The 576,716-nt window shown below is 43.3% G+C and overlaps 1 protein-coding gene and 2 long non-coding RNA genes across 5 annotated transcripts; 1 reads left to right on the forward strand and 2 right to left on the reverse strand.

Moving 5' to 3' along the window:
* Positions 1-26,924: 26,924 nt before the first annotated feature.
* LOC309344071 lies at positions 26,925-379,922 on the reverse strand. Its single transcript, XR_014157602.1, has 3 exons — positions 379,787-379,922; positions 379,125-379,224; positions 26,925-27,285 (listed from the first exon to the last, which is right to left on the reverse strand). It is a non-coding gene; the product is annotated as an uncharacterized lncRNA (long non-coding RNA).
* On the forward strand, positions 156,413-419,990 carry BRINP3 (BMP/retinoic acid inducible neural specific 3). Of its 2 annotated transcripts, none has more exons than XM_081865868.1 (8): positions 156,413-157,539; positions 189,993-190,278; positions 299,875-300,065; positions 313,948-314,138; positions 341,313-341,418; positions 346,254-346,490; positions 371,215-371,437; positions 418,589-419,990. In XM_081865868.1, exons 2-8 carry the CDS (start codon positions 190,043-190,045, stop codon positions 419,703-419,705), a joined length of 2,301 nt encoding a protein of 766 aa, XP_081721994.1. In that variant the 5' UTR covers positions 156,413-157,539; positions 189,993-190,042; the 3' UTR covers positions 419,706-419,990. The 2 variants fall into 2 exon arrangements, with proteins under 2 accessions (XP_081721994.1, XP_081721995.1); XM_081865869.1 differs by lacking the exon at positions 156,413-157,539 and adding an exon at positions 159,700-160,356.
* Positions 419,991-441,997: 22,007 nt separating this feature from the next.
* Positions 441,998-446,200, reverse strand: LOC309344020. 2 transcript variants are annotated; one of them, XR_014157540.1, is made up of 3 exons: positions 445,899-446,200; positions 443,854-443,950; positions 441,998-442,243 (listed from the first exon to the last, which is right to left on the reverse strand). It is a non-coding gene; the product is annotated as an uncharacterized lncRNA (long non-coding RNA). The 2 variants fall into 2 exon arrangements; XR_014157541.1 differs by lacking the exon at positions 441,998-442,243 and having other exon boundaries at positions 443,709-443,950.
* Positions 446,201-576,716: the final 130,516 nt, after the last annotated feature.

The raw sequence follows: 576,716 nt of genomic DNA on the forward strand, positions 1-576,716 counted from the left end.
TGGTGCTGACCTCCAAAGCCCTAAACGGCCTCGGCCCAGTATACCTGAAGGCATGTCTCCTTCCCCATCATCCAGCCTGGAAACTGAGATCGAACACTGAGGGCCTTCTGGCGGTTCCCTTACTGCGAGAAGTGAGATTACAGGGAACCAGGCAGAGGGCCTTCTTGGTAGTGGCACCCATCCTGTGGAACGCCCTCCCATCAGATGTCAAGGAAATAGACAACTATCTGACTTTCAGAAGACATCTGAAGGAGCCCTGTTTAGGGAAGTTTTTAATCTTTGATGTTTTATTGTATTTTTAATTCTGTTGGGAGCCACCCAGAGTGGCTGGGGAAACCCAGCCAGATGGGCGGGGTATAAATAATAAATTGTTGTGGTGGTTGTTGTTTTAATCAGTCCTTAACCTTCCAACATTCAGCTTCATTGGAAGTCCATAACTTCTAGTGTTCTCTGTGTGAGAGAGAAAACTTTTCTCTATCCACTTCCTCCTTCTCATGCATAATTTTATAAACTTCTATCATATCACCTCTTTCTTTAAAGTGTGTTCTCAATTAAAGGAGAGCGCGTGTTGTGGATGGGGCCAGGCAAGACACCCCGTAGTTGCCAGGCAGGATAGGTTGAAGGGGCCCGGCTCGGATTGGTGGATGGTGTTGCTGGGGTGAAATTGATGTTGCCAATTTGGAGGTGGGAACAGAGGTTATTTAAGCAATGCTCACAGCAATCTGCTTTCTCTTTTGCTGTGGGCACCGGATCACCTGCCTGCCCTCCCTTGTTTTGGGCTTGTGCTTTGACCTTGCTATGTCTGTCATGGGGTTGTCTGCCTTGGTGCAGGGGCCTGGTAGGAATTTTTCCATTTGGCTGATTAGTGTGTGCCATTTGGTTTCTGCCTACTGCGTAGCAAATTGTCACAACTTGTAAGGTTGGTGGTTAGGCATTGGTTTAAATTGGTTGGAGGAGGGGTATGGATTGGCTGTGCCTGCCCCTCCAATGCTGCTGCTGCAAGGAATTCCGTTAAAGGAATTCAGGGGCTTACCATTCTTTCATCCAAACCCCTGGAATCGGGTTTGGGCCGCGTAAGCCCCTGGGAGCATGCGGAGAGAAGCTGAGGGTCTGTGCCGCAGCTCCAGTTATCCCTGATCTTGTTCCTCCACACTGGCTTTCGCTGGAATCCGGGTGTCAGTGCTGTCCCCAAGGCAGGGGGGGGGGGGGGACACAGATAGTCATAACCAATGCCTAAGCAACCACTCACAATTTGTATGTTCAGTAAAGTTGTGGCCAAAATTATGCCAAAAACCTTAAACAAAAATTATGAGTGATGTGTGAGTTATTGGGGTAGGGGTGTTTTGGGGGACCTCAGCACGCAAATTAAGAAGTCCCAGCTGTTGAAACTTTTCCTCAAAGGACAGTTACTCCATCCCCTCATTCATTCTGCTTGCTTTTTTCTGAACCTTTTCCAGCTCTCTAGTATGCTTTTTCAGGTGATGGTTTCCACCTCAAGGTTGAGTCTGTTGTGGTGTCCCATTATAGACTTTATAGAAGTCTGAAATAGGGAAGCTAAACCTTTTAAAAAAACCATTTTGAACAATTCCCGTTCACCTGAGATCAAGGAATATATGCCAAGCAAGTAACGTATCTGTTCAAAATTCAAATGCAGGAAAAATATTGACAATAAAAGGAGACTTTTATAGAAAGTGAAGACAGACACAATCAGAATAATTCTTTATTAAATGTACAATTATTATTATTTTAAAAGAGAGTCTCCACTGCTGAATATCTTCTTTCTCTCTCAATACATCCATAAGGAATTGAAAAAACCTGTCATTCTTCAAACTTAATTAAACATGTTCAAGGGCAAATAAATCTACATGAATGTAAACTTTAACAGTTTCTCTAATAACTCAGTAAAACCTGTACCTACAGGGTTATAATAAGAATTAATTAAAGCTATTCTTTACAAATAATCTACTAAGAGTATCTCACCAGGAGAGTTTGCAATAATTTATAGTGAGGAAGAAAATTAAATATTTTTTCTAAGAAAGTCCCCATTAATTTTAATAGCCTGCTAATATTTCCATTCATATCAATTCTTTACTTTCCCTGTTGCAATTCTTTCTTAGCATAATAGCAGAGGACTCGTTTGAAATCTAGGCATTTAGAGGGTTTTTTCATGGACTTCTCTTGACAAGACTGTTTTCATCACTGCATATTATACTTTGGGGTCAGAATTTCAGTTTCTCTAAATCAATGGGCTTCAGCAGATGGGGAAAGAACTACAAGTAAAATGGATCAGGCCCCAACCTAAGACCCAGGTTTACATTTTCCTCTTATTCTCAGTGTACTTTCAATTCTCTGTTGAATTTCTTCACAATTTTTGCAAGTGTAGGGTTGAGCTTACTTTATAAGTGGCCATGAGTAGTGTGTGTGTGTGTGTGTGTGTGTGTGTGTGTGTGTGTGTTTTCTAATGAACATTTATCCAGCACACTGCAGCCTCCCCAGCTGCCTGTATTTTCTGATCTGAAAAAAGCTCCATGGGTGGAATGACTTCATGTCATCTTCCCTTGAGCTTTAAGCCCAGATATTGTTCATTGGTCTTAAGGGAATTGCTTCCCTTTACCATTAAAAGTATATTTCTGTGCTGATTCCTTTAAAATGTAAAAGACCTCAGTAAAAAACAAACAAACCTTAAATTCACTTGGGGGGAAAAGTACAGTTGTCAGATGTACAGTAGGCAGCCTCCCCACCGTCTTGTGCTTACAGGAAAGCCCAGTAGAGGTTGTAACGGGGTATTCAGGTAAGGTGAGCACCTAGGAAGGCTGCAGAGTATATACTGTGGGATGTGGTCCATGAGAGGCAGTCAAGTACAACATTCCTTGTAATGCTAGAGAAGACTTGCGAGGGAATGTTTGGTGCAACCAGTCGAAACTTCCTGTACCTCCTGGCTGGAGCATCCTTACTTTTGCATGTGATAGAAGGTGGGCATGGCCTAACCTGTCCAGGTAACAAGAGGATGAGTCACGCAGCACACTCTTTTTGACTCCCTTCTTCGCTTGACCAGCTTCTAGCTAGGACTACTCTGATAGCTCTCAGCTAGCAGAAGCACTGGGATTATTCCCCCATATGGGGTAGATCCACATGTACATATTTGTAACTAAGTCTGCCTTCAGGGATCCAACTGTGAACTGATGTGAGTAAACTTCTTTTATCTTTTTCTTAACTTCTTTTATTAACTTTGAATAAGATTGTCGCATCTTTCTTCTTTTAAGAGGGATTAAAGGGAATTTACCAGGAACGTACAATTCAATCTGAGACAGATTGAATTGTATAATAGTGAGAGGCTCATACAAGTATGCAACCAGCTATCTTCTGTGCATATAAAAGGGAATGTAACTCTGCTACATAAAGGAACTTGCTAGCACAAGTTAGGAAGGATATTAATAAACAATATATCTCCTCTCCTGCCCCCTTAACATTCCCACATATACCACAGGAGGGATTATTTGTAGAACGAAAGACATCACACAGAGATCTCTGGAGCCTTCCTCTGTTGTTAAATGGTGGCATTATTTGAAGTAAATAAATAAAAGGAAATGTAATTCCTTAGATCCAAACAATAATACTCAAAATGCAATGCTCCAACCTGGTGAAATTTCACATCCCTTCCCCCTGCTTCTGATTTCAGAAACATATAGGATCTGAATCAAGAGAAAGGAGTCTACACTTTATTTCTCTTATAACTCTTGTAGCAAGGGGACAGCAAATCCACCAAAGTCATTGGGTTAGCTGAGAGAGCACAGGAAGGAAAAGGATCGGGTCTTTTGCCCTTAAAGGTAAAGGTAAAGGGACCCCTGACCATTAGGTCCAGTCGTGACCAACTCTGGGGTTGCAGTGCTCATCTTGCTCTATAGGCCGAGGGAGCCGGCATACAGCTTCCGGGTCATGTGGCCAGCATGACTAAGCCGCTTCTGGAGAACCAGAGCAGCGCACAGAAACACTGTTTACCTTCCCGCTGGAGTGGTACCTATTTATCTACTTGCACTTTGACGTGCTTTCAAACTGCTAGGTTGGCAGGAGCTGGGACCGAGCAACGTGAGCTCACCCCTTCGCAGGGATTCGAACCGCCGACCTTCTGATCGGCAAGTCCTAGGCTCTGTGGTTTAAACCACAGCACCACTTTTGCCCTTGCAACACTGGAAAACATTGTAAGCATGGCAATGGACAAATGGACAAAACAGTCTGCTATAATAACATTTTGTTCCATGATAAGAAAGTTATCCCCCTTCCCCTCTAAAGTCAGGCTTCCCATTATCCCTTACAAAAGAGGAATCAATTAGTCTAAAAACCAGTATGGCATTTTATTTTATTTTATTTTTGTTTAATAAAATCCTCCGACATTGACAATTATAGCAAATTATATTTCTCCTTTTTTTGTCTTTTTAAAAAAGGAATGAAAGGAAAGAATTTTCTGGACCATTTGAAATGGAATGTGTCACCTCCACGCTGTGTATTGATTGAACAAAACCTCACTAACTGGAAGTTGAAGTACTCCATCAGGGAAAAGACAGCATCCACCCAATAAGAGTTCAGCAGAATCACTTGCACTACTCATGATAATAAAGTGAAATTCAGACACAGACATTGTGAGGAGAATAATCAATGGAGAAGTGGAGCCATCCAGGTAAACCCAGGCGTATGTGAAACAACCCAAACTCCACTAGGGGGGATTAATGAAATGTAAACAGCCACATCTTCTGCACTTACAACAATCACATGAAAGATGCTGGAAGTCACCAAAATGCCATCACTCCTCCTACCCACCCACACAACAAATTGTGCTGGACTCACAGACCCTTTAGCTTTGAAACCTTTCTATTAAGAGGGCAGCTGGTTTTGGAAGATCATGTAGCATTATCCCAAACCCCAAATGATTTGGGCAGTTCTTGAAATCTGCCAAAGTTTTAAATGTGAAGGAGACCCCAGACTTCACCAAGATGCACTTGCATTGGGAGAACATATCCATTTCCAGGCATCGTGCCCCAGATCATTATGCCTCTGTAGTTACTTATCATTGTTTAGACATGTCCTACTTAACCTTTTGACTTAAATGATTATTAACACCTTTAGACAAGCTAGGATATAGATATAGGTGATGTGATGGAACAAAGCATGGTGTTAAGTATAAATGAGAGCAGTGCCAAAATCCATCCTCCAGTTTCTCCAAAGGGCTCTTATCCTGAGAAACTGGCTCACATTTTTCTGCCTCATTATTCTGGTACTTTAACATTTATTTAGAATTTTGGTGGGTGTGAGGTTTTGAGCTCATCTTATCTTCTTCTTTGGTGATCACTCGTAGTCGAGTAAGATTGTCTTTCATAAACACGGTTTTAAAAGGGAGTCCATAAGTGACTGTGGAGGTCAATTCTGGATCCACACCTCCTTCCACAGTGGGGACATTGGTTTCCAGGAGGGAGCTGGGGGTTTGCCATGCGTGCCTTCCTCTTAGCACGTGAGGGTTTGCCATGCGTGCCTTCCTCTTAGCACGTTTCTCCCTTTCGTCTTGAGTTTGAGCGTCTTCAAAGCCCAGGACACCTTTGGTAAAGGCTGTTCTCCAGTTGGAGCACTCGCAGGCCAGTGTTTCCCTGTTGTTGGTGTTTATACTACATTTTTTTTTAGATTTGCCTTGACAGAGTCTTTGAATCTCTTTTGTTGACCACCAGCATTACGCTTTCCATTTTTAAGTTCGAAATAGAGTAGTTGCTTTGGAAGAAGATAATCAGGCATCTGCACAACATGACCTGTCCAACAACCAGTCCATCATTGCAAGGTGGTTGAGGGTGGTGCATTTTCATTTTTATTAAACATTTCTCCAGCATTCTGCTGACTGCAGAGTATCCTGATCTGAAAAACCCACAGGAGAGGAGTTCCCTCATAATGTCTTACCCAGAGCCCAACTGCACTGGATACCAATTAGTTTCCGGACCCAATTCGAGGTACTGCTTTTGACCTATTAAGCCATAAATGACTCAGGATGGCAATACCTCAAGGACCGCCTCTTTCCATATAAACCTACCCAGACCCTGAGATCATCATCTGAGGCCCTTCTACGTGTGTCTCCTCCATGAGAGGTACAGAGGGTGGCAACATGAGAGCGAGCTTTTCATGTAGTGGCTCCCTTCTTGCTGGATGCTCTCCCCAGGAAGGCTTGTCTGGCACCTTCATTACATATATTTGGGCACCAGGTGAAAACATTCCTCTTTCCCCTGGCCTTTACCTTTATGGCCTTTTTAAATTGTGGGTTGGTATTATTTTGTTTGTGATTATGTTGCCGAGGATGGTATATAAATTTAATAGATAACACAAATAATTGAAGCACGGGCACCTGGGAAGACTGGTGAGTACTGACCACTGATAAGAAGGAGAACTGTAGAGTGAAGGAAATGGCACTAACTATTCCTTGGCCACCATAAAAGGTAAGCACAAGAAAAATCCACAAGGCTTTCACTGAATTTTTGCTCTATTTTGATAATTTCATATGCAACTTATTGCCTGATCAACTGGTGCAGAATGGCCAAAAAAATGCAGAAGAGATCTTCAGTAGATGATGATGATGATGATGATGATGATAATTATCCACATCCTCATCATCTTCATCTTCATCCTCCTCCTCATCATCATCCTCATTTCAATTTATATTCCTCTCTTCTTCCCCCCCAAAGCCTACAAAACATAAGTTGTTCTAAATTGCTTTTTAATATTGTGCTTTAACGCTGTAACCTGCCCTGGAACCTTAGGTGGAAGGCTAGATTATGATGAGGAAGGCCACTCCTTCCCTATTGGACAGGCAACAGGTTCCCAGGAGCACTACACCAATGCCTGCCCGTCAGGTTGGTCAGCAATGAATGATAGGTTGGCAGAAGGCCCATCACCCGCAAGTTGACTTCGTTACTAACAGAAAACGGATGTTACTTCCCTCTCAGCACAAATGCCCACCCAGACTTCTGTGACAATAAAAGCTAAGGCCACAACCCCCCAGAAGAAGAGCTGCATGGAGTAGGCAGAAAAACATGTCCCCATTGGCAAACCAAATAATTCCTACTCAGCCCTCTACTCATTACAGTGTCCACCAGAAGTGTTGATACTTACACCTGTGATGATGGAATGAGAAGATCATGCTCCCAATGTGGATGTTAATGCCACAATCTGACCTTGAAATTCCCTGTTTCAATTCCTGAACTGGATGCTGACATCGACACTCCCCTGTTTAAGTCAAATGAACGAAGTTGACATAACATTTACTAAATCCCGTGGCGAGTCATCTGTCCTCAGATACTGTCAAATCCTGATTGCAACTGGATGTCAGCTGTCACATCTTGTCAAAAATCCCCCGCTAGATGCCGGATACCGTCAAAAGCTGGCTGCTGCTGCACACTGGCTAAGCTGATACTTTCAACTGTTGACTGCAATCTGTAAGATTCTGTCAGGTTACTGCCAGCTATTGCCTGCCAGCTGAAATATACCATTAAAAGTGGTGGGCCCTTCAAACGACAAATGGGAATCCAGAATAGCAAACATTCATGGGATGTACAGTGGTACCTCTGGTTACGTACTTAATTTGTTCCGAAGGTCCGTTCTTAACCTGAAACTGTTCTTAACCTGAAGCACCACTTTAGCTAATGGGGCCTCCAGCTGCTGCTGCTCCGCCGCTGCGCAATTTCTGTTCTCATCCTGAAGCAAATTCTTAACCCGAGGTAATATTTCTGGGTTAGCAGAGTCTGTAACCTGAAGCGTATGTAACCTGAAGCGTATGTAACCTGAAGTGTATGTAACCCGAGGTACCACTGTATGTGCATACTCTGAAAGCACTGGCAGAAAATATTGACTATTTAAATTTGCAGAGAATATTTTTTGAGGCAGATATGTTTGGGTCTAAACATGTTTCAGCTGTAGCATGTTGGTACTTCCCAGTGAACCTATATATGCCTGACATGGCAAAAATGTGAGTATTTTTCTTTATAATACTTTAACACCTAGGAAGCAAAAAATACCGTAATAATGTTCTGGTGTTCATTAAATTATAGCTTTTTCCTCTCACTGAGTCAAAATGATGAGGCTCCTTCTGAAACACGATGCCCTCTTGTGGAAGATTTACCTACATTTCAGGGATTATTTTGAAAGGGAAAGAAAATCTCCCTTTGTGCTTGTTCATATATATTTTTAATGAACGCCAAATCATTTGAAACTCACTGCAGCTCTTTTTGCTTTGTGTGCATTAACTGAGGTTCAAATGAGCTGCTGAAGAACTTAAGCATATGCTAACTTGTCATCGCTCATTGACTGTTTGGTAAGCAGAAAGTATAAATAATCAGTGATCAAATCAAACAAAATTAGTATGGGTTCATGTCCTACATTTAATGTGGAGCCTGTTGGAATTATCTTCTCCTTCTAAGCAAGCAAGTAAAATTGTATGTGCTCTTTCACTTGAATCCAGCAAGAGTTCTAAAATATAACTCCAGCAGTCAGAGAAAGTGCTGTAATTTCAGCTAGTCCTGAAGATAAATGCTCTGTCATAAAGTTATGGGTTAATAAAGAAGATTCCAGGTAAATATTAGGAAGAACTTAGTGGTGGTAAGAGCTGTTCAACAGTCAAATAGACTATCTCAGAAGGTGGTGGACACTGGAGGTTGGATTGCTATCCGTCAAGGATTCCTTAGTTGTGATTCCTGTGTTGCAGGGAGTCACACTTAAGAGTCCATTCCAGCTCTACAATTCTACAATTCTATAATCCCTATCAGTGATATCACTGGAAACTTTTGTCATTGGAATTCAAAACAAAAGACAAAATCTGCTCTTCTTTGGGTTTCATCAAATGTTTCAAACAGAACATTTTTGTTGTGAAAGATGGGGTTGAGAAGACCTAAAATGTTCCCTGCAACCTCACGTTTTCCCACACTAAGGGTTCCAGTTGGCACCTGCTTTGATTGCATTTTCCCACACCAGCTTGCTACTCCTCTCGACAGGATTTCTTATGTTGAGAAGAAGAAGAAGAGTTTGTTTTTGATATCCCACTTTATCACTACCCGAAGGAGTCTCAAAGCAGCTAACATTCTCCTTTCCCTTCCTCCCACACAACAAACACTCTGTGAGGTGAGTGGGGCTGAGAGACTTCAGAGAAGTGTGACTAGCCCAAAGTCACCCAGCAGCTGCATGTGGAGGAGCGGAGATGCGAACCCGGTTCACCAGATTACTAGTCTACCGCTCTTAACCACTACACCACACTGGCTCTCCTTGAGAGAGAGGGTTATTCTTGTTGACTATGTGTCAGGGACCGTGCTGAGGAGGGCTGCACTGAGGAAGAATGGTGGGAGCCACCCCCTCCCCCTGACCCTGATCTTGAATCTTCGCAGGAGCAGGAGGACAGTGTAGAGTTGGAACAGTGGTTTGCAGAGGGACATAGTTCAGAAGGCAGAAGCTGGGACATACTGGATGGGGAACAGCTAGGAGAAGGAACACTGGGAGAGAGAGGGTTAACAGATTCACAGTCTTTGGACAGCATTCCTCCAGCGCCCTACCCAAGGTCGAGAAAAACTCAGAAAGTCTCAGAACAGAAAGTGCAGAGGGTACAAGCTCAGATTACAAGATGTAGGAGTGATATAGCTTAATAGGGACGGAGGGGGTGTGAGCCTTAATTGGGAGCACTGCTATTCTAGGTAGATGGGTTCGTGATTATTAAAGAATCTAACTCAGGGGTCAGCAAACCTTTTCAGCAGGGGGCCGGTCCACTGTCCCTCAGACCTTTTGGATTGATGGGACTATATTTTTTTTGGGGGGGGGGAAATGAACGAATTCCTATGCCCCATAAATAACCCAGAGATGCATTTTAAATCAAAGGACACATTCTACTCATGTAAAAACACTAGGCAGGCCCCACAAATAACCCAGAGATGCATTTTAAATAAAAGGACACATTCTACTCATGTAAAAACACGCTGATTCCCGGACCATCTGCAGGCCGGATTTAGAAGACAATTGGGCCAGATCTTTCCCCCAGGCCTTAGTTTGCTTACCCATGATCTAACTGGTAAGACATTCCTCTCGTTTTATCTCTTCTTATTTACTGCCATGGGGGGGGAAAGCCAATTCCCCGAAGCCTGACACTATGGCAATCCAAAAACCAGAGGTCAAGTAGGCAGTGCGATTATGGCACAGTGCTATGTAGCCAGATCTTGCTATGTGGCAATGCCACAAAACCAAATCAAAGTGAGAGCAATACTCCCTGCACTTTCTCTGAATGCATGGACAGCATGAACGTCACTGCTCACCTGAATATCCCCAACTGATAGACAATTTTGCAGGAAGTATTTTTATCTTGTGAACCATACTGAGATCTTATGATGAAGGGCGGTCTATAAATATAATTAATAGTAACTCCTACTCCAACTACTACTTTAGATAAAGGACTGAGAATAACTTTAAGGTATCACCAAGTTGCTCCTCCTAGATTTGTGTCCAATTCTTACTTTGCTGGAGTAGTGTGGAAGCAGACCACAGGGAGAAAACATGCCACATAGTCAAGCAGCCTCCAGGATGGGCTAGTACAATGTGTTCTATTTGAATACTGAATTTGAATATTGTAAAGAAACCACAACTGTTGATTATAAATGGAAATAGATAGAAATGCATTTTTTAAAGAGTTCATGGGTCATCAGTTTGTTTCTCACTCAGGTCATACGGTAGGTTTAAATCTCTAAATATCCTGCACCCTACATCATCAAAGGAACACAAGGATATCCTCTTGTATATTCCCTCTGATTTTATGTTTTTAGGTGAGATCTTGCTTTGTCGTCTCCCCCAAATGGCAGCTGGCTACAAGATTCAAGGAACCCATTTTTCACTGAACCTTCCTTGACCTTTTCACTCACTTTGGCAGCCGGAGTGTGTGGCACTTTGCTGCATTGCAAATTAGATTTTATTAGAGGAATCTTTGAATATGTATATTACATCTTGTATCAAGAGGGCTGGGAATTGCTTAATGCATTATTCAATGTTATGTAGTAAAACTGTCCCTAATGTAGTGCCCTCGAAATGTTGCTTGGATTACAACTCCCAGAATCCCAGACCATTGGCTTTGCTGATTGGGGCTGCCAGCGGTTGTGGTCCCAAAAATCTGGAGGGGACCAAGCTAAGCAAGGCTGGTATAACATGGTCCCCCATCTTGAAACTCACTATCTGCTATGTCAGGGACAGCCAATGTGTCACCCTCCAGATTTATTCATTTAATGAACTGAATTGAATTGACCATATTTTTCCGTGTATAAGACTAGTTTTTCCCCTTAAGAAAATGTCAAAAATTAGGGGGCACCTATAAAAATTATTTAAAAATAAATAAATAAATTAGGGAGCAGCTTAAACAAACATACATCTTCCCCCATTTTCTTAAATCTGAGTCCCCCAAAATAGGGGGTGACTTATACAGGGGGGTGTCTTATGGATGGAAAGATATGGTATGTACTGCCTTTCATCAAAAGTTCTCAGGGCAGTTCACAGAATCAAATACAAGATAAAACACAAGTAAATGGTTAAACCAAAACAACAAAACAATAACACACACACACCCCTTCCCACAGATACATTGAAATGGCTGAAGGATATTTATCAGCCAAAGGCCTAGTTGAAAAAGAACATTTTTGCCTGGTGCCTAAAATATATATAATGAAGGCGCCAGGCAAACCTCCCTGTGGGGAGCATTCCACAGATGGGGAGCCACTACAGAAAAAGCCCGTTCTCACGTTGCCACCCTCCGGACCTCATGTGGAGAAGGCACACGAAAAAAGCGCCTCATATGATGAACGCAGAGTCTGGGAAGGATTATATGGGAAGATGTGGTCCTTGTGGTATTGCGGCCCTGAGCAGTTAAAGGTCAAAAACAGCACTTTGAATTGGGCCCAGAAGCTAATTGGCAGTCAGTGTAGTCAGACCACAATCAGTGTGATACGCTCAAAACGTCTTGTCCTATTGAGCAACCTGGCTGCCGAAATGTGCACCAGCTGAAGCATCCGAACCATCTTCAGAGGCAGCCCTGTGTATAACGCTTTGGAGTAATCCAACCTAGAGGTTACCAGAACATTGACAACAGAAGTTAGGCTATCCCTGTCTAGATAGGGGTGCAGCTGAGCCACCAGCCAAAGTCGATGGAAGTCACTCCATGTCACCAAAGCCACCTGAGCAGAGGATCCAGGAGTACCCCCAAGCTATGTGCCTGTGCTATATTTTAAAGAGACTAACAATTTAAATTGGTGTTGAGTGCTCACAAGCACATTAGTTGGAGATTTCTTTTGCTTTCATATTAACCATAGCAAACAAAGGGAACGATTTGCACAAAGCTAATTTTAAGGCAGATCTGGCTATCCAAATAGAAATTATCATGGGCACCACGACATAGTAAGAGGAACAGAAAGGATGGAAGAGGAGCCTAAAGAACAAGCAGCTCGTACAAAGGTATGAGTTGTTCTGAACAGCCAAACAGGGGGCCTGAGAAATCTTGCCAACATTTCACATACAAACAAGTTCTTGAAGGGCTAGACATCAATTAAAGCATCATTTTTGCAGAACCTCTGATAGTTTTAGTAGAGATAGATGTGCTGTTTCCCCCCGTTGGGAACAAGTACATTGGAACTAGGAGAAATGTTCTGAATGTTGGCATCAATAAAAAGCGTCTTCATAGAAAGGAAGAAAACATACCAATTGTATATTGTTGAAGGAGAATTACCGTATTTTTCGCCCCATAGGACGCACTTTTTCCCCTCCAAAAATGAAGGGGAAATGTGTGTGCGTCCTATGGGGAGAATGCAGGCTTTCGCTGAAGCCTGGAGAGCGAGAGGGGTCGGTGCGCACCGACCCCTCTCACTCTCCAGGCTTCGCGCAGATCTCCGCAAGCCGTGGGAGCCCGTGCCGGGCCGAAGGCTGGGCATGCCGCGCATGCCGCAGGCTGGGTGCGCTGAGCTCAGTGCGCCCAGACTTCGCGCAGCTCTCCGCAAGGCACGGGAGCCCTGCGCTGGGCTCCCGTGGCTTGCGGAGAGTGGCCTGTTCTGGGGGCTGGGGTCGGGGGAAGCTCACGCCTGGGGGGGAAATAAATTCCCCCCCTTTATCCCCCCCCAAAAAAACTAGGTGCGCCTTATGGGACGGTGTGTCCTATAGGGCGAAAAATATGGTACATGAAAATGATGTACAGATGGTATATTCCACCAGTAAAATTGGCAAAAATGTACAAAACAGAACAAAAGAACTGTTTGAGGTGTAAAGAAGGGGAAGGTACATTTTATCATATGTGGTGGGATTACAAGATTATATATATATATATAATGGGAAATGATATACAACAAATTGAAAAGAATGTTCAAAATAACATTTCTTAAAAAAACAGAAGCCTTTTTGTTAGGTATTTTAGGACAAGAGCTGCCAAAATTAAAATGGACATTATCTATGTAAGCTACAACAGCAGCAAGAATTCTAATAGCACAAAATTGGAAGACTGGAGAAGTACCATCTAAAGAACAATGGCAAGAAAAATTGATGAACTATGCAGAATTAGCGAAGTTAATGGACAAACTGCAAGAAAAGGACAAGAGGGACTTTGAAAAAGAATGTGAACCTTTTACAATATATTTGCAGAAACACCAAAAAATAAAAAATAAAACATGGACTCCTTGGCAGGATTTAAATAAACATTTACAATTTTGTTTACATTAAACAAGGAATATAACACTGTGATAACATAGTATTGTATATAAACAGCAGAACGTATCATTTGATTTAATAAACCAGAAATGGAAGCTGAGGGAAGTCAACCGGGGGGGGGGGGATGAAAAACTAATATTTAGTATTGATATTGGATATTTGTTTTGAAAATGGAAAATCAATAAAATCTTTAACAAAAAAGAAAGAAAGAAAACGGGGAGGAAACTAACCATTTGGATTGGACTTTAAAAATATTTGAGATATTTCCCCTCATCTTTTATAACTTTCCTACAACACACACACACATCTCCTTAAAATAATTAGTGCTAAAAAACTGGCCAAATTGGTAGGCCATCTGTTTTAGAAAAATACCGAGGAACAAAAGTTAGATAAATGTTGACCAGTGCCATTTGTCTGGACATTCATTCTGCAAAATGAACCTTTTTGATGCTTTAAAGAAATTGCTAAAAAGAATCCTGGAATTTTAACTGTAAATGCTGATGTTGAGATTTTATCTTTCAGTTCGCTCCTAAGGGCCAACACACATTCAACTATACATTTCAACAGGAATGTAGTTTACAGTTGTTTTAATATTGTGCTCACAGGAGGGAGGAAGACACACTTGCTTAACTCTGTTGAATTATATCAAATAATTGTTGAGAGAGAGACTTGCACTTATTAGATGCTCAGTTGTATCCCCAAAATCAAGACCCTCCCCATTCAAAGATGACAGGTGTCTATGGTCCCTCAGCACATAAGTATGATTGTATTGTACTTTTTTAATTTTAATGCTAGACCTTCTAGCACACATCACATATGATGTGTCTTTGAGGGGCAAAGGGTCACTTTTATCTGATGTGCACACATGCAGTGCCACTAATTTTTCCATACCTGCGTATCACACTGGTATTTAAGAGCTTTGCTCTCCGCCAGGGTCATTCCAGACATCCTTTTCATTTTGCATTTACGGCTATTGGTGCTCATGATGCTATTAGCATGGTTATACGCTGCTCTGCTTTCAATATTTTTTTTGCAGAAGTTCCAGGTAGGGCATACTACTTCATTTGCAATCACCGCACAGCTTCCTGCTGAAATCCAATAGCTTTATATATGCTGTAAACGGCCCAGGTTTTCGTTTTCGTTTTGGTTTTTTTGCTCCACTTTTATTGCACTATTGTGCAAAAGCATCCCTCCGGGTGGCAATAATGCCATAACACTGGGAAAGCATGGCAGAGAAAGAAAGAGAGTGGAATGCCGTATACAAAGTCCAGTTTCAATCCACCACAAATGCCCTAGTAATGTATCAATGACATGTTCCATAATGTGCACCCACCAAAGAAAAAGAAAAGCATGGGGGGGGGCAGTTTGTTCCTGGACAGAATTCAAAGTACTGGTTTTGAAATATGACACCATAAACATCCTAAGACCATAGTTATCTGAAAGACCACCTGCTTTCTCATAGCTGCACAACTAATAAGAGCTTAAGAGCTTTATTGCATGCTCTGTTCCTCTGGCCGGGTATCCTTCTCAGCAGTAGCACCGTAGTTATGAAACTTCCTCCTTATATGTGATAGTTTTTTCATTCCAGGTTTAAAAAATGCCCTGTTTCCCCAGGCTTGTGATAGCTTTTAATGTGTGTGCTTTCACTTTCAATCTGCTACCAGAGATGTTTCTATATTTGTTGTTTCTTTATTTTTATTGCCATTGATTGTCAGGGTTTTAACATGTTGTGGTAAGCTGGAAATCAAATGTGAAGTAAAACGGAAAGGTGAAGTAAATAAGCAAACACAAGCCCACTTCATTCTCTGCTCCTCCATAAATTTTAGATAGCAAAGACTGATTCAGTTGCTCAGTATTTATGAGATCAAGTAAACGGCGCCGCAGGAAGAGCACAAAATCTACCAGGCACCCTTTTTGCACAAGGCAAATAGCGGCGACAGGGAATTATAGATGAGCCGCATTGTGATATTTCACTGCCATGTCCTCCTTCCGAGATGTGACTTTGACCCACTTCAAAAACTCACTGGGCGAGAGAGAGTATCTTTGCACAGCCAAAGAGCAGAGATACCCTTTCATCACTTGTGGAAGACATCACTTGTGGCTAGGTACCCCACTGGCGTTGGCTTCCATATTACACTGAATGCAGGGTCGAGCTGTTTATATGTAAGTACACTGTGGTCTAAACCACTGAGCATTGGGCTTGCTGATCAAAAAGTCGGCCGTTCGAATCCCTGTGACAGGGTGAGCTCCCGTTGCTCAGTCCCAGCTCCTGCAAACCTAGCAGTTTGAAAGCATACCCCAAAGTGCAATTAGATTAATAGGTACTGCTCCAGCAAGAAGGTAAACGGCATTTCTGTGCGCTGCTCTGGTGTCAGTGTTCCGTTGCGCCAGAAACGGCTTAGTCATGCTGGCCACATGACCCAGAAAAACTGTCTGCGGAGTGGACAAACACTGGCTCCCTCGGCCTGTAAAGTGAGATGAGCACTGCAACCCCAGAGTCGTTCGCGACTGGGCTTAACTGCCAGGGGTCCCTTTACCTTTTTACACCTCAGTTATCATACACACAGATGCACACAGTGCAATACACTCATTGACTGCTACATGTGAATAACTGTACAAATAATCAGCTCAATTATTTGCATTCATGCCTCATGGCATGGCCTGTTGAACAGATGCCTCCCTCACATTTTCTCTCACTCCATCCGACAAGAGCTGTTGTTGGGTTAGTCCAGACTCCACACAATCATGCTGGCTGCTCATTCTGCTGAGTGGGACTCTAAGACACCCCTGTAAAGGGACCCCTGACCGTTACGTCCAATCGTGGACGACTCTGGGGTTGCCAGGCTCATCTCGCTTTACTGGCCGAGGGAGCCGGTGTACAGCTTCCGGGTCATGTGACCAGCATGACTAAGCCGCTTCTGGCGAACCAGAGCAGCGCACAGAAACACTGTTTACCTTCCTGCTGGAGCAGTATCTATTTATCTACTTGCACTTTGTGCTTTCAAACTGATTGGTTGGCAGGAGCCAGGGACCAAGCAATGGGAGCTCACCCCATCGCAGGGATTCGAACTGCTGACCTTCTGATCTGCAAGCCCTAGGCTCTGTGGTTTAACTCACAGCGCCACCCATGGCCCTGTACTACCCTTCAAGTTCTGCCCTGATGGCAAGTCTACTTGATACGCAACATTGTTCTACACAGATGTAGTCTCCCCATAGGGAAAAAGATGCATGCATTGTGACATGTTTGTTATAATTAATTACATGGCCTTAGAAAGCCAGCAGTTGCCGTGCAGAGTTATCTGGCACAGTAAAAGCCATTTGTTCAAAAGGAAATGGAGAAGATAAATAGGGACAGTCAATGAAACACTTAAAGCCTATTGGTTTCAGTGGGATTCGAAAGACATAACAGAATCTGTATGTACTTGCTGGGGGGAAGTGAGCGATGGCCGTTATCTAGATATGAACACAACAGCGCGAAAGAAACCGCATATTAGCAGAGGTTGTTTGGGCTTTCTTCATTACTTGCCCAGCAGTAGCCCTAGGCAAGGCAATTAACATCTTTGCCTGTCAATTTATATAACTATAAAAGAAGGATAATGCTTTCCCACCTCATCACAAGGTTGTTATAAAAACTAATTAGTTAATGCTTGTAAAATGTTTTGAAACTGTAAAGAGGTATGTAAGTACTAAGTACTATCATTATTATATCTTAATAGAATTGTATGCCTGCGCAGGCATAAACTCACTTAGTGGAACCCATTAATTTCCAAAATGCAATGCATTTCTGTATTCATATCACTCTTGGCTGGCTGATTATTAGTACCAATAAGTTGTGTGTTTCCAGAGGCTTGGGGCGTCAAGTGCCAACTTGCTGAAATCGTACCAGAGAACATGGCTTCTAATGCAGAAACCCAGCATTTTAGAAGAAAGCTAGGCATACTGGGGATAATTCTTACAGTCACTGCTTTGGGAATTGTCTACATGTGGTGTGGAACTGGGACTGCCAATGTAGTTCTCACCACATGTCTGAGCAGCAAGGAAGGGATGCTCATACAGATGGTACATGTCATCCCATCAGGAGGGTGATGCGAAAGAGGGCTAGTCCGTCAGCTGAGAGCCCACCACCAATTGGCTCTGTCTCTCCATGAACTGTTCCCATTCCAATGAATCATTATATCAGCTACTGTATAATTGTAAGGTGCCCCCGTGTGCTTGTTTTCCTCTTCTCTTCCCCTCTACAATGGTACCTTGGGTTACATATGCTTCAGGTTACATACATTTCAGGTTACATACGCTTCAGGTTACAGACTCCGCTAACCCAGAAATAGTACCTCGGTTAAGAACTTTGCTTCAGGATGAGAACAGAAATCATGCTCCGGTGGTGCGCCGGCAGCGAGAGGCCCCATTAGCTAAAGTGGTGCTTCAGGTTAAGAACAGTTTCAGGTTAAGAACAGACCTCTGGTACGAATTAAGTACTTAACCCAAGGTACCACTGTATTTTCCTTTTATGTCATGTCTTCTTTAGTTTGCAAGCTTGTAGATTCTACTATCTTTTAGTTCTCTTTTTAAAGGTTTCTGTTGGGAGCCTTCCCAGCTGAGGAGCAGGGTAAAAATGCTTTCAATAAGTAATAAATAATAACAATATACCCAATTCATCTGAGCACATTCTTCTCGTTTATAAGAATATGCAAAGTGTAGAGGAAGTGAACAAAGAATAGTTTTCTCCCTCTCTCATGATGACACTAGAATTCAGGTCATTCAGTGACAGTGATTGGTGGGAGACACAGTCCAGGGGTTGCCAACCTGGTGCCCTCCATTTATTGTTGGACTATTACTCCCATCAGCACCCACTGGCATGGCTGGCTGTCATAGATTTTGGAATTTGTGGTGTCTAACAACATCTGGAAAATGTTATATTCATCCACCCACAGCCATTGGGAAGAAAGCCAAATTAAACTGATATTTCCAAGCATTTCGTGTTTCCAAGTAGGAGATAAAAGTGCTACCAACTTCTGTGGAAGTAATCCAGAAAGTTCTAGGGAGAATTATATTCCCCTGAAGGACTGAAAAAGCCATAGGCATGCTTTAGGCCTGTACTGTCACAATACCTCAAGCCACATTAGTAAGTCCCTTTGCATTTCTCGAGTAAAACTTGTCCATTTGAAATTACAATGGTATTTTTTAAAATGGAAAAAAAAATGAAACTGATGACTCTGGGTGTTTCTGTGCTCTTGGATGAAAACAAAGAAGTTCAAAGCCCTAACAAGTGACACTCCATCTGTACTGGATCCAGAGTAAGTTAACTTGGGTCTGACGGAAACCAATAATAAATAAATAAAGGCTAACATTTCCTGTTGAGTCACATCTGGATCCAACCCATTGTTTTTGTTTCTTCCAGACAAGTCTGCCTTCATAGAAAATATAGTCAGGGTTTCCCAAATTTGGGTCTCCAGCTGTTGTCGTTTTTAACTACATCTCCCATCATCCCTAGCTAGCAAGACCAGTGGTTGGGGCAGGGCCAGATTAGGTTTGATGGGGCCCTAAGCTACTGAAGTTAATGGGGCCCTTTATATGTCCAGTTGTCCTTTGTCAACAACAAATTGTCACTTTTTTGTGTTGAATATATGCTATATGGTAATTTATGGACCTAATAGGTATCTAAAGCCATTTGCACATAACAAAATATGTATTTTATCAAAGTAATTGTTGAACTGAAGTTCAATTAAGAAGAAGTATATTAATAGTGAAATACAATTAAGATGAGAATATATTAATAATGAAATACAATTGTTGCTGTTGTTGTTTAGTCGTTTAGTCGTGTCCAACTCTTTGTGACCCCATGGACCAGAGCACACCAGGCACTCCTGTCTTCCACTGCCTCCCGCAGTTTGGTCAGACTCATGTTCGTAGCTTCAAGAACACTGTCCAACCATCTCGTCCTCTGTCGTCTCCTTCTCCTTGTGCCCTCCATCTTTAAGGTCAAAACCAGCACCTTAAACCTCTGGTTTCCCAGAATCTAGTCCGATACTTTAAGTACTACACCATGTTGTTGTTGTTGTTTAGTCGTTTAGTCGTGTCCAACTCTTCATGACCCCATGGACCACAGCACACCAGGCACTTCTGTCTTCCACTGCCTCCCGCAGTTTAGTCAAACTCATGCTGGTAGCTTTGAGAACACTATCCAACCATCTCATCCTCTGTCGTCCCCTTCACCTTGTGCCCTCCATCTTTCCCAACATCAGGGTCTTTTCCAGGGAGTCTTCTCTTCTCATGAGGTGGCCAAAGTACTGGAGCCTCAGCTTCAGGATCTGTCCTTCCAGTGAGCACTCAGGGCTGCTTTCCTTAAGAATGGATAGGTTTGATCTTCTTGCTGTCCATGGGACTCTCAAGAGTCTCCTCCAGCACCATAATTAAAAAGCATCAATTCTTCGGCGATCAGCCTTCTTTATGGTCCCTTTCATGGATCACTGCCTTGCTGTGGCGAAGGGGCTTGAATAACTCAGAGAAGCTATGAGCTATGCCGTGCAGGGCCACCCAAGATGGACAGGTCATAGTGGAGAGTTTTGACCAAACATGATCCACCTGGAGCAGGAACCGGCAAGCCACTCCATTATCCCTGCCGAGAAAACCTCATGGACAAAGGCAACAGGCATAGAAATACAATTAAGAAGTATATACCGGTCCATGCAGAATGTTGGCACCCTATATATAGAAATGAGCAAACGAGTGATATTTTAGGGAGCAGGCTAGCAGGCGGGGCCCATTACTTACATCATAGAAGTCTACACAACACAAAACACTGTTGCTGTATGTAGGTTTTATTTTATTTGGTTTTTATCTTATATTTTGGAAATGTACATCCAGGTTTCCCCCCCTTTAAATTCTTTTGGGGCCCCAAGAGAGTGGGGCCCTAAGCTATAGCTTGTTTAGTTTATACGTAAATCCGGCACTGGTCGGGGTGATGGGAATTCTAAAAACAACAGCAGCTGAATACCCAGGTTTGGAAAACCCTGAATAGATGCACTCTAAATAATATGGCGGGGGGGGGGGAGGAATCCTCTTAGAGACAGTGTTCTTGAAAATATGAACAGTTCGTAAAAAAAATAATTACTCAAGGGTGGTAACCTTATATCTAAGAGAGCCTTTATTCTCTGCAGATATCTGCATATTCTTCCTATACATTCTTTTGCATGGCTCCATAACCCAGACTGCTAGAAGCTTTGTTTTGCTGCTATTGTAATGAAAGCTGAGATTTTCCAGAATGCAAACGCTGCGTGTGGAACTGGATGGCACACAGAACTGCAGAGGACAACCAGCTTTGGATGTGATTGTGTTGGAAATGTTCTAAGCAATAGGCAACAAGTTCTGATCACTGTCTTGTTTGGCTAGTTCTGACAGAAAACAACAGGTGGCTACAGCATTCTTCATACTGAAATCTCTTTGAAACTAAGCTGTGAACAAGAGCTGGCTTCAGAAAGTGACAGCAGATATGTTTTGGGCATGAATCCATGGCTTTATGTCCTAGCCATGCATTTGAATTCCCTTTGGCATTTTCAATTTGATTTTTCTTAGTGTGTTTTTTTCCCCTCTGAAAGCATGTGTCATAAAAATTGGAAACCAATTTAGCGAAGCCAGATGCTTTCAGTATATAATAATGCACTTGGCAATCTCAGGTCAAGAAATTAGTAATATATTGTATAACTCTGGCAAGGACTAATGTTTTTAAAAAAAAAAATAAAAAAAGATAAAAAGATGCATTAAACTAATAGAAGGAACTGGTTAAATAGAGTTGATTTTTAAAAATAGTTAATTTAACAAGCATCTTCCTGAAATACTAAAACAGTTGTAATCTGGGAAAGGGCATCAAACCGTAAAATGGTATAAGGGATCAGATTTAACAGAGATCTTCATTTCATTGGCAGAGTCAGGCTTCAGGTTTCATAACTAGCACCATGTTGCACTAAATGGTAGAGCAGAGACTCTCTCACTGAGCCAAAAAACTAAAGGAGGCCCCAGTAGCACAACATGATTAATATTTCATGGATGAAATGATCAATAAATATAAGACATTCCAAAAGTTTGGAAATCATTCACTTTTTTAAAAAATCTTCCACTCAGAAACCTATTTAGAAACAGCATAGAAAGTTCAGGAAGGTTTGTGAGTTGAATAACCTTGTTAAAATCAGGATAGGGTAACTAACTGCAGTTTTATTGAACACAGATATCCTTTGCCTTTTACTCTGTGTAGCTTCCTATAGCCCAAGGATGTACAAGTATTTGTTAGCAAATTGGCCTTAAGTAGAATTTGATAGAAAATAGCATACCCTCCAAAATTTCTCTGATGAAAATAGGGACGTTCTATTCCATCATTATCATCATCATCATCATACTCCACCCATCTGGGAGGCTTCCAACACTTATAAAAGCATAATAACATGTTAAACATTAAAAACTTCTCTATACAGGGCTGCCTTCATATGTCTTCTAAAGGTTGTATAGTTGTGGTACTTATCTTCTTGGCTCAGCGGTTGCATAACTCCAACATTGGGTCTGCTGGACCATAAAGAAGGCTGATCGCCGAAGAATTGGTGCTTTTGAATTATGGTGCTGGAGGAGACGCTTGAGAGTCCCATGGACTGCAAGAAGATCAAACCTATTCATTCTTAAGGAAAGCAGCCCTGAGTGCTCACTGGAAGGACAGATCCTGAAGCTGAGGCTCCAGTACTTTGGCCACCTCATGAGAAGAGAAGACTCCCTGGAAAAGACCATGATGTTGGGAAAGATTGGGGGCACAAGGTGAAGGGGACAACAGAGGACAAGATGGTTGGACAGTGTTCTTGAAGCTAGCAACATGAGTTTGACCAAACTGCGGGAGGCAGTGGAAGACAGGAGTGCCTGGTGTGCTCTGGTCCATGGGGTCACGAAGTGTCGGACACGACTAAACAACAACAACACCAACATTCCAGGATCAAATCAGAAACTGGGGTGGCTTCTGTAAATCTGGGACTATTACTGCAACATAGGGACACTTGGAGGATCTGAAATAGGCAGGCTCCAGTTTTGTTGAGGCAGCCAAGGAACATCAAGGGAAACAAAAAGAATTTTGCTTGGCAAAGTTGAAAAGGAAAGTTACATATATATCATTTGCATAATGTGATGCAAAATACAGTGGTACCTTGATTTTCAAATGTAATCCATTCTGGAAGATCGTTTGAGTTCCGAAACGTTCGAAAACCGAGGCACTAAGGGTGGTCTGCAAATTTAATTGAGAAAATTGAGAAATACTCAGCAGAAGCCATTCAACTTCCAAAGTACATTCGAAAATGGAAACATTTACTTCCCGGTTTTCGGTGTTCGAGTTCTAAAATGTTCGTCAACGGAGATGTTCGAAAACTGAGGTACCACTGTACTTCCATTCCCACCTACCCCTCCAATGTCACTGGGTATGTTTTAGTGGGGTGGGGGGTCACAAAACAAACTGCTTAGTATTTTATGACCATTGGCCTGCTCAACTGTGCCCACACAAGTAATGAGTTCAGTACCTTGTCCAACTGCCCACATGAGTTGTAAGAAGCAAAACACTCATCGCTGGGTTAACTAGAGCCACAACTTTATTAACGTTTAACATCAACCTCGGGTGATTATTAACATTTAACATCACTCATTATTGGTTACCCTGCCCCTCATATAGAGATCAAGTATATTATTTTTTGAAACTTTTGTGCACACAAGCAAGCAGGCACGCCCAGCAGAAATGTTATCGTTACTTTTGAGTGATGATAACATATCTGTAACACACCGGGTGGCCCTCTGTGTCCCAGCTGGGGAAAAATAAGGAAAAATGAGTGCTTCGAATTGACTGCTTTTTTCACGGAGTGAAGCCACATTGCTGTTGCTGGAGAGTGCTGACTTTTTCCTGTGGACAATTTGACTTTAAACAACTACCCGTGAGTAGAACGGAAAATTGGATTTACAAAAGTCTTAATTTGGTACCGAAACGGGAAGGTTTCAAACAGGAAGTCCGCCTTTCCCTTTTGTAAATAGATTGAAGCAAAAAAGCTGCAAGCTAAGGTTTTGGAAAGCCTTATGTAAAGGATTAAACTTCCATTGATTAAAATCATTAAACCCCCCTTGGAAGCAGGAGAAGAGGGGGGAAATTTTGGATCGTGTAAGCCTGCAGGAGAGAGTGATAAAAATTAAATTACCACTGCTCTGAACCTGGAAACGGGCTGCCAGTAGATTGACGTTTTGGGAGAGTTCATTGACTGTGAATAAAACATGTTGACAGTTAGTTAAATAAGAGAAATATATTGTTTCCATTGTTCTCTTCTGCGTTTAAAAAGGAGGAAAAGTAACTGAAAATTGAAACTAACTTTACTTTTTGAACTGTGCTTGAAAGGATTGATACAAGTGGAGACTGTTTCCCTCTAGAGGGAGCTTTGGAAACTGTTACAAGAGTGGAGCTGGGGAATCTCCAGCTGCAGGATAAGAACTGTGAGAATCAGGGATTGACCTTGGACCATTTAAGAATGTCTACAGGAGAAGCCTTAGTGAATGCATTTTGTAAGATAAGCTATTTGTTGGAACAGCTTCATAAGAAGACCGATGTTATGACTACTAAAATTGATAACTTGGGACAAAAAGCGATTAATCTAGGACAAAAAGTGAGCACCAATACAGAAATTATTCAGGATTTGGTACAGGAATTTACTTTAGCAGAACAAATTGTGGAGAAGGAGAAAGTTGTTGTTGTCGAACCTAAAGTAATACAAGTGGGAGCCTCAGCCTTACAAAGGCAAATTGAGGACTATAAGTTGAGGCCTTTTATGATTGAAACTAGAAAAAGTCAGATTTTGAGGATCGGAGCCCGGCCTGGACTGGAGAAGGAAAGCTGGAAAGATCCCTCCATGCAGGGATTAACTGACTTTTGGGACATGGACTTCGGTCAGGAGGAGACTGGAGTTCTGGGGGCCTTTGGATTTGGATGAATCTTGAAACATGTCCTGAAATACTTTATGAATCTTAGCTTTAACTATGGAAATCTGGCTGACCTGTCGAGAAGGAATAAAAATATTGTTAGGCCGGAGTTTCCCCGAGATGTGCTCTATAGCATCAAAGAATATGAAGAAGACCTGCAGAAGGAACTTGGAAAAGAGTTAAGAGCCTCAGACATAAGATCTCCAGGTTGATGGACTGTATGGAGTTGACGGAAGTGACTGGCAGAGTCCGAGACCGGGGAGAGGAGATGGTGGAAGAGGATTGGAAAATTTAAAGTCTGTATATAGAAATACTGTAAAATTAATGAGTGATAGAAAAATGTTGGAATGAAATTTTATGGCCTTAGTAGAAATGTTATAAGGAGTTAAGCTTAAATATGTATATTAGTTTTAATGGAAATAAGATTAAAAATATGTTAAGACATTTATATGACAGAAAATAGAGAAAGATGGAAAGGAATTGCTGAAACAATTAATAGAAGTGGAATACAAAAAGGGAGGTGAGAGGAGGTCGATGAAACAAGGGAATGAAAGATAGAATATGGAAAAGGTATGATGTATGCCTTTAAATTGTTTTTGTTTTGTTTTGTTTTGTTTATTGTGTTTAGTTTAATGTGTTAAGGTTGTGTTTTGTATTGTTTATATATTGTATTGTATTGTTTTTTTCTCTTTCTTGTTTTCTTTCTCCTGTCTTTTTTCTTTTCTTTCTTTTTTGTAAACTTTAAAAGTTATAAATATTATTTTTTTTAAAAAAAAAAAATAGAGATGCACAAGGGAAACTGTGCTTTAATGATCAGGAACCTGGCAAAGTCTTTTTTTATATTATGGGTGTATGTTGTGTAATATTTTATAAACACTATCGCCTAATACAAGTTTGTTATAGCCGTTGGCTAGAACAATAAACTTATGAACAGCATTTAACAAGAGGCTATTTGCAGCAGATACTAAAAATGTACAGCTTCATTGTTTAAGTCAGAAGCCAGCTTGAAACCTCCTCCTCTCTCTAGATGATGGCAAGCTTGACCCTGTCGTGTCTCTGGATTCACCTTGCGGGACTCAAATTTCTACACCCCTCCATTAGTTCAGCTGTAGTCTTCTATCTGAATAAGTGCTCTGTAGAGTACAAAAACTCATTTGTTTTCACAAGCATCAACTAGTCCATTAAAGCATACTTTTGTATTATATTAGTGTTGTTAAAAGGAGTGCCGTCTTCGTTGCAGAAGAGAGAGGCGGTAATCAATTTAATGTATAGTTATAGACTAGGAATTTCTTATTTCAAATCCCTGGTGATTTCTAAGATGACAGAAGAACAGATAGTTCCCCTTAGGGATGCTAGCAAAATAAAAGGAAGCTTCTTGACCTTGGCTGACTCCGTATGATGGCAATACTTTCAGCCAAATGGAATCCATCAACACAATCTAAGACAGGCAATGTGTGTAAAATCAATTATGGAATTTTTTTATTTATTTTTTACTGGGCAGGCCAGTAACTAATTTCTACCCAAGAGAGCAGAATGTTTCAAAACTGCAAAAGGCAACATTTCAAAATGTCCCCATCCAAGTTTGCAGAAATACCACCCCTTTGCTTGAAAACTTACAGCCAGCTACAGAGAATGGTAACATTTACATCTGATTACATAAATAGATTACGTTGGTGCCATTTTCAGGCATAATGCTGGTGGGGGAGAGGCTGAAATATCAAGTTCAAACTCCTTCTCCTCCTCCTCCTCTTCTTCTTCTTCAAAGTGCACATACCTCATGCTTAGTACGAGGGAATCTATAGATTTCAGTTTCTCTCAGATTCTCATTTCTCCAGTCTTTGTTCTCTGCATTTCCACACCAGTTTGCAGATTTGTCCCCTTTGAAAAATTATTGTGCAGCTAGAATACTATTAGCCCAGAAATGGAAGCAAGAATTGCCAGCGATTGAAGAATGGAGGATGAAGTTGATGGACTATGCAGAATTAGACAAATTAACAGGAAGGATTTGAAACCGGCGGGACCAGAAATTTACCAAAGACTGGAGTAAATTTACTATAATAATAATAATAATAATTTATTATTTATACCCCGCCCATCTGGCTGAGTTTCCCCAGCCACTCTGGGCGGCTCCCAATCAGTATTAAAAACAATACAGCATTACATATTAAAAACATCCCTGAACAGGGCTGCCTTAAGATGTCTTCTGAACGTCAGGTAATTCTTTATCTCTTTGACATCTGATGGGAGGGCGTTCCACAGGGCGGGTGCCACTACCGAGAAGGCCCTCTGTCTGGTTCCCTGTAGCCTCACTTCTCGCAATGAGGGAACCGCCAGAAGGCCCTCGGCGCTGGATCTCAGTGTCCGGGCTGAACGATGGGGGTGGAGACGCTCCTTCAGGTATACAGGACCGAGGCCGTTTAGGGCTTTAAAGGTCAGCACCAACACTTTGAATCGTGCTCGGAAACGTACTGGGAGCCAATGCAGATCTCTCAGAACCGGTGTTATGTGGTCCCGGCGGCCACTCCCAGTCACCAGTCTAGCTGCCGCATTCTGGATTAATTGCAGTTTCCGGGTCACCTTCAAAGGTAGCCCCACGTAGAGCGCATTGCAGTAGTCCAAGCGTGAGATAACTAGAGCATGCACCACTCTGGCGAGACGGTCCGCGGGGAGGTAGGGTCTTAGCCTGCGTACCAGGTGGAGCTGGTAGACAGCTGCCCTGGACACAGAGTTAATCTGCGCCTCCATGGACAGCTGTGAGTCCAAAATGACTCCCAGGCTGCGCACCTGGTCCTTCAGGGGCACAGTTACCCCATTCAGGACCAGGGAATCCTCCACACCTGCCCGCCTCCTGTCCCCCCAAAACAGTACTTCTGTCTTGTCAGGATTCAACCTCAATCTGTTAGCCACCATCCAACCTCCAACCGCCTCCAGGCACTCACACAGGACCTTCACCGCCTTCACTGGTTCTGATTTAAAGGAGAGGTAGAGCTGGGTGTCATCTGCATACTGATGAACACCCAGTCCAAACCCCCTGATGATCTCTCCCAGCGGCTTCATATAGATATTAAAAAGCATGGGGGAGAGGACAGAACCCTGAGGCACCCCACAAGTGAGAGCCCAGGGGTCTGAACACTCACCCCCCACCTCCACCTTCTGGACACGGCCCAGGAGGAAGGAGCGGAACCACTGTATAACAGTGCCCCCAGCTCCCAGCCCCTCTAGACGGTCCAGAAGGATGTTATGGTCGATGGTGTCAAAGGCCGCTGAGAGATCCAGCAGAACTAGGAAACAGCTCTCACCTTTGTCCCTAGCCTGCCGGAGATCATCAACCAGTGCGACCAAGGCAGTTTCAGTCCCATGGTGAGGCCTGAATCCTGATTGGAAGGGATCCAAATGGTCCGTTTCCTCCAAGCGTGCTTGGAGTTGTTCAGCAACCACCCGCTCAATCACCTTGCCCAAGAATGGCAGATTTGAGACTGGGCGATAGTTGGCCAAATTGGCCGGGTCTAAAGATGTTTTTTTAAGAAGCGGTTTAATGACCGCCTCTTTCAGCGGGTCTGGGAAGGCTCCCTCACAGAGGGAAGCATTCACCACCCCACAGATCCCATCGCCCAGCCCTTCCCGGCTCGCTTTTATCAGCCAGGATGGGCAAGGATCAAAGAGACAGGTGGTCGGTTTCACTCGTCCAAGCAGCCTGTCCACATCCTCGGAGGTAACAGATTGGAATTGATCCCATGTAACAGGACCAGACAGAACTCTAGCACTCTCCCGCCCTGGCCCTGCTCCCACGGTGGAGTCTACCTCCTTCTGAATCTGAGCGATTTTATCTGCAAAAAACTTTGCAAAAGCATTGCAGGAGATCTTGGGGTCCCTACCAGGCCCCGGTGGTACAGGTGGTTCTGATAGATTGCGAACCACCTGAAAAAGTCTCCTGCTGCTGTTTTCTGCAGATGCAATGGAGGCGGTGAAGAAGGCCCTCTTCGCCGTCGCCATTGCCACTTGGTAGGCTCGACGTTGAGCTCTAACCCGTGTCCGGTCTGATTCAGAATGAGTTTTCCGCCACCGGCGCTCTAGCCGTCTCAACGATTGTTTCATCACCCTCAGCTCCGGGGAAAACCACGGGGCTGTCCGGGCTCCATGCAATCGGAGAGGGCGCTTCGGAGCCAGACAGTCAATAGCCCTGGTTAACTCCGCATTCCAGCGGGCCACCAGGGAATCAGCTGAAAGGCCATCAACTTGGGATAAAGCATCCCCTACCACTCTCTGGAAGCCAATTGGATCCATTAAGTGGCGGGGGCGGACCATCCGAATCGGTCCCATTTACGAACTATATGGAAAGTATTTGTGATGATCAGACAACGTTTGTAGGTTTGCAAGAAGTTCTGTGAGGAGTATTGTTGGAAATATTGTAGGAGTATTGTGAGGAGCATTGTTGGAAATATTGTAAAAATGGAAAAGGGGAGATGATAAGTTAAGAGAGGTAAAGACAATATAAAAGTAAGTAATGCATAAAAAGAGGTTAAGACGGAAGACCATCGGAGGTGCTGATGGAAGTCCAAAAAAAAGTGTATTTGTAATAATTTGTGTGGTACGTTTTATAATTTGTATGTTAAAATTAATAAAAATGTGTTCAAAAAAAAGAAAAAAAAAAAGAAAAATTATTGTGCCCAAATCCCTCAGTGGATTTATTGAACTGGCTATGATTCATAACGTTATGTCCATTATTTGGCTCACAAAATTATCAGTGACAATACTTGGCCGTTGGGATCAAAACAGATCTTGCATGGTTGCCACTGCACCAGCTTATTATTATTTTTTCACTTGAGATGTTTCTGATATCATTCAACTACAAAGGCCTGGGCATTTTAAGTCAGTTTTGGGATGGGAGCTTGTACTCATGCGTGAAAAGTTAAAATGTGCTGCACCTTGTTTTGGGTGTTTGGAGTAAAACAACAATGCTCAATAAGTTATCTGAACCAGTGTGTGGAGCGGGGGGAACTAATAGAAAGGCAGACTTTTCTTTCCATGCTTATTCCTTTTCTTTTAATAACTACTTGTTGATAAAGCTTATTACTTCCTTTCAAGCTTTTACTTTATTCCTGCTTCTTCTCCAAGTTAGTTCAATTCAGCTACAATATAAGCTAGTGTGCTTTGTCTCCATATTGGCCACATGTAAAACTTATACAGTGGTGCCTCGCAAGACGAAATTAATTCGTTCCGCGAGTTGCTTCGTCTTGTGATTTTTTCATCTTGCGGAGTGCGGATTCCCCAAGTATTAACAGCTTTAAGAAAAAGGAAGCAAACCCGCAAGACGTTTTCGTCTTGCGAAGCAAGCCCATAGGGAAATTCGTCTTGCGAAGCACCTCAAAAAACAGAAAACCCTTTTGTCTATCGAGTTTTTCGTCTTGCGAGGCATTCGTCTTGCGGGGCACCACTGTACTTAAAACAGCTTTGTTTCCCGTGAGTAACAAATCCTATTTTTTCTTTACCTTTCAACCAGCCATCTTTCCGGACTATTTCTCTCTGCACACTGCTGCAATATATTTACCAAATGCCAACCAAATATGCTGGACCAAACAGACTAATCAGCTAGAAAGACAAGAGGCAAGAATGTTCCCATTTTTATACAGACACTTATCTGAAACTATAATTAGACAAGTAGCTAAAACACCAGGTGCGAGGGCTAAAACTGTACAATAATAAAACAGATTTAACTAACATGCCTTTGAATAGATGTAGATCAAAGTGAAACATTTGTCTCCTCTGATGAGCAAGTGAATCGGAATATACATTTTTGAAAAATCTGATTGGTTCACATTAGCTTTGATGGCCACTGGGCCCATCACCTCCTGGCAAATAGAAGGAGAAGAAATGGAGGCAGTGAGAGATTTTACTTTCTTGGGCTCCATGATCACTGCAGATGGTGACAGCAGCCACAAAATTAAGAGACGCCTGCTTCTTGGGAGGAAAGCAATGACAAACCTAGACAGCATCTTAAAAAGTAGAGACATCACCTTGCCAACAAAGGTCCGTATAGTAAAAGCTATGGTTTTCCCAGTAGTGATGTATGGAAGTGAGAGCTGGACCATAAAGAAGGCAGATCGCCGAAGAATTGATGCTTTTGAATTATGGTGCTGGAGGAGACTCTTGAGAGTCCCATGGACTGCAAGAAGAACAAACCGATCCATTCTTAAGGAAATCAGCCCTGAGTGCTCACTGGAAGAGAGAGAAGACTCCCTGGAAAAGACCCTGATGTTGGGAAAGATGGAGGGCACAAGGAGAAGGGGACGACAGAGGACAAGATGGTTGGATAGTGTCTTCGAAGCTACAAACATGAGTCTGACCAAACTGCGGGAGGCAGTGGAAGACAGAAGTGCCTGGCATGCTCTGGTCCATGGGGTCACGAAGAGTCGGACACGACTAAACGACTAAACAACAACAACAACAACAACAGCTTTGATGTCAGCAGTTTAATTTGATATAGCATTAATTAAAACGGAAGCAGAAATGTGAGAGAGGAGGGAGGTTGCTACCATTAAGTGGAATACAGGTTGTGATATGCAATTCACAAGAACTTGTGTCCATGGTATTTAGCCTGGTTTTGTGCCAAAATTCCCAGTCTGGTCTTTAGTTTGTTTGACCACAGAGCATGCACAGTGACCCCTGGTTTGACTCTCCACACCAATGATTCTCCCGATTATATAGCCTTCCTTTTTCCACCCAACTCAATGGAGGTAGTCGAAGAGAAGTGGAGGTCTGCTCCTTGTGTTGCAAAATGTGCTGGAAAATGGAGCCACTCTGGTCAAAAGAAATCAGTTGCGTGTTAAGATCCCAAGACCTTCCCCAATAAATAAATAAACAATTGACACGGAATTTAATTTAATGTTATTGGCATAATTTTGGCCAAACCTTTATTGATTACAGATCATGAGTGAAAACAAAACAAATTCCTTCCAGTAGCACCTTAAAGACCAACTAAGTCAACTTAGTTGGTCTTTAAGGTGCTACTGGTCTTTAAGGTGCTACTGGAAGGAATTTGTTTTGTTTTGACTATGGCAGACCAACACGGCTACCTATCTGTAACTAGATCATGAGTGGTTTGCTTAGGCATTGGTTCCCGACTAGCTGTACCTGACCTTGACAGGGCAGCACTGACGACTGGAAGTCAGTACAGGTAAACATCCGAGGCAGCCACCGTAAGGTAGGTGGTGCTGTTGACGACTAAGGAGAGATGGGGGGGGGTGATTACTCAGAGCAATGCCATTACCCCAAGAGGCTGCATTTCTAAACCTCTCTCTGTGAATATTGAATAAAAGAGATTGGTAAGAACTTCCTTTTTTTAAAAAAATAATATTTATTAAGATTTTGGAAATTACAAAAAGAAAAAAGAAAAGTTAAACATAGAAAAACAGAAACAGAAACAAAAACACTACATAAAACATTAAATTAGCAAAACAAAACAAAAACAATTAAAAACACTTCCAATCTTTTCGATCTTAACTTTCATACACTTGTTTCATTGACTTCCTCAACGCCTCCCTTTTTGTATTCCACTTCAATTAATTATTTCAGCAAGTCCTTTCCATCTTCATCTATTTTCTGTCTTATAGTTAATTTTAACAGATTGTAACCTAATTTTTTCCCCTTTTAATGCATTAACTATCTATCTATACCTAGTTCTTTCTAACATTTCTGCCAAAGCCATATAACTTTATTCCACCTTTTTTCTAAAGCTCCTTAATTCTACAGTATTTCTGTAAATAATCTTTAAATTTTTTCCAATCTTCCTCCACCGACTCTTCTCCCTGGTCTCGGATTCTGCCAGTCATTTCCGCCAGTTCCATATAGTCCATCAAAGATTGGTAAGAACTTCCTTGTCTACCTGTTCCTGACAGCCTACCATGGGGGGATTGTATTCCCTGATGTCTGACACAAGGAAACTTAGGGAGGGCTTCACAGGGAGCAGAGAGCTGAAGTGGAAAGTCCCCCCAATGCATAAGTGGTTTTTGTTTGTTTTGTTTGTTTGAAAAAAAATATTTTTTATTATATATTTTCTAAGGTTGCAAAAGTAGGCGCATTGTCTCTTTTTTCAGGTCGCAGAGTCTTTTCTACAAATCAGTTACATTCCATGTGAGACAGTGTTGTATACATAGTGGTTGGACATTGCAAGAACAGGATGTTGAACTACATATTTTGATCCAATAGGGCTCTTCTTAGGTTCATCTTATACATGCCATGCATATTTTCCCCCAATTCCCCAGGCCTTTATGGCTTCGTGGTGAACAGTGTACAGTGGTACCTCAGTTTAAGTTCTTAGTTCGTTCCGGAGGTCCGTTCTTAACCTGAAACTGTTCTTAACCTGAAGCACTACTTTAGCTAATGGGGCCTCCTCCTGCTGCTGCTCCGCCAGAGCCCGATTTCTGTTCTTATCCTGAAGCAAAGTTCTTAACCTGAAGCACTATTTCTGGGTTAGCGGAGTGTGTAACCTGAAGCGCATGTAACCTGAAGCGTATGTAGCCCGAGGTACCACTGTATACTAAAATAATATTTATTCATTTATTTAGACAATTTATATACCACTTAATTACAATTGTTTCTATGTAGTGTGCAGAAAACACAATACAATGGGGTTTTTTTTTTATTTTAAAAAATCAGCTAAAACTATATAAATAAATAAATTATGGGAGCAGTTTTGCCTGTTTACTGACAACACATTTTCATTTACTGAAATATGCCATTAAAAAGGGGGGGCATTAAAAAAACGATCCACGAGGTGGTTCGCAAATAAAGAGCTTAAAAAAACAATATAACTATCATAAAAACCCACTAGCCTCGGCTCTATGGTTAATTATATTCTAAAATTTAAAGCCTTTCTCCCTTCCTTTTCCATAATCCTGAGCATATTTATAAAAGGCTCAATGATACCAATTGTCCAGGAGGCAGATTATTTCAATTGAAGACCCAGAGTGCATTTACAAGTGATCATTTGCAGGAGAGCACACTTCATGCAATTTCGCATTTAAATCTCCTGTTATTTCTCCCTCCAGAACGCCAAGAGCTTCAAATTGATGAAGGCGAAGAAGTCAGGAAATATATTCAGCTTAGATTATTACAGCCTCCATTCATGTAGAGCAGTAGCTAATTATTTCCCTTCTGCTTTCGCTACAGGTAACTACGGCAAAGGGATGCACCTCTCTAAGTAATACTTTGGAATATGCCGCAGCCAAAATGCTAAGATTGCTTCTAGGTGCCTGAAGTCATTTTGTTTAAGCACAAAACGGCAACTGGTGACCACATAGGCACTGGTAGGGCAGAAGAAAAGAAAAGTATTTGTTGCTCCGCATTTATATCCCATTTTATTTCTCCAAGAAGTTCAAGGCGGTTTACACCCCTATGTGGTAGGTTAGCTGAGAGGCACTGACTATTCCAAGGTCACCCACTGAGCTACATGACTGAATGGGGATTTAATAATAATAATAATATAATATTTTTTTATTTATACCCTGCCCTCCCCAGCCAGAGCCAAGTGGAATAGGTCTGTCTTGCAGGCCCTGCGGAAAGATGTCAAGTCCCGCAGGGCCCTAGTCTCTTGTGACAGAGCGTTCCACCAAGTTGGGGCCAGTACTGAAAAGGCCCTGGCCCTAGTTGAGACCAACCTAACCACCTTGTGACTTAGGACCTCCACAGTGTTGTCATTTGTGGACCTTAAGGTCCTCCACGGGGCATACCAAAAGAGGCGGTCCCGGAGGTACGTGGGTCCTAGGCCCCATAGGGCTTTAAGGTCAAAACCAGCACCTTAAACCTCTGGTTTCCCAGAATCTAGTCCGATACTCTAAGTACTACACCATGTTGTTGTTGTTGTTTAGTCGTTTAGTCGTGTCCGACTCTTCATGACCCCATGGACCAGAGCACACCAGGCACTTCTGTCTTCCACTGCCTCCTGCAGTTTAGTCAAACTCATGCTGGTAGCTTTGAGAACACTATCCAACCATCTCGTCCTCTGTCGTCCCCTTCTCCTTGTGCCCTCCATCTTTCCCAACATCAGGGTCTTTTCCAGGGAGTCTTCTCTTCTCATGAGGTGGCCAAAGTACTGGAGCCTCAGCTTCAGGATCTGTCCTTCCAGTGAGCACTCAGGGCTGCTTTCCTTAAGAATGGATAGGTTTGATCTTCTTGCAGTCCATGGGACTCTCAAGCGTCTCCTCCAGCACCATAATTCAAAAGCATCCATTCTTCGCCAATCAGCCTTCTTTATGGTCCAGCTCTCACTTCCATACATCACTACTGGGAAAACCATAGCTTTAACTATATGGATCTTTGTTGGCAAGGTGATACGAATTATTAAAGAAAAGAATGCATGGGGGGGGGGGAGAATATTTTATTCAGTCAAAAAATTCCAGAGGGGCTGCAATGCAGATTAAGACTAAGCAGCCCCACAACAGGGAGCCTAAATAATAGTTTAAATTATATTTCCTACTTTATGGAACATCGCTGTCAAATATCACCATTCTGTTTCAAAAGGAAGGGGGGGGGAGACATCCCCTAAGGCTATGAACTACACTTTCATAATTATATTAATGTATCTGAATTTTTTACTGCCTCCCATCACCAAATCAGATCCCACGTACCATTTCCTTTTAAATGAGAAGCAATTTTTACAGAGCTAGGGGGCAAGTCAATCAATAATAATAAATATTGTAAATGCTGGCTAAAATCTTAATTAAATATGGAACTGCAGAAAGCTTTCATATTCTTTAAACTTTATATACAAATTCATATTTCATATTGCAGGGAATGCTACCACATCCTCCGACATTTCTCCAATGAAAATAGGGACATCCTATTCAATAACAGGGACATGGGTGGCGCTGTGGGTTAAACCACTGTGCCGCTTGGGCTTACCAATCGAAAGGTCGACAGTTTGAATCCCCGCAATGGAGTGAGCTCCTGTTGTTTGGTCCCAGCTCCTGCCAACCTAGCAGTTTGAAAGCACAGCAGTGCAAGTAGATAAATAGGTACCATTCCAGTGGGAAGGTAAATGGCGTTTCCGTGCACTGCTCTGGTTTCACCAGAAGCGGCTTAGTCATGCTGGCCACATGACCCAGAAAAACTGTCTGCGGACGTGGACAAACGCCTGCTTCCTCGGCCTGTAAAGCGAGACGAGCGCTGCAACCCCAGAGTCGTTCGCAACTGGACTTAATTGTCAGGGGTTCCTTTACCTTTATTCAATAATAACATTTAAAAAACCTTCCCTAAACAGGACAGCCTTCAGATGGCGCAGGGGTCAGATAACTCCATACCCTCCAACATTTCTGTGATGAATATAGGGAAGTCCTAAGGAACAGTGGGACATTCTGAGATCAAATCAGAAACTGGGACAGCTTCTGTATATCCAGGACTGTCCCTGGAAAATAGGGACGCTTGGAGAGTCTGTACTATGGCTCCATGACTAACAGGAAGCATAACTCAGTAATTTGTAAAAAGTCACCTTTTCACCCTCTCTCCCCTTGCTTTTTACCTTTTCACCTTCTCACCCCTTGCTTTTTCCTGTAAGACCTATTGCAGTCATTAAGAGTCATCAACAGGCTCATCACAGCTATCTGCCAATCACCCAATCCCACCACCCTTCTGAGTAATACCCCTCCCCACCTTCTCACTATATAGAAGGGTCTGGTGACTTCTGTTTCAGTGTATCTGAAGAAGTGTGCATGCACACGAAAGCTCATACCAAGAACTAACTTGGTCTTTAAGGTGCTACTGGAAGGAATTTTTTTATTTTGTAAAAAGTGTTTATTTAAAAGTTGGCAGACATGTGTCCACAACCAGCACCTAGTTCTAGAGTTCAACAGCGAAAGGTTAACCCAACAATTGTGTAGATGAGACTAAGAGATATTGTCTCTTCTTCTTGGTCATCTGGTGGGTCATTGTTTGCAGCTGTACCTTCTCCCTCTTCCAAGCAGATCCTTATCCCGGGGAAATCCCAGGTGATAGAGGGCTTTGCGCCAGCAAAATGAATGATCCTATGAAGACTCTGGACTTTCCACCAGGTCAATTGCAATCTTCAGTCTTGAGGCCTGGGCATAAAGGGAAAGAATGAGGAACGAGGCACAGTTTGTGATGTGGTTGGAGGGGTTATCAGAATGGATAGGCCGGTGAGGCACACATGAGAAAGGGAATCTTCAGGCTGCCTTGAGGCTCTTGTAGGTTTTCCCCAATCCTCACTTGTACTATAGTTCTCTGTAGGGTTCAACACCTCTTCCTCAGAAGAGCCATCTACAGAATCTCGAGGATCCTGGAGCCCTGTTGTGCCTATGTTTGGCACCTTGGAAATGGTTTCCTGTTCCCTTGTATGTTTATCACAGATCCTATGATCTGTTGGTGTGCTGTAATGGGAAGAGCATTGGCTTTTCTGTTGTGTTGTGTATTCTGTGAATCAGCCTGCCAGAGGACACTTGCCTGGGCTAAAATATAGATGCGCTTTTACTTTCGCAAGATTGAATGTATTACCCTTGGCTGTACTTGAGGGACGATTCCAACAGATTCCACACGAAAAATGCTTATGTCCCTATGGAGATGGCTGTACTGAATCGGTGGCACATGCCCTTCTTACTTGCACTCTTTATAAAGACTTGAGGAATGAGATTATCACCCCTCTTTTATTGTCCATTCCGGGTCGCCCAACCACTGCCAGTGTCCTTTCTTTTCTCTTGGCAGATCAAGATGAGCGAGTGACAGCAAAGGTTGCAAGGTTTTTAGCAGGGGCAATCAGAATAAGTTCCACTATTTGATTATTGATTCAAAACCCTAAAACATATTTTATATAATTGACTTTTTATTTCTGTTCTTTGCATATCGTATTGTTGTTTTATTGCTATGGCCAATGGCTAACACCATAGGCGCCGACTCCATGGGGCCTGAGGGGGCCCGAGCCCCCTCAAAAATTCATTTGGGGGGGCTCTGCCCCCCCAATAATTTAAGAAAATTATTAGTTATATTATGCTTTGTAAAATCACAAAATTATGTTGGTATTTTTTATTTTCCTTGTTTGACGATAGTTACCTTTTAAAATACATTCAGTAATGAGTTAAAACAAATAATTATTACGGTAGTAAAAGAGGCGGCGCGAGTAGTTTTGCTCGGTGCGTGCGACTGGCCCAGCCCCTCTTTCCTTTTCCTCTCTTCTGCTCTCCCGCCGGGCGCCTGAGGGAGAGTTACTTAGCGGTTCTGAGGAGCCGCTGTTGTTTCGGCAGGGGAAAAACCGCCGCCCGCGAACCGCCGAGCTCCCTCTCTCTTTCCAGCCTCTCTCTCTCTCTCTCTCTCTCTCTCTCTCTCTCTCGCTATGGCCAAGGAGGAGAAGAAGCCCTTCAGCCAGTCTATGGCCGAGTGGCGGAGGTTCATCTACAACCCCAACAGCGGCGAGTTCCTGGGGCGAACGGCCAAGAGCTGGGGTGAGGAGGGCGAGCGAGCGAGCGCGCGCGCGCGGGGAAGGGAGGGGAGGGGGCGGCCGGCACGAGGGGCGGTGGGAGGCGAGGCGCGGCGGGCACTTGCCTTGCCCACCACGCATCTCTCTCCTTCTCGGTCTCTCTCCCTCCCTCAGCTGGCGAGGGGGCCATGAGGCGGGCGGCAGCAGCAGCAACGGGCCGGGAGCGGCTCTTAGAAAACTTCCCGGGGCAGGACCCCGGTATGGGCCCCCCCAATATTTTTTATAAGTCGGCGCCCCTGGCTAACACAAATAAAGATTCATTCATTCATTCATTCATTCATTCACACTTGCCTGGGCACATAAGAGAGAGGATTGCTACCATTTTACCTAAGGCAGATGGTCTTAAGGAAGCATTCTGGGATGTACTTCCAGACAGCCAAGAAGAAACTATATAATTCTTTCAGGAAGGAAGAGGTCTTTAGATGGCTGAGCATGGTGGACATGGATGAGCAAAAACCACAATCAGGGATGTGTTGGGACATGTGATTTAAGTGATAAGCAGAGGAGAGAGATCATGGAAAACTTTGAAGGTAAGAAAGAGAAACTTGTACACGATCTGGGAACAAGAAGCACCTGTGAGGTTTATGGATGGTAACAGGAGCTACAAGAAAGGTGAATAATTCTGGCACTGTCATGTCAAACTTCATCGAATTAAATAAATCAAAATCACCATCATCTTTCTGTACACATTTGCCAGGCTGCACCTAACTGCTCTGTTCCTCTTCCTGGTCACTTAAGTCACAAGAGTCAGGTGTTCAGATTGCCCCTGGATTCCCCCTCACATAGAGGTGTTATACATGCATACCTTGGTAAACATGTATGGCCTCTTTTCATGTATGCCAAATGCAACACTCAGGACCACAAGACCTCAAGGACTGCCTCTTTCCATATGAACGTACCTGGACCCTGTGATCATCATCTGAGGCCCTTCTTCATGTAGCTCCTCCACAAGAGGTCTGGAGGGTGGCAACACGAGAACAGGCCTTTCTGTTATGCTCCCCGTTTATAGAATGCTCTTCCCCAAGGAGGTTTGGCTGGTGTCTTCATTATACATTATCAAATCAAATATCTTTATTGCGGTCCATAGACCCACAAAACAGTTTCAAAACAAGATATAGTTAAAACAACCAAACAACAGGCGAAAGAGACCGAGGTAGTCTTTTGTTATGTCTAGAGAATTACGGTCTTTGTTTCTTGCGACCTCTGAAAGAAACTTTGCCATGGTCAGTATAATATCATTTGACCTATCCTCCAGAAGGTATTTAATATGGGAGGCTTCAGATTTTCCCAGCAAATTTGCTAGTAAGGGTTTCCTTATACACCTTTAGGCACCAGACAAAAATGTTCCTCTTTAACCAGGCCTTTGGCTGATGGACATCCAATGCCATCTTTAAATGTGTTGGTTTATTGGGTTGTTTTTATAATAATAATAATAATAATAATAATAATAATAATAATAATAATAATAATATTGTGTTTTTATATTGTGTTTTTATGTTGTAACCGCCCTAAAATCTGCTGGTATAGGGCAGTATGCAAATTTGACAACAACAACAACAACAACAACAACACACTTGCAGGGTATGTGGTTACTCAGCTTAACCCCGCTCCCTCCTCAATCAACAAAGGGAACCCAGCTGAACACTCATGGTGAGTGTGCGCCTTTGAAGGAATACCGATTCTTATTCATACACATTCTAAAAGCAAACCAAGAGTGATGTGTGCCTCTGATTTCAAGGTATAAGTGTAGCTTGGAATTGTAAGAAAAACTGGTATAAATCATACAAGCTGATAATCTTGCATACATGCTTCTAATTGGAAGTTTTTGAAGCTAAGCTTCCACTACAAAGAAATTGTAATGAAATAACATCCTTGCATTTAATTATCTTAGTGCTCCTGCTTTTCTCATAATGCTTATAATATACCAACACATGCCACAGGCTATCTTTTGACAAACTATTTCTCTAATTTCAAGAAGAATGCAGGCTTTAAGAAGATTTGATTTAAATTTCATATATCGCTTAAAAGCTGTCTTGCTGTTTATTAGTAATTTAAAGCAAGCTCTTTTTGAAAAAGCTTCTGAAATGCTAACAACATTCTTTTATTAGACATATCGGGAGAAAATAATCCCTTTATTTGTGTGTGCATTTAAACCTTCCACTCATTGCCACATCAGTTTATGGACTGCCTAAGGGATTTTTTTCTGCCACTGCCTATCATTGGCAAATGGGGAAGGTGCAGGGCCTTTTTCAGCCAGAACTCACCAGACTTCAGTTCTGGCACCTCTCAGGTGGACACCATTGACAATCTAAGAGAATGAGGGAGGTGTTCATGGTGAGTTCTGGCACCTCTTTTTCTAGATGAATAGCACTGATGAAAGTATATTTCAGGTAAAGCGTGTTCTCCCTGAAATGAGAGCACATGTTGCGGTGGGGTCTACCAAGCCACCCCTCTGTTGCCAGACAGGGTAAACGTAAGCTGGCCTGGGGCAACGATTGGATGGCCGGATTTCTGGGGCAAATTGTATATTGCAATATGGTGGCTGGGACCAGAGGCTTTAAATATTGGGGCACTCAGCTTATTGCTTTCTCTTTCACTGAGTGCATCGGATCACCCGCCCGCCTGCCCTGAGTTCCAGTTGACCTTGCTATGCCTGTCTTGGGGTCATCTGCTGTTGGAGCAGGGGCCTGGTAGGAATTTTGTCCATTTGGCTGATTGGCTGGTGCCATTTGGTTTTTGCCTACTACATAACAATTCGTCACAACTTGTAAGGTTACGTTTAGGCATTGGTTATAAAAATTGGTTGGAGGAGGGGTAAGGATAGGCTGGGCCTGCCCCTCCAATGGTGGTGTGGAAGGGAATTCCGTTAAAGGAATCCTGGGGCTTGCCATGATTTCGTCCAATCCCTGAAATGGGATCAGGGCTGGCAAGCCTGGGGGAGAAGGTTGGGTGAGCGGTGAGGGACTGTCACTCAGCTCAACTGATCCCCAATATTGTTTTCCCTTCACTGGCTTCCAAGGGAGTTCGGAAGTCAGTTCTGTCCCAGAAGCAACCACTCACAGATTATGTATTTAATAAAGTTGTGGCCAAAATTATGCCAAAAATCTTAAACAAAAATTATGTGTGAATTGTGAGTTATTTGGAGGGGTGGCTTGGGGACCTCGACACACAAGTCCCCAGGTGTTCCTGGTGGTTGTAACAATTTTAGTTGGTGTAGGCTTTCGAGCTTACCTTATTGTTTAGAGGTGGCCAAGGTTCTTGCATGTGTTTCTCCTTCCAGTATACATTCTTTCAGCACTCTGCAGCCTTCCTGGTTGCCTGTGCTTCCTGTTCTGAAGAAGCACAATGGGAGGAGTTACCTCATGCTGTCTTCCTCTGGGTTTTAGCTGAAGCATGGGCACCCAAGGAGGCTGCAGATTTAGGACCACTAGAGAGATAGTTTGTAGAATGAATGGTCACCAATAGACACCTCTTGAGACACTTCAAAAGCAAGGTATTCACACACAAAAAAACCTTAACTCCATCTATGAGGATTTCACCAAAATACCAATTTCTCCTCTTTCCCCATTGGGAAAAGGCAGAATACATTTTTGACACAGCACTAGAAGCATGCCATTCAATGCTGTGAAGCAAATTTTCATAGTAGCAGTTAAAACAAAAACCAACAACAACAACAAAATCATGGAAAAGGGCTCCAGCTGGATTGGAAATGATCTGAAGTCAATATAATCATTGACATGAGATGAGCAAGGGGCTTATTTTCAGTCAATCTGCTCAGATAAGATTTCTTCCTTCAGTGTACTGCAAAGTCCATAACACTGTTTTCAGTGCTTTTGCTGAAATAAGTTCTTGGGGTTTATTTTGACTCACCCTAGAGATAGCACAAAACATTGACCCTGAGCTTTTTTTATTATTAAAGAATCCTATAAATATAACGGGAAAATTCGCTCAGAGAGGCTTACTTATTATAACTTCTTCCTTTGTTCCTTAATTGTCTCAATCTATAACCCGGGGAGGGTTATGACATTTCTTCTTAAAGCAAAATACCGCAAAGGACTTTTGATTTTATAAGTCCTTCCCTGGAACTTTTATTTGAAAGGGATATGGGTTGGTTTGTACTATAAGCCGGTGCTGGCCTAGGTATTTTTGTTAGGAGCAGGGAGAGTGCAAGACACACTAATACTGTAAATCACGATATCAGAACTGCAGGTTGATGTCTAAGAAAAACCCACCAGACTGAGCGAATGTTTTATACAGTATTAAAGTGCTTATGGTACCTGTGTGAACAGTTCCAAATAGAACATAATTGTAAGTTTACTAATACCATGGGAATGAGGTTGTTCATAACTTCAAAATGCCTATAACTCTAAAAGATGTGTTCAACCTAAAGCTCACTTGCCCAGTTCCCGACATCACAATAAAGCTGGCTGGATTTGTGGATCTAAACTTCCATGTTCTGAAATGGAAGACAGTGGTACCTTGGTTCTCAAACGCCTTGGTGTTCAAACAACTTGGAACCCAAACACTGCAAACCCGGAAGTAAGTTTTCTGGTTTGCATACCTTTTTTTTTGGAAGCTGAACGTGCTCCGTTTTGAGTGTTATGCTTCCGTGTTGAGTGTTACGCTGAAGTCTGTCTGGTTTTGCCATTTATTTTGCATTTTTGCAGCTCTTTTTGTTTTGTTTTTGTGACTGTGTGGAAGCCAGTTCAGCTACTGATGGATTGATTGATTGTGTAACTGCAGTACATTGTTTATTGCTTTCATTTTATGGATCAGTGGTCTCATTAGATAGTAAAATTCATGCTAAATTGCTGTTTCAGGGGTTGTTTTTAAAAGTCTGGAACAGATTAATCCATTTTGCATTACTTTCTATCGGAAAGCGAGCCTTGGTTTTGGAACGCTTTGGTTTTGGAACGGACTTCCGGAACAGATTAAGTTTGAGAATCAAAGTACCACTGTAAACGGAATCCAAGGATACAGCCAAAAGTAGTAGACACCAACTGGCCTCATCCATCCCCCTCCATAAAGTGTAGCTCAATATTCCACAGTTCAAAACGTCATTATAGCTCAGTCAGCAGAGCATGAGACTCTTAATCTCAGGCGCATGGGTTTGAGCACCAACTGGGCAAAAGATTCCTGCGTTGCAGGGGGTTGGACTAGATGACTCTTGTAGTCTCTTGCAACTCTACAATTCTATGATTACATTGTCTGCTTCCCTATCATGGCCATCAGCAGCCAGTAATATGGAGTCAGAATGGGAGGGGTACAATTATGGTGTGGTGGCCTGGGAATCTGATTCAGAGGCTGAACCTGAGGAATCCCAGCCTGCACAGGAGTCCCCACCTCCAGGGCCGGCTGAGCTGGGGCAGGGGCTTGAATCTGAAGGGCCCTCATCTGTGCCGGATCCTCAGGAGCAGACACCAGCTGAAGCCACTCTGGCTCCGGAGGTGATCGAGGACCCATTGCCTTCAGGTGCTCCTCTCCCAGCCCTGTCAGGGGAAGGTGAGGTTGCCTCTGGGTCCAGTAACCCTCCAGCCTCTCCGGAGCTGCAGAGGCTCAGGGCAGAGAGGCGGAGGGAACTAAGTTCTCACAGGAGGAGTGCTCGCCTTAAGGCCAGGAGAGGCGAGTCACCTGTGTGCCGGGACCACCCTATGCCTCAGAGGAGATAAAGACCACACAGCCCAGTCCCAGGTTGTGGGAGCAACATTGTTGGTAACCTGTTCCTGCCAGCACCCTGACCTGCTCTCCTGAGTTTCTGACCAGGCCCAACTCCTCGCTTTGGACCTCGCTTCGCCCCTGACGAACAGCCTCCTTACCCTCGACCTATGGCCCGGACTTAGACCACGCTGCATGGTCACCCCCCGCCCCCCGGGACCAGCACATATTGTTATTAGATTCAGATAGGTAGCCGTGTTGGTCTGACACAGTCAAAATAAATAAAAATTGTCCAGTAGCACCTTAGAGACCAACTAAGTATGTTCTGGGTATAAGTTTCCGTGTGCATGCTCACTTTATTATTATTATTGTTATTGTTATTGTGCAGGAAGAAGCAACTGTCATGTACACAGTCATCGGCTATGTATACACCATAGAATCATAGAATTGTAGAGCTGGAAGGGTTTCCAAGGCTCATCTAGTCCAGGCCCACTGCAATGCAGGAATCCTTTGAGGGTGTTCAACTCACAATCCTGAGATTGAGTCTCATGCTCCACTAACTAAGCTATCCCAACTCACGCCATACATTGAAGCACATGGTATCTCCCATAGAAACATGGGAACTGTAGTTGGAGTTGGTTAAGCATGGTAGGAATTGTAGCTCTGTGAGGAGTTCTCGTGATTATTTGGGGAAGCCACGTGTGTTAGCTGTGTTTTGAATACTTAGTGTTTACAGCCACTGGCTTCCATAGGCTCTGCACAACCTAGATCAGGGGTCAGCAAACTTTTTCAGCAGGGGGCTGGTCCACTGTCCCACAGACCTTGTGGAGGGGCCGGACTATATTTTGAAAGGGGAAAAATGAACGAATTCCTATGCCACACAAATAACCCAGAGATGCATTTTAAATAAAAGGACACATTCTACTCATGTAAAAACACACTGATTCCTGGACCATCCGTGGGCCGGATTTAGAAGGCGATTGGGCCAGATCTGGCCCCCGGGCCTTAGTTTGCCTGCCCATGACCTAGCTGATACAAAATAATTGTGCATGATACATGAGACACCATCATACATGGGTTATGACACAGCTTCTAAAAAAATTAAATCAGTAATAGATCACTGCATGCTATACTCAGGAATACTCAGTGTAACGTTGACTGCATACATAGCATAGATTTAAAACACATTTAAAAAGCACATTGATAGTTGAATCATGGGAGTTGCATTTTGCTAAGGTTGCTGGGCATGTTAACTCTGTGAGGGGTATACTATAGTTCCCAGGATCCTTTGGCAGAATCCATGTGCTTTAAATCTATGGCACCTTCAGTACTATGCTGTACTGTGCCAACGGAACTTGAGACGAAAATGGTAGCAGTTCCATTCGTACGAATTACACTGACATTAGGAATATCAATTTTCCTAAATTGTTTTCTCTCCTGTAAATGCTTTTGATAATCATCCTGTGTCTCTCCTTTCATTCCCTGTGTTTTTGTTCTATCAGCACAGTGAGAAATGCCCCTGTTTTCATCACGCTTTATCTCCACTGTCACACATGGAATAAAAGTTCACAGGCGTTGCTTAGATCTTTTCCTTTATTCTCTCTTTTTAGGATTTGACCTGTATAAATCTAGTTAGGCTTCGTTGGTTTTTTTTTTCATTGTTGTATAAAATGCAATCACTTTCCAATCTTTGAATAGGTTTTTCCCCCTTTTTATTTTGTTCCCCACAGAATTTCATTGATCTTGTTGACAGTGTTTTACATTTTATCCTCCTCAAAATGTTCAGTAGATTCAGTCATTTGTCTCATATCTCCTTTTTCCTTTCAGTGTGACAGGAGCGTCTATTCTCATCTCATGAAGGGCTGTCTCCCCCACCATTTGATCATCTTGCTTCTGCACTTTTCTTCACTGGAAAACTGATAATAGCTGTTAAGGAATCATAAGATTTGAGGTTTTTATCTGTCTGCATTCTGGCTACAGTTCAACACAAAGTTACATTGTAATTCTCTACCCACTTACCGGGAAGAAAACCCAACTGAACACACTGGGGTTTACATCTTGAGTGCATGGGATTTCACCAACAGACACACTGGAGCCCATTCACTTCTATGGTTGTAACTGCCCTGACCTCTGTGTTACATTTTGACATCTGCATTCCATTCACTATCACAATCATAATAACTGAGAATACCGATCTACTAGAATTCTAGTTCAGCAAGGGATTGATTACACAGTGTGAAAATTAAATGCGTTTGAGTAATCTCATTGAATCAGACACTTTATTTTTATATTTTTATATAATTTTTATTAATTTTTCTGTTTTACAATTTAGAACACTCATTTAAACATTCTTAAAACATCAATGATTTCCCTTCTTCTTCTTTCCATGGTTCATTTTGCATATCATAAGTCTCTGCATATTTTACATAAACTAAACCATTCCATATTCCATTAGTACACCTATCAAAACTTATTTACACTGTTGAATTTATCTTAATGCTGCCAACGTTTTCAAGTGTACACAATTCCCCCCATATATTTAGTAAACCTTTTCCAATATTCTCTAAACGTATGTTCTTCTTGTTCTCTTACTCTATATGTTAGGGTCTGCAAGCTGCACATATTCCATCAGCTGAAGTCGACATTCTTCTTTAGTTGGGACCTTGCTCGTTTTCCACTTTGGGGCTAACAAAACATGGGCCGCAGTAGTGGCATACATAAGTAACCTTTTTTGACACTTGGGAATTTCCGTCTGAATTATCCCCAACAAAATAGACTCTGTTGTTGTTGTTGTTGTTTGGAAAAGTACTTTAAAACATTTTTTTCAATTCATTATAGATTATTTCCCAATACCCTTTTCCCCTTTTACAATTCCACCACATATGAAAGAATGTTCCCTCAACCTTATTGCATCTCCACTTTAAATAAACCGATGTAAGAGCTGCCTTGCTGGATGAGTTGAATCTGATTAATGTGAGGGGAGAGCATAGATGTGGCAGCTAGTTCCACGAGATGAGGGTTCAAAATTCCCTGAGAAGCCTCCTTGAGTACAACAGGCTCCCTGCTGCAGAAGTTTGCTTTCCAACATACAGTAGACGATGGCACCGGCAACAGGAATCCATAGGAGGAGGTGGGCAGAGCCAATGGCAGACCTTGGTGTCTCACATTTCAGTGGCGCCCTGTGTTATGCCAAAATCTGGTGCCCCCTCTCACCTTCCGTTGGACTTCATCGTTGTGGTGCCTGGTGCAGTGCCCAGAAACTCCACCCCTGGTGTGACCAAACGGGTCACACTCCTTTAGATCTGTTTTTGGTGGAGCTAGCTAGCTAGCCAATCCTTTCTCTTTTCCTTCCAACTGAATAGGGCTCAGGTAAAGGTAAATGGACCCCTGACCATTAGGTCCAGTCATGGCCGACTCTGGGGTTGCGGGGCTCATCTTGTTTTATTGGCCGAGGGAGCCGGCGTACAGCTTCCGGGTCATGCAGCTAGCATGACTAAGCCACTTCTGGCAAACCAGAGCAGTGCATGGAAACGCCGTTTACCTTCCCGCCAGAGCGGTACCTACTTATCTACTTGCACTTTGACGTGCTTTTGAACTGCTAGGTTGGCAGGAGCAGGGACCGAGCAACGGGAGCTCACCCCATCACAGGGATTCGAACTGCCAACCTTCTGATCGGCAAGCCCTAGGCTCTGTGGTTTAACCCACAGTGCCACCCAGGTCCCTATGAATAGGGCTTAGGCTGAAGACAAAAGTGGAAATCCCTTGTTTATTTCAGAATTATTGCTTAAACAGTCGTTCTGAAGCCCAACATGAGTCTTCTGTCGCTGGGGAATACCATTTCAGATTCCAGGTGGATCATTAAACATTCTTGAATGCCCTTCTACATCAAATATTTATGCAATGTATATATCAGGGTGAACATTCTTGCCTGTGGCCTTTTGGTCTGAGATGTTAACTGTATATGTCAGAGGGGGTATTCAATGAGGGGATACATTCAAGCATATGCCCACCCCCTGAAGTCTGAAATGCATCTGTCCAGCCAGTACTGAGTCAACAATCAGGCTAGGCAGATTTTGTGCACTGAGTGGGGAATTCACCACCTTATCCTTTGCCTCAGGCAGCAAAATGACTTGGACTGCTCCTGCTTATTGGAACCATGATATAATCTTCAATATCTAATCACATGGCTGTTGCATTTGCTACTAAATATGGAGAGAATGGATGATTCTTGCCTAACCTTCATTGCAATCCCTTATTAGCCTGCACAGCAATTTCATTTCTCAGAAACAAAGCAATTTCATTTGCTAAGAACAGATAGAAACAATCAAGAGCATTATGAATGACATTTCTATAGAACAAAAGCAAATGGGGAAAATGTGAGTACTGTACATTCTGACAAGACCTTGGCCTTGCTGATGTGGTCCAAAGGAAAGCATAGCAATACATATGACACCAGCTGGACTGCAGGAGTTGCCAAAGGCCTTACAACAACTTTGTAAGACACATCACCGTTTTTGTCTCCATATAGCACACGTAGGTTTGGGACCAATCCAAACACCTCATAGTGAGTTCAAGATAGAGGTGTGATTAAAACAACACATTTTCTGATTCACAGCTCATTTCCTATGCCATTATGCTATGCTCAGTCTTCCTCTGTTTGGATTGTTTAATGGAATGAATGAGCTTAATATAACATTTACTAAATTCTGTTGCAAGTCATCTATCAGATACTGTCACATATTGATTGCTACTGTATGCCAAATGTCAGATACTGTAAAATAGTTGAACTCTACTGCAAAAAGAAATCATTGAACAGGAAAAAGCTTCTGCTGAATACCAAGGATGTTATCAAACCAAACTTAAGTGCTTTCAAGTCCCATTGATTTTAACAGGTGAAAGTTAAGTCCTTTCTTCATTTCGCCTTTTGAAATCAATGTGACTTTGAAATGTTTGCGTCTTCCCTAGGGATCACACCCACAATAACTGGCAAATGTTTCGTGAATGACCAAACCATCAGGGACTATTGGGGGAATATCCACCACTTCAGGTCTCAGAGGGGAATTTTGAGGGTCATTTTTGCAGGAAAGTCATAATAGCAGTAGGCCATCAGCTCTGGATATGCCTGCTCCAACTTAAAAGTGTCCTATCTTCTGAAGTAGAACCTTCACAGTGGCAGCATCCTTTCTGTACAATTTGTTTCCTTAAAAGAGCTATAAGGTTTACTTACTTGTAAGGTCCAGGGGGCCTTGTTTTGACATGCCTTGGTAACCTCAGCTGATTTGGGCAACATTGCTGTAATAATTGCATGTTAACTAGATGTTATTTGCATTGTTTGGTTTTATTCTTATAGTTCTTTTACATTTGTATGCTGTTAGCATGATCCACTCCTGCAGACACAGGGAAGGATGGGCATGAGGCTAAAGAAGCTTTTCCACTCCTTCCTGGCTAGCCTTCAATATATATCCAAATGATATTTGTTGCCCACAGCATGCTGACCATTTTCCATACCAGGAGATGCTTGCACATTTCCTTAACTATCATTGACCTTTTGTCATCATTTCCCACCATGTCCCACCAGAAATATATATATATATAGAGAGAGAGAGAGAGTTGTTTTCTAAAAAAAATGTTTAGGGGTACTCTCATTTTGACTCAAGAAAATCACAATTTTGTAGTTAAATCGGGGGAAATAAATACAGTAAATGGTAAAAAGTACAAAGATTCACAAAATGTTTAGGGGTATGTGTACCCCTGCGTCCCACCAGAAAAAAGCACTCTCTGTGTGTGTGTAATATCAGCCAACTGAGGATAAGACATCATGCATCTGATGAAGTCAACTCTAGTCCCCCAAAAAGTTTATATTATAATAAACCAGGGAGCAACCCTAACCCACAATCTGTGCTGCTTGGGTAATTGTGATGGGATTTGTCCCCCTGATGGGCTCTAGCATTGGGTTTTGTCCCCACAGAAGCCCCCATTGCACCTACTGAAACCACAGGCTGCATTGAAGCTGCTGCTTTGGGCCCCTCTCCTAGGGGCTGATGGGTAGGGCTTTTTTTCCAGCCAAAACTCACCAGAACTCTTACGCGGGTTCTGGCACATCTCAGCTGGGCACATTGTCATTCTAAGAGAATAAACCAGGCATTCATGATGAGTTTCAGCACCTCTTTTTCTAGAGAATAGCACTGCTTATGGGAGTAAAGCAGTAGGACGCGGTGGGATGCGGGTGGCGCAGTGGTCTAAACCACTGAGCCTAGGGCTTGCCGATTGGAAGGTCAGCAGTTTGAATCCCCGTGACGGGGTGAGCTCCCATTGCTCAGTCCCAGCTCCTGCCAACCTAGCAGTTCAAAAGCACCCCAAAAAGTGCAGGTAGATTAATAGGCACCTCTCTGGCCGGAAGGTAAACTGTGTTTCCGTACTTTGCTCTGGTTTTGCCAGAAGCGGCTTAGCCATGCTGGCCACATGACCCGGAAAAACTGTCTGCGGACAAACGCTGGCTCCCTCGGCCAGTAAAGTGAGATGAGTGCCACAACCCCAGAGTCGTTTGGGACTGAACTTAGCTGTCAGGGGTCCTTTACCTTTTTATGGGAGAAAGGGCTCCATGTTGGAAGGCACCAATGCTGCCGCTGCTGCCCCAGGAGCTGATTCTGCAGCCCCTGTCCTCAGGCCATGTGAAATCAGAGCACCCCAGGACGAAGACAGACCCTGGGAAGCCTTCAAAGAAAGCAGAGTCATCACACTGAAAACAGGGCACTTGGCAGGTTTGGTGGTGTTTCCACAGGCAGTAGCTAGGGAGTTTCAGAGGTGAGTCAGGAGTGGTACAGGACCAGCCATGGATCTGCTGGATCTTAAGCCAGGGGTCAGCAAACTTTTTCAGCAGGGGGCCTGTCCACTGTCTCTCAGATCTTGTGGGGGGGGGCGGAATATATTTTGAAAAAAAATATGAATGGATTCCTATGCTCCACAAATAACCCAGAGATGCATTTTAAATAAAAGGACACATTCTACTCATGTAAAAACAATTTGATTCCCATGGGCTGGATTTAATAATAATAATAATAATAATAATAATAATAATAATAATAATAAATGTTATTTATATCCCGCCCTCCCCAGCCAAAGCCGGGCTCAGGGCGGCTAACAACAATAAAATAGTACAACATTCTAAAACCATTTCATTATAAAATTAATTCAACTCAAAATGATGGCAACCATTAGGCTAAAGTTCTGTGAAGTTTGCCAAGGGAGGGAGTCAGGCTGTGCCCTGGCCAAAGGCCTGGTGGAACAGCTCTGTCTTGCAGGGCCTGCGAAAAGATGTCAAGTCCTGCAGGGCCCTAGTCTCTCGTGGCAGAGCGTTCCACCAGATTGGAGCCACAGCCGAAAAAGCCCTTGCTCTAGTTGAGGCCAGCCTAACCTCTCTGTGGCCTGGGACCTTCAGGATGTTTTTGTTAGAAGGTGATTGGGCTGGATCCGGTCCCTGGGCCTTAGTTTGCCTACCCATGTCTTAGTTTGCCTACCCATTCTGCTGCAACAGCCTGAAAGAGGCACAGTAAAAAGAGGGGGCCCTCCATTTTCTGCCCTGACTTTCTGCCCCACCAATAGGATTCAGATGCAGTGGTGGTTCTAATTCTCAAATCCGCCCCAGGGCAGAGTGTAGTTCCCTGTTAGTTCAGCAGTGGATAGAACATAGGCTTGTTCGATCTATTCTCTATGTGTGTGTTTATAGAACTCCACTGTCTGCCAACCAGAGGCAGGTGCAAATGGCATAGGGTTAGAATTAAAGAGCTGGCTGCCTGCATCTACATTCTGACTCTAGATATTTGTTTTCAATACCAGTAGTGTGCTCATAGCCCTTCTACATCAAAGTCCACGTCTGGCTAGTTTTCATCATTTCAACAGCATAATTAAGGTGGGGTAAATTCATTTTGTTGTTGTTATTGTTAAATAGTTCTGAGTCAAAAATATTTTGCTTGTCTACTGGAAATCTCCCAGAGATCTCCCAACAGATCTAAGTCTGCCCACCCCATGCCACCTAGTCTTGAAGGTATATCGGAGTTGCCTGCTATTTTAGCCCAAACTATATTACACACTGAGATCCTGTGGCGTATTGATTTCCACTGATTCTGATAAACAACAGGCAAAACAAGAATGCAACAAAACCACAAATATAATAAAATAAGACAGCTGGGAGTATTTTCCCAGAAGACTTTTTTTTATGAATAATGAAGGTGATCAAGAACCAAACCACATCAGAATAATTGATCTTCAAAGACCATGTTATAACACAGAAAGATATTTTGTTAATGGAAATTGCTACCAGGAATGCTGCCACCACATAACTTCAGAAGCAAAGTTAAAAGCTTCTGGGGAATATCAAACAACACATTCTGTGTTCATTAAAACAGTTTTGCTTCATCTAAATCACTGTTACAGATGCCATTTAAGTTTCCTCTCCAAGCTGTTGCTACCAAACTCCCCCTGTCTTAAACCTTTCTTTTGAATGCTGTGTAATTATTTCTCTTTTATAATTCATTAGAGCGTCCCAGTGTTTGGATCTCGTCCAGGTCTCTATTTTCCTTCCACATTATTGGCAAAAGAAATTTTTAAGAAAGGGGATGAAATTGTACTGGAATTTTGCCAGCTGTACCCATTTAATCAAATCATTTCTTGGTGCATGGGTTATTACCAAGTCGTAGTCTTATACTGGCTAAATAATTAACTGGTAATTAAGAAATCCAAAATTATATGGATGCCCTTGAATTCCTCGCATAATTTGCTTGCTTGAATCTCAGTTTGTGTTTGTGTGAGAGTGTGTGTATGCATCCACACATGCATAATGAATGCAGATAACACTTTATAGTATATTGTCTGTGCTGATGGACCTAAGATGCTGTAAATATCATATTAATTCTGCAACTCTGACATATCCTACAGTGGTTTGTGCACCATTCTTCTGTTCGATGACTCTCCTGGTAACCATGGGCAACAAAGCATTCCATGCAAACGTGTGGCCAGGCTGATGGAAGCGAGAGGGATATTGGATCATTCCATCCTCCTTCCACTAGTGCACATGATAGTAGTAGTTATTATTATTATTAGCCTGCTAGGAGGCCAGCACCATGTGTTTCATCTTCCCAAGGAGAGAGGAAGCCCCCTTCTCTAAAGCTAGCATGCAAATTCAGGCTACTGTAGTCTTAACAAGCAGGCGAGTGACTTTAGTAGACTTATTCACAAGACTGGTTTACACAATCTTCTTATCACCATCATCATCAAATTTATATGCCAGCCTTCCTTCCAAACCCAGGGTTGCAAACACAACTGTGTTAAAAATAATACCATTATAAATTCAGTAGAAACATATTTGAAATATTTGAAGGCATCTAAAAACAATTTAAAACAGAGGCAATGAAATCATGTGTCCTGATATGCCCACTGGAAGAGATTTTTTTTAGAGAAAAGTGATGGAAAACCTAGGCAGCATCTTAAAAAGCAGAGACATCACCTTGCCGACAAAGGTCCGTATAGTTAAAGCTATAGTTTTCCCAGTAGTGATGTATGGAAGTGAGAGCTGGACCATAAAGAAGGCTGATCGATGAAGAATTGATGCTTTTAAATTATGATGCTGGAGGAGACTCTTGAGAGTCCCATGGACTGCAAGAAGATCAAGCCTATCCATTCTGAAGGAAGCCCTGTGTGTTCACTGGAAGGACAGATCCTGAAGCTGAGACTCCAATACTTTGGCCACCTCATGAGAAGAGAAGACTCCCTGGAAAAGACCCTGACGTTGGGAAAGATTGAGAGCACAAGGAGAAGGGGATGACAGAGGATGGTATTCTCTGTCCTCAAAGCTACCAGCATGAGTTTGACCAAGCTGTGGAAGGCAGTGGAAGACAGGAGTGCCTGGCGTGCTCTGGTCCATGGGGTCACGAAGAGTCGGACACGACTAAGCGACTAAACAACAACAACAAAAAGGAGTATAGTGAAGGAACCTGCCAAATGTCAATAGGCAGGTGGCTATGGAGCACAGGTGATTCCACATGGAAGGAGTCATTCCTTGCCAATGCAGAATGAAGACTTTGTGGCTCATGTATGGGGTAAGGTCCCACGCTTCAATAGACCGGTCCCAAGCTGCTGAAGGTTTTCTATACCAAGAGTAACACCTTGAACTTAGCCTGGTAGTGTACTTGTGTGTTGAATGGTAAACACAAACAGTGACCTGCTGGGAAAATAACTTTAAGAAATTAAAAACCCTCTGTCATGTGACCATCACTGAAAAAAGAGATGGAATCACCTGAAGCCAAAGGGGTCTATGTCTGCCACTTCATTCCCACTATTTCCATGCTTAATTCCATTCGGAACAAAATACCCTCCACCACGTTTGCATCTCCTGTGATCCAGATCTGTGTTGGGTCCAAATTCTAGAAAAGAAAATATAGTATTCGTGTTCCCTAGAAAGAACAGGATTTCTCCCTAACTGCGAGTTTAATGCAGCCAAATTTTCTTGACAGCTTCATTTCAAACATCTGTTTCCCACAGAGTTCTACAATCTGGTGTTTTGAACTCCCATCAGCCTCAGCTACCATGACCAATGGTCATGCCTGATGGGAGTTGTAGTCCAATGACATCTGGAGGGCACCAGATCAGGGAATCATTACTCACCTTGCACAGAGGTGAATCCATGTCTTTTTTTCCTGCTCAGGGCTTCATCATCATCATCATCATCATCATCATTTCTTATTTATAACCCACCCATCTGGGTGGCTCCCAACAGAATTAAAAGCACAATAAAACATCAAACATTAAAAACTAAACAGGGCTGACTTCAGATAACAATAACAATAACAATAACAATAACAATAACAATAACAATAACAATAACAATAACAATAACAATAACAATAACAATAACAATAATAACAATAACAATAACAATAACAATAACAATAACAATAACAATAACAATAACAATAATAATAATTTACTATTTGTAACCCGCCCATCGGGACGCGGGTGGCACTGTGGGTAAAACCTCAGTGCTTAGGACTTGCTGATCGTAAGGTTGGCGGTTCGAATCCCCACGGCGGGGTGAGCTCCCGTCGTTCGTTCCCAGCTCCTGCCCACCTAGCAGTTCGGAAGCACCCCTAAGTGCAAGTAGATAAATAGGTACCGCTTTATAGCGGGAAGGTAAACGGCGTTTCCGTGTGCGGCACTGGTGCTGGCTTGCCAGTTGCAGCTTCGTCACGCTGGCCATGTGACCCGGAAGTGTCTTTGGACAGCGCCAGCTCCCGGCCTCTTGAGCGAGATGAGCGCGCAACCCTAGAGTCGGTCATGACTGGCCCGTACGGGCAGGGGTACCTTTACCTTTACCCCGCCCATCTGGCTGGGTTTCCTTGCTGGGATGTCTTCTAAAAGTCAGATAGTTGTTTATTTCCTTGACATCTGATGGGAGGGCGTTCCACAGGGTGGGTGCCACTACCGAGAAGGCCCTCTGCCTAGTTCCCTGTAACCTCACTTCTCGCAGTGAGGGAACTGCTAGAAGGCCCTCAGAGCTGGACCTCAGGGTGAATGATGGGGGTGGAAACGTTCCTTCAGGTGTACTGGGCCAAGGCCATTTAGGGCTTTAAAGGTCAGCACCAACACTTTAAATTGTTCTCAGAAATGTACTGGGAGCCAATGTAGGTCTTTCAGGACTAGTGTTACGTGGTCTCGGTGGCCACTCCCAGTCACCAGTCTTGCTACCATATTCTGGGTTAGTTGTAGTTTGCAGGTCAGCTTCAAAGGTAGCCCCACATAAAGCACATTTCAGTAGTCCAAGCGGGAGATAATCAGAACATTCACCGCTCTGGCGAGACAGTCTGCAGGCAGGTAGGGTATCAGCCTGCGTACCAGATGGAGATGGTAGACAGCTGCCCTTGACACAGAATTGGCCTGCACCTCCATGGACAGTTGTGAGTCCAAAATGACTCCCAGGCTGTGCACCTGGTCCTTATGGGCACAGTTACCCCATTCAGGACCAGGGAGTCCTCCACACCTGCCTGCCCCCTGTCCCCCCAAAACAGTACTTCTGTCTTGTCAGGATTCAACCTCAATCTGTTAGCTGACATCCATATTTACACTTACATTTCCAGGCACAGCTATATGTCTTCCTTCCAGAAAGCTGCAGAGAAAAGGGAGGGAGGGAGGGAGAGAGGGAGGGAGGAAGTGATCAGACATGGAGTTTTAAAGTGTAGTCTGTGTCTGAAATGTGTGGAGGACAGTTAAGTTTGGATAAGCCCTCAGTGGAACATCCAATTCTTTCTCCCCTATTAATTTGCCTATATAATGTGTGCATTTCAAGTCTTTAGATGACAGAAAAAATGGAAATGTGTAGGTGGAATATGACATAGTTTATCCTCCATTTTTCCCCACATGATGCTGACAGAAATTAGGAGACTTCAGACACAGGGATCCAACTCTTTATCTTCATGTAACAGTGTAAAAAAAAAAAAAAAAACCCACATGTAACTGGTTCTGAGATTTTGGGTCAGTCTGCAACTGAAAAGCAATACAAATGTTTCCCCTTCCACACAGAATGACCGCTCCCCACTTAAAACGGGGGGGCGCCTTTTGCGTGGACGGTTGCAGCCCTGGATCTGGAGTGGCCCCATCAGCATAGGCTTTGCCTTCCCTCAGGTGGGATACCTGGAGGTCCCCGCCTACCCCAGTGAGTTGTCCAATCCCACCTGGGCGAAGCGTTGCCAGGGAAACCAGGCCAGGTAAGGGGAGGGATTACCTGCCCACACAATAGAGGGTGGATCTTAATTGTTAATCCTCACTTGGCTCCAGAGCTTCTCCCACCCTACCCACCCTCAGTTAATGTCTTCTTTTGCAGGTTAACTTTTCTTCACAGGTTTTGCAGGTTAACCTGTCTCCACAGGTATGTGGGCGCTGCTACGATAAGGTCGCTGTTAAAGGGCCGGAAAGGAATTTCCCTGCATTGGCAGGTTTCGCCTTTCCCGTAGCAAAACGTCACAACTTTGGCGGTATCAGGCCTTGGGCGGAATCCTTTAGTCCATCTTCCTCTTTGCGGCGGCGATACCAGGGTTCCCCGTTAAAGGGGTTTTTGAAGGGAGGCTTTGGCCGTACGCCGAAAGGTTGTCATTGCTCTCCCCTGCGGCGGCGTAACGGGGGCGGCTATCTCTGCTTGAACATATGTTCTCCAGAGCCGGCCCATCCCCCCCCACACACACTGGATAACCCTGATGCTCCCTAGGTCCCCGGCTGGGGACTAGGGAGGGAGAACACCCAATGCCTGAGCCAAGGTCTACCCACATTTGAAATTTAATAAAGTTGTGGCCAATTTAATCCCATAGCACGTTGTCTAGAGTCGTTATTCCACATGACGGGGGGGACCACTCAGGATCTGGGGACTCCGCCTGTCCACGCAAAAAGTCTAGTAGCCACTCTCCATTTCATACATATGGTTTTGTAAAGTTCCTCTTCAGAAATATATCTTCTTTGATCAATTTTTCACTGAATACATCACTAAATTTGGGCTTGATACTTTTTGAAATAACTTAATTGCTTTTAACGTTTCATTCTTAGTTGTGAGTGTTACATTAAGCACATTAAGATGTTGAGGGACATTTTTTAAAAAACTGTTATCTGTGAATCACCATCCTACTGTGCCCTGTCAAGCCTTTCATAAATGCTTCAAACAATCTGGAATGTGAGAATATTTCTCCTTCTGAAATGCCAGCCTGAGTGATGGCAATACATTTTTATTATTATTACAGGGTTTTAGGATGCCCTTTCCTCATTAAATCTGAGAAGAAGAAAAATGGAAATTGTCACGTAGAGCATGTATTAATGGGAACGGGAAAAAAAGTAACACCAGACATGCATTAAATAGCTTTGGCTTCCCATCAGGCTAGCTTGATGGTAGGGAAAGCCAGTATTATCGGTATAATCTTGCAGATAAGAACAGGCCTTTCGCCCCCACGTAACTCACCTTGATACTACAGGAAAATGGTGGGTTTTGCACATTATTGACTTGGAAGACATCTTTGTGAAATGAAAATAATAACAAGGGCTTTCTTCAGCTGGAACTCACTGGAACTCAGTTCCGGCACCTCTCAGGCAGGCACCAAAACCATTATAAAAGAGCAAGGGAAGTGTTATTAGTGAGTTAAAGCACCTCTTTTTCTAGAAAAATAGCACTGTGCCTTAGTCTCCCCCCACATCTCTTAGAGCCCCTTGAGGTTCTCCTCTAAAAAGGTAAATGGTAAAAGGACCCCTGACCATTAGGTCCAGTCGTGGCCGCTTCTGGGGTTGCGGTGCTCATCTCGCTTTACTGGCCGAGGGAGCCGGCGTACAGCTTCTGGGTCATGTGGCCAGCATGACTAAGCCGCTTCTGGTGAACCAGAGCAGCACACAGAAACACCGTTTACCTTCCCACCGGAGTGGTACCTATTTATCTGCTTGCACTTTGACGTGCTTTCGAACTGCTAGGTTGGCAGGAGCAGGGACCGAGCAATGAGAGCTCACCCTGTCGCGGGGATTCGGACTGCCAACCTTCCGATCGGCAAGTCCTAAGCTCTGTGGTTTAACCCACAGCGCCACCCGCGTCCCCTACAGTTCTCCTCTATTTTTGACCATAATTAGATGCACACACTTAAACCCAGCTTAGCTATACAATTATTATATGATTGCTGTCACAATTGTGTAGTTTTTAGTAAATAAAAATACTCATATCTCTTCCAGCTTGGACTACATGTTTGGTTACAAAATGTTATGGTGTGTGCTCTCTTCCAGAAGATGTGCTCCTATTCAGTACTCCACCCAGTCATTGTGACCAATCAGAGCTTTGCTTCCACCTTGAAGCTCTGATTTTGTTATACATGCACTTTACATCTGCAAATCCTGGGGTTCCTGCAGACCAGGCAGATACCTCAATCTTCTTTCCCAGTGACCCCATTTTGGTTACAGTCCTGTCAGCATGCAGCAAATGAGTTAGATATTAGGAGTGATAGTCAAGTCTCAGCATGTTTTATTGGATCTTCAGTTGCTGACAAATGAAGATGTGGAGAGGGTGCTTGACACAAACCATACAATAGCCTCCACTGTCCACTTTGTCTTGTGTTAGGATGCAGAGGATTCGTGGCTTGGGTGCTAATAATAAATAATAAATATTGCTTCTCTAAAGGAGAGTAACTCTCTGTAATGAGAGCTGGCTGTGGTGAAGCTTCCAGTGAGAAAGTCTCCGCTGAATTCTTGTGATCAAAATTATTATAGACCATTATCTAGTAATATGGCATCAAGGAACTAGATGCAGATTTCTTAATGCTCCTATGCACCCTTACTCAAAAGTAAAGCCCCAATCAGCATGTATACAGGATTACAGCCTGCAGTATGGTTGGAAAAGCAGGCTGGTTGCAGGGTGTCCTTACTGAGATGTATTGGTAAATCATTTGGTTGCACCTTTACGGTCCAGAGTTCACATGAATTGATACCTCAAGGACCACATCTTTCCACATGAAGCTACCTGGATTCTGCATTCATCATCTGAGGCCCTTCTTTGTGTGCCTCCTCCATGAGAGGTCCAAAGAGTGGCAACACCAGAACAGGCCTTTTCTGCAGTGGCCCCCTGTTTGTGGGATGCTCTCCCCAGGGAGTTTTGGCTGGCACCTTCATTATACAGTGGTACCTCAGGTTACAAACACCTCGGGTTACAAACACTTTGGGTTACAGACTCCACTAACCCAGAAGTAGTACCTCAGGTTAAGAACTTTACTTCAGGATGAGAACAGAAATCGTGCAGTGGCAGTGGGAGGCCCCATTAGCAAAAGTGGTACCTCAGGTTAAGAACGGTTTCAGGTTAAGAACAGACCTCTGGAACGAATTAAGTTCGTAACCAGAGGTACCACTGTACACCTTTAGGTGCCAGGCAAAAAACACTCCTCTTTAACCAAGCCTTTGGCTAACTGACATCTGATGCTCTTTTAAAATGCGTTGGAGGAGGGCAGGAATATTGAGTTGTTCTTTTAATTTTTATTATGGATTTTGTGTTTTTATGTGTTGTGAACTGCCATGAGACCTGCAGGTACAGGACAGTATACAAAATTAATAAATAGTTGTAGTACCAGTAACAATAGTCCTTTGTATATATGTTTTTTTAAAAAATGGCACAAATTCCCTCCATAAAGAAAGACATGAGGTTTTGGTCATGCTTTATTTAAGGCATGTATTTTTCTATTCACAGCAAGTGTTTCCTCTCCTATGGAAGCATTGTGCCAAAGCCCAGAGACAGGTTTAGCACCTCAGGGAGAACTAAGCCAATGTTATATCACATTCCTACTGAGGAAGTGTGCTTAAATAGCAAATCTGGAAGGGAAGAAGAAAAAACACCTGCAAGTTAAAATGTGATGGGAAATAATGAGAACTCAGAATCAATTTGAGCAAGTACTGTGTGAAGTAATGAGGAAGGAATACTATAATTTTTTTTCTCCATGGGTAATAACCCCCCCAAATACCCTAAGCTACAATCAAGGTAAGTGATTCTTGCATCAGACATGTGACATTTTTGCATGTGTGAGCTTTCATGTGATCCGTTTGTCTACAGTTAGTTTTCCGGGTCATGTAGCCAGCATGACTTAACCTCTACTGGCCAGAATGCCACAGCGCATGGAAACGCTGTTTACCTTCCTGCCACAGCGGTACCTATTTATCTATTTGCACTGGCATGCTTTTGAACTGCTAGGTTGGCAGGAGCTGGGACAGAACAACGGGAGCTCACCCCGTCGCAGGGATTCGAACCGCTGACCGCAGCAACTTTTTCCAGCTGTGGGCTGGTCCACCGTCCCTCAGACCATGTGGTGGGCCGGACTATATTTCGGGGGGATGGATGAATTCCTATGCCCCACAAATAACCCAGAGATGCATTTTAAACAAAAGGACACATTCTACTCATGTCAAAACACACTGATTCCCAGACCGTCCGCAAGCCGGATTGAGAAGGTGATTGGGGTGCATCTGGTCCCAGGCCTTAGGTTGCCTACCCCTACCCAAGAGGCTTAGTGGTTTAGACCACAGCGCCACTGGCATCCCCCTAGATTTCATGTGATACCCATCTATCAATGGCATATGGGGGCTGTTTCATGAGGTAGCTACTGGATTACCTCATCCTTGCATAAAACTAGATGCAGAGATTAGCATGTTAAATAAGCCTAGGTATCAGTTCTCATGCTAGGTTCAAGGGATGGGGGAGTGAATCAAATGTTGTGATAAAAGTAAAGCTGATGGGCATAAACTATTCCCCTATGGACAAAACTATAATCACAAAGAGGAATTGGCATAAGACTCAGTGAAATCCTCTTCCATCGGTCCCCATTCAGCTCTTGGCTCACATATATGAGTGCTATAACAGGGTGCTCTCACTCATTATCTCCTGCGGGTTACTAGAGCCTTGAGTGCCCAACACTATTCAGAGACCAGATTGTAGTACAAGCTAGAAGTTCAACAAAAATCAATAAAGAACAATTACCTCAAAGTGGATCCAACTGGCTATAGTGCATAAATACGAAACACCAAATATGGGCCAACAGAGGGAGGAGATGAGCAAAGAACAAAATAATTTGCACACACAACATTCCCAACTCATGGCAGCACTCTCATCATCCCCTCTAGTCTCCCAATCAGATTTTTCCCCCCATTTTGACTGGCAATCTCCGATCGGCAAGCCCTAGGCTCAGTGGTTTAGACCACAGCGCCACCCGCATCCCCAAAACCTCTTACACCAGTGCAATTTTTCTAGGAAAAGAGGTGCCGGGACCCACCATGAACACCTCCCTCATTCTCATAGAATGGTAATGGCACCTGCCTAAGAGGTGCTGGAACTGAGTTCCAGTGAGTTCTGGCTGGGGGGAAGCCCTGCTCTCACCCACCCTAGTGAGAGCCAGCATGGTGTAGTGGTTAAGAGCGGTGGACTCGTAATCTGGTGAACCAGGTTTGCTTCCCTGCTCCTCCACATGCAGCTGCTGGGTGACCTTGGGCTAGTCACACTTCTTTGAAGTCTCTCAGCCTCACTCACATCACAGAGTGTTTGTTGTGGGGGAGGAAGGGAAAGGAGATTGTTAGCCGCTTTGAGACTCCTTAGGGTAGTGATAAAGCGGGATATCAAATCCAAACTCTTCTTCTTCTTCTACGCTACCTACCAGCTGTAATCAGAAATTTTCAGCCACTTTCCAAATGCACAAATACCCTCCATGGCTAACAGAGAGGGGGAGGGGAGGGGGAGGGGAAACACAATAGCCAATCAGAGCCTCCAGAAAATTTCCTACCCCACATCACAATGGAGAAGTGGTAGATAGATAGATAGATAGATAGATAGATAGATAGATAGATAACACTGTTTTATTGCTCTTAGGGTATATTTTTGTCTTAATGCAAATTGTTTTTCCATTGTAAACAGTGTATACCACATTGAGTTTTAAAAGATATTAAATGTTTTAAAAAACCTTTTAAATTGGTGGTGGAGAATTTATGGCAAATGGAACTATCTTGGACCTCCAGAGGGTCCATTTTAGCCTATTAGGCTGTTTTCCCCAAACAATGGGGAAGTGGTATAAACCCAATGCTGTTGCCTAGAGAGCAGGCAGGATTGTAGCTTTGCTGGTGGGCAAGAGAAGCACAGCGAGGTGCCGCGACCAGAGTTAATAGCCCCCATGCAACTTCCCCAGCTGTGTTTCCTCTTGTTGGAACACTGAAGCTATTCATGCCACGCTTCTCCCTGAATGGGCGAAAGATTAAAGTCCCACCCCTCCCGCCAGCCAAGTGTCGGGAGAGCAGCAAACTCCATAAAGGGAAATAATTTCTTCCAGCTTATTCAGTCATCTTCCTGCTCTGCTATGTCTCCACTTTCATTTCCAAATTGTTCTCATAAATTTGCATAATAATAGTTTGCAGGCAGCCAGGTTTTAAAGACAAGGAAGCTCGTGCATAAATTTGTGTCCATTTTAAGTGGACCCCACTTTAACTAGGAAGACTAGAAAGCTGGGGCTTTCATTGTGAAAAGTTCTGTGCCAGATACTTGTAGGTGCTCAGCATATGCATTCCTACTGACGCTGCTCAACATCTGGTGAAAAAGAAGAGCTTTTTTGCAATAGGACTTTAAACCTAAAATGCTCTGGTTAGGGAAGAGGGAGGAAAAGAGATGTTACTGGGTGGGGTGTCTAATCATTTTACATCTCGCCGCTCTTGTTTTATTGCAGGCGACTCAGTGGCATCTGGTGCTGGCAACAGACAGAGGATGGATGTTGGGCCATTCGGTCTAGAGATATTTAATTGATGGGCTGATTCAACTCCTATTAAACCTAGTGAGGGGAAAAAGGCTGCATTGGGCCCTGACAGCATCATAATAACAGCACATTAGTATTGCCTACAAATGAGATTTGGTCACCAGAGCATGAATGCTTTTAGAATGCTTTTATGGGGCTTTGTCTAGTGCACTTAGCATGTACATAGAGATGCCAATGACATTCTAAGTATCTTGACATTGATAATAAAACACACTAAAACAAAATGGTTTGGCCAAACAGAATATCCAGACCAGGCTTTTACTGCCAATTTCTATCTTCATTTGTCAGCGCAAACATGGCTATCACTCATCTTGCTTGACTCTCACAATCTGTGTCTGCATCTCCCATGAATGACTCAGGCATAGTGACATCATTTCTTTGATGGCTGTCATATTCCTTGACTTCTGCCCTTGAACTATGGGCAGCCTCTGTGTCTATGTCTTACCAATACCCACTGAGATGCGCTGTGGCCAGGTGTTCAGGTTGACTATGGGGCATCAGCCTGTGTAAATATCAGTTGATCTTTTGCGCATTTTCCAAATTTTCACAGATGGAAGCAGGAAAAGCCCTAACCTTATAGAAAGGGCTGCCTCCTTCCATCACAAACTGCAGAAGGCACTAGTCAAGCTCCTATTTGCTGCATTCATTTGTTCTTGAAAAAGCTTTCCCGGCACTGTTTTATAAGAGCAGGATCCGATAGCCTCTGGCAACAAGCAATTCATAAAAAAAGAATTGGAAGGGACCCTGAGGGTCATCTAGTCCAATTCCAATGTGGGAATTTTTTGCCTGAGGTAGGGCTTGAATTTATGACCCTGGGATTAAGAGTCTCGTGCTCTACCAACTGAGCTGTCCCAAGCAATTGCATGCAGTTGAGTGAGCAAGCTGGTGGAGGAGAAGAAGAAGAGTTTGGATTTGATATCCCGCTTTATCACCACCCTAGGGAGTCTCAAAGCGGCTAACATTCTCCTTTCCCTTCCTCCCCCACAACAAACAGTCTGTGAGGTGAGTGAGGCTGAGAGACTTCAGAGAAGTGTGACTGGCCCAAGGTCACCCAGCAGCTGCATGTGGAGGAGTGGAGACGCGAACCCGGTTCCCCAGATTACGTGTCTATCACTCTTAACCACTACACCACACTGGCTCTCTTTTAAGGAGGGAGGGGATGTCAATCTACTATGTTTAGCATAGAAAGCAGTCATTGTCCACAAGCCCCCAGAAGGCTAATGTGAGCTCATTTACAAGCCTGTTTCAAAAGCCAAGGAGTTATATTTCTTTAGTTTAAATATATGCTAGAAAAAAAATAATTGTCCAGGAATCTGCTATCAGTAGTTTCAAATGAGCTCACCAGTATTTATTTATTTAGCTTGTTACTTAATTAGTATTCATTTTACAATCTCAGGGTGGGTTACAAAGAAATTAAATGCAAACAACCTAAGAAAGAGTACAGATAAAACATATATAGAATCAACTGCAACTCGGTCATAAAACATGTCTTATTGAGCCAGCAGAGCTCCTCACCAAAACAGAAACTAATGTTTGTGTCTCAAAAAAGCCCAAGAAAATGGGTGAATCAAAAGCTGGGATTGGAATATCAGCAGAGTCAGTGCCAGGATTGCATCCCGGAAGAAGACATTCCATAACTGGATTGCAACCATGGAGAAGAACTATTTGATGGCATGTCAACTTTGTCAATTTTTTCTCCTTGGCTGAAAACTCTGCTCTTTAGATCTGTCCTGTTCATTGCTCTCATGCTGGCATGTATCAGGGCAATAAGCAGGTAGATGAAGATGGGTTGTGATGACATCAAAAGCAGAGTCAAGGGTTGGCAGCTCCTTCAGGGACAGTACTAAAAAGTTTCATTGGGTAGAACTCAGTGGGGAGGGGAGGGGTCTGGCCAACTGCCTCTGACCCTCCCTCTGTCCAGGCAAGAGCCAAGGAGGTGGCATAGCTGGTAGTCTGGATTAGATTTCTTTGTGGTTCCCACCCATTCCCCCCCCCCCCCCGCAAGGGAACTAACTCCATCTACCTTCTTCAACCAATTTCATTTGCTCTGGTACCACCCCCACCCCACCCCGATCTGTCTCAAGATCCTAGCACCTTCCAAAACAGAGCCATACTTTTGCTCTCTATCCAAATTGTCATTGCAGGGCAGATCTGATATGGCAAACAGTCCTTTGATGGTTCTTGTTGGTAATCTTACTGGTGAAGCCCAAACATTTGTCTCATGTTGCTCCCACAATTCGCTACCCAACTAAATCTGAAATACATTGTACTTTAGGAATATGCACACTTCTGAAATACACAGAAAACCTATACACAGTATGGTTTTTCATGGCCCAGATCAGATCACAAGTTTAGAATTGATATGTGTTGAGATATACATACATACACTGTAATACATCGAGATTGAGTGCCCAGATGGGGCGGCGATAATAGGCAATATTATGTACTATATATATATGTCACCCAGATTTGAGCATCTGCACATGGCTAGAGTATTAAAATGTTCCATGTTCACCAGAGTAGAGATCATTATAACTCTATGAAAAACCCAGATAATCAAAGAGATATGTAATGCTTTCCAAGCTATGGAAGCCAAGGTCTATTAAACTTCCATAATTAGCAGTCATTTATTAAGAATACATTTCATAATTTTTTGAAAATCACTTTTTACATAAATAGCAGGAAAGCACCCAACCAGATTAATAGCTCTGTGCATTCTTGCCAAGGTTCCTGCTTAATTAAAACTTCGTCTTTTTCGTACAACAAATGAAAAGGAAAAATTATACGCTAATGCAAGGATTTTTTTAAAAAGGGGGAAAAAATCAAAAAAACTTTCTCTGAAAGTAATAAACCTTCTGTTCGCTGGGTTTATGAATAAGCATAACTTTTCTATTGGTAAACAGTTTCCATATTCCAATTAGGGTGACTTAAAGCACAGTTTTGTTGCTAACATGTAGGTTTCTTCTGTGGTGAAACACCATGCGGATTTCAACAGTAGCAATCATATACAGTAGGGGCTGGTCTATTTGGATGAATGAAGTACTGTCATACCAACCCCCAGGCTGTGCTCAGCCAGTCCCTCCACAAGCAGTCAAAGGGGCAGCCCTGGCTGTCAGCTTCCTCCTCTTTAATTGAAGTGTTGACCCTTGCAGAACTCAGCAGGGAGGTGGATGGCAACAAAACCAGAATTAGTTGGCTCTGTCTGTAATTGGCTGCTTTGGGTCTCCTTGCTTTCCATCCTACCAGTCCCAATGGGTACCAGACACCATCATTTATTTTATTTCATCATTCCTTACAGTCCTTTTTGGCAGATCAGGATAACTATTCCTGTTTTGTGGGAGGTGGGGGAATCTCAGGCCAAGAGAGAGAATTTTCAACAACAACAATTTATTTATACCCAGCCCAACTGACTGGGTTTCCCCAGGCACTCTGGGCTGCTTCCAGCACATATAATCACATAATAAGATATCAAAATTTTAAAAACTTCCCGATACAGGGCTGCCTTCAGGTGTCTTCTAAAGGTTGTATAGCTCTTTATCTTGACATCTGATGGGAGGAAATTCCACAGGGTGGGAGCCTCTACTGAGAAGGCCCTCTCTGTCTGGTTCCCTGCAACTTCACTTCTCACAGTGAGGGAACAGCCAGAAGGCCCTCAGAGCTAGATCTCAGTGTCTAATGCCACTTCAGTCAAGGAGTGAGATTCACCTAATCAACTCCTTCAGTGGAAGCCCTGTGTGAGAACTTCTGCTTGTGTAAAGAGACTTTTCACCCTCTCCACTGCACACATCCCCCATCTCAATTGGCTCTGGAAAGGTGTTGGGAGAACCCTCAAAACAACACAGTTGTGATGATTGGAAGAGCACAATGTTGAATTCTGTTGTAGGTCTTGTTGAGTAGCATTTCTGTCACAGGTGGAACACTCCTCCCTAAGTACTGAATTTTTTAAATAAAAAATGGAGTTGGAAAGTACATTAGAGATCATGTATTCCAATCCCCTGATTGGTGTAGCATCTACTCAGGGAGAAAGTTAGGCTACAAAGAATCTCTCTTCCTGGCACATAGTTTTCAGTGTGGAGGAACTATTATGCAGTGGAATATTCCATTACCTGACCCACACACCCCTGGAGCGGCGTAGTTCAGACTCAAGTTTACCATCACTGTGAAAACTATGCAAACAATTTTGAGAACTATCCCTTGCTGCTAAGGTGAGGAAACTTTGGTCCTACAGTTGCTACTAGACTACAGCTCCTATAAGTCCTAGCTAACTTGGGCAATGGTCAGGAATGATGAGACTTGTAGTCGAACATCAGGAGACTCCTAGGTCATCCCTGACCTAATGAGTTTCCAAAAAAAATGAGCATAGCTCACAAAGAACAATCCTAACCTTTTGATGCAGTGAGTTATAGAATGAAGCAGGAGACCAGTTCATAGAGTGAGACTGAAAGCTTTTTCTCTGACTAGGACAGGAAAGGGCAGGCTCCAAGCTTGCAGATCTACCTTGTTTGCTAGCAGAATCACAAGACTTACCAATCAGAGCCAGATGCAAATGACATACAGGGAGAATGTCAAAAAATGTTAAAGCCTAGGATTCTGTTTTCAGTACCATAATGGAACTCAACTGCAAAAAGCCCTGGTTAGCTTTCCTCATTTGAGTAGCCTAATTTAAGTGGAGAAAGTCATTTTGTCGCTGTGATTGTTAAACAACTAGGAGTCAATAAATCTTTGGTGATCTACTATAAATCATGGGGAGTTCTACCAGTAGATTCTGATCTATATTCTGCCCATCCCTGATCTAGCACAACACAACCTTCCCTTGGTGAACTATAAAATAGAAGCTGTCCTGTCCTGTCACACACAAACACCCCCCGCACCACCAGACAGTTTTATTTGGCTGTTATTTGCGCAGCCTAAAATAATACATTGCAGAAGGACATTCCTTCATTTATAGTGATTTCATGTCTCCCTTGGTCTACTGGTTTTTATTCATAAACCCAAATATGCCCTTATCCAATATTGATTAAGATCAAGACAAGGTGACTAAGGAAGGCAGTCATGGATGAATACATAAATGTGAAAGTATTTGCTGTTGTGGATGCTAAACATTTCACATATGCTTGCAATCACATTTTTCTGTTGTTGCTTTTAAAGAAAAAAGTGTGGGCCATAGGCAATTATATTATTATTAGCTGTACAATGAGCAGGCAGGAGTCAGCCATTAAAAAAAACACAGTTTGTTTAAAAGGATACATTGATTAAAAGCACCAGCTGAATATAACACTGATTAAAAGCAGCAGCTTCGATAACAGCAAGTGTTTACATGGAAGCAAAGAGGCAACATATGGCATGATCCATCTTTTTAGATGTGTGTGGAGAGAGACCTCCATAGGACTCAGTAGAACCCTGTTTCCTCTCTTTTCCCTTTCAGTGTACTGGGGGAGAGGAACAGACGGGAAACAAAGGGACTGGAAAGAGTGCAGAAAGAGAAATGGTTCACAAAACTATTAAGTTTTACTGTAGTCTAAGTTGTTTGGCGATGATGATGATGATGATGATGATGATATATTATTTATACCCAGCCCATCTGGCTGGGTTTTCACAGCCACTCTGGGTGGCTTCCAACAGAAGAGTAAAAATACATTAAAACATCAATCATTAAAAACTTTCCTAAACAGGGCTGCCTTCAGATGTCTTCTAAATGTCAGATAGTTGTTAATTTCTTTGACATCTGATGGGAGGGCGTTCCACAGGGCAGACACCACTACCAAGAAGGCCCTCTGCCTAGTTCCCTGTAACTTTGCTTCTCGCAGTAAGGGTACCACCAGAAGCCCCTCAGAGACCTCAGTGAATGATGGGAGTGGAGACGCTCCTTCAGGTATACTGGGCCAAGGCCGTTTAGGGCTTTAAAGCTCAGCACCAACACCTTGAATTGTGCTCGGAAACATACTGGGAGCCAATGTAGGTCTTTCAAGACCGGTGTTATGAAATGCTGTGGTCCTCCTTCAGGAGTAAACTCAAAACTTTTAATTTCTGAAAATCCTGATGGAAGACCGGTACAGCAGGCTATGCTATGGAGGAAGGAAGACTCTCAACCTTTCAATGTGATTCCACAGCCAGCTGCAGGGAGAGGAAGAGAAGGGTAGCTGGGGTTGGTGGGTAGGTGGACTCCCTTTGGAGACATGTGTGTGCCAGCCTGACATGATTATTCATGAATTATGCTGGCTCTGTGGTGAATGGGTCCAGAATGTGATGTACAGGTTGACAAGGCATATCAAGCCCTTTGATCATTATTCTTCCTTGCTCATTTGTGGGGCAACAAACGTCACCATCAAGAATAACTATGAGCATATCATATCTGACTGCAAAACTCTGGAGAAGGTGGTGAAGTAATGAGATGCCTGACAGACAGACTGTCAACAGGTAATTGTATTTCCATACTAGAGAAGCTTTTCTCTGTTTAATTTGGGCCAGCTGACTGTTCGTGAAATGCAGCAAGTATTGTTTCAGTGAAACATCTATTTATACCTTTGTTAGCTACAAGAAGACCTCCAAGCGGTTCTTTTGAGTACAACCAGCTCTTTGGTTACAGCCCGTTGCCATTTTCATGTTTACATGACTAATGCCCTTCTAATAAATATTTTCTGTTACTTTCCATGTTTGTCCACTGCCTGCTATAAGCCTCTAGGTGACGTATTATGCATTCCTTCCAACATTTCTCTGATGAAAATAGGGATGTCCATAATAATAATAATAATAATAATAATAATAATAATAATAATAATAATTTTATGCCCTGCCCATCTGACTGGGCTGCCCCAGCCACTCTGGGCAGCTTCCAACATATATAAAAACATAATAAAACATTACACAAATCTTCCCCATACAGAGCTGTCTTTCAAAGGTTGTATACTTACTTATCTCCTCAGATTGGGGGTAGCAGAACTCCATACCCTCCAACATTTCTCCGATGAAAATAGGAACATCCTAAGGAAAAGCGGGATCAAATCAGAAACTGGGATGGCTTCTGTAAATCCAGGACTATCCCTGGGAAAAAGGGACACTTGGAGGGTCTGTGTTTACATGACTAATGCACTTCTAATGAATCTTTTCTGTTACTTTCCACATTTGTATGCTGCCTGTTATAAGCCTCTAGGTAACATATTATGGGGGTTTCCTATGCATTATTAATGAAAAAGCTTCTTAATTATTGATGGCAGTTGATTCAGTGCCCCTCTGGCTTCTATATTTGGCCTTTTGTTCATTTAACTAATAATGAAAGAGCATAAGATCCCACATGCCACAAATGGCAAGCAAATTATTGCTTTGAAAGCAAAGATAGATAATTGAGATAACTTACTCACCTCTACATTATCACGAGCTATTGCAGAGAACTGTTGTAAAACACAGATGTGCTCTCCACTCCTATCCCACAGACGTATAAGGTAGCTCCTTAGGAGCTCAATGAACCATATTGTTTTGTTACTTTCATGGGATTATAAATACAGTGTACTAGAGGTGCATGTAATTTGAGGTGGCAGGTCCCTGTACAGGGCCGTCTTACCCATAGGCGCTAGGGGTGCAGGGCACCTGGGCGTCAGGCTCTCAGGGGCGCCAGGCCGAGAGTCCAGGGCCCGAGAGTTGAGTTCGGGGAAGAGCCCACCCGTCGGTCAGAGCGCCACAGCGGCCTCTTCTGCTTCGGGCGGCTCTGCACTGCGAGTTTGGGGGTGACTGAGCCAGCGAGATGCTGAGGCGGCCAGCTGGCCAGCTCTGCCCTCCTGCGCGCCTGGGACTGGGCAGCCTGGGGATGAGGGTGCTCGGCAGATCTTTGTACCCCGGCGCTGCATATGCTTAAGACAGCCCTGCCCCTGTACATTGCTAGTGGGCTGCATTTGTCTTGGGGAATCACAGGGTTTGCTGGTCTGATTCAGCACATTTCAGATGTGAGTCTACTTGTATTAGAACAATGAAAGAGAAGTTTGATCAAGTGGGAGTTTGGAGCTGCAAGGATCTTCTCCATTACATATGCTGATCTTATCCTGGAACATTTCTGCATAATGAAAATTTAAATCACCAGCCAGTGTCTCTCCATGTTCCTACATATCTTTTAAAGATTAAATTTTCTAAGGACTTTAACAGAGAGTCACTGCAGTATTGTGGCTGGCATGTCAGGTTAGGGCCTGAGAAGACCAGGGTTCAAATCCATGAAGCTTACAGGGTGGCCTTGGGCAGTCACACTCTCTCAACCTGACGTACCTCACAGGGATGTTGTGAGTATAAAATGGGAAGGCAGAGAACCATGCACACCACCTTGTGCTCATTGAAGGAAAGGGGTGTGTGCAAATGTAACGCCAAATTAGAGCAGGAAAAGAAATGTTGACACAAGCAGTTACATTTCATACCATCAAACATTTCTCTGAGGAAAAGTTGTTGTTTAGTTGTGTCCGGCTCTTCGTGACCCCATGGACCAGAGCATGCCAGGCACTCCTGTCTTCCCCTGCCTCCCACAGTTTGGTCAAACTCATGCTGGTAGCTTCGAGAACACTGTCCAACCATCTCGTCCTCTGTCGTCCCCTTCTCCTTGTGCCATCCATCTTTCCCAACATCAGGGTCTTTTCCAGGGAGTCTTCTCTTCTCATGAGGTGGCCAAAGTATTGGAGCCTCAGCTTCAGGATCTGTCCTTCCAGTGAGCACTCAGGGCTGATTTCCTTAAAAATGGAGAGGTTTGATCTTCTTGCAGCCCATGGGACTCTCAAGAGTCTCCTCCAGCACCATAATTCAAAAGCATCAATTCTTCAGTGATCAGCCTTCTTTATGGTCCAGCTCTCACTTCCATACATCACTACTGGGAAAACCATAGCTTTAACTATACGGACCTTTGTCAGCAAGGTGATGTCTCTGCTTTTTAAGAGGCTGTCTAGGTTTGTCATTGCTCTGGTGAAAAGAGGGACTTCCTATTCAATACTGTATTGACCCGAATATAAGCCACATTCCCCCCCCCCCAATTCCAACTGAAAAGTTAAAATGTGGCTTATATTCGGAACCAAGTGTTGCACACCCACCTCCCAGCACTACTACCCTGAGGTGGGGGGCAGCCTGTGCTCGACACCCCCTTCTCGAAGCTGGTGCTGGAGCTCGGTTTTGAATGCACTGCGTGCCCGTCTCCCAGCACTACTGCCCTGAATGGGGGATGGGGGACAGCTGGCACCCGGTGCCCTGCTCTCCAAGCCAGTGCTGGCATTTGGTTTTGAGTGTGCTGCGTGCTCGCTTCCCAGCTCTACAGCCCTGAATGGGAGATGGGGCGGCCAGCTTGGGGAGGGAGTGCCAGGAGTCGGGAATGCTGGGAGGCACACACACAGCACACTCAAAACCGAGCACCAGCCCCACCCCACCCCACCCTGTTCAGGGCAGTATTGCCAGGAGGCAGACCGCACCCACAAATAAGCCTTGAATTTTAAAGGTGTGGCTTATATGCAGGTGCGTCTTATATTTGGGCCAATACGGTAATAATAATTATTATTTTATTATTTACACCTCAGCCATCTCACTGGGTTGCCCCAGCCACTCTGGGCAGCTTCCAACATATAGAAATGTAATAAAACATTAAATTTTTTTTATTTAAAAAATCCATGTACAGGGCTGCCTTCAGGTTGCATAATTACTTATCTCCTTGACTCACATAACTCCATACCCTCCAACATTGCTCCCATGAAAATAAGGACATCCTACCATATCCTCCAACATTTCTCCACTAAAAATAGGCATGTCCTAAGGAAAAGAGGGGTCCCATCAGCAGTCCATGTCCCTGGAAAATAGGGATACTTGGAGGGTCTGACAACTGCCCACTGATTTTCCTTCAGTATAAGTCATTTTTCTAAGTCTCAATGTACCCTCAGAGCCCTCAAACCATTCTCCAAGGTGTTCTGGTGAGCACTTCATTCCTTCTGGAGAAAGTCCAGGACTCTTCTCATCACAGGGCATTCAAAATTATCTAGAATTACATCTCTCTGCTCCACTCTAGTACAGAACCATTCACAATTCTGAGCCCTCTATTTATGGAGTTAACTTCATTCTTTTTCTCAGTAAATTTCCCGCTCACCTTGTAATCACTTCCGTCTTCAAGGTTAGTTCGTGACTCTGGTTTGCTACAGATTTCTCCTACTTGACAGTTGCACTCAGTCATGCGTTGAGCCTCTGTCTGCACCCTGCTCTTATATATCAGCAGGGGAGGACAGTTCAGACACTTATATCACATACCTCCCCTGAGCCAGTTCCACTAGATGCCCTGAAGTGGTCAAACAAACAAAAAATGTCAAGTGAGAAATCTATAGGAAGTAGCCTGAAAACGTTGGTTGCTTGGATTCCCTTTTTAATGTTTAGCTCCTTCTTATGATGAAAACCTGTATTTTCAGGAGTAGCTTTATGTACAGGAGCAACAAAATTATAGCCTCTTGCAAATATGTTTTAGTGATGTCCTCCATCGCTGAATTTCCCTCAGACACAGAGAAATCACCTCAATCATGTCTTTTGTTGGGTGGCAGAATTTTAATAATAAGTTCAATGGCAGCTTTCCCTTCAGCAATCAGTGGATGATTTATGGCATTTAATAGTCAAGTGAGAGTGATGCATCTTCCTAAGTAAAAGCATACAAGAAATACATTAGTGTTACATGATTAATACGAGGGCAGCTGGGGTTTTATATATATAGGAAAATAAGTGCTTGCTTTAAATTTAACACGGAATGAAATGTGTATTTTCTTTGCTAATAAATATACCTGCTGAATCACATCAAGTCAAGAAGGCAACAGTGCATACGAAGTGTGGCTTCAGAACTATCATCATGGCTCTATTAATGCATTTGCTTGATAACCAAGTGGAAAGGATATTGGAAATTACCCAGAGAAGTGATTTTCAGTCTGTGTTCCTGAGAACTCTGGGGTTCCTCAAAGGGTCATCAGGGATTCAACAATGGTAAAAGTGAATGAGTGTCTCCTGGCAGCTGCAGACAATTGACCTCTTTTTGGTTGGTTGGTTGGTTGGTTGGTTGGTTGGTTGGAGACACCTTCATCTAAGGATCTTCATTTAACCAATTATTTTGCTGCTAATTTTTGGAATAATTTGGGATTGTGTTGAAATAACAGAGTGACAGAAAATTGACATTTGATTTCCAGATGGGGGAAAGCTTCTGTGGAGACATGCTTTGAAGGTTTATGACAATAAGTCTAGCCATATGATCCTGATCAGTTTAGAATGACCCAGAATAGTCTGACCAGTTTCCCAATTTGAGTCCTTATCTCAGCAAAGGTGTGTGCTAGGCAATATCAGGTAAAACAAAACTTGATATTATTACCTCCCAAAAATTAAACCTTCATTAATACACATACATTTTCCATTTCTGTGTCAATTAAATCTATTATACTTAAAGCAAAGGAGATGTGGTTTCATTGGGATTTGAGGGAGTGAGAGGACAGCACTGTGGCCTCATCAGGCTAGAGAGTTGTGTGTCAAGGCCCCTAAGCCACCCCCAGGAGAAATAAAGACACAAGGGCACGGAATTTTAGGTTAATGTCAATGGGCAAATTTAGGCCACAGAATGGTTACAGAATGTGAGTGGTATTGGCTTAGGCATTGGCAACAAGAGACTATATCTGACTCCTGCCCGCCTTGCAGGAAGTCTAGTAAGGGGAAACCACCAGTAGGGGGAGCCCCGCTGATGCGGATTGACTCGAGCCCCCCAGGGTTCCCAGTGGGGTCGTGGTATGGCCCTAGCCCCTCCCCAGGCTTTGGATGAGAGCCACACCCCAGATTCCTTTAACGGAATAACCTTAATCTTGGAGGGGCAGGTGATGGTGTACCTCCGCTCCCCCCCACATCACTATTCCAATGCCTAACTGCCATACCTTACAAAGTTGTGACGATTGCTACGAGGTAGGCGAAAACCAAGTGGCTGGTGCCAATTTGCCAAGTGGAAAAAAATCCTACCTGGCCCCTCAGTGGTGACCAACTAAAGTCCATAGAAAGGCCAATGACGCAACCTGAGAAAGGGTGGGAGGATGAGAGATCCATGGCACGAGGCTGGAAAAAAGGAAGCTACAGCATTGTGCCATGGTTTAAATTGGCCCCAGCCATGCCCCCAAGAGAGCTGATTGGCTGCAAGGCCCCATGGCGTGGCCGGGGTTGCCCCAACGTGACGCAGGATGCCGTCCTGTGCCAGTGCTGTGACGGGGAGGTGGAGGTGGAGGCGAGTTATGGGCCACCGGGCTTGCCTTACACTGGGGCTTCTGGGGCAGTGGAGATGTCTATGACTACAGTGGTACCTAGGGTTAAGAACTTAATTCGTTCCGGAGGTCCGTTCTTAACTTGAAACTGTTCTTAACCTGAAGCACCACTTTAGCTAATAGGGCCTCCTGCTGCCGCCACACCACTGCTGCACAATTTCTGTTCTCATCCTGAAGTAAAGTTCTGAACCTGAGGTACTATTTCTGGGTTAGTGGAGTCTGTAACCTGAAGCATCTGTAACCTGAAGCGTCTGTAACCCGAGGTACCACTGTAGTTCTAAGAGCTAGTACTTCTCGACCCATGTTCTTCTTCTGAATTCCTAACCTCATCCGCCAAAAGTTGGTGAATCAGAACCTAGGCTCATGATAATTTGAGGAGTAGGAATAGCTTATCCCAACCCAACCCCAATTCAGCTGAGGGCAGTTAACCCATTACAAGTGAAGAACTTCCATCTCCTGATTCTTGCAAGTCAAGCTGCCATTGAAGTCTCAGGAACAGACTGGGTGGTGTGTGTGTTTTCCCTTGGCCAATTGGCAGCAATGGTTGCAATATCCTGGTATTTCACGCCGTAATAGGGAGATAGATTATATGTCTCTCCCCCCATTTATACCGTTTTGATGTAATTATAACTCCTCTGTCTCAAAAACATTCATCATTTACATGGCAGCAAGTAGAATCTGCATTAACACTGTGACCGGGGAGGAGGGATAGCTTATGCCCTTATGGTTCTGCACTGCTAAGCACTTTAGGTTTTGGTTTTTTTAAGGGGGGAGGGGAAGAATCTGTCTTCTATTTTGGCCAAACTATAGGATAGGTTAATTTTGTTGAAACCTATTTTCAACAATATGTTAACATGTACGTTCTTCACAGACACACGCCAAAGAGAAATGAAAAGGAGAGGAACAAGAGTCTATTTAAAACTAAATGGCATTTTGGGCAGAGTTGTTTTTCAGCTGTGTTATACTTAGCACAAACAGATAATGGGTTTCTATTGAAATAAAAGAGGAATGCTGAGAGAATGGTTAATCCTAATGACATCGATGGTATGGTAATATCTTCAGGATTGTGTTTCAACACAGAGATGGATAATGTTATTTTTTCTCCCTCTAATGGAAAGAGCAGAGAGATAAAAAGAAAGCAAGGGGGAAAACCAACCCACCAACAACTCCTGTTTCGTTGCAGGATGTGATGCATTTAATTCTACTTAAAATACAGATAATTCTCTTCATAGCTCCTGAAGAATGGATGGTCATGTTTTCTGGTGTATTGACAAGGCAAGGTAATCCTAGGAGATTATTTTTTAGTAAATCATTAATCACAAAGCACAATAGCTTAAACTCTGTGGTAAACACAGGAGATGAGCCAAACAACCCAAATCTGTCATTGCTTTCCTGCCTCTGGAAGCCAAAAAGGTTTTTGTTTATTTCTGGTCCCAGAAGAGATTAATGTTTGGGAAATATTTGCTGTAAAGCCATGACGGCAGAGACTGATAACATGTATATACATTTAGGTAGCTCAATATATTTTGCTTTCCACCTGTGTCATCCCTGCGTAGACTCATTTGTTCCCCGCTCCCCAGCATTATAAAGGTAAAGAAATACAAGTTCATTTCAAAGGTACTACAGGGCCTTTCCCATCAGCAAGTGCTCAAAGAATCACATTGTAAAGTAACTGCAGTGACAGTTATTGTCACTAGTTGGCGCTATAGAGCTGTATAAGATGTACAGTGGTCCCTTGGTTCTCATTAACGCATTGGTTCCCAAACACCAAAAATCTAGAAGTAAGTGTTCCGGTTTTCGAACGTTTTTCGGAAGCTGAATGTCTGATGTGGTTGTCGGCTATTGTTTCCGGGGCGCCTGCACCCATCAGAAGCTGCGCCTTGGTTTTCAAACATTTCGGAAGTCAAACAGACTTCCGGAGCGGATTAAGTTTGGCACTTTTGTTCTATATATTTTTGTGTTTTGGTTTTTGAGGCTTTTCCAGTTAATTTGTTTTTGTGACTGTGGATCCCAGTTCAGCTACTGATTGATTGATTGATTGATTGACCGATTGATTGTGTGACTGTGGAAATGGATAAAAGCCCCACATCCAAACAATGACTAGTGCAGGTAAGAAAAAAAAAATAATTTTAATTTTAATCATCTACAATAGTGTCTTATTTTATAGTACAGTACATTGATTATTGGATGTGGATGGCGCTGTGGGTTAAACCACAAAGCCTAGGACTTGCCGATCAGAAGGTCGGCAGTTCGAATCCCTGTGACGGGGTGAGCTCCCGTTGCTCGGTCCCTGCTCCTGCCCACCTAGCAGTTCGAAAGCACATCAAAGTGCAACTAGATAAATAGGAAGGCAACTAGATAAATGGCAGGAAGGTAAACAGTGTTTCCATCTGCTGCTCTGGTTCGCCAGAAGCAGCTTAGTCATGCTGGCCACATGACCCGGAAGCTGTTCGCTGGCTCTCTCGGCCAGTAAAGCAAGATGAGCGTCACAACCACAGAGTCGGTCACGACTGGACCTAATGGTCAGGGGTCCTTTTACCTTTACTTTACATTGATTATTGCTTTCATTTTAGGGATCAATGGTCTTGTTATATAGTAAAATTCATGTTAAATCGCTGTTTTAGGGGTTGTTTTTAAAAGTATGGAACGGATTAATCCATTTTGCATTACTTTCTATGGGAAAGCACGCCTTGGTTTTGGAACGCTTTGGTTTTGGAACAGACTTCCGGAATGGATTGTCTGAGAATCAAGGTACCACTGTATATGGATCTGGTAATTGTAAAGTAACTGCAGTGACCGTTATTGTCATTAGTTGGCGCTAGTGATATTAGTTGTATAAGATGTACTGTACAAAGTACAGTGGTACCTCTGGTTATGTACTCAGTTCGTTCTGGAGGTCTGTTCTTAACCTGAAGCACCACTTTAGCTAATGGGGCCTCCCGCCGCCGCTACACGATTTCTGTTCTCATCCTGAAGTAAAGTTCTTAACCCGAGGTACTATGCCTGGGTTAGCAGAGTCTGTAACCTGAAGCGTATGTAACCCGTGGTACCACTGTAAAGTGCTCTTTGTTACTCTGGGATCCAGGGCTTTTTTCCCCAGCAGAAACTCATGGGAACTCAGTTCCGGTACCTCTCAGGTAAACAGCATTGCCATTCTAACAGAATGATGGAGGAGTACATGGTGAGTTCCGGCAGGTGTTAGAGATCTGTGTTTTCAGGATCCACCCTATTCTTGTGACTGTAATCTGCTTCAACAGTTTTTAATTCTGAATTTTAAATTGTCGTAACCCACCTTAGGTCCTGCTGCTGTAGGGTGGGCAATAAATTCTATAGATATGGACATAGATAATCATGGGCAGCAACCATTGACAACCTTATTCTCCATAAATTCATATAATTCCTTTTTAAAGACATCCAAGTTGATGGTCGCTACTCTTTCATGTGATAGTAAACGCTACAGTTCAGCTATGTGCTCCGGAGATGAGTAAACCTCATTTGTCCCAGTTTCTTCTTTGTTACCCTTCCCATTTTCTTTTGGGGTATACTTCCCTTTTCTATTTCAGCATTTGTCATGCCAAAAGTATTGCAAACCTTAACAAAATAATGTGTACGGGAATTAGAGGTAAGCTCTATGCCAAACTCCCGACTATAATTCTTTAGCACTGCATTTGGAAGATAGGGCAGTCTTCTCACCAGCATTTTAATACAGCAATTGCGCTGTGGCTCCAGAAGTTTCTGAGGTAAAGCATAAGATGTTTCTATAATGAAATAAGACATTGCTTCAAGTGAATTAACTTATGGGATGTTAAAGTATGCAATTCAGAAACCCGCCATCCTTCTAAGGCTGGAGTAATAGGGCCATCCCATTTTATAAAGAAAGCTTAAGTCAAAGCCATGGTGTGAGCTTCATGGCTGAGTAGAGCTTTGAACTGCATCTACTTCACCATAAACTCATGACCTATGGCCCATCCGGATGAATGCTACCCAGCACGAACATGTGGCAGCACCCCACAGTCTTGACAAGCCTCCTAGTTGTTGTTGTTGTTGTTGTTAATAATAAATGTATATACTGCCTGTACCCGCAGGTCTCAGGGTGGTTCACAGATAATAATAATAATAATAATAATAATAATAATAATAATAATAATAATAATAATAATGGTAATAATAATTTATTTATACCCCGCCCATCTGGCTGAGTTTCCCCAGCCACTCTGGGCAGCTTCCAATCAAGTATTAAAAACAATACAGCATTAAATATTAAAAACTTCCCTAAACAGGGCTGCCTTCAGATGTCTTTTAAGAAGAAGATAGCTGCTTATTTCCTTCACATCTGAAGGGAGAGTGTTCCACAGGGCGGGTGCCACTACCAAGAAGGCCCTCTGTCTGGTTCCCTGTAACCTCACTTCTCGCAATGAGGGAACCGCCAGAAGGCCCTTGGTGCTGGATCTCAGTGTCCGGGCTGAACGATGGGGGTGGAGACGCTCCTTCAGGTATACAGGATTGAAGCCGTTTAAGGCTTTAAAGGTCAGCACCAACACCAAATTGGTGCTTGGAAACGTACTGGGAGCCAATGCAGATCTCTCAGGACCGGTGTTATGTGATCCCGGCAGCCACTCGCAGTCACCAGTCTAGCTGCCGCATTCTGGGTTAATTGCAGTTTCCGGGTCACCTTCAAAGGTAGCCCCACGTAGAGCGCATTGCAGTAGTCCAAGCGGGAGATAACTAGAGCATGCACCACTCTGGCAAGACAGTCCAGTTAAAATCAGAATATAAACACACAAAACACAAAATACACTGAGGTCCAGCGCTGAGGGCCTTCTGGAGGTTTCCTCACTGCGAGAAGCGAAGTTACAGGGAACCAGGCAGAGGGCCTTCTCGGTGGTGGTGCCCACCCTGTGGAATGCCCTCCCATCAGATGCCAAGGAAATTAACAACTATCTGACATTTAGAAGACATCTGAAGGCAGCCCTGTTTTTAATGACTGATGTTTTAATGTATTTTTAATCTTTTGTTGAAAGCTGCCCAGGGAGGCTGGGGAAGCCCAGCCAGATGGGTTGGGTATAAATAATTAGTTGTTGTTGTTGTTACAAAAGCAACCCAATAACCCCACGACACATTTTAAAAGGGCATTGGGCATCCTGGTTTCCCTGTCTGCAAAAAAATGGAAGGTTTGTCAAGTATGTAGCAGGTTAAAATTTGGTCTGGTGAGCTCCTTGCTTAGTGTCACAGGGCTGACAGGAAGGGCATGTCATTCAAGGTCACAGTGAGAGACTCAAGGAAAGGGGGGGGGATACAAGGAGGCTGATAAAGCCAAAGAAAAAACTCTGTATAAACGAGTTGCTCAAACTGGCATGCAGATACCCCCCCCCCAGCCCCCTGAGTCAGGGCTCCTCCCCTGTAATCTTCTGCTACTGCGAGAACCAGGAGTCTCTCTCTGTGCCTGCCCGGCACATTGCTTGGCAACATGCAGCAGCCTTCCTCTTCTAGGAGTAATTGGGACCAGAGAACCACCAGCAGAGAAGCTGTCAAGATGGATCTGTGGGAAAGCTGCAGGGCGCAGCTTCCCTCTGTCATCTTTGTCGGAGCCTGCATCCAAACGGGAAGCATCTCTCTGTCCTGTTGCTGGACTACCTGCTTGCTTCTGCCTCTTCATGATCCCTCAAGGTTCCTTCTTCTAGTACCTCCCTGCTTGTCTCCTCTTCTGAGGTGTGGCCAATGTCCCACTACCAAGCTCTGGGATCTAATTCATCTTCTTCTGTCCCTTCTCTTGAGCAGCTTCTACCACTCTTCCTCATCCAACCAGTCCCTGATAGCTAGTGTCCAAGCAGAAGAGACCATCTGTGGGTGTAGATCTCCCATTAGGAGTTTATCTCTCTTTATGTGTTCCATCTTGAAGAAGGGGACTCACCACATTTTATTTTAATTTTAATTTTATTGGGTAAATTCAAAAAGTAATATGTCAAAGAATTTACAATGAATATTGAAAAGACCAGAGAAGGTCACAAATAACAAGACAAATACAGTAATAATTTTCCATTTTGATAAAATATTGATCATCTTCTGTTCTATTATTCTACATTTGTATCTTTATTCATGACTTCCCGTCTGCACCCAATGTTTATACCTTTTTAGAACACCAATTGTACTAAAATAAATTTCATGTTTCAATAAAGTTCTTCATATACCTAAAGTATTTTTTAAAAACTAAACCTTATATCTTATTTTATTTCCCACATTATATTATATTGTTTACACAGAAATCATTCAAATGCTACCATAGTTGCCACACCGTGATTGTAATTCTGTAAATATTTTTTAAACATGTCCCATTTTTTAGTAAAGCATTGATTGAAATTGCCTCTCAGTCTATTCGTCAATTGTGCCATCTCAGCATATTTTAGGAGTTTATTTAACCACTCTGATTTAGGGATCAGGGACTTACCACATTCTTGCCCAAGTTTCTACCTACTAGTACAGTTATCATTCTATCTTTTTTGAGATTGCATCCCAGTACAGCTTTCGACACTCTTTTGTTGACTATGAGGGCCACTCCATTTCTTTTATGGGTTTCTTGCCCACAGTAGTAGATATGATGGTCATCCGAACTGAATTCACAAATTCCCATCCATTTTAGTTCACTGATGCCCAGGATGTCAATATTTATTCTTGCCATCTCATTTTTGACCACATCCAACTTACCCAGGTTCATGGTTCTTACATTCCAGGTTCCTATGCAATATTTTTCTTTACAGCATATCCGCAACTGAATGTCCTTTCAGCTTTGGCCCAGCCACTTCATCAGCTCTGAATCTACTTGTACTTAACCCCCGCTCTTCTTCAGTACCATGTTGGACCAGCATGAGTTTGAAGCTACCAGCATGAGTTTGACCAAACTGCGGGAGGCAGTGGAAGACAGGAGTGCTTGGTGTGCTCTGGTCCATGAGGTCACGAAGAGTTGGACACAACTAAACGACTAAACAACAACTTCAAAGTACAATGATGACATCATTGGTCTAGTGCTACAGGGAAGAGTAGAATAACTGAGTTAAATCACTGGCAAAGTTTTATTTGGGAGCAGAGCCAACAAATGTACATTTCTGCCCATTACAAAACTCAGTAAGTAAATTAATGGGAAGAAATGAATGCTGAAAATTTAAAAGAATGCAGTACAAACCTAGTAATTTGGTCCTAGCCATTTAAAAGTTACAGTGCATATCCTGAAAGCGAATGGCTCGTGAGAAAAGTGGTTGGCTGAATTCATACTTGGAATAAAAACTTCAGATACTGGTGGTGCTTGGATTCAGAGTTGGAGTGGAGAAGATTCAAAACGCTTGCTATGACTGCAGAATGTGAACCCTGCTGTTGTAAATGTCAGAGAATACTATTTGCCACAAGGTTCAAAAGTGCATTTCTCTAGTACAAATGCTAACAGAATTGCCGGTGACACTGATCTTATAATTAGCAGACACAATGATCAGACAGCGGGTGGGGGGAGGAATTTAATTTGATTTGTTTTACAACCCAACAGTTTCTTTATTTTAATCATGTTAAGGGGTTGTTTCCCCCTCGATAGTCATATTTATGAATATATGTTGGCTATTAGTAGGGGATGATTCATCAAGCAATTTGTCATCGAAACAAGATTAACATCTTTGTCGTAATTCCGTTCATTAATCCAAGTTGTAATATTTTGTAGTCACATGTTATTTCACATGTTATCCGCTTTGAAATTTCTTTGCTTGAGGCGAAAAATGTGGGTGGGGGGTTTATTTCTTGTTTCTATCAGACCCAGGTGCTTCTCTGAATAGGTGACTGAAATCAGTCAGTCCCAACAAAATGGTGTTCCTTATGGCAGACGTCAGTTAACCAGTCAGCTGGGAGAGGACCTGGCCTTGATGGGATCACATTCCCTTTTAAGAGTAATTTCTTCATCTGGGGGCATTCCTGCACCCAGTGTTGTTCCTGGGTTCTCAGGTGGCCACTATGGCTCACAGTGAAATTTTAGGAAACTCCAGTTTTTCTCTCTCTCTCATAATACTCAAACCTAGGGACATCAGAAGAAGCTGAATACAGTGGTACCTTTGTTCTCAAACTTAATCCGTTCTGGAAGTCTGTTCCAAAACCAAAGCGTTCCAAAACCAAGGCATGCTTTCCCATAGAAAGTAATGCAAAATGGATTAATCTGTTCCAGACTTTTAAAAACAACCCCTGAAACAGCAATTTAATATGAATTTTACTATCTAACGAGACCATTGATCCATAAAATGAAAGCAGTAAACAATGTACCTCAGTCACACAATCAATCAATCAGTAGATGAACTGGGTTCCACACAGGCACAAAAACAAAACAAAAAGAGCCGCAAAAACAAAAACGCAAAATAAATAGCAAAAACAGACAGACCTCAGTGTAACACTCAAAACGGAAGTGTGGCACTCAATTTGGAAGTGTAACATTCAAAATGGAAGCGTAACACTCAAAATGGAGCATGTTTGACTTTCAAGAATAGTTTGCAGACCAGAACACTTACTTCAGGGTTTGCAGTGTTTGGGTTCCAAGTTGTTTGAGTACCAAGGTGTTTGAGAACCAAGGTACCACTGTAATGGAAGATTCCAGAAAAAAGATGAGAAAAACTACTTCTTCACATAGCACATAGTTAAACCATTTAAATTGCTCCCAGAAGAGTTGCCAGCATGAATAGCTTTAGAAGAGGATTAGACAAATTCCTGGAAGAGAAGGCTATCAATGGCCCTGGCCACAATGTTTATGCTCCACCTCTGGCTGATAACTTCATCAGTGTCAATCCTGCATTAAAGATTCCCATACGACGCACATCAAATATGGATCCCTCCAGGAAGTCAACTGGGAAGTTCAAGGGTCCATTAGACCCTGTTTGGACATATGGACAGAATATTTCCCCTTGGACCTCTTTACCTGGGCACCATGATACTTTGATCTGGAGGAGAGGAGGGGTAAGGTGATGGACTATATGGAACTGGCAGAAATGACTGGCAGAATCTGAGACCAGGGAGAAGAGCCGGTGGAGGAAGACTGGAAAAAGTTTAAAGATTATTTACGGAAATATTGTAAAATTAATGAATGCTAGAAAAATGTTGGAATGAAGTTATATGGCTTTAGTAGAAATGTTATAAGGAATTAAGGATAAATAGATTAATAGAGTATTAAAGGAAAAATAAGGTTAGAATGCGTTAAGATAATTATAGGATTGAAAACACTGGAAGATGGAAAGGAATTGCTGAAAAAATTAATAGAAGTGGAATACAAAAAGGGAGGTGTGAGGAGGTCGTGGAAATAAGTGAATGAAAGATAGGATATTGAAATTATTTGATGTGTTTTGAGTTGTGTTTGTTTTGTTTTGTTGGTTTAGTGTGTTGGTGTTATATTGTATTGTTTTTCTTTTTTGTAGTGTTTAAATTGTTGGAAAAAGTAATAAATATAATTTTTTTAAAAAAGAGAGGGGGGGGTAAGGCTTCTTCCTACCCACCCCTGATTAGACGAAGGATGAAACTCAAAGCCTTTTTCTGCCAACAAGTTGTGACAATTACTGCGAGGTCACCAAAATCTCCCAACCAGCCTAGTTGGTCTGCAGGCAAATTCCTTCCTGGCCCAAAATATGACCACTGAGTCACATCACAGCAAGGTCATACATACACACAGCCTGCTTACATCCAAGTGCTGCCAAATTTATACAGGGTTGGATGCCCGATGCTGACTGTGCTGCCGAAAGGCTTACCCAGGTGCATTTCCAAATTCACACCCTGCAGTCTGGACTCTGATGGGCCAAATCAAATTGAAGAGAAGTAGGGGAGTCCTGTCTCTCCCTGCAGCCATCTGGAGCTGATGGTGCCAGCCAGCCAGCCGCCCAAGAGGTTATTGTCCCCCCTCCAGTTGCCCACAGTTACACCAGGCCACAACTGCCACTGCCATCCAAAATGGTAAACAGTTTTGTGAATGTTTTTTGCTGAAAAGCGGTCCAGAAATTCAGTCAATTGAACCATCAAGTATTCCATATTGATGTGAAGATAAAGAAATCATACAAGTGAGAACTCTACATGATGAGATATCGGGGTAGAGTCCCCTGCTTATACATTACTAGTCCCAGAGGGCTACAGCTACAGGACATTCAGCGTTTAATTCTCATCTGCTTCAAAATAGATTTTCATTGGATACTCTGGGTGTATAGATTTGTCACTAGTGGCTCTGGAATGAGATGCCTAGAAATTCAAATAAATTAATGTAAATAAACAAGGGCAGCTTTTACACGGAAACTTCCAAGTTAAGCAATTCATTTAAGTTCCTTCCAAGAACACAAAACACACCATGTAAACCTGAACCCCCCACAAAAGGGATTTAACAGTATTTCTCATATTAAACTGATAGATGTCAAGGAGACGGAAGGAATAGATTGGCTATCCATTGAGTCAGGTTTCATCTCTCCCCATTATGCAATTTCAATTACCTTTTCTTATATTTCTGGCATATCAGTGACAAAGACACTGATAGTGCAGCCCTGTCAAGCTCTCCTTCCCTCAGTACATCACTTCTGACAAATCTGCAATCAATCTCTGTACTTTAAGAATTAATGTTCACTCTAACAAGAGACCAAATCAAAACATGGACAGCTTCCAGCAAAGCTATTTCCTGTTTCTACAGACTGGAGATTATTTACAGCTATGACATGCCGTACACCGTTCAGGTAGTAAATCTGCTTATTCTTCACAGAGCGAATAATGGGTGCCATGCATTAGGAGGTATTCTGCAAACATTGCTTCTTATTGAGGGCATGGAGGCAAGATATTAACAACTTCAGAGCATGTATTTTGAGTAAACTAGACCAGCCTTGAAGAACCTCCCCACCCCCCAAAAAGGTTAATAGTAGCTTAGTAGCCTGCATTTCCATGGCAGCTACAAACAAAGGGTGAGTCACATATAAGCCTTACATTTACAGCATTACTATGACCACTGTAATGATCGTGGCTTTCGCTGAGGACTCCTGAGAACTATAGTTTGTTACAGGTGCTGAGTGTGTTAGGAGACCTCTATCCCCCTCACAGAACTATGATTCCTAGAATTCCTTGGGATGAGGGGTTGGTTGTTAAACCAAACTGGGAGCTGTGGCTCTGTGAAGGGAACAGGGATCTCCTAGGAACTCGCAGCACCCATAAAAATCTACAGTCCTCAGGATTCTTCATGGAAATCCAGGACTGTTAAATGTGGACAACACTCCCCTTTCTCTATGACCCAATTATGGATGCTCAAGCAGGCTGATGGAAGAGGAAAAGAGAACAATCTCCTTTGCCATTCCACTCACTGGTTGTCATAGGATTCCTTTTTGCCTTGTTGTTAAAAAACAAGAGTCAACTAGGTTGATTTAAAACATAACAGGGTTGGAGGGGAGAGAGGGGGGGAACAGATAGGATAACCTTCTGCAAAGTCAGCAGAATTTTGGAGAAGTTTCAAAGGATGGTTGTGATTTGGTCCACACATTGTTTAGTGAAATGCTAATTTGGTAGGTTCCCCTTTAAATGTGATCTGAATGGTATTTCTCCCTCTTCTCTAAAATGGGCACACCACAGCATGAGGACCTCCCAGCCACAAGATAAAGGTACAAAGGTAAAGGACCCCTGGACGGTTAAGTCCAGTCAAAGGCAACTATGGGGTTGCGGTGCTCATCTTGGTTTCAGGCCAAGGGAGCCACTGTTTGTCTACAGACAGCTTTCCGGGTCATGTGACCAGCAGGACTAAACTGCTTCTGGTGCAATGGGACACCGTGACCGAAAGCAGAGGTACCTATTTATCTACTTGCACTGGTGTGCTTTCAAACTGCTAGGTTGGCAGGAGCTGGGACAAAGCAACGGGAGCTCACAGGGATTTGAACCACTGATCTTCTGATCAGCAAGCCCAAGAGGTTCCGTGGTTTAGACCACAGCACCACCCGTGTCACAAGCTCCCAGCCACAAGCTCCCCTGTGACCCCATGCATCTTTAAAGTGAGGGTTGGTGTGTATTGAGCCTATGGGTTCCTGCTATTACAGAGAGATAGACTGCACAGTCATTCCATTTCCTTCTAATGGTTATATCAACAGAGGAAGGTAACGATTGTTGTGCTTTGAGGATATCCTTATTTCTCCACACTTTGCAGATAAAACTTTTGTTAACAAGAGATAACCCTTGTATCACTAAGGGAGCAGGCTGTCATAGGGGACTGTGGCTTCTTGAATTATGAAAGCAATACATATTGTCTCTTTTTTAAAGTTTAAAGAGAGAAAGGGGGCATCTTGAAATAAACCACAGCTGCTTGGAGCTTCAGCTATTTATTTCCACAATTATCTAGTATTCAACTGAGCAATTCTTAGATAAGGGTTGCAATTACACAGTATTCCATTCACATCTCAAAATAATTCCCAAGGTCACTTCAAGGATAGTTTTGGAGGTAACCGTTATTATATTTGCTGATACATGTCTTTAAAAGGGGGGGGGAATGGGTGGTTAATATTTTTCCCCTTTACAATGGCATATACTAAGCTGAACGATTTTTCTTGCAGTGTCCAAATGCCTGAAATCCAGTGTTGAATAAGAAGGAGGGGGAAGGAAATTAATTCTATGGGACTTTCATGCAAAATTGTGGCATTAACATTGACGATTGACTTGTCAGTGAAATGTGACGTCGTTTATTATGCTGTCATTCTAAACAGCATAATTGCTTCATGAAACCAACTTCTTTCAAAGGTAGATTGACTGCATTCATGATGCTCTAACTTGTCTTGTTTTCTCTGCTAGAAAGTTTGATCAATTTATTCAAACTTCATTTCCAGACCAGATTTACTCAACTCGTTTTAAACGCACTCATATTTGTTGTTGCTCCCCATTGACCTATGGAATCCTGCAACACTTCTCCCCATGTGCTCAATGCTTATTTGGATACATATTTTTTTCTCCCCGAGTCTAAAATGTCCTTGTCAGCTGCTCCTTTTTGTCCTTTTGCTGGTGAATGCACCTACTATTATGGGGATTTCTTTGTCTCTAGGCAACTGCTCACTTCCAGAGGAGAGATAGGCAACCTGATGGGTTTAGGCATGGGGTCAAAATTCAGGTCAGTTCACATTGAAAGACACACTTACTTAATTCACACTCCTTAAAGCAATATGCAAACCGAAACACAGCTATCTTTCAAAATTTGCAGGTCTCTGGTGTGCAGTTCTCCGTTCAAATAATGCATATGGTCTATTGAGCAAAGATTAAGAATTGTGACCCTCCAAAATGCTGTTGGACTCCCACTCGCATCAGCCTCAGCTAGCATTGCCAGTGGTCAGGCATGATGGGAGTTGTAGTCCGACTTGGGACAGGCAAATCTGTCAGTTTGGATTTCTCTTCGTTTCCTATTTTTTCTGTTCTTAAGTTCAGTTCTCTGCATTTCCACATCCGTCCTCATGAAAATTTATCAGAATTTTAGTGTGAATCTCTCCTGAGGCAGGTGTGGGGGAACCTTTGGCCCTACAGATGCTCCTAAACTACAACTTTCAACACCTGTGGCCACTGGCCATGCTTTCTGGGGCTGATGGGAGTTGTAGTTCAACAACACCTGCCGGGCCAAAGATTCTGCACACCTGTCTTAAGGTAAAATGGGAATAAAATGCAAATATTGGTGAAAGTGAGATATGAATATGAATTATAGTTAGAAAAATTGCATAAAATGCATAAAATGTGCATATTTGTAGAAATACCGATGGATTTTCATGAGGACAGTTGTGGAAATGTGAAGAACTGAACCTAAGAGTGGAAAAAATGGAAACTGAGAGAAGCCAAACTGGCTGGATTCTCCTAGCTCAAGTTGGTTCGTGACTCCCATCATCACTAACTACTGGCCTGGTACTATATTTCCCAGCTGACTTTCTTGTTCTCTTAATAGTTGTCTCTTGGTCTTATGTCCCCTTTTCTCCTCCTCACTTTCCTTCTAAAACAATAGTTTTTCATTGAAAAACTGTGGATGTTTTCTGTCATTTTTTTGGTGGAGAAAACTGTTATGCACAGCACCTCCTGAGTTTGAGTATTCTTGTTGTTAAGGCTGAAAATCACAAAACTGCCACAGAACTCAAAATATACTACATGCCTACTTCGTACATAACCAATTAATGTAGATGAAAGCTGGCAATTATATGCTATATATTGCATGGATTTATCATCAAATTCAATTAGATGCAGTACTTAACAAGTGGCTTATAGGATCCAGCATAAGTAAAGCTGTCCCTTTCTTCCTTGGCACATAATCATTTTCTGAGATGCAAGGGTGCTGTTGAGTGAAGACGCACTTCTCCAGGAATCCCCTTTCGTGCAGCACTAGGGCTGGAGGGAGGTGGAAGAAAAAGGGTGCTCTGCACAGCTCTCATGTATGCAAATAGTGACGTGAGATTTGGTCAGGCTGCCCCTGCCAGCCACTCAAAGAAGGCGAGTGGGTGAACTGGGGAAAGGAAATTATTCCTCTAATGGGATAACAAGCCTGCTTGCTATGCACCAGACCATTGTTTTCATTTGGTTTTGACCTCCTCAACCCTGCTTACCCTTTCTGATGTCATTTGATAACCAAGTGTCTGAGAGATGCGATGTGGGTTGTTATGGATAATAAGTTAGCCACCAGTCCATGGGGTTGGGAAGAGTTTTTACTCAAAGGGTACAGCTGGCAAGCGGGGCATTGGGGGTTTCGATTTCTGCACAGAATCCATATTCCATAGATCCTAGTTTGTGTCCCTGTGTGTATTTGTATAGGCAGCCCCCCATTTATGTGCTTTGAATATGTGCATGACCGTTGTCAAGAGTCCAGTCCCCAGCTTGATAACACAGTTAATTAAAAAGGATCCTTTATTGTCAAAACGAACAGATAGCTCCGGATGGCTTTAACACAGCCTCTGCCATCATCAATCAAGATGGCCCTTCTGAAGACTGCATCTGGCGTGACCAGAAGCAACTGAACTTTCACTTCATGCGTCTTTTGTTTTGCTTCCTATCTTGCAGCTCTCCCATTCGTCGAGACCTCGGACTGAGTGGGTAAGCTCCCTGCTCTTGCCCATTCTCTGAGAGGTTGTGTCTTAACTCTTAACTGCCTGTTTGTGCCTTGACTGCGTTCTAGCTTGCTCCCGCCATTCCCTTATCAGCCGGTATTCCAATGGGCGGGGGAGTTGGCACGAGGCAATGCTCATCTTGCCTGGCAGTTAACCCTCTCTGTTCCTGACTGCTTTCTTCAGTTGGCAGCAACCCTTCCCTGGGAGCTGGCTCATTCATGACAACCGTGTATACACACATCACATAGAACCCAGAAGTGACCTTGAAACATCATTAAGATATCACTGAAAAGGGTGGAAGGGGGCAGAGCAGAGCAGAAGCGGAGGAGGCTATTTGCAGGCTTTTTTGATGGGTTTCAATTACATGCTATTTCACTGATGCACACAGTGCCTTCGAACATGCCCCCTGCATAAACAGTGCCTTCGAACATGCCCCCTGTATATGCAAATCTCTCTGTCCCACACACAACAAACTGGGGATATACCACACAAACTAGGGATGCATGTGTGAGCAGGAGTTCCTGCTAGTACAAAGAACATTTCGGATCCAGGCTTTTGTTTCTTGTAATTCAGACAACCCAATATCCCCGAAATTACTTTTAGTTACAAGTAATGGTTTGCTTGGGAGAAAAGCAATGACAAACCTAGACAGCATCTTAAAAAGCAGAGACATCACCTTGCCAACAAAGGTCCATATAGTTAAAGCTATGGTTTTCCCAGTAGTGATGTATGGAAGTGATAGCTGGACCATAAAGAAGGCTGATCGCCGAAGAATTGATGCTTTGAATTGTGATGCTGGAGGAGACTCTTGAGAGTCCCATGGACTGCAAGAAGATCAAACCTATCCATTCTGAAGGAAATCAGCCTTGAGTGCTCACTGGAAGGACAGATCCTGAAGCTGAGGCTCCATTACATTGGCCACCTCATGAGAAGAGAAGACTCCCTGGAAAAGACCCTGATGTTGGGAAAGATTGAGGGCACAAGGAGAAGGGGACAACAGAGGACGAGATGGTTGGACAGTGTTATCAAAGCTACCAACATGAGTTTGACCAAAATGCGGGAGGCAGTGGAAGACCGGAGTTCCTGGTGTGCTCTGGTCCATGGGGTCATGAAGATTTGGACACGACTAAACAACAACAAAAAATGGTTTGCACTTTCACATATGCAACTATTTTTAATAGAATTTGGGGAGCTGAATAATAAGCAGTTGCCAATCTTTAAACCTTAAAAAAAAATCTATTTTCGTAATACAGTTCTCCCTACTGAATGCTATGTTTTAATAAAATAAACACCAGTAAGGCTTTGACAAATAGCAATGTCAGCAAACTACATGCAGCTCTTCTACCAGTGAGTGAATCTAATTAAAATATGCCTATAAGTAATTATTTATTGAGAAGGAACAGAAGCTTTCTATAGACTGAGATCATCCTTATGATTTTGTGTGATGTGGGAGGATGGGCACTTTATGCCACAAAGTTAACAGGTACAGTCTTCCTGGTTCTGGAAAGAAAGGGAAAGCTAGGACCCTCAGGTGTCTGACAACAGAATCCTATGCATTACACACCAGAAAGTCCTGCTGAGTTGAATAAATACTAGTAAATGTGTATACAACTGCAGTCTGAGCCATATATATATATATATATATATATATATATATGGTTCAGATGTGGCTGGAGTTTATAACCTCTGTGCCTTCTCCCTGGAATTATTTAATCCTCTTGTCCTTGTGGGACCGGGTGGACCTCAATTGCCTGTCCATGGAACGCCGCATTCAGTGCAAAAGTAGAACATGATCATGTATACCTGAAGGGGCGTCTCCACCCCCATTGTTCTGCCCAGACACTGAGGTCCAGTGCCGAGGGTCTTCTGGCAGTTCCGTCACTGCGAGAAGCGAAGCTACAGGGAACCAGGCAGAGGGCCTTCTCGGTAGTGGCACCCGCCCTATGGTATGCCCTCCCATCAGATGTCAAAGAGATAAACAACTACCTGACATTTAGAAGACATCTGAAGGCAGGCCTGTTCAGGGAAGTTTTTAATGTGTGACATTTTAATGTATTTTTAATCTTTGTTGGAAGCCGCCCAGAGTGGCTGGGGAAACCCAGTCAGATGGGAGGGGTACAAATAATAAATTATTATTATTATTATTATTATTATTATTATTATTATTATTATGCTTAATAAACTGACATGTTGGATGCAATTTAATCTCTATAACTTTATGTTAAAATTGACAGTATTCCATATGGCTTTGGGATGAGTGGGACCTCTTAGTTCTGCTGCTGAAAATGTTGGCAGAGCAGTGAGCGAGTCATCCTACTCTGCCAAATTCTAGCATGAATTGCATACCCTCCAAGTGTCCCTATTTTCCAGGGACAGTCCTGGAATTGCAAAAATCATTCCAGCTTCCGATTCCATCCCAGAATGTCCATATTTCCCCCACTGGTGCCGCTGCTAAGCTCTGTTGTGTGTTTTGCTCACATGAGAAAGGTGTGCCATTAAGTGAAACATGAAGACATTAAAAATCCTTCTGTATCGAAGCAGAAATCCATTATTCCTTATCCCTCTAGTTCAGGAGTTATGGACTATTAAGCAATGTCTCCAGTGGGATGGGGTTATTACTGAAAACAAAATGAATGGAAAACTTTCCCTCTCAACATGCTTATGAGCTCTTATTGCAAAAGGCTTAATGGTCAGTATTTCAAAAATGATGTAGCATTACTAATCAATACCGAGGTAGGAATGGTCATCCAGATTTTATCAGGCCACTGTGTAATGAAAACTAATGAAGTTTATGGGCGAATGACACATGTTCACACGCTTGCAGTTAGGAGGAAATGAATGAATTTGCTTCACAATGATATATAATTAACTGGCAAATCCCAGGTACATTGGATCTCCATCGTACGGCTTAGCGGCAGCTGCACAATGCTTTTCTGATAGGCCGTAAATGTCCTCATAGAAGTGATATTGCTTTCACTGATAATGGAGACTTCTGAGGTAGAGACAGACATTAAATCTCCTTTCAAGCAACATAGCTGCTTATAGGCAAGCTAAGTTGATCTCATTTTCCCCCCAGTTAAGATATGAAGAGAGATAATATGAAATGTAAAAATTCATAGCTATTCAATTCACCATCTCTCTCTCTCTCTCTCTCTCTCTCTCTCTCTCTCTCTCTCTCTCTCTCTCCCCTTTACGTTTTGCCTTTATTTCAGAAATGCAGCCACTTTGCTTTCCAAAGGGACAAAGCAGTTCTATCAAAACTTGCTCAAGGTTTTGTTAGGAGCAGAACAGTCCATTAAAAGCACAATACTACAAGATCGTTTGTTCTATAGCTATGTATGAACTAGTATGCCACTCAGAATATAGGCGTTGTCATTAGTTTTTTAACAATGATTGAAAGACAATTATAAAAGATGCCCATTTTTTGCTGGCATTAGCAGAATGCTATTGATTTTTATTACTGATGACTGGTTATATTTAAAGTTACTCACAGTGCAAACCTCTATATGTTTTCTCAGAAGTAAATCCCACCAAGGTCAGTGGGACTCAGGTAAATGGAATACTCTCCAACATTTCTCCGATGAAAATAGGGATGTTCTGAGGAAAAGCAGGACATTCTAGGAACAAATCAGAAATTGGGCTGGCTTCAGTAAATCCAGGACTGTCCCTAGAAAATAGGGACACTTATAGGGTCAGAAATAGGCATAGGATTGCAGCCGTATTCTCTAAGGCTGCATCCTCACCATATATTTAAAGCTCTATTTCTATTTTAAGGGCTGTAGCTTTCTTCAAATAATCTCAACATGGGAAGTACAGATGGTGCACTTATACTGGGCCCCAGCTATCATTAAAAAAAAAGTAAAGTCAAATCAGACATTTCTAAAGAAAGTTAGAAAGGAAAACAGAGAAAACTTTAAGGCTTCGCCATTTGGCAGGCAAGTCACTGCTAAGAATGCTTGATCACTGTTACTAAGCTATTAGAGGAATTACTGTTGACCATCCTTACCCGCGACTCAGAAGCAGGCAGGGGGCATAGCTCCCAGAGCAGCCAAAAAGGAAAAGAAAAGAAAACAGGACAATTTCCTTCTTGTTGCTGCAAGGGTGGATGGATCAGCTGGGTTTGCTTCAGCACTTTTCTCCACATGGCTTCATTCATTCCCCAAGTGTGCTTCCTTAATAGAGTAAAACACCATGGGCTGGCCTTCATATGTTTCACTCAGAAGTAGTTTCCTTAAGTAAATGAGACTTCCTTCCTACTGAGAAAAAAAACCTGGTGATGTTGCGAAACCCTGCCCCCATTTTCCATGTCCCCCACCCAGTCACATTTAGTCCGCTTGTGATCATTGGGCTGTTTAGCCATAAAACAAAAATACATAATGAATCAGCAAACACAACCATACACATTATAGCTGCAACAAAGTGGCATTCCTATAGATTGATTTGTTGTTGTTATCGAGGTTGGCATAATGTCTGTGGGTTTGTGTATATGTGTTTTCCTGAGTGTTATGAAACAGCACATATTCGTTGCTTGCTGTTATATATTTGTATGTTGATTTTCTTCCCATGAGCTAAGGTTGTATGCATTGTCTTCCCCTTCCTGCTTTGATCTTCACAACTGCCCAGTTAAGCTGAGAGGTGGTAGTTCAGATGTCAAGGAGCCAGAGAAAGGAGGGGATCTATTGGAGGAATTGGCCAAAAATGCATCCCTCTCCATTCTGCTCTTTTTTAAAAAAAATGATATTTATTCAAGTTTAACAATAGAAACATACATAAACAAAATACAAAAAGAAAAACGTATAATTTCCATCCTTATTTTCTTAAACCTAATTTCCCCGACCTCCTCATACCTCCCCCTTCTGTATTCTAATTTCATTATCTAATCAGCAAATCCATTCCCTTATTTCCCAAAATCTTTAATAATTCTGTTCTTTTTCCATAATCAACACCCCTGAAAACCACATAATTTTTAAACCCATGTCAATTCTAGCCTTCATTAATTTTATAATATTTGTTAAGATAGTCTTTAAATTTCTTCCAATCTTCTTCCACTGTCTCTTTCTCCTGGTCTCGGATTCTGCCAGTCATCTCTGCCAGTCCCATGTAGTCCGTCATCTTCATCTGCCATTCTTCCAGAGTGGGTAGATCTGGTGTCTTCCAATACTTTGCAATAAGTATCCTTGCTGCTGTTGTAGCATACATAAATAACGTTTTGTCCTTCTTTAGCACCACATGGCTAACCATACCCAGGAGAAAGGCCTCTGGTTTCTTCAAGAAGGTATATTTAAATACTTTTTCATTTCATTATATATCATTTCCCAGAAAGCCTTAATCCTTGGGCATGCCCACCAGAGGTGAAAGAATGTACCTTCATTTTCTTTACATTTCCAACATTTATTATCTGATAAGTGGTAAATTTTTGCAAGCTTGACTGGGGTCATGTACCACCTATAGATCATTTTCATAATATTCTCTCTCAAGGCCCCTCTCCATTCTGCTCATGGATGTCTTCCATCAGCAGAGAGGCACCAACTAGATGCCCACCAAATTTTACATGAAGGCACTCACCGGTCTTGTCAAGAGGTATGTGTGTTTCGTACAAAGTGTGGACTGAGAATTCTTCCTGAGTTTCAATGCATGTTGGTGACTTTGGAAATCTAATGACAGTTGTGTTCTTGTAAGCCATTCCAGTGTAAATGCATGTGCAACAACAACAACAACAGCAACAATTTTTATTATTTGTATGCCACCCATATGACTGGGTTGCCCTAGCCACTTTAAAGTTTGAAAAGGCCATTGTTGTTGTTTTACAATAGCCAAGGACCTCTGAGTTATTTCTCTCTTATTCACAATGTTTTCCCACTTGATTGTCTTCATGATTTATTTGAACCCATTATTTGAAGGCTAATGGACACATTTCCCATAGATCCAAGGTACTATTTATTTATTTACTGCTAATTTTACAATAGCCTTGGGTCTCTGTTAAAAAATGCAGGTTGATCTATGCAGAAATGTCATGTGCTAATGGATTCCTTTTCAAAAATGGGAAAGAATGTTCCTTATGAGAAGAGAGACACAGCTTTGCAGGAATGTCAGTGGTTTAAGGTGAACCCATTAGACTCAAAAGCTTAATGAGTTACATGCCTTTCTGGGAGATAGGAAACTTTGTCGACATTAAATGCAGTTGGCGGTTCAAAGGGAGAAAGCTACAGGGAATCCATTTCCCCCAACAATCACAAGACAAGAACATGGTCTAAGTATGTAGACAAGGAGGACGTGCTCAACTTATGGGGAAAGCAATCCATAGGCCTCACTCCCTGACTCCCTTACTTACTTTAGCCAAATCATGTCCCTCATAGCTTTCTAAAAACATTAGCTAAAGGGATACACACAAAAGGTGAGGCAGTGAGCTCTCTCAGTCCCTGTGTAATTTGAGTGCTGAATCAACTGAGAAACCCAGTTCATGAGGAACCCAATGAATGTTGCTAAGACCAGTAACATTTTTTGGGAGATAGAGAGGTAGAGGAGCTCCCTACCTGTAAGGCAGAATATTTTTTTTTATTCTTATATGGTAAGTGGAGAGGTTGGGCTTACATAAATAAATACATTCTAGCATATGCATATATTAAATATTGTGAATGATTGTTGTTGTTTAGTCGTGTCCAACTCTTCATGACCCCATGGACCAGTGCACACCAGGCACTCCTGTCTTCCACTGCCTCCCGCAGTTTGGTCAGGCTCATGTTTGTAGCTTCAAGAACACTGTCCAACCATCTCGTCCTCTGTCATCCCCTTCTCCTTGTGCCCTCCATCTTTCCCAACATTAGGGTCTTTTCCAGGGAGTCTTCTCTTCTCATGAGGTGGCCAAAGTATTGGAGCCTCAACTTCATGATCTGTCCTTCCAGTGAGCACTCAGGGCTGATTTCCTTAAGAATGGATACGTTTGATCTTCTTGCAGTCCATGGGACTCTCAAGAGTCTCCTCCAACACCATAATTCAAAAGCATCGATTCTTCGGTGATCAGCCTTCTTTATGGTCCAGCTCTCACTTCCATACATCACTACAGGGAAAACCATGGCTTTAACTATACGGACCTTTGTTGGCAAGGTGATGTCTCTGCTATTTACGATGCTGTCTAGGTTTGTCATTGCTTTTCTCCCAAGGAGCAGGCGTCTTTTAATTTCGTGACTGCTGTCACCATCTGCAGTGATCATGGAGCCCAAAAAAGTAAAATCTCTCACTGCCTCCATTTCTTCCCCTTCTATTTGCCAGGAGGTGATGGGACCAGTGGCCATGATCTTCATTTTTTTGATATTGAGCTTGTGAATGATTACTGTTACATATAATTGTCAGACAGGGAGACAGGAGTTTCCTTGCCACTATTGACATTAAGAACTTTTTTCTATAACATCTTCTAAATTGAGATGTACATTCAGGCAAAGGCACCAAGACAGGCCGACTCAGATGAATTTGATTGTGTTGCTAAAGCACCACAACTTCAGAGCATCATTTTCTTTCCTTCCATGGAGAAAGGGAGGGAGAAGGTGGAGGGAGTGGGAGGAGAATCTTCAGAGAGCTAAGAACTTTCCTTTATCCCAGGATCACAAGTTCTGATCTGTTTAAGCCACAGAGTCCTGAGGCTTAGCCAGGAGGCAGTGAAGATCAAAGTCTGCTGCCCTGCCAAGCTTCAGAAAGAGAATAGCTAATCATTTGTAAAATAAATGGGGATGGGAAGCTCTGAGAGCACATCTCAAGTTGGCAGGGAACTGTATGTTGGTTGCACATGGACCTCACCTTTAAAACAAAACCTCCCTCTCCCCAGATAGACTCACTTTAATCTGAAGGAATCTCTAAACCAGAAAAGAATAGCTAGTACTCAGAAATAGAATATGTATGTTAAGAACAACGTAGGAGAAATCAACAGCCCCCACTTGACATGTTGGTTCTACAATTCCAGTACCCTCAGTGAAGACACAGAAGGAAACCTATTGGGTGGTGGGTGGAAGGGGGTGCTCTAGCTGGCTAAGTAGATGCAACAACATGTGCAGATTAACAATAGAGTAAGAATGTTTGACAATTTTTATATTTCCCTTCATCAAATGATCTCAGGGTGGCTTGCAATCATTGAAAACAGGAACTTCACCCAGTACAGATTGTGGCAGCCATTGTCTTGACTTGACTAGTTCAGCCACTCAAAATCCCCTAACAGTGCATCTGAAGATTCCATGCTGCCTGCCTGGACATTTGTTGGCATCCATCTGTCTTGGGAGACAATGGAAGAGTGTGCCTTCAGGGGTAAAGTCAAACAGTGCCTGCTGTGGCTGTAGAGAACTACACGGGCAAAGCTTCCCCCACAGAACTCAGCAGGGAGATTCCATGGTAGCTGTTAAAATCATCATGGTCACCTTTGTTCTTGTAGAGGGTCACAATGCTAGGGCTACACCTAGACACCACCAAGCTCAATTCAAGGTGTTAGTGTTAACTTATAAAGCCTTAAGTGATGTAGGTTGCCAGTATTGAAGAAGCACCCTATACCAGCCTGCCTATACATTAAGACATATACATTATTGTACTACCAACCTTACTGTATGCTTGTTGTTGTGTATTGAGTCAAAGGATTTTATATCTGTATTATTATTGTCTGTATTTGCATTAGGGTAAAGTAACTGCCTTTTGGTTCCAGAGGGTACAGCTACTATTGGTTCATTTAAGCTGCTGTATTTGGATCCTCTGTCTTATTGGTTTCCTCCAAAAGGCAGGACTGTGATTGCTTGATATTGTTCCCTCCAAAATGTATCCTTTCTGGCTAGTTCCCTGTCCCTATAAATGTAGCTCTCACCTCCTCAGGTCTTAGTCTTGTTGCTTTAATAAAGAAGTGTTACTAGAGAACTGTCTCCAGTATATTATGTCAAGAGAGCTGAAATCCACAAACCCCACATCACAACACTTGTGAAACATGGACCACTTAGAAATGCCATCTCCAACTTCTCAAAAGATTCCATCAATGGTTTCTCCAAAAAAAATTACACATCACTTGGGAAGACAGGCGAACTAATACCAGTGTACTGGAAGAAACAAAGATCACCAGTGTTGAAGCAATGATTCTTCAATGTCATCTTCATTGGACTGGTCATGTTATGTGGATGCCTGATGATCGTCTTTCAAAGCAGCTACTCTATTCTGAATTTAAGAATGGAAAGTGCAATGCTGGTGGTCAACAAAGGAGGTTTAAAGGCTGTCTCAAGGCAAAAAAAATTTAAAAAGTATAAACACCAACAATTGGGAAACACAATTTGAGAACAGCCTTTACCAAAGGTGTCATGGGTTTTGAAGACACTCAAACACAGGACGCAAAGGAGAAACATGCTAAGACAAAGGCATGCTTGACAAATCCACACCGTTATCAACTCCTGGCCGGAAACCAATGTCCCCACTGTGGAAGGACGTGTGGATCCAGAATTGGCCTCCACAGTCACTTACGGACTCATTGTTAAAACTGTGTTTATGGAAGACAATCTTACTTGGCTAAAAGTGATCACCAAAGAAGATACATTAAGAGTTGCAGGAGAGGCATTTCTTATTCTGAAAGTCTGCTTACCATCCAAAGGTGTGGTGGCGTTACGGACCAGCACTGCTTCCCCTCATTGCAATCTGATGTGGTTCTGTGTGCCGGGGCTGTCCGACTGGCTGGAGGCTTGATGCCTACCTTTCCAGCTGGGAACAAGATTCAAGCCTGCCTGCAAACTGGCCAATGGCAGGTAGCGTTGAAGTTTGGGCTGGCTTGGGGGTGGGACCAAAAGATCATGAAGGCTTCCCTTGGGTCCACGTCTGGGGCATTTAAAGCAGCCCACCCAGTTCTCTGTCAGATCACCTACCGTTCTTCCCTGTAAAGGTTTGTCTTTTACAACCTGACCTTGCTACAAACTCTGTTGGTCACCATATTAGGGACAGGGGAGGCAATTTGTTCACTAGACCAATTGACTCCTGTCTGGTGGTTTTGCCTACCTCATAGCAGTCATCACTGCTATGAAAAAGAATGGGGGGGGGATGTGTATTTAACTAAATGCAACTTCCTCATTCAGAGCACTATAAGATGTTTGAGAAAAGAAGAAGGGAAGATCATTACTCTGATTGTCAACACCGAGGGCAATCTGGCTGGCTGCAATGGCTTACTGGAATAGAGTGAACCACTCACTAATTCAGCAAAACAATTATTATTCTTACCGAAATAAGCTCTTTCCATTGAGAAGCTCTTTCCTGTGGTCACCAGCACTATTAACTGCATGCATCATTCTCATATTGCCAACAATGCTGGTCTTGGATTCAGGTGCACACATTAGGAGATATGTGTGCACTGCAGAGCTTTTAAGTGTTAATACCACCATGTGGAGAGCCATCCACCATGGGGAAGTCTTTTTCAGTGGCTACCACAGATGAGCTGTAACATTTCAACTCAAGTCTGAGACAAGAGAGCCGTCGGTATTTCCATCAGCAATGTCAAAGTGCAAAAGTGTATGTATGGAAAAGCACACATTGTAAACTGGTTTAACAGTCAAACTCTCTCCCCAGGGAATTGTGGGCACTTTAGTTCAGTGAGAGAGCACCAAGAAATGTCACTCAGAACATCTTTAGCACCTGACTAAAGTATAATTCCCAGGATTCCTTGAGACAAGCATAGAGGCCATGGTGGCTGCGACAACATTTGGAGGGCCACAGGTTTCCAATTTCTACTTTGGGGGAAACTATGACAATTAAACAGACTTACCTTCCAATAGAAGCTTATCTGTCTATATAATATAAATGTAAGAATGTCATTTCACAGCCCCTATTGGAGGATTTGTAGTGCCACATCTCAATTATGATGTTGCCAGGAGTTAAGATGAAGAAGCGGAGGAAATGTGGAGGTAAGTTGAACAACAGCAGTGGCTATGGCATGGGGTAAGACTGGAGGAACACTGAAAATGGGAAACTGGAGGTTTAAAACAATGGCAGAAGATTGACTAAAGTACTGCAGAATATTTGAGGGCTCCACATTCTCTCTCACTTAAGGCAACCGAGGACTGGAAGAGGGAGAAGTTACAGGGATAAAGGAGGGGAAACTAGTAAAGTGGGGGTGGAGAGAAATAGAGAGAAAAATTGTGGTTTAAAACAACAGCAGAAGATTGAGGAAAAATAGGAAAGGAAGGGCAATAAAAGGAAACGAGAGAGAGAGCATGTATGTGCAAAGGGCGATGCAGAATAGCAGAGAAAAATAGTTTCAAAAATGGGGTGAAAAGTGATCTTAGTAGTTGCGTGGCATGGGAAGGGGGCTAACGTGGGGGGAATGGCAGGGGCAGACTTTGGTAATATGCTGCCCTGTGTGTAGCCATTTGATGTCCTCATGGCTTAAGCCTGGCTTTGGGAAGGAGGCACGAGCAGCAGCAGAGCATATCTTCATGGCGCCCGGGCCTAGTGCTGCTGGACATTTGCAAGCCAGACTGCAGAGGGCGACGTGAGGATGCAACAGGGCTCAAACCCTTCCCATCAGTCTGCTTGGACTGACTGAAAGGGTGCGTGCCTGTTGCATCCTTCTGATGCCACCCTGCCAGCACGGGCTGGAAGGGTGACATGTGGAGGATGCAGCAGGGTGGGCATGCGCCCTTCCAGTCAGTCTGATCGGACTAACTGGAAAGGTGCATGCCAGTTGCATCCTCCTGAGTCCCTGCCAGCTCCATGTTGCTTTGCGAGGCTGGGATGTGGGATTGGACTCACAAAGCAGTGCGGGGCTAGCAAGAGCAAAATGTGCCCTTGAAAAGAAACTGTGCCCGGGGCAACAGGCCCCCTCATTCCATCCTTGCTATGCCTCTGGGCATGAGACTTTGGCAGGGACCTAGAGCCTTCTTACCTTCTCAGGGGCTGTGTACCTGGAGCAACTGCACTGCTTGTACAGTGGTACCTCTGGTTACGAACTGAATTCGTTCCAGAGGTCTGTTCTTAACCTGAAACCGTTCTTAACCTGAGGTTCCACTTTAGCTAATGGGGCCTCCCACTGCCACAGCATGATTTCTGTTCTCATCCTGAGGTAAAGTTCTTAACCCAAGGTACTACTTCCGGGTTAGCAGAGTATGTAACCCAAAGTGTTTCTAACCCGATATGTTTCTAACCCGAGGTACTCTAAATGTACAGCCCTAAATCTGCCTCTAGGAATGTCAAGTCAGAAGAGGCACATATTCCTAAAAGCCCATAGCCATGTCAAATCCTTTGTATCTTTAACTATATGAGATTTTTATTATTTTAACCCGAGCTGTCAAACCCACTGTGCAACAACAAAGAGATTCTGCAAAATCTGTGTATATATTAGCATACCACTGATTTCTGTGGAGGAGGGAGGAAATAACAACAACAATAAACTGCATTTTTTTTATATAAAAAAAGTCTTTGAAATAAATTGAGTCATCCACAAGGCCACCTGCAGTTAAATATGAAATATTTATTCAAAGTGGAGTAATAAACAAAATTTCAATCTCAATCATTCTAATTAGAAATAAACCTCAAAGAGCTTTCAGACTGGAATTTGAAATGGTACTTAATGCTTCAGCAAAGCCGTTCATTTGGAGAGCTGTGTATTTTCAATGAAACAATTGAAGCATTTAATTGGAGCAGCTATTTATTTATTTGAGAAGCCATGAATGCAAGAGAAAGTAAATTCAAAGCTCAAATATATATATATGCATCGTTTTCTATGAATTTGTGTGAGTTTCCTATAGGCAGTGATGATGCACTCACACCTGAACTTCAGAAATAACAGGATGGGTGATATTAACATCCAGGTTATATGAGCAACATGCCCACAGTCACAGTATGACCTGGATAAAAATGCTATGAGTATATAACCTACAATTTGATGGTGTGGATTTTGGATCTCAGCTGTGTTGACTCATATAAAAATCACTCCTTCAAGCCAGTCTTCCTCATGTTGAGCAGAAACCCCCACAACCTGCCAGGCTTTTTCATTCACATTGAAAGAGCCGAAGAATGAAAGCTCCAGTCACCCATGGAGACAGGTTGGGCCCAGAGGCTGAGTGTCTGCATTAAGCACAGAGGCAGAGGTTGGGTTTATCAACCAGCTGCTAGTTCCTTTCAAATCACTCAAGATGTGAAGCCTCAGCGGCTGCCTATGCCAACACCTAGATAGGGGCAGATCTCACCCAAGACTGAGGACATCATCATCTCAACAAAAGCACATCTTGGAACCAGCACATTGGCAGCCCACATTGAATTCAGCCGGACTTAAAGGAAAGCCATTCAGCTTTGGCAGGCGAGCGCAGAACATCTTCCAGATTTATTAACAATTGTGCTGCTGATTGTTTTCCTTGTGCTGAGACAGCCTTCTTATGCTGTGCATTCTTGCCAAAAGAGGGGGAGAAAACAACAGGACTTGAAAACCAGAGGAACTGCAAGCGTGCCACATAAGGAACTCAATTTTATATACACACAATGAGAGAGAGAGAGAAAGAGAAAGAGAGAAAGAGAGAAAGGGAGAAAGAGAGAGAGAGAGAGAGAGAGAGAGAGAGAGAGAGAGAGAGAGAGAACAGGGCCAATGCACTGAAGAACTTGATCTTCTCACAATGTAAAAATGTTAATACGTAGGTTCCTGAGTGGTTGCTCCCCAAACAGGACTTTGCAGTTCGCCTGGATAAGAGCTGAAAGGTTATGTATATAATAGTCAACAACACAGGACTGCATCTTCTGTATTGTCTGCCTTTGACATAGGAGTATTGCAGCTGCTCCTTATAGATTTCTCACACTTTATCACTTAAGGAGGTGTTAAAAAAATTGAGGGGAGGGGCAGTGGACATATTTAGAAAGTGCTGTGAGCCAAACAGAGTGAAGGAATCTGTGAGAATCAAAATGGTTTCAACTCATCTTCTCATTTTTTCTTCCAAATATCCATGACAGGATTGTTGAATGGTTGGTCACCAGTGCATTCACATCCAAATGCTCTTTTGGAAATGCCTTTTTGGCAGCATAATGTTAAATATACACTAGAGTGGACATTCAAATCTGCCTAAGACTCTTGCTTCCCCATCCTTTCCTGCACATAATATCTGAAATGCCTCTCTTGGCCTCATCACAAATCAAACCTAGATGTGCCAAGCTGTTCCAATTTTTCCAGCACATGCTGTTTCTGAAGGCACGTACATTATTATCTCTTTGTTATGATGTACCCCTAGAACTAAGATATCTAGATCGATAGATATAAAATTGCAATATGGGAAAAAGTGATCGGTTTTCCCAGCACCCATTCTTGTGGAGGTGGAGGTCTCTGTGAACAGCATGCTGGCAAACGTGACCACAGACTAGCTGTATCCAATTTCCAGTGGGCCTTGAAGATGGGCAGCCACCCAGGGCTCTGGAAGGATCAAATTGTGCTGTGAGTGACCGGCTGCATGGTTTACTCTTTCCATTGGCAATCCAGACTGCACACTTATCTTTTTCTTCATTGCCTCGTGATTTCCAGTTGGAGTCTCATCTCATCTAAAGCCCGTTGACATTATTAGTATACAGTGGTACCTCGGGTTAAGAACTTAATTCATTCCGGAGGTCCATTCTTAACCTGAAACTGTTCTTAACCTGAAGTACCACTTTATTTTTTTATCTTTTCTTTATTTTCATTGTATGCATCAGAAGTATACAATATAACATAATGCATTTATTTAATTTATTTAACATAATTATTACAAATTATAAGCAAATATATACATACATGTTTCAGATAAGCACACATATATGAAAAAGAACAAAAGAGAAAAAAGGAAGAAAAGAAAAAAGAAAAAGAAAAAAAAGAGGAGGAGAAGAAGACGAAGACGAAGACGAAGACGAAGACGAAGACAAAGACGAAGACGAAGAAGAAGAAGAAGAAAAGTTGGAAGAATTTCTTCCAAATTTATTATACAAATATCTTAATAATAAAATTTCATTGATTGACTTCCATCGCTTACACTGCACTTCCTATATACATTTTAAGCAAGATTGTATCTGTTATTCCGTATTTTCCCCATACAATCTCACACAAATATTCTAATCAATAAATTTTCTAAATCTTTCATAAATCTATTCTAAACCTTACATTTAATCTTTGTCTACATAAATAATCATTTAAACATTTCCATTGTTTCTGGATTATATTTTTTGGTTTTTGTCTTATCAAATCAATCGACTTTGCTAAAGTACCACTTTAGCTAATAGGGCCTCCTGCTGCTGCCACGCCACCACTGCGCGATTTCTGTTCTCATCCTGAAGCAAGGTTCTTAACCCGAGGTAATATTTCTGGGTTAGCGGAGTCGGTAACCTGAAGCGTCTGTAACCTGAAATGTCTGTAACCTGAGGTACGACTGTATAGACATCCCCCCAACACTCTCTCTCCAATCCAGACCAAAAATACTGTACCCAAAACTATCCACAACTACAATTGAAGCTCAAATTATTTATTTATTTCCCGGCACTGCACATATATGCGGTCAAGTGCAAGTCGGTCCCACACAAGTGGGGCAATGCCTGTAGTCCTTTATCTAAATCCTTTTAGATATTTTCTTCCTATGACAATCCCTTTGAGATCAGATCTAGTCTTTTCCCTCCTGAGATGGGTTCATACAATTGCATTCCTTTTACAGCAGGATCTTTTGATTCCATGGCCCAGATTCTTAGCAAGATTGGTCTCACGGGCCAAATTTGACAAGCCCCAATTTGGTGCTTTGAAATCCCAAAGTCAAGCTACAATCCCATGCACCATTAATAAGAAATGCATCCCATTAAACTTTATGGGACTTACTTTCAAATGAACATGCACAGGCAGTTAGTAAAGCAGGTGACTTGATTCATGTACTTTTGAATCACTCATTGGGTGCTTCTTTGAATATCTGCTTTCCTTCCAAAGAGGTTATGGTATCAAACACAAGACTACTCCACTTTTTGTTATTACTTTTACATCGATTCTTATTCTTATTATTTATTAAATTTCTATACCACCCTTCATCCTAGGACCACAGGGCAGTTTACAATACAGTGGTACCTTGGTTCTTGAACTTAATCCATTCTGGGAGTCCGTTTGACTCCTGAAACTGTTCAAAAACCAATGCGCAGCTTCTAGTTGGCTGCAGGAGCTTCCTGCACTCAATCAGAAATCCCAGAAGCTGCATCAGATGTTTGGCTTCCGAAGAACATTCACAAACCGGAACATTTACTTCTGGGTTTGTGGCGTTTGGGAGCCAATTTGTTTGGGAGCCAAGCCATTCAAGTACCGAGGTACAAGTGCATAAAAATATAAAAACACAAAGATACAAACCATAGTAACAGACAAAAACAATACCCCCACACACAGGAAGACAGTTTAGAAGGCCATGTATTGTTTAATTAGACAAAGACTAACCAGGAATTTGAACTTAGGTCTTCGTGATATAAATCTTACCCTTGGTCCCACTTTTACCACTACATTGGCTCTTTAAATGCCAAACTTTTACAGACTATTTTGCTTTAGCCTGGCAATTATACTGATCTCTTTGCTGAATGCAAATAAATCATTTAAGTTAGCTAGACCTCACTGTTGTACAAGTTCTTCTTAAACAATAGACCATCTCCTTAAACCATATACCGGTAAATATTATTCCACATTCCCTCTTTCACAAAGAGAACATTGTCCAAGTCTCTCCTTTATACAAATTTGATCTATGTATATGCACTGCAGAGGTATAAGCCTAAATGTAAGTGTATTAAATGAACAAATTCATTTCAAAAGGTAATGATTGCAAAATCAATCGCATTTTGTGAAAAACTCAATACGTTTATGATGTGGACCCACTAGGAAGACCTTACATGGTAAAGAACCATCAGAGCTGAACTACAAGTCAACAGCAAGAGGTTTGCTAGCCTCCTCATTGGTTCTAAATTATGCGGTGTCATTTCCTGCTTCATATTGTGGGGCTTATAGTTCAGCCCCAGTGATCTCCAAGAACAACAAAAAGCACTGCTAGCATCATTTTTCATGAAGGATGAGAGACCTTCTGGATCCTTCCTGTCTTCATCAGAGCCTGATACCCCAACTCTCTTTCCCAAGGAGAGTTCCCCTCTTCAGGGAGAGGGAAGTGGTATCGAGTTGTGAAGAGGAAGCAGAATTGAGGCTGGGCTATAGCTCAGTGGTAAAGCATCATGCAGATAGTTCCATGTTCAAACCCCAACATCTACAGGTAGGGCTGAGAGAAACCTCTGCCTTAAGATCCACTGCCAGACAGTGTAGATATTACTGAGTGAGAAGAACCATTGGTCTGATTCTATATAAGGCAACTTTCTGTGTTCTTTGCTTGAAGTGGGCTATGCCAGCTTTGACCCTGCTTTCTTGAAGAGTTCTTCCAGATGACCTTTTTTTTCAGCATTCACCCTGATTTGCTTGCACAGATCTTTGCCAGTGGTTGGTCTATTAGAACATTCACACTTGAGGAAATTGTGTAGCTAGTCCATATTGTTAAAAAGTTGGATTCTCTACCGACTCCTACTTGACTGTAAAGTAAAGGAGGAGGAGGTAACAGTGGCCATGGTGAGGTGGTCACAAGACTTTGGCCATTCAATAACCATGGCCCAATGGGAAAATTTGTGGAAGAACAATGGGAAATTCACAAATTGTTATACGATTAGAGAGAACTTTCTAAAAATGCAACACCAATGGTTCTTAACACCCTGGAAACTTTCGAAAATGTACAAAATGTTTGTACAACAAAAATTGCTGGAGATGCGGAGATAATTCAGGAACTTTCTACCACATGTGGTGATTATGTAAGAAAATACAGATATTCTGGGAGAGTATTCATTCAGAATTACAAAAAGTGCTAAAGATCTCTTTTAATAAAAAAACCAGAGGCCTACCTCCTGGGAGTTACAGATTTGGATATTCCGCAAAAAATGAAGGGTATATTTTTATATGCCACAGTGGCAGCAAGAGTTCTTATTGTAGCAAAATGGAAGAGTATTGAAATTCCCTCTATACATGAATGGATCCAAAAGCTGACAGAATATGCTGAATTAGATGGTCTATCAGAAAAAATAAAGAATAAATCAAAACAGGAATTTGTCTCAAAATGGGAGGTTTTCAAAGAATATTTGAAATATAAATATAGAATCATAGAATCATAGAGTTGGAAGAGACCACAAGGGCCATCGAGTCCAACCCCCTGCCAAGCAGGAAACACCATCAGAGCATTCCTGACATATGGTTGTCAAGCCTCTGCTTAAAGACCTCCAAAGAAGGAGACTCCACCACACTCCTTGGCAGCAAATTCCACTGTCGAACAGCTCTTACTGTCAGGAAGTTCTTCCTAATGTTTAGGTGGAATCTTTTTTCTTGTAGTTTGGAACCATTGCTCCGTGTCCGCTTCTCTGGAGCAGCAGAAAACAACCTTTCTCCCTCTATGTGACATCCTTCTATATATTTGAACATGGCTATCATATCACCCCTTAACCTCCTCTTCTCCAGGCTAAACATGCCCAGCTCCCTTAGCCGTTCTTCATAAGGCATCGTTTCCAGGCGATATATAGTAGTTTAAATATAGTAGTTTAAACTCTGTTGCAGCATTCGAGGAACTTCAGTAATAGTTGCAAGTTAGACATAAGAGTTAAGATGTATTAAGAAAAAGTTAAGTTATGATAAAAGTGTGTATGGGCAATAAGTAACATGAAATTGAAATAAGGAATAGACGGGAGGTCGGGTTTATAGTGTTAAGACCAACTTATGTTCTATTGTTTATTAAGAAAATTTTGTGTTTATTGTTATTCCTGTGTGTAATTCTGTATGTGTGTTTTCTCTTTTTTTCCCCTTACTGTATCAGTAATACTAATAATAAAAGTTGGATTCTCACCCTGAAAGAAAGTGGAAGGTGAATGGGGTGTGGAGAGATGAAGGGAATGGTTTGTTCGAAGGGAGGCCATGTTATTGGTTTGTAGGGATTTTTTTGTTCTTGTTTTTATCATGTATTTTGTGCTTTTATATTGTATTTTTATGTTGTGAGCTGCCCTGAGATCTGTGGATGAACAGTGGTAAGCAAATTCAATGCATAAATGCATACATATTGTACACACATAATAAAAGATGAAGGTGAAGGTAAAAGACCCCTGGATGGTTAAGTCCAGTCAAAGGCAACTATGGGGTGTGGCGCTCATCTCAATTTTCAGGCCAAGGGAGCCGGAGTTTGTCCACAGACAGCTTTCCAGGTCATGTGTGCCAGCATGACTGAACCATTTCTGGTGCAACGGAACAATGTGATGGAAACCAGAGCGCACGGAAACACTGTTTACCTTCCCAACACAGTGGTACCTATTTATTTACTTGCAGAGGTGTGCTTTTGAACTGTTAGGTGGGCAGAAGCTGGGACAGAGCAATGGGAGCTCACCCCATCATGCAGATTCAAACCACCAACCTTCCAATCGGCAAGCCCAAAGGGCTCAGTGGTTTAGACCACAGCGCCACCGGCGTCCCTTACATGTATAATAAACATAATAAAGATGAGCATTCTTCCTCATGTGCTTGTGTGGTGTTTACATGTCTTCCCATCCATCATTCACTCATCCCACACTTTTCAATGCAGTAAAGTTCCCTGTCACTTCCAAAGAACAAACAATTCTTTAAAATAAAAGAATAAGAAAGCCACATAAATTTGGTGTGCTAGGGTGACAGAGCCCTTTAACCCACTTTAATTGTGCAAACCTCAAGCTTGAATGCTTCCCATGAAACAATGACAGCCTGGAGGCACCCTAAGCTGAGGGAAGAATGCTTGATACAAACGCTTACCCCATCGCATTCACTTGATTGGGCAAAATGTAATTAATTAAGGAACAAGGAAGCAACAGTAGGCAAAGGAAATATTGGTGTTGAAGAAGCAGGCATAGGTATTGATGTCCCCAAGCAGTTGATAGGAAGAAATGAACACACTTGCAATCTCTTTTCTAGGGGGAAAGAGGTGTCTAGTCTACCAAAATTGTGTTTTTGGGATTGAAAATTGAAACTAGTCAGCATTCAGTGCAGATTTCATTATAACTCCAAGAACCTCCTCTTTGAATACAATATGGAAAAGGTAATATGCTTAGCAGATTAAAGTCTGAGTAGGCATCCAGATACTGTATATTATCCAGATCTTTTCCAGCTAAGGAAAGAAGAAGGAAAAAGGAGTAACTCTTGGAGTGCATTATTATTACAGAATACAAGATGGGAACATTTTCTCCTGGCAATGACAAATTCTACAGTTGTGTTAGCAGGGACTTCCTAGAGGTCAGGGATGAAATGTTAGATAGCAAAGGAATTGACATGAATAAAACAAAGCCAGGGGTTGGTGGAGATGAAATCGGAGACTACATACTTGACATCATCTTCCCTCTTAGAGATTGTCACTTGCTCACCAGAAGATTAATTCAGCAAGCATTTCATTAACAGCATTGTTCATGGATGGCTTTCCCTATCGACTTGAGCTTGCAATTTATTTCCCATAATAGAAACATACATAGCAGTTATCATGGCAAGGCAAAGTGAAGATGTTGCAGATTGAAGATAGCAGCTTACTATGAGTCTTGCAAAACCAGCAAAGAGGAAAAACATAATCTTCTGGTTTTCTTTTTTTTTTCCTGATAGATGCTTGCTCCTTAGAATAACCTCATCTATTCAAGGTTGCTTTGAATGAAATGCTAGAGTGGTATCAGCTGGCATGCTTTGCTTTCCATCGTACTGAGCAGGTATAAAATGTGGCAAGGATCTGTTGTGTTGCTGGTGCTAGTCTGGCTAAGGATTAGTCCCAATAAGTGTTGTGAAGGTCGTGATACAGAATTATATTCTTTCATACAAAAGCTTAGGGATTGCACTTGGTCTAGGAGCACAATGAAAAGGAGTGGGAAAATGGGGTGCATGTCCCAAAGAACTGGACAACCAAGATGGTTGCTGCTTCCTGTCCCTTGTATGTATTTCATACCCCACTTCAGATACTTGCTTCCACAAGCCCACTCACCCTTTGCATGTGGCGGCATTGCTGGACACAGGAGGCTTCACTGGGGACCCAACAGGGGAATTCAAACTGCTGTGCCCTTCCTGATAGGGGAGGGGGCATGAGCCCTATCAGGAACCAGATCCTAGCCTGCACCCTACTTTGGCAAATGGGAATGCAGGTTGGGACTTAGGCTGTGCGGAGTCAATGGAGCCGACGGTGGGCTTCACTCAGATCTACCCCTTGCCCATTTAAGCAGCCAGCACCTGAGGCTCAGCCTGTTTGTTCCTGCACCGAGTTTCCCAGCCCATCCACCCTCGGTTTAAGCTGATAGCTACAGTGGTCGCCATCCTTTAAGGGACTGGGTAGGAATTTGTCTACCAGGTTAATTGGTTCTGACCTGGTGGTTTTGCCTACCTCATAGCAATTGTCAGAAGTGGTTGGGTGTTATATACTGAATTGAATAGGATCCAAAAAGCAGCAGTCTGATTGTTCCTTGAACAATAGGATTCAGAATGCAGCAGTCTGATTGCTCCTACAACAATGCAGCAGTATGACTGGTCCGCAGAAGCCACCCAATCCAGCTCCAGGTGGAAGTGAATGCGCAACCTGGTTGGCCTACGGGAGAATCCCAGAATTAGCCAATCATGTGCAGCCCATTGTGTAAATAATGTATATAAAGCAGATATTTTGGGTGAACTTGCATTCCTCACTACTATGAGCTGAATAAAGAGCATGAAATCCACACTTGACTCCGAGTATATTTCATCGGGCATTGGGGCAGTCCTTTGTTTTGCACAGAGGGGAGGTTGTAGTCTCTGCCTGCCCCTCCAAACACTGGGGTATCCCGTTAAAGGGATCTGGGGGGAGTGGCCATGTTCGCGGGGGTCACCTGATTGAATGTAAGTTTTAGGAACCCCCACCTGGATTGACCATGCATCACTTCTGGTGGGCAGGCTGAAACTATTTAGATTGCCGCATGCCCAAGCCAAACCGCTTTCATCTGTACAGTGGAACCTCAGGTTACGTACCGTCCTCCTTATGAACGCTTCGGGTAACAAGCTCTGCTAACCCATAAGTAGGTCTCCTGGTAGTGAACTTTGCCCCGGGATGCGAGCAGAAGACATGTGCCGGCGGCACGGCAGCAGTGGGAGGCCCCATTAGCGAAAGCGCACCTCATGTTAAGAACGGTTTCTGGTTAAGAACGGACCTCCGGAACAAATTAAGTTCGTAACCGGAGGTACCGCTGTATTGAATAATTGGCCTGTGTTTACCTCAAACTAGTCTTATTGGTCTCTAATTATACGGGTTGGGGTACGGGAAGTCCGATGGCTGGTCCTGCAAGAATACAGGCTCTCTAAACAATGGCATTTCATGGCAGGCTTCCCTCAATGGACTCAGGACAACTGAAAAGTCAGAAACAGATAATTGCTTCAAAATCAGAACTATTTATTTATTTAAACTATTTATGTACTGCTTATCTACAATAGTCTAAGTGGCTTACAAAAATACAATACAAAAAATAAAAATTAGTTAAATCTATAAAATCAAACTTCAAATAATATGTCTGCTAGGATAATTTACTTACAGAAGTCTTCAGTAGATGCTGGCAATTCAGTGGGGGTGGGGGGTGGCATCTGAATTCAACTGGAAAGGAGTGGAATAAAAATGGGCCCACAACACTGAACCCACAGCTCCTGGTCAATACCACCAGCCATGCATCTAGGGCATGGGAGACCACTAACAGTGACTCCCCTGAAGACCTCAGTGATTGGTGGTCTTCACCTAAGTGATTAGGTGGTCCTTCAGGTATCCAGGACCCAAATTTTTAATGGTCTTGCAAATTAATATATGTCCCCTGAACCTTTCCATGGTAGCATATGGGCAGCCAGCACAGACTATTGAGCTCTGGAGTTATGTGCTTGTGATAGTCTGTCCCCATCATCTAAGGCAATGATGCTTACTGACATTGACCTGCTTATTGACAGTCAGTTGTGTTGTTTTCGAAATTGTCCTCTAAGGTTAGCCTTCTTCTATTATATTTTGGGCTAGCGTGTTAAAAGGATAAGGCAATGTTTGAGAATTGTTTCAAACAACCATTTGTGTCAGAGATATGTATTCAAGGTGAAAGCCTTGTCTATTTGTGAAAGACAGTATAAGGGCTCATCCAGAATTCTTTTTTGCACAGTGCTTTCCAGAGAGCCAGCGTGGTGTAGTGGATAAGAGTGGTAGACTTGTAATCTGATGAACCGGGTTCGCTTCCCCGTTCCTCCACATGCAGCTGCTGGGTGACCCTGGGCTAGTCACACTTCTCTGAAGTCTCTCAACCTCACTCACCTCACAGAGTGTTTGTTGTGGGGGAGGAAGGGAAAGGAGATTGTTAGCCACTTTGAGACTCTTTGTTGTTGTTTAGTCATTTAGTCGTGTCCGACTCTTCGTGGCCCCATGGACCAGAGCACACCAGGCACTCCTGTCTTCCACTGCCTCCCGCAGTTTGGTCAGACTCATGTTTGTAGCTTCGAGAACACTGTCCAGCCATCTTGTCCTCTGCCATCCCCTTCTCCTTGTGCCCTCCATCTTTCCCAACATCAGGGTCTTTTCCAGGGAGTCTTCTCTTCTCATGAGGTGGCCAAAGTATTGGAGCCTCAGCTTCATGATCTGTCCTTCCAGTGAGCATTCAGGCCTGATTTCCTTAAGAATGGATAGGTTTGATCTTCTTGCAGTCCATGGGACTCTCAAGAGTCTCCTCCAGCACCATAATTCAAAAGCATCAATTCTTTGGCGATCAGCCTTCTTTATGGTCCAGCTCTCACTGCCATACATCACTATGAGACTCTTTAGGGTAGTGATAAAGCGGGATATGAAATCCAAACTCCTCCTCCTTCCAGGCTCTGTGTCTGAGTGTGTGTGTGTGTGTGTGTGTGTGTGTGTTTTCCCCAGGAAAACCTGCACGTTACCACTGAATCAGAGCAAAAGCCAGGCCAAAACAACAACAACAACAATGCTCAGACACAAAACCTGAACCTGTGCCTAGAAACATGGTGCAAAAGGAAATTTTGCTGAGCCCTAACACACACTTTTAGAGCATTTAAAAAAAACAAAATCGTGTTATTAGAACAGCATTTTCCAAGTAATATTAAATTATTTTATTAAAATAATTATTAGACATTGTTATAATTAATAGCATTTCCAGTTATAAATGTTCTTATGCACATAAGGTTTTGGAAATGCTTTATCAAACTTATTACACAACACTCAGGGCTGTGGAATTATGGCAATTCCACACAAAGAGGGGAGACAAATGGCAGTATATGTTCTTGGATGCAGAATGCATTCCTTCATCTGAATTTTTTTTATATTATTATTAAGCATCTAGCCCTTATGGTTTCAGTACGTATCTGCTAAATTTTCAGAAGACTTGCTGCATAAGATCTCCAGTGGATAGGATGTGGGCGTTCTCCCCATTGCTTTCTTCCTTCCCATGACCTGCAGGGACAGAATAAAATATTCAAAATACTAAAAGAAAGCCTGGGCACATTTTACAAATATTGGATATTTTACAGCTGTGCTTAATTTGTATAACTTATACAGTGGCAGATAACTTGTAAAGGTAAAGGTAAAGGACACCTGACAGTTAAGCCCAGTCGCAAATGACTCTGGGATTGCAGCGCTCATCTTGCTTTACAGGCTGAAGGAGCCGGCATTTGTCCTCAGTCAGTTTTCCGGGTCATGTGGCCAGCATGGCAAAACCAGAGCAGCACACAGAAAGGCAGTTTACCTTCCCCCCTGTTAAGTTGTGGGTTGACATAGCAGACGACACAGCGATTTCTCCAAGTAGCTCTTTATTTCGTAAGCTGGAATAGAACTGACTGCAAACAGCTCAGCCGGCCTGCTTTTATAGGCAGCCGGCTATCAACATTGTAGCAACAACAGCCCAGAGTTCCCGCCTAAAATAACTGACGTGGACCTGAGTGAAAACTATCTACAGACCTGAGTGAAAACTATATACAGTATCCCCCCTGCTGGCCCAGGGTGAAACTTCACTACATAACACCCCTCCCCACCGAGATAAGGCGTTAGTTACAATCGTAATGGTTTCCTTATATACAGCACTACGCGTAATGGTTCAATTAGGCACAAAAGCATATCGGTTACATTTCCCATACTTAGACCAGCAGTGATACCTGTCCAACAACATAGTCCTTTAAATAAGTTGGGCGCTTGGGAACTCTGCCAGACCGCCAGGGACTGGTAGCCAAGTCCGGAGGGCCACACAGTTCTTGCTGAGGCTGTGGTGCGACCCTAGGTGGCGTTGGAACCAACTCCCCTGGATCCGCTGCTGTGGGTGGAGCCTCCGCAAGTGGAGTGGTCTGAGTCTGTGGTAAGTCTGGCAGACCCTCTGAAGCGGCTCGGTTCGGCTCCACGCTGGCAGTTTGCGAGGGAGGTGTAGATGGGGCCTCGCCATCTGTACGTGTCTCTTCTGGAGCCGCAAGCGCAGTTGGGGGCACCTCGGTAGTGTCCAAGTCCCCAACCCTGCGCCTAAGCTGGTCTATGTGCCGTCGCGGCAAGCGTCCGTCTTCGAGTGCCACCTGGTACGAGCGAGGTCCAGTGACTCCCACTACTGTGGCTGGCACCCAAGGAATGTCCCCCACATAGTTCCGGGCAAAGACCTGGTTTCCTGGGACAAATGACCGTGGCGCGTTGGCACAGCCTGAGGGTTCAGTCATGGCAAAGTCCGGGTGTAGCCGGTCGAGCGGTGACCTGAGGCGGCGGCCCATAAGCAGTTCAGCAGGACTCCGCCCTGTGGCCGCATGAGGGGTGATGTGTTGCACGAACAAGTATTCGGCGACCCGCTCATGCCAGTCTCCCCGGTCCAGGCGTGCCAGTGCCTCTTTTGCCGAGCGCACCATTCTTTCCGCTTGCCCGTTGCTGGATGGATGAAAGGGTGCCGTTAGGGCATGGCAGATGCCCAGTCCCAAAAGATACCGCTCAAACGTGCCTGACGTGAACTGCGGTCCGTTGTCAGAGACAAGGACATCAGGACACCCATGTGTGGCAAACAGGCCTCGCAGCACCCGGTTGACAGCTTCGGTAGTGGTGGAGGGCATCAGGGCGACCTCCAGCCATTTGGAATAGGCGTCCACCACTACCATAAAGGTCCGGCCGTGAAAGGGGCCAGCCAGATCGATGTGCACCCTCGACCAGGGTGTCTTTGGCGTCTCCCAGGTATGTCCCTTAGCTGCTGGTGGTGCAGGCCTCGACTCTTGGCACGCTTGACAGGCGGACACCCAGGCAGTGATGGCATCGTCCATATTAGGCCACCAGACATAACACCGAGCCAACGCCTTCATTTTGACAATTCCCGGGTGGCCAACGTGCAGAGCCTTCAGGACGCGCTGACGGAGTCCCTGGGGAATCACGACGCGGTCTCCCCACAGCAGACAGCCACGATGAGCTGAGAGTTCATGTTGTCTGGTTGCGAAGGGCTGGAACTCTGATGCAAAAGGCCCTTGTGGCCACCCCCTCCACACCCAGTTGAGCACCCGGCTGATGGTGCGATCCTGGGCAGATGCGGAGGCCACAGTGGCAGCCGATACAGGCGCTGCCGGAAGATCCTCAATCAGAAGGAGCGATGAAGCTGGAGCCGGGTCTTCCACAAATGCTGGAAGAGGGCAACGGCTGAGGGCGTCGGCATGGCCCATCGATTTCCCCGGGCGATGGATGAGCCGGTAGTGGTAGGCAGCCAGGAAAACAGTCCATCGCAGCATGTGTGGCGAGAGGACTGGTGGAGTTGGACGATCACCGGCGAGGAGGCCCAGGAGTGGCTTGTGGTCAGTGATGAGGTCAAAAGTCCTGCCATAGAGGTATTCATGGAACCTCTTCACTTCAACCACAAGTGCCAGTGCCTCCTTGTCGAGCTGGCTGTAATTCCGTTCCGTCGGAGATAGCGTCCTGGAAAAGTAGGCGAGCGGTGCTTCTCTTCCGTCTGGAAAACGGTGACTAAGGACAGCACCGATGCCAAAAGGTGAGGCGTCGCAGGCAAGGACCAGCGGCCTGGATTCACTGTACTGTACCAGCACACTGTCTGATGAAAGGAGAGCCTTGACCGCGTTGAAGGCCGCCGTCTCCCAATGACCCCAGGCCCAAGGCGTCTTAGTGCTAAGGAGTCGGTGAAGAGGCTCAGCCACTGTGGCTTTGTGGGGCAGGAACATGTTATAAAAGTTCAGCAGCCCCAGGAACTCCTGCAACTCCGTCTTGTTCTTTGGGGTGGGGGCCTGCTGGATAGCGTGGATCTTGGATGTGGTCGGGTGAAGGCCGGAGGCATCGATAAGATAGCCCAGGAACTCTACCTATGGAACGGCGATCTGGCACTTCTCCCTCTTTACCTTGAGCCCGGCCTCTTGGAACCTGGTCAGCACGGCACGGAGGCGCTCGAACAGCTGCTGGTGTGAGTCTGCAGACACCAAGACGTCATCAAAATATGGTACCACGCCCGGAAGCCCTTGCAGGAGACGCTCCATAAGGCTTTGGAAGATGCCAGGAGCCACACTCACCCCGAACTGCAACCGGCGGCAACGGAATGCCCCCCGGTGGGTGACGATCGTCTGGGCTTCAGCAGTGGCATCATCGACTGGCAGTTGTTGATAGGCTTGGGCAAGGTCCAGCTTAGCGAAGACCTTACCCTCACCCAGGGAATGCAGCAGGTGTTGGACAACAGGAACCGGATAAGCGTGCTGCTGAAGTGCCTTGTTGATCGTGCACTTGTAGTCAGCGCAGATTCTCACCGACCCATCTGGCTTGACAGGCGTGACGATGGGGGTTTCCCACTTGGCGTGGTCAACCGGCTCCAAAACTCCTTGGGCGATCAGTTTGTCCAGTTGTTCGTCCACCTTAGCCTTGAGAGCAAAGGGAACCCGGCGTGGCTTTAGCTTGATGGGGGCGACTTGTGGATCAAGGCTAAAGGAGATGGGCGTACCTGTATATTGCCCCAAGGTGCCGTCAAAAACCTCGGCAAAGTCTTTGACCAGACCCTCAGTCTCTGCGTTAGAGATGCAGTTGATGCCGGTGACTTCCAGGCCGAGGGCATCAAACCAGTCTAGCCCTAGGAGGCTTGGCCGCTGACCTTCGACCACCACCAACCGGAGCAGGCCTGAAAAATCCTTGAAGGTGATCCGGAACCGGCCAACGCCTACCACGGGAATGTCGTTTCCCTGGTAGTCTCTCAGGTGTACGCGGTGAGAGTCGAGTTGCCTTTTGGACACTCTGGGTACCAGTCTTTTGAGGGTGCTCCATGACACGATGGACAGGGCAGACCCGGTGTCGATCTCCATGTCACATGGAGCTCCTTCAATGAGCACCGTGACGTTCAGCTTGCGTCGCGTAGGCGAGTCGGTTTGGCCAATCGTGGTTCCAGACGGGCAGCGGCAGTTGGTGAGAGCGAAACAACTTTCCTTGGCAGACTGGAGTGAAGACTTGGACTTGCGAGTCGATGAAGGGGGTGTGTCAGATGGAGCCGATCGGCAGACCTTAGCAATGTGGCCCCTTCTGGAACACTTCCTACAGATGGCGTCTCTGAATCGACACTTGGCACGGGAATGGTTGCCTCCGCAGCCGGCACATTCCGGTTGGCCCTTGGACTTCTGTTGGAACACACAACACTGGAGGATGCCTCATCACTGCTGGCCTCTTCATGATGCACCGGAACTGGCTCCCTAGCAAGACGCGGGCTGCTGGACTTGCGGATCTCCTGGGCGGAGCGTTCAGCAGCTTCTGAGGCCACAGCCTCCTCAATGGCTTTCTGCAGCGTGAGGTCTGGCTTGGCAAGGAGACGCCGTTGCAGATGGATGTCCCGGACCCCGCAGACGATTCGATCCATCAGGGCATCGTCTAAGTCTCGGAACTCACAGTGCATTGCAGCCTGTCGCAGGGCGGTGGTGTATTTGTTGATTGACTCCCCCTCTGCCTGGTTCCGGTGGTAGAACGCATGGCGGGCAGCAATCTTGGACGGCTTTGGTGCGTAGTGGTTGCGGAGCTTCTCTTGGATCGTGTCCCATGGTGTTGCCTGGACTGCTTCAGGCGCAACCAATGCTCGGGCTGTCTCAAACACCTCAGGCCCACAGAGGCTGAGGAATAGGCCCCGCTTCCGATTCTTTGATACTGCTGTCAGCTCGTTGGCTTGGAGGTAGCAGTCGAATCGAGCGAGGTAGGAGTCCCATGATTCAGAGGCTGACGCAAACGGCGGTAGAGGCACAAGTGAAGCCATGATTCCGATGCCAGCATGAAGGGCAATGGATGGAACACCGTGCTCTAGCCAGAACAGTCAGCTCTGAATTGGTTCTGTCCAGTGATTTCGCTCAGTGATTTCGCTCTGTGATTCAGCTCAGTTCAGAGGCTGGCCGCATCTGGCTGTGCTCTGATGTCCATCTATCCCACCTTCGTCGCCAGTGTTAAGTTGTGGGTTGACATAGCAGACGACACAGCGATTTCTCCAAGTAGCTCTTTATTTCGTAAGCTGGAATAGAACTGACTGCAAACAGCTCAGCCGGCCTGCTTTTATAGGCAGCCGGCTATCAACATTGTAGCAACAACAGCCCAGAGTTCCCGCCTAAAGTAACTGACGTGGACCTGAGTGAAAACTATATACAGTATCCCCCTGCTGGCCCAGGGTGAAACTTCACTACATAACACCCCCTTCCTTTATCTACTTGCATTTTGATGTGCTTTCGAACTGCTAGGTTGCCAGGAGCTGGGACTGAGCAGCGAGAGCTCACCCCGTCACGGAGATTCGAACCACTGACCTTCCGATTGGCAAGCCCTAGGCATAGTGGTTTAGACCACAGTGCCACCCGCATTACATACAGTGACAAAATTCTGATTTTAAACAGCATAGCCTAGTACATGCATCATTTCGAACATCTCCCAAAGCATTATCTACCTGTGCAAACATTCCAGTAAAACCTGTACTTTCTCTTTGCTTAGTGTTGATAGTTATTAAGATGATGATGATGATTTAGTTTATATACTGCTTAAATGCCAAAGTGACTAAACAGTGCTTTTCAATGGGCACATAGTCTGCATGAAACAGGAGCTCCAGCACAGATCAAGTTGCCTGTTGCATGTAACATAATAATGTGCAATAACTCTTCAACTCTTGATAACATCTATCTATGGAGATAAGTTCCATATATATCAGGAATTCTGTTATAACGCCATTTTTTCCCTGACAGGAGAATGTGCACTTTAACTCTGATCTAGCACCAGCCAATTTGTCTCCCTCATGTATAAATAATATATTGTGTTATTAAAAATGACAGTAATATTTTCTTTCTGTTGAAGAAATATCTCCTTTATAGTTTCCAGAGCCTTGTCTATTAGGATGTAAGGCACTTATTTAGACAGAGCTATCAATATTCAAGGTGGTTTATAGAGCTAAATAAACTGCAGATGACAAAGACTCGGCTTGAGAGCTAAGTCAGTGGGGGCCATGCTCCCAGCAGGGACCCACAACTTGAAATGAAAATGGGTGCACAACCTGGAAGTTCAATGGATTAACAATAAAAAGGGAGGAGAGGAGAGGAGGACACTGTCAAGCTTATTCTGGAACACGAATGAAGTTTTTGAAAGTATTGAAGTCCAGTTAATTCTCACTCCCCCCCCCCCATTCCTGTCTCAATATTTGATCTCAATGAAAAACAAACAGATGCATACAACAATACACAAAAAGATATAAAAACACTTAAGTATAAATAGTTATAAAATATGCTGCAGAAGTATAGGGCTGGATACTTTTCTATGTATTATGTGTATAGTATGCATACATTTGTGATGGAGGGAGACTCAAGTTTAAAGGGATTTATACCCAAAATTTGGTGGTTCCATCCTAATTGAGTTTCGCCTGCATCACACTACTTTTTGCACTGAGTTTCTGCCTATGTTTGAACAGTAAAAAAGTATATAATCAGAGGGATGGGACCCCTTTGACCCTCCAGATGTTGGACTCCAATTCCCATCAAACCCAGCATCTAAAACCCAACATCTGGAGAACCACTGATTTATCTGTTCTGTCATCCGATTACCAAGCACTGCAATCAATGAGACACCAAAGGAGTGCTCCACTGGGAACCTTGGGTGATAGCCAATGCCAGTCATACTCCAATGAGACCCATTGAAATCAATAGGTATGTTATTTAGGTTGGTTGATTCCAATGGATCTCCTTGGAGTATGAGATGCTGGATCTTACCCTGTTATAATGGGCAATAATAAAAAAGGCTTGTGTCTGGTATTAGTTCTGTTCAGAGTAAACCCACTGAAATTAGTGGAGATGACTGACTTCGGTACATTAATTTCAGTGGGTCTACTCTGAGTAGGACAGAGTTGGCTACAACCCTTAATGAAGCTGTGTAGAAATTCAGTCTAAAATTAAATTTGCCACAAATTTGGGAGTTCCTCCTCCTGCAGACTGAGGCTGAATCCCAAAGAATTTTGATAAAAATGGTGAAGGTTTAGAGGGTGGCTCCATACACCCTTTGGCTGTGGCCAAATATTGTTGAATACAAAACTCAGGGTGGGTTGGAAGGTTTCTATTGAGGCAAAACATCTGAGAAAGCCATAAAATATTTTCAGTGAAACTAGAAAAAGATTCTCAGGACATCCTTGGCCATCAGGTTGTAAGTTTTCCCATCCCTGTTCGACACTATTGGCTGCATCTGACAGGTAAACGAACATCAGGTTGGTATCATTAAGTGTGTATTGCTACACATTACAGGGAAGAGGATAGCAGTCCTGTGTTTGCTGGCAGATTGTTCCATCCTCCAAAACAACAATACAACCACAGAGCCTCAATGATGTATATAATGATAAACTAGATAGGCTGGTTGTCTTTGCAGCAACTCATCAACTGGTAATAAAGATTTTCATGTTCCTGCATAAAGAAATTCATAAAAGGAGCATGGAAATCAAGTGATGGGGGAAGAATCAATCAAAGTGACTGTTTAATTGTTGGAGGCTGACGTGAGAATCACACTTAGGTTGCGAGAAATATACATGGGGCTTGCTGTGATGGTGAACATTATGGAGTTATAGCTGACACACAAGCCAAGCTAAATTTGTCAAATAAAAAAATGTAGGATAGAACGTTCCAAAATATAATGTCAGCAAACCAGAAGATGGAGAATTAAAAACAAATTGAAAGTAGCAATAGAAAGGAGACTCGAGGCATGAAACACCCATAAAACGGGGTAGCAAATAGGTCACTGGGGATATGGAATAAATGAAAGGAAGAGAACGACATAAGGAAAGTAATAAAGGATGCTACAAATAGACAGTATGGTTTCCATTTTCAAGGGGAAAATAATAGAAAATCTGTATTGTTTAATTAAGAGTGAGCAGAAGTTATACAGTAAAACAGTGTTAAAAGTTAAGTGTTTGGAAAAGAAAGAGAAATATAATACAATGGAACAGGAAGCTGAAGATCTAGACTCTGGTACAGGATTCTCAAGCTTATTCTGAGATTGGATAAGTGAATGAGCCCCCTGCCCCCTGCAAAAAAATAAAATAAAATAATGCAACCTTTCTCTATTCTAAAGGAAAAAATTGATCCTTCAAACTTTTCCGATCAGAGAATTTTTTTAAGGGAATCCTAGAACTCCTGATGATGGTGATGATGGTGATTAAATTCCATTACTTACAAAGCAGTTTACAACACAGAAATCTATTAAAACCAGTCGCAACCCATCATCCAATCAAAGCCCTAGAAAGCACATTGATACAAAAACAGGGCAGGTCTTGCAGAAACTGCCCCACTAAAAGAGGCCACACATGCTTAAAAACCCTTCTAATTAATGACCAAAACCCCAGGAAAAAAGGGGGAAATTCCTGGCTCCTAATAATAGATAAAGATGGTACCAGGTCTGCCTCCCAGAACGAGCATTCTACAAATGGGGAGCCATCACTGAAAAAGCCCATTCTTATGTTGCCACCCTCAACTTCTCATGGAAGGTCTTTGTGGAGAAGAGTCTTACATAACTATTGCAGGGTCCAGGTTAGTTCATATGGAGAAAGGCAGTCCTTGGGGTATTGGGGTGCTGGGTCTTTATAGGTCAAAACCAGTCCTTTGAAGTGAGCCTGGAAGCAAAATGGAAATTAATTCCATCTTCACATTTCCAGGTTCTTCATTTGAGCATTCAAGTATGTCAATAGTTTGAGTTGGGTTCCCACTGCCAGTATCAAAAATGATAGTGTATTTTTTCAGACTATCTTTGGCCACAGCCCCCCCCCCCAAAAAAAAAAACCCCACTAAAAATCTTGGGATATGACCACTGTTTGGATTTAATAATATAAGTGATTGGCATGCTTAAAACATTTTAGTATGTGATTGTCCTAATGGCATCAGTAACACTGGCCTGAAGCCAAAAGACAGAAGCCCCAGTAGCCTTATTGTATCCCTAATATGGCCTTCAGGATTCTGTATTTAGTTATGAACATTGCATCATTTTCTTTATATATTTATAATTTTAAAATTAATTTTCAGTATATCATTTTCCACAGTAATTAAACATATTTTAACATCTTATACAATTTTTTTGACTTCCATCAATCTCATCTGAGAAATTTCCAATCTAATCTCTAAATACACATTTCCCACTTCTTCAATTACCTTTAATTCATAACTAATATCCCTATTCTTTCTCTAATTTGCAATGTTTCATACATTTTTCCTTATGCAGCGTCTTGTAATCCTGCCAGCATAATTTGTTGGTTACAGTTGCTCTTCAAATAATTTGTATATTTCTTCTGTAAATCTCTGGTTCCACAGGTTTCAAATCCTTCCTTTCATTTTGTCCAATTCTGCATAGTCCATTAATTTTGTTTGCCATTCTTCTTTCATCGGCATCTCTTCTGAACATTGCATCATTTTCAGAACCAAGAAGTCACAAATGACAAGCTGGCACAGTTGAGTGCAGAGTGAGGTTGGTGGATCAGCACTCCATTTGCTCCCTTGAACCAGCTTTCACTGCTCACAAGGAGAGTCCACCGCCTTCCAGGTGAGTCTGTTCCACTGTCAAACAGCTCTTACCATCAGAAAGTTCTTCCTGATGTTTAGTCATAATCTCCTTTCTTGTGACTTGAAGCCACTGGTTCTGGCCCTACCCTCCGGAGCAGAAGAAAACAAACTTGCTCCATCTTCCATGTGATGGTTGATGTTTTCAATGTTCCAGAACAATAAATTATAGGATAGTATTATATACCTTAAAAAAAAAAAAAAAACTAGTGTCCAAAAGCAGCATGAATGTTGTTATTCATTTATGTGTAGTTGTCTGTATTTTTTGTACTATTTTAATTGTTGTATTGATTGCATTGTCCTTGGGTGTTTAATTGTGTGTTTGTGTATATGTGTGTGTGAGTGTGTGAGTGTGTGAGAGTATTTTAAAAAGAAACAAAACTAGAGACCTTTCTCATAACCTTGGCAAGATTGCTACAATTCTAGAAAGAAAGATACATCTGACAAAAGATTCTTCCCTTATGTGAAATGATCTGGAAACACAGCATTTTCCTTTGGGAGTTTGCCTTTTGGCAATCCTAGGCTGAAGAGAGTTTCCAAAGCATTTTATCATTGCTCTGTTATCAGGAATTTTCAGGGATGGGTGGGAGAAAAGTTGTAAACAAACACAGAAATAAACGCTCTGCTGTGCCTCAGCCTAATGAAAATATTTAAAGAAAGAAGGTTTAAAGGTTAAATCTGAAAGCCAAATAGCCAAAGCCAGATGTTATATAACCAGGTAGTATGAAGAAGGCATAGCTGAGAAATGTATGGATCATGGTAGCAGTGAAATTGCTTCTACCATAAACCAAGAAATATGCAACTACAGTCTGCCATCTACCAACTAGCACATGATATGGAGTTGAATGAATTTTATTATTTCGGTCACAGACCAGTTCCAGCCCACATACAATATTAAGGAAGTCATAAAACACAATAGGGAGACATTTGATATGGGGTTTGATTCCTCTCTTATTGCAGGGCCACTGGAAACCACATTTCTATGTTGTCTTCCTGGAAGTGGGCTCAAAGACGTTTCTAGAGACCCCTATAAACTGTGATATCAGCTGGAACCTTTGGAAATATTTCCAAATGGAGCCAGGATCAACCCCATTTGAGTGGGTTCCAGGCCTGATTCAGAAATACGAGACACCACTGGGATATCGTAGAACTCTTCCTAGGATGCTCAAAAACTGTCAGTGTGGTAAGGTGAAGCATAGGAGGAATAATAATAATAATAATAATAATAATAATAATAATAATATTTTTTTTTATTTATACCCCACCCTACCTGGCCAGAGCAAGGCTCAGGGCGGCTAACACAAGTAAAATTACAATAGAAACATAATAGGGGAGGGGGAACCCAATTTAAAATACAGGTTAAAATGCAATTTAAAAATGCAGCCTCATTTTAAAAGTAGCCCATAGATCAAAACCGTAAGGGGAGGGAAACATAAGGGTCAGGCTGTGCCCTGACCAAAGGCCTGGTGGAACAGCTCTGTCTTGCAGGCCCTGCGGAAAGATGTCAAGTCCCACAGGGCCCTAGTCTCTTGTGACGGAGCGTTCCACCAAGTCGGGGCCAGTACTGAAAAGGCCCTGGCCCTCGTTGAGACCAATCTAACCACCTTGTGACTTGGACTTCCAAGGTGCTGTCATTTGTGGACCTTAAGGTCCTCCGTGGGGCATATCAGGAGAGGCGGTCCTGTAGGTACGTGGGTCCTAGGAACTTCATCTGTTTGCCACACATGACTGTGTTAGCCTCCTTTATGGCAAGGTTACAGTTCTCCCACTGCAGTGAATGGATTTATATATTTATTCATTTTGTATTTCAACCTCACCAGTTCACCACGATGGATGCCTCAGAGCATGCAAGCAAAGGCCTTTCCCAACCCCATTTTTAATTTTGCACACCATTCTAGGGTTTGGGTGAAGCAAATGCATTACTCATTGGAGCCCTCACTCTTGTGTTGATATTTAAAGGTACTGCATTTCTCTGAATTCCTCAGAGTTCAGACAATATACCACTTCATAGCATCAGCCCATTTGTTTCTGTGTTTAATTTATACCCCACTTTCTCACCAAAGAACTCCCACTCCACCCTGGCTTAGATATTAATCATATAAGCCTTTAAATCATGGCTGGCTGGGTGGGCATGACCTGGGGGAAATAATACTTTCTACATTTATATCCCACTTTCTCTAGAAGAAGTTCAAAGCAGTGTGCATACTTCCTTTCCCTCCATTTTACCCTCATGAGGTCAGCTAGGATGGGAGATCATGACCAGCCCAAGGTCACCCCATGAGCTTCAAGTCTGAGTGGGAATTCGGACCTGAGTCTCTATCAGGGCTGGATTTAGGTTTGATGAGGCCTCAAGCTACTGAAGGTAATGGGGCCCTTTATATGTCCAGCTGTCCTTTGTCAACATCAAATTGTCACTGTTTTTTGTGTTGAATATATGCTACAGTGGTACCTCAGGTTACAGGCGCTTCAGGTTACAGGCACTTCAGGTTACAGACTCCGCTAACCCAGAAATAGTACCTTGAGTTCTGAACTTTACTTCAGGATGAGAACAGAAATCGCGCAGCAGTGGTGTGGCGGCAGCGGGAGGCCCCATTAGCTAAAGTGGTGCTTCAGGTTAAGAACAGTTTCAAGTTAAGAACGGACCTCCAGAATGAATTAAGTTCTTAACCCAAGGTACCACTGTAATTTATGGACCTAATAGGTAGGTCCTATTAGCCATTTGCACTTAACAAAATATGTATTTTATCAAAGTAATTGTTGAACTGAAATACAATTAAGAAGAAGTATATTAATATTGTTGTTTAGTCATTTAGTCATGTCCGACTTTTCATGACCCCATGGACCAGAACACGCCATGCACTCCTGTCTTCCACTGCTTCCCGCAGTTTGGTCAAACTCATGTTCGTAGCTTCGAGAACACTGTCCAACCATCTCGTCCTCTGTAGTCGCCTATACAATTAAGATGTTTCGGGACTCTTTGGTTTTGGAACAGATCGGTTTTGGAATGGATTAAGATTGGTTTTGGAATGGATTAAGTTTGAGAACCAAGGTACCACTGTATATTGAAATGAGCAAACCAGTGATATTTTTGGGAGCAGGCTAGCAGGCAGGGCTCATTACTTACATCATAGGAGCATACACAACACTAAACACTGTTGCTGTATGTAGGTATATATATGTGTGTGTGTGTGTGTGTGTGTGTGTGTGTAAAAAATGTACATCCAGGTTTTTTTCCTTTATTATTTTTTTGGGGGGGGGCAAGAGAGTGGGGCCCTAAGCTATAGCTTGCTTAGCTTATACCTAAATCCGGCACTGGTCTCTATGTTCCTGTTTCAAATCTCCAGTCACTGTACTGCACTGGTACTTCCCCCATATTTTGTACTGATAATCCAGCGACTGTCACAGACCACTCTGAGAACCTAATGTTCCTGAGCATGGGTGCTCTGCAAATGCATTGAAAGTGGGTCTTGATTTTCCTCCTGAAGCAGTTGTTCCTGGTTGCTTTGCAACCTAAGGGCATCAGCAACAATAATCGGAGGAAGTAAAAAAGAGAGGCACTAAAATTGTGCCTTATGATACCAGCATCTGTGGAACATAATATATGATGATTCCATGTACTTTATGAGGCAAAGCCTGGCAAGAGCGTCCGACATTTCAATGACACCTTCAGACAAGGTGCAGGAATTCTCTTGCCTCTTGCATATTATAGGAAGATGTCACATTGTTATCGATTGCTAACATTGGTAGTGGAATATAATTGCGATCAGCATCAATAACTGGAACAAACTTCATTTGTATGAGACACTGTTGGGATAGGCATGACAAGGTCACAAGGGAAATTAAAAGAAGCCGTTGAGATAAGATCTGTTCACCTAACAATAGGTGCACTTTGTTATGCTGATTGCTAAGATAGACTATAGACCAAATAGAAGAACTAAAGCAGGGTCCAAATGTGATCCTCCAGGCTCTCCATCTTTGACCACACTACTTCCCAGTCCACATGCTCTATACCCAGACTTCACTCCTCAATGACCCCACTCTGTGCCTTCCTTTGAGCATTTTTGCCCAGATGGAATGTGTACTTGAATTCTGAAGATGAATTCAATTCTGTGTCCAGGGCAGCTGTCTACCAGCTCCATCTGGTACACAGGCTGAGACCCTACCTGCCCACAGACTGTCTCACCAGAGTGGTGCATGCTCTAGTTATCTCCTGCTTGGACTACTGCAATGCACTCTGTGTGGCGCTACCTTTGAAGGTGACTCGGAAACTGCAATTAATCCAGAATGCTGCTGCTAGACTGGTGACTGGGAGTGGCCGCCAGGACCATATAACAAGTGGTCCTGAAAGACCTACATTGGCTCCCAGTACGTTTCCGAGCACAATTCAAAGTGTTGGTGCTGACCTTTAAAACCACAAATGGCCTCAGCCCAGTGGAGCGTCCAGCTCCGAGGGCCTTCTGGCAGTTCCCTCACTGTGAGAAGTGAGGTTACAGGGCACCAGGCAGAGGGCCTTCTCGGTAGTGGTGCCTGCCCTGTGGAACGCCCTCCCATCAGATGTCAAGGAAATAAGCAACTATCCTACTTTTAAAAGACATCTGAAGGCAACCCTGTTTAGGGAAATTTTTAATGTTTAATGCTGTATTGTGTTTTTAATATTTGATTGGGAGCTGCCCAGAGTGGCTGGGGAAACCCAGCCAGACGGGTGGGGTATAAATAAATAAATAAATAAATAAATAAATAAATAAATAGTCCAGATGGAGAACAGAGGAGTGTGTGATACAGTGCATTGAAACCAGCCTTCTGTACAAAGATATAATGCACACTTTTTGCTTCTCCCAGTTTTGCTTGTGGCCCTGCCCACCACTGGTATGTAGCCCTGAAAAGGCCCTGATCCATACAGTGGCCTGAACATGTGATTCTCTAGCCTATACATTTGGAGAGAGTGCAAGTCAATTGTCCAGTTTTTATGCACTAAATGGAAAGCATTTTATTCCTTAGGCAGCCATTGGTTCAACAAGTCACCCTCTTCATTCAGCTCTGCCATCTTCATTGAGATGTGGATTAGCTATCACTGCAATGATTTTAATTTAAAAACCACAGCAACGCTGTTGCCTTTTCATTTCAGTTCTGGAAACCAAGTTCAGCGAATTTCCCCCCTTTTTATAATTTGCTCTATCTGAAGCCTGAACTGTTTGGGTTGACCTCAGCAATAACCTATGTGATCTTTTATAAATATGTTCTTGGCGTGATCACGCTGCCCTGAATTCTATACTGAATCACAAGAATATTTGTGAGAGCTTTATGTGATGATGGATTAACGTTGTTTGACATTTATGGCACACTCTTATAGATACACCATCTAAATTTCCTTTTCGAGGCTAACCTTGTTTACATAAATGTCTAATATTTTATCTTAAATCACACTCTACAACTCTGTTTTCTCAAATGTGGTGTTTAGCAACACTGTAGGCTTTACCCTAGCCTTACAATTGACACCTGGCCAGAATATGACCCTTGTGGATGTTGGCTGTTCAACAACAGGAGTCATCCAGGGTTAGTTTTTTATTATTATTATTATTATTTGGTTGACACTACACTCAGATTGGCTTGAGATTCTAGTCAATTGGGAGTTAGCTGTCAGTGAGGAAAAATATCCAGCTAAGATGTTCTTTGCTCTCAGTTCACTGGCATTTACCATTGTGGCTACCCTAAGCACTGAAATTGCAGTGGAATATAAAGAGCCCTGCTGGATGAGGTGAAAGGTCATGCAGTCCAACCTCCTGTTCTCAAAATGGCTACCAGAAGTCTCCAAGCAAGACATGTACATGGCTAGCTGCAGACTAAAATCATAGAATGTGTTAGTCATTTTGGCAGCTCTGTCTGATGCATTTTGTATGAACAGCAACACAATTTAGCCTAGGTGGCTCCAAAGGCTTCTCTTTCAAATATGTGAACCATTGGCAGACGGATGAGAAACCACACAGTCCAACTATTCTGAATGCTACTTCTGTGGATTCACAGGTGAGGTGAGATTTATGCTCATGTTCTGTTTTGATCATGGGCCAGATCTTTGTCTCTCTCACCTCTGGTAGGCGTGGTTGCCCACCTGTCAATCACCTGATGCAATTGTGATGTCAGGCGATGCCTCCCTCTGAACTCTTGATTGCCGGGACATCAGTGCCAATGGCACAGGAATGCTTGCAAAAGGCTTTCAACCCCTCCTCCATTTATCTTTGAAATCACAGATGTTTGAAGGAGAAAGGAAGGAAGGGGTTTGAAAGTCTTGAGCAAGGCTGCTCCCACCTTGTCTTGCTCAAGGTTGTTCCCACCTTGTCTTGCTCAAGGCTTTCAAACATCCCATATCAAACACCTTTGTGGGGATTTGAAGGAGAATCAGGGATGGTGGACTTACTTACTTACTTATTCATTTTCCATACTTTATTTATTTATTTATTTGTATGAACCAGGTTCAGAGACAAGACTTCATTGGTACCTTGGACAGCTACATGCAGAGTCCTTGGTGACTCTCGAGAAGCTGTTGGCAAAGGGAGTCCACCAGAGGGAGATCCTTTCAAGGATGTCTTTCATGGTGGCATCCCACACCTGTAGCCAGCACTAAACAGGACACGTGTTGATCAGGTAGCAATCGTCAGCATAAGATGAGGACTATAAGAAGAAAGAGGCTCCCTTTTGTCACCTATTGCCTTCTTTTCATTTGCTGCTTCATTTGTGTAATATTAGGTTGCCAATAAATTGGATAAACAAATGACCTGGTGTCTTCCGGTTGAATTTATTGACATTGTTTATTTTTGTAAGCCACCTTGAGGTCTGGTTTGACCTTCAGATGGCTTAGAAATTCTATAAATGCCTAAAATAAATTGCCTGGATTTTTTATGCTTGCTATGACACTCCTACTTGCTCATCATCAGGGCCTTTCCCTGAAGAGCTCAGGGTGGCATCTATGGGTTTTTTCCCCCATTTTGTTCTTGCAACCACCCTAGGAGGTAGGCTAGAATTATGTGGAATGATAGGCAAAAGTTACTAACAGAACTCTTTGTCTGATTGGTGGTCTGGTTCCCTTACCCAAGTCCCACACACTATCTCTGTGCCAGGTGAAAAGTAGATCAAACTAGATGGGACAATGAAAGTCTCCTGAGTTTCTTTCTTTCTTTCTTTCTTTCTTTCTTTCTTTCTTTCTTTCTTTCTTTCAACAGGAACCACAAGAAGCCCCAACTCAAAGTGTGACAATGACATGGAGGAAGGATTTTTTTAACCCCATCCCCTGCCTCATTTTTCTGAAGAAGATCATCCCCTTAATCCCTATATTTTCCTTCCAGAGCTGCCTTTTTTAATCAATTTGAATTAGAAATAAATGGATGGATTCCCCCCAATTTTGTGAAAACCGTACTAGGAATGGAACTTACGCACAACTAAATAATATTAATATTTATAATAATAATTTTTGTTTTTCAAGTTTTAGTTTTCGTGACATAGTTTATAGTGCTTCTGTCCCTTCAGATGTCATTTCCCCACACTTTCCTAACTAGATTTTCTTGTCTGCCTTAGCCACTTACATTATAAAAGCAGAAATTCATTGCAGCAGTTTAGTCCTTAACCTGTCAATCAATGCAAATTACATCAAATTATATAGGAGGGGCCATTTATATATTTGGAAGGCTGCCCAATGGTAAATGGGGGGGGGGAAGATCCTGCTTTTGAATCCGATGAGAGCTGAAGCAGAGCACGATAGGGGGGAGGGAAGGAAACCAAGGGTTTATTAAATTTAACACATAATCTCTCCATCAGGTTCATAAAAAGAAGAAGAAAATTTCTAGCATAATAGGCCAAAATAACACAGTAGTACAGCCAGAAGCAGGAGTGTTTGGAGACACAGTTATCAGTGCCCACGTAGTAATAGCATTTTATAAGTCAGTTTTTAAGATGCCAAATGAGATGTGCTGAGCAGGGTCAGATTTGAGGGTCACAGAATGCTCAACAAATATCCAGCTTGGGGATCAACAGTCTCCTTATGTGTGTGCTTTAGAACAAAGAGATTAACAACCATCTAAGGCACTGTTTTTCAAAATTTTGGAGCTCAGGCCTTCCTCCTCCCCCACCATGCAGCATCAAGTGTCTGTCTCAGAAACGAGCATTCAGGAACCTTTATACCCAGTTGTACACATGCAGGCTTCTGCCACATATTAGGATCTTTGCATCAAGGAACTAATTTACCATTGGAGTCTGGATTTGATATCCCGCATTATCACTACCCTAAGGAGTCTCAAAGCAGCTAACAATCTCCTTTTCCCTTCCTCCCCCACCACAAACACTCTGTGAGGTGAATGAGGCAGAGAGACTTCAGAGAAGTGTGACTAGCCCAAGGTCACCCAGCAGCTGCATGTGGAAGAGCGGAGATGCGAACCCGGTTCCCCAGATTACGAGTCCACCGCTCTAAACCACTACACCACATTGGCATGATAAGAGGAATGAGAGGGTGCATCTCTGATTGCCCCTTCCCCCCTTCCCACAAAATCTCTGCTCAAAAGTAATGCACAGGAAACTATCATTAAACTGAAGGCATTATTTCCAAGTGGAGGACACGGGGGGACGGGACGGGGGGGCAGAGAAAGAGACTATAAAGACCTGTACTGTTACAATGGCAATTGGTAAGTGTAGATCTCTGCCTTTGGCCCTAAGAAAACTGTACACTGGCATAAAGACATATGCCTAAACGGATAAGCAATGGCCCTTATTATGATAGCTGATCATGGACAGAAACCTTTAATTAACTGCAGTGAAGGGGTTGGAGGAATGAGGAGAGCTCCTGCTTGGGATTAGATTTGCATAAAAAAAGTGTCAATGCGCTTTAGTTAAATGAAAGGCAAATCCAAGAGACAACTTGTTAGTATAATTGTTTTAATTTTCTGGTGCAGCAAGATGTTGCAGGTGATGATACAGCAATTACCATCTGAAGCACACATTAAGAAATGGCATAATTCAGAAAGACTTCATTGTTCAAATGGGTGGCTTGAGGGGGGGGGGACGCTTCCTGCTCTACTGGAAACAGCAGAAATGTTGGCAAATGTCACTGGTGAAATTCAGCTTTGCTGCATGCCTGGCTGTCAGCATGGATTGTAATCATCCCTTCTGCCCTTGATTATAATCATTCTTGTACCCATTGGGCATAGTTATCTTCTATATATTGTTACACGCATCCCCCAATCTCTTCCGAGAGGGAGCAAGTTTCCAGGGAAGGTTCAGGTGCTTGCCCGGAGGTTGTGTTTCCATAGGAAAATCAAGGCACAGTGGTTTCATGAACTGGCAAGACACCAAGGAGAGGGAAAGGGATCCCAGCGTTGGGTGTAGATGCAATTGGTACACACCAGGAGAAGCTGAAGATGGGGAAGGGGAGGTTGGGGACTTAGGAGGTACTCAAGGGGCATCAGAGGACATTGAAGGGGCAGGTATCAGTTTACAGGGAACACATCACTAGCACCAGCGGTGCTTCCTTCTCTGTGAACTCTGAAGCAACAGGAACAGTGGAAAGTAGTGGTTAAGAGCGATAGACTCATAATCTGGTGAACCGAGTTCACTTCCCTGCTCCTCCACATGCAGCTGCTGGGTCACCTTGAGCTACTCACACTTCTTTGAAGTCTTTCAGCCCCACTCACCTCACAGAGTGTTTGTTGTGGGGGAAGAAGGGAAAGGAGATTGTAAGCGACTTTGAGACTCCTTAAAAATAAAGGTAAAGGGACCCCTGACCATTAGGTCCAGTCGTGACCGACTCTGGGGTTGCAGCGCTCATCTTGCTTTATTGGCCGAGGGAGCCGGCGTACAGCTTCCGGGTCATGTGGCCAGCATGACTAAGCTGCTTCTGGTGAACCAGAGCAGTGCGCGGAAACGCCGTTTACCTTCCCGCCAGAGTGGTACCTATTTATCTACTTGCACTTTGACGTGCTTTTGAACTGCTAGGTTGGCAGGAGCAAGGACTGAGCAACGGAAGCTCACCCCGTCACAGGGATTCGAACCGCCGACCTTCTGATCGGCAAGTCCTAGGCTCTGTGGTTTAACCCACAGCGCCACCCGGTCCCTACTCCTTAGGGTAGTGATAAAACAGGATATCAAATCCAAACTCTTCTTAAAGAGATTGAGGCAGGCGAGAGACAACAGGCCAGCTTACTGGGTGATCACCTGAAGATCATGAGACTTGTTAGGGCTGGGAGGAGGTGTGTGGCCACTCAGCTTGATTAAGCTCAGAGCAGGTGAGGATTGTGTCCTTTGTTAAGTGGAGAGACACAGCTGGAGCATGCTCAAGTGTGTCAAACAAGGTTGGGAGGAAGAAAAGAGAAGAAAGGAAGAGACTCTGTGTGCTCAGTTGGACCATGGCTTTGCTATTTGGGGAGCTCTATTGCAGTTTCAGGACTGACCCTAGGAGTCTGACCCTGGATCTTTGGAGGTGGGAACTTGGCTTTATGGTTTGACTTAGAACCTTTCTCATTGCATTGGACCTGAACCTGTATTTAACCATTAGACTGTTTGACTCTTCTCTAGCATCACCATTGGGACTGTGTGCACTTGAGGACTAACCTCAGAGGATGCCAGGGTTCAGGAAAGGTAATGATGTGTGGATGGCTGAGGTGCTGGATGGCTTGAAGGATTGGTTGCAGATGTGAGGATATTGGCGGTGAGCGCTAGGCGTGTGTGGCGGTTAGACATTGGCTTAGTGAGGTGTGTGGGAGGGGAGGTGCGGCCATCACCTACCCCTCCATGAATAAGGGTATTCCGGTAAAGGAATCTGGGGATCCTGTATCTTGTCCGAAGTCCGCTTGGGGGGCTAGGGCCATGCCAGGGCCACAGGAACTCCAGGGTGAGCTTCGGTTGGTTTTCATCGATGTTGCTCCCTCGTTTGGTGTTTACCCTTCCAGACTTCCTGCGAGAGAGACAGGAGTCAGTTATAGTCAGCAGTCAATGCCTAAGCCAATACCACTCACTTTGCTGTAATCAATAAAGTTGTGGCCTAAATTTTGCCCAAAAACTTAAACCTAAATTATGTGTCAGTGTGAAGTTATTTACTTAGGGGTGGGTTTGAGGGCCTTGGAGTGCAATGCAATTACAGAAAGAGTCATGGACTATATCAATAAAAATTTGAGCCTGGCAATGTACTTAGTCTGGCATTTTCCATGGTTGCATTTGTTTAGGATACATTGTTGTTCTTGGAGTACGTAATGCACTCATGGAATCATAGAACTGTAGAGTTAGAAGGCACTCAGAGGGTCATCTAGTCCAACCCCCTACAACAGCCTTTCTCAACCTGTGGGTCCCCAGATGTTGTTGAACTACAACTCCAGTCACCCCTAACTAGCAAGGCCAGAGCTCAGGGATTATGGGAGTTGTAGTCCAACAACATCTGGGGGCCCACAGGTTGAGAACCACTGCCCTACAATGTAGGAATCTCAACACATGGTCCCCAATCCAATTTTAAACCACACCCTGTTTAGCTTTGCAGATGTGCTAGCAGTTTTATGGCTGCACAACAAGGAGGGGTGACTTCACTGTACAGATAATGCATTGTAATAAACAAACTCATTCTGTCCACACAAGAGCTTTCACTTGCGCAATGGAATGTCCCCTCTTTTTTTCTCCCCATGCACCCCACACATCTGTTCCAGAGGGTTGTCGTAAACCCAGAACAGCTTTTGGGTGGGGGCACACAGGGATGAGAGTTACGGATGTTCCTTTGCATAAATAGAAGTCCTTGCTTGAAAGAGATGGTTTTTGTTGGATACACCTCAGCTTTTGTGATTTTGAGTCTCTGCAGTATCAGTGTTGTTGTTTTATTTAATCCTCTTTTAAATAAACAGGGGAGAAAGAAAGAGAAGGGAAGACAATGACCGCTCCCCACTTAAAACGGGGGGCGCACTTTGCGTGGACGCGTGCAGCCCTGGATCTGGAGTGGCCCCATCAGCATAGGCTTTGCCTTCCCTCAGGTGGGATACCTGGAGGTCCCCGCCTACCCCAGTGAGTTGTCCAATCCCACCTGGGGGAAGCGTTGCCAGGGAAACCAGGCCAGGTAGGGGGAGGGATTACCTGCCCACACAATAGAGGGTGGATCTTAATTGGTAATCCTCACTTGGCTCCAGAGCTTCTCCCACCCTACCCACCCTCAGTTAATGTCTTCTTTTGCAGGTTAACTTTTCTTCATAGGTTTTGCAGGTTAACCTGTCTCCACAGGTATGCGGGCGCTGCTACGATAAGGTCGCTGTTAAAGGGCCGGAAAGGAATTTCCCTGCATTGGCAGGTTTCACCTTTCCCGTAGCAAAACGTCACAACTTTGGCGGTATCAGGCCTTGGGCGGAATCCTTTAGTCCATCTTCCTCTTTGCGGCGGCGATACCAGGGTTCCCCGTTAAAGGGGTTTTTGAAGGGAGGCTTTGGCCGTACGCCGAAAGGTCGTCATTACTCTCCCCTGCGGCGGCGTAACGGGGGCGGCTATCTCTGCTTGAACATATGTTCTCCAGAGCCGGCCCATCCCCCCCACACACACTGGATAACCCTGATGCTCCCTAGGTCCCCGGCTGGGGACTAGGGAGGGAGAACGCCCAATGCCTGAGCCAAGGTCTACCCACATTTGAAATTTAATAAAGTTGTGGCCAATTTAATCCCATAGCACGTTGTCTAGAGTCGTTATTCCACATGACGGGGGGGACCACTCGGGATCTGGGGACTCCGCCTGTCCACGCAAAGAGAATACTGATCACATGTGGACAGAGCCAGATGCAAGGGATATTAAAAGTTGACCAAGTCAATTCCTGAGCTGTTACAGAGTTGTCAGTGGAGCCACCTTGGGGCAGAATGGTTGCCAAGGGTCTCTGGCCAGTTAGAGCCCCCCAGGTGGCTGAGGTGGATGTAGTTTCATAAGTACCTGTAGACTGTGCAGTGTAAAACATCAAAGGCGAAAGGAGAACATACAGTGAGAGCATTTCTTTGATTCAGAAAAGGAGGTGAATTTGTTCCAGCAGCTATAATGGGTGTAAAGCTGGAAAAGTTGTGAGCCAAATTTTGTATGGAGCCTCAATCTGCATTCCTGGCCTAAAATTTTCTTTAGAATGAATTCATTCCTTTCTTCTTCTTCTTCTTCTTAGAGCTATACTGGGCACACTCAAATGTATTGCTAGCACTGCCCTTAGTCTAGAAGACAGGCATAGCTCGTTAAGGAGCTTGGCATAGATATATTCTATTCATTATCATTGGCTCTGAATCTGCTCCACTGCCCCTCCATGGTCTCTGGCATCTCAGATGTTGCTTGACTCTTTTGTGTTGACATGGAAAAGTGAGTTAACAGGGGGTGTGATTCATTGTGCTACTGGTTTGTCTCCTTGTCTGCGATCATTGGAGTTAGTGTAAGCCAAATCTGTGGTTGAATGGAGAATAAAAGATGTTGTAGAGCTGGAGAATGCTCAGAAAAGGGCAACCAAAATGATCGACTCCCCCAAGAGAAAGGGTTACAGCATTTGGGCTTTCTAGTTTGGAGAAAAGGGAAGCAAAAGACATGAGAGAAGTATGTAAAATTATGCATGGTGTGAAGGAAGCTGATAGAGAAAAGTTTCTCCCTCATAACTTGTGAACATTCAATAAAGCTGAATGATATAAGTGTGGCGATCACACAGGGCCCCCGGATGTTTGACGGTCTATTGACCCTGTGCCACCACTGTGATTGTTTCTTTGCTGCCACAAACCCGTTTCTCCTCACAGGTAATCACGGAGTCCAGTCAGTTGTTAACGTTAACAAATAATCAAGTTTATTTATAGGCATGAACAAGCTTATGGTTTCCGTTAATTTTCCTTGGCAGTTTCTTAATCTTAGTTTAACTGTCCTATTCGTTCCTAGCAATTTCAAACTGATTATTCCAACTATCTATCTGACTCCACCTAACAATTCCTCTCACTCCCTCACCACACAACTCGACCAACCCACTGACTTAAATCCTCCCTCTTCCTTCTTCAACTCCCCACTCTCAACTGACTTTCACACCACTCTACCTCTCACTCTAACTCCTCCCCTCAGTTTCCAATCACATCACACTCATTTTAACCCTTTCCTTATGACCCACCTAGGAGGCAAATGCCACAATAAGATTCAGGACAGACAAAAGAAAATTTTCATACAGCACATGGAAGTTTACTCCCACAAGAGCCAGTGATGGTTACCAACATGGATGGCTTTAAAAGAGGATTAGACAAATTCATGAATTTCAAGGCTACCAACAGCTGCTAGTGATGGTGTCGATGGTCCACCTTGACCAGTACTTCTCAACCTGTGGGTTCCCAGATGATGTTGGACTACAACTCCCATTGTCCCTGAGCTCTGGCCTTGCTAGCTAGGGGTGATGGGAGTTGTAGTTCAACAACATCTGGGGACCCACAGGTTGAGAAAGGCTGACCTTGAAAGTCAGAGGTAGCCTGCTTCTTAATGCCAGTTGCTGGAAAGTGCAGGAGGAGTTTCCTTGTGGGTTTCCCATGAGCATCTGGTTGGCCATTGTGTGTCAAGACCCTGTGAACCCACCATTCCCAGGGAGTAAATAACCAGACAAAACAACAGCATATAGTTTTGGGGTAAAATAAGCCACAGCTTGTATTGGTTACAAATTTGAATGGTTTGGCATAGGCTTTGAGGGGACGCAGATGGCGCTGTGGGTTAAAGCCTCGGCACCTAGGACTTGCCAATCTAAAGGTCGGCAGTTCGAATCCCGTCGCTCGGTCCCAGCGCCTGCCAACCTAGCAGTTCGAAAGCACCCTCAGGTGCAAGTAGATAAAAAGGGACCGCTTACTAGCGGGAAGGTAAACGGCGTTCCGTGTGCTGCGCTGGCTCGCCAGATGCAGTTTGTCATGCTGGCCACGTGACCCGGAAGTGTCTGCGGACAGCGCTGGCTCCTGGCCTTTAGATTGTGATGAGCACACAACCCTAGAGTCTGGCAAGACTGGCCCGTACGGGCAGGGGTACCTTTACCTTTACCTTGAGGTAAGCCACATTATTCTGCTCCAGTCCATCTGCTCAGAGTGTAAGGGTAAACCCAACTTGGGGGGGTATTATTTATATCAAATAGGCGTATCTCCCCAAGGGGTCCCCAGTGGATGAGTGCTATGGCCCTAGCCCCCACCGGACAGAAGTCACTCCTCCTAGATCCCTTTTTATTTTTAATTTTTATTTTATTAAAGATTTTCTTGTTTTACAGAAGTATGTGTAATGTCTCTCATATTTTTTCCATGTTACATTTTTACAAATCAGTTTCATTTGTTGAGACATTAGAGGGAAATAAGGGGTGGAGTGGGGAAGATGGGTGGGGGTGGGGTCAGGTGGAAATGTTTCTATTTTGCTTAATGTATGTAGGGTTTGGTGTCAGCGTTGCTCGTGCAGGTTCTCTGCTGTTCATTTGTGTTTCTTTGGTGGTGAGAGAGGTTGGAGTTGGCCTAGGGTATGGTTGTTTGTTTGTGATTGGCTGTGGTGATCTTTGTTTTTGTGTGTGAGTGGGGTGGGTGGGTGTTTAGGATCAGGTTAGCCATATTGATTTGTATGCTGTTGGTGGATTATTGTCATTGTCTTGTTGGGCTGTGTGTGTGATAGAGGGGAGCCATACAGGGGTAAAAGTGTCTTCTTCTCTTTTTCCCCGTGTCAGTTTCAGTTTATTGGTTAATTTTTCTAGTAGGGCTGTTTCCCATATTATTTGGTACCATTGGTCCATGCTTACTCCTGACAGTTCTCTCCAGTGTCTGGTTATGGTGTTTCTGGCTGCTGAAAGTAGGTGGGTTATGAGTTCTTTGTGGTGTAAATGGGTCTTGGAAGATGTTTAGTAGGGCCAATTCTGGGGTGATGTCTAATACTTGCTTAGTTATTTTACATATTTCTCGTATGGCTGTTGTCCTTTTAATAGGATACCCTTAACCAAGGGGGGGGGATGACAGAGGCTACAACCTACCCTCCAACCAAGACCAAGGCTTATCCAATGCCTAACCACCAATGAATGTCACCTTTGGAAACTGCAGGAGGGGCGAGTGCTGTTCTACTCAAAGCCTGCTTGTGAGCTTCCCATGAGCATGTGATTAGCCCCTGTGAACATAGGGTGTTGGGCTAAATATGCCACTGGTCTGATTTTCAGGCTGTTCTTGCATTCTTAATGAAATATACACATGTGGAAGAATTGTGTGTGCCAGCCAATAGATTAAGTTCACCACAGTCACTGAACCTGACTTGATCTGCCTCTAACAAATACATTTGCCATGTCTACCTTTATTTAATATAAAAAGAATGGTTTGGTTGGCTGTCTTCAATGTTTTATCCTCTAAGATCCTAAATGGCAGATTTGCTAAAGTTCCCTTCAAGCTGTTCAAGTCATCATACAGAGAAAGAGGCACATTCTCATGTGTTCATTTATGATAGATTTTATCAAGGAGTTAGAGAACTTGTAATTTATCTTCTTATGAGGAGGTTTCCTGGTCAATCCTTAAATTCCTTCTTCCTTGAGGGGACCAATAAATCTATTAACCAACAGCTGGCAAAATATCTGAATTTTGTCATGTCTCCCTGGCCTGCTACAATTACTAGCTCCCATTTGTTGGAGTTAATTAATAATTGGTTCTACTGAGGCTGTGATTTTGGTATTTTATATTTTGTTCTTTGTTTATCGGTCAACCGACCATAATAAACGATTGATTGATAACGGTAAGCTCTCCACAGCCATGAAATGAAACATGTGGTATTGCTGTAGCAGAATTTAATGAAATTCTTGGAGGTGTCATTTAGCTATCATTAAAAGGGTTTTTTTTTTTTTTTTTTTTTTAAAGGATAGAATCCCGTATACCCATATAATTAGCTTCAGAGTGGTTTCTGGGTTTTTGAAATCAGCTCCACAGACTACAAGATAATAATACTGAAATTGACAATATGTGTGTTTCAGCACAGCCCACATGGGCAAAATGTGAATGGTTTGGCATCTCCCAGAATTCCTAGTGGCCACTACCCTGGTCTGCTGGGGCTTGGAAAAGATGAACCAAGAAATGAAGCAGGCCAGACAATGTATCTCTGGAAAAATCTTGGTAACTCTTCTAACACAGCTTTAGATAGCTTTAAATCTCATCAGAGAGTTTTGGACTTCTGAAACTTTATGTAGGCTTGTTAAGGACTGTACTGTGAAGACTTAAAGGGTCACTGTCCAATTCTGTCTGCACTGACTTCTACACCATGGAAGAAATGGGGATTAGGTCTTGCCCAAGGAAGGTGGGAGGCTAGCCTTCAGGAAACTCTGAGGGTCCACCACTGAGTTGGAGAAGCCTATATCTGCTCAACATCTGTGCTTTTTTCCTCGGGGTAGTCTAAGGGGCTAGATGGGGGGGGCATGATAGGTCCCACTTTTTCCTTCCCATAATGCCCTGGAGCAATGAGACTTATGGGACAATATGGAAGAAGAGTTATGTTGGTCTTCCCACTACCGCTTACAGTGCTATTAAAATTAAAAGATGAATCTGTGACTTCTCCTGATGCTGATAATAAACACCCTCAAAAAATATCACAGAGGTTGACTATCCCCCCCAAAGTAAATACAAAAATACTTCTATCCTTATCCCTGCCCAACCCCCAAAGTGTTAACCAGTTTGTAATTGGTCCAGAACTATATGGTCTATTTTTTCTGTGACTGCTGAGTAACTTAACTAAGAGTCTTCTTAATATACTCATCCATTTAGGTCTGGGAAAGTTCGGCTAAGCAATGGTCCTGCTACTGGCAAGATTTCATGAGGCATAAGTGCTGCAGTTAACATCAGCAGTGCAAATTATTTTGAGATATAAGCTCTAAGCAACACACATTAACTGCCTAATTAGGTGCCCATTATGCCTCATATATTACTCCAACGTGTTCACAACTCTTGTTTTCCTGCGTCGTTGTCCTCAATGGGCCTGACAAATGATGAATGCTTGAATAACAACTTACTGTAATTGCGCACTTGACAATGGTATATGTCAAGCAGCTTGTTTGAGGGATTGTACTGTGTTAGTTGAGTGTCATTAATGGCTTGTGTATACGTGTGTGTTTATCCCTATGTTAGAATGGCGCCTAACAACAAACATTGCCATGAACACCCACTTCAGATCTTTTATGCCTATTATCTTCATTGACATAGTAAACAGAAGATGCTAGAGAGGTGATTGCTTTCCTCATCAGCAAGTAAGAAAATGGGATTTGGGGGTACTTTAAAACTAGGGGTGCATCCAATAGTTTATTTCAAGTCACAGAAGACTCTACAGTCCAGCAGAGGCTACTGTAGACAGAAGGAGGAAGCAGGTGATTATAGCTGATAACTGCTTTCTCCTCTAGCTTCCTGAATCTGCTCCTGTCCATGATGGCTATCTTCTGCCTCCATGGTCAGAGGTAAGATGCTCTAGAATACTGTAAACTTATTGGAATTAAAAGTGGGTTGAGTGCTGTATGCTCAGGTCCTACTTGCAGGCTTCATGTAGTCATCTGGTTGACAACTGTAAGAACAGGATACTTGACTAGAGGAGAAAGTGGGCTCTTAAGTTATTGTGCTCCATAGAATTGGGGAGATCCATCAGAACATCAGGGACACGGGTGGCGCTGTGGGTTAAACCACAGAGCCTAGGACTTGCTGATCAGAAGGTCAGCGGTTTGAATCCCCGCAACGGGGTGAGCTCCCGTTGCTTGGTCCCTGCTCCTGCCAACCTAGCAGTTCGAAAGCAATCAGCAACAAATATTCATATTAGTATCAGGGGTCACCAAACCTCTAGAAGATGAAGGCAGGAGTGAACATTTTTAAAGGGTTTGTGTGTGTTGGGTTAGGGGGTTGTTGCTTTTAGTGGTGATAGCCTTAGTCAGGAGAGGACAGCAATGGAGCTCCTTTTGGTGGTGACTGGCTGCCATCTTTTTTTACCACGAACAATGCTACATTATAATAACCTAGCATTCTGGTGGTACCAAATGTCGGTCATCATGAGGAACTCTATTTTTGACACTCCTATCAAGGTGACAGTGAAGAAAAATTGGGACCACCGCGTGGCAAGGCCACTCCATGAAACTTTCAAGAAGGTGATACTCTCCTGTCAGCAAAATATTCCTCCCATCTAAATGTCCCATTTGCATGCAACAAAAATGAAGGGGGAGGGGAGAAATTTTGCAACAATTCTCTCATTATACTGTCAACAGGTTTGCACTTTAAAAAATAATAATAATAAAATACCAACCATAATTTACACTTAATCCAGTTACAGACAGCTCACACAATCTAGTATCTGTGTTTTCCTTCAATTGCTTCTATTTTTCAATGTGTTTTCTTCACTCTTGATATTTCAGACATTTTCTATTAAAGACTGCTAAATGCTTTGATAAGGGACGTGGGTGGTGCTGTGGGTTAAGCCACAGAGCCTAGGACTTGCTGAGCAGAAGGTCGGTGGTTCTAATCCCCGGGACGGCGTTAGCTCCCGTTGCTCGGTCCCTGCTCCTGCCAACCTAGCAGTTCGAAAACACATCAAAGTGCAAGTAGATAAATAGGTACTGCTCCAGCGGGAAGGTAAACGGCGTTTCTGTGCACTGCTCTGGTTCGTCAGAAGCGCCTTAGTCATGCTGGCCACATGACCCAGAAGCTGTACGCCGGCTCCCTCGGCCAATAAAGCGAGATGAGCCCCGCAACCCCAGAGTCCCTTTACCTTTACCAGTGGTCCCTTTACCTTTACTATCAGAACATAAGTGCTGTAGGAGAATGGAGAATACGTAAAAATCACTTTCCTACCCCATACCCTCCAACATTTATCCGATGAAAATAGGGACACTGTCTTTAATAATAATAACTTGTTGTTGTTTATACCCCACCCATCTGACTGGGTTGCCCCAGTCAATCTAGTCAGCTTTCAACATATATAAAAACTTAATAAGAAATTGCAATTGAATAGATTGGAAGTCTAACACAAGGCTGGGGTGAGGGATGGTGGTGGGAAAAGGAAGTATCTGTGGGATTGAGTATGGGTATGTATGAATATTTTTAAAGATTGTATGAAATGTATGTTTGTTAGTATATTTGTAATATGTATGTACAGTGGTACCTCGGGTTACATACGCTTCAGGTTACATACGCTTCAGGTTACACACTCTGCTAACCCAGAAATAGTGCTTCAGGTTAAGAACTTTGCTTCAGGAAAAGAACAGAAATCGGGCTCCGGCGGCACGGCAGCAGCAGGAGTCCCCATTAGCTAAAGTGGTGCTTCAGGTTAAGAACAGTTTCAGGTTAAGAATGGACCTCCGGAACGAATTAAGTACTTAACCCGAGGTACCACTGTATTAATGTTGAATTATTTTAATAATAAAAAATATAAAAATATAAAAACTTAATAAAACATTTTTACAGGGCTGCCTTCAGATGTCTTCTAAAAGTTGCTTATCTCCTTGGCTTGGGGGTTGTATACCCTCCAATGAAAATAGGGACATCCAACCATACCCTCTAACATTTCTCCAATGAAAATAGCAATGTGGGACATTCCAGGATCAAATCAGAAACTCGGATGGCTTCTGTAAATCTGGGGCTGTCCCTGAAAAATAGAGACACCTGGAGGGTCTGTAAGCCCAGCTATTCATGGAAGTCTCTACTGGAATAAAAGTCCTGTCATGAGGGGAATGTTACTGTTGGATGAAACCCAAGGTGTTCATTCTGGCGTGTGATCCTTTGTTCACTTACATTTTACAGGTCATTTTGACAAGGTTGTCGTTCAGTCTATCATCTCTCAGTCTTCTCTGTGGTTCTTTCATCCCTCCCTTCCCCAAAATGGAGGTTCTCTGGGAAGAGGGAGAGTCCACTCTGAGAGTCATAGTTCTGTGAGGGGACCAGTGGTCTCCCAAAAGCTCTCACCACCCTTAACAAACCACAGCTCTCAGGATTTTTGGGGGGGAAGCCATGACTGTTAAAGTGCTACCATAGTGCTTTGACTGTATATTGCAGATGCAGTCCTAATTTGAAAAGGTACACATAAGAAGCAGCTAACCTGCATTGTAGAGAAGTGATGAAATCTGAGGCTCAGCTGGAACAGGAAATATCAAAAGAGTAATTACATCTGTGGTGTCCTGGTTGTGGAGTTTCATCTCTACGGAAGTGTGTCTGTTGCCTGCATTGCTATCCTTTAGGTTCCAGACATTTACCGGTATGTTCTTTCAGAAATTTTAAAAGATATGATTTTTTTAAAAAAGATCTTAAGGGGAAGGTGTGGGAATGTTCAGGGATGCAGGAGAGGATATATTGTTTGATTATATCCTTTCCAACTTGTGTTAACAAGTTCTACAATTTAGCAGAGTAACATTCCCCTTTTTAAACTTGCATAGCGCATGCGTTTGCTCAGGCTTGCTAAAGCCTCTAAAATAAGTTACCTGGTAATTTCCCCTTTAGTCCCTCATAAAAGAAATAGACAAGACACAGCCTTCTATAAAAGTATGAAAAGAGTTTACTCACTCATTCTGTTCACAGATGGATCCCAGAAGGAAGACTTAAGTTACAAACGTAATATACCTGGAATCTATCACATAAAGAGATAGTCCCTTTGTCCTCTCTTGGCTGGAAGCCAAGGGAGCATCTTAGGTTAAGCAGATGTTGCTTCTTTGACGAATGTAGTCAGAGAGAGAGAGATGGCGGCCAGCCCTATGCTTTTGTTACCTGCACAGGTGAGGCCACGCACACTTCTGGTCACATATAGAGGAAGTCTGTCCCAGCCTAGGAGGAAACGGGAAGTTCCAACTGGCTGGCCCAGACATCCCCTTTTTATGTCCACTCTAGGGATGTTGTACTTGACTGCTCTGTGTTTCACATCCCACAAAAGGGAGTTGTTAGACATTTTAAATGAGACCTAAACTCAACCTCAAGGCCAAATTTCAACTGCATCTTCAGTTTGTTGTTGAGATTACAGGTGCAGAGGTCTCAATCCATATTGGAAATCTACCATTTTGGGAGGGGAGGTTTATTCCTTCTAGCATTGCCCACCGCACAACTGCAGTCTGGACAAAAACCAGCCCCCTGTGGAGCTATTAAGCTTAGGAAAAGTTTTTTTCTAGCTCTTGCACCATGTTGATGGGGTGGGGAGAAGAGTCATTTTTGGCTGGATTGCAGCTGGGGAAAGGAAGGGATAAACCTCCCTGTCCCATATGCTGTAATCCCAAAAAGAGTTGAAAGAGAAGTAAAAAATAAAAGCCAAATACATTACAAAGCTGCACACTCTGAATTTAACATAATGTCAGTGTGGCCTTGAGTTATCCATTCTGCTGTCTGAAAGTGGTCTTTGCATGTGTGATGAATTTAAAAGGTGCTCATGTTCTAATGTGTGGGGCTGCAGGTAGTATTTTAATTGTGCAATTGTGCTTTATTTTTACAAAAAAAAAAAAAAAACAACTTGTGAATTGCCCTGGAATAGATATAAATGGAGGGTGGTATACAATACTATATGATAAAATGCTCCCCAGGCTTGTGTTTCTCAATGGGGCGGATTCATGTCCAAGCATTTTCACTGAACTCCTGATGAATGAATTTCAACTTTATTGAGGTCAAAAGGCTGTTCCAAGATAAAATGCCTACATTATATAGTATTTTACCTCCTACTGTGAAAACACTCCATTCAGCTACATATGCCAGTTTAATAAATGTGAGCAATAAATCCTAGAAAGTATAGAGATCTCTTAAAGACACAAAGGTGTGGGACAAGTTTTAAAATAATAATAATAATAATAATAATAATAATAATAATAATAATAATAATATATCACTAGATGGGAGTAATCCTTAATTAATATGCTGTATTTTTATATATTGTACATCTAAGAACACCAATCCTGGAAATGCAATAATGCATGCACACTAAAAATGCTGAGATCATAACAGATGCAAAGCTTAAGCCGTGTTGCTTATTTTAATTTTAATGACTTGATCGTAATTTTAGTTTAAGGGCAACACTTCCTCCCTCCTATCCTCCTTCTCCCAAGTGTCTCAAATAGCCAAGCACAATTTCTGCTGACTAAACACGCAGCAGAGAGGGGTTTTTTAATGAAGAATTACAGTGCAGTAGCATGTTGAGAGAGAACTCATTAAAGCTGGTGTGCAGTCAGTCAGTTTGAAAAGGTGGCAGTATTTGCTCACACAAAATGCTAGCGGTACAAATGAATCTGCAGGAAAGCGAGCAGAAAGGGAACTATACCAAATGTTTTCCAGTTTCAATGATTTGAAGTAAAAAGAAACCCAACTGGCTATTTGGAGTTGAAATGCTGCTGCCTCAAAAGCAAAATACAATGTGAATGTGCACCTTTGTTGTTGTTGTTGTTTAGTCGTTTAGTCGTGTCCAATTTTTCATGACCCCATGGACCAGAGCATGCCAGGCACTCCTGTCTTCACCTTTATGTGCACCTTTAGTCAAGGCTATTCTGCATGATAGTTTTTCCTGATAGTTGCTGCTGTTGCTTTATCCTTCTTGAATTACTCCTATGGGTGGTTGTCCCACCCATCCAAGGACCATGCAGTCAATAGGAAGACTTTGCAGTGTGCACAGCCAATCAGATTTGGCTCCATTGTGATATCATAAGGTGCATGTGAGCACAACTGAAAGCAGCTCCTTTCTCTCTTATGGATTTCCCCTTAAAATGCCCTTCACCTATATTCATGTATGAAAGAAAAATATGGTTGTAAAGCCCATGCTTCTCATCTAGCTTGACTTTTACCCCCAGATTCAATATAGGAAGCTGAACCTGAGATATATTGTGCCATGCCCAAGGTCACGTAAGGAGTCTTTGGTAGGATTTTAACTGGATGAAATTTTGTCTAGGGGATTTCCTGTGTCACAGCCAAGTATCTTAGAAATAATTTCTCAAGACCTCCGGGTTAGCGCCATCAGCGAATGGCGGAGTTCCTCCGACTGGAGGAACGGGCTCCGTGGAAACTGGGTCTTCCCGTCGCGGCGAAGACGGGGGCCCGCTAGAAATCCCAGGCGGAGAAGCCTGGGAACGTGGGGTTCGGCAGAGCACCAAGAGTGCCTCCCCTACTCGCGGGGAAACCCCTTTTTGGGGCTCCGGAGTGGAGTGGGGTAAGCAGCGCGGTGCAGTGAACCGATTGCTACTTCCACAGAGGGAAGCCGCACAGCCATCGCCGGAGAGCGCTGACTTTTTCCTGATGACAATTGGACTCTAAACAAGTACCCGTGAGTAAAAATGGAAGATTTGAGTAAGAAAATTTGTGAATTAGGCAACGAAGTGGGAAGGTCTAAACAGGAAGCCCGCCTTCCGCTTTTTGTAAATAGACTGAAGCAAAGATCATACAAGCTAAATAGCCTGGAAAATTGATTTTAAGATTGAAATTTCCTGCACCTATAACTATCAAAACCCTCTTGACAGCAGGAGAAAAGGGGGAAAAAACTTTGACCACCTAATCCTGCAGAGAGAGAGCAAAGGAATACAAGTTTCCATCGTCCCAAACCTGGGGATGGGACGTCAGGACAGAAATTCTTGGAGATGCCCATCAATTGAAAACGGAACACTTTTGACAAATAGAAATAAAAGAGAAACAAATTAACTTCAATGCTGCTTTCTGCTTTTTTGTATTGTAAGGAAACAAAGTATTTGAAAATCGAAAGTAAATTTCCTTTTGTTGGATACATTTTAAAGATGGACGTTAAATAGAAACTGTGTCCCCTAGAGGGAGCTTGTCAGTTTCTTTGTTGCAGTTCACAGAGAGACATAACAGCTGTGAAAATCAGCGTGGGACCAGATACTTGACCTTGAACAGAAATGAGCAGGAAGGAAGTTTTACCCTCTGCCCTTGGCAAAGTAAATGCTATGCTGCAGCAGTTGCACGAGAAAATGAACTTGATGAATGGAAAGTTGGATTTTATGACTGCTGTAGCCAGTAAATATGAACTGACAGGAAACGAAGACAAAGAAATTTCACAACAACTAACTCAGGAATTTGACTCAATAAGGCAAGTCCAAGGGCAGATGAAGATGGGAGAGGCCGTGATTGTACCTCAAAAGATACAAAGGGAGAGATCCAAAGTCTTACATGACCAAAAGCTGCAACATTGGAAGATTGAATTTGGAGAGTGTCTGCAAGTTAATTACTTTTGGAACAACTACCTTTTGGATTATAAAATTAACATAGGGAAGTGGGATTGTGGGGAATGGAATAACCTGATGAAAGAAAATGGATATTATTACTGCATGGAATTCCCCGGAGACCCACTCCCCAAGGAGAAAGGGAAGAAACTACAAAAGAATCCAACAAGGGACAAGGAGGTGTGTAACCACAAACAAGAACAAGAAAACCTGCAGAGGGGGCATAGAAGAGACCTGAGAGCCTCGGACATCAGAACACCAGATTGATGGACATGATGTAATGGGTAGAAAGGACTGACATAACCCGAAACCAGGAAGAAGGGACATTGGATAAAATTAGAAGAGAACTTCTTTTTATATATCTTTTTATTTTTGGAATTAGTGTAATACTAATAAAATATCAGAATGTGCTGGAAAGGAATTAATTGGCTTTAGTAGAAAGGTTTGAAGGAGTTAAATATAAATATGGTTTAAATTTTGAAATTCTATGGTTATGAAGGTAAGATAAGGTTAATGAAATTAATGCTAAATAGAGACAGATTGTTAAGATAAATTATTTAAATAAAAATTGAGAAGTATGGGAAAAATTTGCTGAAATAATGAATAAATTAGAATACAAAAAGGGAGGTGTGAGGAGGTCCAAGAAACAAGTCAATAATTAGGGGAATTGCAATATTTAAAGAATGGCAGAGACTACTTTCCAAATTTATTTGGCAGGGAAAAAGACCCAGAATTAAATTTAAACTGCTTACAGACCAAAGAGATAGGGGGGGTCGTGCGGTCCCAAATCTGAGGTTATATTATGAGGCCGCATGTCTTTGTTGGGTAAAAGACTGGATCGTCATTAAAAATAGAGAGATGTTAGATCTAGAGGGGTTTAACTTAAGATTCGGTTGGCACGCTTATCTATAGCGAGATAAGGGAAGGGTTCATAAAGGTTTTTCTAACCATATTTTCAGAGGGCCACTACTGGAAGTCTGGGAAAGGAATAAAAAATTGCTGGAGCAGAAGACACCCTGGTGGCTATCACCAATTGATATTTTAACAATTAAAAAATTAAACATTGAGGGGGAACGATGGACGTATGAGGACTTACTAACCAAAACAGAATCCGGGTGGAGGATTAGACCATACGAAGAAATAAAAAATAAGTTGACTGGTTGGATTCAATATCATCAAATAAATTCAATGTGGACGGAAGACAAAAAGATTGGAATAAATGAGAAAAAATCTAGATTCCAGATTGAAATAATAGAAAGTAAAACAAAATTATTATCAAAAATGTATAACCAGTTGCTTGAGTGGGACACCAAGGATGAGGAAGTAAAGGAGGTGATAGTGAGGTGGGCGGTAGATCTAGGGTATAATATAGAGTTTGATAAATGGAAGGCTTTATGGTGTAAAGATATGAACTTTTCAGCATGCACGACACTTAAGGAAAATATGTACAAGATGATGTACAGATGGTACATAACGCCGATAAAATTGTATAAAATTTATAGAACAGGCGACAAATTGTGTTGGAAATGTAAGAGTAAAGAGGGCGAATTTATTCACATGTGGTGGACGTGCGAGATTCTCAAAAAATTTTGGGAATCCATCTATAATGAATTAAAAAAAATTCTCAAATATACGTTTGTTAAAATACCTGAAACCTTCCTGCTGGGGATAATTGGCAAAGATATTAAAGAAGAAGATAGAACCCTTCTTCAATACGCAACAGCGGCCGCTAGAACCCTCATAGCACAGTACTGGAAAACAGCAAAAACCCCAACATTAAAGGAGTGGCAATTTAAATTAATGGATTATTTAGAATTGGCAAAATTGACTCAGAAAATAAGAAATCAAAAACGTACAAAAGTTAGTAATGAATGGGATAAATTTAGAATATATATGGAAATAGAGACAAGGGGAAAATCAAAATGTTAATCAGAAATATATATGTATCAAAAAAAAAAAATCACAGTAGGCATGAGATAACGCTTACTACGTTATAAATTTTATTTTGGAATAGATACAGCAGAAAGATAATTAAGATAACATTATCCGAAATCAAGATAAAGGGAAGTCGATCAATGTTGTTGTAAAATTAATGTAAGTCGCGTCGTTTATGTTGTATGTATTTTATGTTCTTTTTCTTTTCTTTTTTTTTCTTTTTATGTTTATTTCATTTACTTTTGTCTGTTGTATGTTTGTGAAATATATTTATGCAAAACTTAATAAAAATATTTAAAAAAAAGAAAAGAAACAAGTTAATGAGAGGATGTAATTTGAATTTGAATTTTTCTTTTTTTTCTGTTACGTACTTTTTTGGTTTTTATATGTCTTTATTTTTTTAAAAAAAATATTTTTGAAAATCTGAATAAATATTACTTAAAAATAGAAATAATTTCTCAATAGCACTTGCATGTTAACCCACTTGAGGTTATAGGAGTTAAGAAAACTAATATGAGGAGTTAATGGATTACTTATGGAGATCTAGTGGTGAAAGAAGGAGAGAAATGGAGATTAAAACCATATGAACAAGTAAAAGAACATGTATATGATTGGCTGCACTACCATCAGATAAATGATATGTTTAAAAAGGATGTGAAAGAAAAAGGGTATAAAGAAAAAGATTCGAAATTTCAAATAGAAATTATTAACAATGACTGTAAGATAATCTCGAAAATGTATAAAATTTTATTGGAATGGCACACGATAGATGAGGAAGTAAAAGTGGTTATGATTCAATGGGCCAGAGATTTAGGATATAATATAGATATGGAACATTGGCAAAAAAATATGGAATGAAAATATGAAATTTACAGCGTGTACTACGTTAAAAGAAAATGTTATGAAAATGGTATACAGATGGTATATGACACCAGTTAAATTGGCAAAAATGTACAAAACTTGTAACAAATGTTGGAAATGTAAAGAGAAAGAGGGTACATTTATTCATATGTGGTGGGAGTGTAAGAAAGTGAAGGGGTTTTGGGAAATGATTTACAACAAGTTAAAGAAAATGCTGAAATATAGCTTTGTAAAGAAACCAGAAACCACCTTACTGGGAATAACTAGAAAAGATATAAATAAGATGGACTGTAAACTCTTTCAGTACGCAATAACAGCAGCGAGAATATTGATGGCTCAAAAATGGAAACAAGAAGAAGTACCGACCTTGGAAGAATGGAGAACAAAACTAACAGATTATGCAGAACTGGATAAATTAACTGGAAAAATTAGATTCCAAAGGGACCATAGGTTTTTAGAGGACTGGGGAAAGTTCAGAGAATATTTGAAAACCATATGTGAAGACCAGACAACGCTAGTGTGTTTTAAAGAAGCTTTGTGAAAAAATAAGAAATATTGCAAGAATGTAAATGAGGGGAATTTTTTTTTTATTTAAAGGCGATATTAGAATTAAGGAATGTGAAGTTAGGAATTCAACTACGGATGATTGTTAGAGGAGTTGAGGGAGGTCTAAAAAGTTAAAATATGTGATGTGAAATTTGTACAATTGCAGATTTTATGGAAAAAACTTAATAAAAAATTTATGTAAAAAAAAAAGAAACAAGTTAATGAGAGGATGTAATTTGAATTTGAATTTTTCTTTTTTTTCTGTTATGTACTTTTTTGGTTTTTATATGTCTTTATTTTTTTTAAAAAAAATATTTTTGAAAATCTGAATAAATATTACTTAAAAATAGAAATAATTTCTCAATAGCACTTGCATGTTAAATATGGCGATTTCTGCTATTATTATTATTATTATGTATTATTATTATTTTCCTGCCACAAACCAATATGGCTAGCCTTCCAAAAGAAAGTAACATGATGGGAAATGATTATGGGAAAGGGGAACAGAATCCATAGATGTGGTCACATGGGAAGCAGCGGAGCAAGCCTCTGAACTAATTTGAGTGACTCTTGAATTTAAGAAGCTCCTTGGTCAAAGTTAATTCTATCGTCTGCAGTAATGGTTTAGGGGTCATTATTTTATCAGTGGGATGACTGCAAAGAACTCTGGCTGAGATTTCATTACAAATGGCATAGACCAACAACTACAGAAAGGCATAAGCTCACAAATGCATCAAATTGGCAAGGCACAAATATAGCTCAATTGGTTAGGGTATAGTGCTGATGATGCCAAGGTTGCAGGTTCGATCCCTGCATCTTCCTGAATTGCAGTGGGTTGGACAAGTTGATTCTCAGAGTCCCTTCCAACTTTACAGTTCTGATTCTATAGTTCTAAAAGTTGGCCCACTGAGACAGAAGCTGCATACTTTGGATGTAAATCAAATACTCAAACTCACAGTGTGGATTCCATCCCATTCTTAGAACTTTTTAGTTTCTCCTTTCTTCTATCCATTACTTCTATAGATATACATGGTGCAGTCACGGAATGCCTAGAATCCCAAATTTATATTTGTCTGCCCTTGAGAATGTGATGTTGACCAAATGAGATGTTGTTTGACTAAGTGCATGTCTGATGCTGCTAATATATCCATTTCAGCTGGCTCTGTTTTTAAACTCTTCATTTTGTTTTTGTTTATACTATGATGACAATCATAGTCAATTTATTCATCGCATTGGTGTGATATACAATGAAAATGCTTTAATTAATTATGCCAGTTATCTTGGGAGCCCCCATGGGAGCAGCCACTCCAATGTTGAGGTTGCTTCTTACATTCTGTTAAATTTGAAATTTTATATTCGAGATCTGAGTGGTGAAACTGGAATTCTGTACAACTGAATACAATCCTTTCAGCTGTACATGTAAACTTCTGAGAGGAGTAAAAGGCATTTGCACATTAAAAGCAAGCTACTGTTGATGACTCTGTTCTTGAATATTAACCGCATGTGTGTGCAACTATGGGATGGAATGTTGAAAACTAGTTGAATATTTGGGGTGGGTGTGACATTTTCCAGCAGTGAATATCACTTGATATCTATTGCTATTTCATATTGTGGGAGAAAGGAGTCATGAAGCTAAGAGAGAAGGAGGAGAGGCCAAGCCCATTGCTTCCTTAAATATTAAAATAATTGTTGCTGTTGTTTAGTCGTTTAGTCGTGTCCAACTCTTCGTGACGCCATGGACCAGAGCACGCCAGGCACTCCTGTCTTCCACTGCCTCCCGCAGTTTGGTCAAACTCATGCTGGTAGCTTCGAGAACACTATCCAACCATCTCGTCCTCTGTCGTCCCCTTCTCCTTGTGCCCTCCATCTTTCCCAACATCAGGGTCTTTTCCAGGGAGTCTTCTCTTCTCATGAGGTGGCCAAAGTACTGGAGTCTCAGCTTCAGGATCTGTCCTTCCAGTGAGCACTCAGGGCTGATTTCCTTAAGAATGGAGAGGTTTGATCTTCTTGCAGTCCATGGGACTCTCAAGAGTCTGCTCCAGCACCATAATTCAAAAGCATCAATTCTTTGGCAATCAGCCTTCTTTATGGTCCAGCTCTTACTTCCATACATCACTACTGGGAAAATAAATTTAAATAATACCAAATATTAATTCACAGTTGCACCAAAAATTCATGGTTGGCAAAACTGGGAAGGCCATTTCAGCTTTCATGGAGGACTGAAACTCTCCAGTAGTTCAGAAGATGCTCAAAAAAGGAAGGGGAGGGAATGGATCAGCCCTGTTGAAAGCAAATTTCTTGTGGTAGGATGAAAATCACAGAGCAAGGTGTGGTGTGCTGGCAGATCTCCCAGTGCGATTTGAAAAGACAAACAGACTTGGATGAAATAGTTGGGGTGGGGGAATGCATGGTTTCTCCTTTGCTGCAAATTATGCATTCTGGAAATGCAAGGAGCACAAGGCATGACAACGGGCACCACGTTAGAGCAGAAGGCAAATACCTGAAGAGAAAAGCACTCTGCGAGGCAGCGGTTTACACTGTTAAGTGCAAATTACCCTTCCACTGTGAGAAGCCTCGGGGAAGCCGGTGTCAGGCTGTAAAAGTATCAGACTGGAGGTTTCTAAAGCGGTGGCTTCCTTAGCAATGCAAAAGAGCAATCCGGTGTCACCGCTTGGCTCCGTTCAACACTAATATGAGAACAGGTGGAAAATGAGAGAGCTCTGCACTAAGTATTATTTCCCACATCCCTTAATATTCAAGCTAAACTAGGTAAGGATGATGGGGGGGTCTTTTCTTTTGTTTGTTTGCGGGGTGTCCCAGTGACTCAAGCACTGTCTTGTGCTTATGGCGAAGGGCAAGTAGATCAATAGACTGTCCGTTTTCTCTTAGCATTAGAAAATTAGATCATTTATCAGGATTACTTTTCTTTTCTGGTTGCCTTGCTGGGGTAAGCTGCTTGCAGCTTCTCTCTTCCACCCAATGACTCCCCCTCAAGTGTTTCTGAAACTATTCTGGAGTCAATCTCGCTGAAATCTCTGGGAGTCAACATGCGTGCAGTGGGGATGCAAGAAATCAAAGGAGAGATGCCCCCCTCCCTTCTTCGACATTAGACAGCCAGGCGGGGTTGAGAGAGGGAGACTAGCACCGAGACAAGCGTAGACTCTTCGCTGCGAAAGAGAAAGCGAGCGATCCCTCTGGTCAGTTTCATGCATGTTGCTCAAATTCGCGCGTAGCAAAAATGCACGCGCGCACGCACCCTGGATTTCTGAGCCGAGACATCACGTGCGTGTGGAGAGACTGGCTGGGGCGAGAGAAGCTGATCTCCCCGCCCTCTGGTTTGCAAGATCACCGAGCCAGAGGGAGGCGATACCAGCTTCTCCCGTCCCACAGAGGCAAACCCAGGGTCATCCTCTGAACCCTCTTTAGGTTCGAGCCTGCGCCATTACAACATCCCCACGGCGAGTCTTGCAAACTGGGTTATACGCGTTGGCTCAGAGAACTACTGCCTCCCTTCCCCAGCCGTCTCTTTAGCATCCCTCCTCCAGCTCTTTGCAAAATTAAAACAAACCCGGAAAGATCGGGCAGCTGGCTGGTTTCCTCAATGCCTTTCCCGGTTTGTTTCACGGGAGTTTCCCTCCCGGCGTGTTGCGATTGTTAGGGCAAAATTATTGAGAGAAGTAGCCTTGCACGGTTGCTATATATAACCGAAGGGAAGGGCACAGATTTGCACTGAGTCTGTGGAAAGAGTTTCTTTAGCAACCTGGGAAGAAGGTGGCGGGGCTGATGTGCCAAGCCCTTCAAAAGCGAGGGAGAGAGAGCGTCTTTTCTTCCTGCCCACCCGATCTCCCCCCTCCTCCTCCTCCTCCCGAATCGCATTAGATCCTCCCCTCCAGCTCCCTAAATCAGCTCCGCCGCTATATCTATCAGGATGAGACCAGCCTCCTCCTGTAGTTCTCTCTGCGCCTCGCTTCTTCTCCAGCACCACCTGGCTCACTCGGTCTTGGGTTGCTGTGGTTTTTACGCACAGAGCCAGCCTCTCTTCGTCTCGGTTTCTTTGGATGAATATAATCTCGTCCACCTACTTTTTGCCTTAAAGGATCAGCTTTAAAATCTCCGCTTCTCTGACTCTGAGCGCCCGCCCGCCTGCCTCCCCACAACTCTTCCTTTGCATTTGTCCAGTCTCCCTTTATTTTTTATTTTCACATCCATTCATTGTTTCCTGGGCTGTGTGGCACGCACACACGCGTCCGTCCGTCACACCGCTTGCCCGGTGGTTCGTTGTTACTTGGCTCTCCCTCTCTCTCAGCGCCGCTAAGGAAGCTCTGGCGGATGCCACCGTCCCGCTGTGGACACCCCCACGCCACGCCGCCCATCGCTGTCCATCACCGCCGTTCTGAAGCGCATCCAAACCTCTGGAACTACCATGGGATGCGCGCTCGCCTCGTGGAACCGCTTGCTGCCCAGACACCTCGCCTCCTGAAATTCCACCCGGTGAGTGCCTCGCCTTTTACGCACGCCAGATTTAAGGAAGCCTCCATCAATTCCTCCCCACAATGTTTAGCGATCGCCAGTTTGATGAGCTATTGTCTCTGTGACTTTTTAAATTTATTTTTTTTTATTGGTGGGGGGGGGAGAGGGGAAGCTTAAACAAATCTGTCGCTCTGCTGCTTTTAACCCCTGTTGATGCTATGGATATTCCGTTCCTCTATTAACCCCTTCCCTCACGCAGACACAGCAGAGAGAAAATGACGAGTTAGGGGGTGCACTGTGTGTTGGGGGGGGGTGCATTTCTAGGCGAGGCAAATTGCACCCCACATGTTACATTTCTGAAAGAAAATTATGTTGGGAGGCTGAAACGGATGGGGAGCGGGTGTTCTCTTGGCGCTCTCTGGTGCCGCAGATGACAGGCACACACACCAGATCCTTGCTTGTAAGCTCCGGGTTCTGATCGCGCCTAGACTCGCTCACTTGAGACACATGGGACTCTCACATCTCCCCCAAAGGCACCCCTAGCTCGGTGCGTCATTCGCACTATTGGTTTCGTGGCATGCCAAACACCTGGGTTTCTAGGGGCTAACTTGTCGGGGGCTTGCGGTGGAAGATCCAGAGAGGGGTGGCATCGTTGCCCTTGGTGGGCATCCTATTCGGAGGGTTGATGGGAGAGAAGAAGAAGATCTCACCCATATCTCACAGCTTTCGCGTTGGGGTGTCTCTCTGGCGCCACTTGGTCTTTGTGGGAGACTCTGTCCTCTTCCAGATTTTCTGGGAAGGGTCTTAAAGAAGTATTTGGGGGAGAGGGCTGGGCTCAACCAGTCCCTCAGTCCAAAAAAGGGGGGAGATTCCCCACCAGATTCGACTAGGAGGTGGGCTTCCTTAAGGGACCTTTCAAGGTGGTGCTTTTGGAATTGAGAAATCGTGAGTCGCATCTGGGTTCCCAATCCGCCCCGCCCCCCCGGCCCCCCAACAGCTTCCCGATAGGGAATCAGACTGTTGCTGCATTTCACCCTGGGCATGCAAAGCAGATGCTGTTTCACTAAGCTAGGGCTCCAAAACGCTGAAGAAGTCCGATTGTCTGGTCGGGGATCTCTTTTCCGGAGCTCACATCTTCTTGCAAGTCTCTCTCTCTATCATGCTTACCTCTTCTGCGTTATTATTTGTGTAGAGTTTATTTGCAAAAAAAAAATAAACTGCGCGAGGAACTGCAGGGGCCGGAGAAGACAGATGAGCGTAACTTTTCCTGTTGTCTGCCTGTCTGTCTGTTTCTCACACACACTTCATTGCATTAATATGCGCTGGGCTATATACAATATATGCACACCAGTGTCGGGTAAATTTCGGGGCTAGGGCAGCCGACACAGGCCAAGGATGCTTTACACACATAACCCGGCAGCAGACTTGGGTTTGTCATTTGGGGTCCATCCAGCAGGGAGCAGCTACAGACAACTCTCACTCCCCGAAAAGCGTGTATTTTGGAATATTTTAAGTGCACACCTTAAGTCCAATCTGCATGTGGGCCCTTAGGCAAGCTTTCGGCCCCTCATCTATCTAATGCTGGCCCATCTTGCGGGGTTCTTGCTGTTGCTGTTTTTGTGAATAATTGTCAGGGGTCCTTTACCTTTTCTTTAGTACAGTATATAAAAAAGCATGAAGACTCTCGGAAGCAGTCTATAAATACATTATCATTCCTGCCAGTTCTGCACTCGCAAGCGACCATTAGGGAGAGCAAAGGGGGCACATGTCCCTCCCAGTGAGTGGCGTGTGTCCCCCCCCCTCCCCGTTCTGCGGCAGGCTGTGGTGGTCGTTAAGATGCACTCTCACGATCACTACAGGTGGACGCGCTTGCTCATTAGTCTAACCCTCAGAACTACTACTTGTCATCGGAACACTTAACGCTTGGAGTAGCTGTTCTCCAGCAGAGACTTGTGCGGAACCTTTGGACCTTCCAGATGTTGCTGGACTCCAGATCCCATCACCTCTGGCCATTAGCCACACTGGCTTGAGCGGTGGGGTGGCCTGGAGAGGTTGAGTTCAATACAACCTCAGGGCCGCAGGTTAGCCTCACCTGTGTCCTGGAATTTAGGGGTTCCTCGTCGGAATTCCAGAACCACCTTTTATCCCACCTTGGGATAAAACGAAAGCCATTGCCCTCATCATGCCCTCCTTCCTGTCAGTCTCCTACGACACTTCTCTGACCCACGACTGGGAACAGACTATTGCACCAGACAGACCAAAGCTAATCTTCTTTAGGACAGCGATCCGCGTGGATGAATTATTCCACTTTAATCCATCTGTGGAGTGAAGGGACCTAAGGACACTTTACGTGGGGTGGTTATAAAGCGTGGACGTTTCCCCCTCTGGTCTGGAAGAGAAGATCCGGTTGGCAGGAGTTGCTCCGGTTTAATTAAACCGGAGTAAAGCCCCCCTCCCTTCCGCCCACCCCTTTCCGCGTGTCCTTCCCAGCTGTTCTGCCACCAGCTGGAGCGAGGGAAGACAAGTCACCTTGCTCAGGCGGGCGGTGCGTGGTTTTTGCAGCAGAGTCTCCAGCCTCACCAAGAGAAGAAGATCCCTCTCTCTTTTTTTCTCTGCCTCCTTGCCAACGCTGGCCTTCCCCTTCCACCCTCTTCCGACAGAACTTGTGCAATTAGCCCGATCCCCAAGCAGAGCTAGTCCATTGCACTTCCGCGGAGCTGCAGCCGAGCTCGCAGCAGCTGCAGCCGAGCTAGCTCAACTCATGGGGATCCGGAAACTTTGAGCATCATCAGATAGATGCGCTTCAGAGGACGCCAGACTCGGGCGAGCCAGCTATAGGTAAGGGATTCCGCGTCGTCTGACTCTCCTAACAGGCTACCCGAAGGTGAACTGTACCACTGGGTTTGGAGTCATCGTGGGGAATGGGGGGGGTGCAATTTGGTGCAAGGAGGGTGAAGGAGAGAGAAGGTGGGTGCTGAGGTGCTCCCAGTGTCAGTGAAAAGAACTTGGTGACAGTGACGAGAGATGGCAACAGGGGGTCGAGTTTGGGTCTAAAACTGCGGGGGTGGGCAGCGGAGGCTACCAGGCTTTGCAGTGGAGGCGAGGCGAGCAAACATCCTTCTGCGCATCGCTTGCAAATAAATCAATGCAATTAATGGTGTCTTAATGGGCATTTGCAGGCAGCGAGCGAGCAAGCGGCATGCTTCACGGGCGAAAATCTCCATCAGCCTTAATGTGTTGTTTCTTGTTCAATACTATTTACCGGGGGTGGGGAGGCACCGCTAGGAATGCCACACCAATCAGGAAAGATGTGGGGAATGGGCGGGGGGGGGGGAGAGAGATAAAATCCTAAAGGCTCATTCAGCAGCCTGTGACATTTTTTGCTTGTGTGATTTGATTTTTAAAGAGGTGGCACAGCTCAATAATATTGTGGGGTTGGAGGAATAATTCTCCCTTAAGGGGCATGATCTCCAGACAGCAAAACGGATGTAGTCTCTCTTCTCTCTCCCCCCCCCCTTTTTTTAATGGACCAAGATTATGATGATCACCTCTGTTCCAGTCCTAGCTTTGATGACTCTTTGGTGCAAGTTTTCAGTATGGGCTCGACAGGGAGACTAGGCAGGGTTGCACAGATCAGTATGCAAAGTACAAGAGGGTGCATGTTTCCTGTGTGGCTTTCCTCCTGCTTGTGCTGCCAGCCTTCATTAAAATGCAGCTCAGAATATGGTGACTTTTCCCTTTTATCGCAAGGTATGGCAGCCGTGGTTCTGTTCATTTCCTAGTTTTGGGGAATTGCAGAGTGCACGAGGAACTGACTATGGCCAAAAGGAAAGTCCAGGATGGATTGAGTAGGAATGTGAGAAGATTTGGATGTGGGTGTTTTTGCGCATGGTGTCCCATGCCCACCTACGTGTATGTGAATCCTGACACCTCTTTAGAACAAAGTGAGATGCATCTATAGCACGTTGTCTATTGTTGGTCCTGTAATGCTTTGCCAGGCATCAAGGACATCTGCACCAAATCATCGGCCATATGGTAGGACACTGGAGGCTGACCACTTCACCATGTGGTTTCATGCATACTGGTATGCAATGAGGACTGTAGCTCAGGGGTAGAACCTCTGCTTTCCATGCAAAAGGTCCCAGGTTCCATCCATATAAGAGCTGGGTAACCCTGAAGTTGTCAGTCAGTGAAGAAAATCCTGAGTTGGGTGGACCAATGGTTTAATTCGGTGAAATGTTGCTTTGGTGGTCCTTTCTCAATTGTCACATACAGTGGGTGGTGCTGTGGATTAAACCACAGAGCCTAGGGCTTACTGATCAGAAGGTCGGCGGTTCGAATCTCCATGACGGGGTGAGCTCCCGTTGCTCGGTCCCTGCTCCTGCCAACCTAGCAGTTCGAAAGCACAAAGTGCAAGTAGATAAATAGGTACCGCTCCAGCGGGAAGGTAAACAGCATTTCCGTGCGCTGCTCTGGCTCGCCAGAAGTGGCTTAGTCATGCTGGCCACATGACCCGGAAACTGTACACCAGCTCCCTCGGCCAATAAAGCGAGATGAGTGCCGCAACCCCAGAGTCGTCCGCGACTGGACCTAATGGTCAGGGGTCCCTTTACCTTATCCTCTGCATTCATGCTCTAATAGAAGTTACACAGGACAGGAATACACAGGCAGAGGAACAAGGAGTTCAGTAAATCCCTTCCATGAAGTTCCAACACCATTAATTTGGTTTCTGCCTCACCCAGTTTCCCTTGGGGGCTGCTCACATGGTGCCATCGGCATATGAATGCATGAACTGTAAGCACTGAATCTGAGGTGATATGAAATCTCTTATGTGTAATAGCTCTCTGCTGGCCTGTTCATGCCCAAGAAGACCCCAAATTGGAAAATATGCAGAGGCTGAACCAGGTCCCCCCAATGCTTCCCTGTTCTACCCCATGAAAGGAGATTCTGACTTAACATCAGGAAAAACTTTTTGACAGTAGGAGCTGTTTGACGGTGGAACGTTCTTCCACGGGAGCTTGTGAATTCTCCTTCCTTGGATGACCATCTGTTATGGATGCTTTAGCTGAGATTCCTGTATTGGAATTATGAGGCATAAGCATTAACCAGACTTCCTTCCTTCCTTCCTTCCTTCCTTCCTTCCTTCCTTCCTTCCTTCCTTCCTTCCTTCCTTCTTTCCCCAACATCTCAACACAAATTGGAATAATAACACGGGACTGTTGAGATAGTATAATTGAAAGACCACAGTTTTGTAAATGTCAAAGAATAGGGTCAAGAATAGGGAGCACATAGCGTCCCCAAATGTTCTTTAAATAGACACTGCAAGTCTCTTTTTCTGGTAGTGTGTGTGTGTGTGTGTGTGTGTGTGTGTGTGTGTGTGAAGTCTGGAGCATTGTTTCTTCCCACCACAACAGGTATTAGGGAATTCTCACTGAGGCGTGTCTCACTTTTGCAGCCAGATGGTAGCAGACTCCAGAAATCTCACATGGTTTGAGTCCACTGCTGACTCCAGCACTAAGCTTCTGCTCCCATCAGGGGGACACCGAATGGGCTGTGCTGGTGTTTTGTCACTTTTCCTACTTGAGAACCACACTGCCCAGTCAAGTTTTCTAATTTATGCAGAGAAGCTCAAGAGCTTGCTTATCTTCATATACTTTCCTGCGAAGGTGCTTTCTGTGGCTAGGAGACCTTTATGCAAGTTTGTTAAAGGAAGAGGTTTCCCGAAGGCTAATTTGGTAGGAGACATTTCTCATCTTGTGTTTGCTTCAAGGGCAAGAGGGATGGGAAACTGGGTGGAATATGGACAAAAAGGAGAAGGTAGAGCAGAAGGTGCACCAAAAGAAGAGACACTGACCATGGTTTTTGTAGGTTCGTTTTGCAACAGTCACAGACTGATGGGCTTTTAAATAAGTGAGATGAGCAGCCTAGGCAATAGCCTTTTGCTGCCTTTCTTGTGCAAATGCCATTAAGTGTTAAATTGCATCCTTTGGTGAGTAACTCCATCACAGAGCTATCTCAAGACATTTCTTTTTATTTTCAGTTGACTGCACCATAAAATGAAACTCCCTTCATTGGGTGACCATTTTGCAATATAATCAAATGGGCTCTTTCAATTATGAGGCTTAAGCATTAAGCAGAACTTTCTTTCTTTCTTTCTTTCTTTCTTTCTTTCTTTCTTTCTTTCTTTCTTTCTCTGCATATGAGAGAGACAAGATGAGCCTGTAGGAAAGAGTGTGTGTGAACGCAAAACAAACAAACAAAAAATGAGCTAAAGACCTCAGCAAGTCAATATAGACACTGATACCATTTAGAACAAGGTGGAAACCTAACTGAACCTACTAAGACTTATTTTTGAGTACATATGCATAGGAATGACTTCCAGTCTGGAGGAGAAAGTGATTGTGTTGGATTTCTATAAAATGCCATGCAGCTCAGTTCTGTGTATGTTTACCCAGACAAGAGCTCCGCTGGAGGGTGTGTGGGATTTGCTCTGCTGTAGCTAGAATCACAAGCCAAGTCATGCTAGAGTTATGGAAGCAAAACCCATTGTGGCTTATTTGGGGGAGGGAGGGTTAAATATGGGGGACTTTAGAATTTTTAGTTGGCTGTGTAAAGTTCATAAGAGGCAGACTACGGGCAACATAATTTCAGATTTCATTTGGGGGGGGGATTTAAATGGGAGGTGGAGTCAGGAAGGTCCACTGCCTCACTTTTTGATACATTAAATTCTTTTTACAACTAAAACTTGAAGGCCTTCTCATTTTTATTTTGTTTCTGTATGTCATAGTAACAATTGCAGTATTCTCAGTGAAAAATGGACATCTTAAATTTCTCTTCGCTTCTATAAAATTATCTTTTAGCATGCATACCTAATACTTAGCACCACTTGATTCAGTCACTCGGTGAGTAAAAATGATGCTCTCTGAGAATAATCAGATGTGGTCTGAACCCTGCCCTTTGTATATGGTGGGCTTTGCAAACTACACCCCTAAGCATCTTTCAGAGGGTACAGTCCGTGTCTGACCCTCCCAAGCTTTCTGAGAGCTGAAAGACACAAATCAAGAATTCTCTTCATTATTGATGTAGACACTCTGGTCACTGCTTTGTTCTATGTTTCTGTCTTAATGGCACAGGTTGGTGGGGCTTCAGTTGCACCTCAGCTCAATGTAAGGAAAATTGGGTTTCCTCAACAAGAATCCCTGTTGGGTCGCCAGTCGTGGGTAGGAAGGGAATTGTTTGTTTTTTAACCTCTCAATCATTGCAGATGTCTTCTATTGTTCCCACCTGCATTCCTGCTTCTTTTCCTACTTGGTGTGTGTGTGGAAGTGTGTGGGTGCAGAATGTTCCTTGGTTGTGTAGCATTTCACATGATGCTTCCAGTTGAGGCCATGCTTTGGGGCTAGCAAGGTTTTTTTCCTCCATCACCGACATTATTGCCTTCAAACAGCAGCACATCAAGAAAAATTATTGCCTTCAACTCTCAGGGCCCCAATGGGACATGACTTGGGTGAGGCAGGCTGGTATTTATTATCTTTTTGTTACAGCAGGGCGGGATTTAGGTTTGATGAGGCCCTAAGCTACTGAAGTTAATGGGGCCATTTATATGTCCAGCTGTCCTTTGTCAACATCAAATTGTCGCTGTTTTTTGTGTTGAATATATGCTATATGGTAATTTATGGACCTAATAGGTATCTAAAGCCATTTGCACATGCAGAATGTAGGCACCCTATATATAGAAATGAGCAAACCAGTGATATTTTAGGGTGCAAGCTAGTGGGGGGGGGCATTACTTACATCATAGGAGCCTACACAACATAAAACTCAGTAGCTGTATGTAGGTTTTATTTTATTTGTTTTTATCTTATATCTTGGAAATGTGCATACAGTCTTTTTTCCCTTTAAATTTTTTTGGGGCCTCCAAGAGAGTGGGGCCCTAAGCTGTAGCTTGTTTAGATTATATATAAATCTGGCACTGGGTGGGGGATGGGGAGAAAGGCAAGCCTATTGTTCTCTCAGTCTATTGTTCTCTCAGATTTAGAATGGGATTATTTCCAGGTGATAGCTTCCTCTCTTAGTCAGCATGTTTTCCTTGCATCCCAGTAACTTCCTTTTTAGTAAACCCAAAAGGAAAGTGAAGGACCATTGCTTAGAGGTGGAGCAAATGCTTTCTGCATGCAGAAGGTCCTTGGTTCAAGCTGGGAGAGACGTCTGCCTGAAATTCTGGAAAGTAGCTGCTGGTGAGTTTCGACAATACTGACTTGGTAAAATGCTGTGTCCTATGTTCTGCTTTATTCTATGCACCAAAGGCCTATTATGCTCTTTGAGTATTAAGGGCACTCATTTGCAAAAGATAGTTTCCCCCTGCTTATATTTGCAAGCAACCCAGATGGCTTGGTTGTTGATTTTTGTGGCTTGGTTTATGATGCACACCTAGTAAAGGTAAAGGGACCCCTGACCATTAGGTCCAGTCGTGGCCAACTCTGGAGTTGCAGCGCTCATCGCTTTACTGGCTGAGGGAGCCGGCGTAGTTTCTGGGTCAAGTGGCCAGTATGAGTAAGCTGCTTCTGGTGAACCAGAGCAGCACACGGAAACGCCATTTACCTTCCCGCCGGAGTGGTACCTATTTATCTACTTGCACTTTGATGTGCTTTTGAACTGCTAGGTTGGCAGGAGCAGGGACCAAGCAATGGGAGCTCAACCCATTGCGGGGATTTGAACCGCCAACCTTCTGATCGGCAAGCCCCAGGCTCTGTGGTTTAACCCTTAGCACTACCCGAGTCCCTATGATGCACACCTAGTTTGGAATAATTCCCACTGAGCTCATTGAGACTTTCTTCTGAGTAAACATGAATGGGATATGGCTGTATATTGCATGCGATGATCTGCTATGTATACAACATTCTCAGCTGCTCGCTGCTTGGGGTGCATTGCATTCTAGATTATGTGGACAGATCTATGGCAAGTGTGTTTGAGCAAGTCTGTTGCGTCCTGATGTAGGCTGGTTTTGATGACTTCTAGTAAGCCCCACCCCACCCCCCAGCCATTTAGTTCTGTGATCCCTTTGCAATAAGTGAGCCTTTGGAGATCCAGAGAAAGCAGAGCAGTTCACAAGTTTTGAGAGAAGATGTCCTGATATATTGTTTGGAAGAATCTCCTGTGATTTAATAGAATTTCTTGCACCCATTCTTCACAGTGTGACAAATGGGTGCTCTTCTAAAATAAGCCATAATGGACTGAACAATAAAACTGAAATAGGAATCTTGTGGGCAGAGTACACTCTGGTATGATTTCCAGAGAATAATCTGAGTTCAGGAAAGGTATCAGATGCACCACGTCCAGCACATTCTTAATATGGGAGAAAAATGGTCCCTGGAGCATAATATGCCAGGAAAATGCCTTGCCTTGAGAATACAATATGTGTAAATTGCACCAATATACATTTAGTGAAGGGACAGTCATCTTATGCTCAGTTGCTAGCTGAGTTGCGTAGCTATTATAATTTCATAGACCAAGTAGGGAACCTGAACAATTTTATCTGAGAATCTTAATGTAGCTTGGGAAAAAAGAGATTCTAATTTCCTGTAGTCTTTTATTACCACTCCAGCATATGCTTAGTAAAACAGTGTTTCGTGCTCCGGGAGTTCACTGATGAAATGCCAGAGCTCCAAGTAAAGAAATCTAAAATTGGAGACGCACAAACAAGCATATGAGGACAATGAAGCTCTCTCGCTGCAGAAGGCAGAGTTGGTTCAACAAAAAAGCAAACCTAGGCACATGTTAGTCGAAAAGTCGCCAATTTCTGCCCTGCTCTCCTTTGAGCCCTGATGTGAACAAGCATCCCTTCAAGTTAATTTTCATTAGACTGACTTTCCCCACCACTGAATTCAGGGTAGACTTAATTATTTAGGAAGCTGTTTCCATTTGGATCAGTCTTCAATCAGATGATTACAGTATATTCAGTTGATCCGACTAGTCAGTAGAAGCATCCAGTAACATCCTTTTGAAGGAAGTGTTTGTGTGTGTAAATGAAGCATTAGTTTTGTCAGCTCTAGATGGAAAATTAGGGTGGGGAGGACTAAGAATCCCTCTCTTTTATCTGTTCTGCATTTGTCTACCTCTTAATATTCTTATACCACCCTTCTCCACAATAGCCAAATAACAGTGGTTTACAGCAAAATAAAACACAACAAAATATAATAACGCAATCAGTTAAAACCATTTCACATAAAACACCTATGTAACTAATATAAAAGGAGAATCATACTTAAAACTGACTTTACCAATTATTTCTGCCATCTCAAAACAAAATTCTTTATCTTTTTTCCTTTCCTCTTTTTGAAGTAGGGTAATGAAACCTCTGGGAAACTGGGGAAATTTTTTTGTGGCATGCAAAATTACAGCAGTTGCATGTTTCTAGTCTATCTGCAGGAGGAGCACATTATGGTTTATCTAGCTATATCAGTTCTGAGCAATGTCATGCCTTAGTATGACTAAGGAAGAGAACCATGGATGCAGCTAGGGGCAGGAATGATTCTCAATCTCTGGTGCTAATAGCAGTACGGAAAAGGTTTAGCTCTACCCAGTTGTGCCCCTGGTTAACCCCTTGCCTTCACTTCAGTAAAGCAGTTGCCATTCATTCCTGTAGATAAACACCCATCACTGCACTTGGGGAAACAGTAACAATGAGTCACTGCTCTGTATTTGGCTCTTTTCAATTGTCCAATATCAAAGACTCATGCAGAAACATAGGGGGAAGCAGCTCTTGGCAGGAAAAGGAGAAAGAGGTTATCTCCCGCTTGGACTACTGCAATGCGCTCTATCTGGGGCTACCTTTGAAGGTGACTCGGAAACTGCAATTAATTCAGAATGCGGCAGCTAGACTGGTGACTGGGAGCGGCCGCCGAGACCAAATAACACCGGTCCTGAAAGATCTTCATTGGCTCCCAGTACACTTCTGAGCACAATTCAAAGCGTTGGTGCTGACCTTTAAAGCCCTAAACGGCCTCGGTCCTGTATACCTGAAGGAGCGTCTCCACCCCCATCATCCAGCCTGGACACTGAGGTCCAGCGCCGAGGGCCTTCTGGCGGTTCCCTCACTGTGAGAAGTGAGGTTACAGGGAACCAGGCAGAGGGCCTTCTCGGTAGTGGTGCCTGCCTTGTGGAATGTCCTCCCAGCAGATGTGAAGGCAATAAACAACTATTTTACTTTTAAAAGACAACTGAAGGCAGCTCTGTTTAGGGAAGTTTTTAATGTCTGACGCTGTATTGTTTTTAATATTTGGTTGGAAGCCGCCCAGAGTGGCTGGGGAAACCCAGCCAGATGGGCAGGGTATAATTAAAAAAATATTATTATGTTATTATTATCCTTACTCATTTGTAAACGTTTTCATCTGTCAAAGGTGAAGTGTGCTCCCTCTTTTAATTTAGAAAGAAGTGTCCTGCCACTTTTAGGTTTAGGAACACTGCCTAAGATAATAACCCACCCACTCTATATGTCAAGCATTTAGGTCAGGCATCCCCAACCTTTGGCACCTCCAGATGTTTTGGACTACAGTTTTCATCATCCCTGACCACTGGTCCTGTTAGCTAGGGATCATGGGAGCTGTAGGCCAAAACATCTGGAGGGCTGCAGGTTGAGGATGCCTGATATAGGTCAATATCTAGGGCTTTGGCTAGTGTGTGTGCAGAATGCATGTGTGTACAACTGCACAGATCTTCAGAAACCATGGTCTGTTGTTACACTCCTAGAGGAAACCTTTATCAAAAAGCCCCCCTATAGAAATAAGGTAAAGGTAAAGGGACCCCTGACCATTAGGTCCAGTCGTGACCGACTCTGGGGTTGTGGCGCTCATCTTGCTTTATTGGCTGAGGGAGCAGCTTCCGGGTCATATGGCCAGCATGACTAAGCTGCTTCTGGTGAACCAGAGCAGTACAAGGAAACACTGTTTACCTTCCCGCTGGAGTGGTACCTATTTATCTACTTGCACTTTGAGGTGCTTTCAAACTGCTAGGTTGGCAGGAGCAGGGACCGAGCAATGGGAACTCAACCCGTTGCAGGGATTCAAACCACCGACCTTCAGATTGGCAAGTCCTAGGCTCTGTAGTTTAACCCACAGTCCCACCTGCGTCCCTCCAATAGAAATACACACACATATATTGCAAGGAATCAGTTCCTTCAATTTTCCATCCATCTAAAATGAGTAAATGCACACAAATTTGGAGCATACCTTATTTTAGGTGAGACAGGAGGTGGGGAGTCTTCATGCTACTACATTACCCTCCCCACCCCAGTTGTGCTTCTGACACAGTGGGTCATACAGCATCATCACTTGTTATTCAGCATCACTCACCCATTGGAGGAGGGGAAATTCATTGGCAGTGTCGATACAACCAAGGTTACAATGGTCAAAACATGAAATAAGGATTTCCCATGGGGTGAATTGTTCAATTCCAAAAAGACACGCACGCATACCCTCTTAGCCAGAAACTACAGTAATTTAACTTATATTAGGGTGAAAGTTTGTAACATTCAAATCAAGCACCAGTGGTACAGCCACTGACTGCAGTAATTACCATTTTTTGGTGTATACAGAGAGAGAGAGTCTTGCTAAATAATGCTAACATTCTTGGAGAAATGGATCAGCAGCTGGGTTAATTAATGCCTCTTACTGAGTATAAGCATTCCTGCCTCTGCCAGGGCAGAAGATCCTGAGAGGTAGAGATGTGCTTGTTTGGCTAATAGTCCCCATATTTTCAGTTTTTGGTCTGAAGACACAGTGAATGTGGAGGAAGATCTAGATGGGACTGATTCTAATTAAGGGTGCATTTGGATGTGGTGACTATTACATGAGTTTCCTAGTTACAATGCAAACATTTATTTATGTTGTTGTTAATGTTATGTTATCTTAGTAACTCTTAAATGCTTTGCCTTTTCTTTTTTTTTTCTGAACAAAAAAGAATGCCTCGTGGAACCTTAAAGATAAACAAATTATATAATGGCCTAAGTGTTGGTGGTGTATATTAGATAGTGAGGTGAGAAGGAAATTAAATGAATGCAATAAAAGGTAAAGATAAAGGGACCCCTGACCATTAGGTCCAGTCGTGAACAACTCTGGGGTTGCGGCACTCATTTATTGGCCAAGGGAGCCGGCGTATAGCTCCCGGGTCATGTGGCCAGCATGAATAAGCCACATCTGGCGAACCAGAGCAGTGCATGGAATCGCCGTTTACCTTCCCACTGGAGTGGTACCTATTTATCTACTTGCACTTTGACGTGCTTTTGAACTGCTAGGTTGGCAGGAGCAGGGACCGAGCAACGGGAGCTCACCCCGTTGCAAGGATTCGAACCGCCGACCTTCTGATCGGCAAGTCCTAGGCTGTGTGGTTTAACCCACAGTGCCACCCGCATCCCTTCAATAAATGCAATACTGCCTGGCAATTGCACCATCGACTTGAGCAGTTCACAATAAACATAGGTTGCAAGGTCATCTGCCCTATCTTTTCAGGTGTTATACTGTGGTTAATGCTTACAGTGTTATACTTAAGAACATCACCAGGACCTGCCGCTACATCACAGGTCCAGGGCCTGAAATCTCAAGGTCTGGGATGTTCTTGACCTGGCAACTCGATGTACTATATCAGTGGTGGCGAACCTATGGCTCGCATGCTAGAGGGGGCACTCAGAGCCCTCTCTGTGGGCACGCATGCACACCATCATCCCAGCACACAGCTGGCAGAAGGTGAGGGCAGTGCGCCGAGTCCTCAGGTCAACTTGGGCAGCTGGAGCACCATGTGCGTGGCAGGAAACAGTGCAGCAGGAGCGGAATGTGATGCCCATCAGGGCGCCGATTCTCTCCAAAATGGGGGTCACATCTATTCTTTGACCCAAGTTCATTGCACCCAGTTGCACTGAGGATATTGTGGCAATTAGTATTTTGTGTGAGCGGGTTGCAATTATTATACTGGGCTCTCAGTTTCAGATGCTGCACAAGCAGGATAGGAAAGAGCCAAAATCCCCAAACTGGCCCGTCTGCTGCAGTGCCTTTAGGGCTCCTTTTGCTCAGCCGCTCAGCGTGGGATGCCCAGACCGAGAAGGCGCACTCGTGGCCAGGGAGGCACAAAGGGAAGGGCTGGGTGGGGCATTGGTCCCATTCGGGTATGTGATGCTATCCCCAAGCAGGCACTCATGTTGTTTTCAGAAGCTGGGTTTGGATCCTGGGACTTGTGTCTGAGTAGAAGCGCCTCGGATGGGGCATTGGAGGGTGCAAAACAGAGCCAGAACCCCCAGGGTGTGCGTTGTGCGTTTTCCTTTGGTGAGCTTCCACTGTGGGTGGGGAGAACACAGCACTCTGCACGTGCTCAGAGGCGTGCTGCCACATTGGTGGGCTGCTGAGAGTTCTGAGCAGCTGCCTTCCTCCTGCTGCGAGGTTGAGGCTTTACACACCCTCCAGCCATGCTGGACACCCTGCATAGGGGCTGGTCAGGGCTGGGCGAGGGAGCAGGGCTAGCATGTGGGGCAGCCCCCAGGGCCCTTTCAGAAAATGGTGACGCGATGGGGGGGGGGCTCTGCTCTGCACGTGTTCAGAGGGCCACGCCAAAAACGCTTGCTTGCTCAGGCTGGAGCTTAAAAGCGGGGAATCCTTAAGTGTGGAATTCTCTTCCAAATAATTTTAAGTCAACGAAGGCACTTGGGATTGCTTTCCTTACTTAGTTTGGATCATCTTAATGCAAACTTTTACATGTTGTTTGTATCACCGAAAGCTCTGTTGCTATGTTTTTCTTTTAAGACAAAATATGTTTATGTATGAGTTGTTTTCTAAACTAAAACCTCAGTATTCAGGTTAAATTGCAGTGTTGGAACTTTGCGATAAATAAGTGGGTTTTGGGTTGGGTTGGTCTATAAAAGGCTTGCCATCACTGTACTATATAAATATTACGTCCAAAATCTGAAAAAGATGCAAGTGACCTTAAAGGGTTACGAACGCTATCTATCAATCTTTCCATATGCCTATCTCTCTAACAGCTTGGGAAGATCAATACTGTGACCAAACATTTTATTGTACTTGGACTGAATTTTGGAAGGACTTCCAGGGGCCAGACAGCACAGCTTGTGGTGGGGTAAGATCTGGCCTAATATCCCAGAATAGTGGCATACAGTTCATAAGATGTGTCCCTTTCATTTGTATGCCAGCATGGCTTTGCAAAATAGTTAAATGAACATTGTTTCCATTTTATGAGGCAAGGGAAAAATTTGAGCAGCCTGTCAATGGGTACTAGAAGCAAGCTGTACTGGTTTTTATAAGAAAAAAAAACTTGTTCCTTTTCCCTTATGGGGTTCCCAAGAGCCCATATAGAATCCTTATATAGGTTTCTCTATCAGTAGGAGAAAATAACAGAGGCCAACCAGAGAATATTGAGAAGCAAAGCGGCTAGTAAGCCTGATCTTTATTAAACTGTTGCAAGATGGTCCCCCACTCACCCCACACATGGAGGGAGGAGGAACCCAGAACATTGGTGTGAAAGCTCTTATATGTTGATGTTGTTGTTTAGTCGTGTCCGACTCTTCATGACCCCATGGACCAGAGCACGCCAGGCACTCCTGTCTTCCACTGCCTCCCGCAGTTTGGTCAAACTCATGCTGGTAGCTTCGAGAACACTGTCCAACCATCTTGTCCTCTGTCGTCCCCTTCCTCTTGTGCCCTCCATCTTTCCCAACATCAGGGTCTTTTCCAGGGAGTCTTCTCTTCTCATGAGGTGACCAAAGTATTGGAGCCTCAGCTTCACGATCTGTCCTTCCAGTGAGCACTCAGGGCTGATTTCCTTAAGAATGGATATGTTCAGTGAATGGATACATACATCACTGAAGGGGCGGTCTACAGCAGAAACCTGTCTGCCAGGATACCTAATAATGTTCACTGATTGCTTTTAGCTGGGCATCCTGGCCATTCTTTCGTGATGGTAAATACTCAGTTCCTGAATCCAGGTCACAGGCTCACCCTATTCACACACAGATTTGCCCTTAAGACAGGATTGTGAGCAAAGAGACAATGGGGAGGTTTGCAGAGAAACATTTGAGGTCAGTTTGGGAAAGTCAAAATGGTTTCAGGACTGTTTTTCTGTACTGTTTCAGACCTGTGGTTCATATATTTATGTATGTGTTTGGTACATTTATGAACATTTATTTTATATCTTAGACCTTATAATTCTCATAACAATACCATGAAACTAGCCACAGATCTGACTAAAATGTAGACTCCTCAGATGAGTTTTTGACAGGCAAAAGTGTAAGTAACCAGCAAGTTATAACTCCAGGGGACGTCATTCATTTGTATACCATTGATTTCACTTAAGGCAAATGTGTTTGAGATTGCAATTTGTGGGATACAAGTTAACCTTTAAGAGATAAGGACAACTGGGATTTGTGCAAAATTGCTCATGAAGCAAGAGTCTAACCTCGGTCTTCTCAGTCACTCAAGTGACTGTAATATAACAAGCATTCAATGAATGTATATTCTTTGAGTGATTAAACCTAGAGAACCAAAAGTAGTACAGTTGCATGCCCTAGCTTTAATGGTACCATCCTTTGCAGCTTAAATTTGGAAGCTATTGCAAGGTTGATTTAACCTTCTAGAAACAATAATCCAGGATGCTTTGAAGCAGATTGGATTTTCCTGGTATTACCCCCTTAAAAACAACAATCATACATACATTGTTTTGTGAAGTAATAAAAGTAGTATTTACTCACATAATATTGGCCTTGAAGCATCAGTTACAGGAGCAAAATGAAAGACAGGTTTCTAACTACTGTGTAAGTTACAAAAGTACAAAATGTTAATTCAGGAACGGTGTCTGAACTCTGCATGTGTGGGCATCTTGGAAGCACTGTGGAGAAAGAGGAGGCTGTCCAGGCAGGAAGGAAAGAAGGATGTAGTGTTACAGCTTCCTGTCAAGATAGACAAAGGTAGTGATCTCAGAGTCCTCTCTAGCAAATTTTACAAGAAAGTTCTGTGAGCCTTAGCCCCTTCATGTGCCCACCGGGCAAAGCATGAATTGTTGGTTTGACTGCAACAATGTCCCATAATGACAACATTCTTTCTCTGATTTTTGTCCATAACATGTGGTATTCAGGAATGTGTTTCCTTTGAATATGGAAGTGCTCGTGGCTAATATGTCTTTGATTGACTGACATCCCTATCATGGCTTACCACGTTCTTCTTCTATGAATTTGTCTCAAGTTTTTTAAAAAAACGCAATTTACACTAGTAGCCATCCTCACATCCTGTGCAGCTTTTCCCTTGTTTCTAATGGGTGCCATTTTGTGGTTCACCTCAGGTGCCAAAATATCTTGGGCCTGCCCTGGTGTAACCCTTTGCATATTTACTCATTAGTTAGAGCCGCTCTATGTTGCTAACTCCCAAATAACTGGTTACCAATTAGCTATTGGGCTAAGTTCAAGGTGTATAAAGTCATATACACCTCAGGAGTAGAATAAAATAATAATAATAATAATAATAATAATAATAATAATAACAACAACAACAACAACAATAATTTTTTATTTATATTCCGCCCTTCCCAGTTCAGGAAACCGGGCTCAGGGCAGCTAACAACAAATTTAAAACACTTAATTGATGCTGCAAAAAAAACCACCAGCATAAAATACAGTATAAAGCGTAAATAACAATAAAATCAAGAATCAAAAATCAATTTAAGGGGAAAATCCATCCAATAAACATTAGATCATCACCAGGCCTAGCTGGCTAAATTAGTCCCCCTTGGGCCAGCGAGGAGACCAGGGAAGAACCAGCTGTGGGATCCATTATGCAATCACTGCGTTCTGAAGTGGAGGGCCTTCTGATGATACCATCTTATGAGGAGGTCTATTCCACACAACAGAGGTCTGAGCCTAGGGCTTGCCGATCAGAAGGTCGGCGGTTCGAATCCCTGTGACGGGGTGAGCTCCCATTGTTCAGTCCCTGCTCCTGCCAACCTAGCAGTTCAAAAGTACATCAAAGTGCAAGTAGATAAATAGGTACCGCTCCAGCGGGAAGGTAAACGGCGTTTCCGTGTGCTGCTCTGGTTCGCCAGAAGCAGCTTAGTCATGCTGGCCACATGATCTGGAAGCTGTCTGCAGACAAACGCGAGCTCCCTTGGCTAGTCAAGCAAGATGAGCGCCACAACCCCCGAGTCGTCCGTGACTGGACTTAATGGTCAGGGGTCCCTTTAGCTTTTTACCTACCCTTTGGAATTCGCTCCCCTTGACTATTAGATAGGTGCCATCACTGTTGTCTCTCTGGTGCCTGCTGAAGCCCTCCCTATTTCAGCAAGTCTTTTAAGTTGAGATCTCTCCCAGTCTGCACCTGTCCTGTAATTTTTTTTTTTTTTAATGTCTCATTTTTAAGGTGTTTCAGTTGTTTTATTGCTTGTCGCTTGCTGCCCTGGACTTCTTTGTGGGGAAGGGTAGGATATGGTTTTAGCAAGAAATAAAAAGATACAAAAAGCAAATGTGCTCAGGATTGCAGCCTAGTTGCCCCTACATTTTATCTAAACCTATTTCAAGGCAAATTTTGGAGGTTCCTGCTTTTGACAGAACATCTAAGAAATTTCTAAGGATGCAAAACAATAACTCAACAACAACTTGATGCATAGGAAAACTTGTCAGGACAGTTCCATACAATAGCAAACTGTATTTGGCCTTTGGTGCTGAGTGAAAAGTTAACTGTGGGATGGGCTTCCTTACTTCCATAAACAGAAAAAGAGAACCCCCTATTGTGGTTACTGTCAAGGTGTATTTAGGCCTCAATTATAATTATACTAAAACAATTTATATTCATTCATAAGAATTGAGGTCTATTCTTTCTGGAAACCCAAGGTGGGTGATTCTCTCAATTCTGGTTTCTCTCAGTTTCTCATATTTTTTTCCAACCTTAAGTTCACTTCTCCACATTTCCACATCAGTTAGCATTAAAAAAGAAAAAAAATCCTCATGGAAATTCATCAGAATTTCAGTGCAAATTTCTCCCAATCTGTAGCTGTTTGCATGCCATTTCCCCTAATGTACACATTTTTGCAAAGCTATTTTTCCTAATGTAATGCATTTTTTTAATTATAGTTTCACAAATACATACATTTTTATGCACACCTTACCCCTCAGATGCATTTTAGACATATTATTTGGCTGGATAATTGCATTCCAAAATTCGGAGAAGTACGAATTTCAATGAGGGACTCTGTTTTGGTTCTCATATTGTGTCGGACAGTGTGAATCAGGTAGATGAGAGCTGAATCAAATTTTGCCCCTTCCCCAACCCAAGGCCAGCTCTGGATGTCTATTGCAACACACACAGCCCTCCAAATAGTGTGACAAAACTTTGAAACAGACAATGGCTTATTAGCAAGGGGCAAGAGACAAGTTTTCACAAGAGCAGGTAAGCTGTAAATAAGGATTTGTTATGTTCATCCATGAGAAGAAATAGGAGGCACTGGTCTTGCTGAAGGATGCTAGTACGGTATGGGCTTCTAGGGATTTTAACAACTGCTCTGCAAAAACTAATCTTGTTACACTTGATAAGAGTGTGTAGCTGACTTGCCTTCCTTCCTAAAGCAAGAGAAGGCCTGCAATGCCATTATTTTCACTCTTCATTACTTCGGGAACATTGCTCACACTTTAGCAAAGCTCTCTTTTATCTAAAGCTGAGAAGATTTATCCCCCTGGGTTTGCCTCTCAATCACCAGAGGCATATTTTTTTAAAAAAAACAAGGAGGAGGAAAGTCATCTTCTACCTCTGGAACCCGATAAAAACAACATTTTACAAGCTTCACTAAACCCACAAATGGAAAGCATGTTGCTGACATTAATAAATTAATTCCCAAGAAGCTGCTCCGCAATAAGAACCTTGGTTTTATTTAAGGGGGTGGGCACAGAAACATAGAACATACCCTCCAACATTTCTTAGGTGAAAATAGGGGCATCCTATTCTATAGTAAGAATAATTTTATTACTTGTACCCCACCCATCAAACTGGGTTGTCCCAACCACTCTGGGCAGCTTCCAACATGTATAAAAACATAATAAAACATTAAGTATTTTAAAACTTCCCTATACAGATGTCTTCTAAAAGTTGTATAGTTACTTAATTTCCCTGGCTTAGGAGTCGCATAACCCCATACCCTCCAGCTTTTCTCTTATTAAAATAGGGACATCCTAAGGGGATGTGGGTGGCACTGTGGTATAAACCACAGAGCTTCTTGGGCTTGCCGATCAGAAGGTCAGAGGTTAGAATCCCTGCAATGGGGTGAGCTCCGGTTGTTCGGTCCCTGCTCCTGTCAACCTAGCAGTTCGAAAGCATGCCAAAAAGTGCAAGTAGATAAATAGGTACCGCTCCGGCGGGAAGGTAAACAGCGTTTCCATACACTGCTTTGGTTTTGCCAGAAGTGGCTTAGTCCTGCTGGCCACATGACCCAGAAAAACTGTCTGCGGACAAATGCTGGCTCCCTTGGCCAGTAAAGCGAGATGAGTGTCACAACCCCAGAGTTGTTTGTGACTTGACTTAACTGTCAGGGGTCCTTTACCTTTTTAAGGACAAGCAGGATGTTCCAGGATCAAATCAGAAACTGGGATGGCTTCTGTAAATCTGGGACTTTCCCTGGGAAATAAGGGCAGTGGGGGGGGGGGGTCTGACAGAATGTTTAAGGATTGGAAGATGGCTGAGATGGAGAAGATTCTGAGAAATTCTAAAGGAAGCAAAAAGTATCAATCTAGTTTGGGAACCTGGTTCTAGAAATGGCCAAGCAGCAGGGGCCAGCAAACTTTTTCAGCAGGGGGCTGGTCCACTGTCCCTCAGACCTTGTGGGGGGCTGGACTATATTTTGAAGAAAAAAATGAATGAATTCCTATGCCCCACAAATAACCCAGAGAAGCATTTTAAATAAAAGGACACATTCTACACACTGATTCCCAGACTGTCCGCGGGCCGGATTTAGAAGGCAATTGGACTGCATCTGACCCCCGGGCCTTAGGTTGCCTACCCATGAGATAGATGCTTGAAAGCAACCCATAAGCAGGGAATGAATGGAGCAAATCTGTCAACATTTTGATACTCACAGAGTCATATTTTGATGTGTGGATAGTTTAGTATACATGATAGGCAAGAACCTATATTCTTCTGGTAGGATTTTTGCAACTCTGAGTATGACTCAACTCAGTGTTTCCCCGCCTAAAAAAATGTTTAGGGGTGTTCTCATTTAGACTCAAGAAAACCACCATTTTATAGTTCAAATCGGGGGAAATAAATACAGTAAATGGACAAATGGACAAAGATTCACAAAATGTTTAGGGGTATGCGTCGTCCTGTATCCCCCAAGAAAAAAAAAGCACTGGCCCAACTCATATGTGGTTTTCATCACTTGATGAGTGCAACATTGCAGAGATCACAAAGGAAATTTCTACACAAATATATCCTACTCTGAGTATGGCTTGGTTGGCTATAACTCAGTATATTTTATTTTTAGTAGACTTGCACAGCAAATAGGACTTGGAAACTTAAAGATTTGGGTAACATGGATTTAAACTCAAACATGTGCTGAGGGAAATTATAATTGAGTGGATATCCTGGTTGCTTTATATATAAAAATATAAAGGATAGTGTTTTCAATAGCATTTTGAATGACCATTAACACTAAGTCCAAAGAGTCCTGCACTACATTCTTTTATAATTAATAGTTTTACATACGATACCACCTTTTTAATTTATGCTATCTTTTTTCTACTCATTTATCTACTTATTTGGACAAAAGCCATCCAGATATTTGATTTATTATGCACCATATAGTACTAGATTCTACCAGGTTACAGCCAAGCCTGCACTATTTGACACCACTCATTTCAAGGTCCAGGAAAGAAAGATATGAGAAAATACTGCATACCCACACTAATCAATTTTCTTGTGTTAACTCTATGGATTTGAACTAAAACAGGAGAGACCCATTAGTCATCATTATAATTTAATGGCCTGGAACATTTTGAGTCAATAAGCGCACAGAAGAGTAAACTCTGCCTATTATTGCACTCTTGTAATTTAGAAAGTGACATGATCTTTTCATGAAAAGTTAATTTAAAAAGTTCAGTGTTTCATGTCTGAGGCACATTTCCCGGTGAAAGCAACCATAAAATTTCAGGTTTCAATGCTCTGCCAGTATGTAATGCATCTAGATTTTTCTATTTGCAAAAGCGTAGCTCCAATGGAATATAATACCTCTTTGGGATGTATCCTAATTATGTGGCTTGTGGGGAAAGGGAAAGCTATACCTTCCAAGTTATAAGGGCAACCCAATAATCAAAAGGCACATGTACAGAGTTTTTGCAATTTTCCAGGCTTAATTTCAAGAGGCTGTAAACAACCACTTTCCTGAATCCAGCAGTTGCCAGAACCAGGTCTATAAGGTCCACACCAGTCTAATTTTGGCTACAATAGAGTCCTTATACTTTCAATGTGTCAGAAAAGCCAAAAAGTCCTGTGGCAGCTTAAAGACCAACACATCTATAGTTGTAGGTGTGGGGTAGGGTTTACTCAGGGGCTATGCCTGAAGGAACGTCTCCACCCCCATCGTTATGCCCGGACGCTGAGGTCCAACGCCGAGGGCCTTCTGGTGGTTTCCTCACTGCGAGAAGCAAAGCTACAGGGAACCAGGCGGTGGGCCTTCTCGGTAGTGGCACCCGCCCTGTGGAACGCCCTCCCATCAGATGTCAAAGAGATAAATAACTACCTGACATTTAGAAGACATCTGAAGGCAGCCCTGTTTAGGGAATTTTTAAATGTGTGACATTTTAATGTATTTTTAATCTTTGTTGGAAGCCGCCCAGAGTGGCTGGGGAAGCCCAGCCAGATGGGCGGGATACAAATAATAAATTATTATTATTATTATTACTACTACTACTACTACTACTACTACTTCATCTGACACATGCAGGGGTTGTCTGACTGGTTTTATATAGATGATTTCCCCCCCTTTACAGTGGGAAATGTCCAATAAAACATACGTCGGCCATCATCAGTCTGGTGCCCACCAGAAGCATTGGACTGCAACTTCCCTCCGCCCCAACCACCATGTCTGTGCTGGCTGGAACTGATAGGAGTTGCAGTCCAAACACCTGGAGGGCACCAGGTTAGGTGAAGGCGCATAACATCATAGTTGCCAACTTACAGATTTGAAAATAAGGGACCAGCAGCCTTGAAAATAAGGGATCAGCAGCCAAAATAAAGGATTTTAGTCATCCACCAGCCAAACGAAGCCTCAAGTGGTGGTTCCCACAGCTCAGCAACCCAGCAAAGGGGATGCAGCAAGGAAAACCACCGTCACCTCTCTGCAGGGAAGTGCTAAGCAAAGGCGAGTCCCCAGGCAACGCGGCCAATTTGATCGGCACAAGGCATGCAAGCTCCACCCCCCAGTCGTTCTTAGACTCCTTATTGGGTGAGCAACACAGTTGGAGTCTCCCTTCTCCCTGGCCGGCAGGGAGGGAGGGAGAGGAGCTGCTTCCTTTGAAACCCGGGAAATTTAAGGGACATCATCAATAAGGGACAGCAGCGGGAAACGGCGCTGGGATAAGGAGTTTCCTGCCAAATAAGGGACAGTTGACAGCTATGCATAACATTCCTCATCAGAGCACAAATGAATGAAAGGCAAAGCAGGCCGAGAAGAACAGCAAATGCTTTGCCACAATGCATTTTTTAAAAACACATTTAAGGTGTTTATTTTTGCCTCAGCTGACTGCTATGGTGCTGCATTTACAATTCTTCCATAGTTATTTGCGACACTTCCTTAGGGATACCAGAGTCAAACATTTCCAGAATGTTATGTTGTATAATAAAGAAAAATCAGTGCAATTCAAAGGAATTAAACATATGTTAGGGCTGCCATACGTTCAGATTTTTTTCCATAAATTAAAAAATTACGGTTTTGGGGATGTGTGTGTGTAATATAATTTTTGGGGTGTCCTGGTTTTTACTTTTTGAAATATGGCAACCCTAACTGTGTTCCAGGGAATCCTATGTTTTCTTAGATTTAAAATCTTATCAGGGGTTCCTCAGAGAGAAGATTAGTAATGGCTGACAAGGGTGAAGGGCAGGTAATAATTACTAGGTAAAAAGGTAAAGGACCCCTGGACAGTTAAGTCCAGTCAAAGGCGACCATGGGGTTGTGGCGCTCATCTCACTTTCAGGCTGAGGGAGCTGGCGTTTCTCCACAGACAGCTTTCCGGGTCATTTGGACAGCATGACTAAACCGCTTCTGGTGCAATGGAACACCGTGACGGAAACCAGAGAGCACAGAAATGCCATTTACCTTCCTGCCGCAGTGGTACCTATTTATCTACTTGCACTGGTGTGCTTTCAAACTGTTGTTGTTGTTGTTGTTGTTGTTGTTGTTGTTGTTGTTGTTGTTATTTAAATCTTATTTTACAGTGTGCAGTCACAGGGGGCCATTAGTTGTGTTCTAGGCTATGTTCTTCCTTTACACAAAGCAATGGTGAGATCCAACAGCTACAACCAGCACTGGCATGAAAATGTGCTGGAGGTGGCTCGGCAGAAGAGCCTAAGCTGAAAATGTTCCCTGAAGATAGAAACTCTGAGAACCGCTGAAGCTGGAAGGCCTGAGCAAAATTATTAATAGTTATTCTTTGTTCCTTAGGCAGCAAAAAAAGCTTAACTGTTCCTCCTGCTGCATTTCCAGAACACCACAAATGTATTCAGATTTTATGATGAGTCTTGTTCATTATGTATTATGGAGCCCTGCCTGGGTCAATCAGTTTCCTGCAGTCAATCCACTTATATTTTATCCCCATGATTTTTTAATATTATGAATATCCTGTCCAGAGGAAGTGCAATAATCCTATTTATTGAACTCTAGTGGGTTTTTGTTTTGTCTTGTCTATAACTGAGCAATAGTCAGGAGACATAAAGCTACTTTATCTTGAATATTTTTGTGTCTGAAATGTGCATAGATAAAAGTGGCATTCATTGTCAAGTTCAAGTTCCCAGCAGGAGCCTGATACAAATGATTATAATTGGTAGTGCCCTATTTAGGTGTGAATTAGTGGGAAGTTTTTCTTCATCAATAGATTCACTAGAGAAAAGGCTATCACACGGCAAGACTTCATTAAATAAATGCCATGCTGTTCCAGTTTCAAGTTAACCACTGCATTTTTTTATTATACCAAGGAAAATTTGTGTTTCTTGATGCCACTACATTACAATGGCTTGTTGCATTTTTAACTTGAGTTTATTGTGTGGACAGGTGGAGTCCCCCAAACCCTGGGCAGCCCCGTGTGGAATAATGACTCAAGACAATGTGCTATGAGATTAAAATTGGCCATAACTTTATTATGTTTCAGATGTGGGTAGACCTTGGCTCAGGCATTGGGCGTTTATCCCTCCCAGCCCCCCGCTGTGGATCTGGGGAACATCAAGTTTATCCACAGTGTTTGTGGGGGGGATGGGCTGGCTCTGGAGAACATATGTTCAAGTAGAGAGAGCCCGCCCCCATTATGCCGCTGTCACAGGCGAGAGCAATGCCAACCCCTTGATGTACGGCCAAAGCTTCCCCTCAAGCAACCCCTTTAACGGGGAAGCCTGGTATCGCTGGTGCAAAGAGAAGGGGGGGCGTGAATCACCGCTACACGCCACCCCCATTTAGGGAAGATAGACTGAAGGTTTCCACCCAAGGCCTGATACCGCCAAAGTTGTGACATTTTGCTACGGGAAAGGCAAACCTGCCAATGCAGGAGAATTCCTTTCCGGCCCTTCAGCAGCGACCCTGACGTAGCAGCGCCCGCGTACCTGTGGAGAAAAGGTTAACCTGCAAAAGAAGTCTTAACTGAGGGTGGGTAGGGTAGGAGAAGCTCTGGAGCTAACTGCTTTGCAGGTAAGATCCTCCCCCTATTGTTTGGGCAGGGTGGTCCCTCCCCCTACCTTTCCTGATCACCTTGGCAACGCCTCCCCAGGCAGGATTGGTCAACTGGCTGAGGTAGGCAGAGACCTCCAGGCATCTGGGGAAGGCAAAGCCAAGCCTGTGCTAATGGTGCTGCATAGGGTCCAGGGGGCTGCGCATGACCACGCAAAGGGCGCCCCCTATTTAATGTGGGGAGCGGCCATTCTTACAGCTGCCTTTCTATCATTGCTGACTTTGGAGAGCCAGGGTATCAGAAGGGCTCCATGGGCCGGATTGTGCGCAGATGGGATTTTTGGCACTGTAGAAGGGAGTCCCCGTGCTGCGCCGCGCCAGTTTAGCACAGCTCACGGGGACTCGTTGAGCGGGTGGCTCAGTTCGGGGGTGGCTTGTGGGCCAGTTAAATGACCCCCGGGGGCCGCAGGTTGCCTATTCCTGATTTAGACCAAGCCAAGACACACCTGGGGCTTCTTTTTGGCTACATAGGTAACTTGTAGGAAGCAGACAACCATACTGATCCTCATAGAATTGAATTGAGAATCAAACAGGAAGTAAAACTGCAGAGGGTGAGTTTTGAAGAGATTACATGGGGGATCGAAGGAAATAGAGATGAAGGGTTTGCAAAAAGAGAGAGGCCCAAATGAAAAGCTGTGTTTTAAAACGTGAATGCATGGACAGAAAAGGTGACTCAAGTAGAATCTAATTCGAGCAGTAAGGAAGGTTAAGGGGCAGGTAGGAAACATAGATGGTAATCTTAGATTTAATTAGGCAATTGATACTCATGGTGTGGCCTGTGGAGAGGAAAGTGTTGAGAAAGAAGGGGATATTAAGGAGTCAGATTATGAAGTGTAAGAAGCTGAAAGGGAAGATGAAGAGAAAGACGAAGGTAGTGAAGAAAAGACAGTGCCAGTCCAGAATGCTTTCCCGCCTGAGGTGGAGACCCCTGTTTTAAGGCCAATATTTTAAAGCATTGCTTCAGCTTTAAGACACGAATTCTTGCCTTCATCTGGCTCCAACATACCACCACCTGGATAAGGTCACTTCACCTTACAGAATCAACCATTAAAAATAGTATAAAATGATCTGAAATGATGCTGGAAAATATCAAACAGGCTTTTACCAGGCCTCTATACCAGAGTTGGTAGCTTATTGCCTTCCAGATGTAGCTGAACACCAGCTGCTATCAGCCTTACATCCAGTGACCAAGGGTGATGGGAACTGTAGTCCCACCAAATCCAGAGAGCCAAAACTTAGCTGTCCTTGCTCTAGAAAATGGAATCAAATGGTTTTGATGAAAAGTTTCTGATCTATAACCTTCAATTTCCTAAATCTCACAATTGGCTTTCCAGAAGGTATTATGTTAGCACCTTGACTACCATACATAGAGTCTTTATTCTCCACACACCAACATACTTTGTTTAAAATTGCAGTGTGCAACCAAAAGCATGTCTACTGAGCGGTAAATCTCATTGAATTCAGTGCAATTTATTCCAGTGTAAGAATACCCAACACTGCAATCTTAAACTGAAGTCTGTGCAAATACTACATCACCTGTTCTACCACTATTTCCTATTTTTGTAAACCATATTTTAAATTAAATTTTCTGATAAATTACAACTATTTTCTTAAGCTGGTTAGATTCACTTACCAGAAGGTAAGTTCCATTGAATCTAAGAAGGACTTACACCTGAGTAAACATGCATAAGGAGCATGCACTTTGCTTATATCCCAAGCGCACATTGGATATGGATTAGATACGGTGGTGATGTATGAAGCACAGTACCATTTTACATTTGGGCAAAAATCTTGCTAGGAATGTCTACCTCTGTTAAATCAGTCACTGATGATTTTAGATAGCATTCCACTAGTGCAGAATGCCTATTCTTTCTTAACCTTTGCAAATCTCCCCATGCTTATTTACACTGCAACGTATGGGTTATTTGTATCTCTTTTGGTTTTGCTATTTCAAATGCATGTCAGAGACAAACACTGTATCTATTATCGTTCCTTGTTTTGGGTCAGAATTTCCTATCTGGCATGTTGCAATATATTGTCTTGACAGCCCTGACAAGTTTGCCCCAATATACTGGCTAGCTTTGGGACATGTATGAAACCGGCTGAATAGCAAGCATTCCATGTTTTACTAGGTAGCTGTGTACATTTTTTTGACAAATGAGGAGGATTCACCAAATCATTATATCAAGCAATCATGCCATCTGTTGTGTCAGTCCAAGCTCTTTTAGCATTTATTTCTATTGCACTTAAAAAAAATGGGCTGCCACTTAAAAGCTTAAAAGGGAGCCAGTGTGGTTTAGTGGTTAAGAGCGTTAGACTTGTAATCTGGTGAACCGGGTTCGCGTCTCCGCTCCTCCACATGCAGCTGCTAGGTGACCTTGGGCCAGTCACACTTCTCTGAAGTCTCTCAGCCCCACTCACCTCACAGAGTGTTTGTTGTGGGGGACAAAGGAAAAGGAGAATGTTAGCCACTTTGAGACTCCTTAAAGGGAGTGAAAGGCGGGATATCAAATCCAAACTCCTCTTCTTCTTCTTCTTATTATTATTAAAGGCTGGGCATGGAAGGAATAGCATAACAAAATGTGTGTCAGAAAATATCTTCATACGTTTTGAATTCTCCACCATCCCCACCCATACACGCCCTCCCACCAGATGTCAAGGAAATAAACAACTACCGGTATCTGACTTTTAGAAGACATCTGAAGGCAGCTCTGTTTAGGGAAGTTTTTAATGTTTAATGTTTGATGTTTTATTTTGTTTTTAATATTCTGTTGGGAGCCGCCCAGAGTGGCTGAAGAAACATACATACATACTACATCATCATCAGTAATATATTCCTCCTGAGTTTGGGTCTGGCTTATACAGTGGTACCTCGGGTTAATAACTTAATTTGTTCTGGAGGTTCATTCTTAACCTGAAACTGTTCTTAACCTGAGGTACCACTGTAATGGCCTGCAATGTTACCACAACTACTCCTTTTCTCCACCCCACAGCTCCCTCAGCTCTCAGCAGTGGTCATAATAGGAAAGGTTCACAGGGAGACTCTGTTGAAGCTTTGATACTTTTCTGAAGCCTGTGCAGCAGACTCCAGAACATCAGGTACCATGGGAAATGTAGTTCCCAAAACCTAGTCAGGAACCAATGGAACTACATTCTCCATGGCGGTTGCAGCAGCATCTAGGCCAGGTCCTAATGGAGACCTAGAGTGAACATCCGCCACACAGAAAAAAACCCAACAGTATGAAGGGGTGATGGATGAATCCTGTGTTTGTGTAAGCCAGGCTTCCTCAGCTCCCATGATTCCTAGCTAGCAGGACTAGTGGTCAATGATGATGGGAAATGTAGTCTCAAAACATCTGAAGGGCCGAGTTTGAGGAAGTCTGGTGTAAGTGTTTAGAGGCATATAGGTCCTTGTTCACATTGAATAGTTCATATACGTAACAATTAAGTGTACGTGAATATGAAGTTCACTCTCACCATGTGTATAAGCTACACGCTTCCAAAGGATGTAAAACATTTGGCCTTCAGTTACAGTTTAATGGCTCCTTAGAAAAGCTGATAAGAAATCTCAAGCAAGAATACATCCTCTGCTAATGTATTCATGTTAGCTTCATGGCGGTGGAGCCCATTCCTAATCTGAAAACTTAATCCTTCTAAAATTATATACCCATTTTAATTATCCAAGCCTTTTTTTAAAAAAAAGATCAGGTTTTATTTTTAATGGTATCATTTAAAAGGTCTTCCCACCCAAATTATTGATATTTTATAGCTCCTCAGCACATTCCAAGCCATTTCATATCGGTGTGCTGCAAAAATTGGTGTTTTAATTCACATTACAAATATGTTGCCAACATACTGCTTCTCACCTGCTCCATTGCAAACATGGTACAAATATTGAAGATTAGGTTGGACAGAATTCTGGGAACGGCGGCCTTCATCTGTCTGAATAGTTTAAATGAACACAGCTTCTGCTTGCATCCTGATTTGTTGTATTTAGACCACACCGTTTTTCTCCAAGGAGCCATCCATGGTTATCCCTTTCCTCATGTGATTCCTCCACAACATCCCTGTTGCAACTGGCCCAAGATCAGGTTGTTTCATAACTGATCAGGTAATTGAACCCTGCTCTCCCAGGTCCTACTCTGACACTTTAACCACTATACCACACTGGTAAATAATCTGCTTCAAACTGAACAGTCTTAGACACTTCAGGTAATAGCATGCACACACTCTCTGCACATTCCTGCAGTCATTCCGCCACATATGTGGATGCAAATATAAGCACACTCAATGCTCATGGTTGATGGATGGTTAAAGATAGGAAAAGGAAGAGAATCACCCTTTCCTCTTCTCCTCAATGCCCTTTGCCAGCTGTTTCTTGGAGATAATAATAACACAGTGGTACCTTGGTTCTCAAATGCCTTGGTACTCAAACAACTTGGAACCCAAACACTGCAAACCTGGAAGTAAGTGTTCCGGTTTGCGAACTTTTCAAACATGCTGCGTTTTGAGTGAGACGCTTCCATTTTGAGTGTTACACTGAAGTCTCAGTTACAGATAGGTAGCCGTGTTGGTCTGCCATAGTCAAAACAAAAAAATTCCTTCCAGTAGCACCTTAAAGACCAACTAAGTCAGTTCTTGGTATGAGCTTTCGTGTGCATGCACACTTCTTCAGATACACTGAAACAGAAGTTTCCAGACCTTTCTATATAGTGAGAAGGTGGGGAGGGGTATTACTCAGAAGGGTGGTAGGAATGGGTGATTGGCAGATAGCTGTGATGAGCCTGTTGACGACTCTTAACGACTGCAATAGGTCTTACAGGAGGAAGCAAGGGGTGAAAAGGTGAAAAATGGCTTTGTCATGTATAATGAGATAAGAATCCAAGGTCTTTGTTCAGGCCAGGTTTTTCCATTGTTTTAAGTTTGGTGATAAGTTGTAATTCAGCAGCTTCTCTTTCCAGTCTATTTCTGAAATTCCTTTGTAGTAAAACAGCTACTTTGAGATCTTGTATAGAATGTCCTGGGAGATTGAAGTGTTCTCCTACTGGTTTCTCTGTCTTGTGATTCCTGATGTCCGATTTATGTCCGTTTATTCTTTGGCGTAAGGTCTGGCCTGTTTGTCCAATATAGAGAGCTGAAGGACACTGTTGGCATTTTATGGCATACACAATGTTAGACGATGAGCAATTAAATAGTCCCGAAATGGTATGTGTGATGTTGTTGGGGCCAGTAATGGTGTTGTCCGGGTGTATGTGGCAGCAAAGTTGGCATCTGGGTTTATTACAGGCTCTGGTGCCAGTGTCTGTGTTAGGTCTGGTTGTAGTATTATTGTGGGTTAGGAGTTGTTTAAGACTGGGTGGCTGTCTGTAGGCTGTCTGTCATTGCCTACAGACAGCCACCCAGTCTTAAACAACTCCTAACCCACAATAATACTACAACCAGACCTAACACAGACACTGGCACCAGAGCCTGTAATAAACCCAGATGCCAACTTTGCTGCCACATACACCCGGACAACACCATTACTGGCCCCAACAACATCACACATACCATTTCGGGACTATTTAATTGCTCATCGTCTAACATTGTGTATGCCATAAAATGCCAACAGTGTCCTTCAGCTCTCTATATTGGACAAACAGGCCAGACCTTACGCCAAAGAATAAACGGACATAAATCGGACATCAGGAATCACAAGACAGAGAAACCAGTAGGAGAACACTTCAATCTCCCAGGACATTCTATACAAGATCTCAAAGTAGCTGTTTTACTACAAAGGAATTTCAGAAATAGACTGGAAAGAGAAGCTGCTGAATTACAACTTATCACCAAACTTAAAACAATGGAAAAACCTGGCCTGAACAAAGACCTTGGATTCTTATCTCATTATACATGACAAAGCCATTTTTCACCTTTTCACCCCTTGCTTCCTCCTGTAAGACCTATTGCAGTCGTTAAGAGTCGTCAACAGGCTCATCACAGCTATCTGCCAATCACCCATTCCTACCACCCTTCTGAGTAATACCCCTCCCCACCTTCTCACTATATAGAAAGGTCTGGAAACTTCTGTTTCAGTGTATCTGAAGAAGTGTGCATGCACACGAAAGCTCATACCAAGAACTGACTTAGTTGGTCTTTAAGGTGCTACTGGAAGGAATTTTTTTGTTTTGACACTGAAGTCTGTCTGTTTTTGTGGCTTTTTTGTTTGGTTTTTGTGACTGTGTGGAACCCAGTTCAGCTACTGATTGTGTGACAGCAGTACATTTTGTATTGCTTTCATTTTATGGATCAATGGTCTCGTAAGATGTTAAATTGCTGTTTTAGGGGTTGTTTTTAAAAGTCTGGGGGCGGATTAATCCATTTTGCATTACTTTCTATGGGAAAGCGCACCTTGGTTTTGGAACGGACTTCTGGAACAGATTGAGTTTGAGAACCAAGGTACCACTGTAATAATTTCTGCCGGCTGTGCTAGAATGACCAGTGTGTGCTAAACTAATTTCTTGTGTGTCTTTGTCTAGGTGTTAAGGGACAGCTAAGAGAATGAAGACTCTAAGTCCCCAGCGGAAGCATGATATGGCGGTGCAGTGCTGGTGCTGAATTGTTCTCTCTGATGGCTCTATGGGAGTGGATAGCCCTGAGTCTTCATTGCTGGGTTTTAATGGTCGCTGCTGCTTCGGATCAGCATGCCACAAGCCCCTTCGACTGGCTCCTTTCAGATAAGGGACCCTTCCACCGCTCTCCGGAATACACAGATTTCGTGGACAGAAGCCGACAGGGATTTAGCACAAGATACAAGATTTACAGGTATGAAACAAAAGGGATGGTGATTTCAGAGGGTGCTCTTCTGGGAACTGTTTAGAAACAATACAAGGGCACTTTAAGGAAGGAAGAAAAAAATCACAGATGGGGAGAACCAATGGGTAGGTCTGGTTTCATTCCAAAAATATACACCAAGGTTCCTTTTCATGTTGGGAATAGCTGTGCTGCCTATTGAAAGTGAAAGGAGGTGATTGATTAAAGCGAGATCTGAAGGTGACCACCTGTTGACGAAATCTTTCAGCTTTGTTGAAAAGCTAATTTTAACTCCTAGTTTTAGCTCAGCTTGCATTTTCTTCCTGAATTGCAGGAGATTAATGAGGCACAGTTCAGAGGTAGAGTATGTGGTGTTTACATGTACAGCATTCCCAGAATCATGGAAATGTAAAGTTGGAAGGGACCCCAAAGGTCTTCTATTGCAGCCCATGGCAATGTAGGTGCCAATGGAGGCTTACCTTGAAATGTAAAAAGAGGCAGCTTTTGTCAGGACTGTGGTGGAGAATGAGGTTAAATTTCCCCACACTCACTCCCAAGGTTCTATGGCTAATATTTGTGATTCGAGGACCCGATCCCCGCTTGGGGAATAAAGACATGAGGACACCGTATGTAAGGTTAATGGGTAAGGAAAAGGCCACAACTTTATTGATTACAGCATGTGAGAAGGTATTGGCTTAGGCATTGAACCACGGAACTTTAGACTCCACCCACTCGTAGAGGGGTGAGTCTGAGGAGGGGTTAACCACCAGTAGGGGGAGCCTGTTGATGCTAATACAACTATAGGTTCTCTCCTGATATCACCGAGGGTCGTGCCATGGCCCCCCACCACACGGACAGGATCCACGACCGCCGGATTCCTATAGCGGAATACCCAAAATTGTCAGGGTAGGCGATGGCCACACCTAGCCCCCCGAAACACCAACAACACATTCCAATGCCTAACCGCCAAATACCACAAAAGTTGTGATGGTTGCTACGAGGTAGGTGAAAAAAACCAAGAGGCTGGGCCAATTTAGCCAATTGGAAAAAAAACTCCTACCAGGCCCCCTGGTTAAACAGGGCAACCAACCAGAGGTCCATAGCAAAGTCTCAGGAAAGCTAACTCTAAAAGGGAGTGGAGGGTGGGTGACTTGAAGAAAATGTGTGTGCAATGGCGGGGATGGCTGGCGCAACCGAATTTGAGCGGCAAGCCACGCCCCCGCTGAGCTTCCCTACTGGATGCCCAACCGGGGAGGGGCGTGGTGCTCCAGCCCTGGAGTTGAAGCAGGGGGCAAACGCCCCCTGCATGACGTGGGAATCGTCTCCCGTTCACAACCCCTCCCCTCCTGGAGGAGGAGAGGCTTTGCATAACAAAAGCAAACAAACATGAATGGCTTTCAGATCAGCATCACCTGATGAATATCTGTCTGCCATGCACTCACCTGATAAAAGTGCAGAAGCCCTGAAAGAAAAAAGCGCCCTTCAGCAAGAATTAATGTGCTTGCTGTAATTACATAGTCTCATCAGAAAATGTGAATATTAATGATGCATCCTGTGTGTTGTTTTGATGAGAATAAATAATATAAATAATGAACCATGCTTTATACATAAAAAGTGTTACATACATTAGCAATAATAAATGCTATGAAAGGATCTTGGCTTTAAAAGGAGAAAACTATGGAGGGATGCCTATCTCTGTGTCTTTAATTATTGACCCTGGCGGACTCCTCTTTGCCAGTCAAAATAAGGAGCTGCAACTATAGAGTGTGGAAGAAACAGATTGGCAATTTCTGTCACTTGACCAATTTATGGCCATGAAATCATTTGAACAGGTGGTCCTTTATTTGCTTCAGATTGTTTTGCTGTCATTCCAGCTTTTTCAGCTATTGGGTCCATAATAAGGGGCAAACTCTTGCCTTTTCATTCTGTTTGTGGCTCCATGCAAATTGCTGCTGGTTCTTAAATACAGGTTTGGGAGAAGGTCTGAAGTTTGTTTTGTGTTATGAATATTTATTTTCCTGTGCTGCTTCTCTGTGCACCAGAGGGCACTGTGTTGCAGGTCAATTTTGCATTAGTTTGTGTTGCCGTAGGCCAACACATTGTGAGGTCTGTTGCACATTAACTGTGATGATGAAATATGCATTGGGGGTGTTTGGTGAGCTCAACGGATCAGAGGAGACGATTGCTATTAGCCGGGGTTTAAAAGCCAGCTGTCAATGCCAATCATCTATTTATTTATTTTGGCAGGGGAGGGGAAAATAAAAGCAATAATATATAAAGCCCGAGTCAGCATATTTCACTCCCCTTTGTTTTTATATTGCTCAACGAAACAGAAATATATCCATTGCAAAATGCAACAAGAATGATTCCCATTGCTTCTGGTTTCAGTACTGTTAACTATGCCTGAAAGGGCCACACATTGCATTCTGCATTCTAGGGTCTATATCACTGCTGTTTCTTATACCCCACAAAAAGCTGCCTCTGAAAATTGCAGGACCCTCCAGTATAATGGAGAGCGGCAACCAAAGGGAGAATCGGTTCATGGATGTGTTTACATGCACACCTGAACACATGCACAGAAACTCTTTGGGGCAATTTGTACAGCAGGAAGCTTGTGTGCAGCTAGGGAAAACCTATACACATTGATTAAACACTATATGGAGAGGGGGAAGAAGATAGAGGTACAAGGTGGATGTGGGTTATTTTTTTCCCTTTCAAGTTGGTCACATGGGGATTCTAGGAAAATGTTGCCAAGGTGCAAGACCTTGTGTGAAGAGCTTCACAGTGAATGAGTGTGAGGATTTTTAAAAAAAGAGTTTTGAAGGGAAAATGTCCCATTGCCACCCTTTAATAAGGTAAGCACAACACAAACAACCAATATTTATTTCATTCTCTTCACATGCGGTTTCAAAGCACTACGCCTGCTTGAATTGCCAGAAAAGTCGTGTGTGAAAAGTTTGGCATAGCATGAGACTTCACCGTTTTTCCCTCCAAGAGTGTTCTAACTCCCACTTCAACTCTTGGCTAGTTTTCCTTGTATATGTATTATTTACACTTGCACCGTACCCTCCAACATTTCTCTGATGAAAATAGGAACGTCCTAAGGAAAAGCGGGACATTCTGGGATCAAATCAGAAACTGGGACAATTTCTGTAAATTAGGGACATCCCTGGAAAATAGGGACACTAGGGGTCTGTTGCACCTGCACCGCCTTTTGGCCTGTTTTGCTCATTTCTGATTCCTATAATTTGCTCAGTTCTCCCCTTTCCCCATGGTGTTTGTGTGTGTATGTGTTTAATGTATATTTCTTTTCTGCTTTAAGTTACCATAGTTGGGGGCCAGACTTTGGAGACTCCTATTAAAGCTGATGTTTTAATTCATCCATAACTATAAATTTATGCAACTTATAAAGTTAAAGTTTGGACATTGGTTTAATTTCCAAAGAAGGGTGTCAGTCATATATATGATCTGAGCTTCTTAGCTGTGATTTTGCTACCCTTCCTTCAACACATCCCATACTCCAGAACTGTTCTTTCAGAAAATGTGCAACCTCACCCAGACTGGAAAATTCAGGGCCACCTCTGGACTATTCTGGGTTTCTTCAGGGCCTCAGATGTACTGGGGATTCCTGTAGGGTTGCAGGCTTTTTTCTCAGACGTTGCCTTCCCTTGGTCTGAATTAGGTAGGATCCTGAGATCCAAATTGGGTGGGTTCTGTGATGCTGTAGGGTTAGCGCAGAGAAGGAGGCATTCCAAAGTCATTGTAGGCTCATTGATCAAAACCAGAACCTTGCAAATTATCCAGTCTAACCATAATATAGCTGATTGTCCTAATGTTTGCTGAAAAGACTTTTTTTTCTTATTCCCTCCATTCTATTGAAATTTCATTGACTGAAATGGAAAGCTGTAGGAAAACAGCATAGGCACGAAGCTGAGAGTGTCAGATAATGGTGAGTAACAGATAGTAGTGATTAACAGTGCTTGGAAGGGCATGTGAACTCGACAAATGTAATTGAGAGAGGAAGGAATCATATAACTGCTACAGGCTTACTGGGAAAGCAAACTCTACGCGGTCTATGCATTGAAAAGAGGAGTGTTAATGTATTTTGAGGCTGCCCTGGGAAACAGCTAACTTCTCCTGTGGCTGACTATGCATTGCATTCCATTTATGGGGCCACTGTGAGAATCAAGATTATAAATGTGCTTGAAGGGAAACCTGTTCAGCTTTCACCAGAGCTTCCTCAGTTAGGGAATAAATAGCAGAAACAGTCCCATCTGCTTTTCCCACCAATTTTTCAGCAATCGGTAAATTGCTTTTGGCTAGTGTCAAAATGGGCTGCTTTCCTATAGAGATTTGTTTCTGTGGGCGAAAAGGTAATATAGTCAGGGGCCATCATCACTCTCCTGAAAGGAAGATCCTTCCGTTGAATGCAGAATGCCCTCATTTCAAATTGATTCTGTCACACATCAGAACGCATGGAAAACTCATTCTCCAGGAATCTTGTGGAGAATGTTGAAGATGTGAGGGCCTCTTCTGACATTACTGTTGCAGCAGAGAAGCTGCTGTAGAATGGCGTCTTCCTGATTCATAAAGGTTATGTTGGGAACTCTGGCACAAACAGTAGCAGCTCCTTCCCATGCCAGCTTCCCCCACCTCCTGAAACCAGACCAATACTGACTGTAAAACCATAAGAAGATGCCTACTGGATCCAACCCAAGGCCTATCTAGCTCAGCATCCCATTTTCCACAGTGGCCTATGGGAAATCCACAATCAGGACATTGGCACAATAGCACCCCGACCACTTGTGATTCCTCAGCAAGTGGTATTCAAAGGCATGGTGCCTCTGATCCTGGAACTAATATATAGCCATCATGTCTAGTGACAACTGATAGCTTTACCATCCACAAATTTGTCTAATCCCCTTTAAAAGCTAAGTTGGTGGCTATCGCCCATCTTGTAGTGATATAAGAAGTGATAACTTGTGATGCTGGAAGCAAAATGCTGTAGTAGATATGGATTGTCAAGGAGCTGTCAAGGAGCCAGATCATCTGCAGGGCGCGCACACACACACACACACACACACACACACACACACACGGCATGGAAGGCAAATAGCTTTTTCTTAGCAGAAAAGACAACATCAATGTCCCTGGTTCATCTTAACAATGAAGGCATTGCTGAAACTAACCTCTAGGCATGCCCCTGCCCTCTACTCTCTCACTCTGGATCCCTACCAAGCAGATGAAGACCATTGAAGGGGTGAGCTCTTCCTCTGGGCCTGTCTGGCATGTTGCTCAACAACATGCTGGACCATCCTTGAGCAGGAAGTCAGGGAAGAGAATCTGTAGGACTGGGACTGTCTGCATGCACACTGTGACTGTGAGCTTCTATTCCTGTCCTGGAAGGTCCTCCATCTCCTGACCCCCCCCCCCTTTATGTCTTTGGTCTCTGGCTTCTATCAGTTCCCAGCTCATCCCTTCTGCTGACTGCTCCTCAGTGTCCCACCACCAGGCTCTAAGGTGTCGTCTTCATAGCCCTTCCTGGGGGGGGGGGGCTCTTGGGAGGCAGATTCCCACAAGTCTTCTTCATCCAAATTAAATGGCAAATTAAATTTTGTGAATATATAAATCTGGCAAGACGCACAGCATTCATAAGGGGACAATCGGAGCAGAAATTATTAAAAGAATGGGGATGTGCTAAAGAGTCTATGAAAAAACATTGTTCTGGAGTAAGCAAAGCGGTATGTAATGAATGATGCTTTACAGGATTAAAGAAAAAGAAAAATGGTGTAAAAAAGTACAAAGATGGAAGTAATCTACATTAGACACAACAATTTAGTAACAGGAAAATTTTTGAGGTCTTAGAACAAAGGAAGGAAGTCAATATGTGTATATGTATGTAATGACTAGACTAGAATGATGAAATTGTTTTATTTGTAGATGTGTGCTTTTTCTTTTGTTTTCTTTTTGTTTTCTTTTTTGTGTTCTGTTTTTCTTTCTTGTTTGTATAGTATTTTGGACTCAATGTTTGTAATATTTGGTATAATTTTGTTTTGTAAATTTTATATATATATATAGTCTTCTTCATCCAGCCAGCCCAAGCCCTCCCTGGGGGAGGTGGGCTCTTGGGCTGGTGACTCCCACCACTCCACATCCAGCCAGTCCCTGACATGAACCTACCAAGGTCATGTCTGACACCCAAGGTCCACCACCAAGGTCATGTTCCTAGTCTTCTCTTCTCATGAGGTGGCCAAATTATTGGAGCCTCAGCTTCAGGATCTGTCCTTCTAGTGAGCACTCAGGGCTGATTTCCTTGAATGGATAGGCTTGATCTTCTTGCAGTCCATGGGACTCTCAAGAGTCTCCTCCAGCACCATAATTCAAAAGCATCAATTCTTGGCAATCAGCCCCTTTTATGGTCCAGCTCTCACTTCCATACATCAAAACTGGGAAAACCATAGATTTTAACTATATGGACCTTTGTCGGCAAGGTGATGTCTCTGCTTTTTAAGACTTTCTAGGCTTGTCATTGCTTTTCTCCCAAGAAGCAGACATCTTTTAATTTCATGACTGCTTTCACCATCTGCAGTGATCACGGAGCCCAATTGCCTACTTCCTTCACTGGAAGCTGGCTGGGCTGGCTCATTCATGACACCAGGGCAGGGCAGTAGTTGTCTGGATCTGCAAGGGTGCAGTGTGGGGGCATTTTACCTACCGCAGCAAAACATATTGAGCTGCCCCTGGGCATCAGACCACCCTCAGTGCAAGGTCTGAAGTGGTCTTGTAAGCATGTTCACTTGAACATGTTTGCAAACCTCCCTACAATGAAAAATTGCAGCCTTCAATCATGGAGAGGCTTGTAGGTGTGTTCAGCGGAACAAAATTATAAGATCCTTTCAGATTTTGCTGCTGAATGTTGTGAGATTAGAGATGGAGAGGGTCGTGCCGTCATACACATCCCCATGTCTCAAACATTTCAGTAATATCTGAAGAGAGCTACTGCCACATTAGGAACTGTAGTGCCAGTGTGGTGTAGTGGTTAAGAGCGGTAGTCTCATAATCTGGTGAACCGGGTTCATGTCTCCGCTCCTCCACATGCAGCTGCTGGGTGACCTTGGGCCAGTCACACTTCTTTGAAGTCTCTCAGCCCCACTCACCTCACAGAGTGTTTGTTGTGGGGGACGAAGGGAAAGGAGAATGTTAGCCGCTTTGAGACTCCTTAAAGGGAGTGAAAGGCGGGATATCAAATCCAAACTCTTCTTCTTCTTCTAGTGTTTGTGTTCTAACATATTCCACATGAATAGGGAGCAGGAAAAAAGAAAACAGCTTGCCACGAGAGCTGGAGAGGAGTGTCTTAGATAGTGCTGTGCCATCTGTGTTGGTTTAGCCCCAAAGAATGGTCTGAACATGCATGAAGAGCATGCTGGGAAATCCCCAGCATCTGGTATGCTAGCTCTGTCCTAAAGAGTGTTTATGTGCATTAACCTAAGTTGTTCTCTAAATTTCATGCCCACTGTTCATTTCAGCAACTTGCAACAGGAACTGGAGCTTAACACAAATACAGACCTTTTCTTTACCCTGCACTTGTAACAGGTACCCATGCAATGAAAAAGAATTGGGCTGCCAATCAAGCACAGAGCTAATTGATCTGAGATCACTCATTTCAGCTGACGCAAACATGTTTAATGGAAGCATTCCTAGAAGTAAGCCCTGTTGAATTCAGTAGGACTTAATTCTGAATCTCCATGGTTTGGATTGCAACATGAATGAAAGACTGAATGAAATTCATGAGACAATGTGCTTTCTTGATAAATATGCATCCTTACCTTTATTCTTTTTTAATTTTAAATATAAGTTGACCTGCACTCAGGGCAGGATAAGGAACCAATGTTGGGGTTTTTTTTGTGTGTGTGGTTTTTTTTATATATAAAAAAACCTGTACTCAAATATTGTATATCAAGTTATATTTTAAAGGTTCTTTTAATGTGTAACTTCATCTCCCATAGGTTGATAATTATTAATAAGGTCAGCTGCAGTAAGAATGTTTATTTAGAACTGATTATAGATGTTTGTCCACTCTTGGGATTGCAAAGATGCAAGATGTGAAACGAGGCCATTATTGCTCCTTCTTTGAGGATTTTAGATGTGTGACTTTGCTCTCTCCATTTGGCATTCCCTTTCATTTGCTTTTCAATGCCCTGTCTGTTCTATCATTTAAGATTCAGGAAGAGGTAATAAGGACAGTCACATTCAGCAGAGGAAACTATCACTCAGGGCATTTATATTCATCTTTGCAGTGATTTCCCCCCACCCCCTTTTTTGGTGTGGGGAGTCTAATTCTTAGATTCATCTGATGCTGTTATGTTTTTCCTGCAGTTATGTCAGCTGTCACTTTACAAATAACATTGCTATAATTTTGAAGAACTCTATTGTTTCATGCTTTTTGCTTCTCTGAGTGGTAGGAAGTTCTAGGGCAGGCTTTTACAATTAGTTACCTTGCGAGATAAGAGTCCTGAAGAGGTGTGTGTGTGTGTTTTGTAATACTGGTTCGTTTATAAACTGAGCAGCAGGAACGTTCAGACAAACACCTAGATGGTCAGCATTACTTAGTCTGAAAACACATTCTTGCAGCTCATCGAGGCTGCAAAATCTGGACTTCCAGATCTTGCCTGGCCAAATTTTCTGTTCAGAACTGTCTCCTTCCTACAGGTCGGTGTGGTATAACCTGCATTCTTAGCACACAGAAGCCCAATTCACACAAAAGTCCCCCCAAAGAGCCTCACTGACAGCAGAAGCCTCCAGCTGACTGTAGTAGCTATCAGTTCTGGCAGTTGCAACAATTACCCATGGAAAGATCCCTTCCAGCCCTCTTTCAGTGCAATTACAATCACCCATCTGTTTCCCTGGCCATCCCCTAGCGTTGCCTGCTTGCTTCTTTCAACACAGAAGAACAAGGGTATCTTTGCAGTTGTAGAAAGGAATCAGTATTCCTTGTTAGTGACCAATACACTAAGCAGATGCACTACACTCTTATTATAACATCAGGATTTCCAGACTGTATGAAGATAGACTTAGCACAGGTTCGATTTTGTCAGCAAGGAGATGTGAACATAAGAGTTCTGCTGTATGAGGCTGGTGACCCATCTAGTCCAGCTGTGGAGGTAGAACATATCCATCAGGGTTAGTACTGTGGCTGTTTAGTATGCTGATGACAATGTAGTGGATGTCCTCCACACCATCCTAAATATCTTTGCAGAAGCTTACAAAAAGCTTGGCCTATCGCTCAACATCCAAAAAGCCAAAGTGCTGCACCAACAAGCACAAAGCAACCCCTCTGCAGTGCCACAAATCCAACTCAATGGTGTAACGTTGGAAAGTGTCAATCACTTCTCCTACCTGGGCGGTTATCTTTCCACAAAGGCCAACACTGATGGCAAAATCCAGAATCGCCTGAGCTCTGTGAGTGCAGCTTTCTCCTGATTGAAGTGCAGAGTGTTTGAGGATTGGGACATTTGCAGGGAAACCAAAATGCTTGTTGACAAAGCTATTGTACTACCAGCCTTATGGTATGCTTGTAAAACATGGACCACTTATAAACATCATCTCCAACTCCTTGAAAGATTCCATCAACGGTGTCTCTGAAAAAAATTACACATCACTTGAGAAGACAGGCAAACTTATACCAGTGTACTGGAAGAAGCAAAGATCACCCGTGTCAAAGCAATTTTTCTTTAACATCAACTTTGTTGGACTGGTCATGTTGTTCAGATGCCTGATTATCGTCTTCCAAAGCAACTACTCTATTCTGAACTTAAAAATGGAACACGTAATGCTGGTGGTCAACAAAAGAGGTTTAAAGACTGTCTCAAGGCAAATCTAAAAAAATGTAATATAAACACCAACTATTGGGAAACACTGGTCTACGAGGGCTTCAATTGGAGAACAGCGTTTACCAAAGGTGTCTTGGGTTTTGAAGACGCTCAAACTCAGGGCGAAAGGGAGGAGCATGCTAAGAGGAAGGCTTGTTTGGCAAACCCTCACCATGATCAACTCCTGCCCAGAAACCTATGTCCCCACTGTGGAAGGATGTGTGGATCCAGAATTGGCCTCCACAGTCACTTACGGACTCACTGTTAAGACCGTGTTCATGGAAAACAATCTTACGCAGCTATGAGTGATCTCCAAACAAGAAGATAGCTTCATCTTCCATGAAATTGTCTAATTTTATTTTCAGGCCATCCAAGTTGTAGGCTATCACTTCATTTTGTGGGAGCTAATTTCATAGTTTAACTGTGTGCTTTGTTTGTCCTGAATCTCCCAATATTCCTCCTCCTAGATATCCACAAATTCTAGTGTTCAGATATTTGAAGATGGTCATCATATCACTCCCAGTCTTCTCTTCTCCCGCATAAACATACTCAACTCCCTCAACCACTGACTTAGTTTCCAGACCTTTTATCATCTTGATTGCTCTTCTCTGCACACATTCCACTTTGTCTACATCCTTCTTACACTTTTCTCTATCCAGTTTCTCCACACTGTGCATAAACTTATACTTTTCTATTGTTTTTTGTCCCTTACTAGCCTTTTCTCTATACTAAAAAGTCCCACAGGCTGCAACATTTCTACACAGGGGAGCTGCTCCACCCACTCCATCATCCTGGCTGCCCTTTTCTGGATCTTTTCCAGCTCTACAATATCCTGTATTCTCCGTTTCACCATAAATTTGGCTTGTACTAACGCCACTGATGGGACGCGGGTGGCGCTGTGGGTAAAACCTCAGTGCCTAGGGCTTGCCGATCGTATGGTCGGTGGTTCGAATCCCCACGGCGGGGTGAGCTCCCATCCCTTGGTCCCAGCTCCTGCCCACCTAGCAGTTCGAAAGCACCCCTAAGTGCAAGTAGATAAAATAGGTACCGCTTTATAGCGGGAAGGTAAACGGTGTTTCCGTGTGCTGCGCTGGTGCCGGCTCGCCAGAGCAGCTTCGTCACACTGGCCACATGACCCGGAAGTGTCTCCGGACAGTGCTGGCCCCGGCCTCTTAAGTGAGATGGGCGCACAACCCTAGAGTCGGACATGACTGGCCCGTACGGGCAGGGGTACCTTTACCTTTTTTAACGCCACTGATAGCAGAAAAGGGGAGAATTCCCCCCACACCTCTATTAGAGGTGAGGTGTTTAATCCATAGAATTTTGCTATAAGGTGTGGGTTTGCATTTGAAAGCCCTCTTTCCCTCTGTGATGCACAGTTGCTGCTGGGAGAGAAGTAGGGTCCTGAGAGGTAGATGAGATTGATGGGCATAAGAAAAACCAGATAACCAGAGTAAGAGTAGACAGGCTGAGGATGGAAGCAGGAGTTTTATCAGGCCTGGAGACTGAGGAGGGACCAGATAGATAGGACTATGGGGCAACAAGTGAAAATAATCAAAAGGTCCAGGGCGAGAAGTGTGGGATATCATCCTTGTAGCAGTCAAATACAACATTCCTTGTTTGCCTAGAGTGGACACAGACAGGGGGATGTTGATCCAGCCAGTTGAATTTCCTGCTACACCTTGTCTGGAGCATCGTGCCCTTTCATGTGACCAGGTAGGTAGGCCTCACAAAAGGTCCAGTCACTCAGCCATCTTCCTCTTCTTCCTCTTGATACCATGCTGCCTTGATACTGATGTATTTTGAGGTCTGTTGGCTCTCAGCCACCAGGACATGGGCTTATTCCAATATGGGATGAACCCACTCTCTATTCTGTAACTCTAAGCTCAAGCCTGCCTTCAGGGATCCAATGTTTTATAATACTGGTTCGTTTATAAACTGAGCAGCAGGAAGGTTCAGACAAACATCTAGATGGTCAGCATTACTTAGTCTGAAACCACATTCTTGCAGCTCATCGAGGCTGCATAATCTGGACTTCCAGATCTTGCCTGGCCAATGGTGAACTGAATGCAAGTAAACTTCTTATTACTTTTTTAAAAAAGACTGTTGTGTCTTTATTCTTTTTAGGAGGGATAAAAGGGGACTTGCCAGGAACCTAACCCAATCTGAACAAAGCCAGATTTGATTGCTTAAGTAAAGAAATCTATCAACTAGCTTTCTGCTATATATTGTGGAATGTCGCTCTGCTGCTGACACACAAGCTTGAGCGGGGAAGGATACTATTAAATCAATATATCCTCTCCTAGTATCTACAACATTGCCACAAGGAGAACCATTTTTTTTTTTTTTTTTGCTAGGAGAGTGAGGTTCCAAAGACGGAAACTTGCTTGCAGGCTTTCTTCCTCCCTCAGGCTTTTAATCTGTTGGGGTTTTTTGCTACTGGCTTTTGCCATAGTGTTTTTATGGCATGGCTGTTAGTTTTGTCCATTTATCACCATGGATAGCTCAGTTGGTTAGATGATGGTGCTGGTAACACCAAGGATACATGTTTGATATGGGACAGCTGCATATGTTTGATATGGGACAGCTGCATATGCCTGAATTGCAGGGGGTTGAACTAGATAGATAATCCTCAGGGTCCCTTCCAACTCTACAATTCTATGATCTGTGCCCTTCTTGTGGTGAGAATTGGGTGGATAATGCTGTCTTTTAGTTGGTTCCTTGTGGGCAAGGGAATGGCATAACCAGTTGTACGCTTCCTGTATATGAAAGGTTCGTCAGTCAAAATATCTATCATTTCCTTTCCCCCCCTTTAGGTCTTTGTCATTTCCTTCTGGCATAATTGGTTTTAAGGCAATGGTCAATGCCTCAGAATCCAAATCTTTGTTATCTTCCTTGGCTTTGATTGATTTCTTCTGGAGGCACTGATATTGTCTGCTGGTCATGGGCTGTTAGTGTCTAGCTTCTAATGCATTAGTAACACTCTTAGCAGACAAGCCAAGTTCCTTCCAGTGAAGGCCTTTGTGAAGCAAAACAACAGTCCCCTCCTCCATTAATTTCTGGGTTCTCAGATTCCCAACATGCTTGTTACTGAAGGTAATAGCACTCTGCCAAAAGCAGCAGGAGCTCAGCAGCCCTCCTTGCTTTTTAATACACCCGATTTTACACAGTACTCAAAGTTATTTTGACCACCAGTCCTTCCTTAGATTTATATAAACTCTGGGCCCAGCATGAAAACAACAGAGCAGATAGGGCGGTTGCAGCTGCCCTGAATTCTTTGGTGACTTTTGGCAAGCCTTTCTCTCTCAATATCCTATCCGTAGTATCATTCCTTCAGGTAGTTACATGCCTGCTGATTTGGAAAAGCAAAATGGGGACACCCCAAAATCAGGTAGTTATTTCTACAGTGAGTATGCAGAAAACAAATCTGTAAATGAAAAGGAAATGAATTAAACCTGTATACCTGAAGGAACATTTCCACCCCCATCATTCAGCCAGGATGCTGAGATTCAGCTCCAAGGGCCTTTCTGGCAGTTCCCTCACTGTGAGAAGAGAAATTACAGGGAACCAGGCAGAAAGCCTTTTTGGTAGTCTCACCTGCCTCATGGAATGTCCTCCCGGCAGATGTCAAAGAATTGAACAACTATACAATTTTTCGCAGATATCTGAAGGAAGTCATTTTGGGAAAGCTCTTAATGTCTGATGCTGTATTTTGTTGGAAGCTGAGGCAACCCAGTCAGGTTAGCTGGGTATAAGAAATTATTATTATTATTATTATTATTATTATTATTATTATTATTATTTTACCTAAGCCTCCATAGCCCAATGAGGACTGGTCACATTTATATAGATGATGATAGATGATAGATAGATGATAGATAGATAGATAGATAGATAGATAGATAGATAGATAGATAGATGGAAACCTGGGAGAAGGAAGAATGGAATATCACATCTTTTTAGAGGTCATGGCTGGCAAGTTGGTTTGCTACAACCTGCCATATTTTATTTCAGGCCTTGCTTGTTATTTTAACAGATAGAAACCTATATCACGTATGAAAAGAATGGGAGGTTCTCGTGAATAGGATTGCTAGTGTATTACTTTTTTCTTGTGTCTTTAGCCAGTCTCTTAATTCACAGATATTGGCAGGTGCAACATCTCATAGCATGGAGATCAACAGGATCACTTGCTGATGGCGAGAAATCAAACAGCTGTTAAAAGGCACAGCTCCAGTGGCATGTTAGCACAGCTGGAAAATCTACTTATGGGTTATTCATTGCTTAGGAGCATTCCTAATATAATATTCTTTATTAGCAAGTGGGAATAACACTGAGCTCATTTTGTTGGCTTTGTCAGTTTTGCAGAAGTGAATACTGGAAAAGGGTTGTTCCCCTAAAACAACAACTCAGACAGCAGCGTATGATCATGCATGATGTAATAAACAGATATCTTAAGGAAGATGCAGTATTTGTACCTAGTTCTGCTTTCCTGGCTCTCAAGTTATGATAAACCCACCCCCTGCGTTTTGTGTCTCTGAAACTGAGTGTCATTTCTAAACACCAGGGCTGTAGCTATATGAAATTCACATCTGTCTTTCGTAGGCAAGTGTAGGATAAAACCTGATAACAAACAATATGCTTCGAAGAGTCACTGTGTTCAGGCATAGAGAGGGGAGGGGTGGGGAACAGTGAGTGTTTGTGCAGGGTTTTTGTGTCAGCATCACATGAGTAGGTCCTTTAGATATTTATTTATTTTGGTTGGCACTGCAAGGGATTAGAGAAGGTTGCTTGGTTGCAGTGTGGTTTGTTTGTTTGTATGGGTGTGTGTGCAAGAGGGTTGTTGGGTCAAATTAGCCATATCCATTTGTACGCTGTTGGGCAGGGGATAGGTCATTGCCTTGTTGTGCTGTATATGTGATAAAGGGAACATGTTTTCTTTTCAAGACGAACGATCCAGTTATGTCATAAGTGCTATTTTTACATTCTTATTAGCCTGTCCCTCTGCGCATTCAGCTCAACAGTCATCTTGTTTGTAGAGTTCAGGGCAGATTTCTGGTGAGAAAGGGAATGGCGGATGATGAGAAAAGAAGCAATTCCCAGGATACTGTTTGAAGTGCACGGCTGACTATCTCATCCAGAGATGCTGTGAATATCTGCGGCTTTTGATAAGAAAACTGTATGCTTATGGTTGCAGATAAGTGTCTTGAACAACTCTGAGAATATTATTATTCAGTGCACCAAATGGCAGATGTGACTCATTGAGCTCATTGCAACAAAGTGTGATTAAACTAATGTCAGATGCAATCAGCAACAAATATTCGTATTAGCATCAGGGGTCACCAAACCTCTAGAAGATGAAGGCAGGAGTGAACATTTTTGAAGGGTTTGTGTGTGTTGGGTTAGGGGGTTGTTGCTTTTAGTGGTGATAGCCTTAGTCAGGAGAGGACAGCAATGGAGCTCCTTTTGGTGGTGACTGGCTGCCATCTTTTTTTACCACGAACAATACTAAATTATAATAACCTAGCATTCTGGTGGTACCAAATGTCGGTCATCATGAGGAACTCTATTTTTGACACTCCTATCAAGGTGGCAGTGAAGAAAAAGTGGGACCACCGTGTGACAAGGCCACTCCATGAAACTTTCAAGAAGGCGATACTCTCCTGTCAGCAAAATATTCCTCCCATCTAAATGTCCCATTTGCATGCAACAAAAATGAAGGGGGAGGGGAGAAATTTTGCAACAATTCTCTCATTATACTGTCAACAGGTTTGCACTTTAAAAAATAATAATAATAAAATGCCATCCATAATTTTCACTTAATCCAGTTTCAGACAGCTCACACAATCTAGTATCTGTGTTTTCCTTCAGTTGCTTCTATTTTTCAATGTGCTTTCTTCACTCTCAATATTTCAGACATTTTCTATTAAAGACTGCTAAATGCTTTGATAAGGGACGTGGGTTAAGCCACAGAGCCTAGGACTTGCTGATCAGAAGGTCGGTGGTTCTAATCCCTGCGACGGGTTGAGCTCCCGTTGCTCGGTCCCTGCTCCTGCCACCCTAGCAGTTCAAAAGCACATCAAAGTGCAAGTAGATAAATAGGTACTGCTCCAGCAGGAAGGTAAACGGCGTTTCTGTGTGCTGCTCTGGTTCGCCAGAAGCGGCTTAGTCATGCTGGCCACATGACCCAGAAGCTGTATGCCAGCTCCCTCGGCCAATAAAGCGAGATAAGCGCCGCAACCCCAGAATCAGTCACGACTGGACCTAACAGTCAGGGGTCCCTTAACCTTAAATGCTTTGATGCTAGAAGCAGTTTTTCAAAAAAATGCTAAGATCTGACTTAAAAGATAAAAGTTATTGAACTATGCGGATCCTGAAGTAGCCCACAGAGCTCAGCTCAAGGAAGTTCTTGAGTCTTGGAAACAAGGGAGCTCATATACAGTTTTGAGGGTATGGTGATTTATTTATTTTTTACTTAAGCAGTGTATAAATTTTATGAAATGAATAAAAGTTTCTCTTCCTCTACTCTTTGAACATGCAAAATCTGATCCAAGATTTCAAACTCATGAACATTCTTCTTGGTTTTAATAATGTACTTGCAAGAAGCAACTTCCATTTGGTTTTTCCTTGCAGCAATCACATTTCTGCTCTTAGGGATAGCAATGGGTGGTGCCAGCATGTGGGAAAAACTCTCTGTGGAATTGAAATAACACATGTGTGTGGTGGGAGAGAGACTTCATATTTCAGAGGGGCTGAAAAGTCTCCTTAATTGCTTATCATTGTCACCCATTTCTCTAAGTAGGACCTTACATTGCATCAAAAGTGCAGTGCAACTTTATAAAGTGGGGTATATTTGTACTGGAAGTGTGGTCCTATTCATACGAACCTTAATAGCATAATTGTAATGCATTTCCCAGAAAGAAGATTCACAGAATAGCCTGCAGAGCAAGATCTTAGCTACTTAACAAAAGGCATTACCTTTTAAAAACTCAAATCCAATTTCTGTTCAACAAATATGACAGACAGGCATGGCTCTGCAATTTTTCAGTTCTTTCTTTGATGGTGCCAGATTCTTGGTTTCAATAGATAGCAAGGGCTTGGAAGAAAGCCATCAAATCGTGGTACCTTTCCTATCTGTAAATATTTTGTATTTTTAAAATATAATATTTCCAGAGGTAACCAACATATCACACATCAGTAGCTCCTTCAAATTAGGGCACACAATAATAAATAATAATATAATAAATTTTTATTTATACCCCGCCCTTCCTGATTCAAAAACCGAGCTCAGGGTGGCTAACAACAAATTTAAAACACTTAATTGTAAAAGCAGCATAAAATACAGTATAAAAACATTAATAACAATAAAATTCAAAATTCAGAAATCAATTTAGGGGAAATCCATCTAATAAGCATTAGATAGTCACCAGGGCTAGCTGGCTGTATTAGTCCTACTTGGGCCAGCGAGGAGGCCAGGGGAGAATGTTGTTACCCTTTCTTAACTTCAAAGAGTGTTTGTGCTGGTGTACTGCAATTCTCTGCCAGGAATATTGCCAGGGTCAATTTAACTGCACTCCATTGAAAGAAAGTATTTGGCCTTCTGTCAGAGTTGGTTTTAGGGTAGCATGACTGGTGTGTTTGCACTGGGCACCGTTGTGCAGGGGGAGCCACAATAATGCTGTAGAATGAAGCACAAGGGGGGGGGGGAGAGTCAAATTTAAACATCACACAGGGCACCGCTGAAATTTGACAGCCCAGATTCTGCCACTGTTTCTGGTGAGGCTTGCCAGAATTCATTGTCATCTTATGTTAGGAAGGATTTGCTAGACCAATGGCTGTAAATGTTAGAATCCTGTATGAAGGGAGAGGATTAGTATGTAACTTGAAGGGTAGCCCTTATTTAAAGTTTGGTGATTAAGATAAGAGCTCAAATAATCTCAGAATGAGTTTTGGATTGATGTAAAAGTGTTGCATATCTGGTTTGGTTTATATTGCATTTTATACATAACATTTCATGTCTGCTGGAGTCTGCTACTAATGTCGTATTTTACAATGGACCTCTCAAGACTCTTTATCCTGTTCTTTGACACTTGAGAGGTATAGTTTGAGAACCTACCCTAAATTATTGTGATCTGCACTGGGATAGATCCTTTTCACATGTACTACTAGCAAGCCACATGTCCCCCATCTTATATTTGTGCAGCTGGTTCTTCCTGCCTCTGTGCAGAGCCTTATGTTTGTCCCTGTTGAAATTCATTTTGTTAGTTTTGACCCAATTCTCCAATCTGTTAAGGTCATACTGAATCCCAATTCTGTCTTCTGCGGCATTAGCTATGTGCCTCAGTTTGGTATCATCTGAAAAATTTGATGAGCACCCTCTCAATTCCTCTATCCAAGTCATTTATAAAGATGAGCAACAACAAGCCCAGGATAGAAACTTGTGGCACCCTATTTGTCCCTTTTTTCTCCAGGATGATGAAGAAGCATTAGTGAGCATTCTTTGGGTTCAGGTATCATGATTATAGCAGGGGTGACTGACCTGAGGCTCTTCAGATATTGTTGAATTTCACTTTGTACCCTCCTTCTGCTGAAGGCAAATGTCACCAGACCTCAAATGACTTACCAGAGGAGAAATTTGTGCCCCCAAAATTACTTTTAATTTCATTTTCTGAAATATATGAAGATACAAGAAATATATCTTCTCCCACTGAAGCTCCTTTGAAATTCTTCAGATGTTTTACATAAGCAAAAACATCCAACTTCAACTTGAAAGTTCACTGTAGGCAAAATTCCCATTGAAGCAAAATTCCCTTTGTGTGAAGAGCACAGAAGATTGTATGAGCACAGTTAGATCAACCTTGCACAATGAAAATGCTAGAGAAATCCAGAAGTATATTTATTACATGGAAAATGTCTTTGTTTACTGCTGGTGATGTCTGAGAAAGAATATACCCAGAGATATGGGGTGGGGGGGGGAGTAAAATAACTGGCAAGATAAATGCAATTTTGCTGGCTGAAAATAATCAAAATATGAGGCTTTGATTTGCTGCAAGTGAGCAGGACTGCCGATTTGGCAGAAATAGACAACAAAACCTCAAGCTGAGTTCCAGTGGAGCTATTAGCATATCTGCAGTGTAAGCTACACAGTGTCTTTCCTTACTGCTTCAAAGTGTCTTTCACACCTAGTTCTATAAAAGAGTTTATCTGGCCACAGTTTGCTGCTTGCGAGCGTCGGGTGCACGTACATTTAGACCTGACATTTTTGAACAAGTCGCTGTCTGCAGTACTAATGAAAGAAAGAGAGACAGTGGTGTTTATATAGTGTTCAAGTCACTCAGTATTCCTTGCCACCGTATTGTGAAGCAGGCCACTGCTACTTTACAAGCCTTACTGCAAATGCTTGTCTGAGAGAAGGGTATTCCAAACATGCTAGAGGTGGAGGCAACTTTGCCCCCCTCCTCAAATAGGAAGTAATGGGTGCATGGGACCTTCATTTATTGCTTGCAATACCCAGGAAAGGACCTGCTATTAAAAATGGTGTCTAGCGCTCAGGTAATAAGAAGGTGATCTTACCAAGTGCACTGATTGCATCCCTTGAATACCCCCAAAAAGTGCATTCCTCTGAGGAAAATCACAGAATAATTTAGAGACAAAATTGCTTTGCATGCACAGTGTGCCTCCTACCCCTGGGTGGTCTGTTGCCTCTGGCAGGGACTCCAAAGAAGTAGAGACACATAATAATAATGTTTTTCTATATGGAGGCATATGCAGATTCATCTCTGCACCACTTTCCAGGGTCCTCCATGCAAAGGATCACGAGGCTGGATGGCCATTTGTCATGTATGACCTTGTTGAGATTCCTGCATTGCAGGGCATTGAACTGGAAGACCGTCAGGGTCCCTTCCAACTCTACAATTCTATGATCCTATGATCTAAGGGGATTGCATTTACATTGACTGCAAATGTACCCAGGGCCAGCTTATCATAAGGCAGAATGAGGTGAATCCCTCAGGTGGCAGAGGCTGGGGTGGAAGTGGCAGTGTTTAAGGTGCTGGTTTTAACCTTTAAAGCCCTATACGGCCTTGTACCTACGGGACCGCCTCTCCTGGTATGCCCCACGGAGGACCTTACGGTCCACAAATAATAGCATTCTGGAGGTCCCGGGCCTCAAGGAGATTAGACTGACCTTGACCAGAGCCAAGGCCTTTTCAGCTGTGGCCCTGACCTGGTGGAATGCTCTGCCACAAGAGACCAGGGCCCTGCAGGAACTGACATCTTTCCACAGGGCCTGCAAGACAGAGCTGTTCTGACATGCCTTTGGTCAGGGTCCAGTCTGATTCCCCCTCTCTCCTTATAAGAACTTGTATGAAAGTGGCCCCCCAACTTTTCTCGCAGGCTCATATAAGATCAGTACAAACAGTTAGGCCCATGAGCATTTAAGGCCCCCAACCCTAATCTGTGGGTTGCAATCTGATTGGATTTCACTTTGATTCTGAATTGATTTTTGGATGTATTTTAATTGATTGCCTGATTTTATGTTAATATGTTATATATTTGATGTTAGCTGCTGTGAGCCCGGTTTTGGCTGGGGAGGGTGGGGTATAAATAAAATGTATTATTATTATTATTATTATTATTATTATTATTATTATTATTATCCCCTCACTATACACTTCGGTTGGAGAAGAGAGCTCTCTGTGTACCATACTGTCGGTCCTTCACCTCCACCCCCCAATAACTAGTCTGTGCAGTAAAGAATACAATCACATTGCCAGTACGGAAATGGGAGTCAACTGTCAGTCTTAGAATCATAGAATTGTAGAGTTGGAAGGGTCATCAAATTTAACCCCCTGCAATGCGAACATATGCAGCTCCCCATATGGGAGATCTAGCCAATGACCTTGGCATTATCAGCACCATGCTCTAACCAATGGATCTATCATGTGCTGTTTCCAATCAGCTTCTGTTTGTGTAATGTTGGGGCTGCCATCTTGCCCTTTACCTCAGGCAGGAAAGTACCCTGGGTTATTCTACTACAGCCAATCAGGTGGGGTGGGGGGGTGTTGTTGCTGGTAGCATCCATTTGTCTCCACGTGATGTAAATGCATGTTGACAGAAACAATGTCAAACATGGTGTTATTTACCACAAGGATCGAGAGAAGACTATTTCTTACCTAACGTCCCTCCCTTTAATGCAAGATAGAGTGTAGCTGTTAGTATGGAAATAACAGCCTCAGCCTCTTGTTTGGGTCAGTTGCTTGCCAAAGGGAGCCTCATTTGCATGAGCTTTGAAATTGAGGTCTTGACCACTTTGGTCCATTAGAGATACTCTGACATTGCTTGGAAGAGTTGAGGTGATAGCCTTCCCCCTCCCTCCGCATCCCCACTTCCTGGCGATGTTCCAGTGAAACCATTAGATTCTCCTGCCCGTCTTCTCCTTGAATTTCTAAGTGCAACACAGTACTCCTTCCTCTCCTCTCCAACTGAAAATGTGATATTCGGTTAAGCTACCACTGCAGTTGGTCTTAAGATTTAATTATTGATTCCACAACCATTCCGTCAGCATGTATTGAGAACTGGAGAACACCGGAGCTCTGCTCTTAGCAGAAATGTGGCATCTTTGATTGTGGCACATGGACAAAATTCTATCACAGCCAATTTCCCCAGTGCACCACCTAATGTTCCCCACGGTGAAATATGAATATAGAAATAAGTGTGCAGTTGTGCTTCTGAAGTTATTTAACACTGAGTCACCCATTCGAGCAAATGTAAACGCCAGGACTTTAAGTGGATGAGTAGCATAAAAGGACTCTCTTGAGAAAATTTATTCACACTAGCCAAGAACTAGGAGCCATGAACAAAACTCGTAGTCTGGACCAGGCCTTCTCTGAGTTCCAGAGAGGCTTGGCCACTTTCAGGTTCTGAGGCCCCTAACCATAATTAAAAGTAAAAAGATAATACACTGAAACAAAGTAAGATATGCACACACATACACACAGCAAATTAGAGAGTGAGACATAATTTGAATATATATTTTTTGTTTATCAAATGTTTTTTCTATGAAAATGCACCAGTTATTAAAACAGTAACTTCCAGCCAGTAGCCTTCATTGGACATGGTAGAAAGCAGTGGCATTACGTCCACTCAACAGTACAAATTGAGCCTTGCCAGCTTGCAAACAAAACATGGGCTATATTTAATTTATTCATTCTTTCCCTGCCCAGAAAGCAAGATTTATTGGTTCCCCACTTAAATGGACACTGTTTGAGAGGGAAGTTTTATTGCCACCATTTCGATTTTGGCCATTTACCTTAGATAAAGTTGCAAATCAACACTGTTTATGTCTAGAGGTTATTGATTAGGAGATAATTCTTGACGTGCACAAATTCCTAAGGTCATACAAAGGTTTATGTAACTTGGATGGTGAGCAATGTTGTCAACGGATACTTCTTTCCACAGCTGATGATTATCCAAGATTCTTGGGGGATCATTCCATATGCTGCACATTCTCACCTGGCTGTGATCACAAAGGTACACTGGCAGAGCAATCCAAACCCTTGATCTGCCATGCTGGAGAGAGTTAGGATGGAGCAAAGGGGTCCTTCTGCCCAGCCCTGCCCAGTTCTACCAGCCTCTGAAAGTGGGGAGGAAAGCCACCACTGTTTATGGGGAAATCCCACCAGTGGGACGCAGGTGGCGCTGTGGGTTAAAGCCTCAGCGCCTAGGACTTGCCGATCGAAAGGTCGGCGGTTCGAATCCCTGCGGCGGGGTGCGCTCCCGCTGCTCGGTCCCAGCGCCTGCCAACCTAGCAGTTCGAAAGCACCTCCGGGTGCAAGTAGATAAATAGGGACCGCTTTCTAGCGGGAAGGTAAACAGCATTTCCGTGTGCAGCTCTGGCCAGAGCAGCGATGTCACGCTGGCCACGTGACCCGGAAGTGTCTTCGGACAGCGCTGGCCCCCGGCCTCTTAAGTGAGATGGGCGCACAACCCCAGAGTCTGTCAAGACTGGCCCGTACGGGCAGGGGTACCTTTACCTTTACCTTTTACCCACCAGTGTAGAGTATCCCAATGTCCAAAAACTGAGGAGATTTCACCCCTCCCATATCCAAGAATCTGCTGATGTGCTCTGCTGATTCTCCAGAGAGGAGGGGGTGGTTTTCTGCTCTCTACTTATTCCGCTTCAGCCTCACATCAAAGAGAGAGAGAGAGACTGAGTGTTAGAGAGAGATCGTGTGTATAGATAAGGTTGCTGCTAAGAGCAGCTGCAGACGCTCAGTGCAGTTCAGCATTTTTTGTTTAGACCTCATTTAGCTCTGTATATAGTTGTATATTATAGTTGTAGATAGAATAAAGAAGATATTCTACAGAGCTGCTCTCTGAGTCGTTTATGCTCTGCTATACTCTGCTATACTCTGCTGTGCGACGACTGTCTTCTTGTGGAAGTGAATCCGGTGCTCACAACTCTAAGCTGTGAGTCCACAGTACTTTGACCTGTTCCTGTGCAGAAGGTGGTCTCTGGAATTGCTACCCAGCTCGCCTAGCCCAGTCGGGGCTGAGTGGATGAGTCCAGTTCGTGGCACTGGCTCAAGGGCGATGCTGACAAAAACCTGGGTTTGCTCAGTTTTGTCTGAGCTGCAAGAAGTGTCCAAGACTTGGTCAAAAAAGAGATGGCTCTGTGTGTGTGTGTGTGTGTGTGTGCGTGTGTGCGTGAAGGCGCATCCAAAAATGGAGCAAATTTTGAAATAAAATATAACTACACTGTTCTAGCTTAGCAAATCACACCTTTCCTAGTTGTGTACCTACCATATCTGGAGATTATGTATTTATAATACACAGTTCTTTAAGCTGCTGCTTTTCACCAATTCCATAAGGCATTCATCCCAGGAGACTTTCTGCACTTGCAGTGTAATTATCCGCATTTGTTATATCATTAGTTTTAACATCTCTCGACAACAATACCAGAAACATATTGGTTGGAGGAGGGTGATGTGGAGGAGAGGATTCTTGTGAAAAAGAAAGGATGTTGTGAAGTGATGAGTTCACACCTCCCTTGACAGCTGAAAACTTCTCCAAAGTTATATAACCTGAGAAAATAAAGTAAGAATGTTACAGAAGCATCAGCCATTTGAAATGCATATTTCCTTTGAAGGAACTCCTTGGTGGCGATTGTCTTCAACTACCGTATTTTCCGTCCCATAGGACGCTCCGCCCCATAGGACGCACCTAATATTTTTTGGGGGGGAAATAAACAAAAAAAAAATTTCCTTTATTTCCGCCCCCAAAACCAGGTCGGGGAACAGCGGGATGGTGGCGCTGCGCCTCCCTGCTGTCCCCCAGCTTGTGGGGCTGGCCGATGTCTGCCCGAAGCACGGGGTGCTCTGCTTCAGTGCGCCCTGCGCTCTGTGCAGCAGGCTGCTCCCCACGCTGCGGATGTCTGCCGGCATGTGGGGCGCTCTGCTTCAAGGCGCGCCGGGCGGCAGGCTGATATCCGCAGCCTAGGGAGCCCTGCGGGAACTCCCGCGGGCTCCCCAGGCTTGCTGATAGCTTCCTGAAGCCTGGAGAGTGAGAGGGGTCGGTGCGCACCGACCCCTCTCGCTCTCCAAGCTTCAGCGAAAGCCTGTATTTGCCCCATAGGACGCACACAGATTTCCCCTTCATTTTTGGAGGGGAAAAAGTGTGTCCTATAGGGCGAAAAATACGGTAAATAGTTTGCTATTGTGTTACTCCTTTCTGCCAACCAGTCCTGTGCACAGTTTTCATGCATCAGCCCCCTCCCCACCCCCTCCAACAAACACATTTGAAAGGATATAGGATGCTAATTAGCCAAAAGGCCTAGAAGAAGAGGGATGTTTTCACCTAGCCCTAAAGATATGTAACAAATGTGTCAGGTGAGCCTCCCTGGTGAGCCATGGCAGAAAAGGCCTGTCCTCATGTTGCCACCCTCCAGACTTCTCATGGAGGAGCCACACCAAGAAGGGCATCTCTCTCTGTGCTGCTAAGCAGGCCACATAGACCCAGCAACCACCTCTGGTCACCATATCACTGCAGAGGAGTGGCATAGCAGGGATTGCCAGTGCCCTGGATCCGGGGGGTGGGAGGAAAACAAATGAAGTATGGATGCACATTCAACTGCCTCACAGTGCCCGTGTCATCCAGGAGATCACAGCCACAGAGCTAAGAAAAGAGTCATTCTGTTGTCTGGAAAGACAACACAGAGAATCTGTTTCCACTGGAGCCCAGCAACAGAAACACAAAGCTGTATTGAGACAACACCAGGTGTTGATATTTTGTGCTCCCTAATGGCTCTGTGGGTTAAGCCACAGAGCCTAGGACTTGCTGATCAGAAGGTCGGTGGTTCGACCTTCCCGTTGCTCGGTCCCTGCTCCTGCCAACCTAGCAGTTCGAAAGCACGTCAGCTCCAGCGGGAAGGTAAATGGTGTTTCCGTGCGCTGCTCTGGTTTGCTAGAAGTGGCTTCGTCATGCTGGCCACAAGACCCGGAAGCTGTACGCCGGCTCCCTTGGCCAATAAAGCGAGATGAGCACCGCAACCCCAGAGTCGGTCATGACTGGACCTGATGGTCAGGGGTCCCTTTACCTTTACCTTTAACAATTTTGTGCCTGGGGCAGCTGTCCCTGTGCCCCCCCCCCATGCTACGCCACTGCTGCAGAGCACTTCTGAGGGTGTGGTATGGCTGAGAGCTCTTCTATAAATGAAATTAGTACATTCTTCTGAATCCTGGTAGTAATGCCTTAGGCGCCTTCCCCCTCTGATGCTGGGCTGTGTTCATGTTGGTCAGCATCACCACACATGGGCAAAGGCCAGTGAGAACATCAAGCCACATTTGGGTGCTTTATACTGCCCTTAGATGCTTTTCTACATGTGGGTTGCAAGATGTAGATATCTGTATTCTGACCCATTTCTCCTCTTCCAAAAAACGACAGAAAAGCAGCTTCCTACTCCTTTCTTTGATTCCTGCATTCTTTGTTTGTTCTTAAAGTGCAGGAAGCTATTCTTTGTACCCTGAAAAGAGTCTCTATTGTGCCTGAGATTTTTGTTACCAATGAGAGCAAAACCTGTTCCTTTGCTCCATCTATTATTATTATTATTATTATTATTATTATTATTATTATTACTACTACTACTACTACTCATGTGGCATAGGTGGCACAGCCGTGTGTAATACCACCAAGTCATTGCATCTCAGCAGCTCTCAGAAATGCAATTGCAGAGGTTCCCTTTCTCTATAGTAGAGGTTGTTTTACATTCTGCAGACAGAGCGCCATGAATAATTCCTTTGGAGGATGCGCCTGAATGTTTAAGGGATGGCAGGAAATACTGCCACCGTAACCGCTCTGTTTCAATAGCCTGATTCAGAGACTGTTGACTGGTGGCCAGCAATTCATGGGCTTCGTGGAAGGCACTAATAGTATGGAGGCTCTAGAAGATGAAGAACAAAACTCAGCTAAGGGGACTTTCTTCACAAAGCTGCTGCTGGCTTCTATCCACCAGTTAAAAGGTATATAAATTTAAGCACCTTCTCCTTTAAGGACCCCTCTCATATTTAGACTTTAATATCTCATTCAGGTCAGAATGACCATCAACTTCCAAGATAACAATGGATAACAATTGCCAGTGGAAACAAGGCCTCTCAATATTGCTTTAAATTCCTTGTTTTGCCCTTTCTTTCCACCCATTTCCTGTGTGTGCAAAACAGCTTTTGTTGGTTGCCAAACCAAAAAAGAAGCCATTGGGTAACTGGCAGGGTTCTCTGCCAGATAAGTGGAATTAAATACTGTACACTGACGAACAAGGATATTTGTAGTTAAGGGAACTGCCTGAGTGTTCTCCTCAAACCCAAATGACCCAAATGTAGTAAACCAGCAGTACTTTTAGCATACTGTTGATTTTCCAGATAGCAGGACACATAGCTACTTATCCACAGCCACTTTCTTCTTCTATTTCTATTCCCTTTTTTTATTTTTTTAAAAAAAATGCTGATAAATTCGGAGTAAACCCAATAATTAAAAGTGAGGAGAAGGGAAACAGTCTGAGCCATAAATGCATTTACTAAGAAAAAAAGTTTTATTGGAATCGATTGGATTGCTGTGTAATTTGTTTAGGATCAGAGTAACAGGCTCCAGCTACAGAACTTTTTACATTAATCATAGAGAGGGCTGTGAACGGCAACTACTACAACCCCCTGCATGGAATTCAACGTTGTGCTATTGCAAATTTTCTGTCTGCACAAGCTTTACAGCTTGCTCGACAGAATGATCACCCCTCTCTTTCCCTTGCATGATGTTGTGGGTCTTCTCCCAACACTCCTCCTAAGGGGGTGCACAGTGTGGGGTGGGGAAAACTCCATTGTGCAATTGGAAGTCCTTGTGCAGGGACTCCTTAGATCAGCAGTTCTCAACCTGTGGGTCCCCAGATGTTGTTGGACTACAACTCCCATCATCCCTGAGCTCTGGCCTTGCTAGCTAGAGATGATGGGGGTTGTAGTCCAACAACATCTGGGGACCCACAGGTTGAGAACCACTGCCTTAGATGAACTCTGCCCTCTGTAAGGATAACCAGAAGTAGAAAATCTTCAAGTGTTGATCGCTCAGCCTGTGGCTGAAGACCACTGGTGAAGGAGAGTCCACAGGTAATTGGTTCTGTTCCTAAGCTGCTCTCCTAATACTAGACATCTCCTAACGTTCAATTGGAATCCATTGCCTTGTGACTTAAGCCCACTGGTTCTGTCCCTGTGGACAATCCAGCCAACATTAAACCCTATTTTAAAGTTATGCATGCCACTTGTAGCAGCACTGGGATGTGAAGCTGTTGCAGATCCCCACCCTTGTTCTGCCATAACTATTTCTTGTGTTCCAGCTTGTAGCCCATGGGGTCTTGCTGCTAGGTGTAGAGTGGTACAAGTCAGGCAACCTATGGAAAACTCCCTGTGGAGCTTTTTCTACACCATACAGCTGAAGCATATTTTAAACCACTTTAACAGTCACGACTTCCCCCAAATAATCCTGGCAACTGCAGTTTGCTCCCTTTTCTATCCATGTAGGTCCTTGTATGATTTAGAACCATGGGAAATCTGATTATTACATTGTTCAGAGAGCGTACACAGATGGAAATGCTCCCCAGTTTAGAAATTATCCCTCAACACACAAGGTACTGGGAGGAGTTGTACAAACTTGGGTTGGAGCTAAAGGCGTGGTCCTGCAGATCCCCTTGAATCCATGTTTCCCCATTGTGTGACTAAAATGTGAAGAGGACTCCTGGGATATAGGGAAACTGGAAGGATTGCTTCAGCATTCGGCCAGTTTTCTTTAAAAAATGCAGACCGAATGAAACTCTTCATCCCTTTTGATGGCACTGAGAGGGTAGCAAAAGAAGGATTAGTAGAAAGTGCCAGTGTGGTGTAGTGGTTAAGAGTGGTGGACTTGGTCAGACCACACATGGAATACTGTGTCCATTTCTGGGTGACACAATTTAAGAAAGATATTGATAAGGTGGAACGTGTGCAGAGCAGAACAACCAAGATGATCAAGGGTCTGAAACTGAGCCTTATGAGGAAAGGTTGAAGGAGCTGAGTATGTTTAGCCTGACAAAGAGAAAACTAGAGGAGGTATGATAGTCATCTTCAAATATCTTAAGTGCTATCACATGGAAGATGGAGCAAGCTTGTTTCTCCTGCTCTGAGTGCCAGTGTGGTGTAGTGGTTAAGAGCAGTGGACTCGTAATCTGGTGAACCGGGTTCGCGCCTCCGCCCCTCCACATGCAGCTGCTGGGTGACCTTGGGCTAGTCACACTTCTCTGAAGTCTCTCAGCCTCACTCACCTCACAGAGTCTTTGTTGTGGGGGAGGAAGGGAAAGGAGATTGTTAGCTGCTTTGAGACTCCTTAGGGTAGTGATAAATTGGTATATCAGATCCAAACTCCTCCTCCTCTTCTTCTTCTTCTGTAGTTCACTAATTTTAAGAGCATGTATTACACTAATTTTTATACCTTCAAACAACCAGAATTACAGGTATTCACAAGGAATGATCACATGCTGTCTGAACCATATGCTATGTGCCAACTGCCCCTCCCCTCACTAAACAACACTCTTGCTTTTGTTACTAATGGTGATACATTCTTAAGGTGTCACCTGATGAGGTAAGAAATGCATTTGAAGACTCTCGTAGTTTCTGCTGCTTTCTGCAACCTTATTAATTTGTCTCCCGTGAATAAGAAAGACACATTTTCTCATAACTGTACCTGACAATTAGTGTCAGTAATGGAACTGCAGAGTCTTCTGGCTTCTCAGAGATCCCAGCTGTTCTATCTTTTCCTCCCTTTTTTTCTTCTATTTTTGCGGGCCTAAAATTTGCAGTGAAGTGTCAGAACATATGATGTAGGTCTTAAGGCAATGCAGCTGCTCTTATTTCAGAATCTGAATGTACTTGTTCATGCGCTGTCGTAGATGGAGTGGTGCAGATTGAATAATCCTTTAATTGGGAGGGATGCAAACTAAATGTGACACTTAGGGATTGTTACAAGAAATGCTCCAGCACCCAGAATTCCACCCAAAGAGGGTGACATTTCTGCAAGCATTCAAGTCTGAAACTTGCAAAAATCATGAGCCTTTTGCAATGTGCCCAGCTCAAGTGCACCTGAGAGATTCAAAGATACCCAGGGAACATTTGATTCTATTTCTGCTCCCATTGCACGCCACTCCAATCCCCTTCCTCCAAGGGCCTGCAGGTTCATATGTGGTGATGGGGAAGGCAGGGAACCCAGCTCTTGAGTGGGGAAACTGGGGCTAAAAGCCCCTTGATCTTCAGTGGGAAAGTGATGGTATTCATGTCTACTTCTGCTGGGTATTTTGCAATTTGTTGTCCCAGTCCCCAGGTGGGAATGAATGCTGGAGTTCCTCCCATTGCCACCTTCCTTGTCAGTGCAGGAAAGTCTGGAGAAGTGGATAGTGGAGGTGACAGAGGATGAGATATTGGAGGTGGACTCTCAAGTTCCCATGTCAAGCAAGCTGTGTGTACAATCTGCTGATCTTTGAATCTTTTAGACAAAGGATTAAATGGGTGCTCGTTTCATTTGATTTCTCATAATGTCCCTAAGTGTTAGGTTTTGTCTAGCACGCCATTGTTATGTGTTGTTGCCAAGATGCAAAAGAAGCAAACTCCTGTATCATTTTTAGCACTTTTGGATCTTTCCCCGTGTAGAGATAAAAGCAGAATTGACTGCAGCTGAATATTTGCTTGCCTAAATTTCCTCCAGCAAATTTCAAATTCAGATCTTTTTGGATAATTCACCTCCACTTGCCACATGGTGATGTTTAGTATTTGACAGTGGTTGACCACTGACAGCTCATGGGATTTCATTTCATGTTTGATGTCTGCTGAGATTAAACTAGTCAAGAGATTCTAATAGGTCCACAGCACTGGAAAAAAAAACCCCAAGGATGCATTTTCATGGGAAACATTTAAACTCAAATTTTAAAATTTGAACTTTTGCATTCAATAGTAACATTTTGGTCAGTTTAGGAGACTTGTTTCAGCCCTAAAGGCACCAATCACATTTGCACTTGCACTCCTGATAATAATAATAATAATAATAATAATAATAATAATAATAATAATTAATTATTTATACCCCGCCCTGTTAACATTTCCTGAGGATAGCATCTAAAAACCCAGCACATATGCCAAGGGAACCTGCCCAGTTGGGAAGTCCTCCTCACACAGAGGATCTCTGCCTGCATACATATATATGTACAAGCATGGATCCCCAGTTTTATGTCCCACATATAAGGTGAATAATTTTAGGAGGTAAAGAATGTCTCCCCCAATTCAGCCAACCTGCCTGAAAAGGCTATCACTGTTGCATCACCAGCAAGTTTCCTTCATGCAAGTAGTGAGTTTATGTGGGATGAGGAGAACCTTTTTACAACTTAGAGCTAGAAGAATCTTATCTAGGGTGGGGACAGAATGTTCAGAAGAATGGGATTCATATAGAGACTTGAAGCCTGCAAGAATTATCTGAGTGCGACTGAGATTTTTCAAACTGCATTTGAAATCTGGATCTAGAATACAGTAGGGGTGTTCAGTCATGGAATTAAAAGATGCCTGCTTCTTGGGAGAAAAGCGATGACAAACCTAGACAGCATCTTAAAAAGCAGACACATCACCTTGCCGACAAAGGTCCGTATAGTTAAAGCTATGGTTTTCCCAGGAGTGATGTATGGAAGTGAGAGCTGGACCATAAAGAAGGCTGATTGCCAAAGAATTGATGCTTTTGAGTTATGGTGCTGGAGGAGACTCGTGAGAGTCCCATGGACTGCAAGAAGATCAAGCCTATCCATTCTGAAGGAAATCAGCCCTGAGTGTTCACTGGAAGGACAGATCCTGAAGCTGAGGCTCCAATACTTTGGCCACCTCATGAGAAGAGAAAACTCCCTGGAAAAGACCCTGATGTTGGGAAAGATTGAGGGCAGAAGGAGAAGGGGACGACAGAGGATGAGATGGTTGGACAGTGTTCTCGAAGCTACTAACATGATTTTGACCAGACTGTGGGAGGCAGTGGAAGACAGGAGTGCCTGGCATGCTCTGGTCCATGGGGTCATGAAGAGTCGGACACGACTAAACAACTAAACAACAACAAAGGGGTGTTCACACAAACACCTCCATACATCAGAACAATGTGCCAAAGGGCAAGGTGGTATCACGAGGCCACACAGTCTTGCCATGTGAGTTGCCACCATACTCCCTTGACATCTGCATGTTCAGCAGACTTTGGAACTTCTACATGTGTACATAAGTAGAGCTTCTCTATGCTAAGAGGGGTACCATGGAGCAGCGCTGCCCACATACATCTATACATGCATCAAACTCCAGTGTTCATTGAACATGTGGATGGCAGAAAAAAGTGGTGGTGTGTGACAGTGGGCAGGCCTAATTAATGTGCCCTTGCAGCCCCATCTGCACATTTTCTTCCAATATCCCTTACTGGGCCCTGCAAATGGCGATCCTCTTTAGAAATGCTACCTTGCTTTCCTTTTTTAAGTGAAAGCTTTCTTAAGCACCAGAGCTTAAACACCATAGCAGCTAGAATACATTGCCCAAAGGATAATGCATTTCCCGAGTCACTTCCTGTTCTTCTAAAATGCTGGTACCCAGCCACTAATAGTGGCCATATTTCACATGAGAGGTAGTTCCACTTCAGTGGAGGGTGAAGTGATTAATTTCTGCAGCTTGTACATAAATTTAAGTTTTATAAAAGAGCTTTGTGAAGCTGTAAAATAAAAGGGGACCAGAAAGCTGTATAAATGTACAGCATTATTTATTATTAATCAAAGCTAAGCTGTTTACTTACTCGGCGTGGACGCTTTATTCATGCAAAGTCAAGCATCTGAGTCTATTAAACAAAGGCTTTGTTGAGCTAAAGCATCCGCTTGTGGTTCCAAGAAATTCTTCATACTTCTCATAGATCACCTTGGTGGATGTATTATTGAAACAACTTGGCTTTGCGAAACACATCCTCAAGAATGTTTAATGTAAGATGGCAACAAGTAAGCTCTCTCCCCCCCACCCGAAACAAATTATAGTTTGCAGATTTCAGCAATGAGGTGTTTTCTTTTCTTTTAAAAAAGAGAAATGTTAAATCCCATGTTTGTCTAAAATGGTGAAATGGTTGACTTCTGTAAAAGAAAGTTCTGGATTTCATGTGTAGGTAAAAAATATATGGGGGAGAGTGAGTTATTTATTGATTGTGTGTATAATATTTAATAATAATAATAATAATAATAATAATAATAATAATAATATCTTTATTGTCATTGCCCCCTCTCGGGGACAACGAAAATTACTTGGCTGCTCCATCCACCCAGGTAGGGCACTCCACACAAAATCAGAACAACTATAAAAACACTAATTAAAACAATACAGTATAATACAGCAAGGAAGATTAGATGACTTTCAAAGTCCAGGTTTCCCATTTCAGCATTATATGAAACTACACAAAACATGCTAGCCCACAAAAACTAAGACCATAGCTCTGTGATCAAAACACAAGTTTGGGAACAGGGTTTGAGACTCAGTCCCTGTCATCTCCATTTAATAAAGAAGAAGAAGTTCCCAGATAGTAAGTTTGTGTAAGACATTGCCAGAAACCTTGGCAAGTTGTCTCTGGCCAAGTAAGATTGTCTTCCATGAATGTGATCTTAACAGTGAGTCCGTAAGTGACTGTGGAGGCCAATTCTGGATCCACATGGCCTTCCACAATGGGGACATAGGTTGCCGTGTGGGAGTTGATCACAGTGAGGGTTTGCCAAGTGTGCCTTCCTCTTAGCATGTTTCTCCCTTTTGTCCTGAGTTTGTGCTTCTTTGAAGTCCATGATGCCTTTGGTGAAGGCTTTTCTCCAACTGGAGTGCTCACAGGCCAGTGATTCCCAGTTGTCAGTGTTTATACTATTTTTATATATACCAAGAGGGATCGCTGTGCAGTGAAAGCAGCAATCCCTCTTGCTGTTCTGGCTTCTGGGATAGCTGCGCAGCCTGCATTCACTCCATAAGACGCACACACATTTCCCCTTACTTTTTAGGAGGGAAAAAGTGAGTCTTATAGAGCAAAAAATACGGTATATAGATTTGCCTTGAGAGCATCTTTACTGGGCTATATGGACCAATGATTTAACTTGGTATAAGACAGCCACCTCAGTTCTCTTTGAACTAATCTGCTTGCTACATGAATAGTTATAGAAAGTCTATGTTACTTTCTTTTTTTTAATGAATATTTATTAGCATTTTCAAAAAACACACAAAAACAACAATTAAACAAAAAATAACAAAAATACAAAAATCCACAATTTAAAAGAGAAAGACAGTTAAAAACACATAAAATTCCAATTACTTATTTTCATTTAACTTATTTCTCAGACCTCCTCACACCTCCCCTTCTTGTATTCCAATTTAAATTATTAATTCAGCAAATCCTTAACCTTATTTTCATTTAATTTAAACCATTTTAAAAACCAATTTTAACTTATCCAAATTTAAACATCAATACTAAAACATCGTTGCTCATTCTTAAACATTTTTCCTAAAGTCGACCAAAATTTCCCTTCCACGGCTTTCCCCAATTCCAAACAAATAGCAAAACAAAATAAAAACAAAGCAAGTTATAGTTATATACCCTTTGGATTCCCAGACTTCACCCACCCCTTTCCCGGTTTCAGTCCCCAGCAAGTATTCATCAGCTCAATATATTGTTTAGCCTGGAGATCTCACATCCGAGGCTCTTAAATCTCTTTCAGTTCCTCTCTGCTGGCCTTTTTGATAGTCCTTAACTTCAACATGAAAGTCTATGTTACTTTCTCCTAAAATGCGAAAGCTTCTGTATCTGGTTGGTTAGATGAGATGCTTGCTTGTCACAAGGCCAAACTGCATGTTATATTAAATGTGTTCTCTCATTTGCTTGTTTGTGTGTGTTTAAATAGCAGTTATGGTCCTCTTGATTTGTATTGAGACTGTGGCAGTGAAACTGTTCTGAAAGGGGCTGGGAGTCCCAATAAAAATCCCCTCTCCTCCCAAAGCTATTATTTATCTTAGGATGGAAATTGCTATTAATGCCAACAGCCTTATAACACAAACAGCAGATGGGAGTGGCAGAATCAGGATTGTGGTTCAGGGGTAAATTAACTCTGCTCCAACTGTGATGCTATCCTGATCTCAATCCAGTCTTCCTGTAGCTGCCATTTAAAACCTTACACACAAATGCCCATTTAATAGCACATGTAGCTTGACCTACATGTCTCTGGGCAAACTGTCATTTGCAAGCCTATGATATCTTGAAATCTGGAGTCTCGTTAACCATTTATTTTTCTTCTCTTTGTCCTAGATAGATAGACAGACACACTCCTGCCTTTGATTTAGATAATGGTATTAAAATAAGTGGAAAGCACATCATCCTTTTTACAAGGGCAATGAATTCGTACGACATCATATCTGTTGTCTGAGGAGTTATAGCTGTGACGAAAACTTATAATTTTATGGCACAGATGGATCTGCAAGATGATAGATTTGTGCTGAAACAGTAATCTTTATAAGATGAGAAAATGTAGGATGGAGCAAATCTTCAGCCAATGCAAATAACTGGGACTGCTCACAGTAGCTTGGGCAAGATATTTGATTCTGAGCTTGGCTGTTGGTTTAGTGGTAGGTAGCAAAGGATGACATTCAGAGGTCCTAGTGTAGCACTGTGGGTCTGGATTTACATTCCTTGACCATATATTCATATGATACAAATGTGCAGTCCCCTGCTTGATAGCCTGAATTTTAGTTTTGTCTGCAAGAGAGGTCTTACAGCATGCTTTAGCTTCCTGTCAAATATACCAGGTCATATTGTCTAGATAAAGTTGATTGGGGTACTGTTAGCTGCAGAGAGATCATGTTAGCTGTTCTTCCAGAAGCTAGTACTATTGTGGCTGGGGGACTCCCAAATCAACCCTTTAAACACATACTGTTCAGTGATTGTGGGGCTTAGCATAATTTGGGTGCATTTCAAGTTCACATGTGTCCATTCCATTCCTTTTCTGCAATTTTATCTCATTTTTATCTCCCAATTTTATGACATTTGATCTCAGTGCAAATGTTTCTAATCAAATTTCATCCTAAAACACACATTTTAAATGTATGCCAGTATGTATTTTGAGCAGGGTTCTGTATCACAAATTTTGGAGAAGTGTGATTTATTATTTTTTTGTCCTGAGTCACTCATTTGTGTAGTAGGTGTGGATCAGGTCAGTTCAGTTTGGAATTCACAGCAATTAAATTCTTCAAATTAAAAGAAAATATTGTGAAATGACAGTGTGGGGAGTGGACTGTTCCCCTAAAACGATATATACGATATCTTTATTGTCATTGTCCCATACAGAACAATGAAACTGAAATCTTAAAACATTCAAAAACCCCTAAAAACTCTGAAACCGCATTTTAAAATACAATAGACTATAGACTAATGTCCTGTTAAAGAGTCAGGGAGCTTGGATCAACATTAACAAAAAGTCTCAGAAGTGTGATAGTCAAGGGGTTGTTTGTGGCTATCAGCAGATGCACATTGCTGTGTGGACTAAGCCATAGTCTCATAATTAGGGACACGGGTGGCGCTGTGCTCTAAACCACTGAGCCTCTTGGGCTTGCCGATCAGAAGGTTAACGGTTCGATTCCCTGCGATGGGGTGAGCTCCTGTTGCTCTGTCCCAGCTCCTGTCAACCTAGCAGTTCAAAAGCACGCCAGTGCAAGTGGATAAATAGGTTCTGCTGTGGCAGGAAGGTAAACAGCATTTCTGTGCGCTCTGGTTTCCGTGATGGTGTCCCGTTGCACCAGAAGCAGTTTAGTCCTGCTGGCCACATGACCCAGAAAGCTGTCTGTGGACAAACACCGGCTCCGTTGGCCTGAAAGTGAGATGAGCGCCATACCCCATAGTTGCCTTTGACTGGACTTAATCACCCAGGGGTCCTTTACCTTACCTTACCTAGTCTCATAATTGTCTGATCTCATGTGTTCACCTCACTTTTTACAGCACCAAACAAATGACAGAGTACAAAGAGTGTAGGGCAGTTGTTATGTTTCTTCTTGGGGATGTTAGGGTAAAACAAATTTGCTTGTTTCTTTACGGTAAGAATGAAAAGGTTTCTGCAGTTTGGCATGTGTCTGCACATTCTCAGTGTGAAGGAGAATTAACACTTTAAAAAACCATCCAAGGGACCCATTACCAGAGGAAAAGAGTGTTATTGAAATTAATGGCGTTTTAATTGTACTCTGCTTCATCAGCCCATTTCTCCCCCCTGTAACAAAAGAAATTATATTCTGCGTGAAGAGGGCTCATTAGGAACACAGCAGCAGCAGTTCAGAATTTGCACATTTTTTAAGAGTGAACGGCACTGTTGTGAATTGCCCCCTAGGATGCTGTCCCTCCAGATGTTTTGGTTACTGCATCATAAAATTAACTGCTATGCACTATGCAGAGTATGGTGACAGGATAGTGGACTGTACCATCTCTGACTTCAGGAGAGGAGCATAGGATGAAGGTGGCACTGTGGTCTAAACCACTGAGCCTCTTGGGCTTGCAGATCAGAAGGTCGGCGGTTCGAATCCCTGCGATGGGCTGAGCTCCCGTTGCTCGGTCCCAGCTCCTGCCAACCTAGCAGTTTGAAAGCACGCCAAAAAGGTGCAAGTAGATAAATAGGTACTACTCCAGTGGGAAGGTAAATGGCGTTTCCGTGCACTGCTCTGGTTTTGCCAGAAGCAGCTCAATAGCACAAGAGTGAAACAATTCTCCAATTTTATTCTATGCAAAAATAACTGTACCCCGGCTACCATAAATTTTAGGTGCTATAGTATTGTCCCCCAAAAGAGGCCCTACCCTCAAAACATAACAAAAGATCTGAACAAGGAGCTTGCTGGACCCTTTGCTTGGAAGAGGATGGGATCCTGGCACTTATACATTTGCAAGTCAGAGGTAATCTATTAATCCACAAAGGGAGACATTTTCTGATTATGTTTTGTGGAGGTCTTTTCTCCTCACCCCAATAGTCAATACTTTACAGTCTTTGCCCCATTGATTTTCAAAAGTCAATAACTTAAAGGATGTGCAAGGAAAATCAATGCATAATGGTATATCCTCAATTAGCTATGAAGGAATGGTAGCTCAAGACTTATGTGCGGGAAAAGGGAAGGTTTTCTAACAACAGTGGTACCTCGCGTTAAGAACTTAATTCGTTCTGGAGGTCCGTTCTTAACCTGAAACTGTTCATAACCTGAGGTACCACTTTAGCTAATGAGGCCTCCCACTGCCACTGCGCCACCGCTGTGCGATTTCTGTTCTCATCCTGAAAGCAAAGCTCTTAACACGAGGTACTATTTCTGGGTTAGTGGAGTCTGTAACCTGAAGCGTCCGTAACCTGAAGCATCTGTAACCCGAGGTAACACTGTACACTGAAGAGCAACTGACTTTTGAGAAGGCCTGTTTTATTTCCACAACATCACAGCTTGAGCTTCTTATGTTAGACTTAGTGGGTTCTGATTCTGACAATCATGACAAGAAAAAACAACAAGATTTACAAGGTTTACACTTTGTGCTGCAGCAGCAGTGCTGTATGGGAAAAGTTCTTTGCTGCTGAAGTGCATGGGCATAGTCTCTGCACTTCAGGAGGGTCACAGGTATACTAAAACCATGTTCATGACATGCTGTCTAGAATTTCAGAGATGAAAGTAGGGACACTTCGACCACCACCTCTATGGACTGAAAGTATATGTGGAGGGGGACATGGGGATGTGCCAAAATGTGGCCTATCACTATCTATTGCTGTGTCCCACTGCCATGCTCCCCAAACCTCGGTGCATTAAACTGACATATAAATATGTATTCAAGTAGAGTTTCTCTGTGCAAGTTCAACTTACATCAGTATAGAGATATGGAAGAAAAGCCCCCATCTGTAGAGTCGTCTTTAAATAACCTCTCCAAACAATCAGGAGTGCTGCGTTATTTGAGTTCCCAATGGTGTAAGCACCCCTTCCCAACATTCAGCTCAATATGTAGAGGTTGGCTGCAATGCCTCTTGGTGTACCCTCATCGAAGGCACTGATGGCCAATGAGATCCCCTTCTCCATCACTTCCTAGGTATATACACAAGGGGGAATTTGTGGAACAGTATTTAGGACAATTATTTTTCTGGGACAGGTTAACAGAGACTGCTCCTAGTAAATAAAGGCTCTCATGACAATGCAGTCCAGTGGATATTTTTAATAAGATGTGGGTTGTTGTTGTTTTTTGTTTTTTTTTGTGTGTGTGTATTTTTGAGGAGTGGACTTTGATTTGATCCTACAAAGGGTTTGTTTCTCTGTATCCTTTGCAATCAAACATTCCTCTCCTAGAAACTTCCCCAGCTCTTTCATTTGCAGTGTTACAGCAATATAGCTGCCTGCAATTTCAACAGCCAGACAGCATTTTTGTGGAGGGATCTTTGGTGAGAACAAATGCCTCTATTCTCACTCTGTGCCATATCTAGCATAATTCACCTTTTCAGGGCCTGGGCTATGGTAATGATCTCTGCAATAGTACCTGCATGCATCTGAGCCCCGTCCCTGCACCAAATGGGAGGAGAGCGATGTCACCATGTTGTGGATTTCCAATACTGCATCTTAATAGGGCAGACAGCATCTTAAAAAGCAGACACATCACCTTGCCAACAAATGTCTGTATAGTAAAAGCTATGGTTTTCCCAGTAGTGATGTATGGAAGTGAGAGCTGGACCATAAAGAAGGCTGATTGCCGAAGAATTGATGCTTTTGAATTGTGGTGCTGGAGGAGACTCTTGAGAGTCCCATGGACTGCAAGAAGATCAAACCTATCCATTCTGAAGGAAATCAGCCCTGAGTGCTCACTGGAAGGACAGATCATGAAGCTGAGACTCTAGTACTTTGGCCACCTCATGAGAAGAGAAGACTCCCTGGAAAAGACCCTGATGTTGGGAAAGATGGAGGGCACAAGGAGAAGGGGACACAGAGGACGAGATGGTTGGATAGTGTTCTCGAAGCCACCAGCATGAGTTTGACCAAACTGTGGGAGCCAGTGGAAGACAGGAGTGCCTGGCGTGCTCTGGTCCATGGGGTCATGAAGAGTCGGACATGACTAAATGACTAAACAACAACAAATAGGGCAGAAGAGTAGGAACTCAATGTGGGTTGCTCTTTTAGGTTGAATCTGTGTGCTTTTGAATCTAGCTCTGTCCTTTCAAGTCAACAAAGATACAGCTGTTAGCATCACTGTTCTTCATTTGAGAGAATGATGGAATTTGGTTTCACATGATATAAAGTGTAGCTCGCTCCCTTTGCTGTTTGCATCTGTGTATGGCACATTGGCACTTTCAAGTGGTACATATGGAACATTTCCCATAGTTTTTAGCCAAGTGGAGGCTGCTGACACAGGTGTGTCATTAAATTTAAAAAATTTAGAGGCTGCATTACTCTCTCATTCGCTGGCTTTGAGAACCATAAATACTCTTAAACTGTCATGCTTTGTGGAGATGGAAATCTTCAGGTTCTTTTCAATATGCTGAGCCCCTCATAAGCTTTTGTTTTTACGTTTACAGCTCTACACAATGGTCCTGGTTTTATGGCAGAAATGATGTTTTTCATTTTTATATCTTCAATAGCTAGGCAGATGGCTTATCCCATATTTGAGGCATTTTTCTTGGTCTTCAGCAGCTTGATGATATGCATTATTTCCACACAAGGATCTTGATAAGTCAAAAAGAAAGACAGCATTGCATTTCTGAATATTTACTTGCTAGTAAATGCCTTTGATTTCAATGGATCTTGCAGAGTTTTTACTGCAGTAGTTCCCAGGCTCTGGAATGAGTTTCCTGAGCAGGTACAGCTTTCAGATTTTTAAGGTATAGGATGCTTTATCATGCATGCGTGTTTAAGAAGCAATATCGGTTGCTACAACTGCTGATCTGAAAGAGGCTGGAAATCCCATCCTGCAATGAGCAATGCTCATGTGCATATGCACATGCACATGCCGTACAGTGCAGTTAACCCACAATGTGATAGATACTAGTTCCTTAATGTAATGATCATTTAAGCATGTATGTTCATTTTGTAGTTACAGATACAGTAGATATTTGTTTAGGTTTCTAATGAGGTGTTAGATTCAAAATAGCATTGCCTATTCTCTCTGTCTCTCCTCTGCTGGAAAGTACATCCTTCAGGGGAATCTGGAGGCTGCAAGCTCATTGAGCAGTCTGGTGCAGAAATGGAGGATAGGTAGGAAATAGGCAGGATTCAGTCACACCATGCCCCCCTCCACATCTTCCCCCCTTTTCTTCCTAATGTAACACTACAGACTCAACAAATGAAACTGATCTGTAGGAAATGTAACTTGAAAAAGAGACATTGCGCATACTTTTGTAAACCAAGAAATATTTAATAAAAATATGTTATTAATTTTAAATATACTGATGACTGAAAACAGGGGTCTTTCAGGACCCTGGACAGAGCCCAGGATGCATAGGACTTGTTGCAAGGAGAGCTTGGTGTCAACAGCTGTCTTTTTATGCTTCCAGAATCTCACTATACAGTGGTACCTCGTGTTAAGTACTTAATTCGTTCCGGAGGTCCGTACTTAACCTGAAACTGTTCTTAACCTGAAGCACCACTTTAGCTAATGGGGCCTCCTGCTGCCACTGTGCCGCCGGAGCATGATTTCTGTTCTCATCCTGAAGCAAAGTTCTTAACCTGAAGCACTATTTTTGGGTTAGCAGAGTGTGTAACCTGAAGCGTATGTAACCCAAGGTACCACTGTACTTATGTTTCAGTCTCCACCACATGTTCAGGGCTGCAGAGAGTTAAGAAGACAGTCTTTGGCCTGGAGCTTAGCACTCCATCTTCTTTCTATTGGGTTGGTAGAGTGCAATGCCCCCTTAATGTCACTGCTGAACCCCAAGGACATCTCTCTCTCTCTCTCTCTCTCTCTCTCTCACACACACACACACACACACAGAGAGAGAGAGAGAGAGAGAGAGAATGATGTATGTGTACATGTAATGTGTATGTGTATGTGTGCAAAGGAATGGAGTAGACTTTTATGAACACCATAACACCTCCAGCCCTGTGATTCTATCAGCATTTTGTTCCTAATCAAGCTAGTGTTTCTGTTTCTTTCGTCTTTAGCAAGAAAAAAAACTGGCCCTGCAGATTTATCCCAAAGCATGTGAGGTGTTTTTAATGAATGATACCCATGGTGACCAGTTCCAAAGCAATATACCACTGGTGGGGAACAGCCCCAAATGTTTTAGTTAACACCTGGATTTTATATCTCTGCTGTGTGCTAGCTTTTAATGCACCATAAACTTCCATAAAGTTCTCTATTCTCTTGTGGTTTTATGTCATCATAATGGTTTCACAGTTCATCTTTTATTATAGCAGTTTATCAAATGGGTCGAAAAGCAACCGGCACCGTGATACCATAAAAACTAAATTCTTTATACTGTCCAGCATTTTCCTTCAATCAGTGTGGTATCTATCAGGTTGTATTATCTGTGCAAGGAAAGCTACGCAGAAGTAATATGTTAATACTATTTTTATATATGTAACAATCTCACTTTTGCTCTTTGGGTGGAAATTTCCAGTATTGAAATATCCGTCTCTTAAACTCAATTTTTAAGAAAGCATATTTTTTTAGTTTAAAACTCTCTGAATTTTTTCTGTGCATGCTTGACCAAAAAGTAAGCATTTCTTAATTGCAAACCAATTGAATTTAATGCCTGGATTTCAACCCTGCTTTGGTATTCACCATCTTTTATTGCAAGCAACAAATATCGAATGCCATGTGACAGGAAGTGCACTTGAAAATATTTAAAACAGTGCTGTGCTAAAAACTGATTTCTCTCCCTTGAACCCTGTCACCCCATGAAAGAGGCTTAATTTTTTTGTCGCACTTAAATTCCCTGTTTTTTACTGACTACCAAACAGACCAAATAAGCATGTACATCAAGAGCATATCATATGAACCTCAAGTCTGGAGTATGTAAAAAAAGAGGAACCCTAAGGCCAAATCAGAGTCTCCTCCAGAAAATTTTTACTCAGCCCCTGGGAAGGGTGACTAGCAAAAAAGAACACTGTATATGGAGGGAGAGATGGAGGGCAAAAGAGAAAGAGGTGGAGAGAGCCAAGGAGATTTAAATAGCAGCTCAGTTGCTTCCTCCCTGCCCATGTGATCCCCAAGACCCCATAAGAGACACCAACATGCATCAAATCAAATATCTGTAATACGGTCAATGACCAGAAAACAATTTATTAAAATATGACATAATAATAATAATAATAATAATAATAATAATAATAATAATAATAATTTTATTTATACCCCGCCCTCCCCAGCCAATGCCGGGCTCAGAGCGGCTTACAAGCAATAATAAAAACAAGTTGAATGATTACAACTTAAAAACAAAATTAAAATACAACATTATAAGTAGTATTGAGCTACAAATAACAGTAAAAATATAGCCAATTCACAGAATTGGTGCTTATATTTATGACCAAGTTTCGGCTTTTAAGGTTTTAAAAATTCAATTCAAATGTCACTACTGTTTATTATCGTTCCTTCGATGTTTACAATTTAAACTCCGTTGCTAACATCATTGCTCGTCTTACTCTTGTTGCGATGTAAGAGTACTTAGCCACAGTCCTGTTGATTTCGGTCTCTTTGTCAGCTAAGAGGTGTCTGATATAGGTGTCGTCTGTACTACGAGGTATTTTCCTTAAAATCGGCTCGATCAGCTCTTTTCTTGAGTCTCGATATAATGGACAGTATAAGATGACATGCTCGATGGTTTCGATTTCGTTGCTGTTACAGGGACATAATCTTTGTTCGATCCTACAAAGGGTTCGTGCAACATGCATCTTCTCCCAAGAAAGGGAGTGTGGCAAATTCGCCCCTGGACAATTTATATTTATTTATTTATTTATTTATTTATTTATTTATTTATTTATATCTTAGAAAGCCTACTCAGAGTTAGGTAGCATCTGTAAATCATTTTCAGGTAGTTCTCCTGAACTTTACAGCATGTTATTCCTTGAAGATCGCTCTTCCAAAGTTCCCCCCAGAGATTAAGGTCTATATTATGTCCTATAGTAGGGACATGGGTGGCGCTGTGGGTTAAACCACAGAGCCTAGGACTTGTCGATCAGGAGGTTGGCGGTTCGAATCCCCATGACGGGGTGAGCTCCCGTTGCTCGGTCCCTGCTCCTGCCAACCTAGCAGTTTGAAAGCAGGTCAAAGTGCAAGTAGATAAATAGGTACCGCTCCGGCGGGAAGGTAAATGGCGTTTCCGTGCACTGCTCTGGTTTGCCAGAAGCGGCTTAGTCATGCTGGCCACATGACCCGGAAGCTGTACGCCGGCTCCCACGGACAATAAAGCGAGATGAGTGCCACAACCCCAGAGTCAGCCACGACTGGACCTAATTGTCAGGGGTCCCTTTGCCATTACCTTTATGTCCTATAGTAAATAGTATTTTATCCTTTGTATTGGGTACATTCAAACGTGATCCCACCCTACATTATAAAGTGATACAGTTCTGGGAGATCTGTACCACACAGCGCTTCCATTTCCCCTCATGGAACGTCTAGCTTTGCTCTCCACACAATGCCATTTTGAAGAGCGAACCATTCAAAGTGCCTCCATGAAATCTGCAGTGTTGCAACAGTCCCACAGAGGAAAGGCAGCAGGGAAAATATATGTAAATTGCTCAATTGGTAGTAAAGCTGACTATGTCTCCACATAACGAAAAGGTGCCAAAGAGAGCTGATGTGTTTAACTTGTGAACGCTGAAACAGCAACCATTAGAAAACTTGGCTGGTATTCTTTAGCTGAGCTCTGCTTCTTAATCTCCTTTTAGCTGTCATAACAGATGCTTCCACCATCGTCTGTGGCATTGCTGCAAGCAGGCAAGAAAACAAATAAATCACTCTTCTAACTCTTGACGTTCAACAACCAGTGCTGCCGCATCCACAATATCTTGTTGCACCGTGTTAAATATTTAGAATTGCTTGTAAATTTTCTCCACTAACATAGCCCATAACGTCTCGGGTTCAGAAATACATAGTCTTAGGTTCGTCAATATGCAGGCACATGTAGACCTAGTTGGACTGATATATGGCTTTTGTAGGGAGAAGGAAGTGGTGAGAAATAAAATCCAGATCACTTATCCCTCCCTCGAACAGGTGTTTGGTGCTGTCACCCATAATCTGGCAATGTTTACACATGTACAACCCTGACAGCCATACTAAACCAGGAATCCTACACCAAGCATTCCTTTGTATATGGGGGTCTCCATCCTGCTGGGGAAATTTGAATGTCCTTCAGTTGGATTTGGTCAAATGTGTTTGAAAAGTAGAAATCACACTTACAGGCAACCCAGAAAGCAACAAATGAGTAAATCTATACTATTTTTGAAGGGAGTAATAGCAGAAAACAGCAAGTTTCCAATTATATTGTTTTTACATTATTGTTGTTGTTGTTGTTAAAATGGGGAAACACAAGATATTGCAAAGCTCAGATCTGGGTTTGGGAGATTCCACCTCAAAAACAGGAGGAGAAGGAGGAGACTGAATGTTTAATGACTTCCCTGCAGAAAACATCACTGGAAACACAGCTGGAGGGCACATTATGTCCAAGAGAAGGCCAGCCTAGAACCGTTCAACCTCACATGCAGGGAAAGATGTGCAGGGAAAGATGTGTGTGTTCCGGGATTCAAACATACAACCCCCAAACCGCAATCTGAAATGGCTTTCTCCAGAAACAGGTTTGCAACTCAGCTCTGCTTTTCAAAACTGGCAGAACAAGGGGGAATTAGTGCAGGTGTTGATTAATTTAAAATGTGTTTACATTGTCTGGAGAATATAGGGCTAGAAGCAAAATGTCACTGCTTTTCACCACACAGATATCACACAGCTTATAAGAAAGGCAATGGTTTAAGAGCAATAGCACAGATTGCCACACAGGTGCTTTTTTGCTTTTTTTTAATGAGCGAAAAACAACGTGAGCTTTTGACAAGAATGCTGGGGAATGTTCATGAATCTCCCCGATGCAAAACAGCATATTTGCTATTGCACAGGAGACAGATGGATGCCAGCGACAGTAATTCAAAACACTGTCATGTAGAGAATTCTTCTTTTCCCACTGCTCCAGTCAGTGAGCTACACCCGCCTCCTGGATACTCCATTCCATTCCTGACCCCACCTGGTTTTCTATCCACTCTCTTGTCCTGCCCCAAGTGTTTCCATGGCCACTGAGTACACACAGTTATCATTGAACCATTTGGAGCGGTTCCCCCACTTTAATCCCCCTTTTTTGCAAACCTCAAGTTTACCCCAAAGCGTGTTCTCCTTCAGGGAGAGCACGTGTTGTGGTGGGGTCTACTGAGCCACCCCCTTTGTTGCTGGGTAAGTTCTCCAAGATGGCCAGGGGGCAGCGATTGGATTGCTGAGTTGCTGGGAGGAAAGTTATGTTGCAATTTTGGTGGGGGGGGGTAAAAGGTTTAAATACTCTGCACGCAGCCTTGTACTTTCTCTTTTGCTGCGTGCAACGGATCACCCGCCCACCCGCCCTAAAGTAAGGGGTTGTTGCGTTGACCTTGCTATGCCTGTCATGGGGTCGTCTGCTGTTGGGGTAGGGGCTTGGTAGGAATTTTTCCACCTGACAAATTGGCTGGCTGGGTAGTTTTTGCCTACTGCGTAGCAAATCGTCACAACTTGTAAGGTTGTGGTTAGGCATTGGTTATAAATCTGGTGGAGGAGGGGTTAGGATAGGCTGGGCCTGCCCCTCCATGGTTGCAGCGGAAAGGGAATTCCGTTAAAAGAATTCTGCAGCTTGCCATCTTTTCGTCCAATCCCTGGAATGGGACTAGGGCCGGCAAGCCTTCGGGGAGCAGGCGGGTGAGAATTGAGGGTCTGTGACTCAGCTCCAATTCTTCCCCGACTTGTTTTCCCACACTGGCTTTTGGTGGTGCCCGGAAGTCAGTTCTGTCCCCAGGCGGGGGGACAGATAGTCTTAACCAATGCCTAAACAACCACTCACGGTTTGTATTTTAATAAAGTTGTGGCCAAAATCATGCCAAAAATCTTAAACAAAAAATTACGTGTCCGTTGTGAGTTATTTTGGGGGGGTGGATTGGGGACCTCGACACGCAAACCCACTGATACCACCTTCTGCTGTGCAGTTGGTGCCTTTTCTGGTTATATATGGCCTCACATTAGAAACAGAGTGACTGATTAAAAGTCCGGTTTAACGTGCTCCCAGTCTTTGACTCCCCCACTCTGATTCGCTCCTTACACAGTCACATAGAGTTCCCAATAGGAGCCTGAATACAATTCATGCCTTGACAAGAAAATGGAAATGAAGGAGAATGCTGATAAATATAGTGGCAATAAATTTCACAAAACTACCATCATAAGACTCGCCAAAAATTAGAAACAGGATCTATTGGCCCTAATGGGTTTATTTTATTGGACATTTTATGTAATTGTATCGATTCCAGCCTTTCCCGTAACTCCGGTGATTTTTGCAGAGAACTCATATAAGATATCTTGTTCCTCGCAATGATTGTATTTTAGATTTTGGTGGGTTTTTCAAAAAGGCAAAATGAGTAATTACCTAACTTTCAGTCTTCCAACAGTGGGAGGAAAAGTCTCAGTGATTTTCAACCAACAATCCAGAAATTGGTTAGGTTCATAGCTTGCTATTAAGAAGAGAATATTTGCACACAAACACATTTTTCAAAAAATAAATAAATAAACAATAAACTCCTGATTCATATTTTTCTAGGGTATATTTTTGGGTTCACCAGAAAATAGGACAATGTGTAAGTGTTTGTGAAGAGAATGGGGGACATATATACCGATTATGGTACCAATTGGTACTGATTATGAGAAAAAACAACTTTGACTTTTAGAAGAGGAATGAAGCTGCAAGAAGGAGATATGCTAACTTGGGATGTGGACAGATGATTCTGCAAGGACTCCTACAATAATAAATAATCAAGCAGGAATTGAATGGCATATGTGAGCATCCTTCTCAGGTCATCCCAATATCCTTTTGGAAGTAGAAGCCTGCAGCTAAGAAAATTACCTGGACTCGGTGTCCACATTTCAGCCCAGCAGCCTCCTGTCCCTCATTGCTTCCTGGTCTGCATTGCATCCCTAAAATTAACTCTCATACTGCAATAAATCTAGAATTCTGTTTCTGTTCTATCATTCAGATGCTGGCATTAATTACCTTATGCTCCCTAGCCTCTGCAATTCCACATTCCTTTACTGTGCCCCTCCCTCACTCCTTTGTAGAGTTCAGTGCCGATTTAGTTCCTGGACATTTTTATTCCTGTGCTGCATTCTTCTTGGCTCCAACTCTGTTGCCTCCATTACTTTCAGAGCTCTCTACTTTTCAAGGTGAATCCTGTAGTCAGCCTGCCTCTTGGTTTCAACATCCTAGCCAGGCACACTGGAGCAGTGCAGGGAGACTAAGATAACAAAATTCAAATAGGCATTGCACCTGTGCTGGTAATGCTTCTTAGGAGAATGACTTCAAACCCTCCAATATTAAATCTAGCAATAGCACAGGAAGCCAAGCGTCTCAGATAAGCTGTCCAAGAGAGGACAAATAGCCAGTCTAGGACCTTCCTGAGATGTCAGATCCTTCCTAATCCACATGTACTTATTTGTTTAAATGTTCTTGGGTGCAGATCAATTTTGTATCCAGGGCAGCTGTCTACCAGCTCCACCTGGTACACAGGCTGAGACCCTGCCTGCCCACGGACTGTCTCACCAGAGTAGTGCATGCTCTGGTTATCTCCCGCTTGGACTACTGCAATGCACTCTATGTGGGGCTATCTTTGAAGGTGACCCGGAAGCTACAACCAATCCAGAATGTGGCAGCTAGACTGGTGACTGGGAGTGGCCTCCGAGACCATATAACACTGGTCCTGAATGACCTACATTGGCTCCCAGTACATTTCCGAGCACAATTCAAAGTATTGGTGCTGACCTTTAAAGCCCTAAATGGCCTCGGCCCAGTATATCTGAAGGAGCATCTCCACCCCCATCGTTCTGCCCGGACACTGAAGTCCAGCGCTGAGGGCCTTCTGGTGGTTCCCTCACTGCATGAAGTGAGGATACAGGGAACCAGGCTGAGGGCCTTCTCAGTCATGGCGCCTGCCCTGTGGAATGCCCTCCCATAGATAAATGTTTGATCTTTTATTATGTTTTTAATATTCTGTTGGGAGCTGCCCAGAGTGGGCAGGGTATAAATAAATTATTGTTATTATTGTTGTTGTTGTTGTTATTGATCCAAATCCTGTCTCAGAGGTTGGATTTAGGATTTGGTCAAGTGTGCCTTCTTGTTCCCAAGATCAAGGCGCCAGGGCTACACAACATCAGCATGCCCAACAGTGTGCTCACGTTGTGCAAACATGCCCCATGGTGTACTGACATCACACACGCATGCCACAGGGCATGCTGATGTGTTGTGTGGACACCCCGTGGCTTGTGCACATGATGCAAGCATGCTGTGCAGTGTGTGCATAGCTGTTGTGGAACTTTGAGGGTGCCCGGCCCCCTCACTGTATTTTTTGGGGGGGCAGCCCCCAGGCCCCCCCAGATGGCACACCTGGTCTAGGTTCCTGGCTAGATGAAATGGGAAGCAACACATTCTCTGTCTCCCTTTCATTAAGCTGAGGGACACCCAGGATTCTTAGAAAAGAGATGTACCTGGAATTAAATGGGACTGGTAAGGTGATGAGCACCCCTGTTTGTCAGAAGGATAGAACAGTGATGCAGATTGCAGCCTCTTCTGAAGGGGCGATGTGCTTCCATCCACACCACTGCAACAGAAAAGCTAAAAAAAGGCTGATACTTCAATATGTAATTAATTACCATACTGTGCGATACACAGAGTTGAGCTAATCGATGCACTGTTTATTGAGCTTGGCTGTAACATGCTATGTAGTTCTGTTTCTCATTATCTGTTGTTTTAAATTTTCTTTCTGCCAAAGCTTCAAAAACAACAACTATCAGGCAGTGTGAGGCTTAGATTGAGAGCCCCATCCACCTGGCACTGGCTGCCTGCAGCCCTTTGGCTGCTCATTGTAGGAAGGAATTACAGTCTGACCCAGTTGTGAGTTTGTCCTAGCAGCTTGTAATAGCAACCAAGTGATGCTGAAGGGCCAATGTGATGCTGTTGAGGGATATAAAGATTACTTCTTCTCTGCAGATGATCTGAATATCTCAGAACTACCCCTTCACATCATTCACTCCACTATCAGGTTGAATTTCATCAAAGGAAATGTGGTTTCATATCAATATGACGCGCTGTGATAATGCCTATAACTGTTTCAGAGACACCTGTCATTTTTCAGCTGCATACCTGATAGACTCATGTGGTTTACTAACTCCACTGGGAACATGTTCCACCCAAGAGCTCCGCCATCCTTTCACCAAGGAAGATCCACATACAAAAGTAGGTGCCAAAGTCTGTGCAGATGTGTGCATTTACATCTGTGTCTCGAGGTTCACCTTTGAGTTAGTAGGATGTGTCTTTTGATATGGATGGGAACAGCTGTTTGTGTGGGACAGGCTGAGAGAAACCACTTGCATCCCTCCAATGTTCCACTCTCATACAGAGGCCCCCTTAACTGCCCAATTTTGCAGAGATGGAAAAATTCATGGCACTGATAAAAGATACAAATTTAGAACCTTTTAAAGAAAACTGGAAAACTTTTCTAGTCTCTGTATAAAAAGTTATTTCCCCCATGCAAAGATCATAGTGGGGTTTGAAGTGTAAGAAAATAGCAGGATAGAATTAGATGAGATGGAACCTTAAAATGCAATTGTGTGTAATTTGAGTTATAAACGTCAGTGTGGGGTGAGCAGGAAGTCACAAGTTTTGTTGAATTGGAATATAATTGTTGAGAAACAAAGGTAACTGTCTGGATGGAAAAAAGAATAAAATATTATTATGAAAAAGGAAACTCTGCCCTCATACATATCATACATTTAAAACACTATGATACCAACTTAAACAGACAAGACCCACCCACCCCAAGAATTCTGGGAGCTGTAGTTTTTTTATGAGTACTGAGAGTTGTCAGGAGACTCCTAGTCAACTCACAGAACTACAATTCCCAGAGTTCTTGGTGAAGATGGATTGGTTGTTGAAACCACTTTGATAAAATTTGAATAACTTCTCTTGTTTTGCATAAATTATTTTGCAAAGTTTGCTGTTTTGCACAATCTATTCTAGCTTGCTTGTCATGGAGAAGGCACTAAACCTCTATGCATCCAACCGCTGATCAACTTGCCCAACTATCTCTCTGACTTCTGAAATTTCAGTCTATGCATGTTCAAGCACAGCCTTAAGGACTAGAAAGTTGCTTTAAAAAAATTAAAGAAAAATGTGAGATTCTCAAGAAGTCAATCACTGCTACTTTTTCTGTTTCTCCTGTAGTTTCACAGAAATTACAGTAAATACGCAGCCCTACTTTTAGATCAGACGCAGGTGGCGCTGTGGGTAAAACCTCAGTGCCTAGGGCTTGCCGATCACATGGTCGGCGGTTCGAATCCCCGCGGCGGGCTGAGCTCCCGTCGTTCGGTCCCAGCTCCTGCCCACCTAGCAGTTCGAAAGCACCCTTAAGTGCAAGCAGATAAATAGGTACCGCTTTATAGCGGGAAGGTAAACGGCGTTTCCGTGTGCTGCACTGGTGCTGGCTTGCCAGAGCAGCTTCGTCACACTGGCCATGTGACCCAGAAGTGTCTCCGGACAGCGCTGGCCCCCGGCCTCTTAAGTGAGATAGGCGCACAACCCTAGAGTCGGACACGACTGGCCCATACGGGCAGGGGTACCTTACTTTTAGATCCAGGTAGGGTGTTTTTCTTGGGAGAAAATCAATGACAAACCTAGACAGCATCTTAAAAAGCAGAGACATCACCTTGCCAACAAAGGTCCGTATAGTTAAAGCTATGGTTTTCCCAGTAGTGATGTATGGAAGTGAGAGCAGGACCATAAAGAAGGCTGATCGCCAAAGAATTGATGCTTTTGAATTATGGTGCTGGAGGAGACTCTTGAGAGTCCCATGGACTGCAAGAAGATCAAACCTATCCATTCTGAAGGAAATCAGCCCTGAGTGCTCACTGGAAGGACAGATCCTGAAGCTGAGGCTCCAATACTTTGGCCACCTCATGAGAAGAGAAGACTCCCTGGAAAAGACCCTGATGTTGGGAAAGATGGAGGGCACAAGGAGAAGGGGACGACAGAGGACGAGATGGTTGGATAGTGTTCTTGAAGCTACCAGCATGAGTCTGACCAAACTGCGGGAGGCAGTGGAAGACAGGAGTGCCTGGTGTGCTCTGGTCCATGGGGTCACGAAGAGTCGGACATGACTAAACAACTAAGCAACAACAGAGTGGTTTTTCGTTTTGTTTTTTGAAACTTCTAAAAGACCCATCATTTGAAACTTTATATAGAAGCTTCCCTTAAGTATTACTTTCACGTCCCTTTAGATTATTTGTAGCCATTTAAAAGTAACCTGAAAAATAGCCTTTAGCGATTGAGTTTGTTCCTAGAGTTACCCGATTAAATGCAAATAAATAGGCATATCAAGGTCTGTGTCGTAATCATCCAACATCTTTCACTTTCCAATTCAGCATGTAGATAACAGCAAGCATTTAATCTTAACATATGTCTTGGAAAGGGGGGAAAGGGAGGGAGAAAAAGATAAGTGGCTCTATATGTGGGATTCATAAACAGAATAAATAAATAGGCCCACTAGTTTGGCTCTAAGATCATCTCTATTAAGACTGCTCATCTGAAGAGCTGCAAGATAAGCAGCCCATGTATATTTATGAAATTATCAACAGTTCTTCAAGTGACATACGGATCCCCATTTGAAAGCCATCTTTGCATCATTATTTGCTAGGAATATTCCTCATCTAAATAGTTGGTCATTTGTATGTTTTGACAGTTGGATATTTGCAAAAGAAAAATTGGTAATTTGGAAGTAGAGATGACAGCAAATTCTTGTAAACTGCCATCTGCAGGAATGCTGACTAAGCTTGAGCAAAATGAGGTGCCAACTTGGAGGGGAGGGCGGAAAGAAAAGAAATAGTGGGACATTAATACACCATTGGCTAAAGAGAGAACGAAACAAAATAATCCATCACAATATGGTTGCGGCTCTAAAAGTAAAAAAGAAAAAAGAAAATCTGTTTTCCAAGTCTACAGATACAAGAAGCTAGAGGGGGTTTTTTGTGATGCTGAATAAACTGCTTCTGCTTCATACAAACCACTGATTAAAGTAACAAAAGAAAAAAAAAAAGTGCTCTACCTCATGTCACTTTTGATTTGTCTGCTAGACCAATTTCCCAAGGATAATGAGGTATGGATGGGCTCTCCTAATAGATCTGGATTATAGATCTGAGTGGGGAGGGGGCTGCTGGGAAGGAAAGCCTGTGGGAAATGAGTCATGAAGATTTGTCAGTTTAATGTAGGAATCTGGGAGACCATCAAAGAATTAGTGAAACAAAGAACTTAGAAAAGTCTTTGGAATCAGGTCTGGAGGAAAACAATGTCTAACCAGGGAGTGGGGAGATGTTGATGGAAACTTGTTAAAATATATGTACAATCTGTGCTAGTGTACATACTGTCTGCTGATCACCCAGACTTCCAGACTTCCCTGAGAAAACCTGATCTTTACAGCTGAATCAGAGCAAACATAAATCCACGGATTGACTTTTTTTGCTGCAGTTCAGCACTAAAAAGCGTGTTTTCCTGGGGAAAACAGTGGTGCAAATGGGAAACTGCTTAAACGCATGCCTAGAAAGCATGAGAGAAGCACTCAGCTTTGTGCTTCCTAGCAGGCACTGGACACATGGAAACAATCCTTAAATTTGTAGGGAAACTTGGCTTTTGCTGGATTGAGAAGGATCCATGGATCCATGGAATTCATGCCCATTTTCCACATCACTTAATTCCTGATATAGGTCTGAAAAGTTCCAGAAGGGCTGTTCTCTTCCAGATATGTGGAACCCTAGCCATCCCAGAGCTATTTACCAAGACAAATTCCTCCCAACACACCTCGAGCCCTTCCCATCTCCTGGAAGACTTTGGAGGAAAGTCTGGTCACACACATGACAGAGCATTATTGAGTCTTCTGAGCCAGGCATGAGATCAATCACGAATCAGATAGATCCAGGTTGATTCGACAGTGGAATTTGAAGAGCTGTTCGACAGTGGAATTTGCTGCCAAGGTGTGTGGTGGAGTCTCCTTCTTTGGAGGTCTTTAAGCGGAGGCTTGACAACCATATGTCAGGAGTGCTCTGATGGTGTTTCCTGCTTGGCAGGGGGTTGGACTCGATGGCCCTTGTGGTCTCTTCCAACTCTATGATTCTATGATTCTATGATTCTATGATTTTCAGCCACCCATTTAGATATCCACGAATGAATCTGCTTTTCGATATCGATTATGGTTTTGATGCTGAGGAATTTGCCCATATTTTGGCTAAATAGTAGGAGACGCTTCCTAACAATGAGTGTTCTTTAGCAGTGGAACAGACTGCCTCATGAGAGCCAGTGTGGTGTAGTGGTTAAGAGTGGTAGACTCATAATCTGGTGAACTGGGTTCACGTCTCTGCTCCTCAACATGCAACTGCTGGGTGACCTTGGGCTGGTCACATTTCTTTGAAGTCTCTCAGCCTCACTCACCTCACAGAGTGTTTGTTATGTGGGAGGAAGGGAAAGGAGAATGTTAGCCACTTTGAGACTCCTTCGGGTAGTGATAAAGCGGGATATCAAATCCAAACTACTCCTCCTCCTCCTCCTCCTCCTCCTCCTCCTCCTCCTCCTCCTCCTCCTCTTCTTCTTCTTCTCCTTCTTCATGAGGTGACGGGTTCACCTTCTCCAGAGATATTCTCCTGCAGAGGCTGGACGATTATCTGTCAAGGATTTTTCCAGTGGCATTATGCCCTGCAGATCTTGCACCGACTGGATGACCTCAGTGGTGTAATCCCAACCTAATGATTCTGATGCTAATGCGACAGAACGTTCATGAGGTGGCCAAAGTATTGGAGCCTCAGCTTCAGGATCTGTCCTTCCAGTGAGCACTCAGGGCTGATTTCCTTAAGAATGGATAGGTTTGATCATCTTGCAGTCCATGGGACTCTCAAGAGTCTTAATGCTATGAGAGTTTAATATTTGGAGACCCTGATTTGTGACTGTTGCTGCTTCAAGAACTTTCAGCTTCTGTGACAGATGAAAATTTGAATGTCCGGTAATTTAATTACACCTGAGCCTTAAAAAGAAAACTTCTATGCTAAAGAAGAAGGAAAATATTCATCTCTTTCTGGCAGGCAAGGAGCTGACATTGTACTATATTAAAACAACCTTTTCAGTTTTGTAACAGTTCTAAAACTTCATAAGAAGATTCTTATTTTTCTGTAGCAAAATCTTTGATGTGGTATAGGCAAGTTATTTCCCAGCCCGCTGCCCCAGATTTCAAAGACTCGTGCATACATCAGACAGATACTCTTATGGTTCCATTAGCAAGATTATTTTTGTAGTTGTCTGAAGAAAGCTCCATCTGTAATAATCTTCTCTCCGACATTCTGCTTTGTTGTAAAAGCAGAGGAAATGACTTTTTAAAAATTAGCAATCAAGGGTGTTGTTTGGAACATGAAATAATATGCAGAGGAAGTTCAGCGTGGCTTGTCATGAAAGTACAAGATGGGGCAGAGGGAATCATCCCAAGAATGAACTGCAATTACCAAACAAAGAGCAGAGGAAAAAAAGCTTCATTTTTTAGACGGCAAGTTGTTATTTAATTATATATATATATATATATATTTCCATTTTGTAATTGTGAAATGCATAGTAACTAAATTGATGAACTGAAAATAATAAAAAATTGAGCAAAACAAACAAAGCTAAACAAATGAAGACCTCCTGCTGCTCATGTCTTAGCTGCAGATTCCAGTGCTGCTCTTAACAATTACAATGGGAGCTTGCATATCCACTGGTTTTCCAAAGGAATTAGATGCTTAAAACTGCAGAACTGTTTTATTTCTGCACAAAAGCAGCTGAAACTTTCAATGGACCATATCCGATTCCATAATGTGTCATAGCTTAAACCAACCAACAGGGATGCGGATAGGGGAGGGATATGCAATGTGATTCTGCCTCTTCTGTGTACAGTCTTAAGTAAGATGTTCCCATTGATTTAACTACAAGCAGTAGGCACCTTGCTGTGATCTGTCCATCAGTCTGTCATTCCAAGGTAGGTAGCATTAAAGAGATGTGGGATGTGGGAATATCGTTGTTAATTCTACTGGTTCAGAGACAGAAGGTGTCAAAAGATTATCTGTTTGGCATGCGCTGTGAAACAAATACACGATGTCTTAACTCTATGGAGGTGGAGAAGGAAAAATAGCAACTCACAAATAAGTATAAACTGTCATCATAATTGACAACACTTTCCATTTCCAAGCTAGAGTTTGTGCAACAGTAAATACCAGTACAGCCCCTCATTAGGGCAGACTAGTGCCTAGCTCAGGGATGGAAAAATCTATGGCTCTACAGATGTTGTTGGATACTACAGATGTTGTTGGATAAAATCAGTACATTTTAGTGGGGCTCCTCAAAGGTACGCAGTAGCGGCACCTTTTTTCTTTCCAAAAGTTAAAAATGTGTCACTTCCTTGTGCACATACTAAAATTCCCAGATGCTTAGTTCAGGGAAAGCTAGCAAAGTTATGGTTTTCATGGTCTGGATGTTATGGGTTCCAACTCCCATCATCGCTGTGCTGACTAGGGCTGACATCTGTAGGGCATTTATCACTGGCTTAGATTATCCCTGTTAATTTTTAATAGGTTTTTTTCCCCCTCTCTCTCCTCCATCTTTTAATAAGAAGCCCCTTTTGGAGTCTCACAGATCTCTGTCTGGATGTAAAACAGCTTGGAGCTGTCTTCAGTTCCATTGGGTCCTTTCACTGGTCGTTACTGAGCAACCTCAGAGAGATGCTAACAGTGCTGTTCTGTTTGCTTGCAAACAAATGTCCCCTTGCCAAAAATAAATAAATCTCCCCCCCCCCTTCAGTCGCCTTACCTTGGTGGGCAGAGGAATTCCTGTATGTAACAGTGTGTGAAGAACATGGCTTTCCAAAGTGCCAATTTTACACCTATATTTTCTCTCTGTGTGTGTTTGAAGAGTATAATAGCTCTTCAATTAACCCGAAGTTGGGATGGCAGCAGAATCTTTTGAAAGTGGCCAGAGGTGAATCAATTGCCTCTACTGTTAATCTTTCTATTTGATGCTGAATACTGGGTATTCTGTGCCAGCGTTGGACATTGGGAACTCAAGAACAATCCAACTTGTATCCCCATAACTCCCCCTCCCCCGTTTGCTTACATTTTCCTTTCAGCTAGTGGTAGCAATTTCTACATAACTGCGCAACAGTGTGCTTTTTGCCCCCTCTTTTCTTCCCCCCAAGGGGAAAATATAGGTCTATATGCTTTTGATAAAATACAAACAAGTTGTTATGCATTCATTCATTCATTTCGTCGTGCTGTGTTGTGCTGCCAATGTACCACCCCTCAGTCCCTTCCACCCACACTTGAAAGTGTTTGGGTTACTCAAGACCAAAATCAATCTTTTCATTACCAGATAAAAGAAGCATTCATGCTGTAACATTTGAAACTCTTCTGCCAAAGCATGTACAGAGACTGATTCTCCTTTTGTTTTGTTAATCTCATTTATTTCCACACACAAAAATGGGCTGCATTCAGTTTAAACACCCTGACGTTAAACTGTGAGTGGAGATTTCCTTCATTTTTAAAAAAATTAAATGCAGGAGAGTTGGCAGTAAATGCAGCTCTAAAGATTTTGAGATCATTGCTATGATGCAAGTAAAACTCCCAAAATGTGGTTGTGGGTGATCAGAATATAGAGCAAATTTGCATGGGAAATGCCCACCCTAGATATTAGTGCTTTATGAAACTAAGCAGAAACTATTGGAGTTAAACTGGTTTCAAATGGGATATTTGCTTTGGATAACTGTGAACATTTTTAGTGGTCAGGGCTAGATGTCCTGGAGAGTTTGAAAGGAAACCATTAGTGCTCTGGAACATGCTCCCCATCCCCCCCATACATTTTTCTGATTTTTGAAGCATTTTAACAAATTCAGTTTCATTACAATATTCCCCTAAGATTTTGACTTCACATCCTTGCTTCCATGTTATTTCTATTCAAATCTTTCATCTATATAATATTTTTCTAAAACATATATCTTGCATTATATCCCTTTATCATTCTCATTCCTTTCCTTATATTTCAAGTCCTACCTATGATTCAAGTGTTTCTTCTTTTTGGTCTCTTATTTTTTCTGTCAATCTCCACATAGTCCAATAACTTCAAAGTCCACTCCTCTTTCTTTGGAACTTCTTCTTATTTCCATTTCTGTGTGTACAGAGTTCTGGCTGCAGTGGTGCTGATCAGAAGGTCGGCGGTTTGAATCCACACAATGGGGTGAGCTCCCATTGCTCTGTCCCAGCTTCTGCCAACTTAGCAGTTTAAAAGCATGCCAGTGCAAGTAGATAAATAGGTACTGTTGTGGCGGGAAGGTAAACAATGTTTCTGTGTGCTCTGGTTTCCGTCACGGTGTCCCGTTGCACCAGAAACGGTTTAGTCATGCTGGCCACATGACCCAGAAAGCTGTTTGTGGACAAACGCGAGCTCCCTCACTCCTGAAAGCGAGATGAGCGCCGCAACCCCATAGTCGCCTTTGACTGGACTTAACCACCCAGGGGACAATTATCTTTACATAAACAGTTTAACCAACATACTTCCCATCCTGAGGGAGGGCTACTTAAAACGTAAACTGATAAGAAAGTGGTCTTACCCATAGGCGCTAGGGGTGCAGGGCACCTGGGCGCTGGGCTCTCAGGAGTGTCAGGCTGAGAGTCCGGGGCCTGAGAATTGAGTCCGGGGAAGAGCCCGCCGGTCAGTCGGAGTGCTGCGGTGGGTTCGTCTGATGCGGGCATCTCTGCACCGCAAGTTTGGGGGCGACCGAGCCAGCGAGATGCTGAGGCTGCTGGCCGGCTCCGCCCTCCTGTGCGCCTGGGACTGGGCAACCGGGGGGGGGCACCAGGTGGATCTTTTCACCACGGCGCCACATATGCTTAAGACAGCCCCTCCGCCAACCCTGCATCTCTGCAACCAACTGTTATCTCTAGAATTGCCACCCTTTGTTCACTCACATTTTATGGTGAATCCTGATGACAATCTTGTCAAAAGCGATAATGCATGTGCTTTTGTAAATGAAGGATATATATATATATATATATATATATATATATATATATATATATTGCAGTCCATTGTCTCCTGTATTGATCTGCTTGTGTGTGTGTTACAGTGGGGTGTTTGTGCAATAAAATACAGTGGCAGCACTAATGCAGCTATTGTGTGCAAGCAAACAACTGTCACTGCAACTTTATCTGCAACAGGAATGCTGGATAATATGTTTTGGAGGGAGCTTGCACAAATGTTTGTGTATGGAGGAAAGAGTGTGTCTCAGTGTTTTATTTCTTTTTACCGTATTTCTGTGTTTTTATTGCAAACCCCCCTGAAAGAGTGTACTCCCAAAAGGCAGCACATTGTAGAATCACAGAATTGGACAGCTGGAAGGGACCACAAGCGTCTTCTAGTCGAACCTTCTGCAAATTAGTCATACCTCATGTTATGTTTGCTTCATGTTACGTTTTTTCAGATTGTGTCCCGTGGCAACCCTGAAGTACCGGAAAGGGTTACTTCCATGTTTCACTGCTCGCGCATGCGCAGTAGCTCTAAATCGCGCTTTGCCCATGCGCACAAGCACCAAATCACACCGTGCACCTGCACAGATATGGCGCTTCAGGTTGCGGGCTTTTCACATTGTGAATGTGCCTCTGGAACGGATCCCATTTGCAACCAGAGGTACCACTGTACAGGCATCTTTTCCCCAACATGAGGCTCAAACCCACAACCGTGAGATTAAGAGTCTCATGCTCTACCAACTGAGCCACTTTGAACATAGGAATATTTTAAATGAAATAATAAATTAAAAGGTTTAGGGATAGAGATAAGGGGCAGCAGAGAGGTTGAGTGCTCTGTTGGGGGGGGGGACTCTGTGGCTTGAGCAGCACATGCATGCGTCCACCCTTATGTGAGTGTGCAGATTCTGACCCATGAAATGTGAACCCTGGGGTCAAAAAGGTTGTCCATTCTTGCAGTGGATAAATGAGGAATATTTTATGTTCCTTTATTGTTGCATAAAGATGTGTGCAATCCACTTGAGAAATCCCTAGCCTTCTAGGGATTCTTTAAACTTCCATTGACATTTCTGCAGATGTTTTACCTGAGGGAGACCCTGTAAACTCACCTTGAATTTTTGCTTTAAGGTAGAAATTTGTTATCAAGAGAAATGTGTGGATGACTCCCTTCCCCTGGGGATTTTGCTATGCTTGCTGAAACTGTTTTCATCGTTCTCAACATTCCTGCAGATGCTCTGCCTGAGGAGGAGCTTCCAAATTTGCTCTAAATCTCATTTTAACCAACATTTCCCCTCTTTGGCCTAGAAATCCTGACTGGTATCAGGAAAGACCTCTAGGTTATTTTGAGTAGCAATTTCAAAAAGGAAATAAAATGCATGTATCCGATTCTCAGATCCTTTTCTTTACAGGAGGGGAAATAAAATGAAATGTAGAAAATTAGCTTCTCAGCATTTACAGGGGTAACTTTTTATCTCGTTCTATCATCTTGACATTGTAATGCTAGCACTTTAGGCTGTTAAAATGTCATCACAATGATAAATTGTTATGGCCAAATGATGTCATTCTGCAAGTCTAGGGAGACCAGGCTACATTGTCAAAGAAAAACAAAAGCAATGTCAGCACCCGCCTCTAGGGATTTAGGGCCAATCTAAAAATAATAGTGCAGGTGCGTTGCAAGTTAATATAGGCCAAGCAGCAACAATAATATCAAAGTGTGTGGAGCTCATTGGAAGAGGGGGGAAAGTGAGGATTTGATGTGTATTTTAAAGAAAACATACTAAAATTAGAGATCACCTAACAAGGCTGAAAGCTGGCATGGTATTGGCATTAGCTAATGATAGTGTGGGACGCTGGTGGCGTTGTGGTCTAAACCACTGAGCTAGGGCTTGCTGATCAGAAGGTTCGAATTCCCACGACGGGGTGAGCTCCTGTTGCTCAGTCCCAGCTCCTCCCACCTAGCAGTTCGAAAACGCATCAAAGTGCAAGTAGATAAATAGGTACCGCTCCGGCGGGAAAGTAAACGGCGTTTCCATGCTTCTCTGGTTTCTCCAGAAGTGGCTTAGTCCACATGACCCGGAAAAACTGTGTGCGGACAAACGTTGGCTCCCTCAGCCAGTAAAGTGAGATGAGCGCCGTAGCCCCAGAGTCATTCGCGACTGGACTTAGCTGTCAGGGGTCCTTTACCTTTACCTTTTAATGATAGTGCAGACCATACGTCCTCCTATCACACATCAACCCTATATCTGCTGCTAAGTGAATTCTGTTATTTAAATGATGTGAGTGGCATACAAACCTGGAAAGCATGGATTTTTATTATTATTTTTAAATGAGTGTAAGAAAAAACAATATATTGTGCTGAGATGATTTTAGTAACAGAATCACCATTATTTTTTCCCCAAACATGGATTGAATTGCTACTGTGAAGGCATGAACAATCTAAGTTCACAATCCCATACTGATAAACATACAGAGGTGTGATGCTTAAAGGTTTTTTAAGATCAACCCTCTACAAGTTATTGGAACTCATTTCACAATCCTGAAGTCTATCAAGAAGGCAAGCCAAAAGTATTTGCAGCTCAGCACAGATGTCAGAATATGATTCATGGAGAGATTTGTGCTGTCAAAATCATCATCTTCTTCTTCTTCATGTGAAGTGTCTCTCGGATACAGAAATCTCATAAAATTAGTCCGGTAGTATTTCAATTTCAGGCAAACATTTATTAAATAATTCAGATATTTCATGTGCAAACATTGCATTACTAGAGTCAGATTTCAGCCAAAGTCATGAAATGTAAAGTTTCATTGATTTTAACTGAGAGCATAAGAATGTGCTTATATCTCTTCCATTGGCATCAATGGGCCTTAAAAATGACTGTAGCAAGTCCATTAAATGAGCATATGCTGGGCATTTGCCTGCCATCAAGTCTCTAATAACTGCCACAAACAATTAGTCACCTAGCCACATCTTCCAACTTTATATTTTATTCATCTCTACAGCCTGAACAAATGTGGATTCAGGCAGACAACTGGCTCCATGACACTGAAACAATATCCTGTCATCAAGTATTTTGAAGACATCCTTCCCCCATGAAACCAAAACCATGCATATTCACAAATTCTGTATTATCTTGCCTCAAAGACTTCAGTACTCGAGAGCCCGGCATTACCAGATACTGTAGTACCCTACAGCAAGCTAATAGCAATGGCTGGCGTGATCAAGGATAGCTGGAAATTTGGGCCTCTTTTCTTACAGGCCAGGCTGAGAAGCTCTAAGGTAGTACAAAGAGTCTGAGGGTACAGTCTGATCAACAAGCAAGAGGCAGCAACCAGGTGTATCTGTTGGATCTCTGAGAACAGAGAGTCAGATTGCAGGTGACTGCTTAGAATCAGATACCACAAGATGCGGAAGAGTTCCTGAGACTAGCATGCAGTGCAGAGCCTCCAAGTGTCCCTATTTTGCAGCAGCAGTCCTGAATTTAAAGGACCCATCCCAGTTTCTGATTTGATCCCAGAATGTCCCGCTTTTCCTTAGTACATCCCTATTTTCACTGGAGAAATGTTGGAGGGTATGGAATTATGCGATCCCTGAGCCAAGGAGATAAGTTACTTTACAAACTTTAGAATACACCTGAAGGCAGCTCTGAATAGGGAATTTTTCTTAATGTTTTATTATGTTTTTATATACAGTATGTTGGAAGCTGTCCAGAGTATGTGGGGCAACCAAGTCAGGTGTATGGGGCATAAATAATAAAATTGTTGTTGTTGTGGAATAGGATGTTCCTATTTTCATTGGAGGAATGTTGGAGGGTATGGCAGTTCACATTTCCCAACCACAAAATGTTTGCTATTGTGCAGAAGAAACAAGGATTGAACTAGAAGTTCTCCATGCTATTTTTAGGTGTTGCAATTGTGGGACAGGGTCCTTGAATGTACTGTGGGAGGAGAGGTAAATTGCATTAGGATATGTGGGTCGGGTTCTAGCCAATAAATTTTAAGTCCCATTGATTTCAATTGACGACAGTTGTATTTTTCTCTGAAAGCTTTCTTCTGAGGATTTTGGGCTTGGTTAAAGTGGAATGAAACTACAGTGGTACCTCGGGTTAAGTACTTAATTCGTTCCGGAGGTCTGTTCGTAACCTGAAACTGTTCTTAACCTGAAGCACCACTTTAGCTAATGGGGCCTCCCGCTGCTGCCACGCCGCCGCAGCACGATTTCTGTTCTCATCCTGAAGCAAAGTTCTTAACCCAAGGTACTATTTCTGGGTTAGCGGAGTCTGTAACCTGAAGCGTATGTAACCTGAAGCATCTGTAACCCGAGGTACCATTGTACTGTTCATATTGAAGCATGAAAGAACCAGTGAAATAAGAAGAAATGAAAGGAGCAGGGAACGGGTCCATTGCTTCCTTCAATAATGTAAAAAATAATATTAAAACTGGATCTGCACTTGCACCAAAAGTTTGTGGAAATTTATCCTCAAATCGGAGTGGCCATTTCACTGAGTATTCCCCAGGAAGGGCAGAAACTCTCCAATGGCTCAAGAGGAGCTTGCAAAAGAAAATTTTCCAAATTTGTCAGAGATTTTGTAAGTTGAGCGAAAATACAAGACTAATTATCATCCATGACTGATTTTCTAAACCAGTGGCTCCAATTATACTCTGAATATAGTTGAAGGTGCATTAATTTGTTCTCTGATGTTCTCTAAAGTATTCAGTACACTTACTCATAAACAGTCTATATTTGCTTGACCTTCAAATGGGTCTCTAGTTAAAAAAAAAAAACATATTAAGAAGGAAATGGCTGTCAGGATGTCATTTCACCTCAGAATATAAATGAAATGAAAGGCACTTGCATTCTTCCTTTCCCACTCCAGGGATGGAAGATGTAAGCTGAGAGTCAATGTAGTATTTGAAAACTGCTTTTTGGAAAGCAATTAGGATATTTCAGCTGACTCTCTATTTTTTTTTTTCCTCCCAGCAGCCGGCTTTTCTGACTCACTTGTTTATAAATACTGGCTGCTCTTTAGGCCTTTGGGTCTATTTTATCGATTACAGGCACATTTAAAAACGATTAACAGTCAGATGGGGAAAACTGGTAGTGTTCATTCAATCCGCAGATTAAATCTGAAAGTATGCTGCAATGCCACCAGCAAAAGCACTCCTTTTCTCTTTATCTCTCTATTAAAATGCAGAGAATGGGACCCTGGCACATGTCATTGGGAAGGGTGCCAGTCTAAATAGATCCAGGAAAGTGAAATAGAACTGAAATACACTTTTAAAGAATCGCCTATTGTTTAGATGCCACTGTATTTATCATGTCTGGGAGGCTTGTTTATAAATCAGTTAGCAGAGGAATTAATAGTGGTAAGTATGTACTGAGATCAGAACCATATTATCCACTCTCTGGTCAAGCAGATGTTCAGCTGCCACCTCCACTTTCTTCCCATGACAGTGATACAACAAGGGTGTGAGGGGCATCACCAGATTAGTAGAAAGGAGACAAGATTCAGCATAATTATGATCACCGTAAGAACATCCTAGCAAAGTTTGCAACTCTAAATAAGCATCAAACTGCATTTAAAATGTTTAGTTTGGGAGAAGGTTCATTTAGAAATGTGAATTCCAACGATAATTTCATATCTTCCAACACTGATCTGAGGAAAATAGGGACGTTGTTGTGTTGTTGTTGTTGTTGTTGTTGTTGTTGTTGTTGTTGTTGTTGTCGTCATCATCATCATCATCATCATCATCATTATACTATGTATACCCCGCCGCCTATCTGACTGGGTTGCTCCAGCCACTCTGGGTGGCTTCCAACATACAGTGGTGCCTCGCAAGATGAAATTAATCCGTTCTGCGAGTCTCTTCGTCTTGTGGTTTTTTCGTCTTGCGAAGCACGGCAATTAGCGGCTTAGCGGCTTAGCGGCTATTAATGGCTTAGCGGCTTAGCAGCTATTAACGGCTTAGCGACTTTAAGAAAAAGGAAACAAACTCTCAAGAACTCTCAAGACGTTTCGTCTTGCGAAGCAAGCCCATAGGGAAATTCGTCTTGTGGAACGACTAAAAAAACGGAAAACTCTTTCATCTTGCGCGTTTTTCGTCTTGCGAGGCGTTCGTCTTGCGAGGTACCACTGTAGATAAAAACATTTAACAAGTCCCCTATACAGGGCTGCCATCAGATGGTTCGGGGGTCAAATAACTCCATGCCCTGCAATATTTATCCGATGAAAATAAGGATGTCCTAAGGAAAAGCGGGACATTCCGGGATCAAACCAGAAACCAGGGCAGATTCTGTAAATCTGGGGCTATCCCTGGAAAATAGGGACAATTGGAGGGTCTGTAATTTTTGTACTGTGTGTGTGTGTGTGTGTGAAGACATGGCAAGAAATGGATGTAAGGGTGAACATATGTGAAAGTGTCATGGTTCAGGAATAAAATGAATTGTCTGTCCTTGTTGTGTAGGCCTTTCCCACCCAACTGAGACCTTTTCTCCTGCTGAGGTAGCAATCTGGAGGATTGGCATTCATAGCTGGTGAACACACGAAGTGGCCTTTGGGAACAGGCGGAACTAGCTCCACCCCCTTAATGATGAAATGTGCACCAGCCCAATCATGATTGGCTGAGTCTGAATGGTTCATTGTGTGAGGTCAGAGCCCCAAGCCATATCTGCATCCCTTTCTTCATTCAAGGTCACCACCTTTAGACTCAGCCAATTCAACGTTGGCTCATGAGCGTTTCCTGTGTTCATCAAGGGGGTGAAGCAGATGTAACAGACCTGACTCGGCAAAACTGTCGTATATGTTTTTTGTTTTTTTTAATAATTTTTATTAATTTTCACAAACAAAAACACACACACACAAAAACATACACAAACAACACATGACTTCCCCATACCTCCCCTTCACTGCACCCTTGTTTCCAATTTTTTAGCAATCCTTCATTCCATTTTTATGTTTAACTTCCCTCAGGTTTTCTTAACTTAAACATTTACAGCTGTAATTCTCTGTTTCTTATCCCTTGACATTTTATCAGTCTAAAATTTTACAACAGTTCTTAAGATATATTTTAAATTTTTCCCAGTCCTCTTCCACTGTCTCTCTCCTCTGATCACGGATTCTGCCGGTCATCTCTGCCAGTCCCATAAATTCAGTCACCTTCGTCTGCCATTCTTCCAGAGTAGGTAATTCTTGCATCTTCCAATACTTTGCCAAAAGGATTCTTGCTGCTGTAGTTGCATACATAAAAAATGTCCTATCTTTCTTTGGTACCAATTGGCCGACCATGCCCAAGAGAAAAGCCTCCGGTTTCTTTGCAAATGTCCACTTAAGGATTTTCTTAATTTCATTATAGATCATTTCCCAGTAGGCCTTAATCTTTGGGCAGGTCCACCAAAGGTGATAAAAGGTTCCTTCACATTCATTACATTTCCAGCATTTATTATTGGGCAAATGGTATATCTTTGCAAGCTTGACTGGAGTCATGTACCATCTATAGATCATTTTCATTATGTTTTCTTTCAAGGCACTACATGCCGTAAATTTGAGGCCTGTGGTCCATAACTGTTCCCAGTCAGCAAACAAGATATCATGACCTAAGTCTTGTGCCCATTTGATCATAGCTGATTTAACCGTTTCATCCTGTGTATTCCATTTCAGCAACAAGTTATACATTTTAGACAGATTCTTAGTATTGGTCTCTAACAATTCTGTTTCCAATTTTGACCTCTCCTTCTGAAATCCTAGTTTCCTGTCCTGCTTAAAAGTCTCATTTATCTGTCGTATATACTGTCGTATATGGAGGGATTTGGTTTTATTCTTATTTTCAGCGGGCAGATGTGAAGCACAGCTGATATATTATGGTAATTCAATCCCCATGAGAGATGTAGAAATTATATGAGCAAAGCTGTGAATATTGACGCAGTTGCAGTATGTCATCACCATTACCATTATGATCGGTATCACCATCATAATTATCTGCAACGGCATCAACAAACCTCATGATTTTATCTAAACATCTGGTGTATCTCTTCCTATTTCTTGGGATTCAATCAAAGATGTATTCTTAGTTTCACTGGTGTTCCATTCTGCTTGTCAAGTGGAATGCACAATTGTGTCATGTACGATCCATGTAATAACAATATTTGTTATTTATCAAGTGCCTGGAGTCACCGTGTGAAATACAAAATACATTAAAGAGACAAAGGACCTCGTGAGAATTTGCCTGAGGACACATGCTGTACGTGTATTTCCGTGGTTTGGAATACTTACCCAGGCTTTTGAAAATCTCACAACCTGGATTTATCTCCAGATTTGGGGTTTACAAACAAGGGTGGGGGAGAAATGAGATTCAGCTTGGACTTGGTAAACCTCCCTAATCTGTGCTTTCTGAAACAATGTGTGAATGGAAACCAACACAGCCATCCTTCAAAGTTTGCATTTTTATCTATATAGTGGTACCTCGGGTTAAGGACTTAATTCGTTCTGGAGGTCCGTTCTTAACCTGAAAATGTTCTTAACCTGAGGTACCACTTTAGTTAATGGGGCCTCCCGCTGCCACTGTGCTGCCACCACACGATTTTTGTTCTCAGCCTGAAGCAAAGTTCTTAACCCGAGGTACTATTTCTGGGTTAGCGGAGTCTGTAACCTGAAGCGTCTATAACCTGAAGCGTCTGTAACCTGAGGTACCACTGTATATGTATTTTGTCACTACTCTCTCTCTCTGGCACATTTCTGTGGATCATAACAAACAGACACTCAGTGTATGATTTAAAAAGAAAAGAAAAAGAAAACGGTAAGCTGGCAGAGAAAAGGACCCTACATGGACACAAGGTTAATGGAGTTAGAATGCAGTTAGAAAATGTTTCAACAACCTGAAATCAATCCGCTCACAATTTCAGCATTAAAAGCAGTTGACTACAGACTCTATTCATGGTTTATTTGTGTAGTGAATTTTATAGCATATTTCAAAGCTCTAATGGTTGAGGCTGCAACCAAAGCCCAACTTACCAGAGAATAAGTCCCATTTAAATCAATATGACTTACTTCTGAGTAGTTGGCATCAGTCTATCTTGGGAGACAATGGAGGAGTGCACCTTTGGGAGTGAAGTCAGAGTTTTGGAAGCTTACAGTTCCTGCTGTGGCTGTAGAGACCGATACAGGAGAGACATGTTTTGTTGCAGTTGGGTAGACATGGTTACAATTGCACTGTTGCTCATTAAATACTGATATCTTTTTAGAAGCTAAAAAAAACCTCTGTCCCCTCCCTTATTTTGTGCATATATCCACCCACAATATGATTGCCTACGATTTTCCCACTATGAAAGAAAACACTGCCACCCTTTCTCAATTTGTTTCCTATTCTAGTAGAGGGTCCCATTCCCCCCAATGGCTATTGGTGACCGTTAGCATTCATAGCTAAATGAAACTTCAACTGTCCATATAATGAAACTATGGCTGTTCAAGACCTACTTATGGACTTTGTAGAGGCATCTGGTCAACTGCTATTGGAAACAGACTAGATGGACCCTTGGGTCAGTTCCTGAAGATCTCCTCTATCTGGTCTAAGCAGTTCTTTGGATCTGACCTTAGCCTGCAATTCTAGGCACTTAAATATATCGTGACCAAGCTTAACTGAAGACAGAGTGACTTAGTTCCACACAGAAGCAGCTTACTGAATGGGGCAGAGCCGGTACATTAATGCCTCAAAAAGTGGGTTGCCATTGCTTCCTGGGAAGGGAAGCAGTGGAGAAGCTGGGCAGTGTAAAAGAAAACAGCAGGAGCACCAGATTGATTCCACCAATGCATTTGCATCATGTTAACCTTCCTGCTGTCACCCCTTTCCTTCTCTTCCCTTTGGTAGGCAACAATGACCACTTTGCCAGTGACTCTGCTCCACCTAGTGAGCTACTTCTCCTTAAATGTGCATAGAACTAGACTGCAAGTATTGTTACTAACATAGCGTGAACCAGAAGAGTGCCATCCTTTTGGGATGGCTTCCAAGTTCATTCCATGCCTAAGTCAAGGAGATTCCAGACTTAATTCAAGGAGGTGGCTATTACCTTTAAAGACCTAAACGGCCCAATATAACCTTAAATTATATCTTTTATCTCACATGCACAATCTGGCTGAGAAACTGCTTTGCAATTTCTTTTCGATGGCATAAAGATTTTTTCACAGTGACACATACTCAATGGAGTTCCCTGCCCAGAGTAGTACTGCTGACAAGTGCATTATTTACTTTTAGGCAACGTGTGAAAGTTTTCTTTTATTTGAAAAAAAGTGTATTGTGGTGAGAGTGAAAATTGTATTGGTTTCAGCTCTTGCTATTTTGTTGTTGGATTGCACACCCCCACCTCTCTCTCTCACACACACACTTTGAATTTGTGTGATCTTGAATATCTGTCAGATCAGAACAATAGTTTTAAGTGCATTTAACTCTGGTGGTTTGTAGCCAAAGTAGGTAAGAGCAGAAAATGGCTTCGATTTCTTTGAAAATAACTACAAACAAATTCAGGTGTGGTAAGAAATGCTGAAGGAAAATGTTCTTTGGGTTGAAGAAAATGCAATGCCTGTGACAGGTGTAAATATCAGCAAGGCTGACTTCTGTCACACTTGGCAGAAAATTAGTTACAGATACAGGACTAAGTAAATATGCAGATTAAACAAAAGTGTTGTGAAAAACTGTCACCTTTAAAAAAAAAAAAATGAAAGCCACACTACACAATTGTGTGGGGGGGAAAGGTGGATCTGTAGCCAACAGTGTCCTCACTATTACACTAATTTTAATAAAGCTAGACATGGAAGAATATATGAGGACTTTTTAAAGTACAACTCTATAAAGATCCAAAACTGAGTTGTCAATTGGAAGACGCAGAGCGGAGAATCAATGGCCAATTTGAACAATAGTTAGAGGTATTGACTGTGCGCAGATGGTACAAAAATTTTCAAGATACCCTTGGCATGTCACCAGCAATAACTGACTGTGTTGCATGTTGAAATCCATTGCTACAGTGTCTTTATCTTTGGCATTTGATGTGGGAAGGAATCAAAGAGCTTTTTGAAGCAAAACTCTTCAAAAAGATTCATTACTGGATCAGCAGTTGAAGCAGAGGTGGGGAGAGGCATCAAGGACATACTTCAACAACCAGTTTAGACAATGGACAGAGGTATTGGTTGCAAAAAGGTAGTGCATGTTGGGAGTCCTTTGTCATCATAATGAAAAATCAACCATTCAATAGAAATCCCTCCCATCCTGATTAGATCCACATGCTCCATGACTTCAGTGACATTTGGGAAGAGCCACATGGTGGGTTGCATTCAACTATTGCACCAGCAAAAGGATTCTCACTAGCACAATAGAATGTGCTGTGCTTTGAGTTAAAATGATTCCTGTTTGTCTGTGGGCCCCAGGATAGCTCAGTTGGTTAGAGTGTGGTGCTGATAACGCCAAGGTTGCAGGTTCGATCCTCATACGGGAGCGGTCATTGTGTTCTGTCCCACCCAGTGAGCTCCTTCTGGTTATAACTTTTGTGTAGATAAGTAGAGCAACCCATGAAGCTCACCCAGAGATGGAAGGTATAAGAAGCACACCCAGAGGAACTAAACCACAGAAGGTGAAACAGACTGTTCCTCCACGCTCCTTAAAGATGTGTTAAATGCACAATACGAAGCTTGCCAGATTTCCCAGGGGATCAGAGGGTGGCTGTTTGGCTGGAGCTCATTCCTTAACAGTGAATCAGATTGTTATTTTTTTAAGTGCTTGAAACTACCTAACAGCACAGAGGCCAACATCAACCCAAGTAAAGAATGGCCGGACCTAGATTTCATGGGAATAGAATAAAAAGAAAAGAGTGTCCCATATATGTGCTCTGACATCTCCGTCTTTTAACACAGGCAGTTTGGACTAAGCCCCACAATTTCCATTCAGCCTATTTCCAAGGAAGTGTCCTACAACTGGAGCCTTCACAGAGCCGTTTCAGCCAGCCAGCTCTTTTTGGACGGAGGCTGTACAATCTTCCCCGTAGCAACAGCGAGCTCTGAGCTGGTTAGGAATAAGCTTCTTATGGCCAGGGCATGCAGCTGGTCAAGAAATCTGACCCGCCTGTTTAAAATGCAGCATGGAAAAATGCCTCCCTACTGCCCGGGTGTTTACTTGGTTTTACTTAACATGTGTAAAATGTGCAATTGGGTTATACAGTTCTTATTTATTGGTTTGTTTATTTTTGTACGCTCAGAGGGTAAATACTTCTCCCTCCGTGATGTTACTTGTTTGTCCTTCCAACACAAACCTGCTATAAGATTCTCCCTCTCAGCTTGCTTGGGAGGCGAGGATCAGCAATGTTGCTGGGGGCGGCTTCATATGCGTATAATTATGCAGCTGCTTCCAGACATGCCCCCCCCAATTCTTTCATCGCATTTATTTCCTTTTCTCGTGTAATCTCAGTGACAGGGGGTTTGATAGAGAGAAACCTTGCCTGTGAAATCAGCAGGGCTGACGCAAGCCGTTTTGAGATCTCCAGCTTCTATCCCTGTCGTGTCATGGTGTTTTAGTGGTGTGAAGTGTCAATAATTTCCACTTAGCCATGCCCCCACCTCCTGCTTGGTAGTGCTCCGCATAGCACCCTAGTGTCCAGGTAAACATTACAGTTGCCACCAGCGTTAACCTAAGTGAATTTTTGAGGTGAATGTGGGTATTCCTGCTTGGTGAACATTTGAAGGGAAGCAAATTGAATTCCAATGAGACTAACAGCATTTCTGAGGAATGGGGAACTGCACCTAGCATGGCATTTCATTGTGATGTTGTATTGTACTTTGCAAAGTGACTTTGGGTGGGATGGTGGTGTTGGAAAAACGCCCTGGGGTGCCTGCAAGCCCCCCCAAAACTCCAAGCATCCTCTGGTATGCGCAGCTCTGGAAAAGGCATCTCCCTTCTCTTCCAGTGCGCTTCCTAGCAACATATACCAGCTGGTATATGCACACTAAAATTCTGGCATAACACAGCAAGAGGAGTGAGACATCGCAGAGCTAATCTACTATTTATTTACACACTATGTACAGACAATGTACTGGTTTTCCCAGTAGTGATGTATGGAAAGTGAGAGCTGGACCATAAAGAAGGCTGATCGCCGAAGATTTGATGCTTTTGAATTATGGTGCTGGAGAAGACTCTTGAGAGTCCCATGGACTGCAAGAAGATCAAACCTATCCATTCCTGAGTGCTCACTGGAAGGACAAATCGTGAAGCTGAGGCTCCAATACTTTGGCCACCTCGTGAGAAGAGAAGACTCCCTGGAAAAGACCCTGATGTTGGGAAAGATGGAGGGCACAAGGAGAAGGGGACGACAGAGGACGAGATGGTTGGATAGTGTTCTCGAAGCTACCAGCATGAGTTTGACCAAACTGTGGGAGGCAGTGGAAGACAGGAGGGCCTGGCATGCTCTGGTCTATGGGGTCACAAAGAATCGGACACGACTAAGCGACTAAACATCAACAACATGTACAGACAAAAGCATAATGGCGTCTGTTCTCTGCAGCCCTGACAGAACAAACAGGCACAAGTAAAAGTACATTACAGCGGAAGAAATAAGACTGTCTTCCGTTTCCCACACTTTTCTAAGACAGGCATGTGATTTACAACAATCTCATCTGCAGCATCGGAGGAGTGAAATTGCTAACAGGCGGGGGTCATATCCAGGTCCAAGGGAACACAGGGCACGACTTGCTTCTCAGCAAGAGCTGTTCTTCCAGATTCTCCTGTACCACTTAGTTTTGAGTCAGTGGCACAGAGGGAAATTCAAAGTTACTGTCTCCAAGTTCTTCAGCACAATGTTGTCATTGTCCATGTTAAGAAGCCGGGGCCTGTAGTTCCTGCAATTTTGCCATGCAAATGTATCCTGGAGTACATCAAGAGGATTTTGAGTGTCTGAGTGGCCTTCAGAGCAGAATTTATATATGAATTTGGGGCAGCTCGAGGAAGTTTTATTTGACAGAAATTAATTATTTGATGGAATTGGATTCAGCTCTTGTTAAATTTCCACCGCTTCCATGCTGAATGCTAGTGCATAAGACACTGGCATTCCTTTTGAGTAAACTTGATCCTCTTTGCCATTCAAGGCCCACAATGGAAAATATATGCCAAATGACATTATGATGTGCACCATATTCCTTTTGGTTCACAATCTCAGTCATTCAGATGTGGAAGTGAAGATTTGAGCTATTATTCCAAGATTAATTAATTACTGTTATGGACTCTTTATCTGCAAATCCCACCCCTTTCCACTCACAAGTGAACAGCGAACAGTTAGTGATTAAAATTGATTAACAAAACTCTCTGTTACCATGGGGAGGTCAATCTGATAAGAACTAGTAAATGAAGAAGAAATGACTTTGTGGTCCTGGCAGGAAAAATCTGGCAAAATGCTGAGATATAAAGTACTCTTGTGGTTTTGGCAAAGCGGTAATTTATCTCATGCAGTAATTTACCTGAAGTGTATCACATCCATCATTGCAAACAATCTCCCATTACCACAAGTAATCTCCACCTGACCTCTATCTTTCAGCGTTCCACATCCCAGGAAAGCCATTACGCATAAACACAAAAGACTCCTCCCTACAGATGTCTGCGCTCTTATGTGAGGAAGCTAGAGGAGGATCATGAGGAGTCAAGGGCGGAGCTATTTGGGGGTAAGGAGCTATTTGTGGAGGAGCTGGGCAGACACATGGTGATCAACTGGCCAATCAGGAAGGGGTGGAAGCCAAGCTTTAGGGGTCCTTGGTGGGTCTCCTTTAGGCTTGGCACGAACACAGGGGTGAACACTGGCCAGGGGGGCAATCGGGTGTTTGTCAGGTTCACATACTCAAGGTACTCATAACAAGGAAGAGGAATTCTCTCCAGTCCTTTACCACTGGGCCACAGGTGGCATCTGTAAGCATGCCCAGGAACTGGGAGCTAATCTCTCCCACATTGCCAGGGACCGTGCTGAAGAGGGCTGCACTGAGGAGGAATGGTGGGATTCTCCCCCTGCTCGTGATCTGGATCCTGAATCTTCCCAGGAGCAGGAGGACAGTATAGATTTGGAACAGTGGTTTGCAGAGGGACATGGTTCAGAAGGCAGAAGCTGGGAAATACTGGATGGGGAACAGCTAGGAGAAGAAGCACTGGAAGAGAGAGGGTTAACAGATCCGCAAGTCTCTGGACAGCATTCCGCCTCCCTTCTCCAAAGTCACAGAGAGCTCAGAAAGTGGCAGAACAGAAAGCACAGGGGATACAAGCTCAGATTACAAGACGTAGGAGTGACGTAGCTTAATAGGGAACATAAGGGGGTAGAATCCTTAATTGGGAGCACCGCCATTACTAGGAGATGGGTTCTTTGTTTTCTTGCTGTGGTTATTAAAATTTCCAACTGGTAAGAAGACTCCTTTTCCTTTGTTCTGTTTATCTACTGCCACCGTGGGGGGTGGGGAGAGCTGGTTCCCTGAAGCCTGACACACATTAGGGAACTTATTTGCCCATACTATTTTGATTTGGCTGCTTCTGTTTAATTGGTTGTTTGCAGATCCTCTATGCTGTTATATGTGAAAAAATATAATGCTTTTCATCCCTATGCTGTTATATGTGGTTAAATATAACCGTTTTCATCAGGGGTCAGCAAACTTTTTCAGGAGGGGGCCTGTCCACTGTCCATCAGAACTTGTGGGGGGGCCAGACCTACCCTCTCCCAAATGGACCTCCGTCACCGACACCACTCACGCCGCAGCTGCCGACGCCGCCTCATCTTCGGCAGCATCGCTGTTGTCCTCTGCCTTGGCCAGGGGTCCATGGGGCGCAGAGCAGGGGTACACGGCCGCCTCAGCAGGAAAGAAGGGGCATTGCCCAGAGGCGTCTGCTGCTTCAGATTGGCTGCAGGAGCTTCCTGCAGCCAATCCAAAGTCGTGCCAGTGTTGCAGAAGTCAGTCCCCATGCGGCAAGATGTGGGGACTGACCGAGTGGGTGGCAGGGTCTGCAGGGTCCGCGGGCCAGATTTACGAGCCCAGTGGCCCCCTGGGCTGTAGTTTGCTGACCCCTGCTTTTTACCCTAGTTATGCTTTCACGAGTCTTCTTTATGCCTGCGCTGACAATCGCTTATGAAATGTAACAAATTAACAAATTAGGTCAGCATGGAACAAGAGGTTTAGTCACCACCTTTGTACAGTGGTACCTCTAGATGCGTACAGGATCCGTTCTGGAGCCCCGTTCACATCTGGAAGCAAACGTAACCCGTGTCCGTGCGTCTGCGCATGCGGGTCACATTTTGGTGCTTCAGCGCATGCGCAAGAAGCGAAACCCAGAAGTAACACACTCCATTACTTCCGGGTTGCCGTGGAGCACAACTTGAACACGCTCATCCCGAAGCACATTCAACCCGAGGTATGACTGTATCTCTTCCTCCTGGAGAGATCTGAGCAGAAGACACAGGGCAAGTACCGTTTTATCCTCAAGTAATGTTTGGATGAATGAGAACCACTGTTTCAAGGTCACCCAATGTGTTTCATGACTCAGCCCAGATCTCCCATGACCACCTGTCTGTCCACTGCCCACAGACTCTCCAGTTTGCCTGACCATTCTCAGACTACTGCTGTGGTTGTTGGTTTGTTTTTTTCATTTTCAGTGGAGCAAACGGTACATTTATTTTGAGCAACCAGCAGGATTCCCTTGACAAGTGCATACTATTTAAATCCTCTCTGATTTGTTTAACATAAACCAGGCACTCCCCATAGCTAGGATTTTTGGTTGCTGTCAAAAGCATTACAATCCTCTTTCTAAAAAAGAAAATAAAAAGGATTGTTTGCTTTTTCAGAAAGCACCGCGTGTAATTTCTGCCCTAGTACAACCATTTCCTTTTTATCTTTTTTTGAGCTCATTTCTTCACACTTCCTCCATTACATTTGTAGCTGATTTGACAGCAAAGAGGCTTGGAAGTGTTAGATACTCATTCCAGATAAAGAGCATTCTTGAGAAGATAATGTAATTTTTTTATACAACGTGCCATTCAAGGGACAATATTCAAAGTCCTGTTCAAAAGTCAGACACCTCAAAGGCAGACTTTTAGATACATTTGTTCCTCTGGATATTCTAGCACTGTGGAAAGGGTGGATAATTCTTCAATTTAAATTTGATTTCTAAAATTGAAACTCGATATATTTTTTAATGTTTTGATTCTTTGAAGTATAAATGCTAAGTTTTTATTAAGTAATAAACTTGTTAATAATGAGTAATCTGAAAATAGCCCTACAGCTAATCTCTACCAGATCATACAGCCACTGCATTTTCACCTTATGAATTCCTGTGAGATTTACCTGGCACCATCCTTGTTGTTTTTTCAGTGGAGACCTGTATATTTACCAGGCCTTTTAAATACTGTAACTGACAGTTTAGACTCTGCGGCTCTCAGTTTTAAGCTAAGCTGAAATTCCTACTTTAGGTTTATAATTGATTTGTCATTTTTACTGTGTTTTGTGTCTGCCTTTCTGTCTCTCTATGCGTCGTATTTCAATGCTTTGGGTTTTTGTTGTTGAATGATGTAAGACATTTTGCCAAGAAAGGGCTTACTAGAACCTCCTTCCTGTCCCCCTGAACTTTAGCTGCAAACATGGATATTAGGAAGGCAGAGCCAGCCAGGGTATTAGAAACAGTGACTTCTACAAGTGGCTGTATTTCTTCCTTCGTGTATTCTTTGAATATGTGAAGTAAATACCTGTGTGGGGCTCCTGTACCCCGTGAAGACTTGTCCTGTCTTTAGGACTGGTGGAGAAATTTGGTTTTGTTTGCATTTTAACAAGAAACTACCTGATTTGTACTTCACGGACAAATTATGTGAACATAGGTCTCCTTTGACATTTGCACTTTGAAATGCTGTGAATTTTGCAGTGCAGTTCTCCAACTAAAGAATTATGTGGGGGAAATTGCATAAATTTGGGGGGAAAGTGTGCACTGAATTTATAGCATACACAGATGAATTACATTAGCAATATTTTATTGCCGATATGTGAATATTACTCAAATCTGCATACAAAAATGTATTTATTAGGAGAAATTTGCACTAAAATACTAGTGAATTTTCATGAGATTTAAAGAAAAACAAAATTCACATTGCTGCAGTAATGGGGAAAAGTGAATTTAAGAGTGAGAAAATGAGATACTTGGACAACCTAACAGATTTGTCCATCACTGTCTGTTCTCTTGACACCTGAATTTTAATCCTCCAGAATATGGATTCTGGTGGTCAGAATCCATATGGTGTACAGAGCTATGTGATGCCTTAGTGGTTGGACCTGAGGAGATCAAACTACAAATCCTAAATCGGCAATGAAGCTGGCTGAGTGACCTTGTCCCAGTTATGAACTTTCAGCCTAGTTTATCATAGAAGATAGTTGTGAGAATAAAATTTTGGAAGGAGCGACAAACATGTATGCTGGCTCGAGCCCCTTAGAGGTATAGTGGGATTACCAAAAAAGCTAATAAATAACCCATGTTCCACTACACTTCCCCACATTGAGCTTTTTTTGGGGAGAGGCAGAACAGAAAAATTGCCATAGTTCTCACCATCCCCCTCCTCTTCCCCCCTCCCACCGGGCTGCTGCAATGGGGAGGATGGAGTAGCCCTGAGGCCAGGTGAGCGGTGGCAGCCAGGAGGAAAGGGAGAGTCCCCTGTCAGGAGTTCAGCCTACACTCGAGTAGGACCCTGGCAGAGACACATGCCCAACTGGGCGTTCGTTCAGGAGTTTCAAAAGCTTTCTTCAGCCCGAACATCACAGCAACTGATGCCAGCCGACACCGGCACACTTAGAGATCTGCAGAGTCTTTGCAGCTTGCGTGACAGAACCCCAGCAACTCAGCATTTTGGCTAATCTACTTTATTTACATATAAACACACACGGAGCGCTGCAACATGGCTCCCTCTCTCTCTAGCATCAGACAGCAAAGAGAAAAAGAACAAAGGACAAAAGTCCTATTTCATGGAACACAGTAACAAAAACATCCTGTCTCTGTCACATCCCACTCTGTGGAGTCAAAACATACACTGTCATGTGATAGACAAAAATCCCATGACTGCAATCATAGATCAGGAATTCTAACACCCCAGCCAGCCAGCCCAACAGCCGTGGCCGCCTACCTGCCTGCTCCCCACCTGAGATCCCAGTGTGGCCTTCCCTATCTTCCTCCCTCCCTCCAGCAATGTCACCGTGGCAAAGGGATGAGGCTGGGTTGGGCCAGGTGCGCAGGGAGGTGGCAGGCACAGGTGCCCTCCTAGCCCAGGCAGCTCAGGCCCACGGTAGCCGAGTGGCCTGTGGAGGATTGGAGCTGGGGCAGGGGCAGAATGGAATGAGTGAGGCCTCGCTTGGAGGGGGGATCTGGGAACTACCACACAGCACTGGGGAAAAGTGCAGGAAAAAAATCACGAGGGTCAAATAATGAATGCTGATACGCCCAATCAGAAACAGCCACTGCCGCAGCCAATTGAAAAACAGACCAAGTGGAGAACACAATGCCACTTCCGTGCCGGCAAGGAGGTAGTGTTGCGGGCTTCATGCCCCTCTCCCACATGCGCGGGCGCTGGCTCCAGCCCCCGCGATAACAAGGGAATCCCCGTTCACCTCATACCCCGAGCCAGCCAATTGGCTGGCGCCAGGGGCGTGGCCTCGGCTATTTAACCCGGCCGCAGCCAAGGCCCCTCCTCTTTCCGTCCCTACAGCTGACACGTTTTTTCCCCTCCCACCCCACCCTTTAGGCTAGGTTCCCTGACGTTGCTATGAACTACGGTTGGTCGCCGTCAAGGGGCCTGGTAAGAGGGGGAGCTGGGAACTACCACACAGCACCGGAAAAAAGTGCAAGAAAAAAATCACGAGGGTCAAATAATGAATGCTGTTACGCCCAATCAGAAAGAGCCACTGCCGCAGCCAATTGAAAAACAGACCAAGTGGTGAACACAATCGCCAGCTGCCAGCAAAAAGAAAAAGAAAAAGGTTCCAAGTTTAAGCACTGGATGCACACAGCAGCGTGGGGAAGAGTGGGAGCACAAATGGGGAAAAAAAACCAAAATAACAGTGCAGATGGGCCGATGGTGTGTGTGCCAGCAGTGCCACCACTGACCTATACTGCCACTGGGCAGCTGCGACAGAGCTGCCCGCCCCCTGCTTTTTGCATATGCTGTGAGCAGCTTCTTCCAAATGCCTGTTGATGTATTGAGGCAACATGCTTGGTAGAGAAGGTCTCTGTAGGTATGCAGCGTAACAGTTTTGATCAAAAAGAAGCAAAATCTATCAGCCCCTTGCTGCACGAGATGAGAGAATCACAGCAAGACAAGCATAATTTTCCTGAGAGGATATATCCCACCTGATTATCTTGGGTTTCATTTCACGCTTCCCTCTGGTTCTTATTAAGTCCCACATAATTTCACTTGGCATTGGTTTTACTGCTACGGTATGTCAGCATTTTCACTGTGAGCCACCTTTTAATGGGAATATAGCTCATCCCTACAATGTGTACTCTAAGCAGAATATTGGCATATACCAAATCATAACAGGGAGTAATGGGAGAATAATGCATGCATTCTTTCTTTCGCTCTCTCCCTCTCCCTCTCTCTGTTAAAATCAGTCTACTTCTTTTAAAGCCATAGCTAGGAAGAACATTATTTGGAGTGTCCCCAAATGTTTGTGTTTTTGTTTCCCTGTTTCCCCAAACACCACCATCAATTACAGGATGTGATCTTGCTCTCATAGTCTGCAATCACCTCTCCCCCAATTTCAGGCACTTGGTCAATAAAGCCTGAAGTTCTATAAATCAGGCTTTATTTATTTATTTGTATTTATATATTTATTGCGTGATAAGGACAATCGTGACTTCAAGGAAGAATGGGAACTTTTTACAAATTACCTTAAAAGACAACAAAAGGATTTGGACTCCTTGGAAGATTTTGAATAAACACTCACAAATGTATTAGTTGAGCACATGATAGATAAGGCAAGGATATGTGCATTTTTTTAACATGCAGAGAACAATATGTGCAAAGAAATCAGAGAGGGGAGCTGAGGGAAGTTCTTGGTGTGGGGAAGGGGGTGGAATAATGTAATTAATTATTTGGACTGATAATTTGTTATGTTGAAATTGTTTAACAAAAATATTTAATATTTATATATTTATTGAATTTATATACCACCCTATACCCAAAGATCTCAGGGTGGTTCACAGAAAAGATCACAATATATAAAATCGAAATAAGAACAATAACCCAATAACACCCCCCATAAAGAGCCACATTTTAAAAGGATGTCAATCAGGTCAACCAAAGGCCTGGCACCTAAAGGTATATAATGAAGGCACCAGGCGAACTTCCCTAGGGAGAGCATTCCACAGACATGGAGCCACTGCAGAGAAGGCCCTGTTCTCATGTTGCCACCCACCGAACCTCTCTAGGAGGAGGCCCATGAAGGAGGGCCTCAGAAGATGATCTCAGGGTCTGGGTAGATTTATGTGGAAAGAGGTGATCCTTGAGGTATTGCAGTCCTGAGCCACTTTCATCTCAACCCTATGAGAAAAGAATCTTAGACTCAGGGTGTATATTTTTGATTTTTTTAAATGTTCCAACATGAATTGCATTTAACCTTAAGAAAGATAGAATGCATCACTGAATCGTTTTTATGTATGATTTTATGTGCGCCTACATTTTGTGACTCTCCTGCTGCATTCCATCTCTCCTATCTAACCCTGAAAATGGTACAAATGGCCATTAAGGATGTTGTTCTAGTTAGCATTATAATTCTTGTAATAGTTATCATAAATGCTGGGTCCCTCCTGGATACTGAACTTGAATTAATTTCCTTGGTTCTGTGCTTTATTTAAAAGGTGCTCCCTTGCCTGTGTAAGGAACAAAGTGGTGTAGATAGAAGTAAATGCTTAGCAAACAATTAGAAGAGGTACTGAAAACAAACTGAGCAAGTAGGCTGGCCGGAGCCTTTCCTACCTGGCCACAGCCCCGCCCCCAGCCAGCCGCCGATTGGTCCGCCAGGAAGGGGGCGGAGCAATGGCCAGGCAGTAATGGGGAGGTGTCTCCAAGGCAGGGGATGCCTGCCGGGCCACAAACCCCGCCCACCACTCTGACAGATGAGTGGTAACTGTGAATTTTCCTTCCTTCGTGGGTTTTCTGTGCAAAAGAAGAATGTAACAGCGCTTTAGAGGTCTTGGGGCCCCAGCAAATGCTCATCCCTGCCACCCTCTGGAACAGGCATAGGCAAACTCTGGCCCTCCAGATGTTTGGGACTACAATTCCCATCATCCCTAGCTAACAGGACCATTGGTCAGGGATGATGGGAATTGTAGTCCCAATCATCTGGAGGGCCAGAGTTTGCCTATGCCTGCTCTGGAGCTAGCTTTGGGTGTGTCTCTTTGGTAGTATTTGTCTAGGCACAACCATCACATTTGCTTCAAATGTACAATCTTTTGTTTCTAATTTGTAACTTGTCCAACTTTTTCTAAAAAAACCCAAAACTTTTCTGCACATATCTAGAGGCACAAAGTTTTGAGTGGCCCAAGAGTAAGTGCTCTGCTGATAGATTTAGCTGCTTCTTTGGCACAGCCTCTCCTTCCAAGTGTCATTGATAAACAGCTTTCTTGTGATTTGTAACTACTTTGGGTCACTGCAGCAACTGATTGTCGAAAATATTGGACACAAAGCCATTTTTTAAAAGTACAAAATTGTATGGAATAATGGGGGGGGGGGTAACTGTAATGGAAAGGAGATACTTCTCTGCTGTATCAAAATTCTTCCCTCAATCTGGAAAGGAGAAAATTAAGATTTATGTTGTTTTATTCCAAAAGAAAATTGGAATGTCATCCTTACCAACTCACAGACAGTTGAATTTATCAGAAAAGTAGGTCACACCCCCCCCACCCTACAATCACTCCTGGTTGTCTGGGGGGGAAATTGTTTTATTTTGGATTGTTTTATTCTTATTGTTAGTGAGGAGGACATGGGGGGGAAATGATTAAGTAGGAAGATTGCTTCATATTTGTCTGCAGATAGAGCTCATTGCTTCATTCCAGCTAAGGGTCCTCTGAGCACAGTGCTTTGAGGGAAATCAGCTAGAATGCAGTAAGCAGAAGGTACCGCCCAGCCAATCCAAATGCTTGATCCTGCCTGCCAATCTCATTGGCCAAACCATTATTCCATTCTAGTCCTGAAGAAGCTTCAGTGGAAGTGAGCCTACACATTTCTAGGGCTCTCACTATGGCATGTTCTAGTCCAAAATGTCTGGTTCAAGCCCCAGAGGCTGTGATATCTGCAATACAGCTGCTGAATACACAAAGATACACAAAGAGGGAAAAATCCATTAGCAACAATGAAAAGAATGGTTGTTAAAACTATCAGACTTGGCTGAGATGGTGAAATTGACATGTTTAATCAGAGAAAAGTCATTGTTAACATTTGTTAAATATTGGAAACCTCTCATAGACTTTTTGAGTGAAGAAGAAAATGCAGTAATTATAGCTGGATAATGTTTGTTTATAGAAAGTGGCTTTGTTGGGTGTTATATAGGATTGGGCAAAGTGAGTATTGCTTTTATATAGCAGACATATGAAGAATCATAAGTTCTTTATTTTCTTAATCTTATTTTTCTATCTTTTGTGTGTAACCTATTTTCTATTCTTTTCTTTTTCCTTCTTTATTTCTCCTCCCGCCCCTGCTACACACACACACACACACACACACACACACACACTTTTGTATTATTATTGTATGTAGGTATATAAAAGTCTTGGTTTGCTTAAAAAAAATATTATGTTTTGTATTTTTCTCTATAAACCTTAATAAAAGTTATTTAACAGCAAGCAAGCAAGCAAGCAAGCAAGCAAGCAAGCAAGCAAGCAAGCAAGAAAGAAAGAAAGAAAGAAAGACAGCACTGACTACTGCTCTATGTGTAGCCCTGTGAGGAAAATCAGCAGTAGTGCTGATCAACTGCTTAGGAAGGGAAGCATGGGGCAAGATTTGGTCCCTCATCATGTTCTCTGTTAACAGTTGTTTGATACTGTTGTGGATTACCTGCAGAGCCCAGTGGGTGCTGTGCTCATGTACAATTATATTGAGGCATATAAGTAAAGGCAAAAAAGGTAAAGACCCCTGGATGGTTAAGTCCAGTCAAAGGCGACTATGGGGTTGTGGCACTCATCTTGCTTTGAGGCCAAGGGAGCTGGTGTTTGTCCACAGACAGCTTTCCAGGTCATGTGCCCAGCATGAATAAACCGCTTCTGGCCCAACGGAACACCATGATGGAAACCAGAGCACATGGAAACACCATTTTACTTCCTGCTGCTGCGGTTCCTATTTATCTACTTGCACTGGCATGCTTTTGAACTTCTAGGTTGGCAGGAGCTGGGACAGAGCAATGGAAGCTCACTCCGTTATGAGGATTTGAACTGCCAACCTTCCGATTGGCAAGCCCAAGAGGCTCAGTAGTTTAGACCACAGTGTCACCTGCTTCAGTTATATTCAGGTATATAGAGTTAGATTTCTACCATGGTGTTAAAGTTAGCAAGCAGGCAAGCGGTATATACACTGCAAAACCCAAAGATTTGCTAGACCTGGGGCGGAGAACACTTAATATATTGATCCTAAATGTGATAGATGATAGATAGATAGATAAATGATAGATGATAGATAGATAGATAGATAGATAGATAGATAGATAGATAGACAGACAGACAGATAGATATAGATAGACAGATATAGATGATAGATAGATTAGATAGATAGATAGATAGATGATAGATAGATAGATAGATAGATAGATAGATAGATAGATGATAGATAGATGAATGAAGTATGTCAATATAGGTGGGTGTATGATCAAAATAGCCCAGTTCAGTGCATGCTCACTTCCCAAGTGTACAGTATGGCTTATAAATAATACTTTGTTGTTGTTTAGTCATTTAGTCATGTCCGACTCTTCGTGACCCCATGGACCAGAGCACGCCAGGCACTCCTGTCTTCCACTGCCTCCCGCAGTCTGGTCAAACTCATGCTGGTAGCTTTGAGAACACTATCCAACCATCTCATCCTCTGTTGTCCCCTTCTCCTTGTGCCCTCAATCTTCCACAACATCAGGGTCTTTTCCAGGGAGTCTTCTCTTCTCATGAGTATTGTATTGGAGCCTCAGCTTCACGATCTGTCCTTCCAGTGAGCACTCAGGGCTGATTTCCTTCAGAATGGATAGGTTTGATCTTCTTGCAGTCCATGGGACTCTCAAGCGTCTCCTCCAGCACCATAATTCAAAAGCATCAATTCTTCGGCGATCAGCCTTCTTTATGGTCCAGCTTTCACTTCCATACATCACTACTGGGAAAATCACAGCTTTTACTATACGGACCTTTGTTTATAGCACTAAATGTTCAAAGAGCTCTTATGTATTATTCTGTTACAGTCCATACAACAGCACTGTAAAATAGGCCACTATTGTTATCTCTACTTGGCAGATGATGGCTGAGATTGACAGATAATGGCTGTGCACCAAGTGAGTTCACAGTCATGTTGAGATTAGAACCAGGGAGTTCCTAATTTCACAGCTCGCCGCACCAGCTTTCAACTATGCCTGGCCAGGATTACCACTTTGGGGAGCAATTCAAATCCAAGAGCCGTTGGGATGAATGAGTTGGGGTCCAGCGGATCTCCGGCTTAGCCGGCCAATTCCTGGCACAAGCCACACATCCCAACTCAGCTGAAGACACCCCAGCTTAACTCCTAAATCCCAATTTAGCTGGCCGAGCAAACACTCATGGTTCTTATGCTGGTGTAAACCATGAAAAATAGGAATGGCAGGGGAGTGGATGGGACAAGGGAGGGGAGACTTATGCTAACAATGTTCAGCTCAGTCATGTGACCTAGCAACCCAGCAGAACTAAAAGGGTGGTGAGTCAAGCTATTTTAAAGGCTTCTTTTCCCTCTGTTAGGCTTAAGCTAGCTCAACTGGCAGTAGCCCTGCTGATGAATGGGGCTTGGAATTGGTGTAATTTATACCAGTTTAATTTAAATAGCTTTAAATGCTACTGGTGTAGGATTGTCCTGCCTGGTAGCTAATCTTAAAACATTATCTGCACTTAAGCCAAATACACAGATCCAGAACAATGAAGCCAGTGGCCTAAATTTCAGCAAAAGTGCAGTGTATTATGTTTATTAATGGAACATTGGGGTTCAGGGAAAGATTTGTGAATGTACAGGGACACTCAGTAGCCTTGAGGCTTTTTTTTTTTTTTTTTTACAGTGCAACACTGCAGAATGTGAGTTTGAATTATTGTAGTCATTCATTATCCAACCATTCATTAACTGTGCTGTGCTGAAGATTACTTCTGTATTTTTTTCAACCATTCTCCATCAATAATGAGAAAAGAATCTGCATTCGAAAATTATTATGCGGGAAGGAAATATTCTGGCGAAATTCACATCACATTTAAAGGTGAAATTACCCAATTCACACTTTCTGAAACAATACACGAACCTAAACAATTATTTTCTGAAATTCACAATGCGGTTTTGCAGCCAAGTAATGGGTACAGAATGTATATACTAAAGTATGCCTTTAAATGCATATATTAGTGAAAATACAAAATGTTTAATATTAGGGGAAATTGTGTAAATTAGGCAGAATTACATATAAAGATATGTATATTGAGAGAAATTCACACTAAAAGGCTCTAACTGAACTGTAGAGAACTGAATTTAAGATGCAAAAATGAGAAACTAAGAGAAACTGAAACGAGCATATTCACCCATCCCTACAAGAGCCGTGCCTCAAACCAAAGGTCCATAATGTCCGCCATCTTGTTTGCCATAGCAGTGTGACTGATGCCTCTAAGAAGGTCACAAGCAGGACATTAAGGATTTGTCTCCTAGCAACTATGCAACTATGTTAGGATTTGTCTCCTAACAGCTATGCTCCTTCTGAGCATGGAACTTCCAGTTAACAGTCTGTGATAAATCTGTCCTCAGTACATTTATGTTAATTCCTTCATGCTCTTATTGTGGGATTCTAAGAAAGATAGGTAGGGACAAAAATGGGATGGTGGACTAGATGTCTGTATGGTATGGTTGAAGTGGACTCTTCCAATGTGCTCTCTCTCTGTTTATCTCGTACAAAATAGGAAAACAAGCCCCCCAAAGCACCCTCCATTCCCTCACTGGCAACCCACATTCGAGCTAAGCGGGGTGGGGGAAACAAGGTTTGAAATGTTGTGATTATTTAAAATCTTTTAGTCGTGTAAATCAATGAAGATGGAAAGCTTCATTTAAAATGCTGACCTGGGGCAGAAGCATTTAGAGTACAAGCTCATCTCCTGTGATTTGAGATTAGCTTGAAAACTTAACCCAAAGGCGGAGGGGAGGAGGGAACCCTATGTAAATAATCCAGCCAGACAAATATAGTTCTGCTTTCGGTGGACAAGCATATGGTTTGCTGACTCAGGAACCTGGCAAATTCAATGTATATTTGGGTTTCCTTTTCACGTAATGGATCATACAGAACAAAATTCTAACAGGAGACTTAAACTTGCCCTGTGCCCAAAAGTTATCCTGCATATTTTTTCCCCTGGCCATGGATACCTATAAGAAAAACAACTGTATTTGAAAAATTACGAAAGGGGAGAGCAATTTGGCGAAGTTCTCATGTGTGGGGTGCAGAGGGGGTTTTCTGTGTGCATACCTTACTTCCAAGGCAGGTTTGTGTGTTTGTGATGGGAGTGGATCACAACTTGCATTTCATTTTAGCAGGATTTGCGTGTGTTTGATATTTGCTGCTGCAGCTTAGTGTTGTTTTAATGTTGTTGGTGTTTTTTGTTTGTTTTTTAAAAAAAGAAACTTGGACATCCCAACTGAAATATACCTCCCAAAAAAAGTTCTTCGGAGAGGATTCTTCCTCCCTCAATAAAACGTTCCAGATACATTTGGTCATCCTACCTCTTTCTCTATTTCCTTGCTTCTTTCTCCTGTCTCATTCTCTTGCAGAGTTTAATGCTGTTGACAGAACTGGTGTGGCCCACCTTAGGTCAAGTCTAAACATTAGGAAGAACTTCCTGACAGTAAGAGCTGTTCGACAGTGGAATTTGCTGCCAAGGAGTGTGGTGGAGTCTCCTTTGGAGGTCTTTAAGCAGAGGCTTGACAACCATATGGCAGGAGTGCTCTGATGGTGTTTCCTGCTTGGCAGGGGGTTGGACTCGATGGCCCTTGTGGTCTCTTCCAACTCTATGATTCTATGATTCTATGATTCTATTCTAAGTCGTGACACAGTTCTGAGACCCCACAAGCCCAGGCTACAATGAAGTGAGACTGGAAAATATTTGAGAGCAGAATTTCCACCTGCAAACCCAAGGGATGCCTTAAAAGATGTACAGGGCTTCCTTAACAAATTGATGTAGAAAGGATTCATTGCAATCCAATGCAACATCAGTCAGGATGGCCTAAGGTGGGGTATATGATCAGTTGGAGGGGTTAAGTACTTTGCACCTGTACTTTTCAGCATTTATAGTTCTTGAGGCTTTGTACTGCAAAATTGCTAACAGAAAATGAAAGTGGTTTTCTGTTTTCTTCTAAAATCGGTGGCCTTGGTCCCTGATGTGCCGATTGATTTATATTAAACTAAAAAAAAAAATATAGATTAACACAATCACAACCAAAGGGGCTTTGATTGTATGATTTTTCTCTGTAATAGCGTCCCATGTGTCTGCATGCGCCTGAGTCTCTTTCTAAGCAACTGTTTTGTTGGCCCATTTGGGAGAGGTGTCATTGTGCAACCTGTGGCTTTTCACCTGTGAGAATCTTCAAATGTCTTATCCTCCAAAGAGCTATGTCAATAAGGATAGAATTCTCACAGCAGGGACAATACGATATTTGTGGTCCTATCCTTTCACATTTTCCTCTCTATCATTTGCATGTTTGAAAATTCACAATGATAGACTATGCTGCCAAGTTTAATATGTTAGCCCTCACAGATATTTGCCTGAATAGACAACTGAGCAACTCTGGAACTTTGTATAGGGAAATGGGAGAGTTAGGAGTACATACCCCCCCCTCTCTCACACACACACACATACACACAAGCTACAGCTTTGTGCAAATCTCCTCTAAAAGTTCTCCATTCTATATGTGGGCAGATAAATTTGTGGAGGGACCAGAAGCGGCTTAGTCATGCTGGCCACATGACCCGGAAGCTGTACACCGGCTCCCTTGGCCAATAAGAGTAGCACTCAACATTAACACTGGAAGTAAGACAGTGTCTTCATAGATCAATAGATAGATAGATAGATAGATAGATAGATAGATAGATAGATAAACACACATAAGCAGTTATTGCAATCACTGGTAGCCACAAGTATGCTGACAATCTGGACATCATTTTGTAATATCCCTGATGTTCCGAACTCAGCAGTATTATATGTGTTGTGTGGGGCAAATGGCAACAACATACATACACCTGCAATGGTCGGGAATGATATTCAGAGAAAATGATGCAGGGGGGGGGGGGAGGAAAAATCATTGTATTCTTCTGAGGAACAAACTGTCCTCTATGAAATTTTGGTTCAGCTCCTCACCCAGCTCCCACCACAACCACTGGTGCATAGACCCATTCATACATAGCCTATGTCAGGAGCTTGTCCTACACTCGAGCAGGACCCTGGCAGAGACACATGCCCGACTGGCATGTTCTCTCCCTCCTGGTCATTCGTTCGGGAGCTTCAAAAGCTTTCTTCCGCACGAACATCACAGCGACCGATGCCAACTGACACCGGCACACTTAGGGATCCACAGAGGCTTCGCAACTTGCATAACAGACCTCAGCAACTCAGCATTTTGGCTAATCTACTTTATTTACATATAAACACACACGGAGCACTGCAACATGGCTCCCTCTCTCTCTAGCATCAGACAGCAAAGAGAAAAAGAACAAAGGACAATAGTCCTACTTCACGGAACACAGTAACACAAACTTCCTGTCTCCATCACTTCCAACTCTGTGGAGTCAAAACTTATACCGTCATGTGAAAGACAACAATCCCATGACTGCAATCACGGAGCAGGAATTCTAACAGGATACACATTCCTTCAGTTCTGTGGGACTCAGGCTATAATACTGATATGTCCTGTATAAATTGTATGGCACACATAGTCCAATGTCAGCAATCAGAGCTATACAGGAAATATGCATCGCAGGCATTGGGTAGCAGCCAAAAAGGAATAGGTCAGTGATTGGACCAATTGTGTACACCCCAGTGTGAAGCCCCACCATGAGGATAAGATCATTGGTTATAGACAAGCTGCTCTGAAGACACCAATTAATGATGTTATTTTGCAGAGCACAACTATAGAGGGGGGAGCTGTCCAGCATATTATGGGTGCTTATGCCATTCATTTGGGACAGTTGTGTTGACATAAGGTCTACCCTACAGTCTACTCTGAAATTCCTTCTGATATGTAGGTGTTCTGTGGCAGGCATGCAGGTGTTCTTTGACAGACAAATCAATGCAGAAAGGTTTCCCCAAGGGTTTGAAGCTTGAAAGCTACAAGACTAAGCAAAAACAGCAGATTCCATTCTGGGGAGAGTGGGGGTGGAGAGACCAAGCAAAGGTGTTCTTGTCCCTGAAATCGAGCTGCACAGAAAATAATCAATAGCGTAACTACTTTGGACTAGATATGAACAGTTACTGTAATGCCTCTTAATTAGCCAAATTAGGTCATGTTCCTTGTAAAGGGGTATGATTCTGGCAATTTTCCCATTTGCCAGAAATCCACAAAGATCAATAGAATAATTAAGGAGTGATGCATCATAGCAAGCCAAAAATGATGTAGCTAATTTTTAAGAGGCTACAGACCATCAATACCATCTGGACAGTTGGCATTGGTAATTTTATAATGTCCCAGGGTCCCTTCCCCCCGAGTATTTTGATATAAAATGTGTACAAACAAAGCCCATAATGGCTACTCTCATTCCACTCTTTATTGAGGTCGACTACAATTAGCACACAAATTTAATCAGTATAAGTGTTTTCAAATGACTGGTTTCATTTTCTATTTTGAATTTTTAAAGTTGTTTTTAATTTTTGTTTTTAATTAGTATTTTTAATAGATATATTAATTAGTATTTCTAATTAATATTTTAACCTGTCTTCTGTAAACTGCTTCAAGGTCTGCCGTTCTTGTAAGTGGTGGATTTAGCAGAGGAGTAAAGATTACAGTCCTGCGTGGGTTCCAAAGTTAACAAAAAAACCAGTTGTCCACTCATATATTTTAATTAATTAATCAAGAGTGCATAATTCAGGCATCACTATTCTGTGTTGGTTGATCCTAGTGTGCATATTTGGTTGAAAAAGAAACGAATGCCTTGTTGGATCAGACCATGATCAACTGGTCCTGGAATGCACTAGTGGGATGTAGTGAACAGAATGTGTGGTAGGACTTGGAACAGAATTGTTTCCTTCCCCTACGTTTCGACACTTTTTCAGATATTATAAGCAAATTTTGCAAGAAGGTTCCTGAGATGGAGGAGCAATATCTATGTTTGGATACAACTGGAAACTAAATTTCAAATGGCAGGAAAGAACATTACGTTAGGTAAACCACCCCAAACATGGCATGTGAAATGACATTGCAAAACTCTTGTGATTTTTTTGAGTTAATAGGTTTGCATTTTTTCCCCTTTTCTGAAAACAATTAGCATGGAACTTAGTTCTAAACACCCACTAGATTCCCAGAAGTGGCTTTTATATCAGGTGAAAGCTAGCATATTTACAAAGCTAAGCAGGGTCCAGGATAGTTTCAAATGGGATGGGAGACCACACATTGAGATTTATGCATTGCGGGGGGTTGGCCTAGATCATTGCTTCCCAAACTTTGGTCTCCAGGTGTTTTTGGACTGCAACTCCCATCCCCCCTAGCAGCAAGACCAGTGGTCATGGGATGATGGGAATTGTAGTCTGAAAACTGCTGGAGACCCAAGTTTGGGAAACACTGGCCTACATGATCCTTGAGATCCCTTCCTTGGGATCCCTTCCAACTCTAAAATTCTATGATTCTATAAAACACAGAAATTAACAGGTAAGGGAACATTGGGAAGATGGAATGAAATGCCATCTGAATGCAGCTTCAGGCTGCACAGCCTCAGTTCTATGCATATTTGTCTAGGAGTAAACCTCTTTAAACATGGCAGAATTTACTCCTGAGTAAGAATACATAGGATCAGTTTTCATGTAAACCCCTTTCAGTCCCCACTCCAAAGCAGCTTCATGGTTTAGCCATAATTTGAGTTCAGATCAGTCTAAGGCTGGTTCACATTAGTATGCACATTTCCTGTTACTCGATGATTTGAAGGTGAACTGCATGATTTCTTTGAAAAGAATTTCATTAAAGCACTCTATATGGCATTTGATCTGGGGCGGCTCATTTAAACATGCAAGCCACCAGCTGATTTTGTAATCATCCTTTCATGAAGATCGAGTCAGCTGTGCCTTTCAAAACAGGGGGGCTTGGACCTCAGTGCCACAACCTGCTCAGGGTCTTCTCATGTGCTCACCCCATGGCCCCTAGTTTATTTCCCCCTACTTACCGGTATTTTAATGTGGGAAACCTTTGGGTTCCTCCAAGCCTGCGTCACCCCTTTATTGTACATAGGTGGTGCTTGTTTGTCTGGTAAACAATGGCACTCCCAACCTCAATATTGGAAATAGTTGGAAGGTTGCTTGGGTTGCATACCCACCCACACAGTCCTAGCTGTGAAGCATTTTGGGTAGAAATAACCTCCTTCACAGGTTTAACATGGGGATGATATAAATTAATTCATATGCACTGCTCTGCACTCCTTGGAGAAATGTGTCTGATAAGTCTAAGTGCAACGGAAGTGGTTTGAATAAGCATTCTCTGCCCTTCAAAAACAGATGGCTGAGCATGAATGAATTCCGATATCTTCAACATATTTTCAGATGAGTCTCTCCTTACCCAAATTTGTCCTTTTGCCAGTGTGTTTGTGTGTTTAAGATGGGCGTGTGGGTGTCTGAGAAGAACGGCTAATATTGGCTTGCTTATCTTTCCTCCTCCATAACAAGCTTTGCGGACACAATTTTCTGGACCTTTGAGACCTTCATTGTCACAGCCGTGGCTGTGCAACTGAGATGTGGTGTGGCAGTATAAGCCATGATGGCAGACTTGTTCCATGCAGCAAAATATATTCGTGCTCCTTTTTCTATTCCCTTTTGACAGTGTGCATCATTTGTTTCAGTTTCTCACACACGAGAGGTAGTTGTCACTGCTCAGTTGCTGTCAGAACCGCACATCATCCTTGAGTTAGGGGGAACATTTAAATTACAGAAAAGGCTGAAAGCAGTGGTGATTGTATCAGGAATGTCTAACAAAAGCACAGACATGCATTGAAGGGTGAAGTCCCTCCTGCCATTTGCAAAAGAAGGTGACTTTCTGCCCTCCCCTTTCCTTCCTAGGAAATGAGAATTCTACAAGTTTTGAGTGGTCTAGTTAATCACAGTCAGTACCACAAGTAGCAAGAGCGACAATTAATCAGGAGGGTGGGACTGAGACTCGCGATATATTTGGTAATTCAGAGAATGTCAGGGTGGCTGAGTCTATGCTGTATACTGAAAAAGCTGGAGAAACAATGTGAATTCACTATTAATCCAGCAGGTGACATATTTTATCTCAGATTCAACAGTTAAATCTCAAGCAATTAGACCACTGACACCATCTGAAAAACTGATTCTGAATTTGACTGAATACCCCCCCCCCCAAATATGATCAATCCTGTACAAAATACTCACTGACTTGGCTATTGGACAAATGCTTGGTATTAAACAAAATTGGGGGGAAAGGACCTAGGTATAGAAATTTCAGAAGCAGATAGGAACAATTGATGGACAAAAAATACTCCCTAAAATCAACATCAACTCTCAATTAAAGAATTAAGTTAATACATAGATTGCATCTAATACATAGATTGCACCCTTGCCTGTGTTGATTAACAAATTTTAATGGAACTCAACTTAAATTATTACACAAATAACTTATAACTTTTCTTCTAGTAGCAACATGATTACTGATTACAGCAAAAAAACAACAACAAAACACTGGAGGTGGTGGAAGAGAAAAACCGATTGTTTTGATTCTGTTTATGTTTATATTATTTTTTCTTGGAAATTAATAAAATGTTTAAAAATCAACATTGAAATGGGAATGCTTACCAAATCAGAGGAATAGAGTGGGGGGGGGGACCCTTCTGCAATTTGCATGAGCAGATGGCTTTCTGCCCTCTCGTTTCCTTCCTAAGAAATGAGAACTGTACAAGTTTCAAGTAGTCTAGTAAAGCACAATCAGTGTTTCAAGTAGCATGTGCTAAAATTAATCTGGAGGGCAGGACTGGGATTTGGGATATATTTTGTAATTTAGAGAATGTCAATAAGGTTGAGTCTTATGCTGTATACTAAAAACGCTTAAGGGAAATAAGCATCTTTGGCTGTTACATATAAGTGTGGATTGAAAACATGGGTTGGCATTCAGTATTGGCCCTGCCCCCTCACCGTTCTTGTCAACAACTCAGTCAGTTGGTGTTTTAGACATGTGAGAAATGAGGGATGAGAACTAGGGGGTGAGGTGGAGATTCAGCATGGCTGCCCCTGCTCCCTAAGACCTAAACATAATGCCAAAAGAAAGCTTCAGTCCTTGTGGATTCTGAGATGAATTGACCTGATCTGGAACACCCAAAATAACGTGCAGATCATAATTTAGTGATCCCTTGGCTCTGCTGTTGTTTAGTCGCTTAGTCGTATCCGACTCTTCATGACCCCATGGACCAGAGCACGCCAGGCACTCCTGTCTTCCACTGCCTCCCACAGCTTCATCAAATTCATGTTGGTCGCTTCTATAACACTGTCCAACCATCTCGTCCTCTGTCGTCCCCTTCTCCTTGTGCCCTCTATCTTACCCAACATCGGAGTTTTTTCCAGAGAGTCTTCTCTTCTCATGAGGTGGCCAAAGTATTGGAGTCTCAGCTTCAGGATCTGTCCTTCCAGTGAGCACTCAGGGCTGATTTCCTTGAATGTATAGGCTTGATCTTCTTGCAGTCCATGGGACTCTCAAGAGTCTCCTCCAGCACCACAATTCAAAAGCATCAATTCTTCGGCGATCAGCCTTCTTTGTGGTCCAGCTCTCACTTCCATACATCACTAGTGGGAAAAACATAGCTTTAACTATACGGACCTTGTCAGAAAGATCATGTCTCTGCTTTTTGAGATGCTGTCTAGGTTTATCATCGCTTTTGTCCCAAGAAGCAGGCGTCTTTTAATTTCATGGTTGACTTTAGTACTTCACAAATGTTGTGATGCAGTTGTCAGCTCAAAAAATATCACCTTTGCAAATACTATTTTGAAAGAAAACACATTGAAGAAGCCCTGTAAAGTGTTCCCGGAAATAATAATATGTAATCTCATGACCTTATTATTGTCAGGAAAATTCCCAGTCAATCATGTGGTGGGAACTGGGCTTCCCAGCAGCTCCGATTGGCTCTTATCTTTAAAGATGTGCTTGGGATTTCTTAAAGGGTGGGGGACGAAGAAAAATGCTGTCAGACCACCTTGTAACTTTAAGCTTATGTCACATTTGAAAGTATACTCTCACACCATAACCTCTGCCACTCGATCTCCAGGACGGTGTCCCCCAACCTCCCCCCCCCACTGGAATTTGTCTGGGCTCAAATATGTTTAGAAATGTGCATCTTAGAGGGGAAAACATTAAATAAGCATTGAAGTATGTGTTAAAATGCTAATGTGTTTTGTGAGATTAATGCAAAAATGAGATGCAATTACCTTAGTTGTAAATGCATGAGAACGTCATATCAGGAATAGACTAATTTGCCCATGCCTACTATTGACATGGGGACATGGGTGGCGCTGCGGTCTAAACCACAGAGCCTAGGGCTTGCCAATCAGAAGGTTAGCGGTTCGAATCCCCGCGACGGGATGAGCTCCCGTTGCTTGGTCCCTGCTCCTGCCAACCTAGCAGTTCAAAAGCACATCAAAGTGCAAGTAGATAAATAGGTACCACTCTGGCGGGAAGGTAAACTGTGTTTCTGTGTGCTGCTCTGGTTCGCCAGATGCAGCTTAGTCATGCTGGTCACATGACCTAGAAGCTGTATGCTGGCTTCCTCGGCCAGTAAATCGAGATGACCACTGCAACCCGAGTCGTCTGTGACTGGACCTAACGGTCAGGGGTCCCTTTACCTTTACCTTTACTATTGACATGCCAGGATACTATACCTTCCCATCCCTAACCTTGCCACTGCCCCGTCCCAACCCAGTAAGCTGCAGTCATGCCGGTGTGGGGATGACAGCTTTATGTCACTGCCCTCAACACCCCGCCTACTTCTGGATATTAGCTTTGGTAACTATCAGATTGAAATGCAAGCCAATTCAAATGCAAGCATTTGAAAATGATTCAGATCAAATGCAGCTGCCCATTGAATGGGAGTGAGCCCAGTGGTGGAGCTTCATGCTCCGGCACCGGGGGGGGGAGAGATCAGGCGGGGTGGGGCTGGCGCGTGTCCTGGGGGCGTGGCATACCACCCGTAGGGGCATGGCATGCATCCTGGGGGTGTGGTGTGCCACCAGTAGAGGCATGGCGCCCAGCACCGGCGGGGGGGGCAGCCACGATGGCACCCCGCCGGTATGGCGCTGCCGGGGGTGGTGCGCTCCCCCCGCATGCCTCTTCCTCCGCCAGTGAGTGAGCCAATGAGAGTATATAACCATTTGAAAGGCCTGCACTGGCTCTCAGTTGGTTTCTGAGGGAAAATTAGATGCATGCATGTTTAGCAAACATACACTCACCCATTTAGGTGTGGGTGGGTGGGTGGGTGGGTGTGGGTGTGAATTTTCAACACCAAATGTAAGAGTGGAGCACCTTCTGACTTCCCTACCCTGCCTTAACTGGGGTGCTTTCAGCTGTCCATACACACACTGAGATACTTTCCACTTTACTGAAAGCATCCCAGCATAGCAAAGTAAGATGAGAGCAAGGTCTTAGCTGTGCTTCCCTCCTCTATGCCTTGAGAACCTCTCTCACGATAACAGTCTCATTATAAAACTCCCTCCACACAAAGCTCAGCAGACCAGTTCGGATTTTCTTTCCAGGGGGTGAGGGGAAGCGAAAACTTTTGATTGCAGTAGGTGTTGATGGGTAATACCTTATTTTTAATTGTAAATTGTGGCCTGATTTCAGACATGGAATGTCGATAAGTAATCTGAGATTGCTTCTGATTCACTGTTTGCTGTTCACTTTGAGGTTTTTGACCTTAGCTGCTTTTTATGTGGATGGGTTTTATCATTGCTTTAAAAAGATAAGGACACGAACAAAATAAATGTTCATCTACATATATGTTATAGGGTATGGCTAATGTGATTTGAGTGGTTAGCATCCAGCGCCAGCAGGGGATTTTTGTACATTGACAGATGATATGGATAACTGACAAATGATGTGGGGCAACGTAAACTGATCAGACATTCTGTTCACTTGTCTGCTCATTATGCATAGTCTCTAAGTAGATTATGTATGTTGCTCAGCAAAAAAACAGCATAGTCCCCAAAATAGATACATGCTTTTAGACTGATGTTGTTTGTGTGCACTTAGAGAAGTGCAAAGTGAAGTTGTTTCTCCCCAGGTGCTTCTCTTTCCCCCACCTCCAGCTCTTCATATCAGCACTGCTTCATTAATTTCAGATTAATTTCTGTTTGTATACACACCAGCAGTGCTGTCTTCTGGGGGGACACAGGGGGATGCATACCCCCAGAAGTGCCCCAACCGACTGACCGACATGCCAGCTGTCTCCACAGTAGCAGTGCGGAAGTACTGCATGCACAACTTCACTAAGAGCCACGACATCTTTCCTCAACAACCACAGTTGTGTGTTCAGACCCAGAGACCTCCCCCTTAAATAAAGACACATTTGACTCAAATTGTAGTTTTGGCTTTTGGCAGAATTTAGGCCACAACTTTATCGATTACAGAAAAGTGAGTGGTTTCATAGGCTCTGGTTTGACTAGCTCCCTACACCCTTGCAGGGAGCGCTGACTCAGAGCTCTATCATAGGTCAGCCAAGGGTGAACACCTGAGGTAGGTGAAAAGCCCAGGAGCAGACTCTATTCACTCCCCAGATGCTCCCCTGGACTCAGGCATGGGCACAACCCCCTCTTGGGGGTTGACCAAACCAAGTTGAGTACCTGGATTCCTTTAACGGAATACCTTTCACATAGGGATGGTGAGATCATTCTCCCATCCCTATCACATGAACCAGTGCCTATCCGCAACCTTTGACGAATTGCTACATGGCAGGCAAAACCCAAATGGCCACAGCCAATCAGCCAAGTGGGGAAATTCCTGTCGCGCCGCTGTCCCAACGACAGACAACACATGACAACGCATGTTTAGCCTGGAGAAGAGGCGGTTAAGGGGTGATATGATAGCCATGTTCAAATATATAAAAGGCTGTCACATAGAGGAGGGAGAAAGGTTGTTTTCTGCTGCTCCAGAGAAGCGGACACGGAGCAATGGTTCCAAACTACAAGAAAAAAGATTCCACCTAAACATTAGGAAGAACTTCCTGACAGTAAGAGCTGTTCGACAGTGGAATTTGCTGCCAAGGAGTGTGGTGGAGTCTCCTTCTTTGGAGGTCTTTAAGCAGAGGCTTGACAACCATATGTCAGGAGTGCTCTGATGGTGTTTCCTGCTTGGCAGGGGGTTGGACTCGATGGCCCTTGTGGTCTCTTCCAACTCTATGATTCTATGAATCTCCATATGGCGGCATAGCAAGGTCAATTGCAAAATGCCCTAAAATTAGGGAGAAGTGGGTGGGTGTTCCGAATGCACAAGCCAAAAGAGGAAGTTCTGGGTCATGTGCGTGGGTTTATATAGGTCTCTTGATCTGTTTACATTGCACCCATTGGCCAGATTACACACAGCAACGAGGGACCTGCCACTTGGGTGTTGTGGCTATCCAAATAGACCCACCCACAACCAGGAGGTCAGTCAGCAGGTCTCACCACAGCATGTGTCCTCTTTTAGGGAGGACACAATCTGCAGCAGGAGGAGAAGCTGGCCGCAGAAGCAGCTCTACTCTCAGCTACCTCCGTCCCATTCAAGTAGGCCTGGCCAAGCCTGCTGCAGCTGTGGAAAGGTCCACTGCAGGCCGTGGAATATTGATGAGGCCCAGCCTCCTCCTCTAAATTTTTTGGGGGCCCTCAACCCCTCAGACCCTCCCTTGATGGTGCCTCTGCACCAGAGGACATTGACAGTGTGGGGATATCTTGCCTCTATGCATAGGAGTTCACACCTTAGCTAGAGATAACCTAGGAATGGCTTAAGGACTCCATACGGCATGAAGCTGGTTTGAGAAACAGCACATCAAACAGTTGCACTTTATATATATATATTTAAAAAATGCAAGATACATATGCACTTTGGAAAACATCATGCAAACATGGATGGAAAACTCAGCCTTAGAAATGTAGCGAGAGCACAGCAAAGGGAAGTGTGAACACAGCTTTAGTCTTTGTCAAAGAAAAGACTTCATACGAAATGATTTCCACTCAGTCCTCTGCCCAGAAGCTAGCTGGAAGCCCCATGTGATTTGACCATTCATTATGACTAGTCCTGGACAATAGTCATGGCTTTAAGACAGTGCATGCTATCATGCATAAAGAATTCTTTTAGTGAATGGTTAACTAGTCAAATGGGCACTTCCAGTTGATGTTAATGGAGTGGTTCTTATGGTCCCCTGTTCCCATAGCAAATGAATGGACTGGAGTGGTAATTCAGCTTTATATGTTATACCGTACGTAGTTAGAAATTGCTCAGTGTCTGAATATATGCTCAAAGCATTGACATGTTTTCAAGAATTATAATGGCCTCCTTCATTTAATAGGAGCCATTATTAGAATGCTCTGCTTCACTTAATAGGGATCATTATTTTTTTCCTTTTTATCTAGAGTGTCTTCCACCATACAAAACACTTGTCATGAACTGTATATTGCTCCATGCTACGGCTGTTGATTGTCTCCAAAACTCATTTTATTCTGAAACCATTATCAAGTGCAATTAATTCTCCTGAAGCCCTGCACTTCCCCCTGTCAGTAGGAGGCTTCGTGGCACTGCATTAAATTTGCCAATAGCTTCTCCCGAGCTGTAACATATATCTCTTTGAACATCTGGTGCAGCAAGGAACCATTTCATAGGAAGCATTTCTTGGGCTTAGCAAATGAAATTTCTGCTGATGTTCTTCACTTTGTATAGGAATTCGGAATGTTCCTTATTCACAGTATGCATGTGAATATGCCTGACTAAGGCTGTCAGCCAATTAAAAATTGTTTAATTCATTAATCATCCGGCTGTTCATTGATTAGTGTGTTGATTACATTGAAATTAATGTGCATATAATCCAACTTGTGTGTACATGTTTGTGCAAGTGTGCACATGTGTGCTTGCACACATATACCCCCTTTTTAGGAAAAGGCTCCCCAATATGTTTTCATTGAAATGTTCACTACAGCATGCAAAAAGCCAGTACAGTGGTACCTCAGGTTAAGTACTTAATTCGTTCCGGAGGTCCGTACTTAACCTGAAACTGTTCTTAACCTGAGGTACCACTTTAGCTAATGGGGCCTCCTGCTGCTGTCACACCGCCGGAGCATAATTTCTGTTCTCATCCTGAAGCAAAGTTCTTAACCTGAAGCACTATTTCTGGGTTAGCAGAGTCCGTAACCTGAAGCATATGTAACCTGAAGCGTATGTAACCCGGGGTACCACTGTAGTTAGAATCTTCTGGCCTTCACAGGCTTGTCACCAACAAGTTTCCTGGTCAGTATTGCCCCAATCTGCCTTTGATTAATACTGATGTTTGCTAGCATTAATATCACTTTACAGACATAATGAGGCTATTGTTAATGAGGCTTAGCACTGCTAATTGCACAGCCGTCTTAATCTTCTCACAATAGACTTTTGATGCAACTCTTACAAACCCTTCACTCAGAAGACATGCTGTCTTTTGGACACAGAGTGCATTCGTTTATATAAGAACTAGGAATGGCAACAAGGTGGCAAACCTTGTGCAAAAGGATCTCATTCTTACGAAGTCTCTGTCATGGAATTCTACTCAATATTGATCCATTGTATAGTTAGCAGAGTAACAACTTAAACATGTTGCAGGATTCCCCAAAAATAGACCAGAGCCCACTGTATTTCATCCAGCAGAGCTTTACTGCTACTAAAGACAAATGAGCACAATGGTCACAAATCCAGTACATTCAAGATTGGCCCTGTCCATAAGAAATCCAGTTGCAGCAGACTTAACTTAAACTTACAATAACTTATAACAAGTCTAAACCTTAACACTATCTGTATTCAGAACACAACACCAGGAGGAAGAGAGATAAAAGAAAACGTGTTTCCCAGGCTCCTTCTGGCCCTACTTTTATAGTCAGCATGACCTTTGCGGGAAAGATAAGAGAACCAGTTTAAACCAGCTGTGCTCCCCTTCTCTGAAGGAATAACCCAAACACTATGAAGTTTCTTTCACACAGAGAAACTTCCAGAACCCTCTTGAATTAAGCAGAATAGAAAAGATCTCTACACATCAGATCAATACTTTCTGCACTAAGAAATACAAACTGACAGTCTCATCAATATGCCGTTCTCATACTGTATATAAGCTCACAGTGCATTCTCAGTCTGTGATTTTTATCAGCTGAGTCTGGATGAAATGTGCTCCTCGGCCTTTGACTGGCACCATAACACTTTTCTGCATGCTGGGAATCCACACACCCAATATGCTCAGAGTAAACTCATGTTGGACCTTACCAACAAAGGTCTGTATAGTAAAAGCTATGGTTTTCCCAGTAGTGATGTATGGAAGTGAGAGCTGGACCATAAAGAAGGCTGATAGCCAAAGAATTGATGCTTTTGAATTATGGTGCTGGAGGAGACTCGTGAGAGTCCCATGGACTGCAAGAAGATCAAACCTATCCATTCTGAAGGAAATCAGCCCTGAGTGCTCACTGGAAGGACAGATCATGAAGCTGAGGCTCCAATACTTTGGCCACCTCATGAGAAGAGAGGACTCCCTGGAAAAGACCCTGATGTTGGGAAAGATGGAGGGCACAAGGAGAAGGGAACGACAGAGGATGAGATGGTTGGACAGTGTTCTCAAAGCTATCAGCATGAGTTTGACCAAACTGCGGGAGGCAGTGGAAGATAGGAGTGCCTGGCGTGCTCTGGTCCATGGGGTCACAAAGAGCCGGACATGACTAAATGACTAAACAACAACAAACTCATGTTCCGAGTGTGGATCCTTATTCAGCCAAAGATGGCCTCATCACACATTGACCAAACACAGGGATTGCCAGTGTGGTGCCTTCCAGGCATAATTGGACTCCTATCAGTCCCAGTCAGCAAAGCCAATGGCCAGGAATGGTTGGGAGGTGCAGCCCAGCGACGCTGGGAGGGCCACAAAGATTGCTCTATACGGCCTAGGACCCACGTACCTATGGGACTGCCTCTCCTGGTATGCCCCGCGGAGGACCTTAAGGTCCACAAATGACAACATTTTGGAGGTCCTAAGTCACAAGGTGGTTAGGTTGGTCTCAACTAGGGCCAGGGCCTTTTCAGTACTGGCCCCAACTTGGTAGAACGCTCTGTCACAAGAGACTAGGGCCCTGCGAGACTTGACATCTTTCTACAGGTGTTCCACCTGGCCCTTGGTTTGGACTCAGTCTGACCCTTATGTTTCCCTCCCCTTATGGTTTTGACTTTAAAAATGAGGCTGCATTTTAAATTGCATTTTAACCTGTATTTTAAATTGATTTTTTTTTCTTTTTTTCTTATTATGTTTTTACTGAAATGTTATTGGTGTTAGCCTCCCTGAGCCTGGCTCTGGCTGGGGGCAGGGTATAAATAAAAATTATTATTATTATTATTATTATTATTATTATTATTATTATTAGGAAGCTCACACATTGTCTCCACTCCTGCCCCCCCCCCATGCTCAGCTGAAGGCTGAATTATAGCCTACTTAAATGCAATTATTCACACATGGGATCTATTTCCACCTTCACTAAATGGATAGAAGTCTGTAGCAGGAACTCGGGGTGAGTGATCCTACCCCTGTCTATCTGTGTCTTTCATCTGGACAGGGCTTGTGTGAAACAGCCCTCAGTTACAGCAGCAGGCTCAAAGGAAGAAGAAAAAACCCCAGAAGATTTAACATATCCATATTTAAATGACATGCTTCAAGTGTTATTTCTCTGTCAAAACAGTTTTATCTCAGTGACACCTTCAGGTTCCAGAAAAGTGAAGCAGAAATTTTGCTATGTTCTTGAGGGGTGGCAGAACTATCAGTGAAGTTCTTAATAACATTCAGTTGTTAAATTAATCAGTGAATAGACAAATTAGAATACAGTGGTACCTCGGGTTAAGAACTTAATTCGTTCTGGAGGTCCGTTCTTAACCTGAAACTGTTCTTAACCTGAGGTACTATTTCTGGGTTGGCGGAGTCTGTAACCTGAAGCGTCTGTCACCTGAAGCGTCTGTAACCCAAGGTACCACTGTATCTGCCTACACACAGAGAGAGAGAAAGAGAGAGAGAGAACTGCATTGTAATTCTGCAGATTTTATCCCAGGCCAAGGTTCTCCAGCTCTAGGTACCATATATTGTCTGAAAGAACATATGGGATATCAATGTGTTATATAAATAAATAAGTGCCATTGCACAAGTGGCCTCCAGTCCCCCTCCAGTCTGATCTTCACTTATGTGGTGTTGATTTAGTAGTTATTACTCAATTGGACTCGGTTGGTGCCGTGGGTTAAACCACAGAGCCTAGGACTTGTCGATCAGGAGGTCAGCGGTTCGAATCCCCGCGACGGGGTGAGCTCCCGTTGCTCGGTCCCTGCTCCTGCCAACCTAGCAGTTCGAAAGCACATCAAAGTGCGAGTAGATAAATAGGTACCACTTCCGCGGGAAGGTAAACAGTGTTTCCGTGCGCTGCTCTGGTTTGCCAGAAGCGACTTAAGTCATGCTGGCCACATGACCCGGAAGCTGTACGCCTGCTCCCTCGGCCAATAAAGCGAGATGAGCGCCGCAACCCCAGAGTCAGTCACAACTGGACCTAATGGTCAGGGGTCCCTTTACCTTTACCTTTTACTCAAGTGTGGAAGGAGTACAGGGTCACAATGCTTCATAAACCCCAACTTCATAAATTCATGTTTTTTTAAACCTGGGGTGAATTCACAACCCTGTCCTATATGCCTGGTTTTTACTTTTGAAATAGCAGCTCTGTGTGTGATAGCGACTGCTGGATGCAGGGGTGGGGGCAGTAAAACTACAAAGTGAAAGCTGTCCCCGCCCAAGCTTCTCTTTTCCCATGGGAAATGGCACCTTTTTAATTATTATTATTATTATTATTATTATTATTATTATTATTATTATTTGAATTTATATACCGCCTATATCCAGAGGTCTCAGGGTGGTTTACATAAAAAGATCACAGTACAGTGGTACCCCAGGTTACAAACTTAATTTGTTCCGGAGGTCCATTCTTAACCCCAAACCATTCATAACCTGAGGCACGCTTTCGCTAATGGGGCCTCCTGCTGCCGCTGTGCCACCAGCGCCCGATTTCCGTTCTCATTCTGGGGCAAAGTTCTCAACCTGAGGTACTACTTCCAGGTTAGCGGAGTTTATAACCCAAAGCATTTGTAACCTGAGGTGTTTGTATCCCAAGGTACCACTTATATAAAATAAAAATAAAAGCAATAACCCAATAATACCCAAAATAGAGCCACATTTTAAAAGGGTATGGGATGTTGATAGATCCATCAAAGGCCTGGGTAAAAAGGAATGTTTTTGCCTGGCTCCTAAAGGTGTATAATGAAGGTGCCAGGCAAATTTCCCTGGGGAGAGCATTCCACAGATGAGGAGCCACTGCAGAGAAGGCCCGTTCTCATGTTGCCACCCTCTGGACCTCTTGAGGAGGCAGCACATGAAGGAAGGCCTCAGAAGATGATCTCAGGGTGATTTTCACGGAGACCTAAGATGCTTAGCAGGAAATGGTTAAATCTTCTTTCTCATGCATCACAGTCCTGTTCCTTTCTTCCCTTGGTAGCTGTTGTTATAGTAATATTATGAGTTGGGATGGCGGGTGGGTAGACTGTATTCCAAGATCCTTCTAATCACTGGATCTGGCAACTATAAGCCAGACTAACTTCCTGGTGAGTTCATCACCTGGCTAATGAGCCATTAAGCAAACAAAGGAGGTGTCAGGCAGCAAGTAGATAGAAGGGCAAAAGCAGAGTTGAGAGAGATATGAGCTAGAAGCAAAGCAGCAAGCTGAGAACTGAGAGAGTCAGAGGGATGTTTGATTTTTGTTTGAATCCATGGATAGCTCAGTTGGTTAAAGAACGGAGCTGACAGCGCCAAGGTTGCAGGTTTGATCCCTGTATGGGACAGCTGCATATTCCTGCATCATGGTCCCTTCCAACTCTACCATTCTATAATTTCTATGATTTCATCTAAGGCAATGGGGGAAGCAAGGCCCTTTTGGGGTGTTAACGCTGCGAGCCCCTCCCACATAGGCTCAGGTAGTAAATAGGTGCAAATACAGTGGTACCTTGGTTTAAGAACAGTCCTGTTTATGAACGATTCAGTTTAAGAACTCCACAAAACTGGAAATTTGCGAACTTTACCTCAGTCTAAGAATGGAATCCGAACGGTGGAAGGGCACTGGCGGCAGGAGGCCTCATTAGGGAAAGCGGACTTCTGGAATGGATTAAGTTTGTAAACTCAGGTACCACTGTAAACCCAAATCATATAGATACCACGGTTTCTACACACACACACAAATTTGCATATATATAAAAACAGATCAGCTGTGCATTCTGAAGTTATTCAGCCCAATAAACCTGGGGAATGGAAAAGCTTTCACCATCTCTCTAAATTCCATGAATAACAGATGCTAGTAAATTTACCAACGCTGATGTCACCACTAGAAAAGCCCTACTCCCCCATACTTGGTGACCTAACCTTCAAAGGGCAGGACACTAGGGTATCCCATGCTGTGTTCCACCCACAGAACTTTCCCTTCCAGGGAGGAGAGGAAAATTACTGCACTAGTTCAGTGCTGCTAATGATACTAAGAGCAGAGCCCCATTTGATAAGCTTCGTGCATATGGAAGATGTCAACACAGAAGGTATTCTGCTTAGGACTGTGAGTCCAACAAACTCTGTGATATTCTACAATGAAGCAAACAAATTTATAAAAATGCCTTCTCCTTGTGGCTCTCCCCTTCGCTGTAGCCCAGGTTAAGCATGAATCACTCCCTTTATGTGGCTTTAAAGAAAAGTGGATCAATGTGATCAGTTTCTGTGCTTAATTCCCTATTCCCTGACACTGAAGAAATGGACAAAAGCCCCTATGTTATCTCAGTGTAGTATGCACAAACTGGACTCTGAATTTCCCTCAAAGCAAATGCTGTTAACTGTTGGCATGTCCCATCTAAATGAGGATTCCACAGATGTTTTGCAACAAGAATGGTCCCTTGATTAGATTTTGAGGACAATGTGTCCTTTTCTTAATAACTCTTAGCGGCATCTTAATTGGTAAGCAAATGAATAAAAGATGTGCTTATTACTACTTAATTGACTTGTTTGCTTTCATTGCATCCACTGATATATTTTGGAGAAGCAAATAGGAGGTGCCATTCTTTGTGTTTAATGCAGCCTCTGGAATAATTTATCTTCAGCGGTAATCAAAAACTGCCTCCATTTAAGGATCTGCTTTGCAGACATTATTGTAATTTAACGTGAGGAAGCGATGCCAAAGGGAGAGCTTCACACCTGTGATTTGGGGGCTTATATTTTCAGAAAGCAGGAATGGACAGATCACTCTATTTCTTTGTCAGTTTCTAGTCTGTGTCAAATGTGCATGTGATTATTAATGAATTTATTCCATTCTGTGTTAATCTGCAGTTGTGTGTTCAGGCCCCAAGAACTCCCCCTTAAATAAAGACACATTTGACTCAAATTTTAGTTTTGGTTTTTGGCAGAATTTAGGCCACAACTTTATTGATTACAGAAAAGTGAGTGGTTGCATAGGCTCTGGTTTGACTAGTTCCCTACACCCTTGTAGGGAGCGCTGACCCAGAGCTCCATCATAGGTCAGCCAGGAGTGAACACCTGGGTAGGCAAACAGCTGGGAACAGACTATGTTCACCACCCACATGCCCCCCTGGACTCAGGCACGGGCACAACCCCCTCTCGGGGGCTGACCAAACCAGTTGAGTCCCTGGATTCCTTTAATGGAATACCCTTCACATAGGGATGGCGAGACCATTCTCCCATCCCTATCACATGAACCAGTGCCTATCCACAACCTTACAAGTTGTAATGAATTGCTATGTGGCAGGTGAGACCCAAATGGACACAGCCAATCAGCCAAGTGGGAAAAATTCCTGCTGTGCTCCTGTCCCAATGACAGACGACACACAAGGGCATAGCAAGGTCAATTGCAAAATGCCCTAAAATTAGGAGGAGGTGGGTGGGTGTTCTGATGCATGAGCTGAAAGAGGAAGCTCTGGGACACGTGCATGGGTTTACAGTGGTACCTCAGGTTACATATGCTTCAGGTTACATACACTTCAGGTTACATGTATAATCTGCTGCTAAAATGGAATACACAGGATGAAACGGTTAAATCAGCTATGATTAAGTGGGCACAGGATATTGGTCATGATATTATGTTTGCTGACTGGGAGCAGTTATGGACCACAGGTATTAAATTTACGGCATGCAGTGCCCTGAAAGAGAACATAATGAAAATGATCTATAGGTGGTACATGACTCCAGTCAAGCTTGCAAAGATATATCATTTGCCCAATAACAATTGTTGGAAGTGCAATGAATGTGAAGGAACTTTTTATCACCTTTGGTGGACCTGCCCAAAGATTAAGGCCTACTGGGAAATGATCTATAATGAAATTAAGAAAATCCTTAAGTGGACATTTGTAAAGAAACCGGAGGCTTTTCTCCTGGGCATGGTCGGCCAATTGGTACCAAAGAAAGATAGGACCTTTTTTATGTATGCAACAACAGCAGCAAGAATCCTTTTGGCGAAGTATTGGAAGACTAAAGAATTACCTACTCTGGAAGAATGGCAGACCAAGGTGACTGAATTTATGGGACTGGCAGAGATGACCGGCAGAATTCGTGACCAGAGGAAAGAGACAGTGGAGGAGGACTGGAAAAAATTTAAAATCTATCTTAAAAATTGTTGTAAAATTTCGGAATGTTAAGATGTCAAGGGATTGGATACAAAGAATTACAGCTATAAATTGAAATTTATAAAATAGAATTTTTTTTTTAAAGAGAATTAAATATAAATGGGATGAAGAATTGCTAAAAATTTTAAAATATGGATGCAGGGAAGGGGAGGTTTGGGGAAGTCGTGTTATGTTTATTTGTTTTTTGTTTATGTTGTAAAATCAATAAAAATTATTTAAAAAAAAAACAAAAAAAAAACATACACTTCAGGTTACAGACTCCGCTAACCCAGAAATAGTACCTCAGGTTAAGAACTTTGCTTCAGGATGAGAACAGAAATCGTGCGGCAGAAGTGTGAGGCCCCATTAACTAAAGTGGTGCTTCAGGTTAAGAACCGTTTCAGGTTAAGAACGGACCTCTGGAATGAATTAAGTACTTAACCCGAGGTACCACTGTATATAGGTCCCTCGATCCATTTAGACTGAGCCCCATTGGCCAGATTACACCCAGCAATGAGGGACCTACCAATCAGGTGTTGTGGCTATCCAATAGACCCACCCACAACCAGGAGGTCAGTCTCCAGGTCTCACCACCTCTTTAGGGAGGACACGATTTGTTGAGGTGTTCGTTTTTTAAAAAAAAGAATTAAAATGGTCTGCCAACAAGGCTCCACCCATGAGTGAGCCCCTGATTGGCCCATTCAAATTTTAATGTTTTGGCGGAAATTCCGCCCTGCAGGGTGGCTCGTGATTCAGGGCTTCTAGGGATGGATGCAGACAGGTGAGGGCAGGGCTGGATTTAGGTTTGATGAGGCCCTAAGCTACTGAAGGTAATGGGGCCCTTTATATGTCCAGCTATCCTTTGCCAACAACAAATTGTGGCTGGTTTTTTTGTGTGTTGAATATATGCTATATGGCAATTTATGGACCTAATAGGTATCGAAGGCCATTTGCACATAACAAAAGATGTATTTTATCAAAGTAATTGTTGAACTGAAATACAATTAAGAAGAAGTATATTAGTAGTGAGCAGTATGAGCAAGCAAGGGATCAACTGATCAAACCCATACTAGCAAATTAGGCAGGAAAATCTGAAGCCTTCTGGAGGATAAGTCAAATGATATTACACTGACCATGGCAAAGTTTCTTTCAGAGGTTGCAAGAAACAAAGACCATCATGTTCTAGACACAACAAATGACTACCTCTGTCTCTTTCACCTGTTGTTTGGCTGTCTTAACTGCATCTTGTTTTGAAACCATTTTGTGGGTCTATGGACCGCAATAAAGATTTAATTTTTTTAAATTAATATTGATTTTTTTGGGGGGGGCAAGAAAGTGGGGCCCTAAGCTATAGCTTGTTTAGCTTATATGTAAATCCAGCAATGGGTGAGGGGCAACAAATGCCGCCCACCTGGAAAGGGGTAAGTGGCCATTCAAAGCACGAGAAGGAGAAATAGAAAGGCAATTTATGAAAACCCCTCTCGTGATTTTGTAGAGCTGTGTCAAACATGCTCTAGTTTAGGCTTTTTAGGTAGCTGGCAACTTTCATAAGGCAGAATTATTTTAGTTGCAGCAACTTCCAAAAGGATAACGTGGTTGTCTGTTGCAGCAAAAGCAATTGGTAAAAATCTTACGAGTGTTGCATTCAGTTGGCAGGTGTAGATGCCTTCAAATGTATGCAAATGATCAGTGGTCATTCACAAGTAGTAGAATTAGTGTGAACACTGTCATCCTAGTGTTGCTAAGTTAATTAACGCCTGTTTTGCGGGTGTAATGCTGCATCTTTCTTTAATCCAGTTCAGTTTCTTTGTTCCCCCTTCCTGCTGCCACTTCAGTGCCATCACCTGCCTAGATATTGCTGTTCATCCTTCCTGGTCAGGTGATTGTGCAGTGAAATGGGATGATGTCACCACGATGCATAACCCACCAGATATAGCTACTTGATAATGTTGATGAGGGTCACTGAGAGTGAGGACAATTCAATAAATGCTTTGAAAAGGACTGGGACTAGTGGACTTCCATAAGAAACCGTGTTCCAATTCAGCTATGAAAACATGCCAAACCTGAGTTGGTGTGATGCTTTTCTCTCAGAGAAACGTGTTTGAAAGAAAGGCTTTTGTCCCCCCCCCCCCCGCAGCATAAGAAAAATTCCAAATATTCATGTTGATATCGCTCTACTAGTATCCCTTGCAGAATAAAACCAGCCTGTTGCGGACAACCATCACACTCTGCAGAAGGAAATAGGCAATTTTTAAAACAGACATTTTAAAAACAAGTTTTTGTTTTCTTCACACAATGGCTTTGTTATGAAATGATCCCTCTGTTTTACGTTTTGCTTGTTTTAGGTATCAAATGCATGACAGACTATCAGAAATAAGTGATACATACATATATACTAGACAGCTGGTTGGTGTAGTTTTCTAGTGAAAATGTCTAAACGATGTGTTTTTGAATGAGACATATATTTTTTTTCCTTTTGCTTTCCAGGGAATTTGGCCGTTGGAAAGTAAATAACTTAGCCGTCGAGAGAAAGAATTTTCTTGGCTCCCCGCTGCCTCTCGCCCCTGAATTTTTCCGGAACATAAGACTATTAGGACGTAGGCCGACTCTTCAGCAGATCACAGACAATCTTATCAAGAAATATGGGACACACTTCTTGCTGTCAGCTACCCTGGGAGGTAAGGTCACTCTCAAGAAGTATTCTACCTGTCTATTTAACCTTCTCAGCAACAATGAATTAATTGTGAAAACAACAACTGTCTATGATGGGACGAACATCATATACCTCATGGTGCATTTGTTCAGTAATCTCCATTATAATTTAGGTTTTAGAAATTCTAAAATATACTGGAAAAAAGAGGAAGGGGAAGAATCTGCACACACACACAAAAATCAGTTTATCCATCACATTCATGTACAGTCTGAAATATAGAACCTACTTTCAAAAAATCCATATACAAAGAACATGGAAAAGTCACCACTGAATGGCCAAAAGATTTTAAAGACTGAGTTATGAGTTATGATCTGACCAGTTTAACGGAATCTTTCCTTCAATATTCACACAACCAATAAACCTTGTGAAGGAACGGAGTTCATTGATAAGCATATATCATTTGGTTAGGGTTAATTGCTGCTTGGATGGGTTAAAATCAAAAGGTCAAAAGTTTAGCTAATGATTGGAAGCCTTTAAAAAAATTCTATATTATATTAGAGTTTTCACGATAAGACAATTGTAATAAAACAGTTCACCTTCTTATTCCCTCCCCTTTCCTGCCTCTCATACCCCTGCCCCTTTGCTCTGTCGTCTTCTTCAACACCATTTTCGTTTCTGATGTTTGCTTGTTTAGCATGTTACACAGTGTTGAGGCTCATGTTCTCAGATAAAGGTTAGGATAAAGGAGTGTCAGTACTCTGCTCAAGTCGCAGATAAAAACACACACATTAAACTGGATAAGTTTCCATCCCTGTGCTGTGCCATCCCCTTTTTCTAGATGCAATTATTTATTTATTTAATTTGGTTATCTTCTTCTTCTTTGGCCATCCCTTGAAGCCGAGTAAGATTGCCTTCCATAAACATGGTCTTAGCATGGTCCATAAGTGACTGTGGAGGCCAGTTCTGGATCCACATTGGTTTCCAGGCGGGAGCTGATCACGGTGAGGGTTTGCCAAGTGTGCCTTCCTCTTAGCACATTTCTTCCTTGCGTCCTGAGTTCAAGTGCCTTCAAAGCCCATGACACGTTGGGTAAAGGCTGTTCTCCAATTGGAGTGCTCACAGGCCAGTGTTTCCCAATTATTGGTGTTTATATTACATTTTTTTAGATTTGCCTTAAGACAGTCTTTAAACCTCTTTTGTTGACCACCAGCATTACGCTTTCCATTTTTAAGTTCGGAATAGAGTACAGTGGTACCTCTGGTTGCAGACACAAACCATTCCAGGGTTCTGTTTGCACCCTGAAAAGTCCGTAACCGGTGCTTCTGCGCATGTGTGAAGTGCGATAGAGCACTTCTGCGCATGGACAAAGTGTGCAGAACACTTCTGCGCGTTTGTGCACGGCGAAACCTGGAAGTAAACACTTCCAGGTTTCCTGTGTTCTTAACCTGAATAAATGCAACATGAAGCATTCGAAAGAAGCGGGATGACTGTAGTTGCTTCGGAAGATGATAATCAGGCATCCACATGACCATGACAACATGACCAGTCCGCCCTACACCTGTAGAACCCAGGGTGGTTCACCACATAAAATTACAATTTAAAAGACACAGAATACAGTGGTATCTCAGGTTACATACGCTTCAGGTTACAGACTCTGCTAACCCAGAAATAGTACCTCGGGTTAAGAACTTTGCTTCAGGATGAGAACAGAAATCGCGCGGTGGCAGTGCAGCAGCAGCAGGAGGCCCCATTAGCTAAAGTGTTGCTTCAGGTTAAGAACAGTTTCAGGATAAGAAGAGACCTCCAGAACGAATTAAGTATGTAACCAGATGTAACACTGTACATAGTAAAAAATAAAAACAAAGACAACCCAATAATCCCTCCTTCCATTACAAGTTTAAAAGGGCATCAGATGTCAATCAACCAAAGGCCTTGTTGAAGAGGAACGCTTTTGCCTAGCACCCAAAGTGTATAATGAAAGAGGCAGTTGAACCTCCCTGGGGAGGGCATTCCACAGATGGGGAGCCACAGCAGAAAAGGTCCATTCTTGTGGTGCTACCTTCCAGACCTCTCGTCGACGAGGCACATGAAGAAGGGCCTCAGAAGATGATCTCAGGGTCCAGGTAGGTTCATATGAAGAGAGGTAGTCCTTGAAGTATTGTGGTCCTGAGGTATTGCGGGCGGGCAATTACTCAGCGAAGAGCTCCAAAAATGCACCCCAGATCTCTTTGAAGTTTGTCTTTTCATGCAGTTCGTGGAACAGGGTTTTCTCATGGGTTGCTCGCTGTAGGAGGTCTTGCATTCAGATTTTTCTGCTTGGTGTGGCCTGTGCTTTCCATTATTGGAGGTTTATTCGTTTTCCTGTCAGTCTTCAGCACCTTAGAGAGGCACCACAGAGTTTGGTCTAGAGGGAAGACTTATTTCGCTTTCATTTCAGGAGAAGAAGGGCTTAGTAGAAGGAAGAAGGGAAGAGTGTGCTTTCTTGTTTGGTTATAAAAAAACACACAGAGAGATTTTAAGCTTTTTGCTGGAAGAGAGATACTGAATGAGCTGCTGAACCCTGGAGATGCTGAAAACTCTGTCTGGAAGACATTGCTTTAAGGAACTTAAAGAAAATAATGGGCAGCCTGGAATAGCTGGATGTGTTTGTCCTGGTTATTTTTGTTGCCTTTTGCTGTTATGCTTTGGGGTTTTGTGTGTGCAGTAACTATTCAGATTTTAAAACCATTTTTCCGTAAGCATAATATTTTCTTCAGTTAACATATTTTGGTTAAGAAGCTAGGGGAAATATAATAATAATAATAATAATAATAATAATAATAATAATAATAATAATAATGGTAAGGGACCCCTGACAGTTAATTCCAGTCGCGAATGTCTCTGGGGTTGCGGCATTCATCTTGCTTTACTGGCCGAGGGAGCCGGCGTTTGTCCGCAGACAGTATTTCTGGGTCATGTGGCCAGCATGACTATGCCGCTTCTGGCGAAACCAGAGCAGCTCACGGAAACACTGTTTACCTTACCGCCGGAACGGTACCTATTTACTTACTTGCACTTTTGGTGTGCTTTCGAACTGCTAGGTTGGCAGGAGCTGGGACCGAACAACAGGAGCTCATAATAATAATAATAATAATAATAATAATAATAATAATAATAATTTATTTATACCCCACCCATCTGGCTAGGTTTCCCCAGCTACTCTGGGCAGCTTCCAACAAAAGATTAAAATACATTAAAACATCAGTCATTAAAAACTTCTCTAAACAGGGCTGCCTTCAGATGTCTTCTAAACGTCAGATAGTTGTTTATTTCTTTGATATCTGATGGGAGGGTGTTCCACAGGGCGGGTGCCACTACCGAGAAGGCCCTCTACCTGGTTCCCTGTAACTTCGCTTCTTGCAGTGAGGGAACCGCCAGAAGGCCCTCAGTGCTGGGCTGAACAATGGGGGTGGAGATGCTCCTTCAGGTATACTGGGCCGAGGCCATTTAGGGCTTTAAAGGTCAGCACCAACACTTTGAATTGTGCTTGGAAATGTACCTAGAGCCAATGTAGGTCTTCCATGGCTGGTGTTATGTGGTCTCAGCAGCCACTCCCAGTCACCAGTCTAGCTGCCACATTCTGGATTAATTGTAGTTTCCAGGTCACCTTCAAAGGTAGCCCCACGTAGAGCTCACTTGTGATTCCCATCACAAGTGAGAAGCTTGCAGACATGCACCCCTATTGGGGGTGGACTGCACATCTGTTTATGTCTATGCTGACAGCAGTGCATCCTTGGTGATGGGACTGAAGTCCAACCCTATGAATCCCTCTGCCTCCAACCAATTTGGCTCCTCAGCTACTGTGGGAACCTTACTCTCAGGTCGCAGGGTGGAGACTGGATCAGCCAAGCTTCCTGTTATGTACTGAAGTTCTCACCCTGGGCCAGCAGGGGGATACTGTAGATAGTTTTCACTCAGGTCCACATATGCAAATATGGGACTGAAAGTGACGTTCAGTGATTGGATAGTTACAGAAATCTGTTACAGTTGCGTTGTAGTTGAGCTCTATATAAGCAGGCTGGCTGAACCCTTCAGTTCAGTTCTGTTCTGGCCTGTGAATAAACAAGAGCTGTTTGAAGAATCGCTGTGTCGTCTGATATGTTCACCCACAACTTAACACATCCCCTCCCCTTTTGGGAGGTCTGGTAGTTCTGAGGTGAAACCCTCATCCCAGTTGCTGCTTGAGGTGTGTGTACCTCCCCAGAATCCTCAGAATCCTTATCCTCGTCCCCCTCTGACAGATTCTGCCACTCCTGTCCTACCAGGTGTCACAGGGGCCCATGGCATTTTCCTTTCGGGGCAATTTTACTGGATGTTAAGCAATTCCACATCATTGCAGGGGAGAAGATTGCTGCTGCCCCAAATATGTCAACAGCCCCCTGTTTTTCTTCCCAGTGTTCCAGAATTATTTAGAGTGGTATCCAATGCCCTCATTCTGTTGGTGCAAAGATTTATGCCTGCACAATGGAAATTTATCTCCTCTTCTCCCTTCCTCCCCGCCCCCCAATTCTCCCACCCTCCCCAGATCTACTGTGGAGCATTGTGGTGAAAATGCTGAACTGATTTAGAGGTTGTTCTGGGTGAGGGGAACATGGGGAGGGGGTTTCCACTGCGCAACCAGAAATCCTTGCCGTAGTAGAATGAGTGGATTAACACTACTTTGGATTCAAGCCTTAACTTCAGAGGTGGGGGGTTGCGTGGATGTGAGGAATCCAAGATGGTGGCTGGTAGTAGTAGTAGTAGTAGTTAAGGCTTCTAGTAGCAGCATTAGTACTATTATTGTTATTTCTTCGTTTTTAAAAGGATTTAAATAGCGGGAGGCAGTCCATCAATGGAAGGTGCAAACAAAGGGTGACAATTTATTGTGGGCCTCTTGAACCCGTGCAGGATTGGCACAAAAGTTAACAATGAGGGGGAAAGTAACCCATGCTGATTGCTGAACTGTGCAGCCTAGAATTGGATATACATCCCTGTTAAATGTCTACTCCTCTTATGCTCTCTTCCCCAACACGAACAAACATACTTCCATTAAAGCTCCTGAGAGTTGTAATCTTCTCTTCACTTAAATGCTATACAGTAGATGGGAGCAGTGCAAGCAGAGCAGAACAGAGGTATCATTTTAATCAGAGAGGTTGTACACACCAATTCGAAATGGACAGTTCCTGACACAGCATATTCCTGCTCTGCAGCTGCCAACCGAATAGTGTTTTTTATCAGCATTTTACAATTTATTTATTTTTTTAAAATCCTGTAAGTTTTATACAATTGAACTGTCAGTCATGGTATGCTGGGAACACAGATAGATTTGTGTGTGTGTGCATGAGCACCCTCACTTCAGTAAGATTTTGATCTATCTGCTTCTTTCTTTCTTTCTTTCTTTCTTTCTTTCTTTCTTTCTTTCTTTCTTTCTTTCAAAAAGGAGGAGGAAGAGGAGGAGGAGGAGTTATGATGGGGCTTAACATATTGTTATCTTAAGCGACAAAAGGAAACTATATCTTGGAAAGGACCTTTACAAAACTGATGCTGCAGCATCAGTTATAGAACTCAAGCACCTGCCAGAGGAGAAAAAGACTGACTGTCATTTTCATAATATACAGTTGAGGCTTCACTTTCAGAAAATGAATTAAAGAAAGACATTCTTTGCAGGAATCAAAGGTGTTCAACAAGATTGTCCGGCGGGAAGGCTACACAATCACAGGCATTATCTTCAATATAATCACCCACCAAGGGATAAAACAGTTTTCCTCAATTGTCACTTTTTGGCGGTTGCCTGGGTGGGCAATTCTGAGCACTAATTATCTTCCCCGCTGCATAATTCCTATTCCTTTTTCTCCAGATTTTTCTGTTGGATTATTTCCCCCTCCCATTCAACCTATTATCAAATAGATGGTATACACCTCCTCCCCTTGTAAATTTCTTAATGTTGCACACAATGACATCGCTTTTGAAAACAGCATGTATTAATTTAGGTATGCCGTTTTCGTTGATGCTAATGGGAGCCGTGTGGATAGAGCTTTATCTGCACTCTCTGGAATATTTTTATCTCCCTGAGGCCATGGTCACAAAAGGAAATGTTGTGTTCCACAGTAGCCTAAAAAACTTGTGAGTGGGATGGTCTTCCCAGAACCATCTGCTGCTGCCATTTAATTGATGTTTGAGAACTTCAACTATAGCAACTGTCCAGAGATGGGCAGCGTAAAGTCTTATTGCTCAGAGCCAATATAAACTTGCCATATTCATATACACTGTAGGTGTGTGTTTCGGTGTTCCATTTGTATGATTTACTTAACAGGGGTCAGCAATTTTTTTCAGCAGGGGGCCGGTCCACTGTCCCTCAGACCTTGTGAGGGGCCGGACTATATTTTGAGGAAAAGATAATGAACGAATTTCTATGTCCCACAAATAACCCAGAGATGCATTTTAAATAAAAGCACACATTCTACTCATGTGAAAACACCAGGCAGGCCCCACAAATAACCCAGAGATGCATTTTAAATAAAAGGATACATTCTATTTATGTAAAAACATGCTGATTCCCAGACCATCCGCGGGCCAGATTTAGAAGGCGATTGGGCTGGATCCGGCCCCCAGGCCTTAGTTTGCCTACCCATGGTTTGCTATGTTAAATTATAAGCAGCGGCGTAGCATGTGGGGGCCCCAAAGGGGCAGTTGCACCGGGTGCAGAATTGTTAGGAGCACAAAATTTCAACACCCAGTGCTGCCTCAATACAGCTGCATGCTTACATTGCTGGGCTCTGTTGCAAACAGCTTCTCCATGTGAACCAGGAAGTGACCTCTCCAGAAAACAGAATGACTCTTCTTTTCCTATCTCCGCAGCTGTTATTTCCTGGGTGATGGGGATGCTGTTAAGCAGTTGAGTGTGCATGTGCACTCCATCTGTTTCCTTCCCTCCCATCCCTCGCTCCATGCAGCCCCGGGCATTGGTAACCCACATTACGCCACTGATTGCAAGTACCATGGTTGGTTTCCAACAGAAATGCTTCCCTTTCCCCTTAATTGCATCTACATTTCCTGCAAAATTATTTTTGGTCAACATTATTATTATTACTTATTGAATTTATATAGTGCCCTATGCCTACAGGTCTCAGGGCTGTTCACAGGAGAAAATCAGAATATAAAAACCACAAAGCACATAATCAAAATAAAAACAACAACCCAATAACTCCCCCCCCCACACACACATTTTAAAAGGGCATAGGATGTCAATCAAATCAACCAAAGGCCTGGTTAAAGAGGACCAGTTTTTGCCTGGTGCCTAAAAGCTGCCAACCTAGCAGTTCGAAAGCACGTCAAAGTGCAAGTCACGTCAAAGTGCGGGAAGGCAAACGGCATTTCCGTGCGCTGCTCTGGTTCGCCAGAAGCGGCTTAGTCATGCTGGCCACATGACCTGGAAGCTGTACGCCGGCCCCCTAGGCCAATAAAGCGAGATGAGCACCGCAACCCCAGAGTCGGCCACGACTGGACCTAATGGTCAGGGGTCCCTTTACCTTTACTAAAGGTGTATAATGAGGGCACCAGGCGAATTTCCCTGGAGAGAGCATTCCACAGACAGGATAGTAGTAAAAAAAGAGGAAGCCAATTTTGCATTTTCCTTTCTTCACAAGAGCTGACAAACATTTGTATTCATGTGCTAGGAAGCAAACTTGGCAAATGCATGACTTGTGGAGAGATTTTTTTTGTATGCCCCTGCAACCTACTGACTGGCAAGGCTATTCCCTTCTGACCATAAAGGGGATGGCTCTGTCTGAAATATTCCCAAATCTCTATTCACAAACCCTGAAACACGCTGCTGCCCTTGGGTTTTCTAAAATGGGAGCTCTGGAAAACTGCTTTAAAAAATAAAAATATTACTGTGAGAAAGTGTGGTGAGCAGTGATTCTTGCTGCTTTATTGCTCTGTAGAAAATTTGGTTTCTGTTGGCAAAGGGTGGTATTCAACTAAGTTTTACTTAGTGGAGATTCATTGAGATTAATTACTGTGACTAAGTTAGGTTCATTAGTTTCAAATGTAAATGTCACTAAAGTTTAAACATGTTAAACATATATGGTAAAAATACATGTTTTCTTATTCAGTACAAGCAACTTAAAATGCAGTAAGTTGCTTGTACTGAATTAAAAACAAAATGTATTTACACCATATATTGTATTTGCATAATATTTTATCTGGCCTAAGATTCTAGAGCACTTTTTTGTTTGGTTCTGACCTGTCCTAGAGGCATTCATATATGATACCTTCTTTTATTCATTGGCCTAAAATACTACTTCTTCTTTGTCCAATCCAGCTGCCAGAATTTTATTGGCTAAACACTGGAAAATTAATTTACCAACCAGCACAGTGTATTTCTTCATGACATTAAAATGCCAGCTAATCAAGAAGAAGGTGGTATTTAATAACCAATATACATTTTTTTTAAATTGAATTTTACAAATATATTTTGGCAAAACAACAATCTTGCATATAATATATAAAAACCCTTTCATATAATATATACAAACCACCTGAGAATTCCCTCCTCCTCAACTAATGGTTTTCCTAATTATACTCTGATATTGCATTTTGTAGTTGTTATTATTATTATTACCCTTAATCCAAATCTTGAACACAGCATTTAAACATCATACTGATAGTAATTGATTATCTCTAACCTTACAAAACTTCCTGTAGCCCTACTAACGATGTCAATTGTTTACCATTGCCTATCAAATACAACATAAATTCATTCCAGTCTTTCAGAAAGGTCTGGTCTTGCTGGTTCCGAATTATCCCAGTTAGTTTCGCCAACTCGGCCTAGTCCATTAACCTCATCTGCCACTTTTGAATGTTTCTCACCCTGTTTCCCTTCCCATCATTTTATAAAGAGTTATTCATTCTAGAACTAGAATTCCATGACTGCGCAAAGGCCCTGTTACAAAAATCTCATTGTTATCAGTGCCTGTTTTATCCTCAGCTGAAGCTTCGCATGGTCTGAAAGTCTGGCATTTCTACTGCTATTTTGACTAAATTATTAACAAAGGCATACAATAGGTTGGCCCAATAATTCCTTCTACATATTTATTTATTGATTAATTGATTGCTTGCTTAAATTTTTATGCTGTTCAAATGAACCCCAAAACACATTTCCTTTTTGGAAGTACTCTTTACCACGGGGGTGGGAACCCCAGCTTGGGGGACAATTGTGGTCCAAGCCTCTCCCCAGATCACAGCTCTCACCAGCCCTCTGTCCTCTGCACACTCCTCAGAAAGTATTGCCAGGCTTTAGCATGCCCTTCGGGACACAGGTGGCGCTGTGGGTTAAACCACAGAGCCTAGGACTTGCCGATCAGAAGGTCGACAGTTCGAATCCCCGTGACGGGGTGAGCTCCCGCTGTTCGGTCCCTGCTCCTGCCAACCTAGCAGTTCGAAAGCACGTCAAAGTGCAAGTAGATAAATAGGTACCACTCTGGCGGGAAGGTAAATGGCGCTTCTGTGCACTGCTCTGGTTCAAAAAAAGTAGTTTAGTCATGCTGGCCACATGACCTGGAAGCTGTACGCCGGCTCCCTCAGCCAAGAAAGCGAGATGAGCGCCGCAACCCCAGAGTCGGTCACGACTGGACCTAATGGTCAGGGGTCCCTTTACCTTTACTAGCATGCCCTTCAACTGTGATAATGTCTCTTGCTTGCCCCAGTGGAGGATGGAAAGCTGTGGGCAAGCAGTGGGATAGAAACCTCTGATTTTTACACAGATGGAACACGCCACTGTGCAAAGGTAGAGTCACATCTATTTTGCCTCTGGACTGAGAAGGAGAAGGAGAAATTTTCCTGCACAGAGCGCTCATAGAAGCCCCCTTCGGCCATTCTATTTATGGAGAACACATGAGTGAGAAGTGTGGTTGCAGCCCTGAAGTCTGCATATGCAACTCAAACATCTGAAGAGTGGGAGCCTTCCCATGTGTAGGCTGCATGCAATCTTGAGCTCTGAGACTGGGGATCAAGGCTGCAGGGAAATCTATCTGCAGCAAGGCTCCCTTCCTCCTTCCCTTCAAAGGTTTGTGTTATATGTAAGCACAACAGGGGAGCAGCTACTTTATGCACCAAGTTCTCCTCCACAGTCTTAACACCTCAGTAGGCTTTGAGTCACACGGTTTCATTGCCATAGTAGGCAACGGGAACAAACTCAGTGTGCATATACCACCCTGGGAATTGCTACACACTTATTATCCTGATAGTGGCTAATATATATTGCTAGCTGCTTTCCCAAAATAGTCCATCATCCTTCACATGCCATCTGACTGGAGCGCTGCATGGTTTTAAAATGGAAGGTTTATGTTCCTTTCATTACTAATAAGAAGAGAAAATTGGAAGGTAGGCTTTTCGAATATGTCTACAGTGCAAAATATGTCTAGAGGCAGAAAACAGCTCCAAGTGTTTTAATCATAGGGACATCTATTATTACACATTATAAAAATACATGTTCCCAAGTCATATTTATGTATATTTAACTAAAGCTGTTACAGTATTATTCTAATGCCTCTTATACAGCATTTTGTGATTTGCATTTCTATTTAAATCGTTCCTGAAGTTGCTCCTAAGACCCATGCAGATTTAATTCATTATTGCAGCCTGCCATTTCCTAACTATTGTGCAGCTTCTTCCTTGTTGAAGTAGCCACAACGGGATTCTTTACCGATGCTAATTAAAAACAGCAAATCCCTCTTTGACGGCACTTTTGTTGTAGGAGTCAATTGGGTGATGTGACATCACATCTCAGTTCCTTGTGCATTTCCCTGCCTCATCCTTCATCCCTCCACACAAATTGGGTTCTCCCAGAAAGCATGTATTGCAGTGAGGTCACCACAATTGACTCTGTTGATGGGGTGGGTAAGTTTGGATTGCCACAGCTACCCGATTGGTCCCTCAGAAGCATGGGACCTGTTCGGGCCAATGGGGTTGCAGAAATTGCAACCCCATTGGGCGAATCACCCGCCCACCCTCCCTATATTTAGGGTCTGTGTTGACCTTGCTATACTGTCGTGGGTCGTCTGCTTTGGGGGCAAGGACCCAGTAGGAATTTTTCCCACTTGGCTGATTGGCTGGTGCCTTTGGGGTTTTGCCTACCGTGTAACAAATCTTCACAACTTTGTAAGGTTTGTTGTTTGGCATTGGTTAATGTGTGTGGAGGGGACGAGGCATGACTGTGACCTGTCCCTCTGATGGTTGCTGCATAGGTATTCCGTTAAAGGAATCCATCAGCTCGTCATGCATTTGCCCGACCCCTAAAAGGGGGATAGGGCCACGCAAGAGCCCCTGGGAGCATTCTGGGTGTGATCTTAGGGATCGGCACCCATCTCAATTGATCTCCCGGGGTGCTTACCTTGATGGACCTCTGCAACTGGCAGTTGTCAGTTCTGCTCCTGTCCAAGATAGTCTGGGACAGGTTCAGATAGTCTTAACCAATGCCTAAACAAACCAACCACAGCCTGTAATCAATAAAATTGTTTTTTAAAAAATATTTTTTATTAAGTTTCATCTTACCAAATTAAACACATCAAACCAATTAATCCAAATTATAAGAATACAAATCATATAATCCAATTATTTTCCAAATTATAAATTTTTGTAATCAATAAAATTGTGGCCAAAATTATGCCAAACCTCAAACTAAAATCTGAGTCATGTCCGAATTTATTTCTAGGCAGTTTTGGTGATCTTAACATGCAACAGACATCAGGGTGGGCTGACACAATTAAGATGATGTCATAGCCCATGCCTAACTACTGTATATTATGGCCTCGAAAAAATATTGTATGCCTGTGAAGAATTAAATCTAGACTCAGGAACAGGACTCAGGAATAGCTTGCACATTTCAGGTTTCACAAAGACATTGTAAAATACTATGCAAAGGTCAGTCTAGAGTATGAATGTCAATCTCTGCCCAGTGATGAATATCTGTCCAAGACAAGGGCATTACTAGAGTAAAGGCCACATAATCCCATGAACCAATTATGGAATTATACGGGACTTTGGGGTTTTGTTTTGTCCTGGTGAGCTGGAAAGAAAAATTAACTTGTACACACTTTCATTTTGCTTGTGGCAGCTGAGGCAGAACTGCCTCTAGAACGTTTGCAGATGTTTCTTACAGCTTGTAGGACTCACAGCTGTGTGGTTATGGTGCTGCATAATCTTTTTTTAACCCTCCCTCCTTTTGCTACACACTGTGATTAATCCTTTTTGAGTCCTTAAGACTCACAACCTTGAATAGTATTCCAAATCACGTCCATTTGTTAGCTAATGTTTAGATCATCTTCTAAGCCTATTTCACGCCTGTGGACTACGGCTGGCAAGAAAAGATTCATCCATGTGTCAAGTGTGGCAGAAGCATCTATTTGCAATTGTAAATTAAGTATTTGTTTGCAAGAATTAATCTCCAGTTTTCTCCCACATTAATCCTCATGTTAACTATTTCATCGTTTTACCTTTTGTGCTTGAGGATCGGTCACTGCCTTGTTTCCCCTCTCACACAACGTAATTGGGAAGCAATGGGAATAACAAAAGAGAGATACGACCTCTTCTCTGAATTTTGCAATGCACTCCTCCAACCAAAGAATGTTCACAAAACTGTCTTAAAAGAACAGAAATTCCAAAAAAAAGTGGTTAAGTTGTTTATGTACAGCAGTTAGGGGATGTGGGTGGTGCTGTGGTCCAAACTACTGAGCCTCTTGGGCTTGCCGATCAGAAGGTTGGTGGTTCAAATCTCCACAACCAAGTGAGCTCCCATTGCTCCCAGCTCCTGCCAACCCAGCTGTTCAAAAGCATGCTAGTGCACTCTGATTTCCATCATGGTGTTCCATTGTGCCAGAAGCGGTTTAGTTATGCTGGCCACATGACCTGGAAAGCTGTCTGTGGACAAATGCTGGCTCCTTCACCTGAAAGTGAGAAGAGCGCCACAACCTCAGAGTCACCTTTGACTGGACTTAACCATCCAGGGGCCCTTTAGCTTTTTAGCTTTTTACAGCAGCTAGGATTCTTTATGCATAAGAATGGAAAGATTAAGACATTCCCACCAAAGAAGAATGGATAAGTAGAGTTATGGACAATGCTGAATCAGCAAAGCTAACCACTAGAATAAGAGAATGATGATTGCTTTATGGAAGATGGAAGCCTTTTTCAGACTGTTTAAAGAAATATCACACTACGGTGAATTCGCAATGAGGATTTGAACTATGAGCAACAGAAGGCAGTAGAGATTACTGTATTATTGTTAGGATTTAAGAGAGGGAAGATAAGGTGCAGTAAGGGGGAGAAATAAAAAAACACCATGGAAAATGGGATGGGAAGTAGATAAAACGCTAGAAAAATCTGTTGTGTATTAGAAGGTTTACGTGAATTTTTTGGAAATGTAATAAAATATACCTTAAAAAAAGAATTTTTACAAAATTGCGCATTAGGGAAATGTGTCGGGAGCTTGTCCTACACTATACCGTCATGTGATAGACAAAAATCCCATGACTGCAATCATGGAGCAGGAATTCTAACAAAATGTGTACATAAAATGAATATATTAATGAAAAGAACATACAAAAATACAGAAACATTTTATTGGGTGAAAATGTTTGCAAAAAAATGTGCATTCGTAAAAATTGCATGCAAACACATATATTAGGAAAAAAATCATAGGAAAATCCTGATGAAGATTCATGATTTAAAAAAGAAATGCAAATTCCTGTAGAATTGTGAAGAAGTGAATTTAACAGTGGGGAAAATGAGAAACTTAGAGAACAAAAATTAACAACCCATCCATCTCTCGTTATGGAAAAATAATAATAATCATGGCAACTTTAACTGATAATGTTGTTATATTGCTTCTGCAGGAGAGGAGTCACTCACCATTTTTGTGGACAAGCGGAAGCTGAGTAAGAGATCGGAAGCAAGTGATCCCAGCATTAACAGTACCACAGTGACACTGGAAACACTACACCAACTGGCAGCCTCGTACTTCATTGACCGGGACAGCACCCTGAGAAGACTCCACCATATTCAGATTGCCTCCACTGCCATAAAGGTATAAAAAAAGTTCTCTGGAACCACGGGAGAAAAACTGAGTTATTTGTTTGTAATATATGTCTTTTACCTTGTTGGTTCTCCAAACGGCTCTGCAATATAAGTATGGCAATTCCAGATTACAGGTGAGGATTTATGGACCAGAACTCCAAGAGCCTTGTGCACAGACCCAGGCTTGCTCCAGATCTGTTAATATTTCTTCTGCTATCTCCGACTCCTCGTGGAGCCCACTCCAGAGAGTCCTCTGCTATCTCTTGTGGTGTTCAGAGAGCATATGGGACAAAAGAGGCCTCAGAAGTTCCAGAGCTCCCACAGTATTTTGGCTCCACCACCCAGGGATATTCAAAGGCCACCTGATGGATCCTTAAGCAGGTTTCAAGTTCTACTGAGGTGATAAACTTGTGTCTGGACTGTACCACTTCTGAGTACATGCAGTACACCCTGCACATGCATTCAGTTATATGAATCCCCACCTACGCCCTGAATGTGGTACAATCCATAGACTTAAACTTGCCAGTTCATTGAGAATTTGAGACAGGATTTGGACCAAAATCTCCAATACCATATCTGTAGAATACTCCAGCTCTCTGTAAAACACATTCTTCATTTTTTATTATTATAGCTGAATCATATACTGAGGGCCAAACTAGACAAGACACCAATCACTTTGTATTTGTGTTAGTGGCTTTTAAAATATTTAAGTATATTGCAAGTACAGAGACCCTGATTGTGGGGTGGTACGTTTCTTTTGACATGTTGCGCCCCACCCAGCATAGTCCCAGTTTGTGACAGGCCACGTGCACCTGCTCTTTGAATTGTTGGTGTGCGGGGGGTGAGAGCTCCCAAACTGTAGGCATGGGGCTCTCAATCTAGACTGGGATCACAGCAGGGAGAAAAATTGTTCGAAGCCCCCAGGCCAGCATCTCAATCTGGATTGGGGCCTCCTTGCCATTTACTTTTAGAAAGCTAATCATACTATTGCTAATTATGTGGCTGGTATCTCATCTCATTTGGTCCCATGGTTCCATCATCAGGGCTTAGCTAAAACCTTTGCCATGGAAGAGGATTTTAAGAGACAGATGGTGGTGAGTCCATTATTTCTTCCATTATCAAGGAACCTCTTGGCACCTCCATTCTGTACCAAGAAGGGTGTTTGTTTGCATGTATGAGGTGCAGAACAGGGTTGTGTATGCTGTGTCCAAGTGTCCACTGCAGAACCGAATTCCTCACGGGATCAGGCTGGTAGGTGTCCTTTCCGTGAGAAAACATCAAGTTAAGAGACAGGAATGTCTTACAACCCAAAAACTAGCTGTCTGCTTGTTGTATTGATTAGGGCTGCTGAGCTGGGACTTTGAGATCAGGTTGCATGCACAGGTTAGATGTTTACTGATAAATTTGGATGAAGCAAGATTGCCAAGGTACAATCTCAGTGCCATTTTACACATTCCACAAAGGCACACCCTGACTTGCCATTAAGTGTACACACTGCAGCCCGTCATGGCTTGCAGATGAGTGTCCCATTATGATACATTTTATTTATATTTTAGGAGTAAATCTAAAACAGGGGTGGCACTCACCAAATGTTGTTTGACACACATCATCCCCAGGGAGTTTGTCAGGAATAATGGGATTTGTAGTCCCAGCAATATCTGTAGGGCACCAGATTGACTGTCCCAGATCAAAAGCATTTTAGGAATGAAACAAGAGGAATGAAATGTGTGAAAGAGCCCTCAACTGCAAGTGTTTATGGCTCCTGCTTCTGTCCTGTTTATATTTCCTAACCAGCTGTGTGTAGGTCAATAAACCCAGATTCTGTGGTGGATAGTCTAAGGTTTTCTGCTCTTGTTGTTATTTACTTTACAATATATATAAAGCTATCAGCGTTGCTGGCTAAAAACAATGCATTTCAAAACTGAGGCTTTATGCACAAGTAATAGCTGCTTTGAGTTTCTTGATTGTAATAGTGAAAGATGCTTTGAAAGGAGAGTTGGGTTGTTGTTTTTGCATTTTCCAATTATGAATATTTCAGAACTTTGCATTCTATTTTTACCTTCTTACAACTAGCATCTAATTTATGCCATCATTATCATCACCTAAAACTGAGCCACCGAAAACCTGTCACACAGCTGTAGCTTAATTCTGTCAACATCCTCACTTTTGCTATGTATACAAATAAAAAAGGGCCAGTACACACACACACACACACACACACACACACACACACACACACACACACACTGTGCTTGATTACTCAACACTTGATGACTTGCAGCCAAATCGTTGAGCTGCCATTGTTGTAAAATGTTGTGTCTGAGGTGAGGTGAGGTGATGCAGACATTTTCCCTTTGGTGGTTTCACCTATGAGTATGAAACATTCAGTAAGGCCAATTTGCAATCAAGTGATGGGCATGTTTGAAGCTGCCCCAAGAAATTGTAAGCAGTTTAGCTTTTCAGATAGAGGCAGTAGAAATGTATACACAGCTGCTGGTGGAGGAAGCCTTTGTGTAGAATGGTAGTTGATGGGGTGCCAACATAATGGATTGGAGCTGCTTTGACACAGCATGATGCAGCTATGATATGGCTCCTGCGGTTGCCTGCATAGCCAGACATGTTTTGCAAAGAGGTCAACAATCACACCAGAGTCCAGATTCTAGCTACAGTTCACAGGTTCAACTGCAGGCAAGTTGGACAGATGGATCCTTTTTTCAACGCTTGTACACAAATTGCTACAGTCCTGGGAACTATTCCAGGAGCCATCTCTTAAACGATGGCATTGCCAAAGCTTGTAAGTTCATTGTGGTCACTTAATTTTGTTGTCTTGTAATGCTCAGTTGATGTACAAGGCAAGAACCGTACCCCCTCACATTTCCTCTCCAGGTTGTAGCAGTAAATGAGCCTGGTTTAGGTAGGCATGTCTTCTGAGCCCAATACATTCAAACAGGAAGCACTGTGAACTGTACCCCTCTCTACGCATTCATGAAACTGGGTAAACTAATACATGATGGGAATGCAGGAAAAACATACAAGCTCCATCACCCCTGGTTCATGGGAAATCAGGATGTTGCATCATATTGGGAGCCTACAAAAGTAGTAGGTGGACATTTCAGTGAGCATCTCTTGCTGCAAGGGTGCCCAGGATCCATCATTCTAAATGCTTATCATTTAGACAAAGTTTGGTGCTGATGCGCAGAATGAATCACTGGCTGAGATTCCTCAGATAGCCGGTTTAAGGCTTATTGCTCATCGAGTTCTGATACCAAGTGGCTCTGTGGTCTAAACCACTGAGCCTCTTGGGCTTGCCGATCGGAAGGTCAGCAGTTTGACTCCCCATGACAGGGTTGTTGAATGGTCTCTTTAAATGTGAAGGTTTATTATTGTTCCACAAGATGTGTATGGCCAGAGCAAAAAACGAGACCCGGTTTTACAGCTGTGAAACAGTATAGCAGGTGCTGCTAAGTTGTGTTAATTAAGCTGTGTCAGCAATTGGGTATAGTATATAAAGAGCAGCACCTAGCTCTCTCAGTACCCTGGGGGATGGGTTGGTGGTTGGGTCATGCTTGTTGATATATTTAGTGTAAAAGGAGTTTTTGTTTTTGTTATTAAAACCTTGATAAAGTTATTTTTGAGTTCCTTGTGATGCATGGTCTCCCCAGCAAGCTTTCTACAGCGCAACTAAACTGCAAATAGCCAACAAGGGTCAGCTCCCATTGTTTTGTCCCAACTCCTGCCAACCTAGCAGTATGAAAACATGCCAGTGCAGGTAGATAAAAAGGTACCCCTGCAGCGGGAAGGTAAATGGGAAGGTTTCCATGCGCTTTGTATTCCATCATGGTGTTCTGTTGTGCCAGAAGCAGTTTAGTCATGCTGGCCACATCACCAAAAACTGTCTGTGGGCAAACACCGGCTCCCTCGGCCTGAAAGTGAGATGAGTGCCACAACCCCATAGTTGCCTTTGTCTGGACTTAACCATTCAGGGGTCCTTTACCTTTAACTTTTACCTTACCGTAGACAAATGTGTTGTGGGCTATGACATGTTGCACTCAGTATGACTTCTCATCCCCGATGTGTGCATGTGACGGGAAGTCTGTAGCCATAACCACCTTGCCTTATTAGGCCTTCCAACATATGCATCGCTCTGTTTTGAAGTGGTTGCATTTGTTTTGTAAATCAATGGATACTGTGCCTGAGGGGCTTCACTAGCAACTTGCCATAAGCCTGAGGCCTATATTCAGTTTATGCATTCATTTACAAGAACAGACAACCTGCCATGTTGGAAACATGAAAGAGCTAACATTGTTAGGCTTCTGTGGCCAATGCGAAAGCTTTCAGGCAGAGGAAAATGTTTCAGTTATAGGGAAGATTTTTCTTTTGCTAACGGCTTTTTTTTTCCTCTCCCCCCCCCCCCCGCACCTCTACACCTCATTGTTTTGTCTTTTTGATTAAGCTATAGTATTTTGTGCCAGACATGGCCTTCTGTTTATTTGTTTTAAGGGAGTATTGAGAAAAATTTCAACTTTGCATCCTTCATGTCTGTCCATTTAGCACAATTATCCATGCTATTTCCTGCAGCAAGGGAGCCTTGTGTATCAATGGACTCTTAACGGCATGCACTCCAACATTTCGCCAATGAAAATAAAGTAAAGGTAAAGGTACCCCTGTCCGTACGGGCCAGTCGTGTCCGACTCTGGGGTTGCGCGCCCATCTCGCTTAAGAGTCCGAAAACACTTCCTGGTCACGTGGCCAGTGTGACAAGCTGCATCTGGCGAGCCAGCGCAGCACATGGAAACGCCATTTACCTTCCCGCTAGTAAGCGGTCCCTATTTATCTACTTGCACCCGGGGGTGCTTTCGAACTGCTAGGTTGGCAGGCGCTGGGACCGAAAGACGGGAGCGCACCCCACCGCAGGGATTTGAACTGCCGACCTGACGATCGGCAAGTCCTAGGCGCTGAGGTTTTACCCACAGCGCCACCCGCGTCCCTTCCAATGAAAATGGGGACATCCAATAATGCTAATAATAATTTATACTCTGCCCATCTGACTGGGTTGCCCCAGCCACTCTAGGTAGCTTCCAACATATAAAAAACATAATAAAACATTTAAAAAACTTCCCTATACAGGACTGCCTTCAGATGTCTTCTAAAGGTTGTATAGTTACCTATCTCCTTGGCTCAGGGGTCATATGACTCTGTACCCTCTAACAATTATCTGATGAAAATAGGGACATTCTAAGGAAAAACGGGACATTCTGTGATAAAATCAGAAACTGGGATGGCTTCTGTAAAATTACATACTGTAGTGCCTTGCATGCATAAGAAGTTCCCTAATGAATCAGACCAGAGGATGCTGGAAGAGATACAAACAAGTATCTTCTTCCTACAAGGACCAACCCGATGTCTATATAAAGTCAAACACCCCGTATTTTGAGGTCTACTGATTCTGATCCCATCATAATTCATAGCCAATGATATCCTTATGGCATGGGATGGAGAAGAAGACTTGGTTGCATGCAGAACCATGTATTGCAAAGAAAGCAATATGCCCCCAAACATTTAATATATCCCAGTCATTTCTGTCTAACTCCTTTCATTTCTTTCTTTCTTTCTTTCTTTCTTTCTTTCTTTCTTTCTTTCTTTCTTTCTTTCTTTCTTCATTTTCTGTTGGCGATACCAGATATTTAGATTGTTATACTTGTTTCAGATGCTGTGACGACAATATAATGCCATGGAACATGCTGTTCTGCCATGAAAAAGGAAGATATATTTTTATTCTGTTATTTCATGGGCTTTCAGTTGCCCATTCCTGGCCCAAAAGCATGGAAACTGTGGCATGAGCAGGCTAACAGTTAGGTGCCATTTGTGTGTGTGTGTGTGTGTGTGTGTGTGTGTGTGTGTGTAGGGAGTGCAGGAGTTCATAAATCAGTAGCCACTAACCTTTTTTTTGGTTCATGGTTGCATTTGCAAAATACACAAACTGTTGTGGGTATCTTGCACACACCTGCATGTACTCTGCAACCACTCACACTCTCTCCCTCAGTTGGGCCTGAAAAAGGCTTTCTGTTGACTATAATAAAAGGCTTCTTTCAAGAGGGACAGGAGACATGGCCCTGTGGGCACCAGAAGAGGACTCTATGGGCACATGTGTTTCAGTGGATGCTATGTTGATGCCCTATTACTCAAGTAATGGATTCTTTAAAGCCCAGAATTTTCATGAAGACCTATACATAGTTCCACAACTAGCTACTTTGTATGCAGACATCAGAGGGAGTATAATTGCATTCCCCCCCTTGTAAGCTTTGAGGATACCGAAAAAAGCATTGCTCATTTTCTCAACTTAACTTTTTGACGCTGGTCTTAATTTGTAACAATAAGCAGTGACTCAGATATTGCAGATAACAGTGAAATTAATCTGTTTAGAGCTGTGTTTGCTTCTCCCCTCCCTTCTCTAGCCTTTATATGTTAGCCTATTTATGAGGAATTTATGCTGAGTAAAATTTTCCAGCTGAAATCTGACATTTGAAGCTATATTGATCTCTCGGTGCTGGGTGAAAGGAATAAATAAAGCACATTAATTCAAACATCATAATTTACATCCTCAGTCACCGTGTAATTGTAAGCCCTATGGATCTGAAAAGGAAACTAAATGCCCTTCTAATAATTTGGAGGCTTTGCAGCTTTTAAAAGATTCCAAATCCTATATTGATATACTGGTTAAAATTAATCTGGGGTTTTGCAGTTGGAAAATGCTTTTCAGGCAGAGCATTGGCAGAGGAAAAAGACTGGGGTGGCTGCTTTGGGATTATTGAAAAATGACTTAATTGCTATTTTATTTTATTTTTTAGACAAATGATTAACTATTTAGCCAGGGTTTTCTTCCTTTTCCCTCCCTAGCCCACAGACTACTGAGAAACCTCCTTTTCTACCCTTCCTATCATTTCCACGCAACATAACTGATTTATATTAATACCATGCAAATCTGCAAGGTAGGGGATCAGGAGAAGGGCAGTAGCTGGAAATGGGGATATTTCTGCCTTGCTGAAAATTGGCATTCCATGTTTGAGGTGCTTATCTGCAAAAATGAATGTGTAACATTCACAAAAGCAGTGCTTTCTGATTGGTTAGTTTGCAGCCCGGCTATAAGCCTGAATGGCTGCCTGCCCAAAGTGTTGACAGACTTGCTATTACTTAATGTCTTCCATTATTCCCATCCAAGTGCTGAGCAGATTGCTGCTGCTTATCCTAGATCTCCATCTCAAAGCTGATTGGTTTCATATTTCTCATCATTTCACCCTGTCAAAAGGTCGACTGGCTTGCTCTTGCTCTTTGGCGCTGGGTCAGAGGACCAAAAAATTGTGTGTCCTTTCCCATCCCGTGCAACTGACTTGCAGCCCAATCTTATGACACACTCGGCCTACGGATTGCAATGGACTTAGTTGTGCCAGAGGATCACAACAGCACGCTCTACAGTAACTCGCCGCTTTTCTTTCTGAGGTTTTGAAATAATGCTTGAAAACGTTTGCTTTATTTGCAACATTTCTCTGAAGAAGCAGAGCATGGCTGCTCTAGAATACAAAAAAAAAACCAACGTTTGCATCTCTAGTTTGGAGATAGGAGCCTTGTGTGGAACCTGTAGTTAGCCTACACATCCATGGCGATACTTTCATATGCATCCAGTCAGCACTCAAAATTTGCCACACACCTTACCTGTACAGTCATATCTCGGGTTACAGACACTTCGGGTAGTACATTTTTGGCACTCGCACATGCACAGACACACTTAAATCGTGCTTTGTACATGCGCCGAATCACAAACTGTGCGTGCGCAGACGTGGCGCTGCAGATTGCAAACGCTGCAGGTTGTGAACGTGCCTTCCACACGGATCACGTTCACAACCCGAGCATCCACTGTACTGAAGCATTGTGGGGGGTGGAGAGATAGTGACTTGCCTAAACAACCTACTGAATGCATAGTGGAGATGAATCTCTTCTGTTCATTTTTATTGTTTATTTTATTGTTTCTTTGCTTCATTTCCGCCAATGAAAACATGATGAAAGAATATATTGGCATTAAGGACTGGTGTGTGTGTGTGTGTGTGTGTGTGTGTGTGTGTAGAGACTAGCTAGTTATGTAGAATACAGGTAAGGTAAAGTATAGGGATGCGGGTGGTGTTGTGGTCTAAACCACTGAGCCTCTTGGGCTTGCTGATCAGAAGGTCGGTGGTTCGAATCCCAGCGCTCTGTCCCAGCTCCTGCCAACCTAGCAGCTCGAAAGGATGCCAGTGCAAGTAGATAAATAGGTACCGTTGTACCTATTTATCCTGTACCGCTGTACAGGAAGGTAAATGGCATTTTCGTGCACTCTGGTTTCTGTCACGGTGTTCCAGAAGTGGTGTAGTCCTGCTGGCCACATAACCCGGAAAGCTGTCTGTGGACAAACACCGGCTCCCTTGGCCTGAAAGCGAGATGAGCACTGTAACCCCATAGCCATCTTTGACTGGACTTAACCATCCAGGGGTCCTTTACCTTTTACCTTTACCTATATAGAATATAAAAGGGCACTGCTGGCAAATGTTGGGATATGCCACACTGGAAGATGGGCTGGTGAATGAACCCCTGATCTTCTGAGTATGCCGACATCTCCATGTCTGACTTGGAACAATGCTTTCTTAGCTCCTGCTCTCCAAAGCCTCTTGTCCACCTGAAATATGTTGATGGCATCTTTATTAACTGGACTAATGGACAGCAGGTACTTGAGAAGTTCTACAAAGACTCCAGTAACTTTCATCAAACACACATAGTGTGTTCTGTACCCAGTTTGGAAACAAAAATGGGACAACACAGGATTTGCATAAGTTTTGCTTCAGAGATAAGATTAGGTAATTCAGAAATAGAGAACCTGGAAATATATTTGAAAGCATCTCTAGATCATAGCACAGGCAGAATTTGAACTTGAGGCTTCTTGATTTGCAGCTCAGATTCAGTGCCACTACATCTCAATAGTTTTGCTAGGCTTGAATGCTGAGGATCAAACCATTGTCAAATCATAGATATTATTTTCTCTCAATAAATAAATACATAGCTAAGGAATGAGGGATAAACCCAATGCCTATTGTCATTGTTATTCCTTATAACTGGTGCTATTTGACCATGTTTTATAGCCAAATATCCTATCCCTTGGCCATCAGCTGAATAGTAACAGTGTCATAGACAACATTTCATAACATTTTTTTCATGAGACATTTCAATTAATTCCATAATAAAATGGATTTTCTTGCTACATCATCCTTAAAAATGCCTGCGCTGTAAGTCATTGTTTTTCTGGGCAAAGTCAATTGAACTGTGAATGCGATTCAATTGCCATTGATCTATTCAGTAACCTTTGTTCTCAGAGCAGAATTCCACCAGCCTGGATATGTAGGAACTTGTATTACCATTTCACCTCTGAGATACTGAAGCTAAAGAATAACTTTTCTTCTGATATCTTTCTTTCCTTCTTTTTTTAACCTTCAAACAATTAGAATTGTGTGTAGGCAAAACATCTTGCCTCCATAAGTGTAAATGTCTGTAGCAAGTAAGGTTGTGCACTATTGTGGTCAGATAAATGCTCCATAGTGGTGGTGATCATTATCTGTGTCATTTGGGGTGGAAAAGAACAAAACAAAACACAACTCTTTCCTCCTGCACCCAGATAAATGATTTGGGATGATTATCACACCTGAACTAAGCAAGCACAGGGGCGAGCTTATTGGTTAGGCCATGATTTGTACACATAACATGCCATTATATGTGTAGTTCCTCATCTAAGCTAGGCATATGTATATTGAAGAGTTCATTTTGAGTGTGTATGTTTTTATCTGAAGTGCTGATTGTGTTCAATGGAGGAGGAGGAGAAGAAGAAGAAGTACCGCAGAAGAAGTAACAAGCAGAGTTGCAACCTCTGGTCAGAAACCAGTTTTACCAGTGGACTATTTTGAATGAAGATTGGTTAATAGGTCAAACCCATCCTCTTGCAAAATTGCTTGTTGACTGATCTAATCATGACCCCCCCCCTTTACTTCCCTTCTCTCTGTGCTAAGGATAGTCTTACCCTTTGTTAATCCTTTTGCATCTCTCCTCCTTTGTTCTCCTTAATCCAGTACTACCTCATGCATTTTCTAGAGCAAAGGTGGGGAGCTTGCAAATTGCCGGTTGTTTTTCAATTCTCACCTGTAATGGTTCTAGGGGTTGCTCGTGCGTAAACCGGTGCAACGCCTGGCTTGGTTGCCTGAGTGAACCTTTTCTGTCCGGACAGCTACTCAGCCGTGGCTGTCTCAATCGCTGGCAGAATCCGTCAGTGGGCGTTTCTTGAACTTCTTCCAGCAAAGAAGCTCTTTGACGCCTAGTCTCCTCCTACTCTCCCTGCGCGGAAGCCTTCTGCGCAAGGAGGGTGTAGGCAGCGGAGGACCCTTACTCTCCCCGCTGGTCCCTGGCAAGGAGTCATGGGACCGCCTCGCTGATTCCCCCACCTGCCCCCCTTCTCCACTGGTGCTACGCTGATTCTCTTCCCCAGAAGATGGGCTGCCTCTCCCCATCCCGGGACGCTCTCTGGAACCCTTCCGGAGCCCGCTCTCTCCCTCCGGCCCTGATGGCAGTTCCCTGACACCACCAATACTAGACAATATGGTCACCAGCCAGGGATGGTGGGAGTCATAGGTCAGCAACCTTTGGTGGGTCACAGGTTCCCCAGCCCTCCTATACAGCTAAATATGGGGAAACACCCCTGTATACATCTATGTACTACGTAGATGTGCTACATAACTCACTTCCTCCAAATAGCTTAGAGTTATCCCATTTTATCCTCTTGCAAGGCAAACTAAGGGATAGTGCTTTGATAATTTCCTTTCTTTCAACTTGAAGCCATTGGTTTGAGTCCTACCCTGAAGAAGAAGAAGAAGAGGAGGAGGAGGAGAAGGAGTTTGGATTTGATATCCCACTTTATCACTACCCTAAGGAGTCTCAAAGTGGCTAACAACCTCCTTTCCCTTCCTCCCCCACAACAAACACTCTGTGAGGTGAGTGAGGCTGAGAGACTTCAGAGAAGTGTGACTAGCCCAAGGTCACCCAGCAGCTGCATGTGGAGGAGTGGAGACGCGAACCCAGTTCACCAGATTACGAGTCCACTGATCTTAACCACTACACCACACTGGCACTCAGAGCAGGAGAAACAAGCTTGCTCCATCTTCCATGTGATAGCACTTAAGATATTTGAAGAGACTATCATACCTCCTCTAGTTTCCTCTTTGTCAGGCTAAACATACTTAGCTCCTTCAAACTTTCCACATAAGGCTCAGTTTCAGACCCTTGATCATCTTGGTTGTTCTCCTCTGCACACGTTCCACCTTATCAATATCTTTCTTAAATTGTGTCACCCAGAAATGGACACAGTATTCCATGTGTGGTTGGACCAAGACAGAATAGAGTGGTACTATTACTTCCCCTGAGCTGGCAGATGAGTCCGCTATGCACCTGCTACAGAATCTCTGCATATAGCAAAGAGTTCTAGGGCTTATGCTCTGGTTATGCCCCCTAGCCCAGTCTCCTGGGCCTTGCTGTCACCCCACATGAACAGACAGCCTGCCTTAGACCCAACACTCCCTTGCAACTGCTCATTGCATTGGAAGATAGGTACTGGTTGACAACTTGTGTCTCAGTAAAACTTTTTTTAGGCGTTTATGGTACCAAAGTAGTAGGTGAGTAACAACGGACAGTGATCCTGGATAATCTGACTGTTTCACTGGAATCTTCTTCAGCACAACTACAAAAGAATTAAAATATGAAACAATGACCTGTGTACATGAAAACTATATAGACTTCACACATAACAATCCATATGCTACAACTACAATAAGAACAAATGTACATACCCCTTAGATTTGTCCAGGCTTCAACATGATTGTTTAAAAACCTTATCACATGATCCAAATATTATCATAAAGCCAGCGGACAAAGGGGGTGGTATTATCCAAAATATTCAGCAATACATCATGGAGGCTAGGAGGTTGTTATCCGATGTAAGGTTTTATCAGTAAATATCAAAAGATCCAAAGGATTCCATAGCTATCATCTTAAAGACAGTCTTACAACAAGCATATAGCATCAGAATCATTGATTAGCCCACAGGATAGCATCTATTACTTTGTTTCAACCATAGACTTATTATACTTCTACGGACTTTCAAAGACTGACAGACGTGTGTTCAATTGATTTCAACTATATTAGAGAATTTACAAGTGCACAGATTTTGTTTTTGTTGTACTAAATCATGTATATTGTGTTGTTTCTCTTGATAATAGCTTGTTCTGCCCACCAAAGAAACCAAATTCTCTCATACTTTACCAGGGCAGAATGAGCTGAACATAGTAGATATGGGTAGGGAGTTGGTTTAATTAATTTGAAGTCCCTCCTACCTTTTCTGTCCCGCCTGTGCTCCCCCCACCCCACAAAAGGTTGGTTCCTCCTGTCGGTACCTTAGAATGATTAGTTTTTTTTCAAGTCATCCCCTCTTAAAGGTAAAGGTAAAGGTACCGCTGCCCGTACGGGTCAGTCTTGCCAGACTCTAGGGTTGTGCGCTCATCTCACTCTATAGGGCAGGAGCCACCGCTGTCCGCAGACACTTCCGGGTCACGTGGCCAGCGTGACAAGCTGCATCTGGCGAGCCAGCGCAGCACACAGAATGCCGTTTACCTTCCCGCTGGTAAGCGGTCCCTATTTATCTACTTGCACCCAAGGGTGCTTTCAAACTGCTAGGTTGGCAGGCGCTGGGACCAAAAGACAGGAGCGCACCCCGCCGCGGGGATTTGAACCGCCGACCATGCGATCGGCAAGTCCTAGGCGCTGAGGTTTTACCCACAGCGCCACCCGCGTCCCATCCCCTCTTAAACAGCATCAATAAATGTGTTTTATTATCCAGTGTGTATTACCCTTTTGAATTACATCATCTGATGACTAATTGATGTTTGACTGAAATTACAGAATCCCAGTTAGCACATTCAAGCCTTCTCTTGGGCCTGTGGTTCAAAACAAGCACATTTGCAATGCAATGCGGGGTTTGGCTTGAAAATATCTGATATACTTTGAATGTTCCAAACAGCTCCAGTTCGCTGAGCTGCTCACAGGTGTGGGGAAACTCAAGGCGAGATTGCATCAACTCATATACTTTTTACTTGCGATGTGTTATGAGTTAAGGCGGGGTGTGGAAGATGCGTGGCTGCTGCTTTTCGGAATCAGACATGCTTCTTGAAATTGATCACTTCTCCTCATGGTCTGGCAACAGGACCGAATTAAACTGAAAGCTGATTTGCATCTCCGTTTTTGAGATGTTAAAAAAAAAAGTGCTGTGCTGAAGGTTTCTCCTGTGCCTTTTGTAACCATTTCCCTGTGCTGGCCCCGGGGGAAGGTACCGTGGGTGTAGGCAGAGTCCACACGAAGAGGGGCGAGGTCCAAGACGGGGAGCCGGGCGGGGAACAGGTACGCTGGAACAGGAGGCCGAGCTGGGAACTGGAACACCGGATAGTCAGGAACAGGAGGCCAAGCAGGGATCAGGAACACAGGAAGGTCCAAAGCCAACAACGACGTTGCTCCCGCAACCTGGGGCCAGGCTGACTGGGCTTTTATCCTCTTCTAAGGCCGGGGGCGGTCCCGGCCCCCAGGAGCCCCGCCTCCTCTGGCCTTAAGGCGAGCACTCCTCCTGGGGGCAACCAGTTCCCTTCGCCTCTCTGCCCTAAGCCTCTGCAGATCAGGAGAGGCCGAAGGGTTACTGGGCCCTGGAGGAGGCTCACCTGTGGCCACTGAGTCGTCAAGCCCCTCTGGGGCCAGAAGGGCTTCACCTGGGGCCAGCTCCTGATGCTCTATCACAGGTGCAGGCTCTTCAGCATCTAGGCCTTGCCCCAGTTCAGCCGGCCCTGGAGGCGGGGACTCCTGTGCAGGCTGGGATTCCTCTGGTTCATCCTCTGAATCGGAATCCCAGGCCATCACATTCCCATCAATTTATGAGACAAGCATTTGCACCAGAAAATTATTAACGTAGAGAAGAAATGTCAGTAAACTTACCACAGGTGGGCTGCAGGGATTTTTGCATTCATTTTCAAGGTGTTTGTGTGTAGGTGTCCTTTCTTCCATTCTACAAACCCTTTCCCCAGTGTTCTGACCTCGGCAGCCTTCCCAGGTGCCCACATTGCTTGCAAATGCCATATTATCCTCAGCTGGGCTTTCTTGTAACCCTGGGATGTTCGGGAGACTGCCTACTGTGCACTTGACATACTTTCATTGTTTTTCTTTTAAGTGCAGTCCATTTACTTTTAAAGAAATCAGTGTGCATTTTTTTTTAAGATAAAAGGAAGGACTTCCCTTAAAAATGAAATCTACAGTAGTACTGATGTAATATTCTCTGTAGCGGGTCTCCCATGTTTCCATTGTTTTAATTAAAACTCATGGGAAGACATCAGTTTCCCCTATGGGCCTTTTCCAGATCAGGAAGTGCAGGCACCTGGGGAGGCTGCAAAGAGCTGGAGAAAAGTTTAATGGAAAGGAAAATATGCACCCCACCCATGGCTACCTGACACTGATAAGGTAAACTCAGCCGTGCACCCACTGAAAATTCTAAAGAAAATGTTGTAGGGTTTTTAAAAAAAATAAAAATAAAAATCTAAAGTGCCTTGAAAAAGAGGCCAGGACAAATTATAGAAGCCTCTTCCACAGGAGAAGTAAACTTTTGATAAATTGGGTGGTAGACTTCAGCAAAGCACTACAAGAAATCACAGCAAAGTGACTTTTCATTACTTACCTACATGGCGAGGCCAGTTTGTTTTATCTGTGTTTTACTGCTGGAAGGATTGCACTCTTAATCTTACAATATTTGCCTGTACACCACAATAATATTTAGCATTCTTAAAAGGAAAAGGAGTTTCAGTGACTGGCAGTGGTTTTGCACAGGTCTTCAAAGAGAAGCAAAGCTCTAGGCAAGAATGTTGATTAAGTTGTCGTGAAGAAGTCAGGGATACAGGAGAACTGTCCCAAAATTATTTATACCATATTGGAAGTACTATACATACATAGTACAGAATTAGCATTGTCCTTCATTTTGAGTCACTTTTATTGAAGCATGTTTAAAAGCAAACATTTCTATTCCTATCCAAAAAAAGGCAGTGTCAAGGATATTTGAATAAGCAACGTTTGGCATAACACGAAATGATCAGTCCACTATGTTGGCTTTTCCAGTTAGTATATGAGGGATCTCAAGAGAAATTGATATATGATATATGATATATGATGAAAGGTCACAGATAGAAGGACAACTTTAAGGCTAAAGGTTGAGTGGTTTCTGAAATGAAAGCAGTCAGACATGTCCTTCTTGGCTGAACAGACAAGAAGAAGCAAAAGGATAAGTTATTAAATTATGGCTCAGCTATAATGTAGCCATCACAAAGTGAGTTCACTTTCACACAGGTTAATGAGACAGTGTTCAAAGAAAGGCAGCTCTGCCAAAATGGGCAATGACACTACTGGAAGAGGAGTGAGTACCAGTGCAGACATGACAAGAGACTGTCAGGGACTGAATTGATGAAGAGGACCAGGGGGAGGCACCAGCCGGGGAACCCCTAGGGATGCCTCAAAGGAGGAAGGCTCAGAGCCCGGAGAGTGGTGATGGGACACTGAGGACAGGTCAGAGGGTGATGGGAGGGGAGGGGCAGAATGCTAGGATGTTGAAGAAGGAACAGGCTTGAGTGAGAGAGAAGAACCAGATGCAGAAAGCAGTACAGACTCAGGACATGAGGCAGAGAAGGAGGGGACAGAGGCTGTAGAAGCATCCATGGAGCTTGCCTTTCCTCTTGTAGTAAGCTCCCCTCCCTGCTTGTCTCCAGGGTCATGAAGAGCTTTGTGTGTGGCAGAACAAAGAGCACAGGTGGCCCCTCCCTAACATAGTTTAAGGCTGCTTGGGAGACATCCAGATGGGGAGGAGACTTAGGGGGAAGGAGGAGGCAAAGACCTTTAGTCCTGGCAACTGTTTCACGGGGGCCAGTCCTGTTTGCAGGCATTACTGCCTGGTATGCTCTTTTCTTGAATGAAGAGCTAACTTTTTCTGTTTGTCTCTGCATCTTGAGTGCTGACCTGCATCTGAACCAGCCCTGACAGAGACTGAATACTGGAGGCTGCATGTAAAACAAGGATCAATTATTTACTTTTGACACACCTTTGAGAATGAAACAGGGGTATCATTGCAAAATGAAAATGCTGCTTAGGTATTGACACCCTGGTTTTAAGCATATTTAAGTTGGAAGCAAGTCCCACCACATTCCACAGGGCTTACTTCCAAGTAAATGGGGGTCGGGTTGGAAGCGCCATTATGCCAGATTTCATCTCATCTATTTTTCTGAATTTGTGAAATGCCCAACATTATGAAAATAGGTCTCTGTGTGGAGGGGAGGGCCTCTCTGTGGCACTGCACATCTGTGGTGCACTGTCAAAGATGGCAGGGAACTTTTTGCCCCCACCAGTGTTTCCCCAGATGCAAGCACTTGCATGGGAGAAATGGAAGTTAGAGATTGAAGTCTATGGCTCAAAGGACAGCAAGTTTCTTTTGCCCCATAGAATATAGAGGGAACCACCACTCCATTTGCATTGTCCTTTCCTAGGTAGTTGTGGTTGTTTTATTTTACTAGCACTGTTACCATTTTAGTTATTGTCAGGGAACTGCCCTTGGTTCAGGAGGGAGAGAGGAAAAGACGGATGGATTACAGAGAGCCCCCAAAGATCGTGGGAAGCAGCTCCTCCTCAGAGGAGGAGAGTAACCATACCTCCAGTGGAGAGGAGTTTCAGGGCTCGGAGGAGGCGAGGGGGTGCCAGGGCACCTTGCCTGGACAAAGCGGGGAGGAGAGAGGTCCTCCGTTACCCACGCCCTCCTTGCACAGTAAGCTTTAGCGCCGAGAGGGGAGGCGCAGACTGGGCATCAAGAAATTACTTTGTTGGGGAAGGTTTAAGGACCGCCCACTCACGGATTCTGCCAGTGAATGAGCCAGCCACGGGAGAGTGGCACTCTGGACAGATAAAGTTTATTTTGGCATCAAAAGCAAGGCTTCACAGCCGAGCAGGGAGGTATTTGCCTACTTGCTCTTGAGCAACCCTTTGGAACCTTAACAGTTATGTTTTACTATTTTTATCACTTATTTTCTCTAATGGTTTATTTTATTGTCTCCCTCCATTGAATCTGTCTAGTTTTGTTCTCTCGTTCTGTATAGAATTCTGTCCATTTTTTTCCTTCTTCCCATTCTCATTCTCCTTCTCTCCCTCCCTTCAAGAGGTGAATTCTGGTGCCACAGGTGTGACCCAGCCGAGGTAAGGTTACTACCCAGTTTTGTGTCAATGTGCCAGAATATGATGGAAGCAAACAACTGCAGATCAAACATGAAATATTACATCTTATGACAGAAATAGGGCAGAGGAACACTGAGGGCATTAAAGAAAGCCTCCTAAGGCACAGCTGTCATTGAGCTTGCGAAAGGAGAAGAATAAGAAAGCTGATGGACTTCAAGATGTTTGCGAAGCTACTAGTAACAGGAGGGTCTGCAGAAATATGCAGGCATACCATCTTTGCTGCACATTTAATGACTACCGTGGGGTGAGAAAGCGGCAAAACTAGAAAAATAAAAACCAATATCTCCAAGGGCAATATTGCCCGCTGATATCACAAAAATTCAGTCTTGCCACATGGCTGAGAGGCAATTACTTACTGCACATATAATCGGGTCATTATCACTGTGGTTCTGAGCTTTAACTTAGTGGAAACTGTCGGCATTTCCTCATTAATGCCAAACGTTAAGAGCTTTATTTCTGGGAATTGAAAACCCTGCTGCCCAAGACAACCTGTGCTGTGATAATCTTTGGAAACAGCTCACTTGGGACTCGCTCGCCTGTCTCACATCAGCCTGCTTTATGCTTCTTTTGTTATTGGCACTGAGGGGGTGCTATACAGGAGATAGGATATTAAGCAAGTTTGCTTTTGATTGTTTGGCAGGAAAATTGAGGCTTTGCATTATTATTATTTTTGCTGTGCTCTCGGTGCCTTCTCCAATACTACTGTCTGGAATATCAGGACCAGGAGTGTAGGGGACCATGTTTCCTAGCTTCTTCCCAGTCTCAGGCCTACCCTGGCCAGCTTTGTGCTTTATTAAGCCCATGCCTCAATGCTGCATTAAACCTTGAAGCACCTTCGCCTCTCAGAATGCAGAGGGGCCATCTCATTTTTCCTTTCATAGGGATTCTTCTAACCTAGGTGTGCACTATTTTCAATCTTCATCAGCCATGTACAGAGCCCAAGAAAAGTTGCAGCTTAAGCACATGTGCTGTAGAGGATGAACAGGAAGGTAAGTAATAATAATAATAATAATAATAATAATAATAGAAATAATAAATAAATTAAATGTTATTTATACCCCGCCGTCCCCGGCCAGAGCCAGGCTCAGGATGGCTAACATCAGTAAAATTGCAGTAAAAACATAATGGGGGGGGGGGGACACCAATTTAAAATACAGGTTAAAATGCAATTTAAAACGCAACCTCATTTTAATAGTAGCCCATAGATCAAAACCATAAGGGAAGGGAAACATAAGGGTCAGACTGAGTCCAAACCAAAGGCCAGGCGGAACAGCACTGTCTTCCAGGCCCTGCAGAAAGATGTCAAGTCCCGCAGGGCCCTAGTCTCTTGTGACAGAGCGTTCCACCAAGTCAGGGCCACTACTGAAAAGGTCCTGGCCCTAGTTGAGACCAATCTAACCACCTTGTGACTTGGGACCTCCAAAATGTTGTCATTTGTGGACCTTAAGGTCCTCCATGGGGTATACCAGGAGAGGTGGTCCCATAGGTATGTGGGTCCTAGACCGCATAGGGCTTTAAAGGTCAAAACCAGCACCTTAAACCTGACCTTGTACTCCACCGGGAGCCAGTGCAGTTGGTAAAGCACTGGATGAATGCGATTTCGCAGCAAGGACCCCGTGAGGAGCCTCGCCATGGCATTCTGCACCTGCTGGAGTTTCTGGGTCAGCTTCAAGGGCAGCCATGCATAGAGCGAGTTACAATAATCAAACCTGGAGGTGACTGTCACATGGATCACTGTGGCCAGATCAGGGCGAGAAAGGTAAGGGACCAACTGCTTGATACGGCGGAGACGGAATGAACTTTGTGCTGGCCAGAATGTTCTCTTGCACGCCAAACCTGCTGTCAAATCCTTCCAAGTCCAGAATGTCTGCATTCTCAAGAAGTAGCCCCACTGTGACGAAGGTGACTTTTGTAAGAGCAGAGACATGGCCATACTGGGGGTACAGATGAACTCTGTTTCACACTGAATCAAACTAATGCATGGGCGTGGGACATGGACTAACCTCATCTCACACTACTGTGTTTCCTGGCCATGCCCACCCATCCATCCCCACCAGCTTCGCAACGCACATGTTTAGATATCAACTGCTATTAAAACTATTGCAGATGAATTAAATATTCATGTTCAAATGCAATCTACTCTGCATAGTCAATGCTGGCACAAATTATAGGGAAGGACTCTTGTGTCTGTTTCCCAGAAGCCCCAGCCCAGCCCCAGCTGGAAACAAAGGGCTGTAGTCAACATTAGAGTAGACACATGGAAAGGAATAGATGTGACTAACTTAAGTCCACTAATGTATGGAAGTGAGAGCTGGACCATAAAGAAGGCTGATCACCGAAGAATTGATGCTTTTGAATTATGGTGCTGGAGGAGACTCTTGAGAGCCCCATGGACTGCAAGAAGATCAAACCTATCCATTCTGAAGGAAATCAGCCATGAGTGCTCACTGGAAGGACAGATCCTGAAGCTGAGACTCCAATACTTTGGCCACCTCATGAGAAGAGAAGACTCCCTGGAAAAGACCCTGATGTTGGGAAAGATGGAGGGCACAAGGAGAAGGGGATGACAGAAGATGAGATGGTTGGATAGTGTTCTCGAAGCTACCAGCATGAGTTTGACCAAACTGCGGGAGGCAGTGGAAGACAGAAGTGCCTGGCGTGCTCTGGTCCATGGGGTCACGAAGAGTCGGACATGACTAAACGACTAAACAACAACAAATCTCTCTCTCCATCTCTCTCTCTCTCTCTCTAATTTTTTTTTGTTTTGTTTTACAATTAAAAGTACTCATTTTTACATCCTTAAAATATGAACAACTTCCCTTCTTCTCTTTGAATTGATGACAAAACTGGGTTTATGTATATAATGTATGTATGTATTGTTTCTGTTGGGGTTTTTCGCATTTAAGAAACAGAAGGGGTGTCACGGCTAAAAGGGCCGCTGTTTCTTTAATGCGAATAAAGCTGGGTCAGCATGACTCAGCAGCCTGCAGCAGGTTTTATATATAAAGTGAGAAATGTTAGTTTGTGCTGTGGCTGGTGTTTGGGTTGGTTGCTGGTGTGTTTTGCACAAAGACTTTTAAGAATAAAACTCTGCAAGGATATTCTCGTGGACTCTTTTTGTGCCGACAAGGAGACAAAGGGAGGTCAGAACCCTTTCCTCTTTTTTTGCTTTTTACAAACACTGACACTCTTTCCATGGTTCATTTTACATAACATAAATCCCTGCATATTTTACAGAAACCATACCATTCAGTATTCCATTATTACATCCATCAAAACTTATTTACACTGTTGAATTTATCTTAATGTTGCCAGCATTTTCAGCTGTACACAGTTATTTTCCATATATTCAATAAACGTTTTCCAGTCTTCCCTGAACGTATGTTCTTCTTGTTCTCTTATTCTATATGTTAAGTCTGCAAGCTGTGCTTATTCTGTCAACTTGAGTTGCCATTCTTCTTTGGTTTGGACCTCACTCGTTTTCCTTTTTGGGGCTAACTTAACATGGGGTGCAGTAGTAGCATACAAAAACAACCTTTTTTGACACTTGAATTATCCTCAACAGGGTTTGGGTTTTGGGGGGGAAGTACTTTTAAACATTTTTTTTCAATTCATCATGGATCATTTCCCAGTACTCGTTTACCCTTTTACAAGTCCACTGCATATGAAAACAAGTTCCTTCAACCTCTTTGCATCTCCAGCACTTTTCTGATTCAGCCTTCAAATAAGATCAGTTAAGTCCACTAATTTCAATGAATCTACTGTGAGTAGGATTAATGAGGGTGTTATGTACTAAGCTTGGATCCTAGAACAAGAGGCAACCCCTGACCGTTAAGTCCAGTCGTGGACGACTCTGGGGTTGCGCCGCTCATCTCGCTTCACTGGCTGAGGGAGTTGGCGTTTGTCCACAGAGAGTTTTTCTGGGTCATGTGGCCAGTGTGACTAAGCCACTTCTGGCAAACCAGAGCAGCTCACGGAAACACTGTTTACCTTCCTGCCGGAGTGGCGCCTATTCATCTACTTGCATAGCTTACAGCAAAAAGCAGGCAACAAGCCAAATAAGTAGTATTTGGCAGAAGCCACACTCTGCAGTGCCATAGAAACAGTGCTGGTTGTGATATATGTCAGGATGCAAATAGGCCACTGCCTTCTTACACCCCTTGCTCCTTCTCATGCTCACTGAATGAATGCCCAGCTGAGTGTAGTTGATCACATGACCCTGTTCCACCCTTCCGTGCATGAGGGAGTGTTCATTTAGACCAGGACTGTCCCAAGATATTTTGCTGCCTGAGGCAAAGGACAACACACACACAAATTCCATATACAAAAGAAGTTAAGATTGGCTGTTGAATCTGTCTCCAGCATTATGCACTAAACCTGAAAGCAACAGGGTAGCTTAACAGATAGAATATGGGCTGCATGGCACAACTCTTCACTGTCCCTCAACATCTGCTGCCTAAGACAGCTACTAGACTTTCCCTAACAGTAGGGCCAGCCTGGATTTGGACACTTCTGTTGTATAGTATGTGTGGTTGTGTTTATACATTTTTCCCATTCACTCTCATTACAGCATATTAAGCCTGAAATAACAAAACAAAAAAACAAGCCAAAAAGTGGAGCAGATTGGTCATTAGTGTCATGAGTACAGACATGCTTTTGCAAATTCTCACTTATGGGTAGATTGTGCCACAAAGTTGGTATGTAAATGAGAGTCTTTTTGGCCCTCATCACACACATATCACAAACATGCAACTTTTAAAACCCAAATACAGTGTCATCTTCCCTAATCTGGGACCTAATGAGTTAATGGCAATCGGTAATTATATTCATTTGCCTTGAATGGCCTATCTGAATGAAGGATGAATCTGAATATGCAAAAGCAGAGCATGTAATGATTAGGCTAATTACCACCCTTCCCTTATTTGGTTACCTGAGAAGTTTCAAGCTGTAATGAGAATGAATGGGAAGAATAAACATGAGCACATAAATCCTCATTATGAAACAACATTATGCGTTCATAGTGCATTAAAGGTAGATGACTCTTGAAAAAGGGAGAAATCCTAAAGGATTGGGTCAGAACAAAGATCCAGTTACTGTAGCAGTCTTTTTCTAGCAGTGGTCAGGCAAAGGCCTCTGGGAAGTTGCAAATCTGGGGAACAAAAATGTTGAGCACCTCTATTTTTAGAGACATCTATTTGACTGTCCACTCTCTGTTGGAAACTGAGCACTGTTTTAGACTCATCTTTGGTCTGATCCAACTAAGCTGTTCATATGGGAAGTTTTTTGCTGCAAGAGGTAGTTGTAAATTGGAATAGACCTACTTTTTCGAAGTAAAAAGGTAAAGGTAAAGGACCCCTGACAGTTAAGCCCAGTCGCGAACCACTCTGGGGTTGCGGCGCTCATCTCGCTTTACTGTCCGAGGGAGCTGGCATTTGTCTGCAGACAGTTTTTCCGGGTCATGTGGCCAACATGACCAAACCTCTTCTGACGAAACCAGAGCAGCGCACGGAAATACTGTTTACTTTGTCAAAGTAGACCATTGCAAATCCAGGTGCAGTGAAGCCATGGGCCAAGGGTAAGGGCTTGGGAAGTTGCAATAAACACAGGACAACCATTTCTGGGGCTAAACAGGCTACTAGTGCATTGATAACAGATGTTAGCTGGTTTTGGTGCAGGCATTGGGTGTGTATCCCGTACCAACGAGCCTGTCGGCTGGCTGATTATTGGCAGGGTTAACCAAGGTTAAGATCACCCTATGACATACATCAAATCAAGGCTACCCTTCCCAGGTCACTATTTTGGGAGAGCTTTGACCAATCAGGCACCCGTCTTGGCGTCCAGACTGAAGATCTCCCTCTGGATCCCTTTAATTGAATCCCCTGATTCCTTGGAGTGGAGGTGGGGCTCCCAGCACACACCCCTGTCCACCTTGACTAGGGATCCAACCCAATGCCTTATCTACCACCTGAGTCAGCTCCTCTCTGCAAACTCACTGCCAAACTGCTCACATCTGTGGTCTCTTCCAACTCTATGATTCTATGATTCTATGACCTGCAACCAATCCCTAAAACCATTGCAAATATCAAATAACCAGACCACATTACCCATTGGTGATAAATACACCTCATAAAGTCTGACCACAACTGCTGCTTTTCTCCAGCTGACAGTAGGAGGTCCTTATCGACCAAATTCTGCTATACTCCAGTTTTGCTTTTAAATTCTATTTTCGTTTTTGATTTGTAATGCTTATTTGCAACAGGCAGCTGGGGATAACTCAACAGATACTTTTGTAGCACCTTAAAGTCTAGTAGATTGATTGTGGCATAAGATGTACAAGTAAAATCAGACATCATGTTTGGACATAATAAACTATGTTTTAATGCTACATGAATAAGTTTTCGATTTGTAGAATCCTGCCCCCCCCCCCATCAGCCATGAACATTTTTTCTCATTGTCAACTACGGTTTGTTGTTATGTCTGAACTAGGATAGATTGTGGTTAGTTTTAATCATGGTTTGCCCAAGTAAGCCAACTCCACACTGTGATTTCTAATCCTGGCTCATTCAAATATAAATCATAATTAAAACTCACCACACTTACTGGTTTGGATATTATGACAAACTGTGGTTAGTTAAAAACTAAATACTTCCAATCTCACAGCCATGCTATAGGACAGGGGTTGGCAAGGTTTACCGGGCATGGGCTAGATCACTCCCACGGAGATCGTCTGTGGGTCAGACTGGCGCAGAGCAACTCCAGAAATCGCTTCTGTGTATGCCCAGATGCTGAAAATCTAGCCTTATATTTGCAGAAGATGATTACTTCTGCTTAACTGGGCAGTACAGTATAACTATTTCTAACGCATATTGTCACAGGGTTGGTTTATCTAGTGCAGTGATTTTCAAAGTGTGTTCAGGAAAGCCTGGCATTCTTCAAAAGCTTCCTTGGGGTTCTGCAAGGACAAATGAGAAGAAACACATGAAAGAAGTAAAGTACTTTTCCCCCTCTCTGCTGTGCTCAGAATTCTTTGCAACATGTTGTGGTTCCAGGGCAAATTTCTGGGCATTCCTCAGTATGCAAATTGAGATAGTGCCCTGAAGGTAGAATGCTTGAAAACCCATCTATCGCAAGCACCTGTTTGTAGTGCCAATTTTGCCATTCGTCTTCTAAGTAGTTTTTTGCATTGCTTTGTTTTGCATTTTGGAACTTCCAGGACAATCAAAAAGAGCAGCATGCAGGGAGGTGAGGTTGGACACTAGACATTAGTTTTCCTTCCCATATTCGACTCTATCTGGGAAGAATGAAATTCCTTTCTTTTTAGATGGACATTGCATCTCAGGAAAACTCCCTCTGACTCATTGCATATATTACAGGGCCTCCTGCTTAGGTTGTCAATGAACATTCAAGATAAATTCAAGCTGGGATTCTTAAGACCAGTTTTCGCAGCATGAAAGTTTGCAGAAACAAATGTGTGGACTATATGATCAGAATTTGTTTGCGTTTGGCAATGATTTCATTAGACATTTAATTGTACAAAATGCTTTATAATGCTTAACTTGCACAATCTGAAATATTGATTTGATGTTGAACGTTGTGTGAGGGTGTTCTTTGGTTTCTGCAAAGACTCTCAAAAGCAATAAATGAACACATTTTGTACCCGAAACTTGAATTTCATGCCTGAAACCTAGATATTGCAAGAATCATTCTGTATTGCTTAAGCTACTGTCCATACACACAAGCACACACAGCTGAAGCTCTATTACTGGTTTCAAGATAATAAATGTTATAATAAAGACAGTTCTCAAAATTCAAACTGTAGGTCTTACAGTAATAGAGTCACCAGGGGATGCAAATTCTGTTTTGAAATATACAAACATTCATTTTGTAGTTTTGTCAAGGGGAAAAGTCATACTGGAAACAGATTTTCACATTGACCAAACTCTTAGGCTTTGTGGTATACTCAGCCATTTCAGTAATTAGCAATTCTAAAACTGTTATTGGTATCAAATGAAATTGCATTGCATCTCATGGGACACCCTGTTGACCATAATGGATAAGGGAGGGTAAAAAATTTGAACTGGAGTCATTTGTCTATGGTATACTTCCCAGCTTTCAGGCCACTGTAGCAGTCACTGATTGATATCATTGCCAAGAACTGAGGTTGGTCTGTATTTGTATAGCTTTCATGATTACATCAAAATATGGATTTAATACATTCTTAAGACTTAGCAGATAGTAAAATGAAGGGATCCAGGGGATCATCATTAAACATGCATCCATTTCCCCTTGTGTCTTTTGAGATTGTGCCTCTGAATTTAGTAGGAGTTACTTCTGAGCCAACATGTGTAGGATTATACTGCAAACCATCTGAATTTATGTATACTAGAAATCAGCAGGACAAATTAGTTGTGGCTTAATTTAACTCCCATTGGTTTTTGTGGGAACTAAGACCAATTAAGCAAATCTGAATCCAACCCATTTAAATTTGTCTATTTAACATTTGTAGATTATGTTAAATCTTGCAGATTTAAAATCCAATGGTATAATCCAGCCCAAACTGAACAATTGGCAGTCCCATTGATTTCAGTGAAAAGTTTTTATACATGCTTAAAACATTCCTCACTGAAATTACATGGTTTTAAAAATAAATAAATAAATGCTGAGCTTTGGTTGCTTTACTTTGATCATGTTGTTTAAAATATTTATAAATTTCAAAGTAAAACCTCAACTGTTGAAAAAGTATGAAACACAATAATTTAGAAGTAAGTAAAAATTTCTCATGGAAAAAATCAGATAAATAGCCCCCCCCCAAAAAAAAAAATTAAAACTCCTCCTGAACTGGATAATTTCACCCAACCCAAATATTCAGCGAAGTGACTTTGCCTGTTTTGTTGCCTGCGAGTAGTATGAAAAAAATGGAATACAACTGTGGATTTAGTTTTATTATTGTTCAATATACTGAGCCAGTGTGGTGTAGTGATTAAAGTGTTGATCTTGGACTGGGAGACCAGGGTTCAAATCCCCACTGAGCTTTGAAACCTTCTAAGTGACCTAGGCCAAATACTGGTTGCATCCACATCATTCATTTAAAGCACATTTTTACGACTTTAACCATTATGGCTCCCCCTAAAGATTCCTGGAAACTGTAGCTGTTCCTTACAGGGATTGAACCTGCAACCTTGGTGTTATTAGCACCACACTCTAACCGACTGAGCTATCCAATAAATGTTGGCTTAGGTATATAGTCTGCCCCAAGTTCATCTACTCCTCCTCTCTTAGCCCATTGCTCCCTTTACCCACCAATTGGAACCAATAATATGTTTTCATACTGTATTAACCAAGTTGAAAAATCTCAGAAGGGTAGTTGAGTAGTTTTCTGAGGCCATTCTTTCAACCAGACTGTCGAATTCTACGCCCCAACCCCCAGCAAATATGTAATGAAATTATTCCCTGTTACACCACCCCTGAATATCATGTGGAGGGTTGGGGGAGGGGGTAGGTTTTCACACAGCCCTTACAAAAATGCAATTCCCAAGATTTTGCTAAAATTACCCTTGAATTTCATCTCTATAAAACACGGTGATCTGATACGGCAAATAAGGCTGTGAAAGGGGCTGCTTAAAAGAAACATATTTCCAGGTAAAAATGTCACACCGCTTGTATATATGAAAATGAATTCTATTGCTGCACTGTGCCAGGTGTTTTTAAAAGGAAACTTAGCTTGTTCTGTATAATACAGCAAATGGTTTTCCATTCCCTTACTCACTAGGTAACAGAAACCCGGACTGGTCCTCTTGGCTGCAGTAACTATGACAACCTAGATTCTGTCAGTTCTGTTCTGGTACAGAGTCCGGAAAATAAGATTCAGTTGCAAGGTACGTGGGTGGAATTTTGTTAATTTCTTGTAGGAAGATGTTTATAGGGATTTGTCATTTTATTTTATTTTTTGCAAACTTCTTCCTGAGCAATACATTCCATTGATCTTAAACTAGTGAGTGGAGAGTGAGTATGTGTTTATGTGTGTGTTTTTGCCACATTGGAAAAGCCAGGCCTGTGAAACTTGTGGGACTCCTTGGGTTAGAGCTGGTGTCAATCAGGTTTGGGGATCTGAAGGGCCACATTCCTTTACCAACAACCTTCTGAGGGCCACATGTTGGTGTGGGCAGGGCCAAGAGCAAAAGTGGAAGGGCAACTGATCTATCTATCTATCATCTATCATCTATCTGTCTATATCTATCTATATCTATCATCTATCTATCTATCTATCATCTATCTATCATCTATCTATCTATATCTATATCTATCTATCATCTATCATCTATCTATCTATCTATCTATCTATCTATCTATCTATCTATCATCTATCTATCTATCTATCATCTATCTATCTATCATCTATCATTTATCCTATCTCTCTATCTCTCTATCTCTCTATCTCCATTGAACAGTGGGGTAGTTTCCTTCCTATATAATCCTAGAGCTAGGATAGCTCAGCTGGCTAGAGCATGGTGCTGATAACGCCAAGGTTGCAGGTTTGATCCCCATATGGGACAGCTGCATATGTCTGCATTGCAGGAGGTTGGACCAGATGATCCTCAGGGTCCCTTCCAACTCTACAGTTCTATGATTCTGTTGTCAGTGGCAATTGCTGGCAAGTCAACCACTTAATAGTGAGCTAAATGATTTTGTGTTCACCTGTAGGTGATAGAGGTACTCATCCTTGTGCTACCAGCTACCATCAAGCTAAAATAACCATATAATCTCAAGGAAGGGAAAACAGACACAGATCAAGCTAAAACACTTATAGGATCACAGGAAGAAAATAGCAATGGGAAATGTGAAACAAAAGCTCTGGTTGTTTGCCTTCTCTTTTTCAGTACGTTCTTCCTTGGTTACAGCTACAGAGATTATTTTTAAAGCTCAGATAATTTGTGCTAAGCTTCTTGAAATTCTTTTAGCTTCCCACAAAATTTCGCATCTGCTTGGGCTCCTTCTGTGAAAGCTTTGGATGGTGTAAGACTTTCTCCTGAAAGCAGCCTCTGCCACCATCATCCAAATGGAGCTGTTCCTGGTGCTGAAACCTTTGCTGGTTTGGAATGTGGGCTGCCTGAAAATAACACTTTTTGGCTCTTGGGACAGGCGGTGAGAATTATCTTCCCATTGAATTGACGTATAAGCTCAACATCCACCCTCCCCTTCCACTTCTCACATAATAGGACAGCCTATCTTGCATATCACATTGTACGCCTGATATTTTGGGGCATATAACAGTTTGATAGATGATCCTGTCATTTTCATTGGGGCTCATATCTCCACTGTGTTTATGGAAATTATTTGCCATTCGGAGGCTGCTCTCCCTGCGCTCGACATAATATTTGTCAGTAAAATGCTTAGGAAATTGGTTGTTACATCAATCACAGACCTGTTTTGATACATGCCGTTGGATTCCTACAGAAAAATCGCGGCACACAGAACTGCCTTTTAAAACCATTTCATAGTCAATGTTGCCTTGGTGAGTAAAGGGTAACACACAGTCCCAAGTTTACTATGCTCCCCCACAAAAAAATTACCTTTACATGTATAGATAGATGGCAAGTGAAGTTGAGAGAGAGAGGGGAGCACAGCCTCAGCTGTGGTTTTGTTATGAACAGGAGCCATGTGGTTTTCAGACTTTTAAAATATTTTCATTACATGTCTTGTGAAGACTTTCCTGATCCATAAGATCAGACTTTGTTTTCCCCTGAATTCCTGATTTTACCTCTTCCAGATTATATAACGTTGTTTTCTTCTTTTTTGGTATACTCTTGTATTGTTAGTTTTTATGTTATTTCTGTTACATTATTTTGTTGTTATGTTATGTTTTTATGTTATTTTGTGCATATCTCTTAGGGATTTAATATTAAGCAGTTTTGAAGTGCTAAGCAAATAAACAAACGAAATAATAGTATTCTCTCTGGCTTGCTGGCCTTCCACATCAAAGGTTTTTTTGTGATCCTCCCTTTTGTATTTTGAAGTGGTACCATCCCAGGAGGACAACACCATATACTTTGAATATCATAAGGAGACACAGAGAAAAGGGGTTGCATTCACAACGGAAAATACAAATAGGGTGCCATTGCCTTCCTCCTCCACCCTAAGCTCCATTAACCCTACAACCTAGGTGAAGAGGGAGACAACAGATATAACTGAATGGAACTGAATGGAACTAAAGCAGCTTAAAGGCCAACAGTTGGATGGAACTGGCTCAAAGAATTTGGCTCCCAGTCATTTGTAAACACCTGCATTATATTAGAAAGGACTAGATGTGATGAGCTGGAAGGATGATACCTGCTAATATAGACTATATCCTTGACTGAATTGATTTCTTCCCTATTTAGTTTGTATTGCTTCCTGTGCATTGCTGCCTGCAAATGTTTCTTGACTGCCATGATCAAGAGAGTAATCCTGGTGCAAAGGCCCATGCATCAAAACACAGCAAAGCAGAGAGACCTAGGCTCAGCAATTCCAGATAGCACAAAGCCAGTTCTAAACTCTCCTTCATTTTTTGATAGTTTTCACAAAAGGAAAGCACTCCAACTATCTGATAAAAAACAACAACAACCAGTTACCTGGATTGATTTGTGAAACACATGTAGACATGTAAATATTTCACACTGGTGTAGATGCCACCAGTTGTGTGGGTCTTTCCTATACTATCAACACCCCACTGGGAAGCAGAATGCCCTATCCACATATTTGGGTTGCTGTAGTCACGGCCATTATCAACAACATTCACTCATTGTCATATTTATTGCTATTCCTACATATTCCTCAATCTTGTGACATTGTAGCAGGGGGAAGCAGCTGCCATGCTGTGATAGATGATGATAGATAGATAGATAGATAGATAGATACAGATATAGATATAGATATAGATATAGATATAGATATAGATATAGATATAGATATAGATATAGATATAGATATAGATGATATAGATATATGAAGGTGATCTTCATCTAACATAACTAAGGGGTTAATCTAGAGTGAAACCAAGCTATAAACAAGGGCCGTAGGATAACAAAGGGCTCTTTGCACACCTTCATTTCATCCTGAACAAGTGTTTTTGCACATGCTGAAACATAATCCTGTGTTACTTTTGTGTAGGGCAATGCCATGTTTCCTGGGGAGTCGGGTGTTGCTTTCAGCCCCGCCCCCAATATTGCACCCCCTTCCTTTGATAATTTTGCACTGTGTTCAGCAATGTCTGCAAAGTGATTCTGAGCTGTGAATTCCTGCTCAAATGCAAGGGCTCTGGAGTGATTGGGATTCCCATTTGTGCAGGTTTTCTGTTGGCACAAAGCCCATAGATGCAAATGTGAGCGTATGCTTTGGAGTTCTGTTACATACAACTGTGCGGAACACATGGTTTTGAAGAAAGGGGGTATAATGGCCAAGGAATAGCTGGAAGTGTGAACATAGCATTCACTGGCTCCCCAGTGAACATGGGATTGCCCCATACCTGAGTAATGTGGGCATAGGGCTATAGTTGCTAGATCAACAATACCAAAGTGGGTACAGTTCAGGTTACTGCGACCTGAAACATGACTCTTTCATTGATTTAAGAAATACATAAAGTTAAGACAACCTGGCATTCCCCGTCTTGGTAGACAAACTTTGTTGATTTCAAAAGCATCTCTTTGAAAAGGAGAATAAAAGCATATTGAATGTTAGATACATGGGCAATAGTGCACTGCTCTTAAACATTCATTGCATATTAATAAAGCTACTTTTATAAAGATTTCATTGGCCCACCTGCCTGGTCACCTGTAGCAGTTCAGAATCACCTCCATACAGCCAGTTTCCCCCTCCCCATCAGGTTATTCGTATGCAGTGCCAGATTTACATATAAGCTAAACAAGCTATAGCTTAGGGCCCCACTCCCTTGGGGGCCCCAAAATTATTATTATTATTTTTTAAAAAAAAACCCTAGATATACTTTTCCAAAATATAAGATAAAAAACAAATAAAATAAAACCTGCATACAGCAACAGTGTTTTGTATTGCATAGGCTCCTATGATGTAAGTAATGGGCACCGATGTAAGTAACAGGCTCCCTAAAATATCACTGGTTTGCTCATTTCTATATACAGTGGAACCTTAGTTCTCAAACTTAATCCGTTCAGGAAGCCTGTTCCAAAACAAAGCGTTCCAAAACCAAGGCACGTTTTCCCATAGAAAGTAATGCAAAACAAATTAATCTGTTCCAGACTTTGAAAAAGAACCCCTAAAACAGCAATTTCTTCTTAATTGTATTTCACTATTAATATACTTCTTCTTAATTGTTGAATTTCAGTTCAACAATTACTTTGATAAAAGACATATTTTGTTATGTTCAAATGGCTTTAGATACCTATTAGGTCCATAAATTACCACATAGCATATATTCAACACAAAAAACAGCGACAATTTGACGCTGACAAAGGACAGCTGGACATATAAAGGGCCCCATTACCTTCAGTAGCTTAGAGCCTCATCAACCTAAATCTGGCCCTGCCCGTATGTCACAAATGATTATTCAGCATGCATGGACTAATCATTTTTGTAGATACTTTTGAAAGACTGCTTTCTATCCATATTGATTAGAGAAAGGATGTTGTCAATAGCTTTGAGGAAGCCATCCCATTTAGTAAGATGGATTCTGTCTTCTTCTTCCTCCTCTCCCCTCAAGGTCTTCAGCTGATCCTTCCTGACTACTTACAGGAGCGGTTTGTGCAGGCAGCTCTGAGCTATATTGCTTGCAACTCAGAAGGGGAATTTATCTGCAAGGACAACGACTGTTGGTGTCAGTGTGGGCCCAAATTCCCAGAATGCAACTGTCCATATATGGATATTCAAGCTATGGAAGAGAACCTGCTTCGCATCAGCGAGACCTGGAATACTTACAATAGCGAGTTCGAAGACTCAGGTGTGGAACATTTAAAGTATTTCAACTGTGTCAATGAATACTCTGTGATTTCACGAGAATGCTTCTGTTTGCCATAGCAGCTATCGCACATCTGCAAATTCCCAGTCATGGCAATGAATTTTGGGCAACAGTGGTGCACAGAGTGGATTATACTCACTGGCAGTCAGATGTGGCAACACAGCAAACTCTGGGCAGGGTGAGACGTCCTATGTCTTAGCTTATCCTGGATCCATTTTTGGTGGATCCCAGACCTTCCACAATCTGATCTGATTTGGCATGGCCTTAGGATCAAATTAGACATCAGTAGGGACTGTCCCACTCCCCAGGCTCCTAGCCATGGTACTGGGTACGTAATTCCAGTTGCAGTGGGAGAGGAAAGTCTTCCTCTGCTTTGCCTTCCCAATAAGAATCAGCCCCCTCAAGCTTGTACTTAATTATGGAAAAACAAGATATGTAACCTGGACCGGAGCAAGACAAAAGCGCTACCTGAGGCAGATAGCTCTGCTGCTCCCACACCTCTTCTCCCATATCCATAGCTGTCAACTTTTCCCTTTTCTTGTGAGGAATCCTATTCGGAATAAGGGAATTTCCCTTCAAAAATGAGAAACGTTGGCAGCTATGCCCATATCCCTCCACTTACATGTAAATAATGTTTCGCCCTTTTTAGCACAGTAGTGGCTCTGACATTATTTCCTCCATCACCCTACTCTCCACCTCGTTTTGTTGCATCCTTCTCACGCCGCCCTCCCCAGATTCCAGCCTCACAAAGCAGCTCAGGGCTGGTGTTATGTTGGTGGCAAGGGCTGGGCTGGCACACAGAGAGCTCCATTTGCCCTCCGCACCCTGTGCCCTGTTTCCCCAGCTCATGCACACACTCACACATGTCCCGGGCACCATAAAAACACACTATGCCACTGTGAGGAAGTGAGCCCTTCCTCTGTGAGAGGCATTCTGGGCAAGGTGTCCTGGGAGAGTGCCTACTTTAAACTTCTTTGAAGTGCAAGGTTTTATATTCAACCTTTAAGCTTCCAATTATATTTTGAAATAGTTTCTAGCGGTGGCAGGTAGGTGGCTGCAAAAGAGAGTCTCTGTTGTCTGAGGCAACTGCTTCAGCTTGTCTAATGAAAGGGCCAGCCCAATTATGTAGCTGCATGGTAATTAAGCAAGCATCTTATTTGGCCTTGGTCTCTTGTTTCTGCATACTCTGGAACCTTCACGAACCCCTGGAAACTGTTGTACATGTGTTATTGTTGTTGTTTTTGGTGACATCACATGATTAAGGGGTCTATGGGAAACATAACTCTTGAACTATGGGAAATAATGGGCAAAATTCAAGAGATACTTATTTTGTTCAGTATTTTCATTACCGGAGGCCTGGTCATAAGACGTGAGCAGATTAGATGAGAAACAGAGAGATGGGAAGTTATGCAGAACATTTGGAGTAAAGAGAAAGAGGGGGAAATTCTTGGTCAGAAACGTGAAAGTAGCTGAGGTTTGGGATGGGTGGAAGTAAGGAGGTATGGATGAAGAAATGTGAAACCTCAAAGTGAATATGGGAGGGACAATAGCACAATATTTAGTGTATTGGTGGGTGACTTTGGTGTATGTGATTATACTGAAGACATAGAATCTCCATGTTTATGTGGAAGGCACACTAAGTGCTGAGAGCTATGTTTGGTGGTAGATAGGAACAAACTTTGTGACTGCAGACCTCCTCTGCATGTACAACTTCAAGTGGAACGATGAGAGTATGATATAAGATATGAGTCTCTAAAAGGAAGGGTGAATGCATTGCAAAATATGGCCTGGGAGACATTAAAATACCCACGACCAATATTTCTAGTTGACAGGATGCTGTCAGCGGCTCCCAACTGGTTGCCTAGGAAAGTATAAAGACAAGGAAAAGTTTCTTACAGGCCTTTTTTATTTCAATCTTTACAGAGAGATCTCAACCCCTTTTTTCTCTCCCACTTTCTCATTCGTCACCATCATCACTTCTATGGGTGCTACTAAGTGTCCTCTGTCTTTGAGCTCTTTGCTCTTCTACTTTTAAAGCTCTTGCTGGGTTCTGGGAGATGGTGGGTCTGGAATGCTTTCTAGTAACAACGTGTCAGCCAGCTGCCTGCTCCTCCTCTCATTATTTTCCAACTTTCCCCCTCATCTGCCTCTGAGCTGTGACCTCCCGCAAACCATTGTTATAAATATATACTGTCTTCCTCTTCCTCCTCCCTGGAAGGGTCAGGATGGGGAGAAGGTCTCCACCACTACTTCTCCTCTGACCAGCCCCTGACATCACTACCCCCTCTCCAGTGTCCTCCTCCTCTGACCAGTCCCTGACACTAGTGTAGACTCGCTCACATTCTAAACATTGGTAGTAGCGGTGGTATTAGAATTTATTGCCTTCCCTTCACCTCAAGGTCCCAGAATGAAAGTAAATATAAGTCTGAACATGGTTCATGAGACCAAGTTGATGGGGCCCGCCCCATCATGAGCAAAGTGAAATCTTATTCCAGAGCCCCCTGAGTAGTTATGGTGGCCTGAACATTTTCACAGTGTGATCTTTAAAGATGTGGCTGATACTCCCATGCTAGCGTACTCAGGGCATGAATCTGAAGGTTGTTCCTCTCCCGAATACTTTGCTGCCCCTAGTGTTCATGCCCTTTCACATGCATTTTATAGAATCATAGAATCGTAGAGTCATCTAGTCCAACCCCTTCAATGCAGGAATCTCAGCTAAAACATCCATAACAGAAGGCCATCCAGCCTCTCCTTAAAAACCTTCAAGGAAAGGCAGTCCACAACATCCCAAGGGAGACCATTCCACTGTCAAACAGCAATTACTGTCAGAAAGTTTTTCCTGATGTTTAGTCAGAATCTCCTTTGTTGTTAACTTGAAGCCATTGGTTCGAGTTCTACCCTCCAGAACAGAAAACAAACAAACAAGTGTTGCGTTCGCAAAGTAAAGGAAGGATTGAACTCTGATTAATAAGAATACACACAGAGGCTTGAACCAGCAAGACTCTGGGAAGGGTGCATATAATCGTGTCTCTCTGTGCTTGTCCGAATCTGCAGCCCCTGGCCCAAGCCGTTTTATTCACAAAAGAGCTTTTTACAGAGTGTTCGAAAGAACCAATCAGATTTCTTCTGAGCATTTCCACAAACCCACGTGGGGAGAAAGTTAACCTATAAACACTAGTTATCCATGCATACTTTTGGGGTAAATAAGCTGAGAACTACAAAGGGGTAGTAAATAACTTGAGAACTACAAAGAAGAGTTTCTGGCAACCCCGGAGGTCATAAACAATCAGTACACATGATAAGGAGGATGACCAGGAGGACAGTGACCATTATCACCTTAATGTGAGATCTGTTTCCTGGCCCTAAGATCAACATCCTAAGATTAATATACATTAGAGAGCTACTTAAAATAAGCTTGCCCACAATCTTTATGGCGCAGGATGCCTGCCTGGTGAAGCAACTGCTGAGCTGCTGTGTACGTGACATGTGAGGAGAGAGAAATGGGCAGTAGGATCAAAAGGGCCAGAGATGCAGAGGTATGGTTGATCAAGAATCATATCAAAATAGTTTAAACCCAGTCAACGCAATGCTTTCATTGCTGACACAGTTGGCTTACTCTATATCTGTTATAATTCCTCATAGCAATCCCACCTGATCACTACATCTCTGGATATTTGCACTCCTACAACAAGCTTGCTCCATTTTCCTTGTGACAGCCCTTTACATATTGGAAGATGGCTATTGTATCTCCTGTCTCCTCTTTTCCAGGCTAGACATACCCAACTCCCTCAACCGTTCCTAATAAGGCTTGGTTTCCAGGCCCTTGATCATCTTGGTTGCCCTCCTCTGCACACACTCCAGCTTGTCAACATCCTTCTTAAATTGTGGCACCCAGAATTGGATACGTTATGTAACTTGGCTTGACATTCTAGTAAACAACGCTCCTTTAGCTTGCATTGAAAGTGTGTCTCTTGAGATCTCTTTCCTTTGACACTGTAGTACACTGGTACCTCAGGTTACATATGCTTCAGGTTACAGACTCCACTAACCCAGAAATAGTGCTTCAGGTTAAGAACTTTGCTTCAGGATAAGAACAGAAATCATGCTCTGGTGGCGTGGCGGCAGCAGGGGGCCCCATCAGCTAAAGTGGTGCTTCAGGTTAAGAACAGTTTCAGGTTAAGAACGGACCTCCAGAACGAATTAAGTACTTAACCCGAGGTACCACTGTATTCTCAATCCTTCTTCCCCCACACCTGAGATGGCTATTTGAGCTATTGTACAACACATGAATTGATTTGGCACCATTATTCTAATATTTGGGATGGATGGATGATTGGATTCCTGTCTGTTTCAGTTTCGCATGTGTTCAGCTATGAGAATATTGCTTTATCAAAGTGCCACACTTTTAAAAAAACCCCAAAACACCCTATTTTTTTAAAAAAACCAAAAACACCCTAAGAACTGACCTCCGGAATGAATTAAGTACTTAACCCGAGGTACCACTGTACTCAGGTATGTGAAGACTATGCAAGATGATTGTATTAAGCAAAGAAAGATCCAAATGAGTGGGATCGGAGTGTCATGAGTCATCATCTCTAGTCCACAGCATCTGCCTGCTAAATGAAGGTCTCCACCTGCTCCATTTTGCCCTTTCCAGACTCACATCTTGAGGGGAGCAACCTTTAAATACCATGCTAGCTAACTGCACTAGGCTGTTATGACCTTTATGGCTATGTGATATACCTCTAAGGGAACTTGTTGTGCTCTCACTCCCCAAGCCTGTATCATCGAGGATACATAAAGGATTTGACAGAGGTTGAAAGAGAGACAGATTTTGCCCTCAGATATACAGCCATACGTTTTAGAGAGTACTGGTCTCCCCCCCCCCCCACACAACATACTGAGTTCTTCTTCACTAAAATATAATAAAGATTTTAGAGTGCTTTCGTTTAGATAGAAGACAAAGGAAGGCTGGTGTTCCCTGATTATCATAACTTCATTGAATTCCAGTAATTCAATTTGAAACCATCACTGTTTGACCCAGATTTGAAACCATCATGGTTTCTGATTTGATCCTGGAATGTCCCACTTTTCCTTAGATAACCCTATTTTCATCTGAGAAATATTATTCTTGGTATAAGCCAAGGGTAGGCAACCTAAGGCCCGTGGGCTGGATGCGGCCCAATCGCCTTCTCAATCCGGCCTGCAGACGGTTCAGAAATCAGTGCGTTTTTACATGAGTAGAATGTATCCTTTTATTTAAAATACATCTCTGAGTTATTTGTGGGGCATAGGAATTCGTTCTCCCCCCCCCCCAAAAAAAATAGTCCGGCCACCGGCCATATGGTCTGAGGGACGGTGGACTGGCCCATGGCTGAAAAAGGTTGCTGACCCCTGGTATAAGGATCTGAAGAAGTGTTCAGATACGGATCTGAAGAAGTGTTCATGCACACAGAAGCTTATATCAAGAGCAAACTTAGTTGGTCTCTAAGGTGCTACTGGACAATTTTGCAAAAAGTTCATATTTATTTATTTATTTATTTATTTATTTATTTGCTTATTTATTTATTTATTTATTTATAAAATTATTCATATAATGCTGTATTATAAATATATACCACAGTGGTTTACAACACTATAAAAACATAAAACCAGACAGTAAAATCATAACAACTTTTTTTAAAAAACACATTAAAAGCAAAAAAACAAAGAAATTAAAAAGACACATCAGTAGACCCTTGTGGGGGCTGTACTGTTAATTGCCTTCATGGGCCTGGTGGAATAGAAAAGTTTTTAGCAAGCATTTAAAAGTCGGCACAGAAGGCGCCCACTAAATCTCTGTTTGCAGGGTGTGCCACAGGATTGGGCCAAATACATTGAAGGCTCAGTTTCTTGTTGATGTCAAGTGAGCCTCACTAACTGAGGAAATGACCAATGACAGAGTGATATTGATGCGCCATTTGTGAAAACTCCTGTTTTTCATGGTATGATCTGAGCTTTCAGCTAGAATCAAATTCCAAATGCTTCCAGAATTTTACAGAAATTGACTCTGGAGGTAGATGTAGGTGCTGGAAACTCAAACCATGCCCTCAAACATTGGTCACTCACACACAGGTGCACAGGCACCTCTGAAACTGACAACCACACCCAAAAAAGTCAGATACTTTCCAGTTTAGTCTTCTTTTCTTCCTGTTTCCACTGAGCACATATTCCAGCACAATTAAATCTTTGCTTTTCCCATTTCTGCACAAAATGCAAATTATTCTGTTCCCACCTCACTGAACTGAAATTGGAGTGCTTTCAGACTGTTTGCTAAGATCCATCTGCTAGCTTATCATATCTTCTACAAACAGCCGTATCTTGTAGCCTTCGGATTTAGTTACTTCCTCTGCAAAATTAACAGCTGTTTTTATCAAAAATCCATACTGGTGCTGTTTGTCCTAAATTAGCATGCTTCGTTAGTGCTTCAAGGATCCTGGTTGAATTAAAACACTTAATTTTCTCCATCGGGGAGGGAGAAAATGAGGAACAGCCGTGCTGGAGTTTTTTGCTGATTCATGCAAACACTAGTTGAAAAAACAGCATTCTCTGCTGTATGAAAAATGTTATATCTTTAGCTCCCTTTCTCCGGATGCGCAGATATTTTATAAGTTTTTTCACTTCTAAGGGAAAATTGGATAGTATCAGGTTTGAAACTGGATTAATCATGGACTACAATACCAGGCATGCTGCTGGACACTATCTAGGGAAAGAATCTGGACCTTTCATAGCCTTGCAGAGATATGGATTACCCTAACACTTCCCAAACAACACTGAACCATATGAGTAGTGCCCTGGGTAGTGCTGTGGTCTAAACCACTGAGCCTCTTATGCTTGTCGATCGGAAGGTAGGTGGTTCGAATCCCTGCGACGGGGTGAGCTCCTGTTGCTCTGTCCCAGCTCCTGCCAACCTAGCAGTTCAAAAGCACACTAGTGCAAGGAGATAAATAGGTACCGCTGCAGTGGGAAGGTAAACTGTGTTTCCGTGCACTCTGGTTTCCATCACAATGTCCCGTTGCACCAGAAATTGCTTAATCATGCTGGCCACATGAGCCAGAAACCTGTCTGTAGACAAATGCCGGCTTCCTCAGCCCGAAAGCGAGATGAGCGCCGCAACCCCATAGTTGCCTTTAACTGGACTTAACCATCCAGGAGTCCTTTACCTTTACCTAGTGCCCCTAATCCTTCATCCTAACATGGCAGCAGCTGAGTGCTCTGTTGAGCATTCCTGAGTACACTGCACTGGATCAAAGCCTATTTAAACAGTGGTGGAAAGTATAATTAGAACAATGCACGTGTTAACTTGCTCTAAGAAAGCAGGAATTCTGTGATGTCAGAAAATGTACTGTGTTGTTTGTATTAACTGGGCTTGCTGACAGCACTATCGGTCTCAGCCCTTCTGTGTCCAGCAAAGATAGGTAAACAAACCTAAAATTTTTCATATGTTCAGAGCAGAGCTAGACATCATCATCATAATTTATTTATACCCCACCCATCTGGCTGGGTTTCCCCAGCCACTCTGGGTGGCTTCCAGCAGAATATTAAAATACAATGATTCATCCAGTATTAAAAGCTTCCCGAAACAAATGCTGGTTGAAACCAATCAAAATAGAATGAATAAACATCAATTGAGGCAGTGGAGTGGGAGAAGGGTTGCCTCAGGCCCCAGATTTTTAGTGGCAGAAAATTTCAACTTACAGCTGTGTGCTTCAAGTCACTTGGCTCCATTGAAAATGGTTTCTCCATGTGAACCAGGAAATGACCTCTCCAGACAATGAAACAACTCTTATTTTCCTATCTCTGCAGCTGCAATCTCCTGGGTGATGCAAACGCCATTAGGCAGTTGAATGTGCATGCATACTCCATCTGTTTCCCTCCCTCCCTCCACACCCTCTGCATGGCCCCGGGTGCTGGCAACCCACACTATGCCACTGAATTAAGATCAAGGGCCAACAAACGAAAACAATGGTTTCCCCATTTGCCTAAACCAGCAAAGAGGGGGCCAATCAGCTTTGCCTCAGGAAGAAGTTCCACAGTCTTCCCCTCACTATACTACAAAGGAGGGGGAATACCATGTGGCGGTTGCCATTTTCAGCACCAAGCCCTCTTTTATCACCAAGTCTAGTTCACCCTTTATAGTCAAGTCATGTATTTGCTGAAAGCATTTTTTGTTCCATTCTCAACTTTTATCTCATAACTGCGATTAGAATACTTCCTTTGAACTGAAATTGGCTTTCCGTGTGAATTATCTTCAAGTCCCTGTATTCACTGGATACAGTGTTTAATTCCTTAATAACTAGCGAGTCTCCTGCTGTTGAACACCGACGCATTTTGCTTTCATTGATGGGCCGTCGTCAGATTCACTCAGGCACCAGGAGGCTCACCTGAAACAGAGCACCAGCATCCTAACACTGGTTTAAATCTGCTTAATTCTCTATTGATGTCTGCGAATCTGCAGCCATGTACCCAGCTGGGGATCTATATTTCTATAACCTTACCCTTTTTCCCCCTCCCGTTGCATTCTTTTTCTCTCCCCCCCCCCTCCTCCTTCACAGTGATTGAATTATTAACATTCTCTTGCCGAAAACCGCTTGACTAAGCTGATGGGATTTAAAGCAATAAAGAAAATTCATAAGGAAGTTCTACTAGGAAAGACAATTTGCTACAGCCATTGACTGAATATTATATCAAAGGATTTAGAGGTAGAAGACTTCTTGCATTCCTCTCCCTTTTCATGGCCCGTTTGGGTGTTATTAAACTTTTTCATTAAAACCTCCTTGTTGTGAACTGGAGGAGAATGCTTCTGATATTTGCAGTCATTGGTTTCAGAATAGGATTCCAAGATTGGTCATTTAACCAGGGAGATATGCAAGAAAATCTGATGGAGCATCCATCATCCACAAGGTATTTTTTTATTTTATTTTTTAGCTGAGATGTTGAATTTGCTGGTCATTAATTACATTCCAAACCAGAAGATTCCTCCCTCCCTTATTGATTAAAACCATACTTGAGGGAGAAGTTATGACTGAAGAAAGTGGGGCCACAAATCTAACTGTGCCAGGAAACAATTCAAATGGAAGCAGGAAACAATTATTCCTTCCAAGCCCATTCAATAAGTCTTGAACTGAAATGGTGCGTCTGCAGCAGAACAAAATTACATTTTCCAGAAGAAACTGCATAAACCCCCTTCCTACAAGAATGTCTCTTCTCCAAGGCTAAATCCAGTGGCTGCCTTTTTAACCAATGAGATGGGGCAGGCTGTTTCATGAGGTAAAGTGAGGGAGCTGCCTCAGCAAATTCTGAGGGGTGGAAAGTGGCTAGAAATGTGTGCCATGTGGTCTGCCCTGCAGCCCCTAAGCTAGCTTGCTTCTCTAGGGTGCAAGTGAAGGACTCTGATCCATCACAAGTGCTGAAGTAAGATTCAACTACCAGTCTAGGCAGGTTTTGTGCACAGAACAGGGGATGAACCACCTTGTCCTCTGCCTCAGGCAGCAAAACGGCTTGGGATGCTCCTGTTTGTCGATGGACAAACTTAACAACATTTCTCCACGCAGTTATCATGTACCCAACATATATGAAATTCAGTAAAACATGTTTAGAGGCTGTATCCTATGGAGGACCCGAACCTAAAAAGGCAAACAACTAAGGGACAATTGTCAATTTCAAAAAATCCTAGCAATCAAAAATGGTATTGGGGACTATTTAAATCATGGGTAGGCAAACTAAGGCCCGGGGGCCAGATCCGGCCTAATCGCCTTCTAAATCCTGTCCGCGGACGGTCCAGGAATCAGCGTGTTTTTACATGAGTAGAATGTGTGCTTTTACTTAAAATGCATCTCTGGGTTATTTGTGGGGCATAGGAATTCATTCCTCCCCCCCAAAAAAAAAAATATAGTCCAGCCCCCCACAAGGTCTGAAGGACCGGCCCCCTGCTGAAAATGTTTGCTGACCCCTGATTTAAATATATAGAATTCTTTATTAGAATAAAATAATGTCCATAAAAACAAACACTTCAATAATAAATTCTTAACAGGCTGGAGCCTGTGCGGAATATTTCAAAATAAGCCAAATGCGTTTCGGTGCAAATGACCTCATATGATATCAAAGAAACTAATAGGCTTTGATGAAGAGCCATGCTTCCTGTTCCCTTCCTTTCAATTGCATCCTCCTCACTCTTCTCATAGATTATTAGGATAGCCCCCTTATAAGCATTCTTCACATAGAAGCTAACTCCTAGGGGGCAAGGGATCTTGTCCCCCCTCAATAAAATATTTGAGGGGGCCAGCACCCCCTCCCCCCTAAGTTGATGAGCACTGCCATTCAAATGATGTGCGTGACCAAGTCATGTTATTGCTTATGTGAGGTAGGCTTTCCTGGGGCCCCCAATATTTTTTTCAAGTTGGCACCCCTGGTTCCCCACACAATTTAGAACCATGCTGCAGAAGTTACTCTCACAACATGTGAAACATGTGCAGACCAATCAACGAGGACACGTCAGAGCAGGTGGGGCCAGTATAGGAGACCCCACTGCCCCCCATGTGATTTTAACAATGTGAGTGGGAACTTCCAAATATAGGAGGCGTTTTCTGCCCTCCTATGTTCTCTTCGTATAATAATAATAATAATAATAATAATAATAATAATAATAATAATGGAAGTCTCTTCAGGTCAGTCTTTAGGGTTGTGTTGACCTTTGCCAAATCTTCCCACCTATCATTTCTTTTCTTTTCTTTCCATCTGGCCAGTGAAAAGGAGATTTGGTAATAATGCAGTCTTGCTGCATTTTGAAGCTGGAAGCATATAACTGAAGTTCACATCAGGTTAATTGGAAGGAGGTTTTTGTTTTTTTCCCCCTCTTCAGAGGGAGGGGTTGCTGTCTTGGTTGCTCAGCACAGTACGTTTTGTGACTGTTCTGACTAGAACAGACCAGTGCCTCAATCAGGAGCGGCGTCTCATTCATATGCAAAGCAACCTTCACTCCTAGTCTTAATTGAAAGGCTCTTTGTGGAGTGGAGGGGGGGGAGAGACTAGAAAAGAAGATTCACTGGCAGCTCTAGGTACTTTTTAATCATTGAGACAAAATATATTAATCAATACAGTCCACTCCATTGGCCCCCAGAGCTAGACAGAGATGGCCTGCCCCCCCCCTCTCTCTCCCTGGGTTTCGAGCACAGCAAAAATAAAGAAATAAACCCTCAGAGCTCATAACTTCATTATTGTTTTCTCTATTATCTTACAGGGGTGTTAATTTGCCTTTGAGTAATTAACTCCCCCGTGTGATTGTCAAGAAATTTAATCAATAACAGGGCAGGTGGGGGTGTCAAATCTACCAAGCTGTCACTGCTTCAATTATGATAGTCCCCCCCCCACCCCAAGCATCTCCCCCCCCCATGGAGGTATCTCTGTTTTACTGACGTGAACAGGTGCACCATACATAATTTCTTTGTGGAGCCAATATTTAAATTCCTCCCTTCCCATAACCAAATAGGAAGGCACAACCAATCCATGATCTGTAATCTAATCACCTCATTTTCAGCTCTAAAAGCATTAGCGGCCACCTGCGAGCGCTGCACCTGGCAATCCTGCTTATTAAAAGTCACACAGGTTGTTGCATGCTTAAGATACATGGCACTGTTTTGATGACACTTTAATAAAGCAGAAAGATGAGAAGGTCGGACCTGAGAGACTCCTGCTTGTGTCCACCAGGTACTTCACAGCATATAATTTCTTGCAAACGTGGTAAAAATAAAAAAGGAAGGATTGTTCTTGAGGGGATTACAATCTGCTTTTGCCTGCTATTTTTTTAAAAAAGAGAAAAAAATGCATCAAGACGAGAATCTAGGCTGTTGCATCTCTCTTCCTAGTTGGCTATTACACTTATGAATTAAAATCTGCTGAGCTGTCGTCCCCGGCAACCAGTGATGAGAGATGGGGGGTCATGCAGCAGCAATGACCCCCCCCCCCGGCTACAGCTGCATCAAAAGAGGCTGTGAATGAGGTAGGGCTCATTAGTCACATATAAGGAGGTTGGTTATAGAATCATAGAATCATAGAGTTGGAAGAGACCACAAGGGCCATCGAGTCCAACCCCCTGCCAAGCAGGAAACACCATCAGAGCACTCCTGACATATGGTTGTCAAGCCTCTGCTTAAAGACCTCCAAAGAAGGAGACTCCACCACACTCCTTGGCAGCAAATGCCACTGTCGAACAGCTCTTACTGTCAGGAAGTTCTTCCTAATGTTTAGGTGGAATCTTTTTTCTTGTAGTTTGGAACCATTGCTCCGTGTCTGCTTCTCTGGAGCAGCAGAAAACAACCTTTCTCCCTCCTCTATGTGACATCCTTTTATATATTTGAACATGGCTATCATATCACCCCTTAACCTCCTCTTCTCCAGGCTAAACATGCCCAGCTCCCTTAGCCGTTCCTCATAAGGCATCGTTTCCAGGCCTTTGACCATTTTGGTTGCCCTCCTCTGGACACGTTTCAGTTTGTCCGTGTCCTTCTTGAACTGTGGTGCCCAGAACTGGACACAGTACTCCAGGTGAGGTCTGACCAGAGCAGAATACAGTGGCACTATTACTTCCCTTGATCTAGATGCTATACTCCTATTGATGCAGCCCAGAATTGCATTGGCTTTTTTAGCTGCCGTGTCACACTGTTCGCTCATGTCAACATGTTTAAACATATTTAAACCTTCTCCTTTCCGGGGGAGATGTGTTATAAGTGAAACTGCATGGTATATTAACTGCAAGAACATAATCAATGTGCTTATTTTTACACCTAAATAGCTGCTGCAGGGACTCCCAAAGGCGTGCGATTGTAGCGTGTGTGAAGGTTTGTTGGTGGGGTGCCATTAACCAATCGTAATCCTGATGGAAATGCAAGCACCCGAAGCTATTTTAGTAGAAAACCTTGTTTCCACCCCAAAGCTAATAGCATCTATAGCAGGCTTCCTCAACCTTGGCCCTTTTGGCCTACAACTCCCATGATCCCTAGCTAACAGGACCAGTAGTCAGGGATGATGGGAATTGTAGTCTCAAAACATCTGGAGGACCGAGCTTGAGGAAGCCTGACCTATAGGGTAATTTTGTAGGGAGTATTCTAATGGTGGGGGGGGGAACTACCACCTTCCCTCCCCATTTGCAACTGTCTTCCCTCCCCATTTGCAACTGTCTTCTTCCCACACACCTGAGATGGCTATTTGAACTATTGTACAACACATGAATTGATCTGACACCATTATTCTAATATTTGGGATGGATGGATGATTAGATTCCAGACTGTTTCAGTTTCAAATGTGTTCAGCTATGAGAATATTGCTTTATCAAAGTGCCACACTTTTTTTAAAAAAAACTTATTAAAAATCAGATTTTAAAATGCATTATCTCCACCTTTTTCCTAATTTGTGTATTTTGTATGCATATTGACCTATAATATCCATTTTCCATTTGGCTATGTTTTTTGATCCGAAAACTGTATCACAAAATTCAGAGGAGTGGAATAACTGAAAGATAAATGTGTAGGAAACCACTTATCTATCTGGGAAGTGTGAATCAGGTTGGTTTACTGAAAATTGTAATTTGGGCAAAATCCTGTGTAACACCTCCATCTATCTTCTCAGAACAGAACAAAGTTTAAAAGTGAGCTGAAATGAATTTAGACCACTGTAGCATTATATCTTTATATTATATACAGAACAACTATGTCGGATCCAAATGTAATATAATTCCCCCAACACAACCAAATCTCAGAACAAATCTGTGACTTCATTTTCTATACACAGATAGCAAAGGGTTTCAGTGAAAGGATTACATGATTTATAGAAAGAATTTTAAAGTTCAGCTTCACTGCATTTTTCCACGAAAAGAATAAGCCCATTTCAAGCTGACAGATTTTTGTTGTTTTCAGTATATGTATATTTCTCATAGGAAGTCCTTTTGTCTTCAGAGGAATTAAATAATGCATCACGAACAACTGAAATTCACTGGAATGTAGCAATAAATATATGGCCTTTTATAGCATTGCTTTTCTAGCTGTTTGGAAATGTGAGGTCCTACGTTTTTTAAAGTCATACATCTCTCCTAAATTTCTACTATGACACTCAAAAAATATTAAGGCAGAACCTTATTGAACACATGTTGTCTGGGATCATTGGAGAAACTGCTACCATTGCAGATAAAATTTCAGCAAATTTGTGTTTGAGTATTTCAGCTTGTTGCTGCTACTGATATTTGACCCTCCTGTTATTTGCACTGATCACAGTTAAAGGGAGATGGGAGGCATAAGGCTTGCTTTATTCAGAGTATAGAACAAATCAGAAGGCAGAATACAGAATAAATCAGAATGCAGCCTAACAAGCATGTATTTATTATAGCAGATAAGTGACAATTTCCCCTGCTTTTGCCATCCATGTCATGCCCCCCAAAAACACAAATTTACTAGATAGCTAGTTAGCATCTCTGGTTGGTGGGATACATTGAATTTGGTGGATCACTTTTACAGGCCAGGAATGTTGCAAATTTGGGGAGGGTGTACAATTCGATCTTTCCTGAAGAAAGAGATTCCTTGGGATACTAAATGGGTGCTTTGTATCTCACGGCTCTTTCTCTTCCCCTGTGCTCCAATAAGATTTCTGCTGAGAAATGGAGCTTTGTAGATCATTCTATTCTTCTGTACATTCATTCATGCTGTCCAATAGCAACAGTTCTCTGGACAGTTCACCCTTGAAGTGTCCTCGTTTTCCAGGGACAGTCCCAGAATTACAAAAGGCATCCTGGTTTCTGATTTGATCCCTGAATGCCTCCGTTTGCCCTGCCAGAACTGTTGCAGCTGAACTCAAGGAGGAGGATGAGCTTTCGTTTATCCACCGTGGCAGCAGCTGCAGTGTTGGCTGCAAGGCAGCATCATGTTGTCTCTCCATAGCCGCTGCTACCTGCGTCCTCCCTTGGGCGGCTCGTAGCAACTGCTCAAGAGCAGGGATGGAGGAGCAGAGGCTGTGGCATGTGATACACTGGCTCTGAGGGGCAGGCAGAGGGCTGTGCCACCCTGGGTGGGAAGAAAGGCGGAGCAAAGCACAAGGAGTCTTGACTTTTTTTAATTAAAAAAATGCTTTGTGCATTCACATCTAATCTTGCCCCTTTCTAAAATTTATTTACTAGTGTGTGGTTTGCTTTTTGTAAATTGACCAAAGAATGAAATAGAATAAAACCAGGATTAACAGGTTTTCAGAGGACGGTGGAGGGTGTGTGTGTGCTGTGTTCCATTAGTTTCCCAGTAGTGGCACTCACCCTTCTTCTGATAGGAAAGGCTCTGCGGTGAGGGGGAACACAACCAAAAAATGGGATTGAGGAGGGTCAACTTGTGGGAAAGTGAGAAATGTCCCTATTTTCATCTGAGGTGTGTTGGAGGGTATGGCACTGAACATGGAAAACCGTAATAGAAATCAAAATGCAAACATAAAGTCTGAATCAGAAGAAAATCAGCAACAGCATAAAGTAAAACTAAAATCACTGGCAGCAGTTAATATTAACTCCAACTAATCCAGAAAGCGGCAGCTAGACAGGGAGTGGCCGCCGAGCCCACATAAGACCGGTCATGAAAGAACCACATTGGCTCCTAGTACATTACCGAGCACAATTCAAAGTGTTGGTGCTGACCTTTAAAGCCCTCAATGGCCTCAGCCCAGTATGCCTGAAGGAGCATCTCCACCCCCATCATTCTGCCCGGACACTGAGGTCCAGCTCCAAGGGCCTTCTGGCAGTTCCCTCACTGTGAGACACAAAGCTACAGGGAACCAGGCAGAGGGCCTTCTCGGTAGTGGCGCCCGCCCTGTGGAATGCCTTCCCAACAGATGTCAAGAAAATAAACAACTACCTGACTTTTAGAAGACATATGAAGGCAGCCCTGTTTAGGGAAGTTTTTAATGTCTGATGTTTTATTGTATGTTTAATATTTTGTTGGAAGCCAACCATAGTGGCTAGGGAAATCCAGCCAGATGGGTGGGGTATAAATAATATGACGGTGATGATGTTGTTGTTAATAATATAAAGGATCTAAAAATATCTAAGATTTTAAGATGGAAGCACCTGGGAAATAAAAACGTCTTCAAATGGCACCTAAAAAGACTGCAATGTACGTAGCAGGCAAATCTCTTTGGGAAGGGCTTTCGATAAGCCACCACTGAGAAACTTCTTCCCCCATCTTATTCTCCTGCTTCTCAGATCCATGACAAGGCCTACAGCAGATGATCTTGAGGTGTGGACAAAGATATACAGGAAGAGTTTATCCTTCAGATGACTTGGACCTGAGCCATTTAGAGTCTTAAAGAATAATACTAGCACTTTAAATTGGACAGGAAGTCGGTGTAGATGTCAGAGCAGGTATAGAACATTTTGACGAGAGTTCTTAGTTGTGGTTTCCTGGAGCTTTGCCACAACCTGAGTCTGCATGTCTTCCAGAAATGGTTCCATCCCTCAATGGGAATTTAATGGAAGACATTGAGTCACAACCCTCTTAGGTTCGAGTATGCCCCATTAAATTTGGCAGCACTTACTTCCTATTTGAGTAAACATGCCTAGGACTTGACTGTGCATGTTGAGCTTGTGCTCCTGATTTTTTATTCGCTTGCTCCCTATTATTACTTAACTGATATTGATTGCTGGTGGGAAGGTTATTTAATTTCATATGTTTTATTAATTAACTGTTTTCTTTGGTGGTTGTATTGGCTATTTAGAGGAGCTCCCCGTGTGCCTAACAACAGCAATAACAATAATAATGGATTAAAACCTATTGAGAAAGAGAGGGAGAAATGTTTACATGCTGTACCCAGCATATAAATTGCAATCTGAGCCTACAGTGAATTGAAATTACAAGTAATTAATTGTTATTTTGTTTTTAAGTAATTGGGAATTTATTATTTCTGTTCCATGCAATCATATGGAATATTAAACCTTTTTTACAAGGGTGGTGCTGTGGTCTAAACCACAGAGCTTTTTGGGCTTGCCGATCAGAAGGCTGGCAGTTCAAATCCCCGCAATGGGGTGAGCTACCATTGCTGTGTCCCAGCTCCTGCCAACCTAGCAGTTTAAAAGCACACCAGTGCAAGTAGATAAATAGGTACCACTGCGGCAGAAAGGTAAATGGCGTTTCTGTGCGCTCTGGCTTCCGTCACGGTGTTCTGTCGCGCCAGAAGCAGTTTAGTCATGTTGGCCATAGCACGTTGTCTTGAGTCGTTATTCAACATGACGGGGGGGACCGCGCGGGATCTGGGGACTCCGCCTGTCCACGCAAAGACCATACCATGACAATAAAGCCTTGCTCAGCACAGGGGTCCTGTGTCCCAGCTGATTAATACTTTATCTTCATGCACTGCTCAGAGAACGAAAGAGGAGCATGTAGCATGAAGCCTTTGGCTTGGTGAGTCTTGGAAAGTGCCTGAACTTCTGGTCTTGCCTGGTCAAGAGGTCAGTACCCTGTGCCTGCTGTACATAATGCTCTCTTGCTCCCAGCAATTAATCTCATGAATCCTAGAATGGAGAGCACATGCTCCAAGTTTAATGTACAACTTGCTTGTGGCTTCGGCCATTGCCATTCATCATCAGGATTTGCTCTTGTAGGAATAGTGGCTAATATCCAAAGATTAGCAACGCCACTCTCTGTGCTGCAAAGGCAACTTTGCATCGACGTGACTGTCTGCCATGCTCTGTGGCACAGCCCACTTGACATTAAAAGGTGTTTCAAATGCAGTTTATAATATTGATGATGATGATATGTATGTTTGTGTCAATCCAACTTAATGGGAGGAGAGCTAACCACCCCCCTCCAAAAAAAAATACTCCAATTGGACACACTCAAAGCATATCTCTGGATCCTAGCCAATGTCTGTTTCTGGGAGATCTTGAAAAATGCTGAATTTGTGCAAATCTTTATGGCAGAATTAACCTTTGTTCTAGTTCTGCCTGTACAAATTTCGCTAGCCCGTAGAATATGCTATTTCTCTATATATCACTCCCTTTTAATAGCAAACTGAACTAGCGAGTGGTGACAGAAATGGAGTTGGAACAGGACTGCTGAGAAAGAAGGGAGGTGTATCAGGAAAATTTCAAAGCTTGTAGAAGTAAAAGAAACAAACAAAACCCTAACCCAACAAATTTTTTAAAGGCTGAATAATATTTATTTATTTATTTATTTATTTATTTATTTATTTATTTATACCCTGCCCATCTGGCTGGGCTTCCCCAGCCACTCTGGGAGGCTTCCAAAAAATATTAAAATACTGTAATGCATCAAACATTAAAAACTTCCCTGTTTAGGGAAGTAGTCTGGTAGTTGTTGTTCTCTTTGACATCTGGTGGGAGGGTGTTCCACAGGGAGAGCACCACTACCGAGAAGGCTCTCTGCCTGGTTCCCTGTAGCTTGGCTTCTCGCAGTGAGAGAACCGCCAGAAGGCCCTCGGTGCTGGACCTCAGTGTCCGGGTAGAACGATGAGGGTGGAGGTGCTCCTTCAGATATACTGGACCAAGACCATTTAGGGCTTTAAAGGTCAGCACCAACACTTTGAATTGTGCTCGGAAACGTACTGGGAGCCAATGTAGGTCTTTCAAGAGCGGTGTTATATGGTCTCGGCGGCCGCTCCCAGTCACCAGTCTAGCTGCCGTGTTCTGGATTAGTTGTAGTTTCCAGGTCACCTTCAAAGGTAGCCCCACGTAGAGTGCATTGCAGTAGTCCAAGCGGGAGATAACCAGAGCATGCACCACTCTGGCGAGGCAGTCCGCAGGCAGATAGGGTCTCAGCCTACTTACCAGATGGAGCTGGTAAACAGCTGCCCTGGACACAGATTTGACCTGTGCCTCCATGGACAGCTGTGAGTCCAAAATGACTCCCAGGCTGCGCACCTGGTCCTTCAGGGGCACAGTTACCCCATTCAGGACCAGGGCGTCCTGCACACCCACCCGCCTCCTGTCCCCCCAAAACAGTACTTCAACCTCCTCCAGAAACTCACACAGGACCGCCTTCACTGGTGACTCCCCCCCCCCCAACAGCCCAATGTGGACAGGACATACTTGGCCAAACAAATGTAAAATGTCATTTGGAAAAGGAAAATGGAACCAGGGAGGAAGAAATAGTTTCCTGGGGTAGGGCATTGCTGGCTGGAACCTTGAACGAGCCACAGTGGGGGTGTACTGCTGCATTCTTTTGGAGGCCCCACACGCTACAGAGCATTTATGATGTTTTTACATCCAGGGAAGCATATGATATCTTGACTGACAGCACTGAAAGAAATTGAAATTCATAATGGAATATTTTATCCTTTTGCACACTTCTCTGTCCGTGTTTATTCATCTGTTATTCAAACAGAGTTTGGGTAAGCAGCCTTTGGCTACATCCTTTGGCTACAGTAATAAGGCAGGGAAATATCGCTGGAGTTTTCTGAGCATTGTGCAAAGTGACAGACAAGGCCATTTAGGATTGCTGCCTAGGCAGCCACTTTAAAATGCTGATTTTGACAGGGCTAATGCAAAGTACATTTTACACAGAGCTATATTTACCACCAATTGTTAAATCCAAGAACAGCCATCTTCCACTTTGTCTTCACAAGATGAATCAGTAAAACACAGACACTCCCAAGCGTTCCTAGCTGAAATGTTATTCAATGTAGGACTGGAGTTCAAGTCAATTATCAAATGTTAATTCTTTGTAGCAATAAGCTTTGTAGCAATAAGCTTCCCTATCCACTGGGGGGGGGGGGGAAATCCAGAGTAAACAGATGAATTGTCCAGATGAATTGTCCAGACACCTGGTAGAAGTTCACAAATTAATCCATGCTATGGATTGAGTCTGGTGCAAAGAAAATTCTTAAATGCTTTTTCAGTGTGTGCTGGAGTCCTCTCAGGCTTACTGGGGCAAAGGGATGGTTGGTGGCTGAGAAAGCCTCCAGGACATTCTGCAATAGGGATTGATACCCTAGATGCATGGGTCAAATTGTTAGCATATTAGCAGTGCATCATGGAGTCAGTTGCAAACTGTTGACTCCACTCACATAATTATGGGTACTGTAGTTTATATTTCCCAGCAACCCTTAACAAACTGCAGTGCCCAGAACACATTGAGGAGGATAGTGTGTTTTAAAGGTGTTTTAAAGGTATAGCCCATTCACTTTCCCTCTCCACTGAACATAGGGGGAGGAAAATTTGGAGTTTCCATTTATGTTGTGTAGCAAACTGCACTTTCCCATTCCATCCAAATATTTGGAAAGTGTAGTGTCAAGAAAATCAGATTTTTCTGTTCTGGCCTTCTTCCAAAGCATTTTCTGGGTGGAGAAGTGACCTCATGAGAAAGCGGTTTCTTTCTCACTAATTGTACAGGATCTCATGGCTTGCATGAGTGACGCGGGGTATCCAAGGTCAAGATGGAGCTTCACTGATAGGGTCTGGAGGCCACTGTGGTGAAGTAGCACGTGGACTCAGTTCTGTAGAGTTACATCTTGGGAGATGTCTGATGGCCAAGGTCATTGCCAGCTGCTATGAACTATGTAAGCTACCCACATTTCTTTTGTGTGTTGCCTCACATCCTAGAATCTGGGGTCTGTGCCTGAAATTTTGCCTTGCTTTTCATTTACAATTTTCTTCCTGGCATCCATGCTGCTTGCTGTGTTTCTGCTGTATTTTTGCCTGTTGGTGATATATAGAGCTATTTCTTGTTGGAATTGCCTGCATTTGTGCCTTCAATATTTCACCGTTAAGAAACTCCCATCCACGTTGGACTCCCTTCCCTTCAAGTATTTTTTATCATGGGATCTCACCCATTAGTTCCTTAGATTTTTGAAATCAGCTTTCTTAAAGCCCAGATTTTGTGTCTGACTACACTCAGCTTTTCCTTGCCTCTGTGTCATGAAGCCCAAGAGGACACGATCACTTCCTCCCAAGGTTCCTAGTACTTCCACTTTGTCAATCAGTTCTTCCCTGTTGGTGATAGGTCCAAGATAAATGATCCTCTTCTTGCTTCTTCTACCTACTGTGGAATGAAATTGTCCATGAGGCAATTGAGGAATTTGTTGGACCTTGCATTCTTGGCAGAGTTTGAGTTCCAACAGATATCAGGGTAGTTCTAGTTAACTTCCTCTCTTGCCCTCATTCCTGCCCAGGCCCTTAATCACATTCCAAAGGATACCTGTGCATTTTGCTGATTAGAGTACAATAAATTTAATAATCCTTGAACAGTAAGAACTCGTGTTGCAGTTTCACAGCTCATGAAATGTGTCAGTTTAAGATATGAGACAAATACCGCTCCCCCCCCACCGCCACCACCGCCTTTTCTCTCTGTCTCTCTCTCTCTCTTGCAAAGCACTGTGACTTCACAGTAGCCTTATCTCTCATTACTCTGGATACAATGTGATATTCATTAGGAAAGAATACAGGACATGATTTCATTAAGAGTTAGCAAGTTCTCTTCTTAGCAACCTTCCCTCCTGCTCCCACCCCCTCGGTTTTGTACTGCAAGAGAATATAATGCAAACCTTTCTTATCACATATAAACAGCACGTCAACTTTGTACATTGCATGTTGTTCTTGAACAAGTAAGTGGAGATAGTGAAGGTTCCTTTGGTGCGTCACTGCAAGATTATGGAATTATGGGATGGCTGAAAGTAGGACACGAGCACAGCAGCGCTTGGAACTTGTACATCATGGCTAGGCTTAGCCTCCATGAATTTGTCTAACTCCCTTTCCAAGTCATCCAAATTGGTGGCTGTTACTAGACTTTGTGGTAGTTAATTCCATAGCTGAGCTTCCTTGCATTTTTTTCTAAACTCAAAAACTACATTACAGTGGTGCCTCGCAAGACGAAATTAATCCGTTCCGCGAGTCTCTTCGTCTAGCGGTTTTTTCATCTTGCGAAGCAAGCCCATTGACGGCTTAGCAGATTAGCGCTATTAGCGGCTTTTAGCGGCTTTTAGCGGCTTTTAGCGGCTTTTAGCGGCTTTTAGCGGCTTTTAGCGGCTTATTGGCTTAGCGGATCAGCTGATAAGCGGCTTAGCGGCTTAGAAAAAGGGGGGGAAGGGAAAAAACCCGCAGGAACTCGCAAGACATTTTCATCTTGCGAAGCAAGCCCATAGGGAAATTCGTTTTGCGAAGCGCCTCCAAAACGGAAAACCCTTTCGTCTAGCGGGTTTTCCGTCTTGCGAGGCGTTCGTCTTGCGGGGCACCACTATATTATTATTATTATTAGGTTGTGACCAATATTTGCCCTACACAGAGAAGACTCATTAAAAAGAATGACCAACTTAGGCCCATTAATCCCAATAGTGTCTACTAGATACAACTCTTCATATATATAAATAGTCCACTCAGATATTCAATTTGTTTCACATACACTTCTTGGTAATCTGGGCCAGCACCAGGATTTGGCATCATCAGGCATGCTCCAGAAGGGGACCCACAATGAATCCTTGGAGCCTCCTGGTTGTTGCTGTTGCTGTTGCTGTTGCTGTTGCTGTTGCTGTTGCTGTTGCTGTTGCTGTTGCCAAGCAAGCAAGCAAGCAGTAAGAGGAATTGGGAAAAGGAGAATTAATTCCCATGAGCCTGTTCCTCTCCCAGAAGGAGAGGAGAGCAAAAGTGACAGGAGGCAGAGGTGGGTGGACTCCCTGTGAATCCTCAGACAGGCTCCTTGCAACAGCCTTGTGAAGGAAGCGAGTCTAATTACCTCTACGTCGCTGAGCTTTTTAACTGCTAAAACACTGATAAATCAGGGGGAAACTGTCAGGGTGTCTAGCAATTATAAAAATGAAATAAAATTGACAGCAGTTAAGAGGTTGTGGGTGGAGTGAATAAGGTTTTCTCGAGACAGTGGTGAACGGCACCACATACAGGAAAGAGTGGTAGAAAGAGAGAGAGAAAAGGGGTGGCCCCCACCCACTGTTGGTTCAGACCCTACTCATTTTTTTGTTCTGTTCCTGCCCACTTTTGGCTCTAGCTACATCCTCCATTTGTTTGAAGCCCCCACCCCCAATTACACCCAAGGTAATGCAGCCCCTGACAGAGAAATATTTGGATATTCAAGCCAGTAGCACATTCAGGGCCAAATTTGGGGAATTATTATTATTATTATTATTTATTTATTTATTTATTTATTTATTTATTTATACCTCACACATTTGGCTGGGTTTCCCCAGCCACTCTGGGTAGCTCCCAACAGAATATTAACAACACAATAAAACATCAAACGTTAAAAACTTCCTTAAACAGAGCTGCCTTCAGATGTCTTCTAAAAGTCAGATAGTTGTTTATTTCCTTGACATCGGATGGGAGGGTGTTCTGCAGGGCGGGTGCCACAACCGAGAAGGCCCTCCGCCTGGTTCCCTGTAACCTCACTTCTCGCAGTGAGCGAACCACCGGAAGGCCCTCAGAACTGGACCTCAGTGTCCAGGCTGAACGATGGGAGTGGAGACGGTCCTTCAGGTATACTGGGCTGAGGCCATTGAGGGCTTTAAAGGTCAGCACCAACCCTCTGAATTGTGCTCAGAAACGTACTGGGAGCCAATGTAGGTCTTTCAAGACCGGTGTTATGTGGTCTTGGCAACCACTCCAAGTCACCAATCTAGCTGCCGCATTCTGGATTAGTTGGAGTTACTATTAACCTCTGCACCAACACTTTGAATTGTGCTCGGAAATGTACTGGGAGGTGACCAAGGCCCCCAAATTCAGTAGGGTTACTCTACCACATTATGAAGTAGAATCATAGAATTGTAGAGTTGGAAATGTCATCTAGTCCAAACCCCTGCAATGCAGGAATTTTTTTGCCCAGCGTGGAGTTCAAACCCATAACCCTGAGATGAAGAGTGTCATGCTCTACCAATTGATCTACAAAGTAATACTCATTACAACCTGGGAGACATAAGATCTTTAGAAGTGAAGGAAGTAATACTTATGACCATCTCAAGAGGCATTTGTTTTCAAAATGCCCAAGTGTATCTCTTTCCCCAGTACACAGTTATCGCCACTGAATTGCATCAGCAATTATATTTGAAGGAGGGAGTTATACAACACGTAACAGGCTGTACGTTTGAAAAAATAATATATACTATTCATTGGATACCCAGTGGATCAGTTCATTCTCTAATCAGTTTATGCATAATGTCCATACTGGGTCTTCTACTTTTTTTGTTGAACTTTATGAGCTACTTCTGTTGAAATCTACATTTCAGTACAATGAATAGTATGTATTATTTTTTCAAACGTACAGCCGGTTACGTCTTGTGTGTTTACTGAATATGTTTCACGTAACCAGAGATTTGTTGTTGTTTTGTGGAGGGAGTCATACAGCACAATCCCAGGTATATTTACTCTGACGTAAGCCTGACTGATTATCCTGGGTACTTCCTCCCAAGAAAGTGCGGGGAGGGTTGCAAGCCTAATGAAGCCATGCTCAAATCGTCAAATGTGAAGCAACGGAAAGCAGGCCTTTGCACTTCTGAAAAGCTCATGTTACATTAATATTTATGCTGTGTACAACATTTAAGAATATTGCATTTGCCTGCTGCACTACTGTCCATTAAGGGTGACAAATTAAAGTGATAAAAATGGACACAAGCTAGAGGTAACTGTTGTTTTGCTGCACAAAGGCTCACAGAAGCGTATCTTAAAAGAGTGTTGAATTTTGCCATTTTGCAGATGAATTCAAGTTCTTTATGAAAAGGCTGCCCATGAACTATTTCCTCAACACGTCAGCCATTATGCACTTGTGGACAATGGACTCAAATTTCCAGCATCGCTATGAGCTACTGGAAACCAGCACGAAACAGCTGTTCCTCAAGGCGCAGAAAATTGTCCACAAGCTCTTTAGCCTTAGTAAGAGGTGCCATAAACAGCCACTCATCAGCTTGCCGAGGCAAAGGTAAGAGAAACAAAAGAAAAAATGCAACCAACCTAGGACAGTGTTTCCCAAATGGGGCTAGCTTGTAGAGATGGCAGAAAGTGATAGCAATGTAGTACTAAAAACTCGCAAAGAGTGTTTAGGAATCACTGACCTAGCACTCTGTTTTGGCATTGAAGGGTTATTCACATAGACATGGCAACAGTTTCCAGTATTAACCCTCCATCTTGATGGCATATTGAGGGAATGGCTGATACCTTACCTGGTCATGTGATGCATGGAAGGGAGCATTCATTGTGGGGACGCCATTTTTAGTGACATATCCATGACCGGCATAAAATGCATAACATGTTCCCCAGCTCTCTCACAGATATCAAGGGAGAGAGCTGGAAGAGAAGCCATCCCACTCTTCCAATCTCACCAATTCACCATTTGGGGGCTCTCTAGATTTTATAGCTGTGCATCCTCACTTTTAGGCTGCTTTCCCAATCATCCATTTGGGAGACGGTAAGGTGATGAGACTTGGGGTGATGAGACTCTCCTGTTTCTTTGGTGAATTTGAACAGCTAGGAGCTGCCCAGTGGTTTCCAACCAGCTTCTGAAAAGCTGGGGTTGTGTAAATCATCCATCTGAAGTGTAATATGAATGACTGGGACAAATCTTCCTAATGCTTTTACTTGTGTATATTCCTCAAGTCAACAGGCACTATGGGTGCATAACATGGCCATGCAGGAAAATGTCAGAGTCTCTTTGATAGTGATTTTACACCATTCTTGAACAAAGGGATTGCCAATATCATGATATTTCTATCAGAGTATAGCCAGAGGGTGTGACTCTATTCTACTGCTAAACTGTGTAAATTGTCAAGATCAGAGATTACAATTTGCCTACCATCCTAAAGCCGCAATCCTAAACAAATCCTAAGCAAGCAGTGGGGGAAGGGAGAGATCTTATGTCAGAGCTGTGCTTAAAGTCTGGCCCTAATCTCCTCCCTACACAGCTATGCCCTATGCAAGAGTAATGTGTGGGTGGCACTATTGCTGAAAGCTTTCTGTCTCAGGATGATAATCTGCACACCATGGGCGCTGACTGGGGGTGCCCAGTGTGCTCTGCCCAGCACTGCAACATCATGACATCACATTGCAATGTCATGATGGTGTAGTGTGGGGCAGGTCACGGCAGGTCATGCGCTCCGGCGCCATGGCAGCAACTGGACCGGGGCCTGTGCCTCCACCGTGGGGCCTCACTGGCAGTGGCTGTGAACCCCACTCTCCCAATCCTCCCTCCTTGATCTCCTTTCTGGCACAGCTATTCTCCAACTTCTCCAACTCTGCCACAGCGATCTGCCTCTGCCATGACAGTGATACCCTCTCCCAATCCTCCCTCCTTTCCCTCCCTTTCTCCCCCTTTTCTTCCTTCCTTCCTTCCTTCCTCCCTCCCTCCCCTCCCCTCCCCTCCCCTTCCCTTCCAACCCAAGTGATGTTAACACAAAAACCTCATACATACACTAAGTAAAAGAATCTAGGTTTACCATCCTCTCTCTCCCACCCCCAATCTTATACACCAGTGTCTCACAATGAACATAACCAATTTGCAGAAAAAGACTCTGAGACCCAAAAACAGAGGCAATGCGCGTATTTTTGTAACCCAATAAAATATTTAATATAGATTATATAAAAGCACAGACACTTCAAAGGGCTCTTTTCACACATTCAGTTTATCCCAATGGCTTTTCCCAGCCAAAGAAGGCTAAAATGAGGAAAGCTAACAAGTGTATGTCTGAATGGACAGTGATGAATCAAGGGATACTGAAGCATTCGGTACACCTGTCAGCTGGAAAAAGACACTGGTTGTCTCTGTCCCTCTTCTCTCTCTCCCTAACGTCTGCATCCCAGCCACCTGCCAAAAGGTAGGGCCAGAGAAAAATGCTTAAACTTTTCTAATTGACTTTGTGGGGCCTTAACGCCCATAAATATATTGTCAGGGTTTCTGGGAGAAGTGAGGAGATGGCAGAGGAGACGGAAAGCGAGTGGGAGGAGGGAGAGAGAGACGAGGAAGAAGATGACGGAATTCGAAGGGAATCTATGAGCCTAAGCAGTGAGTCAGAGGATTCCCAAAAGGGAGCTAGCATGATCAGGCGAAAAGCAGGAGAAGAGAGAAGCTGTGAAAAGTCAGGGAAGGAGGGGAGAAAGCCCAGTGAAGCACAGACGCTGTCAGAGGGGTCTCAGCCGGAACGGAGTAAAGGGGGTGGAGTTGTCAGCCTCTCGGAGGGAGGAGGAACAGGAGAAAACAGAGAGAGGGGGTTGGAGCAAGGTGTTCAGCCGGAAAGGGTAGAGAGTGGAACAGGGGGCAGTATAGAGGACGAAGGAAAGGTCAAAAGCAACGTACGCGCGCCAAGTTCAAACATAGAGGCGCGCGGAAGTGGGGAAAGCTCAGAGGAGGAGCCCGGCCCCAAAGCCAGAAGGAGGGGGCAGGAGGCGGCAGAGGATTCAGCCTCAGGCGAATCCCGGAAAGAGAGAACCCAGGGGGGCAGAAAGACCCTGCGGAAAAGAAAGGAGAGGAAGAGGTGGTCTAGAACCAGGCTATTAAGTTGGTGTGGAGGAGGGGAGGAGTCAGAGGGGGACTTCGGCGGTCTAACGTGACAGACGTACAGCCACAATGCTGAACTGTGAAAGAAGCAATTATCTTCAATAAACTTTTCCTGTAAGTAAACTACAACGGAGTAAGGTCTCTCGTGAGCTGGGACCCACCTGGGTGGCTGTGACATATATTATTGTGTAGCCTTAACCCCTCAAAAAAACGAAGATCGTGGCCACTGGGCCCATCACCTCCTGGCAAATAGAAGGGGAAGAAATGGAGGCAGTGAGAGATTTTACTTTCTTGGGCTCCATGATCACTGCAGATGCTGACAGCAGTCACAAAATTAAAAGATGCCTGCTTCTTGGGAGAAAAGCAATGACAAACCTAGACAGCATCTTAAAAAGCAGAGACATCACCTTGCCAACAAATGTCCGTATAGTTAAAACTATGGTTTTCCCAGTAGTGATGTATGGAAGTGAAAGCTGGACCATAAAGAAGGCTGATTGCCTAAGATTTGATGCTTTTGAATTATGGTGCTGGAGGAGATTCTTGAGAGTCCCATGGACTGCAAGAAGATCAAACATATCCATTCTTAAGGAAATCAGCCCTGAGTGCTCACTGGAAGGACAGATCCTGAAGCTGAGGCTCCAATACTTTGGCCATCTCGTGAGAAGAGAAGACTCCCTGGAAAAGACCCTGATGTTGGGAAAGATGGAGGGCACAAGGAGAAGGGGATGACAGAGGATGAGATGGTTGAACAGTGTTCTCGAAGCTACCAGCATGAGTTTGACCCAACTGCAGGAGGCAATGGAAGACAGGAGTGCCTGGTGTGCTCTGGTCCATGGGGTCACGAAGAGTCAGACATGACTAAACAACAATAACAACAAAACCCCTATAAATATATTATTGTGGGGGCTGCAGCACCCACAGCCCCCTGGAGATAGCGCCAGTGGTACACACTTCCTCAGAATCCAAATCCAGTGTCCAAGGGTGTAGCCACTGGGCCAAGGCAAGTTAAGGCTTCCTTGCTTCCTGGTAAAAACCACTCTCTCCCTCCAGTGTAGAAATTAGCATTGGGTGGGGATCTCCCTTTGTTGCCAATAGAAGTTTTTAATGCCTCCCACCCCATACTAATTGGTCTGTGGTGCAAGGGATATTTGTCAAGATCACTCTCAGGAGGAAAGGTTGAAACCTCTCCCCATGTTCTGCAGTGCTGATCATAAACACAAACACACAGCCTAGAACTGCTTTAAAACACACAACACACAAACACAAACAAGCGCCCCACATGATTGCTAAGCGCTACATTAGTGTAATTTGTACTCATGCCCCGAGTTTGATGTAAATGCAATCATAATTAGGATAAAACTCCAACCCAAACACCCCTTGAAGTCAGCCTCCTTGATTTTAGCAGAACATTCTTCCAGGTACATATCTTTCCTCCCACAACCTAAAATACTGTTTATTTTACACATAGGTGCCCTTGCTATACTGTTTTAGATGTCTGCTGATAACTTCTTTGTTTTAGCAAGCCTACCCAGACATATAATTTAGTCATGTATATTCATTTTCGATGTTTTCTGATTTTTATCCATATTTTGTTGACAACTATTTTATGTATACTTGTTTTTAAAAAAACAACAACACAAACCAGTTTTGCTGGTTTTATGGAGTGACAATTTTATTATGTACACCGCCTAAAGAGTTTTCTGATTTTAGCAGTCTATAAATGTATAAGAAATAATACGAACTTGGGAGTTACAGTGGCATGCATCATGTAGGAATTATGTTTGGAAACCTTTGATTTCTGCCTCTCAGTTGTTCCCGGATGATGTGACCCTTCCCCTTTTAACCATTTAAAGCTCCTGCACTCCGTGCAGAAAGTATGGCCAGCACATCTCAGGTTAAATCAAGTCTAACAATGAGGGATTACCACATTCAGAAAATGTTATCCCTTGGCCTTGATGAGGAGGGAATGGACCATGGCAAATCACTGGTGCGGGATGTTAGAATGCACTAAAGCCTGCCTGCAAACACAGACAAATATATTGAATATAGAACAGGCAAGTCAGACATAAGTGACTGTGATAAATTATGCCAAGGCTGGCTCACCGATGAGGCAAGGTGAGATGATTGCTTCAGGCAGCAAGATAATGATGTTGATCTGTATCTCCGCCCCTGTTCCTGATGTAGATCTACACTCAGCCCTCCTTCCCTGGCAGTGGGGGGGGGGCACCATTTGGGGGTTTACCTCAGGTGCCATAAAGTCTTGGACCAGCCCTGCATTATGCATTCATAAACTTGCAGTCACTGGCTCTTCCAGTTGTAGAATGTTAGTTTATTCAGCTCCGGCCCATCTGGAGCTGATATGGCTCGTCTTGTCCTGAGCCCAGCACAGTGTAGTCCGCAACGAAAGGATGAGGCCGGTATAGTGCTACATTGCTAAACTTTATTTCTCAGTTATACCGAGAACACACAAATGTACATCTTGCCTCTGTGAGAGCAGAGAGCAACTCCCTCAACAAAGAAACAACAGAACAAAGAAACAGGAAACCAGTGTACGTCACATCCAGTCTCCCTTTCCCGTGAAAACCCAACAGTAACTGAACAGTGGAATATAAACATTGTGAGATGCAGCTGCTGCTCAGTGAAGGAAGCAGAAACCAACATAGAACAGGCATGATGTCTTGTCCTATCGTGAGGAAAGGCTAACAAGGGCTGAGATTGTCCTTGTGTGTTAGGAGATCTGACCATGCTGCCAAATGCAATTCCTAGCTTGTAGAAGACAAATCCTGGGAATCCCAGTCCTTGTGGCAACCATAGTTTGTGGTCTATTGGCTGTGATGGTACTTTTTGGGATGTGAGTGGTGCTGTGGTCTAAACCACTGAGCCTCTTGAGCTTGCCGATCAGAAGGTCAGCGGTTCGAATCCCTGTGATGGGGTGAGCTCTTGTTGCTCTGTCCCAGCTCCTGCCAACCTAGCAGTTTGAAAGCACACCAGTGCAAGTAGATAAATAGTTACCACTGTGGCAGGAAGGTAAATGGTGTTTCTGAGCACTCTGGTTTCCGTCATGGTGTTTCTGTTGTGCCAGAAGTGGTTTAGTCATGCTGGCCACATAACCCAGAAAGCTGTCTATGGACAGACGCCAGCTCTCTTAGCCTGAAAGCGAGATGAGCGCCACAACCCCATAGTCACCTTTGACTGGACTTAACCATTTTTACTTTACTTTTTGATCCATGGCGGCTCCTTCGCACATACAGGTCACCACTTGCCATTGCCATTAGAATGAATGAATATGCATGGATAAACCAACCCTTAAAGGGAGCAAAAAGAATTCAAAGAAGAACTCACTCCTATACAAGCTTATATAAAATGGAATGGTTGGTTATCAATATTGATTTATCTATTTCCATTTATAAACAGCTTCCTATGAAACAACTTGAAGCCATTAGCAATGATAACATCAACAATAAAAAAAACCTAAAACAATTTCAAATATAAAAAACAATTAAGCAATCCCACATGTAGAACATTTCATGTAAAACAATTCAGTTCCAGTGAAGTTACAGAACAGGATAAAACTCCCAATTTAGCAAGGCTTGTTGAAGACAGAAGGTATTAAATAGGTGCTGGAAAGACAACAGAGACAGTGTCTGTCTGTTATTTAACAGGGAGATCTAAAGGTTGGGTGCTGCCACACTAGAAGTCCAACTCCTTCATCATACAGAATGGACTTCCTAATTAGATGGTATCTGCAAGGTGCCATCACCTGCAGAGTTCAAGATATATAAGGGGAAATATATTTCAGACATCCTGGTCCCAAGCTCTCTAGGGCTATGTGTTAAGTTGTGGGTGAACATATCAGACGACACAGCGATTCTTCAAACAGCTCTTGTTTATTCTCAGGCCAGGACAGAACTGAACTGAAGGGCTCAGTCAGCCTGCTTATATAGAGCTCCAGTAACATGTTACTGTAACAACTTTCTAAAACTATCCAATCACTGAACGTCACTTTCAATCCTTCAATCCTTTGCATAACTATCTACAGTATCCCCCTGCTGGCCCAGGGTGAGAACTTCAGTACATAACACTATGGACACCAGGACAGGCACCCTGAACTTAGTCTGGTATTCCCAGCCATATTTTCATCTTGCTGCTGTTCCACCCAGAAATATATAAATATGTAAATAATAAATAAATGAAGCTCTCTGCTCCATGTGCTTATCACTAAATTGCTACCTTCCAGGCCCACATTCCACGTTGCTCCAAAATCTGATTTGAATTTAACAAGTTGGGGTTGGGGCATATGCTACAATTCGTTTCGGTGTCTCGTCTGCCATCTCCCTAGATTAGCTTGTCAGCCTTTCCTTTGGTCCAAGATGTGAAAAGGAAGTCTGCTTGGGAACCAAGGCTTCCTTACTATATAATTTCAGGCTGTAATACCTTCCAGATGGATTTCTCTAATTATAGTATATCCCCGAAGAGAAGAACAATGATGGCTTTTAAGTTATGAAGGGTGACTTTAAAAAAGCATTATGATGAAGTGACAGATCCTCCGCCCTCCAGAAGCGTTTTACTCATTGATAGAAGGTCCATAAATCATTGACACGACACTTCTCCTAAATTATCTGTAGTGCAGATTTCCGAGATTCAGTTGGTCATTTTCCAAAGGTATTAAAAGAAGAAGAAGCCAACAGCCTAGACTGTTCTCTTCTTTTACAACCGTGCTGTCATTAGGATTCCATCCAGCATCCATTGAAGCTGAGAGGAGCCATAGTAAATAGAATATTTGCTGAAACTATGCCAAGGCAAAATATGATTCACTATACCAACAGTTATTCACTAGAGGGACAGATTGCTGTCTTATGGCAACCATAAATTCAAATCAAGAGCATAATTTTTCTTATAGAAAATGGAGAATGCTTGAAATGCCTTAGAATAAATCATATAGGTTTTATGAGAATCTTGCAGTATGTTATGGGTGCCTTAGCCACCTCTTCTGCCTCCCTGCAAAGTCATTATCAGGCTGATCCTATGCAGAATTACACAGCCCGAGTCTCCCGATTTCAACTGTGCCTCTGACTGCATGAGATTGGGCCATACAGGGTCAGATTACTCCAGCAGTAACAAAGAAAACCTTATGGTTAAGTCACTGGTCCTCCTGCCCTACCTCTTTCTAACCTTGTGGAATCTGTATCTCATAAAGGAGTCCTGACCAGCCCTGCTACCTGAGATCTTTCTTTTTTTTTTCAAGTAAATTTTTATTGTTTTCCTTACATATTCTTTTCCAACAAACCATATTAATGCCATACATTTCCTTTGACTCTGCCGAGTCGCGACTCCCCCCCCCTCCCTGCAATTGGTATAATTAACCCCTTTCTATCGTGCACATCATTCTCACAATAGTACTATTATACATTGGAGGTATTATGTCAATCCTGCTAGTGTCTTGACCTCTTTACAATTCTCCTTTAAATATTCAATAAATTTACTCCAGTTATTTTGGTACCTTTGGTCTTCCTGGTCCCGGATCCTTCCTGACAATTTGGCAAGTTCTGCGTATTCTGTCAACTTCACCTGCCACTCCTGGATGGTTGGTATGTCTTGTGTTTTCCATCTTTGGGCCAGGAGGGTTCTTGCTAACAGATTTTGGTCTCCCATTTTGATTTCCATTCCTATTAAAGCTAATAGAAACGCTTCCGGTCTTTTGGGGAAAGTTTACCTAAATATTTTTTTTAAAGTTCATTATAAATTGATTCCCAACATTTTTTAACCTTGTCACAGGTCCACCTGAGATCTTTTAATGTGAGACGTCATCACAGGGATTGTACCTGGGACCTTCTGCATGCAAGGCACTGTGCACATTCCAATGAGCAGTGGTCCTTTTGCAAACCCCTCTGCTGCTTTTCTCTTCCCCATCCCCTTCCCATAAATAATGTGGTCAGCTTTCGTGACTCATGTAATAATTGTAGCTTCCATGTGACTTGTACAGTCATACCTTGGTTGTTGAATGCCTTGGTACTCATATGTTTTGGCTCCCAAACGATCGAAACCCGGAAGTGAGTGTTCCAGTTTTTGAATGTTTTTTGGCTTCCGCTATTGTTTCTAGCTTGCCTGCACAATCGGAAGCCGATCAGAAGCCGTGCCTTGGTTTCCGAACATTTTGGAAGTCGAACGGACTTCCGGAACGCATTCTGTTTGAAAACCAAGGTACGACTGTGATCCCAGGAGACCTTGTTGTTGTTGCTGCTGTTGTTGTCTCCTCCTCCTCCTTCATAATATGCACTTCCATAACATATATCAAGGAGGATGTATAAGAATTAAATGAGCAGGAAGCATCCTTAAAAAGCATCATTAAAAACATCTGAAGGAAGCGAGGGGTGGTTCCATTAAAACAGGATACAGGTTTTCCCAAACTTGGGTCTCCACCTGCTTTTGGACTATGATTTCCCTCATCCCTGACCACTGGTCCTGCTAGCTGCTAGGGATTATAAGAGTTGTAGTCTAAAAATGGCTAGAGACCCAAGTTTGGGAAACCCTGTACTCAAAGAAGCGGAACGAGGAAGTGATTATCCTATTGTGTATGGCAGGCATCCCAAAACTCGGCCCTCCAGATGTTTGGGGACTACAATTCCCATCATCCCTGACCACTGGTCCTGTTAGCTAGGGATGATCGAAGTTGTAGTCCCAAAACATAGTTTGAGGATGCCTGGTGTAGGGTATTCTGGCTCCCATCTAGGCACAGTTGTGCATAATCATCTAGAAAGCCACAACAAGAGTCAGCTGTGGTACAAATGTTCCTGGATACAAATACATGTGCACCATGTGATTGTGGATTAAATGGGTCAACAGCACTAGCCCCGATCCATTTCTGCTACCATTTGTTTGAAATCCTGAAGAATGCTTAGAATCCAGCTCTTGAAAGGGCACCAAGGACTCTTTGTGTGAAGTTTCTTGTCACTTCAGAGAGCTCCAATTCCCAGGGCTCTTTGGTTTGTGGCTATTAACATTAAACAGGCTTTAAACTGCTTTAAATTTGCAATGTAAACTCGTGTAAGTCTTCTATTTGTTAAGGGATTTTCTACTCTAGGATTCATTTAGAGAATTGACCTTTTTTTGTAATGATGTAACCTTTGAGCTGAGAGAACAGGGAAAAAAGGAGACTGCTTTTTGCATACCAGAAATACAATGGAAATCATGGTGGAGTAGACTATGGCCAAGTGACCTTGTATGTCTGCTCAATCTGCTCTCCACATGCCTAACTGATGATGGGCGACTTCAAGGCCTTGTTTCTCTTTCCTTGATGTTCTTTATTTTAAAATCGGGTATAGGCCAGACAGTACTTTAAATAGAGCTCACCCCAAGAAGAGTATAGGACCAATGGCCCTCCTAATGTGGCTAGACCAGGGGTCGGCAACGTGTGGCCCATGGGCCAGATCTGGCCCACGAAGACCATTTTACCAGCCCCCAAGCCGCCCCTGAACCGAACTGCCCACTCAGCGAGTCCCCTGCGTGCTGTGCTAAACTGGCAAAGAGTTGCAAAGTTGGGAAGAACCTCTGAGGGTTATCTAGTCCAATTTCAACTAAAGCATCCATGACCTCTGCATAAAAACCTCCAAGGAAGGAGAACCCATCACTTTCCAAGGGAGTCCATCCCACTGTCAAACAGCTCTTACTAGGGCTAGTCTTCAACATCAACTTCGTTGGTCTAGTTATGTTGTGTGGATGCCTGATTATCATCTTCCAAAGCAACTACTCTATTCCCAATTTAGGAATGGGAAGCACAATGCTGGTGGACAACAAAAGAGGTTTAAAGACTGTCTCAGGGCGGGGACTCACCGAGTGGCACCAGAAATTGCGTCTGCACACGCACAGATACCAAAAATCACTTCTGCACATGCCTAGATGCCAAAAATCGCTTTTGCACAGGCACGAATTTCAGCATCTGAGCATGCGCAGAAGCGATTTTCAGCATTGCACAGCGCAGGCCCGGCCCACAGATGATCTCCGTGGGAGTGATCTGGCCCATGGCTTGTAAGCCTTGCCGACCCCTGGGCTAAACTCCAAAATCCCATCATCTTCTTGCCTGCATCATCATAAGGATCAATTTGGCACAGAGGTGATTTTTATATATGAAGGGTATATCCAGAACATCAGACATAATACCTATAGAAATAATACCATCAGTCATAAGATTTGTCTAGCCTATAAAGTGATGGTGTGTGTGTGTGTGTTTCAATTGGAAAGATATGTTTTAGGCATTTCCCAAGTTTTCACTGTAAAGGTATTTAATTATACAAATGAACTCATGAGAAGTCCCATTGAATCAAGTCAATCCTACCTGTGTCATCTGAGCAGTGTGAGAGAGCATCTCCCAGCTGATATACAAACTTGGATCCTCATAGAACTTACACCTGAAATATGTGACTGGTAAATGGAAATGCAACTATTTGTTCACTAAGCTCCTGCACTAAATTATCTCCCTTCAATAGAAATGATTTTATTTTTTTCAATTTTCAGTGGCTTAGAATTAATCCCAGTATGCAGACAGGTGCATTTTGTTCCATGTAAATAAACTTCTTAGCCTCCTTTTGTCTTTGTATCGTACATAGAATTTATATGGTCACTTTATACTTCAAAAATCAGCCTGCATTGAAAGAAATAATCATCGTCTTGAATTAACTGGAAAGTTTTGCAGTCTTTTATAGCATCTGAGCAGCACACAATTTATATTCATTCAATCATCTGGCTTTTCATTTTCATTTTACAATGTAGAAGCCAAAGTAACATTTGTGGGCTGTCAGATCTGGAGGAAGATTTGCAATCAAATGCAGTTTTCTGTATCTGACAGTGATCGTGCAAGTCTACAATTCCATATGGCGCTTTAATGGGAGGGAAGAAGAAGCAAAATAAAGTATCTTCTGTATGTACTAGTTTTGTTATTTTAATATTCATATGCAGAGGAATAAGCTCCCATTGCACCTCTATTGAGCACGCCCCATCCCTTCAATGTCCCTCTGTATTGAGTATTATAAGAATGTTGCAGTGGTAGTTCTGGTGAAATCTCAAGCAGTGATTAGTCGACCTGCTGTGATGTCACAGAGGTGCAAAGAGTGCAGAAGGGCTACTATTGAGTAAGTTGTGTTTATCCTCCCAGAGAAGTGGATGGCTGGCAAACTGGTGTGGTAGTAGAAAAAGACTCCTGAGCCAAAAGGGTGGCAAGAAAAGTGGGCATTGAGGTAGGAAAAGACAAAACTGAGAAGAGGCTATATGGCCAGGAATGTAGAAATAAGGAAGAGTGAAATTTATTTGATATATTGGTTTGAAATAACTAGACAAATCTTGACCTGTAGGTCTCCTCTGTCTTTATTAGTACACTGCAAGCTACCTGTCGGTTTGATTCTGGCTTGTTTTTGACACTATAGGTCATGGGTAGGCAAACTAAGGCCTGGGGGCCAGATCCCGCCCAATCGCCTTCTAAATCCACCCCGCGGACGGTGCGGGAATCAGCGTGTTTTTACATGAATAGAATGTGTCCTTTTATTTAAAATGCATCTCTGGGTTATTTGTGGGGCCTGCCTGGTGTTTTTACATGAGTAGAGTGTGTGCTTTTATTTAAAATGCATCTCTGGGTTATTTGTGGGGCATAGGAATTTGTTCATTATTTTTTCCAAAATATAGTCCGGCCCTCCACAAGTTCTGAGGGACAGTAGACCGGCCCCCTGCTGAAAAAGTTTGCTGACCCCTGCTATAGGTTTTATGGGAAGGAATGAGGGGGAGACGCGAGGGAGTCCAAAGAAGTGATGAAACTATGTTTGTGACAGAAGTAAGATTGTTTATTATTTGTGCATTTATATTTAAAAACTTTAATAAATATTTATTTTAAAAAAAAAAAGGAATGAGGGGGAGACTCTAGAATAGAAGTTGAAGTGCTTGCACTCTGTACACAAGTTTGGGGAAGGAAGCCAGAAAGAGCCTTCGTGAGTAGGGATGTCTTAGGGTTGGATTGGCTGGAGATGTCCCACCATGCCAGCCTCTGCCAGGCTCCTCCAGCTGCTGCCTTCTTTCTCTCCACAAGCGCGGCTCTCCCCTTCCACCATGCCAATCGTTGGGGAACATGGAAGTGCAAGCAGCGACAGTCAGCAGAAAGCCCTGAGTCAGCCCCACTACCATCAAGCAATTGCATCGGACCAAGTCCAAGCTGACTCAGCAATCTGCTTGCCAACCACCTCCCATTTCCCCAGGGCAGTAATTTCACCACTCCACTCAGTCCCATTGGGCAACAGTGGCAGGCAGGGTGCAGCCTAACCTAGGTCCATTAATTTTAATGAATCTACTCTAAGTAAAGTGTATACTGCCATGCTAGGTGCATTATTTGAAAAACGAAGGTGGTCCTCCAGAGTTGTTGCTGTGGAGAGGAGCACTGACTGCTGCTGGGAATGAGCTTTCCCCACCCCATATTTTGTCCACCCCCCTGTAAACCTCTAAAATGTCCCCTCCACTGTGAAGGAGGAAGCAAAATGGGAGAAGGATACTCACCTCAGACCTATTTGCTTGGCTAGTAACTTAGTCGTAGGGATGAAAGACTGTCAATTTCAGTTTCTAATTTTTCTAGTCTTAAGTCCAATTCTTCACATTTCTCCATTAGTTTGTAAGAATAATAATAATAATAATAATAATAATAATAATAATAATAATAATAATAATAATTTATTTGTACCCCGCTCATCTCTTTAAAAAGTCATTATGAAGATTCACCAGCACTTTAGCATGAATTTATCCTAGCATACATTACTTTGTGCAGTTTTCCTTAAGATGCACATTTCTGCAAGCAATTTTCTCCAATAAAATGTATTTCCTATGGGCAAATTACTTTCCCCCTCGGAAATGCATTTTATTATTTTCCCCATAGACCCTTATTTTAATGCATACTTAAAATATACATTGTACTGATTACCTGAAAGACCAGCATCACAAAATTCAGAGAAATGCAAATTTCAAAAGGATAGCCACATTTCAGCTGATGTATTGTTTAGAGCTGCAAATGAGCATTAGACTTCATCATTAAAATACAAACCAAAGCTAATTTCTCCCCCATCCTTGCTTGGTGACACTAAGGGCAAAGGCATGGTCTGCCCTTCTCAGATATGGAAGCAAAGGATCTTTTCTAGATGGCCACACAGAGGCAAACAGTCACCCACACAGTTTCTCCATCCATATTCCAAGCATTTGGTGGGTTATTTTGCTAGATCTGAATAATGTCTGATAGACTTATGAAATATACATATTGAATTATTAGAATGCTGAGCAAACTAAAGGCTACATTACTAAAAAAAAGACATTTGCTGAATGCATTCTTTAATCTTTTGCTTTTGTATATCTGCAAGTGCCTTGGCTAATTCCCTTTGGAAAGAACTGCAAATATTTCCCCATGAAGAAAATACATTTGCAAAGGCATTTGGGTCTCTTCTATCACCCTCATCTCGTGAATGCGTATTTACAAAAAGGCTTTTTAATCTATTTAAAACACAACGACATAGTAAGTCAAGAATGGAAATGGCTTATGTTGGCTTGTGATTTGTCAGTTTGCATGGAGTTTTAATCAACGGAGGCTATGTGTGTGCTAGCTAACTGCCCCTTATTGAAATAAAGACATGGATCACAAACAAAGAAGTACAGACAAGCAAACGCTAGAGGTGACCAAGTGTCACTGAAGTGAAGTCTAATAAAAACATTCATCATTAGCATTGATGTTGCACTTCCAGTTTTTCAAAATGTTTCAATCCATCTCCGTAATACCTACAGCAGTACCATAAATTTCATTAACACATTTTTTTGGGGGGGGAATGGGACTTAGCAGGTGAGGAGAGTTGGAGAGAAGAAAAACAATGGCTTTGTCTAAGGCCACACAGTGAGTTGCAGTTGAGGTGAGATTTGTGTCAGAGACATACTGGCTCACCTTTGCCATCACATTACATCAGGTCTCAAAATGCAGAGCTTCAAGTTGCATTGAGCTGAGCAGGCCATGGGCACAACTAACTGTTTCTAGACTGCCGTCCAAATCTCAGACACCAACAAGTACGTTCATAAGGAGTATGCTTCATAGGAGGCATGAGTCATGTGCATGTTGTGTGTTCATTCCTTTAAGGGTGTTCACTGATAACCAACATAAAAAGACATACCCCTCTTACTTAAAACTGCAGGGAAGTAAAAACTAATCGGCAGAAGCATTGTAAAAAGCAGCATAAACAAGGGGAAAAGAGCTACACAGGGCAACCCAATAGCTTTTTGGAAGATGACCACCTTAGCGTGACCTCTGCTGCTTGTTGTTTAGCCATGTCCGACTCTTCGCGACCCCATGGACCAGAGCACACAAGGTCCTCCTGTCTTCCACTGCCTCCCGCAGTTTGGTCAAACTCATGTTAGTAGCTTCGAGAACACTGTCCAACCATCTCGTCCTCTGTCGTCCCCTTCTCCTTGTGCCCTCCATCTTTCCCAACATCAGGGTCTTTTCCAGGGAGTCTTCTCTTCTCATGAGGTGGCCAAAGTATTGGAGCCTCAGCTTCAGGATCTGTCCTTCTAGTGAGCACTCAGGGCTGATTTCCTTAAGAATGGAAAGTGTGACCTCTACCATGCAGTAAAGGAGACGTCCAGTAAAGGACGTCCCTTGGGATAGAATTCTGGAGCACATCCACACCCATGTTATATTATGGAGTTGATGGTACATGAAGCAGCCTTTGAGAAAGATCTCAGTGAGCAAGCTCGTATACGAACTAGTTACCCTGCACCCAGACTATTTGGGCTTTGAAGGGCAACATGAGCGCCTTAAAATGAAATGAACTGGAAATCCATTAAGTTCTTTGGGGAAAATGGTGTTACAGGCTCCATGCAGTCTGTACCAACTGAGCTCCCAAATGATCATGTGGTTTAGCGCAATGTGTTGCACATGGGGTTTGGAATCTGCAGCTATTATAAAATATAGCAGCTAGGTTTCTCACTGGGAGTGGACATCAAAGACAACTGCTTGCTGTGGTGGTCCTTGTGTGTGTCTGTCCTTACTCTTAAAAGACATGCCTGCTATGTAATAGAAACTCCCCTCCCTTGTCTGGATGTTGTTCCTTCCACATTAGCTGGAAGCTAGTAGGAACATTTCAGGGACACAGGTGGTGCTCTGGGTCAAACCACAGAGCCTAGGACTTGCCGATCAGAAGGTCAGCGGTTTGAATCCCCTGTGATGGGGTGAGCTCCCGTTGCTCGGTCCCTGCTCCTGCCAACCTAGCAGTTCGAAAGCACGTCAAAGTGTAAGTAGATAAATAGGTACCACTCTGGCGGGAATGTAAACGGTGTTTCTGTGCGCTGCTCTGGTTTGCCGGAAGCGGCTTAGTCATGCTGCCCACATGACCCAGAAGCTATATGCCGGCTCCCTTGGCCAATAAAGCGAGATGAGCGCTGCAACCCCAGAATCGGTCACGACTGGACCTAATGGTCAGGGGTCCCTTTACCTTTACCTAGTAGGAACCTTAAGTCTTGCCTATGTAGTAAGTCCTATCTCAGGCATAGGCAGACTCGGCCCTCCAGATGTTTTGGGACTACAACTCCCATCATCCCTGACCACTGGTCCTGTTAGCTAGGGATGACTGAAGTTGTAGTCCCAAAACATCTGGAGGGCAGAGTTTGCCTATGCCTGTCCTAGCTGCTTTGCTGACCGTTGTTGACTGATAAATACACCTGTTAGAGTTTCCCTGACTCTTTCTGCTTCTAGGTATTAGGGCAGATCCAATGTGTGGTTTCCTCAAGTACCTTGTCCAAACCCACGAGATACTGCAGACTTAGAAAGTGCATGTTTCATTTGGCATTTAACTTGTATCAATTCATCCTAGAGGACTTTATGTTTTAGGGGACAACTTACAAATGCCACACAAAAAAGGAGCTGGGTTTTGGCCCACTGCCAAGTTCACTTAAAGAGCCAATTTTAACCTTTAACTCCTAAAGGCCTTGGGGACCAGGGCGCATCAGGGACTGCCTTCTGCCACAAAGACCTGAAGAAGGCCTTTCTCAGGAGCCCTTCACAAGTCTTTGGAGGAGAGGGAAGTGGTGAGCTGTGATAGGACCTTCTCAGTTGTGCCCCTGGGATGCTTTCCTCAGGGCACCGTGGGTGTCTGTTATCTTTTCCATGGCAAAGCTCCAACTTTTTTATTCATTCACACATTTTAGATCTTGAGCTTTAATGCATATTTTCAACCTGATTTTTATTGCTATTCTGCTGCTCCTGTTTTATGCTGTATTTTTTGACGCAATTGGTTATTGTTGTCAGGGAACTGACATCAGAGCGAGAGGCAGAGGCAGGGCTCCAGAGCGATGCCGGAGAGGGGACCAGCAGGGGGGAAGGAATTCAGCGTAACACCAATAGAGAAGAGAGGGAGATGGAGGAATTGGTGACAGGGCTCCAAGACCCTTCACCCGAATCTAGTGGAGAGAGCGCTGGCACGCCCCTGCCTTCCCCTTACTTGCGCAGATGCGTTCCGCGCAGGGAACATAGGAGGAGACTTGGCGTCAAACAGCTTTTATGCTGGAAGAGGTTCAAGAAACGCCCACTGACGGATTCTGCAAGTGACTAACAGGTCACGGAGGGCGAGCTCTGACCCTAAGCATGGTTGGGCAAGCAATCTAACTAAATCGAAGGCAATTTACGCACAAGTAACCCCACACAACCATTACAATTGTGTTGTTGCTTTGGTACTTCAAATGCTATGGCAGCTGCTGTGAGTTGCTACTGTTTGAAGAGCAGCGTATAGATCTAAATAAGTAAGATTTTGCATCCATTGCAGTTCCTGTACCATTTGTGAAAGGCAGCTGCATGTGGAGACCAGGGCAGAATCGCCATTGCTGGGTCATTTTAATCTAGGAAAGGTTGCAGTTTGCAAACTCTTGGGCGTTGATGCCATCTTCAATTTCAGGTACAGTGGCAAGTCCAGTAGCATCCTTAAGCTCTTGCTCTGCAGCTATATAGCATTTTTTGACTGTCCAAAATATTTCACATAGATAATAGTAGGTGGCTTTCTTTATAACCCTAATTAGTATGCTGTGGAAATCCATTGGTAATGAGAGACATCAGCTGGTGCCAAGTCTAAGCAGTACAATTTGTGGGTGAATAAAGTAAAAGCAAACAAAATATATTTTGAAAGGAAACAATGCTCAACGTTATAATAAAATACTGGAGCAAATGGTATTTTCCCTGGCACATTTGCGAAATGGAAGCATCTTGGCAAACAATGGCAAATCTACAAATAATTCAAAACAAGTGAATAAAATCCAAAACAACTGAATAAAAAGGGATAATGCCTGGTAAACAAGTTCACAGACAAACCATGTTTGATTCAGCAAGTGCCAGTGTTTGAATTTCTGAGAGCACTTCATTTGACTCTCCATAAAAGGGAGCTCATTTGAAGTGCCCAGGCTCCGAGCTAGGAGACCAGCTTGCAAAGTGCTCCCAGGTTTTAGGGGATAATGTGGGGGAGCTCCCTAGAGGGCATAAGAAAAATGAGGTCAACCAGATGGTTTTCTCCAGGTGATCCTCCTTTGAAAGTTTGCTCAGGATGAGGCTGAAAGTTCAAGTAAACTAGCCAGAGTCTTCATAGCTGGGAGCAGCTCTAACATAGCAACTTGCATACCTGCAAGTCAAACCTTGGGTGAGCTCTTAAGTCTTCCCTCCATGCATCTGGTGAGCAGTCTATCTCTAGAAATCAAAGCGTGCACATATTTTCCCCATTTATATTCAGTTTTTACATTATAATTAAAATAGAGCTGCATATCTGTTCTGGGATTTGGAGTGAAGGTGTGTTGGTGATGTCACCATTCCAAAAATCTGCAGGATCAGTTTTTCCTTGACATCTCAACTCTTAAGAAGTCATATCTCTCTTCATCTGCTTCTAGGATTCTGCCGTAAGGATTCTGTCATCACTTAGACCTTTGAGTCCAGATTTTGCAGACGGGCTAGGTATGGGTCATGGCCTGATTCCATTGGCCTCTGTTCACAGGGGCATAGTCTCTCTGCGAGTGATGCTTTGTGGAATCTCCCTGTCTTTCCAAATGCCAGGTGGTTCTTCTAAAATGAGATTCAGAAGCAATACAAAATACACAAGTGAGTGAGAAGTTTAAGGATATTATTCTATAACAGCAAGCAATGTATACATACTAAGCAAGCACTTCAATCTGCCACTTGGAAGCCCTCAAGAAGCGGCAAAGGAACTCCCCAAGGTAGCCTCAGTTTTCACGGCCCTGCGGTCATTCAGTTCATGCACGAGCTTCAAAGAAACTCTGCCCAAACCGTCCAATTTTATAGATAGCCTGTGTTGCTTGCCAGACTGGCTACGTGCAGATCATCCAATGTCTCACTTTCTCAAAACAATGTCCAACATCAAAGAAGGTACCCAGCATTATCCTCCACAACTGACTAAGGCAGCTGTTGTGGGGTTTCACCTCCTCCCAGTGTTCTCAGGATGTTAATGACTGTTCTCACACCATCAAAAAACTTAACAAGAGCGAGGGAGGGGGAAGGAACAGAGGCAGGAAGGGTAACCGTGCCAGATCACTAACTCCTCAATACTTTTTTGTCTTCCAGATGCATTTCCCATACACTCCCCTGTAGCACATTCAGTCTCGCCAGCATGTCAGCCCTGTGTTGATTCAGGTTGGTCAAATGGGAGAGATACAACGCCATTGGCTGTCCACCTTTCAGAATCCCCAGACTTGCACATACACTATACCTGATTTGGCTGCTAGGTTCTTGAAATTCGTTGTCTTATAATCTGCATTTGATTATCTCAAAGTTAGGTTGTGACCTAACTTATCTGCACCAAGAGTTGTTTATAATGATAGTCACTAAGTGAAGCTACTGAGTTGACCACCAGCTGTACTAGTGAAGAATCACATGGACAGGGTGACTGTCTTGGTGTCCTCCCTAAAGCAGACAATTTGCAGCTTGGGATCACGATGCAGTTAGATTGAACTCCATTTAGCGCCACTGCATGAAATATATTAAACTAGAAATGGTCATAACAAAACTTACCGGTGTTTCATTTGGGATGTCTTCCTCTTTGACAGAACACAAACTAGGTGCAAAATACAAATTGCCTCGGGACCGAACAAAGCCAAGTGCTCCTCAGATGTGTGGTGCTTTGAATCACACGCGATAACACTTTTTGATCTGTTTCATTACATTGTTGCATGTGGGAGTTAAACATGGATTTACAGGTTTGAATGCAAAGGAGCTCCCCCAGGGTAAATCAAAGGCTTCTACCTCACAGACCAGGTGCACATCAGAAAGCCAATTTCAACCCAAATGAATGTTGATAAGATGAAAGAATGAAAGGTAAAGGTCAGTTCCACTGTGATTGCTCTTTTAAGACCAAAAAGAGTCTCCATGTAGATTTTGTACATCTAATCAAAGAAGATGTTGGTGATGAGGAGGAGGATGGTAGTGAACTTTGATGCTATACCGCTAATTAAACTGGAGAGAGGTTTTTAACAGGGTACATTTTTAGTTAAAGGCAACAGAAAACAGAAAATACATGCATTATTGCCTAGATCTCAACATTTTAAAGGAGGGGTGCAAAACCCCCAGATGTTGTCGGACACCAACACCCATCATCTCTAGTCAGCATGCCCAATGGTCAAAGGGGGTGGGAGTTGTAGTCTCTCAATATCTGGAGAAGTACAGGTCTTTTGCCCTGCTTAAAGACTGAAATATCTATAACCTTTTTTTTAGTATTGATTTGTTTTGACACTAATATATATTCACCAGAATGAAGTCTTTTCATGAGATGATGTGCAGTAAAAGAAGGTTGAGAGTATTATTAATACAGCTGTCAATGGCATGAAACTTTTTGGGTATATAGCGGAGTGGGTCGGTTGTGGTCGAATCCTGCACAGACTATTTAAATCCTGATCGCCACAACCCCCACAGGTAGTGCAAGTGAAACCCATTGCATTCAGTCCAGTTTGCTGAGTAAGTCCCAGTCCATTACTTTCAATGAGCCACGCAGCCCACTGTATTAACCCATAAGTATGTGCCATTAGAGGGACACGGGTGGCGCTGTGGATTAAACCACAGAGCCTAGGGCTTGCCGATCAGAAGGTCAGCGGTTTGAATCCCCGCGACGGGGTGAGCTCCCGTTGCTCGGTCCCTGCTCCTGCCAACCTAGCAGTTTGAAAGCACGTCAAAGTGCAAGTAGATAAATAGGTACTGCTCCAGCAGGAAGGTAAACGGCATTTCCGTGCGCTGCTCTGGTTCGCCAGAAGCGGCTTAGTCATGTTGGCCACATGACTCGGAAGCTGTACGCTGGCTCCCTTGGCCAATAAAGCAAAATGAGTGCCAAACCCCAGAGTTGGTCACGACTGGACCTAACAGTCAGGGGTCCCTTTACCTTTACCCTTATGTGCCATTAAGTTCAGTGGGGCCTAATTCCAAGTAAGTGTGAAATGGACTGCAGCCCCACATCCTTTCTTGGTAAGTTCACAGAGTCAGTGAAGATTTTACATCTAGATTAATTCACATGATTTAGTCATGTGGTCCATATAGTAATGTGAATAAATGCAGCTTATTTTCACTCCTTCCATCTATGATGTGTGCAAGCTACACCGATGCCGTAGCTATTACCACAACGATTTGGGGGGACTCCTTTCTTGTTGCACATTCCCTGAATACATACTTTTCGTTCCCTCTCCTCATCACCTTTCAAATAATGATGAAATAATTCAGAGGACAGGCAGGTTTACCAAAGCATGGGACGTTACGCTACAAGCTTCAACTCTTTTTAGGGTGTGGGAAATATATTTAAATTATGATCCAAATATAAATTAACCAAGATTTCTACAAAGAATCAGAGTGTATAGAAATGAATGAATGGCGGTGCTGGCATCACACCCATGAACCTTAGATCATTGCCTTGTGTCTATATATGCAGCGAACTCCAACATGCACAGCTTCTGCATGGAATATCTATGTCCTCGATTTTTGCAGGGTATGTTGCATGTTCAGAACCTACATGTATTGGAGTGAGGCTTCATGCAGGTTCCATGCAGACATGACTTCAAACATATGAGGTTGGTAGGAGACAGGGTTGATGGGCATGATGCTAACTGCCCATATGCATGTATCTTTTTGCACACTTTGAGAATTTTCACAGGACTTGTGTTGCGTTTTTGTGTTCTCCCAATTAGGGGTGTGCTTGATGCTTTCTGAATAAACACACGTTTTGCATAGGATAGTGGTGTTTTTGCTTCTACAGTGGTACATCTGGTTACATACTTAATTCATTCCGGAGGTTCGTTCTTAACCTGAAACTTTTCTTAATCTGATGGGGCCTCCTGCTGCTGCCGCACCGCCACCACCTTGCGATTTCTGTTCTCATCCTGAAGCAAAGTTCTTAACCCGAGGTACTATTTCTGGGTTAGCGGAGTCTGTAACCTGAAGCGTCTGTAACCCAAGGTACCACTGTACTCAACACAAACACCATTGCTTCCTATGATTCCCAGAATTCCTATGAGGGGAGTTGTCCCCCCATGGGCATTTTAGGAAACTCACTGGCCACAAGAAGTTGCCTGAAGATCGTCTGAGAGCTGGCATCATTTATTTCTAAAAACAAGCAAAAAAACAACCACCACTCCACAATAATTGTCCATCTCTCAGGGGTTCCATAGGCATCCTTCCCAGGCTGACACACTTCCTGGAATGTCCATGGGTGTGTCACATCTTCCAATAGGGAAATTCCAGGAAATGCATGAAGTCAGGAAAACTCCATGCAAAAATGGGAAAGTTTTACAGTCCATGAAAGAAAACCAACTCCTCTCAGCCCCCTCATAACTTCATTAAGGTCAGCACCAACACATATGCACCAGTCCCAACCAGAATATCATTGAAATCCATTCCTTTCTTTTGGAGGAAAAAGAATCTTTTCCTCTCTGCCCCATTGCAAATGTCCCCTAAGTGAATTTGGCTACTCTTTTTATCCCCCCCCCCTTAAAATTACCAAATTTTTCGCTCTATAAGATGCATCAGACCATAAGACGCACCTAGTTTTTGGAGGAGGAAAACAAGAACAAAAATATTCTGAATCTCAGAAGCCAGAACAACAAGAGGGATCGCTGCGCAGCAAAAGCAGTGATCCCTCTTGCTGTTCTGGCTTCTGAGATAGCTGTGCAGCCTGCATTTGCTCCATAAGATGGACACACATTTCCCCTTACTTTTTAGGAGGGAAAACGTGAGTCTTATAGAGCAAAAAATACGGTACATTTCAGAGAAGTGTGATCTCCAAAAAAAATCTCTCTTACTGCACCTTTGCAGCTGCTAACACTATATTACAGCAGGCAATATATTATCCTGGAGAGTTTTGCCGTCCCGTGAAGATGCCGACAATACCCCTGAGAAATTTTACGATGCATTTAGGCATTTTAATGCATACATTTTTATAAAGTATGTCGAGAAATGAAAGTGTGGATCATAATGTTCACTTAATGTCAGAGCAAATAAATCTTTTTCCATTATTATTATTATATCCCATTGATTTCCACTAACTGTCTGCAGCATTGATTTTTACAAAGAAACTGCCTTTATCGGCCCCAGTAGTTGTCTGAGCAAGTACAACTACACAGACATGATTTTCCAGTCTTGCATGGTAAAAGTGGCACCCAATTTTTACACTCTGAGTTTTCAAATCTCATTTTTTTCCCTTTTGTTCTGCCAATCAAAGCACCATCCAGCTGTCAACATCCTCCCAAGTTCCTAATCCTTTCAGCAGCCGCATAAAATCTGAGTGAATTGCAGCCTTCCAGCTATCTTATCATGCAGCAATTCACAAAAGCGTATCAAGCTGGAACTAGGTGCTATTGGAGCTGCATAAACATTTCCAAAAGCAGCAGCCCAGCATTTCCTCTTTCCCATCTGACAAAATAAAACATTTGGCATGACATCACCATTTGCATTAAGAGTTTTCCCACCCCTGTAAGTGGCAGCCAATGACCTGGAACTGTAATTTGGAAATGCTCAATATGTTGATGCCATGGCACATATTATTTTGTATTACTTGACAATAATCAGAGGGTTGAAGGGGAAGCTTCTCCAATGTCTAGTTTTGGCCCCATTGTCTTGATTTCCCTACACACATTTCATGCAACAAACATAAAACACAGTTGCATGGCCTTCAAATTACCACTCCCTCTAAACAGCAAACTCAGGTGGTTGTGTACTGACAGGATTAGAAACAGAAAGGGGTGCTCAGAAGCAAGAGAATAGTATTAGCATGCTCAACTGAGCATCAACATATGTTGTTGTTGTTTAGTCGTTTAGTCGTGTCTGACTCTTCGTGACCCCATGGACCAGAGCATGCCAGGCACTACTGTCTTCCACTGTCTCCTGCAGTTTGGTCAAACTCATGCTAGTAGCTTTGAGAACACTGTCCAACCATCTTGTCCTCTGTCATCCCCTTCTCCTTGTGCCCTCCATCTTTCCCAACATCAGGGTCTTTTCCAGGGAGTCTTCTCTTCTCATGAGATGGCCAAAGTATTGGAGCCTCAGTTTCAGGATCTGTCCTTCCAGTGAGCACTCAGGGCTGATTTCCTGAAGAATGGAGAGGTTTGATCTTCTTGCAGTCCATGGGACTCTCAAGAGTCTCCTCCAGCACCATAATTCAAAAGCATTGATTATTTGGCCATCAGCATTCTTTATGGTCCAGCTCCCACTTCCATACATCACTACTGGGAAAACCATAGCTTTAACTATACAGACCTTTATTGGCAAGGTGATGTCTCTGCTTTTTAAGATGCTATCTAGGTTTGTCATTGCTTTTCTCCCAAGAAGCAAGCATCTTTTAATTTTGTGACTGCTGTCACCATCTGCATTGATCATGGATCCCAAGAAAGTAAAATCTCTCACTGCCTCCATTTCTTCCCCTTCTATTTGCCAGGAGGTGATGGGACCAGTGGCCATGATCTTCGTTTTTTTAATGTTGAGCTTCAGACCATATTTTGCGCTCTCCTCTTTCACCCTCAATCAAAGGTTATTTAATTCCTCCTCACTTTCTGCCATCATGGTTGCATTAACATATAAGGAGGCATTAAAAAAAACCTAGCTCAGTGATAATAGAAGATACTCAGTGGCCTCCAGGAGGCATATAATGTTGAGTGCCAGCTGGAAAAATTATGGAAAAAAGGAAACTGAAGGTTCATAGAATTGTAGAGTCTTGGGATCTCAAGAATCATCTACTCCAAGCCCCTCTAATGCAATAATATTTGCCTACCGTGGGGCTCAAACCCATGACCCTGATATTAAGAGCCTTGTGCTCTTACCAACTGAGGGGTGTGGGGTAAAGGGTGTGTTTTCTCCTTCCTAAACACCTACAGCTTCTAGTACAGTGGAACCTTGACTTACATACGCCTCGTCTCACAGACAAATGTGTCTGCGGTAAACACTGGGTTTGCCACGATTTGCACATGCACGGAAGCGACTTCTGCCATCCGCGTGTGCGCAGAAGCGGCTGCCACCATCTGCACATGTGCAGAAGCGCGCTACCACTGAATGCGCACACGCACAAGACGCCTCTGCTAGCGTCCTGTTTTGACCAGCAGATGGACCTCTGGAATGGATTATGTTCATAAGTAGAGGTTCCGCTATATTCTGGAAGAGAAGATGGCTGCCCAAAATCCTAAAGGGATTAGGAGTCCTGTTAGTTAGGAGGTGTGAACACACTGCAACATTTTGCTGCAGGGTTTATTTGTATTGTTTTAAGTATCAAAACTTTACTTTTATCCACCCTCAGATTTAGAAGGACTATTCAGTGTATCATACAGAATTAAATACCTGTGCATTTCACCACCACAGAAAGTAACACAAATAACATTAGCTTGAAGAATGGGGGAACATGATTCTGGCATCCGTGACTTTGTAGTTAAAAAACAACAACGAGGAAAGAACTGATGATTTTCTAAATTTAAGATGAAAGATTGCCATCTGTTTGAGCTTGGATTGCTCTCATCAGCATATTGTCTTCAAAAAGCAGCTACACTTTTTTTTTAAGATAATTCCTAGAGTGATTGTTAAAGTGGAATAAATGATGGAACCAAATAGCTGGCAAAGCTACATAGGTTGCAGTTACCTGGGGAGGGAACCTGATTGTGTTCAGTGGGACCTTTCTTCTGAATAAACATGTATAGGATTGTTCTGTTGATGTAGTGGCTTAACACAGAAAGTTCCAGAAAGTTCTGGATGTGCTGTATCTAGGATGTGCTGTAACTAGGAATAACTAGAAACTGGGTTTGGATCCGTCCCATATATGTTTCATGCTTTTTAAAGCAGGTTCCTGCAACAAAATGTTGTCTTGTGGATTGCACCTCTTGACACTTTCAGTCACTCGACTCCATTCCTCTTCCTGTTCCGCTGCCCCCGTCCTGCCCTGAGTGTTGTCAACAACCAGCCACTTTTCCACAGCCATTCAACATGTTAGTTCCACCTCTTGCAAATGGGTGGTTCCATTTTGGCTGCCTACCAAATGGCACTCCCAGCCTCAACATTGGCAACAGAGGCAACTATTATTGTTATTTTTGTTATTGTTATTATTAGGAAAGCTTTTAATGTTTGATGCATTACTGTATTTTAATATATTGTTGGAAGCCGCCCAGAGTGGCTGGGGAAGCCCAGCCAGATGGGCAGGGTATAAATAATATATTATTATTATTATTATTATTATTATTATTATTATTATTATTATTTCATTTTGCAGTAATAGATTTTGTCAATGGCCTTGAAGGTTTCACATATCAGCTGGCACAGAAATGTGTTAAAGGAATTTTCAAGGAAAGGAGGAAAGAAAATACAGTGGTAACCTTGGTTCCCGAACAGCTTAGTTGTCGAACAAATCGGCTCCCAAACGCTGCAAACCTGGAAGTAAGTGTTCTGGTTTGCAAATGTTTTTGGGAAGCCAAACACCTGACACGGCTTCCACTTGAGAGCAGGAAGCTCCTGCAGCCACGCCTTGGTTTTCAAACGGTTTCGAGAGTCAAATGGACTCCTGGAATGGATTAGGTTCAAGAACCAAGGTTCCACTGTATAACAAATGCACAGTTTTGTTCCAGTTGACACAGTAAGCCAGTTTGGGGGGAGGAAGGTGGGGAAAACGCCTTTCCTAACTTTGTATGTTAGGAAGAAGAAAACATTATCCAGGCAGAGTGAAAAAGAAATCTGCAAAAATCCTCTACATCCTAGGTTTGAAAAATGTCTAATTGCTTCTTGTACTTAATGATATGATTAACCTCAGACATAAAAACAGATTCTCTGCCTGCAGAAGGCAAAGGGTTTCTTTTTCCCCTTCTTGTTTTAAATCTCTGGTGAATAGAGATTAGTCTATGGAGGAGAGGAGTGAAGTAAAATAAAGAATCTCTCTACAAGAAACTCCTGTGAATCTTGGCTAGGCGGGGGGGGGGGGGAGAGAGAGAGGATGATTTCATATCCAGCCTCTTTTTTATTTTTTGTTTTGCTGAATAGCTTAGTTGTTTGAATAGAGAGGCCTACAGATATTTCAGATAAATGATGTCATATGATTTGAAAAAGCTGATGACACTGCAGTTCACATAAATCTCCAGAAATGTGTAAAAAAGCACCTCAAGCAAGATGATGCACAAAGTCAAGTATTTTCTCTTGCATGGAATGATACCCTGTTCTGGCTAAAAATATATGGATTGTTGCAGGAGACCCAAAGAGCACTGCAGGTGCCTCCAGGGAAATGTCCCTCCCATGATCAGAAGAGCAGATCTCAATGTCTCATTTCACACTTGGTGAGGTGTGTCTCAGTGCTAAATGGGGATGAGCTAATTTGCGTGTCGAGGTCCCCAAGCCACCCCCCAAATAACTCACAACGCACACTTAATTTTTGTTTAAGGTTTTTGGCATAATTTTGGCCACAACTTTATTTAAATACAAAACCGTGAGTGGTTGTTTAGGCATTGGTTAAGACTATCTGTCCCCCCGCCTGGGGACAGAACTGACTTCCGGGCACCACCGAAAGACAGTGCGGGGGAAAGCAAGTCAGGGAGAAATGGAGCTGAGTCACAGACCCTCAATTCTCATCCGCATGCTACCCGAAGGCTTGCCGGCCCTAGTCCCATTCCAGGGATTGGACGAAAAGATGGCAAGCCCCAGGATTCCTTTAACGGAATTCCCTTTCCGCAGCAACCATGGAGGGGCAGGCCCAGCCTATCCTAACCTCTCCTCCACCAATTTATAACCAATGCCTAACCGCAACCTTACAAGTTGTGACGATTTGCTACGCAATAGGCAAAAACCAAATGGCCCAGCCAATCAGCCAGATGGACAAAATTCCTACCAGGCCCCTGCCCCAATGGCAGACAACCCCATGACAGGCATAGCAAGGTCAATGCAACAACCCCTTACTCAAGGGCAGGTGGGCGGGTGATCTGTTGCACGCAGCAAAGAGAAAGCTCCAGGCTGCGTGCAGAGTATTTAAACATTTTACTCCTCCCACCAAAATTGCAACATAACTTTTACCCCAGCAACCCAGTGAACCAATCACTGCCCCAGGCCATCTTTAGAGACCCTGCCTGGTAACAGAGGGGTGGCTCAGCAGACCCCACCATAAAACGTGCTCTCCATGAAGGAGAACACGCTCTGTCAGTTTCGCTTTCTCTCAGTTTCACATTTCTCCAGTTTAGTTCCCCATGTTTCCACACCAACTTGTGGATTCTTATTTCAAAATGGGAATTTCATCTAATTTAAACATCTTTGCATAAACTTTTGCATAATGTACATATATCTGCAAGGCATTTTAACCTGACGCAATTGACTTTTTCTACGTTATTTTCACTGAAACATGCAATTTTATGCATTCTTTACCCTGGTATATGCATTTTTGTACACGTTGCTTGACCAGAGAACTGCCTTGCCAAATTCAGAGAAGTGCAAACTTTGAACAAAGGTTGCGTTCTGGTTCCCACACTGCTTTGGAAAATGAGAATTAGGTCAGTTCACCTTTAAATTTGAACGGAATTGAATTTCCTCTCCATCTCTAGTGATAGAGCACATGCTATACATGCAAAATGTCCCAGATTCAATCTCAAGTGACTCCTGTCAGGGCTTAGAATGACTGTTACCCAACACCTTAGAGAGTGGCAGTTAGTCAGAATACTGGTGTAGATGAGCTAAGGGTCACATTTGGTATCATCCTATGTTCCCAAACTACTTTGAGACATAATTTCATCCCATCCCCCCCACTCACCATTCCTGTTTATTTTCTTCTCCCTTGTTTTGCGCTCTATGTGGGGCTACCTTTGAAGGTGACCCAGAAACTACAACTAATCCAGAATGCGGCAGCTAGACTGGTGACTGGGAACGGCCGCCGAGACCATATAACACCAGTCTTGAAAGACCTACACTGGCTCCCAGTACGTTTCCGAGCACAATTCAAAGTGTTGGTGCTGACCTTTAAAGCCCTAAACGGCCTTGGTCCAGTATGCCTGAAGGGGCATCTCCACTTCCATCATTCTGCCTGGACACTGAGGTCCAGCGCCAAGGGCCTTCTGGCGATTCCCTAAATGCGAGAAGCCAAGTTACAGGGAACCAGGCAGAGGGCCTTCTCGGTAGTGGCACCCGCCCTGTGGAACGCCCTCCCACCAGATGTCAAAGAGAAAAATAACTACCAAACTTTTAGAAGACATCTAAAGTCAGCCCTGTTTAGGGAAGCTTTTAATGTTTAATAGGTTATTGTATTTTAGTGTTTTGTTGGAAGCCGCCCAGAGTGGCTGGGGAAACCCAGCCAGATGGGTGGGGTATAAATAATTTATTATTATTATTATTATTATTATTATTATTATTATTATTCCTCAGCAAACCAAACACCCAGCTGCATCTTCCACCAGCTGTGGATTTTCCACTCCTACCAAGCCAAAATACATTATTTGTCATTGCACATTCTTATCCGCAATTCTCCAAACTTCCTTGTGGTATTGATTTGCCATGTAGTTATTTGGATAGTGAGACTTCTGGCAAGGACTTAGTCTTTCTGCATTGATTAGGATGTGATAAGCACTGCAGCCATTCCTGCATGGGGAGAGCCTGGCAGTAGTGAAAATATGCACTGGTAACTTCAAACCTGGAACCGGGTATGCAACACACTCTATGCAAGGCAGTCTTCGAAGTTGGTTCAGAATCTACAATTAGTGCAGAATGCTGAGACTGGACTGCTTTTCAGGGTTTGGCCTTTCCCAAGCACATGACATCACTTCTGAGGGAACTGTGCCAACAGCCCGAATGCTACCAGTCCCATTTCAGTGTTTTTGGTACTTGTATACAATGACCTGAACAACTTGGGACCTGGTTACCTGCTAGAATGCCAGCTTCCCCATTGACCAGCTTGTATATAACGATCGGCTAGGGAGGCTTTCATAGCAGCCTTGTCATTTACAGAGATTCATTTGATGGTGACACAGGGGGAAAGTCTTTTCTGTGATATCAACCACACATTGTTTTTTTAGATCTGTATGTAGGGGATTTTTCCAGCGGTTTACTGCTGGAGCTTTTGATCTACTTTGCAAAAGTCCTGCAGCGTTCCTATGGCAAGGGATCATTAATCATGCACAGTTATGTGTAGCAAGTTATACTATTGATTGATGAAGCCAAATATACATCAGCTAGACATGAGTCATCACGATTCAGCATGCATCCCAAGGGCGATTTTCTAGAGTTCAGTCGGAATGCTCAGAAAGTGCTCCTTAGCCACCACTTTCCCCTTCTTTATCAATCTCCCTTTCCTAAAGTAATAATAATAAATAATAAATCATATTTAGGGGAGTAACAAGCAGTGGAGGTTTCCCTCAGTAACAAATGATGTAACAGAATGTCATTTTTGGCCAGGGATCTTAGGACCTGACAGCAAAGGAAGTTTTGTGGGTTTTTGACTTGGGAAAGGGAGGTTCCTTGCAGTGAAAGAGGCAGAGTGCTTGAAAAGTGTTGTACACCCAACAAGGAGTGAGGCTGCCATATTCAAGGGGAGAACTTCTGTTTTGAGCTTCCCACCTCAGTTTGAATACATTCCCCTCCCTGGTTTTGTAGTGTCTTTTGTGGATTTCAAACTTTTTTTGGTTCCAGGTAACTTTGGACACACCAAAGTTTCTCCTAAAGAACCTCTCCATCATCCGCCATAAAACCCTGGTGTGATTTGAATGATTTTGGAAGGTGTGGCAGTCTGCCTGCTGGGTTCATGAGGTCCATAGGTTGTGTGTGTCACTGCACATTAATTGAGTGCATTTGACATCATGCTCCAAATGCCTTTACATTGCAGGTTTACATTACAATGCCTTTACATTACAAGGTTGGTAGCAGTGGGCAAGTTACCTTCCATGGAATCTTCTATGGATCTCATATAGGAACTTCTGGTGACATTGTTTGAGAAACGACTCTCCCATAATAACTTTGGGTGACAACTTCATGGAGAAAATATCCTATTTTCAACCATCACCGCCTCTAATTATTTTTCTGATGTGTGAATTTTCAGAAGTGTCCTAGATAGGGTTGTGCTAAACCTTTCAACACATCTCTTATTTACAATTGAGGATCAGGGTAGGAAGAAATGTCCCAAAGATTGGGCTAGCAAAATTCTTCCAATTTTATTTTCTTTAAAATGATGTTAGCATACTATATGGGTTCACCAAGGATTCCCCCACCCTTTTCAACAGTTGAAACACACAGAGAGAGAGCTGCTAATGGCAGGCAACACTCTCTACAGGATGGGTAGCAAATATGGTGCTCTTCAGATGTTGTGGACTGCAGCATCCATCACCCCTGTCCATGGACCTTGCTGGGTGGGGCTGATAGGAATTGTAGTCCACAGCGTATGGAGAGAGCACCATGTTGGCTACAAGACACCCTTTATGGCTGTGTTGCTAGAAGACTGTCCCTAGAAGTGCACTTAGATGTCCATAAGGAGGTTGTTCACACAGGTCTTTTCCATTTATTTTGATAAAAGGAATGGCTCTTCTCTCTTACCCTCATGCTTTCTAGAACATATAAATACATATCAGTTGGAATGCCTGCAGGTCTCTGGATTTGTTGCTCTAGTTTTTAACTAATTTGAACTCGAGTAGAGCAGAAATCCTGGCCATTGTAAATGCAAAGGCAACATTGATCAGATATTTGTGTTGGACGGAAAGATAGATCACAGCAGGCTTGGGGGGGGCTCATTGTGTGCAAACTAGCATTTCCTTTGACTAGTCATCTTTTATTTCCATCCCCCCCCCCCCGTATTTGATTAGAATAGTGAAAAGAAGAAAATGTATACTTTCCTGTGTCTTTGAATGCCCCCCTCTCTGTCTTTCCTATTATATGCAAGGCTTTATGGTGCTGTTTTTTATCTTAATGATATACTATCCCTTTCTTTTCATTCAGTGTAGATGTCCACTGCAGAGGGAAAAAATCCATTTCATTCCTGTGCAGATATTATATTTAGAAGCAACATTACATACACATTGTTACATTGTCATCTGAATCTGAAAAGAAAATGAAGGAGTACAAGGGAAGATGAAATTCTCAGCAAGTCATCTCTTCAGTTATAATTTGCAATGTGCCCATGGTTTAAGTCAACACTGTATATAAATTGTCTTTAAAAGGTCATGGAATTAACTACGTAGCAATTTCTGATTGCTGCAGACTGAAGCCAGAGGTTGTGTCAAGCTGATTGCCACTGCTGAAAACTTTGGTGCAATGTCTCCCTGCCATCTTTTCTCTGTAACAGCTACAAAATTACGTGTTGTCCCTGCCCCTGCTTCCCTATGTGGGGGAAGGAAAACACATAACATGATGATTTTCACATCACAGGCCTCAGTCAGCTGACCAGGAGTGATGGCATTGAGTATTCATGAACATTTCAACAATTCATTAGAATGTTTGTAGTCCACCTTTTCTGAGGAAGAGAAAATTGTCAGTATGACTGAAATTAAAATCTTACATAAACTCTTTTGACAGGGGTAGCTTTGTGTGGGGCATTATGTGGACAGAGATGAAGGATAGCTGAAGGGAGGGTGAAGATTGAAACCCGCAATGGGAATCAAGGCAATTTCTTGGTTGCAGACTTTTATTAGAGTTTTGTAGTTGCAACTCTAGCAGCTGCTCTAGAAGCCTACACATCTTCTTGTAAGGCTTGAACAGATTTCTTCAGTTCATCCAAACATGCAGTGTTTCAGAAGCATCGGCATTTCTTTAAATTTGTCATAAAAATCAATTCTAGCTCTCCAACTTTAAGGCTGACTTGTGGAAAATGTTAGGCTGGAGATGGAACTGGTCTTGCTATCCTGTAGCCAATGGAGAAAGATTTGGCAGCAGAGAAAATGTGATGACTCCTCAAAGCAAGAGAGTATGTTCAGCCATCAACACTTGCCTGTATTATTATCCACCAGCAAAGCTTCTCAGCTTCTCAGCAATCCTAGCAGCCCAACATGCTAACTGCTGGGCATTGGAGAGAAGAGATTACAGCCTTGCAGGGAAATATCATAGGCAGGAACTGGCAGGAAAGATTCCAAATGAAATCTTTTGTGCAGCTTTAAATGTTCATTAAACAGAAATGCTCTTCACCAAAGAGAGGGTAAGCAGGACATCAAAAGCAGCTGGATAAATTGGATTTCTGATTGGCAAGCTAATGGGCACGAGATTTGTGCCTGAGAACATAACCTTTATGCAGGGATTCATTGCTATTCAATGAAATTCACTCTGCCCAGCAGGAAATCCTCAACAGGGCAAGGGGAGTATTGAAGCTCGGGGATTGTAGTTTTAGCTAGTGGCTCTTCAATAATAGACTGCAATTATCCACCTCCAGTCCACATCATTGCCTTCCTAACCTTTCTGCCAGTTGGGCGTCCTTATCACAGCCACCCTGCCAATGAGTGAATTGCAGAAAATCCCCGGTAAATTGGAGCTGAGTTTTTATATATAAAAAAAACAACAGCTAAGTCCTCTGGCACCTTAAAGGCTAGCCTATTTATTGGGGCCTAAGTGGGCTGTATCCCACCATTCTCAGGTGGTAATGTAGTCTGCATGTTGCATTCAACTGATTCGCCTTGCATTTACCTGGTCACTTCTGCAAACCTTTTAAAAAAATATATCCCTAATTCAAGTGCCAACACAGGAGAGTTCTATACACATGGTTTGAGCCAGTGTTCTTTTTCTAGAAAAAGAGTTTTCTGGAACTCACCATTAACACTTCCTTTTTTTCACTTACAATGGCAATAGCGCCCACCTGAGAGGTGCCAGAACTGAGTTCCAGCAAGTTCTGGCTGGAAAAAATAGCTCTGGTTTTAGAATACTTACCGTATTTTTCGCTCTATAAGACACATCAGACCACAAGACGCACCTTGTTTTTGGAGGAGGAAAACAAGAAGAAAAAAAATATTCTGAACCTCAGAAGCCAGAACAGCAAGAGGGATCGCTGCGCAGTGAAAACAGCAATCCCTCTTGCTGTTCTGGCTTCTGTGCAGCCTGCATTCACTCCATAAGACGCACACACATTTCCCCTTACTTTTTAGGAGGGAAAAAGTGAGACGTAGAGCAAAAAATACAGTAACTCATTCTGGAGGTCCATTCTTAACCTGAGGTACCACTTTAGCTAATGGGGCCTCCCACTGCCGCCGTGTCACCGCCGCGCAATTTCTGTTCTCATCCTGAAGCAAAGTTCTTAACCCAAGGTACTATTTCTGGGTTAGCGGAGTCTGTAACCTGAAGCATCCATAACCCAAGGTATCACTGTACCATAACCAGCTTATGTATTTTTTTAACCATTTTGGGGAAGGGCCAAAGCTCGTTGGTACAGTATTTGCTCTGCATGCAGAAAATCCCAGGTTCAGTCCTCAGCATCTCCAAGTTGGGCTGGTAGAGACCCTTGTCTGAAATTCTGCAGAGCCACCACTAGTCACTGTACACATTACTGAGTCAGGTGCACCAATGGCCTGACTTAGCGCAAGGCAGCACCCTCTGTTCCTAAAGTGCCACAAGACACAAATGCAATGTCCAATACATAGATTCAGCTCTCAGTTGTTGTGAGGTGGTTCACCCAGGCATACTTATCACTCCTTGACTGCAGGATCAAGTGGATGAGACCATCAATAGTGTGGGAATGTTCAGGGGTGCAGGAGAGGATATATTGTCTGATTATATCCTTATCCAACTTGTGTTAACAAGTTCCACAATTTCAGCAGAGTAACATTCCCCTTATTTTAAACTTTGCAACGGATGCGTTTGCTCAGGCTCGCTAAAGCCTCTATAATAACTGTTCTGGTATTTTCCCCTTATTACCCCATAAAATATAAGAGACGACACAGTCTTTTACAAAAGTATAAAAAGAGTTTACTCACATTCTGTTCACAATCAGATCCCAGAAGGCAGACTTAGCTTAATGAAGTAACATACAGTTGGAATCTATCTCATAAGAAGACAGTCCCTTTGTCCTCTTTTGGCTGGAAGCCAAGAGGGCATCTTTGGCTCAGTAGATGTTGTTTCTTCGATGCATGTGGTGAAAGAGAGAGAGAGATGGCTGCCCTGCCCTGTGCTTTTGTCATTACCTGCACAGGTGAGGTTACACCCATCTCTAGTCACATGCAGAGGAAGTCTGTCTCAGCCCAGAAGGAAGCAGGAAGTTTACCTGCTGGTTGGACAAACATTCCTCCCCACGTGTAAACATGTTCACTCTAGGAATGTTGTACTTGACTGCTCTACAAATAGAACTGTCATCTCCCCCAATGTCAACATGAACACAATGCTTTTCAGTGTTCACCTACTGGAACAAAAGGCAATGAATGATGAGAGATCAAGGCCTGGATAAATATTTGGCCAGTGCTGCCATTCATCTGGTGAAGTAACCTCACACAGAGAATGGAAGATGGCGTGTGGACCCTCCATAAAGGCTCATCCGCATGATTTGTCTGTTTTCCCTATTCAAAAACAAGGGGGGGTAGTCATTTGGTGCCAAGCTCTGTCCACCAATTGTGCAAAACTCATCACCCCCTGCAAAAGAGATGACGAATAGATGAGGAAAGAGTTTGTTTTTCTGTCTCTTCCTTGGAGTGGGGGAATAGACTTTAAGTTAAAAAACAAACAAACAGGTGTTGTAGGTTGCTTGATTTAAGTATTAAATTTACAAGGTGACTGAGGCATGTTCTCATCTCACTCTCTGGTGCTCCACAGCCAACCTTCTCGGACATTGCACTTGCTGGAATGCCAACAGAAGAACATTATTCTATGGGCATTTTAGGGAGTATCTTGGCCAGGGAGGTTGTAGCATGATGGAGAATGCAAGAGGATCCCCCCGCCCCCCACTTCCTTTTAACTCTGGGATGCTTGTGGGAAGACATGTAATATCCCTCCATATTCCAGGATTCATGCCAGGCAGGGAGGCAAGCTGCAGAGTGCCTGAGAATCTCTCAGCCACCTTGTAATGTTAGATATTAAGGTAAGCAAGTATGCTGATCCCTGAAAATTGTGTCAAACATCTCCTGCCTCTCCCCAATTTTCTGAGGTGATATATACAGTGGTCTCTCGGGTTAAGTACTTAATTCATTCCAGAGGTCCATTCTTAACCTGAAACTGTTCTTAACCTGAAGCACCACTTTAGCCTCCCGCCACTGCTGCCATCACATGATTTCTGTTCTCATCCTGAAGCAAAGTTCAAACCCGAGGAACTATTTCCTAGTTAGGGGAATCTGTAACCTGAAGCGTATATACCCCGAGGTACCACTGTATATATATATTTGCAACCCACAAATGGTCATAAAAGGGGGAGGGATCTGCCAAAATGACCAAAACAGCTCTAGATTGTGGGAATCAGGTCCAGGGCTCTGAGTGGAGCACACGTTTCACATCATGTAAATAATGAAGGGATGAGATGTGGTCTTACTCCTCCAACATACAAATTGTAGCACCAAGCCAAGTTAAGGGTAGTGTTCCTGTGTGGATGAGCCAACCTTAACTGGGAAGAGTGGCATCTCCATGAGTGAGTGCAAAGTTGCTGCTTCAGGTCCAAGCATCTCCAGGTAAAGGGCCTCAGAGAGCACGAGTAGACAAAGACCCTAGAAAGACATGGACTGTCATCAAGTGCTATATCAGGGCTAGCTAACGTTGTGCCCTCCAGATGGCATTAGACTACAACTCCCATCATCCTGTCTTTGAAAATTCTACTCAACATTGATCCAACGTAGAACTTCAACGTATAGTTAGCAGAGCAAAAACTTAAACACGTTGCAGGATTCTCTAAAAAATAGGCCAATTGCATTTCATTCAACAGAGCTTTACTGCTACTGAAGGCAAATGAGCATAATGGTCACAAAGCCAATACATTCAGGACTGGCCCTATCCATAAGAAATCCAGTTGCAGTAGACTTAACTTAAACGTATAGCAACTTACAATAAGACTAAACCTTAACACTATATACAGAATACCACACCAAACAGAAAAGAGATAGAAAGAGTAAGTGAGAAATTCAGGCTCCTTCTGGCCCTACTATTATAGTCAGCATGACCTTGACAGAAAGAGATAAGAGAACCAGTTTAAGCCAGCTGTACTCAGCTTCTCTGAAGGAATAACCCAAACATCATATACCTTTTCCTTGTTTCTTTCACACAGAGAAGCTTCCAGAACCCTCTTGAATTAATTAGAATAGAAAAGATCTATAAACCATTAGCTGTCAACTTTTCCCTTTTCTTGCTAGGAATCCTATCCGGAAAAAGGGAATTTCCCATAAAAAAGGGGAAACGTTTATGCTCTACGCATCAGATCAATACTTTCTGCACTAAGAAATGCAAACTGACACATCCCTCACCATTGGCTATGCAGGTTGGAGCTCATGGGAGTTGTAGTCCAACAATATCTAGAAGTCACCCCTGAGCTGGATGTACCAGTGGGCCAATTTTGTATAAAACCGCTTCAACTACCCTAACGTATCATGAATCAACAGGAGCCTCATGGACTTCTTTTGTTAAAAAAAGAATACTTGTAGGTATGATCCTGAATTCACTTGCATGGATGGGAGCTGGACTTGTTGGCGGGCAGGATTCCACAGCCTGTTATCTCTGTAGCCGAGGGTACCTTATTTCAGAGATGCTGCAATCACAAATAATAAATCATAAGCGTAGTTTTCCTCTAAAAGTCAAAGATGCAAAAAGATCATCTTCCGCGCTGATTTTTTCCCAAGGTGCCGCAGTTTGTCATCTAAAGTACTCAAGAACCATTAAAAACAACTTTGTTGAGGCTCATACAAATGTTAGGAAGGATTTCAGCCCGCAACATAACACATAAGTATATGCCACAGCAGGCTCGAGAATGTAGTCACCATATTTTCACTTGTCACTGCAACATATTCTTTAATGGAATCCTTTTTTTCAAAGCAGCAAATGTTGACTTCTCCAATCCATTACCCCATTATTAATGGTAGCTTTTAAGAAAGCGCTATGAAAAGCAGATACATTCAATTAATCCTTTCAAGGGTTGCTTCCCACTAAGGAGAAATTTAAAGGGTGCCTGAGTGCACTGCCTTTTTGAAGATTACACATCCCTGTCAATAAATTGCACTAAGTAAAAGTAAAATCTTATTAACACTGCTTTGTGGGACGAGTTAAGACTTAGTCCCTGTAGTATTCGTCAACATAAACAACTGATAATAAACAGAAAATATCTTTCTGAGGGGGTTGGGGCCATGGAATCTAGGAATTGTTATTTTGAAAAAATGCTGTCAAATGCCATCTATTCCTTTTCCAACAACAAAAGCTGCCATTGTTAACACTGGAGTCATCAATACATTAATAGGTTAAGTGCCCTTTCTAATACAACATCATTCCTATTTCACCTTTCTCCCTATTGACAATGCATGGGGAACCTCTATGCATTTAACTCACATGGGGTTCCAGTTTGGCCCACAAGGCCATTTTTCCCAAGCCTCACCCACACCTGACATCATAGGATATCAGGTGTGGGAGAGGTATAGTTGCAGCTGTAAATGAACCATTAGCAACATTACAGAACACTCCCGTTTTCCCCTCTGGAAGCAAGCCTTTCTTTCTTTCTTTCTTTCTTTCTTTCTTTCTTTCTTTCTTTCTTTCTTTCTTTCTTGTATAATATTTTTTATTAATTTTTAATTACAATAATCCAATAAGAGGCACATTATCACAATACCAAATTACAATATAATTTTAAAAAGCCAATTATTCAAATACCAAAGTAAACAATTTTGGGTGACTTCCCGTGTGCTGGATTTCAGGGTACAAAGTTCTTGTTTCTTTCTGCTTCCATAACCTTGATGAGTTCAATTACAACAGTTCTGGTCTTGATTGTTGTGACGTGGGGTTTGTGAATTCAGCTCTCTTGACATAATATGCTGGAGACAGTTCTCTAGTAACACTTCTTTATTAAAGCAACAAGACTAAGACCTGAGGAGGGGAGAGCTACATTTATAGGGACAGGGAACTAGCTAGAAAGGATACATTTTGGAGGGAACAATATCAGGCAATCACAGTCCTGCCTTTTGGAGGAAACCAATAAGACAGAGGATCCAAATACAGCAGCTTAAATGAACCAATAGTAGCTGTATCCTCTGGAACCAAAAGGCAGTTACTTTACCCAAATGCAAATACAGACAATAATAATACAGATATAAAATCCTTTGACTCAATACACAACATTGATCCTTTATTTAACAGCCACTGATTTCATGACTTTCATTCGTAATAGCATATTTTATCAATTTTAATTCTGCAAGAGGAGTTTATATCCTGTAAATTTCTGTGTGAGATGTTTATTTTCCATTTGTTTCTTCATTCTTCCTGTTGTAATCCAACAGTACAGCATCTCTTCTTCCACTTTTTCACGCTCTCTTTTCTCTGCTCTCAAAGTCTGTATTTTTCACTGCGTCACACGCCATCTTGTTTGTCAAAGTCTAACAAGAGGTCTGGCGTCGCCTTGCTTTCAGCCCTTGTTATAATTCACATCAAATACAAGTCCTACCTAGACTATTTCCACTCAGGAACTCTCAAGGACAGCCGATCCCTGCTGCAAATGGGCTTCCTTTTAGCACTGAGTTCAAATTCTGCATGGAATGCAAGTTTGCCTATGGAATCACCTGCAGTAAAACTCTCCAGTCCGAGTTCCCAAGTAAAAGTTTATCCTTACCACAAACAGGGCTTGCTTTTCACACCGAATTCACTGGAAGTGGTTTAGAATTCTTCTTTTGCAGCCACAGCTGACAATTGCAAATGGAGTGTTTTCCTTTAACTGTCTGTGCCATTGCAAAAATTATATTCCATCATTCGGAATCCAAACATCCTGGGAAAGATTTGGGTAGGTCTCATTTTGTAAGCCTCTTTGCTAATAGTAGAACATCTTGCATCCTGCTGAAAATACGCTGTGGAAGCCTTATGGCCCCAGAGTATATAAGTAAGCACACATACAGTTCTGGAAGGTGCATTTTCCCCCCTGCTGTGTATTGATGTATGTCATTTCACGGTGCATTTTAACGAAAGAGCATTTGCATCTAAAACATACAAATGGAGAAATTCGATATTAAATGCCACGTTCCCCCCGGAGTAAGAAGTTATGAACTTTCTAGGAGTTCTGCAAATTGTATGTGACTTTGTTCAATCAATAAGCAACCAGGAGGGCAAATCTGTTGTTAAGAAGATAAGAGTACACCATGATAGCTTCACAAACAGCTGCTCCTTATCTGTCTGATATAGTACTTAAGTTTGATGAGCTTAATTAAAAATAATGAAAACTACCTTTTTAAAGGTTAAATTGTCTCCTCTCTCTTTTTTTCTTTTTGCTCTGACATCTTGGAGAAGTATAAGGCATTATCGCTCTGCCAGACCTTAGATAACCGGCAGAAGATCAGCACAAGATAATAATGTGAAGGTCACAGGCTAATTAAGGCAGCTGTTTTGCTATGGTCTGGGAGAGTCCAAGGTCTTCAAGTGTGCAGATCGGGGGCATTTTCCACTGAGTATAGGTAGAATTCATTAGCAAGAAAGGTTATTACTTTAGCCAGTAAGACTGCCTTCCATCTAAAGAATTTAACTTGCATTTTCATAAATGAATCAACAAAATTACAATTACATTTCTGTATTGCCAATTTAATGAAGAAAAGACATTTTTACTGTTTTCTTTCTCATTCCCTGTTACAGTAATAATCATAGAATTGTAGAGTTGGAAGGGACCGCGAGGGTCATCTAATTCAGGCCCCCAACGATGCAAGAATCTTTTGCCCAACTTGAACAGGGCTTGAACTCACAACCCTGAGATTAATGTATCCTAGACTCTCAAACCCACATTCTTTAGTTCATCATTCCACAAACCCCACAAATGGATCTGTCGGGTTTGAACCGCCCCAACAGAGGTAGCACAACTCTATAGAAACCATGCTTTGTAAACAGGGAGTGCAAAGACTTTTACCCACCCACCCATTCCATTTTTTATTTGATTGATTGATCTTTCCCTTCCCTTTATTAACCATGGATTTGTGTTACATTTTGCTGCAAACAGGTTGTCTTGTTTCTGCCTCCCCTGGGAGGTAGGACTACTCAGTTATGTCATTTGTATAAATGTACTTACTAGCAGTGCCACCACCTCTATGATTTAAGAGCTTATCTGAACACGTGTGTCAGAGCTGCCCGAGGTCCCAGCTCACAAAGGACCAACGCCAGTTCTTGTTATATACAAAAGTCTTTATTGAAGTTCAGTTTCCATTTCAAAGCCGCGGCGCCCAGCTCTACGTCTTGAACTCTAGACCGCTGAAGCTCCGTCTGAATCTCCTCCCCCCAGACACCAGTTTAAGACTCTAGCCTTGCTCCACCTCTTCCTTTGCTCTTTCCTCCTCTGGGTCCGCTTGTCCGCTGAGGTCTTCCCCTTTCTAGACTCTTCTGACGCTGAGTCCCCTGAGTCTTCCCCCTGCCTCCAGCGGGCTTTAGGACCTGGTTCCCAATCCGGGTTTTCTGCTGTCCCGCGCGCCTGTACATTTGAACTTGGCGCGCGCGCCCAGCCGGCAACCTTTCTCCTGACCGTTTCACTGCTCCTGTCACTGCTTCCCCCCTCGGGGGGGGGTAGCTGGACCTGACTTCCCCTCCATTCCCTCACTCTGCGATAGAGGCGTGGCCAGCCCTGACTCATCCTCTCTCCCTACTGGAGGAGACGCTGGCCCTGATTCGTGGGACTCTTCCCCCCCACTCCGCTCTGGTGGGGGAACTGGTCCTGATCTCCCGCTGCTGCTTTGGGAGTCCCCGCTGGCCCCTTGCTTCTGGTGTGTCCCCCCTGGGACCCCCCTTGCCCTGGCCATCGGCGCCCCCCTCTGGGAATCTTCTGAATCGCTGGAGAAGCTCATGGAATCTCTTGGGCCACTGTCATACTCCCCTACGCTGCCCTCAGATTCCTCCCCTTCGCTCTCCATTTCCTCTCTCCCCTGTGTCTCTGCTCCTGAGCCCCTGACAACGTGAAAATTGTTTTATTTGTTATTTAAATTTATATAACACGCTACATCAAAAGAACACAACAGAGTGGTTTATAAAACAGAACATAAAAGTCAATGCATAACATAATATCTTAAAATAGTTATATAAATTCAGTTGTAATAATAATAAATGTGTAATAAAATATAGATCACACAACAGCAAAAGCATTAAAAAGGGAGGGGGAATCAGCAGCAGGATATCTGAAATACAGTGCATAAATACAGAATCTTCACTTTTTTCAAAAGGTAGCTCTTGATTCCAGTCCCCATAGAAAATGAAAGTATTTTAAAGGGGGGAAAGATGGTGTCTGCTCTTCTCCTAGCAATTACCTAAGTAGTGCTAGTCAGTGTGGGTGTGATCCTTCAGTGAAAGGCCTGTTACTCAACTCCAGGTTACTAATTTGAGATATTTATTAAATGATTCAAGAGCAGTACAAAGGAGAGAAATATTAGGTAGTGTTGAAATAAAAGTCCCTATTGTCTAAATAACCCTTACATTTAATAGAGACCGTCACATTATTTTCAGTAGCAGGCGAATGTAGCATTCCATGGTTTCTGATCTGCTAGGAACCAGGCAAAGTTTCCCCAGGCCAATGAAGATGGCGCCAAAAGACACATACGAAGCTATTTCTATTAGATTTGTAGGAAGAGACATGCATTGGAGAGAAGCAAGCAACCAATTGGATAGGGTCCTGGATTTTTCAGATTCTAAACATACCCACATCAATGGTGATGGTTAACACATTGACTTGATACACACATAACATTAAGCCATGGTTTAACAAACTAGGAGATAACGACAGATCACCACAGAAGCAATCAAAGAAACCATGGCTTGTTTCTCCAAATTTGTGGTTTGTTTATTAGCTTGTCGCGCCTTGTGTCTTTGTAGCAATCTTTGTGATCATCTAGGGTAGGATAGGGGATGCGGGTGGTGCTGTGGGTTAAACCATAGAGTCTAGGACTTGGCAATCAGAAGAATGGCGGTTTGAATCCCCACGACGGAGTGAGCTCCCATTGCTCAGTCCCTGCTCCTGCCAACCTAGCAGTTCGAAAGCACGTCAAAGTGCAAGTAGATAAATAGGTACCACTCCAGCGGGAAGGTAAACGGCATTTCTGTGCGCTGCTCTGGTTCACCAGAAGCGCCTTAGTCATGCTGGCCACATGACCCGGAAGCTGTACGCCAGCTCCCTCGGCCAGTAAAGCGAGATGAGCGCCGCAACCCCAGAGTCGGCCACGACTGGACCTAATGGTCAGGGGTCCCTTTACCTTTACCTTTAGTAGGATAGGATAGCCAGCCAAACCATGGTTAAGGAAGTGCGATGGGTTCACACATAATGCCACACCATAGTTAAAACAAACCAAGGTTTTTAAACCGAGAACAAACCATAAAGCGATCAAATAACCGTGGTTTAATAATGTTATGTGTTAACACATTAGTGTTATGTGTGAACCAGGCTATTTAGTTCACAGAGTAGCTTTAAAGGGTTTGCTTGAATAGAATCTCCTTTCTTTTAGTTAAAACTCTTTTGTTATAAGAGTGTACTGACACAAACTATGGCTGATACCAATTGTGCTTCCTTTATGAACCATGGACTGAAATCAGTGTAGGAGTGGATTTGCAAGCATTGGTTACAAGTTAACCATAATTGGCATAGAAGCACATGTAACATGAAGCCATGAATAGCAATGGCAGTAGAAGAGAGCGGAAAAACACATTGGATGAGGTTCTGGGATGGACTACATAAATCTGCAGGCCACTCTCAATCTTTTGATTCGTCTTAAGAGATTTTCAGGAGTAGAATGGGCTTGAAGAATATTGGCACACTTCTCTTGTCACAGAGGATGAAAATGGAGAGCATGTGACAAATGGGATGGCTCAAGGTATCCACATAAACTCACACAGACCGCACAATGAACAAGAGACATGTAAATAAAACATGTGCCAGGACGTTTTTGTGCTTTAAGGTATTTCAGACAGCGCTTTACGTTTTTCTGATGTTTCCTTACCTGATAACTTTCATCTTTTATATGATTTGTCACATGACATAAAAGCCAATTCTGAGAATCTAGTGGAAGTTTAGGAGAGCTCATTACCATGTTCATTGCTTCCAGGGGATGAAGAAAATCTTTTGCAACCCTGTTAACTTGGAAAATGGCAGTTTTGTATCTGTAATTTCGCAAGACGAAAAAGGGGACAGTGTATAGTTCTTTCCTGCTATTTGAAATTGAGTGAGACTTGGCAGCATATTGGTCAAAAAGCAATAATGCAACATGTAATGTGGTGTAAAAGGAATATTAGATAATCAGGATAGAAGCACTAACATTATAACTAAGAAAACGAATGCAGTGAACCTCATGTCTGAATACAGCCAGATTCCCACTCCATGGCATTGGCTGTTGCTTCCAGGATCAGGAAAAATTGGGATATGATGATATCATGTCACATATTTTTATTTACAGTCATACCTCATGTTACATTTGCTTCACGTTACATTTTTTCAGGTTGCCTTCCACTGCGACCCGGAAGTACTAGAAAGGGTTACTTCCGGGTTTCACCGCTCGCACATGCGCACAAGCACCAAATGGCACTGTACACCTGCGCAGATACAGCACTTCAGGTTGCGGGCTTTTCATGTTGCGAACGGGTCTCCGAAACGGATCCCGTTCGCAACCAGAGGTACCACTGCACTAGAAATTACAGAAGAGAAAGAGACATGAGGTTACGGTTCACAGTGACAGCTAACCTGTAACCTCCAATTCTGCCCTAAGTGGCATCTCTGACCTTGGGAGACATCTTTGAGATGTCTCTTTTTGTACCTGTTTTCCCAGGGATACCTTGTACCCGCTGAATATTCACTGTGCCAATGACACAACGAGTGTTTTCGAAGCAATTGCACCAAGAAACCAATTCTTTCTAATTTATATAAGATACCTGACCTGATTATGACCCAGTTCAGTTAGCCAGGCTGTGGCAGTCTTCAAATAGTGGAGGCCAAGCATAGTGTGACTCCTGCTACCATGTACATAATCACATGTGTGACGTGAAACCTCATAAAAATGGCACCCTGATTCTTCCCCCTCCCTCATAAAGGAAAAGGGATATTATGTGCATGGAACTTTATGTGGCCTGGTGGAATGCTTTCAGTGCATATTAATTTAGATTTATGCAGAATGGAAGTAACAATCATCAATTCATCATACAAAACAAACTGCTGTTATCCAAGTAAATACCTGAGCTGGTCTATTTCATCTCAGATGTTGTTTTTAGCTTTCCTATGTTATGTTCTTGTTAACATCTCATTTATGGTACAGAAGAAAAACTACAATTCCCTAATGTCAATTACTGGAGCAGTTCCATGCTGACTTACTCACCTCTTAAATCAACAGTGCATTTGGCCTCTTGTATTTTCTGCACCACGGCATGTTTTGAACAGCAAAAGGGTATGCAGAAACCTTCATCAATATTAAACAGAATTGACACAGCCACTGCCAAAATATGCTCTTCAATCCATGCAGTTCTTGGACTGGGACAAGCATCCTGGAAAACTACAATGAAGATCACTGTTTGTCTCAACCATTGTCATTCCACATGGTCTGTTTTCCTGGAAACTCTCCCTTTCCAATCTATTCTCCAGATTCCATTGTTGGTTTCCATTGTTATTTAATTTTGTACTTGGAAGGGAGGAAATGAGATGGCAGAAACATAAAGGAGTATCTTCATCTGTTTTGCACATGGAGGGGAAAATGCACAGACAATGCTCATCTACCCATCAATAGGATCGTTGTGCTACGATTCATTCAGGAAATTATTCCTGGGACTACTACAGTAAACAATATGGAAATCTTTCAGCGAACACTATGAAATTCACTACCACAAGATGTCGAGATGGCTGCCAATTTGGACAGCTTTCAAGGGGGATTAGACGATTCGTGGAGAATAAAGCTATCAAAGGCTGCTAGTAAAGATGGATATATATTTACCAACAGTGTAAATATGCCCCTGAATACCAATAGTTGGGGAACTCCACCAGGAGAGGGTTCATGTTCTGCTTGTTGGCTTCCTGAAGAATCTAGCTGACCACTGAGCAGAGCTCAGGATGACCCAGACTTGGACTTATTGAGGGTGCCTGGGGAGGGAAGCACACGTATTCCAAGCAAAAATTTGTTCCTTAACATGTTGCAAAAGTTACAGTTAAGTTTATGTCTCAGTTCCACCCAACGTGTAGATCTGGCTCCTTCAGAGTAATAACACCACCAGTGCCCACCCTATGGTGGTTTATGTCTTTTTCTTTGTAGAACAAAAGTGCTTAGAATCTTGGTACTGTTTTGGGGGGACAGGGGGTCGCGTAGGTGTGGAGGACTCCCTAGTCCTGAATGGGGTAACTGTGCCCCTGAAGGACCAGGTGCGCAGCCTGGGAGTCATCTTGGACTCACAGCTGTCAATGGAGGCACAAGTTAATTCTGTGTGCAGGGCAGCTGTCTACCAGCTCCATCTGGTACGCAGGCTGAGACCCTACCTGCCCGCAGACTGTCTCGCCAGAGTGGTGCATGCTCTGGTTATCTCCTGCTTGGACTACTGCAATGCACTCCATGTGGGGCTACCTTTGAGCACAATTTAAAGTGTTGGTGCTGACCTTTAAAGCCCTAAACAGCCTTGTCCCAGTACACCTGAAGGAGCATCTCCACCCCCATTGTTCTGCCTGGACATGGAGGTCCAGCTCCAAGGGCCTTCTGGCAGTTCCCTCACTGCAAGAAGCGAAGTTACAGGGAACCAGGCAGAGGGCCTTCTTGGTAGTGGCACCCACCCTGTGGAATGCCCTCCCAACATGTCAAGGAAATAAACAACTATCTGACTTTTAGAAGCCATCTGAAGGCAGCCTTGTTTAGGGAAGTTTTTAGCGTTTGATGTTTTATTGCTTTATTCTTATTATTACTAATATTCTGTTGGGAGCTGTCCAGAGTTGCTGGGGAAACCCAGCCAGATGGGTGGGATATTATTATTATTATTATTATTATTATGGTTCCATCTTACTGTGCATTTTGCTTTTTTCTGCTTCACAGGTCTTCTGCCTACTGGCTGAACCGTATCCAGTCCTTTCTTTACTGCAATGAGAATGGCCTCCTCGGCAGCTTTTCTGAAGAGACTCACTCTTGCACATGCCCAAATGACCAGGTCGCCTGCCTTGGCTCCTTGCCCTGCGCTGTGGGAGATGGTTCTGCCTGCTTATCCTGCGCCCCTGACAACCGTACCCGCTGTGGGACCTGTAACACCGGGTATATGCTGAGCCAAGGCCTTTGCAAGCCTGAGGTGGCAGACTCAACGGAGCACTACATTGGGTTTGAGACAGACCTCCAAGATCTGGAGATGAAGTATTTATTGCAGAAAACGGACCGCCGGATTGAGGTCCATGCAATCTTCATCAGCAACGACATGCGTCTCAATAGCTGGTTTGACCCTTCCTGGCGCAAAAGGATGCTCCTTACTCTGAAGAGCAACAAGTACAAATCCAGCCTGGTCCACATGATCTTGGGTCTTTCTCTCCAAATTTGCCTAACAAAGAACAGCACCTTGGAGCCTGTCCTGGCCGTTTACGTCAACCCTTTTGGAGGCAGCCACTCCGAGAGTTGGTTTATGCCTGTCAATGAAAACAGTTTCCCAGACTGGGAGCGGACTAAACTGGACTTACCGCTTCAGTGTTATAACTGGACGCTGACTCTAGGCAACAAGTGGAAGACCTTTTTTGAAACGGTCCACATCTACTTGAGGAGTCGTATTAAGTCGAATGGTCCCAATGGCAATGAGAGCATCTATTATGAACCGCTGGAGTTTATCGATCCCTCCCGGAACCTGGGCTACATGAAAATCAACAACATCCAAGTGTTCGGCTACAGCATGCACTTTGACCCGGAAGCAATCCGGGACCTGATTTTGCAGTTGGACTACCCTTATACTCAGGGATCCCAGGATTCTGCTCTCTTGCAGCTACTAGAGATAAGGGACCGTGTAAATAAACTCTCTCCACCTGGCCAACGTCGTCTAGACCTTTTCTCATGCCTGCTGCGTCATAGACTCAAGCTGTCTACCAGTGAGGTGGTGAGAATTCAATCTGCTTTGCAGGCCTTCAATGCCAAATTGCCAAACACAGTGGATTATGACACAACCAAATTATGTAGTTAACCATAAGTGTGAAGCACAACAGAAAAAATAAAAACCATGACGGAGTTTTTACAGTGCTTTTGTGGAACAGTTTATGTTTGGAAGAGTACATTTAAATTGTCTTTTCAATATCTGTCTTATATCAGTCAATAACGTTGGATGGCAATTTACACCCATGAACTCGCTGACAAATGAATATATTATACCTGCAAATTTTTTTTGGCTTTGTTTTATGAATGAAAATAAATACTGACACCAGTCTAGGAGACATTCTACTTTTTACAATAAATTTCATTTGTAATTTTATATGTTCCGTGGCAATGCTTTTGTGCATTACATCCTCTAGAGGGAACATAAAAGGATACCAATAAAATTTTGTAGCTGAACAGTTATTAAAAAGAAACGCTGTGGGATTCATTATTTTCCCCTCTCGGAAAAAAAAATGAATAGCATTCTTGATATTGCATTTCTGACCATTTCTGGTGGACAAGATAGAGGTATTTGGTTTTGATACGGAAGCCAGCCAAGACAAAGCTAAAAAGTTATAACATAAAATTATTCTGTAGCACTTGAGTCATCTGACTGTTCCCATTTTATTTAACAGGATTTAGGCACTATTTAATCGCCAAAAACCCCTAAGTAGTTTACAAAATATATATACATTAAAATGATAGATAAATTCAGACATTAAAAACAAGTCAGCCTCAAAAATGGCAAAATAAAATCAGGTACTAATATCAATGGGCAGAGAGTTTCAAAGTGTAGAGGCTGCCACACTAAAGGTTCCATTCCTTGCATGTGTAAAATCAAAATTATACAGCACTTGTGAAAGTGCCATTTCTGCAGACAGGAGTGGTCAGGTGGGTATTATGGGGCAAGGCAATATTCTTAATGATGGATTGCTTGCCTAAGAAACTTGAAAAGGGCCTTGTCTTTTTCAGTATGCTGTGCTGAGTTGTACGTATGGCTCAAGTGGCTATATTTTCCGTCGTGGGGAAGACTAGAAAGCTTGTGCTAATCTCACATGGGATACAATAAAAATAGCAGTCGGGCAATTTCCTCCCAGAATGAAACAGGGTAATCCAGGGCTCTGGTGAACACAAAGAGGCTCTGATATATACCCATAGGCTACCTTTTCCTGGTTTAGCCAGTCAGTCGAAGCCTTTTCCCAAGGTGTAGCCACTGTCACATGATGACAGCTTCTAGGAGCCACTGGTGAGAGCAGAGTGGGGACCAAGGTGGACAAATTATGCCAGAAGGAGTACAACATTTCCCCCACCAGAGGTGCTACCCTTCCCTTAGTACACCATACACACTGTAGTATGGTTGGGAATACCATGGCTATACCAGAGAAATACATGACTTTTGAGTATTCTCATGTGTCAAATAAAAACCTGCTCAAATTGTACCAGAACATGAGCTCCCATCGGCACTATATATTTAAAGCACTCTCATACCACTTTAAACAATTGTGAATTCATACCCTCCAACATGTTGAGTCTGTGTTCCTCTGTGAGAACACAGAGTCCAAGAGAGGTGCTTTTTTGAGGCTGTGAATTTTGGGGCGCTGCATGAATTCGCAGGCCAGAACAAATGTGGGGTTTGGGGGGGGAGGGGGCGAGCTCTCAGTGCAAAATTGCACAATGTCACAGTGCCCAAAATTGCACAATGCCACAGTGCTCTTGCGGGGGGAAACAGCTACTTGCGGGATATGGTATATTCTCCCATATCCTACTCTATTGTCCCAAACTCAGAGCTGTTCCACCAGGCCTTTGGGCCAAGGCACAGTCTGACCCCCTCCTTTGGTAATCCTTTGGTAATCCTCACAGAACTCTAGCCCAATGGTCGCCATTAATTTGATTTTGAATTGATTTGAAAATGAATTAATGTTAGAATGCTGTGTTACTTTTATTGTTGTTAGCCGCTCTGAGCCCGGCTTCAGCTGGGGAGGGCGGGATATAAATAATTTATTACTATTATTATTATTATTATTATTATTATTATTATTATTATTATTTGGCTAACACTGCTAAGAATAGTTAGGTGCTCCCCTCACAGAAATACAATTTCCAGAGATACCTGGGAAGCAGGATTGATCGTTACAATGAATTCTCTCTGAGAAGTGTAACTCTGTGAGCAGATTAGGGAACTTTAAACATTCATTAATGTAGTCCTCAGAATTCTTTGGGGGAAACCATGTCTGCTTAAAGTAGTATTATACTGCTTGAAAAGTACAGTGCATATGGGACCGTTTGGATGTGTAGTCAACAGAGGCACCAAGTTGCCCCCAAGATTGAGGAAGCCAGATATGTGTTGAGTGCATGTGATGTCACACGCACAATGTCACATCATCTGAAGGAAGCCAAGCACTCTGCCTCCTTCATCCATCCAGAGCAAGTCAGGCAATTGATCGCCATTGTTGGAGATGAAGTCAGTCAAAAACATTACCAGAAAAGTAAGGGAGCAGCCTGGAAATATTTTTATGCAGTGTGCAAAGGCAGTTGGTTGCAAAAGTGAATGCCAAGCTTGCAACCCGAAGCTTGTGCTCAGTTTATTCATACAGTTAAATCATTTCTATGCATCTACTATGACATGAAGAAGCACTAGACAGAATGCCCATCACATTTTTCCTCGATCACAGATGAACTTTTCCCATTGGTTTCAATCATGAATCTGTCAATATGCAACCTGGTGTTCATGCTAGTGTTCATGTGGAGAAAATGAGTCTGGGAAAATATCTAGGGTTCAATAGAATTCTTTCAATTTCCCTCCAAAAACCCTCAGAAGATTTGCTTGAGGGGACATCGAAAAAAAATACTTCAGATTTTACAGTCACAAACTCAACAATGTGTGTCCCTCCCTCTCCCCCAACCACTCAGGAGAAATACCGTATTTTTTGCTCTATAAGGCTCACTTTTTCCCTCCTAAAAAGTAAGGGGAAATGTGTGTGCGTCTTATGGAGCGAGTGCAGGCTGCACAGCTATCCCAGAAGCCAGAACAGCAAGAGGGATTGCTGCTTTCACTGCACAGCAATCCCTCTTGCTGTTCTGGCTTCTGAGATTCAGATTTTTTTTTTCTTGTTTTCCTCCTCCAAAAACTAGGTGCGTCTTGTGGTGTGGTGCGTCTTATAGAGCGAAAAATACGGGTACAAACAATTGTAACATTTCTGCCACTCTCAAAATTCTTCAGTAGCTGTGCCTGAGGAAGTAGTGCCAAATCCACTTTAAATTTCATTTAACAACAGTTCGTTGATAGCAGATCTTTACTCCCTTGTCTGCCCCTTGGCGTTTTTCCTGAAGACCACTATTTTGAAATTACAATTTGACAACCCTACTTGCTGTTGCTCTTCACTGCCTCCAAAGAGCTCCTTATACCTCAAGCAAACCCATATTTTTGAAAACTCAAGGCGGCACCGACGGCAGGTTGCTTGGGCACATAATTCTGCCTTCCCAGAAAGTATGGTAAATTATGTCAATGATAAATCTTCCACATGGGTGACAATAGGACCCGTCTGATGAAATGATGAACTAATAGGGATGCAACCCTGTTAGATTCATAATGCATGGTTTGATTTATTCATTTAACATTTCTCTGATGAAAACAGGGACGTCCTATTCAATAATAATAATAATAATAATAATAATAGCCAACCTATTTGACTGGGTTGCCCTAGCCACGCTAGGTGGCTTCCAACATATATACAGTGGTACCTCTGGTTACGTACTTACCGTATTTTTCCCTCTATAACACGCAGATTTTTTCTCCTAAAAAGGAAGGGGGAATGTCTGTGCGTGTTATAGAGCGAATGTGTGGTCCCTGGAGCCGAAAAATCAAGCAAAAATCAAATCGCGGCGCTGCACGCTGCACGGAGAAGCGAAACCTGAAAAGAGGAAGCGGCTGCTTTCCTGCATTCTGCCTCAGGGTCTTACTGCCCACCCTCCTCTGTTTCCTTGCTGTGTTTGCTGAAACGGAACAAAGAGCAGGGAAAGCCCCTCCCCTCCAGGCAAGCAGAGGGGAATTCCTCTCTGTGCTGCTGGGGGAGAGGGAGAGAGAGGGGGGAAGGGAGATAGAGGGGGGGAGGGGGAGGGAGAGAGAGGGGGGAGGGAGAGAGAGAGGGGGAGGGAGGGAGGGAGGGAGGGAGAGAGAGAGAGAGAGAGAGAGAAAGATGGCTGGCTTGGGTGGGGGGAAACTTTTGCCTTTCTTTCCTCCCTCCCGTTAAATCCCTCTCCTGCATTCTTAGCCAGCTGCTTCTCTGCACACCCCTCTCATGTCCCTTCTTTGTTTTTCCTTCGCTCCCCACTTAAAATGTGGTTACAAAGCATAGACCCACATGGATCCTCAGGATCTTTGCATTGGGTCACCCCAAATTCACCATCAGATCACATAGCATGTCCATGGCTACAGCCTGCCCCCCCCCAAATCACGCACCCACTGTTGCCTGGGGCTGCAATGGTGCAAAAATGTGGTTACAAAGCATGGATCCACAGGGATTCTCAGGATCTTTGCATTGGGTCACCCCAAATTCACCATCAGATCACATAGCATGTCCATGGCTACAGCCTGCACCAAAAAATTCACGCACCCACTGTTGCCTGGGGCTGCAATGGTGCAAAAACGTGGTTACCAAGCATGGATCCACAGGGATTCTCAGGATCTTTGCATTGGGTCACCCCAAATTCACCATCAGATCGCATAGCATGTCCATAGCTACAGCCTGCACCAAAAAAATCACGCACCCACTGTTGCCTGGGGCTGCAATGGTGCAAAAATGTGGTTACAAAGCATGGATCCACAGGGATTCTCAGGATCTTTGCATTGGGTCACCCCAAATTCACCATCAGATCACATAGCATGTCCATGGCTACAGCCTGCACCAAAAAAATCACGCACCCACTGTTGCCTGGGGCTGCAATGGTGCAAAAACGTGGTTACCAAGCATGGATCCACAGGGATTCTCAGGATCTTTGCATTGGGTCACCCCAAATTCACCATCAGATCGCATAGCATGTCCATAGCTACAGCCTGCACCAAAAAAATCACGCACCCACTGTTGCCTGGGGCTGCAATGGTGCAAAAACGTGGTTACCAAGCATGGATCCACAGGGATTCTCAGGATCTTTGCATTGGGTCACCCCAAATTCACCATCAGATCGCATAGCATGTCCATAGCTACAGCCTGCACCAAAAAAATCACGCACCCACTGTTGCCTGGGGCTGCAATGGTGCAAAAACGTGGTTACCAAGCATGGATCCACAGGGATTCTCAGGATCTTTGCATTGGGTCACCCCAAATTCACCATCAGATCACATAGCATGTCCATGGCTACAGCCTGCACCAAAAAAATCACGCACCCACTGTTGCCTGGGGCTGCAATGGTGCAAAAACGTGGTTACAAAGCATGGATCCACAGGAATTCTCAGGATTTTTGCATTGGGTCACCCCAAATCAGATCACATGTCTGTGGCCACAGCATGAAGCCCAAAAATGATACATCCACTGTTTCATTCAGAATGTTTTTTTCCTTGTTTTCCTCCTCTAAAAACGATGTGCGTGTTATGGTCAGGTGCGTGTTATAGAGCGAAAAATACGGTAATTCGTTCCGGAGATCCGTTCTTAACCTGAAACTGTTCTTCACCTAAAGCACCACTTTAGCTAATGGGCTGCAGCGGCGCCACCGCGCAATTTCTGTTCTCATCCTGAAGCAAAGTTCTTAACCGAAGGTATTATTTCTGGGTTAGCAGAGTCTGTAACCTGAAGCATATGTAACCCGAGGTACCACTGTACAAGCATAATAAAACATTAAACATTACAAAAACTTTCCTATACAGGCTGCCTTCAGATGGGCATTGGAGTTCAAGAATCTGGAGAAACACACTTTAACAGCACCCGGTTTAAAATACAGTGGTACCTTGGTTTAAGAACAGCTTAGTTTATGAACAACTTGGATTAAGAATGCTTCAAACCCTGAAGTAGGTTTGCGAACTTTGCCTTGGAATAAGAACATGTTTCACTTCCTGTCGAGTGTGTTCCATTTGTAAATTGATTCCCCTGCTGCTATGGGAAAGCACACCTTGGTTTAAGAACGCTTTGGTTTAGGAACGGACTTCTGGAACGGATTAAGTTCATAAACCAAGGTACCACTGTACTAATATCTTGTCTGTCGATTGCAAAGATTCTTAAGAGAACTCGCAGTGGCAGCTTTTGTCATGATCCAATCTCACCCACGAACTTCCTTTTTCAAAAAAACAAGCCTTGGTTGTACAATATATTTTTATTGGAAGTCAAAGGTGGATATGTGTGTGTACATTTCAAAAGTGAGTCAAAAGCTCTGCCTGGGGCTCCATGTAAGACAATGGGACTTTGGGAGATCTTGCCTTTGACTGGAGTCACTTAACAGACCTGCTCTTACATGGAAGTCTCCAACATGCCTCTCTTTCTCTCCGTACACACACAATTCCGCAGCTATGTTGTCAACTGCAGTTGCGAAGGCAAGCTCGTTTCTTTAGAGCAGTTACAGTTCTTTGTTCCGCAGAAGTTCAGCGAGTTCATTCATTTCTCTTTGGGATTGAAGATTTTTAAACAAAGCCAGCGTTGCTCAAAGATGTGAGTTTGACAGTCCCAGAAATCAAATGGCGATGTTCTAGCGGGGGGAGGGGGGGGCTGAAGACCAGAACAGACAGGTGAGTGGTGAACATTTATACTCGGGTGTAAGAAAAGAGATGGAGCTCAATTGTCATTCAGTATTTATGTTTCTCAAATAATTGAAGGCAAGCCCTAAAGCCTTGAAGGCTAGCAAAATATAAGATATTATGACAAGTGTGTAGAGGGAGGTATTGTGTACTGTATTGCAAACAATCCTGGGAGATTCCTGTATCGAACTAGGAATCACTCCACTGCCACTAAGATTCTTCAATAACAACCCTCTGAATATTCTGAGGGCATTATTTGGAAATCTGAGGGCCAAAAAAAGGCTCATACATGATCAGAAATCAGTAATTGAGGGGCTGGAGAGTTCATTAAAGCATGAGCTATGTTGAAAGACGCGGGTGGCGCTGTGGTCTAAACCACTGAGCCTAGGACTTGCCGATCAGAAGGTCGGCAGTTCGAATCCCCGTGACGGGGTGAGCTCCCGTCGTTCGGTCCCAGCTCCTGCCAACCTAGCAGTGCGAAAGCACGTCAAAGTGCAAGTAGATAAATAGGTACCGCTCCGGCAGGAAGGTAAATGGTGTTTCCGTGCGCTGCTCTGGTTCACCAGAAGCGGCTTAGTCATGCTGGCCACATGACCCAGAAGCTGTACGCTGGCTCCCTCAGGCAATAAAGCAAGATGAGCACCGCAACCCCAGAGTCGGCCACGACTGGACCTAATGGTCAGGGGTCCCTTTACCTTTATGTTGAAAGAGCACAGAAAGGGAGTAAGTGAATAATGCTTGATTCTTCTCCCTGTGTAGTCGGGGGTTGCGTGGTGTTGTTTTTCAAGTTCAAATCCTAAGAATGTAAGAAGAGTGCAGCTGAATTAAACCAAAGGCCAGCAACCTTTTACCACAAAGCTTGCTGGCTTGCAGAGAGATTTAGAGGTTTCCTGCAACCACATACTCATTGGAGATGAACGGCACGAAAGGAGAGGGAGAAGAGAACAAACTTTGCCAGCCTGGTCACTTGGAAGCCATTCCTGCTCACCACAGATGACCAGGATTGCAGACATTTTCTGCCTACAGCAGTCATTCATGCTACATGGAGAATTTGTAAGCTGAGGGTCTGTGGCTACCTACAGAGCCTTATTTGATTACTGTCAGAGCCTTATTTGATTACTCTAAAAAATAGTGGGCTGTAGCTAACCTTTGAGTTGGTCCTTTGAAATTAATGGACCTGACTAACTTAGTTGGGTTCCTTGCAGTAGCACCTTTATTGTGCTAAAATGCAACAAGACCTCTGTACATACCTGCTTAGTAATTTCCTCGTATTTGAGGCTGGCAGCGATAACAGAGATATTCAGGTGTAACCAGAAACTCAGGCAAGCTGTGGCACCAAGTTACTATTAGAAGGACCTTAAACAGAAGCATCTTCACAAGGGAAGCATGGGAGAAAGCCAGTGTGGAATAGTAACCGGACCTGAGTTCAAATCCTTATGCATCCATGGGACTTGTTGGGTGATGTTGGGCAGTCACTGTCTTACCAACCTTTGTGGGGTTGTTGTGAAGACAAAAAAGAGGGGGGAAAGCAAGGGGGCGTTTTCGTTGGTTTGCTTGTCTTTGCAAGTCGCTATGGGTTGCCTAGGGACGCGGGTGGCATTGTGGGTTAAACCACAGAGCCTAGGACTTGCTGATCAGAAGGTTGGCAGTTTGAATCCCTGCAACAGGGTGAGCTCCCATTGCTCGGTCCCTGCTCCTGTCCACCTAGCAGTTCAAAGGCACGTCAGAGTGCAAGTAGATAAATAGGTACGGCTCTGGCAGGAAGGTAAACAGCGTTGCTGTTCGCCAGAAGCGGCTTAGTCATGCTGGCCACATGACCCGGAAGCTGTACGCCGGCTTCCTCGGCCAATAAATCGAGATGAGTGCCAAAACCCCAGAGTCGGCCACGACTGGACCTAATGGTCAGGGGTCCCTTTACCTTTTTATGGGTTGCCTTTGGCAAGATAAAGTGACTAACAAATTTAATGAATGAATAAATAATAAATACCTATGGGAAGCCTGCAAATGGGATACGGTCCAAAGCTGCCACAATACTTGGTCCATGCCACACCTAAGCATCATGCTTTCTTTGTTAGCATGCGGAAGGGAGCTTTTGTTCCTTAATTCTTCTGTTCTGTGAGCCAGTGGCCATAAGAACAAATTAGCCCTACATTTCTTGAGCTTTCCTGTGATGTCACCCTCTTTTATATTAGTACGATAGTGCTGTAAATAATTAACAAATCATTTTAAAAGGCCCTTGAGCACCCAGTGAAGTCAACATAATGAAAGGAGAATGTTTTTATTTTTCCGAATTATTCTAACAAGATTTTTCTAGGGTACACTTATCTGCGCAAGACATTGAAAACACGCAAATTAACCTCGGAGGAACATTAAAAGCTTAACAGGACCTGCGTTGCTTCCAGTGAGATGGCCTCTTTCCTCTTTTAAGTGGAGCAGACATCCTTTCCCCATACATTTCCCAAGTACTTCATTAAGTTTAAAAATGTTTCATTAAGTTTTATTAAACTCATTAAACTGAGAGAGTGAGAAGTTCCACTTTACAGTTGGCAAGAGCCACTTCACGACAAATGCTTATTACCATTGCTAATCCGCTGTGAGTGCTTTGAGATGCTTGGCTGGGGTTTGATTTTGTTGTTCTTGGTAAAACAAACAGAGATGAGAGAAAGGTGAACTCAGTGTGACAAAATACCGCCCTCCACCCCCCCCCCAAAAAAACCACACACCCTGAATTCGTTCAAGAGAGGCCAAGACCAAGACTAAACAGAATAATTAAACCACAACATTATATGCATTTCAAAAATTAATAAACAATACAAGTGGCATTCAGTGCAATAAACAGGACGTCGTAATAACCTAGTCACAATATTTCACAGACGCTTAAGAATTATGCAGCGCGGTTCAGAATTCTTAAGTCCCCCAAATCACACACCAATTTAACTGAAGATGAGATGAATCTAAGAAGAAAGTATAGCTGCTTTGTTCACTTGACTAAATGAATGTTTTGGTTCCAAATCCACTGGGTAAGAAAGTACTAGGAAAAGGAAATATCCCAAATGCATCATTGCACATTGAAAACTAACCTGTCCAGGTGACATCTAGACTAGAACTCTCCTCTTTGCCATCTAGTTTTCTATGTGGAGGGATTTAACATAAGTATGTACAGTGGAACCTTGGTTTTCAAGCGTCTTGGAAGCTGAACGATTCAGAACCCGAACGCCTAAAACCTAAATGTTATTGCTTCCGTTTTCAAACATGCCTCTATTTTCTCAATGGGTTTTGCCGACTGCCCATTGATTTCTGGTTTTGGAAGTCGAACGGTCTTCCAGAATGGATTACGTTCGAAAATTGAGGTTTCACTGTATATACAGTGGTGCCTCGCAAGACGAAAAGAATCCGTTCCGCCATTCTCTTCATCTAGCGGTTTTTTCGTCTTGCGAAGCAACCCTATTAGCGGCTTAGCGGATTAGCGCTATTAGCGGCTTAGCGGCTAGGTAGCTTAGCAGCTTAGAAAAAGGGGGGGGGGAGCGAAAAAAATTCGCAAGACTCGCAAGACGTTTTCGTCTTGCGAAGCAAGCCCATAGGGAAATTCATCTTGCGAAGCGCCTCAAAAATGGAAAACCCTTTCGTCTAGCGGGTTTTTCGTCTTGCGAGGCATTCGTCTTGCGGGGCACCACTGTATATGCATATGCGTGCACACAATGTAAGAACATTTCATCACGTGGACCCTGACCTGTACTCTAAACTTCTATAACCTAACACTCCCAAAACGAATGGAAGCTAAGGATGAACCCTACGCAAAAGATTCCTGCATTTCATTGGGATGGACATGAACCACATGATCCCTTCCAACAGAGTCTGTGGTTCTATGTGCTAGCTTTCTATGTGCAGGAATCCCCCCCTTCCCTGTAGAAGGGCATACAAACAAATACAGTAGTACCTCAGGATACATACACTTCAGGTTACAGACGCTTCAGGTTACAGACTCTGCTAACCCAGAAATAGTACCTCCGGTTAAGAACTTTGCTTCAGGATGAGAACAGAAATTGTGCTCTGGTGGCATGGCAGCAGCGGGAGGCCCCATTAGCTAAAGTGGTGCTTCAGGTTAAGAACAGTTTCAGGTTAAGAACGGACCTCCGGAACGAATTAAGTTCTTAACCCGAGATACCACTGTAACCACTTGCATTATGATATGGTTCAGTCCAGAGAAAACTTCCGTACTTGCTTCTGCTTACGGTAGCAGCTGGCCCCTAGTGAAACCTCAATGGAGACTTTTTGCATTCCTCACACCTGTAAATTAGACAAACAAGCTGGATTGGCCGGATTATATACTGGATTTAAAAGTTGCTCTCCGTTCAGCACTTACAACATCCACAGGTGACACATTCCAAATGAAATAAGTGCTCATAGCATCACTCATTAAAAGCACCCATAGGGTTGTTAGGCGGACCGACATGACACCGCGCTTGGCTTATGGCTTTGTAATTGGATTTTCCAGTTAAATCAGCAGTTAAATGCCTAATATGTGGAGTCTCGTGTAGGTAGAGCATTCTGTATTGATTTTTCATCCGAGGTGCCCTCTGCATTTATTATTTATTCCATAAAGTAGTGGCAAATATATTGCACTTTCCCCAATAGCACGGCATTAGCTCAAAAGAGGTTGTAAATCTCGTTTTTAAAATCCCCGTTCAGAACTTCATACAGACATATTAGCCACATATGGTAACTCACACATCTTCCCAAACCACAAATCAGTATTTGCTTTTTACATACACCAGTGCCTTTTATCTTATGGGAGCTCTGATTTGTTTTACCAAATAACCAGGCTTGTGCACACATTTTGCATACACATTAGGATTTTTGTCCTTGGCAGTTGTAACAAGAAGGAACTCTTGTGCTCGCTCCTGCGTCTTGGAAGAGATATATGCAGCAACGGAATTGAGATTAAACAAAGACACAATGTCACTGCATACAAAAGTGCCTAGCAGTTCCTATGTATTCCTCTTCTGTCCATCCATCTTACCAGACAGCTATGGCCACTTAGCTCCTAGAGAGGAGACGTTGTCCCTGCTGCTGTGCATCACAGCTGGACATCCCCAGTCTGGCTTGGAGTCGATAGCACTCTATAGCAGGGGTACCACAAATTAAGAAGGATAATAACAAGCTGGATTTTGGACAGAGGAGGGTGACCAAGGTGATAAAGAGTCCGAAGACCAAGCCTTACGGGGAATGACTGAGGAAGTTGGATATGTTTAGCCTGGGTAAGAGGAGACTGAGAGGAGATACGATAGCCATCTACAAATATCTAAAGGGCTGCCACATGGAGGATGGAGCAAGTTTGCTTTCTGCTGCTTGGAGGCTAGGGCACGAACCGATGGATTCAAGTTACAAGAAAGGAGATTTTGACTAAACATCACAAGGAACTTTCTGGTGGTAAGAGCTGTTCTACAGTGGAATGGACCCCCTTGGAAGGTGGTGGACTCTCCTCCCTTGGATGCTTTTAAGCAGATGGCCGTCTGTCATGGATGCTTTAGATGAGATTCCTGCATTGCTGGGTGCTGGACTAGGTGACCGTCAAGGTCCCTTCCAACTCTACAGTTCTATGATTCTATGAACATGGTTGGACTCTAGTTCCCATCAGCTTCAGCCAGCATGGAAAATGCCCTGGGGTGATGAGCCACCTGGAGGGCACCACATTCGATCCATCTGCCCTATATTTAAGTTGACCACTTTAGGTCAGCAAAGTGTGATCCAGAGAGACAGATCTGCTCCAAGGTGGTTCACTGCCTGCAAATCACCAAGATCTGGCGAACCAGAGCAGCGCACGGAAATACCGTTTACCTTCCCGCCGGAGCGGTACCTATTTATCTACTTGCACTTAGACGTGCTTTCAAACTGCTAGGTTGGCAGGAGCTGGGACTGAGCAACGGGAGCTCACCCCGTTGCGGTGATTCGAACCGCTGACCTTACGATCGGCAAGCCTTTAAGAAAGCTCCTCAGCAATACAATGAGGCAATTTGTGCACTCACAGATGGGATTATTTCTGAAATGGAACTAGATTTTTCAACTGAGTCAGCTAGCAACACTTAGCACCTTTCCCTACTCTACCCTTGTCAACTCATTAGCATATGCAGGTCAGGTTGCGAACCAAGTTGAACACGATGCAAGCCTTTTTGGCTGATTTCACTCAACCAAGGACATGGGCAGCTCTCCCTTGTCTGCCATAAAAAGGTAACGGTAAAGGACCCCTGACAGTTAAGTTCAGTTGTGAACGACTCTGGGGTTCCGGCGCTCATCTCACTTTACTGGCCAAGGGAGCCGGCGTACAGCTTCTGGGTCATGTGGCCAGCATGACTAAGCCGCTTCTGGCAAACCAGAGCAGCGCACGGAAATGCCGTTTACCTTCCCGCCGGAGCGGTACCTATTTATCTACTTGCACTTAGACGTGCTTTCAAACTGCTAGGTTGGCAGGAGCTGGGACTGAGCAACGGGAGCTCACCCCGTTGCGGTGATTCGAACCGCTGAGCTTACGATCGGCAAGCTCTAGGCTCAGTGGTTTAGACCACAGCGCCACCTGCGTCCCATTTCATCTGCCATAGTCTAAACCCAAAGATTACAAGGTGTCCCTGAAAGAGTGTGCACTTTAGGCTCATCTATGCCTGCAATGCAATAAGTTCAATAAGTGTCAAGGAGCTGTCAACAAGCTAGGTCATCCACAGGGCAGGCACACGTACGGAAGGCACAGAAGGCCATTACTGAAACTGACCACTAGCTCCAACCTCCTCTTCTAGCTTTCACTCTGGATCCCTCCCAAGCAGACAAAGGCTGCGTTGAGTGGGTGAGCCTCTGGGCCTTTTTCTGGCCCTTGCTCAGCAATGTGCAGGACTCTCCTCAAGTGGGGTGTCAGAGGGTGAGAAATGTAAGCAGGACTGGGGCTGCCTGCACTCACACTGCGACTCTCAACCTCTAACCCTGTCCTGGAAGACCCTACTTCTCCTGACCTCCCTTGATCACTCAAGTCTCCTGCTTCTATAAGTTCCCAGCTTGTTCCTTCTGCTGACTGCTCCTCAGTGTCCCACCACTAGGGTCCAGGCCCTAAGGTGTCATCTTCAGAGCCCTCGTTGGGGGGCTCTTGGGCTGGCGGCTCCCAGTTCTCCTCCTCATCCAACCAGGCCCTGATATCAAGGAAAGAATGGGGAGTACTTATCCGTCCTCTGTAACACACAGGGAGCAGGAATTGTACCAGAAACTCCAAAGCATGTGAAGTAAACTCTAAAATGACGGGCAGAATGACGATGCTTTTTAGGCTGTACATGAAGAATAAATTTTGTATGGTCATCAACGTTAACAAACCACTAACTGGTGTAGATCTCCCCTAACTAGTGAGATTTGGTTCCGGGCACACTTCCTGATAAAATCCTGGCTGCTGAATTTTGAATTTACTGCAAAAGGAATTTTAGCAAGATGTCTGTGATTAATCCCAAACCTTTAACAGCAAGGCATGGCCGTTTTCCAAAAAAAAAAAAAAATTCTGTTTTTCATAAAAGCCCATGGTGGGGTGTTTGGGTGGTGGTTTTGACTGCTGGATCCCTGCTCTCTCCTCCCCTAAAAAAAGAGCTTTTATGACCTTCAATGCACACTATTTCTAATAAGATAATCTCCCATTCTTTCTCTTTCCCCCTGCTATGAATGTTTGGTCACTGGGTTTGAAGCCAGGAGCCTTGCTTGAAAGCATCCACATTCATTACTGCTCATCAGCATTAATCACGGTGACAGCTGCTAACGGCCCTGCTTATTTTGCACCCACCTTTTCAGCGCCGCTGTCAACGGGACCATTTTTACGATCCCCCAGAGGGCGATCCTTTCTCTCTGAGTAGCTGTTGGGAGAGCAGCTCCCCCGCCCTCCTCCCCCTTTCCCTTCTGCGGTCCTGAGCCAGCTACCTTACCTCTTTGCAGGTGACTGGCAGCAAATGCCATAATTTACATCCGCCTTGGAATTTGAAGCTCTGTTGGTAACGAGATAGATTTGGGTTGTAAACGCCGCTAAACACAAATGAGACCAAAGTCTCTGTAGCACCACAAATCTTGCCGTTCTTCCAAAGCTCAGGGTTTTCCATAAAGACTTTAGCACTTGTTCGTCGTGGTATTTATTTCCTGCAGGAGCTCCAGCCTCATTCTGTACATGGGTTGGGGGGGACTTGGCCTCCAGTTGGAGGATGGATGGCTAACAGATTGAGGTTGAATACTGACAAGACAGAAGTACTGTTTTAGGGGGACAGGAGGCGGGCAGGTGTGGAGGACTCCCTGGTCCTGAATGGGGCAACTGTGCCCCTGAAAGACCAGGTGCACAGCCTGGGAGTCATTCTGGACTCACAGCTGTCCATGGAGGCGCAGGTCAATTTTGTGTCCAGGGCAGCTGTCTACCAGCTCCATCTGGTACATAGCCTGAGACCCTATCTGCCTGCAGACTGTCTCGCCAGAGTGGTGCATGCGCTAGTTATCTCTCGCTTGGACTACTGCAATGCGCTCTATGTGGGGCTACCTTTGAAGGTGACCCAGAAACTACAACTAATCCAGAATGTGGCATCTAGATTGTTGACTGGGAGCGGCCATCGAGACCACATAACACTGGTCTTGAAAGACCTACATTGGCTCCCAGTACGTTTCCAAGCACAATTCAAAGTGTTGGTGCTGACCTTTAAAGCCCTAAACAGCCTCTGCCCAGTATACCTGAAGAAGCGTCTCCACTCCTATTGTTCAGTCCAGACTCTGAGGTCCAGCGCCGAGGGCCTTCTGGCGGTTCTGGTTACAGGGAACCAGGCAGAGGGCCTTCTTGGTAGTTGCACCGGCCCTGTGGAATGCCCTCCCACCAGATGTCAAGGAGAAAAACAACTACCAGACTTTTAGACTGTTTTAGACTTTTAGACTTTTTAGACTGTTTAGGGAAGCTTTTAATGTTTAATAGACTATTGTATTTCAATATTTTGTTGGAAGCTGCCCAGAGTGGCTGGGGAAACCTAGCTAGATGGGCAGGGTATTGATAATAAATTATTATTATTATTATTACTATTACTATAACTAAGGGGAATGAAAGGGACGTGTGCATTTGGCGATGTGCAACTGGAGCTCCAAGGAGCTCAAGGAGGTACAGTGGTACCTCGGGTTAAGTACTTAACTCGTTTCGGAGGTCCGTTCTTAACCTGAAACTGTTCTTAACCTGAAGCACCACTTCATGGCCTCCCGCTGCCACCGTGCCACTGCTGCACGATTTCTGTTCTCATCCTGAAGCAAAGTTGTTAACCCGAGGTACTATTTCTGGGGTAGCAGAGTTTGCAACCTGAGGTATGTAATCTGAGGTATATGGTTCTCCTATTCCTCATTTAATCTTCACAACAACCATGTGTGGTAGGGTTAGGCTTAGTAGGTCTGAAAGCATGCCCCAGTGAAACTGCAGGATCGCTGCCCCGCCATCCCGCCTAAGGATATATTACCATTCTGCAACTTGGAGGACTCCGCTGCAGACGATCCAGACCTGAGGATCCCCTGCCAGTGGCAGAATGTGTCTTCATGGGGCCCAGGGCAGGCACGCCCAGGGGTGCTGGGGTGGGGTGGGGCACAGAGGGTGACATGAGGATGACAGAGCAGGGCCGGCTATTCCAATCAATCTGGATCAGACTACCATAATTTTCACTCTATAGGACGCACCTTGTTTTAGAGGGGGAGAACAAGAAGAAAAAAATCTCCCCCTCTCTGCTCAGCGCCCCTTCAGCGAAACGGCAGGAGAAACGGAGCCCCTTCCATTTCTCCTCCCGCTTGGCTGAAGGGGCGCTGCGCAGCTCTCCCTCTCTGCTGAAGCCAGGAGAGTCTTGCTCCCCTGGCTTCAGCGAAAGGAACCTGAAGCCTGCGGAGCACGGCGGGAACTCACGCTGTGCTCCGAAGGCTTCAGGTGGCTATCCCTGAAGCCTGGAGAGCGAGAAGCATCAGTGAGCACCGACCCCCTCACTCAGCGAAAGCAACGCGAAGCCTCCGGAGCACGGAGGGAGCGCTCCCTCTGTGCTTCGGAGGCTTCGCGTTGCTATCACTGAAGCCAAGGAGCCTGCATTCGCTCCATAGGACGCACATTTCCCCTTAATTTTTGGAGGGGAAAAAGTACATCCTATAGAGAGAAAAATATGGTAATTGGAAGGGTGCATGCCTGTTGCATCCTCACACCCTCCTTTCAGCGACATGAGAAGGATGCAGCAAGGCTGGTACTTGCCCTTCCAATCAGTCCAGATTCAGCTGATTAGAAGGGCAAGCGCCTTTTGCATCCTTCTGATGCCCTGACAACCCCCTGCTGCTTTACCCGATTACAGTGGTGCCCCGCAAGACGAATGCCTCGCAAGACGAAAAACCCGCTAGACGAAATGGTTTTCCGTTTTTCGAGGCACTTCACAAGACGAATTTCCCTATGGGTTTGCTTCGCAAGACAAAAACGTCTTGCGAGTCTTGCGAGTTTCCCCCCTTTCCCTAAGCCGCTAATAGCCGCTAATAGCCGCTAATCCGCTAAGCCGCTAATAGGGATGCTTCGCAAGACGAAAAAACCGCTAGACGAAGAGACTCGCGGAACGGATTATTTTCGTCTTGCGAGGCACCACTGTATCGTCTTCCAACTCTACTCTATTCCGAACGTAAAAACGAAAAGCATAATGCTGGTGGCTAGCGAAAGAGGTTTAAAGACTCTCTCAAGGCAAATCTAAAATAAATGTAGTATAAACACCGACAACAGGGAAACACTGGCCTGTCAGTGCTCCAATTGGAGAACAACCTTTCCCAAAGGTGTCATGGACTTTGAAGATGCTCAAACTCAGGACGAAAGGGAGAAATGAGCTAAGAGGAAGGCAAACCATCACCATGATCATCTCCTGCCTGGAAACCTATGTCCCCACTGTGGAAAGATGTGTGGGTCCAGAATTGGCCTCCACAGTCACTTACGGGCTCACTGTTAAGATCGTGTTCATGGAAGACAATCTTACTCGGCTATAAGTTATCAACAAAGAGGAAGGAGAAAGAAGAGCTTTGCGAGCCTGGGATGTGTGATTGGGCTCGCAAAGCACACGGTGCTGGCAGGGACAGCGTGAGAAACAAAATACCCTCAAAGAAAATACGTCCAGGGCAAACCCCTCCCCTTCACTCTGCCCCACTACACCTCTGTTTCCTGATCCATCACAGTAGGAGATCGCTGGAGAAGGCTGAGCTCTTCATTTCAGCACACCCTTCAAGTCCTGCCTTATCAGCAAGCTTCAACAGCATGAGTGAGTTCATGAGTGTACTTTTCTCACGTCCAAGCTCAGAAGAAGAAGAAGAGGAGGAGGAGTTTGGATTTGATATCCCGCTTTATCACTACCTGAAGGAGTCTCAAAGAGGCTAACATGCTCCTTTCCCTTCCTCCCCCACAACAAACACTCTGTGAGGTGAGGCAGGCTGAGAGACTTCAGAGAAGTGTAACTAGCCCAAGGTCACCCAGCACCTGCATGTGGAGGAGCGGAGATGTGAACACAGTTCACCAGATTACGAGTCTACCGCTCTTAACCACTACAGCACACTGTGAAGAACACGCCTGTGTATGACCCTTTGCCTAGACCCGTTCTCATTCTTCGTTCTCATTCTTCATCCTTATCAGCATGTGAATACAACTGCCCCCAAAAGCACTTTCAAAGCATTGTCCTACAATAGTGGGAGCCACTGAAGTATTCCTTCCTTCGTCATTTGAGTGGGATTACTTCCCCCGCAGTCAAACAATGCCTTGTCATGTAACTTCCCTTGTGCTTCACAACAGGAATCCTTGCAATGATAAAGCTTCTCTCTGCAGGAAGCGTCATCCATCCATCTTCTCTGCAGCATCCCAGACAGGAAGGCCTCCTCCTGTATATCTCACTGCCAAGCTATCAATATTGATTGCCACGATCCTACCCAAGAGACATCAATCCCTTCTCTTCATTCTTTCTGTAGCACCTGCTCTAAAATATATCTCCATTTAGAGGCACCCCACAGTCCCTTCCCCAGTTTGGCGGGAACTCGCTTCTGACAAGAACAAAGTTGGCGTGGCAATGATACAAAGTGCTGTGCATATTCTTTCAATTTTCATTGCTAGACTCTCTTTCTTTCCACTCATACATGGGGATGCGTGAAACATCTACAGGTATTTCTGTGGATATTTCCAGGTCACTCCAGAGTAGCGCTGTGCCAAAAATGTCTCCCACATTTTTGGACCATAGCTCATCAGTCAATGAAAAAAGAAATTGCATTCAAAAATTATCAAAGGGAAGGGAATTTGTGTGTGTGTGTGTGGAGTTTTTATGGGTAGGGCACAGATGTTTTCATGAACATTCTTTCCTTCTGAGGTGGTAACTGAAGGATGTTTGCAAGTATCCTTTTTTTATTGCACATATCTGCATTGCGCAGCCTTCCTGGGTGCTCACCTTTCCTGAAATCTCATGACATCTTCAGCTGGACTTTCCTCTTAAACACAGGAAGGTAGGAAAGCTGTGTGATCTGCACCTGACAACTGTTCAATCTTATTTTTCAAGTGAGATTTTATTTTTAAGAGAAATGTGCTGGGTCCGGGGGTAACCCGAGTAACGCGGTCCAGGTCTAGTCCCGAATCCAGGGGTTCTGCTAGGAGTTGATCCAGCAGGGCCAAGGCAGGACACGGGGCAGGAAACCAGGCAAGGTCAGGCACAGGATCTCAGGCAGGTTCTGGCAAACAGCAATGTTGCTCCCACAACCTGGGGCGGGGTCCGACAGCCTTTTATCTTTGTCCGGGTAATGGCTGGTCCTGATCCCCAGTGACTCACCTCCCTGTCTCACCTGAAGGCAAGCACTCCTCCTGCGAGTACTCAGGTCTCTCCTCCTCTCAGACCTTCATCTCTGCAGCTCAGGAGATGTCGGTGGGTTACTAGACCCAGAGGCCGCCTCAGCCTCTCCTGACCCAACTGGTAGTGGAGCAGCTGTAAGTGATTGCCCAGCTGAAGGCAATGAGATAATCCCGACATCTGGAGCCAGGGCAGGCTCAGGTTCCTGACTCGGTCCAGCTGGTGCTTGTTGCAGGGGAACCTGTGCAGACTGGGGCGCTTCAGAATCAGACCCCAGACCTGGTTCAGATGCCACCTGAGGCAAAGGATCCAGTGCGGACTGAGACTCCTCTGGTTCTGAGTCCGAGCCCGAGTCCCAGGCCATCACAAGAACTCAGTGTGGGGTTTTTTTTTGTTTTGTTGTTGTTGTTGTTTTTAGTAAAAGGAAGCACTTCCCTTAAAAACAAAATCAGCAAGCAAAATGGGGCATTCTTTTGCCAGCCTCCTGGTTTCCTGGACTCAAGGGAAGATGACATCAAATAACTTATGGGGTTTTCCAGATCAAGAAGCTTAGGCAGCCAGGGAGGCTGCAGTGGTAGAGAAATGTTCAGTAGAAAGGGGGGAAACACACACACTACCTGCAACCACCTTGCAATGATATAGTAAGCTCAACCCTGCATTCACCAAAGTTCTGAAGAAGCTCAAAATAAATTTTTAAGTACTGCGAGAGTGAGGGAGAAAAATAGAAGACTTTCACAGTGGAATAAAGTCTTCTGAGAAACTGGAGCACAGGTTTTGGAACAGCATCTTCACAAAGCAACATAGGAGATTTGAGCTATTGAGCCACAAAAGTGTACGAGCAACATATATTTTTATATTTAGTCTCACAGGTTTGTTCCCTGTTCAAAGTGGTGACTGTTGCTTATGATTGTTCACCATCTAAGTGTTAACTGGCTTGGGGGCTGTTTATCTTTGCTTCCTACAAAAGTGCAAACTGGCTTGTTACTGTGTTGACCTGTTTACTCAAGAGATATGACTACAGCAAGCCCTTCCCCAGCAATTTATTTTTTTTGCAAGTGTCACAACATCTTTTACCAGTTTCTTGCCTTCTTTGTCTTGCTTTTGCAGGATTAATAATCACTTTTCAGAAACCTGTTGCTTTAGTCAGGACACTTATATATACCTGTGAATATGTAATTTTCACTTCATGGAGCGAAGACTCATTTTACCACCACTACGTGTAACTTAAGAAGCAGCCATCGGTGAATTTGGGTAGAAAGGCATTGTGGATAACAAGGAAAGAGATAATGAGAGTTTTTATATTTGCAACTCCTGGGTACGGCCCTTACTGTTACCAAGCAGGAATCAGAGCAATCTGCTTCTTTTTCTCTGTGACTTCCAAAGCTATTCAAGTTTCAGGAGTTCATAAAATACAATGCTTAATATATCAGAAGGAACCCTCCTAAAACTTTTTAGCAAATGATATGCAATAAAACCTCTAAACTTGCTATACTTATGCATGATATTTTACTGTCTAGTATAGGAGAAAATATTTTCCATCACAAGTTCTATCTTATATTTTTGAATATTTATTTGCTTCTCTTGCAATATCCCCCCATGAGGTAGTAGGATTATTTTGTTTTCCTGATTCCCCAGACCCACTCCCTTGAGATGGCTCTATTTTCTTGAGAGAAAATATTGCTGGAGGATTTGTGATGAAATGCATGAACCGTAGATAATGTTTTTGGATAATGGGAGATCCCCTTACTGTAAACAGATGGATATTATGCAAGTCTGCTGGGATAGCTCAATCGGCTGAGCATGAGACTCAACCTCAGGTTTGAGCTGCATATTGGGGAAAAGATTCTTGCGTTGAACGGGGTTGGACTAGATGACCCTTGTGGTCCTTCCGTCTGTCGATATTTTATTCCTGCTCTGTAAATCGTTTTAGAAAATATTAACCCCCTCCCCTGAATATTTACTGTGCAGCATGGATACAGGGGTTCTAGGGGGGGAATTCAATGGAAATTATTGACACAGAAATATTAAATCCTATGCAATGTACATATTTCTATACAGGATGAGTCTAGTCCCAGCATAACATTCAAAGCATGCTGGAAAGGAAGTAGGGAAGTAAACTGATGGGCACTTAATGTGGGGTAACCTCCCTTGTGTCTAATTAATGCATGAAGGGGTTAAAACCATAGAGTAAGCTGTCCTGCTAGTCTTAGCTCCCCTTGGGAGAGATTAGGCAGGATTCCAGGAAAGTTAAATAAGACATCAGGAACCTGCGCCTGTTTCAGCTGGACTGTCTCCTCTGCCCACATGATCATCTACCACAGGGGTCGGCAAGCTTTACCAGCCATTGGCCAGATCACTCCCACGGAGATCATCCATGGGCTGGACTGGCGCAGCGCGATGCCCGAAATCGGATTTGCGCATGTCCACGGTGCCAGAAATCGATTTTGTGCATGCCCAGACGCCAAAAATCGTGCCTGCGCAGAAATGATTTTCGGTGTCTGGACATGCACAGATGCGATTTCTGGTATCTGCGCATGCGCAGACGCCATTTCCGGCGCCACTCACCGAGTCCTGCGCCGCACCATGCTGCTTTAGCACAGCATGCGAGGGACTTGCCAAGCAGGCGGCTCGGTTTGTGGGTGGCTCGTGGGTCGGTAAAACAGTCTTCGTGGGCCACATCCCGCCCATGGGCTGCACGTTGCCAACCCTTGATCTACCACCAGCTGCCCTGTGGGAAACACCTTTCAATCTGAGGAGAGCTCAGTTGGTAGAGAATGAGACTCTTAACCTCAAGGTCGTGGGTTCAACTCCATCTTGGGCAAAAGATTCCTGCATTGCAGGGGGTTGGACTAGATGCTACTTGTGGTTCCTCTCAACCTTACAGTTCTATGGTTCTGTGAATCCTCAGTGGCACAGCCTGCCCAGTGCCTCTTCACTTGCTTGCCTCATGCCCTAGCCGTGTGATAGCCTTTTGGTTGAACCAATGACAGCACCAGCAACTCCTTGAACCGCAGTGCTCTGTGGAAGAGGAGAGAAAAAGTGTGGCAGTTCAGGCAGGGTATGGAGAAGGAATAAGTAGCAGGTCGAATGTGAAAAGAGAGCAAGGGATAGATGAGGCCCTAAGCTACTGAAAGTAATGGGGCCCTTTATATGTCCAGCTGTCCTTTGTCAACAACAAATTGCTGCTGTTTTTTGTGTGTTGAATATATGCTATATGGTAATTTATGAACCTAATAGGTATCTAAAGCCATTTGCACATGTGGCCATGCAACCAGTCCATGCAGAATGTAGGCACCCTATATATAGAAATGAGCAAACCAGTGATATTTTAGGGAGCAGGCTAGCAGGCGAAGCCCATTACTTACATCATAGGAGCGTACGCAACGCGAAACACTGTTGCTGTATTTAGGTTTTATTTTATTTGTGTTTTTTTTATCTTATATTTTGGAAATGTACATCCAGTTTTTTCCCTTTTAATTTTTTGGGGCCCCCCAAGAGAATGGGGCCCTAAGCTATAGCTTATATGTAAATCCAGCACTGGGCTGGGTGGAGACAGGAGAGGGGTGAAGATATTTTGAGATGAATGTGGGAGTGGGAAGGGGAAAATATAAATGACGATCAGCAAATTCTTCTTAAAGTGGGGAGGCTGTGCCACAATAGCTCCAGAGAAAATGTCTGTACGTAGCTTGAGGGGGACTGCACTATGGAACTCTTTGCCACAAGGCAAAACACTGTTGTAAAGAATTTTGCAATTTCCATCGGTAGAAAAATATGGCAGTAGTTCCCAACTGCTTATGCCAGCCTCTTCCACCATTTTGTGACTGGTTTAACCCCCTGGCCAATATTTTGAGATGGGTGGGCCTCAATTATTTTCACCCATCTCAACTGAGCCCTGCAGAGAGAAAGTTTGTGCTATGTGTTGATATTGCTTTTTTTTAATGCACATTGATGTTAGCTGCCTTGGAAGGAGTTGTATCCTGAAAGGTGAGATATAAATAATTTGTAATAAATAAAGGGGGCGGGAAACACCCTCACGGTGGCACGATTTAGAGGTCCAAGAAAATAAATGAAGTACTGGAAGTATCTTTCTTTCTGTACACTTGTTTACTTTCATTTATTTTATTATCCGGGTGATTAAAAAGAATTGAGATTTTTGTTTTAAGTTTATCTGGTTTGCTTACTTTGAAAACCTCATTTTGTTTTCAGGGGAGGATCGGAGCGGAAGGAATGCTCAGATTAAGCAACAGTTTGTAGGAGCGTAATATAGGCATGCGTGTGGAATATTCATGAATACGTCGAGTTCCTGCTATAGCAATTCTTTTAAAAATGAATCCGTTCTCTTTACACACATTTCTCCCTCTGCATTTTTCACACAATAATGTGCAAATTCTAAACACTGAACAGCATGCAGTCTGCCAAGGAAACTACCACAGGTATTCATACAAAGAATAAAGATTTTAGACAGAAGAAATAGAACGTGGGCTCTTTTTAAGTGCTTTTATTACTCATGTGTTGGTACACACTTATAATACATACACACAATTCGGCTAATTAACATGCACCTACAAAATGGCTTCACGTTGCTTTAGCACATTGTTTTAAGCAAAAGTGGAGAATAGAATTTTCACCTTGCAGTCTGGATTTTGGATAACGTTGTTGCCAGCCGAAACCTGCTTGGCTGCTGATCTTCTTCTCCTGTATCAACGAGCTGTTTCCTCCAAAGATCTGGAAATAATATTTGGCAGGAATGTTACAGCACTACATCTGTTCCTACGGTCAAGATGTGCAGAATCTGAGAAATGTCCCAGGAGACCCAGTAAACACCTCTTCGTCCTTGTGGGTTTCTCTCTAAGTTAGCCCCTCTCAAATTGTATTCGAAATTTGTTTTTTAGGAAAGAGGCTCAGAGATGGAAAGAAGATAAAGTTCCTACCAGAGAAGAATGGCAGATGAAGTTGATGAAATGGCTAAAACGACCGGAATGAGAAATCAGGAAGTCCAAAATTTTAATAAAGAATGGGGAAAATTTGTAACTTATCTTAAAGACCATTGTAAACAGTTAAAATCATTAGTAGGATTGGAATATCACTTGTAGTTTAAGGGTGAATTCTGGGCACAGTGGAGATGTAAAAGATTTGGGTCATCATAAAGGATGCGGGAGGAAATGATTAATAATAGGACCCACAAACGGGAGGATGGAAGTCCAATGAATTCCCTGGAATCTTGTTTTTATTATTTATGTTTGATATATCTCTGTAAAACTTTAATTTGAAAAATCAAATAAATGTTTGTTTGTTTGTTTTAAAATTTGTTTTAGGAAAGAATTCAATGGCAATTTTCATCCTCCTTGACATTGTCAACTTTGCCCACTATGGTGAGCTTCTTCACAAGTTGGGAATTTCCAGGATATGCAGCTAATTGTAAAGGTAAAGGGACCCATGACTATTAGGTCCAGTCGCAGACGACTCTGGGGTTGCGGTGCTCATCTCGCTTTATTGGCCGAGGGAGCCAGCGTACAGCTTCCGGGTCATGTGGCCAGCATGACTAAGCTGCTTCTGGCAAACCAGAGCAGCATTGCACGGAAATGCCGTTTACCTTCCCACCAGAGTGGTACCTATTTATCTACTTGAACTTTGACGTGCTTTCGAACTGCTAGGTTGGCAGGAGCTGGGACCGAGCAATGGGAGCTCACTCCACCAAAGGGATTTGAACTGTGAAGCTTCTGATCGGCAAGCCCTAGGCTCTGTAGTTTAACCCACAGTGCCATCTTCACCCGCAGCTGATGGTAGGGGATAAAAAAACCCCACACAAATCAATCTTGTTATATCCACCATACATTTAAAGCTTTCCCCAACCTTAAGAATCCTTGGAAGTGTAGCTTATCCCTAAACAAAGATGCAATTCCCAGCCTCCTCAAAAAGAAAAACTAGTTTCCATTATTCTTTGGGGGAAACCACGTGTTTTTAAAAGTACGGTGTGGCTTTGACATCTCTCCCACAAATGACAAGTCCTATTTTGAATGCAGGTGCACACTTTGTTCTAGAGAAGGTCCTGGGCCAGCAACTGATCGCAGAACCAGTCTCAGCTACTCATTATTAGTTTGCAAATCCACTGAAAGTTCAGAACAGGGCCAGCACACCCATGTGGCAGGGTGAAGCTGCCATTCTGGGTGTGAAAGTCTCCAAGGTGGTACCCTTGGTCGCACCCTGCCTACCTCACCACCTCTGCCACTAGGGAGAGATGTGGCACTAGCATTCATGGCGATTTCCAGCGAGATCTCACCACTGCCACTTCACACTAATGCCACACAACCTAGGCAAGAGATGCCCAGGAGATCTGGCAAAATGAAACACACCACCCATGGTTCAGACATTGCCAGCACTACTTTTCTAGAAAAAGGGGTGCCAGAACTCACCATGAATGCCTCCCTTTGTTCTCTTATACAGTGGTACCTCAGGTTAAGTACTTAATTCGTTCCGGAGGTCCGTTCTTAACCTGAAACTGTTCTTAACCTGAAGCACTTTAGCTAATGGGGCCTCCTGCTGCTGCCGCGCCGCCACCGTGCGATTTCTGTTCCCACCCTGAAGCAAAGTTCTTACTATTTCTGGGTTAGCGGAATCTGTAACCTGAAGCATATGTAACCCAAGGTACCACTGTAATGACAATGGAGCACACCTGAGAGGCGCCAGAACTGTCAATCCGTTTGTTATTTACTGCCAAAGCAGCCATCAGGGCAGAAGGAGTGGCAGTGAGCAGAAAATGATGAAACCTTCTTGCCGTTTTGACTCTCGGAAGCACCCCTCTCCTCCCAAGTGAAACAAACTTTCCCAAAACACAGCCTCAGAAGCCAGGACAGAACTGATTGCTGCAGTCAATAATACGGGATTGATCATAGATTGAGGGGGTACATTGTCCTTCACTGGGGGGGGGGGGGGAGCCTTGGACTGGGCCTGGTTCAGTGATCTTCGGTGTAACACAGAGATATCACAAGTGCGCAAGATGCTGCTTTGAGACATTGGAGTGCCCGGGAATAGTCTGCAGAAGATTTTGCAGAGGTCTCTCTAGGCATACTGAGAGTACAGACATGATTCTCTTCCACTGCATAAATCATTCCTCTGGTTTATTGCCCATAACTTGAGGAGGGGAAAAAATCTCCAAACTGTGCACATCAGAAATCCTAAATCCTACCTTTATATATGATAATTGATTTAATCTCCCCTGGGGAAAGGTTATAGCTTGTAAGCCCGATTGTAAAGTCTACTGTTGTTAGGCAGGTACAGCAGCCTCATGATTCCACATCACTGCAGAATACATCACTATTTAGATACATTAAACACAACATGTAGAAAATGAAAACAAAACATTTTCCAAGCATCTCTACGTTTTTACAAGCTTCCCCAGCAGGGAGCTAAATTTGTCTACGAGCCCCATCAAGCTTACATGGCTTTTTCTCAAATGAGAACCATAATTTTCTTTTCAAATATACTGATTAGATCTCAATTGCTAGCAAAGAAATTGCTTATATAGTCATGTATATTTTACTGCATGGGATATGCTTCTACTTTAAGTTGAATTGATGGCAAACTCTGCATATATACCTGGACTTATTCTTGGCTTGTGTGGGTTTTATTAAAGGGAATTCATTTCAAATACCTGAATTGTACAACTACAAACAGCCTGGGATTAGCACCCCAAGAGCAAGGCTGAAAATGCTTCCTTGAGTTTACAAAGAAGGTATGAAAACCTCAATGACAATTTTTAAACATAGCCCTATTTAAGATAATTCAGCAGTAGTGATAAGAAATTGAGATTTGAAGTTTCAAACAAACTCAAAAACAGGGCAACAGATTTCAGATGGTTTATCATTTATAAAACCTCAAACTCCTGAGATAAATACGGATATTTTAAGAAATTACTACAGAAGGAATTTCCCGTTAACAGTTCTGTTCTTGTTTAAGATAGGGAGCCTGAACTCTAGAGCCTTCATTAAAAATAAAAAGTCACTTGCCACCTGAAAGGAAAGCCAAGACACAAAATGCATACCCTTCTAAGTGTTTTCCAAGTTATCTCGGTGGTTTGGTTGTTGGGGCAGACCAGTGGTCCATGGAAGCAGGGGTATGCTTGTTTAAGTGAGCAACTGGGGCAAAAATACTCAACTGAATATAAGTGGAATTATTTAAATCCTGCAGAACTCAGGCCAAATTAAGACTGGCTGAAGCCTTGGAGCTGTACTAATTTGCAGGGTGAAGGGGCCACAGAATGAAAAATAGCATTTTATATATATAAATATGCATTTCTCTGGGTTAAAGGGACCAAAATTTGATGCCTACCATACAAACAGTAAGCTCCCCTTTTGCAGTCTTTTTATACCTAGTTTCCATAACCATGTAAGGCAGGTTAGGCTGAGTTAGGAATGAGTTGCCCAAATCAGGAAATGAGCAGAAATAATGGTGGCTTAAGGGAGTTTAAAATGTGAAGCTGCATTTGTTTAGGCTATCTACTGCTGTTGATCAAGGTGTGGCTTTTGTTTACATTTTACTATAAAATACCAGGAGGGGATTATATCAAGTCAAAGCCTGGAGGATGAGGGATGCCTGCTTTCCTAGCGCTATCAGCAGCAGCAATCCTAGAGTAGCAAGCTATTAATTGCAAAGTACTAGTACTTTAATTAAATGGGGAGCATTTTACATTGCTGTGTTTATTCTTTGAGACGCATAGGTCAAGGCAGGTAAAGATCATGAGGTATCAAAGTACCTAACACCCTCATTTTCCCATCCTTTCCCAATTTAAAATAGTAACTAAAACTCGAGTCTTATGGGATTTTGTAGGTGCCTGAAGTGTGACTGAGAAATGATAGTAAAAGAACTTTCTTTCTCTTTGCGGCTGTTCCTTAAAAGCACAGCTATCATCCTGCACATATTTACTTTGAGATCAGCAGCACTGATTGCAATAGGACATACCCTTTGAATGGACATGCATAGGTTTCGGCTGCAAGTCAGCATGCCTTCATATAACGAAGGGCATGCAACTATTTTTAACTGTGGAATGAGTTCAGTAATTGTAGATACTTTGACTGATCCATTAGAGGGGGAAAACCACAAAAGCCAGAGTAAGTTTATAAATACCTTTATTAGGATCAACCAAAATGTCACAAACTAGTGGTTAAAACAGTTTTCTATTTATAGATGTGGGCACTACATCACAAAGCAAGGATGTCCACATACCGCAACCTATTCTATTTGCTACCCAGAAACGCTTTTTTCAAGCCTAATTTCGGTGGAAAGTCTGTGCAAATACATGTACACCCATCGGCCCTGCTCTAACTACAGCACCAAACTGACTCGGCGCTACATTTTCACTTCAGTAGCAGCAAGGAAGGCAGTAATGACACCTTTCATCATCCTTCGAGATACACGATGCCTTTGCTGGTTAGGCTTCTTGACTGAGAAATTAATGGCAGAATCAAGCGACTAAATGAATCAGAGAGAAGAGACAAGATGATTTTTCTTCTTCAAAAGGGACGCTACTCAAGTCTTCTTGAATCGGCGACCTGCCTGCTTCTTTCCCAAAGACCCCAATTCTCTGTCACCGCAACAATTTCCCATCAGTGCCGGTCATTTGTCACGTGATGAAACAGAGCAGATACCATCCATCCCTTTGTTCTGGAGGCACCCGGATCTGTGCCTCCTCTTCCTCCTGGTAGATGAGGGGATGGACTTTAGGGTTGCGACAACAGGTCAAAAAAGAGATTTTAAACCTAGGACAGAATGGGGGGAAGATAAATTGGACTGGGTTGTCTTCACACACTATATTGCTTCACTGAATTTGGGGCAGATGACAACTGAAATTGCTGCCATGAGCATCTTGGGGAGAGGGCAGCAAGGAGCTCGACCGACTGAAGGCGTCCTGTCAAAAGAGCCTTCAAGGGAAGCCGTTTCGCTTCATGTTTTTAAACCGGCCTTGAGAGCAATCTTTTGAAAAATAGATTATTTCAAAATAACAGATTAGTTCCATCCCTGATTGGGGAGGAATGGTCCCCTAGGGTTCTAAATCGTTACAAACACATGGGGGTGTGAAGTTAGCAATGTCTGGGGCCATCATGCATTCGCGGAAGCAGAATTGGCTCCCCTCTGCTGAAGTCTAGATACAAATACAACAGGCTGTTAAGTGTTGTGTTGTCTGTGTGATTTCACTCTGAAGTGTTCCCTGCTGCTTCACAATGTTTTTTTGAATAGTTTTTTTAAAAAAAGTTTTTTTATTAAAGATTTTCTTGTTACAAAACAAATAAACAAGGAAAAGTACATACAGTGACTCCTCTTTCAGTTCATAGTCTTTTCCACAGTTCGTTTATTTATTCACTTTTATTAGCTCTGCGAGAGATTGGAGAGTCCAGACCATAGCTGGTTGTGTTCGGCTGGTTGCATTGTGATTTGTATGCATGTGTGAGGGGCAGCAGGGCAGGTTGTTGGGTCAGATTAGCCATATTGATTTGTATGCTGTTTGGGGGATAGAAGAAGAGGAGTTTGGATTTGATATCCCGCTTTATCACTACCCTAAGGAGTCTCAAAGCGGCTAACATTCTCCTTTCCCTTCCTCCCCCACAACAAACACTCTGTGAGGTCAGTAGGGCTGAGAGACTTCAGAGAAGTGTGACTAGCCCAAGGTCACCCAGCAGCTGCATGTGGAGGACCAGGGACGCGAACCCGGTTCACCAGATTATGAGTCTACCACTCTTAACCACTACACCACCCTTGTGCTATGTTTATGTGTTACAAGGGAAGTCTTTTCAAAGTAAATAAAGTATTTAGTGGCCCATCAAGAGGCCCAGTTCAGTTGCACTGAAGAGTCTTACTAACGCAGGATTCAATTCCAAACATGTCTACTCAGAAGTATGTCTACTCATAATTCAAGGCCAACTGAATTAAGCATACACCTCATTCCTGGCATGGGTGTCAAACTTTCCTGTCTCAAGATTTCCTCTAATTGGCTAACTTACAAACATTGGCTACCTCATTTCCATTGAAGATTGGACAGGGATAGAACACAGAGCTACAGGTATTAAAAACTGTAATTATATACTGTAAAATCTAAAATAAAAAATGTTGGAACACTCAGAACTGTTCAACTCTTTCCTGATGTGTAAACTAAATATAATGATGCACATGCACATTCTAAGTAATCCAACAATTTCCTGTTGCACAACCCGTCCCCTCTCCCTTTGCTCACCTGAAAAAGTTGCTCTTACCACATTTTCCTGGCGGCAAAACCAGCAGTAGGAGTTGTCACAATGGAGGACATATCATCATGTTCCAGCCAGTGGATTCCAGCAGTGTCTAATACAATAAAATACATAATAACTTTCAGAGGTAGATGTGGTGTCTTTCTCCAGTTTTTATTGGGACTAAAAATTCCCTTTAGCTCCAGCCAGAATTGGCCAAGACGATGGAAACTGTAGCATCTGGCGGACGCCACGTAAGCTATCCCCGATAAGGATGCTTTGCCCAACCACAGCCATTCAATATTGCCTTGTAGTAATTCATTTTAAGTCAAATGGAGGTATGCTGGTGACATACCAACTTTTATACAAACCTACCTGGAAGTAAGCCCAATGAGGCTTACATTAGATTACACTGTTAAAAACTCAAAACATCAATAGGGCCAATGGTGTGACACTGATCACTTGGTGATCAATTAAGTTCAAACATTTAAAAACTTAATTAAATTTGCATTTTAAAAAATCTAGCACATAGAAGCTATCTAATTGGCTAGGTTTCTTTTGGTCAGTAAAAAGGAAAGTTCTTCCAGAACACCAGTAAGGTGATACACACACACACACACACACACATATATGAGAGAGAGAAGAACTTTGAGTAGTCAAAGCAGGGAGGCTAATTCCGTTGGAAATTGGACAGGAGACAGATGATTTCCAGTTAAGTGGGCTATAATTTATTAATTCATTTTCCTGCCAACAGGAGAGATCAAATCCTTTCAGTCCTTCTCGGAATAATCCAATATATAAATAAATCATAGAAATGATAAAAGATACATCAAACGGGGATTTGCTTCAGTCCTGAAACATTTTTAAGGAAGGGAGTTGAAGTCTAGCTTTTGATTGCCACTTTTGAGAGACAAGTCTAATTTACAGAACTTCGTTTCCAGCCTTTGGGTGCTCTATAGATGGCTCAACCTTTCATTGACTAAAATCTCCCACCTGACACTGCTGCTTGGTTGACAGTTCTTTGAATGCACTTGGTTGACTAACCTCTGGCCAGCTGCTAATTTCCTCCTATAACAGATGCACATTAGGACAATTGCTTCTGTCCTGCACCTTTTCTATATTAAGCAAGTTTCCTTCTCTTTCACTTGCTTAGTGTTATAAGGTCAGTAAGCCGCAAAGAAGTATTTCCCACCTGAATGTTTCACAGATGGCTCATCTCCCGAAAATCAGCACCTTTCATTTTAAAACGATCGCTTGTCCATCCGTTTACTTAACCTTAGCACATAGCTCATAATTTAAATGCCACTGGTAGGCTCTGTTAAGTAATATCACAGGGGGGTGGTAATGGGAGCCAAGCGCATTTCTTGTCTTAAGAGCCTTTCGAAGGCTTGCCAATAATTGTCGCAACATCAGATTGTTGTCTTGCGTTACGCAGAAAGTCAAGGTCGCGGCCAAATTTCCTGCAAATCAATGGCTGCGACAGACGACGAAGCGCATCGGGATAAAACGGATTGCTTCGCATCCACGGGACGGAGACGGATGGATTAAAATAATGGGGAAAGTAGAGACCAGGAAGCTGAAGTTGCCAAGAGACTCTTTGGGAAGCTCAGAATATTTTCTAAAGTATTTGCTAGATATGCCCTAAGAGAATTCAGTCAATGCGCTTCACTGCCCATGACCAACAAATGCCTGGCAGTGGCAAAATCTGTGGCAATGGTGCATTCAAAATACTACAAAAAGGGTTAATGCTGTAGCATTGAATGTTGGGGGGTCATAAACTGAGGCAGGTTTGTTCCGTTATAGTTCAGTTATCAACTGCTGTGTGATGGGTTTTAAAAATAAGTTTTTATTAAAGATTTTTCTTGGTTTACAAAAAGTACACGTGTTTGGGGTTTTTTAGGCTGCAGGCTCTTCTTTCACATTCAACTGTTGTGTGAGGCGTTTGTTTTTGTGTTTTTTTAAAAAAATAGTATTTTTCTTAAAAGATTTTCTTGGTTTACAAAAGTACACACGTTGTCTCTTTTTTTTCCCAGTCTGCAGTCTTTTACATTCAACTGTTGTGAGGTGTTTTTTTCTCAAAAAATTAAGTAATAATAATAATAATAACAACAGTATTTTTTTATTAAAGATTATCTTGGTTTACAAAAGCACATGCGTTGTCTCTTTTTTTCAGGCTGTAGATTCATTTACATTCAACTGTTGTGTGAGGGTTTTTTTTAAAAAAAACAACAACAGTATTTTTTATTAAAAATTTTCTTGGTTTACAAAAGTACAGGCCTTCTCTCTTTTTTTCCCAGGCTGCACTCTTGTACATTCAACTGTTGTGAGGGTGTGTTTTTTTAAAAAAAAATAATGATAATAACAGTATTTTTTATTAAATATTATTTTGGTTTACAAAAGCACATGCGTTGTTTCTTTTTTTCAGGCTGCAGACTTTTACATTCAACTGTTGTATGAGGGTTGTTTTTTTTTTTTAAAAAAAAGTAATAATAATCATTTTTATTAAAGGTTTTCTTGGTTTACAAAAACTTCTTTTTTCAGGCAAAAGTCTTTTACATTCGAAGCGAGTTTTAACTGTGAGAGCAGCAAGTGTTGCTTGCCTCAGAGCCAGCCTGTACATACAGTATTAGTCGGTCTCGGATACAACTTAATGTAAACATGTTTCAGTAATGTAAATATTACATGCCTCTCATGTGCATTCAGTCAGACCAGAGCCAAGTACAGCAACTAAAAATCATGCTATTTTTAAACTTTAAAACAAAGTGTGTGTGGTTTGTTTGTTTTTTCTAGGAAGGAAAAAAGAGAACTATTTAAACGGGTCAAACAACCCTCTGCACAACTCTGCAAAGCATACTAACAGCAAAATCTGTGCCTGGGCTGTGCCAGATTTGAGTCAACATGACTTATTTCCCTTCCCCCATTAATTATTATCAATAATATCCCTGTACACAGAAAACTAGGTATCAGGGAGAAGAAAGTGTTCTCCACAACGTAAAGTTTACCATCAGGGTGGATAAAAATCAATGATTTAAAAAAACAAAAACAACAGATTTTTAAAATTTAAATCGGATTTTTAAAATAAAACGCTTTTGGAGGAAAAATATTTCTAAAGATAGTTTTCTATTTACGTTAAATTATAGTCTATTCATCAGGAAATAAGGATTTGTTTTAAGTTTTGCATGTGTGCTAAAACTCAGTCTAAGTTGTTTTTTTAGAAAACATTTAACCACATCAGTTAACAAACATGGATACATATGCTATAATGTTATTGCTTTAGTTAAATAAATTGTTTAAATTGTTCTCAAGGAAATGATTATTTTTCTCCTTCCAATAAAGTACAGCAGAAAAGTTGTTCAAATATAAACAATAATTTCATAATTACCTGTCTTTGTATTTCTAATAGTATAACCAAATCAGTAATTTTTGATGTAACAGTAAAATTTATTATTCCAAAATAATAATAATAATAGTTATTATTTATACCCCACCCATCTGGCTGGGTTTCCCCAGCCACTCTGGGGAATGAAACCTTCATCTGGTTGTAAATATTAAGATTATACCAGCAAGGATGAGTCTTTATGTTTCTATCCTGTGAACTGCCCTGAGATTTTAGGATGAAGGGTGTTATATAAATCTAATAAATTTTCCTGTGACTCCCTTTTCAAAAAGGCCTGCTCTCCCTGTTCTGCTGACAAATTCTTTTATATTTTATGTGTTTAATATGTCTGGATTGTGAATATTTTATGGATGGTTCACTTGTTTTCTGTCCCTTTTGCATTTTTTTGTCTTAAATTATGCCAATAAAGGCTGAATGAATGAACAAACTCATATGGCAACTGTATAGAGGGACCCCCCCAAAAATAATAATTGTGGGGTTCGTGGGCCCATTTGAGAAAGTGTTGTGGGCCACAGAGTAGATTTGATTTAAATCAAATCGATTTAAATCACAATTTAAATCACTAGTCAGTAAGACTTGATTTAAATCATTCTTTTAGAAAAAAACTCATTCTTGCTGGTATAATCTTAATATTTACAACCAGATGATCTTTCATTATTGGAAAAATAAACTTTCAGAGTAGTTTTTAAAGTTATATTAAAAAAAATACTGATTTGGTTATACTATTAGAACTACATAGACATAATCATGAAATTATCGTGAGGTTTAACAAGTTAACTGTTTATATTTGAACAATATCGTGAGGTTTAACAAGTTAACTGTTTATATTTATCGGAAGGGGGAAAATAATCATTTCCTTGAGAACAATTTGAACAACTTATTTAACTAAAACAATAACATCACAGCATATGTATCCACATTCGTTAACTGATTAAACATTAAAAAAAAAAAAAACCCTTAGAATGAGTTTTAGTACCCATGAAAAACTTAAACCCTTCTTTTCATTATAGCCTTTGGACTATAGAAAACTCTCTTTGGAAAGATTTTTCCTCCAAAAGCATTTTATTTTAAAAATCCAATTTAAATAATAATAAAAAATCCAATTTACGTAAATTTAAAAAATCTGATTTTTTTCCCCTTTAAAAAAAAATAATAATCATTGATTTTTATCCACCCTGCATAGTGGCCATTGTCACTACTGGGGATTTGGGGCTGGCCCCATAAGGGAAAAGGGCATATTTTTTATTTACAACAGCAGGAACAATGGCTTCATTGCATCCATTTTGTGTTGTTCTGTCCCAAAATGGCTGCCGGGGAGGGAGATGCAACTGCCATTTTATTTTTTAAATTTAAAAAGGCAACCAAATGGGAGAGGAGGGGGTGGGGTTAAATTATTGGTTTGTTGTCCTTCTTCAATGCATGTCCTGTTTTTGTTTATGTTGAAATCCGCCTTGTGATCTTAGGTTTGAAAGGCGGTATACAAATTTAATAAATAACAATTTAACTTGGAGGGCCAACTGCAGTGGTTTGGAAAGAGCAACACTGCAAAACCAGCTTTTGCCCCACCTTGGCCGGTTTATGGGGCAAAACTATTGTTTGCCATCATTTTTTGTTTCTTGGATTTATATATACCGCCCTTCATCCTAAGATCACGGGGCGGCGCACAAGAATAAAATGACCGTTCGGAGTTTATTGCACACAACCAAGCAGAAAAACCGGGCATTTTTTTTCTTCCCATAGGGGGTCGTGGGATTGCAAAGTCATGGGAAAGGGAACCTCCGGGGTCATCTAGCCCAACCCCGTGCCAGGCAGGTTTTTTTGCACCCAGTTTTGCGAGTCACTCCGGATTGCAAGATAAAAAGCGACTAAACAAGTTTAACAAATGGTAAGAAGAATAAAGTTGCATGGGAAATCCAACCAGAGGGGCAGGGTATAAATAAATAAATAAAATTTATTTATTTTAGTTTTAATTTATTATTTTATTTATTTATTTATTATATTTACTTATATATTTATTATTTATATATTTCGATATTTATTTATTTATTTATTATTAACCCATTCTCTTTTAAACCCTCTCCCTTTTTTCTGGCCCCCACATGCAGCCATACCCTCCTTTTTCTCTCCCCCAACCAGATTTTTGCACGGGTTTTGCAAGTCACTCCGGATTGCAAGATAAAAGCGACTTCACAAGTTAAACAAATGATAAGGAGGAGAATAAAGTTGCATGGGAAATCCAGCCAGAGGGGCAGGGTATAAATAAATAAATAAAATTTATTTATTTTAGTTTTAATTTAATTTAATTTAATTATTTATTAATTATATTTACTTATATATTTATTATTTATATATTTATTATTATTATTATTATTATTATTATTATTATTATTATTATTATTAACCCATTCTCTTTTAAACCCTCTCCCTCTTTTCTGGCCCCCACATGCAGCCATACCCTCCTTTTTCTCTCCCCCAGCCAGATTTTGCACCAGTCACTCCGGATTGCAAGATAAAAGCGACTTCACAAGTTAAACAAATGATAAGGAGAATAAAGTTGCACAGGAAATCCAGCCAGAGGGGCGGGGAATAAATGGATGAATATATGACTGAATGAAAATAATAATAATAATAATAATAATAATAATAATAATAATAATAATAATTTGAAAAACCCATTTCAGGGAAGGCAAACTACCCGCCTTCCCCTCTCTTCTAACCCCTTTCCCTCTCTTTTCTGGCCCCACATGCAGCCATCCCCACCTTTTACTCTCCATTTTCATCCCCTTCCCCCCACTTAAGCCCCCCTACCGTTTACCTGCTTTCTTTTCCCTGCTTTGTCTAACTGCCCCGCATGCAAAGCCCATCCCTTGCTCTGCCCGTCCCAGGTTGACCAATGCGAACTTTTCTCTCTCCCAGCAGCCGAATTAGAACAAGTCATCTCTCTTCTCATTGGATGCCACCGGCATAGAAAGAATGAAAGAGGGAGGGACAATTCTAATTGGGAACCGCCCCTTTCTCCCCTTTGGCCAAGAGAATAATAGGAGCTGGAAAAGGGATCCTGGGGTCATCTAGTCCAACCCCCTGCAATGCAGGAATCTCACAGCAGTCAGAACGTCAAGGCAATGTGGCAAGCTTTGGGAGAGATAGGGAGTGTGTGTGTTTGTACAAAGTTTGTCACTCCATTTATTATTTTGGTTCGGTTGTTCGATAATAACAAATATTATCCAATCTATCACAGTTGTAATAGGGTCTATAGCTTACAGTTTATTTTTTCCCCAATTTTTTTTTATTGGTTTTCACAATATTATAAAAAAACAAACAAACACACAAAACAAACAAACAAAACAAACATAAATCATAGCCTTATTGAAAATTACAGCTATTAACTTTGTTAAGTGTCTTCCTCGCTTCCCCTTAGTTGAATTACATTGCATGTCCTTTTAACGGTTTTCCAAATCCCAATTTTTATGAAATTTAACTTAAACATTAACATCCTTAAATCTTCACCTTATAGAGTTACCGTAAACATATTATTTCATCACTTAACATAAATAAAATCCTAAGCCCATTAAGTATCTGCAAGCTATTTCCAGTTAATTTAACTTAACAAATTTAACTAAATATTAACTAAATAAATAACAAAATTTAACTAAATAAATAAATTTCTTCCATTCTTCTTGATACTCCTCCTCCTTCTGGTCGCGGACTCTTCCGGTTAGGTTGGCTAGCTCCGAAAAATCCATCATCTTCATCTGCCATTCTTCTATTGTTGGTAATTCTTGGGTTTCCCACTTTTTAGCTAACAAAATAGTTATAGTTTAAAGGTGGTTCGGCTAGGGCTGACCCACCCATGATGCAAGGTGCAGCAGTTGGCAGCAGGATCCACAGGGCCATCAAATACCAGTGTAGATCTTTTTTTTCTGCTTGTTCCTGACGTAGAGCTTCACTCACTCCTTCCCTGGTGGGGGGAGAGGTGCCATTTTGTGGTTTGCCTCAGGCGTCGAAATGCCTTGGGCTGGCCCTGGGTTCAGTAGAGTACCGTGAAACTTGTCCCACCCTTGTTTCTTGTGTTGGAAGGCCCGGATTTTTTCCTGATTACTGCACAGCAGGGAGAGTGCAACGTATAGAGCAGACAGAGATATGCAATGCTTTTCCAGAGGTCCCTGCCATGTTCAGACCCTTCATCCACATACACAACTGTCACCAGAATCAGTGCCGGATTTACGTATAAGCTAAACAAGCTATAGCTTAGGGCCCCACTCTCTTGGAGGCCCCAAAATATGTAAAGGGGAAAAAACTGGATGTACATTTCCAAAATATAAGATAAAAAACAAATAAAATAAACCTACATACAGCAACAGTGTTTTGTGTTGTGTAGGCTCCTATGATGTAAGTAAAGTCTGGGAAACTTTAATCAGTAATGCTGTTTGGAGTCCCCAGAATACGGAACTGTTCATGTCTTGCTTGTTCTAAGAAAACAAAATACAGTGGTACCTCAGGTTAAGTACTTAATTCGTTCCAGAGGTCCGTTCTTACCCTGAAACTGTTCTTAACCTGAAGCACCACTTTAGCTAATGGGGCTTCCCGCTGCCGCCGCGCCGCCAGAGCACGATTTCTGTTCTCATTCTGAAGCAAAGTTCTTAACCCGAGGTACTATTTTTGGGTTAGCAGAGTCTGTAACCTGAAGCTTCTGTAACTTGAAGTGTATGTAACCCGAGGTACCACTGTACTAAAACAAAAACGAGCAACCCCCTTCCCTCACGTTTAAAAGGCCACAGAATTTTGACCAGCCAAAGGCCTGGTTATAAAGAAACAGTTTCACCTGGTGTCTAAGATATGAAATGAAAGCACCAGGTGAGCCTCCCCAGAACTAGAACTCCCAGCACCCTTGAACTACAGTACCCAGAATATATTTTCTTTTAAAAAAATAGGTGCAGGAAACGTTCTTTAAATGTTTCGTGTGTATGCAGCAGTCTAATAAGAGGTAAGATAAAAGGAGCCTGAGTCAGCTGGTTAGTGGAAAGGAGACATTTACAGGATTAACTAATTTGAGTTGGTTGGTGAAGCCATTTTCTGTGGGTTTTTGCTCCAATTACAGGAAATGGCATGACTCATTTCTGGGGTGGGTGGGTGGGTGAGAGAGAGAGAGAGAGCAGACATTGCCCTTCTCTAACACCAATCAACAAGCATTTCAACAAGACTAAAGAACTTTTGTGTGTACATCTACAAAACAGCCAGCTTGGGGTTACGTATAGTGAGTGGGCAGAATCTCATAAGATCGTTTCTTTCTGAGCTAGAGAAGCCAAGTGCAAGAAATCGTGCTCAATTTGTACCGTATAATAATAATAATAAATTTTATTTATATCCCGCCCTCCCCAGCCGAAGCCGGGCTCAGGGCGGCTAACAACACTAAAACAATACAACATTATAAAACATTATAAAAATGAGTTAAAAACAAAATTAATGGCAACCATAAGCTAAAGTCTTGAAAAGATTGCCAAAGGAGGGAGTCAGGCTGCGCCCTAACAAAAGGCCAGGTGGAACAGCTCTGTCTTGCAGGCCCTGCGGAAAGATGTCAAGTCCTGCAGGGCCCTTGTCTCTTGTGACAGAGCGTTCCACCAGGTTGGAGCCGCAGCCGAAAAAGCCCTGGCTCTGGTTGAGGCCAGCCTAACCTCTCTGTGGCTTGGGACCTTCAAGGTGTTTTTATTTGAAGACCGTAAGTTCCTCTGTGGGGCATACCAGGAGAGGCGGTCCCGTAGGTACGAGGGCCCTAGGCCGTATAGGGCTTTGAAGGTTAAAACCAGCACCTTAAACCTGATCCTGTACTCCACCGGGAGCCAGTGCAGCTTGTATAGCACCGGATGAATGTGATCTCTAAGCGAAGACCCCGTAAGGAGTCTCGCTGCGGCATTCTGCACCCGTTGGAGTTTCTGGGTCAGTCTCAAGGGCAGCCCCACGTAGAGCGAGTTACAATAATCCAGTCTGGAGGTGACCGTCGCGTGGATCACAGTGGCTAGGTCAGGGCGAGAGAGGTAAGGAGCCAACTGCTTAGCTTGGCGGAGATGAAAAAATGCCGCCTTTGTTATAGCTGCAATCTGCGCCTCCATAGAGAGGGAGGTATCGAAGATTACACCCAAACTCTTAACGGATGGTGCTGGCACTAATTGCACCCCCGCAAGAGATGGGAGTTGCCCCCTCAGTCCCAAGTCGTCCCGTCCCAGCCAGAGGACCTCTGTCTTCGAAGGATTTAACTTCAACCGGCTCCCACGAAACCATCCAGCCACAGCCTCCAAGCATCTGATCAGTGTGTCTGGGGCCGAGTCCGGGTGGCCGTCCATCAACAGATAGAGTTGGGTGTCATCAGCATACTGATGGCAGCCCAGCCCAAAACTCCGGACAAGCTGGGCGAGGGGGCGCATAAAGATGTTAAAAAGCATCGGGGAGAGTATTGCACCCTGGGGCACACCACACACCAAGGAGTGGCGGGATGACAATTCCCCCCCAAGCGCCACCCTCTGTCCCCGACCAGAGAGAAACGAGCGCAGCCATTGAAGGACTGTGCCCTGGATCCCCACGTCGGCAAGGCGGTGGTCTAGGAGTTCGTGATCGACCATGTCGAAGGCTGCTGACAGGTCTAGAAGAATCAGCAGCCCCGACCCGCCTCGATCCAGCTGCCTGCGGAGATCATCTGTTAGGGCGACCAGAGCCGTCTCGGTCCCATGACCAGCGCGGAAGCCGGACTGGAATGGATCCAGAGCTGATGTTTCATCCAGAAACCTACCAAGCTGTTCAGCAACCGCTCTCTCAATCACCTTACCCAGGAATGGAAGATTCGAAACCGGGCGGTAATTGGATAGATCTAAAGGATCTAATGATGTTTTCTTTAAGAGCGGGCGCACCACTGCCTCCTTCAGTTCCCCTGGGAATGTCCCAGCGCCAAGAGACAGATTGATGATATCCCCCAGGGGGCCCCGCACCTCGTCTGGACACGCTCTAATCAGCCAGGACGGGCACGGGTCGAGAGGACAGGTGGTGGGCTTTCCAGCTCGGAGGAGTCTGTCCACATCAGCTGGGGATATCCAGTCAAAGTGGTCTAATACTGAACCCGAGGACAGTCGAGGGGCCTCCAGTTCCTTTATTGTATCCAAATTGGCAGGGAGGTCATGGCGGAGCAACAAGACCTTCTCCGCAAAAAAGCTCGCGAATGCCTCACAGCTGTGTGTCGAATTGTTATTTAAATTTGGCTGTCCTTCAAGGGACGTTAAAGACCGAATTATACTAAATAATTGCGCCGGGCGAGAGCTAGCGGATGCAATGGAGGCCGAGAAGTAGGACTTCTTAGCGGCCTTCACTGCCATCTCATAGGTTTTCATAAAAACCCTATAAGATGTTCTTGAAGCTCCGTCACGGGCACCCCGCCATACTCGCTCTAGCCGTCTGAGGTCCCGCTTCATTTTCCGGAGCTCCTCGGTAAACCAGGGAGCCCGGTTTCTGCGGGGTCGCAGAGGGCGCTTAGGTGCGATCTCTTCGATGGCTGCCAGGAGCTGGGTATTCCAGGCCTCAACAAGCTCAGTCAATGAGTCGCCAGGGGGAGAAAGGTCCCGCAAGGCTTGACGGAATCTATCAGGGTCCATCAGCCTCTGCGGGCGAGCCCAAATTGGCTCGCCACCCAAGCAGGGTGGGGGTGGAACGTCAATCCTGGCTTTCAGAGCATAGTGATCAGACCATGGCACCTTCATTGAAGGAAACATGATCACATCTATACCGATGCCAAAGATCAAATCCAGCGTGTGGCCTGCTTGATGTGTGGGGCCCGAAACAAACTGGGAGAGCCCTAGTGTCGCCATGGAAGACACCAGGTCCAGAGCCTGTGAGGAGGGAGTGGCATCAGCATGGATGTTGAAGTCCCCCAATACCAATAGGTTAGGGAACTCCAAGGCCCAGCCGGCCACCGCCTCCAGCAGGCCTGACAGGGTGGCTGCTGGTGCGCTAGGTGGCCGGTACACCAGCCAGACAGCCAAGCTCACCTCGGAGCCCCACACTAGGCCAACACATTCAATGCCGGGGATCGATGGCGAAGGTAGAGCCCTGAAAGAACAATCTTCCCGGATTAATAACGCCACCCCTCCCCCCCGGCCCACAGTCCGCGACTGGTGAAGGACGGAGAAACCCGGGGGCGCCATCTCTCGTAAGGGAACAGTATCCCCTTCACGCACCCAGGTCTCAGTCACACATGCCAGGTCAACCCCCTGCGAGGTGAAGAAATCTCGCAGGGTGGCGGTTTTGTTGCCTATAGACCTGGCATTGCACAACACCAGTGACGGAGGTGAGTAATCCTTGCTCACCCTACCCTCGTCTCTCGGGATGGGGCGCAGATTGGAAGGGGTACGAGCATATCCGTATCTCGATCCCCTTCGCCTATGACATCTGCCCCCACCGCCATACCTCCCTCGCCCCTGCACAGTAGGAATCCCAAGCCTAATATTCGCCTCCATTTACAGAATATAAAAACAAACAAATAAAAACAATTACATGAAAACAAAACCAATCCCCACCCCACTCCACAACCACCCAACCCTGACCCAGAATAAACCAAAACAAAAAAACCCTGACCCAAAATAAACCAAAACAAAATAAAAATACATAGATAAAAACCACCGCTTATGGTGGTACAACTAAGCAAAAAATAAAAACCGTTTAAAACATATAAAAACACTTCAGACAACCACTGCAGCAGCACTAGTGTCCCCCAAAGCTGCGGCAGTGGTAAGCGTGGGCCCCGCCCCCTGGCCTGATGGAAAGTGGGCCTGCAGGGGGAAGAGCCCTCCCCACAGATGCACGGCAAAGCGGCAGCAGCAATGATTCCAAGGGCTCCAATGCTGAGATGGAGTCTGGGGCCCGCCCCCAGGCCCAAGGTGGAGAATGGGCTTGCAGGGGGAGCGGTCCTCCCCAAGACTCACCGGCAAAGCGGCAGCAGCAGTGTTCCGGGCCTCCTTGGAGTCTTTTATGCTGGGGTGGAGTCTGGGGCCCGTCCCCAAGCCCAAGATGGAAAATGGGCCTGCAGGGGAAAGAGCCCTCCCCACAAACGCACGGCAAAGCGGCAGCAGCAATGTTCCAAGGCCTCCTTGGGGCCTTATATGCTGAGGTGGAGTCTGGGGCCCGCCCCCAGGCCCAAGGTGGAGAATGGGCCTGCAGGGGGAGCGGTCCTCCCCAAGACTCACCGGCAAAGCGGCAGCAGCAGTGTTCCGGGCCTCCTTGGAGTCTTTTATGCTGGGGTGGAGTCTGGGGCCCGTCCCCAAGCCCAAGATGGAAAATGGGCCTGCAGGGGAAAGAGCCCTCCCCACAAACGCACGGCAAAGCGGCAGCAGCAATGTTCCAAGGCCTCCTTGGGGCCTTATATGCTGAGGTGGAGTCTGGGGCCCGCCCCCAGGCCCAAGGTGGAGAATGGGCCTGCAGGGGGAGCGGTCCTCCCCAAGACTCACCGGCAAAGCGGCAGCAGCAGTGTTCCGGGCCTCCTTGGAGTCTTTTATGCTGGGGTGGAGTCTGGGGCCCGTCCCCAAGCCCAAGATGGAAAATGGGCCTGCAGGGGAAAGAGCCCTCCCCACAAACGCACGGCAAAGCGTAGCTGAGAACGTTGCGATCTGACCAAACTCGTATCTGAAAGAAAGGTTATTACAAACTCTGAAGTAAGCGTATTTGTTCAGGGTGATTGACGTGTCTCTGTTTCTGAGAAAAAGATGCAATTAGGAAAGGAGCAATTCAAGGCATGGTCCCTTCCTCAAACTGTGATTCTGCCTTTACCCAAATGCAGTTTCCATAGATTGTAGAACAGCAGAGCACATACCTGTGTCTTTTGAAAAACACAGGCAGCAGGTAGCATGGGATGCAGGTAAGGCACTTAAGAAATACTCTGCAGGTACCATATACTGCAATTATCTAGACCACTGTTCTCAGATGCACATAAGCTTTCACAATTACTCTCCTAATGAGTTAATGTGCTTCATTACGAATTTATTCATCAGCCAGAAACCTGGAGGTTGGGGTTTTTTTTTGCTGTTTTTCAGCAAATAATCATTATCTGCAGGGGGGAAATATCTAATTTGAAATAAGATGATACATATGTGGTGCTAGCTCAAACAATCTGCCAATTAGCCTGTTTCTAATAACACGAACTATTTCTGCAGACTAAATTAGAGAGGAGGCTGGAGCCAAATATAATCAATTAATCTTGTGGAAAAAAAAAACAAAACTATCAACGTCTTAGTAAAAGGAGGAAGTTTTGCGCCTTTTCCTTTCCCTTAACATAAAATTGCAGTATGCAGTGGCATTGATTCAACATATGTTACTGAAGAGACGTAAGAGAAAGTCATGAGGAATGGCTTCTCTTGATGAAGCCAGGTGTGAAGTTTTTCGTAAATATTATGTCAAATATGTGGTTTGTGTGTGTAGAATCATAGAATTGTAGAGCTGGAAGGAATCTCCAGGGTCATCTAGTCTAACCCCCTACAATGCAGGATTCTCATACAAAACCTCTGCTTAAAAACCTGCAAGGAAGCGGAGTCTACCATCTCCTTGACACCTGATGGGAGGGCCCTTGCTGTCAGAATGTTTTTCCTGATGTTTAGTGTTAGAATCTCCTTTCTTGTAACTTTAAGCCATTGGTTCTGTAGCCTTTCAAGTCCTCCCCTCCAGAGCAGGGGGGGCGGGGACAAGCTTGTTCCCTTACTCCATGGGTAGGCAAACTAAGGCCCAGGGGCTGGATCTGGTCTAATCACCTTCTCAATCCAGCCCACGGACGGTCCAGGAATCAGTGTGTTTTTACATAAGTAGAATGTGTCCTTTTATTTAAAATGCATCTCTGGGTTATTTGTGGGGCATAGGAATTCATTCATTTTTTCCTTCAAAATATAGTCCGGCCCCCACAAGGTCTGATGGACAGTGGACCGGCCCCCTGCTGAAAAAGTTTGCTGACCCATGCTTACTCCATGGGTAGGCAAACTAAGGCCTGGGGGCTGGATCCCGCCCAATCGTCTTCTAAACCCGGCCCGCAGACAGTCTGGGAAGCAGCGTGTTTTTACATGAGTAGAATGTGTCCTTTTATATAAAATGCATCTCTGGGTTATTTGTGGGGCATAGGAATTTGTTCTTTTTATTTTCCTTTTCAAAATATAGTCCGGCCCCCCACAAGGTCTGAGGGACAGTGGACCGGCCCTCTGCTGGAAACGTTTGCTGATGCCAGCCTTACACCTAAGCTGTTTGCTGTTATGTACAAGTCTTGCTTTGCTTTGCTTTGCTTTGTTTAACTTTCTATCTGCATTATTCCCTGAGGTCTAATTGTAGAAGCTCTTTGTGTGTGGGTTTTGTTTTATTTCCAGGATGTGGGAGAATACCAATATGCTGGGCGCCACTTTACTGGGGGAAAACAAAACTCTGGTAACTATTTCTTGAAGATAGCAGAGCTAAGCATGAATATGAGCTACATATTGGTCCTGCCATATGTTCACATTTCATAACACTGCCAGGGCTGGATTCTTTGCCCCTTGCTTGCTACTTTGGTAACGATGCCAGATGGAAGAACTAGCAACTACCAGTGCTATCTCTATCACTTCCTTGCTCTTTTTGCAGAGAGAGCAATGAGTTTGGGGTTCCAATTTTTAAACAATTTCTTTACCTGCAATTCATGTACTAACTGATTGGCTCCTTTTTATATGCCGAGCGGTCCTCCCAAAACCTTGCTACCCATGCAAATACTAATCCAATAGGAACTACAAAACTCTCAGAAACCCACATACACATCAGCTATGCTTATTTATTAATTGTTTCCAACAACCATTCCCGTATTCTCATTTATTTATTAAAATTTATTACCCATCCTTTACCTTAAGAGTCCATGGTACACTCAACGAAAGGGACGCTCGACAAAGTGCTGCTCTGCACATGTGCGAAGCGCGATTTAGCGCTCCTGCACGTGCGACAAACCCGAAAGTAACCCATTCTGGTACATCCAGGTTGGCCGCGGACGTTCAGCGAAATGGGCCCTAAACAGGGCAGACTCAAAACAGGGTACAACTGTATTGTTTTCATATAGAGAATTGCATTTTTGGTCTTGTTATATATGGAATTCTTTTTTTTTTCTTTTTTACAGTTTTATTATTATTTTGGAGGTCTTTAACTGCTTTATCATCTTTTGTTGGCATCCATCTGTCTTGGGAGATAATAGGGGGTGGGCCTTTGGAAGTAAAGTCAAACCATATGAGAGTTACAGTGCCTGCTTTGGTTGTAGAGACAAAAAGGGACTTTTCTGAAGCAGTGTGCAGTGTGTAGGAATTTTTTTTTTTTTTGTAGTGATGTTTCAGGCTGTAAAAAGGCAGCAAGCTGAGCAGAGAGTCAGAGCCATAGCTGGGGAGAAGCAAGAACTTCTTGGGGTGTCAGTGATGTAAGCTCATCTATTGTAGGCTCAGGTTATATATCTGTGTCAACCATATATCACAAAGACACCACAGTCTCCACTGTGCCTTATTTCCAAAGGGAACGGAAACCCCGGGAAGATGGATGGACCCTTGCAATCTCGCACTGCTCAGAGGTTGGAGTAACATGCAACAAAATAGTTAGGAAATTGACTTCGCACTAGGTCCTGCATAAATCAAAATTCAGAGAAAATGTGGCGGCTCCTACTCTGGTTATAAACAGCTGAAGAATTTCAAGGTAAACCTAAAGACTAGGGACATTCCCAGAGGAATTTTGCACATTCCTAAAACCAGTAGATTGGGGACAGATTCCGGGGGGGGGGGGGGGGGCGGGCTTTGCAGTCTCTTAAAATATGCAATCCAAAAAATTCAGCCAGAGTTCTGTAGGCTGATGATATTAGAAGCATGCATTTCAACATCAATCTTTGCCTGGGTCCAATAAGTGAGACCTAGTTCAAAAATAATCTAGTCCTGGCCAGTATAAGGTCATAAATTGGTCTACTATATTTCCATCTTGTATTTTTAGAAGGTATTCCATTCTGCTGTCTTTATCCTATTTTAGCTGCTCTTACCCACCCTGAACACTGAGGATAACTTTAAAAACTTCAGTTAAGAACATAGAGAGACACACAATGCAGCTGACAAGAGATCTTTGAGAGCTGTTTTCATGGTATCCAATTAAGCATATGCAATTTAGCTCAGTAAAATTATTTCTATTCAGTTATGCTTTAAACAAATTAGATTCTAATTACTACCAATTGTTACGTCTCCCCCACATACAATGAAGTACTATTCATTTAACAGAAATATTTCAGTGTTCATTTTTAATCTGGATAGGTGAAGTGTTTTGCAGTTATTATGTTAGAGAGCTTTTCAGCTCAGCTACTGGAGAACTTTTGGAAGAAATTGGATGTAATTGAACACAGACAAGAGTGCTAAATTGGTCCTCTATCGGAATTACTCAGTGGTTTATAGTCAACAGGAAAACACGAGTATTGGAAATAGCAAATAATATAGGAACTTACAAGCAGCAGACTTCAAGAAAAATCAAAGTAGGCCAGTGCTCAAAGTTTGTGCACAATGTAATTTCACTAAAAGAAGAGCCATTGTTCCCAGTAGTCTGCCATCGCCTCTCCCCAATTGTTGTCTAGTTCATACACTTCCACAAATGGTTCGTGAATGGTTTTACAGTGGTACCTCGGGTTACATATGCTTCAGGTTACAGATTCCGCTAACCCAGAAATAGTGCTTCAGGTTAAGAACTTTGCTTCAGGATAAGAACAGAAATCGTGCTCCGGCGGCGCAGCAGCAGCAGGAGGCCCCATTAGCTAAAGTGGTGCTTCAGGTTAAGAACGGACCTCTGGAACGAATTACCGTATTTTTCACCCTATAGGACGCACTTTTCCCCCTCCAAAAATGAAGGGGAAATGTGTGTGCGTCCTATGGGGCGAATCCAGGCTTTTGCTGAAGCCTGGAGAGCGAGAAGGGTCGGTGCTCCAGGCTTCAGGAAACTCTGCACAACCCTCGGCTCCTCGCAGCTCTGCGCAACCCTCGGGAGCCTGGCGGGAAGCTGCGCCGGGCTCCCAAAGGTTGCGCAGAGCTGCCTGCATTCCGAAGCCTCGGGTGCACTGAAGAGCGCGCCCAGGCTTCACGCAGCTCTCCGCAAGCCTGGGGAGACTGGTGCGGCTCCCTAGGCTTGCGGATAGCAGGCTGTTCTGGGGGCTGGGGTCGGCGGAAGCTCGGGCTTCCCCCGTGCCAGCCCTGTGCCTGGGGGGGGGATATTTTTTTCCCCTTTATCCCCCCCCAAAAAAAAACTAGGTGCATCCTATAGGGCGGTGCTTAAGTACTTAACTTATAGGTGCATCCTATAGGGCGGTAAGTACTTAACCCGAGGTACCACTGTATTAGTATTATTTCCTGCTGCTGTAAATAGAAAATAGATGTGGGTGCTATCCTGAATCTATTGGTTGGTATTTAAACCCCACTAAAACCCTTACACACACACACACCCTAAAAATATATATAGTAAGTGTATCATTCACACCAAAATCTGTTTGAAACTAGCCTTGCAGCATGCTGGCAAACAGCAGGCCTCCAGAGGTCAAGGGATCTTTACCTCAGGAAGAAACAGAACATTCAAGTCCTATCTGTTTTGTCATTTTAGGACTTATGCACTAATATACCTTCATTTTGAGGTTAATACTGCCATGTGTCTTAGGAAAAAGAAATCACAATGGAAGATGTAAAGATTTCTATGACTGACTTATGCTGAAATGCATATTTTATGAGTTCCATTATACTTATATTATTAAGCAATAAACCAAAAAAAATTCATAATATTTGCCTTAGGAAAACAGGTTTTAAGTGTGGCAATTTAGTGCCATTTACAGATTTATTAATTAGTTTCTCATACTGCTGCCTCACAGCCCCTATGTGTAGTGTCGGTGTATAGTCCAGTCTCTAGATGGCACTGGACTTAATCTATTTTATTATGATTGTGTATTTTGTGGTTTTATATATTGATTTTGTTCTGTGAACTGCCCTGGGACCCCCGGGTGTAGGGCAGTATATTATTATTATTAATAATAATAATAATAATAATAATATGGGTGAAACCAGGAGTAGAAATGTAAGAGGGCAACATTTTCCTTTCCACTCTGTATTTGTCAGAGGTACCGCTGTTTCCATTCTGCTGCGGTTCACCTTCCACTGAGAACTACAATATTTGTCCTGTTCACAGCAGCAAAATTATGTGACTTACAAAATAGGCACAACTACCTATCATGATGTTATTCCACCCCATTCATTTCAATGCAAAGTAAACACAATACAAATGGGGGGGTGTGTGTGTAATCAATGATACATCATTTCGCAGCCTGACAGCAACAAATACTGATCGTATCCATTGGAATGATTTCCATTCCAGACATGGGACAAACAAGGGAAGTTCAGTGCTTTTTGCTGCTGTTTCCAATTCTCCAGTACCACTAGTCAGGAGTTACTGGCGTAAGGCTTGGCTATAAAGAAGTGTGAAACATATGTTGGAAATGTGAAGAGAAAGAAGGCACTTTTTATCATATGTGTTGGGAATGTAGAGAAGTTAAAAAAAAAGGGGGGATGATATACAATGAATTGAAAAATTGTTTAAAATGACATTTGTAAAAAAACCAGAAGCATTTTTGTTAGGGATTGTAGGACAAGACCTGCCAAGAAAAACAAAGAATTTATTTATGAATGCTACAACAGCGGCAAGAGTCTTGATACCACAAGGATAGAAGAATGAGGAAATCCCAAAGAAAGAACAGTGGCAAGAAAAATTCATGAGCTATGCAGAGTTAGCTAAATTGACATACAAACTGCAGGACAAGGACAACTGTGACTTCAAGGAAGAATGGGAACTTTTTACAAATTATCTAAAAAGACAACAAAATGAACTGGACTCCTTGGCAGGTTTTGAATAAACATACACAAATTTATTGGTTGATAACATGATAGACAGACAAAGCAAGGATATGTATAATTTTATAACATGCAGAGAATAATATGTGCAGAGAAATCAGAGAGAGGAGTTGAGGGAAGTCTCTGGCAGGGGTGTGTGTGGAAAAAAAGGGGGGAAATATAGCTTGTTTAGCTTATACGTAATTTGTTATGTTGAAATTGCTTAATAAAAATATTTTTAAAAAATAAAAATAGAGAAGTGTGAACATTTCCCAGGGTTTAGATATTACAGTAAAAGCAAACTGGCCATTGAATTCCTGATAGAAAAACTTTTCTAGGATTGCCTTGCAATTAGCTTGGATTTGCAGAGCTTCCTCCGGTAGTGCTTAGGAATTGCTCAGAGGGTTTCTGAGAATTCTGCAAGAAATCTACAAAATGAAAGAAGGCTAAGTCTGGCCAATCTCTTCACAAAATCTTCTTCCCAGTCTTTCATTTTCCCAAGCTTAACCTGGCTAGAGAGATAGTGGGTTGGGTGGAAGGTTTGCCGCTTCTATTGGGAAGGCTATTTTCCGAACTGGGGAAATTCATCCTCAATCTCTCTTCCAATACTGAATTTTGATGCCATCAGTAATCATAATCCTAGTTAGCAGCTCTGAAAATCACATAAATTATTCCTGGCTTCTTCAGACTGCACCTGTCTCATGAGCTTTTCTGACATCTAAGCATGATAAAATAATGCCATTTCTGAATGTGACCTTTCATTTCAGCAGTTTATGCACTGCGTGTTCATTGCAGCAGTGTCAAGAATGTGTGTCAACCCTTTATAGCGACTGTACTTCATTCGGAGAATAATGAGCGTTCATTTTCAAGTGTGTGAGATCATTTTCAAGTGCTTGCTGGCAAGACGGACATTTTTGCTTCAGATTTTTTTAGCTAATTGCAGCAGATCACTCAGTTTGTACAATTATCTTTCTCTGCCTCATTATGAAACTAATCAGGCCTTTTTGTTGTTGAGATTTTCACTTGTGCAAATACATTACTAGACACTCGAGCTTCTATTTCTTGGCTATCAGTGGCCATCAGCTTTAGAATTGGTCAGAAGTTTTTGTTTTTATCAAACATATTTATGAAGAGCATATAGCTGAACTGTGAATGTAGAAGCTGCAGTAGATGTATAGCCATTATGGTCAGGGCCGGATTTACGGTAGGTTTGATGAGTCCCTCAGCTACTGAAGGTAATGGGGCCCTTAATATGTCCTGCTGTCCTTTGTCAACAACAAATTGTCACTGTTAGAAATGAGCAAACCAGTGATATTTTAGGGAGCAGGCTAGCAGGCGGGGTCCATTTCTTACATCATAGGAGCAAAACACAAAACACTGTTGTATGTAGGTTTTATTTTATTTGTTTTTTATCTTATATTTTGGAAATGTACATCCAGGTTTTTTCCCTTTTAATTTTTTGGGGGTCTCCAAGAGAGTGGGGCCCTAAGCTATAGCTTGTTTAGCTTATACGTAAATCCAGCACTGATTCTGGTGACCGTTGTGTGTGTGGATGAAGGGTCTGAACATGGCAGGGACCTCTGGAAAAGCATTGCATATCTTTGTCTACTCTATATGTTGCACTCTCCCTGCTGTGCAGTAATCAGGAAAAAAACTGGGCCTTCCAACACAAGAAACAAGGGTGGGACAAGTTTCAAGGTACTCTGCTGAACCCAGGGCCAGCCCAAGGCATTTCGACGCCTGAGGCAAACCACAAAATGGCACCTCTCCCCCCACCAGGGAAGGAGTGAGTGATGCTCTGCATCAGGAGCAAGCAGAGAATAAAGATCTAGACTGGGATTTGACGGCCCTGTGTATCCTGCTGCCAACTGCTGCACCTTGCCTCATGGGTGGGACAGCCTTAGCCGAACCACCTTTAAACTATAAGCTATAGACCCTATTACAACTAATTAAAGGTAAAGGGACCCCTGACCATTAGGTCCAGTCGTGACCGACTTTGGGGTTGCGACGCTCATCTCGTTTTATTGGCCAAGGGAGCCGGCGTACAGCTTCCAGGTCATGTGGCCAGCATGACTAAGCTGCTTCTGGCGAACCAGAGCAGCACACGGAAACGCCATTTACCTTCCTGCCGGAAGCGGTACCTATTTATGTACTTGCACTTTGATGTGCTTTTGAACTGCTAGGTTGGCAGGAGCAGGGACCGGGCAACGGGAGCTCACCCCGTTGCGGGGATTCGAACTGCCAACCTTCTGATCAGCAAGCCCTAAGCTCTGTGGTTTAACCCACAGCGCCACCCGATTACAATTAATTACTACGACTAATCCAGAATGCAGCAGCTAGACTGGTGCCTGGGATCAGCTGCCGGGACCATGCAACACTGGCCCTAAAGGATCCACATTGGCTCCCAGTACGTTTCCTAGCACAATTCAAAGCGTTGGTGCTGATTGTCCTAAATGGCTTTGGCCCTGTATACCTGAAGGAGCTTCTCCACCCCCATCGTTCTGCCCGGACACTGAGGTCCAGCTCCGATGGCATTCTGGCAGTTCCCTCACTGCAAGAAGTGAGGTTATAGGGAACCAGGCAGAAGGCCTTTTACATGGTGGTGCCTGCCCTGTGGAAATGCCCTCCCATCGGATGTCAAGGAGATAAGTAGCTATACAACCTTTAGAAGACATCTGAAGGCAGGGATGTTTTAATGTTTGATGTTTTATTGTGTATATGCTGGAAGCTGGCCAGAGTGGCTGGGGCAACTGAGCCAGATGGGCAGGTTGCAAATAATTATTTTTAAATTGTTATTCCTTCACCTCCAATTTCTTACTATAATAATGGAATGTGATTCAGCCAACTTGCTCTTAACAAAGGGCTATTAAGTGGCCTGTAAACCCCCAACTATAAAAAATGCTTAAGGAAGAGCAGGATGTGCATACTAGCTCCTCCATCCCATCATATCCCCCATTTCCCTCCACACACAGAAGGGCAAATGTCAGCAGCTGGGAGCTTGTTGTAGTTATGGAGGATCCCCCTAAATCATGCAGGGAACCACCACAAGTACAGCTATTTCCCTGCTGCAAAACATGGGGGACGATGGGGCAACAAGGGAGGGTCAGGGTCAAGTCAAATATAGGGTCAACTTCAAAATGGAAGCCCTAGTTTAGAGCAGAAATCATTCACAGGCATCCAACGACAGGAATAGAAACTCTGGTAAAGGACTACAGAGGAGAAGGTTTTATTCACGAGATCCTGGGTGTAAAAGAATGTTGCCCTAATCCCACAAGTGAGATGGTTTGTGACAGCGAAAAATCAATACCACCAACACACACACGCACTTGCATGATTAAAAAAAAATGTTGTTGCAGTCTGGCTCTGTGTAAATGATTTTATGACACAAATACCGTAGCCGAGATGTCTTTAAAGGCTTTGGGATATAGTTATTGTACCCTTTCTAGAATGCATCACAGCCCAAGTTTCAGATGTTCTGACTGCCAAACGCATCACAAACATCATTTTGCTAAAAGGATCCTAATTACATAATGTACTAGCGAAGATGGATGCAGAGTAGATTTAACGTCTCCTGTTTGAATCGGGGAAATGGGCTATGAACGTAGCTGTATTACACTCATTTGAACCAGTATTGTTTTCCAGGAGGCCTGGCACTGAAGAGGCTGCTATGGCATTACTAGGGCCAGAGAGAGTGGGGGGTGAGTTGTAAAGACTAGGGGGTGCAGATCCTCCCCACTAGATTGGTGACTGGGAGTGGCCACCAAGACCACATAACACCGGTCCTGAAAGACCTACATTGGCTCCCAGTATGTTTCCAAGCACAATTTAAAGTGTTGGTGCTGACCTTTGAAACCCTAAACGGCCTCGATCCTGTATACCTGAAGGAGTGTCTCCACCCCCATCATTCAGCCCGGACACTGAGATCCAGCGCCGAGAGCCTTCTGGTGGTTCCCTCACTGTGAGAATGGAGGTTACAGGGAACCAGGCAGAGGGCCTTGTCGATAGTGGTGCCTGCCCTGTGGAATGCCCTCCCATCAGATGTCAAGGAAATAAACAACTATCTGACTTTTAGAAGACATCTGAAGGCAGCCATGTTTAGTTAAGCTTTTTATATTTGACGTTTTATGGTTTTTTAAATATTCTGTTATCATCATCATCTTATAGAAATGGACTATGTGAAATCAGGCTAATTTTGAAGTTCAACAACATTGCTAACCAAATGTGCCAAAATCCTACGGGCCGAATCCTTTTGCCCCCCCCCCAATGCAGCACCCTGTTCTCACAATGGACCCCAGATGCAAGAACAAGGGCACTGTCCCCTCCTGTGGGTTTCAGCAAGATTAAGAAATAAAGTGGTGGGGTGTTTTTAGGTTTAAAGCATGTCCCATCATCTCAGCAATTGTCACAAATAAGATAGGTCAGTATTATTGCACCCATTATTTTAGACGGGTGGCAAACCTTTGTTCCTCCAGTTGTTGCTGAACTATACTACAACTTGCATCATCCGTGACCATTGGCCAAGCTAACTATGGCTGATTGGAGCCCACCAATATCTGGACGGCTGCAGGTTAGCTACTCCCATTTTAGTTGATGGCCTGAGACCAAGAGATGCAGACCATCTCTAAGGCCATGACAGAAAGTTTTATTGAATTCAATGGGGCTTAATATACTTGTATATGCCGTTAGCCAGCTAGTTGCTTTTAGAAACTATTCTAGAAGATTTTTAGACTCCTGAAAAATATTCTAGCAGATTTCTACCCATGCAAATCTAACACTATTGCATTGTAAAGATTATTGCATTAAACGACATAGCGAGAAAAGCTTATTCTCTTCCTTAGTGCATATACTAGGTTGCCTCCCAGCACATTATTCTCAACTACAAGGCCAGGAACTGTAATGAAATAAGATTAAAAGTGGGGGGAAAGTTTTAGATGCGATCTATTGCTTTCATTATAACAGAAGGGGGAAAACTGCTGCAAGGATATTTTTGTAACAGAACAGATAATAAGCGGTTATTATGAAAATGAGACTTTAGGGAGAGATGGGTATTTTGCTTAATCATTCCCATGCCCTCACCTTTATCTTTAACATTTCAAAGAATTTCTAGATTTAGCTTCTTTTTTTCACTGAACTGTCACCAAAAAAATAAGTAACATTTTTAGAAACGCTTCCATTTCTTGAAAAACTGCATAGGATTAAGCTGTATGCCAATGTACCTTTGAATAATGAAGGGGAAACATTTCTATGCAACTATTTTTGTGGCTGTTCCTTAAAAGCACGGCTATCACCCTGCACATATTTGCTTTGAGATCAGCAGTACTGACTGCAAGAGGACCTAATCTTTAAATGTATAGGTTTAGGCTGTTAAGTTAGCATGACTTCATATAATGAGGGGCATGCAACTATTTTTAACGGTGGAGTGAACTCAATAATTATAGTTAAGTTCGGTTGGTCCGTTAGAAAAATCCTGAAAGCCAGAGTAAGTTTATAGATACCTTTATTAGGATCAACAAAAATGTCACAAATTCGTGATTAAGCTGGAAGGGGGAACTCTTTCTGGAGTACTGAATCAGGCCCCCCAGCCACCTTAATCTGGCCTTGCTGCTCCCCCAAGCCTTCAATGATAAGATCATCTACCTGGAAGAGAAAAGACAATTTTTTTTATTATTACACTTTTCCTTTAAGGAGCTCAAGGTCTTTATTTAATCGTCACGAAAATTCTGAGCTAGGGTAGGCTAAGAGACAGCGAGCAACCAAGGTCACCTTTAAGCTTTCATGCATTAGTGGGGTCTTGAACCCTGGTCTGACACTCCAACGCAGGAGTCACCACCTTTCTTGGGTCCATGGTCACATTGCAAATTGGAGAAAGCTGATGTGGAGACTACTCAGTTTCATTTCATTAATTTTATTTATTCTGTTTATTTTATCCACTTTTCACTCACACAAGTCACAAAGCTGCTTATATACGGCACCAATTTCTGAGGGCCCAGGCACCCACAATTTTTTTGCTGTGGGTGCCTGGCCTCTGCCCCCTGCTGCTGCCTGGCCTCTGGCATTCTGGTCTCTGTTGGGCCCACTGCATCAGCAGACAGGCTTCCAGGTACAGCGGGCCCCAACAGAGGCCCCATGGCAGAGCACAAGTCCTGACCCAGTTGCCACCATGGCACCAGAACACACGGGCACCTGCGCCACAATCACAGTGCCATCATGATGTCATGGGGTTTGCTGGGCACCCAGAGTCTGGGGTCCAAGTCAGCACTGCTGTACCTCAAATACCCCTTATGCCCCGAAAGGAAAAGGCAAGAATATTACTCTTTAATTCTATACATCTCTAAGACAGTAATTCTGTAACTCATTCTGTAACTAGCTCCCTCATCTTACTCCCCTTAAATACTTTTTCATACCAAAATTCTCTGGAAAGTCATCCAGCAATAGGCACGTCATAATGGAGGGCATGTCCCTGTTACTTCATTCATTCATTTATTTATAAACCATTTAATATTTCTAAACGTCTAAGCAGTGAACAGTATATAAACAGTATATAAAACAGAAATGCAACATAAAACTAATAAACCGGTTGTCTAAAATCATATACAAACAAACAGGGTTCAAACCCACAGTGGCGTAGCGTGGGGGGTGCAGGGGGGGCGGCCGCACCGGGCGCAACATCTTGGAGTTAGGGTTAGGGGGGTGCAAATCCACAGGTTAGGGGGCGCAAATTACTTGCCTTGCCCCGGGTGCTGACAACCCACGCTACGCCACTGCAAACCCATAAATCTGTGCCTTCTCTTCGCAGATCAGGGGATGAAATTTAGAGTTTCGGCGGCAGTTCACATAGGATTTTCAAGCTGTGGCAGGATGGGGAGAAGGAGAGAAATGGGAGGAAAAATGAGGGGGAAAATAAGGATGATATATTTCTGGATAATATGTTTTGTTTTAATTTTGAATAAAAAGTTATTTAAAAAAGAAAGAAAGTATTTATTCATTTGAAAGCACAGGAACTATTTAAGCCTGCTCCACTTTCCTCCTATAGCCTCTTTTGATTTCAGTGCTCAGGGAGGTTGGATGCTGTGATAGCTCAGCCGGTACAGCAGGTTTCCTCAGACTCGGCCCTCCAGATGTTTTTGGCCTACAACTCCCATGATCCCTAGCTAGCAGGACCAGTGGTCAGGGATGATGGGAATTGTAGTCTCAAAAACATCTGGAGGGCCGAGTTTGAGGAAGCCTGTGGTAGAGCATCAGACGCTCAATTTCAGGGTCATGGGTTTGAGCCTAACTTTGGACCAAATAATTCCTGCAATTGCAAGGGGTTGGACTAGATGATCCTCGTGGTGCCTCGCAACTCTACAATTCTAGAATTCAGCACTCCTTGAGAGTATGGATGTTAGGACTCTCCAGTCAAGGGCTACTGGGTTTTGGGCCAATGGTTTGTCAGTTGTTTTGTTTTGTGTGGGCAGAAGAACCCACTGGATTGAGCAGTGCTGTGAGAAGTCAGACCATGTCTGCAGACTTAAGCTATGGTTGTCTAAAGAAGGCTGATCGCCAAAGAATTGATGCTTTTGAGTTATGGTGCTGGAGGAGACTCTTGAGAGTCCCATGGACTGCAAGAAGATCAAACCTATCCATTCTTAAGGAAATCAGCCCTGAGTGCTCACTGGAAGGACAGATCCTGAAGCTGAGGCTCCAATACTTTGGCCACCTCATGAGAAGACTCCCTGGAAAAGACCCTCATGTTGGGAAAGATTGAGGGCACAAGGAGAAGGGGACGACAGAGGACGAGATGGTTGGACAGTGTTCTCAAAGCTACCAGCATGAGTTTGACCAAACTGCGGGAGGCAGTGGAAGACAGAAGTGCCTGGTGTGCTCTGGTCCATGGGGTCACGAAGAGTCGGACACGACTAAACGACTAAACAACAACAACATGGTTGTCTAGTGGTCCCCACCCAATTCTCATTAAGACTTTGGCATATAAGAGGAGATGCAATTTAAACCTTCCCACCTCATCTGTGATCCTGATGAGAATCTCTCCCCCCACATTCACACGTTTAGCATTTACCGGGGCAGGGGGAGAGGAATAACCCATTTTCACCAGGCATCAAACATCAATTGAACCATCACAACTTCAAGTGACATAGGTTTTTGTTCCCACAGATTTCATTTTTTAAAAAAACCAACCACCTTTAGTACTAAAATATATATATATTTAACCCCTGGCAGTGCCATCCACACCTCATTGCTGATCTCACATTGTAGGGAGGGAACAATTTGCCTCTTCTTTGCCCTTCGTCATTTCAGGAGAAATGTGCTGGCCGATATCTCCTCCGAGACAGAATTCAAAGCACTTTGGGAACCTTAGTGTTTAAGGGAATATGTAAGCAATGGCTTTAAGCTTTTAACCTCATTCATAAAATATATGAAGTGTAATATATCTTTGCAATTTAAATGCAAATAATCTTCAAACAAAGCTAATCCTGGAGGCTTTTGTGCAGAGAATGATCTAGCAATAGGAACTTTTTAAAAAATCATCTCACCTTAGTTTGATTTCTTTTTCACTATTAACCATTGGTCTGCATGGATGTAATCCTTCAGACCTGCACTAAGCTGTTCATTTAAATGCGTTTCAATATAACCTTTGCGGGCAAAACGACGGGCGACAAAAGGGTGTGTGTTACTTATTAACCTGTACTGGAAATGGAAGCATCTTTATGCTTGCAGTCTGGACTCCCAGAGTTTACGAGTTCATAAAAATGTAATAGTTCTGCCTATAATCCCAGCCATGCAACGCGCACCAAAAACGGCTGCACAATTAAGCTATTCGTTTCAACTATTAAATGCTGCTGAATGGGATCAATGCTGTTTGCGTCGTCTCCGTACTGCAAAGGGTCCTTCAGGAAACAGGGAAAGGCAATCAGTTCTCTGTGGAAGGCAGAGACCAGGATGTTTCTCCCGCTTATTACGATTTCGTGACTTGGTAGACCTACAGCTAAGGAGGGTTTGTATCTCCAGGGCTTCTGACAATTATCCAGAGTTAATCCCACACAGGTAGGCAAGAGTCACATGACATCACCACCAATTTTTCTCTCCACTGTCAGTTAACTGCTCTTCCTTCAGTCAATAGAACCTCCAGCCAATCAAAGAGTCTGTAGCCTTGATCTTTTGACAGTTATGCTATGACATCAACCGGTTTTAAATGTTTGATGTTGCAACATCTTTTGATTTGTTGGAAGCCGCCCAGAGTGACTGGGATAACCCAGACAGATGGGCCGCATATTGTTGTTGCTGCTGCTGCTGTTGTCATTATTATTCATACCCTGCCCATGTGACTCGGTTGCCCGAGTGGCTTCCAACATACCGTATTTTTCCGTGTATAAGGCTATGTTTTTCCCCATGTAACTCTCTTTTAGGGAGGACATGATTTATGTATGCAACTATGGCTGAACGGACACTATTAGCCCAACATTGGAAAGAGTAAGGTGTCTCAGCTAAAGAAGATTGGCAACTTAAATTAATGGAATATGCTGAAATGGCAAAATTGACAATGAAATGAAAAGTAGGTAGCCGTGTTGGTCTGCCATAGTCAAAACAAAATAAAAAGATTCCTTCCAGTAGCACCTTAAAGACCAACTAAGTTAGTTCTAGGTATGAGCTTTCGTGTGCATGCACACTTCTTCAGAAGTGTATCTGAAGAAGTGTGCATGCACATGAAAGCTCATACCTAGAACTAACTTAGTTGGTCTTTAAGGTGCTACTGGAAGGAATCTTTTTATTTTGTAATGAAATGAAAAGGAAGAGATGACAACGAGTTTAAGGAAGAATGGAAGATATTTATTGCATATATACAGAAGCATTGTACACAGATCAATACATAAGCAGGGTTTTAGAAATACTTGTAATTTGACTATGAATGGACAATAGGGTATTCAAATGGTTTTCAAATTTAACAATAGACATGCAGTATGTTGATTAATAATGGCACCAAGAAAGGGGGAAGTCAGTTTGTTTTGTTTTGTTTTTGTATTGTTCTTGTTCTTGTTGTTTTTGGAAAATTAATAAAATGTCATATAAAAAAGTAAGTGACTTATTATAAGACACAGTCATACATCGGATTAAAGTCGCTTCAGGTTGAGCGTTTTCAGGTTACGCTCCACAGTGACCCGGAAGTAACGGAACATATTACTTCCGGGTTTCGCTGCTCGCGCATGCGCAGACGCTCAAAATGACATCACACGCATGCACAGAAACGGTGAATCGTGACCCGCGCACGTGCAGATGTGCAGACATGGGTTGCGTTCCGCTCTGGATGCAAATGGGGCTCCGATGGGCAAGAGATGTAGGACATAACATAATGTTTGAGGATTGGGAAAGATTGTGGAAGAAAAGGGTTAGGGAATATAATGTCAGGGAAGATAATGAATTCTGTGCTGCAAATAAGTAATGATGTTCTCTGCGGTATATGACGAAATCCGAGTCTCAGCTTCTTTCTGGCGTGCTCCCTGGATTAGGTTGAAACTGATGACAGAAATTTTAATATCCTTTATGTTTTCAACATTCCCACTGCATTGTATTTATATTAAAGTACAATACAACATGGTGGGAATGTTGAAAACATAAAGAGTTTTAATATTTATATTAAACTCTTACTTTTGGTTTTTAATGGTTTCTATCTTACCATATGAGTCCAGTTTGGATAGGCAACAAATACTGATAAACAGCGAAAGACACTTTTGACAAATGCTTTTTCTGCGCAGCAGGTATCCCTTTCAGAACATTTTCTTTCTCCTTGTCAGTTACAAATCTGCCTACCCTTGTACAAAGTCACCGAATTTATCCACGCGGTTAATCTTTATTGTGTGTGCAGCTCAAAATCCTGTTATTTTTACGGGATCGGCAAGTCTAATCTTTCGTGCACCCGCTCTTTTTACAGAATGCACTTCAGGAACGCTTTCCTGGTATAAGGTAACTGCATCCTCATTTATAGAGGGAATGTTAAAAAAAAGAATAAAAGGGAAAGTGGTCTCCTGGTGTTTCGGCATAGCATGTAGGCTTTCGCAATGCTTTCAACTCCTAATGTGCGGCTCTTTGCACAAGAGTGTTGTTAAAATTAGTTTCTATTGCAAGAAAACTTGGACAGAAAATTGAATTACTTTAGATTTGTAGAATACTGAGCTGTCTGGATTTTATTTAATACACTTGCACATTTTGGTGACCGGGAAACCTGGAAAAAAAATTCAGCATTCATTATTAATGTTTTATGTGTTTTAAACATCCTCTTTTTCTATGAGAAAGCAGTTTCTTGTTAAAAATTTAATAACAGGCAAAGCAATCCTATTTGGTGGGTTGGAGGGGGAACCGATGGCAGAGGATCTGCTTACGGATCTAGTTTGGCGGTGGAAATGGACAGGTTGTGGGGGGGGGGTTATGTTCTTAGCTGTTTCTGTTTTATCTGATTCCCTGTCAGGGACGAAGCTGCAGTATAAATAAATATAAAAATAAACTTTCAGCAGCAGCCTTCCCTGTTTATGCCATGTTGGTCGAGTCTGACAGACAACTCAGAAATATTTTCTTTGCAAAAGGAGGCTGCAAGGATACCAGTGTAAAAGAACCTGACCAAAAATGAAAAGTCAAAGCTTTATTTCCTAGTTAAGTAATAAACGGCTTAGGACTTTTTCATTATTATTATTATTATTTATTATTAACCTGCCCTGCAAAGGTGAATAGAGATTGAAGCGAAGGAATTAACCTACTTAGGGCTGGGCGATATCTGGTTTTCAACTTTACGATATATCACCAGCTAAACATTGTGATATACAGCCATACCTCGTGTTGTGTTAGGTTCATGCTGTGTCTTTTCGGCTTGCGAACGCGGCAAACCCAGAAGTGTTTACAGTGGTACCTCAGGTTACATACACTTCAGGTTTCAGACTCCGCTAACCCAGAAATAGTACCTCAGGTTAAGAACTTTGATTCAGGATGAGAACAGAAATCATGCTCCAGTGGCACGGCGGCAGCAGGAGGCCCCATTAGCTAAAGTGGTGCTTCAGGTTAAGAACAGTTTCAGGTTAAGAACAGACCTCCAGAATGAATTAAGTACTTAACCCGAGGTACCACTGTACTTTTGGGTTTCGCCCTGCACATGCTCAGAAGCGTTCTGCACGCTTCACACATGCGCAGAAGCGCCGTTCTAGTTGCGGACTTTTCAGGGTGTGAACGGCACCCCGGAACGGATCGTGTCCGCAACTAGAGGTACCACTGTATATCACAATGTCTGAAATAAGGATGGACCTGGTTTTCAACTTTGTGATATACTGATATATCACAATGTCTGAAATAAGGATGGAGCTATGTAGAAGCATTGGCTGTCTTTACACTGTGATTTTTGCATCACACACACACACACACAAACATCATGATTTGCAATATATTGCCAGGTCAAAAACCATGAAACCGATATTAAGATATGGACTTCAAACCAGTTTTGGATGATAAATCGCCCAGCCCTAACTAATACACTAACTCTAGCCCACACACAAATATAAAGGATAGGGTATATCCACATAAGGGACGCGGGTGGCACTGTGGGTTAAACCACAGAGCCTAGGACTTGCCGATCAGAAGGTCGGCAGTTTGAATCCCCGCGATGGGGTGAGCTCCCGTTGCTCGGTCCCTGCTCCTGCCAACCTAACAGTTCGAAAGCACGTCAAAGTGCAAGTAGATAAATAGGTACCGCTCTGGTGGGAAGGTAAACGGCATTTTCGTGCGCTGCTCTGGTTCACCAGAAATGGCTTAGTCATGCTGGCCACATGACCTGGAAGCTATACGCCGGCTCCCTTGGCCAATAAAACGAGATGAGCGCCGCAACCCCAGAGTTGGTCACGACTGGACCTAATGGTCAGGGGTCCCTTTACCTTTACCTTTTATATTCACATACACAAAGGAGCCAGGCTACAGGTCCTTATAACATGCAAAAATAGGAAAAGGGGGAGGCCTGAGAGGAGGCTCCTCTGGATTTCTGCTGTTTTAAGTCTTCTATAAATTCTTGGTCTTCTCAGTCCCAGTAGTCCTGCTCTGTAATTGTATTTTCCACCCCAAATTGCCTTTTCTTGCTTAGCTCCTCCGTAATTGGTACTGAGACAGAACTGTCTTCATATGCCCATATGGATGTAGAATGCCATGGGGTTGCAAAAGCAGCCAGACAAAATCCAAGTTTGTCTCAATATTGTCTCTTCATGTGCATGGGGACATTTTAAGCCTAAAGTTTCTGCAAATCAAAGCAGCAAAATCCAGATTGCTTTTTTCACAGTACACGTCCCACAGCCCATCCTGCTTGCTTCTTAGCTCTTTGTAAGCAAAACTCATTCAAACACACACACGCACAAATGTAACTTGTTAAGTTGTGGGTGAACATATCAGACGACACAGCGATTGTTCAAACAGCTCTTGTTTATTCACAGGCCAGAACAGAACTGAACTGAAGGGTTCAGTCAGCCTGCTTATACAGTGGTGCCTCGCAAGATGAAAAGAATCCGTTCCGCGAGTCTCTTCGTCTTGCGGTTTTTTCGTCTTGCGAAGCAAGCCCATTAGCGGCTTAGCGGATTAACGCTATTAGCGGCTTAGCGGATCAGCTGATTAGCGGCTTAGCGGATCAGCTGATTAGCGGCTTAGCGGATCAGCTGATTAGCGGCTTAGCGGATCAGCTGATAAGCGGCTTAGCGTTTAGAAAAAAGGGGGGGGGAGAAAAAACCCGCAGGAACTTGCAAGACATTTTCGTCTTGCGAAGCAAGCCCATAGGAAATTTGTTTTGTGAAGCGCCTCCAAAATGGAAAACCCTTTCGTCTAGCGGGTTTTCCGTCTTGCGAGGCATTCGTCTTGCGGGGCACCACTGTATAGAGCTCCAGTACAACGTAACTGTAACTGTAACAACTTTCTAAAACTATCCAATCACTGAACATCACTTTCGATCCCTTATTTGCATAACTATCTACAGTACCCCCCTGCTGGCCCAGGGTGATAACTTCAGTACATAACATAACTTGCTCAGTCCTGGTTGCCATGCAGTCGCTAAACCCTAAGCTGTTCCTTCTCAAAGTTCTTACATTCTGCTCTGCAAAGCTCACAGCTTTAGTTTTCAATTTCAGCTGAGTTAAAACAAATTTTACTTATTTTTTAAAAAAACATAAAAGTATAGAACATAATTTTAGAAATATGGTACACGTTTAAAAGTAATAGAGATGAATATATCATAAGACGTAAATGTCTCTAGCAAACATTAACTCACCAGGTTGCCAAATGCACAAAGCTGGGCATTGCGCTCCTCGTTATTAGCTTACAAAAACCATATTTAAAGTTACAAAATGCATTTTAATCATGATCATCTAAGATATCCAAAGCCTTGCTCAGCGTGTGAGAGTGAAGTGGCTTTCTGCATTTGATTTGTGTTTGTATTTTTGTGTTTGTGTGTGTTGGCTTTTGTGGTGCATTAAAGAAAATGCACATGTTCTCAGGTGCCCAAACCGAGATGTTTTGTAGGGTTTTGTAGAAATGTTTTTCCACTTTAGCCCCTTACTTTCAATTACATTCCTCAGTGGTTCCTGTGAACTATGGGGCCAGAAAACCCAATCAATCAGTGTTTCATTGGGTGAGTATCTTATTTATTTATGCAAATGTTGGTCTTGCAAGCACTTGAATTTGTGTCCTTCCCTTGCTAATAACATCTCTTTTTGTGTCTAGGGTAGGTTTTCAAGGAGTAAACTGCCCTGGCTGGTGCTGTGAGAAACAAGGAAACTCTGAAACACCAAGTCAATTCGAAATCAAACTGAGCTTGCACCCCCCCCCCATATACTATATTGTATAACTGGTGAAACAGGTGAGACTATACTATGTTGTAATAATGTGTCCTGTCTCATTAAGGTCAGTAGTGCAAATACTACCCCTTGATTACAGGAGGAGACCTCCTTTGGTGTGGGACCTTAGAGAAAAGGCCATTTTGCTTGGCTTTCAAATGCAAGATTAGAACACAGGGCTCCTTCAGAGCTTAGGAAATCACTGTTTGAAGTAATGCATATATTGGACTGGCTGTGGCTGTCCTTGTTGGTCCACCGATCTAGTCTTAGAAATGGAGGTCAGTGAAGGAAAATGAAACGGAGGAAACACATAATTTCATCAGGTTTGAAACCAAGCAAGAAGCAATCTTCCAAGCCCCTCTTTAGGAATAGAAATTTTTCACCCATTCCAACGTAATACACTATGAACTGATGTTCTTTGCTGTCTGAAGGTGAGGATTGATGGGGGGTGTCAGTTAAGAATGAATGATTCCCCCAGTAAAACAGTTAGAGAAAAGGTTATATCCTTGAATGGCACCATCCATGTGTAAATAAAAGATAGATGTGAAAAGCTGCCAGCTCATTTAGCTTTCTAGGGGGGAAGGAAAACAACAACCTGCTGTAACAGATCTGGTGGCATAATTCAAGATATCTCTCTCAAAATATAATACACATGGCTCTGAAAAATATATATGCCATAAAAATATGGGAAAAAAATCCATGCATTCCAGTGGTGAGCTATAAGACTGCCTGCAGAGCTTGACAATGGAATTACTAATAGAAAAACTAGTGCTGGCACAGTATTTCAACAACAACAAAAAAGGGTTGAATTTGGGGGATCCTGCTCTAATGAGAATATCTACAGTGGTACCTCGGGTTAAGTACTTAATTTCTTCCGGAGGTCCGTACTTAACCTGAAACTGTTCTTAACCTGAAGCACCACTTTAGCTAATGGGGCCTCCTGTTGCTGCCGTGCCACCGGAGCCCGATTTCTGTTCTTATCCTGAAGCAAAGTTCTTAACCTGAAGCACTATTTCTGGGTTAGCAGAGTGTGTAACCTGAAGTGTATGTAACCTGAAGTGTATGTAACCCAAGGTACCACTGTATAGGATGGAGTGTTAGAAGCTCAGATATATAAGCTAGGCACAAAATGGCTCCTTAAACCACGGTTGCAGTCGCCAAAACAGAATGTCAAGTTTCCATTTTGGGGCTGAGTGGCTCTAAAGTCTTATATTACAAATGATGGGCTGACCGTGATTGATTCTCAGTTAAACATTTGGCTAGTTCAGATGGCAGCCTTGCGCTAGGTTAAGAACCTAAAGAAGAGAACTTAAAGAAGAAAAATTGCTGGTTGGACATCAACTGATAGGAAGTGCCTACAGAGGGTGGTGAATACAGCACAATATATTATGGGCTCTCCCATGAATCCGCTGGATGACGTTGCGGAAGAACGTTGCCTCAGGAATGTGAGGAAAATTCTCAGGGATGATTCACACCCTGGCCGGCACTTTCTTGATCTCCTGCCCTCAGGCAGAAGATATAGAAGCATGATTAGTTGCACCAACAGGGTAAAGAACAGCTTCTATCCGTGGGCTGTTAGGCTGCTGAATGAAAAGATAACAACAGGGCAACTGACTTTAGGGTTTGGTGGGTGTGCATCAGTAAACGAGGGGAATTAAGACTAAGAGAGCTGAGTGGGGGGGTGCGCATGTAATCTCACTGTATACAAGTTGTACAAGTGACAATAAAGTTTTTCAATTCAATTTCAATTTATCCAGGGGCAGTCCACAAATATATTGGCCTACTCCTACCTCTCTTTCTTAATGGTGACACAGACCATTTATAGCAGGAGGATATTCTTCACAACTGTGAGCAGGGCAATGGGGTAAGTGAAGACAAGCGACAACTATTGCTCTTGCTGCTGCTCAGGCTGCACAGAAGAAGCATTTTGGTTCCTGAAATTCATCCCAAATGTGTAGATAAAATATAATGAATAGAATTCTACAAGATATGGTATTAGTGTGTGAAAGCAGTCAAGACTCAATGATCCCCAGGCATGCACGTCTAGATGGTGGCGATGTCAGGCACCATCCTGGCACCCAGGCATCTTCACTTGGTCGCAAGTGGCTGAAAGTCAGGGATGAGTCAGTACGTTCGAGTTCCCCAGATGTGGGAGAGAATCTCAGGGTAGAAGAAGAGGACGCTGTGAGTCGAGAGTGGATTTCATGCTCTTTATTCAGCTCATAGTGGTGAGGAGGAATGAAAGTCCCCTCAAAGTATCTGCTTTATATACATTATTTACACAATGGGCTGCACGTGATGGCTAATTCCAGAATTCTCCTGTAGGCCAATCAGGTTGTGGATTCACTTCCATCTGGAGCTGGATTGGGTGGCTCCTGCAGACCAGTCATACTGCTGCATTGTTCTAGGACCAATCAGACTGCTGCAATCTGAATCCTATTGTTCTGGGACCAATCAGACTGCTGCATTTTGGATCCTATTGTTCTAGGACCAGTCAGACTGCTGCATTTTGGATCCTATTCAACTCAGTACATAACACTGTGCCTGAGGGGGAGGGAGCTGGAGGAGCTAGCGAAGAAAAGGCAATGTCTTTAGGTGTAGAGGGACAGGAAGAGGCAGCAAGCGAGCCAGCAGCTCCACAGGGACAGCAAGGGTTAAGTTCTGGATCAGAGACTGGGAGAGATTTATGACTACTCTTGTGGACAAGAGGAAACTTGAAAGGCGGAGCGATAATTTCCCGCATTTTATGAGGTGGTGGCGGCATAAGTGGAGGCCTTTACTGGTATCTGAAATGAGTGACCAATGTAAATACAGTGGTACCTCTGGATGTGAACGGGATCTATTCCAGATCCCCGTTTGCATCCTGAATAGAACGTAAGATGCGTCTGTGCATGCGCGGGTCGCGTTTTGCTGCTTCCGCGCATGCACGTGACATCATTTTTAGCGTCTGCACATGCGCGAGCGGTAAAACCCGGAAGTAACGCGCTCCGTTACCTCCGAGTTGCCGTGGAGCGTAACTTCAAAACGCTCGACCTGAAGCACATTCAACCCAAGGTATGACTGTATTGTAAATAAAGACCATTAAAGCATCAGAAGTCATAGAATCATAGAATCATAGAGTTGGAAGAGACCACAAGGGCCATCGAGTCCAACCCCCTGCCAAGCAGGAAACACCATCAGAGCACTCCTGACATATGGTTGTCAAGCCTCTGCTTAAAGACCTCCAAAGAAGGAGACTCCACCACACTCCTTGGCAGCAAATTCCACTGTCGAACAGCTCTTACTGTCAGGAAGTTCTTCCTAATGTTTAGGTGGAATCTTCTTTCTTGTAGTTTGGATCCATTGCTCCGTGTCCGCTTCTCTGGAGCAGCAGAAAACAACCTTTCTCCCTCCTCTATGTGACATCCTTTTATATATTTGAACATGGCTATCATATCACCCCTTAACCTCCTCTTCTCCAGGCTAAACATGCCCAGCTCCCTTAGCCGTTCTTCATAAGGCAGAATGGCAGAAGTTTCTGGAGGTGATTGTTTGTGAAGAGAGGAACGCCCCCCCCCCCCGACACCCTGGCACTGGTTAATTTCAAACACTGATAGGAAGGACACAGAACGTCGTTTTTCAGAGGTTTTGGACTACAACTCAAATCAACTGTGGTCATTGATTATGTTATTTGGGGTTTGTGGAAGTTAGAGTCCAAGAGCATTTGAAGTACTGAAAGCCCCCCATTCCTGATTTATAGTAATTCTAAGGAAAGGTAACAGAATTCCAAAAAGACTAGGAATATTTATTTATGTAAAGGGTAGGCTATAACAGAATTTTGAAAAATTTGTGTCCCACTAACCTGCCCTTATCCATGATTGTGATTTTTTAGGTGCTAGAGAACATTGTTGCTTTTATAGCCCTGAGCAAGCAGCAAAAAAATGGAAGGTGTTTTCCCCCAAAAACCTTGGTACCATGCATGGCTGATGGGCTCTGTTTGGGTTGGCAAGTTATCAAGGCCTGGCATAACCTATCTATAAGCCGACACCAAATTTCATTGAAAGCAAAATTCAAGGCATGTTTGAATGGTTCCACTCAAGCAAAATAAAAACAAAAAAACCTACAGGAATTTTGAGGGAAGTGAAACATTTTTAATAATATTTGTGAAATTTATCTAATACAACATGCTAGTATTTTAATTAAGCAAAGATGCACTTGCATCTGTATAAGGCCAGAGGGTGCTGGATGAGGAATAATTTTAGTTGGGTAACTTTGATGATTGTTATAAAATGTCATTTGCATCTTCACATTAGGCGTATAATAAAGTGGGGGGAAATGAGGGTGGAGGCAGGAGGACCTCTGCTAACATACGAAACACATTGATGGCTACATCAATTATTTACAACCTGGCTGAAGAAATTCCTTTTAAAGTGAAAGAGATCCATTGCAGGAATGTAAAATCAATATGTCATGCTGGCGAGAATCCCTCCTCGAAATGTTATGAATATTTATTCGGTCATTGGAATGAGTAGCCATGACTCACTCATCATGACCGATGATCCTCCAACTTGTCCTTTGAAAGCCCTGTGTTTTCCACCAGGAACTGAAGTGGCTTAAAAACCGCTGTGATTGCTTGCTGTCACTTCAAGCTGTCAAATATGAAGTAGCTTCCCGGTGATCTTTTCACCCACGTCGTTTGATTCAACAGGTTTATGGAGTGCTGTGGCTGCTTTGATCTTGGAAGGAAGTATTCAAAAGCTGTCCTCGAGCATTTTCTGTAGAGAGTGTCATACCATTAGGCTAGTAAAGGTAAAGGGACCCCTGACCGTTAGGTCCAGTCGTGGCTGACTCTGGGGTTGCGGCACTCATTTCACTTTACTGGCTGAGGGAGCTGGCATACAGCTTCCGGGTCATGTGGCCACAGTGGCGTAGCGTGGGTTGTCAGCACCCGGGGCAAGGCAAGTAATTTGTGCTCCCTAACCCATGGATTTGCACCCCCTAACCCGTGGATTTGACCCCCTAACCCTAACCCCCAGATGTTGCGCCCAGTGCGGCTGGCCCCCCCTGCACCCCCCACGCTATGCCACTGTGTGGCCAGCATGACTAAGCCGCTTCCGGCAAACCAGAGCAGCGCACGGAAATGCCGTTTACCTTCCCACCGGAGCAGTACCTATTTATCTACTTGCACTTTGACATGCTTTTGAACTGCTAGGTTGGCAGTAGCAGAGACCGAGCAACAGGAGCTCACCCCATCACAGGGATTCGAACTGCCGACCTTCTGATCGGCAAGCCCAAGGCTCGGTGGTTTAGACCACAGCTCCACCCGTTAAGTTAGTGGCAGTCAAATTTCCGGCAGCGTGTGTAATAATGGGAGGCATGAGAGACGTGCTTGGGTTATCTGTCTCTCAGTTGCACAACTGACTTTTCTTTGGTGGTCATCAAACTTTGAGCAGGCACACATTTTGGAAGTTCTCAAGGGCCTTTAGTGGGGATGGAGTGGTTTTGAGCAGTTGGCATAAGCATAAAGCATTTATTTCCATGTTTTATATACACATTTAAAAGGTAAAGGTACCCCTGCCCATACGGGCCAGTCTTGACAGACTCTAGGGTTGTGCGCTCATCTCACTCTAGAGGCCGGGAGCCAGCGCTGTCCGCAGACACTTCCGGGTCACGTGGCCAGCATGACAAAGCTGCTCTGGCGAGCCAGCGCAGCACACGGAAACGCCGTTTACCTTCCCGCTAGTAAGCGGTCCCTATTTATCTACTTGCACCCGGGAGTGCTTTCGAACTGCTAGGTTGGCAGGCGCTGGGACCGAACGGCGGGAGCGCACCCCGCCGCGGGGATTCGAACCGCCAACCATGCAATCGGCAAGTCCTAGGCACTGAGGTTTTACCCACAGCGCCACCCGCTGTTTAGTTGCATGGATTCGGTTTGATCCGCAGTCACTCGTGCTCTCTGAAGTAGGACCCATTGAGTTAGTTGAACTTTATAGTCGCTCAGATCAGTGGTAATGGGTCTGAAAACAGTCATGTTTAGCTAGTTGCATTGATTTCTATGTAGCCTGGAGTAACAATTTTATTCATTTATTTTTATTTGTTAAAGCTGTATACTGCCCCTCATCTGAAGATCACCGGGCGGTCCACAACATAAAATTCAAAATGAGAGCACAAAATATATAATAAAAACAAGTACAAGCCATTAACCCCCTTCCCACAAACACATTTAAAAGCACACAGACGGTTAATCAGTCAAGAACCTGGTTAAAGAGAAACATTTACGTCTGGCACCTGGTGAGCTTCCCTGGGGAGGTAAAGGTAAAGGACCCCTGACTGTTAACCCACAGCGTGGTTTAAGAATAGCTTAGTTTATAAACAACTTGGATCAAGAACGCTGCAAGCCCGGAAGGAGATGTTTTGGTTTGTGAAATTTGCCTTGGAAGCAGAACATGTTCCGCTTCCTGTTGAGTGTGTTCCATTTGTAAATTGAGTCCCCCGCTGCTCTGGGAAAGCACGCCTTGGTTTAAGAACACTTTGGTTTAAGCACAGACTTCCAGAACGGATTAAGTTTGTAAACCAAGGTACTACTATATGCAGAAATACACATCTACTCAAAGGAACTTCTGAGTTGAGCTCAGTAGTATTTACTCTTTTGTAAGTGTGTGTAGGATTGCAGTCTCGGTCTGGATTCAACCCTGCTGCTTTATTACTGTTTTCTTAAATTGTTAATTTCTTCTGCCATTGGTGGAGGCAGGAGAGGAATTTAAAACCAATAAAACAACATTTCCCTGTCTTAAGTCTGTTTATGCGCATTCTGTGCTAAAACAGCTGGCTGTGGGTGGTTGTTGATTGGCAGCAATAGTCTTTCAGCGCATATATTTATATCAGCTTATCAAGATCCAGCTCACCCCTTACTTTTTGCGGCATGTGTTAAAGCTTTTCAATAGAAAAAACGATGATAACCTAATTGACAACGGTAATAAATGTTATGGAAAAATATTTCCTCTCGCTCTCTCTCCATTACATTCTGTGCTTTGTTCAAGAGGGGAGGGTCATATTTCCATTTCCATTTGTGTTTTAATTAAAACTTTATTGAGTTTGGTTTCTTATAAGAGGCTTGCAGTCATTATGCATTATGTATGGGTACACTGCATGCATGCATGAATGATAGATCTATAAAATGCATCAAGAAATGAGAACCCCCTCTTAATAATAGGTTTGCACTGTCTAAACGCTAAAGCGTCTATAAAGCTTGCCACAGCTGAATCTGATTCAGTCACAAAAGGGACACTAATCATTTGGAAAATATTACCACATTGGTGAAAAACCAATGTCGTGTGGAATTATAGGATATGCATGCCTTGTATGTGATCTCCAGGTATCCATCCCTCGAGCATGTAATCATTTAGTTGTACAAGTTTTCAAATGTTGTTAAGCTACGAAAGAACGAATAAGTATGATGGAGACTTCTTCTTTAAGCTGCAACATGGGAGATTTGTTGATCCTGGACAAAGACTGTTTTTGTTTGAAAAATATGAGGAACTGGTGACAGAATTCCTTCGAGAAGAGAAGATCAATAAAAAGGACTATAAACAAAACTGCTGGAGAGTGATTAACGGGGGCCTAAGGGCCTCTGATGTGAGAAATCCGGGTTAAATCTGTTTTTTTTTTCTTTTGGATATTAATGTGGGAAGGGGCAAACACCGGGACAGAGGGGGAGGGGAGTGTAGAGTGGTAAAAGTCTGGGGTTTAGAATAGAAATATTATTGTTTTTTGATTTAATATAAAGAGCAAGGAATTTATGGGAGAGAAATTAGGCCGACCTTAGAGAAACAACTTAATATGTATAATGGGATTTAAAGTAAAAATGGATAAAGGATAAATTATAAGAAAAGATATGAATAATATTTAAGAGATTTGAACAAATAACTTGCTGAGATATTTAATGAAATGGGAAGGTGGTTGGGGGGGGTGGGGGGAAGTCACTGAAAGAGGGTAATGATTGTAAGGGTATGAAACTACAGATATTCTGTTTTGTGTTTTGTGTTTATGATATATGTTTGTGTTTGTTTAAAAAAATTTTGAAAATCCAATAAAAATATTTAAAAAAAAAAAAAAAACAAGTTTTCAAATGTTGGCACAGCAAGGCAGTCCATGGCCTGGGGGCTGTCAGTTTATCTTTGAAGTCTGGAGAGAGGGAGGACGGATGTTGGATAAATGAAGGGGAGAGAAGATGGGTGCTTTTGTGTGTGTATGCAGGAGAATGACCGGTCCCCACATTAAATGGGGGGGGGGCTTTGCGTGGACGCGTGCAGCCCCTGGACCCGGTGTGGCTCCATCAGCACAGGCTTGGCTTCGCCTTCCCCCAGGTGGGATACCTGGAGGTCTCCGCCTACATCACTTAGTTGTCAAATCCCGCGGGGGGGGGGGGGGAGCGTTGCCAAGGAGACCAAGCCAGGTAGGGGAGGGACTACCTGCCCACACAGTAGGGGGAGGATCTTACCTGGGAATCGTCAATTGGCTACAGAGCTTCTCCAACCCTACCCACCCTCAGTTAAGTCTTATTTTGCAGGCTAACCTTTTCTCCACAGGTATGCGGGCGCTGCTGCATCAAGGTCGCTGTTGAAGGGCCGGAAAGGGATTCTCCTGCATTGAGAGGTTTTGCCTTTCCCATAGCAAAATGTCACAACTTTGTTTTGTTTTTATTCCTTGGGCGGAATCCTTTAGTCTATCTTCCTGAATGGGGGGGGGGCGTGCAGCAGTGACCCACGCCCCCTTTCTCTTTGCGGCGGCGATACCAGGGTTCCCCGTAAAAGGGGTTTTTGAGGGGAGGCTTTGACCGTACGCCGAGAGGTTGTCATTGCTCTCCCCTGCGATGGCGGCGTAACGGGGGCGGCTATCTCTGCTTGAACATATGTTCTCCAGAGCCGGCCCATCCCCCCCCACACACTGGATAACCCTGATGTTCCCTAGATGCCCGGCTGGGGACTGGGGAGGGATAACGCCCAATGTCTGAGCCAAGGCCTACCCACATCTGAAATATAATAAAGTTGTGGCCAATTTAATCCCATAGCACATTGTCTTGAGCCGTTATTCCACATGGGGGGGGGGTCCGCCCAGGGTTTGGGGGACTCTGCCTGTCCACGCAAAGAGAGACTGAAAGAATGGGATGATGGGTGAATGAAGTCGAGAAAGGAGGGGAGGGAGATAAAGTACCCCACTCATTTTTTTGCTTTGGCCCAGCTCACTACCACTGGTATGTGACCCCCAAACGCTTTTCTTCCCAAAGCAGCTTCCGGCAAGCCCAATTTATGGTTTGTTTGAATAGGAATTGGCCAAGGGTGATGGGAGCTGCCTCACAGCAACACCTAGAGGGCAGCAGGATGGAAAAGGAAGTTTCATGCCATGGCAAATGCTAGAATTCCTTTCCCCATTTTCCTTCCCACATAGTGCAAGTAGCTAGAATTTGATGCATTGCTTTGTAATGGCTAAAGATGCGGCACGAGAACCTCGCATTTTCTGGTTTGCATCCTCTTTTTCACCTTAAGAGTAATGCCTTTGGAATGACTCTCATCTACTTTTATAACAACATTAATGGCAATTCCATTAAGTGAATTAACATTATCAAATAGAGTCAAAGTCAAAGCAAAGTATCTTAGTTAAAGGAGTCACTTACAGCATTAATGCAGTCTGAGACGCTTCAAACTCACACAGCTGGGGAAAAAATGAGTTTGAGGGTTGGGAAGAAAGAAGTAAACGGGTTGACTGCTCCTGTAGACAGTTTCCAGGTGCGGATATAGAACAGTAGACATTCTACTTGGTGCATTTGAGTTCCACCATTACTCCATATTTGGTAAAGCTGGGAGAGAAATATCTTGGAATCCTCTACTTCAGTCCCATTGCTCAACTATTTAGGGTTGAATTCAATGTGCTCTAGTTTCAATATTTACATTTTAAGGAACACATTTCACACAGCAAAGCAAATGGTTAAATAAACAAATAACCACCAGTCCCACTGATAATAACAATCTTGCTTTGCTACCCTTCAGAGCTCTTTTGTTCCCCTGGGCGCTAGCTCATATTGTATACTTCTAGGCTTTTTGTGGAATTTGGCCTCTTTGAAACTAGTATGCAATGATACACACACACACACACACACGCACACACACACTTGCATACCACCCCAATCTTCAAGTGGTGTGAGATTCCAGGTGTTCCAGGCACCCTTACGCAGGGTTTGTGTTTCCTTTTGGGAATGAGGCACAGTGGAGACTATGGTGTCTTTATGATATATGGTTTATCTACACATACAGTGGTACCTCTGGATGCGAACAGATGCTTCCGCAGGTTGCGATTTGCCGCATCTGCACATGCGCGAGCAGTGAAACCCGGAAGTAACGTGTTCCATTACTTCTGGGTCGCCACAGAGCGCAACCCAAAAACGCTCAACCCGAAGCTACTTTAACCCGAGGTATGACTGTATATACAACCTGAGCCTATGATGGAGGGGTTCACAGCATGGACATTTTAAGAGGGTATTATTTCTCCTATATCCGTAGTTTAGAAATAGAACCAAAGCCAAAGCAAAGTATCTTAGTTAAAGGAGTCACAACACAAATGCAGTGTGAGATGACACCAGTCATCATGCTCTTACCTGCTCTCTGGCTTGCCGCATTTACCAGACTGCAACCTTTTTGCTCCAGGCCACGTTCCAGCCAAATCTAAACCCTGGCTGTTGTTCTTTTAACTTGGAGCAGATAGAGGGGTTCCACAGGGGCCCCAACCACCTGCCATCTGGCACAGAGTCTTTACCTTCTTCATGGTTTCCTTAGTGGGCCATCACCTTTCTTTTGTTTTCCTAATGGCTCATCTCCCAAGCAATTACCTTATATTTTAACCCTTGCTGGGTCCTGGGGTTCAGGACGCTTGATTACTAGATCCAGGAATTTAGGGAAGTCTGGTACCCACAAACTCATAACAATATGTATCTGGACTGTGAATGTGATTCTACTGCAGGAAGGAGAAAGATAAGGGAATTCTAAATAAAATGGATGGCTTCTGTTCTATGGTTTGCAAATCTACTTCCCGTGTCATTTTTATCTGATATTTTCATATTATACAAAAGAAACATTGATCTAAAGCTTCTGAAATTAATGGCAGCATAGTGTATTTTAATATCACAGGTGAGAGCACCGTGAATCTCTGCCATTTGTCTAGAGTGAGAGCATTATCTGCAAGAAACAGAAAATGTGAGCAATTTATACTTTTTCTAAATTCTGAAAGGAACTCACAAGTAGTGTGTGTGCACTACCAATCTGTCAACATTTTGTACATTTCACCTTAGGAGACAGAAGATGCATAGGTTCCGCTCACTTTTTTATTTTAATTTTTTACCACCAGCTATTATATCCCTAGGATGTGGGTGACGCTGTGGTCTAAACCACAGAGCCTAGGGCTTGCTCATCGGAAGGTCGGCTGTTCGAATCCCCATGACAGGGTGAGCTCCCGTTGTTCGGTCCCTGCTCCTGCCAACCTAGCAGTTCGAAAGCACGCCAAAAAGTGCAAGTAGATAAATAGGTACCGCTCTGGCGGGAAGGTAAATGGCATTTCCGTGCGCTGCTCTGGTTCGCCAGAAGCAGCTTAGTCATGCTGGCCACATGACCCAGAAGCTGTCTGCGGACAAACGCCAGCTCCCTTGGCCTATAGCACAAGATGAGCGCAGCAACCCCAGAGTCGTCCGCAACTGGACCTAACGGTCAGTGGTCCCTTTACCTTTACCTTTATTATATCCTTACTGTTTAAATGCCTAAAATATTAAAATCAAACAAAATCAAACAAGGGGGGGAACCATGATTAGTAGTGGAGTTGAGGGCTCATCAATAATTTTATTATGTACACCTCTTAGCAAGTTTTCTGATCAAGCAGTCTGTAAATCTTTCTAAATAAAGTAAATGAATAAAATATCATGTTCCCGGTGAGAAAATAATGGTGTTTGAGAGTGTGTGGGAAACTTTCCCACAGAAGCAGTACTTTGAGGAAACATGGCATGTTCCCTCACAACAAATGAGGAGCCATTTGTTTTAAAGGAATGAACCATCTGACAAGGGCGAGGCACAACTTCTCCAAAAAAAGAAGAAGAAACTATTCTCAGATTTTTTCTGAGAATTTCCTCTTTCACCCCAACCCAAACTTGTTGCAGAATTCCACATCCCCGCAGCCACTGAATTTAACCTAATTTAACCACCCTACCCATAGTATGGATTATGGAGAAAGCTAGAGAGTTCCAGAAAGACATCTACTTCTGCTTCATTGACTATGCAAAAGCCTTTGACTGTGTCGACCACAGCAAACTATGGCAAGTTCTTAAAGAAATGGGAGTGCCTGATCACCTCATCTGTCTCCTGAGAAATCTCTATGTGGGACAAGAAGCTACAGTTAGAACTGGATATGGAACAACTGAATGGTTCAAAATTGGGAAAGGAGTACGGCAAGGCTGCATATTGTCTCCCTGCTTATTTAACTTATATGCAGAATTCATCATGCGAAAGGCTGGGCTGGATGAATCCCAAGCCGGAATTAAGATTGCCAGAAGAAATATCAACAACCTCAGATATGCAGATGACACAACCTTGATGGCAGAAAGTGAGGAGGAATTAAAGAACCTTTTAATGAGGATGAAAGAGGAGAGTGCAAAATATGGTCTGAAGCTCAACATCAAAAAAACGAAGATCATGGCCACTGGTCCCATCACCTCCTGGCAAATAGAAGGGGAAGAAATGGAGGCAGTGAGAGATTTTACTTTCTTGGGCTCCATGATCACTGCAGATGGTGACAGCAGTCACGAAATTAAAAGACGCCTGCTCCTTGGGAGAAAGGCGATGGCAAACCTAGACAGCGTCTTAAAAAGCAGAGACATCACCTTGCCAACAAAGGTCCGTATAGTTAAAGCCATGGTTTTCCCAGTAGTGATGTATGGAAGTGAGAGCTGGACCATCAAGAAGGCTGATCGCCAAAGAATTGATGCTTTTGAATTATGGTGCTGGAGGAGACTCTTGGACTGCAAGAAGATCAAACGTATCCATTCTTAAGGAAATCAGCCCTGAGTGCTCACTGGAAGGACAGATCCTGAAGCTGAGGCTCCAATACTTTGGCCACCTCATGAGAAGAGAAGACTCCCTGGAAAAGACCCTGATGTTGGGAAAGATGTAGGGCAGAAGGAGAAGGGGACGACAGAGGACGAGATGGTTGGACAGTGTTCTTGAAGCTACAAACATGAGTCTGACCAAACTGCGGGAGGCAGTGGAAGACAGGAGTGCCTGGCGTGCTCTGGTCCATGGGGTCACGAAGAGTTGGACACGACTAAACGACTAAACAACAACAACAACCCATAGTATGGAGAATTTAGAGTTCCCATTTTTTTACCAGACGTATCTAGAAAATGCCATAAAACCAAGTGTTGTATTCTCCAGGTAAAGTTACATAAACTGAAGTGTTATTGTATATATTTCCATCTCTACATTTAATATGCTGGTTAGCAGAGCCCATTTAAATTTGGACCCTCTGGGAAACAGTACTTTTGACTAGAGGAACCTAAGGTAGTTTCTGCAGGGTAGAAAGGGTTGCTTTTTGTGGAAATGGATAATTATAAATACCTGATAAGCCTGGTATCTTTTTTAAAAGGTAATATTCCCCATACAATAATTGCAAATTAATCAATGTGTCAAATATTAAAGTATAAAGTTGTATGCTATGGTGATTTACTGTACAGAAAACATTAAAGTCCTAGAGACATATTTTTATGACAAAATATTGGGGTATTTTATTGCTACTGCAAAATCCGTAATGAGAACAGAAAGGAGCGCAATATATTTTGGTTATTGTGACAAACCTTGTTCGGTAGCAGAAATAAGAGGCGACACTAACAACTGATTCTCATTACATTATTCAAAATGCAGCTCTCTCTCAGCATCAGGTTCCATCCACTGGGTTTGCTGTTCCTCCATATAAATTGTTAATTTATCTTTATTGAATATAACTACTTGAGAATCTAAATTGCGCATGTTGAATACATACGCTGCATTACTCGAAAGGCAGATTTATTGCTGGCATTACAGAACCAAAATGAAGTTCATGGGCTATGGGTATTAGGATTGTAACAGGTAATAATGTGCTTCACAGTCACTAATATCATTGCCTATAGCAAGAGTTTGTATTTGAATCTCCTAAGTCCAGCCAATCATCTTTTACTTAAATCCATGGCTTCGCCATAGAGGTCCTCAGACCCTCCAAGTGTCCCTATTTTCCAGAGATGTTCCTGATTTAAAGAAGCCGTCCCAGTTTCTGATTTGATCCCAAAATGTACCACTTTTCCTTAGGATGTCCCTATTTTCATTGGAGAAATGTTGGAGGGTATGGAATTATCCGACCCCCCCCCCAAGCCATCTGAAGGCAATCCTGTATAGGGAAGTTATTTTTAATGCTTAATGTTTTATTATGTTTCAATATATATTGGAAGCTGTCCAGAGTGGCTGGGGCAACCCAGTCAGATGTGTGGGGTATAAATAGTAAAATTATCATTATGGAATGGGACGTCCCTATTTTTTTCAGAGAAATGTTGGAGGATATCAATCCTGCACAGCTGAAGCGAATCAGCAGAAGGGAATCATGCTTCTGTTTTTCCAGCCTCTCTTGCAACTTGAAATGTGTAACTCTGGTCCTGTATTAGCTGCCTATTTGTGTCCAGACTGGACCTTTAAAACCCCAAATGGTCCTGGTTGTCATACAGATCATCTCCTATCATACCTCTTCCAAGTCTTTAATATCAGCTTCAGAGGGCTTACTTTCTTTTACCAGTGCTGAGTGCGGAAGGAGGTGAGGGGCTTGAGTTCCCCCAATTTTTCATTGAACTGGCGTGCTAACGTCATGCATGCAAGTTGCACACCATGGGGTGTCCTGATGTCATGTGTGCACACCACAGGGCACGCAAGCATGGTGTTATGACATCACGCAGTCGTGGGCCCCATCAATCGTGGGCCGCGCTTGTGCTCTCTTTCATTTCATTTCATATATAGCGGTACCTCGGGTTAAGAACTTAATTCGTTCTGGAGGTCCAGTCTTAACCTGAAATTGTTCTTAACCTGAGGTATCAACTGCTGTTGCGCTGCTGCTGCGCAATTTCTGTTCTCATCCTGAAGCAAAGTTCTTAACCCGAGGTACTATTTCTGGGTTAGCAACAAAATATACAACAAAGTACACACACCTTATCATAATCTGATCTAATCCGAAAAGTCATAATAAAACATAACTTTAAAATGACTTAAAGTAATATTCAATTAGTAGAATATAATAGTACACAGTAAAATCAACTCTCAAAACATCAGAAGTAATAATTAAACAGAAATTCACTCTTAACTATTACAATGGATAATTACTATGCTATGTTCAAGTAGAAATAACTGCAAGTCACAATGCATAAAATACCACAATGGATACAAAATACCATGTAAAAGGATCAAATTGAGAAACAACTGCCATCAACTTGGGCCTTTTAGGTGTATTTGTTTAAGATACAGGGTCTCCTCAGTGGTGGTATATACATTGTTGTGGAAAAGGAAACAGGCTGTCTGTGAAACCTTATTTTGGACATTTTACCATAATGCAGACCCAGAGACCTCCCCCGCTAAATAAACACACATTTGACTCAAATTTTAGTTTTGGTTTTTGGCAGAATTTAGGCCACAACTTTATTGATTACAGAAAGTGAGTGGTTGCATAGGCTCTGGTTCAACTAGCTCCCTGCACCCTTGTAGGTAGCGCTGACCCAGAGCTCTATCATAGGTCAGCCAAGGGTGAACACCTGAGGCAGGTGAAAAGCCGGGAACAGACTCTAGTCCCTCCCCAGATGCTCCCCTGGACTCCCCTGGCACGGGCACAACCCCCTCTCGCGGGTTGACCAAACCAAGCTGAGTCCCTGGGTTCCTTTAATGGAATACCCTTCACATAGGGATGGCGAGACCATTCTCCCATCCCTATCACCTGAACCATTTTCTGTAACTCTTCTGTAACCAGTGCCTATCCGCAACCTTACAAGTTGTGACGAATTGCTACGCAGCAGGCAAAACCCAAATGGCACCAGCCAATCAGCCAAGTGGGGGAAATTCCTGCCATGTCCCAACAACAGACGACGCACGAAGGCATAGCAAGGTGTAGTGGAAATGCGGAAGACAATTATATTTTGAGGAGTTAGGTGGCATGTCCCTTTCCCTTTAACATCCCCACTTTGAGATCTGCTGAATTCTTGTGTTTCACACACCTATCGGGAGTTTATTGGGTTCTTCTTGCAAGTGCTGGCTGGATGCTGGCTGCAAGTAGTGGGAGACTCTCAGCCGCTCTGTATTAATCATGAGTAATGTCAGGTGCACAGGATTACATCAAGGCAGGCTATAAAAGCCATAGGTAGGAAGGGCCCAGTGAGCTTCTGCCCAGATCAAAGGACCTGATGCCGGGAGACCGGCGGTCAGGGTCTGTCTCCTGCTGCTCTGCCTGGGTCTCTGGACAGCTGCAGGGGAGACTGGGTAGCCCCTGTCAGGTATGTTTTATGTTATGCTTTGCATGCCTGCTGTTTATTTGTTAATAAAACTGTTTTGGCTCCCTTTCCACCTCCTCATTCCTTTTGTCCTGATATCCTTGGAAAGAACTGCTGTATTTTGCAGCACACAAAATCAATTGCAAAATGCCCTAAATAGAGAGAGAGGTGGGCGGGTGTTCCAATGCATGAGCCAAAAGAGGAAGCTCTGGGTCCTGTGAATAGGTCCCTCAATCCGTTTAAACAACTCCCCAATGGCCAGATTAAACCCAGCAATGAGGGACCTACCCTCATTGTTTGCTCTTACCTGTTAAAAAGCGTGTCCTCCCTAAAAGAGGGCACGTGCTGTGGTGAGACCTGGAGACCAACCTCTTGGTTGTGGGTGGGTATATTGGACAGCCACAACACCCAATTGCTCAGATTGAGCATCAGTGCAATCAGGTGAGACTAGCATGAAGGAAGGGGTTACCCTGTTGTTTAGTCATTTAGTCTTGTCTGTCTCTTCATGACCCCATGGACCAGAGCACACCAGGCACTCCTGTCTTCCACTGCCTCCCGCAGTTAGGTCAGACTCATGCTGGTAGCTTCGAGAACACTGTCCAACCATCTCGTCCTCTGTCGTCCCCTTCTTCTTGTTCCCTCAGTCTTTCCCAACATCAGGGTCTTTTCCAGGGAGTCTTCTCTTCTCATGAGGTGGCCAAAATATTGGAGCCTCGGCTTCAGGACCTGTCCTTCCAGTCAGCACTCAGGGCTGATTTCCTTAAGAATGGGTAGGTTTGATCTTCTTGCAGTCCATGGGACTCTCAAGAGTCTCCTCCAGCACCATAATTCAAAAGCATCAATTCTTCGGTGATCAGCCGCCTTTGTGGTCCAGCTCTCACTTTCCATACATCACTACTGGGAAAACCATGGCTTTAACTGTACGGACCTTTGTCTACCATACACAATTCAGAGTGGACTCATCAATATGTGAACCAGGGCAAAGTCAACGGCAGCATATGGAATTGCTTTCAAGTGGTGCTGTTTGTGTCTGGGGAGGAGATCCCATAGGAGTATCTGTTCCCCAACTCTCGGAGGCTTTCCCTGCAAATTCCCTACAGGATTGCATCTGGTTTACTGTCTAGTTTGACACATATACGAGGCTTTGGGCTGAGATCACAAGGTGATATTAAGTATAATCAGTATGTTGGCGACACATAGTTGTACTTTACATTTATATAAAGTCTCAAGTAGTCCTATTTGGGTGAAGGGAATGTCAGGAGATCAGGGCTGCAAACATCCTCCATGTGGCAATCCCACACACTATCCCTTTCTCAATGCTGTTTGCACATTTGGAAGCATGTCTACAGCAGATCATCCTACCAAGTGTGAACGGAATAGCCCAGTGAGCGTGAGCTGGACTGTACAAAGCCTGTACAGTGGTACCTCGGGTTACATACGCTTCAGGTTACATACGCTTCAGGTTACAGACTCTGCTAACCCAGAAATAGTGCTTCAGGTTAAGAACTTTGCTTCAGAATGAGAACAGAAATCGTGCTCCGGTGGTGCAACAGCAGTAGCAGGAGACCCCATTAGCTAAAGTGGTGCTTCAGGTTAAGAACAGTTTCAGGTTAAGTATGGACCTCTGGAACGAATTAAGTACTTAACCCGAGGTACCACTGTATCTTAAAAGAGTGGCATTAGGCTTTTGCTCAGTGCTTGAGAAAATGCTGGATCTGTTAGGTGCCTGACTTGTCAAAATACCTATTCTGGTCTTCGTTCAGGGGTGTTTCAACAGGCTGCAGCCCAGCCTAGTAGGGTATGGTTGCTGTGTGTGTGTGTGTTTTCTGTATATGTAGTTTTTTCTCTCTTGAATTTGTACTAGTGAAGGGTGAGTTATAAAGGTTTTAAATAATAAATAAAGTGAAGTAACTGTGCTGTACTTCTAGATGCAAAAAATATTGTAAAAGAATTTTTTAAGACATGCATTTCAGAATTCGGCAATGAATTTGTATTTTGCATTCCCTGGAATCTGTACTAATGAAGGCTGGGTTATAAAGATGGTAAATAATAAATAAGCTGAAGTATCTGTGCTTCTAAATACATAAAAAGCTTCAAATGACATGCATTTCAGAATTCTGCAAGGAATCTCAGACATTCAGGTCCACTATATTAATTTCCTTTTAGAATAACTATATTTTAAGACATTTTGGCATGGTATTTCAAAGTCACACTGATGTCTTAAACTGTTTATATTCTTGTCTTTCATATTCCTGGCTTTCACATGGAGTCAATAGCAAGTGAATGTTGATGTGTATTTATTTATAATAATAAGTAATAATAATGATAAGAATAGTAATATATTATTATTGATACCCCGCCCATCTGGCTGAGTTTCACCAGCCACTCTGGGCGGCTCCCAAAGAAGTGTTTAAAAAATACAGCATATAATATTAAAAACTTCCCTAAACAGGGCTGCCTTCAGATGTCTTTTAAAAATAGGATAGCTGCTTATTTCCTTGACATCTGATGGGAGGGCGTTCCACAGGGCGGGTGCCACTACTGAGAAGGCCCTCTGTCTAGTTCCCTGTAACTTCACTTCTCGCAGTGAGGGAAGCACCAGAAGGCCCTCGGAGCTGGACCTCAGTGTCCAGGCTGAACGATGGGGGTGGAGACACTCCTTCAGGTATACTAGGCCAAGGCCGTTTAGGGCTTTAAAGGTCAGCACCAACAGTTTGAATTGTGCTCGGAAACGTACTGGGAGCCAATGAAGATCTCTCAGGACCGGTGTTATACGGTCCCAGCAGCCACTCCCAGTCACCAGTCTAACTGCCGCATTCTGGATTAATTGGAGTTTCCAGGTCACCTTCAAAAAAGCAGAATTCAATTTGAATTTCATTCCCTGAAGTCTATTGATCAAATAATTGGGCAGAATATGTTTCTAAGATGAGGCACCAATAGGATAATTTCAGGAGATATTATCTTCAGTTCCTCGTCAGTTCTGTGCCAGCTAGTGATGAAGCCACGCCAATCCAGCAATGTTTTTCATTTGAAGATTAGGATATTTCATTGATAGGCTTTCAACAAAAATCCCTCTAACTGTGAATTAAAGTGGCGACTCAGATGACATTCTTGCAAAACACAACTACACTTGGCTACACTAAATGTGAAGGGCTGTAAATGTCCTGCTAAATCCCCAAAGGGGAACGGATTGAAATTAAAAAGAATTTAATGTATGTTCATTCTTTGGTGATTGATAGGGCAATTAATGACATTAAAAGATCATTAATTTCAAAAGCTCACCTCTAGCCCTGGAAGCCTGGGACTATTATTATTGTCACTATTATGACATATTTTAAAATGTAAACCTAGGCTATCAATTTAGGGCACAATTATGTCATCTTATGAGGCTACCTTCTTTCCAAACTCGCTTCTCTCTACCCACCCTCCCAACCATGGGGCCTTTTGTGAGAGCTACCTCTCACTGCAATAAAGTTTAGACATACAGTGGTACCTCGGGTTACATATGCTTCAGGTTACAGACTCCGCTAACCCAGAAATATTACCTCGGGTTAAGAACTTTGCTTCAGGATGAGAACAGAAATCGTGCTCCGGCGGTGCAGCAGCAGCAGGAGGCCCCATTAGCTAAAGTGGTGCTTCAGGTTAAGAACAGTTTCAGGTTAAGTACGGACCTCCGGAACGAATTAAGTACTTAACCCGAGGTACCACTGTAAGGGGCTATCTAGCAAATATGAGTCACCACTCAGTCCCAGTCTTTATTTATTCCAACGCCGTTAACCTTCCCACCGCAGCGGTACCTATTTATCTACTTGCAATGATGTGCTTTCAAAGTGCTGCTTAGCAGGAGCTGGGACAGAGCAATGGGAGCTCACTCCATTGCGGGGATTCGAACTGCCAACCTTCTGATCGGCAAGCCCAAGAGGCTCAGTGGTTTAGACCACAGCGCCACCCGCTTCCTCCAAGAACATTATGCTCTCTGGTCCCAGAGAGATCCTATGCAGGTAAATTGAGTGTTCAACAATCAAGCTGAGACTCAACTCTGATGATTGTTGAGACATGAAGTTCCCAGGTTTCCCAAGGATGTTTCATCATTTAGCATACCCACTGAAACAAAACTACCATCCTCTCCTGCTGCATTCACTATAGTTCAACCTCCTTGCAGGACCAGGCATCGGACTTCCCATACGCCAACCCATATAAATAAAAGACCGATAAGAGTGGTTTTGGGTCAAAACAGGCCACAGCTTTATTGAATACAGATGGGAGAGGTTTGGCTTGGGCATGCGGCAATCTAAATACTTCCGACCCGCCTGCCGGAATTAAAATAATAATAATTAATAATTTATTATTTATACCCTGCCCATCTGGCTGAGCTTCCCCAGCCACTCTGGGCGGCTCCCAATCAAGTGTTAAAAACAGTACAGCATTAAATATTAAAAACTTCCCTGAACAGGGCTGCCCTCAGATGTCTTTTAAAGATAGGATAGCTGCTTATTTCCTTCACATCTGAAGGGAGGGTGTTCCACAGGGTGGGCGCCACTACCGAGAAGGTCCTCTGTCTGGTTCCGTGTAATCTCACTTCTCACAATGAGGGAACCACCAGAAGGCCCTCGGCGCTGGATCTCAGTGTCCGGGCTGAACGATGGGGGTGGAGACGTTCCTTCAGGTATACAGGACCGAGGCCACATGGTCAATCCAGTCGGGGGTTCCTAAGACTTACATCAAATAAGGCGACCCCCCGCAGGGACTACTGTCTAGGGGAGTGCCTTCAGCCCTGCTCCCCTGGCCATGCAGACATGGCCACTCCTCCTGGATCCCTTTAACAGATACCCCAGCATTTTGAGGGGCAGGTGGAGACTACAACCTCCCCTCCGTCCAAAACAAAGGACTACCCCAATGCTCAACCAGTTGTGACAATTGCTATGAGGTAGGCAAAACCACTATGTTAGAGCCAATTAGCTCAGTGGTCAAATTTCTATCTGGCCCCATAAAGAGCGGCAACCACCTTAGCCACAGCAAGAAACCTGGCGCAGGAACAAATGGTCTGAGCCCCAGTTGCTGGCTGCTTAAATGGGCAAGGGGCGGATCTGAGGGAAGCCCACTGTCGGCTCCATTGCTGCCCCCTGGCTCAGCCCAAGTCCCAGTCTGCAACCCCATTCGCCAAAGCAGGATGCAGGCTAGGGTCCTGTTCCTGATAGGTGGCGGGGGCTTATACCCCCTCCACCTGTCAGGAAGGGCACTGCAGTTTGAATTCCCTCGTCGGGGCCCCAGTGAAGCTTCCTCTGTCCCACAACACCGCCCCATCCAAAGGGGTGAGTGGATTTGCCTAATGCAAACCGTTACTTAAGTTTTCAAATACAATGCATGCATACATAACATTTTATGCACAATAAACTTACCTTATTTTTCGCTCTATAAGACGCACATTTTCCCCTCCAGAAATTAAGGGGAAATGTTTGTTCATCCTATGGAGCGAATGCAGGCTCCTTGGCTTCAGCGAAAGCAACGCGAAGCCTCCAGAGTGCAGCAGGAACTCCCGCCGCACTCCGGAGGCTTCAGGTTGCCTTCACTGAAGCTTGGAGCCTCCGGAGCATGGCGGGAGTTCCCGCTGCACTCCGGAGGCTTCGGGTTGCCTTCCGCTGCAGCCTGGAGAGCGAGAGGGGTCAGTGCGCACCGACCCCTCTCGCTCTCCAGACTTCAAAGATAGTTGCCTGAAGCCTCCAGTGCGCAGCGGGAGCAAGACTCTCCTGGTTTCAGCTAAAGGAACCCGAAGCCTCCGGAGCGCAGCGGGAATTCCCGCTGCGCTCCGGAGGCTTCGGGTTGCCTTCACTGAAGGGGAAGGCAATGTGGGAGAGGGAGATCTGTGCAGCGCCCTCAGCAAAGCGGGAAGCGAAATAGCAGGGGCTCCGTTTCTCCTGCCGCTTCGCTGAAGGGGCGCTGCACAGAGAGGGGGAGATTTTTTTTCTTGTTCTCCCCCTCTAAAACAAGGTGTGTCCTATGGTCTGGTGTGCCCTATAGAGCAAAAAATACTGTAGATCTTTAACAGCTATAAGTTAACCAAGAGATTCTTTCTTTTGGAATTATAGACACTTACTTTGCATGTAAGTGTAAGGAGAAAGAGAACATGTCTCTGTCCGGGAATCTATATCTATGACCAAAAAAAATCCCACCCTTTATCAAAGTAGTGACATAGCATTTGCATCCTTCTTGTTTTTCGGCTGCGGGGAGGGGGAGTGTAGAGGAGACTAAGAAGCTATTATCTGTATATTTCTGTAAAGTTATTTCTTCTTAGAGATCCAATATCCCTTTCTATTGACTGGGAATTTCAATTTAGTCATAATAGTCAGCTGAAATAAACAAAGCATTGGGTTATTATTATAGCCAGTGTGAGAAATGCAGCCGCTGAAATGATGAACAATAGGATTTAGATTTATACTCAGAACAAATCAAAATTACATTCTGGGTAAAGTTATCCAAGTGGAGAACAAATAAAGCTGAATCAGTTTAAGTTAGCACTTAAAGAAAGAAGCACTATGGAGAAAGCTGGTCCTAATCTAGCTATTGATAAATCAAATCAATACAGGACACAGCTCTTTACTGTGAAAAAATGGGACGGCTCTGTATTAAAGAGACAGGTGGCAACCCCACTCCCATAATTCTCTGGAATATATTTTGGTGTGGTATGTAGCGGACAGGTAAGGGAATTTCTGTTATCCTTGCAGAACTTGTTTTGCTCACTAATCTGGATTCAACCACAAGGCGAGTCCTTTGGAAGATTCTGAGTGGCCCAAACTCTGGATGGACAAACTTTATTTACAAGGGAGTGGCATAGGTCTCTCTGTGCAAACAACACAAAATTATAGTATGAACCTCTTCCTGGTGATTCTTGCCATCCCCAAATGCCATAATGACATAATGACATGTGCCATAATGACAGGTATCTTGCCAGTTTTCAGTCTATACACAATGACCTCAATCCAGTTCTGACCAGGTGTCATTTGTGCACAGCAACTAAAGGTACCCCTGACCGTTGGGTCCAGTTGAGGATGACTCTGGGGTTGTGGCACTCATCTCGTTCTATAGGCCGAGGAGCCGGCGTTTGTCTGCAGACAGCTTCCATGTCATGTGGCCAGCATGACTAAACCGCTGCTGGCGAACCAGAGCAGTGCACGGAAACACTGTTTATCTTCCCGCCAGAGCGGTACCTATTTATCTACTTGCACTTGCACTTTGACGTGCTTTCGAACTGCTAGGTTGGCAGGAGCAGGGACTGAGCAATGGGAGCTCACCCCATTGCGGGGATTCGAACCGCCGACCTTCTGATCGGTTTAGACCACAGCACCACCCACATCCCATGTGTGCAGCAACTAGTAGCTCAAAATGAAATACGTTTGCTCCCATCCGCCTCAAAAGGTATATCAGATCTGCCGAAGGGGTCCTAGATGAGCTTTTGAATGCCGATTCATATCCATATAGGATCTGTTTTCACTTGGCAAAACTCCCTTGCTGCACTGGGGCAGATAGATATTTAAAACTGTGACATGACCCAGATCAAATTCTCTTGCAACAAAACCCAAAATTGGCTTTAGGGCTGGTTTCTTCTGTTCTTTTAAAGCACAGCAGTTTGGGAAGAATGCTTTTTTAAATGACCTATATTCCTTCCCAATAACTTCCTTTTGTTTGGACTGAAAGGAACATTGAATCAGAATGAATGTCTCTCTAGGATCAAGGTTTTGTAGCCCAAATGGCTCTTTCGTGTAATATTTTTTTTACTAAACGAGGCGCATTCATGTTTTGGCTGAGAGCACACTGAGTTTTGATTAGCCCATTCAAACTTAAACACTCCCAGTGGGCATTTCGGAACGACTGTTACCGCATGAATATTTATCTGAGCCACAGGAGAATGCAATTGTCACCTTAGAGCTGTATTTATGATTGTCTTACTGTCAGTGTTTCACTACTTTATTTTTTAGTCAGGCACTCTGGTATGAGTGTGGGAGGTCAGATAAGGTTACAATCTGGATGAGGCCTGGAGCTATCCTGGCATTTTATCAAGTTGACAGTAATATGTTTTCTTCTGTAATTATAACTTGGACCCTGAGTTGCTCTGGGAGAAGAGGATCATTTTAATATTTTGAGACAGTAGAGAACGGTCAGAACTATAAGCTGTACCAGCCACATCTAACCAATTAATAGCAGATACAGTGGCACCTCGGGTTATATACGCTTCAGGTTACAGACGCTTCAGGTTACAGACTCCGCTAACCCAGAAATAATACCTTGGGTTAAGAACTTTGCTTCAGGATGAGAACAGAAATTGTGCTCTGGTGGTGGCAGCGGGAGGCTCCATTAGCTAAAGTGGTGGTTCAGGTTCAGAATAGTTCTAGGTTACAAACGGACCTCTGGAACGAATTAAGTTCTTAACCCAAGGTACCACTGTAACGCCAAAAATTTTTTGCTGCATTCTTTTTTCTCTGCAGAATTGCCACTACATTCCCAAAATTTCCAAGCGACTTCAGAAGTCCCAAATTGATCAGCACTGTTACATAGTTTTTTGACTTCCCTCAGCTCATCCGCAAATCTTCTGGGTTTTTTTTTTTAATCTTCGTTCCGCATTTCTCTATTTTACATTGCCTTTCCTTTTAATCAACCTTTCCCTCCTTTTCCCTTTTTTACAATATTTCTAATTTTTATTTCACAAAACTTCCTGTAAACTGTGATAATAATGATGATATGTATTTCTGTTTGGCCCCTTCATGGATCACTGCCTTGCCGTGGCGAAGGGGCTTGAATAACTCAGAGACGCTATGAGCTATGCCGCGCAGGGCCACCCAAGATGGACAGGTCATAGTGGAGAGTTTTGACCAAACGGGATCCACCTGGAGGAGGAACCGACAAGCCACTCCAGTATCCCTGCCAAGAAAACTCCATGGACAAAGACAACAGGCATATAAAAGTTATGACGCTGGAAGATGAGCCCCTCAGGTCGGAAGGCGTCCAACATGCTACTGAGGAAGAGTGGAGGACAAGTACAAGTAGATTCAGAGCTGATGAAGTGGCTGGGCCAAAGCCGAAAGGACGCTCGGTTGCGGATATGCCTGGAAGCGAAAGGAAAGTCCAATGCTGTAAAGAAAAATATTGCATAGGAACCTGGAATGTAAGAACCATAAACCTTGATAAGTTGGATGTGGTCAAAAATGAGATGGCAAGAATAAATATTGACATCCTGGGCATCAGTGAACTAAAATGGACGGGAATGGGCGAATTCAGTTCAGATGACCATCACATCTACTACTGTGGGCAAGAATCCCGTAAAAGAAATGGAGTGGCCCTCATAGTCAACAAAAGAGTGGCAAAAGCTGTACTGGGATGCAGTCTCAAAAATGATAGAATGATCTCGATACGAATCCAAGGCAGACCTTTTAACATCACAGTAATCCAAGTTTATGCACCAACCACTGGTGCTGAAGAAACTGAAATTGACCAATTCTATGAAGACTTACAACACCTTTTAGAAATGACACCAAAGAAGGATATTCTTCTCATTATAGGGGATTGGAATGCTAAAGTAGGGAGTCAAGAGATAAAAGGAACAACTGGCAAGTTTGGTCTTGGAGTTCAAAACGAAGCAGGGCAAAGGCTAATAGAGGTCTGCCAAGAGAACAAGCTGGTCATCACAAACACTCTTTTCCAACAACACAAGAGACGACTCTACACATGGACATCACCAGATGGGCAGCATCGAAATCAGATTGATTATATTCTCTGCAGCCAAAGATGGAGAAGCTCTATACAGTCAGCAAAAACAAGACCTGGAGCTGACTGTGGCTCAGATCATCAGCTTCTTATAGCAAAATTCAAGCTTCAACTGAAGAAAGTAGGAAAACCAACTGGGCCGGGAAGATAAAATCTAAGTCAAATCCCTTATGAATACACAGTGGAAGTGAGGAACAGGTTTAAGGATTTAGATTTGGTGGACAGAGTGCCTGAAGAACTATGGATGGAGGCTTGTAACATTATACATGAGGCAGCAACTAAAACCATCCCAATGAAAAGGAAATGCAAGAAATCAAGGTAGGCTACATCCACTGCGTTCCCTTCATCTACCAGGCTTGTAATTCTGTCAAAAAACGAGATCAGATTACAGATAGGTAGCCGTGTTGGTCTGCCATAGTCAAAACAAAATAAACAAATTCCTTCCAGTAGCACCTTAAAGACCAACTAAGTTAGTTCTAGGTATGAGCTTTCGTGTGCATGCACACTTCTTCAGATACATGCACACGAAAGCTCATACCTAGAACTAACTTAGTTGGTCTTTAAGGTGCTACTGGAAGGAATTTGTTTATTTTGTTTTGAGATCAGGTTAGTCTGACATGACTTATTTTTCAGAAATCCATGCTGACTATTGGTGATCACAGCATTCCTTTCTAGGTGCTCACAGACTGTTTGCTTAATGATCTGCTCCAGAATCTTCCCTGGTATTGATGTCAGACTGACTGGGCGGTAATTATTTGGGTCCTTTCTTTTCCCCTTTTTGAAAATAGGGACAACATTTGCAGAAGCAGAAGACATCAAGAAGAGGTGGCAAGAATACATCCCAATCCCAAAGAAGGGCAGTGCCAAAGAATGCTCCAACTACCGCACAATTGCACTCATTTCACACGCTAGCAAGGTTATGCTTAAAATTCTACAAGGCAGGCTTAAGCAGTATGTGGACCAAGAACTCCCAGAAGTGCAAGCTGGATTTAGAAGAGGCAGAGGAACCAGAGACCAAATTGCAAACTTGCTCTGGATTATGGAGAAAGCTAGAGAGTTCCAGAAAGACATCTACTTCTGCTTCATTGACTATGCAAAAGCCTTTGACTGTGTCGACCACAGCAAACTATGGCAAGTTCTAAAAGAAATGGGAGTGCCTGATCACCTCATCTGTCTCCTGAGAAATCTCTATGTGGGACAAGAAGCTACAGTTAGAACGGGATATGGAACAACTGATTGGTTCAAAATTGGGAAAGGAGTACGACAAGGCTGTATATTGTCTCCCTGCTTATTTAACTTATATGCAGAATTCATCATGCGAAAGGCTGGGCTGGATGAATCCCAAGCCGGAATTAAGATCGCCGGAAGAAATATCAACAACCTCAGATATGCAGATGACACAACCTTGATGGCAGAAAGTGAGGAGGAATTAAAGAACCTTTTAATGAGGGTGAAAGAGGAGAGCACAAAATATGGTCTGAAGCTCAACATCAAAAAAACGAAGATCATGTCCACTGGTCCCATCACCTCCTGGCAAATAGAAGGGGAAGAAATAGAGGCAGTGAGAGATTTTACTTTCTTGGGCTCCACGATCACTGCAGATGGTGACAGCAGTCATGAAATTAAAAGACGCCTGCTCCTTGGGAGAAAGACAATGGCAAACCTAGACAGCATCTTAAAAAGCAGAGACATCACCTTATCAACAAAGGTCCATATAGTTAAAGCCATGGTCTTCCCAGTAGTGATGTATGGAAGTGAGAGCTGGACCATAAAGAAGGCTGATCGCCGAAGAATGGATGCTTTTGAGTTATGGTGTTGGAGGAGACTCTTGAGAAGTCCCATGGACTGCAAGAAGATCAAACGTATCCATTCTTAAGGAAATCAGCCCTGAGTGCTCACTGGAAGGACAGATCCTGAAGCTGAGGCTCAAATACTTTGGCCACCTCATGAGAAGAGAAGACTCCCTGGAAAAGACCCTGATGTTGGGAAAGATGGAGGGCACAAGGAGAAGGGGATGACAGAGGACGAGATGGTTGGACAGTGTTCTTGAAGCTACTAACATGAGTTTGAGCAAACTGTGGGAGGCAATGGAAGACAGGAGTGCCTGGCGTGCTCTGGTCCATGGGGTCACGAAGAGTCGGACACGACTAAACGACTAAACAACAACAACAACAACAACAACAACAATTTCTGTTTGGTATTGTAAAATGAATAAAAAATATTATATATATAAAAATTGATCAGCACTGTTCTATCTCATTTTCCTTTCCTTTGTTTTGGAGGCTTCGCCCTTTGCTCATATATACAGGGACAGTAGAAGAAGAGGAGTTTGGATGTGATATCCCGCTTTATAACTACACGAAGGAGTCTCAAAGCGGCTAACATTCTCCTTTCCATTCCTCCCCCACAACAAACACTCTGTGAGGTGAGTGGGGCTGAGAGACTTCAGAGAAGTGTGACTGGCCCAAGGTCACCCAGCAGCTGCATGTGGAGGAGCGGAGACGCGAACCCGGTTCACCAGATTACGAGTCTACCGCTCTTAACCACTACCCCACACTGGCTTGACTAAGAAAAGGCTTGACTTGAGGTGGATGAAGAGAAAAGAAAGAAAGGGCAAATAGAGACTGTACTGAAATGTAACAAAAAATTAAAAGAAAATAATGTTAATGACGAAATAATTAAGAATTTTCAAAGAAAAAAAAACTTGCTTTTTTCCCCCTTTAGTAATTTAACAGCTTGGTTCTCAAATGCCAAAAACCCGGAAGTAAGTGTTCCGGTTTTCGAACAATTTTTGGAAGCCGAGCGTCCAATGCGGTTGTCAGCTATTGTTTCCGGGGCGCCTGCTCTAATCAGAAGCTGTGCCTCTGTTTTCGAACATTTCGGAAGTCATCACTTTATGTGGAAGTATAAGGCAAATGTGAAGGTTCCTTTTTTGGGGTGGAGGGTTGGTGGAAACGTGTAAGCAATTTCAGGAGGAATTTCTACTAGAGACACTTGATAAGAAGAAAAGAGTCTCAGTTCCAATGACATATCATAGCTAAATACATAGTGAATAAGAAGAGAAAAAGAACGAACATGCTATTCATGCAAAAATTTCTGGGTGTGTCATCAGTATCTCAGGAAGCAGTGGTGCGTCAAACCCAAGTTTGGAGAGCTTCCACCAGTCAGAGTAAACAGTACTTGACTAGATAGATCAATTTTCTGAGTCAGCCAAAGCAACTTCATGTACAAGTTACAATTGATACTGGAGTTGAGCCATTTTTCCTTCCAAGCTTTGCTTCTAACATGATTCTACTCCAGAATTCCTAGAGTTCTTGACACTGACACATAGCTGTCAACCGTCCCTTATTTGGCAGGAAAGTCCCTTATCCCAGCGCTGTGTCCCGCTGTTGTCCCTTATTGATGATGTCCCTTAAATTTCCCGTGTTTCAAAGGAAGCAGCTCCTCTCCCTCCCTGCTGGCCAGGGAGGAGGGAGGCTCCAACAGTGTTGCTTGGCTGCGATGCTCACCCAATAAGGAGTCTAAGAATGACTAGGGAGGGGAGCTTGCACGCCTTGTGCCCATCAAATCGGCCGCGTTGCCTGGGGACTCGCCTTTGCTCAGTTCTTCCCAGCGGAAAGGTGACGGTGGTTTTCCTTGCTGCATCCCCTTTGCCGGGTTGCTGCACTGTGGGAACCACCGCTTGAGGCTTTGTTTGGCTGCTGGTTGGGCTTTCTGCCTTTGGCTCGGAGAGGCTCAGAAGTTGAACATACCTGTGTTCGGAAAATCCTTTATTTAGGCTGCTGGTCCCTTATTTTCAACTGTGTAAGTTGACAGCTATGCACTGACATACCCTCCAACATTCCTCTGATGAAAATAGGGACGTCCTAAGGAAATCAGGACATACCGGGATCAAATCAGAAACCAGGACGGCTTTTGTAAATCCGGGACTGTCCCTGGAAAATAGGGACACTTGGAGAGTCTGCACTGATTACTTTTATTGAGGATATTTGCAAATTCCATAAATGTGACAAGAGAATATACCATACTTTCCCATGTATAAGACTAGTTGTTGTTGTTTTTACTTTAAAATTACAGTGGTACCTCAGGGTTACATACGCTTCAGGTTACAGACTCCGCTAACCCAGAAATAGCACCTCGGGTTAAGAACTTTGCTTCAGGATGAGAACAGAAATCATGCTCCAGTGGCATGGCAGCAGCAGGAGGCCCCATTAGCTAAAGTGGTGCTTCAGGTTAAGAAGAGTTTCAGGTTAAGAACGGACCTCTGGAATGAAGTACCGTAAGTGCTTATCCCGAGGTACCACTGTATGTGGAAAACTGTGGGTTGTCTTATACACAGATAGTGAATGGTGAGGATTTCTTAAATTGGAGTCCCTAAAAATAGGGGGCATCTTATTCTTGGGGTGTGTTATAAACATAAAAATACGGTATCTATTTAACAGTATTATTCCATGGTTTCTGTTGATTTATTATATCTGGAGCCAACATATACTTAAGATTAAGCCCTTTGGTGGGGGGGGGGAATGGACCAATACATATGATTGTGCTATAATTTTTAAACAGGGCCTCAGAGCTTAGTACGACCCCATTTATGTTTACTCAGAATTAAGTCCCACTGTTCAGCATGGCTTACTCAAGGTAAGTCTGTACAGGATTGCTATCTTAAGAACTGTTTCTGCTTTGATAAAATACAGATTTTGCAAGTGATCATAAACAGACAGAAGTATCTGAGATTTCATAATATATGATGCATGAAGCCATCCAGAGGAGATTTGCTAATTTTGACAAAACCCCTTTTGGCATTCCTCAAGCTTCCTCAGGAGATCTACCTAAAGGAGACTGCCAAAATGTGCCAGAGGTTTCACTGCAGGCAAAGTTCAGTGGCCGCTTAATATGAGTAATAACCCCGAGAGCTTTCATAACCATATCCAAACTCTTTTGCCTCCCCTTGAATTTCTTCACGTTTGTGAATGCCTGAGGAAGAATTCCTAAATTTGCTTTGAGATTCACCTTAGATAAAATATTTACAGCAGCTCAAGTTTTGAAAGTACGGTAACATTTGTTCCTTTATTCCATGTAGTATTGAACATAGTTTGCTTTACTGACTGGCTGACAAACAGTGATTTCTCATCTTTGTTGCTTTTTGTTGGGGATACAGATTAGAATATGGTTGCCAGATGTCCCCGTTTCCTGGGGACAGTCCCCAGATTTACAAATCTGTCCCTGGACAAAATCCGTCCCCAGAATGTCCCCGGATTTCATTTAATGTCCCTGGATTTATATTTTAAGTGTTGTAGATTTATTAGTAGGGAATGAATGTTGTGTGATTGGTTCAACGGCACAAGACACATCATATGGGGACTTCTGACAAGGCAAAATGGCGGATGCTGTGGCAGCGAGCAGCTCCTGAAGCCAGCCAGAGCCAACTGCGCTACCAGGCTGGCTCCGGGCTGCTGAGACTGCTGCCACTGCTGAGGGGAAACTGGGGATGCCCAGCGCGTCAACTGGGGGAACCACTGACACACACACCCTGCGACCCAAATCTGCGACCTGGCCGACTGCCCAGTGGTACTCCGGGGCCAGGAAAACCCTGGAGCCAATGCAGAGAGAAGGAGGAGAGAAGAAGAGAGAAAAAGAGGAAGGAAAATAAAGAGGGGAGCCCCGACTTAGCTGCGCCGCTGTTACCGCCACCACTGAGGAGGAGAGGTAGGAGAGCACAGGGAGGGCAAGGATATGTGGCTGAGCCCAGGCCCGACCCGAGCCCACTCCACAGCGGCTAGCGCTCCAAGAGAGCAGGCCAGGGCCCGGAAGAAGGCCGTGCAACAGAGGAGACCACAGAAGAGAAGGTATTACTCCTTTTCTCTTTTTTAAATAACTTTTTTAAAAAAAACAACTTCTCTCTCTCTCTCTCTCTCTCTCTCTCTTTTAAAAAAAGTGTCCCCAGATTCTTTGAAAAAAAAATCTGGTAACCTTAAAGGTAAAGGGACTCCTGACCATTAGGTCCAGTTGTGACCGACTATGGGGTTGCGACGCTCATCTCGCTTTATTGGCCAAGGGAGCCGGTGTACAGCTTCCGGGTCATGTGGCCAGCATGACTAAGCCGCTTCTGGCGAACCAGAGCAGCGCACAGAAACACCGTTTACCTTCCCGCTGGAGCAGTACCTATTTATCTACTTGCACTTTTGACGTGCTTTCGAATTGCTAGGTTGGCAGGAGCAGGGACCGAGCAACGGGAGCTCATCCTGTCACAGGGATTCGAACTGCCGACCTTCTGATAGGCAAGTCCTAGGCTCTGTGGTTTAACCCACATCGCCACCCACGTCCCCCTTCTGGTAACCTTAGATTAGAATAAAACGTTGCATGAGAAGCTAACCTTCTGGAGTAGGTTTTGAAGGGGACACTGAGAACCTCAGGACAGAGAAGAGGAAGGAGATGCCCCTTTGCATGCTCAGGAGTCCCTTCTGTTCACACTCAGATATTACTGAATACACAATTCCCAGAACCCTGGGGATCCAGTTCTGAAGACCACTCCATTGAGACATCCTGTTTCAGTGGTGGAGATTGAACAAGGTTGTGGAAGGTGCTGTCTCAGCAGGACTTTGAGTACCTTGATTTATGGCTTCTTGTATCAAGGTTGGAATACTGTAATTTCTCTCTAGCACACGCTCTCCCTCTCAAAGTTGTTTGCTTTATAAGATTCAGTTGGTGTCAAATTTACCATACAGACTGCTTGGTAGAACTCAGCTATATCAGCAGATTGCTGAAAACATTGCCTTGGCCCCCTGTCAAACAGCAAATTGGATCTAATACTTGCCCTTGCTCAGGTACTTAGCCAGTTAAATAGCCTGGTACCCATGAAACTGTGAATTACTATAGCCTTTACCCTCACATATCTAAAAGTAACTGATTACAATGCTATGGATGCACTTCAGTCAGGTGATCCTTTGCCAGATAAAGTAATACATGCTAGCATTTCTTCAGTATGGTATATATGAAAATGGTCCATTTGTTTTCATAGATTTTTCTACCTTTCTGAACACCAGAATCATGGGTTCAAGACTCAAATGTTGTTATAAAAATGAATATGCCTGATCCATTCCCCCTCCCCCCAAAACATACTGCTACTTAGCAAATGCAGTTAATTGGTTTAGTTGGGCCTCATTTCCCATTCCAAAAGACAATCTCTAAAAACAGTAACAACTACAACGATTTATATCCCGCCCTTCATCAAAAGATCTCAGGGCGTTTTAAATGATGATGCTTCATTTAAAATGTCAACAAAAAAAGGAATATGGCCAACGTATAGAGCTTTACTAACAGAACAAGAAGGAAAGTTAAAATTGAAAGACTATGATAAGATAAAGGAATATTTTCAGAGTTGGTTGCACCATAGACAATTAAACGAAATCTTTAAAGAAGATAATAAGAGAGGATTTACTTATACAGTTTCCAAATTTCAAAAAGATATAATAGACAACAATTCTAAACTATTAAAGAAAGCGTATGTACACCATTAGAATTGTCAAAAATGTATAGAACAGAACAAAAGAATTGTTGGAGGTGTAAAGAAGGGGAAGGTACATTTTATCATATGTGGATTGTAAGATTATTTTTTTAAAAAGGGAAATGTTATACAATGAATTTTAAAAAAATGTTTAAAATAACATTTGTTAAAAACCCAGAAGCGTTTTTGTTAGGCATTTTAGGACAAGAGTTGTCAAAAGAAAAAGACATTATTCATGTATGCTACAACAGTGGCAAGAATCTTACTAGCTCAAAATTGGAAGACCAGAGAAGTACCATCAAAAGCACAATGGCAAGAAAAGTTGATAAACTATGCAGAGTTAGCAAAGTTAACGGACAAACTGCATGAAAAGGACAATGGTGACTTTGAAAAAGAATGGGAACTCTTTACAATATATTTGCAGAGACAACAGAAAGAAATGGTCTCGCTGGCAGGATTTAAATAACCATTTACAATTTTATTTACAGGGAACAAGAAGTATAACAATGTGATAACATAATACTATATATTATATCTAGCTGCCACATTCTGGATTGTGTTTCCGGGTCACCTTCAAAGGTAGCTCCATGTAGAGCATATTGCAGTAGTCCAAGCGGGAGATAACTAGAGCATGCACTACTCTGGTGAGACAGTCCCATATTCAATATACCGTACTCCACTGAAAGGGAGAGGTGGTGAGCGATGCAACATCCCATCAGGTTGCAGTAGAGCAGGCTTCCTCAACCTCCAGATGTTTTGAGACTACAATTCCCATCAACCTTGACCACTAGTCCTGCAAGCTAGGGATCATGGGAGTTGTAGGCCAAAAACAACTGGAGGGCCGAGGTTGAGGAAGCCTGCTGTAGAGAAAGTTCACTGTCTGGCTAACATGGGGGATTGCAACCTTTCAGATGTTGTTAGGACTTCCAAGTCACATCAGCCCATGGCCAATGGTCAGGAGTGAAGAGAGTTGTAATCTATCAACAGCTAGAGGCTACAGTTAGTTCCCTCTGTCTGCTGTTCAGAGATCTTATGGGGCATGTTCCTTGCTGTTCTTGTCTCCAATGTGCTTAAGGCTCAGGGAAGCTGTAGGCAGCAGAATGCAAATACCACGGCTACGGATTCAGTCCCTAGATATTATGTGGAGGGAGTTGGGAAGTTTCAAGAAGAGCGAAGTTGTTGTGTGCTCATTTCTTCAGTCTCCCCTGACATTTTCCTAGTACATTTCCCTTGTATATTTATAAAGGTAACTGTGGGCTGCACTCCCAAGAAGCTGTTCTTGACTTGAAAAGTCCATGCATGTGAGGAAAGGGTTTTGCGAAATGGTCATTGCAAGGTCAAATAAACCCTCAATTAGCCCACATTCCAGATTATTCTTTAATTGCGCACATTCATTTTCTTCCCATTTCAAGCACTGCACATGTGGAAACTCGTTTTGCATTCAACATCAGACGTAAGTGATAGTTACAAACAGATGTGGCACTCTCTTTTCCTTCTGGCATTTTCTGTTTTTGATTTGCAAGAAGGATGAAAAATGGGATACCAATGCAAGTTTATTTGCACTTTAGCTATTTTCTTGCAGCCAATATAGATCTTGCAGTGCTGTTGAGGGAGGAGATGATGGAATCTGATGTGAACTTCTGCGTATATTCATTCTTCTCTTGTTCTTTCTCTGTAGAATCCCTACTGCCACCCTTTTCATCAGCTTCCTCCACCTGGAGACCAGTGTTCAGTCTTATGATCTGCTCCCTTTATTGAGGAGAATGCACTGCAATTCTGAAAGGGGGAGGATTTCAACATATGATTTAATAGCTCTATTACCCCAGTTCCATTTAGAGCCAGTCATGGACCCCTCCAGAATCTGGACCTAAATGGATCTTCGTCTAGCGGTTTTTTCGTCTTGCGAAGCAAGCCCATTGACGGCTTAGCACTATTAGCCTTTTAGCAGCTTAGCGGATAAGCGGCTTAGAAAAAGGGGGGGAGGGGGGGGAAACGCAGGAACTCGCAAGACATTTTCATCTTGTGAAGCAAGCCCATAGGAAATTCGTTTTGCGAAGCACCTCCAAAACGGAAAACTTTCGTCTAGCGAGTTTTCCGTCTTGCGAGGCATTCGTCTTGCGGGGCACCACTGTAAGGGGAAATGTCTGTGTGTGTTATGGAGGGAATGCCTACGAGTGGCGGGGGGTGGGATCTGCTGCAGTCGTGAGCAGAGGATCCATGGTTCCCCTTCCTTCCCTCCTCTGTGGCTCGCTTTGAAACAGCAAAGCGGGAGAAGAGCGGGACAGAGACCCTGCTTGCTTTAAAGGAGCAAAGCGGGAGAGGAGAGGAGCCGCTTACACGAGTGTAAGCGGCTCCTGTCCGGTTGGGCCACAGTGGTGCAAAAACGTGGTTACAAAGCATGGATCCACATGGATCTTCAGGATTTTTGCATTGGGCTACTCCAAACTCAGATCACATGTCTGTGGCCACAGCATGAACCACAAAAATCATACATCCACTGTTTCGTTTAGAATATTTTTTTTCTTGTTTTCCTCCTCTAAAAACTATGTGCGTGTTATGGTCGGGTGCGTGTTATAGAGTGTTTCTCCTTTCTGTGTAAGCAGTTCTTCTGTGGCGTAATAGTAGTTCCCCAACACAGCATTTGGGAATTGCTGCCCTGCACACACCTCCATTTCCCCTGAAGGAGAATTGGCCAAACTCAAAAGTTCTCATAGGAATTTTTGCCTATATGAGCCTTGCATGTGAAGACCCCCAAAATCACCCCCAAAATAAAAACACAATAGACACAGAATTTAGTTTAAGGTTTTTGGCATTAATTTTGGCCACAACTTTATTGATTACAGCATGTGAGTTGTTGCTTAGGCATTGGTTCCAGACTACTTGAACCTGCTCGTGGCAGGAACAGGACTGACACTGGGCACCACCATATGTCAGTAAGGGAAAACATCCTGGGGGAGTGAGAAGCTAGCTTTGATCTCACAGCTCACCCCAGATGCTTCCCGGGGCTCTGGCGTGGCCCTAGCCCCCTGACAGGGTTCAGACAAAAGCAAGGCGAGCCCTTGGATTCCTTTAATGGAATTCCCTAGCAGCAACCAGTGGCGTAGCGTGGGGGGTGCAGGGGGGCCGGCCGCACCGGGCGCAACATCTGGGGGGGCGCGCTCGCCGCCTCCGGAGTCGCCGAAGAGCCTCGGGCGCAGGCTGTAGCAGAGCCCCATGTCTCGCGGAACCGACGAGCTGTGCCCGCGTCCGGGCTGAAGGCGTCCGGCAGGCAGCGGCTCTCAGTGCTCGCTGTGGTCCCCGCGCGTCAGGGCCGCGGAGGGCGCACCAGGCAGCCCCTCCTCACAGCCCCGCCGCCGCCGCCGCTGCTGCTGCAGCAGCTGGGCCATGTTGCATTTCCCTCGCCTCTCTGCCCTCCTCCTCCTCCGGGCAAGCGGCGTCGTTTGGGCGGCAGCGCCAGCAGCAACTCGCCTCAGATCACCTGACACGGACCTGCCGCCGCCGCCATGGCTACCTTACCGTAAATACCCCAGCCCAGGCAGCAGCAAGAAGAAGTTGGCAGCGGTGGCAGGTTAGGGGTTAGGGGGCGCAAATTACTTGCCTTGCCCCCGGTTAGGGGGCGCAAATTACTTGCCTTGCCCCGGGTGCTGACAACCCACACTACACCGCTGGCAGCAGCGATGGAGAGGCAGGCACAGCCAACCACTTTCCCTGTGAAAAACATTGAACCAATGCCTAACCGCCAACCCTACAAAGTTGTGGCGATTTGCTACATGGTAGGCAAAAACCAAATGGCACCAGCCGATCAGCCAAATGGCAAAATTCCTACCATGCCCTTGCTCAAAAACAGACGACCCCTAGACAGGCATAGCAAGGCCAAAGAACAGCCCTAAATATAGGGTGGGAGGGCGGGTGATCCGATGCACATCACAAGACAGAGAAAGCTCCCAGCGACATGCAGCAGCTTCAGTAGCCCCTCGGTAGCCAATAGCCATCCCAGCCAGCCAAATTTCTGCCCCAGCAACCGAGGGGCAACCAATGGGGTGTTGAGGCTATCTGAACGGTCCCGCCCCACAACAGGGAGGCAGTTTATGGTGATGTCACGATTTCCCTCAACAGCCATGCATATAGATGTGATCACAATGTAAATGTAAATGTGAACTGTGCATTTTAAGAACAGAGTCAGTGTCTATTGATTTAATGGAAGCGTTTCTGAAGTTACAGCACCAGTGCAAATTGTGGTCACAGAGCCATTTCAGTTTTCTTGAGAATTTTCCATTCCACACCTTTTCTTTTGTCCCCATTTGTTTTAATGCTAGGTGGTTTTTTTAAAATATATATATAAAAAACAGGTATTTTAAAGTTCATGCTGATATATTTAAACAACACTCTGCTAATGTCACTCGATCAGTTATGCATTTCCATGCTTATTCTCCTCCTCTCATCCACTTTTTCCTTAAGTGTGTGATTCTTTTTTATTATACGGGGCTGCCTCATTTTAAAATATGTATTGAAAGAAGAAATACCAAAAGCAATTTCACACACTGTTTCCTTAGTGTACTCATTTTCATTACTGGTTTGTTTTTTTAAAAGTTTTTAAAAAGGAAGCACAATTTCCAATTAGAATTCTTCTTTTGGAAATTTACTGGGTCAGTAAACATTGGTAAAATAACAGAATAGGCAATTGAATCGGCGTGTTAGTCTTCATTTCTTTTACCAGGTCTGCCTTCCAAAACGGTGAATAATATGTAATTAATAGAAGAAAACCTGCAGCATGCAATGTCATATTGCGGGTTACAGATATGAGGGACAATGAGGATATGCTGCAGAATTTATTACAGTCATACTCTGCAAAATAAGCTTATTTGTGTATCAAATTAAACACAGCACCTATTTGAAAGCTGTTGGGAGGAATATCTGTACAGAAGTACAAAAGCTGAATGCTCTTCTATGTAGATTGCTCATGAAACATCCATTTGGCGTATAAATGATGAATAGCACTCCATCTTATTTAGAAATAACTGCATCTTAAAATGCACCATAATTACAGATACTACTCTTTTTAACAGGTAAAGGAATGCCCATAAGTGACTGTTTATAGAGATAATGATGATGGGTTTCAACCCATATTTAGTTATTCAGTTGGCAATTGACAAATGGTTCTCTGTACTTTGAATATGCCATATCCTTTTCATCAAATTTATTTTATTTTATTTTATTTTATTTAAATAAATAAATCACCCTGCACCCAAAAATAAATTCCAGAGTGATATGCAAAGAAAAATAAAACTATAGAAACATTATAGCAAGAAACCAACAATAGAATAAGGTTAAAATGAATAAAACCATTCAGCCAGTTCAAAATAACAGAATGTAAAATGCATGGGCAAATAAAGAAAGTTTAAAATAATGCAGTGTTAGCTCCTGATGTGTATCCCATGGAAGGGCATTCCACAATGCGGGCACTGCATCAGGAAAGACTCTCTCTTCTCTTCTCTACATCTATATCTTCTCCTACCTAGGCAATTATCTTTCCACAAGGGCCAACATTGATGCTGAAATCCAGCATCGCCTGAGCTCTGCAAGTGCAACTTTCTCCCGATTGAAGCGCAGAGTGTTTGAGGACCGGGACATTCGCAGGGAAACCAAAATGCTTGTTGACAAAGCTATTGTACTACCAACCTTACTATATGCTTGTGAAACTTGGACCACATATAAACGCCATTCCCAACTCCTTGAAAGATTCCATTGAAGGTATCTCCGAAAAATTTTACACATCACTTAGGATGACAGACGAATTAATATCAGTGTACTGGAAGAAGCAAAGATCACCAGTGTTGAAGCAATGATTCTTCAACATCTTCGTTGGACTGGTCATGTTGTGCGGATGCCTGATTATTGTCTTCCAAAGCAACTACTCTATTCCGAACTTAAAAATGGAAAGCGTAATGCTGGTGGTCAACAAAAGAGGTTTAAAGACTGTCTCAAGGCAAATCTTAAAAAATGTAGTATAAACACTGACAACTGGGAAACACTGGCCTGCGAGCGCTCCCATTGGAGAACAGCCTTTATCAAAGATGTCATGGGCTTTGAAAACAAAATAAAAAAATTCCTTCCAGTAGCACCTTAAAGACCAACTAAGTTAGTTCTTGGTATGAGCTTTCGTGTGCATGCACACTTCTTCAGATACACTGAAACAGAAGTCACCAGACCCTTCTATATAGTGAGAAGGTGGGGAGGGGTATTACTCAGAAGGGTGGTGGTATTGGGTGATTGGCAGATAGCTGTGATGAGCCTGTTTACGACTCTAATACCCCTCCCCACCTTCTCACTATATAGAAGGGTCTGGTGACTTCTGTTTCAGTGTATCTGAAGAAGTGTGCATGCACACAAAAGCTCATACCAAGAACTAACTTAGTTGGTCTTTAAGGTGCTACTGGAAGGAATTTTTTTATTTTGTTTTGACTATGGCAGACCAACACGGCTACCTATCTGTAAATGGGCTTTGAAGACACTCAAACTCAGGACACAAGGGAGAAACGTGCTAAGAGGAAGGCACACTTGGCAAATCCACACCATGATCAACTCCTGCCCGGAAACCAATGTCCCCGCTGTGGAAGGACGTGTGGATCCAGAATTGGCCTCCAGAGTCATTTACGGACACATCGTTAAAATTGTGTTTATGGAAGACAATCTTACTCGGCTACAAGTGATCACCAAAGAAGAAGAAGAATAGTGGTTTGTACTTCTCAAAACAAAACACAGAGAAGTGCTTCTTCCGATGAACATATGGGCAGGCTGGTCTGGAAGGAGATGCTGTTTCAGATATTTGGGCCACTGCTAGTTCAGACCCCATTCATGTATATGGGAGTTTCTTAGCAAACTGGTGCGATAACTAAGAAGCAAAATAGCACCACTGATTTCCAAATTTACAATGCACCTTAGAAATTGAATTGACTGTGTTTGACATGACCATCTACTAGCGAAAAATAGGTATCAATCAAAATGCACGAAGTATATTAAGGGGTAGGGGGAGTTTCAATTTTGGTGATGTGTGGTTTATCAAACACATTATGGCAGGTTATACAACCATTTCAAATTGCATAGCCTGTGCTCAAACAATAGAATAGAAAGGAATAAAAGTATGCACTCAATGGGACAAGGTTATAAAAAAATGGATGCCATAAGTTCCAGAGGGTTTAGAAACCAAGAGCATCCATAAACTCTAAGCTGACCCTCTGGCTTCTGAGTTTGGGTGGACTTTATTCATTTTTGTTTGTTTTTCTAGCAGTGACAAGCCTCTGAGCCAATGTGTTTTTCAGTCTTGAACAATTTTTGGTCTGTCAGAAAACAAAATTCAAATCTTCTGCTACACTTTTCTGTCATTTCTCCTTCTTCTTCTTCTTCATCTTCATCTTCTTCTTCACCATGGACCTGATCCTGGAGATAAGAGTAGCACAATATAAAACCCAGTGTCAGGGCTGTGTTGAAGGCAGCTGTTGGTTTTGAGCCAAAATCCAAAAGAACCCGATCTGAAAATCCAGACTGAGGACATTTTCTAGTGTATTGTGACTCGGGTCAAATTCCACCCATGAGTTTCCCAGCTAGTTGAGTTTATTTGCTATTGCAGGCCAGAAAAACACCTGTGCCATCCCTAGCCTGAAGGATCAGGTAGGTAGTGTGACCTTCCAGACCAAAACCAACAGCAATGATACAACGAGCTGATGCACATAGAGACCTATAAGCTCAGCGAACTAGCAAGGCTAGAGGCGTTGTGCCTTAGCTTGTGCTAGGAGCAGCTTTAGTCCCAAGGTTGTAAGCAACATTCCTAAGTGTCTGCATTTGACAATGAGACATGCTGTGCTCAAATGTGCTAACCCCCTCAGGTAGAAAGGAATGCAAAGAGACCACGTGCAGTGGGAGCTGCTTAGAGAGAGAGTCCTTTGTTTCCTTGCCAAATGAATATGTAATGAAGGAAAGACCATAGATGGTATAAGTAGTATTGTGTTGTAACTTTAGATTGGTGGAGGTTTATGCATATGTATTGCTTTAACAGATAACAGCTATGTATATTAAGCAGGACGTGGGTGGCACTGTGGGTTAAACCACAGAGCCTAGGACTTGCCCATCAGAAGGTTGGTGGTTCAAATCCCCGCGATGGGGTGAGCTCCTGTTGCTCGGTCCCTGCTCCTGCCAACCTAGCAGTTCAAAAGCACGTCAAAGTGCAAGTAGATAAATAGGTACCACTCTGGCGAGAAGGTAAACGGTGTTTCCGTGCGCTCCTCTGGTTCACCAGAAGCGGTTTAGTCATGCTGGCCACATGACCCGGAAGCTGTACACCGGCTCCCTCGGCCAATAAAACGAGATGAGCACCACAACCCCAGAGCCGACCAGGACTGGACCTAATGGTCAGGGGTCCCTTTACCTTTACCTATATTAAGCAGGCCCCACGCTTTTGGGCTTGCTCAGCTTTTGGAGAGTGATCCCACTGAGCCATTATTGCTAGCAATAAACACCCTTTGTTTTCTCACCGCCTTGTAGAGATTTCCTTCAGCCTCAAACGTTAATTTTGCTACAGAGTTATGTCATTGAGCTTGTCGACACTTTATTCCCATTTTGCCCCCATACTTCATTTTGTGTCTCAGGGCTCATCCCCCCTTCTCCTTGTGCCATCCCTAGAAAGCATTGTCCCAAGCAGTTTTCTGTTTTACCCGCACTTTCTAGGCAAGGGTCCAGATAATTTCCCCCTTAACCCTCTCCTTTTATGCTGTTACAGAGGGGCCCCCAAATGCCACCCACTTTTGCTGGCAGCAGCATCCTGCGAGTGAAACTTTGCTTATTGAACATGCCCCCTAGCAGAACCTTCATTAGGATCTTAGTCCCTAGTTTCTGTTTTCTAAGACTATAACTCATCTAGGATCCCTGAACTGTGCTCTTCTGGTATCCACACTGCCCCTTGGTCCATCTTTCAAACCTGTGGCCTGGTGCCCAGGGCCAGATTTAGGTTTGATGAGGCCCTAAGCTACTGAAGGTAATGGGGCCCTTTATATGTCCAGCTGTCCTTTGTCAACAACAAATTGCCGCTGTTTTTTTGTGTTGAATATATGCTATATGGTAAATTATGGACCTAATAGGTATCTGAAGCCATTTGCACATAACAAAATATGTATTTTATCAAAGTAATTGTTGAACTGAAATGCAATTAAGAAGAAGTATATTAATAAAAGCTAAGACTCCAATACTTTGGCCACCTCATGAGAAGAGAAGACTCCCTGGAAAAGACCCTGATGTTGGGAAAGATGGAGGGCACAAGGAGAAGGGGATGACAGAGGACGAGATGGTTGGATAGTGTTCTCGAAGCTACCAGCATGAGTTTGACTAAACTGCGGGAGGCAGTGGAAGACAAAAGTGCCTGGCGTGCTCTGGTCCATGGGGTCATGAAGAGTCGGACACAACTAAACGACAACATATTAATAAAAAAGGTAAAGGTAAAGGACCCCTGACAGTTAAGTCCAGTTGCAGATGACTCTGGGATTGTGGCGCTTATCTTGCTTTACAGGCTGAGGGAGCCGGCATTTGTCCAGAGACAGTTTTTCCGGGTCATGTGGCCATCATGACTAAGCCGCTTCTGGTGCAAAGGAACACCAAAATCAGAGCAGCGCACGGAAACACCATTTACCTTGCCGCCGGAGCGGTACCTATTTATTTACTTGCACTTTTTGGCATGCTTTCCAAAGGTTGGCAGGAGCTGAGACTGAGCAACGGGAGCTCACCCCGTCGCGGGGATTTGAACTGCCGACCTTCTGATCGGCAAGCCCAAGAGGCTCAGTGGTTTAGACCAAAGCGCCACCCCCGTCTCTTCAGTATATTAATAGTGAAATACAATTATGAAGAAGTATATTCATAACATTACTTACATCATAGGAGCCTACACAACACAAAACACTGTTGATGTATGTAGGTTTTATTTCATTTGTTTTTTATCTCATATTTTGGAAATGTACATCCAGGTTTTTGTTTTTTCCAGTTCTTTCACCTCTGCATTCTGTATCCTGACAGGTGGCAGCTATGTTGTGGAACACCTGCTCTCCCTGGTTTGGGATTCCCCCTGCTGCTGATGCTTCCACTGCCTTCATCTCTGTGTTTCCCCCTTCTCAGTCTCTCCCACCTTAGCCCACTCACTCACTGTCTTCCTTTCCTTTGCTCTGCTTCTCCCTCTCTCAACTGGATATCTCCACGCAGACTCCATCAGCCGCATCTTTTCTCTTTCTCTGCCACATATGTCTCTGCAACAGCCTTAATTAATTGGCTTGTCGTTTCTGCTCAAACCTTTTTAAAAAGGTTATATTTATCTGTCTATCTACACATGCACACACATGTAGGCTGCAGTAACTGCACTTTATATGAGCTCAAACTTTTAAGTAATTAATTGATTGATTAATTACAAATGCATTAAGCTACTCCAAGAACATCTTAAATATAAGATGTTATCAAATTTTATCATGAAATCTTAAAGCCGTTTTGTGTAATTTCTATAAAAATTACAAAAAAAAATGTACTGTTAAATATTTATTCTAAAGTTCTAAGTAGAGTAAAAAAATGGAAGAAAGGGGAGTCTATGATTAATTCAAATACTTTCCCATTGATCCTAGTAAATTCCTCTTAACATTAATTACTTCCTATAGAAGCATACAATTAATCCCCAGATCAGTTGTGCCCAGTTCTCCCCTCCCTTCTCCTTTCATATATTGAATCATTGGGTTCCATTTGTTCAGTCTAGCTCTCATTGTTTTAGAAACTCAATATACCAGCCAGCTTACTGTTCCCAACGTTTTCCTTATAAATTCCTTTTTCATACTGCAACTCTGCTTCCACGTCATTTCATTTTCTTGGTCAGAGTGGGTAATAACCCTTTGATTTTTTGGTCTGTTTTGCTGCCTGGGGACCCTACAAGGACCTAATGTCATCATGCATACCCATGCTGTGTTTCTATCAATTGATGAAATATTCTCGTTTCTGGGCCAGCTCTGTTGAACAGTCCACCAGCAGGAATATTGCCAGGGTCACATTGAGAAGAGGTTCTCCTGGCACCTGAGATAAATTCCCCAGTCATCTGTTGTTGCTGAAGGGCATGTTCCCTGGATGCTTACATAGTGTGCAGATATATACATCACAAATAAGTGTGTCATTCTTGTCCATGGTGTTGTGATGCCTTATAGGAAAGTTGCAAGGGAAAGTCATTTATCCCACTTTTCCACTATAGAAGTTGCTGTTTTGGGGACATTTGAGAAAGTGGTAGGCAGCTGGACTGGAGATGGATGAGATCGCTTGGTGGAACTGACAACCAGATTTGGCTTCCTATATCAGCAGGATTCCTGGCAGCCCTTCCATCTTCTGTTAATCTAAGCTTGGCGGCATCTGCTGCGACCCGTTCCCATCAGGTGGGCTGGAAAGCCAACGATAACGGCTATGGTGGAACTGAAATTTAGAAGAAATAGAATCAAATCTCATTTGACTGAATTCTGTGTCTTGTTTCTTGGTTGCTCATAGCACTGGCTAAATTAGGAAAGAAAATTAATCACTTGTCCTTTTATTCATCCATTCATCACTTTCTAATTCATCAAGCAACTTGGTCACAATGTAACACAAATGTAACTTCCCAGGGAGGGAGCTCTGTTGAACACAGTGGCACTTTACTTCAAAGTAAACATGTTTTGGATTGTGCGACACTGTGCTCATTGGATGCTAGTATTATTAGCTATGCAATTAAGTTAAATTCTTCCATCATACACGTTCATTGTCATGTTCTCTGCACTTCCCTGAATGGTGAAAATTCCAGGGAAAGCAATAAGGCTTGGTTTCCTTTTGGAGGAGATACTGCTGAAAACTTATAATGTTTGATTGAATTGAATTGAATTGAACTGAATGCTTGATTAAATTACAAATATGCAAATAGAGTATAGGTGGAAAGAATCAGGGAGTGGTATCTGTGCTCATAGGTGCTTCCAGAGTTCACAGTTAGCCCTCATGACTTTCTCCTTCTGCTGTGTCCCCTCTTGTTGTTGTTGTGGTTGTTGTGGTTGTTGTTGTTGTTGTTGTTGTTGTTGTTGTTGTTGTTGTTGTGTGTGTTCCTCTTTGGGAAACGGAAGCTTCTTTCAAGACACACACATACACAAACAACCCCCCCTTTCTTACATTTCATAGAAATATTCAACTGTTTGCTAGTCTTTGGCTCCCATTCAGAGATATTCCCTTAGCCACCCAAGATTATTAAGATGCGATTTCCCAAACAAAAGACATAGCTGGTGGGTAAGCTTAAGGTAAATGTAAAGGCCCCCTGGATGGAGTCAAAGGCAACTATGGGGTTGCGGCGCTCATTTCGCTTTTGAGGCCGAGGAAGCTGGGATTTATCCACAGACAGCTTTCCGGGTCATGTGGTCAGCAGGACAAAAACGCTTCGGGCACAACGGGACACTGTGACGGAAGCAAGAGCGCATGGAAATGCTATTGACCTTCCCGCCACAGCAGTGCCTATTTATCTACTTGCACTGGCGTGCTTTCGAACTGCTAGGTTGGCAGGAGCTGGGACAGAGCAACGGGAGCTCACTCCATCATGGGGTTTCGAATCGCTGACCTTCCGATCGGCAAGCCCAAGAGGCTCAGTGGTTTAGACAGAAAGATAAACAGAATGTGCCCTGATATACATATAACTGGTACCTGGGTAGATTTTTTGTCTTACTAACTTGCCTATGTTATAGATCAGTTGCACCTACAAGTTTATTAATTAATTAAACAAAAGGTCATTGCTTAGGAATAATAATAAAAAATATGTCTTCCCTCTCCCTTCATTTATTCACACACAACTGGTAAATTTGGCATAAATGTAATTCTCGGCATTTTAAAATTTTTGTCTAGCAATAAATAGCCACCGGAGAAGACTGACATAAATGTGGTGTGTTAGTATCTTTAATTTACAAGAAGTGATCAATGCCCATGATTCTATGCTTATTTGGAGTAGAAGAAAAAAATGGGGGGGATGCTGTTTCCTGATGTATTCCCATATTTGAAACAAAACAGGATTTCCCATACTTCCTTGGAGGGGTTTTAAGAAAGGTGTTCCAATTACAATTTCACATTTTTCACATTTCACGTTCAGGTCTTGACAATTCTGGATGCCATATGCTTCTTGTCACTGCCTATAATTACCCTGCCAGTGTCTGCCAGTTATCCTAAGTGTTACTTAAGTATTACCCCCACCCTTGTTTTTTTTTTTTTTTAAAAAAAAAAATCAAATAATACATTACTGCTCTTTTAAAGGCAAATGCAATTATTTTAAGCTATGGAACAATGTTCGCTTTTAAGGTAAGGGGAGGGGCCATAGTTCGCAAGGAAAGCATCTGTTTTGCATACATGCAAATCCCACTTTCAAACCACAGCATCTCCAGGTAGGATGGGGAAGCACTTGGGATTTGGTACCTATCAGTGGAGACAACAGTGAGACAGATGAATGAGGATGGTTTTGTTGTTGTTGTTGTTGTTTGTGTAAGTCAACTTCCTAACATCTACTTTCCCTTTCGCCAGGATCTCTGCATGTGTTCTCCATTATGTCGTTTGATTCTTACAAACATTGCTTTTGCTGCAGGGATCACCATCTCTTTGAATGGTAAATATAGTGCATATCAACACAACAAACACATACTGGTTTTATATCTGTGTAAGTGTTAGGACAGGGACGCGGGTGGCGCTGTGGTCTAAACCACTGAGCCTAGGGCTTGCCAATCAGAAGGTTGGCGGTTCGAATCCCCGCGATGGGGTGAGCTCCTGTTGCTCAGTCCCTGCTCCTGCCAACCTAGCAGTTTGAAAGCACGTCACAGTGCAAGTAGATAAATAGGTACCACTCTGGCGGGAAGGTAAACAGAATTTCCGGGCGCTGCTCTGGTTCGCCAGAAGTGGCTTAGTCATGCTGGCCACATGACCCAGAAGCTGTATGCCGGCTCCCTTGACCAATAAAGCGAGATGAGCGTCGCAATCCCAGAGTCAGTCACGACTGGACCTAACCATCAGGGGTCCCTTTACCTTTGCCTAAGTGTTAAGACTTAAATAGTTCTAATAAATAAGAGCCAGAAAGAGCGCTGTGAATTCTTTGTTAGTGATCCTAATTCCCTCTCACAGAGTTTTTGGGAGAGATCGAACAAGTGTTAAACCTGTGGAAATTGGTGGGGTCTATTTCCCTGTAGAGTGGTATATAATTGCTTGTGCTGCAAACCCAAAATGATAACCAGCAAATATTTCACTTGATGTGGAAATGCCCCACAGCCCAGCTGAGACACCTTTCACCCCTTACCCTGAATCATAAATAGCCTCAAACTTTTTCTTTCTTTATTGCGCAAATAGTTGATGCTGATAAAAAACAACAACACTGAAAACATCTTCCAAAGGGGATCTTCAAGACTCCAAACAAGTGGGCAAGGGGGTGATGAGGATTTCCCACCAAATCTTGTTTGTCCAAATGCTGAGAAAACTGCCCCAGTCCATCAGACTGTAACCTGTAGAAAGGCATTTCATACAGGTGGGTTCACTTGTCTTTGTGGCCTATAATTTCCTCACCCTTTCAACTTAGGGCGAGGCTAAAAAAAGCTTTCCTTCCAGAAGACTTAATTTGTTAAGCAGTGCAAATTAGAACAGAAACTGAGCTAGACTTGAATTTAAAAAGCACTTTCTGTATATGTGATGAACCCTTGTTTTACATTTCAAACTGCAGAAAAGCTTCTGGGGAGAATTATCTTTTGTTTGTTTTGTGTTACATTTGGAAAGGGATGGGAATGTATGAGGACCCTTGAGATGTTGTTGGGACTCTTGCAGAGTTTGGAGAAAATGAAGGATAAGGTGCGAGACTGGTTACATTATGCTCAGATTAAAGAAGTTTTTAAAAATGACAAAAAGTTAGGGTTCCATGTGGAGAAATCGAAGCTAGAAACAGAATTGTTAGAACCAAAGACCAAGGTACTATCTAGAATGTATAACTTGCTGTTAAAATGGAACACACAAGACGAAATGGTTAAATCGGCTATGATAAAATGGGCACAGGACATTGGGCATAACATTATGTTTGAGGACTGGGAAAGGTTGTGGACCACTGGGCTGAACTTCACCGCATGTAATGCTCTGAAGGAAAATGTAATGAAAATGATATATAGATGGTACATGACCCCAGTTAAACTTGCCAAAATATACCATTCGTCTGATAATAAATGTTGGAAATGTAAAGAAAATGAAGGAACATTCTTTCACCTCTGGTGGACATGCCCTAAGGTGAAGGTCTTCTGGGAAATGATATATAATGAGCTGAAAAAGGTATTTAAGTATACCTTCACTAAGAAACCAGAGGCCTTCCTTCTGGGTATTGTCGGCCAGAAGGTGTTAAAGAAGGACCGAACATTCTTTATGTATGCAACAACGGCAGCAAGGATACTCATTGCAAAAAACTGGAAAACTCAAGATCTACCCACACTGGAAGAGTGGCAGATGCAACTGATGGACTATATGCAACTGGCCGAGATGACTGGCAGAATCCGTGACCTGGGAGAAGAGAAGATGGAGGAAGACTGGGAGAAATTCAAGAAGTATCTACAAAAACATTGTAATTTGGTTGAATGTTAAGAAGGATGCTAGATTATAAAAAATTGGCCACCACTAAATTAGATTTGAAATTTGATGATAAGTGAGACTAAAGAAAATATAAAATTTTTTGGAAGAAGTGCTAGATTATATTTGAATGAGTGGACATGAGATTGTAAACAAGTTGATAATTTGTTTGGAAAAAACTTTTAACGATGTAAATGGGAGCGGGAGACGCGAGGGAGTCCAAAGAAGTGATGAAATTATGCCTGTGATAGAAGTAAGATTGTTTATTATTTGTGCATTTATATTTAAAAACTTTAATAAATATTTATAAAAAAAAAGAGAGATGTTGTTGGGACTCCAGCTTCCATCAGCTCCAACTGGCGTGGCCAGTGGTCATTTTATCCATGTATTTTTAATGGTGTGGCTCACCCTGAGATTTACGGATGAAGGGCAATATAAAAATTTAATAATGAGCTGTCCACCAGCAGCTAAAGGGTATTGGGTTCGTCATCTCTCCATTATCAGCCAGTCAAATCTGTAGCCCAAGCCAGCTATTTGTAAATTTTGAAGACATCACTACACCATTGCCATAAGTGCTTATTGTATCCAAATGTCTTCCACATTGGGGTAAAAGCCAAGTGAGTAGGAAAGAAAGAAAGACTTGGCAATATTTAGCATATTATTGCATATTCTTTTGCTACTCACTGCGGTAAAATTAACATCAAATGAGTTTTCACGGTTAATAGAGAAGTAAAAGTTTACTACATTGAAAAACTTTTTTTTTTTTTTTTTTTTGCAAGCATGGCACTTAAAAGAAACTGCTTGCAATAAACTGATAATAATCTCCAATTATTTAAATGGTACAACTGCAGAGCAGCTATATAATACCAAACTCATATGGCATGATAAGGTAACAGTATCAAATATATCTGAAAATGGCCATTATGCCATGCCTCCTCTGGAATGCAGGTTTTTTTCGTACAACCCTGTAAAAATGAACATTATCCTTATCATATAAATGCAGTACTTTATTTCTGCCCTTTTTTTTTTTTTTTGCAGTGGTTTTAACCCACCAGATAAGTGGTCAGCATCTAACTTTTATGGGTAGCTCTTTGGAAAATGAGGGCAGATGGCCAATTACTTTCCACCTCAACACCTGTATGTGTACACACACACACACTTTCCATAGTGATGTACTGGGAAGGTTGGTCCTCTCCCACTTTGTTTTGGTCATGTGTTGCCAAATAACATTTGTATAGTTCTTACTGGCTTCTTTGTACAGTGGTACCTTGGTTTACAACCATAATCTATTCTGGAGGTCCAGTTAACCAAAACAGGTTGTAACCCAAGGCACGCTTTCACCAATGGGGCCTCCCAAAAAAGAAAGGGTTGTAATCCCCCCCAAAATGGGTTGTAATCCAAAAAAAGGGACACACACTTACGGGTTTGACGTGGTTGTAATCCAAAATGGTTGCAAACCGAGGTACCACTGTATTTCAAACCCTATTACACATAAACCTTTCCATCCAGTCATAAAATCAGTAAAAGTATACGTCAGCATATATATCACGAATGATGGAGGCATCATGCCACTGAGCCTTGCCTCATTTTTTTAATCTATGTGCTAATTATGTCCTCTGGCAGCTGCATTGCTGGTGACCATGCGATGTGGTTCTATGCATGGACCGGTGAACCCATTTAGAGCTGCTTTGCATGACTGAAAAACATGACCAGTTGGGCATAAGCCATGGTGGTGGTGGCTGAGGCTAGCTTTGTCCCATAACTCTCTTTTTAAAATGTGAGGTGGTCTGGGTCCCATCTTTGACCAGTTGGCAACTTCTACTCTCCCATTGTGTGGACAGGCGGAGTCCCCCCAACCCCAGGTGACCCCCAAGTAGAATAATGACTCAAGACAGCGTGCTATGGGATTAAAATTGGCCACAACTTTATTAAGTTTCAGCTGTAGGGAGACCTTGGCTCGGGCATTGGGCATTTATCCTTCCCAGTCCCCAGCCGGGGATCTGGGAGACATCAGGGTTATCCAGAATGCGTGGGGGTTGGGCTGGCTCTGGAGAACATATGTTCAAGCAGAGAGCCCCCCCCCCCATTTTGCCGCCGTTGGAGGGGAGAGCGAGCAATGACAACCTCTCGGCATATGGCCAATGCCCCCCCTCAAGACCCCTTTAATGGGGAACCCTGGTATCACCGCTGCAAGGGGGATGTGGGTCACCGCTTCATGCCCCCCCCCATTTAGGAAGATCGACTAAAGAATTCCACCCAAGGCCTGAAACCACCAAAGTTGTGACGTTTTGCCACGGGATAGACAAAACCTGCCAATGCAGGAAAATTCATTTCTGGCCCTTCAGCAGCAACCCTGATGTAGCATCACCTGTGTACCTGTGGAGAAGAGGTTAACCTGCAAAAGAAGACTTTACGGAGGGAGGGGAGGGTGGAAGAAGCTCTGGAACCGACTGCCACTTCACAGGTAAGATTCACCTTCTGTTGTGTGGGCAGGGCGTTCCCTCCCCTTACCTGGCCAATCCCCTGACAATGCCTCCCCAGGTGGGATTGGGCGATTTGCTGAGGTCAGCGGACACCTCCAGGTATCCAGCCTGGGGAGGATGAAGCCAGCTCGAACTACTAGGAGCCACACTGGGATCTAGGGGGCTGCATGCGACCACACAAAAGGCGCCCACATTTGATGTGAGGAACTGTCATTCTCCTCAGTGCACACTAGCTTCTTTTTTTCTAATTGGCAGCAATGGGACTGAGTTTCCTGATTGGCTTTCTTTTAGGTTCAAGCATTTGGCTTGGCTTCCATCTTTCCATGTTCCAACTCAGTTTTGTCAGTCCCGATGCCCTGGGCAGGGATCTAAAGCCAGAAGGAAGCTGGTGGTGCCTGACATGATCCTTCTAATGGGATGTTGGGGCAGTGCCCTAGCCAAGAGTCTCAGTGCCTTCCACACCTTCTGGCTGGTCACAGCAGATGACAGGAATGAGCAAAGCTGACTTTCATTCCCTTAACACAGGCTTCCTCAACCTCGTGTCAGAATCTCCATTCGACCGAGCTGGTAAGGCTCATCTTCAGAATCGCCTCCCGGCGATTAATTGACAACCTGATCCTTTGATAAGGCCTCAGGCATGTCATCCCAGCAGAGCTTCCAAAACAGCAAGCAGAAGGATGAGATAGTATGAGCTACATTACTATGCTTTATTTTCTAGCTACGCAGAGAGCAAAGAAATATACATCCTCTCCCTGTGAGAGCAGAGAGCAAAGGAACAAAGGAACAGAAAATCACTAACGTCACATCCCGTCTCCCTTTCCTATGAGACTGCAAGGTCTCTGGAATGTAAACAGAGTCCTGTGACTCCCAGCAGCTGCTCAGTGAGAAACAGAAACTAACACCTCGGCCCTCCAGATGTTTTGAGACTACAGTTCCCAGCATCCCTGACCACTGGTCCTGCTAGCTAGGGATCATGGGAGTTGTAGGCCTGCCTTAACACCTCCCAGCAATCAGGCAGGATACCACTGGCAGCAGGGACACTGCCATAATGTTTTGGTCTTTTGCCTATGCCATGCCAATATCCATCTGGGAGCTATACATATAGAAGCATTGCAGCCTGATTTGCCTCACTGCTTGCACCTGCTCTTGTTCTCCCCCCTGTCCTGCTCTATTTCAAGCTGTGGGCAAGATGTTCAAGAGAGAAAAAATGAGCCAGTGGTTAACAGCAGTGAGTTATCAGTCCACTGAAGGCAGTAAATACTGTGCATTGACTTCAGGAGGAGTGCACTACACATTTTATTTTACAGCCCGCTGTAAGACTTGAAATTGAGTACTTGGCCTCCTGCAATATGTGCAATCAAGACAACAGCCTCATAAAACTGGACAAAGAAAAAAGCCAGCTGATTTTTTATTTATTTTGCATAAAGAATTCCAACAGACTTTTTTTGGAAGGAAACGACGACAAGTAACCAGCAGCCAGGTAAATTACTTCTGTTAGCTGAGTGGTGAACGCTATTTATTAATTTTATGAATGCACATATGAAAAGTTCCTCTGGTTTGGCATAGCTTCCCCGCTACATATTGCCACATTTCCTGTTTCCACTAATATTTCTCTCTTCCTACATCTGTTTCAAGCCTCTCCCGTCACCTCTTGCAAGTGAAGAGATGGGGAAACTGTATACTTGTGTGATCTCGTTTCTTAGCAACCTCCCCGCTATTTCTCCCCCCTCCACAACTTTTCACATATTCTAGAAGCAGCTAAAAAGCATACAAGATTGAACAGCTGCAATGCCTTTGTGAGATTCCTTCTTGTCCTCAGCCTTCCAGAAACTAAGTTTCCAGGGATATGTGAAACTCCACAGAGAAAGTGTGCTAGCCTTTTAGAAACCCATTTGCTTCTCTTGTTTCTCATGCGTCTATCTTGTTTAGGGATGGGCTGAGCAACTAATTTGAACCCATTTGGGTCTTGTCAGTGTTCACCCATAGCTCCATTCCATCTTCTTCCTTTCCATTGCCACTGAATCCCATTCTATCCCATCATACATCTTTTGATTACATTATGTGTGCACTTTTACTGTAAAAGATGCTCTTTTCAGTGCATTCACCAGTAAAATACTACAGTGGTACCTTGCTTTATGAACTTAATCTGTTCCAGAAGTCCCTTCTTAAACCAAAACTGTCCTTAAACCAAGATGCGCTTTCCCTAATGAGGTCTCCCACCGCCGGTGCCCTCCCACTGTTCAGATTCCATTCTTAGACTTAGGTAAAGTTCTCAAACCAGGACACTATTTCCAGTTTTGCGCAGTTTGTAAACCAAATCATTCTTAAACCGGACTGTTCTTAAACCGAGGTACCACTGTATTTTGTATGCATATTTTACACAAAATACACACTTTTGTACACCAAGATGTCGGAGTTCTTAATTTCCTGGTCCTATCTCAAAAGTGGAATTCTGTCCTGTCTCAGAAAGTAGAACCTATGCATTAAAGAATCCTTCATTACTCCATTTTTAATTTCTGAATTTTGTTCAGAGTGCTGTACAAGCACGGTTTGCAGCAGCTTCCATCCCTTCATGTCTTCTCACCTTCGCTGCCTCTGTGTTACTGATGCTCACCTAATATCTGCATTGATGAAACAAAGCAAAAAGGCGACGATAAAATGTACCTGATCATGTATATGACTGCATCAAGAGCCTTTTTAACGCCGTATGTTATCGATGGGCAGGAGCGCCTTTGCAAATAATTTAAAAATGTGCATAAGAAGGATCTTGATGCAATAATATTCGCTTCAACATTGCTTCATTCCACCCCCCCTTTTTTTGCAGTGTTCCATCAATGCAGAGGTGGGGGTGCAAATGAGCTGAAGGAAGCAAAAGCTGCAGGAACCATATGTTTCAATTCCAGAATTACTTTTATATATTTTCCTAATTAAAACAGAATTGATGGGGAATGGAAAACAGGGCAAAGTGAACCAAAGACGCAATAAAGGAACTGAATGGGAGAAACAGAATACCACTGTTTTGGATTTACTCCGGAAATGTTAAGTAAAGGGACCCCTGACGATTAGGTCCAGTTGTGGCCGACTCTGGGGTTGCGGCGCTCATCTCACTTTATTGGCCAAGGGAGCCGGTGTACAGCTTCCAGGTCATGTGGCCAGCATGACTAAGCCGCTTCTGGAGAACCAGAGCAGTGCACGCAAACGCCGTTTACCTGCCCGCCGGAGCAGTACCTATTTATCTACTTGCACTTTGACATGCTTTTGAACTGGTAGGTTGGCAGCAGCTGGGACCGAGCAACGGGAGCTCACCCCGTCACGGGGATTCGAACCACTGACCTTCTGATCAGCAAGTCCTAGGCTCTGTGGTTTAACCCACAGTGCCACCCACGCCCCTCCGGAAATGTTACTTGTATGCATAAAGAAAGCAGCTTGGTGTAGATTTAGCACAAAAATGTAGCATCCAGTCATGGTTTGTGGGTGACTGGTGACTAGGTAAGGTAAAGGTAAAGGGCCCCTGGACACTTAAGTCCAGTCAAAGGTGACTGGGGTTGCGGCACTCATCTCGCTTTAAGGCCGAGGGAGCCGGCGTTTGTCCACAGCTTTCCAGGTCATGTGGCCAGCATGACTAAACCGCTTCTGGCAAAATGAGACACCATGATGGAAACCAGAGCGCACGGAAACACTGTTTACCTTCCCACCACAGTGGTACCTATTTATCTACTTGCACTGGTATGCTTTTGAACTGCTAGGTTGGCAGGAGCTGGGACAGAGCAACGGGAGTTCACCCTGTTGCAGGGATTTGAACTGCCAACCTTCTGATTGGCAAGCCCAAGAGGCTCAGTGATTTAGACCACAGTGCCAGCCACATCCCTTTGGCGACTAGGAACATCTGCAGTCTTGAGTGCTTCTCCCAGGCCTCTGATGCAGGTCTTCCTCCCATCAGTTTTGGAGATAACCCGTGTTAGCGCCATATATAGTGACTTTTTCAGTCCCGTTTATTTATTTACTTATTACTTTCATATCCCACCTTTTCTCTAAGGAACTCAAGGCAAACTTCAAGGCAGCATACATGCTTCTTCCCACTCCATTTTATCCTCGCAATAACCAGGGATTTTTTGTTTTAGCTCAAACTCACCTGAACTCCGTTCCAGAACCTCTCAGATAGGCGCCATTGCCGTTGTAACAGTGAAGCATTTGTGGTGAATCCTGGCACCTCTTTTTCTAGAAAAATAGCACTGGCAATACCCCGTGAAGCTAAGAAGTAGATGACCCCATAGTGAGCTTCGTGGCTTAGTGGGGATCTGAACCCTGGTCTCCCAGGTCCTAGTCTGACACTAACCACCAGGCCAGTGATTCCCAAACTGTGGCCTGTGAAACACCAGTGGTCTCTGCAATTCATTCAGGTGGTTCTTTGTGTATGTAAAAATACAATTAAAAACCATGCATCTTCTAGCACAGCATGTTACAGTTGCTAGAAGAGGCAGGGGAAAAAATCATTTAAGTAGTTCACCAAGACCCTTTGCAATTTCAAATGGTCCACATAGGGAAATTTCTCGGAATCATTGCACTAGGCGCCTCTGAATCTTCAGTTGACATGAAATCACAGCTTGAAACCATAGTCGGGAACAAATTTGTTGCTTGTGTGTATGTGAATTCCACCATAGTTTTTAAAAATACACTGGTGCAGACAAAACATGAACTATTGTTATCTCCAAATCTGGATGGGAGGGGGCAAGGGAGGAGGAAGGAGGGAGAAACCCAAAACCCCATGGGTGCTCCTGATCCCCAAATGATGGACAGCCAAGTCGCATTATTCCTGCACCAGCACACTGAGTCAGCTACAAACTACTCAATTATAGACATTTGATGAATGCTACTAAAGTACAAACTTGGATAGGTCTCTCCCCCCCTTGCCTACTATATATATTTCCACTGTTCCACACCGTAATGCCTGTTTGCACAAAATCTGACTGCAGATTGATGTCTTCATTTAAATGGAGAGTAGCCGGTTTTAAGCTTTAACTCTTCTCATAATGGCACCTCCAGGCAACAAGAGAAAGATTCAATAAGCCAAGCCAGGTCTCGGTATTTATGTGCATTGTGTCCTTGGGTGATGTAGACTTGTACCTTCTGTATATTTAAATATATAGCCAGTTTCACTGGCAAGATGCCTTAGGAAAAGTACATAAGAGATCCCTTTGTGAATCGGTGAAATATTTATTCACCCATCATCATCAGTTTTGCAGTTACACAGAGAAGCAGGTTTAAGAATGGGAATATATGGGGAATAACCATAACATATAATATGTGAACAGCCCGGACACTGGGAGGGGAGGCACTTGACACAATGCAGCTCTACATTGAGTTGGTTTAATTAATAATGTGCTACTAACCATGTCACCTCAGAAGTAAGCCCTATTGGTTTCAATGGGACTAGCTCCTAGGTAAATGGGATTAGAGACTGTTAAGAGATGGGGGAAGAGATTTGTTTTGTTCACATCTTAATATGAACTTACCAAATTCATGCTTTCTGAACCAGAATGCAGACCCAAACATAATTCTCCTATGAAATATCCATTCCCCCAGTTTGGTCCCCCAAGGATGTGTACAAAAAAATGTTCATTTTAGTGAAAAGTGCACACACAAATGCATATATTAGTGAAAATAATGTTCCTACAAAGGTGCTTTGTATTCGGGAGAAATTGTTGGCATAATGTGTTCAAAAGCGCACATGAAAACACATCGAGATTTTCAAGCAAACGTCTTTCTTTTTTCAAACCAAATCACAAACTGGTGCAGAAAATGGAGCAAGCTGAATTTAAGATTTGAAAAATGAAAAGCTGAGAGAAATGGAAATGGATGTTTCATTGATCTTCCCTATTCATATTGGATGAAATTTTCCCCTGATCAGCTTTCTGGTACTAATTGAATAAACCTGCATAATATGCCAGACCTTAAACCACTTGAGATTTCCCACCAGAAAATCCCTTTGGACCCCATTCTTGCGTATTTTGTGTTCCCTGTCTGTAAGCATTCAAGCATACAAGAATACTGACAGAAATGTTCCTGGGATCAGGAGTTTTCAATAGCAGAAAAACTTAAGCAGTAGTTTGGCCTCTCCATGGAGAGCATCCTTACCAGTCCCAAACTCAAATAGAAGCAGCCAGTATAAAGGAGAAACAAAGCATATCTTGAACAGCAGACTGGGTCAATGCTTTCTCTAGATATGAGGTTGGCATGTGCAGAAACCATAGATGGTAGGATTTTGATTACCTGCAATGTAAAATTCCAGCTGCATAGGTCAGCCTATGTAAAACAACCTGCCCAAGCTAGGGCCATTAAGAAACAACAGAGTGTGGGAACGTTCAGGGAGGCAGGAGAGGATATATTGTTTATTAATATCCTTCCCAACTTGTGCAAGCAAGTTCCATTATTTAGCAGAGTTTTCACATTCCCCTTTTAAATGCACAGCGGATAACTGGTTGCAGGCTTGTGTAAGCCTCTCACTATTAGGTTCCACAATCTTGTTTAAAGTATATAAAAGAGGTTTACTCACATTCAGCTTACAGTTGGATCCCTGAAGGCAGACGTAGTTACAAAGTATATACATGTGGAACTATCCCATATGGGGATAATCCCACTGTCCTCTGTTGGCTGAACATGTTGGCTGAATTCCAACAGAGCATTTCTAGCTAAAAGGAAGTTGAAAAGAGAGAGTGCTGTGTGCCTTGTTCTTTTGTTACCTGGACAGGTAAGGTCACGCCCATCTCTAGTCAAATGCAAAGGAAGTATGTCCCAGTCAGGAGGAAACAGGAAGTTTTCAACTGGCTGGACCAAACATTCCCCCGCATGTCCACTCTAGGAAAACAAGAAATGTTGTACTTGACTGCTACTTATGTATCACATCCCACACACAGGACCATCAAGGGCCACTGGCGATGCAAGAAAACTGTCGTCTCCCCTTGCCCTGAGGTGTGAACAGAGACTGGGGGTTTGGAAAGTTGCCAGGGTAACTGGGTGTGAGGTGAAAGGAAAAGGGAGCCTTGGGGGGGGGCTGGGAAGAAGGAGGAGGAAGAAAGAGTGGGATCCCTCTTCAGACAACTGGCTGGAAGAGATGCCTTGGACTCCATGGCTGCATTGCTGTGAGGGAATCCCCTCTTGAAATGACCATGCTGTAAGATCCGGACCCCCTTCCATACAGACAGATGGTATAAACAGATGAATGAACCATATTTCTTAAAGTTACGAGAGTCTCTGCTGTGTCGTAATTGTCCAAAGGAACATAGACCTTGGAACCCCTTGGAATCTTGCTGCAGCTTGGCAGAGAGTGGGGGGTGGCACACAACTTTTGTAACAATAACATGCTTTCTTGGCTACTGTCTAATTACTATGGTAGTTCTATTTGTTACTGGAAGGTTTGTGGAAGCTAAGAAGTCCACATGCAACAAGAAGATGACCACAGTCAACTTTCTTTTGATGCGTAGTTTGCAAGATGCAACTGCCATGGAGCCCACAAAGTCTAAATAGTGAGTGTGTAATCACAGATATAAGAGGTGACACAACATTAATGGCAGAAAGTGAGGAGGAATTAAACAACCTTTTAATGAGGGTGAAAGAGGAGAGGGCATAATATGGTTTGAAGCTCAACATAATAAACCTGAAGATCATGGCCAATGGTCCCATCACCTCCTGCAAAATAGAAGGGGAAGAAACGGAGGCAGTGAGATATTTTACTTTCTTGGGCTCCATGATCACTGCAGATGGTGACAGCAGTCATGAAATTAAAAGACGCCTGCTCCTTGGGAGAAAGGCGATGGCAAACCTAGACAGCATCTTAAAAAGCAGAGACATCACCTTGCCAACAAAGGTCCGTATAGTAAAAGCTATGGTTTTTCCAGTAGTGACGTATGGAAGTGAGAGCTGGACCATAAAGAAGACTGATCGCCGAAGAATTGATGCTTTTGAATTATGGTGCTGGAGGAGACTCTTGAGAGTCCCATGGACTGCAAGAAGATCAAACCTATCCATTCTTAAGGGAATCAGCCCTGAGTGCTCACTGGAAGGACAGATCCTGAAGCTGAGGCTCCAATACTTTGGCCACCTCATGAGAAGAGAAGACTCCCTGGAAAAGACCGTGATGTTGGGAAAGATGGAGGGCACAAGGAGAAGGGGACCACAGAGGATGAGATGGTTGGACAGTGTTCTTGAAGCTACCAGCATGAGTTTGACCGAACTGTGGGAGGCAGTGGAAGACAGGAGTGCCTGCCGTGCTCTGGTCCATGGGGTCATGAAGAGCCAGACACGATTAAACGACTAAGCAACAACAATCAGTCTGCTTCCTGTTGTATATATTTTGCAAAGTCCAGCTGAATTTTAAATAATCATGCTTCAAAGCACAAATATTGCTAGATATTATTAAATTTAGGTATAAATATTTTAAAAACATACTAACCAATATTTTGTTTTACCAACACAGAAACCTGCTTAGTTCATGCTCAATCCCTGTTATGGATTGTAATTCATATTTTGGCAGATTTTGAAGTGACGTTAACAAACTCATCTTCTACAGAGCTCTAGACACAAATTATCAGAGTGAATATTTAGTCATCCCTGTCTAGCTGCAATTTTAATATTGAAGTGCCAGGAAGGAAAGACAAATGAGTCATCATGCAATAAACTGAAGTAAGATTTAGTTAGCCAATTTCTTGAGGGGTGTGTGGAAATGGGAACAGTATTTCACATGGGATGTTTCATGAGGAAAAAAGACCTGGATTCTGTTCACTGAAGGTGAGCCAAACTGTTTAGCAGAACCAAATGTGACTGATTTCCCCAATTCATGTTATACTATCTGACTTTACATGCTGTGAGCCAATTTACAATTTACTTTAATGCAGTAATAAAACAGTATTAGAAGATTTTACAAGAAGATTCCAATCAGGCATTAAAATGATTTTGTTTGCTTGTTCTCTTGCTTACTAAAACACATGAATCACCTTTCCGCCTGAAAGGTTCTTAAGGTGATGTACAACTCAAAATATAAGGGCAGAGCATCAAAAAAATGAAGGAGGAAACCCCCCAATAAAATGATATAAAAGCATACCCTCCAACATTTCTCTGATAAAAATAGGGGTGTCCTATTCCAGGGGTCAGCAAACTTTTTCAGCAGGGGGCTGGTCCACTGTCCCTTGGACCTTGTGGGGGGCTGGACTATATTTTTTTTGGGGGGGGGGAATGAATGAATTCCTATGCCCCACAAATAACCCAGAGATGCATTTTAAATAAAAGGACACATTCTACTCATGTAAAAACACGCTGATTCACAGATCATGATTTGATATCCTGCTTTATCACTACCCGAAGGAGTCTCAAAGCAGCTAACATTCTCCTTTCCCTTCCTCCCCCACAACAAAGACTCTCCTCCCTGAAAGAGAGGGGAGTGGTTGTGGGCGGGAGCCCGAGCACCGCCCAGCAGGGGGCATTTGCCCCCTGCCTCCAGCTCACCTGGCTGGCGCTCACGCCCCCCCCCCCCCGTGGCCATCCAACCAGGTGCCACGGAGGGGGCGTGTTCAGCAGCCTTTTGCTGCATCGCCAGCCTCTCCCTGGCCTCATTCCTCGTCGTCCTGTTGCGAGTCACCCACCCTCCACTCCCTTTTAGTTAGGGCCTAGGTCATTGGCCTTGCTATGGACCTTAGGTTGGTCGCCCTGGTTGTCCGGGGGGCTTGGTAGGAGTTTTTCCATTTGGCATTAGGCTTTTTGGTTTTCTCGCCTACCTCGTAGCAATCGTCACAACTTTTGTGGTATTGGTGGGTAGGTTAGGCATTGGAATAATGTGTTGTGGTGTGTCGAAGTGCTAGGTGTGGCCATCGCCTATGCCTTCAATGTTTAGGGGTATTCCGTTAAAGGAATCTGGCGGTCGTGTATTCTGTCCGATGCCTGCTTGGCGGGAGGCCATGGCACGACCCTCGGTGACAGCAGGAGGTGAGCCTATAGTTGGATCAGCATCAACAGGCTCCACCTACTGGTGAATAAACCCACTTGTTTCGATCCAATGCCTAAGCCAATACCTTTTCATTGCTGTAATCAATAAAGTTGTGGCCTTTTCTAGCCCATTAATCTTATATCACGTGTCCTTGTGTCTTCATTTCACTTCGCGGGGTCGGGTCCTCGAACCACAAACACTCTGTGAGGTGAGTGGGGCTGAGAGACTTCACAGAAGTGTGACTAGCCCAAGGTCACCCAGCAGCTGCATGTGGAGGAGCGGAGACACGAACCCGGTTCACAAGATTATGAGTCTACCACTCTTAACCACTACACCTCACACTGGGAGGGAGAGAGACTGCCGCCCACGCTGCCTGCGAGCCCGGCATGAGGCGGTTGTGGTGCCACCGCGGCCGCTGAAGCACTGCCCTTCTGCGTCCCTCCCCATCCCCTCCTCTTCCCTCTCCCTCAGGCTGCCTCCTCAGCCGCCGCCACCGCTGCCGCCTCTGGCTTCCCCTGGCAGCGCCGTGGAAGTCTCGCAAGAGAGGGGCTGCCTGCCCGCCCACCGCCACCTGTCTTCTCACGACGTGCCCCAAGGGGGAAAAGGGAGAGACGGAGACACGACAGCTCGTGCGCTCTCTCTCTCGAGGCGGAGGACCCCGAGCTGCTGCTTCCCTCCCGAGCCAGGCGAGCATGAAACCTGGGAAATTTAAGGGACATCATCAATCCGGGACAGCAGCGGGAAACGGCGCTGGGATAAGGGAGTTTACCGCCAAACAAGGGACGGTTGACAGCTATGCCACGGGGCTTCCTTTGAGCTATTGTGCTTAATGGTTCTTGGGCTCCTGCCTGTCTTGTCTATTCGATTCAGACAAAGTTTTGTTTGTGTTCAGTTGGGTGTGTTTCTTGTGGTAGGTTAAGAACGAGCTAGCGAAAGGGCAAAAGCAATGCACTTGTTTAAAAATCAAGAATGACAGGGTTGCCTGGCAACCAGGAAGCAGAATGATTTATTGTGGGATGGGCTCTGGAGCAACGCAAGAGAATCAGAGATCCTTTCAGATGGGCAAAAAAGGAGAGGACTCAATTTTCAGCAGTTTTAATTAAAACAACAACACAATTTCAATAACAAAAAACCGGGGTGCTGTGACTCTGTGACACTTGCCCTGATTAGCTCATTAGAGCATAGAACATAGTCAGATTGTCATTCCCTGCAAGTGGATGGAACAAAGGCCACCCGACCATTGCCTTCAGTGTGTGCAAGGAAGTAAAGGATCATTTCCGCTTGGAAGAGAACTTTAATTAATCTTCTTTATATGAATCCCAGCACTTGAGACCAGCAGGACAGAGATTCCTCTGCAGACAGAAGCAAAGCGGGGCATGCAAAGATGGGCATGCAACTGGTTTGGTCTCCCTGCTGCAATATCCTTGTATTCATTTTTAGGTGTTCTATTAAATGTTCTATTAAATTTAGGTGTTCTTCCATGTACGCCTGCTGCTTGACCATTTCGTGCCTTAGCCTTTGTTTAATCACTGTTTAATTGTCCAGCTCAACAGGAGCTAATAGCTAGAAGAAGATTGTCTCTTTGTATTTCACATTTTTTTGTTGTGGTTTTTGAATGAAATGTCCTGGCAGGTTTCTTATGCTGGAGCAACCTCTTGCATATCTGTAGTTTTCAGGGCAGCCGCACACAAAACACATGGGGAATTATAGAATCGCTGAATTGTAGAGTTGGAAGGGACCATGATGAACATCTAGTCTAGCCCCCTGCAATGCAGTTATCTTTTGCCCAATGTGGGGCTTGAGATCAAGTGATTCCTTTTTTACATATGTAAAACTAACTGTTACTCTTGCAAAAAAAACCAAAAAAACTGTTTTCTGACATTTGTCAGGATTCATCTGCTCAGAAGGAATGACCTTGCCTGCACATTTCATCCAATTCTGCCATATATATTTTTATTAAAAAGTTACAGCTGTTGTGTTTAAAAATAATAATAATCCAACTTTAAAAGTACTCAACACAAAAGTACCTAAGCTCGTTTACCCGGGCAGACTTTATTCCCCATGCAAAGACTAGAAAACTTGCATATTTTATACATATCTGTGAGAAAGATAAAAAGTTAAAGCCATTTTTAAATTTCCCAGTTAGAATGGGGCAGGGCAGACTTAGACAGACCCTGAGCTGAACTGGGCAGTCTATGGGCAAATTTGTGGTGGGTGCACACTTTTTAAAGTTTTCAATAGGATTATGTCATTTCTTGAGAGGGTATCCAAGATCCCTAGAAAGTAGATGTACACTGGCTTTCTCCTTCATTCTGAGTTTCTCATCATTAAATATTTGCTATCTTGTAGGATCAAATGCCTTGTTCTTTCAGAGGGAGAAAAATATATTAGTTTTTCGCTGTGGCCTTTGAGTGAGAGGTCATTTATTCAAGAAGGCCCAGAAACTTGCCTTGCAGCACACTCTCTTTCTCTGTTGCTGATGAATGATACGCAAGCATACCTGTGCAATGTTTTCAAGATCTACAGGACATTAGAGGGAACATGTTTTAAAGAATGAGATATTCTAGGACAGCGGTTAAAGTACAAAGGTTACAAGATGGGGCAAAGACAGGCATGGCAGAAGAAAGATAATTGGTGCTATGGAAGATAAAAGCCTTAAAGGGAGGATAAAATGGGTGTGTTGGAGGCAGAATTAACAGTGCCATTGTACAGAAGTAGTTCTTAGAAATCGTGTCCTTCTCCCAGAGAGCATGTGTTGCGGTGAGATCATCAAGACTGACATCACTGCTGTTGTGGGTGGGAGCGATTGGATAGCCACAACAACCCGATTAGTGGTCCTTCGTTGCTGGGGTAAATCATGCATTAACCGAGGGACCCATATATACCTCTACGCGTTGCGTTGAGCTTCCTCTTTTTTTTTTTTATAAATATTTATTAGAGTTTTTGAATACAAATGCACCAATAATAAACAATCTTACTTCTATCACAACGTAGTTTCATCACTTCTTTGGACTCCCTCACGTCTCCCGCTCCCATTTACATCGTTAAAAGGTTTTTCCAAGCAAATTATCAACTTGTTTACGATCTTATATCCACTCATTTAAGTATAATCTAGCAATTCTCCATAAAATTTATGTTTTCTTTAATCTCACTTATCATCAAATTCAAAATCTAATTTAGTGGTGGCCAATTTTTTATAATCTAGCATCCTTCTTAACATTCAACCAAATTACAATGTTTTTGTAAATACATCTTAAATTTCTTCCAGTCTTCCTCAATCCTCTCTTCTCCCAGGTCTCGGATTCTGCCAGTCATCTCGGCCAGTTGCATATAGTCCATCAGCTGCATCTGCCACTCTTCCAGTGTGGGTAGATCTTGAGTTTTCCAGTTTTTTGCGATGAGTATCCTTGCTGCCGTTGTTGCATACATAAAAAATGTTCGGTCCTTCTTTAGCACCTTCTGGCCGACAATACCCAAAAGGAAGGCCTCTGGTTTCTTGGTGAAGGTATACTTAAATACCTTTTTCAGCTCATTATATATCATTTCCCAGAAGGCCTTCACCTTAGGGCATGTCCACCAGAGGTGAAAGAATGTTCCTGCGTTGAGCTTCCTCTTTTTCACCTTGTTCACCGGATCACCCGCCCACCCTCCCTATATTTAGGGTTCATTATGACCTTGCTATGCTGTCATAGGTTGTCTGTTTTTGGGACAGGGGCCCGGTAGGAATTTTCCCATTTGGCTGATTGGCTGTTGCCACTTGGGTTTTGCCTGCCACGTAGCAAATGTTCCCAACTTTGTGAGGTTTGGTGGTTAGGCATTGGTTCAGTGTGGAGGGGAGGTTGTCGCACCTGCCCCTCCAATGCGTGAAAGGGTATTCCGTTAAAGGAATCCAGGGGCTCACCTTGCTTTTGTCCAATCCCCTTCCAGGGGCTAGGGCCATGCCAGAGCCCCTGGGAACATATGGGGTGAGCTTGAGTCTGAGCCTGGTCCAATGCTCCTCCAAGATGTTTTCCCTTACTGACGTCTGCCGGAGTCCAGGCGTCAGTGCTGCCCTGCTGCAAACAAGCAGGGCTGGATGTTTCCATGGCCACCACCTGTGGTAATTAGGGCTCCTAATCTGGGCAATGAAACCCCAGCTGGGCCACCCTCAAGGGCAGGAGAGGGCTCCTGAAATGACTCACAGGAAGAGTTGGTTGTGCAAGGCCAAACCTACACCTCTTCGATTTTCTTGTGCATTTTCCACTACACCCATAATGAAGTTATAGAGTGAGATCCAATGTAAGCTTAGCACACAAAAAAGGAGAGTTGGTGCTGCGGTAGCAACCATATTTTTTTGTTGTGTTAACAGTAGCACAGACAGATGTAGAGTAACAGTACAAAACAGTAGGCAGTGAGAATATTGTGCAGTGCTTCAGCTAGCCCAAGCTGCCTATTGAATTCAGCTGTTGTGTCTGCCGTGTTAAGACCAGGGCTCCTGCTATTTTCTTTGGCAATTATTTCACCATGGACAGGTGTATTCTCTGCCGTTTTTAAAGAAAGAAAAAGCATGGTACGAAAGGAGAGGAAATAGGTTTCCTCTATAAACAAAACAGAACTGGAAACATTTTTCTTTTTATATATATAAAAAAGGCACTCGACTGGATGCTCATGCCTTCTAAAAACAGACAAAAAATAGTTAATCATGCAACTTAAAATAAAATTGCCTGGCTAGGCATTTGTCCTTGTTTTTGCTTTTAAGAATCAAAGACCTTAGAGAAGAATCTGACCTTTTCATCCACCACACTACAGACCTCTGCAGGTGGATCTCCTTACTGGTGATGAGCCCGTGTTGCCTTTGGAATCCACTTGTGGGTTCTGTGCTTGGCATGTTGTGTCTTTTTCCTGATTGTAAATGCTGGGGGAAAGTGGGGGGCAAGGGAGTTATTAAACTTTGATAGAGCCGTCCTATGCACATGCAGTCAGAAATCAAAAGAATTTGCGATGTGTTCAGCAGGACTTGTTCATGGTTGTGTTTCAATGATACTAACTAAAACTTCTTAGATAGGAAACTGTTTTAGGGTGTAAGCGGAATTCCCAGCCCTCACCATTTCTGAGTACAGTGTCCCTCGTGGACAAGAAGGTCAAAGTCATGTTGTTGTTGTTGTCATTTAGTCGTGTCCGACTCTTCGTGACCCCATGGACCAGAGCACGCCAGGCACTCCTGTCTTTCACTGCCTCCCGCAGTTTGGTCAAACTCATGCTGGTAGCTTCGAGAACACTGTCCAACCATCTTGTCCTCTGTCGTCCCCTTCTCCTTGTGCCCTCCATCTTTCTCAACATCAGGGTCTTTTCCAGGGAGTCTTCTCTTCTCATGAGGTGGCCAAAGTATTGGAGCCTCAGCTTCACAATCTGTTCTTCCAGTGAGCACTCAGGACTGATTTCCTTCAGAATGGATAGGTTTGTTCCCTTCATGGATCACTGCCTTGCCGTGGTGAAGGGGCCTGAATGACTCAGTGAAGCTATGAACTATGCTGAGCAGGGCACCCAAGATGAGCAGGTCATAGTGGAGAGTTTTGACCAAACGTGATCCACCTGGAGGAGGAACCAGCAAGCCATTCCAGTATCCCTGCCAAGAAAACTCCATGGACAAAGACAACAGGTCAAAGCCATAGCAACATGCAAAGAGTTATCAAGGATCAGGAAAAAGATCCATGCTCTCTTAGTGGCCAACCAGATGACTTTGGATATGTACAAGGCGCACACACATGCAATTAATAAAATAATAAAGCCTGTTACAGAACATTTAACTATTCTGCTGCCACACTTATCCTTCCTTTCAAAGGTGTGTCCCCTCTTGACAGCTTTTAAATTGATTCACTATAGTTTGTATTGCATTTTAATGCTTTGCTTCATGAGCCTCTCAGCAATCTCTTGTTATGGAGTGGCTATAAAAATGTAAGAAATGAGCTGACTCAGAATAAGGTAGCTCTGTATATATTCATATGCTGCTGCTCAGTTTGCAATATCTTCATAGCAGCTACCCAGCTGTACATTAGATCTCTCTCTCTTTGTTTCTACCAACCAGTTAAAACAAGAATCAGACTTCTGTCTTGGTGTACTTAAGTTCAGCCCAGTTCACATTAATTTTTGTGAACCGAATGGAGGAGCGGGGAACACATATCTTGCTGTTGTGCTGAGAGAGGCATTTAGAGGTGTGAATCATACCTTTATCAGATGCAATCTGACTATAAAATGACAAGTGCATATTCCGCACAATGCAGGCGCCTCTTTCTGACAAGTGCAAGCTTTTCTTTGAAATGGTGCAAATTGTTCCCTAACCTCCCAGTGATCAAAGCCAGCTGTTTTGCTGCGAAAGTGCAAGGTGGTTGTTTCTCCGTCTAAACCTTTAAAGCTGTAGCCTTTGGCAGGCAGTCTGGAAGTCCAGGCTCTGGGCTTTTATCCCTGATTTTTGCAGGGTGTAGAAGATATTTTCAGAGCCTGTGCACCTTGAGTTGGCCACCAAATATTGTTTCAGATTATGGTCTACTTCACAACATGGGAAGGGGGCATAGTTCATTGCAGAGGTGAGAGATGTCCTGGGTCTGATATGTTGTCTAGGTTCTAAATCCAGCTGACTTCTTCAGCTTCAGTCAGTCTAAAAATATCAGTACAAGCACAGGGCTCTTGCAACCACCTTGCGGGAAGCAGGTCTTGGCACACATTGGGTGTTTTCATTAACAGAGATGAACCTGTCCTTGCTTTTTAGATGTATGCTAATGCCTAACTGATTTGTTTGCTAACTGCCTACATGAGCATGCGACTCAATTTGATAATCAATTCTTGCTAATCCCTACATTTAATTGAAGGATAAAGCAACATTGTCATGGATTGCAAGGACTATGCACCCCTGATCTCAAAGTAAGTGCAAGCTACCTTCACACATTCATACAATCACATAAAAGTCTCCATCTGTTTAGCATGCAGAAGTTAATTTGAACGCCTCACTTATTTTTACTAAAAACTCACTTTTTTTTACTAAAAACTCCTCACAGATTCTTTTAGTAGAATCAGTGCACGAGAAACCCTCTAAAATTAAAGAAATGCCTGAAAACTTTAAAAAGTGACCCTGGAAATACATTCCTTTTAATCTTATTAATTTTGTTCCACAATGACTAATTTAAAGATATGCCATGCTCCTCATCCATGTTTATAGAAGCTCAAATGGATGGCCAAGGTTAAACTGTGACAAGTCTTAGAGTTTCTGAGAAGAGTTGTCCTAAGGAGCCTGGTCTAATTGAGACATTAGATATTATGTAATTTTGTGAATCATATATTCAGAAAAATTAGATCATCATTCAGTATGCTTCTGAATATGCTGAGTTGTTCCTAGGAACACAGTCACCCTGATCCAATTTCAAAGTTACATATTTTAACTAACAAGAGTAGCATTTCAAAGATTTCCAACAGTACCTTCACCTTGATTCTGACACTCCTTATCAAACCAAGTCTGTCTTTTAAACTGATGATATCTCTGTGATAGTTTTTGTTATGCAAATTGTGCTGTGGACCCCTTGGGTGGGAAACGTGGAACCCCTGGACATGTACACTAGAGTAAAGGTGAAACTGTTCAAAACTGCACACTTCTGTGCCCACTCTGAATGGTAACTTTTAGAGATAGCAGGGAACATAAGTATGCACACACTATGAATATTTTAAAGCAAATCTTCCACAAAGGGAAAATAGAGATAGGAATTTGCCAAGGACAGGCTTACAAAACAGGGACTGTGCTACGACTCAGATGACCGTGGAAAGGGAAGGTCAGGCCACCATAGCTGTCTGCTTTTGTGTATCATGCTCTCAACGTTGATCTTAAATTGTGTACTATTGAAGCTGCAAAGTTGCACGGTGATGCAGCATTCGTATCCAAATAATGGATTTCTTATCATATATAAGAAAGAAAATAAATGCTTGCAAGTTTCAACCTCTGAATGATTTATGGTGTCAGCACCAGGAGATCTTTAAGTATAGAACATCATAACTGACAGCATGATTATTTATGGATGATTGAAGTCTTTTTCACAACAGGTTTCCTGAGGAATGTCATCGACCATTCCAGTGAGATATTCACCATAAATAGTAGATTTCATACTAATTGCATATCCTGCTGTTGGCATATTTTCATGGTCAACATTGTGTAATATAGGAGAACTGTGAGATGCAGTAATGATAACATTCTCTCTCTCTCTCTCTCTCTCTCTCTCTCTCTCTCCTGCTTTATACAACCAGTCATTTGTCTCCTTACATTGTTTAGGCACAACCTAAACACCAGTGAAGTCAACATCACAAGAGACACAGATTTTAATTCCTTTGCTCACACATAAAATCATAGAATTGTAGAATTGGAAGTCCAATGCATGAATCTCGGCTAAAGCATCCATGACAGATGACCATCTAACCTCTGCTTAAGGAAAGAGAGTCCACCACTTCCCAAGGGAGACCGTTCCACTGTCGAACAGCTCTCACTGTCAGAAAGTTGCTCCTGATGTTTAGTCAGAACCTCCTTTCTTGTAACTTGAAGCCGTTGATTTGAGTGCTACCCTCCAGAGCAGGAGAAAACAAGCTTGAATGTGAGGCTTGTCTCTTAGATGCATACATTAGCCAGAAATGGAAATAAATTGTTATATGAGAGACTTCTGTATGTGAAATTGATACATGTTTAGTTACTTCATACTGAATCAAAGCATTGCGTCTACCTAGCTCAGTATTATCCATGCTGACTGGCAGTAGTTGTCCAGCGTTTCAGACAGAAACTACTTCCAGACCTATCTGGAGATACTGGGGATCAAACCTGGCAACTTCTGCAGGCATAGAAAATGCTCTGCTATTGAGCTATGACCCTCCTCAGTCCTCTAAACCATCTCAAATGTGTCTCTGCTCAAACTAACATGGATAAGGCTTTCCTGTGTTCTGGCTGTGGTGGACAACACAATACTTATTTGTATTGCTCAGCTTTATTTAAGATAAATTGCTTCTTCTTGACCTTAACTATAACTGCTCATATGTGGCAGTGGCTTTCTAGGGTTTGAGACAAGAGATTTCCCCAAGCCAGTGATTGAAGCTGGAACCCTTTGCATTTAATGTATGTGCTGTGCTGTCCCACTATACCGCAAGCAAAAGTTATTTCTCAGTGCTGGCTCTGCTGATATTCTTAACCATAGTGATAGCATAATATTAGTATGGTTGTTCAAGCCATAGTTATGGGGCTACCTTTGAAGGTGACCCAGAAATTGCAATTAATCCAGAATGCGGCAGCTAGGCTGGTGACTGGGAGTGGCCATATAACACCATATAACACCGGTCCTGAGAGATCTGCATTGGCTCCCAGTATGTTTCCGAGCACAATTCAAAGTGTTGGTGCTGACCTTTAGAGCCCCAAACAGCCTCAGTCCTGAATACCTGTAGGAGCGTCTCTACCCCCATCATTCAGCCCGGACACTGAGATCCAGCGCCGAGGGTCTTCTGGCAGTTCCCTCATTGCGAGAAGTGAGGTTACAGGGAACCAGGCAGAGGGCCTTCTTGGTAGTGGCGCCCACCCTGTGGAACGCCGTCCCATCAGATGTCTAGGAAATAAGCACCTATCCTATTTTTAAAAGACATCTGAAGGCAGCCCTGTTAGGGAAGTTTTTAATATTTAATGCTGTATTCTGTTTTTAATACTTGACTGGGAGCTGCCCAGAGTGGCTGGGGAAACTCAGCCAGATGGGTGTGGTATAAATAAATTATTTTTATTTTATTTTATTATATTATATTATTTTATGGTAATTCCCACAGTGTAAGAAATTCAGGCAATGGTACGGATTCAAATAACTGTGATGGGAAAGAGAAAATGTCTTAGTGCTGTTGTGTGAGCTCTTATAGAAGAGCTGGCACAAATTTTCTTACAGTGCCTTGCCCCATTGTATCAGGAGTTGTTCTATGGTACGAGAAACATTAAACAAACAGTATATTTAAATAGTATATGAAAAAGAAATTGTTTTTAGCTCATGTTTAGTTGATTTTATTGTATTGTGAACCATCCTGACAATGCAAACTCATTGAAAGGTGACATATATAACCCCCCCCCCAATATATCAATGAACAGTCTAGCACCCCCTCAAAAAAAGCTCATGGAACATATTAGACAAGAGCTTGCAAAATTGGAAGAATTTGTCAGGATTTATCACTTTTCCCAAACAGTGTAGATCTGCCAGTTTGGAAACAGTCTTTCTGTGAGCAGAGAAGGGCTTTCAGACGGGGAAGAACTTTGGATCCAACTCAAAGTGGTTGAAGGTGTTATAGTCATGTACTCTTGAGGACATAAAAATTATATGATAATGTCTCAGCACATTTCCACATAATCTATGGAGAATTGCGTGTTGTTATGACCATCTGTTCAATCTTTTAAAATAGCACTGATTATGAAAATAAGTTTAGTGTTAGATGTAAAGACTCTGTATAGTTTACTGTAAGGTTGCAACATTTAGTAGAGTTGGATACATACATACATATATATATATATATATATATATATATATATATATATGAAGATCAATTAAAAATATGTCCCTGATTAATTGCTCAGCAGTTCCTGCCCTCTCCAAAGTTAACTATTAGTGCAAGCAATTCAAACATGGCAGATATGGTCTTCTCTTTGGGGTCCAAATTACTTGTTACGGGGCAACAACCAGACTTCCCAACTCCAGTCTCCATGGTGGGGTCAAACAATAGAATGTCAGCACATGAGGTTGTCGAACAAATAACTGGCACTGGGCTGTGAGGACAAAAGATAGAGTAAGTTTAGAAGGGAACTGAATGTTAATGCAATTTAGAAGATAGTCGTCTTAGTCGTGTCCGACTCTCCATGACCCCATGAACCAGAGCATGCCTTGGAAATTTCTTCTCAAAGCTTCTCCTTTTTAATGTCCGTGGAATTTTCATGGCAAAAATACTGGAGTGGGTTGCCAAGTGGATCACATTTAGTCTAAACCAGGCAAACTCCGGCCCTCCAGATGTTTGGAACTACAGTTCCCATCATCCCTAGCTAACAGGACCAGTGGTCAGGGATGATGGGAATTGTAGTCTCAAATGTCTGGAGGGCCAGAGTTTGCCTATGCCTGGTCTAAACTCTTGGCTATGATCTGTCCATCTTGGGTGGCCCTGCATGGCATAGCTCATAGTTTCTTTGCCACGACAAGGCAGTGATCCATGAAGGGGAATTTAGAAGATGGGAGCAAATCAAATCAGGACAAATATATACCGTATTTTTTGCCCCATGGGGCGCACCGGCCCATAGGACGCACCTAGTTTTTTGGGGGGGAAATAAAGGGGAAAAAAATTCCCTTTATTCCCCCCCCCAAAAAAAACCCCAAGTCTGGGAATCCAAACCAGGTCAGGGAATAGCGGGATGGTGGTGCTGCGCCTCCCCGCTGTCCCCCGAGCTTGTGGGGCTGCCCAATATCTGCACGAATCCCGGGGCGACTTCACACAGCTCTCCCACTGCTTGCGGAGAGCTTCCTGAAGCCTGGACCCCTCTCGCTCTCCAGGCTTCAGCGAAAGCCTGCATTCGCCCCATAGGACGCACACACATTTCCCCTTCATTTTTGGAGGGGAAAAGTGCGTCCTATAGGGCGAAAAATACGGTAGGTGCATGATCAGGACAGTTTCATGAGAGCAATCCAAGGAGCAGCTGTGTGGTTTTTGTTTTTTTGATGGGGGTGGGGGGAAATAGTGACTGACTGGAAGAGCAGAAAGGAAGGGGGAAATAGCAGAGCAAGACACTACATCCAGAAACAACGTACAGGGTGCAACAGTGGCCAAATTACAGGGCCACAAGGGACCATTACTTCCAATTTTTTGATTTCTCCTGGGCTACTACTTAAAAAGACACAGGAGACATCATTCGGTCTTCAAGCCATATCCACCTGCCTGGATCCTTCCATCATTTCTCACTGTGACTCTGTGCCTGGCTTAAGGGGCAGCTTGGTCTCCAACTCTGCATTGCTTTTGCTCACTCAAGCTACCCAACCAGATTCCCCCCCCCCATTATTGCCATCCCACCCAACTCATCAACAAGGCCTTCCAGACAGAGGGAGAACGGGAACCATTGTAACAAGACAACAAATCTCCCTCACCCTCCCTTCCCCTTCTTGCAAAGGTGTGCATGGTCAGGTGTGTCGGAATCTCCACTGCAACCGAGCTGATAAAGCTCATCTTCCGGAATCGCCCTCCAACGTGATTAACGACCTGAAACTTTGATGATGATGATGATGATGATGATGATGATGATAATAATAATAATAATAATAATAATAAATTTAATAATAATAATAATAATAATTTATTAATTACACCCTGCCCATCTGACTGGGCTTCCCCAGCCACTCTGGGTGGCCTCCCCCCCCAAAAAAAAATTAAAATACTGTAATACATCAAACATTAAAAGCTTGATGAGGCTCCATAAACATTCCCATTCAGTAGAGAATCAAAGCAGCACGTGGAAGTGATGAGATTTATGGCTACATCGCTATGCTTTATTTTCTAGCTACGCAGACAGAAAAGAAACATCCTCTCTCTGTGAAAGCAGAGAGCAACTGAACAAACAAAGCAACAGGAAACCAGTAACGTCACATCCGTCTCCCGTCTCCAGTGAGACTTCCAACAGCCTGGAATGTCTCTGGAATGTAAACAGAGTCTTGTGACTCTAAAGCACTGCACAGTGGCAAACAGAAACTGACAAGGTGTGGGGGGAAATGATGGGAAGGGCAATTGATGCAAAATGCAGAAAGAGAATTTTAACCAACATTTCCAATTATGGCATGTGTGTGAGTCTGGGGCATTATGATGCTCATGGATGGTGATGAAAGGAAGAACACAAAGCACATAGTTGGGCTTACATTACGCGCTCTCCCACATCTCAGCAACAATAAAATGGTGAAGCATGGGTAGGCAAACTAAGGCCCGGGGGCCGGATGCGGTACAATCGCCTTCAAATCAAGCCTGTGGACGGTCTGGGAATCAGCATGTTTTTACATGAGTAGAATGTGTCCTTTTATTTAAAATGCATCTCTGGGTTATTTGTGGAGAATAGGAATTTGTTCAGTCCCCCCCCAAAAAAAAATATAGTCCCCCAACCAAGGTCTGAGGGACAGTGGACCGGCCCCCTGCAGAAAAAGTTTGCTGACCCCTGGTGCAGAGGCTTGGTGAACTGAGCTAGTATTTTGCAATAGTGAAAATGACATAGTTTTGGCACAACAATGTAACAGGCAGAGACTCTGAGAAACTCAGAGAACTCCCTTTGTTAAGGTGATTTTGTTGGTTTTGTTTCTTATGTTGTTTCTTATAAAGCGCCTATTACCATTAAGCTTTATTGCCTTAGTCCACCCCCCCACAATCATGTAATGGATATATAGATAGGGAGGCATGATAAGAAACAACGAAAGCTAATGACAACCATTATCACCTCAGTAAAACAGAGTTCAATGGTATACACCAGGGGTCAGCAAACTTTTTCAGCAGGGGGCCAGTACACCGTCCCTCAGTGGGACGAGGGGAGACTATATTTTTGGGGGGTGGGAAATGAACGAATTCTTCTGCCCCACAAATAACCCAGAGATGCATTTTAAATAAAAGAACACATTCTACCCTTGTAAAAACACGCTGATTCCCAGAACATCCGTGGGCTGGATTTAGAAGGCGATTGGGCCAGATCCGGCCCCTGGCCTACCCATGGTATGTACATTTCGGCACATCTGATTGGATGGTTAACTGCAAAACAATGAGAGTGAAGAGAGTAACATGAGTAAATATATCCCGAGCTCAAAAACACTCATTAATTTCAACAGAATAAAAAATAAATAGCTTGTATTGATAAAGCTCGCTTGCATGGAAATCAACCTGCACACCTAAAAGGTGAATAAGTGAACTGCTGCAGGGCTTGCGTTCATGTTTGATTATTGTGAAATTCTATACCACCCCTAGTGGTATACAATGCTGCTGTTCCACTTGTGTAACAGAACCTCCCCCTTCTCTCTTCTCCCCCTCATCCTCAAAATCTGCTCCAGAGAGTTGGTAGATCTGCTAGAGTGATGGAGAGAACTCCACTCACACAATTTTGTATACAATCTTGTGACAGATAGTTAGGGTGGTGTTGTGTTCTAAACCACTGAACCTCTTAGGCTTGTTGATCGGAAGGTCAGCAGTTTGAATTCCTGCGACGGGGTGAGCTCCCATTGCTCTGTCCCAGCTCCTGCCAATCTAGCAGTTCAAAAGCATGCCAGTGCAAGTAGATAAATAGGTACTGCTGCGGCGGGAAGGTAAACAGCATTTCCGTGAGCTCTGGTTTCCGTCACGGTGTCCTCTTGCACCAGAAGCGGTTTTGTCCTGCTGGTCACATGACCCAGAAAGCTGTCTGTGGACAAACACCGGCACCCTCGGTCTGAGATGAGTGCCACAACCCCATAGCCTTTGACTCAACTTAACTGTCCAGGAGTCCTTACCTTTACCTTACCTCATGGAAAGTAGTGGCAGAAAACATGGCTTAGCCGCTGTGCTTCAGAAGTCCTGGGCATAGCCTGGGCCAAATCATGGCCCACAAAATGGCACATAGCGTGTTCTCCCTCAGAGAGAGCTCGTATTCCAGTGGGGTTTGCCAGGCCACCCCTCTGTTGCCAGGCAGGGTTACTAAGCTGACCTGTGGCAACGAATGGATGGCTGGGTTGCTGGGGTAAATTCTATGTTGCAATTTGGTGGGAGGGATCAAACGTTTTAAATTCTGTGCACGCAGCTTTGAGCTTTATCTTTCACTGCGTGCACCGGATCACCCGTTCACTTGCCCTAATTTTAGGGGTTTCACGTTGACCTTGCTATGCCTGTCATGGGGTCGTCTGCTTTGGGGCAGGGGCCTGGTAGGAATTTTGTCCATCTGGCTGATTGGCTGGGCCATTTGGTTTTTGCCTACTGTGTAGCAAATTGTCACAACTTGTAAGGTTGCGGTTAGGCAATGGTTATCAATTGATTGGAGGAAGGGTAAGGATTGGCTGGGCCTGCCCCTCCAAGGTTGCTGCGGGAGGGAATTCCGTTAAAGGAATCCAGGGGCTTGCCATGATTTTGTTCGAATCCCTGAAATGGGGCTAGGGCCGGCAAGCCCCAGGGAGCATGCGGGGAGAGGTGAGGGCCTGTGGCTCAGCTCCATTTCTCCCCAATATTGTTTTCCCTTACTGGCTTTCATGGGAGTTTGGAAGTCAGTTCTGTCCCCAGGTGGGGGGACAGATAGTCTTAACCAACGCCTAAGCAACCACTCACATGTATGTATTTTAATAAAGTTGTGGCCAAAATCATGCCAAAAACCTTAAACAAAAATAATGTGTGAGTTGTGAGTTATTTGAGGGGTGGCTTGGGGACCTCGACATGCAAACATTGCAAGCTCAGCGAGTGGTAAGTATTTTGGCCCACTCCTAGCAGTAGGTTTTGAAACAACACAAATCCCCATTAAAAAAAAAAAAACCATTGGGTTGTCACACAGGTGATCACATTCAATGGCAGTGTGAGCCAATGAATCTAAAAGCAGTAAGGACAGTGAGGAAGAAAAATGGTGGCAAGCACAACACTGAGCTCCACTGAAACACTACAAATATATGGTGAGGTGTTGAGAAATTGATTTTGCAACTGTGTAAAATGAAAACAAAATAAAAAAATTCCTTCCAGTAGCACCTTAAAGACCAACTAAGTTAGTTCTAGGTATGAGCTTTCGTGTGCATGCACACTTCTTCAGATACACTGAAACAGACATCACCAGACCCTTCTATATAGTGAGAAGGTGGGGAGGGGTATTACTCAGAAGGGTGGTGGGAATGGGTGATTGGCAGATAGCTGTGATGAGCCTGTTGACAACTCTTAACGACTGCAATAGGTCTTACAGGAAAAAGCAAGGGGTGAGAAGGTGAAAAATGGCTTTGTCATGTATAATATATAATGTATAATGACACCTTCTCACCCCTCCCCACCTTCTCACTATATAGAAGGGTCTGGTGACTTCTGTTTCAGTGTATCTGAAGAAGTGTGCATGCACACGAAAGCTCATACCTAGAACTAACTTAGTTGGTCTTTAAGGTGCTACTGGAAGGAATTTTTTTATTTTGTTTTGACTATGGCAGACCAACACGGCTACCTATCTGTAACTGTGTAAAATGAGTTACTTTCAAAGACAGTGTAAAAATGAGAGAATATTTGATGCATCCAATAGTTGGTGCTCCTAAAGAGGAACACATAAATAATGAGCTTTTATGCATAGCGGAGGGAAGGGGGAAGGGTCACAGCAATCCATAGATAAACACCAGATGAAGACAGCAGCAAACGGGGGATACATCTCAGTAGCTAGATTCCATTAGGTAATTAGTGATGCTGGTGGAAATCTGTGTTTAGAATGCTTTTGAAACAATGCTATCATTACCTGTACAACAGAATGTAGCTATTACTGTGTACGGCTAATGACAATGGACTCTCTTGAAGTGATAACTGCCTCGGAAAAATGGATAAATGAGTGAAATAAAGGATGCATTCATAAGTGGAAAATTTGTTTTGTTCCTGCAATTGCTCCATCTCAGCCTGTGTCAAGCTGCAGTGGCAAACACAAGGAATTACAGAGGCACAATTCAAAATCTTCCTTTATATACATTTTCATTATTTCCTGAAAGCATTACCAGAGCATATGCTGACAGGATCAGCAATTAGGTGAACCCCTGTCTCTTTTCAAGCAGAGAAAAATCTGTGGATTCTGAAAAATGTCTGTGGCAAAGGCAGATAAGGTACCCATTTGTCTATAATCATATGTCTCTCCTTTGTTGGTTCAGGAACTAATTGCTGGCATCTGATTCTCTCAAGATCACCAAATAGGCGATGCGATGGAAGGTTTTAAACAAAATAGAAAATAAAGATCCTATCATTCCCTGTGGGGTGGACGGGGACCTCTTGCTGGTAGCAAATAGGTAACCGATTTTCTCTAAAATTTACTGTCTCGAATTTGTTGGGAAGAGAAACTCATTTTTTTCCCTGGTGTAGAAAAATATTATAACGATTCCAAAGGCTTTTCTTTCTTCTTCTATAAACACATAGTCCTGTTCTTACACTGACATCAGTAGTTTAAAAAGAAAAAAAAAAAGGAAAAAGTTGCATGCTTCTGTTGCCCAGGAATCTTTCCACCACTTAACCATACTTTGCTCCAATTATATATTACAGATGAGAGTGGCCCATGTGCAGTGGCTGAGTGGATGGAAAGTTGCCTTTTTCTTCTACACTATGTTCAGGAACGTGATGCGCCCCCTTTGTTTCCCCAGAAGCCCTCCTCACATCATTTTTCTTCCTCAAGAAAAGAAGCAAACCAAGACTTCACATGACTGGGCTACCTCTGGCAACATACTGTATATTGACCAATAAACAGTACAAACCTCTGGAAGATTTCTTCTGATAATAGCACTGCCAGGACCATATAACACCTGTCCTAAAAGATCGACATTGGCTCCCAGTACGTTTCCGAGCACAATTCAAAGTGTTGGTGCTGACCTTTAAAGCCCTAAACAGCCTCGGTCCAGTATACCTGAAGGAGCATTGTAATGAATGTATGAGGGTTGCTCGTGCGTAAGTTGCTACCATGCCTAGCTAGTTAGCCTGGTTAAACCTTTCCTGACTGGACAGCCCTTCACTTCGTGGCTGTTCAGTCGCTAGCAGAATCCGTCAGTGGGCGTTTCTTAAACTTCTTCCAGCACAAAAGCTCTTTGACGCCAAGTCTAAGCCTACTTTCCCTGCGCGGACGTCTTCTGCGCAGGGTGGGTGTGGGCAGAGGAGGACCAGTGCTCTCCCCGCTGGTCTCCAGCGAAGAGTCCTGGAGACCCCTCTCCGATTCCGCCAACCGCCCCCCTTTATCCCTGGTGTTACGCTGATTTCCTTCCCCAGCCGATGAGTTCCCTCTCTCCCTGCTTGCCCCTTCTCCGGCATCACTTGGGAGCTCTGCCTCCACTCCTGGCTCCGATGTCAGTTCCCTGACAAGCGTCTTCACCCCCATCGTTCAGCCCAGACACTGAGGTCCAGCTCTGAGGGTCTTCTGGCAGTTCCCTCACTGTGAGAAGTGAGGTTACAGGGAACCAGGCAGAGAGCCTTCTCGGTAGTGGCACCCGTCCCATTGGATGTCAAGGAAATAAACAACTCTCTGACTTTTAGAAGACATTTTAAGACAGCCCTGTTTAGGGAAGTTTTAAATGCATTTACGAATTATCAAAATGGCAGAAAGTGCATTTACGAATTACCAAAAGAGATTTTTCAAATGGGCAAAATTCTTGTGAAATTCGCTTTATGAAGATTTCCCCTCCCTTTTTAAGCAGTCTCCAGTCTGCACTATTTTACTTTATAGCACTACTTCTTCCCAGGGTACTTAGTGGTTTTGCTGTATTAGCATAAAAGAGGATTCCTAACTATAAAGGTATAAAGATGAATGCTGAACTCTACATTCCATTGTCTTTCTTCACATCCAAGTCCTCACCCCTCACATAGTAATATAACTGCTAGAGAGGATTAGAAATGCACTGGATTAGTAGTTTTACACATAATCCTCTATAAGGTTTGTTCCTGACAGTGGCATAACTGCCTCCATTACTAAATATCCAGAGGACTCCTTCTGCAGAATAAGTATTTTTGTAGCAGAGGTACACCTTCATTCCTGTTCACATCACACTCATAGGAACATAGGAAGCTGCCTTATATTGTTAGACAACAAATCCCACCAATCATGACCATTGGTCATGATGGAAAATTGAGTCCGACAATATCTGAATGTTCACAGCTCTCCCCACCCCAGGCAGCCCTTCTCCAGGAGGTGTTTATAAAGGAAAAATCCTAAACCACTTTCAGTTATAGGGCACAATCAGACTATGATGCAGCTAGCAGCAGCAGCAGAATGAGGAAGCAGAAAAGTCCTGGGACGAAAGCAAAATAGAAACTGCATCAGGATATAGTCTTCTAGTTTCATTATTAAGGAAGACTAACCTGGAAACCTGAAGACATTGTCCCTATTTTCCAGAGATAGTCCCAGATTTACAGAAGCCATCCTGGTTTCTGATTTGATCCCAGAATGTCCTGCTTTTCTTTAGGATGTCCCTATTTTCATCGGAGAAATGTTGGAGGGCATGGAGTTATCAGCCCCCTGGAGCCATTTGTATAGGGAAGTGGTTTTTTAAAACATGTTTAATGTTTTATTATGCTTTTTTATATGTTGGAAGCTGCCCAGAGTGGCTAGGGCAACCCAGTCAGGTGGGATGGAGTATAAATAATACAGGTATTATTATTATTATTATTATTACTATTAATCAGGATGTCCCTATTTTCATCAAAGAAATGTTGGAGGGCATGATAGGGTCAGTTCTGATCCCATGATCTCCTCTGGTCTACTGCTGCTCAAAGGTTCTTTGCTAGATAGCTGGTTGGTTTGCAGCGGTATAAAGGTAAAGATAAAGGGACCCCTGACCATTAAGTCCAGTCGCGAATGACTCTGGGGTTGTGACACTCATCTCGCTTTACTGGCCGAGGGAGCCAGCGTACAGCTTCTGGATCATGTGGCCAGCATGACTAAGCTGCTTCTGGCGAACCAGAGCAGCACACGGAAATGCCATTTACCTTCCCGCTGGAGCAGTAGCTATTTATCTACTTGCACTTTGACGTGCTTTTGATCTGCTAGGTGGGCAGGAGCTGGGACTGAGCAATGGGAGCTCACCCCGTCACGTGGATTCAAACCACCAACCTTCCGATCGCCAAGCCCTAAGCTCTGTGGTTTAGACCACAGCGCCACCTGCGTTTTATACCCTGTTTTCTAGCCTTCACGTTCAGAAGCTGTTTCAGGGTGAGGTCCTGGAAGGTGCAAAGGAGGGTGAGAGCATGATCCAGCCATATTCACACACACACACCCCACCTATTCTTAAAATGAGTAATGCAGAAGGATCCTTCTCAAGACAGGACAGCTGGTAGTTAGAGAGAGGACATTGTACCCAAGGATTGGCCCGTTTCACTTCTACAGTACTGTGGTAATGCAAAAATGCAGAGAAGCACTAGCTGTGGGTTTTTCATTCATATTGCTTCCTTTGAGGTTGACTAGGCCCTTCTGAACTAGCTGGTGACTTGAAACAGCTTTATCTTAGTTAGCAGCAAAAGTGAATTGGCTGCCCCTGCACGTATCTCATTTTTCATCCATTTTTTTTTTAACCACCATACAAGCTAGCATGAAATGGCACGGGGAAACGGATTGTCAAGATACATTTGAAGCTCTCAGGTCATGCTTAGGTACCTTATTCCTCACTTGGACGCCTGTGTTTGATGCTCACGTTAGTGAAGATGGACTCAGAGCTATCCTGGCACAAGAACACCGCAGTGAGCATGACAAAGTGCCTTGTTAAATAGAAGATCAGAGATCTCAGCGGGGTAAAAATAATAATACGATGGTGTTAAAGAAACAGGTTGCCTTGGAGCCGGGTGATGCATGGGGAAATGACATCAGGACAAAGTATGGTTATTCAGAGATGTCATCAGTCATCCAAAATCTGCCTCACCTTTTTTTGATTAGGCAAACTCAGCAGCTACAGAGAAGCATATTAGAAAACACTGTTAGTCACTTGGACATAATTTGAACATGGATGGATAGCAACATGGACATTGGCATGCTGGATCAGACCAGCATTCTGATTTCAGCAGGAGCCAACTCTGGATATTTTTGGGATGCTCACAAACTTTCCCTGTGGTTTGTCCCAGTTACTGAGAGGAATGCTGCCACTGTATACATGTGTTTATTTTAGCTGTGTAGAGAAACGCTTCTCTCTGTGTTTTGTGACCTCGGTTGAATTCAAGAGATGCTCAAGTCCTCATTCTGTTAACTATTGTTGTGAGGGGTTTTTTTTGGGGGGGGCTGTATGCCCAAGTTCCTTCCAATTTCTGGATCCATTGCTGGTATAGTTTCTTGGTAATGTTAAGGTCACAAAGGAAGTGGCTCTGTTCCAGAGGGTGAATGGGTGAGTCCCCTCCCTCCGCTGCCTCTTGCATTGTATCATCAACAGAACTGTAGACGTCTGCATTATATTTGCCACAGAGAAAGCAAACCAAGTCCCATAACAAGTAAGTAATCAAAGGAATCAAGCAATATCATGAACACAGGAGTATCGATTGCAGTACCACCCTCCTCATTGTATTAGAAGTGAACATCTAGCACTAAGAGTTAACGTTTTTGGGAAATTTAGGCTGAAGTAAAAGCCCCTCAGAGGCTGGTTTTAACAACAGTGTCTCTGGAGTCCTTAGAAACTGTCATCAATTCAAGACCCCCCCTCAATAAAAGCAACAAACAACAAACAACAAATAAAAGCCTTCCAACAAACAACAAATAAAATAAGATAATAGCAATCCTTGTGCAACTGCTATAACTCTAAGACAGGATGGCTTCTTTAGTGTACCAGCATGGTAAAATTAAGCACGCTATTTATATTTGCATGCCCCCCACCGCCTTATTTTGATTCACCCCTCTGTAGCTTGGAAGCATTTGCCTCATTATTCCATTCTCCTTTCATTTATTTCATAGGAAGTCAACAGCAAATTGAAATTGTCACCTTTAATAGTTCTGGTCAGTTACTGCTTCCATTAACCCCCATTGTTGGCTTTTACTGAAGACCCCAGGGATTCTGCCTGACAAATCAGAATTAACAAAGAAAGAAACAAAAGGCAATCTTTTGCCTTCTAAATTGTGTGTGCAGGCTCCTTTAAAATTCAAACGGTATCTTGAAAAAATCTTAGGAGCATATTTCTTTTCTTTTTCGCCCTGGTAGAAGCATCTCTGTACGAATATATATATATATATATATATACGTACAGAGATATACCAGTGGGATTATTCCACTTTGCTCTAATTGGGTAAGACAAACAGTCTCCAAGGCATGTTCTAAACAAGACTCCCTGCAATGTGGAAAGTTTCAGAGTAATTGAAGCAAAGTACTGGGACACTTCTAATTAAATTGCTAAGAAATGTTTCATCGCGGCTATTTCATTCTGCTCTTTTTTCACTTCAAGTAACGAGGGAATGCCACACTTGGAGAAGGGACGCTTGGGTAACAAATGGAGATGAAGAAATAATAATAAACATTTGTATGGAGCATTAATCTGGTAATGCTTCTTACTTGCCTGGATGGAGAAGGGTGTGCAAGCCACATCTGTTGCTTTGCCCATATTAACCTGTCGTCCCCAGAAGGGTGTTGAGACAGGAACACAGAAGAAGGAGGTTTCCTGCTGCTGGTATAGAGAATTTCCATTCAATCTGCTTTGGACACAGAGTCTCGTTTCAAACAGTCACGAAAAGCATACCAATATTATCACTTCTACATCAGCCTCTCCAAGTGTCCCTATTTTCCAGGGACAGTCCTGGATTTACAGAAGCCATCCCAGTTTCTGATTTGATCCTGGAATGTCCCACTTTTCCTTAGGACGCCCCTATTTTCATCGGAGAAATATTGTAGGGTATGGAGTTATGCGACCCCTGAGCCAAGGAGATAAGTAACTATAAAACCTCTAGAAGACACCTGAAGGGATGTAACATCATCATCATTATTATTATTATTATTATTATTATTATTATTATTATTATTAAACACAACTTTGTGTACTTGGGCAGGGCAGAGCCCTGTGGGCCAAGAGGTGAAGCTCAGAACAAGTTCTGTGGTAGTAGCGGAAAGCTGCCTCCAACTCACCAATCAGTTGTTGAGGCACACATAACAAACAAGATAAATCCAGGAGGTGCATCACAAAGACAAATAGCACATTGCGCAATTCCTCCCACATGGTTTATTACGCTTTTAGTTTATCTTTTTGTATTGTGTCAGAGGTGCCTAACAATTTAATGACTACTATTCTATACATTTTTGCATATTTTCAGTGCTGAAAGTGATCTCCCACACTTGACTATTTATTGTCTGTTGGATGTTTCAACCACCTTAAAAAAAAGCAAAGAGAAAAGGTTGTAACAATAACTGGGAAATGTATTAAGATTTATAGATAGCAAAGTATGTCTTATTTTGTTCCGTAGTCTGCAAAAACCCCTCCTTATGTTTTTTTAATGGATGCTTTTCTAAAGTTTAGGGTTTCTTCAATTTCTTCAAAGCTTTTTTTTTAAATAAAAGTTCTCCCCAGAACAATAGGAAGAAAACAGGCTTAGGTGTAAAGTTTTGGGTTTTTTCCTCTGGCATCGTTGTGTGGAAGAAATTGACTCTAGAAATGAACAAATTCAATGAAATTAAGAAGAAAGCTGTACTTGAGAGGAAAAGTGGAACGAACAGAATAGTATCTGAAATTAGAATTGATAGGTTCCTGCATCTGTTGAGTGCAATATGTGTCTTTCACATGAATAAAATGCACTCAGCATGCACTCTCAGGCAGCTTATTTATTTGGATTTCAACCAGCTATGTTCTCCAAATGCTTGAGGAATATTATGTAGAGAAACTGTGCAAGTAGCAAACACACATCTTTATGACCAACCAATGAAAGCATGGGGGCAACGACACGCAATGTTTCAGATAACGTAGGGACAGAGGGAGCTACCTCACAAAGAGTCAGTCCATAGCTCAGTGTTCTCCACACTGGTGGGCAGTGGATCTCCAGGGTTTCAGATAGTGGACATTCCCAGCCACATCAGAAGAAGCTCAGGGTTGAACCTGGAGTGTTCTGCATGCACTTAGCTGTGGTCTTTCCTTTTGAAAACCCCATCTTGTTAGTGTTCTTACCTGCTGCCTTGAGGAACATCTTCAGGAGAAGACATCTTCAGGAGAAGAAAAGGCTAAGGAGTAAACCCTACACACATCTGGAGTAGAGTCCATAAGGCAGTTGAATGCAAGCTGTCTATGCAGGCCATATTGCGTTGCTTTGCAACAAAAGGTAACCAACACATCTGCCCTCAAGGTTTGTAATGCTAAAGTTAGAGCTCAACTGCTCTATGGAATTTCAATCTGGATGTCAGGGTTTACCCAGTCAGTGGAACGAGTGAAGGCAGCCTTTCTATTTAAGATTTTCGCTGTCCCACACTGCATACCTGAAATATACTCAGAGTGGAGTGTGGATTTCATGCTCTTTATTCATCTCATAGTAGTGAGGAATGAAAGCTCACCCAAAATATCTGCTTTATATACATTATTTACACAATGGGCTGCATGTGATTGGCTATTTCTGGGATTCTCCTGTAGGCCAATCAGGTTGCGGATTCACTTCCACCTGGAGCTGGATTGGGTGGCTCCTGCAGACCAATCATACTGCTGCATTGTTCTAGGACCAATCAGACTGCTGCATTCTGAATCCTATTGTTCTAGGACCAGACTGCTGCCTTTTGGATCCTATTCAACTCAGTACATAACAGTACCTTACGCAGCCCTCTGTTTAGAGAGAGGCCAACATAAGCTACAGACAGTTGCCTGGAAGAGTTTTCTTTTATGCTGGCTAAACATTTGTTTTCAGAAGACAAAGATACTTTATTTAGCGAAGTTCTGTCAGACTCCTCCCCTTCCCTAGGGCTACAACTGTTTTGCACAAAGATACGGCAACTCGGGCTTTCAGAGGATCTCCTGGGTGCTGTGGCTTTCCCAGTAGCCAAGGCCATGTTAAAAACTAGGCTGTGGGACACAGATCACCAGGAACTAATCTCAGCTGCCGAAAAAACATGTTCCCCTCTTTATTTTCGAATCTCTTAGGCGCAGAAATTTAACCTTAATTTAACATTTTTTGTTTAACCCGCAAGAAAGAAGGGCTTTTTCGCTGGCTAGGTTCAATTCTAATCCTTCTAACCTCCTCTGGGGTAGATTTGCAGGTATGGCAGAAGGAGATAGGATCTGCCCATGGGATACCCACCTGGTGGAAACTCCAGCTCACATGGCCCTTAAATGTAAAATGTATGATGATCTCCGCCAGCAATTTTTAGACCATCTATGTATTCCAACATGGAAACCAAGACAGAGTTTATACGCTTCTTATTACAGGGGAGAGACCAGGAGCTCACCAAGACAGTAGCTAGGTAGCTATCTGATTTTTTGTTGCCGAAGTACGCTGCAGGATCCTGCCCTTGCTGGAGACCCACAGAGATGAAATAGATTACTCGCCTTTTCCTGCCTTTGGCAAATGACTGTACTGTTGAAATGGCGACGAGATCGCACTGGCCTATTTATTCTGAATGTTTGTAAGTGATGCCAATAAAGGTTTGATGATGATGAGTTGAATGGCGCCTTGTACGTCTCCCTCCAGCAACTGCTGCAGCCAAGCTGGTGATAGACATATTGCTCTGCTTTCCTTTGGACCAAATCAACAAGGCCGGGGGTTAGGGGTGTCGTCTGGGCAGCCCAGGACCTCCATACACACTGCCCAGGTTTGCGCCCCCAGGAGGTTGCCTCATAGGTGGACTGGCCCTGAGCCAAGCTGTCTGGACTTGGGCTGTGTTAGAACTAGAATTAAAGCAGAACAATAATACATGAACACTCTTTGACTACTGTGTGTTTGTGTGCTTGTGGTACCACACTGAATAGCATGAAGTGAGAGATACAAGACAGCAGCAGTTGCTGCATCCCAAACTCTTCACTGGGAGTGCCAGTCCAGGAAACTGTCAAATAAAGGGCACTGTGAGTCATTTTGGACTCACAGCTGTCCATGGAGGTGCAGGTCAATTCTGTGTCAAGGGCAGCTGTCTACCAGCTCCATTTGGTACGCAGGCTGAGACCCTACCTGCCTGTGGACTGTCTCGCCAGAGTGGTGCATGCTCTAGTTATCTCCCACTTGGACTACTGCAATGCACTCTACATGGGGCTACCTTTGAAGGTGACCCGGAAACTGCAATTAATCCAGAATGCAGCAGCTAGACTGGTGACTGGGAGTGACCGCTGGGACCACATAACACCGGTCCTGAGAGATCTGTATTGGTTCCCAGTACATTTTCGAACACAATTCAAAGTGTTGGTGCTGAACTACAAAGCCCTAAACAGCCTCTGTCCTGTATACTTGTGATGGCCTGGGAATCCGATTCAGAGGCTGAACCAGAGGAATCCCAGCCTGCACAGGAGTCCCCGCCTCCAGGGCCAGCTGAACTGGGGCAGGGCCTTGATTCTGAAGCGCCTGCACCTGTGCCTGATCCTCAGGATCCGGCACCTGTGCCTGTCTCCCCCTGGGTCCAGTAACCCTCCAGCCTCTCCTGAACTGCAGAGGCTCAGGGCAGAGAGGCGGAGGAAACTGGTTTCTCCCAGGAGGAGTGCTCGCCTTAAGGCCAGGAGAGGTGGTTCTCCTGGGGGCCGGGACCGCCCCTGGCCTCAGAGAAGATAAAGGCCAGTCAGCCCGGTCCCAGGTTGCGGGAGCAACGTCGTTGAAGAGCTGTTTCGGCCAGCACCCAGTCCTGTTCCTCCAGAGTTCCTGTCCTTGCCCGGCTCCTCACTTTGGATCCTGCTTCGCCCGTGGAGGACTGTCTGCCGACCCTCAACTCAGGTCCTGGACCTCGCTCCATGGTAACCTCACCCCAGGACCAGCACAATACCTGAAGGAGTGTCTCCACCCCCATCGTTCAGCCCGGACACTGAGATCCAGCGCCAAGGCCCTTCTGGCAGTTCCCTCATTGAGAGAAGTGAGGTTATAGGGAACCAGGCAGAGGGTCTTCTTGGTAGTGGCACCCACCCTGTGGAATGCCCTCCCATCAGACTATCTGACTTTTAGAAGACATCTGAAGGCAGATCTGTTTAGGGAAGTTTTGATGTTTGATGTTTTATCGTGTTTTTAATATTCTGTTGGGAGCTGCCCAGAGTGTCTGGGAAAACCCAGCCGGATGGACAGAGTAGAAATAACAAATTATTTTTATCATTATGGTTCAGACCCCTCTCCACTGAGAAGTCAGCCCATTGCAGATGCTGCTGAGAAGTGTTTTCTCTTGGCGACTTTCTCTGATGCTCCTACCTGTCGCGTTACCCATCCCCAAGAAAAGAAAAGGCAATTGACCTCTGTATCATCACTGAAGCTGCTCGCCACTCAAGCATAAAGAGCTTAAAAGAAATTAATGGCAAAGATATGATGTGTAATATTACAAGTGTTTACTCACAAGTCCTCTATTCTCAATGGGGCAGGTAAGTGGGCATAAGATTGAAGCTTTAGTTTCTCTCCAGGCACGTCAAGCTAAACTGATCTCTGTGTACATCCAAGCACCGAAACCAATTACAAAGTTAGCCCTGTAAGTTCAGTAAGTTCAGTATTGATCCGCTCTGGGGTGAGGGGGGGGAGAGATTGAGCCAAAACACTAATACATCACAAAAAAGTTGAAAGTGTGATTAAAAGCATGCTCTTCAATTATTTTCTTCTTTTTGGGATAATGAGTTCTAATACAAAGCTCCTTGAGTAGAACTTATTACAAAGTTTTATTGCAAAGTTGAGGAAAGCGTTTAGCTTGCATTGCAGAGAATTTTTTATTTTTTTTACTATTTTGTTGGGAGTGGCTGGAGCAACCCAGTCAGATGGGCAGGATGTTGTTGAAAAATAAGAATAAATACAGTGGTACCTCAGGTTAAGTACTTAATTCGTTCCGGAGGTCTGTACTTAACCTGAAACTGTTCTTAACCTGAAGCACCACTTTAGCTAATGGGGCCTCCTGCTGCCGCTGCGCCGCTGGAGCACGATTTCTGTTCTCATCCTGAAGCAAAGTTCTTAACCTGAAGCACTATTTCTGGGTTAGCAGAGTCTGTAACCTGAAGCGTATGTAACCTGAAGCGTATGTAACCCAAGGTACCACTGTATAAGAGAATGAAGGAAGCCTTCATGGTGAGTTCCAGCATCTCATTGTCTAGAAAATTAGCACTGACATAAATTATATGTCCATGACATTCTACCCCGTTTATTTCACTGCAAAGGAAACAGAATGCAATTTGGGTCTGTAATCATTTATGTATCATTTGTGGTCTGAAAACAACAAAGGCACCAGCGAATGCTGGTTGTATTCACTGGATTGAGTTTCTGTTCCAGACATGGGTCGAATAAGCGGACATCGGCACTTTCCACTACTGTTTCCATTTTCGTCAGAATTTTCTGACATCCCTAATTAGGATCAAGATGCATCCACACCCAACTTAGACATTTAACCCACTGAAATTAAAAGAAAGAAGACTTAAACCTAGGGAACCTTAATGCAAGCGTGAGGATGCCCAACACAATTTTCTTTTCTTTTCTTTCTTTTTTTAAAAAAATATTTTTAATGATTTTTCCATGTATACTTCTTCTAACAATATATCTTTAACAATTTTTCATATTTCCACCCTCCTCCCCAGACTTCCCTCATACTCCCATTTTGTTTTATTTCCATATTGTTTCCTCAAAATTTTCCCAATACATATAATCTTATTTTTTATTGTATACAGTTGTGATTGTTTACTCAAACCCTGCCAATGAGTCCATTTCTTTATGCTGCCTCTTCATATATGTTGTAAATGGTTCCCATTCTCTTTTAAAGTCTGTGTTGTCCTTTTCATGTAGTTTTTCTGTTAGTTTGCCCAACACAATTTTCAAAGGGCATAATCAATGCTTTTTTGTAGGGGGACTCATACCCCTAAGCATTTTGTGAATCTAAGTTTGGCCTCATTGAGGGGCAGTATTTTAATATGAGTAGGAAAATGAGAGTACCCCTAAACATTTCTTTAAGGAAAAAAGCACTGGGCATAATTAAAAGTTAAAGTGGACTTTGTGGTTCAGTTATGAGAAAGTGGAGACAGCCCTTAGTGAACAGAGACATATAGACACAACAGAGTTTGCCTGCTGTTTATCTCCAATTTTCCACTAGTCAGCAAATGCACTTTTTCTTCCCTTCATCTCTTAAATTTGACTCATATTCTCTTTCATTTTGTTCAGTACGTTGAGGAATGCACTCTTAAACCCCGTCAGTAGCACAAGCAAAGTTGAAAACACATGAGTGCTTGTGAGAGGAACTTCTCTTTGAAATCATGTTCTTCTTTTGAGACTGAATTCCCCCCCCCCAACCTCTCTAAGATCGCTGGTTCAAGATTCCATTCAATGACTTACTCTTCCTTTAATATCTGCTTGCACTCACTTTGATGCTGCTGAAAAGGTCTGCGTTCTTCCGCCACAATAAAGCAGCTTTGAAGCTGGAATGGGCTTGTTCTGAAGGGGAAATGTCTCATTCCTCACCCTCTTTGCTCCTTTCCTTTAGCTATCAGTGCAACACGACTCATCTTGGAATGAGGAGAGACAAAGTTTTGAAAGACTTTTCACTGCATCTTTCCTGTTCTAACTATATACAGTGGTACCTTGGGTTACAGACGCTTCAGGTTACAGACGCTTCAGGATACAGACACTGCTAACCCAGAAATAGTACCTCGGGTTAGGAACTTTGCTTCAGGATGAGAACAGAAATCGTGCAGTGGCGGCAGTGGGAGGCCCCATTAGCTGAAGTGGTACCTCAGGTTAAGAACGGACCTCCAGAACGAATTAAGTTCTTAACCCGAGGTACCACTGTACGCGGACTCAGTCCAAGTCTTTGGCTCATCATGCAAACTGAATTTGCAACACAGTTAATCAAAATAAGTTGCATTTAAGAGTCATGTCCCCAACCAAAGAGATTGCATACCAAAACAATTATTGCTATGCTAGCCACGTTGCCAGTGATTTGTAACCAACTATGAATGGATGGATTGAGTCACGACCAGCTTGGCCATTGCAACTGTATTTCACTGGTATCCAAAGTTAGTCATCAGTAACTTTTGCAGGATAAATGTCTGTGGAGATACAGCCTCCTTTAAGGCTAGTTAGTTGGTTTTTGCGTGTGTAGGTCCCCAGGCCACCCCTCAAATAACTTTGCACATAACACGTAATTTTAGTTTTGGTTTTTGGGCACTATTTTGGCCACAACTTTATTAAAATACAGAATCAGTGAGTGGTTGTTTAGACACTGGTTATGACTATCTGTCCCCCCACCTGGGACAGAACTGACATCCCGAGGTCCGATCGGTAGCCAGTAGAAGGGAAAGTCAAATTTGGGGGTCATTTGAGCTAAGTGTCGGACCCACGCCGCTCACCCCAGCAGCTCCCCAAAAGCTTGCCGGCCCTGGTCCCATGACAGGGATTGGACGGCCCTGATCCCATGATAGGGATTGGACGAAATCGTGGCAA

Source organism: Podarcis erhardii (assembly GCF_964252035.2).
Source record: "Podarcis erhardii genome assembly, chromosome: 6".
Taxonomy (NCBI): domain Eukaryota; kingdom Metazoa; phylum Chordata; class Lepidosauria; order Squamata; family Lacertidae; genus Podarcis; species Podarcis erhardii.

Excerpts from the sequence above, each read along its gene's own strand:
- BRINP3 (XM_081865868.1), top strand. The coding sequence starts at position 190,043 with ATGATATGGCGGTGCAGTGCTGGTGCTGAATTGTTCTCTCTGATGGCT. Across the intron at positions 346,491-371,214 it reads TAGCGAGTTCGAAGACTCAG|ATGAATTCAAGTTCTTTATG; the intron begins GTGTGGAACATT and ends GCCATTTTGCAG. Across the intron at positions 371,438-418,588 it reads ATCAGCTTGCCGAGGCAAAG|GTCTTCTGCCTACTGGCTGA; the intron begins GTAAGAGAAACA and ends TCTGCTTCACAG.